Raw genomic sequence first — 458,786 nt, 5'->3', positions numbered from 1 at the left:
AATTCAATGTGGAACAGTAAAAAAACCGTGGACAAGGGAACGAGTTTTAGAGGTTATAACCCACATCAAAACAGCTAAAGTGGCTATGGATTCTGGTGTTCGGCGGAATCCTACACAATATTATTAGTGTAAAAATATGACATTATGGCTGTGGCCGGTGAAGATAATTTTATCTTAAAGAAAAATAACCCAGAAAAAAATACTAAAACTTTATTGTTTTGAGTTACCTGTCCCCTGTGATCATTGTTAATGTCTAAAAAAGACTAAAGCCAAATATCTAAAATTTATTTTTAAAATGTTTAGAAAAGTTTAATTGTTTTGAGTTCCTTTTTTTAGATGGCTTATCATCCTATCCCTTGTGATTTATAAATAAGTAAAAAAAAATTACTGAAGCCAAATATATTATTTAGTATACAGTAACGAAGATAATAATTCTTAAAATCTGTCTTATTAAAATTTATTTTCATTAAACATTGGTTTATTTTGTAAGTATGGTCACCCTACAATTTAAATAGTAGTACGATGCGGCTAAACGTGGGCCGCCGTATTGAAGAACGTATCGCAATGACAATCCGCCTAAACGTTGAGCCGCCGTATTACAAAACAGAGCTGCAATATAAAATGCCTAGTGGTAATGTAAAACGGCGGATTATACAATCCGACTGCGACATACCTAAGAGGAACAAAAAATACAATATGTGCGCTCCGAGGAATAGGTTAGGTGCGATTCATTAGGTGCGCTTCAGAATGAGCTTCGAGGAATATTCTATGATCTGAGGTTGAGACACATTGTAGATTACAAGGTTAAGTTAAGTTAAGATTACAAGGTGGACCGACGACATCATAAAGGTAGCAGGAAGGCGCTGGACGCAGGTCGCTGCCAACCGGGCAGCATGGAAAGCATTGGGAGAGACCTATGTTCAGATTGTTCAGCAGTTGATGATGATTGTAGATTAACCAACCACTACGGTGGTTGAATGGCGAGTAGGACAGAAATTCATTCGAATTCATATTGCCATCATCCATCCATAAAATAAGATGTTAAATTAATTATTTTAACAATTTATTGGTATCTAATACATCTTTTGGCGATAACACAAGTATCAAAAGGTCAACAGAGAAAGCAGTGAAAAATACAGCTCTAATGTAGTTTTGATGTTATCGAAAGTGCAGTAAAAGGTCCCAGCGTATTTTTCTATAGAAATTAATGGTGGTGTGACCGTGTGACGAATAGTCCGCGCGATTTGCGGGTCTTTTCTTAGGTGACTTTTCTCCCCCCTACTTAACTACTCACCCAAATAAGCTAAGGTATGGGTAGGTAGGTTCATTGTAGATGACTTCGATTAAATTGAAAACTAAATTATAAAAACAATACTTTACTTTAACCCTTATTCAAACGCGAGCTGGTATGCATTTTTTTTACAAAGTTGAAGTGGATTTTGGGTAATTGTGGGTCACTTATTTCATATTTTTGATCAAAATTAATAAAAAAATAGGGGAAGGGGTAGTTTTTTGGGTGGTAAATAATTTACCATTATCCATTCATGACTACCAATTATTAAATGTTGGTGGTAAAATAGTTACCATTGTCCGTCTTGGTTTGTTTTTGGTTCTTGACTAGTGACTTCCTCTTGGTTCTACCTTTATTTTATTAAATATTTTGGGAATGAAATTTTTTTATTGTTTTTATAAAAAATATATTTATTATGTTAGTTATTATGCTTACAATGATTATTCTTACCTTGAGTCTGAAACTAACAATTCACTAATTACGTCAAAGTCAAAGTCAAAGTCAAAATTTCTTTATTTGTTTAGACTAATAAATAGTTCTTACAAATCGTCATTTTGCTCTTAAGGAGCCTCTACATGTCTCATAATCTTTTTACCCTACCAGCGCTTCGAGACCAACATTTGGCAAGTGCTGAGAAGAAGCGCCGCAACAAACTCAGTCACCACTGTCTGCCGGTTAATATAAATAAATAGAAATAGCAGTAGTAGGTACATTCGATTCAGGAGCAGTTCACTGAATTTACCATGCATTCTTGTATAGTGTATCTTATAAGAATGGGTATACAAAATTGCGTGGTATATTAAACAAGGTAGTGACGTGCTAATATCTAGACTTACAGATTACATACTTAAATACTAGTAGAAATGACTCGCATACATAAATTGGAATAACTTGGATTGACCAGTCCCCGAAAGCAGCGCCTGTTCACAGACATGACGAGTGAACCAGCCATCGCTTCACTCGACCATATTAGAGGGAATGTAACGACCCGCCTCACTACGCCACCACCCCAGAGACATTTTAGTGAGAATGACAATACCAAGTTATCTCTTAGAGAAAAAAAAAAACTAATAATAAAGCTAAGTAACAGTCCAGATTGAGAAGCATGACACTATAACATTTTAGAAAATTAGATTAGTTTATACATTACTTTTCATAGCACGATTTTAATTCTTTTTAGTGCGAGCATGAGAGCACCATAATCCTACTCCCAGGATGACTTATCATTAAGAAAATCTCGAGTTGTATAATAGGCTTTTTTAAGCATGTGATCTTTAACTATACCTTTAAATTTATTGTACGGTAGCTCTTTATATTTATCAGGGACTTTGTTATAAAAATGGATACCTTGTCCCATAAAGGTGGCAAACACTTTATTAAGTCTAAAGGCGGGTATAGCCAATTTATTTTTATTTCTAGTATTGATTTGGTGAATATCACTTTTCTTTTTGAATTCATTAATATTTTGTTGAATAAATAGAATACAGTTTAAGATGTATTGTGAAGCGGCCGTGAGAATGCCAATTTCTTTAAACAATTCTCTAAGGGACGCTCTTGCTTTCATTTTATACAAGTATCTTATGGCACGTTTTTGCAGAATAAATATTGTTTCAAAATCTGCAGCTTTGCCCCATAGCATGATTCCATATGACATTAGGCTATGAAAGTAGCTAAAGTAGACTAAGCGAGCTGTTGAAACATCGGTTAATGACCGTATCCTTTTTATTGCAAAAGCCGCTGAGCTGAGCTTTCCCGCCAGAGTTTCTATATGGGAGCCCCACTGGAGTTTTGAATCCAGGGTAATTCCCAGAAATACAGTAGATTCTACCAGATCGATTGCATTATTATTAAGTTCTATTTGGGTACTAACTGTTTTTACGTTAGGCAAAGAGAATTTTATACATTTTGTTTTCTTTGCATTCAGTTGTAGATTATTTGTAGTGAACCAACTTAAAACTCTTGTTAGTGCATTATTTACATCGTCAAAGTTATTTTTACTTCTATCAATATTAAAAATCAAAGATGTGTCATCAGCAAATAACACGATTTCGCAAGAGTCTTTAACAAAATATGGTAGATCATTAATGTATATAAGAAACAAGAATGGACCCAGAATGGACCCCTGCGGAACTCCCATTTTCACAGGTGACCCAGAAGACAAAACACCATTTATGTCGACTTTTTGAACTCTAAAGTTTAAATAGGATTGTATTAAATCCAAAGCCGAGTCCTTTACCCCATAATAGTGCAGTTTGCGAATTAGCGTTTGATGTTCTACGCAGTCAAAAGCTTTTGAGAGATCACAGAAGACCCCTAGTGCATTTTGAGAATTCTCCCAAGCCTCGAAGATATGTTTAAGTAGTGCAACCCCGGCATCGGTGGTGGAACGACCCTTGGTAAAACCATATTGTTCACTATGAAATAGTTTATTAGAGCCAAAGTGAATCATAAGTTGCTCCTGTATGATTTTTTCAAAAATCTTGCTCAAAGCGGGCAAGATCGAAATGGGTCTATAATTGCCAGGGTCGGTTTTGCTACCAGACTTAAATAATGGCATTAGTCTACTGTGTTTCATGAGGTCGGGGAAGATTCCCTTCTCTATGCAATTATTGAATATTATCGCTAACTGTGGGGAAATTATATCAATAATGTGTTTGACTATCTTGACAGAGATGCCCCAGATATCAGTTGTACTCTTTACATTTAAAAGATTAAAAGTTTTAGTGATATCTAATGGAGTAATATGTTTAAAAGAGAAGTGCGAGTCACAGGGTGTCACGTGGGTTTTCAATATTTCTTCAGCCTCAGAGGGAGATGACTTTAAGTTGGCAGTTGTTGCTGAAGCTATATTAACAAAAAAATTGTTAAAAGCTTCTGCTACATCTTTATCTGCAGATATCAAATTATCGTGAACTTTGAGAGAAAAGTCATTATCTCTTGGTTTTAGTTTACCAGTCTCTCGGTTGATAACATTCCAAGTTTCTTTTATTTTATTACTGGCGTTTCCTATCTTGTCCCGAATATAAAAAGACTTAGCCATGAAGCAAACTTTCTTAAAAAATTTTGAATACTTTTTCACATGCTCAAGAAAAGATATACTATTATTATACTTTTTCATGCCATAAAGCTCATATAACGTATTTCGACTTTTGTATATTCCTTTAGTAGCCCAGTCACTAAACTTAGATTTGGTATTTGGTTTTAATGGCTTTACAGTAAAAACTTTGTCATGTTCGGTTTTAATACATTCGAAAAGGTTATTGTAAAGAGCATCTGGGTCTCCCTGCACGTACGGCACTAAATGCAATTTATTTCCAAGATTATTCTTAAAACGTTCTAGACGACTTAATGGTTACAGGTCTACATACGGCATTTTTGTTACTTGTATTATTAGAATTATTAAAAATAAATTCTACTTTAATACCACAGTGATCTGACGTAAGATTGTGTATGACAGCTTTTTTGTCAGGGACACAGCTAGAGAAAATATTATCTAGACAAGTAGCTGTGGTTTCCGTAATTCTAGTTGGCTCCTTAAATTGACTAAACAAATTAAATGACTTAAAAAGGGAAAGTAGTCTTACAGAATATGATGATGAGCTATCTAGTAAATTGACGTTAAAATCTCCACAAACTAAGACCTTTTTGTTGCTGTTACAAGTTTTATTAAGAGCATCCTCAATAGCCGCTTCAAAAATACCAAAGTCCCCAGAAGGGGGTCTATAACGTAACGTCTATAACGTAACGTCAAAACGTTAATATAAAAAAAACTTTAAAATTTCTCCAAATGTTTATTTAGTTTTATTTGTGCAAATACAAAAAACAACAGTTTTTTTCATATATCATCAAACTTTTGTCATGACGGGATCGGACAGTGGTAAACTATTTACCACTTCTTTAAAATGTCTAAATTATATGAATAAATCAATTGCAGACGTTGCCTATAAGTGAGATTATACAATAAATGTTATAGTTTAGGAATTTGAATCGAAAAAACACTTATCAGAATTTTCGTTGAACAAAGTTTCAAAAATACCAAAAACGCGCGCTAAGAACTTGAAATTTTTCACAACAAAACCGTTTGGTTGACTTTGACATTACCTGACAGTGACAAATGACGTTGAAAAGTTGTAAAATGACATAGATAAGTAAAAAAAAATATTTAAAAATATAAATAAGTGACCACGATATCTTTAAGTATTACCATATCGAATATTAGGATCCTTTTTTAAAAGTAAACGAAGTGGTAATATATCTACCTTTATTTGAATAAGGGTTAATAACCACCCGCTATACCTACTTTAGTACGAGTTACCTTCTTTAGTAGTCCTGTTTTATGACGTTTAAAAACACATGCCAAAGTTAAATTACAAAGTCAAGGTTCAGATGAAGATATTTACTTAGCCCTCTTATGAACCTGTATAGTAGGTATACTCGTAGTATAATAGACTATTTTGATGTCGCAAGCTGTACCAGAAAGACTACTACTACGTACCTACGCTTTGTTTAAGAATGCGAGACTAATAATACCTTTCTCATACTTTAGACTCAATTAAGGGATCAATATTCGATGGGATAAATGGGCGTTTAAGTGTTGTTTGCCGAAGTCTCAGCGCGAGGGGTGGCGATATTGCCGCAACCGAAATGAGACATGCTCAATGCCGAGTGAATACGCGTTTCGACTTATAAAAAGATACATTGATATTTACAACACCTATAGTACCGACTTTATACGGGATAATAATCTAGGAGGGAAAGATAGGAAGATAAAAAATATCAAAGCAAGTGAGTAACGTCCCATCATGCCTAGGTCCGGCATCTTCATGAAATTCAGACGTGGTGGAAATTTTCAATTTACCTCTTTATATTTAAAAGTCGACTGGTTAGAAAAGGCTTTCACTACCTTGGTTACATAGTAATATAATTAGTAAATAAATAGACATGACAATAACATTTTATTAATGAACCAAGTTTTTTTTGTAATTTGTTCCATACCAATGAAAGAGAAAATCTGAAAACATTTCTGCTTTATTAAGCAGTTTTTGCAGTGTTCTGAAGTAGTTACTGTACAAGTTGTGCTAATGAATATTTCCGAGGGGTGCATTTAACAGAGTAATGTTGTATTCCGTTAACCCTCGTCATCACCATATTTGTTACCCGGAACTGAATTTAAAATAGGGATTTAATGTCCATTTGACACTGCTTTAAAATTGCACAGTTCAACTCGAGCGTTTTTATTAGCTACCATTTTCCTTTCTGTAACGGGAACCCTCCCTCTACTTGAGGAGAATTTATTTAAATTCCTAAAAGAATATTTTCCCTTTTTCTTTGTGTCCCTCTTTCCTCGAATTCGGAAGCCTTAAGTGAGTTTGAGGCACTATTGTTTGTCAGTTAATTTTAGTCGTGCGCTCTAAGCTTTCTTGGATTTCTTGTCGCAAACATAACTTCTATATCAACTTGATACGCTCTCAGAATTTAAACAAAAGTATTAAGAAAGAAATTATGAGAAATAGATTAGGTTTGTTTTATTATGGGTACATTCGGATTTTTGTACTGGAAGAAAATTATAAAATAGGCTACCATCTTATATTTTAGGGTTGTCCAAACTAATAGACTACTGCTCAAGAACGCAGAGCAAATCTCAACAAACAATCAACATGTAACATTTTTTTTGCAGGCACAGCATGGAGTCCGCTCTAGGTTTCAATTTGCCTTTAACAATGGGCTCGCGAATCACCGCGTAATATTAATTAAAATGTGTTCCCTCTTGCTTCCCCTTAATTAAGTGCTAGTAGAGTTTTGTCGGGTCCCTCCCGGGACGGCGACACCGGGAAACATAAAACATTCACGACGAACGGTTAATAGCCGCAGTTTAGATGGCGAGATGTATTCTGCTAGCTGTTTAATATGCAAGCCGGCCGATTAGAGCAGATTCGCTTGCGTTGTCATCGTTATTTACTTAATCTTAAACGTGCATGGGGATAATATTGCGTGATCGTTTGGTAAGAAAAGAAGTTGGATAGAAAAGATTTTATTTTTATTTAATCAACTTAAAATAAATTTATATTATGTATTATATTATAACTTATAAGTATCTGTGTTATCGCTTTATCGGCTGGATTGTGAGGGCGTTACTTTCCAAAGAAAAATTATAGCACTCTCTCTCTTTACGAAGTTGCAAGAATGCCATTAGAGTATGTAATTGAAATAGGGCTTGAGCTATTTCAAAGTAATTCACCTGACTGTACTGTACTGACTGTAATACCAATTGAAAGTCCTGTAAAAGTGTAAACATCCATAAACGGTTATTAGCGTAACATTAATAAACCGTTAATCCGGACCTCACAACATCATTGCAAACAGTATCTCCGCGAATTAATCAAAGTTTGAAATTATTTAAATATTGATTTAACTCCAGTAAGCAGGGCGGGCGGGCAAATGTTGGGCCTGGGCAAACAGCAATATCGCTGCGCCTCTAGGCTCCCGGGGCGGCTGGCGTCCGCCCGCCTTGTATGATAATCACGGATTTATCTCTGCTTCGCTTGTATGTAGTGGACGGATGATTACATCGTTTTTTAATATCCGCCTTTGATCGAATGAGATATCGCATAAGAGCTACATACAAATATGTAAACATACCTACATTTTTGTATGTACTTTTCTGAACATGAATGTTTCATCATAAGACTCAAGTTTTTATTCAAGAATTATCAAGTTTCCTAAACTTCAAAATCCGCTTGAGCTTCGATTTGACAAACTTAGTTAATAATTTTCCTTGGCTTTACTTGATGAATGGTGCTGGTGATTATAATGGTAACGTTATCTCGTAGCGTCTCCCTCTAATGACTCGTCACTTTTAATGAGGCTGAGACACCTCCGTAATTTGTTACGGTTAACAAACCAACTTTGCTCTTAGCAGATTGGAGACTGTAAACAAAAGCAAAGTTTTTTGTTAAGCAAACATTGTCAATTTGAACAATATTCAAGTGACATAAATCGATGATTGTTGTTGTTACTTATAATTGTCTTCATCTATTTTATGGGCTTATTTTGTAAAATGAGATATGGCGATTTCATGCTAATAGAATATTGAATACTGTGCCAATAAGGCTTTATTTCTATTTTTAATATTTTTTAAACATGCAATATAATTAAGACTAGGCGCAAACCACCGATTTTAGTTGGTTGGGTCGGGCTGTATGGAAATGTATGAAAGTGCGCACTTTTTGTTATCGGCCGATTCTTCATACAAATTAGAATCGGGCTCAACTATCGGCCAACTAAAAGTCCAGGGTCTGCGCCTAGGCTCACACATTACTTAAGTACTTACATGATTTAAAAACATTTTCAAACGAATACTTAAATAAAAATAATGATATTGTTGTGGCGGGCACTTCGGAACTAAAAATCTAAAACCATATTAATAATTTTAAAGCCTAAATAATACATCAAAAAGATGTTATTCTAAGACGGATTAGCATAAGCCAGCTCAGCGGCGAGACATGAAAGTTTGTTATCGAAGCTTTAAAGCTTTGTTCGTAGTAGTTCGTAGACCTGTCTAATGAAGACTTATGATTAAAGCTTTGGGCTGGAGCAAAGTGGTTTAAGCTAACTTTTTATATATTTTAGAATGTGTTGTACTTAGTCCTAATATTCGTATTTTTTATACTTTTGCTGTCGATGTGCTTTTATACAACGAATATATCCGATAAGGTCAAACCATTCATGATTGAACTCCTATAAAATGTCATAAGATCTGATTCACATTTCAGTGCCAGATTTTTATGCCTCTACATATTGAGGGAGAATTATTAAGATTCTTTGGGTTCATGAAAAAAGAGCTAGTTTTCTGTAATTCTTCTAAAAATTTAAAACGTTTTTCAAACTTCATAATTTCTTCTCTAAAATATTACCTACTTATTATATTTCTTCTGAATAACATTATTAAATGTGCTTACGTGTAAAGAGGATAATAGCAGCTGTTACATGTTTAAAGCCTCCTTGTGTTGTTGCGGGGACCATGACGCGTATACACTTCCACGCGGGCGGGCATCACTCATCAGGGCCCATTCACGTCGATCTCTGGATCCGAGCGGTTTAGATAGGGATGTGGCTGTAGTTAAGCTTAGGAGATGGTTTATCGATATCCCTAAATATAATAGCAATTTAATTACTTAGAAGAGCACTTTGATAAATGTACGTGACTGCCGAATTACCGTCGGATTAAAAACCTAATTTAACCTTTTTGTTAGGGTAATGTTCCTGACTTTACCAGTCCAGCACAAACTTTGTAGTAAAATCGTGAACTACAAAACGTCAGCATTAAGTTCTTAGTGTACTAAATAATAAGTAGTTTTGCGTAAATTAATTTACACAGATCTATCAGGTATTTTACTTGAAATCTATGAGGTATTTACTAGAAAACAAACGTAAGCAAGGGTCGTGCAATAAGCTTAAATTGTCTGATTGTTCTAAATATTCTTTTTGAACTATTGCAACCTTACGAAAGTCGAAAAAATAAAAGAAACATAAAAAAATGTCTTACATAAATCACACCTTCAGTTCCTTTTAAACTTTATCGACATCCAGTTCCCAGCACTGCACATCGGAGAGAGATTTAGCAGGCGCCGTCGACGCGGTGGATTACCGTGATTTCCCGGGGGGCTCGGACCGAAAAGACACCTCGGTCGCATCGACATTATTACTTTCCCATCCACACGTTGACGGCTGCCGGTAATTATTTTCTGGAGTCATTTGTACGGCCGTAATTATGACAGGTTTGCTCCGTGGCTAATTTGATTTAGGAATAATCAATCATTCATCAGAAAGTTGTAGTGGAAGGGATTAGTTAATAAGGTTAGAAAGAGATACGAGTTCTTATAATTCTGCGAGAACTTGCAATTGAGTTAGAATCATTAGTGGAGAATTAATGTATAAAATGTTATTTTTATTGATAAGCCAAGCTACAAGCTAAGCTAAGGACATCACTAAATAAAAATGAAGTGTTCAATTAACAGGCTGCCACGACTTGTAAATAGTTAAGTATTATTGTTTAAAGTTATTTTGAAATAAATACAATAAGTTGAAAATAAGTTTTTGTAGTTTCAATGACTGTCGACCTTTTAGCAATTAAAAGTATAAAGAAAGAAAAGTGTTTATCGATATTAACTATCATTATATTGAAATAATCGTCTCTACCAAATGCAATTTCATACAGTTTGTTCTATGTTGATTCTAATATTCCATTGTAATCTAAAATGAAATGTGTCAGAACTCATTTATTAACATTTGCAATAAAAATATTGCGTCCACCCCGGAGGCGACAACAGTGCGTCGCGAGGCGACTTCCGCCGGAAGTAGCGTAACGAGACCGTTGTTCCGCCCCCATTTCACGTACCCCAAGCGAAGGCGAAGGTATGCTTCACTTGGTTCTGTGATTGACTGCCACAGATGCTGTGATTCTGGTTCTATAGTATGAATGTAGAGCTATCCACACCATATTCTTTTTTACATAACATACTTACGAGTATTCTGTCATTCAGTCGACAATCTGGGTCTCATGTTACTAAATATTTTAGTTTGGCTTAGATGTAACGTAAAGTTGTGTTACTGCATGAAAACATATTGTATGAAGTACGCGTTTCCGTTCAAGTCTGCGTTAAATTAATATCGTCTTTTCAATTTTAGAACTCGCAATAAAATAAAAATAATTGTTCTTATTGACTCGTACTTTCTTATAATATTTTAAACTATTATGTTGCATTTTTACTATAAAATTATCACTTCACGGAAGACGCCGCATCTCTTCAATCTGCCCGCGACCATGACTCGTGCAACCGAGCCGAAACGTCGGGAGGGTAAATATCTTATTAACCGTTAAAAAGATTTTGTTGCAATAAATCCCGTGAAGTGATAATTTTATCGTACTTTCTTTTTATAATTCTTCAGGCAGAGCTGAAAACATGTTAATTATTTCATAGCGTACGACTTACTAAAAAACATATGACCAAATATCGTAAAATCTAACTACAAAAAGGAACGAATCGAAATTGGATATGACTGGTTCCCCAAAATGACGTTCGGTTACCATTCATTCGCCTTGGTCGTGATGAATGCGCTTCGTTTTACTCATCTGTCCCGGGGCTGTTAAGGTGAGTTTAGATTAGAGCATTTACTTGTAACAGAATTGCTCGAGGATATGTTCTAGTGTCGAACGTCGTGCACGCTCGCCGTTTGTTACAACCTAACAGTAAAAACTGACGAGCATACGGATGTAATATTTCGTCGAGCCTTTGCCTTTGCATGAGCACGATTGAACGAAAGGTATAACGAATTGTTACGAGTAAAATCACATTCGGTGTGAGCAGCCGAACTGAGTGAGCATTTGCAGGAACGTTACATTACATGAAAATGCTTAGGAAACTGAGCTTTTCTCTGTATTGTACCCTTCGTAAGAACGTAACGTTCCATGGAAATCTAACTCTAGCTAGTCTATACTCACCTTTAATTATCTGTCCCGCGGCTGTTATGCTGCCGTTTCTATGAAGTTATTACTGCCGTATTTTTTAATAAGGACGCTTATTTACAAGCTTAATTTAAGCGGAGAATTTTGCTTTTCATTTGCTTTCAGATTTGTCAACTTCAATCGGGGTAGATATTTAATTTTACCTTTTAATATAATAACTTAACTCTACCTCATGTGTTAACTACCTAACACTACCTAAGTGATATAAAATGGTATAAGTAGTGATCAATGAAATATCTACTCAGTATTTGTAGAGAGCCTGTAGTGATCGTAAACTATATTTTGGATTTTTACTTAAATAAATACATACAGGGAGTTTTTTTTTTTTTTTTTATCCACAACGAGGAAGCTCTTGGCCTGTATCTCACCTGATGGTAAGTGATGATCAGGCTGAAGGTGGAAGCGAGCTTCACCCGGAATCCTCAACCACGGAGGAACTGGCTATCTTACCTCTAACTGGCGGAACACAACAATGCTGTTAACATTGTTGTTATGGCGACAGACTTAGGTAAGATGGTGGTAGCTAGCCAGGCGGACTTAGAACAAGCCCTACCACCAACCAAACCGAACAGAAAAATCTGCCCCCACTGGGAATCGAACCCGGGACCTCTGCGTCTGAAGCAGGTGGTCTTACCACTAGACCACAGAGGCGGCAAGTACCTATCCTGAGATTATTTTGTCTTTTCTTGTATATGTGCACAATAACAATTTTCGATCTGTTACGTATAGAAAAATGTTAATATCAATTATTTTCATTCAGATCTTAAGCTTAGTACTCCCACATATATGTAATGTACCACAAACCACACCATCATTGTAATATCTACCTGCTTTCAATACAGTTGCTAAGCTTTGCTCTATAGTAGGTAGGTAGAGCAGACTCGGTTGCAAAGCCTCTTTGCCGAGTAAGCTGGTCTAATTGGCGCTTCCAAGAGCCGCTGTCTGATTGGCTCGTTAACGAGCTACCTGTGCTCTTCAAGGGGATCAGCGATTTTAAGAAGATAATATTCTAAAATAGGAATGTTAACAATAAAGTTTTAATTGCACCATAAGCAGATTGTTTTGTTTTGTGTAAATAAACAAAATACACGGAACTGCAAATAAATTGCTCGTACTCATCACAATAACTGCCCTCAGCAGAATTCGATTTCGAAGTCATAATTGTGTAGTGGCATCCGGCACACAAATTACCTTAACTCATAACTTAGTAAAGGTAATTTGTGTAGTAACTAGTGTAGAACTGGCAACTGCAGTGATTTTTCGTTCCATAAGGTTTTTTGTAGAGAACTGCATTGCTGACTAGGGAAAGTGAAAGTAAGTACGTCAGCAATAATTATCTATTTACTTTTTGCATGTATCGTTTTCACTGTCTGTACCCAACATCTTTGTATGCCATTTTTAATTGCAAATAAATTATTATGATTAAGATAATAATTGCTCAGTGGCATTTATCTGTTACGAATCCAAAAGTTTGCAACCGTAATTTGATTTCCTGTCAGCAAACTGAAATCTATGCATTTTAATTCACTCTCTACAGGAAGCACTGAAGACTATTAGGTATATTAGCATGAAAAGCGACTCTACACTTTCTATTGACTCCCATAGTGGTAAATAACAAGTCAGGGGTATAGTTAATATCCCGGACGAGCCCCCAAGCTGTAGGAATTGAAATTCAGAGTGTATTTCTTCAGCTTTATTTGTATTTTCTCCAGGATAAAAACCACAAAAAATAGGAATATCTTAATCGTCTTGATACAAATCGTCTTGTCCTTTTACTCACGTCTTTTTTGCTCCTTCACTCATTCGTTCCCTCTCACTCACTCCCTTGCGTTCTGTTTCACACTCCCACATTGGCATTATTGTTTGCGCCTACCTATCGTAAAATTATGTTGCTTATCAGCATAGTATTATCAGCTTTCAATCAGTTTCCGGTGCCAGATTTGAGTTAAGCACTGAACAATAATACCAACACCTAAACAACCTGGGTGTCTAATGGATTTTCGTCATTAACATGCTGGCTATCTGGGTTCTGTGAAGTCACGCGATGACAAATTGACATAATGGCACCCTGTGACATCGCTGCAGTAAACGGTCGTAAGTCATGGTAATTGTGCTGCATAAATCAATAGTTTCCCTAACATAAATGTTCTTACATTTCCAGTGTTCAGATTAACAAAATATTAATGAAAATGACAATATCTATGGGCTTTGGTTGGAAATTGGACTTTTTCCGCCCCCTAGGTTCGCTTTCTAGACACACAAAACACACAAATAAAATAATTTTGAAAAGAGAGCCGTTCCAAAATTGGCGAGATGATATCATTTAAAACTTCCCCATTTTTTGAAGTCGGTTAAAAATAAATATTTGAATTTGAATGAAAGATGGAGTTATACGATTTTGTCAAATTTTTAATATCATATCCAAGATCTACCAATTTTAGTAACAACTACCACAGTTCTGCCAACTTTATTAATAATGTAAAAAGTTAAAACTGTAGCCTGAAAATGAAAATGACGCAGTAGGCAGCCGAAACTAATTTCATTACAAACGACACCATAACCCTTTTTTGTTTCCTGCTGCGATGTAACGATAAACGAATTAGTTGCCGAAATTAATTTTGTTTTTCTTTTGGTATTCGAAATGATATTATACATTTTTCAAATAATTTTTTTGCAAGCAATGTTCTGTTTACAAATGGGATGTTTTCTGTTCGTAATAATTTATTACATTAACTGAGATCTCAACAAAACACCCATAATTACAATTAACCCATAAATAGCCAAGAAAACAAAGAGTGTTAAAATGATACATAAAAAGTATTGCCACTGCAACAAATATATTTTTTTTTAAGAAAAAATATAATTATTTTATCAAAAATGATCGGTAAAAGTTGTATTGTTATTTTGGTTTCTTGATATTAACGTTTCGTACTTAATTCGTTTGTTTTTTAATATTCACGACCAAGTATTAATTTTCTCCTAAAAATAACTCAATAATACGAGTATCTCGATAATTGGTAATAACGTTGGAGCAAACATTTCATAAAATAAATCTGATTAGCTGCTATTTCCGTCCCCATCCGGGAAAATTTACTTTTATGGGGCAAAGCTCCTTATCGCTGCTTCCACTTGAGCGGGAGCGGCGCGAACTACAAATCACTATTAGCGCGCAACTTGCCGCTCTCACATATTATGACGAATTCTTTGTTTGTGGGGAAAATAAGTACAAATAAAGGTAAGTAATAAAGGTGAAAATTATAGTACTTGATAAATATTAATTATCAAAAGCAATTGTAATGGGAGAAAATCTTTAATATAAGAGAGGAGTTGATTTTAAGGGTACAACAATTGCCTCTACCTTGAAAATGTATACTGTGATACCTAAGTATAAGTAGTTTCAAGTAGCTTAGAACTTATTTCGGATTTCAAATCAACCCCAAAATATTACGGATAAACATTCATTCAGATTGTTAACGAGATTAATGGTCACAGTTTAGCTTTCCGAAAGTGATGAGTCCGAAACAAAACGTTAGAAGGCGTGAAGCCCCTAGGGAAAATTTATAAGCGCGCTGATTTCCTGTCTGGAAAATTTCAAATAGGGTGGGGATGGGCGCCGGAGGGGTGTGGGAGGGGGATGTAAACACAAAGCCCGCGCCGGGCCGGCAGTCACGTGGCGCGCTCGCCGGGGGCGCATCACTCTTAAGGCAGGCATCCGAACCGGACAAACAAACAACACCACAGTGACAACTTCCAAAACAGTGATCCACCACAAGTTAAGTCGCAACAAGTCCAAAGATACCTTAAGAGTGATGCCCTCCGGTGTGTCAGTGAACTCTCTAACTCCATACATGTCAAAACAACATATGAATACAACAATCGCAATGTATTGAATTAGAGTCTTGTATATAATACAACAACCACTCTAAAGAATATCAATACAAAACATATCAAAACAAATTTATCATATCTCTTTTAATTGTGTAACTCTATGTCTACTTATAATCGTACTAGTAAAAATATTTAACTCGTAGACTTTTTAATGTAATTAAACTACTTAATAATTACGAATCTTCAAACATCATCTTCAAATATCTCCTGAAATGCCATCAGGTAAGTCTTTTATTTTTTAATTTTATTTATTTATTGACAATAATGTTTGTTAACTAGTTATTAATTATTTATTTAGGTATAACACACAGTACAACCGACATTACCTTAGACCTATATCTAATTAAAACTAATTAATTTATTAAGTTTTTGGCCTGATGCACATGGAAATCTTCATTCAAACATTAAACACTTTTTTCAACAACAATTTGGACCTACTTATAAAATAACCCAAACTAAGTGATATTTTCACAACTTTAATCTTCTATCTACACTCGACATCAAATAAATCGCACCTCCCGCGACAAGCACTTTCAAACGTATGCATCCCCACTTCCCACCAATTTTGACACCATTTAAAAGCCTAGTTCTAAACTTCATTTCATTAAAGGAAAGGTCTTTACCCCAAAAATGTATCTTTAGAAGGATCCAGAGTCACTTCTTCAAAAAATAGGTAGTTACGCTTGAGCCAACTTTTATGGCTATAAAACTGTTAAGTTGGAATTAATCGCTGTACATCTGTTTAAGAGGACACGTGTGATCATTATTTGGTTTTATAACCATAAAAATTGGTCTAATTGATCCCAGAGGTGAGCCCAAAGTGAGGTCTTTTTTCAAGGCACATTTATGGTATATGTTAATCATTTACTAAGAAATTAAATGTGTTTTTCTTTAAGAATATTTATTAGGCTTTCAAATAACACCAATATTGTTGGGGCACCATGATTGTGTCAGAAGAAAATCTTTAAAGTTCGCGTTGCGGAAGGTGCGGTTTATTTGATGTTGAGTATATGTTATCGATTGAGGCTGAGTTGCACCACCTAACTTTTACCATAACTTTAACGATAACTGGTTTTTGTATGGAGTTTGACAGATTTTTGATGTTTGTCAAAGTTAAGTAAGATGGTGCAACCCAGCCTTAGTATGCCAGGTAATAAACTCATTACTATTTAATCTTATGTTGATATAACTTATTAAGTAGCTTATCTTACCTACATTCCTAATATCCAGACAAATATTTTTGCACGGCTAAAAATGTAATTTAAGACACGCCTTTTTGGTTAAACCTTACATTGGGCATACAAAACGGTAAAATAATTGTAGGTAAGGAACTCCAATTCTGAATTATGGACATTCTGTGTATGGAAGTTGGACCAAGCAGTGCCCAGAATATCCCAATGCATTTAGTCCTTCAGGCCAACACTAATCTAGAAGCCGAAGCGCTCCAAAATTATAAATGAAAGAAGACCGATTAAGAGAAACGGCCTTTGAGTTGTAGAGTCCAACTCTACAACTCAAAGACTCTTGGCTCTAGGTACATGATAACATGAGATATGCTAACTTTTTCACAGTGCGAGCCATGCCAGGTTCAACTTGTTAACATTTTACATGATAACGTTTTGGTGGGATCGAATATTTCAAATAACAGACGAAATTATATGAGCAATTAGCTGACTCGCAAAGTTAAACGTTGATTTGCACCTAGATGTCTGAAAAATTCTCAGATCTACCAGTCGAAACATAGTGAGACTATCACAACAACGTAATATTATTATCTGTAAACACCTATGTTTCACAATAAATAATTTTGAATTTGAATTTACTGAATATAAGAATAACATAAAACATAAGAATCGGTCAAGTCGTTACGGAGGAGGTTTGTTACAAACTTGTAAATGTTAATTTGAACTGGGTACTTGTTTGTGAAAACTATGGAGAAAACTTTCAATCTTTCATTTTATTTTTTACATAAAATATTCGTGACTGTATCTAGGAATAGTAGTGTTTTTTAACTTGATTAAGGTCGTGTCTTTCGGCTTTGATTTTAGTAACCGAATATAGTGGATAAACAGAAAAAACAGAGTAATTAATAAGGCCCAAAGAATGGAATAATACCTATAAAAATTGAATTAAAATCATACTAAAAATATTTTGTTTACCCTTGATTTTGTTTAATCTTGATTTTGTACTTAAAATTTGATGATAATTAGTAGTCGAAATTAATTATTAATTAAAAACTTGTTTGGGACTGCTTCGTTTTCTTATAAAATATCCCTTGTACCCCATACCTACATAAAGCGGTTCAACATTATTTTATAATATGCCATAGAAAGATTCTATTACAATTAAGAGATGAAGCGTAATAAATCCGGTTCCATCACGATAGTCATCAGCATAAAAAGCTTTCCCCAAACGCGACTAATCGAATCACCGGACCTCCCCTGAAACATTTCAACTATACGTCAAGTGCTGTTTACATCGGCGGAGGCTTAATAGAGTTATTAAATTTAGCGTTAATTTATTCAATTTGCTCCGAGTTTGTAGACAATGGCAGCCGGGGGCGGAGCCCGGGAATCCCCGCCCACCGCACACCTGGATTCCGATTAGTATGTTATAGTCAAACCTCGAAGTTCCGGCACTCCTAGGTTTGACTAGTCAATCCTCAGGTCTGACTAGAAGTCTTAGCCAAAGCCCAAACATTTCGGCCTTTGACTAAATAATGTTAGTCAAACCTAGGAGTAACTAATTTGGTCAGGCAAAGGTCGAAACTCAATTTAATGAAATCGGGGTTTGACTAGTCAAACCTCAATTAAGACTTTAAACTAAACTATACTTAATTCTGATCTCGAACTTATTGCATAGGCGTTACGACGGTCGGTTTTCATACGCACGCGCAGCTATCTCTTTAGGTGAAGGTACGAGTAACTAAACTTACACAGTACTGAGGTTGGTTGTCAGTGTTTCTAGATCGATCTTAATTAATTACTAATTTGTAGGGTTCTGTTACCTTAAAGGATAAAGAGTTTAGGCCCTATTATTATGACTTCGCTAAATGTTGTCTGTCACCAGGCTCGTATCTCATGAATCAATCACTTAAAAAATAAATAATTTAATAAAATACTTAAATATTTAAGGGGGGGCTCCCATACAGCAAACGTGACTCGTTGCAGTTTTTTACTTGATATTAATTAAAACGTAAACAGGTGAACCCTTGAAATATTCACATAATTTTAGTTGCATTTTAAAAATAAATCATAAAATTAAAATGAAATAAATATTTAAGAGGGCTCCCATACAACAAAAGAGTCGCACGGAACCCTTCGTGAGCGAATCCGACTCACACATGGCTGGTTTTCTATTTGCCGTCTACTTTTGACCGAGTCTGTGAGTCGTTTCTAGGATTGACTAGGCAAAGCCCGAAACAGATTATTTTAGTTTCGACGTTTGACTGAACCGTTTAGGCACTTCTAGGTTTGACTTAGTCAAAGGCCGAAATAAGAATTTACTTCGGGGTTTGCCTGAAGGCCTTGGTCAAACCTAGGATAGACCAGTCATTCCGCGAAGAGACTGCATATCGACCTTTGACTATGACAAGTACGTACTCGTATACGTACATTATTACAGTGGAATTCCATTTATGCATTTGGTAAAGGCAAATAAAACGTTGGAGCGGACGCGAAATTAAACAAAAAGTAACACGGCGGACATGCTTTTGTGGAAAATCCCCTCCCAGCATATTTCCACATTTAGTTGGAAAATTTTTCAGGAGGATCATTTTATTAATAAAAAATATGTTACATGAAGCTCAATTTTATTTAGCTCCTAAGTATTTCTTGATAGGTCACAAGATGAAAAAGTTATTATTTTATTTTTACACAAGGGCGAGCGAGCATCTTGATCTACTTGCTTTGTTTTCTCTATTAGATTTTTTGCAATCCCATACAGAGTACAACGGGTATTCTTGCATGTAAAAAGGTACTATACGCAATTTAGCAATAGAAATTAAGCATTTCATTTACTCCAACATTTGAACGGCTAACGTTAATGTTTTTTTTATATATTTTTTTAATTACCTTGGTCGTGATACGATGAAGACACACACAGGCATAGAGTTCCAATTCTGAGAAACCGTTGAAATGTCAATAAAATTGATACACTTACGAGTATATCATGGCTTCCCGCTACCTTTTCAAGAGGGTTGTATTCACGTACTTTTTTCTTTATTGTGCGAGATCGCCGTTAAGAGATCCTCCCAGAGGCGCAATCGGCGGGTAAACACCGCGAACTACCAAGGAAACCAATTGAGGAAATGCAGGAGGCTTTATTATTTTCTTTTCTGTGTTTATTTAGGTCCTTTAAAATATAAACTCTCTATGCGGTAACTGTTGGGAGAAAATAGCCTGGGATTAGGCTTAGTAGCGCCCATTGGAAGATTTCCACGGCTAGTACTGAGGCTGATAATTATGAGGGTATCATTTGAATCAAATCAAATCAAATAGTTTATTCAGTACTTAGGCCCTTTTCAGGGCGCTTATACAGTTATACACGTCCCAATGAACTTTCTGTAGAAAAGGTATAATTATATTTAGATGTGAGATTGCGGTCCCTTTGCTACATTACCAAGTTACGTACGGAATACTAGCTGTATCGAATCTAAATACGATTTTGTGAATAGTATCTCCTTTCGAAAATTATACGTTTTCTTATATTCTTCTTTTGTTAAAATTGGTCATCGAAATCTACAAAAACGTTTCTTTGTCTCTACATTTGTAGCATCATTATTTTTTAGTACAACTTTGTCACTCACCCACTACTCACCTAAGTCCGATCACGCCTGAAAATTCAAGACTATTTTTACTGTAGATTTTTCGTGCTGCTGAAAATTTCTTGTGTGCTTGTAAAACATGTCGGCGCACCGATGACAGACCGCTCGCACCACACCCATGGAAACCTGCGTTTTAGCGCTCTGTAAAAGTAAAAAGGACGAAAAAATCCTATGCCAACAAAATACATGAATGGTTATTCAATAGTTAGAGGTGTATGTAAGCTGTCCACTGTCCAGGGTGCAATTTTTAGACGGTTTGTCAAAAAATACGAGATTTCTTCATTCACTTATGTATTAAGCAATATTGCATGCACAAAATCAAATAAAAGAATATCTTTCAGTATCTTGGAATCGTGTATCAAGTAGCAATTTTATTACGTTGCGAGACAGCGTGTAAGCAGGCCCCCGAGGAGCGATTTGTTGGCAAACACCCGACGGCTCCGCGCTGCAACCGCGAGGTTTATTTCACTTGTATTGTTATTCGATATCCTTCGATTTTATTTGAATTCAAGGGTTGGTTTTTCTTCTGACAGACTTACCCGTATAATATCTACGAATTTATTTTCGTACTAGTACTCATTTGCATGGACCAATGGACCACTACATAGTCTTATGGTTTGTTTTGTATAATTTAGGATTACTCTAGTTTAGTAGAGTTACTCGAACGTATTTTTGGTTCGTATTTGAGAAAATGTTTCAGGAAATTAATTTTAGAAAATTTGAAATACATACTTTTCTGTTTTAATCAAAATATACTTCTAAGGATAAGTAGACTTAATTATTCTGTACCCTTCGTGCTTTTATCAGGCTTAAAACTAATGAAGCTATGACTTAAATCAAAATCTATTAGCACTGCAGTAATAAGCGGCACGAGCCCGAAGAATTTAATATACCGACTCAAAGTTATCGCGATTGAGTTCACAATTTTCTATATTGAATCGAGAGAGTGGTCTGGAAGAGGTTGCTATGATACCTTACAGAAGTTAATAAGTCATAAATGGTGTGGGGGAGGGAGATGGGGTGATGGCATCGCTTTGTGTTGGAAAGGGAGGGCTGCCCCTCAGGTGGCGCGGTGTTGTGCAATCGTGTGGAAAAAGGTGCGTTTGCTGGAGCTGTGAGGTGTCACAGATTTAATGTGTTTCTGACGACATAGTTGTCTGGTAACAACTCGGAATAAAAACAGGTTTATTTATAATCTAACGGAGCAAGATGATATTGAGGAATGCAAATCAGAACTCATGAAATTTCTGAAAATTCATGAAATACCTAATTTTTTATAGTTAACGTAATAAAAATAAAGTAATCCCAGAAATCTTAAATTACAATTTATCTTATTTGAATGTTTTAATATTATTCAAACTATTTAAAATAATCTATACTTATAATAAATCTGTAGAGAGGTCAATTCTGTACATGAAATATATTTTCAAAATAACTATCAGGGGGTGATTAGTGATCGATACTGATGCCAAAAATGCCATCAGTAAAATTTTTGTCTGTCTGTCTGTCTGTCTGTCTGTCTGTCTGTCTGTCTGTCTGTCTGTCCGTCTGTATGTTCCTTATAGAAACAAAAACTACTCGACGGATTTTAACAAAACTTGGTACAATTATTTTTCATACTCCTGGGCAGGTTATAGTATACTTAGGAATTCCCACGGGAACAGGAATTAGCGGGAAAATCCTTTTGTATGAAAAATCTAAACCGCTTAAGTTAGACGCTTTAAATTTGGCATGTAGGTACCTTAGTAAACTAATTCCCACGGGAACGGGAATTCGTGGGAAAATCTCTTTGTATGAAAAATCTAAACCGCTTAAGTTAGACGCTTGAAATTTGACATGTAGGTATCTTAATAAAAATAAAGCTTAGTTACAATAAGGAATTCCCGAAATTCCCACGGGAACGGGAATTAGTGGGAAAATCCTTTTGTATGAAAAATCTAAACCGCTTCAGTTAGATGCTTGAAATTTAGTATGTAGTGACCTTAGTAAACTAATTCCCACGGGAACGGGAATTGCTGGAAAATCCTTTTGTATGAAAAATCTAAACCGCTTAAGTTAGACGCTTGAAATTTGGCATGTAGGTATCTTAATAAACTTAAAGCTTAGTTACAATAAGGAATTCCCGAAATTCCCACGGGAACGGAAATTAGCGGGAAAATCCTTTTGTATGAAAAATCTAAACCACTTAAGTTAGACGCTTGAGGCATGCAGGTACCTTAGTTAACTTAAAGCTTAGTTACAACAGGATATTGCAAAATTCCCACGGGAACGGGAGTTAGCGGGAAAAAACATTTGAATGAAAAAATCTAAACCGCGTAAGATAGATGAAGGGGGTAAAACGGGATCCACGCGTACGAAGTCGCGGGCGGCCGCTAGTAAAATAAATAAATCCATACAGTTTACATGGCACTATCTAGGCCCAAACTAAGCAAAGCTTATAACTATGGGTACTAGATAGGCCTTTTTAAAGTATTTTGTTTGCTTGTGTTCCATTGAATTATTAAAAAATATTAAATACTTCGTACGCGTGAATCCCGTTTTACCCCCTTCGGGGTGGATTTCCGGAAAATTATATGATGTATACCTACCACTATTAATTTTATTGTTTAATGCAATAAACAATTGAATTTGATTCATCGTTTTGGAATATCTCATTGTTTTCCGTTCCCTTATAGCCTTTGGGGTTCATCAAGCGAAACTATGTATTTAAAAAGGCCCATGCTAAGATTTCTACTCCCATTATAAGTAGGCATCGACCCCTAAAACGGCTTTTAAAAGGTATTTTGTTTTTGAGCACGCGTTCCGCTGAAGTAGCGATAGGCGCTGAGTGCGCTCTATCGAGTGGGCGATCGCTGCTAAGTGCCGATCGCTCCTCGTTTGCAGATGTGCATTACGGTAAAAGAACTTAAGGATAATGGGCACTGATTTTTGTACTTGTAACTGAGACAAATGGGACTAAAATAAATGGGACTTAAATGGCTCCATATCTTAATTATTCTTATATAAATGTTGTGTGCAACATTCATAGGAATATAATTTAAATGTGAAACCTAGTTAAGTTATCATTGTAATTTTATTGAATTGTATTCTGTGGTTGTGCCTTTAAATAAATAAATAAATAAATAAATAAATAAAGAACTTGTGACACGGTTGTAGTAACACAGCCAAAACGCCAAGCTAATAGGTACTCACGTACGCTCAGTTTTAATACGAGTATAACGCGAAAATCTTATAATTGTATGCCACAAGTAATGTATAACATTTGACAGGTAATTTACTTGTAAAGTTCTTGATTTTCTATTTTTTATCACGAGGAAGGTATATTTTATTTAAAGAATAAGTTAGAGGTTTGGACATGAAAAAGGTTTTTTGAAGAATTAATTCGAAACGAAAGTAATAAAATATTCTGCGGTAACAACATACAAAAAAAAAAACATACACTCGAATGGAGAACCTCCTCCTTTTTTTGAAGTCGGTTAAAAATAAGTTACCTAATTTCATGGCTCAGGTTTGCTATAACTATAAAATGGTTTTAGACAATAGAAAAATTGATTTTAATAATGTCTAATGCTAACCTAACTCTCTAATCACCAATACAGCCCTTTGAATACTTAATCTACCGTCCTTCTACCAAAATTTTAAGTCTGTCTAGTATGTAGACAATTTTGAGAAAGATTCGTTTTTGTTTCAAACCTTTCTTCGAAAATCTTGTAATTTATAAATTCCTACACTACCTACATACTAATAATATTTTGTCATTCGATTAATCTTCATGTTTTATTGAGTACTGTCTTTTGTTAGTTTTAAAAATCTTAGTCAATCTGCATACATCAGGTTTAACATAAAATATGATGATTGCTGATGATCATTAAAGATGCATCTTAATTTACAATGACTCTACCCTTTATCTTCACTTGAATAGTGCCTTACTCATTCACACAACATTGCTTAGCAGTTGAAACCCCCAAAACTAATTTGAATTAGTTTGCATTCCAGTTTCAGCAATTTTAAATTTGCTGAGCATTTACCATACGGTTTGTAATAATCGAGTCAGCGGTTTTTGAACTATTTAACTGGATTGTGCCAGCCCCTCCGTCACGGCTCTTAGAGGAGCGCATCCATCACCACGGGAGGGCCCCGGTTTGTCAGGCAGTTTAGTGCGAACGTATTTATATGTGGTGGGACAGATTTTAAAAGCACCATTAAAAATTTTAATGTATTCTCGTTCTAGTACGATGAGACTCTGAACAAATTATATTATGACCTTAAGTTTTGCTTGAACAAGATCAATTATTATAAATCGTCATTAACATTTCTATTTGACCTTTAAATGAAAGTATATTTAAACTAACTCTATTTAATTAAACAATTATTGTGGCTTTGTTAACTAAAATTCATGTCATCTACGCCGTACTTTAGGTACGGCATGATAATTTTAGTTAGGGCTCCTGTTTAAACCTAGGCCACAGTGGCAAGTTTTGTCTATATTTTGTATCTGGCTAGAGGGATTGTTCAGACTGAATTTCAAGATCTATAATTATAATTTAATTGGATAATCAATTCAGCAAAAGAAATTGATTGATAATAATCATCAACTCTTTTATATTAAATCTCTGGCGCAATGAAAATCGATGATTGTTATAAGTTTTGAGCCTTGGTAGGATAAAGTATAGTTACATTTCCTTAAATATCTCGAATATGTAGCCAATAGCCATATTATAAATATGTCCTTTTCTGATTTATAGCTAAATGATGATTATTTAAAAGATAAAAATGTTTGGGATGCGTAACTGCCTAGCTCGCATAAATATTTATAACTATGTATTTTGAAAACCTGTAAACCTTTGAAAAAGAGGCTGACAATAGTGTCTGAGTTTCTTGCGCTGCTTTTTCTCAGCACTGGCCCATTTATTGTCCTGAAGCAGTGGTAGGGTTAATACTGGGACGTGTAAAAGTGCTTTTTTAAAGCCTACTTACAGAAATAAATTAGTTTTATGAGTTTTTTATGAGTTTTATGAACTGGGATGGTTCTTGCTAAGTATAACAGAAATAAATGTTTTTCTTTATTTCTTTCAAATCAATCTGTTTTAAGAGATGGCTCGAAACGTCAAGAGACAAATATACGAGTAGACTACTCTACCAAAGTAAAGCTGAACGAAGTGAACTCATTTTTACATAAGGCTTAACTTGGAAATTGTAGTTAAATGTAAGTTAATTGGTAAAGCGTTTCACAGTGTCTTAAAATATCTATTAAATTAACAAAAAATGAACATACACTTCTTACAGGTTAACAAATCTATTTGATTAAATGCAATGACAAGTAAGTATAAGGCTGAGTTGCACCACTTAACTTTGACCGTAACTTTGACGTTAACCGGTGTTTTTTGTATGGATTTTGACAGATTTTTGACGTTTTACAAAGTTAAAGTAAGATGGTGCAACCCAGCCTAAGAGTAGGATTTTTAAAGTAAAACGTAAGGTAGGTTTTAATTCATCACAGAGAACGGTTTAAAAACATTTGGATACAAACAAGTAAAATCGAATGCGATCAATCTAAAAAATGATCAAATCCAAAACGGCAATATATCAAAGGCTTCATGAAAAAAGTGAGCATAAAAAAGTTAAATCGGTCCGATGGGCAGATATTCTGATTCAAACGCCGCCTACTCGGCGTAGCGATATGAATCATATTTGTTGGAGCCACGAAAATCAGATATGGTACGTCGTTTTTGAAGATCGCTTTAGGTTGGGGAAATACATCAGACCGCAGTCGTTTAGAATCTTCAATAACTCGAAAAACACCTGACCTAGCTTCATGAAATAAAGACAAAGCTGATTCAAGCTTTTTATTTTTAATAAACAAAAATGCGTACTTTTTCTAGTATGTTTGGTTTTATAAAACTAGGAAGTTACTTTTTAATATACCTACATAAATAAACAATTTATATCCAACCATTTTCTTTTCTAACCTTTTCTTTGCGGTCCAGTTTATTATGTCATCATAACTTATTTCATTTTAGTTACTTGAAAATGTTTTGCACACGTAGTCTTGTTTCCGGCACAGATATTTTAGATATTTTCCAATACAAACAAATATGGTGTGAATTTTCATAGTTATTTGGATAGACAAATATAAATTCTTAATAAAAATGTGTTTCAAATAGGTAATCAATTCAATGCCAATGCGACTCTTGCGTTAAATTTTCTTTTGTGAAAAGAACACTGAACCCGTATTATTCAGACCGGTTAAGGTGTTTACCGGATTAGAATCATAAATGAAGCCTTTTTGTTTAAAATGGAAAGCTGTGAAAATTTCTGGATTTATCTATTTCATAGAAACCTACGTATTTCTTTCTTCAATCTATTGAAAGAAATATCTGTGAATCTAATAAGTATAACCGTTGCCACATCCATCTTGAGCTTATACAGGATCGTTAGACTGCGCCCGGTGGACCGAGGCAACTTCATTTGCGGGCTCCTCTGGCCGTGAAATGAAGTCGGCCCAATATTGCGTCGATACGGTTACATTACAGACGCAAACGAGTTCCGATGGACTCGCTGATCTCGCGTTTGTCTCATTTCCGAGGGGAGCTAGTCCTATTTTTAATAGAGGATGATTATGTCAGCAGTTTTTTGTTTTAGAATTTGTAGGTTTAATCCGATTTTATGGGTATTGGCTGATTTATGTGTTTGTTAATTTAAAATGAGACGTATCAGAAATTGTATTGCAATCTGCAATTTCAAAGATACAGTAGATAAGACAGTGGTTCTTTAGGTTATTAAGGAAAATAGAAATCGTTTTGGATTTTACACACTTTTTTGTACTTTGGGTTTAAATTGATTTACTGTTTTAATTTTTAAACGACGAAGAATAAAGAAAAATAATCAAGCTAATGAAAATTTCAATGAAATTTTTATAAAGTAACATAGCTTTATGTTGATATTGAATTGGGTGGATATCGAACGAAGAACCTTTATGTGGGGCTTGAATGACCAAAAACATGTCAATGATATAGAAAATTGATGTTTTGAATAGACGGTGACTAAATTATGGGTTATTTTGATTGTTACTTTTCATGGATTTTCATAATCATAATAACGAATACTTATAAAAGACGAATTCACGCAAAAGTTTAAGCTCGGTTCACCAAATGGTGGAGCTATGTAAAGTTTAATTAAAGTGAACAAGTGAAGCTTAAACATGAGAGTAGCACATTCAAATCCATTAAGCTAGACTCAGCATTCGTTTGTGGCATACCACATATCATGGCTGCTTTCCGTGCGAATTCAAGCCGAGGCTTTTGTGGGTGCATGTTACCCGTACTTTGGACCCGCTGAATTTTTTTCTGAAAACTAAACACCACGCCTCTTTACAGGTTGTCCGGGATTGGTCGGTTCGCATCTGTTACCGTAGCGGTGCGGGCCAATGAGGCGGGCGGCTACGCGCAGCCGTAGCGGCGTAGCCCCGAGGCGCGCGGGGCGCTACGCCATCGACAGACGCTACGAAGGAGCTGCTACGTCTGGAATCTGAAAAATGTAAGTACTCCACTGGAATTTCTTTTAAAAATCAGCCAGATATTGCATTTGTATCCTTAGAATTCAATATTCGGATTGTGCGTCGAGTTCCTATCGATTTTTACCCTGCCATATAGGTGTGTGCATATAATGTACGTATAGTACATACAAACGTACTATACCTCTATATCTACTTAGCTAGTGATGGTTATGTAAGTAGATTATGTGTGTGTGCCGTTTCATTGTTGGTGAAAATTATCTAATATCAACGAATTAGCTAAGACTGCAATATCGGTGAAGCAAACAAAGAACTGTTTCGAGGATATGCCATTTTATTAATTTATTTGATTGAGAGGTTTTATTAATCTTTCATTGTTGATACATTTTCAAAATGGCGGCTACAATTTTAATCAACGTTAATGTGAATTATTAGACGATAAATTGAGTAATAGATAATTGGTTTCAAGATAAATTTTAACGTTGCGTTAATTTTTATTCATTTTTCAAGCAGGAAATTCTTTTTTTTTTGTTTAGTAATATTGAAAATGCAGACAACAGTTAAATTGCTTCTGTAGAAGCGGAAGTTTAAAAATTAATAATTTCGCAATAAATCAAGCTGATTATTAACAGCATTTATCTGTTGCAATTATATCTCTGTAGTCTGCTCTGTTCAACCTTGAACCAGGGGCATCGCCGAGTTACCGACATTTTTACTCTTACGACAGACCTCGATTATCTTCCGAAATATTGCATTACATTACATTCTTTAATTGTATCTAAAGTCTAGTAAACCTAATTGTGTGAACTTCAATCTTTTTACTGCTGGCCTAAACTCCTGAATATTTCTTCTACAGGTGTTAGCGAGCCGGCAGAGCCAATTGATGAGGGAGACTGCAACACCATGCAGGGGCTCCAAGCCGCTAAAGACAAGGCCTCCGGCCTGTTCGCCAACAAACCCCTCGTTTTCAAGTAAGTGTATCGTATTTCTTTTATATTTCTGGTTTTCTGGTCACTAAGCGGAAATCTTAAGCTAAGTTATTTTATCGTTTTAATATCTGACTATGGATTTCCGCAAAGTAACGCTGATATGATTACGTCCGGTGATTGAGAACCAAGAACTGAAGGCATAAGTTACAGTTTCAGGAGTAACTAACGATTTTACATTCATCAGTTCCGAATTTGTCTTAATTGATATAATTTTATTCGTGATTTGTGATAGAACATAAAATATTTATCATGTTACTACTCAAGTCAAGCCTCTGCTTGAGATTAAACATTTGTATTTATTGTTTTTATCCACAATTGTATTTATTGTGTAAGTAGGTCAATGTTATTTGTTTTGAAGTTTATCAAATATAGGTACCTACATTTGTTTTGAAAATTCTACACTTAAAGCTTTTTACGTAATACGTATCATAATTATTAATGTTTATATTAGTTATTGACATTTAACCTTCTATTTCCTGATTACATATTTGAGGAAAAGAGTTATTATCTTATTATGTATTGTGACTCATCACGTAGAATACGGAGAAATGACGAATTCTGATCAAACATAATAATAATGGCCATAACTTGTTAACTGTAAAACACATGAAAAAGTCTTTATGATATTTATGCACAAAGCTATTGAAATACTTACTATTATACTTATATATACGGAGATAATTTGATGAAATTTTATCTTTTTGTCACTAAAAGCTTGCCAAGTACAACATTTCTCAGGATAAACCGAATATAACAGAAAGTCACAATCTAGCAACATCCTGTCCGCGGATCCAGAATTTTAGTTTACGGTTGAAAAATTTTATAGCCCATCCCTTAAAAATTTTATTTTCCCCGAGCTCAAAAACGTCCCGGAATGGTGTTGCGGTAACCTAACGTGAACAATACACGACGGCACGTACTACATGTAGTTGTGCTTTGGGTTTTTACTTTGGAACAGTGTAATAGTACCCACCTCGTAGTAAATTTAATGGAAATTGACGATCTGGTGAAGGTCGCGGGAAGCACCTAGATGCGGACAGCGCAAGGCCGGTCGTTATGAAAATCTGGTGAATCTGTTCTGTACTATCATATTATGTCATCAAATCTGATGTACCACATTCTGCAAATAAATCATTTTCATTTTCTACGGGGAAGGTGTGCAGCCTTTAAGCCTTAATTTCCAATTGAAATAGTATACTATACAAGACTTACGAGTTATGTTTAGGGACACACGAGTTATAAAGGCGATAACAAGTGGGTGAGAATGTTTAATAGTTCGGTTTACATCAAATTATACTTTGCCAATTGAGTAAAGGTTCTCGCCTCAACTTTGGTTATTGATTGACACACCAATCGAAAAATTATTTGGTTAAGAATTAAAGGCAGTGGCGGATTTACAAATTTGCCGCTAGTAGGCCATTCAATTTTTGCCGCCCCTACCTACTGACTTTTGAAATTCAATACGTTAGTTTAATCCTGATATTAGTATGATTGTGAACTTAATGATATTTCTGTCAGTTACTAGATTATTATTGCAACCCGCTATGTAATGAAGAGTTTAAAATGTTGACCTAAAACAGCAGTATGAACTAATCCTAAGGTGGGCAAAGGCATGACTTAAAAATACCTACACTATGAACACAGACAAAATAATGTGTGGTTAGTAAACATTGTTTTTGGTAAATATTTTTTATTGGACTTAACAGTTTAAAAACACTACAAACAATTTCTATTAAAATATAACATGTTAACAATTTAGTTAATGGTGACAGACAATGAGATCAAATAAGTTTTACATTATTTTCTTGCGAGATTGTAAATTTGCAAAATCATTAATTATATCGACGTATGAAATCTTTTTCATAGGTTCTGACTGTATGCACAAAAGAGATAAAGCATTAATAGGCCAGAAGAATTAGATTTTAAATCGGAAATAATTCCTACAAAAGATTTTATTGCTTTAATGGCTTCATTGGTTGCCCATTAAGACTTTCCTAGGTTTTCGACTTCGACGGAGTTGTGCTTAAGTGGTGGGGGCCCCCGAAAGGGGCGCTTTTTAGGTTTTCCGGTTATACCGCGTAAAGGACTTACCCTATCGAAAAGTGGTCCTTCTGACGGTTGAAGGACATTTAATCTTGCATTAAATAAGACCAAATTCATATGTTTTGGACAAACCGTTCTCGTGTAAATGTTCGGCAAAGTAGAAAATATGTGTATAATTAATGACCCTCTCCACGTCCAATGGCTAGTCACCCGTAGGCTCCCAAACCTTGTAAAGGGTCGCCTTAACCAGCGTATTCCTGTCAAGGCTCACGAGTTGGATTCGCTTATCCTTGTTCGTCCCAGCCGTTCCTTAACTGCGGTTGCTGCACCTCTTCCTGGCACTCTCCTGAACGACTCCGTGTTACGTAATGTGGCTGCCCCTCTTCCTTGTACCCTCCTGTACGATTGCATTGCTTAGCCATATGCCTGGTCCAAGGTTCGACGCCACAAAATCAACTTCGTACGCGTGAAAATAGTTTAAATACTATTTTCCGTGCTTGCAACATTTTTCTTTACTGCTTCGCCTCTATTAGTCGTAGAGTAATTGTATATATCCTATAGCCTTCCTCAATTTATGAGCTATTCAACACAAAAATAATTATTTCAATCAAACAAGTAATTCTTGAGATTAGCGCGTTCAAACAAACAAACAAAAAACTCTTCAGCGTTTTAATATGAACTTGTTGTTGTTGTTTTTTTGCGTCGAACCTTAGACCAGGCATACGGCTAGGCAACGTAGTCCTGCAGGAGGATACAAGGAAGAGGGGCAGCCACAGTAGGTAACACAGACAAGGATAGGCGCATCCAGCTTGTAAGCCTTAATAGGGTTACACTGGTTGAGGCGCTCCTTTTCAAGACTTGGAAGCCTGCGGGTAACGAGCCATTGGACGTGGAGAGGGTCATTAATTATACACATATTTAATTTTTACTTAAGCACAACTCCGTCGAAGTCGAAAACCTAGGAGAGTCTTTATGGGCAACTAATGAAACCATTAAAGCACTAAAATCTTTAATAGGAATTATTTCCGATTTAATTCATTTTTGTGTTTAATTCTACTGGCCTATAAGCTTTTCTTGACTTAAAGTAGATCGTAGATAGTTATTAACCCGTTTTTTTTAAGCAAGAAAAGCTTCCCACCTGAACAATTTGTCACCGGTGTGCACAGCACAGAGCCATGCGAAGTGCTATATCCAGTATAATTAGCTAAGAACTACTTAAAGGTAAACAGAAATATCAAGGCTTGGTAATACAGGGTGGCCCAGAAGAAAATTTCGTCATTTCGGAATGCGTTCGTCAGAATTACTTTGAAACCTATTTTCAATTTTTTGCCGAATGCTCAGCTTCAGTTGCTGCATGGTTGTTGGATTAAAAAAGTATACTCTATTCCTAATCTAACACCACAAAAAGTAATTTTCTGGAGTGAGATCAGGGCTTCCTGGTGACCAGGAGATGTCACCCCTGCCTGAAATTATTTTTTTGTGGGAACATGTCTCTTACCATCTAAATGCTCTCAGTTGAAGTGTGACACGTAGCCCCATCTTGATGATACCAAGTGCTCCGATCATAACCTTGCAAATCTTGCAGCTTTGAAATCAAAAAGCTTTTCAGCCTACCAGTATAGCACTCTCAAAAATTAATCATCCTTTCAATGCAACAAACCAATTAAGCAGTGGTGAAATCTCACTGCCTCTAAGAAGCGCTAATCTCATTCCAGCAGACTTCTTTTTGTGAGGTTACCTTATGAGCAGAGTATACTCTAATAATCCAAAAAATCTGCAGCATTCATCCATCCTGAATCCATTTTGAGGTAACTCTAAGGCCTCAGCCTCGAATTTAGCGGGCAGCGGGGCGGCGGCGGTAGCGGTGCGGGAGCGGCAGGAGACGCCGCTCCCGCCCCGCTGCCCGCTAAATTCGAGGCTGAGGCCTAAGGGCTCCTGCACACGACGCTGCCACCGCGCCGTCGCCGCGCCGCTACACTGTTCATACGCACCGAGTAAAACCGCCGCCGCGCCGCCACCGCGCCAACAAAGCATAATTTCGCGCGTGGCCTTTAAATTGCAATAGCTTAAGTTCTACAAAAATGTACAGTTTTCGTTTCCTTGAATTTTCAAAAGTGAATTTTCTTCTGGGCTACCCTGTAAAACAATATACACGAAGTTGTGGAGAGATGGTGCTCGTGCTAGGCTCCGAAGATCCTGTGTTACTTAAGAGTTTTTTATTTTATTTTTATTGAAATCGTTTATTTATACATATATGGATTGTGTAGGTATACGTATAATTATATTATTTTTTTCCTGTAAAAAAAAATGCTAAATTTGCCGCCCCTCTAAATCTGCCGCCCTAGGCACTGGCCTACTTGGCCTATTGGTAAATCCGCCACTGATTAAAGGCTTTAAGAAACCACTGTCTTATCCAGTATCTTAAAGGAGTTAGTAACTGAGTAGAGTAACTTAACGAAGTTATCAATTTACCTAAATCAGTAATGCCGCTACTTTTGAAGTCTGAACCAAAGATGCGACCTCAGTTATTACCTACAACCGATGCGGTAGAGGACAAAGAAAATTCTTCGCAGGGCACGTCAAGCCATCAATTTGATTAAATTCAAACGCCTTTACTCAGAGTCAGAGCCATGGTTTCAGTTATGATCCATCCACTTGATCAAATCGAGGATTTCTTTATTGTTTTACTTCTAGATATTGTCAAATCTTGCTTTCAAAGAGTCTTTAAAATTTGCCTTACCTTCCTACACTGCTACGTTCTTTTTCATGTCTCGTCGACAACAAACCTATACGGTGTCAGCCCAAAACTCCGCTACAAGTGTGGCGTTGCCTTGCCAGTAGCGTTCATTAAATCTTCCTACGTGCAGTTGTTTGTGCACGTAGGGCACGATATCTACAACGTTAAAAGACTAAGAAATATAATACTTACATAGATATTTTCCATAGAATTCCCTGATCACAATGCTCACTCGTATCCCAGCAAAGCGGGCCGTGCGCACGACGACACAAATCTGGATAATGTGTTTGTTACCAGTGCGGCGCATTGACACACAAATCTAAAAATTCTGTGTGTTAGTGTCCATTTTCGTGAAGAATTGAAGACTTGAAGAAACCCGATTGTCTTATTTATCTCAAAGCTATATCAATACAAATCAGTAATGCTGTAGTAATCAGCAGTACTCTTGAAGTCGGAACCAAAGATGCGACCTCAGACCTCTATACTTATCTATAACTGATGCGGTAGAGGACAAAGACAATTCTTCATAGGGCACGTCAAGCCATCAATTTTATTAAATCCTGTCAAACGTCTGTACTCAGAGCTACGGTTGGGTAGTCCGGTTGTATGATCAATCCACTAAATTTAAAATCAAGAATTTTTTTATTTGTTACATTGAGTTGCAACACCTAACTTTAACCGTAACTTTAACGACAACCGGTGTTTTTTGTATGCAGTTTGACAGACTTTTGACATTTGTTAAAGTTAACGTAAGATGGTGCAGCAACCCAGCCTAAAGAAACACTTATTGAGTAGTACTAGAAGGTACCTACTTAGAAATCGTCCAAATCTTACATTCAAAAAGTCTTCAATTTTGCTCTACCTACACCGTTACTCAGAGCCATAGTGGTATAGTTATGATCCATCCACTCGAGCGAACGGTGTTTTTTTGTATGAAGTTTGACAGACATTTGACATTTTTTAAATAACGTAAGATTTTGCACCGTGCAACCCAGCCTAAAGAAACATTAATTGAGTAAGAGTAAGTACTAGAAGGTAATTTTTGCTCTACCTACACTGTTACAACGTTAAAAGACGGAGAATCGTAATATATAGATATTTTCCATGCTCACTGGTATCCCAGCGAGGCGGGCCGTGCGCATGACGACACAAATCCGGATGATGTCTGTTTGTTATCAGCGCGGCGCATTCGCCAGGGCTGCGTAATCGCATTACATAGACCCCGCACCATTAACGAGGTTAAAACCGTTTTTTGGAATCAGATTTATACATTTTAATGGCGCAAATAATTTCATTGTACTGATTTATGGGATTGTTAATTTATTGTTTAGGTTTATTGATGAAAACAATTTTCTTTTCGGTTTTATTCAGAACATGAAAGGTGATGTTGATAATTTTTAAATCATGCGAGAGTGAATAGGCACTTACAGGGCATATACGTATGTACCATCCTAAACTGCATCTTTAGCACGAGGTGCGATTGCGGTCAAATACCTGCCTTGTCTTGCAAAAAAAAAACTTTATTTTGTACGTAAACTGATTTGCCAAATCTAAACCGGCTTCCTACAATATCTACACTGTAGACTGTAGATTCTATTCTACAGTCTACTGATCTATTTAAAACGGTAGTAGAGTATATAAAATACTTTATGAATATTGAAATTGGTATAATAATAACTATAATTATATTTTTTATGTCATAAAACCATTAATGTTGCGACTGTATTGAAATATAATTATTGTAAACAACTTTGCGCTTTGTGTCGATTCTGACATGCACCTTTTCAAAAGTATTTTGGGAGTTATTTTTTGCGAGAAATATTCCATTCATAACCGTAAAAATAGTACGAACCCTAAGCATCGTTAGAGAGGAAAGTCCGAGATTGTCCGCCCTTATATTTTATTTCTTTCAACGCGTATTATCCGCTGTCAATAATATCGACGATCGACTCGCGTCTCCCGCGTTTTATTTCACTCAACGGAAAAGGCATAGAAGTCGTTTTGGTTTGAATTCTTTGTATTTCTAACAATTAAATACCTTTGTATGCGAAAACTTCAATTTTTGTCTTGATGAAAATGAGGTGCAGATCTTAAAAATTAAATAACGGCCTCATCATAGTAGTGCGTTACGAACAACTAGGTATACCAATCCCCGAAAATTGAATTACAATCCTACTGAAAAATGCATATTATATGCCTATTAAAAGAATCATAAAATAATGGTAGGTATTAGGTATGGATGATGAAATCAGTCATCAAAATGTATTATCTCCCACCACTCATAGTCACGACTACAATGAGTGCGAAATGCATTAAATGTAATTTTTATCATTTTTTTTTTATTTTTACGTTAATAGCAGAATGTAAAGTAAAATTCTCCAAGTACTACGTTGCTGTTTGTAGACTTTTTTCGTTCATTGTTGCTACCCTAATACTTTGCACTCCATATTTGCTTTGTTTCCTTCCAATTTATTTGTTTGTCGAGTTCATAGTTGGAGAGCATCAGAAAATGATAAATTTTATCATGTTGTGCATCATTGGATCGTATTATCAATGTTTCCAGGAAGTCAGTTGGGTTCGCGGTGCACTTTGATTTGAGTAAAAGTTATAATTGGCAATATTCTTATAATTCTTTCTCCTGAGATAACCTTAAGACTTCCAGAAACTACGTAAACCACAGATATGCGGCAAATCAAAATCTTTGAAGAATATGACGAATAGGTATTGATTGATTTCAGTGTTGTATTATTTTTGCGATTGGTTAAAATGAACACTATGAGTTTTATTACCCTATTTAACTAGACGTTTAGACTTCGGACGCAGGTTGGCCGTAGTAAGGACAATCTGGCCAGGTGGGGATTCTTGGATGGCTTGAACATGGAGTGCAGATGCGGTTTTGTTCCCCAGTCGATGAGGCACCTGATGTCATGCCCTGAGTGCCCAAGCAACTGCACTCAGGAGGATTTGATGAGTGCTACTGACAACGCCACTCTTGTGGCGGAGTTTTGGGCTGACACAGTGTAGGTTTGTTGTCGACACGAAAAGAAGAAGAAGACCCTATTTAACTAATATAGCATAGAGCTTAAAGCTCTTTAGTGAGTTTTCTTATGTTATCTTTTAAGTTTCTGATATCTGGTATCTATTATAAAATAGGTAAATGCGACAGCTTACACTAGATAAACTATCTCGATACTCTCCTACTGCTGTGTATCCTATAATTTAGTCACATATTAAATCAGCGAATCCTCCCTAAGGTTTTAAGCCCGCAAATTGGTTGCGAGGAAGGGTAGTCGCTCATTATTTAGTCCGTTTAAATGACTAAGTCCTTAAAAGACATTAGCAGGCTTTGTACTGCTATCGCCGTACACAAAAGAGATTTGGGCACTGATGGGGGCCGTACTGTCAATTATCGCGAGTCATATTTAGCTTACTGTACACTTTATAAGTCCCCTTTTGTTTTTGATTCGTATAAAAGGTTGGGAGCCAAATGAAAGTGAAAATAGACTAGCGTGTTGTTAGAGATAAAGTGGATTATAGCGTAGGAGTAGAGAAGATATTTAAAGTAACGATGTTTTGTGCTGTCTGGGATCTACGCCAATGTTATGACGTCAATTTTTCCGCAGAATACATTGATACACAATTCTGAAACTTCATATTAGAAAGAATTACCATTTTAAGGGATATAAATATAATATTTTGATTCTATTTAATAAATTACATTTTTTTTGAAAATGTTACAAAAAGATAGCTAGCCACAGCTAATTGATATAGATGGCAAACATAAATGTGCAGCAGTTGTGTAGTTTAGCATTTTGAATCAGTTAAATGACATGCTCATAATCATCGCAGCTGTAAAAACGACTCCTAAAACAAAAACAGCCTAAACACTTCTAGCTCCTAATTGTTCCATAACAAAAAGTCACGCCTCATCTGTCCCCGGTCTAGACATCGTATGGAGCACTTACGTTAATTATTTCCGCCATTTGAATATTGCCGGTGACAATTAGTGGATTGGTCCGGCGCCCGCGGCTGCGGCCCCTAAATGATTGCTCCCAATGTTTCACGAAAAGGCGAGCGATTAATGTATTAAGGTGTTTTGTCTAGCGAAGCACTAAAAGGATAATAAACAATCGAATTCCTGTAGATTTTTTGAATAAAGAAACATCTTATCGAAAATTACAAATAAAATATTTAGAAAATGATAGAGAAAGTAATAAATTACACGAAAGTGAAAATACCTGAAAGTGACTTCAGGACTGCAGATAGATAAAGGAAATAAAATTGAAATTTTCCATTTATGAAGTAGGCTACACATACCCACCTGTCTACTGGGATAGTGGCAGTAAACTAGCAAAAAAGTTCACTCACGGGTTAAAATAATGTATTTTTCCCGTTGTAGAAAGGATGTTTTAATTCCAATGTTTTCAATATTTCATACTTCTTCCTGATGCAACAATTTTTTATCCAAAAACTTTGTCCCTACATAAAAAGCTTAATGTATCTCAGAGAAATTCCACTAATTACGCACTGGACGTCCCTCGAGACTTCGGTAGGAACCACAAAGCAACCTCATTAAAGTTTCATACGGAGCCGCCGGCCGTTTGGGCGCCAATTTGCGGGAACTCTACACCGGCTGTCAATCCGCAACCGTATCAAAAGCTGTGATTTCAATAGATCTTGCAATATGTACAATACAATATAGCGCTGACATCAATACAATGTTGGGTGGGATGGTTTTTATTACGCATGTTAATGTCAGTTAGCGCTAGAGGGATTGTTCTAATGGACGACTTGAAAATAATTTGCAAAGGTTTAATAAATTTATTTTAAATAATTTAAAATCGCTATACAATACACTACTTATACACACTACTACACTGAATATATTTATAAGTTTATACAAATGCTATTTTTACACTCTTATAGAACTTGGGACTTTTATTCAGCTATTTTTTCATATTCTTTTATAACCTTTCAAAGTCGAGTATACTTACTCTTTGAGCCAAAAATAGAAATGCTATTCATAAAGGAAAAACATCTGCTACGAGTAAAAGGGATTTTTATCGATTGTGACAGCCATCCGGTGGACGTGCAAATTGAGGAAATATTATTTACGCCCATTGGTGACACACGTTTGAGCTACTTTCATAGCCCAATAGCAAAGAAATGTTACATTCTGGACCGTAAAGAACAAAAGAGAAAAAAATCATAGTGCAATCTTGTTAGGGAAGGTATATCTTCGGTGTATTTGGAACCAGATCCAACCAAAGACGATTGTTCATGACAATGTTGATTTGAATTCTTGTTCTGTAGAGCTAATTTGATGACTAACAGTGTTTTATCACATCACATAGTTAAACACTATGGTAATTTACATGCTTGTACAAAGTTGGCTATTTGAACCATTGCTTAAACAAATAAATTGAGTGTGTTTCTTGGCTGGCTACTGAAGTGTGTTAGTAGTTATACTACAAGCCATTTACTGAATATTTTGGCAGCTGAAACAGAACAAATGCCAATTATTACGTAAACACTAGTTTAAATCCGTTTATGACTTTCTTAACTGCTTTCAAATGCTGGTTTCGTGTTTCTCTATCACATCTATTAATGGTGTGCATTAGAAAACTTTTAATCGTGATTAGAAACGAAAACATAATTTCTTATACATTTATTATGTATTTATACACTATTTTTTATTGAAATAATTTTGAATTAAGTCAATATTAGCAAAACTACGTTGATAAAAAACATTAAATGAAAGAAATTTTCTGGATCAACATAATTATTATACCCATACCAAACATTTCATTAAAAGATCGCTTTAGAATATCACACCTTGAGTTGTTGGGCTTTGTGCCTTAACTGAAGTGTTCCATTTCCCCAAACTGTGTCAGCATCCCGATCTGTCAGACAAACGTCACCTGATCGATGCGGTGCCGTCTCCAAGTCTGGCCGGCGGGACCGCGCGGCGCCTTCCGCGGCGCCGTGGGGGCGCTGCAGCCAAATAAATCTTCCCTGATCTGCTACTTAATGTTTGTCTAGTTATGAAAGCAGCCCTCGACGATAAATCCAATATGTGTGGCGCGACAAAAATAACAATGCGAAAAACAGTTGAAATAATAAAACATACAACTATCCCATGGACGCCGACATCTTTATTAAATCTATAATACTATTAGATGTTGATTTTAGTGTAGGTAAATAATAATAAACATAAACTTAATTCAAGAACCAAGCGTATCTACAACTTTAACCAATATCATAATGCCTAATTTAATTAAAATCTATTCTTGACTTTAAATAAAAGACTATGACTACGCATCGAAATAATATTAAGTTTCGATGAATTAGTATTACTACAATTATCTCTGTTCAAAGTTAAAAATAACTATGACGTAGGTAAGAGTACATACAATACAAGTACAATCTACATTTTATTATTTTTCACGTCCTACAAAGAAGAATAAGTTCTATTATTCCGTGACACAGGTGACCTGCGTCAACGTCACGAAACAAAAGAGTGCGGTGAAATCTTGCGTTGCCATAAGCTCCTTACCCGCTGATCCCTCGATACACAGGATTGCGACCGCGCAACAAAATACACTTGGTTTCACCCCCTACGATCAACTAGCTTAGAACGTCGTCTTGTAACTATGTAGCTACGTAAAAGATTTTTCCGTTTACCTTTTCGTGAAAAAATCTCTATTGATACATAGTAGGTTCGTTCGTTTCAGCCAAATGACGTCCACTGCTGGACAAAGGCCTCCCCCAAGGTTTTCCACAATGAACGGTCCTGCGCTGCCCGCATCCAGGCTCTTCCCGCGACCCTTACCAGATCGTCGGTCCACCTAGTAGGAGGCCTGCCCACGCTACGTTTTCCAGCCCGTGGTCGCCACTCGAGAACTTTCCTGCCCCAACGGCCATCGTCTCTACGAGCTATGTGCCCCGCCCACTGCCACTTGATTTTAGCAATTTTGCGAGCTATGTCGGTTACTTTGGTTCTCCTACGGATCTCCTCATTTCTGATTCGATCACGCAGGGAAACTCCGAGCATAGCCCGCTCCATCGCCCTTTGGGTGACCTTGAGCCTTCTTATGAAGCCCATAGTAAGCGACCACGTTTCGGATCCATATGTCAACACTGGCAACACACACTGCTCGAAGACTTTCGTCTTGAGACACTGCGGTATTTCGGACATGAGTATATGGCGAAGCTTCCCGAACGCTGCCCATCCGAGTTGGATTCGACGATTGACCTCTTTCTCGAAGTTGGACCTACCTAACTGGACTGTTTGTCCCAGGTATACATAATTGTCGACAACTTCGAGTGTAGAGTCTCCAACCTTCAGAGGAGTGGGTGCAACACGGACATTAGACATGATTTTTGTCTTACATAGTAGGTACTTATAGAAAATCTGTAGAGTGCAATATGGGTTAGGTAACAGTACAAAGAAGTCCCAAGCATATTCTAGGAACTAGGAACATTAGGAACTAGTAGAAGTGCAGAGTGCTGATGGAATTAAGATTTAAAGAAAAAGAAGAGAGTGATGCGACATAGACCGAGTATTTTCAAAGAGAGAAGTGAAGTGATAGATATAAACAAATAGTATAAAAGTCATATTCAAATATAGTTATAAGTCAATAGTTTGTTTTCATCAGCAGTCTTAACTATGTATATGATTAGTAAATTAGGAATAAGGAAGCTAAACCAATATTATTCACTACAAGTTGTAACAAAACTTAGGAAGGAAGATTCAAAAGCATTTTTATCATTATTAAACTGCTGTCCGTGGAAACTTTTTGGGTTAGACGGTCTTCATTAAGGGCAGTAAGTTGTTATAATGAGAGTCCGTAGAGGCCAGGATTAAGCCCCGTATCAATCAACCGAGTTATTAACGTGGCGTATTATATTTTATTTGTACGAATGAATGGACGTATAGCATTCACGTATATAATTCACGTATGAATTGCTAAAGTCGATTAAAGTTTTATTCAAGTCTGGAATTACCACTTAACATGACCTACTTGCTTTAAGAATTGACCTTATTACTCACAACAGCTGATAGAGTACAGGTACTGTATTAACATAATAGTTATATTAAAAGTTTTATGTATAAATTATAATAACACTTCAAGAATGAATGATCTGATACTTATTTTTATTCAAAACTAGCGGCCGCCTGCGACTTCGTACGCGTGGATCCCGTTTTACCCCCTTCCCGCTTTTCTGTTGAAATTTTTCCCGAATTTTCTTTGCTATAAACCTCACGGAGCCCGAGACCTTTCCAACGAATGCAAAACCGTGGAAATCGGTTCGTGCGTTCTGGAGTTATAGCGTCAGGGAGGAAAACCCGACTTATTTTTATATAGGTAGTAGATTATTTTCAGAAACATATGTAGTTTATTCCAATTTTTCAAAGGATTTTCTTTTATCAACGACAAAATTTTGACTGACTTTCATTAGGACAGTGGCTCAAATTTGGACCGGTTTATTAGTGCAGCTCTTAATTTGGCCGCGGCAGGGCGGGCGGGACATTAATCCCACTTCAAAGGACACTGGAACAGTGTAGCCTCGCATTCAAATGGGCGCACCTATAGCTCGATTAATTAATTTTACTGTGGCCGCCTAACGAAAGGCTCTTTGATATCGAGAACGTTTGTAAAATAGCACTGATTAAATATTTTTAAGTCAAAATATCATTTGATCAATCAAGAAACCATTAAATCGTAATGCCTTCTTTCAATCTGATTTATTTCGTTACGGGTTCAATGACTCTTTAACTTTCCCCTGGGACGAACCCAGCATTCCTTGCATGGGTTTTATTGCGGTCAAGCTATCAACAAAATCTGTTTCAAATCTGGCTAAAAAAGATACAAATATGGGAACATGAACTGCGTTCAATCCTGTTAAGTACTTGTAAGTACTTAACATAATTTGTAACCATTATTTTATTCTTGTCTGTCAGATATACGAGTAATTTTCTTTTACCGTCTTAGATTATATAACCCTTTCTACCATAACAAAAAAATAAAGTATGTCAGATTAAATAGAAACAGTGGTAACCGGGTCACAAAAGTTTCTAGTCGCCAAATGATCTTCTGTCCTCATAATAGGGGTCACCGCGGCGCCAAAGCGGGCAGACGCGGCGTCGCCTTCGATTCACCGCTCTCTGACGTGCGCGTTCAGGACAGCCAATGTTACATCATTACACAGATCAGCCTGGCGGTTTGTGTACAGCACAATGTTAGGTTTCGTTATACTTTCGTAAAATTGGATATGTAATATGTAAATCGATCGCAGTCATCGCTTAATTCCAATAATTTTGTAACAAGAATAGAGAAAATAATGAATAGTCTAATATTGACAGACCGCCGATTTCTGACAAACGTTGGACGGATGTAGTAGTAGCAGCACACTCCTCAATATTAAACACAAAAGGTTAATGGAAAAAAAAATGGAAGAATCATTTGACTGACATAAAGAAGTGTAATTGTATAATTTCGCAATGATGAAAATAAATAAAATTTGTTAGCTATCAAAAATAATTAGTATCTAATAATTATGTTTTCAAAGGTCATTCGTAATGAAGTCTACAGTGAAGCACTCAATAAACTAAATAAATAGGTACTAGTTTATCAGTGTATTTTTAAACCATTAAATACAGTTTTATTAATAAGGTAAACAGATAACTTATCCTTACTCCATAATATTTTCTTGCACATTAGAACTACAGCAACGCTACGACGCTACGTATTGTGCTACGGTAATCGTAGCGCCGCGAATTCTTGTAGCTTTACTACGACAACCGTAGCATACTCCCCGAAACGGAAGGAATATTCCGATTTTTTACTTTGCAAAATTTTACATTTTATTAACTGGTAACTTCTTTTTGCGACTTGTAGTGTTATGATTTAGGTAGTTCAATAGTTTAAAATTGATTTTTTTTTATGTGACAGGAGGCAAACGAGCAGACGGATCATATATTCTCCCGAAAATAAAAAATATACTATGATCTAAAGATCTACTAAGTATGAGGGTAAACTATCAATACATTCTAAGTTCAGTTATAAAAGGGAACTTTTAAATAACATTTACAATAACCGTCTTTCATGATGTTCATAATTATTTGTTCACTTTTTATAAAAGTGTACTCCACTTGTATATAATGTACCAGTAGAACTTAGTTTGTCTTTATTCATAGTCTTTTTAAGGGCCATTCAGCTTGTTTTCTTCTAAGACCCTTCTCAGCCTCTCTTCCCTTCACTACTCTGCGCGCTCCAGGCGGTTCACATTCGCGCTATTGCACGCGCAGCCATCTCGCTAATGTTCGCCGTGTGCAAATATTTGAGTTCGCTAGACTTATCGATCATGGCGGATCAGATCGCACTTCGCGCCGCTTCCGTCACGTCTCGAGGGCTTGTAAGCTCCACGTGCAATATCGCATTGTGTGCACACTTTACAGATGTCCGTAAGAATACAAAATAGTGGGACTGTTGAAAGATCTTTATTTTTTGGTTTTGGACATTATTATAACAAAATAGAGAACGTAGTAGTTCGTAGAGCAGATTACTATTATCCAATAGTAATCTGCTCTACGAACTACTACGTAAACTAATCATTAATTTAATCCTTCAACATTAGACTATGGCATGGTGTGATACTGAGCAGTAAAAAAGTGAATTTACGAAATATTTGTTTTCAACTCTTATTTTGGTATGTATGATTAATTCAGTATCTGGGTTAAGCAATATTTGTATAATTCATACGAGCAGAGCTGTAAGCTAAGACTTTTTCAATCGTAATAAGTACGTGACTACAACAAGCAGAGCACAAACTATTTACTGCTAGTTGTTGAAGTTCTGTCGTTGAAGTGTGGTACGTATTCCACGCGCTTGCACTTCGCACAGCGTCCGTCACGCCCGAGGGGCTTGTAAGCTGTGCGATAGAGCTGTGAAACTCGCGAGAGAACGACGAAAATGATTTGATTTCAAATGATACCTACATTTTTATCTTTTTAGCATTGAACTCAGTTACTGAGATGAGACGCGTGCGAGTAGAGACACTGTTATTTATTAGTTCATCGTCATCATCAGATAGATAATATTCTCCACTGCAGGAGGCAGACCCTTTCTAATTTACCAGAGGCAAAATCTATATTTATAAAAGCGAAAGGTCACTTATTGACTGACTTACTCACTCACTTACTCATCACGAAATCTCAACTACAAGTGCTAGGAGTCTCAAATTTTCCATGGGGATTCCTTTTTAAAACGTAGGTGCTCTTTAAGAGCGGATTTTATGAAACTCCACCCTAGGGGGCAAAACGGGATCCACGCGTACGAAGTCGCGGGCGGCCGGTAGTAATAGTATAAAATAATGTTCTGTACAATACAAGGTTCATTACAATTTATGCTAATAACAACATGTTTTGCAAATTATTCAGAATATAATTTAGTAACATTAAGACTCTACTTACAATCTTTTTGAATTAAGGGATATCTTTCTTTTCTTTTGAGCGATATATTTTGCACATCTCTACTGAGTGTACGTGCAACACCCCAACAGCAATACCGCTGCTCGAAGTCTTGCACTATGTTTGTTGACTTTCACGAGTGGGTTACTCGAACACTTTATTGAGTATTACTTATGGTAGAATGATTAGTGTTGTACTACATGCTTGTAATGAAAAAATGGTACTTGCTTTTGACCGGTGTTATGAGACTGTATATGAAATGAAAGTCTTATCTTTTTTTATGTTTATGACTCTATCTTTAGATAGCAGGTAATGCTGAAGACCTGCATTAATTTTAGTAAGGTTTTATCTTATTTTAATACAATAACTAATTCCATGGGTTTTAAGTATGGAGTGTAAAATATTTATCATACAGATACTGATACGTGTTTGCCAACAAACAATGTACTAAGAACCAATGTTTTGCAAATCATTGTTATTTATAGCTTTATTGTCAAAATATAAGTGCAGTGACAAAATATTATTGTCCTTGCCAGCATAGAGATGTACCAAAACTCGATTGAATTTCCGGGCGGTAATGACATCGGGGCAAACGCCGGATATACTCCTAATGCATGTCAATTGTTGGCCCCAACTTCGTTAACCAACCGCCGCACAGCCCTCAACTTTAAAAGCTTTGAAAACTGTCAATATGTGTCATATCTAAGTTATAATTTTGTTTATACAACCTTTTATATTACAATAAAGTTAGTTAGGGTGGAACTGGAGCAATGTTGGTTACGAAAGCACTTTTGCTCCGTAATAAAGTAATGCAGTTTATAAAATAATCCTAAAAGCCCAGTCTAACTCGGTTCTATTATAAAAACCAATACATTTGAATGGGCGAGCAGTTTTTGCGCTCATCGAGAGATGGCGTGCTATTAAAGATTGTGGTGGCAAATGGTTTTATCGAAACTTTAATTTGATAAAGATTATTTCTATGACATTTGGAAATACTATTTATTCTATCAGTAAAATACTTAACTCTTAGAAACAGATCAATAGATTCAAAGATTTCTTTCCATTTAAGATCATTTTTATATCTTACTTGTAGTTAGTTTAATTACAATTGAAAGACTGACATAAACTAATGAAGTGGCCTTGACTCAAACCCGTCGTAGATGGATCCTATACTTAGAATTATAATTAATAGTAGATGAGATTATTCCAATTATCTCGCACCAAGTTAGGTGAAGGTCTCTGGCATCTAATTGAAGGGTAAGCCTACTTCAAACGTAACATATACCTACAACACATATCTTATAATAAGTAACTTTATCATACAGTTATTTACAGGTACCCATGTTGATTTTAAGACTGAGTCGTCAATGTAATTTCTCAAATTTTTATAGGTTGCTGACCAGTTACTTTACTACTGTTTCTCATAATGTTGATTTTAAGACTAGAACGTCAACGTAATTTCTGAATTTTTCATAGACTGCTGCGATTAAAGTTGTATCGAGTGATAGACCGATAGCTACTTATTTATTGGTACCCGTACCCAGTCATCTAAAAGCATACAATGTTGTGAAAATGTCTTTGTTCACTCCTCCCCGCGGTTTCCCGGCAAGTTGCGTCCGACAAAGGGTTGCAGTGGTGATTGCTTAATGGACAGTGAAGGCTGAGATAGCGCGTGATAAATCACCGCCGTGATTACGCCGCCATTATCTAAAATGCAATCTCGGCGACAACTCGAGTCTCGGTGTAATTGACAGCGACGGTCTAATGGCCGGGAGGTGTTCTCACTTCGAGGGAAAATTAAATAAAATCACCAATAACTTTGAAGCTTGAGGTGCAAACTTAACTTGCATTTTGCTAGCTTGGCTCTTTGAATTTAAAGCTTGTATGCTCTGATTTGACAATCTGTTAAAAGTATATTTTTTTGCAAACTGCAAAACTACTTTTAAATGAGAACAAGAATCACGAGTCAAACAATTCAATATTTTAAATTTGTATGATTCGGAAACCATAAAAATCTTAATCTATACGTATTGTAGAAATAGACTCACAAGACCCCTACGAAACCGTTCGTCGCATACGCGAAACCTTAAATTGCGTTTCGATACAGAAGCTTCTGAGTCAATCAGTGGCAAACAAATAAGTACCGTTGCCTCAGAACTCCATCCTGCGAGCCTGGCAACTGCGCTCAAAGGGAAGCCTGCGACGCTCCATTGCCGACTGCCTCAAAGTTACAAAGGCTGAGCAAAACGGAATTTAATGAACAAACTAATAAATAAGACGGGCTTCAGATATACTCTGCTTGTGATGATACGGTTAAGTAAGAGTTCTTGGAAGTGACCAACTTATATTTTTCTGTAGTTCAGATCGAAGGAAGTTTGTACCTGGAAAATTGTAATTGTGTAGCCTTAGAAATAACTGGGGTATAATTTGTAACTGGTTAATAGTAGGTAACATAAATGTTATGACTGATTTATGACACACGATAAATTTGGAATAATATGAGTACATTTGCTGTCGAATGGGTGATAAATGTTAGTATATCTATCTAATCTAAATCTAAATACATATAACTCAAAGTTTACTGACTGACTGACTGACTGACTGACTGACTGACTGACATAGTGATCTATCAACGCACAGCCCAAACCACTGGACGGATCGGGCTGAAATTTGGCATTTAGGTAGATGTTATGACGTACTTGTAGGCATCCGCTAAGAAAGGATTTTACGAAACTCCACTCCTAAGGTGGTAAAACGGGATCCACGCGTACGAAGTCACGGGCGGCCGCTAGTTGGACATAAATATCATTATGACTCTCTGAGATTCCCAAAAAAAGAATTGCCAAATATATCTGAATGTATATAGCGTAAAACATCTCAACTGATTCTAAGACGTCCCGTTGTATCATTTCCCTAACAATTACATGCAGCAGTGTAATGCTCAAATAAATCCTTCTGCAAAGCTTTACATCGTATTGAAACGTTGGCTTAGTATTTAAATGGATTCCCATTTGTAGTCCCGAACATGAAAATAGCGTGGCTCTTAAACCGGAGGGGTCCGCGTAGAGTTAATAAAATGCGCGAGGCGGCTGACGCAGGGAATGCAAATCAGATGTGTGCTTAGGCTCCAAGTGTTTACTGCACAGCGATGATTGAATATTCCGTGCCCAGTATTGAATAGTGATGTTTAAAGACCGCTTTTTAATTAATGAAAGACGTCCCTAAAACGTGGCTTAGTTTATTAATAAAACCTTATAAAATATTTAGTTATGAAACTGAAGCATAGGTACTCGTAGTTACTTTACGTATGACAAGTTTTTCATAAAGATTACATAAAATCACTTTAACCTCAGACTGACAAATTAACGACACAGATAGAGCAGAAATTTGAGAGTATGATACGTTTCCTGATCCAGTGTAAAAGGTGAATACGCTTCTTATAGATCCCTCGGTCTACGATCCGTACTTTTAACATATATTGCGTATCCTCATACATACGTACGGCGTGGGTTATTGTTGTTTTTCAAAGCCTATAGTAATGGTGAAACGTTCTATCCAAAGGGGTTCCGCGCCTCCACCAGAATCGCTCTCTCAGATCTCGTACGCTTTTAGAACCGCGGTCGGTTTTATTGACTGTTTAGGGACCATAAAAATGTAAATTCAAACGCATTGTAAAGTATCTTTTTTACTGTGATGAATCATGGTTTGCAACAATTTGTCTTGGAGGGATGAGATGTAAATTAGCGAAGAGTTTACTTACATTTTTATTGAGAATTCTAATATTATTTGAAGGGAAAAGAGAACAGGATTTTTACGATAAGACTTAAGCGTTAGCTTAAAAGTTTGTGATGTATTGTAGTTTTCTATCCTATTGAAGTGGATTACCATAGTCTAGACAGCTTTGTGTTCAAAGCAAACGATTGACTCGAGTTAAGACGATAACATCAAATTGGATGCAACTTAGTTACGCATTAAGCAACATTTTCGCTTCCTCGGAGATAAGTTCCTTGATCCCCGGCCATTGTGATAGCCATCTGTAGAAAACTCGTGAAAAGCCCCGGGCTCATTCGCCATTCATGGGGCGATTTGATTTACTTAAGATCTTTGGCTTGATACTGTCTATTAAGGGAGTGGCGAGAGTCCTCTCTCGTTTCTAAAAGAATAATGTGATACGATGACCGGGGTAGCTTTGGGATAATATCTGTGGAGTACCTTCTTTATTGCAAGGATAAAGAAATTCATTTTCTTTGAATAAATGAATATTTTGTCAATAAAGCTATCGTTTCATTGGTATCATGTCTCAAAATATGTTTTATAAATAGTTGTTTAGATGTTTTATTAACTTTTGATTAAAAATGCCATTCGACCTTTAACATAACCCATAGCACAAAGTTTGACTTACTCGTAGTATTTAACCAGGCAGGGCTATGTAAAGTAACCAAGTAACTGTATTAACTTATGATTGTTGTGTTTAAAGTTGTCATGAAAAAAAAAAGCATTTTAAGATTGCTTTTTCGAAGCATGTTCACAGATTCTTGTTTAATGGAGGTGCATTTTATAAGGGAGGGTTAACGCGTGGTTCCGGGCGACCGGTCGCCCGATTTATAAAATGAGTTTGCGGTGCAACCAACCCGTGATACCCCATTGGTTACGTCTCACTTCTTTATTAGTGCTGCGCTTGGGGTTGTTTTGGTTACATATCGATAAAAATGTATAAAATTATAATAGTTACCTACAGCTTGTTACTCCTTTCATTATTTGTTAAATTAACAACTTGTATTTATAGTTGTTGTACTGGGAAAAATGATATTTTTATTACGTAGCATATCTCTCGTTAATGTGAATTCGCCGCGACCGCTCGCTCAACCAATCACTAGTCTGAAAGGGAATAATCTGTAGAAATAATTTGTCATTAAAATAGATAATTAAAAATCATAATATTAGTCGTTGAGTTTATAATTTTGATCTTTCAATAATTAATTAATTTATTTGATTTGATTATCATCACATAATTATAAACTTTCAGAGTTGTTTTTCAGAATCAAAATGAATTTATTCAGCATAATACCTTATTATGAAACTTAAATCTCATTTCAATCATTCGAACATAGCGCATGCTCAAATAATAACGATAATGATATTTAACGTAAAATAATAAGAACTCTATCATTCCATCGATACTATCGTAGCTCGACACTATTTCACGCGCATTTGTCGCGGGACGTCACCATTTTTCCCTCGCGCCGCCATCAGTGGAAAGTTAAAAGCATTGAAAGACATATCGCGGTTCCTTCCAGGCTCCATTGTTCTCCGCCCTTTGTCCGCGCCGAATGTTTTAATGTAATTGGCTTTGTGCGACCGGTTTTTTTACCCCACTCTCCCTGAACTTTCGGTTATACGCTCCCGTGCTTGTATTGTTGCGTTTTAAGTAATGAAATGTTTTGTAAACAATGTGTTATTTTAAAGAATAAAGTGGTGACATTAGATAGTAATTCCTAGACTAAATTCCATGTAAATAAAAGGTCTTCATAGAATGGACGTCTGATAGAAAAATAATAAAATTAAATTCTAGGCTTAGTTATTCAAATAGAAAATAAAAGGCATGCTATCACAAAGTAATATTCTGAAATATCGCATGAAAATAAAAGTGTTTCTGTAACACATAAGCTTATGTCAACATAAATTAATAGTATTTATTTATCAACTGTTATGTTGACCTATATCATTATTATGTATAAAGAGTTACCTCATGTCAATGTGTATCATTTTGTACCAAATAAATATTTTTTCTTTCTTTCTTTCTTTCTTTAATTTTCCAATCAGTAAAAGGGTTTATAACGTAAATGCGCCTATTACCGCCAGTTTAAGCTCACTTCGGATAAACGTTAGAAAATTAGATATAAGACGTGGTGATAGAAAAGACACTTTAATTTATTTATAACAATGATGAAGTAATCTTTGAATTTAAGTAGTAAAAATGAGTATTCAATCACACAATAATTAATAAATAGCAATTTAATCTGAAAAAGCAGTTGTTTCTATTACCGACCTATAGACGAGGTGTGTTTCTATTAACGTTTTTTCTGTTTCTATTACCGACCGCTAAGAATATTGCTCTTCAATTGGGTATATTCCAAGAGGCACGGGTTCGATTCCCGCTCAGAGGCTCGGGAACCACTTGATTTTTTGACTTTAAATTTGTTTTGTTTTTAGTTTTAGTTAAATTTGTTTTTTTTTCAAGTCAATTTTTTTTTATTATTAAAAGAGAAAAGGCACGCTTCACGAAAATAAATAAATAAATCAAGCAAAAAAAGTAGAATAATAAATTCCTCTATTATACTTGATTACGCGGTACCCGGTGTTCTAGTGAGTAGTGGGGGTAATTATTTAAACTATATTTGAGTTTTAATAAAATTAAATATTCATTTAATATTTCATTTTTATATTTAATTTGACTATAATTTTCAATTAGTTTTTATTTTAATTGTGTGTAATTGTGTATTTTAATTTAAACTATGGACAATGGACACTGTCTGTATAATTATTTTAAATATTTTTTTTATTATTCAAAAGATCTTAAAAAGTTACATAGTAGTTGTGATAACGCATGATTGGTTTGGTGTCATGACATAAATGTTAGTTATATACAAAATACAGGCTTATAAGTCTTCGCAGGTGGCGTTATAGTTATGAGGCGGTAATAGAATTAAGTATGAACATTACTTTATTCTATTAGCGACCGTAAAAAAAAACAGTAAGCAGCTAAAATATCTACATTAATGAAGACATGATCAGTGAATTATCATTTTTATTAGGTTTTATTTTATATCAAATAGGTACTAATTAGAATTTAACAGGTTTTTATAAAATCTATTGTCATACATTATTAGAGATATTCTTTAATGTTCATTGCAGTTTTATGCCAAACCTATGACAATTAACGTATGGCGTTAATTGATTTAATTATGTGAAATATTCTTATGAATCGATCAAGACAACAAAATGGAGGCTAAATGCGTAGTTAAAGATACAAATACTAAAATAAAAAACTTTATCAAAATTCTAACAACGCCATGGGTCGTTATTAGGAACCAAATTATGAAAAGTGTTTCTATTACCGCCCTTATTTAAAATTGTATTTAAGCCACAAAAATACAGCGAGAGGGCTATATTGAGGGTTTATTAAGGAAACTAAAGTACGAATTAATATTGTTATGCAAAAACATGTTGGTATACTCATTTTAAATGTGTTAAAATCGCTAATTAATAACAAGGTGCACCTTAAGTAGCTGGGAGCGCGTCAGTATGAAAAGTGCGTCCGTTGCGGGCGCGTCCCATTTAATGTCAAATAACTCCGTTTACTGGTTATTTACGAACACAGACTTTAATCGTTTTGATAGTCAATAAACATATCTAGATATTTTTTAGGTAACGTGTTTTCTGGAACCTGTTATTATGTATTTTATGAAAGAAAGAAAAATAGGGCGGTAATAGAATACAAATTTTGGGGGGTCGTTAATAGGCGCACTTACGTTACCATTTGTAATCTATATGTGTAGATACTTACAAAGTGTAATCCAGATCGATAGGCTCTACAGTAAATCATTGCGAACTTACTGATTCACAAAGAGCGAGAGACTTGTATCACAAATAAGCATACTAACTAGACAGACCTTCAACTACAAAGAAAGGCTATTAGTGACTACACTAGCATTTCTTTATTGCTGAAGACTGTAATAAAGTGAAATAGATACGTACAACACATCCTTCCCTTTGCCACTACCCGTCGCTCCGACTTCAGTAAGTGAGTTGGATATAAATTGGGGCATTGTCTGCGAATCTGGAGCATTCGCGGGACTTTTAACGTCATTCTGCAACACCGAGGAAAAAACTCAGACCTTCAGGGAACACTGTCTCCCTCACACAAACTGAAATCGTTCGCGAGAGACAAAGACAGATGAGGGTTGATTAATAAATCGTTACGGAATTCATTTCAGAATAAGATTGCTGATGTTGAATGAATTCTCTTTTGTTTTCTCGCTCTTCGGCAGTTGCCCTCTCGCTCTGGCGCACAGGACTTCCTACTAGATCCTCCTGTCACCAGAATACAGGATCAATCCGCGGTGCGATTCAGTGATCTTTTGAGCAAAACAATAAAATGTTTTTTGATGTGATAATGATAAATGTTTTGGCTGACTTATTTTATTGTGTAATTTTTCCTTCATAATAACAGAAGTAATATGAATTAAAATAATGTATTTGGACTAGGTATAGTTGGACATATTTGTATAATAAATCCGTAGCTAACTTAATGTCATTGAGTCTCCGTAGTTTTATCTTACTCATAAAAGGCATACTTACTTAATAACTTAATCTAAATCAATCATAATGAAGAAGACATAAAACATCAAATAAACAACCATTATTTTCAGTAAACATATTTTTTATGGGAAATAATACTCTGTATGTTATTGCTTATCATTGAAGAACATCACACTCTACATTTCATCCAGTACAATAAAAAGAAATTTTGTTTCAAACGAATAATAAATAATAAATAAAATGAATAAGGACAGATAAGAAAACGTTGCAGAATACCTCCTTGGGTGAGAGCCGAGTGAGCGTGGCACGCATTTCTGGCTAGTTTGATATCAGCTCCCGTGACGTCACCATCGTCTTTTCTCCCGCGATCAAGTCTACGATAAATTAATATTTATCAGACAGGTTATATTATCCGTTTTTATAACCTAAAAAGGTTTTATCAGTGCCGTGTTTTATAGAGTGCTCGTAAAACTGTCTCTACAGCAATAATTTTCGCGACAAGTGACAATCGTTCATTAAATCCTTTTTATCTTACGGGATTTTTCCGGATAAGTAACTGATACAGTGTAAGAAAATCCACAGGTTGTATCATAGATCTCGTGGGAGAAGTAATTGAAATTTGAACTCTGTAAGTGGGGTTTATGGTTGTAAATTGTTTAGGGGGCTTGTGGGTGTGATTCTACAGCACTTGTTGATTCATTGCGAAGAATTCCGTTGGGACCATGTTTTGGCGATGGTTACAGTAAGTTTCGTGATATAGTTTTTAGAAAATCATTTTGTTACGGTCGTTTGATTGAAATTTTGATTTATAAGCTTTATTTTTATTCATGATTTGGGATGTCTGAAAGATAAGATATCCTTAGAGCAGTTAATTAGAAGTAAAATCAGAAATTCTAAATGGTTAGTAGTATCAATTACTATATTGTAAAAAGGAAGGTATATTTTAGTCGATAAATTGATTAATGTAATAACATTTAAAATTGATGGATTAATTATGTTTATCAAAATCAGAGAAAATAAAAATAATATGAGTGACAGTATGTACCATGTTTGCATTTGTAATAAAGTATGGTATTATGGATAAAATAAGGAAAAAGCGCTGAAACTCTTAAAAAACACAAAGGAAGTGTGTCAATAGTAGAGTAGCTTCTAATAAATCATACTAGGTACTACCACTCTAACGAAAGCAATCATCTGGTTGTCATCTACAATTTTATTCTGTCTCTATATCCTATATTTTTTGTGTATAGGTAGGTATAACATACACGTCGCTCCCCTTCGCTATATCCCTTGGGGAAATATTATGGAGTGGCAGGTATGACAATTTCTTTCAATTGATCTTCTGAGGATACGCGAAATGTATGTCTTCATCAAATATACTGACCTCGATCATTACCAAGCATTACTTTGGACACAAATTGTCTCAATTGTTACTGTTTCATTAGTGTAACAGTAAAAAGACCCACTTAGATGGATTTATTTGGATATTTAACTTTTAAAGTGATTGGTTCAATGAGAAAAAATATAGTTTAAATTAAATGTAAGTCTACATGCAATATTTAAACAGCTGTCATGAAATTAACCCCTTAACCAGTCAAGCTACTTCTGAAAATAATAATCATGAGAGCTTCTTAAATTGAGATCTAACGAACTTTAGAGCGAGCCCATCAAAATACCGATATTTAATGTTTAGAATGCCTCGATAATTAAACATCTTGACCTAATATCTGTCTGTGGCAGCGTGAACCGAGGTCGGCTCTCTGGGGCTGCCGACATGAATATTAAAAGCATCTACAACGATTGTACCGGCCCCTGTTTCTATTAGATTTGAGAAAAGTCACCCACGGGACTTCATTCAATTGGCTGGCTCGACTCGTTATATTCATTATTTTTTCCACTACGTACCTTTTTCAATGGCAATTTATTGGTCTCCACGATCAATATCAATTGGGTTATATCAGGTTAAAGGTTACGAGGTAACCTTTAATAATAATTATGTTTAACTAGCTTTTGCCCGCGGCTTAACCCGCGTGAAATTTAGTGTCACAGATTGGCATAAATTATAGCCTATATGTTAATCTGGGTTACAAACAATAATACAATAAAGTTTCAACTAAATCCGTTCAGTAGTTTTTGCGTGAAAGAGTAACAAACATCCAGACATTCTGACATCCAAACTTTCGCATTTATAATATTAGTAGGATAGTAGGATTAGTGAACATGATGTGTAAATAGATAATGATATTATTTTATTGGTTTTTATTGCGCAGTTCAGATATGCTTGATTAATTACATTACTTTTGTTTCTGTTTATTTTTTCAAGTCAAACATTACCTATGAAGCCTAAAAAAATAAAATGTAATTCAGGATATGTTATAGTGCCTGTTGTTATATATAAAAATGTTTTGTCATTTCGCTACGTATTTTGTTTTTAGACGGTGTCGACAAATATTTGTGTAATACAAAATGGGCTCAAAAGTTTACAAAAGGCTCGCAGTTTGTCAGGTACCGACATGCAACATCGTAACATAAAAAAAAGTATCTCAAAACCATGTAGTATGGAAACGAATTTGTTACAAGTAGGTACTAACCAAAAATAAAACAGGCAGTCCTATACAATTTAAAAATGTATTGTCACATTTTCGTTGGTTGTTGCTACATAAAAGTGTTGTAATTTTGATTGATTTTCTAAAATGCATGACTGTTTCTGCTTCAATACAGTTTCTTTAATGCCAATTCACTAAGAGTTTTTCCCAAAACCATCGTAGATACTTCAAATTCACCCCTTCACAATCGAATGGCTCTCGCGCAAAGCATTACAATCTAAGCCTTGGTATTAGTGTAATTGATATTTACAACTAACCTGGATTCGGGAACGCTTTTCCCGGGATTAGTGGAGGATTTGTTGGGATTTCCCTTCTTCGTGAGTTCGCATCTATTTACAGCCGTTCATGGCGGAGCATGGAGCTCTAGCGAGAGACGCCGATCCGACCTTTTTGCATGAAGGGAATTTACGCCCATGTCTTATTGCATATTGTAAAACTGTATTCCTTTTATCCATCTGTATTTTCTCGGAGATTCACAAACAGTTGTCTATATAGCTGTGGGTCTATTCTATTATTTTATTTAAATTCGTTTACATGAATAGAAGACACGTGCACTCATGCTACATGCATATTTTTACATCAAGATTATTATTTTTATACTACAAGATGACTTCATTAGTTTTGATCCAGTAGTTTTTATGAAAATTTCCTGTAAGAGGCAGACAGTTGAGTCTTAAAACACAAATACCATAAAATATCAATATTCCAAACCTTGGAAAAGCAAGAAACAATAGAATCGGTCACGGACGTGAGTTCTGCGCGAGCCGACAGATTAGGCGACAGCAAAGATACTAGCCGAATATCCAGGCAAATACCGCGCAGACTTGTTTGCTCCCATTTTTATGATATTTGTGAGAGAAAATAAAATTATTGTTTGTGATAGAATCTAACTGAAAGCACGTTCGTGCCGTGTTGACATTTGAAGCCGACCCCGCGTGAAAGATGATAGCTACCTTTGTACAATGTTGCGATTTTTTGTTCATGACCTTTGAGAATTTTATTGTTTCTTAAGTATTTGAGTGAAATATTCATTGTCCACTTGAATGATTTTAGTTAAATTACTAAGAAAACGAAAAAAAAAAACATAGTTATTGTGAAAAGTCTTCGGATACTCTACTGCGAATCGCAATTAAGCTTATGAAAATACTATTCCCTTCGATACGACAGAAAATCAAATAGTTACTGTGGAACTCTCAGTAAACTTTTTCATGAAATCACGCTTCATTGCTTCTTTTGCGAATCTGGAAACTAGTCACAACTTTAAACGAGGATGAATACTTTTTGGACGTATCTTCTTAATTAGCGACGATTATTTTACTCCATCAAAGTAGTTGATTAAAAGTTATTGAATCTTCCATGCTTTTAAATGCAATTGAGCAGACTAATGAATCACTCTTTTAAATAGACATATTTTAATAAAGCCAAAGAGTAAAGTATTTAAGATTAAGATTTGAAGTTTATTATCAATTAAAATAAAATATAGAATTTGTATGTTATACCTAATTAACACGTGTATGTTATTTATTTATGTATTAATGTGTCATTCTTATTTTATTTGGCTAAAAGAAGTACTGAAAGAAGTGACTATAGTTCGATATTGAATGCCATCTGCATTCAATATCGAAGTATAGTCACTTCTTTGTTATTTATAAAGTACACAGAAATGTACAGTTTTATCCAATAAAAAGTATGCAATCGATAAACGTGGTGTTCCAATGTACATTACTGCTTCATTGCATTCGCGCGATCCATAAGGCCATAAAATAAATCTGGCCATAAATAAAAGGGAGCGCTAACAAGCGTCTCGGGTTCACCAAGTGATATTTCTTGGTGCGGCTCACCATTTTTGTCATAACTCTATTATGCTCGCGAGTGTCGAAATGCGAGATCGTTCCGTTGATTTATTAAGCCAACTGTACTTGTACATTTCTCATTCTTATTTTACCATAACATTAAAGGTTTTACTTTTTATTATACTTAACTAGCGACCCACCCCTGCTTCGCACAGGTACAATGTATTATAGTTACCTTCCTCTTGAATCACTCTATTAAAAAAACCGCAATAAAATCCGTTACGTAGTTTTAAAGATCTAAGCATACATGGGGACAGACAGACAGGAAAGCGACTTTGTTTTATAAAATGTAGTGATTTCGATTAATCACTAACCTGTTTCGGTACTATATCACATCAAACTCATACAGAGTTCAACCACCACGTTAGAACTAGGAACTAACGGACTATGAATACTGTCTTTAGTACGTAATAGGTCGTTACAGTACATTTTATATATTACATGTTTTATTCACAATCCGCTTCGTTCCTTCCTTCAGTCTCGACGTTTGGAGGTCCGTACTGAAATCTGGTTCAATGATTCATGAGTGTAGGTCTATTAAAAGTTATCTTATACAATTTCAGTATAATTTGTGCTGAAAAGCATTAGATGTAATTCGTAAAAAGTTTGATTATCTTTTAAAATAATATTAGTCACAATGACTGATTAACGCCCGTATTCACAAACATTACTATGAGGTCGCACAGTGCGCGTGGATGCACAGGGTGACACACGAACCAAACACAGAGCTCTATTCAACACTGTGCGTTCGATTTGCTGCTTCACTTAGGCAAGCATCGTTTGTGAATACGGGCGTATAGGCCAGTAGAATTGAACACAAAAATGAATTAAATCGGAAATAATTCCTACTAAAGATTTTAGTGCTTTAATGGCTTCATTAGTTGCCCATAAAGACTCTCCTAGGTTTTCGACTTCGACGGAGTTGTGCTTTAGTGGTGGGGGTCCCCAGAAATGGGCGCTTTTTCGGTTTTCCGGTTATACCGCGTAAAGGACTTACCCTATCGAAAAGTGCTCTTCCTGACGGTTGAAGGGCATTTAATCCTGCATTAAATAAGATCAAATTCATATGTTATGAACAAACCGTTCTCGTGCAAATGTTCGGCAAAGTAGAAAATATGTGCATAATTAATGACCCTCTCCACGTCCAATGGCTCGTTACCCGCAGGCTTCCAAGTATTGAAAAGGAGCGCCTCAACCAGTGTAACCCTATCAAGGCTTACGAGCTGGATGCGCCTATCCTTGTTCGTCCCAGCCGTTCCTTAACTGCGGTTGCTGCACCTCTTCCTGGCACTTACCTGAACGACTCTGTGTTACCTACTGTGGCTGCCCCTCTTCCTTGTATCCTCCTGCACGACTACGTTGCCTAGCCGTATGCCTGGTCTTAGGTTCGACGCCAAAAATCAACTACAACAAGTTCATATTAAAACGCTGAAGAGTTTTTTGTTTGTTTGTTTGAACGCGCTAATCTCAAGAATCACTAGTTTGATTGAAATAATTATTTTTGTGTTGAATAGCTCATAAATTGAGGAAGGCTATAGGATATATACAATCACTCTACGACTAATAGAGGCGAAGCAGTAAAGAAAAATGTTGTAAGCACGGAAAATAGTATTTTAAGTATTTTCACGCGTACGAAGTTAATTTTGTGGCGTCGAACCTTGGACCAGGCATATGGCTAAGCAATGCAATCGCACAGGAGAGTACAAGGAAGAGGGGCAACCACATTAGGTAACACAGAGTCGTTCAGGAGAGTGCCAGGAAGAGGTGCAGCAACCGCAGTTAAGGAACGGCTGGGACGAACAAGGATAAGCGAATCCAACTCGTGAGCCTTGACAGGGATAAGCTGGTTAAGGCGACCCTTTACAAGGCTTGGGAGCCTACGGGTGATGAGCTATTGGACGTGGAGAGGGTCATTAATTATACTGATATTTTCTACTTTGCAGAACATTTGCACGAGAACGGTTTGTCCAAAACATATGAATTTGGTCTTATTTAATGCAGGATAAAATGCTCTTCAACCGTCAGGAAGAACACTTTTCGATAGGGTAAGTCCTTTACGCGGTATAACCGGAAAACCGAAAAAGCGCCCCTTTCGGGGGCCCCCACCACTTAAGCACAACTCCGTCGAAGTCGAAAACCTAGGAGAGTCTTAGTGGGCAACCAATAAAGCCATTAAAGCAATAAAATCTTTTGTAGGAATTATTTCCGATTTAAAATCTAATTTTACTGGCCTAGTAAGGATCTCAAAGCTTGCAAAATCGTAGAAATGAAGGCAAGTTCATAATAAAACAAACAATGACTTTCAAGTCACCGACCGCGTAACGCTTGGCTTTTTATTATTCACCTAGATAGCTAAACTTAAGCGTTCGCGATCGGCGATCGTGATCGGTGGGGTGGTCGGGAAACAAATTTAACCGACAATTGTAAATCAATTAGAGGGGGTGGGCTCAGGGGTGTAATAGTCGCCCCGTCCCACTCGCCCGCCCAGGGATGGGCTCGAAATACCGTCATTTTTATTATTGTCCGCTAGTTTTTGGCAAGGTCTGACTTATACATTAGGAAATTTTGGCAACACAAGAAGAAGTGTTCAACCGATAGTAGGGTCGAGATTTCAATTCAAAATTACTATACGCCAATAGAGGAACTGTAAATCAAGTCATATTAATTGCTATAAATTCAAATTGCTAAAGATTTATCAGTGGTAAGCAGTTAATGCTTAAGATTTTTTGTTAAATTTTTTAAAGTTATGTTACTTTAATCTGTGTCATATACATACATATCGGATCTTTCTAGTAAGCATCTCTATCAACTACTAATATCCCTAAAACCACGAATATGTACCGTGTAAATCTCTATCTTATGGTATAATTATAAACACAACCATTGAATATCCACTCGTCTCCTGAGGCGTTAATTAATTAATTAAGAAGTCGCAGCATTCCTCCCTGTGCTCTGTAGGTATTCATAGTGGGGTATGCTCAAGTGCATATTGTGATCTACGCAATACACCCCCTTGGTGCTCCCCTGCTCTTCACGTCTGATCCAGGAGTTCTGTCTTCGAGGAGTCGAGAAACCTGTATTTTCAAGTGTGAATTTATTGGTTTTTACAGCAAAGCAAAAAAGTATTACCTCTATTAAAGTCCGGGAAAACTATATGAATATGAGAGTGCGATTTTCCAAGTGGTTTAGGAAAGTTAAAGCACACTGACACTAGCTTTGAACTTAACAATACGTTACTTGGTAATGTAGTTTGAAACTATTAGGAAACCGGCTTGCGGAGGGAACTCAATTTAAAGCAGTCACACCTAACTGCTAAATTGGAGATAAAACTTTTCTTTCGCTTATAATGTAACTTTTCAATGTAGTAAAATAATCTTTAAATCCATAATCATAAAATATTGTAAAATATGGTTTCAAGTCTGTTCTGACTTTTTTCGTCACAGTAAAATCTTGAGGCAGAAAGTCTTAACTTACAAGATTTTTTTATTAACAAGGCTTAACCCTCATATTTTTGTTTCCCATTTCAATTCTTCCTGCAGAAGAAAAAATAAATGTATTTCTACATAATTTCATGACTACAAACTTTGTAACTCTATTAATCTGCGAAGTTAAACATCAAAATGACTGTATCCATTATCGGGGCGTAGTCACGGCCTAAACAGCAATTACGGCGTTTTGAATAACGCGCGTAATTACAGGCCGTGTGTGGGGTGCATTAGCGGGCTGTGACAACCCTACGCGGGGGAGCTTAAATGACAATACTTTTATCTTACCTATAGCGTAATCTATTCATTTTAAAACCATTACCTACTATATCATTTCTCTAACATTTATAAGTCACATAAAACAAGTACATATAGTCTAATAAGTAGTCTAAGTTACTAATTCAGTAATTTAAAGCTCAAATGGGATTATCATTGTATTTGCAAGTAACGTAATATTTATATTCTAACGAAGTCATCAAATAAATATTCCGTTCTGTCAGAGAATATTATAATATACCGTTATATAGCTTAACATTCATATGGCGTGAAGCCTTCAGTAATGTACGTAAGCATATGAATTTGTATATGTAGTCTATGATAGTAGCATCTTGTGAGAATAGATAAGCTTTATTCTAAGAGCATTTGGCTTTCAGTTAGGTTCTACGGAAATTCTAAACACGTGCGAGGGTTTGAATCTATGTTTCATTTTCTTGACATAGCACATCCTTTGTAGCTCAAAGTTAGTGCAAAAGGAAAGCCCTAAGAAGCAACTACATTTAAGTACCTCACAAAGTTCATCACAAAGAAATACAGGGTGGATACGATAAGTGATCTCACTCCATTATTTCTAAACTATATAAGATTATATTTTTGTTGCCGTTTTGTGGAGAGCTCGTGAAGCACTTTTAGGATTAGTAAATGGCTTTACGATATCTTGCATAGTTTTTGATATTGTGTGGCTGTACTAAATGTATGGAAAACATTGAATTTTCGGACCGATCCAGTTATTCTGTAACCTATTATTTGATACCGTTTGAAAGAGCTCGTGAAGCACTTTCAGGATCAGTAACCAATTTTTCGATATCTTGTATAATTTAGGAATAATAATCGAGTGAGATCACTTATCGTCTCCACCCTGTATAACGATGAAAATCTGATTTTTAATTGAACAAGCATTGTTTAATTCAGACACTGGTACTCTCCCATTAATATAATAATGTGTTTTGCCTCAAATGATGAATAAATTAGCGTCTATCCGGCTACGACTGTTGACATGATATCTCGTCCAGTCAGCGCATCGGGGGGAGCGTCGCTTCCACTTGGTTATGCCTTTTATGCGACGATTCATTACCGATGGCGTCTAAATGGGGGAGCGAACAGATAGTCACATTTATTACTTTTGTCAGCGGAAAAATGAATTTACACGCCAATGCTTCTACCCGGTAGCGATGTTATCGCTAATGTTTTGGTTGGTAGGTATAAATTATTGGTTTGGTCAAGCTCTACATTTTTCTGTGGCTAATGCAATGATATTGAGAGTTTACTTTATGGTGAAAGAGGAAAATATCTATGTTATTACAATCTCCTTAGAAACATTTAAATAAAAATACTTATACACTGGAGGTTCAAGTTCAAATTAATGCATGTGGCTAGCAAGCGCCCGCCCGTAAGAACTACGAACATTTTCTCAGGCGAATCTACAGAATTTGACAGCAGCGGGTTGACCAAGTTTTTTTAGGTACAACGTTGCATATTTAAAAATAAGCTATCCAATAACACATGCATAGGTCCAAGCTGTTAGTTCCAAACAATGGATCGCGTCATGCTCCCGGCGATAACTCAATCGGCGGCGTGATGGCTGACTGCGCTACTGCTCGGCGGCGCGCGATAATTCGGTTACGCGCGTCGCGAGCGATGTTTGCAGGATACGCGCGATAGTGTTGGCCCAATGAGGATGTGCTTCGAGCGAATCATTCGATTGACACTTCAATGTTCGCGAACGTAAAACAAAAGAACATCGGTTAAAATTCGGTTACATGTGATGTCGCGAGCGATGTTTGCAGGATACGCGCGATAGTGTTGGCCCAATGAGGATGTGCTTCGAGCGAATCATTCGATTGACACTTCAATGTACGCGAACGTAAAACAAAAGAACATCGCTTGAAATCGGTTACCCCATGATGTAGCGAGCTATTTTTGTAGAATACATGCGATAGTGTTGGCTCAGTGAGGATGTTTCGAGGGAATTCCATTGACAGTTCAATGTTCGCGGACACAGAAGAGAACATCACATATTTTTTTGAATAGGTTTTTGTTTTGCATTCATTAAAACAAATATTAGGTACTATTGACAAGTGCCTACCTACGGTTTCAAAAATTTCGTTGTCTTTTTATACTTATTTTAACGAAATTAACGAAACATATTTCTGATAGAGTACAAAAATATAATCATGCCCTATGTCTCCTCGTTTGATGCATATAAACTAATCGCATCTCGAATCTCATGTTTACTACCTGCGCTTCCCATCTCTCGTGTCGATAAAGTACTTGTTATGTTTTTTAATCCTATTCGGGAGCAGATGTGCATCGCTTCCACTCCCGTTTTAATTAACCTGTTCGGAAAATGCTGGAGATATGAATTTGTTTTGCAAGGTAGATTAACCCTAAATCATCTGATAGTTACGCGCGTCTTGTAAGTTAAATATCAGTCGAATAATATAAAACAGTTCAGAGTAACTAAGCCTTTGAACAGCTTTTGATGGATTTTAAATAATATTCATTGGCAAGAAATATCGTGTGATCTTGATCATTTTATTTATTAGGTAGGTACATCATGGAATAAAAAACAATTAAGTAGGTACCTAAATTAAATGCTTAGGCTGTGTTGAACCATCTTAATTTAACTGTAACAAACGTCAAAAATCTGTCAAACTCCATACAAAAAGCACCGGTTATCGTTAAAGTTAGGTGGCGCAACTCAGCCTTAGATTTTCAAGAACTAGAAGTCTTTCTAGTTTATCAAACTAGTCTTGGGTAATATTTCGTTTACTGACAATCGTTTTCTTTGTTGCAGGAACTCACAATATGAAACCTTCCATGTGGGGCAGAAGGGTTATCAAATGTACGATGGCGAGGACTTGGAGACGCCACCGTCTCCTGACAGGCCACCACCACGACCCATAGGTAATGTTTGTATTCGAAGTATGTATAGTGAAGTCTCATATTTGGGGAATGTACCTACTATGTATCATGAGTAGAGTCTTATTTTAAAAGAATGCTTACGATTTCAAAGTCACCCTGTAGACTTTTAGTCTGTTTATAAATAAATAGGGGTTATAAGTAAATGTGTGGATCGCAGATAAGTACATCCGCGCCGAGTGCCCATGCCTGTCGGCGCGGTACACGGTGGCGCTGCTGGCCTGCTTCGGCTTCAGCATCATGTTCGGCATGCGATGCAACATGAGCATGGCCAAGCTCAAGATGTCGGAGATCAACGTAAGTGCTCCATATAAAAGATACGCCTTCACCTCTTCTTACCTGACTATGCGAAAAGAAAGCTTACATATTTCATCACATCACCCAAACATATTATTATGCTCAGGTACTATTTGTTATAAAATCTTAGTATAAGTATATTCTTCCTTATCAAATATTCAAATTGAATCAAGTCTGCTATGACCTAACTACGAGTATAACTAGAAAGCATAGTGATTGCATCACGATTTTGTGTCGTCTCACACCACATACATTTGGGTCATTTTAATAAAGGGAGGCATCAATTAAACGAATATTAAGTATGTGCATTAGCTATTCATTAAGTACTTACATAAAGGCCGTTGAAATATAAAATAGATAAGTTCTACGGAGAACAATTAAAAATACGGACAAAAGATCAAACTAGAACGAACTCCCAACACTCGGACAATCGTTTCCACAGTAAGTTTCAAGAATCCTTTTTGTTGTCCCAAAAGAATGTGGAGTGAATGCCGGCAACTTTGTGATGCAAAGAGTTTATTTCAGACAACGAACGGTGTTAATAATAACGCCATTATTAAAACGCCGTTCTTATAATAATATCCTTCTTGAGCAGAATACGCCATTCAACTGGACTGTGGAGGTGGAGTCCTCGATCGACTCATCGTACTTTTTCGGCTACCTGATCACCCAAGTGCCAGGAGGCTTCCTGGCCTCGATGTACCCGGCTAACAGGATCTTCGGAGCGGCCATTGCCATATCAGCTTTGTTGAATATGGCGATACCCGGAGCCATGTCTGTGGGACCTGCTGCTGTTGTGATTCTCAAAGTAGCTCAAGGGTTTGTTGAAGTAAGTACAATTTTGTTAATGTTTAACTTATTTTTGTTTTAGCTGATTTTTTAGGGATTTACGATTTACATAGATTGTAAAAAAATATAACCCTATTGTGAGAATCGTTTCCATTATAAAATTAGTGACATATTCACGAAAACAGAAAGTGTCTACAAACGTTATTGGAATGTGTGCTGATTATATTATCAACATAACTTCAAAAACCATGGGGTAGCAACTCCCAGATGAGCATGTAACGAGTATAACGCCATACGTTTAAAATTTCCGACATTTGGCATTCAGTCCGTGCCGGAGCATGATCAAGCTTATTACTGACGCTTAAAATTTTGAAGCCGAACTGTATCGAATACGTTCGTCACGTTTGGATTCCACTCCCCTTCCTTTGGTACAATAGATAAACTAAATTCTGCATAATACGCTGTATCTTTAACAAAGCGCAATGGTGTAGGGCGATGCTAATTTAATACGATATGATTGAATAATAACATGAAAGTTGAGGCGGAATATAGGGAAAATTTGCGGTGAAATAAAATGTTTAAAGCATGGGTACATCTTACCAAAGTAAAGAAAGGGTACTATAATCATACTTAATTCTCCCACAAAATAAACAGTCCGTTAAGTCAGAGAATAGTGACATCGATGCAATAAAGTAATAGAGGTTAAAGTATGAAATGGCCGATTTAGTATTTAATTTCTTTAACACTACTTAATGCTTTGTGTTTCCTTAAAAAATCGCAGAAATGTAGGTAACCTATATATGGAAAAAGGCAATTTCATACTTTAACATCATAGATTACCTATTATCTAACTTAGGGACTCGACGAGATAATCACAATATCGAACATAACACTGTAAAGGCATAGGATAACAATCCAATCAGTCATAGCCGGCAGATGTTTTAATTGAAATCCTAATATTTCTTTTATCAGCATTATCGTTTCGGAGGGTCGGTTTTCAATTAGATAGCACATCGATTCGTATCCATCTCGAATCGCACTCGAGTACAGTCGGCATCATTTCCAAAGTACAAAGCCTCTTTAGGATTATCGGGCCCTCCGTCGCCATGGCTACGTATTTGCTCCGCTCAGTACATCCCGGCTTAGTTGATTTTTCAATGCCAGCGCTATCCTATTAAATCTAATACCGGGAAACGCTGATACGATCATATACTGAGATGTGTCATCTTTTTATAAAGGTCGTCTCATGAGAATAGACATTGTATGATGAGCACAAAAGATTGAATAACTTAGATTTTTCCTGAACATTCTATGCAATAAAGTTATTCGGAATAGGTTAAAGTATTAAACCGATTCGATATAGGGGAGAGATAATTATATGATGGTAAAATGTCATGTATTATTTTTGTTTTAATTACATTTTAACTTATCAATTAAATCAATAGTCTTCAGTTGTCGAACTAGGCATCGGAACCTAACACCATTCCATATACAGGGTGTAACGTACCCCTCCTGCCACGGCATCTGGCGGAATTGGGCGCCGCCTCTGGAGCGCTCGCGGTTGGCCACGCTGGCCTTCTGTGGCACCTACGCTGGGATCGTGGTGGGCATGCCGCTGTCAGGGCTGCTTACCGACTACATCTCGTGGGAGGCGCCGTTCTACTTCTATGGCGTTTTCGGGGTCATTTGGTAAGTCTTAGCAGCTGTGTGGAATACAGATCCCTCTTTTTTATGGAACCGCATACAGTAGAGGGAACGAGTCTTCAGTCTACGTTAACAAAGGGTGGCCCACAAGACGGATATTTTTTTTAATAAGGTGGATTAGTGACCTGCCGGATCCCACCAGGAAAAAAGTACTGAGGATACACTTGAGAATCAATTGATTACTTGCCACCTGAAATTAATAAATAAACAGTAAGATGCGTGGTCTAGTTTTAATTTCACTAGATAAAGAAATATTCTTTGCAGGGCATCGTAAGCTATGAAAGTTATAGTGAATGATTGTAAGTTCACAGTGACTTTACGACAGTTAATTATGAATGACAATAGATAAAGAACGCAATTTAAAATGGAGTTGATTTCTTTGAATGCAGTCGTAAAGGAAGCAAAAGGCAATATAAAATCGTGTGAATTATTCCTTGGCACACATTATTATCGTCGATGTAGAATTGTAGAGCAAAATCTTCCTACGTGATTTCGTAATAGCAATTTTGCAGTTATCTATAATATAAAAAATGAATCGCAAAATGTGTAGCTAAGCGCATAACTCAACAACGCCTGGACCAATATTACCAATTCTTTTTTTTAATGTTCGTTGAATTCCAAGGATGGTTTTACGGCGAGAAAAGTTCGAATAGCAAAATTCAACCCCTAAGGGTACGAAGTCGCGGGCGGCCGCTAGTACCTAATAAAATGTATATTCTGCCTCAAAGGTACACGATGTGGCTCTGGCTGGTATTCGAGAAGCCGAGTAAGCACCCACACATCGCTGGCAAGGAGCTGACCTACATTGAGGAGTCGCTGGGAACGGCTTCCCAGGCTGCCATGCCTGGCTTTTGGGCTACACCTTGGAAGGAATTCGCGACCTCACCTCCGGTAACTATGAACTTCATTAATAAAATTAAAACATTATTAGATATTACAAGATACACCCAAACTAAGGCTGAGTAGCACCACTTTAACTTTGACCGTAAAAAACGTTAAAAGTCTATCAAATTTCATAAGAAAATACCGATCTAAGTTATAGTAACCGTTAATGTTGATAACTTTAATGACTTGTTTCATCTTTCACATGTTGCTCATTCAATTTGTCACTCTGTGATCGTGGTAAGACAGTTGTTTTTCCATTGTAGGTTTACGCTATCATTGTGGCCAACTTCTGCAGAACATGGAACTTCTGTTTGTTAGTCATATTCCAGTCGGCATATTTCAGCAGCAGGTTTAAAATGGAGATTACTGAGGTACCAAATTTTTACATCCATTTTTAGATTTTGCAATTAAAGTTGAGAATGAATTATTTGAGTTACCAATCTTTTTACTTCTTTCTTCATAGTTTGTGTAACTTGTTTATTATGTTAAAAAGGTGATACAATTATTTCTCAAAATCAACATACTTTTAGTCCGGTTTCGTTGGCGCTATACCTCACCTGATCATGACGTCACTCGTGCCTATCGGCGGTATGTTGGCCGATTACCTGCGCAAGAACAACATCATGACCACCACCAACGTGAGGAAACTGTTCAACTGTGGCGGCTTCGGCATGGAAGCATTCTTCTTCGTTCTCGTGGCCTACGCCAATAATAAGGTTAGTCTATTTAGTCCACTATATACACCAAAATTTATTAGTATACTTACGAGCAAAAGTATGGAATCACCCCTTTGTGTTCCAAGCGATCTTAAGAACTGAATGACTATGTATTGTATGTATCTATGGTATCAATTTTAAGTTTATAATATCTCCTTTAAAATGGTACCATTTTTATTGATCTTCTATTAGTCATTTAGTTGTTATGATCGCTCGGAATAAATAGGGTGATTCCATATTTTTGCTCGCGAGTGTAGTTAAATAAATATCTATTATTAATTTCAGTTTAAAGTCCGTTCATAATTCGCATAGATAAAACGAATTGAACGAACGGATATTTTAATATGTCTTGAAACAGTTACAACCTTAAAGGAATTTCGTCAAGTAAGATTTCACGAGTGACTAAATGCGTTAATGGTAGACATATAACTATGAATTATCTTTTGGGAAAGCCAATTATGTAAATATATATACATTTATGTCCGTATTTTGGGTCATTGTGTTTATGACATGTAATCCTAAATCCATTTTGAACTTTTTCATATCGTGTTTGCTATGACTCTATCTCAGTGGTGACTAAGTTTGTTCCGGCGTTTCTTCTCAGCACTTGCCATATGTTTGTCTCTAAGCGCTGGTAGAGTCCAAAAGAAAGGAGACATGTAAAGTGTCCTTGCGTTGTGTGTTGTTGTGTGCTACCTTTTTTTAAATCATTTTTGACATTTATATTTTATGTGCCAAAATATAATAAAATATTTATGATTTTGATTTTACTTCAGAAGCTATTGTCTTGTTTAGATTTTGAAAAATGTGTTGTCTATTTTAGTACGTAGCTACAATAGAGCTGACCATGGGTGTGGCGTTCAGTGGCTTCGCAATATCAGGGTACAACGTGAACCACCTGGATATCGCTCCTCGGTACGCGTCCATCCTCATGGGGCTGTCGAATGGCATCGGCACCATCGCTGGGTTCCTGGTACCCATCGTGATTGACTACATAACTCAAGACAGGGTTGGTGTTACTTGGCATACTCAATTTTAATAATCTACTTGCTAAGATTGAAATGGGTATGAAAGTTTAAATAGGTAGATCTGCAAATCTAGTAGATGTTTTTCGTATTATAAAATCGAAATCTATCAATAATTTTGTATTGTCTTAAGGCAGTAGTAATTTAAAAAAAGTTAAAACGTGCAAGCTACTTTTTTTTAACTTGACTTAAGTATGTAGATTTTCACTTAAGTCACGCCTGCTTGAGTGCTGCTACGAGTATAATATTTGCTTGATGCTTGAGTCAAGCTCCTTATACATAATAAATCCTACACTATTTGTTCTCGGTCTTACAACATCTGTAACCATATCAATGTGCTTGATTCAAACTGCTTAATTTGTTGATAATCTCTACTTGGGTTGAGTATTCTATCATTTAGTCCAACCTAACTTATAGAGTAGGTATTCAGGGCAAACGTCACTTAGCGTATTCAATAAGTAAGGAGGTGACCATTTCATTGTTGCCTCCACCCCTAAACCATAATACATTAATGTAACAAATTGTGTCGCTTCCAAGTAAAATTCGAAGCTACGATATGAATAAATGTATAACGCGACGTCACCGTTACAGTTATTACTTTTATTCTCACAATAGAATTACAATAACAGAGTTTCTCGTTTCTCCATCGTTATTGACAAATGTTCTCCCCTAAACAAGGTATCGCTTTCCTCGCGAAACAAAAAAGGACACTCGGCCGTGGCTAATTTAAAAAAGAAATCGCGCTGTAGGAGTGCGGATGGAATACCGAATGAGCGTGGGTGCGCGGCGAGGCGGCTACTATCGCTAAGCACTTTATTATCGCCGCAGTCGGGACATTGCGCACGGGTGCCTTTGCTTTAAAGGGGTTCGGAAGAACTACATCTACCGGCTAAAGCTGCTTAGGCAATTTTGAATGAGCAGTCGTAGAAATATGATTGTTTTCATATTTACTTTCAAATGATGAGGACAGGACGAGGTTTAAGCATATATGATTTTCTAAACTAGGAGGAGAGAAAACCTGAGTTTATGGGAGGATTATTGTCTATTTGTCACAGAGATGAAAAATTTCGCTTACCTATTCTATTTTATGACGAATGTATGAAACCCTTAAAAAAGGTATATTGTTCGAATCATATCATGCAAGAATATTGAGCACAGTGGAAACAAAGCTCGTATCATGTTACCTATTTTCTAAAAATAGTCCGTTAGAAGCACAATACAAAATCACTATTGACAGCCTCTCTCTTTCGTCTACCCATTTGCTAACGACATAGGTAGTACATACTATCTTACTAATATTATAAACGCAAAAGCGTCTGTGGATGTACTATGTCTATATTGATATTTGTTACTTTTAGACGCAAAATCTATTAAATGGATTTTGATAAAAGAAATTATTTATTTATACTTAAGAACAAAATTTATAACAATCTGTGACTTTATTACTTAGTTATTCATTCATTTTAGTTGATTTCTCTCAAATATTCCGTAATATTGTACTACTAAACATTTTTAGAAAATCTACGCGAAAGCTATAACGGAGTGGCGCGACGTATTCCTCATGGGCGCCACGGTACATTTCATCGGCATCACAATATACGGCATATTCGCCTCGGGCGAGCTGCAGCCGTGGGCGGAACCCACCCAGCCGTACGAGACGCCTGTCAAGTCGCTGGACCATGAGACGACCTTTGTATGTATCATCTGATATGTTTGAATAATCTATAGCCATATCTCTGTGGGTGTTCTTTTGTGCTAAACTTGTGTTGCGCGATGGAAAGGATGGTTTATGGCTTATTTTACTCCATTTTTAATGAGGACTCCTTTTTATGCGAAAATATTGTGAAATTGCAATTTTTATAAAGACACATACTTCAGGGAAGTTTTTTGTAGATCATTGCCATGGTTTATCACCGGCAATAGGATTTCTGATCCGCTTTAATTTAAAAAATACGCAGAATTTAGTATTTAGATGAAACAATTTAAGACAAAAGATACACACTCGTAATACTTAAAGCAAATAAGCTCAGTTGAGCTTAATTACCAGATTTACAATCTTTTTGATAAAATTCAACACCGCCATTCCAGGTCTGCGTTTAGATTGGTTTAGGTCTTTCTATATTTTGTACATTACAATGACTTATTACTTCAGTCGGAGCAGCCATCAGCCCCACTCAAGGGCACTGAGAACGCAGGGTACGGCGCCATCCCTCCGCCGCGCCCCCCCGCGCCCGAGAAGCACGTGCCCAACAACCCCTTCGTGTCCGGCGCCATCTACCAGGCCGAGCCTGTGCAGCCGCCCGCGCTGCAATACCAGGACCCCACCGATGGCACTTACTAGACCTTTAAGGTGAGTGATATAGAACTAAACTAGTGATAAGGTGAGTAAACTCAAAAGCTAAGTATTTTATATTGTGTATGTATGCAGACCCCTATGTAGACCATTGTTACCAGGCCGAGCCTGTGCAGCCGCCCGCGCAGCAATACCAGGACCCCACCGATGGCACTTACTAGTCCTTTAAGGTGAGTCATATAGAACTAGACCAGTAGACTTAGGACTGAAAGAGACTTTAAAGTGAGTTGCTTAGTACCTACTCGTAGATAAAACTATCATTATAAGCCGGGCTTCATGACTAGGCCAAACCCGTGCAGTCTTCCACTGATGGCACTTACCGAGATGAGTGCTCACAAGCATTCTGGTGACAGCCGGGTCCGTGTTAGCTACGCACCTGTAAGTAAAGTGAGAAATGAAAGAGCAAAAAAACGTGATTCTTTAAGACTGCCCCATTCCTTTCTTTTGATGCCAGTCCGATAATAATAATTTGGATCTAACTTTGTTTCAGGTATTTCTTAAGTAATCCTGGTCCGGTATGGATTTCCTTATATTTTTATAGATAGGTAGAAAAAAATACATTTATTACTGTTTTGATTCAATAGCTTGTACGAAATATCATGTTGTTTCTAGCATCCGTCGCCTGCGACATAGTGTACCTGTATCTACATATGACTATGTGTACCTGTTTCCAAATTATTTTAATATCAGCTATTGAATTTCGTTATTATTGCTCAAAGATGATAGTCATTTACTATTAGACTTGTTATTTAAATTGAATCTCATATTTTTAAATATTTGTTTACGCATAATCTTTGTACAGTTGTAAATAAGTTATATTTGCATATCAAATATCAACGCTTTAAGTGTCAGTCAGTTACTACGTTGTATAGCGTCTATTTCTTGGATATAATCTCAGAGTTCAGTACAAAAAAGTGCATACCACGACTGTCTATCAGAATATATTATAGTTATATAAATATTATTTTCCGATGTTCACAAAGAAGCAAATCAACTATTTAAAGGTTTCAAAACGCGTGCTAAACAATGAATAGTTAGTTGAGTATGTTTGATTAGAATTTGCACAACTGAACATTTTCATTACTCGTAGCTAAGTTTCATGAAATTGTTGTAAACTGTTTATAAATATTTAAGTAATTGTTCAAAATTTAGTATTGTACCCATTTGGAAAATATAAATGTACTTAATATCTACCTATAATAGGTGTAGAACGAAAATGTTAACTGTGGAGGGAAGTAATGTTATCATCCTAGGTTCGATTTATTGTTATTGTTTTGTTATTTTATTCATAGTTAAAATTTAAAATTCACGATGAAATACTAACAATCAATACAACTTTAATTTACTATTAAACTACATACATTTCCCTATCTATTGAGTAATGTACGAGTAGATGCGTTGTATATGCTTGTATTAAAGGAATATTTAAGATACTTTAGTAAATATACCTACAAAATATGTATTTGAATTGTAAAAAATACTTTAAAAAAAATTGATTCTGATATTTTATCAAATAATTTGCAAATTACTTACTACAGATAAATTAAAAATGAGTTTAGGTAGCATTATTTGCTCAAACTGAACATTCTTATGATTTTTATAAGACGTTTGACTAAGGTACATTGATTTACTAAATTTTATGTATTAAGAAGTATAGAAGAGTAACTTAATGTTTCAACCAAGTGTGATACTTTCTTTTGCAGGCCGGTATGAATATGATTTACTAGTTTGACTAAGGTACCTAATATAAGCCGCAAAAGTATGTGATACTCATATTGTTATGTAAATAAATGTAATCTATTATGCATGAGTAGATATGTACCTACCTACTTATAAATATCTCGTTACTTGTAGATGCATATTTAAATATATTTATTAAATATTGCATGGACACTAGTACGCTTATTTACCCTTTGCACTCTCCCACTTGCACCTTATTAATTTTACCCAGTTAAAAATTTAGTAGCAATAGTTTTTTGTAGATTGTTGTAAATAATATAGGTAATTACTGCACCACACTTTGACACTCATATGGGTTATAAGGCACAATGCACAAGGTAGTAAAGCACGAGTAATAATAATTCGATTGAGATTTTGAGGTAATTCGACCAGTATAATAAATTAAAAACGACAATAATTATGAAAGTGCTAGATCTTTTTGCTTTTATTGAGGCTAATAAGAAAATTAGGTGAAGAGATTAAGATTCTCAACCAACAACGACAATAACGGAGAATATGAGACCAAATAAATATACGAAATTCACTCGTTAATATGCACTCATAACTTACGAATGTTTTCAAAATTATAAAAAAAACTAATAACTTATGTAAAGACAATAATTAGATACTGAATTCGACCACTTCACTCGTTAAAAAATTGCACATCGTAAAATTCATTTACATAAATGACAATAAAATTAAATGTGACAATAAACATGATTCTCTTTTGATTATAATAATTCAAATAAACGCAAAATGACACTTAATAAGTAGTACTAATTGAAATACAATTGGTCCAGTTTGAGCCAGCATGGACCCACTATGATGTGCTTTTTTCAGAAAATACGCAGGCAAACGTGTAAAAACACGAATTTGTTTTATTTATACATACTTTTTCAAATAAATAAAACATTTGCCTTAAAGCCCTGTCATCGGGTGGGGGTATTTATAAATAGTTAACTAGGCTCTTAGTTTCCAAAGCATTTAATCGGAAATACATAATAAGTAACTCAATGAAATCGGTGATAAAATCGATAATAATTAAGTAGCTTTCGAATGCCGATAGGTTTATTGAAATTAATTGTAAAAGTATAATAACGTATCAAATAAGGAAAATATAGGCGAAAGGTTTAGTGTTAGAGACTAAATAATAGAGGACAGTAACAGAACATAGAATATCGTTTAAATTTCTACAGTTTAAAAAAGCAGATTGAACATCAAGACTTAGTGAAAGTTCTCTACCTACAATATCAGTAGGTACAATATTGTATGTATGTCTATGGTAAGACATGTTTAAAATAAACACAAAATAAATCACTTTGGCAGAAAAAATACGAAATAATTGGCTATTGACACACCAAGTTCCACACCTGAATAACTAAGGTCTGTTAAACTTAAATTTCAAGCCAGTAGAAACCTTTTAGTCGTAAGAAAACACTTTAATATTAATATTTTTTTATGAAACCAGCAACAAGTAACATTCTGAATGCTCGATATAACCAAATGATGAAATGAAGTTTTAGATTTTGAAATATTTCACTATGAATAGGAGAGACAGTGCTTCTAAAGGTCTTTAGTAGAAATATTGCGATTCCATGTTTGGTAACTGCTGTCCTCTAAATAGTCGTTGAACTCAACTGGACAATAAAAACGGTAGCTTAGCTGTAAGATGGCGATAGCCGTGCAAATGATAATAATTTACTAATTACTGAAAATAGATTAGAGTTAATACTTATATCAAGAACTTGTTGGACATGGGTGGGAATTATCATAACCTATAATATCATTGATATAATAAGCTTTATCCAATGCTAGATTTATTCGTCTGTAATAATGTTGATTTGCTCTGCATCACAGAGCCACAAAAAACAGCAAGTAAAATAACTCAATTTGTTTTGATTTGATTATGTCATGAAATTAAATATTTACAATTATTATTTGACTGGTAATATTATGAGGTAATTATTGTTGTTAATTTAATACTTTCGTGATACTTATTAAAAATGAATTACATAATGTTATAATTATGAATTTGTTTGTGGAGTTTGGTGACGTCCTTTTATCAGGGATCATTTTCATTGTAAACTATTTCTAAAATTGTTAGAATTATAGAATAACTAGAATGTAAAACAAGTGTTGTTTTAAAGAGTCTCTACGCCGTCAATTCTGTGCTGTAATATATTTTGAATAACGATGAGAAATATTACTTGAATGTGTAGTTATTATCTAATTACGAATAATAAAATCACATTATTTTTATAGAAATAAAACATTTTAAAAATATTTACGTAAGGAAACGTAGTAAATTGCTATAAATTATGGTATCATTATTTTTAAATGGACGCACCAAATATGTAAAAACGATGATTTTTTATTCTTTTTATTAATGATTAAAGTCAATATTTCATTTACAGCATAATGCAGATTTATACAAATCACAAATAATTCAAATTAATGTTTAAAATGTTACTTAATTCATTTATATTGTTGCAATATAATGTTATGAAAGGTTTGCTTTCAGGCTAGGTAAAAATGTTTATTGTTTACGTGTTTTATTAAATGATATTGTGGTAAAATCGCCGGGAATTGTGCATGTAAAAATTAGTAGTTTATTTCTATTATAGGTTTTACATAAAAATCTAAATAGTACTGATAATAAGATCTTCTTTCTCAAACTGTCACACACGGAAGTTGCTAAATTTTTAGGTTTCCATGAAGATCTGTAGAAACGTGAGCTTCGAGGAAAAAAGTTGTAACGTGCTATAGTGTATGTTCGTATAGTGCAATGAAATGACAACAACTAACGACACAGGAGAACGTGGTAAAATAAATTAGGCACGCCAATATAACAGTAGTCAAACCCTAGTAGGGTTAGTTAACAACTGATTTAAAAAGATGGACCATCATAGAAAAAGTTTTTAAACACGTCATAGTCACATTAATCTGTTTTTTGAATGTTGGTCTTTTCGCCAATAAAAGCTCGCCATTGACGTTTTCATCTAACGTTTTTTGGCTAATAATATGCGCATAGAAGATTTTAGTTATAATTTGTTTTCTCAATGATAATTTTCACAATGTCCAAAACGATGGCGTAAAGGGTACCGATCCCCCAAACACTTGTTGACGCGCACCGATTGTGAAACGTAGAGTAACGTAAACCTATTTTTAGCTAGAATTTAGTAATAAGTATCAAGTTACTAGGAATAAACATAAATAATAAGTACCTACTCAATTTATTTTATCTAGATATCTTACAGATACTTTTGGAGGTTTATTTGTTGAAAAACGTTTCTTAAAATATTTACCGCTTTTGCGTCTCTACCAAAATTCTGCATTTTTGATTCACAGTTGATAAAACAGGAAATATTATTTTCTCATTGGAAGTAATATTAAAAAACAATTTAAACTGAATTCTAGACCGTACCTACGTATTCATTCACGTTATTTTGATTCAACAACTCGAGAATAAAGTTTTAAGTTTAATCGTCATGGCAGATTAAAAAATAATTTTACTTCATTATTATTTTTGCCTAATATTATTATAATGATAGGTTACATAAGTAAGTGATTATGATAATAATAACTAGTTCATAGGGATCATAGAGATATGACAATAATTTTACTTACAATGGGGTGATCTCACTCTATAAGGCTGTGTTGACAATAAAGCTTCACAAAGCGAACTGTAGATGTAAAGATAATCGATAAAATAACTATACTAAAGTCTAGGTTTCGTATACTAGGATCGTAGGTTTTTGCATTATTTATTCTAAAGTAATATTGATTGTGTTTGTTTTAAAATATAAAATAGTAAATCTTAATTACACAAGTCAACAATATGTTTATGGGTTCCGTTTTGTCTTTTTATTGGCTTATTAGATATTTGAATAATTAGCAAGTACTACCTATTATTAAAATTATAAAAATCGATTAAAGTCTATATTTTTCATTAATTTGTTTGTTCCAGTTACTTTTTATGCCTGTTATGGTAGAGCTTTCTTGTAATTTGTAAATATTTATAGATATGATATCAAATAAGGTACTAGAAATAAAAATAATACAAGTGTGTGTATCTTGTATTAATTATTAATCGATTTCACTAATGTTTACATTATAATAAATATAGGATTAGTATTCACGAGTTATAAGGCTTCATATTTGTGGTTTTAATTATGAAATAAACTTTATACAGTGACATCACTAGGTTGCTAAATAAATCCTACATAAATAAATGCAATAAGTTCGAAGATACAAACGTATATTTTTTTCAATAACTTCTAAATATGTATTAATAGTTATTAACTTCATAATTAATCCTTTCTATATTTTAGGTGGCGTACAATAAAAAACTATTTAATATCTATATTATATCTAATTTTACGATACATAAATGTGGAGCCCTATAATCCGTTATTTACTTGCCAAAAGAGCACTGATTTGTCAATTATTGATTAGACTCATACTTAAGGATTTTCTTTGAAGTCCTGACGTTGCTACTGCTGTAAATAATTTGTGTCGCTTATACCTGTTTATCATTTCACTTCACGAATCATCATAGGCAATAGATATTGAGAAATAATAGTGACGTCCCAAAAATAGCCCTTATTATGTTACATTTAGCGACCCACCTAAATTTTGAAAATTAACGGTGTAGAGTTCTTTAGTAATAGAATGTTAGTTCTGAATCGGCGCCTATGGCTTTTTTACAATTGTTTAGAAAAAACACAATTTTGCAAATGATAGTTTTATTTGCTTTCTCTCTGATCTTTTATATTTCATTTAAATCTCCCTTTATTAGGTATATAATATTTTTTGTTTCCTAGGCCGGTTAGTGTTATCACCTAACATTTAATTAATTGTTGTAAATAATTAAGCACTAAGGTGCTTATAAATTATAAATGTTATAAGCACCTTATAATTTATAAATGTTAAGACATTTATAAAAATACGTAAATTATAATTGCACTGGGGTTCAATCAGGCCTATGATAAAATAGTTGTAAATAGTTAAAAAAAAAATAACACACATACTAAAATTATCGGAATATTATACTAAGTAAAATAAAACACATTTTTATTTGGATACTTAATATTATATCTTAATTACTGTTTTAGCTCACAAATTCTGAACGATATAAAACAAGGTTTCTTTGAAATATGTACGAGTATGTATTATAATACTCGATTCTTTTATTTAGTTTAATATGTGTAAATAATATTTTAATATTAAGTGAATATGTAGTTATAATAGGATGGGGAAATGTAGTGTTGTTTTATTGTCACTGAAACTCTAAATAACTACTTTTGAAGGATGTTCTAAGTTGTTGTGATTTTATATTAATAGACAAATTAATAAATAAATTAGTTTTAGTCATTATTTTTAAATATTTACTAAATTTTTTGTTAATAGTTGATTGCTTATTGTTTTTTTATTGTTATTCTTATTAGTCGTTGATTATTTTTAATGTTTTTATAGTATAATGTACAAATATGTACTTATTGTTAATGTACGATATTATAAACTAGTAATGTATTTATTTCTTGGTGACCAATCGTAAAATTCATCTGTTAGTCGTGATGAATCAACATCAACTTTGGTCTTTTTGGAATGGTAACATTAACTTCCCATAATATATGTATGTTTGAACTTTAAACGTTTTTTTTTATTTTACAAAACCGATATGCAATTTTAAAATAAATTTCACATTTTATAACATATTATGTATCTCGCTTTGGAAAAAAAAGTCACATCATTAGGGAATACAATTTAAGGGGAATTCAAATACAGTACTTTAGGTAATCCTTGATATATTTTAAAAACTTAAACTATGACCATTCACAATTTCAATTTACCAACACAAAATAATTAATATCACAAACTCTATTCTATAATAAATTAACACCCACAGATTAAATTATTGAATACGATGACACAACGGCATAAGAATATAATTACATCATTTGTTGTAAAGTTCATATTTTGTCATATTGTCATCGATAAAGACATTTTACTTAAAACAAATAATCAAATAAAGGTAGAGTTCACATTAATGTATCCCGCATTAATTTGATAATTTAAAGCTTTAACTTAAATTAAGGCAGTATCTTTAGGAATGGTAACATTGATATTGCATCACACAAACAGCAAGTGTATGTGTGTGTATTTGGTACTTTAAACATAAATTATGTAGTATGGTATTATGAGAGACATAACTATTTAATTATGTCTTTGAAAATTAATTGAAAATCCAAAACTACTACTAATTTTTTAAATGATCATCACATGTTTCCTATATTTTATAGTTTCTCAACTAATATGTTGTCTTGTATTCTCTCTTACTTTAATAGTTGTTATGAGGTTTTTCAGTTGTACCTATTTCATATGGTATGGTAATAAATTATAAATCGTTATCAGCTGTATGGTGAAACAGATCTAAGGCGTCTAGTCTTCCCGGGGAACCCTCTGGCATATGGAGGTTTGGCGTTGGTGGTCACGTAGTAGACGCCACGAGCCCTGCAATAAAAACAATATAGGTATCTAAGTAAAATATTCTTAAATTTGACTCAGCCATCTGTCCCAAACCAAAGAAAGCTGGCTCTATGCGCACAAGATAACAGACATAAAAATATAAACATACTTTTTTATTTTTTAGACGTACTCACTTTACATAAAACACCCAGACCAAACCAAACAGATATTTTCGTGCTCACAAATGCTTTTACTGTGCGGGGATGAAATCTGTCTCTGATTTATTCGTACTAAAACTCATTGAACTACAAAACCGAATATGATTCAGTGGGAAAGGAAACTTTTAAAGTAACACTATGAGTTGGATACTCTGAACTATGAATCTGCTTTTCACTCCTAGTGGCACATTTTTAGATAGAGCATAAAATCACTTTATGAAGAAAGTAAAACCGATTGTCAAGCATTTAAAAGTCATATAACATGCTCACTTGCGCGTAAGATGCTCTCCCATCAGCACGTACTCCGAGTCTTTGGGCTCGCACCAGCCAATGAGGTATGAGAACAGACTGGAACAGGGTCCTGCCCAGAACCCTTCGCGGCTGTTGATCGACTCTATGAAGTACGGCGTCACTTTGGTGTGGTCACATGATAATGTTTCTGGAAATTAAGTAAAGGAAACTGGATCTAAATACGGCCTGATTGCAAAGTAAAAGTACTGTGCGTAATATGTAGCGATTGATTGTAGCGTTTTGATATAAATAACTGAACATTATTAATTTCATGTGATATGATTGCAATGTCCAGCAAGCGAAAGACTGTTTCATTTGAAGCAGTTACTGTTTTGAATAACAAGTAAGGCTGATAGAGGGGACTGAATTTCATTCGTCAAATTCAAATTCAAATACTTTATTCAGTACATAGGCCATTTCTAGGGCATTTGTACACGTCCCAAATATAGCTTGCCCTACCACCACTTCGGGACAGCATATGGGCTGGTGCTGAGAAGTGGCGGAAGAAACTCAGTCACCTTTGTCAGCCGAATTAGTCATTTCTATTAGTAATTTCTTAGTAGGTCCATAGCCTAATGCTTATGCTTTCCTGGAGTGTAGTAGGCCAAACATTATTAAGGACGTAGCTATACAGAACTGAATGCTAATTTATAATTTGAATACCAAATGACTTACGAAAGATAGTGTCGTGCGCGCATCCAGGCTGGCTGGACCCCCCGTTGACGTAGAAGTCAGCGTGCCCGTTGGGCCCCCACTGGCCCAGGATACCGGCACCCGTGTGGAGGATGTCCACAAACAATGCGTCTGTGTAGTCCAGGTCTCGGGATCGGTTGTTGCCCATGTAGAACAATATCGTTGGGTCTAGTCCTGCAATGACGAAATTAGAATACATAATAATAATTAGGTCTTTATTCGCATCACGAAAGAAGAATTATTAAATCTTTAAGGATCACACTGGGTGCGGTCTTAAGTCAAGTCAGAGGGAACGCGGCCCGCATCATGTATGAATTACTTTGACCTGACCGCAGGCCGAAAATGTAGAAACACAAAATAATAAGTAGAAATCATCATTCATCATCGTTTTAGCTAAAGAAGGTTCGGTCTACTGCTGGACAAATGCCTCCCTCAAGGATTTCCACAACGACTCCTGAGCTACTCGCATCTACGTGCTACCTTTGAACCACCAAAACCACCTTCACCATAGTAGAAAAAGCGCATTGTCAACATTTTTAAATAAAAACAAATGTGTGTTTAGGTATGTGCAAAATGCATGACGTGCGATGTTTAAAATTCCAAATTACCATAATAATATGCAAGCCTTAACATCATGCAAGGTTGTCACCGGGTCACATACAAACAGCAACCCAAAGTTCAAAGTTTGGGAAACAAACAATTTTCGTACACAGTTAAAAACAAACTTACCGGTAATTCTTCCCAGCTTCCCATCAGTAACGTAGTTGGCGACTAGTCCCAGGATATGCGCACCCACACTGTACCCGATTGTGTGCAGGTGCTCTGGGGCGACTGGCTTCACTGGATGGAAGTGCAGGTAGTCGACCAGCTGCGCTATGCACATCCCAGCAAAACGCGGAGCCCATTCTATCTGAAATGATTAATTTTCAACTTTGAGGATTTGAGATCATTAAAACTTCATTTAAGCTAAAAGATAGGCCTCTTCTGATATTTAAGGTGTAACATTCCTTTTTTTGTCTTTTCTCTAAGATCATAGAATATCAACTATTCTATTCCTCACAACATTATTGTAGGTACTTAAGTGTAATGCGGTCACCAAAGAGTTGCCATTAGTGCAATTTTACAAAACCTTTTTCTTGTAATAATGATAAAAATGCGAAATGCGAAAAGGCCCCTATATATCTAAAAAATGCGGATAGCGGCACAACATTTTCGAATAAAAGTGTAATAAGAGAATTTACATTATGCAAAAGTTAAGGATGTCTTGCTCGCGCATACATTACGTGCTTTGAAACTATTAATTACGAAACCATAAATCATACGATAATATTATATAATATAATGATTTATTACGTAGGTGAAGTTGTCAGAAATCACCAGTAAGTACACATAATTATAGGTATACAGTATCAATTTGAATAAATGACATTATTTAAATTACGTGCCACATTAAACGAATGTAAACAACAGCATAAAAAAGTTTTATGACTTCTTAAAAATGGCATAAAAAATAATATGGTTTTGTATTGGGCCAATCTCCATAAATTATGGCTATTTTGTTGGCAGAGAAATGTTTCTTGCGTAAGATAAGTATTCATTCGATGCATATTAAGTTATAACAATAAGTTTCGGCTCGCTAGGTTTCCATTGGAACTCTCCAAAAGGTTGGTTATGCGACAAATCATTAGGCCCAGTGAACCGTTGGTGATGACTGCACTTTCACTGCTAAAATTATGTCGTCTGAGATAACGAGTAGTGCGTGCGTGAGATTTGAACACACGTGCTCTTCATTGAGCAATATTTGGCTTCATAGGAATGGCTGCCATTTTTATGAATATGAGAAAAATGACATTATTATGATGACATATTATATGGAACATAATAAGTTACGCAAAAGAAAAATTGAACAATTATACACATACAATCTTGAGATCAATTGGTACTTTATTTCGTTGATTTTTCTGAGAAATATCATCAGGGTATACAATATTGAGATCCTATTCTCTTGTATCTGAAACATGACGCTTCCCAACCAATATTATGTTCAGAGGTTATTTTTAACTAGCGGCCGCCCGCGACTTCGTACGCGTGGATCCCGTTTTACCCCCTTCAACTACTTACGCGGTTTAGATTTTTTCATACAAATGTTTTTTCTCGCTAATTCCCGTTCCCGTAGGAATTTTGCAATATCCTGTTATAACTAAGCTTTAAGTTTACTAAGGTACCTGCTTGCCAAATTTCAAGCGTCTAACTTAAGCGGTTTAGATTTTTCATACAAAAGGATTTTCCCGCTAATGCCCGTTCCCGTGGGAATTCCTAAGTATCCTATAACCTGCCCAGGTGTATGAAGAATAATTGTACCAAGTTTCGTTAAAATCCGTCGAGTAGTTTTTGTTTCTATAAGGAACATACAGACAGACAGACAGACAGACAGACAGACAGACAGACAGACAAAAATTTTACTGATTGCATTTTTGGCATCAGTATCGATCACTAATCACCCCCTGATAGTTATTTTGAAAATATATTTCATGTACAGAATTGACCTCTCTACAGATTTATTATAAGTATAGATAATAAGTCTAGAATTATTTTTATCTTACTTACCTGACTAAGACACGGCTCCTTGACGAGCGACCCGTAGTCCACAATGATGATGTTGTAGTTGCCTCTGGTGAAGTAAGCGTTCCTCATGTCAGTGCTTGGAGACAGGTTCCGACCGCCGCCGAAGCCGTGCACCACTATCTTGGTCGGATGAATGGGGTTGAACTTTGAATACGTGAGGGAATCGTTGTCGAGCGTGTTCAGGAGCTCGCCTTTTTCTTGCGTTTTTCTGAAATTAAGGCCGGGTAGCAGAGAAAATGGCGAAAATGAGGTTTTCATTTTTAATTTTTGAGGTACTAAACAGTAAAATTAAAGGCTAAGATTTTTATTGGGCATAGTTGAGGATATTTTCTAGGGCTATTAACGGATGGAAACACGATTTGATGAAGTTGACTCGATAGAATAAATTCCCAAAGTTACCTCTATTCGTTTTCTATTTATGGTTTTATTTTTAAAACTAGCTTTCCGCCCGCGGCTTCGCCCGCGTGGAATTTTGTCTGTCACAGAAAAACTTTATCGCGCGCGTCCCTGTTTCAAAAACCGGGATAAAAACTATCCTATGTTCTTTCCCGGGACTCAAACTATCTCTATGCCAAATTTCATCAAAATCGGTTGCGAGGTTTAAGCGGGAAAGCGTAACAGACAGACAGACAGACAGACAGACAGACAGACAGACAGAGTTACTTTCGCATTTATAATATTATATAGTTGGGATAAGCGATTTGAGATTCTAAATCTTTTACTAAACTAAAGTTCAGAAATAACTTGAGGGCTTTTAACGGATGAAATTTTTATATTGCGTCTTATTTAGTTACTATGTTAAAAAATGTGGAAAAAATCGTCCATGACGGCTTGGACAATCTCAATCAGTCGCGCGGTGGCGCTTACGGAGGACGGACGCGTGTCAGTTTTTTGGCCGTGACAGTTCGCGATTTGTCAATATTTTTGACAATGATGACTTTGATGAGTCACAGTATAATAATATCAGTGTTACTGGAGAAAGCTTAAATTTTTGATAATTACAAATTATCAATTTTGTCTACCTATTGAAATTTAAATCGTTCGCATCCTTTTAAACGAAGACTCTACTCATGATACATAATACATTCCTCAAATATGAGACAAAACCAATGAGTTAAAATTACATTTTAATAGTACCTACATACAATCGTCTTACACTCTTTAGAAGAGCACACTGACACAAATAAATAATAAAAAATACTGTCTAAGGTCTGTAGCTAAAGGTCTAAGCTGTAAGATAGAAGAATCTTCTAGCCAAAAAGATGGCAGATGCAGCAGATGTCAACGGATTTAAAACTGGAGTTCATGTGACTCCTTGTAGACTTGAGTGTCTAGAGCGTCTCTTCCTCCACCATGCGTAAGAATATTCACAAAAATACTGTCTAAGGTCTGTAGCTAAAGGTCTACGCTGCAAGATGGAAGAATCTTCTAACCAAAAAGATGGCAGATGCAGCAGATGTCAACGGATTTAAAACTGGAGTTCATATGACTCCTTGTAGACTTGAGTCTCTAGAGCGTCCCTTCCTCCACCATGCGTAAGAATGTTTCAAAAATACTGTCTAAGGTCTGTAGCTAAAGGTCTAAGCTGCAAGATAGAAGAATCTTCTAGCCAAAAAGATGGCAGATGCAGCAGATGTCAACGGATTTAAAACTTGGAGTTCATGTGACTCCTTCTACACTTGAGTCTCTAGAGCGTCCCTTCCTCCACCATGCGTAAAAGTTTTCCAAAAATACTGTCTGAGGTCTGTAATAAAATTCTAAACTGCAAGATAGAAGAATCTTTTAGCCAAAAACATGGCAGATGCAGCATATATCAACGGATTTAAGACTGGACTGGCACCACCTTGCAATGTCATCCTCTCATTGTTATCTGTAATGTAAATTATTTTTAAAATGTATTTAAAAAATAAAATGTTCGTTTTATTATTTCAATAATCTGACCTCTCAACTCAACTACTACACAAACACCTTTGTTCGCAACTGTACTGACGAAACCTCGATATTATACCGTTCATTTAAGATGGCAAGCTTTTTGCTGCGGTAATGCACTCCAGGTAACCGTGTGTGATGCTTATTGCTCACAGTGATTTTCGATACAGAGCCCCGTACATACGTTATACATAAATTATGGAAAGAAAACACCCAGACCAATACAAACAAATATGTATGCAATTTTAGTATAATATTTTTATTTTTTAATAAACAAAAAGACTGAACAAAATTGATGCGTGTACTGATTAATGTAATTAACCACATGCAAAGCTTTGTGAATTGCAACAACTATAATTTATTATCCAAGCTCTAAATAATCGCTACTACGAGTAACTGATCATAAAATGTTTTTCCAATCGCTCAAGCTCCCGAGGATCTACCGATTGGTCGGGTGACGTAATCTTGAAATTCTTTTAGCCGGCGCGGAACTTCCGGAAGGTCGGGTGACGCCACGCCTCTTTGAACCGTGTTAACTTTGGCAGTTATATTCGATATTTATTCGATTCTAAAATATATTCCCAAAAATTTTGAAAGTTGTTTTAATTTGTATCACTTGGATATGATTTGTATTAGAAAGTGCTGCGAGTGTGACGCTTGAACCACAAAATATAACAGAAGGTAAACTCATGTATGTACCTCGCTTTGCATACCTCTCTCGCTCGCACGCTCGGCCGTCGAGCTAGGGTTGTCTTGTCATGTGTTGCGTTTATTTCGTTATGATAGAAAAATGTTACTCTTAATACTATGCAAGAAAGACAATAACAGATATCCACGTATACTTATTTATATTTAGTACGTTATTATAGTAATATGTAGTCTGCAAACAAATACACGAGAAGGAAGTAGTATTTAGTTGAGTGGTTGACACTATTATCCAACTTAATATTATAAATGCGAAAGTTTGGATGTCTGGATGTTTGTTGCTCTTTCACGCAAAAACTACTGAACGGATTTTGATGTAACTTTACAGTATTATTGTTTATAACCCTGAATAACAAATAGGCTATAATTTATGACGATCTGTGACAAACTAAATTTCACGCGGGTGAAGCCGCGGGCAAAAGCTAGTTATCCAATAATTCCTAAAACCTCTCTAAAACAATTCGATATTCCTAATAATTTAGTTGGCTTTCAATTTCAATTGAAATTCAAATAAATAACTTACTTACCTCCCCGAATCAACTGGTAATTTAAAAAATGAAAATTCGGTATTTAATGATGAGTTTAAGCAACCAAATACCGAACAATTATAATACGACTTTTTCTGTTCACTCATTTTCGTCAATTTCGCAAAACAAAATAATATCACAGGCGGTTGACCGGCGCGTGGCTCAAGCGAACCACAGCGAACGTGTGGCGAACGTCTGTCGCGCCACGTCGCGCTCGCATTCGTCCAAGACAGTCTTGCTAGAGCGGTGTCTATGTGTGCGTGGCTCGAGCGCGTTTAGTATGGAGTTTGTCTTCTGTTATATTTTGTGCTTGAACGGAAGGAAGTCAACCTAACCTAACCAACTGCGTATTTCTAAACTGCGTATTTCTATACTGTGTAGCCGCGAGAGCTCTTTGGCGCGCTGTCTTCGGCGAAGTATTGCGCGCGCAGATTTTGACAGCGCGAAATACCTACTTTAGCAGAAATACCAAGCCTTAAAGAAGTTGGTTCATGTGAGTAATTGATGTTGATTTGCGCTGCGATGGAGATGAAAGTGTGAGCTTGCTTTAAGCTGCTATTAAATTAATAAAATAATTAGGCGTTGTCAAAAATGATTGCTATAGGTACCTTCGCTTCTGTCATTTTTTGTACCGGAGTTTTTAGTTAGAAAAAAAATATAAGAAGGCACATAAGTAGGAACACAAAATTGTTTAAGATGGTACGTAATGAAGTTATAATTATAGTACCTACCTCGTGTATAAATAAAAATGCATTTTCGGATGCGGACACCGGTATGGAGGCGGGATGCATGACGTTGTGTTGAGCAAGTCTCGTACTGATTGTGGTTTCTTTTCCTTCTTCTCCTGGTTTCGTTGACAATTTGAATCTGGAATTATAAACATTTATAGTCATGTAGTTTCTCATAATAATCAATTGTAAGGAATCTTGTTTAGTATCCTACTGATATTACCATGAGCATTGTTCAATCAATGTTATAATTTTATGAAAGTATTGAAAAAGCAAGATTTATATTAATGGAAACTAATATACCTATACTATCCACCTACACAACTCTAGAAGTCATTTACTATTGTCTTATAAACTAAGTACTATTGTTTCCAACTTTAAATATGATTTTGTCTTTATTATCAAGAATCTTTTTAATTTGTAACTGTAGTCAGTGAATTATGCTTGCGTTTCATGACAAAGATTATAATGTTTTCATCATGCACGCCGGAATTCGTAATAAGTTAATTGGTTAACAATTGTTTGTGGTTAACAGACCGTGAACCGCTAGGTTTAGTCATTGTGTGTAATGTGGTTCACCTCTCAGAATGTCAGCTGTCAGGCATGTCAAGGATGCGTTAAATCATTATGACTTTCTTTAGTGTCTATCCAATAGCTTTTATTAATAGATTCTTTACCTGATAACTGGCGTCAAGTGCTTGTATACAGGACTGTTACACAAATGCTTAATTCAATTGCACGTCTTATCTTATGACTATGATACGCTCTTTAAAACTTCTCTACTAAACGTATGTTTTGGTATGTTTCTAAACGTTTGAATATCTCATTTAGTTCTACAGTCATGGTTTCCCCATCCTTCGTAACTTTCATCCTCCGCTTCATTTGATTCATATTAAAATTATGTGTAGAAAAAATAATGTATGAGTTTATTTTGAATTTAATTTGAAATGATTTTTTTAAGTAGCTAATCGTACTTATTCTAAAAGTTTGTCCTAGAAATAATAAGCAGGTGCGAAGGTACCTAAACATCGACTCGTAGGTACTTCATTAAGTTATCGAACGACTTGTGTTGAAATAGCAACAATTAAATAATATTTCCATTTCATAAATAGCGACCTCGCATGTTTTAGTTTCTTTCGTACCTAATACCTTTAAATTCGTAATACGAGTACCTATACTTGTGTTTTTGTATAAAATATATTAATTTCTTATAGTCTAGTCATACATGTTGCAAAGTTTTTTTTGTGTTCGTTAATGTATGTTTGTTTAGTATGTAACTAATTTAATCCAGTTGGATATTATTTTGATTGCTAGTTAATAGCAATCAACATAAAAACAGCACATGATATTTGATAAGATATTATTTCATATCGGTAATTAAAATTGAATAGTTTGTAAAAAATATAAAGCTTATCTGTTTTCATAGTTCGTGGTCGCCCTAAGCAAACTTGGCGGCGCCAGACGAGGCGAAGAAAATCGGCAAGACCTGGAGCGAGATCAAACGCGATGGAGGACTGCTGTGGAGGCTCTCTGCCCTATCTAGGGGACATAGGACCTTAAGTCAAGTTTTCGAAGTTAATTTACACTACATTAGCAACTTAGCATCATGTAGAGTCAATTCTCACCAACTTTAGACATTCGTTAAGTATATGTATAAACATTCTTAGACCAATTTTTAGTGTAATGTGGTTCATGCAATCTGCATTAGTGAGAATGTGTATAGCATTAACACTACTTAATTACTTACTACATAGAGTAAAGTTTGCCTAATGTTTGTGTTCTTACTAAAACTTACAAACTGATGGTGTTGTATTGCGATCGCGCGTTCTCACCATTGCGCAGTGACATAAAACCTATGCCATTATCGTCTTATAATGCATCAAACAAAACAGTGTGATTAAGTAATGAAGCACGCTTTGAGTAGAGGCGGGTTCACAAGGCTGCCCTGGCCTCCGAGCTGCATACAAATGGATCGGTTCACGGGTCATACTTTCACTGTTCGGCACAGATTCACTTTTATGCTTTTCCGAGACGATGTAACAATTATGGCATCGTTTACGATCAGTTTACTTTGCGTGAATGACTTTTAAAGGTGAATTTTGAATGGGACAAGCTGCACTCCTTCACCGTAGTTTGCAGTGTGAGCTGTGTGAGACATGTTTCTGGGCATGCTGCATGAACTATTTGTAGATATGAACTAAGTAAGTAACTAATGTTATATTTTATAGATATGAAGTAAGTAAGAAACTATTGTTAGAAATTCATTTCTCTGGACATAGGCTAGAGAGAAAACTAATTGTCACAATCAAATATTTTTCTTCAACAAAAGACACAATAATCATCGTTTTAAATGTGACGTTTAAATCCACTGTCATTATTTGCCATTGTCTAGATGCGTGGTTTTCCAGATGTATGTTTAGATTCCTCGCCATTTCTTCACCAATCTTGATTTTGACTTATAAGTATTCTTCAAAATACCTTCATAGACATCATTCTTCGTTTCTATCTTTACTGCAAAAGTTAGGGATATGTGAAATCGGATGCTAATGGTTTTGTTCCGGGTATCGTTTAATATATTGCAAGAAGGCTCCTCGCTTGGATGCGTGCTAATGCAATAATTCTATGCGATGACTATTACTTTCATTACACATCTGATGCATAATTACGTCGTGTTGGATGTTGGGACATCTACATCCATCCGGATGATTAAAGGTCACGTTTCACCATCGACAAATTATCCTTGAATATTAAAAGGTTATAAATTGTTTCGCAATTCTTATAAGCAGTTGCTACCTATTTACTGTATAACATTTCCAGTAATCTACACTTATTTATGGATTAGTAATTAATAGGTAAACGCATTTTCGATAATTGGTAATAGAATATTGCATCAAGATACTTGCGCTACCGGTAATACCTACTGCATCAATTATCTAACCAGTTACTATCTCATAGCTGTTATTACTTAAAATATGTAATTTGTAGTACTTTTGGTGGAAGAATTTATGTTAATCTAGTTGTATGACACACTTCATTAAATGGCATTACTTAAGTACTAATTTTACTCGCGTTTTAAATGTGTTAACTGCATCATGGCAAGGATAAGTCGTCTCCAAAAGTTGCTCCATTTTTTATTTCAAATCCCGTTCTTTTAAGAAGTTTAGAAACAGGTTACAAACTGCTGAATATTCTCGATGCTTGTTTGTGTTGTCTCGGATATAGTAACTGTGAGAACAAGATATAGATGATTATGCAATGCTAAAACCAACCAATATGGAGTTAGGTTGCAATAACGAAACACTGTTATTGTCACCATTTTGCTTGATTGTAGTACCGATATAACTAATATAGAGGTAGGTATTGTTGCTTTAGTAATGGTAGGTATTTGATGATTTTCACCCGACTGCGCCAGAAATGGTTATGGTTTTTTCCACGCCTTCTTTTTGTCTTTTTACTTAGTTGGATTTTGAAAATAAAATTGTTGGAGAACTATTTTGAAGTTACCAAATATAATTTTATTTTCCCTAAAATAGTAAAGAATGTTTTATTTTTTTCAGATTTATTAGATTGTTTTACACTGTTTTACTTAACTGAATTTCATAAAGCATGGTAGGGTCATATGTATAGAGACGAATGTGTTAAACGGACTCGCACATATGCGTAAAATATGTATACAAAAAACAACTACATAACAAGTCACAAAAATAGGGCATTTTGCCAAAAGTTGGTCATAATTCGTGCATGATAATGTAATTCACAGTGACAACGGGTTGCGCAACAAGAATGTAGGCGGCGCCGATCTGCGCTCGGAAGTGCGTGCGCGCAGCCGTGTAGCGCGGTGCAAGAATCGTGGAACTTGATGTGCGAGTTTCTGGTACGAGTACATTTAATTAATAAAGAACAAGACCTGTCGTTACGTAGGCGGTGACAGTAATGAGAAATAAGGTTAGTGATACTAAATCAGTAGGTACCTTTAAATTTTTGCAACACCAACATTTTTTAAGAATAGGTATTATTTAAAGAAATACATCGAAAATATTAGTCCAAAATTAACTATTAGAAGAGAAGATAATGATGCTTGAATCTACTAAGTATTTAAGCACCAAACCTGTTGTATTTGTTAATTTATTAAATCGATTTATCTCTAATCGGTCATCTTTAAAACTTTGGAAGAAAATTAAAATAACAAAAGTTTTTGGTTCCGTAACTATCGTCAGATAAATCGTTACGATAATAATTTAATTCAACAGTTTATGTAATCAACAGAGATAAACAACAGAGATCGCATATTATATTTGATAAGACAAAGTTTGCGGAACGCGTAGCACTTAATACGGATGAGGAAAGTGGTAAGTTGTAACTTTAGACTGCTGCAGAATGAAGATTATGCAACCACACGCCGATTTGTAGGTTACGCGCGATTCACTGCATACGCTGCACTTACTACCATTTTAGCAGAGAAGAAGCGCTTGTGTAAGTTGTAGGTCAACTGAGATTTAAAAACAGTAGATGTAACAAACGACGGTATCTTATGGTAGTTGTAAATGTTGTAATAGGTTTTTTTTTTTTAGTCTGGTAGTTTATTACCAGATAATTAGAGATAAATGTAGATGTTGACTTTCTTAAATAGGTTTTTTTTTTTGAGAGAGAGTGGAATAGTTTCTCGCTATTTTGTACGAGCAAACTGTAAAAGTACGTGAGTCAATAATATTTACAAAAATGATGATGATGATGATAGTTATATAGGATGTTTTTTTTTTATACATTTTTTTTTTTTTTTTTGTTTTTAATGTTATATATGTATTTTTTATATATTTTTTTTTTCGTTTTAATTTTTTTTTCTTTTCCCCTTCAATATTAACTTATTATTAACTAAGTACCATTGTTGTAATAGGTAGATACGATATTGCAAAAAAAATCTAGACTATACGAGTACATACAGGATGATTTGTAACTAGTGAACATCCTTTAAGGAATTTAGTACAGATCATTTACATATTCGTACGTAGAGTCAGATTAATGCGATAAAATTAAACATTTCTGGTGCCACTTAAAAAATCCTTCCCGCGTAAATATTTGCATTTTTCGTAAAAACAAATAAAGCCTTTTCTAAGGAATTCGGTTGGATATTGTGGAAACGAACTTTGTTTACAAACATTCCCATCTTAAACGAATTATAAAAGCGATGAATTTGTCCTATTTCTTACTGATTTGTGACTTCTTTCTTCGTTTGTTTAATCATTTTGCAGAGTTAAATAAAATAATTAATTTTAAGTAAGAATTTCCTTAAAGTCGTGGATTTATGAAGGTGAAGAATGTTTTGCGACAAAAATTACTTTTATCGTACGTACATGACATAAATAAACTTATCAGGAACTCTAAATTGATAATAAAACATGTTAATTACCATCTCGAAATTAATAGCAATGTCTTTGTAGGAACTACACTCGGCATCAAATAAATCGCACCTCCCGCAACAAGCACTTTTCAAAAGTATGCATCCTCACTTCCCACCAACATTGGTACCATTTGAAAGCCTAGTTCTAAGTTTAATTTCATTAAAGGAAAGGTTTTTACCCCAAAAATGTGTCTTTAGAAGGATCCAGAGTCACTTCTTCAAAAAATAGGTAGTTACGCTTGAGCCAAATTTTATGGCTATAAAATTGTTAAGTTGGGATAAATCGCTATCCATCTGTTAAAGAGGACAGGTGAGGTCATTATTTGGTTTTATAACCATAAAAATTGGTCTAATTGATCCCACAGGTGAGCCCAAAGTGAGGTCATTTTTCAAGTCACATTTATGGTATATGTTAATCATTTATTAAGAAATTAAATGTGTTTTTCTTTAAGGATATTTATTGGGCTTTCAAATAACACCAATATTGTTGGGGCACCATGATTGTGTCAGAAGAAAATCTTTAAAGTTCGCGTCGCGGAAGGTGCGATTTATTTGACGTTGAGTATATTATATTTGTTTCAAGTTTAACAGCAATTAATATTATTTACAACAATTAGAACGATTGATATTTACGTTCACGTGTAACTTAAAACGAAAACTTTAATTATTAAATTATTATTTTTACTATTTATTAATTTAACGTCAGAAATTTTTAATTAAAATGAAAAGTTTGATTATATCTATAACATCCTGAAATAACTCACCGGAAACCTGCAACGCTGTTATTCCAATCAAAATCAACCACTTTGCACAAATAACCATGTTTTTAAGTTAATCTTAATTGTCTTTATCACAATTTAATATATTTTTCTAAATACTTAAACTTATTCTCATAAAATATTCGTTAAATCACAGAACTGTTATCACAAGATATTTTTCATGTTATTATTTAATAATTAGATAGATAACTTTGTTTGTTTTTGGTGCTGAAGGATTATAAAGGCGTGTGTCTCATGTGTACTCCACGCGGGAACTGACGGCGAAAGTGGCTGCGTAAAGTTGACCCTCGATTCCTCTGGCTTCCCCCTAGCGAGAGGACGCTTGAAGTTGTCACAGCACTCATTGCATAGCATCAGCCTAATCACCTCCATTATACAGTAATTATTATACCAGCTCTGGGATTACTCAAACAATGTAATAGGCGTTGCTTAAAATTACACGTATTAACAATTAACGAATCGTATTTTAAGGTAATTATTTTTAACTCCTAAATCCGTCCCATAATTTACAAGATTACAAGATAAGTAGCTAAAAAGTTTATTTCAAAAGGTAAGCAGTTAATTTTGATTTAGAAATCCAAATAAAATGTTTATAGGTCTACAGTAATTACAGGTATTTTATGAAATTATTACAAAATTGTATAAACAAACGTACTAAATACGTACGGCGGCAGCGATAGTCTCAAAAAAAACCAATTTACTTTAAACTAATTTAATTAAAGATATAGAAATTACAATTACAAATTAATTATTACTAGAGCGATTGACCAAGTTCGATGTTGGAACCAAAGTGATCGATGTGGCGGTGGCGCGATGGGACGCGGCGGCTCGGTGCATCACGTTCTGCCGACGCAGCTCCTCGTGTCGCCGATTGACGCAATTACTTGTTTAGCCAAAATCTAGGTTGGTACTTCGTAGGCGTTTCCCTTAGAGTGGCAGGGTGTAACACCTCCCCCCGAAGATCAGCAACTATTGGAGAATTTTCTTCGAGAATGTTGCTGTAGTGAGACTGGATACATCTCGTTGCTTATCTGAGATTTCTGCATAGGTTTCTTGAGGGCTTGACGTATTCACTTGACGTTTGATGTAGTGACGTCGAATTAATAAGCCAATAACGAGTGCGCCTGCACTTAACAGTACTACGTATAAGGGTATCGTAGTATGGTAAAGGCTAGCTTCCACAGATTTGCTTATCTCTACTGGATGCTGCAGAGATATCTTCGTGTTACTTGCGTGTAGATTTTCTAAGTTGATTGAGTTCAATTTTATGAGTGATCTCGGAGTTGATGGGAAGTTCTCTGGAGGTGGCAGGTTCATGATCTTGATAGCTGTTCCTCTTGTGCGGTCGTTGCTGTTGAGTATAGTGAACTCGGACGTTTGGAGATAACATCCCGAAGGGACGGTAGCCAGATAACTGCCTTGAAGAGTAGAGTAAGTATTCTTTCCACAGGATGTCTGGATCTTCGTTGGTTTTGGGAAGCTGACTACATAGTGTTTGTCGTCCAGTTGCTCAAGGGCTTCTCGATCGAGTAGAACCGTGGTGAGCTTGCATGTGATGTCCAGTTTCTGGGTAGCGATGAGAGTCTGGATGCAGTCAACTTGATCTTGTGGCTTGTAGTTTATTCTTATCTCGCAGAGATACCAAGTATTGGACTTCGGACATTCTGTCTCTATGTAGATGAAATCATTTCTATGTATTGCTATATAAGGAGAGGATGGGATGAGAACATTATGGTGTTTATTGGGAACAATGGCTAATTTATACAGATCATAGGAATGTGGGATAGCGATCGGAATCTTGAACACTATAACTATTTTATTTTTAGTGTAGTAAGAGCCTAGTTTTATAATATCGTAATATTCTCTAAGATTGACTTCAATAACTTCGTCTTTGTTATATAAAGTCTTTAACTTATCTAACATTGATCTTAAAACTTCTAAACTTAGCATAGAATGGTGCGTGCTCGATGCACGGATAAATGCTAAAAGGTTTTCTAACTTAACTAACTCCTCTGCAAGATCTTCTATATTATCTCCTAAGATTAAAAGTAACTGAGCCAGATGGGCGTATTTTACTAAATCTGTATCTCTACTTGCTTCGCTGTTAATAATTAGATTAAGTACGTTCTCAATCTTTATTTGATTTTTAGAAATAGTCTCTAGTATGTTAGTGTGTTCAGTCATCCATTCTTTACTTAGACTTATGTGACTGTTAAATTCTGAAACTAATTTTTCTTCGTTACTTTGTAAAGACTTAAGAGCATTATCGTAACGCACAGCATCTGTATAATCTAGGTTTCCTGAGATGCTTTTTATGACTGATCCTAATCCGTCTATCAATCCTCGTTTAACGCGATTCATTTCAAACGTTTGCAACTGGTCAGCAACCTTTTCTAGCTTCTTACTCAGATAATCAATATGTGGTTCGTACAAGTTTAAAGTCTTATTATTTAACTGAGGCCGAACATCATTTAACTGTGATCTAACTAAATTTACCTTAGACTGTATGTAATCGATATCAATAAATTGGAGAAAGGAATGATAGTGGGATATTATTTTGGTAGGACCTAGTTTGAAAGGGAGAATGCCTGGACCGTCTTCTAAGCTGTCAAGTAGGATCTCTTGTGCGACTGCTGCCCGGAGCAGGATCATCATTATTATCCTGCAACAAGCGTGCACTATTAGGGACTCTCTTTAACCTAGACTTAGCCACGGGACCACGCTTTTTCTTAGTGTAAATATGTATAGGGAGATCGGCTAAAACAGTATCGTGAGTGTATCGCGGTGCTAGTTTCTGACGACTGGCCATAGGGTTTTTAACAAAAACGTTTTGCTCGGGATTATACGTTTCTTCGGCCTCTCTAGTTTTATTACGATTCTCCATGATCTCAGTACGGAGGCGTAGAGATGAATAAATAAATAATAAATCTTTGGACAATTTCACACAGCGCCAGCTAGCCCCAAAGTAAGCAACTTAATGCTTGTGTTATGGGTGCTAGCTTAACGGATATACTACTTATATACTTTTTTTTTTAAATACATAAATATTATACATAGTCACACCCAGACCCGTCACAGAAATTAAAATTCATCATTTCAATTTCTGCCCGGCTGGGAATCGAACCCGGGACCTCTCGGCATAGTAGTCCGTTCTGAACCACTACACCAAACGGCCGACAAGTATAACTTAGCGCGATGATCTATGATATATTGTTGCAATAAATGCTCTGTTAACTCGATATCTATTGGGTCGCGGGGATCGAAGTGACCAGTAATAACCTCTAAGGGTCTACATTTAGTTAAACTGTGTATCGAGCTATTGTACGCTAAGATCGCATAAGATATAAGATTTACTACCGATTCGCTGCGATGCTGTAGTTTTAATAATCGCAAGTGCTCTAACAACGTCGAGTGAAAGCGTTCTACTATTCCGTTTTCGTTTGGAGCATGAGCTAAGATCTTGTGATGCTGGATCTTATGAACGCGAGTGAACTCTAAGAAAAGCTGGTTTGTAAATTCAGTGCCACGATCTGATACTATAATTGAAGGGATTCCATGATGGGTACAAAACTTTAATACAGCCTGTACTACACTAATAGCAGTGCCATCGCGAAGATGGTACGCCTGGGCATACTTAGAAAAAGCATCAACTAGTGTTAGGTATTTTTCTGTATCAACTGTGAATAAGTCAATGTGCAAGATTTCAAAAGGCTTGGTGGTCGGAGGAACTATGTGAAACTGTTGCTTGATTGGACTACGGTAGTATTTAGCTTGACCACAAATATTACACTCATTGATATATTTCGAGATGCTATCTTTCATCTTAGGCCAAAAATATTTATTTGACAAAGCTAAGTAACATTCAGTAATACCGCGATGGTTAGTTTTTCCTTCGTGGTATTTCTGTATTAACTCTTGCTGTCTTAGATACTCTTTAATGTTTTCAAGTTCAGTTTTAGTTAGTACAATGTTCATAGCGGAACTTTTAAAGTGGGTTTGAATAATAGGAACAATGTTAAACATCTCTAAAGGAGGGTGGATGATGATGCCTGTCTTCACTTTCGGATTAACGTATTCTTTTATTGCGTTAACTACATCTTGTTCGAGATTAGACTTAGATAATTGAATAGCGGTGCGTGTGTGGCTTTCGAAAGGTTTAGATACAGTGGTTTTGCCTTTGATATCACCGACTACTGTGAAACAGATCTGTCTATGGAATTTATTAAGAGGCTCATCTGAAATGGGGACTTCTAAGATGGGATTCTCAGCATCTGTATGAACTGTCAATGTGTCTGAATTATCTAAAGAAGGGGCCTTCTCGGTTGGGTTAGCTACTATAGAACTGATCTCCTCATTGTGGATTTCAATGCGAGATAGCGCATCGGCGTTGGTGTTACATTTGCCTTGCTTATAGATAACGGTGAAATCATATTCACTCAGCTTTAATCTCCAACGAGTGAGACGAGAGTTGGGTTCTTTGAGATTCATAACCCATTGCAGGGGCTTATGATCTGTAATGATCTTAAATTTACGTCCAAATAGATATGGACGGAAGTACTTGGTGGCCCAAACAATCGCTAACAACTCCTTCTCAATAGTACTGTAATTTATCTCGCTGGTGTTAAGAGTTCTAGATGCGTACGCTATTGGCTTGTCGCTACCGATAGGTCCTTGAGATAGTACAGCGCCTATTGCTAGATTGGAGGCGTCTGTAGTTAAAATGAAATCTTTAGAGAAATCTGGATACTGCAATATGGGATCATTGGTGAGTAATAATTTACATTTCTCGAAACAGTTGACATAATTTGGATCTAAAGTGATTTTGGAACCTTTTTTCAAACACTGAGTTAACGGCTTAGTAATCCGTGCGAAATCTGGGATGAACTTCCTGTAGTACCCTAAGAGTCCTAGGAACCTCTTAATTTCAGTGGGAGTTTTTGGAATGGGATATTTCTTGATGGCTTCGATCTTATCCGGGTTAGGCTTTACACCATCTTTGCTGATGATGTGACCTAGAAATGCTGTCTCAAGTTTGAGGAACTCGGACTTGTCCATTTGTATCTTGAAATTAGACTCGCGGAGTCTTTGGAACACCTTTTCAAGATTATTTATGTGTTCCTGTAAGGACGTACTGAAAATGATGACGTCATCAAGATACACAAGACAGATAACATTCTGTAGACCACGGAGGACATTGTCCATAACGCGTTGGAAGGTGCTTGGTGCGTTCTTTAAAGAAAGAAAGAAAGAAAGAAAGATACATTTATTACAGTGGACATCACACAAATACAGGCAATTACATAGACATGACAGTGGCACATAATAATAAAAGAAGAAAAAATAAAAACAAGAGTAAACTGAGCAGTGCCACCCATTCACCAACAAGATGCCCACTGCAACGGGACCCCACTCAGCATATGCCGTGGCCCACGGTGACGAAGGCCACGGCGCTGGTTTTCAGTGTGCCCCATGCCGAGTGAGGGTCACGGACCATTGGTAAAATAAAAAAATAAAAAAGCTGCATAAAATTGTCTAGATAAACATACATAAATAGTAATATTAGTGCACAGATAAATACAAAAGGCGGGAAATCGGTAAGGATGATATGACTACGTTTATTAAGAATACTAATGAAAAGAATACTAATAAAAAGATAAAACTGTTTGTATAGGTGTGTGTGTAGTAATTGTGTTAATGTGTAATATTCGTAAAGAGTGACATTGTTACGCGTTGTTGAGTGTCTCGACGCCCGCAAAACCGGTTTGTGCAATCGAATGATTGATTGCGCGCGATTCGACAATTTAGTTCATCCCATATTGTTCCGAGCGTTACACGCGCACCTACAAACAAAAAATAAAAAAAAATAAAAAGTAAATAAATTCCAGCAGTATTGGTCGTCTAAACATATAATTCAATTTCAATTAGTGTCAAATATATAGTTATGATGTCATTAGAAATAAAATAATAATCATGAAACAAGTATTTAATATGGTGTTATAATGGTGTTACAAATAGTATGTCCGGAGAGAAAAAATTTCAATTTTCAAGTAGTGATGTCAGGCTACAGCAGTCTCGATCGTCCTGCCCACTTCCGTGCTTGATCGTCTGAAACCTTTAGGTAAGCATACAAGTAACCTACTCCAGTATTTGTTCGTTAAAAATGTGTTCCCGGTATTTCTTTTTAAAAGTGTACAATGTTTGCAGACGACGTAATGGCGGTGGCAAGTCATTCCAGCACTTGGAGGCGGCAAACCTGAAGCTACCCCGGAAGGCAACGGTTCGGTGCGGCGGAAGAACGAGAGTGCTGCTGGAGCGACGGGTCTTGTGCGAGTGGAATTCCCTTGTCCAAACTAATTTATCTAGTAGATAAGTCGGAGTGTTGTTTTTCATCATACCAAAAAGCAGTGCCGCGAAGTGCAACGCCCTGCGTGAGTTCATTTTTAATATTTTAGCATTAGTTATATAAGGCGTAACGTGTGTTCTCGGCGGGATTGAAAAACAAAAACGGGCGCATGCATTTTGCACACGTTGGATAGTTTTCTTGGTACGCGCCAGCAGTCGGGGGCCATAGACCACGTCCATATAGTTGAACTTAGATAGAACCAGAGAGTCGCATAATTTAATGCGATTGTCAGTAGAAAGATATTTACGTATTTGATATAATACTTTCAGTCTATAAAAACAGTTTCCTACTATATTATTGACGTGTTTTTCAAAGCGCATTTCCTCGTCCATTAGAAGTCCTAAGTTTTTAGCTTCTGTTACCCTCTCTATTGGCTCGCCCTCGATCAACACACTAATTCCCCTGTTTATGGTTTTTCTTATCTGATCCCTAGAACCCAGCACCATATATTTGGACTTATTTCCATTTAGTACTAGGGAATTGCACTTAGCCCAATTTGTTATCCGTCCAAGATCCTCATTGAGGTACGTAATTGCTTCGTGAACATCTTTCGGCTTACTCGAAATGTACAGCTGTATATCATCAGCGTAGATGTGGTACTTACAATTATGTATATGATCAACCACGTCCGCACTATAAATAATGAACAGAAGTGGACCCAGAATTGAACCCTGTGGAACCCCTCGATTAACAGCCAAGTGATCAGATACTCTTGTCTCACCAGCATCATCTGACACCCCTACACATTGAGTTCTGTGCTCAAAGTAACTATAAAACCATCTCACAGCACATGGACTGAAACCATAATAATGCAACTTTGCTAATAGTAGTGGGACGCTAATGCAGTCGAAAGCTCTCGAGAAGTCCAACAAAGCCAACAAAGTGCCCTCCCCACTATCCTGAGCAGCCAACACATCATCGGCCACTTGAAGCAGCGCCGTTGCGGTACTGTGGGCCTTACGGAAACCGGATTGTTTCTGAGGGAGGATATCATTTTGTTCCAAAAATATCTTCATTTGATCTGCCACAACTCTCTCTAGAACCTTAGATAAGCATGGCAGAATACTGACAGGGCGCAAATCAGACAAAGAGGTCGGCAACAATTTCTTTGGTATTGGTTTAATCAGCGCTTTCTGCCAGTCTTTAGGGAAAACACCTGTGGTGATCGACCCATTTACAATTGACGTTATTGTTGCAAGGGATTGTGGCAAAGTCAACAATATCATGTCAAGAGAGATACCATCTAATCCTACGGCATTTGATTTTAAACTTTTCAATATTTTTAGAACCTCGATTTCATTAACCTGTTGTATATTAAATTGATTGGAAACTATGCAATTATATTCAAAAAAAGTCAATTGGGATATGTCCACGCTGTCATCACCAGGAACATTTAAAAAATGACCATTAACTACGTTAGGGTCACTGCAAATAGTGCCTGGGTTGTCAGGCATTGTTTTTAAACGCACATGTTGTTTTATATGCGTCCATACGACGCGAGGATCATTAGTTTTGTCATTAATGTATTGATCAAAATATACCCGTTTTTCCGTGTCAATAGCCCGATCGACACAGCGTTTAAGGTCCTTATAATATTCCTTATGCTCGACGCGTCCAGACTGACGCGCCCTAGCCCAAGCTTCATCCCGTCGTTTCATCATCAATTTAATATTATAATATGTGAGCCATGGATATTGATGAAACTTAATATTTACAGTCCTCAGTGGCGCATGTATGTCAAAAATATTTATTATATAGCAATTAAATTCCTTCACCATTTCATTCACGTCACTTAATTCACATATACGTCTCCAATCTAAACCTACTATATGTTCTCTAAATAACTCCCCTTCTACATCCCCAATAGCTCGGCGTCTCAATTTGATTGGCTTTGGTTTGAATTTCTTAATATTTACCTCACACACTATAAAAGCGTGACTACCCAAGTCTTGTATGTGATCTATCAAGATATTACATCCCTTGATATCCGTACAAACTAAATCTATCAATGTTTCGCTGTGTGACGTAAAATGTGTTGGGTTATGTACGCATTGAACCAATCTATTGCATGTCAAAAAATTACCTAACTTAATACAGTTATTATCATGTACACTGAGCATATTAACATTAAAGTCACCCAACAATACAACATTGTCACACCATGTAAACGTTTCCAATGACAAAGACACCGCATCGAGAAATATATCAATATTCAGCCACGGCGGCCTATACGCAGTCCCTATAACTATCTTCTTTCCACTCACTGTTAGGCATAACCACATCTGCTCGACATTTTCCGATGGAGGGTGGGGCAGAACCCGCGCGCTCACTCCTAGGCGTACATAAAAACCCACTCCACCGCCGCGCGAGCGCACGGAGCTCGGTCGCGGAACGTGTCTCAGTCTGTATCCCGGCACCGCCGGTGCGCGCGCGTCCTGTCCCTCACGCAGCCACGTCTCGTTTATTGCCAGTAGGTCGACGTGATGCTTTTCCACAGCTACTATGAATTCGTCGTGACGTGTACCGAGAGAACCAGCATTAAGTAAACCTAACTGTAGCTTACGTTGTTTATTTGCGCCTGATTCTATTAAAATAATTATAAAATGAGTGTGTACCGATCGGCACACGTCGTATTTTGTACGATATTCGATACGTAGCTGTTGAGCTGTGGATAATAGGCAAAAGTCGAACAGTAGTGCGACGCGAGTGAGATGAAATAACAAACCGGTTTCGCGAGTGCGGTTCGGTGTATAAGTTGTGTTCTGTAGTTTTAATATGAATGGTGACTGAGTAAATAAAACGGAATGGATGTAATAGGCTAAATGAAATTATAAATATAGAAATTATAAATATATAAAATACGCGGCATTTGTAGGCATAAAGATAACACTGCTCAGTTCTAAAAGTGGAAGCAACAGTGTAGTTTGAAATTAAATAGCACAAAAAACAATACAACTTGAATGGACACGACAACAATGGAAAGACAAATAGAAAAAGTACGTTTAGGGCATTTAGGGTCTGATTAGGGTTCTCAAACGGGTCCCCCTCCAAAAACCCCTTTCAAATCCTCCTCACACCTGATGCGCCTGGCAGGCTCGCCGTGCTCCCGGCGGGCGTAGACCCGGCCCTCCCGCGTCCAGATAAACCGCCATCCGGTCTTCCTGGCCAGCTCCCGAGCCTTGTTGAATAGGAGTCGGTTTTCTCGCGTTAGCCTCTCGTTGATGTACATGGGCCGCGGAGGCGAACGCAAACCTAGTCCTTCAGTGGTTAGGCTTCTCCGGACACGAGCTGCTTTTAGCACTTGGTCCCTAGTGGAACGCCGTGCCAGCCGCACCGTGATGGCACGAGGACGAGGCTCAGCTTCTGTTGGCAGCCTGATAATGCCCACCCTCCTGCAGCTTACAATGTCCCTCTCGTCCAGAGAGACACCCAGCTTGGCGGCGCTGGCCAACACAAGATGCTGGACACTCTCACCTTCTTCTTCTGGTATTCCTGCGATATCCACATCATTAAGCAACAGCTCCTGATCCCGCTCATTGAGGTCCCTCTTCAGCTGCGAAACGGTAGTCTCTAGTGACTTTATGGCACCTTCATCTGCTTGTTGAGACGACACCTGCTTCTCAATCACACCAATCCGCTCCTCTAGCTGCGTCATTCTGTCTCCCATTGTAGCCATAAATGACCGAAGCTCCAGCATTTCCGCCTTCCACACCTTGCATTCCTCGCTGGCCTTCTTCATTTCCTCACGAAAAGTGCGGACATCCAGGCAGAGATCGTGCATCGTCTGCATCTCCATGGTGGTATCCAGTGCAGTGGTGTTCAGCTGGTCTTCCAGGCACGACACGTCCATACTGTGCATCTGCATGCCAACTGCCCGTCTCACAGGGGTGCTGTCTGCGTTGGCCCTCGGCATCCTGGCTCTGCATTCGGGACACAGCCACGAGCCATCCACTTGTGCCGACGGGGGAACACCGACACAGGCCCTGTGACTCATTGCGGTGCATTTCGGGCACGTCACCGCCTCGACCGCCGCCAAAAATCTTCCACAGGCGTTGCACTTCGGAGCCATTGCAATGGTATCTATTTATTTGTTCAATTTTACACTTATTCACGTAATTTGAAGTTATTGTTTTTGTTTACTTGAAACGTGTGGGTATGTGTGCAGATTAAAGATTATGATGTACTAATCCTTGTTTCAAATCGTCACAGAATTTACCACCCATATAATGCACACACTTTAGGAGTCCCTCCAGGCAAGAAATCGCGAGATTTACTTAAATATTAACAGTGCTAATATATTAAATTCGAGCAGCGAACGCTAACGTACACGCAGCTGTCAACGTCCGTGACGTCACTCCACTCACTCACTTTAAACCCATCGGCATTCTGAGAAATTCGAAATGGCCGTGTTCTACGTTAAAAGCTGTTTTAGGTATATCCGAGGGTTCCATTTCTACCTGATGGAAACCACTGGCAAGGTCCAGGGTGGTAAAATATTGACAGTTGCCTAGTTTGTCCAAGATATCCGCGATGTTAGGGATAGGATACTTGTCGTCGATGGTTTTATCATTTAGTTTCCTAAAATCAACGACAAGACGCCACTTAGTTTTGCCAGAAGCGTCAGCTTTCTTGGGAACTACCCAGATAGGTGAGCTCCATGCTGAACTGGATGGCCTGATGATACCTTGTTCTAGCATTTTACTAATCTGGCTCCTAACCTCTTCCCTATGGATGTACGGGTAACGGTAACTCTTGGTATAAACTGGTAGCTCGTCAGTAGTCTTGATCGAGTGTTTGATCTGATTTGTAAAAGTTAAAGCCTCGCCTTCGATATAAAATACGTCTGCATATTGAGCGCATAAATTTTGTAAGTTCGCGCGCTCTTCAGCGTTCAAATGGCTAGTCCGTAGACGCGAGAGAACGTCCGTAGCACGTTTAGATAGCTTCGTAACGCTTTGATGACGCGGGTCACGCGGTTCACTACTCGTAGTATGAGGGTGACGTAATTCGCTCGTAGCATAGGTAAGTTCCGTAGCATTTAGTTCGCGCTCGGTACGCGTGGACTCTACATTATAGGTCTCTGCGCTAACCTGGCGGTCGACGGAAAAAATGACGTCATTATGACTTGGGTTTGATATCTCTAAATATCCACGATTATCTTTAACGCTGGTTAAACATTCTCCTACAATGCAATTAGATATTACCTGTTCTGGGATAAACGCATCTCCGTCTCTGACATTGATAGGTAGTTTAATTAATTTAGAGGAACGCCCTGGAATGATGTCTTCATACAGGTTAACGTTCCGGGAATCATAGACATGAATCGGGTTAGAAGCGTGCCGTGTAATAAGTAACTTATTTTTAAAATCAATTGACGATTCCCATTTGTTCAATAAATCTGACCCAATTAAACCGTCGAAATAATTATGGAATTTATACACAAAAAGTGTAACATCGGTCGTGTCATTGAATTCCGAGAAACACGGTAGCGTAATAGAATAATCGCACCGGCTTATTGCGTGTACATTGACGACTTCAAACGGATCGTAATTTAATTCATAATTCGAGAAATATTTTTCGACAGCCTCCGGACTTATAAACGACTGATTAGCTCCGGTGTCTATAAGTAATTTTAAAGGTGGGTTCAATATCTGAACATACGGGAGTTGTCTCTGAGTTTGCAAGTTTAATTCTATTTTGGTTTGTCTGAGCGGGCTGGCTCCTGAAAATCCTCGGCCTTGCTAGGTGAAGGACTTTCTTCCGTAATTTCACAAACGGGTTCGGTATTAAATAGTTCTGGATAATTATAATTGGGTGCATAAAAAATATCATTAGAATAGTCAATGTATTCGCAATAGGGCATGCTGTTATCGCCGTGATAGTAATCTGAGTAGCCATCGAAATAAGGTCCGTATTCATAATCCAAGCAATCATTAAAATTCATTTCTCGCGTTTTAAAGTAATTACTTGGTGGTGGATTACCAAACCTACGCCAATCATGACCACTAGGTGGTAAAGGTTTGCTAACAAAGTGGCTTACGCCGCTCATGGGTTTGGGTGCCTGATAATTAGCAACGGGTGGATTCCTATTGGGCATTCTGAACACATGACTTTGTGGATTATAATTTGGAGGTGGAGCACTGAACATCTGCTGGGTACGTGTCGGTCCACGGTTCAGTTGTGGTTGAACTGGGTTTGGTCGCCATTGCTGGGACGGCTGGGGTATACGGAATGGTTGAGGTTGAGGACGAGATGGCCCTGGCATGCTAAAACCTAGAGGCTTTGAAGATGGCATTGGTGGCATGGGAAAATAATTAGGAGGGCTATAAATTGGTTTAGTAGGTGGAGGTAAAATGAAAGATTGCGATTTTCTATCGGGCAATTGCTCATTTCTCTGCTGTAAATATAAGGTATTAATTTCCTCCTGTACAAATTCTAGCGCTTGCTCTATAGATGCGGGCCGCATGCATCGAATACGCGAACCCAGCGGTTCCTTGAGGCCGCGTAAATATGATTGCAAGGTAAATTTTTTGTATAACTGACGTTTGGCCTCTACTGTAGTGGGAACACTATCATGCAAAGTTACGTATGTCATTATAGTGCTGAAAAGGGTCTGACAGCGCTCATAAAATTCCTGCGGTGTGCTATGGCCCTGAGACTGTAATGCTAAATCATTGTACAACGCGGTTTCATCGCGTTGATCGGCAAAGTTATTAATTAACGCATTTCTTATGCCTTGCCAATCGCTAGGAATGCCATGTGAATTTATAAGACGGGCGGCGGGCCCTGTGACTTTATTTAAAATGCCGTTTAATAAGGCCTGGTTTTCCAATTCGTGTCCCGGCCCTGTGTTAACGTGCCTGAGAACGAGTTGATCGCACAAATGTATGAAACGAGTTAACACGTTGGGGTTCCCGTCAAATTCCGGGAGTAATCTAAGGGATTTAAAGATGTTGTCTACGGGATCAGACATTATTTCGACTTCTTCCTCTATTACTTCCTCTATATTCCTATGTGCGTCTAGCCTATTAATCCTATCTAACCTAGGGGAATCGGACCCCGATCGTCTAGGATGAAAAATTTTGGAAAGGGATAATTACACTAGGAAAGGTAAAAAGGATTACACAGTAAAAGGAGAGCAACACATGAAAGATTCAAATGTACTCACAGTTTCATAATCTTGGTTTTCTCTGGCTATTGGTATCGATGTCTGGATGCCTGCGCTGCTGCACGTCGTAGGTTCAGGATACTCAGGATGCGACTTGATAGCCACGCGGTCGTCTTCTTCTAGAGTCTTCTCGATGAAGCGCGAGCCCGACCGTGAGTATCCTACCGACTGCGCCAAATACGTACGGCGGCAGCGATAGTCTCAAAAAAAACCAATTTACTTTAAACTAATTTAATTAAAGATATAGAAATTACAATTACAAATTAATTATTACTAGAGCGATTGACCAAGTTCGATGTTGGAACCAAAGTGATCGATGTGGCGGTGGCGCGATGGGACGCGGCGGCTCGGTGCATCACGTTCTGCCGACGCAGCTCCTCGTGTCGCCGATTGACGCAATTACTTGTTTAGCCAAAATCTAGGTTGGTACTTCGTAGGCGTTTCCCTTAGAGTGGCAGGGTGTAACATACTCGTTGTTATTCTCTTTTTATTTATTTTTGAGTCCGATTTAAGGCTTTTGTATCTAGATTATTATTACTCACGCGAAATACTATAGCATTACCTACCTTAGATAAATAAGACTGATGATAGGTAGAGCCGCGGTCAAAGCTCTTACAACAAACAAAGCCAAGGAAAGAATTAGTTCCTGTTACATAACTTACTTGCAATCTCACAAACAATGTACTACGAACTGTCATTCTGAGGCATTGTGAATGGGACAGCCGAAAGTAGTCTTCATCTTGCGCAGCAGCATGGTTGAGCAAACTACATATTTTCCTTAAATGCATCCGTGTCAATACGAGACGCCTTGCATAACGCCTGCAGCATAACAAAAAGGAGGCGAGCAGGATCCGAAGAATGACACACAAAATATTAAGCATACACCTCCCTATAAATTGTACCTAGTCTCATTTGTAACTACGAGTATTTTCCTTAATTGCATCCGTGTCAATACGAGACGCTTTGCATAACGCCTGCAGCATAACAAAAATGAGGCGAGCAGGATCCAAAGAATGACACACAAAATATTAAGCATACACCTCCCTATAAATTGTACCTAGTCTCATTTGTAACTACGAGTATTTTCCTTAATTGCATCCGTGTCAATACGAGACGCTTTGCATAACGCTTACAGCATAACAAAAAGGAGGCGAGCAGGATCCGAAAATGACACACGAAATATTAAAGCTTACACCTTCCTATAAATTGTGCCTAGTCTCATTTGTAACTACGAGTATTTTCCTTAAATGCATCCGTGTCAATACGAGACGCCTTGCATAACGCTTGCAGCATAACAAAAAGAAGGCGAGCAGGAACCGAAGAATCACACACGAAATATTAAAGCATACACCTTCCTATAAATTATGTAGTCTCATTTGTATTCGACCCATGTACAAGATTTAAGACGTATTTAATTTCTCTTATGTATTCTTGACACATTTTTGCGAGAATATTTACAACATTATAATGCAACGTTTATTTTCTAACTTAAACAAAATGTTTCCATCCGCACATTGTTCACTATTTTATGCAAATTATTTGTTTACCATTTTACTTTAGACGTCAAAAGATTACCAATAGTTGCGTATTTGTATTTTACAATAGTAATAATATGCGGTTACTCAGTTTTCTAAATAGGTTTTCAGGTTGTAACGCGAAGTTTTAAAAATACATAAATATACGAATGCTTTTTAGGCATATAACTTTGCTGCTTTGAGGTGTATAAGGATGAAATTATTTCAGGCATTGCTATTGATGAATGATTAAAGAACTTCGTTTTATAAATCGTGGTACTACCACTAAGCTCTACATTCTTAGTAATTCAAGATAAATGCTCATAGTGTGGAAGAATGGGGTTTGCCGCAACGACAAAACGACGCTATGTTGCCCAATCTACCAGCTCCAAGCGAATAAGGCTAAACGAGCTAACAACTCGAATGTTGTGGCATTTTGCAACAGTAATTGTGAGGTAAGGATGTCCATAAGGATATTGGGAAAGTTGCCGAGCGTAAAACATAGGGCTGACTTCCAAACGACAAATAGGTTCCGTTGACATTCAGTGAGAATAATTGACCCTATATTTATAAAACCAACTCAGCTACTATCAAGGCAGCTTAACGTAGCTCACTAATACCTATGCAACATAGAGACACCATTAATGTAGGTCAGGGTTTTAGTGTCATTCATGATTAATGGACGTTATTCGATTTTGTAAAAGAAATATAAGTAGGTACATCTTGCGAAACAGTCATGGTATGTTTCAAAATCGAAGAACTTATACGTGAAAATAATGCAACATTGAAACTGACGGAATTTTAACTCGTAATCCACAATTCACTATTTTATGAAGGTAAGCATGTTTTTATCCGACTGTGAGGAAGGCCGGGTAGCAGAGAAAATGGCGAAAATGAGGTTTTCATTTTTCATTTTTGAGGTACTATACAGTAAAATTAAAGGCTAAGATTTTTATTGAGCATAGTTGAGGATATTTTCTAGGGCTATTAACGGATGGAAACACGATTTGATGAAGTTAACTCGATAGAATAAATTCCCAAAGTTACCTCTATTCGTTTTCTATTTATGGTTTTATTTTTAAAATAAGCGATTTGAGATTCTAAATCTTTTACTAAACTAAAGTTCAGAAATAACTTGAGGGCTTTTAACGGATGAAATTTTTATATTGCGTCTTATTTAGTTACTATGTTAAAAAATGTGGAAAAAATCGTCCATGACGGCTTGGACAATCTCAATCAGTCGCGCGGTGGCGCTTACGGAGGACGGACGCGTGTCAGTTTTTTGGCCGTGACAGTTCGCGATTTGTCAATATTTTTGACAATGATGACTTTGATGAGTCACAGTATAATAATATCAGTGTTACTGGAGAAAGCTTAAATTTTTGATAATTAAGAATTATCAATTTTGTCTACCTATTGAAATTTAAATCGTTCGCATCCTTTTAAACGAAGACTCTACTCATGATACATAGTACATTCCTCAAATATGAGACAAAACCAATGAGTTAAAATTACATTTTAATAGTACCTACATACAATCGTCTTACACTCTTTAGAAGAGCACACTGACACAAATAAATAATAAAAAATACTGTCTAAGGTTTGTAGCTAAAGGTCTAAGCTGTAAGATATAGATGACCCACGCTGAACTGTCCCACCAAACTCAATGACAGGGGGGCGCTACCATCGTTCAACTATATGCTTTCAAACATGGCATAAATCGGAACCAGCGATCCGGTATTGACGGTGGCGCCCCACTGTCAATGTCATGCATAGGACAGTTCAGTATTTTGGAACTATAGAAGAATCTTCTAGCCAAAAAGATGGCAGATGCAGCAGATGTCAACGGATTTAAAACTGGAGTTCATATGACTCCTTGTAGACTTAAGTCTCTAGAGCGTCCCTTCCTCCACCATGCGTAAGAATGTTTCAAAAATACTGTCTAAGGTCTGTAGCTAAAGGTCTAAGCTGCAAGATAGAAGAATCTTCTAGCCAAAAAGATGGCAGATGCAGCAGATGTCAACGGATTTAAAACTGGAATTCATGTGACTCCTTGTAGACTTGAGTGTCTAGAGCGTCCCTTCCTCCACCATGCGTAAGAATGTTTCAAAAATACCGTCTAAGGTCTGTAGCTAAAGCTCTAAGCTGCAAGATAGAAGAATCTTCTAGCCAAAAAGATGGCAGATGCAGCAGATGTCAACGGATTTAAAACTTGGAGTTCATGTGACTCCTTCTAGACTTGAGTCTCTAGAGCGTCCCTTCCTCCACCATGCGTAAAAGTTTTCCAAAAATACTGTCTAAGGTCTGTAATAAAAGTCTAAGCTGCAAGATAGAAGAATCTTTTAGCCAAAAACATGGCAGATGCAGCATATATTAACGGATTTAAGACTGGACTGGCACCACCTTGCAATGTCATCCTCTCATTGTTATCTATAATGTAAATTATTTTTCAAACTTCTGCGTTGAGCCATTTACGAGATCTGGGACATCACAAAACATTACCCCAGCAAAATTCTAAATAACTTGAGAACCGGAACACGAACAAATTTTGCTATTCGTGGACAAATTACTACGCAACAAGAGCTATCTATCCATGTATTTGGTTCCGGGATAGAACGACTTTCAAAAAAAAATTTTGCCAGGGTAATGTTTGAAACGTTACCCCAGCAAAATCTGTTTTTTCCTAATAACTTTAAAACTATAATTTGAACGAATTTTGCTATTAGTGGACAAATTTCTGCTCACGATGGACTAATTATCTGCTATACTCTCGACTCTCTAAAGCACAACATTTATAAAAATTTTGCAACATTTAAAAACCGTGTGTGATGCTCATTGCTCATAGTGATTTTCGATACAGAGCCCCGTACATACGTTATACATAAATTATGGAAAGAAAACACCCAGACCAATACAAACAAATATGTATGCAACTTTAGTATCGACACCTTCAGGTTCAATTGTCGTATAAACCATTTTGGCCAAATCGAGTTATATAAGGTGTTATTTTTTGTACTGATCATACTTTACCAACGCATCTAATAAAATCATACAAATACAACCCAAGTGTTTTTAAAAAAAAATTCAGGCTAGTTTTCGAGTAAAACGACAAAGAATGTTTCGAAAAAAATAAAAAATAAATCATCCTTTGAGCGCGGTGAGTATTCGTTTGTACGCACTATCGTAGTAGCCGGCCGAGGGCAACGACCACTGCCACGTGCCGCGCCGCGTGAGTCGGCCATATTGATATCGCTCGCTGCCAGTCGCTCCGCGCCCACAGCCCGCGCCGAGCCGCCGATCGGCATGCGGGAGCGCAACAACATAAATAATCGTCCCAGTCCGTCCAATGCGCCCAAACGTATTGCAGTGTATGTGTGATTTATTACAATGCCGCGCTTGATCAATAACAAAACGCAGGTGAAATTATGTTTCGGGCACACTAACTGGCCGACGAGAAACATTGACGAGTCGAAAACCTTCATACCTTGCTTGTTTGGAGCCGCGCAGCGCTTCAGGGAGCGCAGCCGTATCCTGACTTGACGAGATTCCGTGCGCTTCGAGGACGAAGTTCTGGATTTCAATTTCAATCACCGGCACAGTGCTGGCGGTACCCAGATGCGAGCGCCGCAGACGGCGGCTTTTGCGTAAAAATACGGAATGCCTTATCAAGGAGTTGTTGCCAGAGGGCCACGACCGCGACCTAGTTCTATCGATGGTTATTGCGGAAGTCTACCTAGGTACATACCTACAGTGTGATTTGGACAGATGAGTGCTTGTTTACGCGAAAGGGACTTTTTCCGTAAAAAAGTTAGTGCGCGAATTGTGAATACAACATCCGACGTGGTGTCTAGTGAACAGCAAGCAAGTGTGCAGCCCGAAAGCATTACCTCAATTCGATCGTGGCTAGATTAGACAGTGCAAGACAGTGTTTACGTGAACATTCAACAAAGGCTTGACGTTCAAAATGTATTGTGATTAGTGTAATAATAACCTAGGAACTTTAAATAACAACATTCAAAATAGGTAAATGTGTGAATAAGTAAAATCAATGAATCTAAAGTGTGATGGCAAATCATAATTTAGGAATTAAAACCAGGAAAATTGATCAGTGAGTTTTATTTACAACACCTATTCATATTCAATATTAGGGTGCATTTCCACTGAAGCGAAGCGAAGTAGTAATAGGTATGTACCTATCAATTTTTTATTACGTCTCTAAATAAATTGCGTAGGCATTACGAAACCGTAGATATTGAATTCCAATTTCTATCCTTTTTTAAATTTCTAGTTTAACGCGGATGATTCGCCTCGGTTCGTTGGAAAAGTCCCCCGCTATTACACTAATGAAAATACACTTATTTACCTACTTATGTAGCTAGATTTTGTTTCTCCCAGCGCGTAGTACCTATTAACATGACGTAACATCGTACATACTCACGAGTGATAATTTTTGGTAACGTAGGTTTAGTGTAATCTAACCTTTATGTGTGTGAACGTTGAATGAATGCGCGCGGCCATTGTTCGTACTCGTATGAATGAAATGAGTAAAGAAAGAGAGAGAGGCAGTGAGTGAAGACAGGATGGTTGTAAAAATAATATCTTTTTTTTGTTAGGAAAAGTAAAAACAAAAACTAGCCTGAATTTTTTTTTTAAAACACTTGGGTTGTATTTGTATGATTTTATTAGATGCGTTGGTAAAGTATGATCAGTACAAAAAATAACACCTTATATATACCATTTTAATCAGAATTTTTTTCTCTATCGAGCTGTATATTCGAAATATTAAAATTCGCTAAAAAAATGTTTATACGCCCCAAAAAACCATAGCGTAAAAGATAAATAAATACCTTATAAACAGTGTAAAAACCGAACGCTTGTTTTTGGTATTTTTGCTAAGATGTATCAACCATACATTTTTTTAAGCCAAGACGTAAAACTCTCTCGTAATTGAAAATGGTTTTTACGCCTAAAGACATGGCGTTTTATGTCTAGATTCAACGTCGTAAGTCCACGTATTCAATATGGTAATTATCTGTTTCATATTCATATTCATTTATTTATTGCATCACATATGTATGTATGTACAGTAAGTAAGTTTTTCTTATTTATAAAGTTAAAGAAAGTTGATTGTTTCTACTTTTAAAGATAATAACTAGATATATAAGGTTGCTTTCCAGGTCCAGTACATCCGTGAATAGTAATGATGACCGGGTCATGAAATCGAAACTCTATTTAGTCCGTCAGACAGAGAATTAGAAAATTTAGACTCATACTTTAATTTTTCCCATAATCGAAGAACTACTGTATTATGTTGAGTTGAAATGTCGCGTGACGTCACTTTTGAGTAAAAATTCTACTCAAGCGTGACGTATCGCGCCATTTCAACTCGATGTAGCACTGATATTATTAAATTATGAGAGAAAATAAAAAATATGAGTCTCATATTTTCTAATTATCTGTTTGACGGACAAATAATTGAAATTTTGTCATCTAGCCTATTGATCTCGACTAAATGTGATGAATTCAAGACTTTTAAACAAAGAAAACAAGCCATAGTGTGCTCATTTTATACCCTTTTGAGATGCTCTGTAATAGTTTATTACTTTACAAGTACTCCAACTTTTAATTGTTGCCAGTAGTGGTTACTTTTGGCTGTAATTTAAATTTGGGTTTCTTGTAAAGATATAAATTCCTTAGAGAAAATCTCAAAAAATTACAAATCCTTCTCCTGAGCATACTGGGACTCTTCTCTTCATGCAAAATTTATCATAACCAAACGAAATCAGAATCAGAGAACCAGGAAAGCTGTCTTAATGTTTTGCTGTAATTGTATTTTTTGTTCAAAATTTATGGTGATTAGTTTTGTTTAGAATTATTAGAAATATTATTTGTTTTGCCATAATTTTCCTGCAAAATTGTAAAAAAAAATGTTATTTTTCGTATGCAAGCAAATTTATTATTTCTACCTCAACCAAATATAGTTTTTACACTGTTAAATATCTTTGTGCAAATTCTCTAAACAACAAAAGCCTGGAAATAGTAAACAATACATTATTTACATACATAGTTTTAATAATACATTTGAATAAATCACTTTATCAATGGGTATATAAACCAAAAAAAATACATCTTATGGTCTTTAAGCCATCAATTTCAGTCTCGTGTTTACAAAAAATTCAAATACGACGTAAAGAGTTATTTTTAGGTCAAATATAATGGGTCGTATAAACCACCGAGTGCCTTTTTCAACGACGTAACTCCAAGCTATCTTTAAAACTACTGAAGATGCCCATTTTTTAAATATTTAGACTTTTTCATCGCAAAAATTGAAAAATGTTTTCTCTTGGACATTTTTTTATAACTTCTCAAATAAAAAAGTTACGAATTTTTTATTAAAAAAAAAAACGTTTTTTGGCTCTCCTGAAAAGTAGGGTTTTGGTTTATACGACAATTGAACCTGAAGGTATCGGTATGATATTTTTATTTATTAATAAACAAAAAGACTGAACAAAATTGATGCGTGTACCTACTGATTAATGAAATTAACCATCTCGCAAAGTTTCGTGAATTGCAACAACTATAATTTATTATCCAAGCTCTAAATAATCGCTACTACGAGTAACTGATCATAAAATGTTTTTCCAATTGCTCAAGCTCCCGAGGATCTACCGATAGATCGGGTGACGTAATCTTGAAATCCTTTTAGCCGGCGCGGAACTTCCGGAAGGTCGGGTGACGCCACGCCTCTTTGAACCGTTTTTACTTTGGCAGTTATATTCTATATTTATTCGATTCTAAAATATATTCCCAAAAATTTTGAAAGTTGTTTTAATTTGTATCTCTTGGATATGATTTGTATTAGAAAGTGCTGTGAGTGTGACGCTTGAACGGAAGGAAGTCAACCTAACCTAACCAACTGCGTATTTCTATACTGTGTAGCCGCGAGAGCTCTTTGGCGCGCTGTCTTCGGCGAAGTATTGCGCGCGCAGATTTTGACAGCGCGAAATACCTACTTTAGCAGAAATACCAAGCCTTAACTGTTATGCCATTTACGTACACAAGGAAGTAGAACTTTATGTCGAACAAAGCAAATATTTATTGTTTTATTATAAAACATCACAAAGAGATAGTAACTTATAAATAAGTAGATCGTTTTCGAGGTAACCTAGTGGTCGTGGAATATAATCCACAAACAGATATAGTTCTTATATTAGTATTTTACATTTAATAGGCTAAAAACTCTCACAGGCATAGCTATGCGATATAATATAAATATTTTTTATTTTATTAAAGCTTTTCATAGTTTTCATGTCATCGTCTGTCGTTTTGTTCAGAGTACGAAGAACCTTTGTTGCGGCCTCTGCAGTACGGAGAATCTGAATTGGTCCTAAAGAAGTAGATTCCTGATGCACTGAAATAAAAAAAATAATTAAATTAGCACAACACTAAATGGTCTGTACCATGAAAAAATGGAAAGGAGAACCATTAAGCATAAATGAAAATAATTAAAAATAGTTGTATGTTTATTAAAGAAATCATTAATGTTCAACGCGATTTTATCAGACAAATATGTGACAACTGAAACAATGCGATACATTTCAGAGATAGCAAAGACAATACGAAGACAAGTGCCCATTTCTCTGATGGCACCTTTGAATATACAATGTGCTGAATACAGGTTTGTGCTCTTTGTAACCGAGTGAGGTAACAATTATAACATAGGTCGGTGGAAGTGGGGCCGAATCAAAAGGGGAAACGGACGGTGAAAGTGGAAGTGTTCCGTTGCCTGCACTTGTTCGAAGAACATTCTAAGGATTACTTGACTTAATTGTCTTAAGATTAATTAATAAAGCTGTTTAGACCATAGAGAAGTTCCTTTATGTGTCGTTACTTTGCTGACAGTGACTTGATTAAAAATTCTGCTTGTTTGATTCAACAATCAGTGTGCGATACCTGTACGACAGACATATCTGATATCTTATTAACTCCAGAATTTTGGGTCATTTTAACTTTGGCTTTTAAAGACAGTTACTTATTTCACCTCAACCACAGAGGCTACATTAAATGGCGATTCTAGAGTCTAGATTTTACATAATCCCGGAAGTTGTCGTATATTAAGATGGTAACAAAATACTGGTTCTAAGAAGTACTTGTTTTGAATGGAATGGATGTACGAGTACGTTTAATTTTTGAAGACCTCATAAATGTCTGTCGTTAAAAATATAAATAGACCTAATCTTAGAGCTGTGACATCACACAACTGAAAAAGTTAGAATAGTAGGCGTTTAGGATAGGAAAGGATTAGATATAAATTGAATCATACTTATGAGGGACATATTCGCCGAACAGCACGTCTTCAGAGTGGACCATCTCGCACCATCCGATCATGTACGCTATCCAGGTCTGGCACCGGGTGCCGTAGCATCCATTCTCGGTGGTGATGGACTCTGCATAGTATGCAGGAGCTCTAGCATGGTCACAGCCGGATTTTGCTGGAAATTAAGGCAGATATTTGAATATCTTTCGATTATATTTTTATGGATCACCCTAGCAATAAACATCTACGCATGTAACGTCATGGGAAAAGCTAGTACCTATAATTTAATATTGGAGGAAAAGAGCCTAAACAATGATATAGGGACACTTATCTAATCCGACATCAAAATTGCTCAGATTTCAATTTTTAACATATTTAGTTCTATTGTAGCTTTATAATATAAAAAAAAACCATACATATTGTTCCTCCAAAGAGCATCCACAACACCTGATAAGGGGAAACAATATTGGAGTCGCTTCAAAGGGGCTACTCTATAACACAACGCCGTATCACAGTTCTAACCTTCTCTCTCACACATCGTGAGATGCTCGCAAGGGTGAAAGAAGCAGGTAGAGCAGAATAAGCAGATATCTCGATTCGTAGTGGCCCCGCTGTTTGAACGAGCAGTGCTACCATCTGTGAGAGTCGACGCGCATTATATTTTAGAGGGGTTCCTTACGTTCCCCTCGTTATACGCAAAATGTTAAGGCAAGAGGTCTGAGTGCTACCTCACAGATGTCACTGCATTTTAATTTGTATGAATTTGAGGTCAAGTACGAGTAAACCGTACGATTTTTCATTTTACAGACATTACATAGGTTACGTATCAAAAGATTTTTGTAGTTTAAACTTATACCTAATGATAGTAAAGTTTCGCATGTATGATTGGAAACATCTATACCACGGTCTATACAATATGTAACGGAAACACCGTCCGATCCATTAAGGTGTTAATAGGTATCGAGTTAAGATTCCATTTGTGTAATAATTTTCATAAAATATTATAAAAAAAATACCCCATGAAAAATAAATACAAAATTTACAAAAATAAAATAGCTTACATGGCAATCCGAACTGCAGTGTAGAGGGTACGCGGGAGGGGTAGAGATGCGCCGGCACGCGTAGCGACGTCATAAGGTCATGACCCCCAGCGTCTTAAAAAAAGCCGCGCGCCGTCAGAGTGTTAACGCTTTTTGAAAATTTCCCCGTTGTAGGGTAAATCATTGCTAAACTTATTGACTTTAAAAATCGATAAAAAAATTGTTTTTATTAATTACGTAATTTTGATACTTGTTTTGGTAATGTTGTTAAAGCTACTTTATGACCCTTTCGGATCGGACGGTGTTTTTGTTACATATTGTATAGATAAATAGGTATTTTATTTTTTAAATCTATACTAGTCTATACTATCTATACTAATATTATAAATGCGAAAGTTACTCTGTCTGTCTGTCTGTCTTGCTTTCACGCCGAAACCAATGAACAGATTTTGATGAAATTTGGCATAGACAGTTTCTTTATTCCCGGGAAAAGACATAGGATAGTTTTTATCCCGGTTTTTGAAACAGGGACGCGCGCAATAAAGTTTTTCTATGACAGACAAAATTCCACGCGGGCGAAGCCGCGGGCGGAAAGCTAGTTATTTATAACAAAGTTAAAATATCCCTTTGAAAAAAACTACCATGTTTTGTAATGTGAAGCAGATTTAATATTGAATTACTCTTGATAAGAAGCAATCATATTACAACGTATAGGCAAAGGCAATGAACTACTTAGGTAAATAGTGAAATACTAAAACACAGATAGTGCGAAAGGTAGCTTTCGCACTAAAACTTACTCTGTTCAGCAGTGGGCTTGCAGCCAGGTTGAGTCATTCCCCCATTGGCGTAGAAGTCGATGTGGCCCGATGCCTCCAGCTTGCCTTTCTCCAGAGCGTTAGTATGTAGGACATCTACGAACAACCCGTCGCTGGGGTCTACTTTTTTCGTGTTGTCGTTTGTCGCAAACAATGGTAAAGCGGGATCTAGTGCTGTAAGAGATAATAAAAGGAGTACCTTTTATTGGTTACCTAATTGCGAGATTTAATAAGTAATTCATTATCATACATCTCGCAATTACGTAACCAAGCGCATAAGAAAAACACGAAGAAAAATAGTTTGTAATTTTCACATCCACGTGTTTCATAGACAATACAGCATTCTCATGTAAGGGACGAAATTGCAACAAAAATATAAGTGCTGGTCCTGTACCAACTTATTGCCCGATTAAACGCGATTGGTATTCGAAACCCTGAGAGAATTCTTACCCGTGATCCTATGCAATCTGCCGACTGTCAAATAGTTCCCAACAAACCCAGCAACTTGTCCGCCCAAACTGAATCCTATGACATGGAACTTTGAGAGTTCAAAATCATATGCGGAGACCAGCTCGTCGATCAGTTGAGCTGTGCATTTGCCAACCAGCTCAGTGTTGTGAGCGGCGCTCATGTAGCATGGCTCACGAGCTATAGGGTTGTAGTCCACCGAAATAATGTTGTAGTTGCAGCACTGCATGTAAGCTGGAATAAAGTTATTTTTATTATTGCGTCCACAATTTTCCACCATTTTGTTACTATAGGCCTGATGCAGTCGCAGTAGCTACATTAATTAAATTTTCATGATGTAGACAGGTAGTTTTGTTAAATGTCTTGTGGTTAGCTTTTCCTTGACACTAATAATAATAACGTAGACCGCAATGAGTGACTTCATGATGATGATTATTACGAATTGAAAGTTATAATTTCAAGAAAATTAATGCATCTTCAACTGAAAAGAGGGTTTTATTTGTTGGTGGCAAGGTCGTTTCTGTTTGACTTTTGTAAGTAGTTCATTTACTCGAAATATTATAATTACTGTTGTTAGGTATCACGTAACACCTAACTAGGCCAACTAGTTCTCGAGTTTGAAATATGTAAAAATTAACTAGACTTGAAAACGGTTTATCATCGATGGTATTTATGCCAAAAGCTTGAGAAACTCGAGTATCATAATAATAAAATATGCAGTTCTACAAGATCTACTCCTAACTAGGCAGCAGCAAATATGAGCGATTCAAATATTTTAATGAGTAATCGATATCTATATATTCATAGTTTTGATATTAGATCTACGGCGCGTTAAAGGAGTGCTAAAAGTGAATGTTGTAGGAAACGCAGTTGCAGGAATATTGAACGTAGGTGTTTAGAAATTACCACTTTTCCTTAGACTCCTTAGAAAAGCCATAATGTCATATCAAGATTTAAATGTCTCGATCGAACTGCGACATAATATCGATATGAATTTTTCTGTTATCTGATCAACCAATAAAATAAATCTAAGAAAAAACGGTTTTGTCACACTATAACATAGGCCCAAACTAGCAGAACTTGTAATAAGGCTGCTCTATCGGATATAACTAGGTACACTTAATATATTGTCTACATTATGGGTAGTACATACTTTAGTCTATGACTCCGCGTTTAAATGATTATGCTAATCACACTAACATTTGCCCCTGGCGAGATCCAAACCTGCAACTGCATCTGGCGTTGTAGTCCTGTATGCAAAGCTATCAATTAGGGTGATCCCAGATAGCAATATCCAAACACAAATCGGAGATCACGAGTACTTAACTCCAATTTTTTTTTAGTTGCGTTCTAGTGTAAAGTCCAGAACTTACGAGTGCATCAAACTCTTGAAATAATACAGGGTGTTGAAAAATGTGTCCTAGTGTAAAACGTTTGAGCGAGTTGAACTCTAGATCATTGATCAAAGCACGTGATATCTAATCTATCGCATCTATTTACGATTTCAGTTCCGGAAACGTCCTAGTGTAGAGTCTAACATTCAAGCGAGTTGAACTCTTACTCGTTGATGAACCTACGTGATACCTGTCGCTATCGCAAAAAAACAGTGTTATCTATAAATCTATTTGCGGTTTCAGTACCGGGCCTAATTTCCGTGTTGGGCGAGAACTCCCGGTGGCCCGTGTACCCGTGGACCAGGATCTTGATAGGCGCATCCCTCACCCACGGCGCGGCGCTGATCGACTCGGGGTCGTTCACCGCCACTTGGTAGCCATCCTGGTTGCTTCTAGAATACAAGCGAAACCACAGATTACCTAATAGTTACGAAACTATATGGTAACACTGGCAGTTAAGAAGTAAAAATCTTTTTGGTAATGATAAAGTAGTTTTTGTGAGTGATGGTAATGGTTCCGTGTAGCTTTGAACAAAATTACGAGTAGGGATTTTACTTTGAACTATTAAAGTTGATTTTTATTCAAATGTGTTTTTGAAAAGTGCAGAATCGAAAATCTTTCTCGATCGATACAAACAGAAAGCTCTATTTAAATAAAAATCTTGATCTTATAAAAGTTTTAAAACTGATTTTTACATTTGCGGCTGTTTATTTAATCAATTTAATTCGGTTTTATTCATGAGATGAATAACTTTCGTACGTGCACATGCACTGGGATGGAATTTCCTGGACCTTTAATAACACACCTGTTTTAAAAGCCTGCCAACCTTATAATTTGTCAGCCTTTATGGCCCTTTAGGGTCTCACTTACTTTGTGTACAGCCAAAAGGTAATATTTTTGTTAGGACATTCCATTGGCGGTGTGACGCAAGAACTACGTCCTGATTGCTCTGCACCTAAAGTAAGGGCTGAAATGAAGGAAAGAAAGAAAAATGGTTTTAATAATATGTACTTAAATGAATTTTACTTTAAGTTTTGAATCTACATCTACACTAATATAAAGATGGAAAGTTTGATTATTTGGCTATTTGAATTGAGTAGGCTCCGAAACTATTGGAATGATTTGAGAAAATCTTTCACCCATAAAAATCACCAAAGGCTATGTAATATTTTCAAAACCGGTACGAAGTTCGCCAGGTCAGTTAGTCTTCTAATAATAGGCATTAAACTCAGTATTGGTGTGGGTGTTGTTGTTGTCCAATCATCCATCTAACAAAAACGAATCCCAAAAGTTTTATGCGAAATTTCATTCAAAATTATCATAATTATCCTAATTGGAAATTTAGATATGACGTTGATGCCGCTATCTTAATAATTACGGGTAATTTCTGTCAAGTCAATAGCTTAAACTTGTTCCCGATAAGAGCCTACCGTTTTGTTGACGGTTATCCATGTAAATGCATAATTAACCATGCACGAACACAAGCAGGAACACGTGCTATCATTAAATTATGCCACTGGCTATATTGTACGGTTTTCAGCAAAACCAATAAAATCTTTAGGAAACCCAACTGTATAGATTAATCGCAGTGATATGATATCCGCCTTTTGGATTTAATAAATTGCTTGAACATGAAGTCCGTTAAAGCCACAAACATACACAAACAGAGGGAGAGGGGGTGTGATACCGTCAATTGAAAAATAATAATCTTGCTGCTGTTTGATTTAACCATAGATAATGATCTAAGATCTAACTATAAGAAAACAATACCCAACCCAATATGTGACGTATTTGCAGAGGGGTGGAGTGCGTTACTAGCAGAATGTCTGGGTTACTATGAAAATAATCGCATTTGATTTATGTAGTTTTCTTAAGTTAAATTGTGTATAAGTATTTAAATGTTATTCTGAATCTTGTTACTTGTTTGAATAGTGTAATTCGTACTACTGTTCTATTCATAAATAAATAAATAAATACAAATAAACAAGTTACATTTGCTTACTTCAAGGCGAACAGTACGCTTCTATTAGAGAGCAAATACAATATCAACTGGGAATCGCGGAAAACTAATGAAGATAATGTTTATTTTCTTGTGTTTACTTACTTCCCCCATGGTAATTGAAATACTGTGGTGATATTCTCTAATGTAAATTAATGCTAAATTAATTCTTTGAATAAAACAACACCCAACATCCAACATAGCTTAAAGGCCTTTAGTCTTGAGAATAGACATCTGGCAGAACTCTATCACAAATCTCATCAATAACCCCTTAGGTGACACGGTATCAAGAGCAAGTCAATCTAAATTAAAAAAAGCTACCAGCATAGCTACGGGATTCATTTACATATCTAAATAAAGAATGTTTAATAATATTATGACATAGGCTACGACCACACGATGTTATGTAGAAAGGTGACAGCTTGCTAGAAAATATTATAGTTTTTTATATTTTCCGTCAATAGTTTTAAGGTAGAAGTAAAATCAAACAGCACTGTACTAGATACAACCCCAGATGTAAGGTTGCATAGATGACCCACGTATTTACCTATTTAGAGACTTTAATTTAACCTATCCACTTACTAAACTGTGTGATCAGCATTGTAATTTTTCTTATGAAAGAATTAGGTGATGAAATAATAGTTTTAATTATTATCATAGATTAGTTAATTGAACTACATAGCTTGAGTACGTTGGATATTAATAATTTTACCAAAACTCATCTATCGTTTTGGAGGACTCACATGAACACACATTGGAAATCAAAGATGTACCTAACTAGATTTTATGAAGAACATCAACTAAATCTAGCAAAGAATAAAACTAAGTTATGAGATTCCAAGTAGACTATGCTAAGTACGAGTGAGAAATTAAAAAAGTTACTAGTACCACTTACCTACTAAATAAAAATATGTTATCAAAATGTAAAGATCCATTTGTATCTTCGTAACTATTAACTTTTGACATCCACAAAATATTTCATAGAATATTTTTTTAAACGGCGATGACAAAATTTTCGATAGCTGGAGACATCCGCGCGTTTCAGCTACATTCCTACGAAACTAAACCGAACTGAGTGGGACTGAAATGTCACTATCGCATAATATCCGAGTCGTTATCAATTTTAATTGACGCCGAAGGTACTCACAGTACAACTTAAACCGTCGGGTTTCCTTACAAAAAATACCTAAAATTAATATTACTATTGGCACTACCGTATTTGCTACAAGCGTCGTTTTGATAAGATAGGTAAACTTGTAGAATAGGAAATGTGGTTTTATTTATTCTTCTCAGTTTATATTTCCTATGTTTCATATTTTGCAGCGTCTCTAATTTTTATTACTTACTTTTTCTTGTCTGCAAGTAGTGAATTCGATCCCAGTCCTGAACCCATAAACTTCTTCAAAAGTAAGAAAAGCTTCCGGAATCATTATTCCAGCTAATTAATACGCAAGCAATATCCGCTGGGTCCTAAGATTCACTCCAATCAAAGATATCATTCGAAGACATCAATCCTTTACTACTCGTACCATTGGACAAATTGGATTATACAGTATGTATAACATAACGTATGTACCTATCTAATAGTCTTGAAACAAACCTAGATGTATAAAACATTTGTGTAAGCCATGAAAATAGATTTAATATGTAAAATGAAAAGAGATATTTCGGATTTTCTTATTACATGACATTATTTTGATCTCCTATTTAAAAGTAATAGGTCACTTATGTAGGCAGGTACTTTGTATAATAAAAATTAAACAGATAACAGTACTGAGTTACAATAGTAATAGGTAGGAAGAATAGAGTTACGTTTCTTTCCAGTAGAGTCGTGACAAATTTTTAATGAAGTTGTCTTATCAAATGAAATGAAACAGGTTCCGGCTAGCTGGTTAGAAAATACTTCATTTTTATCTATTCAATGAACTTGGACTGAAAATGTGTTTTATGTAAGTGTAATTATGTAGTGTAAGGTCATGTAATGTTCCTGAATACCTTAAAATAAATATTTTAAATTAACTTGCTGCTTTACCAAGGCCAAAACGGTTAAGACGGAAATTAGGTACAAATATGGTTTTTAATTTACGATATTTTGGTAAGAGATAACAAATTGTTTTAACAATTAATTTATGCGTAAAAAGTTTTTATAGAAAATATTTTAGCCGTTAGCTTATAGCAGCATATTGATACATCTCTAGCCAAAATAAATCCTTGTAGAAGGTATCTCTTTTTAATGTAAAGCAATTTATCAAAATACTTATATTTTGGTTCATTAATTGATGATGAATTATTAGAATTTATTGATTTAATTTCAAATTAGCAGATGCTACATTTTCAGATGAAGATGTATTCAGAGATTTTCAGTCACAATGACCATCTTAATGTTATTAAAACTACTTAGCGTTTTGAGGGCCACTCTATCATAAAACACAAGTAAGTAATTTGAAATTATATTTATTATTCATACAATATACATTAATATTATCTAGTCAGTTCTTTTGAACAGAAGACGCTTTTGGCACTTTGTTCACTAAATAATATGGCTACTTTTCCATTAACAATTATTCTAAGAGCTCTGCGTGCATACTACAGCATTCACATAGATGTTACATGTGAGGGAAAATATACATTTACAAGAAACTAACAATCACAATAATTTATTATAACTATATGTATAAAATAAGCGTATAATTTACGTCATTATTTACATGAGATGAAAATATAAACAGACAGAGCTCTTACGAGTAAAAACTGAAATTTTGAATGGAATAAACATAAATTTTTAGTTATCCAAAGATTTTATCTACACAATACCTACTTTCCAAGATAGCACGAATACCAATCCTATTTATGTACATGGAAGTAAAAAGCATTTTAAATCGTGAACATTCAAGTAATTTAAGACAATAATTACAATTAACACAACAATCATATGGCAAGAGGATTGAATCTAGAGACCTTGATACAAGATCGCAACAATACATTTGTACAAATTCTTAAATTACAACAATAAAATTAATATTTACAGGTTTTTAATTAATATTAAACATACTCCTCAGACGGTTTTGGCGTACCGTTTGGAAGTCTTAATGAGGAAGACATTCGTCCATTTACAGAATCAGGTAGTTCTGCGATATCTTTAAAAACGCCGATCATACTTTCAAAATTTGGGCCCCAATTAACAAGATAGTCCCAGCCTAATGTGGCCGAAGCGGGGGATCCATTTGCTTGCCTATACAAAGCAGAACCTACGTGAGGGGCTAAGTCATCATCTGACGCGACTAGAGTGCTAAGAGAGCCCCGAAAGGAAGAATCAAAGCTCTCGTAAGGAGGTGGCAATATGGGTTTCTTAGTGTTGCTGCCTCCGCTAACGTTCTGTCTTCTAACATCTTCTGGCTTATCTGCACTAATACTATTATTATCGTACTCTATTTCAGAGCATGTAAAGCTATCGTTGCCGCTCTCATCGTCGGAGCCGGTGGAGCTTCTATTGTCATCTTGTGGCGAATGATGTCGATGTGACATGTGATGGCCGACTCCTCCACCTCTTGGTGCTTCACTTGAACTTGATACTGCGTCTAAAGTTGATACTAAACTAGACGTTCGCTGTCGGGCGTTCATTCTTTCTATTTCTTCAGCGGTGAGCCCGACTGCTCCTGATCCGACTGACACGACTTGAGGTACTTGTGGTGGGGCGCTTGGAGTTTTCCTTCCAGCAGAGGAACTCTGTCCACTAAGCTGAGACATGACTGGACTGTTTAAGCTGCGTTCACTGTTACTATGCAATGCGTCCTTCCCGACGCCACCTGAACTGGATGTTGTTGCTAGTAGTGCACTCTGCAATGGCTTTCCTGATATGTCATGTAAAGTTAGAATTCTTGGTTGTTGACTTAGTTCACTGCTTGGAGATAGTCTAGCTAGAGGTGTTGTCTGATGTTGCCTCGTCTGTGGTGGTGGTTGTGAAGCTTGAGGCAGCACTCTAGGTGGGTACCCGCTTGGATGATGCGGTGAATGCCTATGCTGTGGCGTTTGGTGTTTATGGTGATAGCCAGCTATAGGTGGAGGAGTAGCTTTATACTTTCGCACACCTGCTGCTTCTCTAAACCCTTTGTAATGATATACAATATCAATGTCAGATGGTGCTATTGAACTAGCATTTTCAAGATCATAATGCTCTGGTACTTCTGAATTTAAATCCATTCCAGCCGGGTGATCGTGAGTGTGATGAGATGTATTTGTCGAAGGTGGTGGAGGTGGATGGTGATCTTCCCTTAGAGCAGGACTTTTGCCGACCACTTCTCTCTCAATGATGTCGGGTCGTTGGGGTCGGGGTGGATCGATATTCATTATTTCTCTATCTTTGTATTTCTTAGACAAGAGCTCGGGGCCCACAATATGTCCGACGTTTCTCATTATATCTGCATTATCTGACATGTAACTTGTTAGGCTAGTTTCGTTATTATGTAGATTTCGGCTCATTATGCTATCATTCGTTCCAGCAATTAAGTTAGGTGCATTTAGCATAGCAGGTCCTCCATTTTGCTTTGAATGGACCATACTACTTTTAGTGGGTGCATTGCCTTTTTCTTTCTTTTGCTTGCGAAGACGGAAGAAAATGAAAGATCCCAAAATGGCTACTATTAGTATAATGAAGAACACGATGACGAGAGTGATTCCAATACTCAGTGGATCTGGATTTTGTATTAGGCCTGTACCAAAAGCACTATGGCATCCAGATAGGATCTTGCCACTTCGGACAATTTCTCTGAATATGCTTCCATTGCCATTGAAAGGTTGGACTTCGTTGTTTATAGTAAAGTTTGCCAAACAGCCTTCAAACTTGTTATAATACGACAACCACTCTGCTTTCACGCCACCCAAGGAAATAATGGTGAGGTACGGATCTAAAAAATCATGAACACCAGCAGCGTCCAGTTCTTCACCGACATTCACACTGTCCACTATTATTCGAATGCTTCTTCCTAATGAGTATAGGGTAATATTATGCCAGTTACCATCAGAAACATCATGTTGTTCTTCTTGCGTCATATTTACGATAGTGTTTTGTTTAGAAGTGTAGCTAACTTTCCCACCTAGTAATTGAATCAAGGTGTAGTATTTGTCGGTTGCTGCATAAAATAATAATCCATCTTTTCTGTGAGTTCTAAAGAAGAAAGATAAAGTTTTTGCTGGGCTATGTACTTTTGGAACAACTTTTGCAGATGTTTTGCTACTTTTCTTATCCCATCCAGTGTTGCCGCCATAAAACGTTTCAAGCAATTGCATTCTTCGATGTTTCTCGGACATTATAAAAGATACAAAAGCATTTTCTCCTACTGATATGGATTGAAGAGAGGAAGTGCAATCAGGAGACAAAAAGTGGCCATCGCATTTGCAGAAGTTGGTCTTCCATCTGTCTAGACATTTTCCAGCACCACAAACATCTTTCTTGTAGCAAGCGCCCTTTTCAGTTCTTTCACAGTTCGGTTCTACTCCACGAGAGCGTATTGGGTTAGTCAGGTTGAGAATGCGCCCGTTGATTGAAATACTATGCATACATCCAACGAAGTCATCAGAGTGTATCTGTCCTGGACGCTCTAGCACTGGATCAGCCTTGTGTAGTCCACCGATGAGAAGCGGCTCGTTGTTGAAGTTCAGTGTACTGAAAAGAAAAAAATACTATACGTTATTACTATTCACAACAAACTAAATATCACATTACAAAATTAATATTTCAAAGATTTTAACGTGAGTTTTTATTGACTTCATAATCTCACAATATTAACGTCTCAGAATGCATTTCAAATAAAACTTATACATACCCAGCCTGGCCTGTGTCATCGTCGTAGCAAGAATCATCGCCTGGTTCACATTCTGTGCAGACATCTCCATGATCAGTGCAAGATGTAACACTCAGTGATATCACCCTTCCATTTCTGGTTGCAGTCAGTTTGTACCACCCTCCATCAGCAAGGTTTTTGCGAGGATCAGATATAGCTACAGATGTAATAGAGGTTCTTGATCCACCGAAAGAAAATACTGGTTTTCCTCCAAGCAGTTCAATGGCAATAAAGTCTGATCTTCCACCCGTTTGGGCACCATAGTTGTAAAGGAGAAGAGCATCTGGCTTTGTTGTTGCAAAAATTATTGTTATATCATTTGTAGATGCATCTAGAGCTGGGAACTGCATGTACGATAATTCATTGAATCCAAATGTTGTACTCTCGCAATGGGTACCATAGCGACCGTTAGTACAGCTGCATTTGTAGCCAGGTTTCAAACTGATACAAATACCACCATACATGCAAGGATTAGGTCGGCACGAATCAACAAGAGCTTCACATTGATTGCCTCTATAACCTGGACGGCATAGACAGAAAAAGGAATTCCTGTCCGAACTTTCTTTACATGATCCGCCGTTCTTGCATGGGTTGCTACTACAAACATCATCTCTTTCTAATTCACACATCTTTCCTTCACGACGCGCTGGGCAGTTGCAAATAAAATCATGGCCCTGTTTCTTACATTGTCCACCGAAATGACAAGGGTTTGGTGAGCAAGGATCCTGTCGTTTTTCACAGTTTGTTCCCATAAAACCATCTGTACAGTGACAACTGTATTCATGTTTTACCAAAGGCGAAGACAGTATCAAACTTGAACTTTCAGTTATTTTAGTTTCATCTAATACTTTGATAGAATCTGTACACACACCATTATTTTCACATTTGTGGCTTGCACAAGGGTAGTAAGGGACAACTATTACTCTTTTCAACATCTTTGATATTTCAGTTTCTTTGCTTTTTAAATATTTTTCGGTGTTTTCTCTTTTCCAAATAGTATGGTTTCCTCTTGTAGCCATCGTTAAGTCTAAATTATTTCCAATTTCGTTAATGCTGTATAAATACACGTTTTCTTTATTTACTAGTCCGTTTTTTAATGTCTCTAGTAAGCTTCCATAGTATTGTGTAAGAAAGTCTGATGCAGACATGTTTAGAACTTTCATTGTTACGGATTGCTCGACGGTGTTATTATCAAATGAGAAATATTCCACACTGATTGAAGAAATGACGTCTCTGTGGATTCCGTCATTTCCTAGCACAGAAAATGAGTAGCCCTGTCCAGGTTTTACAGCACTTGTGTATAAATCACACGATTTCTTGATACTCAATATGGAAAGAGTATTTTCAGAGGTAGATTCTTTGATAATTTTGCATTTGTAATCGCCAACAATATCTGGATCGTTTGGTTTCACGTCGGCTATTTTTCCACTTGGGACTTTATTGTTGAATGCATAAACCAAAACATGAGCCGATCTCGGTGTAGGTGGATTGTCATTTCTATCTAAGACCTTAATTAAAATTGTGTAGTTTGATTTCATCACAGGAGTTCCACTGTCTTCTATCTGAATAATTACTTCTAGATTGGGTGTTAATTCTCTATCGATTTTTCGTGTAGTTAAAAGAACCCCGGTATGCCTGTTCACTTTTACGTAATTTTGTTGTTTCCCACCCACAATAAAATATGAGAATGGTGCTCCATTTGGAGGTAGGTCTGGATCATTAGCAGATAAGGTAGCAATACTCGTGTTGGGAGGTTCATTCTCATACACTGCACCTTCAAAGCTGGTGACATCAAAAGTAGGTCCATTATCATTAATATCAGTTAATGTTATTTTCACACTTGCTGTACCTGTTTGAGGGGGAACTCCTGTATCTATTGCCCCAATAATCAGGTTATACGTTGGTATGGTTTCTCTATCTAGATGTCGAGCTACCTCAATCTTACCATTTTGCGGATCAATCTTGAAGTCTTGGTTAGTATTGCCACCCATAATAGAGAAACTAAATTGATTATTCTGTGGTCGCACATCTTTATCAACGGCTTTGACTTGAATAACTTCTTGCCCAATAGCTGCACCTTCTGACACAGAAGCTTCATAATAATGTTTCAAGAACTCTGGTGGATCATTGCCATCTTGAATTGATATAATAACTTGGGCTTCATCAGTATCATTACCACGAATACCACCAGAATTTTTAGCTAAAACTGTAAGGACTACTCTATTTTGGGTTTCTCTGTCCAAGTATCTAGCGACTCTTACAACTCCAGTTTGGGAATTGATACTGAAACCCTTGTCATTACTAGATCCAACGAATAAATAATATATGATGCCATCATCGCCACTATCTTGATCAGTGGCTTGGATTACGCCTACATTTGTGCCAACTTCAGCAGATTCAGATACATCGAAGTGGAATACTGGCTGTATGAATTTAGGATAGTACTCATTAACGCCAGTTATATGAACAATTACTTCTGTGGTATTTTGCATAATAGAATCAGGATTTTTCGCCAGAATTTCCAACTTGTAAATGGATTTTTCTTCGTAATCAAACACTTCTTTTGAGAAAATTTCTCCAGTGTTAGAATCAATGCGAAATAATGATGTCATTTGATTATTAATGTAATATTTTATAATTGCATTTTTGGGTGAATCGATGTCTATTGCTTTTACTTTGTAAATAAAACTGTTAACAGGTGAGTTTTCTGGTAAATACGCTGTATATTGTTTCTTGTTGAATATCGGGGCATTATCATTTATATCGGTGAGTATTATTGTTAGGGTTGCAGTTGCTTCTTTAGGTTTAAATCCAAGGTCTCGTGCAGTTATGTTCAAACGATATTCTTGAATTGTATCAAAGTCCAGAGACCGTAAAATACTAATAGTACCCAAAATGGGATGAATCTTGAACTCTTTGCCTGTGTTTCCTGAAGAAATTGAATATCTTACGATGCCGTTAGGGCCATCATCTTCATCACTTGCTTTGACTGTAAGTATTGATGAGCCAATAGGTTCATTTTCTGGCACTATAACCTGGTAACTCAACGCTGTGAATTTAGGAGTGTAATCGTTATCTCCTGTAACTACAAATATAATCACAGTTTCATCTGATTGGGGTGGGACTCCACGGTCTACTGCCTTTATTTTTAATTCATAGTATTGTCCTAGGTAATGGAACTGTTTGTTAACAATTATCCAGCCATCATTTTTGTCAACTGTCAAGTAAGCTGTACCATTGCCGCCAGACACAAAATATTCGATCTCTGCATTTATTCCGAAGTCCAAAGTGTCTTCGGCTGTCAGTTTTATAATTCTTTCTCCTAGTGTGGCATCTTTTGGTACAGGCACAAACTTTTCATGATCTTTGAATTTAGGGGCATTGTTGTTCGCATCCACTACATTAATTGTTACCAAGCACTCGGATGACATTGGTGGTTTTCCGTTATCCGTAGCAACTACGACTACAGAATAAGTATTCTCTGGAGACAAATTAACGGAAGTTCTTTTGTAATTCATCACGAATTTACTTAGTATTTCACCAGTTGCTGGATCTATAGAAAACAAATCTGAAGTTTGTTGTAAAGAGTAAGAAATTATAGAATTTGGTCCTTGTTTATCTCTATCCGTTGCAATAACTTGTCCAACAAAACTGTTTTTCTTTTGTAGCTCTGGGAAATTAAAACTGTAAAATGAGTATTCAAATTCTGGTGCATTGTCGTTTTGATCCTGAATCGTTATAGTTAGCGGCGTTTCTGATCGCCAAGCTCCATCAATAGCTGCAACTTTTAGGATATACTCATCTTGAAGTTCTCTATCTAATGGTCTAGCAACTGTTACATTCCCACTAATGGGGTCAATAACAAATTTTTCACCCGGGTTTTCAACAAAACTATACGTGGCATTAGCGTTTGCACCAATGTCTAAATCTGAGCTTGTTACTCTTATTACAAACGATCCAATTTCTGCATTCTCAGTAACATTCACGCTGAAAAGGCGAGTGAATCTGGGTGGATTATCATTTTTATCTAGAACTGTAACTATAACAGTCGAGGTCCCAACTAATTGTGGAACACCATGATCCGCAGCCTCAACAATTATTTCGTAGGATGCTATAGACTCCCTATCTAGCGCTATGTTAGTATAGATTTCACCTGATTCGGGTTCAATATGAAAGGTTTCATCAAAGTCATCCACAAGTTTGTATGATATTCTTCCATTTTCGTTTGAATCATCATCGTGTGCTTCAATTTTGATAACTAACTGTGGTGGATACTCTTCCTCAAGTACAGATGCATTATACAATAAATTTTCAATCACTGGTGCATTGTCATTAGCATCAGTAACTTTTATTTCAACTTCGATAAAAGATTTCAATGGAGGAATATCAGAATCTCTTACTTCAAACCAAACTTCATAAAGGGGCATAGTCTCATAATCTAGGCCCTTTCCAGTAATGAACACTTCTCCACTAATTGGTTCTACTCTCAAAGCGTCGCCGACATTTCCACCTGCTACTGCATATTGCAGGAGGCCTGTTAGACCTTTTTTAGGGGATGTTGCTGATAATCTAGTTACTAATACTCCTTCTGCAGTGTCTTCGGAAAAAGTAAATGTTAGTTTATTGGAAGCGCTGAATTTTGGGAAATTTGTTACTGACTTTGGTATTAAAATCAATTCAGTTGTACTGTGCCTAGGAGTAGCGCCGCAATCAGTGGCAATTATTATCAGGTTGAACGGTGCCATGTTTTTATTAGTATATTTCTGTATATTTTCTTTTGCTTTGATAACACCCGTTTCTTCATTCATAGTAAATAGATCTTCATGTTCACCTTTTAGGCTATAAATTATCTTTTTGTTTAGGCCAATATCGTTATCTTTGGCTTTGACTCCAAACACAAAATCACCTTTCATAGTACGCTCGGAGATGTGAGTCTCATACACGGGCTTCGAAAATGTTGGAGTATTATCGTTTTCATCTTCCACTACTATTGTGAGGTTAGCTGTAGCAGTTCGTGGATCGGTTGTAGAAGAGTCTTGAGCCATAATAATCAAATAATACACATCCCATTCTTCTCTATCCAATGTAGCGTTTGTAGAGATAATTCCTGTGGCTGGATCAATTTGGAACCTTTCAGATTTGTCACCAAGAAGACTGTATCTGATTTTTGCATTGTTTCCTAGATCTCTGTCTGTAGCCTTGGGTTGTAAAATCACAGTATCACGTGGTAAATTTTCCTTGACATTAGCTTTGTAGCTCTGTCTCTCGAATTCGGGGCTGTTATCGTTGACATCTTGCACTATAATTTTCACAGTTCCCGATCCAGTTAAAGGTGGTGAACCTGTAATTAATAAATACAAGTTTATTATTAAATATTGGATAGCCACATAATTTATTTTCATTAAACCAAGTTAATAAAAAGGTAAATCTAAGGCTGGGTTGCACCATCTTAATTTAACTTTGACAAACGTCTAAAGTCTGTCAAAATCTATACAAAAAGCACTAAAATTAAAATTCTTATTAATTCATTAAAATTAAAATTCGGACCATTTAAGTCCGCAGATTTCATAATATAATCATAATAATTTATGTAATCACGAAACCACTCGGATCCACTTTTGTTAGAAAAAAAGATTAACTTACCAGTATCCATTGCTACAAGCGATAATGTGTATTCATCCTGAGCCTCTCGATCCAATGTTCGTAACAAAGAGATTTGTCCAGACGATGCATTTATTTTAAAAAGATCTGCATCTCCTTCCTTTATAAAATAGCGCACTTGATTATTGAATGGCGGTGAATCAGCATCATAAGCATGAATTGTGATTATGTATCCGTTGTTAGGTGGAATTACGTTTTCCATTACATATGCCAAGTATGGTGAATCCAGGAATGTAGGCGGGTTATCGTTTATGTCTTGAATAGATATTGATATCTCAGCTATATCAAATCGAATATCATCTTTAGCACAATCTTCAGCTCTGATAGTTAGAACGTAACGAGATTTTCTTTCAAAATTAAGATTTTTAGCTACTCGTACGACACCCGTGTCTTCACTGATACTGAAATCTCTATTTTCATCACCAGATGCAATTGAATACCTAACTCGGCCATTGGCATCTTCATCAACATCCGTAGCCGAAACCTGCAAACAAATTATAAAACTTAATTACAAAATATTCTTTAATCGCTATAACGAGGAAATTAGTTAGTCAAATTAAACAGGATTAGTTATTTTAATCATGGAACTTACTTGCAATACACTGGCTCCAATACTAGCGTTTTCAGGAACAGAGGCACTATACTGTTTGGGATCAAATACTGGGCTGTTGTCATTTTCATCCAAAATATTTATTTGTATTTTTGTTTTGGTTACATTTGGTGGATCACCTCTATCTTTGGCTGTTACAACTATTGTGTAGCTTGATTTTAATTCCCTGTCAAGTTTACCAGTGGCCCTTAGCACTCCATCAACGTTACCCAGCGAAAAATATCCATTGATTTCTGGATCAGGAGTCATGAAGTATTCAACATAACCATTTCTTCCTTCATCTTTATCGACAGCTTTGATGGTCATTACCACTGTATTCAATGGAATATTTTCAGATACTGAAGTAACGTTTGGGGTTATGAACTCTGGTGCCATATCGTTGACATCTTTTAGTTGAATGGTCACCTAGAAAAGAAAATAATCATAATAAATGTAAACATAACAACATTGATTCTCTACAAATCGTTTTACCGATAAATCGGCATTATTATTTCAGCTCATAAATATACGAGTATTACAATATTCTAAAACCTTTTCGAATTCTTTTACGTAGCTTCTTACTAACTAGTTAGTAGGCGATCATTAGAAGTGACACTACCTTGTTAAAGTAAACGTACTCCTGGGCCAGACGCATCGAGAGCAAACTTTGGTGACGTGAAAAAATAAAGGACTATTTCGATATTTCGTGTGAAATGCATTACCTGGACGGTTGAAGAAAGCTGTGGCTCTGGCGGCTTGGCAGAGTCCTTGGCTGTCACTATGAGGTTGTACACTGGAAGAACTTCTCTGTCCAAGAGCTTTGCCGTAAAAATTGTGCCATTGTGTGCTATTGTGAAATCATGAGCATCGTCTCCTGACGAAATACTGTACGTGAGTTTGCCGTTGAGGCCTGAAAAGTCGAGAAACATTATAATTGATTAAAGTATTTTGGTCACAATCATGAAATGCTAGAGTATTATTTACAATTTTTGCTATGCATCATTACGTGTCTTACCTTCCTCCTAAATTAGCAGCAGAAAAAGACAAATTGTTAATCAAAATGCATTCTTCTTACATAAATTGGATCTAACTGATTCTACTTAGGTACCTACTATTACGTCTCTAATATTTAACCTTGGTGTTTAACTCACCAGAATCCATGTCGGTAGCGCTGATGGTCACAACAGAAGTTCCAATAGGCACATCTTCTAAAATTTCGTTCGAGAAACTCATAGGATCAAATATGGGCGCGTTATCGTTTAGGTCGACCACATTCACGTAAACCGTTACTGTGCCAGACAATGATGGGTGACCATTGTCCTGAGCTTGCGCTACAAGAATATAGTGCTGCGTCTGTAATAAGAAATAACAGTATTACAAATAGTGTTCGCTTGCAAAATGATAGAGTGGACTTTTTAGGAACACTTCTTATTTGAAAAAGTGTTTCTGGCGGTTAGTTTTATAATGCAAGCGATCTTAGTATACGAATTCCATCATTTTTTGAGAAAATATAACTTAATACAGTCATGTAAAAAATTATGTTTGAAAGCCACCTGGTGGTACTTGTATGTTCTGTTACAAAAGGTCGAGTGTTTGCCGCATAACTACTATACTATCCAAACCATTCAAATACAAAGTTGTGGTTTCAAAGCGATGTAAGCAAAATCTGACAGCTGAAAAACCTAATTACAGCATCAGCGCGACGAACGAGGTAGTTAACGGCGACCGACTAAAACAATGCGTTGCATAAAGTACGACCGTAATATTTTACGAACGGACTCGGCATTCAGATTTTCCATATAATAGGACTCCAAAGCTTCCCAGCTATGACAAGCTGCCTCATTCGCGGATCGTGAAGCGAGATGGCGATTTAAAAAACAGGCAGTGGTCGCGGAATCCGGCCGGAGATGTTTTGCGGACGGCCGCTTTGTCCGACATTGTTCGGCCCTTAATTTCGATGGCGGATCCAGTGGGCAAATGCCGAATATGATGCCCGACGCGAAAAAACTGTACCGGGATGAAATTAGCAGCTCTCTAGCGGGCTACGAGGAATTGGCGGGCGGTCGACAAAACGAATGTACGGAGCGAATTGTTTTTACTAATTAGAAGAGCCGGCGACTTGATGAGCCGGCTGCGCGTCCACGCCTTTACGGCTTCAGTATGGCGACGTTTTCGCCTTCACAAATACGACTGGCGAGACGAACTGTTCATTTTTATGAGACAATGGAACCCTTTTTTTGATCTTATTGTAAGTTTAAGTGACATTAACCTTATAAGTTGTACCTGCTAATAACAATTAAGCTGTGATAAAGGTGAAGTATTTGTATTGATACCTTTGGGTGTGACGGAAACTTTTATGGGCATCTTTTTAGAACAGTTTAAAGTCCCTTTGCATTACAATTGCATTAAGTGTCACAAAAAGGATCTACCATAATAAGGGATAATTGTATAACTAGTTTCTAGTTTTATAAATAGCCACATATCGCACTTTTTATTAGAGAATATTTAAAGACTTCTGCCAATTTCCTGCTGCATTGATGAATATTACAATAAGAAAATAACTACGCATATTTTCCGTAAAAACTGGTTAAAGCTGTAGAGAAAGTTATCTTCGAACAGTGACTAAGGAAATTATATTTAAAAATCAATAAGTATTACAACATGAGGTAGAGATAAAGTTAAAATCAATTTGAATATTTTATAATGTTTTTTTTTTTATAAAGAAAGTTACTTTTCTAGGCTTACTCCAGTATTGTCATCGATATATTTTTATACACATTTTGTTACATTTTCATATAAAACTTATGTTACCGCGATGGCTTTATATTTTATGTTATTTTTGTTTATCATTTCATTAATAAACCGCCAACGGTCTCCATCAACAAACAAAGTAGCCGTTTCTTAAGCTAACATTATACAACTACACACTGAGATGAATAAAAATACGATGCATTAATTCCATTATGATTTTAATCTCCTTGTGGCTAGGTAGAATGGGTAGTCCCTCATGTATGTAAATAGCTCTTTACTCCTATAGCAGTATTACTTACAGCGTTAAAAAAGCGCTCAGGGCCACAGGCCAGTCTTTTGTTTTGCACTTTTGCCTACAACATGCAATATTTTACACAGTAAGTAATAAATTTTACTTGCCCGTATGTTATTTTACGCCCAAAAGGCATTCAAGTAAGTGACTCGTAACATTTTTTTATACACGCAGTAATTGTCCCGGTGTCCTTACTGTATTTCCAGAGATTAACATAATTTCGTTACTTATTCATAAATAGGTAGAATATAGTATACACACATGTAACATCTAAGCATAATATCATCAGCATAATAAAATCTGACAGTTCTTAGTTAATAAAGTAAATCCTAATCCTAGATTATCTAAAAATACACACAAACTACACATCTAAAAATTATCGCTACAAGAGTTCAAAAAGTGGACTAGGATACCTTTACAATAAGAGCCGTTCCATGAGATAAGAAAAAAATACATAATAGGTAATCAAATAAAAAAACAGTTTTATTTAAAGTAGCATCCTAAGTGTAGGTAGTTATTTCCTCTCTATGTACGTATAAATAACATATGATTGATTATGTATCAACAGCACATTAGCAGAACAAGACAACAAAGTCAACAAGTCGTCTCATTGTAACTATTTGGTAGTAGAGGCAGCCTGGTACGCCGGGTCATCGGCCGCCTCTAGATCTATGTTGCGATAATGCTTTCAGCCGCAGAGTATGCCCGCGAGCTCTCGGAGGCAAAGACGAACATACCTACACTAAAAATAACGTCCATTTAATCTTGGAAATGCAAGCCTGATGATGACCATTAAGCACAAGATGAGTTATGACATGATCTGTTCATGCACGGTTCTTTTCATCATCATAAACGATTGAGCTGGAAACAATGACATCGTATTTATTAACTAAACGATAAAGAGTTTTGTTTCGAGCATATCGCTGACTAGTATACAGTGCGAAATCTCGTATTGCTTTTTGAATCTGAATAGGTCTTTACTTTGTAATTTCTTAGCAGCAAAAAGTTTTTATAGTGCCTTCGGCTACTGTGATTCCAGGTTATATTGTTTGCGCATGGCCTTGCTCTGTGTTCAAAATAAAAACAATGAGAATATTCAGATGAAACTGTAATCATTTCATTAAATATTATTCAGCGAGTATTCGCTTATTATGTTTATATTGCTGTTGTTCACCGTGTTCTCTACTACAGTATTAATATAAACTGTTAATTGTCAGTTTTGTTATTATCGATCGGCAAAAATATCTGATTTTTGCTTTCTATAATTTCACTAAGTTTTATCTCTCACTATGCCAAGAAACATCTAAATTTTCTCAACGTCGACAAGAAAATGTAACAAACATAAAGATAGACGGAAAGAGTTATTCACTTCCGCATTTATAATATTAGTGTATGGAGATGTTGTATGGCCTCTCGTAAAGTCCGACAAAAGGGTTGTTAGCTCACGCTATGGAAGACGACACGTTAGTACCCAGCGGGCGCTGTCCTAGACATTGTCTGACACCAACAATGTTGGGCCAGCTCGAGCAGTTCGCGCTCTCACGATCGTAAACTATGCTGACGAATGCGCCCAAGGAAAGTTACTGTTATCAATTCACATCCACATTTTCCAGATCGGTTATCAACCATTACCTACAGTAGGTAATGCACCAGATTTACTAATCCAATTCATTCCATTCAACCAAATCCAAAGTTACAAAAAATTGCAGTCAAATAGTCCCAAAAACCATAATCGAAGGCTCTATCATATTTCCGTGACGGGTCTGGGTGTTACTATGTATATGGGTCAATTTCCCAAACACATTTTTTGAGCGGCGTAGCTGAAAATCATATGTTTTTTATGACATAGAACTTTGTTTTTTTTTTTCCACGAAAATATACAGAGGTTCCATTTTGAGGACAACATTATTAATGAGTATTTTCTTTTACAAATTCGACAAAAAATAATTGAACTAAGCGTTTCTAATTTTGGTGCAGTGTCCACATCCTTAATTTCTTACAATATGTATTTTTTTAGCTGAAGATCAAAACAGAACTTAGGGAAAAAGTATATTTTTGGATTATACAATCTATCTATTATCTAAGATTACCAAATTAAGCAAGTTTCCCAAATAACTGTGATTAAGTCACGTCCTTAAGTTTTGTCCGCGAAAAATTTATGATTTTGGTGTCAATAATGAAATAGCTCGTCAGTTTCTTTAAAGATCAAACAGGATTTAAACACTCCCATCATTCGTTAGGTTTAGTACCGCCCCCGCGAGCAGTGACGGCAGACGGGTGCAAGACCTCTGCGTCTTCCCGCCAAAAACGTAAATGTGTTCGTTTTTTTTAAACGGACAACAATTCTGCAATTTTGGTGTCTTTTTGTATAAGATTTTTAAGCTATTCTTTTTAGTTGAATTCCTCGTATAATGTAAAGGAACTGTTTTCATACCATGTGTTAAAATGTTATTGTTATATTTAAAACAGATTTCATATAATTTAGCTTTTTCAACGAGAATCTAATTTTGGTGAGTCAATTTTGGTGTTTTTGGTGGTGCACCAAAGCATTTTTAACCGACTTAACTCCGTCCATTGTGAACCGATTTTCAAAATTCTTTTTTTGTTCTATAGGGTACACTTATGTGGTGGTCCCATTGTCACCAAGTCAGGATCTGATGATGGGATCCTAGGGAAATCGAGAGTAAACCTCAAATTTTGTAGGAATGCAATACGTTTTCTAAAGTTATTCAAGTAGTCATCATCTAATGTTGATGAGGTGATGATGGAAGGTAAAACTCCTTAACGCTTAGGAGTTGGAGGATAATTCTTTAAATATTTTAGGTAGGTATGTACATACAGTTGTATTATTTCAGGTATTTAAGATGAGCTGATGATGAAAGGTCAAACAACATAAGTTAGGAGTTAGATGATACTCAATACTCATTTGTTGATACATACATTGACACATGATACATGGATACTTTTTAGTTGCCGATATTTAAAGTAGGGAGCCTGTATTTTGCTAGGAAGATTATTTACACTTGGATTGTGATTAAGACTATAATTTTCCATTACAAAATGGAAAATTATAGTCTTAATCACATTAAACATAGGTACTGTCCCTCTTCAGTGACAATAACAAGGACTAATCAACTAAAAAGCATGAAAAAAAATAATTTTAACAAAAAAATTAATACCGACGCCAAAAATCACTTAAAAGTAGAAAATAAGTACGTCGTTATTTATTTATTAGGACAATATACCATGATTAATATTTTTGGAGTCGGTGCTGGTAAATTTAAAACCATTTCTTGAGCTTGGCACTAAGATATGACCGACTGACAGCATATTTTCTAATTTTGGTGCTTTAATATAAATTTTGGTGTTCTCTTAATTTTGGTGTAAGGAAAATCTAAAAAACTACTGGACAAAATTTAATGTCTTAATCATTTTAGAAACAGTATAAGTTTCCAATAAATTTGATCTATAATTAAAGAATAAAAATACACAAATAAAAATTTCCACCAAAATTAGGCAAAATTATGCACTTGTTGAAATTCACCCATTTATGTATGTATTTACAAAAAAAAGTATTTAAGTATCTTTATATCCGTTGTCTAGTACCCATAGTACAAGCTTTGCTTAGTTTGGGACTAGAAGCGTAGTGTAAAAATGTCCAAGGATATTTATTTATTTACAATTATGTCAATATTTCTATATTCTATGATTTGGAATTGTTTTAAAATAAGTCAAAGATACGTCATCTCGAAGTTAGTCTAATTGAGTACTAAGTTGTTGCACATGCATTAATTTGCATTTTTAACTCGCTGTAAAGTAAATTACATTTATAGTCGATCACTAATATCAAAAGGTTTATCTTTAACTCAATTGCGGTAGCAACTAGGAATAAAAAAATTAATCCAACAAGCATAATTTATTGCTGATAATTCGAGAGCCGAAGTGGAATCAATCAAGACTACTTGAATTACTTTTAGGCACGGAAAGGCCGTCTGTTCAGTTGTCATTTACAAGAAAACTATTTAAATACTTTTCAGACCAAAATGAATATGCCAAGGAGTATTAACCACTCGGTTGTTGTTTTGTCGCAATCATTACGGCGGTAATCGCTTAACCTATTTAAAGTGTTTTTAATTGCACATTTCGTTCGTTTTTACGAGCATGTCGCGCGATTTTACGAGACCTTACAGTTTATTATTTGTTGTTTATTATTAACGCATTGTTAATATGTATTAAACTACTCGAGCTTTGGCAGATATCATAGCAGCTTATAAGCTTTGGCACTAGGATGTTACAGCAAAGACGATATAAGTTATAAAATAAAATACCGTAAGCCTTTTCAATCAGATTATCACCTATTTCATGTTAAGGAAGTGAAAAAAGTTAAGTAATGCATTGATAAAACTGAAAACGTATCTAAATTACATAAAATGATTATTTAATTATATTTCCCCATCTTCGTATATAATCGTCCAAACCGGCTAAAGTAATCTGCTCCCGGGTGTAGAGATAAGGTATTCATATTCAACTAGAAAGTTAATTATTTACATGTTACATGACTAGCCTGCATAGGTGGTTCGCATGAATAATGAATTATTTATTTATAATAATTTATTCAATATTGCGAACCACGTCGTTTACGTAAAAATATATATCTACAGGGTTACTGGTAATTCGATATATTACTGACAGGAGGCAATTATAGATGACAAAGATTTTCTGTAGAATCTTCAATGGGTGTAAATCTTTTCGTACATTTTTGTTTGTCGAAATAAAAAGCTTTTTCTCGGTTTTGAAATAGAAATGTTCCTAAACCTTTTCAGCTAAATTTGATTACCAAGTATTTACGTTATGAAGAATGTTTAATAACATAGGTACTATCGGGGACTCGGACGCCTTGACACCTTAAGGGCCTAAATTGTTTGCACACACACGCTCGATTATGCTACGCCCCCGTTCATTCATGTTTCGGGTCTAAGCAGCGTCGGCGCACCACTGTAGATGTTTGCCCTAGCAAACCAAGCTCTATGTAAAGCGTTTAGGATTGAGTATTGCTTATTACCCGCATCCGTAGCGCTCGTTTGGCAACGTCGCATTTTAGTCAATTTGAAACCCAATAAAGAATCGCTACAAAATATTATATGGGGCTTCGTGTAAAATTTGAACTAGCGATTGCCCGCTCGGTTCACAAAATTGGTATCGCACATTCCGAGGTAACTGTGCAATTTCCCGAGAAAAAAGTAGCCCTTTCTATAATTATTGTTGATATTAAGAGTGCAAATCTCATGATACTAGTTTAGCTAGTTAAGGCGAGAAATACAAAATCATACAGTTACTTCCGAATTTTACTTATTTAATAGGTATTTAATTTATTCGGAACTTATAATTTATAAACAATATTATGTTATTGAATTAATTAGTAAAGAGTTAAGGAATATTTGTGGCTTAAAACAATTAGGTATTATAAGATCTGGCTACATAATAACTTTCCTAAATCCTTGAATGTAAATAAAAACCTATAATAGGTTTCTATTTATTTTTAATACATTAGCAACTTTTATTTCCGTTTTAAAGAAACACTTATCTACGTTATTACAATTTAATACAAATATTGCACTAGGTAGCAATGATCCAGGTAATTGGTTATCGTAAATATTATAATATTAAGTTAGTTTTATTTCAAACTAGCTGACCCGGCGAACTCTGTTCCGCCTTAAATGCAATAAATAAGCCATCTCAATTTTTCCTTATTTGCTCACCGTTTAGACCTACCCTGGACTACGAAAAACATTTTAAAAACAAAATCAGCTCAATCGGCCCAGCCGTTCTCGAGTTTTAATCAGACTAACGAACAGCAATTCATTTTTATTTATATAGATTCAATTTTTTATTGCACATAGTGTCTTTACACAAGGTCTTAAATCAATAACAATTAAACTTCAAACTAAATAATACTTAAACAGTTAACAATGTATAGATAACTTTGTAAGTATGTAAATATAAGAATTAAGAATTATTTTGAGAGGCATGGTTCAGTAATCGCGCGGAGGTCAATAAAAAGGCAATCAAACTGTCCAATTACTAGCACGGGTCAACACAAAACAAAATCAATCGGTTATTGATCACAAAACTTCACAAAAAAACAAAGGAGAGAATATGTCGACAATTCGCCAAAGCAAAAAGCAGACAGACCTCGTATAAAAACAGAATGTTAAAAAAATACATATCTATTTGTTTGTAACCAAATTCTATTCTTAAAATTCTAAGGCTGAGTTGCACCATCTTACTTTAACTTTGACAAACGTCAAAAATCTGTCAAACTCCATACAAAAAGCACCGGTTACCGTTATAGTTACGGTCAAAGTTAGGTGGTGCAACTCAGCCTAAAACTAAGAAAGATTGAAGAAAAAGAAACATTTCGTTTTAAACCTTAACCGTATGACAATAAAGTGCACAATGGTATTTCGTATTGCAACCTAAGCCCTGATTGTCTCTTATTGGTCGTAGTAAAAATATAGTAAAATGCGTAACCAATTAGAGACGGGGTGAGCACGTGACCGGAGCGATGCGCTTACGCTAAAATTTCTACAAAGTGGTCAGGCGGAAGAGTCCCCGATAGTACGTAGTGTCGATTCTACCCTTATCCTACTAACCAATTTTAGAAGTGTCTGTAAAATAATTGGTCTTATTTTATTTATGTAATATTAATTGGATTGGCAGTTATAAATTCACGAAGCGAATGTGCATAGTACTTATAAAAATGGTATTATAGTCGTAAAACGATGCCCTATAAAATGCAAAGTAATTCAAATGTCAAGTTATAACATGAACCGGTGAGAACATCGGCATGACTCATTTGCACACAATCGGTTAAGTTATGACTTAAACTTAACAAAATCACCAGCTTTTACTAGCAATCACTCCAGATGTAGGTTTATGAACCTAGTACGTTCAAACTTTATTATCCCTTTCAGCACAGAATCATACGAAAGTGCGTTCGACTTTGAAAAAATCTAGTGAATTGGTAAATCAATTTTACCGCGCCAAGACGCTTCCGATCGATCGTACGGTTCGATATATTTGCTATTTTTCATACAAAAACTTTCAATGGCGTTCAGTCGGTGCTGTGTTGAGTGACAAAGACGGACGTGTACCTGACTACGGGAGGCGTGAAAAGTATTAATTTATTTAAATTACTTCTTTTGTGGATTTCAATGAATTTTGTGCGTATTAATTTAAATTATATCCTTAAAAAATATAATTCGCTTTAATTTAATAAAAAGTTAGATGTAACCGAGTACCAGGTACTCCTAAAGTTCTACAGCACGAGCGTGCATGTCGGGACGATGTTTGAATTTTTGGTAATGTAAGTAATGGAAACCTTTCGAATCTTTTAAAGGCCTGAACATCAGATTTACTCTAGAATAAACTCAAGAATGTCTCCGAGACACATAACCACCAAATAGTACAAATCCGCTGTAGAAAATACAGCCACCAGTGAAAATATCGAGAGGATACCAGGATTCTAGTACCAATAGATGAACCAAAATTATCCCTTTTATGAAAATATCTAACCCCATGTGTTATTGAATAATAGCCTCGACATCTGGGATTCAAAAAAAATAAGTTATTTTTAAAAACGAAAGCTCATGTTCAATTTTAAGATGCTACTACCCCCAAAATTCAGGTTTTGACAGAGTTCTAGGTTAGGGTCATGAGCTATTTTTGAATTTTTTTGCAGAAATTAGTATCTAATTACGATATCATGTCTTTATGAAAAATAATAAAGCTCCTTATATCTAAAATGTCTTTTTTTAATTAGTTTAAATTGTAATTGTAATGAAATAGCTATTCATAGGTTCATGACGGATTGATACGATCGTGCGGGGGGGTTTAGGGGGGTTAAAGTCACCCCCTAAATTTTTTCGCTATTTTTCTCTATTTACTAAGATCCTAAAGACCCCAGAAACTAACGCGATTTTTTAGAAATCGTCAAATTTTTCTCTCGTGCTGAAAGGGTTATTAAAAAGATAATAGACGACTACCAAATGACAGACGTGCAAGGGGGATAATCACAAACTTTTTAAATTATAAAAATTTCGAAAGTTATTTATAGAAAGAAGAAAGATGAACGCCTCAAATGGAGAGGCAAGGTTGTTACCAACAGGCGTACAAGGGCAAAACTCGGCGCTATTTTAAACAAAACCTGCTTTCGTAGCAAAGTATAAAGCATTTTTAGCTCTATGTTATACCAAAAGCTTACCTCTTCGTAGTCCAATTTGGCGGTCAGGGTGAACACTCCAGTCTGAGGATTGAGTGAGAAGACGTCATTGGCCCAGTCGGAGATGACGGTGTACGTCAACTGGGCATTGGCACCCGAGTCCAAATCGACGGCTTCTACGGTCCCCACTATGGAACCCCGCGCTGCGTTCTCAGGAATGTCGAAGGAATACGCAGTTTCTTTGAACACTGGCGGATTGTCGTTGGTGTCAGTAACCTGAAAGGTAGTTATTAAGAATATTTAATCATGTTAATGAAATTCGACCGATTACCATTTCGAAAAGGACTTTTTTGCGTCCTCAGGGATGAGACTAAAATGGTAGTGTGTTTAATTTTCGCTTTATTTACCACGAAAAGTGACTTAATACTTATGAGCTGAGACACAAACTACGGCAATAGCTGCAACTTCATCAATGTCAATTTATAAAGTATTTACAATACTTAATATTCATATAGGGCATTTCAAATCACCTTTATCGTGCCCCAAAAATGTTAAACGTTAATAATTCGTTATAATTCCGGGCAAAGAAGCCTGAACATAACAGAGGCTGTTATTTGACGAAGTGACAGGTGGAAGTAGGCTGCTCAAGCGCGCCCGACAGATCGGAGTCGGCGGCGCGAGACGTGTGCTCTGATATAGGACACTCCTGCGCACTTTGCTAAGAATAATATTCAACTTCTTTTATTTTATTCAGGTAAATAAGCTCTATAAGTCAAAAATGACTTATCACATTCGCTTGTTTAAGTTTTAGTATAGTTTTAAACTAAAAAAAGACAACAGGTACTTTAAAAGTAAATTCGATGTTAAAGTTCTTTTTAAAGTACTTATTCATCACTTCCTTATTTATTTTTCTATAAAATATGTCATCACTGCTTTTATTACACACTACAGAAAAATGAAGAGGTTCTTACTCCAGATAATAAATACAAATCGTACACCTCTTCAATGAGCGCAGCATTTTTCTCCTCGCGTGTACTCATCTAAGATACGTCAGCTAAACATTCCATCTAACAGATTATTTTTATAACGCAACTCGAGTGGAACAAAAACTAACCTGGACAACTACTGTGACGTCTGTGTACTGCACGCCATCGTCGGCTCTTATCACGATTTGGTACTCTGATATGGTCTCCCTGTCCAGGGGATCTTTGAGGGTCAACGCCCCCGAACGGGAGTCCAGCAAGAATGGCGTCGGTTCTTCGGACTGTATACTGTAGGTGATGGTCCCTATCGTGTCAGGGTCTTCAGCGGTGATGGTCACGATGAGCTGTCCCGGTGCTAGGTCTTCCGAAGCCATATAAGCTGGTGGTATGTTCTTGAACTCCGGTGGGCTGTCATTCTTGTCCAGTATCACGATTTCGACCTGAAAATGAAATAATGTGATTAGTAAAATAATATTAGTATGTAGGTACAAATTAGTTGTGTTAAAGTGTATGAAAAACTTGTAACTGCAGAGTGCAAATCTCATAGGACTTTGAATTTAGAAAATGTTTTCCGTTAAAAAGAGGTTAAAATTACAGGCGTACAGATGCATGCAATTTAACAGGGCCAAAATAGACCCCTTACTTCAAAAAATATCTTTCAGTGGCTGCTTTACAGTAGCGAGAATTACTGACGCAACAATAAACAACGCGAAACTTAAAACAATGTGGCTGCACAATAACGCATTTAAGCCAGCTACGATTCCTGAGACAGTCGCAAGTGGAGTCTTGTGATGTTTTATTTATGAGGCTACCACAAAATCGGATACTTTAACACAGTACAAGAACATGGGCCAAATTAATAATTCTAAAAATGCAGCTGTCGGTCCGCGCCGGTCGACAAATGCTCGGCGCTCGCGGCCACGATGACAAAATGCGCCCGACTTTGTTTGATACGCTTCGGGATCACATGATCGATTTTGGCGATAAAGCCTAATGTGACCGCAGACTAAATTCTATGATCAGATAACGGTTTAAAAGGAATTTTCTTACGTGAATTTTAAGATACCTCATTAATTTTCGAGGTCACGGCACGGCGCAGTTTTGAATAATGATTTGATGAATAATTCTCAATAGCCAGTTTTTATCTCAAGAATATGTCAAAACTTCAAGTTATTATTTTAATAAAAGTGTCTGGAGATGAAAAATCGCCCCTAAACTTTTAATCTCATCTAACATCAATACTGATAAAAAACTAACAACTGTCAAATATCACAGAAAGGTAGACAATGCGGCAATCATCACTGGAACACAATGATTCTTATAAATATCGATCATTATCTTGCATCATGTAATCGAAATTGCTTATACCTACATTAGTGCGTCTTCCAAATTCGATGAATCATTTTCGGGCATCCTAACTCCCAAAGTGAGTGAATCGAAAGAAATTCAGCAGAATGCAGCGCGCAGCGTTAGTATATGTGATCCTAAGTGCATTCATCAATATGATTAATGGACTCATTTTTATTTTCTTTCCTGTAATTTAAATTTTTTATATCAGCTTTTTAGTTAGGGTGGTACCAATTTTTTTGTCACACGCTTTATGTATTTTTGATGAGTTTTTATGTGATATTTTGCAAAGATTGATTACGTCTCGATATAATTATACATTCAATATCGTCAATCAAGAAACGATAGTTTTTCATAATGTGCTTTATGGTAAAAAGGTATTATGTAATTGACTTTTTACTAAGACGATTCTGTCAGTTTTTTGTCTGGACGGTTTAAACGAAGGTACTGTTTAATCCTCGCTCAATGCGATATGTTAGATAAGATTTATGAAGTCAGTCAGAGCGAGCTTTACAAACGCGGTCGGCGAACGTTTACAAAAAGCCATTCGGGAACAACTCGACAAGTCAACAAAAGCTGAGAGAGGTAAAATACTAAAACGGGCCAGCATTTCGTCATCCGCACTCTGAAGCACGAAGAATTCGGGACACAATGATCGGAGCCGTCACAGATAAGAGGAGTCCGATTGTGGAGTTGCGTGCCCTCGGAGGCTGCGCATTTGTTGTGATGACTCAATCGTTTCTTTGTCCGCGAGGGTGCCGGGCCGGCCCGACGCTTGCCCGGCATAGAAGAGACGCCCACGGAACCTTACGTAAGAGAAGCAGCAATTAACATTGATTGTACGACCGTGCACCTCCAACAAATAAATTGTGATGTGTGTGTTAATAAAATTTATTGTTCAGAAAATAAGAATGCATGAGAAACCGTCGGTATGATTGTAAATATTTACTTTATTGTTGTAACTGTAAAAGTTCCCAGTCAATGTTACGAACGGAAATGACAATGTTTTAAGATAATTGTCTCTATCTGTCTTTGTTATTGTATATCGATGAATAAGTAGATAAAAATAGCATGTGAAAGATCAATTTGAATAAAGTATGATAGGTACATATTTGTTACGAACAGATTAATTTGTCCTTTATCTATAAAGATCTGGATCGCAGCAATCTACCAGATTTTGTTTCATTGTAAGAAAAAAATTCAAGTAAGTACAAAAAAAGTTCGTGCATAACTCTACCCTTACGCTAGCGGACCTCCTACAGTTCACGCTTGAAGTAATCGATTAAGCGAAGAGAAATGACAGAACGTCGGTTTAGTGGGTTCGGCGATTAGTCAAGTTTCGATAATTGATAGCCGTACGCTACTAGATTAATAAGAAATAATGTATGTTTTCGTGTACCCCTCCAATGAGTAATGATTAGGCTCCAGCAAAAAATCGTCAACATTAGAAATCGGTGCCTTGAAGTTTAATAGTCTGCATCATTATTTAAATTAGATGCGTGTGATTCCGAGTGAACATCAAATAGACTGTTATAAAATAAATTGTTTTTTGTTCCGTTAGCCGTTAGTATTAACATTTGATAGATATGATTAAAATAAAGTAATAACAAAAAGTTTTATTAAAACTTCGTTAAAAGCATTACAAATGGTCTTTCCTCTGTCTATCTATACGATGATAACAAATGCCTTGCAAATGTAATATTCAAGCTTAGATTACACACTTACAGCAACCTATACATTGTCATTCGTTAAATACGTTTGCAAAGATTTTAATAACGTCATCAATCTCAGCTAGTATAGCAAAGTTCACAGGCAAGACCTCGGTGTAAATTCCAATGATTTATGTCACACAATATGAGTTACACAGATTTTATTGAAATGAAAATTATTTGTAGATTACAACAAATGACTATCATTTGTCTAGACTGTGTTTTGTTTTAGCCTTCAGACGCGGAATGTGTTGCATCGTGCGAGCACGTACGAGAACATTATGAATTGAAACAAATGAAGTTAAAGAATGATTTTAAAACAAGCTTTTCTTAAGTTATTCATACTTGTGCGTATTGGTTCAATCATTAGACCAACTTTATCTAATAATAATGCAACAATGTTGTCTCACTCACATAATTATCTCAGATACAGCTGTATGTAAGTGAGACGACATTAATGGAATACTGTGGAACTTTAGTTCAACAACTTGTAATTTGCCACAGACAGATGGACACTGAAGCTTTTATAATAAGTAAAATTCTGAAACATATTTTATATTAAATTGTAAAAACATATATTAATTTAATCATGGTCTTTGGTCAGAAAAACGTTACATTTACGGGAACTTTAAAAATATTTTTCATAAAATAAGTGGTACTTTTGTACCCGGTTGTGGCGATACGTGCATTATGTGACAAACCAAATTCCACATGAGAGGAGCCGCAGTGATTTGCAAGTAGTAATTTTAATGTAGTTTAACTTTTTGAGAATTTTATAATTAAATTATTTTAAGATCTTATCGATCCCAGTTTTGGTATAATTTTTGACTGGCAGGCAAGATAGTGATTATAATTGAATGCGGTCCCATTTTTATTGTAATTTGGGAATTGATTGCATTATTTGTGAGTAAGAATGAAGTCTCAGAGTTCTGTAAGTGCTGGAGTCTGAAAAATGACCGCACACTTGTCGTTTTGGAAACGGCGTAATTTCGCGAGCATCAATCATTCCAGTCGTTTACCTCGAAATTTTGACGTCACTCCTTTTATTGCCTCATTCCATTTTTTAATGTAATTTTACAGCGCTTCTCATATACATTAGGTAGCGTTGTGTTTGTGAACTCCTTTTTTAAGTATGTAGAGCTGTCACTGATGCCCTTATGAACCGTTTTTCATGACAAAAATAAAATCGTTGTATACTTTGTCCTCTATTATTCCTCCTCAGTACCCATGAAATTAATATGTAGATATCAACGAAGACCATGCTAATAGACAGTTCATATTATTACAAGAGATCGTGTCGTTCAGTATACATTTTGCTTTAAGTATTTACAACTCCTGAAATTAGATTTGTATAAAACAGATTTATCTTCTAAACTTTTCTCCATAACATATTTCGGCTGTGACATCATCAAAGTGTCCGCATCTCGCGCCCTGTACCCATACCAACTGGCCGAGGCACTTGACAAAATAGGTATTATAGTAAATCGGTGCCGTGAGCTAAAGCAACATGGACTTATGAGTGGATGCTGTCGGCCGACGGATATGGTGGCATCGTTTAGGGCTAGACGCTATGTTTAGAGCGGTTCGTGACCGCAAGCCGCGCCCCCGCCGCTATACCCCCGGGACTCCACACAATTATGTTACGGTGTCAGAGATTAGTGGGAAGACGCGATGTGGATCTTTATTGCCGCTATTTGTTTTATGCCTATCTTGTTTTGCGCGCATAAAATAGCATGCATTTCTTATGACTTTAACAAAAGCGGAAGGACGTTCTCTTTTACTATCGCGAGATTGAAATTATACAGTAAATAAAAAAACTGTACTTGACGTTTCGAAGACGGTGCGCAAAATGGGTGCTGTTGTGTTTCTTTTGCGACATACGAAAGTAAGGAAGAAAAAACTATAATCAGATCCTTATTAAAGATTTACCTAAGTGCGCATCTGCGGCTGAGTTTGCCGCGCGCATTAGCATGCGGGCGCGGGGTCCGCCCACGTCGGCTATCGGCCGCATCCCCGCAAATATATGTAAAATATGCACAAAAGTACCCCGGATAAAGTGCACCGATAACAGGCGACGCAATTTGCATCGCTCTGGGCAAGCGCGGGGAACTTTCGGCCCTGTGTTTACCGAAAACGCCAGAAATTTAAAGTCACCGGTTTAGCGTCTTGATGATTATGTCTTTTTGGAAAACAATAATGTCCCCGGTTATGCCCAGGTTCTTCTTCTTCATTGCGCTGGAGTTGACCAGTAACCATCAAATAGTTGAGTTGGTTGAAAACCTCTGCTTATTGTTGAGTCGCCTGAAATAACTCTTAACACTTATCACAACTTCTTTCAACAAAGATCTCAACAGTACATTAGGTGAGTGAGTGGCAACCATACAAAATTGTTATATTACTTCATAATTGAGTATATTATACCTTACATAATAATGTACTAAACGTAGCTAAATAACGAGTAAAGGCGCCTAAAGACCCACTGCGACTGCACATTACTTAGTTATAAAATTTGCCTATCATTGAATATAAACCTATCTTAAAGTAATAACTAGAAGTACGCTACTCATTACACAATACCGAAACGATCCGAACATGCCGATATTCTGATTCCTTTCCGTGCCATATGATCTCGGCCGAATAACATATATTAGTATTCATGCAAGGATTATACAGCTCCGGGGAATGCACGCGAGCACCCACAATTTCTCCTAAATTCGCCACCCGAGGGCGCTATCCACGTATTATTGCTTGATCGATAGTATAATTTTGTAATAACTACGCGTGTCTCACATATTTTTTGGAAAAACTTCAGAATAACCACATCAGATAAGCGGCAAGGAGATTTAAGGATTTCGATTAAAATTTCCAAAATGAATATGGTAATGATCATAAGATATGCAGTTGTCATTCTATCAAAACTGAGTGTATTTAGGTACTTAAAGTTAATAAAACTAATATTTACCGTTGCGAGAAATGATTATAGGTAAGTAACTTAGATATATTCACTAGGCAGGCAGGTACCAAACGTAGACTTAATTGGTCTTATCAAATAAACTAATAAGATTGCGGTCAAATATCTGACTACAGTCGAATAACTTACACATGGATACTGAAAAATAAATACCAAGTCTGTGAAAGTTTCTAATACAATACGAAACGTAGTAACAACAATTTATTTTGTTGCATTAAGTATCCCGTAAAATTTGTATCTAACTCACGAAATCTCTCTGATGTAGGCCAACATTTCTGATTTCGTTTAACTTCATTGGCATTCCTGTTATTTAATGATTTATTATACAACTAGCCCTGCTACTTCGTACGCGTGGAAATCATTTTCCCGAGTCGGCCTCGTGAATACTAATTCACGATCAAGTAGTTATTACATTTTAATAAACTAACCTCTCATTTATAATGGGACTGAGTCCTTTAGGAGAGTCATATGCCAGTTCTAAAGCTTATACATTATTTAATGTTAATTAGAAGTTCTTAAAATTAATTTCTTAAGTTCAATACCTACATATCAGACCACACGTTTTGATTGTAACTTTTACTAGCATAGAGTAAATAAAATAAGAATTTACCCAGCGTTCAATATCATAGTTATAAGTAGGTAATGTAAATGAAGACCGGTGTAATACTTATGACATGTTAAGTTACTAGGTACGTTATAATAAATGATTTACTGTTAAATACATCACAAATAAGGGCATTGACTGCATTTGGTTATTGAACGCAGCAACAATAAATATGCGTACGCGCCGCTCGTTAGCGCCGCCGCGAGAGCTCGATCCTCTAAATGAATCAAAAATAATTAGGTTATTTTTTCAATAATTGCTCACATATTTCGTGTGATTAAAAATACTTTTTGTTTGAATAATACTCCTAAGCTTGCTCAAGGTATCATTGTGAATGTTTAGATTGTGATCGAACTTAATAAAATGTACGTTAATAATTGAGTAACGAAGTAAGATGCATCACGAAACAGCTCTATTACGAAAGCTGCAATGTATCAACAATGTGCATTTGTACAAACAAAATAGCAGGAAATGATTTGATATTATCTAAGATGATTTTCATAATGTCGAAGTGAAAGCCGGAACCTCTAGGGTTGCAGTAAACAATATTTCCAGTCCGCAAATAAATGAAGCACCGAACGAAAATCACGAGCTCTGAATTTTTCAACGTCGCCCTCGGATCGAGATCGCGCGGGCGCAGCGGCGAGCACAAAGCCTCTAACGATTAACGAACTGAAACCAAATGAGAGCATATCGTGTTTTTTTCTCGAACGTTTTGTTTGATTTGAGAAATCGGATTTGGATAAATGGTTACCCTACGTCGATATCATTGAAATAATGCTCCGATTTGCAACTGTTGTACCGAGCTTAATATTGCCGAAGGCAATCACATGAACAACTTATTATTATAAAAAAACGTACTGTATACGATCTAAGGCACGATAATTTATATCAAACGCGTGCATTGGGGGTGGGTTACACAATATTTACAGGCTTTACAAAAATAAAATAACTCCCAAATTAGAAGATTTTCATATGCAGACTCCTTTCCAAAACACAATAATTGTGCAAAAATTTAGTAACGGCACAACAAAATGTTCAAGCAAGTCACGTAGACAGCATATTAAAACCCTAATCTTCGGCGGTGCTCACGATGATATCAACTTTTACAACTGCGCGCGCGAAAACAAACGACTTTTGTGCCTTGTCTGATATTATCTGTAATATACCAATACTAAAATCACTAGTCATCAGATGGAAAATAATAGCAATAGTAACAAAGGAATTATAATGTCTGCCAAAACGGCACAATAACACCGGCCGTCTCGCAGGTGGTATCGGCGATTTATCGATGCGGCCTCTCGATAATGACCGTCAGGGAATCGATGTCGCAACTCGCTCGCCGATTTCGGTGTGCCCGTCGGTCATCTCTAACGATGGAGCGATAATTAAGATCGGACGTCGGCATTATTTACGCCCGCAGCGTCCCGCCTGACCCGGCCATGAGTCGGTCACGACTTTTTCCATGTTGGGCGATACTATTGTTGCTTTACTCGTGTTCAGCTTAGCTCGGTGCAGGGCGATTTGTACCCGGCAAGTTTATCGGCTGCGTTTACAGTGATCCTGGTATCGGTTGCGATATTAAATTTTAATGGCGCTTGTAAGCAAATGAGCTTCAAGTTCCTTATAGATAAAGGTATTGTGATGGTACATAAGATGGTAAACTAAGGATGAAATCATATTAAGTTTGCAAGTTAATGTTCTAGGAATTTGGAAAGAATTGAAATTTAATTATTAAGTTGTCTCTTTTCAGGGAACTTACGTGTCCCAAATATAGCAATCCCTACAATTTTATTAAGTTTGCTATAGTGGATTTTAAACTAGTGAACTCAATTTTCTAAAGCGCTTATACCTACATCCTTTTAGTTTCGAAAAACATGGGAATTTCAATAAATGTTACGACAAAAGTGAATAAGGCAAAAACGGTAGGTTAATGGTGTCTTACCATGACTACGACGTTGTGTCGTACCACAATGGAAAATTGCAAACACAGTAGGTAGACTCATCTGAACAAAACAAAAAGGTAAAATCGTCGCATGGTTACAACGGGAAAATGTTTCAAAGTTGTAATTATAATTACTAGATAGACCAAATACTGGCTTTCTGTTACTCAGGGTGGATTCGACCAAACAAGAGTAAATAATAATCTCAGAATAAATCGTCAGTAATTCGACATTTTGACATATTTCCTATACAGAGACTGTCAATGTGCCAGTTATACCAGGAGTTATTCTCGGATAAAAGTTTGGTCGAATCGAGCCTCAGCAGTCAAAGCTATGTAGATTTAAGTATAGCATAAGTAATGGACAAGCCACAAGGACAAGCAATAGTGGATGACCCTTCTTTAACTTTTCCTATTACTGCGGTGGTTTATTATAATCATCTGAAGTAAGCACGATACGACGGTACAACTCATCTCGACCTTTCACATTCATTGCCTTTTAATGGCCTATTACATTTGTTTGACTGTTGGATAAACTTATCAAAAGAACGAAGAAAAGACTGTAAATAAATACACGGAAAACGAGTTTCATGAAGTTATCAAGCAGTCGTTAATAACGCTGAAACGCTGATAGTGTATTGTTTAAATGTATCGCCATAATAAATGGCAAAACCCATTTTGGAAAAGATACTTATTATGCAAAAATAAACAGGTTGGAAAAACATAAATATGACACAAGATATGGTGACATGGTAAGTGCCCCGTTATTGCAGGAATTTTAAGAAACTAAATTATCGTAGATGCAACCTAACCTCTAGTACCCATGTTTGTAGAAATAGTATCTAATTGGATCGATACGGTACGAAGTCACGTCCAAAGTCGAAATCAATTGTGTTAAGCTATTTTACTCATACCTATGATCCAAATATAGCACGACAAAAACATTTTAAGGTGGCTTATCTAATGCAAAACCAAAATTTGAAAAAAAAAAAAACTTTGGCTGATGTACGATTTATTACGTAAACGCTATCAAAGAGCATTGTGTTGTAAATATACTGAAAGACGCGGTCTTGTTTGTCCAGCATATAATCACCAATTGCAAATGTCATGTAATATGATCGGAGTGGCGCAATATACGAGAGTGTACCTTCTGCGGGATCCTACCGGGGACCGCCCGCTAGGCTCTCAAACCACGCTACGGCTATAGGCACCGTCAAAATAGACAGCATATTTTATTAATATTAGCATCCGAACCCATGGTAAGCAACCACTATTTAAGTATATTTATGATACAGCATACTTCATATTATAATTCGATTTGTTTACACGCTTAATCCAGAAATTGTTAGGTTTCATCTCGGGATTATTTACTCAGAGTTACAGGTACCTACCTACCAATTGGTACCAGTTTTCGTTCTAGGCACAGTAGGCAGATGGTAACTATTCTATATTTATCCAATGAGAAACTCTACCTAACAAAAGCAGACATGCTAATGTAGAGGTATGATAATCAAATTGGATATTGCTTGTAAATTATACATTGGATTGCCGTAAGCTATGTAATATTGTTTAATAATTATGAAGATTTTTCTTTTACTTTCATTAATAATATCTATCCAATTATAATAAGTACCTTTGAAAAAATACATGACGTTTAGGTACCTACCTACCATTTTGCCTCTGGCAAATATCTATATTATGCAAATAGAATATTCAACGCCGAATCTGCCAAGTCCACAGCAGCGCTAATATCATCCAGGTTGACATTTACAATAGACCTCATGAGAAATAATCATGAAATATATTTTTGTACGTGTATGGTGGCGCTATAAAATTATAATGTGAGAAGTTGAATACTTGAACACTCGTTCGAGCGTCCGATTGGAAGATATTATGAATAATAATGTGCATACCTCTACGGCGTACGTGTTTAAAATCTACCTGAGCCTATTTTAAAACTATAACTTATCGGTTTTAAAACTGGACTTTGCTTCCTGTCAATATATTGCAGAAAACTTTTATCGTTTACTCAAGAGTATTTTTATTGATATTGTGTCGCTGCTTTGGTTTATATCGCAATATCTTTTAAAGATTTATATATTTACTAGACTAGACAGACACTAGCTTTTCCCGTGACTTCGTACGCTATTTGTACAGCTTTAAAGGATGCATTTTTGGACACAAGGCGCTTTGAAATAAATCGAACATATTTTCCAAAAGAATTACATAAAATATTTGAAAATATCCTACCGAACTGTTAATGCTGCAAAGTTGAAGCCAGACAAACACTGAAAAATAATTTTAGACCAGTGCATTAATGTTAAAGATTTTTTTTATAATTTTAATGGTAACATGATTCAGTTGATTATAAAGTTAAATAGCGCATAATATTAACGCCCTGCAGCGATTTGCAAATCATAATTGTAAGTTCTTATTTACTTTGCATGACACACCTAAACCTAAAAGTCATCGACATCTAGTTTGGACAGTTGCTAATGGATGTACCCACTATTTTATTATTGTAAGACAAAAAACCTGCTATCTATCGACCATACAATCCCATTAGTATAATGAATGCTTCGCATATGAAATCAATTGGCGATCGTTCTATGTTTGCTGTCGAGCTGATGGATTATAGCTCCAAGTTGAGCCAGGGAACCACTTTCAGAGTTCAAGCGGATGTTACTTTGAAAAACCAAATTTATTGCCATTCTGAATAATTTTATCAATTCCAAGATAACACTGTAAGCATTTAGGTGAATTCCTCAAGTAATAGGGTGATTTATGTTTTTGTTAAAAATAATCTCGTGAATTAATAAATAATAAATTAAGATCTGTTGAAAATGTGATAAAAAATATTTCTAGGTATGAAATGTGGACAGTCACAAAATTAAAAACTAAACGAAAAACACCTACTATTTATTTGTATTTGCTGCCGCTGTAAAGGATTGCAGCACAGCACGACTGAATTTCAGATATGTAGTCGTCACATGCCCACATTCGACGTCATATCCGTGGTCATATTATGTCAAAACATCAATTATCATTCGTTTATCAATCTTCGGCTGTCTTTTGACTTTTATTGCTTTACATGAACACGGTAATAATATCATACAGTATTATAACTTCATATAAACCGACGAAACGCGAGCTTTCCTTCGAATTTCAAATCTCGGGACGCGGTCGAAATCCAAAAGTTAGGGTTAGGGGTGTCGCGAATGTGCCGAACGGACGTCGATGGCCTAGCTAGTGTTGAAAATGACTAAGGTGATTGAATTTGACTACCGTCATTTGCAGTCAAAGGATGATGGGCACAAATGTATGGAAAGTGGTACCCGCTCCAATAGTCATAACCAATATATATTTTAAAAGGCCTTTAGATGTAGGAAAATGTCTGCTATGGGGCCAGTTCTAATTCACGTTTTGAAAGCAGTAATTCCACTAAGTATTATAATGAAAATATAACATAATCATCCATGTATACGAGTATGTATTATGACTACAATCTATTAATATAACTAAAAGAAGCATTGAAAAGGAAAGGATTATACCTACGATGAAGTACCCAAGCTATTGGCCCTTTATGCGCTTTCATCATCATCATCATGAACATTTTAGCCATAGGACGTCCAGTTGAACATAGGCCTCCCCCAATGATTTCCACAATGGCCGGTTGGTGGCGGTCTGCATCCAGCGTTTTCCCGCTACCTTTATGAAGTCGTCGGTCCATCTTGTGGGTGGACTTATTGGGTCTTGTGGGTTTATTCGCTTTAGCAACCCATAATAAAACCCTTAAGAAGTAATAAAATTTTAACACCTTTATTAATAAAAGTTACACCCTAGTTGAACTCTGGCTTAAATTGTCATTTGGTATGGAAATGTCATTTTAATCCAAGGTTCTTCCTAGGTGTAACTTTTTATTAATAAGGGGGTAGTAGTTCTTCAAATAGAGTTAAGGAAGGATGCTGGAGCAGTAAACCCTTCCTGCCTCGCATAAACTAAGTACCATACGATAGACACGTATGATACTTCTTCTTCTTCTTCCTCGGTCCCTCACTGATGAGGATCGCGACCACAGATAGTGTTCCTCCACAGACTGCGGTCATAAGCTGTGTGGACCGCACGATGCAAAGTCCCGCCCACCGTCTTCCTCACCGCGTCCGACCATCTCGTCGGTGCCCTGCCCCGAGCGCGTCTGCCTTCCATACTACCTATATGATACTTAGGTTACACAAAAAGTATGTTTATCTTCGAACGCAACCAGATCTGAGGCTGGTGGCCATAGTAAATGTTGTTCGTCTTGGTAAGACCTGTCAAATGACACTACAAACATAACTATTGGAGCCGGGTACCATTCTGCAAAGAAGTATGTTTATCTACGTACACAACCAGATCTGAGGCTGGTGGTCATAGTAAAAGTTATTCATCTTGGTAAGACCTTTCAAACGATACTAGACACATATCTATTGGAGCCGGGTACCATTTTGCCCATTGTCCTTTGTCAAAAACAAGTTATTGACAGTCAAAAATGGTCATTTTCAGTCAGTTTGATTTGAAATAAAAATTATATTGTATTAAACCAGCTTTTGCCCATGACTTCATCCGCCTGAAATTAAAGTAACAGGTCATTAAGTACTCATTATGATTAGTAGATTCAAAATTATTTTAGTATATTTTTTTTAATTAAATCTACTAACACAAAACAACACGCATTTTTATCCTATTCCATTCACAAAGTATTTTGTTTGTATAAATAAATAAAAATTACAATCACAAAACTAGATAGAAATTCTAAGTAGACAGATGTAATTAGAATGGGTACTGTAGGTGGGCAGCCCTATAGCATGTTGTCATACCGTGACGTACCGCGGGGCTGTTGACATTTATTTCAAAAATATGCCCGAGTTGGAATACTGTATAGATAGTATTACCGTGACATGAAGATGAGATAAACCACGAGTAAGACACCTTTTCTTTGTTGCATATTTAAACTTTAAAATATACCTTCCTCGTGAAAGTTTAGTGAGGTGTTTCATTAAAATTCTCTTTTTACCGGCAAAGTAGAACATTATCGAGTGGTTCAAAGCACACAATGGGGAGAGATCTTGTCTGCGCAGCCACGGCGGCCGCGGGCCCGGGTTCGGTTCCCGTTCGACGAAATTCAGGCTAACCAACGGCCCTTCAGACTCGTTACCTAAATACCGTTTTAGGGTACCGTGGGACTATGGGACGGTTACTTTGATTGTATCGACAGATGCCGTTTTTTCAACTGAGAATCCTAATTAGTTTTAGCTTGGATGGTAGAGCAGTGCTTAATGGAAACTTTAGAAGGGAAGAGTTTGACTTCGTATACTATGACAAGTTGCATTTGTTGATGGCTTTCTTCTGTTTGTTCCTTTAATTTATGGTGTTACTCGGCAATTTACCTGTGCAGCCACAGGTAGGCCACTTTCAATAAAAAATTAGACTTCAATCGATCAGTGTTGATCCTCGAGCTTCGTGGCGGAGGATCGTGATCAGCTTTTCACGTAACCGCCCGCAAAGTATTGGTTTCCGCGCCTGTCGACATGATGCGCCTGAGTTTACGTTTCGACACAAAAGATTTACACAGTTTACTCAAACTGTAGGCTTAGTGTGAGTTTACATTAAAAGTATTCGATATCGACTGCGTAAAAAAATTACATTATATGTATGTTGGATTGTACAGCGTCTCTAGCAGATACTTTCGAGAACTGAAATTTTCATAGATTTTTTTTGACGTACTCGATATCGAATATTGATGTAGACTCACACTACGCCCCCTGATCATGGGAATAGATCTATGCTAACTGTGTGCCTACCATGAGTTTACGTTAGGTGAGCTCGCTAGCGAATACGTCAAAAAATTCTATGAAGATTTTATTTCTTGAAAGTAGCCGCTAGGGGCGCTGCACAATATGTCATACATTTGAATGTCATTTTTTTACGCAGTCGCTAGCGAGCACACCTAACGTAAACTCATGGTAGGCACACAGATGTATCTTTACTCTATATTTTTAAATGTTTTCCTTTATGCTTGAAGCTAAAGAATTTTATCCAATAAAGTGACTGACAATAGTGACTGAGTTTCTTGCGTTGCTTCTTCTCAGCACTGGCCCATTTATTGTCCCGAAGCAGTGGTAGGGTTAATATTGGGACGTGTAAAAGTGCTCTTTAAAAGCCTATTTGCAAAAATAAATGAATTTTATGAAATTTTAATTTTAATTTTATTTTATTTGTTTTGTTAAATGCGCTAATGTCAGGAACTTGCTTACTAGCTCGGAACAATTAAAATGAAAAAAATATTTTTTGTGTTGGATCCAACTATTTATCAAGAGCTAAAGTTATAGGCTGACATCACGAAATGTTACAAAAATGGGGAAAAAAATAATATTAAAATTATTTTCACGCATACGAAGTAGCGGGTACAGTATCTATGTAGTTGTTTTATATTACACCTACAATGCGCGCTAGACATTTAACACTTGGTATTGGATATTTATTTAATTGGTTACAATTACATGGCATTATTTGCGATTCGTAAAACGCATAATGCATAATAAGCAATATTCCTAGTTATGTACAAGGTTTTGAATTTTATTACAGAAATACTTCCATATTAAAAGCGACAATAAAATGAGTCTTGCTAATCAGAGATAAAATCTTTAATTCGATATTAATCGTAATTTACATCCTTACTATAATCGCATGAGAATTTAGCTATAATATCCAGTATATGAGTTTGTTATACCTATGTAAAAAAGTAATTATGTTTCATTTTAAATGTTGAATTAGTAAATTGTTTGTTTTTGTATCAGAGAGGCATTTTCGCACGACCTTTTATTAAACAGTCTATTAAGTTTCAGTTGTTTGTAGTTGGAGTTATGAAATATGAAAGTACTAAATCGGCAATAATAGTCAGAATTTTGAATAACAAGTGATATTATCTCAACAACGAGATTATATTACATCGCTTTATAACTAGACCAATCATCTAAAGTATCCGCCCGCACAATTGAAAGATTATACGAGTTGGTCGGAATCGTATGAACAGAACTTAATTCTTGCATTATATTACCTTAGGGCTTAGCCAGTTCATTAAGGATCGTTCAATCTTCCTTTAAAGGGAAGTTCGCTATGCTACCTTGATTCTTTTGTTATAAGAAGAGGCATTAAATTTCGCTAGAGGCTACGAAATAGTATTTTGATTCATTGCATTAATATCTAACTCTAGGACGTCTAATATTTTTTAGCCTGTTATGATCCTGCGCCTATCGCAACAATTTAATACACAAAGAAAATTTCGCATAATTAAAATTAACTTTACAGAGAAATCGTGTCCATGACGGTCTTGCAAAATGAATGTATTACTGTTATATGAAACGTGTGTCTCTACAACTTTATGGTAACAGGCTTGACCTTAAGACGTGCATTTTTAATCATTTTTGCATACGAGAGATGAAAATATTACGTGTGTATTTACACCGTCCGTTCGCGCAGTTTCACATTACTTGCAATACTTTATGCCTTCGAGATTATAATATCGATGTCTCTAGTACGCGAATGCGAGTGTACATATAGAGCTGTCATTATTTTACGCACTTATAAAATCGTTATAGACTTTAGCAGGCTGCAGATGACTTGAATCATGAAACCGATGTTAATTTACCACCTCCTTACAACTTGTATTTATGTTATTGAGAGTCCGATTTCGTGTTTTATTTACGCTGTGCTATTTCTCGTGCCATACCTGTAACAAATAAAAGTCCATTGTTAATGCAAATTACTCGAAGCAATTCGTAAACATTACTGGTATTTATACAGAGTAAGATACAGATTAAATCTGAATTCACAAATAGCAAAAGTATTTATTTAAAATGAATATACAGCATTGAATGTTATTGCACCGCTGTAGGGCCCAATCATCTGGTTTGTCCACTATACATTTCTCACCTGAAGAGTTTTCTCGCGTCTTATTTATGTATTATCGATTTAATCGTCCATAGAAAATATGTATTAGAAATTGCATGTTTAAGTGCCTCTTTTCACCCTGGTCACGTAAAACGGTCGTCAGAAGTGGAATACTGTTCCGTGACATGCTAATAACGAACTATGACGAACTACATTTACAACGTTGATAAATATCTAGCGATCGCTATAAATTAATTGACGGACGCCCTTAAACGGAACCGTACTAAAGACTTCATTATAAACTTAGATAACCTATTTCGAAATATAATTAATTTTAAGATATCTTGTGAACGTAGAAAGTGAGTTGATGAATTAAAGGTTCGGACAAACCAACGCGTGCAGCGATGGCGATGGCGATGGCGACCACTGCGCGTGCAAAAGTTGTTTCACACTGCCGCGACCGCGATGGCGATCACTGCGCGTGCAGGTTGTCACTGTCACCACAACTGTCACGCATATTGTCAATCACGCCTATTCGGCAAAATGGAAACTGAATTAAATTATTTGTTTGGAGCTTTTGATGCAATTGAGACAGTGGAAACACTTTTTCATTCAAGTTTATTCAGGCGGCCATATATTATAGAATGAGACAGGATTACATGCGGTATAGGTAGTAGGTATTGGTTACCCATAACCAAGCTATATTTCTGGCTTCGTTTGTAGTCCCTAGAGCCCTAACAATACCTTTTAATTAGATTTAAAGAAAGGTTTGATAGGAAGGAGGACTGCACTAAGGCTTTCTTGGCCTCAGTGGGGGAAATGAAACACAACGCGGACGGTTGATATCTGGTTTATTACTGTTATGCTATTGCTATATACAAGATTTACATAATGTACACAATTCAATGTGTCCAGTCCAATGTGCCGTCATTGTAGAGGGCCTACGGTGCACGTTCGTTCAGGGTTCATGGGCCAGTCGGCTAGCATGTTGTAGGTCGCGGTCGATGCTGACGTGCTCGTACAGTATCCTTGTGGGCAAGTAAGATTATAACCAATTCATATTTTTCCTTGAGGGAAAAAATTTGCCCCCATTACCTTTTACCACTGTCGTTCTTATCGTTAAATCGCACAAAACTACACAGTGGGTCTAGACAAAGTGCAAATTATAATCGCAAACCAGTCGAAAAGTGGTCGAAAAGCCCCTTTTTTGTATGGAGTTTTGACGGATTCGATTTTCGATTCGATCAAAAAGTGCGTTTTGTCTAGGGGGGCTGAACTCAACACAACATCACGGTAATACTATCTATACAGTACTCCAACTCGGCCATATTTTTGAAATAAATGTCAACAGCCGCGCGGTACGTCACGGTATGACAACATGCGATAGGGCTGTCCACCTGCAGACCCTATTTTCATTACATCTGCCTACTTAGAATTTTTATCTAGTTTTGTGAGTGTATTTTGTGATTGTAATTTTTAATTTTATTTTGACAAACAAAATACTTCGTGAATGAAATAGGATAAAAATGCATGTTGTTTTGTGATTAGTAGATTTAATTAAAAAAATATATTTGTGTTAAGATTTAGTAACAAATACTTATAAATTTGCGACCGTAAAATGTATGCGCCTCGACTGAGGAGTACAAAATGCTTGTTTTTAAACAGTAAGCGCTCTTTTTTTATAAAAATAATTACAAGAACCTATTTATACAGGGTGTTAGGTAAATGGGTTTATAAGTCGACATTAGCCCATGTTAACATGTGCATATAAATGATATGGTGAAGTCAGAAAATTGATATCATCATTTTAATCATTTTAATTTTCATACAAATCTGATTTTATAAATTTTATTTATGTATGAAAATTTAAAAAAGTTAAATGATGTTATCACTGACTTCACCATACTATTTATAATTATGCATATGTTAACATGGGCTAGTGTCGGCTTATAAACCCATTTACCTAACACTGTAATAAATAGGTACTTGTAATTATTTTTATAAAAAAAGAGCGCTTACTGTCACATCGTCCGTTTATTACTGTGGCACATTCGCGACACCCCCGAGTTTTGCATGTCGAGCGCATACCGAGATTTGAATTTCGAAGGAAAGCTTGCATTTCGTCCGTTTATATGAAGTTACAATACTGTATGATAATATTACCACGGTAATAATATCATACAGTATTATAACTTCATATAAACCGACGAAACGCGAGCTTTCCTTCGAATTTCAAATCTCGGGACGCGGTCGAAATCCAAAAGTTAGGGTTAGGGGTGTCGCGAATGTGCCGAACGGACGTCGATGGCCTAGCTAGTGTTGAAAATGACTAAGGTGATTGAATTTGACTACCGTCATTTACAGTCAAATTTGTCAAAAACAAGTTATTGACAGTCAAAAATGGTCATTTTCAGTCAGTTTGATTTGAAATAAAAATTATATTGTATTAAACCAGCTTTTGCCCATGACTTCATCCGCCTGAAATTAAAGTAACAGGTCATTAAGTACTCATTATGATTAGTAGATTCAAAATTATTTTAGTATATTTTTTTTAATTAAATCTACTAACACAAAACAACACGCATTTTTATCCTATTCCATTCACAAAGTATTTTGTTTGTATAAATAAATAAAAATTACAATCACAAAACTAGATAGAAATTCTAAGTAGACAGATGTAATTAGAATGGGTACTGTAGGTGGGCAGCCCTATAGCATGTTGTCATACCGTGACGTACCGCGGGGCTGTTGACATTTATTTCAAAAATATGCCCGAGTTGGAATACTGTATAGATAGTATTACCGTGATATTACCGTGACAACATCTATCAAAATCAATTTTAATTTTAATTTTTGGTGCAACAGTCATCTTGACATTTACTTTTTTTAAGGCAAAGTGATCTGTGGGCAAAGGAAATTACATTATGCACCCAAACCACAGAGTACATAATAGTCCAAATATCTTTTTTGTCCTTAATAATAACCCAAAAAACCAGTTTTGATCAACTAGGTGTTTCTAGTGACACTAAATTAATGACTGAGACGTTTGATGACTTTAATTAGGTTTTTATTTATGGCATACTTAGAATTGCTCTAGGGCCTTTGAGAAAGCTGCAGACATGTACATTCTCAATTATTTTGTTCTGCAGATAATTTTATTTATGAAGTTGAAGAAGCAGGTTCTCAAGAAAACTAGAATAATTTGTTTATTACATAAAAATAAATTCTGATATTGATACTTTATTCTATAGCCTGACCAGGAACATAAAAACCCTGGCATAGAGGCGCGTCAATTGCATTTGATAGTGCAACATTGAGTACAGTCGTACCTGTGTTAAATTAATAGGCTAACTTTATGTATCAGGATTCAGGATTACGGGCTAATTTGATATTTTCATAAATTAACGAAAAAATATTATTATGGGTAACCTGATTTAAATAAATTAAATGAAACCATCAATCGAGCTAGTAGAATTTATTTTATTATTCATCAAATTCAGAACTTGAATGGGTGAATATCAACAAACTCGTTTTTTGCCTAATTCCGGTGGCGAATTTTAATTTCCACTTCCCAAAACTTTTTTGTGGCAGAAATAATAGTAAATAACTTGTATTATTCAATGATATGGTAGAGATCAAAATATTATTAATACTTCTCGAGATATGTCAATTTGAAATTATCAAGAGCCACCGAAATTGTATTTGAGCCACCGGAATTAAGAACCAATCCACCGAAATTTATTTATACAGCGGACTTCGGAATGTTACGGATGATTGTCTCAAATTACTTATTTATTTGTAATCAATTAAGTATTATTATCCAGTAAAGATGTTTATAATTAAAAACAAGATTCAGGCCTGTGTTGTGACCCTAAAAAAGCATCAAATCTTCCCACGTGAGTCGTAATAGCCGACTAAGGAATCAAAATACTGGAGGGTGGGCTGCAGCATCTTTCCGGGTATTTACTACCATACTGGAACTACCAACCAGCCTGCTAAGCATGGTGATAACGGCAAAATCCCTCCATAGAGAACAAATCCAAAACTTTCTGGCTCTAGCCGCCAACAGCCCCGTTATTCTAGAGTCATCACAAAGACATCATACATGACCCTCAAACCCAGAAACCAACTCTAGTCCCGGGAGGGCGACCAACTGCCCCAGGTTGGTGTTAGGTTTATCTTCCATAAGTAAAAATATTGGTCCAGGCTAGCCAAGTTTTCATGATGGTACGAGTATCATACCTATCCTATACTCAGAATTACGCAACTAATTATTCGCTAAAGACCATGCGAACTGGAGATTAAGTATGAAGATATTTCTAGATCTATACCAGCTACTGAACTAACACATTACATATTTGTGACAGGGTAATTTAACGGAAAGCTATGCAAACCTAGCGACAATGAGCTAAATGAAAGTAGTACAATTAAGAAACGGAGGACTAAATCCAGCCAGCCTCATAGAGAGAGAAGGCCTAGCAAAAGATGCCAGAACTGTAAAAGCGTACTGAGCTGCACCCTAATAGTACTGCAAAAATCAAAATGTAGTAATCATTTTTAGACGAACAGGCAATTTAATCACATTTGCATTCTCCGATCACCACACAGCTTATGACCGCAGTCTATGAAGGAACACTATCTGCGGTTGCGATCCTCATCAGTGAGGGACCGAGGAAGAAGAAGAAGTCATCACCGAAATAGAAGAATGCCGAATAAAAGATGACCAAAAGCTGTCGACTGATGAAGCCTAAGCCACGACCAGTGCCAATCCAGCTCCATAGCCCCACGAATTTTCATCTCGAGTGGCAGAATAGATTGCAACCTACGAGACTAGGGAAATTTTAGCTGTTTCAGGACTATTCTCATCTGTTTTTAAGATTCTGCTTAGTATCGATGTATAAATAGCTATCCAAGTCCCCACGCTGATACAAAGTGTATTATAGAGACGATTTTTTGTAATAAATCGAAAGTATGTATTTGCGAGGACCAAATTGAATATACCAACATGAATAACGAGGATAGCAGAACCATTTTGGTAAATGCCTAAGCTGCTAGGAGAGATTAAGAAGCACTACTAGTAATTAGGCTGAAGATCGAGATTATTCCGACACTTAAGCGAAGATATCCTAGACTTTAGCTTGAGTGAGATTAGAATGCCCTATTAAAAACAACAAGGTATGTACCAGGAGATAATGAAATCACAACTGAGCTTATGAAATCAGATGGAATGCTAGTACTAAAGTTCTCTTAAATACCACCATGTTTATTGGTCGATAAACCAAAAAATAAGACATGGTGGTGGTGCTAGAGACTGGAATGGAATGGACGTTGGCGATGGTCCAGAGTCAGGTGAGGCAGCTTTTTCCTGAAACATGACACTCTCGCTATCCAACATCCAGTCTCCCAGACAACCTCATTTTCGAAAAGACGTTCGTAATACTACGTACATATTTAATGCTGCGTCAAATTATGCAGAAGACTGAGGACTATAATCAGTCATTATTATTGGCCTTTTTGTACCTTCTTCGATTCGGTCAAGACCTGGGCTGTGCTACAGTCTCTTTAATGGCGTCAAATTGACTGTCGACGATACATGCAACTTCTGAAGTATTTGTATGAAAACTTCATCATATCAGCCCTCCCCCAAGATCAGAACTCGAAACTTATCTGATTGCTGCGAGGGTTCAGAGTTGGAGACACCATAATCTCTTAAAGTCTTCACTACCTCCCACTTAGAGGTTTTCAAGCTTCTGAGCTAGACCGAGCTCAGTATCAAGATACGGCGAGTACATTACACAACTTCGATTCACTGACGATATTGTAGTTATGACTGAGACCTTAGTAGACCTAGGTACAATGCTCCAGAGCCAATAAGACCAATTCCGGCAATAGATTCGCCACCGGAGCCACCGAAATTGCGCCACCGGAATTGAAAAACTGTTACAAAATTCAAATTATAAAGAAAACTATAATTCTGATCAATAATTTCTGTATGCAGATACAACAAAACACCAAACTTTAATCATGTTAAAGAATCGTTTAGCATCTAAGTAAGTAGCTTTCACTCATACACTTGCCAGCGAAATTGAAAAATTTTGTATTCCTGTGCCGCTGATACAAATATTTACGGGTCTGCTGGAAAAACAATACCACAAGTCGCAAGTCTTTATAGCCCGATCAGGAGGACACAGTTGAGTGATGCAGGGAAGAAGAACTCTACGTCTCTCAAAGCTTCTTTGGAGAAGTAAGAGAGTGTCGAAATTGAGCCACTGTAATTGCTTTTTTTCGTGGGACAGTTTTGAAAGGCTATTTAAAACACTTAAAATATGAAATATCACATTTCTTTCATATCATTTGGAAGTCTTATTTAATGTATTTTATGGCTATACTATTTTTAAATTACTAGAATCCCCGAGAAAGAAGGAATAACACAATTTATGAGTAGAAATAGAGTTAGGACGCGCCACCGCTATTAGATTTTGGGTCTTTAAAAATTTTTTTAGTACATAAAATAACTACCTATTGTCCTGAAGACTTTGCTATCGTGTAAAACGCTGTATAAACTATATACAGAAAAAAAATCATCGCTCTAGTTACATTTCTCCCATCGATTCTCAGCTCCGCCGCGTAAAAAACGTGTTTGGGATATTCACCCGAATATTCAACTGCAATGTCTGCTCATGAACGCTTCAAACTCGGTACTTCTTTCCCAATCCCATAAAATTCAACACTTAGAAAGTGACAATTTTTTTTAAAATAGGTAATTGAAACAAACCACAGCTAATTTTCATAGTGGACTGTACTATACGATAAACATGTCAGTCAATTTGACAACCTTTGTCGGAAACATTATTCAATGAAAATATTGTCCAAACCCTTAGTATTTCTCTTCGACAAATACTTTAACACATTGTGAAACACTTTTCTTTCACGACTATAAAAATATTTTAGCAATTTAATTCATAAAACCAATTGCGCACATTTAAAATAAACTTTGTTTACACTTTGACAGCAATAGACTGACATGCAAGGTGACATGTCAATGAAGTTTTCAGTTACTGTTGCCATTAAAAGAAATTAGTACCATTAGTTTTCCGTAACATGGCGAGGGTTTTTATGTTCCTGGTCAGGCTATAAAACCTTTTTTATTATTCAAGTAGGTCAGACTAGTGGTATATTATGAATAATTCATTTTTAATTGTGTAAAAACTTTTTAACAGATCCTACTTACTATTTATTACATCGCTTTTGAAAAACAGAAACGTCACAGTGACAAATGTCGCGATGATCGCTGATCGCTGCGTGCAGACGCTGCATAGATCGCCGCGACCAATGACAGGACGCGTTGATGTGAACTCATCGCTACAAATTCATACACGCTGTCTGGTCGCCATCGCCATCGTCATCGTGCACGCCGGCTGCACGCGTTGGTCTGGTCTAACCTTTACGGTACGGTTATGCGAATTGTTGCTGATTCTGGAGCAAGACGCTATTTTACGCTGTACAATGTAATCTAAAGCTTATAGTCAATCGATAAAGCTTAATTATATGTCCAGCCTATAGAAATTAATTACACATTTGTCAGAGTGGCGTGTGACAAACCAACACAAAGCCATGTCACAACAAGTTGATACGCTCGCCCACATCAGTCTGTATGAATAAGTTTGACGACAGAACAAATAAAAGATAAGTTTTATAGACTCTAGGAAGGTACAAGTGACTGTTGTGTTACGTTTAAAAAAGTTAAAAAGAGCGTGTCAGGAGGTCCATCCAATATTTACATTTTTAACCAGTTGTATAAATTAATATAAGCATTTTAGGACTGTATGTAATCAATTGGTTGCTGCAGCCTGTGCTACGATGCATAATACGGTGCACTTGCCCCAGTATTCTACAATAACAGAGACGTTTTACGCGGGTGTTTCGTGGGATCAAATGCCGTATCTTTTGATGAATGAATTAAATGAATCACAGAAGTGTGTGAACTGATTTAGTTCCATGTAGTACATTGAACTGCGCTTTGATCTCGCTCTCGAAGTCATATACATGCTTCCCAGATTCTACAAACTGGAGATAAAGTTTGTTTATTCTACTACGACCCTGTTAGAAACGCGTGAAGTCTCGAGCCAGGATCGAGGTTAAGAGCGGCGACCGGCTCGCCTTATCCGCCGGTCGAGTTTGTTTTAGATAATTACGCCCGCTGTCCTGTCCAGGCTGGCCTTGAGTTTCCCTCTAATGGCGAGCCATCTCTCAAAGCGTGCCACTTCAGTGACGGCAACATGGATTCATTAGCGCTATCACTACACCCGATTGCCGCGATGTATGTGTGCTATCTGCCAATGCTTTTAGCCACGTGATTGCTACAGTTGCCCAACTACTCAAATAGCTTATCCGTTTGTCCCTTCACCAGATTGGAGTGGTAATCCACTAGTTAATTAGTATACATGCGCAATAAAGTAAGCAACGCACGTTGCATCTTAATTGACAAACTAGTCAACGCTGTCGACCTAACTCTGGTTCTGAAATGGATGACGGCGGTAGCCGATAAACAGTGTTTACATGTATCTTAAAATTTAGATGAAATAAAATTACATTTCCTTAACAAATTAAAAACATTTTTCAGAAGTAACTAAAACTGTCAACCAAAGAGCAGCAGAGACAAAGCTTTGCTTAAAAAAGCTTAGTGAATCTAACTAAAGACTGGAGTATTTGATATGTTAAATAATAAATAATACATTTATTAAAGCCTTAATGTAAATAATTATTATTGTCAACTTTGTACGCAAATGAACAATAACATACGTCCAAGGAATGCTAAGGTCAAGTTGACTCGAAATTCTAGAAGCTTTTTCAAAGTGCCTCGACATAACTTATGTTGCATTAAATCATGACAACATGATGGGAAACATATTACTTTATTGGTTTGACGGCCAAATATTGCCACAGGTGGAGAGCAATGTTGTATAATCTTCATTCGGTGCCGACAATTTGTTATTCAAATTCATGCAGTGAACGGGCCAAAACATGAGCCCGTTGACAACTCGCTGACAAGTCGCGACCGCCGACAAAATGTGACAGGCGACCTTGCGGGTGACATATTGTACTGGGCTGAACAGCAAGGTGTTTTAATTCAGCGATTCACAGAGCTAAGGGTCATAGCCGACCCGCCTCTCGCACGAGCTGTATAAGTAGCATCCTTTCTGAAGCACAAATGCACTAAAAGATTGGATCTAACTGCTCGTGATTTTCAGGAGTTTCAAGGAACTAATTTTCAAACATAAAAGGTCGCAAATTGATGCTTTGACTGAAAATGCTAAGGTTAAAATATAAGATCGAAAATGTTCATCTAAAATAACACCTAGGTCGATCTCGTCACCACGTCACGTTACAGCGTCGTGTGCTCACGACGTAAGTGGGTTAGGCGTTAGAAATAAACTATTTTGTACCTACTTATTTTCAATTTGTGACGGTGGTACACCCAACGGATGAACATTATTTTTATCGTATGTTGAATCAACGAACCCAAGGAATTAAGCAAAATGAAAACTATCTTAATACAGAGATTCTGTAGATTAGTGTTCATAAATGAAATTACAAGATAATCCACGTCATCCTTCCTTTTACGGAGACTGCCATGTCTCGTAACTAAGTTCAATAGTGGTTCGGATTTACTGTTGGACCGTAATAAGTTTATCCCAGCGCAGTAAGCAAACATTGTAGAAGTAAGGCTCGGAAAGAAATAATTTGCTAGATAAATACAGTTATCATCGGAATGTAAATAAATGAGGGGAAAGCCAGCATATTTATAAAAACATGTCATGGGAGGAATTCAATTCCAGAAAATGACCAACCCAAGACATAAAATAAAACTTAACACTAATATTAGATAGGTATTTAATTATTATCTAAGTTTTAAAAAGAATCCCTTAGTAGGAACAGGCTTAGTGTCAGTGGATGCTATTCCAGCATGAAAAACCCTTCTATGTATAGGATGTATATGAGAAGTCCTTACAACTATGTAAGCTTCATTTCAATTGAGACTACATGCAATTCAATTATGACGAGAAGACGCAGAAATTCCTTTAAAATTTACAGTCATGCTCATTACTTATTATGATAACCACAACAAAATAAAGACGTAACAATAAAAATATCAATTAACGCGAGAAAAATATGGGTCGATTAAAGAATTCATTTTACAAGGAATCGAAACACGTTGCTCTTATGCGTTCTTATGCACCTGGAGAGCAAGGCGACACGGCGCGTAAAACTGACCAGATAAGAATCAATTGCGCAGATACAGATCGACTCGATCGCGTCTCGTTGTGCGAATCGCAGGACAGTTGCCCGACATTCCAGAGAAAGCGAGCTAGCTGCACTCAATTCATACAACCTAACTAGCACATAATAAGGCCCATAATTGCATTACTTATTTATAAACTCCTATCCACTTAAAAGCGTCATTAAACCGGTAGTATTTCTGCGTAATAATTGTTCTGAACCTTGTAGTCAGTGTTAACGTCGCCTTGCGACAAATTAGGATAGCTCGCCGTATTGTCTGTGCAATAACAGATATTTAGCTAGCCCTGGCAAGCGGTTTCATATTACTTCGACTCTATTGGCCCACGAGCACTTAGCTAGATATCTGCATATTGTAAAATGGCTGCATACCAGTATTAGTTAAGAATTTTATAGCTTGGGCCATAGTGTAAACCAACACTTCGTCGTATAATTTATCCATTATGACTCTCGTAATTTTTTGCCACCTAATAGGATATCAGATACTTTATTTTATTAAAATGATGAGAACAAGCAATAATAAAAATGTTATTGCAGTAGTAACCGAATTAATGAAATAATGTTCTAAAGGGCAAGTAGGTACCGTCAAGAAATTGAGGAATGCTTGATAAAATAAAAGTGCATGATTATTTACTTTAATCTTATAACGACTTTGTGGAAATGTGACAATATCTACCTTAAATTGCATTTTCATATTTTTTCATTTAGCACGAGCAGTTTGCAGTTTTTATATCCATCTGCATGGTAGGTAAGTGGAAAGCCTTTTGAATTATGAATTTGGTATAAGCATTTTGTTTTAATTCTTTCACTACTCTACATTACTATTCCTCTATTTCAGTAATATTGTACAGTGTAATATTATATTATGACGTATCCCAAGGACGTATCACAATAATTAATTGCGATTAGTACCTAATAAGTACTGTAATATTGAATTTTTTTCGATGGAATTTAACTATATCAACATTATCTTAGGGTTAGTATTTTATTGGTCGTTTATAACTACTGCACGTACTACATAATATACCATCTCTATGACTCTTTGATCTTAGTTATTTTTATAGATCCCCTTTCTCTTTCGCGAGTTAATTTGAATTCAACCTGCTAAATTATCATAATCTAACTAACCTGTGCAATGGCATTAAATCATTATAAGGTGGTAGCAAAGTAGAAATCCTATCCAATTAAAGTGCCAATACAAGCTCCAATAAAAGCTAAATTGGTTTTGTGATGAGTTCAGTAGCTCGCGGAGAATAGCATACATAATTACAAGGCAAAACGCTAACTGATGATTATTGCTAACATGTACGGAACTATCGACGAAAAAATAAACTCAAAAGAAGTATTTAGACGGTCATAAAGAACAAATAAACACTAGTTGATACGGTCCAGGATAACGCTGGGCAGCACTGGTATTACTTATTGTTTTTTTAGCAAAAACAGTTTGTTTTATGCCAGAGACAAAATGACAGTTATCTTGGCATTCATGGCATTTAGCTTTCACATAAATGCTTTAACGCAATACCATTGTACTCAGAAGCTTTGCAGAAATGGTTGTTGGACGGACACAAAGGTGGCAATAGGTGCCACGGAAACATTAGTAATATTTTATAATGAGTTTCCAGTGCTTATTTACAAGTAATATCTAAACGTCTCCGATATTAGTGGTAGTTATTATTCATGTGAACACCTTACATATATATTTATACCCTGATGCGAGGCAGTAAACTAGATAATATTATGGCCAGCTGCAGTTATAGGAGTGTCGCATCTCCGGCGGGTCGTTCACTCGATCCCGTCCAATTTATTTACTTTTTTCCCGGGTGTAGTGTTACGGCTATAAAATTCAGTTTTTGTTGGTCAGGCTTGGCCGGCTAGATCTCCCGTCGCGAGATATGTTGATTTACGTTTAACGCGCGTGACCTCTCGACTGAGCCGATCATAGACTCGATAGACGATTCCAACTCGCGCTCCGAGATATCGGCGCATCGCGCTCGCGCCGATGTATCTGGCAAATATTTTGCGGTGTATAGCCGCCGACCGTTCGCCTAGAGATTCGTAGATTTCTTTGTGTTTCACACGATTCATTCTGTTCTGTTAGATATCTATGATTTTTTTATCGCAATCGTGTTCTTTACTAAAGTATTAAAGCAGATTTGTGATACTAAATGTTTCAGGCGAACCTTATAGTCCTCTTTTCAGACAGTCAAAGTTTTTTTATCATACAACTTTGTTCTTTCGATAAGAATAGGATGATTGTGTGAGCCAGTAAAGAAATAATCCATTACAGTGTCATATTATAAGTAACTTACGTCATCTGGGCAAATCACATCTCCAACTATTACCGTACACACAACATAGTCAAATTAGATTTCTATAATCACCAAAACAGGTAACTATTCAAAGAAATCAACGCAATCAAATAAATGGGCAGTAAGCTTGACCGCCAACACCCACACATCGCTTATTCCGGGTTGATTTCATTTCCTCGTTTAATTGTATAACGCAGATTCGTAGATGATTTAAATTACGGTTGATTTCAATTAACTAGCGACATGACAATGTTTATTGTATGGTAATATTGGTCTCATTACATTAAACTCTGTGCATACCTACACTCGCTTCGGACATGACGACAGCGTTTGACCTTTTGCTCTAGATATTTATATGGGCATTACTCTACTTAAACTGACTTTCTTTACATCCTACATTATTATTTTTAAAGTAAGTATACTTTAGTTGAAATCTAGTTCATATTATACCCTCTATGTTTAACAATCCTGATCTTATTAATGCACATTTTAAAAAAGTGCCAGGTGAGGATAAAGTATCCATTTCTCAACTGACCTACTTTGAGTTTCATAGGCATAACAATGCAGCTACTTTTACTCTGCACACAGTCAGTGAGGAGATGGTTCTTAAGACCATCAGAGGAATGAAGTCGAATGCCCGGGGGCATGATGGCCTATCTTTGGACATGCTCCGGCTAACCTTACCCTACTCCCTTAAAGCCATAACTGCGATGGTCAACCAGTCTATACTAGATAGCACATTCCCTGAGAGTTGGAAAATATCGATTGTGAGACCTATTCCTAAAACAAGCCACCCTAACTCAGTAGAGGAACTACGGCCCATTAGCATCCTGCCATGTCTTTCTAAAATCCTTGAGAGGATAGTGTGCGACCAAGTCACTCGATACCTTGAGGATTGTGATATTCTTCCACACTGTCAATCTGGGTTTCGGAAGGGTTATGGAACGGCCACTGCACTGGCAGACGTGGTTGACAACATACTGGCTGGACAGGACCGTGGCATGGTAACAATTGTGACATTGCTTGATTTCTCTCGGGCATTCGACTCAATCAATACATCTCTTCTCTCATCCAAACTAAAATACTATGGTTTTGATAGCAGATCCGTTAAATGGTTTCATAGTTATTTGACTCAGCGTAGTCAATATGTTGAGCTGAAACAGACGGATGGCACTCTGTTGCGTTCTCAGCTGAGTACAGTCTCTCGTGGTGTGCCCCAAGGTTCGATTTTGGGCCCAATTCTGTACATTTTGTACAGCGCTGACATTGTAAACAGCATAAAGAATTGTCAATATCACTTATATGCTGATGACTTGCAACTGTATCTACCGTTTGCCCCGGCCGACCAAGTGATTGCTGTCAATAAAATTAACCAAGACCTAAATAACATAAATACATGGTGCTTACTGAATTGTCTTACTCTTAATCCTAAAAAATCACAATTTATTGTAATGGGTACCCCCAAGAACATAGCCAGATTTAATGTTAATACTTTAAATATTGTGGGTCAGCCTATTGTTAGGGTTGATAAAGTTAAAAATCTGGGATTGGCCATGGATTGCCATTTGAAATTTGAAAATCACATCATTGATTGTGCTAGAAGTAGTTTTTACCGTTTGAAACTTCTATACAAACTAAGACCATATTTAAGTGAGAAGATTCGAATTGCTCTTTGCGAATCACTGGTTCTCAGCAAGTTTAACTATTGCGATACTGTTTATGGTCCATGTATTTTGACAAAATCAGCTAAACTTATCCAAAGAGTGCAAAATGCCTGCGCTCGGTTTTGTTTCACAATTCCACCTCGTACACATGTTACGCCATTCCTCAATGCTGCAGACTTGTTAAAGATGGATGCGCGTAGGAAGCTTCATCTTGCTACTATGATGTTTGGTGTTCTGAGTAAAGCCAAGCCAAAGTACCTTTTCTTGAAGCTGGAGTGGGCACGTGAGCAGAGCCGATATCCCAGAAGAGAATGCACCCATGTCTTTAACACCCCTAAACATCGTACTGCAGCTTTTAGAGGCTCCTTCAGGTTTGCTGCTTCTAAATGTTGGAATGACCTGCCACCGCCTCTGCGTGCCCTACAAGTAAAAAACACTTTTAAAAAAACACTTAAAAAACACCTCATTATTTCACAACAGGTCAAGGAAAAAATCCTACCTTAAATGTATGCACGACACGCCTGGGGGCAGGTCCACTTCCAGCTCCAGCTTCACCTGAATTTCTCCAGCACCTTGTGTGCAGTCCTCATCCACTTGGCTCCGTTTAGTTTCTTGACATGGGTTTATTTTATTTATTTATTTTTTGCTGTTATCTGTGGGTACTCAGTGTATTCTTCTGTCCTGGAATTGTAAATTTATGTTTTATCGTTGCTCATTGTTAAATGTTAATGATATTGATAGTAATTTCTTACCAATTTTCTTTAATTTATTTGTATAATGGTATTGCATTGCATTATGATTGTATGTTATTAATCCGTAGTTGTTGCATAAGATTGGTTACAATGCTGGATGTTACTCACCTTCCCTTTCGTGTGATTGTAGTGCTGCGGATTGCTCTTAATTTGGTTTTATTATTTGGCACTGCTTTCTTGAAATATCCTTTAAATGTACCACATTTAATCAATTTACGTGGCAATTATTCTCACATCTCGTGCACATGTCGGTCGTTGACACTTGACAGTAAATGACAGTTCTTTCTTTCTTTTTTTTTTTTAATATATTTTTTTTTTCTCTCAATCACTTTTCTATAGCCTGACCAGGAACATAAAAACCCTCGCCATGTTGCGGAAAACTAATGGTACTAATTTCTTTTAATGGCAACAGTAAATGAAAACTTCATTGACATGTCACCTTGCATGTCAGTCTATGGCTGTCAAAGTGTAAACAAACTTTATTTTAAATGTGCGCAATTGATTTTGTGAATTAAATTGCTAAAATCTTTTTATAGTCGTGAAAGAAAAGTGGTTCACAATGTGTTAAAGTATTTGTCGAAGAGAAATACTAAGGGTTCGGACAATATTTTCATCGAATAATGTTTCCGACAAAGGTTGTCAAATTGACTGACATGTTTATCGTACAGTACAGTCCACTATGAAAATTAGCTGTGGTTTGTTTCAAATACCTATTTTAAAGTTTTTTGTCACTTTCTAAGTGTTGAATTTATGGAATTGGGAAAGAAGTACCGAGTTTGAAGCGTTCATGAGCAGACATTGCAGTTGAATATTCAAGTTCTGAATTTGATTATTGATGAATAATAAAATAAATCCTACTAACTCGATTGATGGTTTCATTTAATTTATTTAAACCAGGTTACCTATAATAATATTTTTTCGTTAATTTATGAAAAAATCTAATTAGCCCGTAATCCTGAATCCTGATACATAAAGTTAGCCTATTAATTTAACACAGGTACGACTGTACTCAGTGTTGCACTATCAAATGCAATTGACGCGCCTCTATGCCAGGGTTTTTATGTTCCTGGTCAGGCTATACCATTGATTTTAAATAATTTGAGGCCTTATGGTTATGGCCACATATCAATGGCAACAATTAGATAAGTAAGGAATGGTGTTTTTTAATAATTTATTTGTATTTTAAATCTAATTTATTTTATTTAAATGTGTTTTAATTATGTAATTAATAATTAAAATCTAAATTTATTGTAATTTATTATAATAGTAATTTATTATTATTGTAATTCATAATTTATTAATGTAAAATGAATTTATTTTTATTATTTTATTATTTAATTTTTATGGTGCTTTTTTGTTTCTTTCTTTTTGTTTGTTTGTTTTCTCTTTTTCTATTGCGCCCCCCTGCTGCGTTCTCCCTGCTGCCGGACTTGTGGACTCCTTTCTCCTCTTGCATCTCCGTCAGCAGGGGTACGCCGTGACAACAGAGGGCCCCCGCTGAAAATCAGTTTCAAGACAAGCCCTGGCGGTCTTGATGTACGCTGAGCGGGTGCCTTTTTGTCAGAGGGGCACAAGCAGTTAATTGTCCACTTGTTTATTTCTCTCTGTTTTAATCTATGTCTTACCTGCTTGTATACCTTTCTTGCAAATAAAAAGTTTTCTATTCTATTCTATTCTATTCTATTAGAGACATTCGTGGGCGGAGACAATTGATTATGTTTATGAAATAATCTCGAAATAGTGAAGCTAAGCAATTTTTTATTGACATCAGACTGATATTGTTGAACAGTCTTCATTTATCTCCTCTCTATTTTGAAGCGCTTTCGTAAAACAAAAACTATCTGAGCATTATAATAATCCATTGATCAAAGATATTGTAGTTCTAAGTATATGCAATCTTAAGTCGCAAATAGCATAAAGGTTTTATCGGTAGGTACCTATTCACCACGATGATTGACTTCAGAATACCTTTCCTGCTCCGAGAAGACGTATGGGCAGGGCTCCGGGCGTAACAGTAACTACTCCAAATCAAACTGATTTGCCATTCCGTGCTTCCTTGTTATTTCTAAAATGCTTTTCTTGACACGCTATTAGTAGAAATGTTTTGTTCAAAACAAACGGAATAGGAACAGTTTAAAATAGTCCCATTTACACTTAAGATTCCCCACAAGATTTAAAAAAAAAATAAACAAATAAATAAATAAATCTTTATACAATTTCACACAGCGCCAGCTAGCCCCAAAGTAAGCAACTTAATGCTTGTGTTATGGGTGCTAGCTTAACGGATATACTTTTTTTTTTTAAATACATACATATTATACATAGTCACACCCAGACCCGTCACAGAAATTAAAATTCATCATTTCAATTTCTGCCCGGCCGGGAATCGAACCCGGGACCTCTCGGCATAGTAGTCCGTTCTGAACCACTACACCAAACGGCCGGCCGAAAAATGAAACCCTTAATTAAATGTGTTCCCATCAGCATTTCCTCACAAATCACTAAACAGATAGGATGGAAAAGAATGCCTATCCTGACTCACCTTCAATGGCTTAAATCATAAAAAAAATCTACCATGCATATCTGCCACAAGAGATCAAGTAAATAGTCCCGAAACAAATAATGATCGTAGACGATAATAATATCCCATCAAAAACAATACTTGTCAAAAAAACCAAGTCTCGCAACTCAGTTGTTCTACGGTAAAAAGTTGTGAGATCCATGTAATACCAAGTCCAGGCCAGAAAATCTTTAACGTTTTACATAAATTATTGACTTGGCCATCGCACTAAATAATTTAATTTACACGTGTTTTCATGCGATGGCCAAGTCAATATATTTATGTAAAACGTTAAAGATTTCCTGGCCTGGACTTGGTATTACATGGATCTCACAACTTTTTACCGTAGAACAACTGAGTTGCGAGACTTGGTTTTTTTGACAAGTATTGTTTTTGATGGGATCTCATTTCTTTTTGTATTTTGTAGACAGCAGTTATGTATCTAGAAAATTGAAAAATTTTACTCGACTTGGCGGTTGCACTACCGTGCCCCCAAATCTCATTTCTTTTTGTATTTTGTAGACAGCAGTTATGTATCTAGAAAACTGGACCGAAATTGAAAAATTTTACTCGACTTGGCGGTTGCACTACCGTGCCCCCAAATATTTTAGTTATTCCTTGATTCATACACCAAACACTACTTATATTCCAAAGGACAATGACCAAAAGTGGTCCAAATGTCCACCACTAATGAGACCTATATTGGCTTATAGTCCATTAAATAGAGATTAACTTTCAGTATGGGACGAAAAAAAAATATGCTGTCAGAAAAAAGTTATGACCGTATGAAAAATTGTAGTAGTTTATGCGCTAATCTCAGGAACTACTAGTCCGATTTGAAAAATTAATTTCTGTTATGGATAGCCCATTTATCAAGGATGGTTTTAGGTTATATAACATCACCCTAAAACCAATAGGGGCGGAGCAGCGACCACCCGACAATAATTCCAATATTGATGTCTTTCTTCTGAGCTTATTTTTTTTTCTTTTAGCGAGAATCTAACACGGCACACTAAGCAGCATGACATAACATGCATAGATTAATCCAAAATGTGCGATGGATAGAATGATATCAAGAACATTTTTCGGATGAAAAGGTAAAAAACATGACTTTTCATTCAGTCATAACTTTTTACTGACAGCATATTTTTGATTGCGGTTTGGTTATAATGAATCAGTATTTAGTAGACTATTTTACTAGATAGGTCTCGTTAGTGGTGGACATTTGGACCACACTCCATACATTTTTGGTCATTGTCCTTTGAAGCTTCTAGGTCTGCTAGAAGTGCCTTAGAATTTTGATGATCGGTGAGTCAGTCAGTGAGTCAGTGAGTCAGTGAGTCAGTGAGTCAGTGAGTCAGTGAGTCAGTGAGTCAGTGAGTCAGTGAGTCAGTGAGTGACAAAATTAAGTAACTTTGACCCGTTATAATTCTTAAACTACTGGTTCAAATTGAATGAAATTTTAAATATACCGTGTCTTTACAATGCCTGCATAGCTAATGAAAATTCAGCCTTCTAGTTTTATCCACAACGAAGTTACAGGCGGTCGAAAATGGCCTGAATTGCTTCGAGAAAAGGATGGTACGGCCGTGCCGCTTTTCTCCTCGACTTGGTGGGGGCACTGCCGTGCCCCCAGATTCCTTTTTAATTAATACAAAATTACAAAGTTTCAATAATTCAATCAGGCGTATGTGGAATGCATTATGCACCGTCGCATTTACGCGACAGTTATTTATGAACAAGTTAAACAAAAAACAGTTAAGTTAATTTACACTTCGAGACATTACTGCGCAAAAGTGATAGTAAATACCTCTTGAATAGTTTACTGCTGAATGGATTCCGAGAAATCAAGACGTCCATCCAATAATGCGTAAGGTAAACGGCTACTAGTTCGTGATAGTACGTAAGTTCGTAAGTTTTTTTTCTAGCTCAAATAATAAGCAAATGGAATATTATTTATAAAAATTCTTCATTACTACAAAAACTCTAGTATTTAAGCTATCTAAAAAACCAAGTACCAACATTGTGGCGCCAAAAATAAGAGCAATACGAAGCTTCAAACTCTCAGAGAGCCAAAAACAGCCGTGCGGCGTGCAAAGGTTGCTCTCACCGTAAGGTTAGCGCTCCAACTTCTTAAGCTTATAAAAAGGCGAAGGAACGTCCATTTGAATAAAACTTGTAATAGTGGTTTCATGTGTTCCTTGACAATTGATTTGGCTTAGAAAAAAGTTATATGAAAACGTAGAATTCCTTTAAAATTGCGATTAATTGACTCACGAAATAGCGTGCATATTATTTTTCGGGTGTCCCCTATTTCGTGACACTACCGATTCAAGGATATTATGGATAACATTTTGATGCTTGGTTTTTAAATAATTATTTATGATAATTTAAATGTAAGTTATGAAACAAATAATGCATTTATTTAAGTTTCTCATGACCTAAATTCGGTATATGTTTCGTTCACTAGAATTAATATGGCACGAGTTTGAAGTTCACATATATGACCAATTTTAAGATAAATTAGCATAAGTAGTACCAGCATAATTTTGGTTTTATTTCGATTTGTTTTATTTATCTTTGTTTATTTGTATTGTATATGAGATAGATAATAGTTAATGAGGATCAGTACTGTTGTAGAAAATTCAATAAAACTAGTATCTACGTTAATCTTTAAGACATAAGAAAGATATATCTTTTTGAATTATCCAAATCGGACCATTACTTACGAAGATATTAAGTAATAAACATAGGCCGTTTTTGCCGCTAAAAGTCAACGTACGCAGGGCCGTGTGACGTCACTATATCCGAATCGAGCGCAGCCGGCGTACTATTGGGATGGAAAATATTTTTTTCCAGCTAAACTATCAGTTTTAGAAAAAAACTTTTAATAACATTTATTCATCAAAATTAAGTAACCTATCGACCAGTAATTTTTAAAAATAAAAATAAGTATCGCTATGTCCAAAAACCACATTTTCATAGGATTCGATGCAATGCGGAGACGCGGTTGGGGTGAGAGTGTAACTTAATGATTCTTTGTATTGAACATAATAATACATAATATGATGCTAATACCCAGTTTCTGGCCTGGGGGGGGGGGGGGGGGGATAAGTAATACCCAGCTTATAGCCCGGGGGGAGGGGCAAGCCTTACCCAGCTTCTGGCCTTGGTGGGAGGGGGGGGAGAGGCAAGTCATACCCAGTTTCAAGTCATACCCAGCTTCTGGCCGAGGGGGAGTCATACCTAGCTTATGCTTATGGACTGGGGGAAGGGGCTAGCCTTACCCAGCTTCTGGCCTGGGGGAGGGGGGGTCAAGTCATGTCATAACCAGTTTCTATGGACTGGGGGGCGGGGGAGTCATACCCAGCTTCTAGGCTAAGATTAAATAGATTTCCAGGAGGGAGCAGCTGTCCTATCCTGCAGCAGCTGGCCCGCCCATGGGAACGGCGAATAGATAGGTAGGTACGTAGGTTTAACTCAGAAAAACTAAATAACAGGTAGGTCTTGCGTGTACATCGAAATGATCTTCATAGCAATGTCTTGTAGCCTAGGCAGAGTGTATCTGCCTCAGCTATACCTTATTGTTAGAAGTAAATAAATTAATACTTACCTATACATTTTTATATTTTACTTGGAAGAAGATATGACTAACAACACTTATGAACACTTTATTTGAATAAATCGACAAATATACCACCGCGGAGACCCCAATCGCGTCTCTGCGTTCCATTGAATCGTATGAGCGTATGGATTTTTTGCGTTATTTTTCACAATTTCTATTTTTAAAAATTACCTATCGATAGCTTACTTTATTCTGATGAATAAATGTCATTACAAGTTTTTCTCTAAAACTGATAGTTTGGCTATAAAAAAATATTTTCTATCCACGCAGTACGCCGGCAGCGTTCGGATCGGATATAGTGACGTCATCGTCCCCGCGCCGGGCGGTCAGTGAACTTTTTTAGTAATTTGGCCATAACTTCGTCAATTTTTATCGTAGAACAAAATTTTTTGGACTGTGTATTAAGGATTTCTTAGCCCTATAAATCTGCATTCACAGCTAAAAATCGAAATGATCCTCATTGACACATTTTGATAATAATCCATGAATTTTACTTGGGGAATGTGGAATAATCAGTATCACGAAACAAGATACCGTATTATTGTTACTTTTTTCCAAGTTCGTGATATTTGAATGTATGGTGTTAGGTACTTTTATGACACATACCATCAAATAAATCGACATATTTTTTAGTTTTTAATACCTACCTGAAATTAATTATTTACTTTTTATTATGAGTCATTGGCGTATCTGGGATTATTTTCACTTGAAACAGCTCCAGGGGTGGGATTATGGGGAGAAGGGGGGGGGGGGGGGTTACAAATCAAAATTTTATGGGTACGAAGGCAGGAAGGGGGTAAGTCCCCCCACATTTCTAATGGTTATATGAATATTTTCACATATCGCTAGAAATAACAAATCAATATTTTATGGGTACGAAGGGGGGGGGGGGGGTTAAGTTCCCCCCCCCTACATTTCTAATGGGTATATAAATATTTTCACATATTGTTAGAAATAACAACAACAATAACAAAATTGTATTATACTAGACACATTATTTCTTATGAATATTTCAGGTAAGTAATATCGACAATTTCATATAATTATTTTATTCTAAATTTTTATTATCGTTTTTAAATTTATTAAACCCTTAATCATTAGTAAAATATCCTAACTGGATGCATAAAACCTTATCCCGAAATAGGGGACATGAGTTCACGAACTTAGAAACAGAGCAAAATTTTGTCACGAAACAGGATCCAAACTAGAGGTCCGCAGAACAATTAATATAAAAAAAAGTTCAAACTATATAACTATAAATTATGTATTAACTTACTGTCAAAAGACCAAAGTTTAGCATACAAAAGCTTTCATACTGATATCATGCTTGGTTATTTTTAAATAAAATGTTAAAGTCGTAAGAGCCTTAATATACCGAAGTAGGGGGCACTTACCTTATCTGGCATAATCACCGGCACCGCGCTTATTAACATTCACACTTTTTATTTCCAAAGATTCAATGGTTAGATAATACAAAAATAACGATATTTTCCACTTCATTGTACAATTCAAGCTATAACCAGTCTATTCTCGGGAATAATGACATGTACTAAAACGTAAAAGCAGAAACCAGACTCATTTACGTCAGATGAAAAAAGTAGGTACAAAAGGCGAGGCAGAACGACTTCAAAACTTAAAGGTGGACATATCTTTGAAACACATTACGGCTTATCCGACAAATAAAAAGTCCTTCGCGATAAGCTCGCTTCATTAGCATTTCGTTAGCGTCTGGCACTCGTGGCAGATTCTACAAGCAAGCGTAACGCGAATGAATAGCCAATTCAACGTTTATAGGCTACGGACACACGATACGGTTTTTCGGTTGGTCAAAACGGTTAATAGGATAAAATGTAAGGATGCGAATTTGGAAAAGAACATCCGTGTATGATAAACTTTGTTCCTGAGCAAAGTTTTCTATCTAAGGCTGGGTTGCACCAACTTACTTTAACTTTGACAAACGTCAAAATTCTGTCAAACTTCATACAAAAAACATCGGTTATCGTTATAGTTACGGTCAAAGTCAGATGGTGCAACTCAGTCTTAGTCTATTATAGTCACTTAGACTATGAAAAGCGTTTTCATAACAATCATCAGAAGTATTCTATACTACAATCAAAATAAACAATGTTCCCAACATCAATTTGACTTTCCTATTATGCTATTATTTAATCTATGCCGTAAGTTACATTTCGCACGAACGTTCAGAGAGTGTGATCTACTCCTATCTCCTTGAAAACATCAACCTACACTACTTTTATCTAACTAGATATAGAGACCAAACTCGATTTGCGAGTTGTGTATTTTCTGGATTGTCCATACATTGTTGTCAACGTTAACTCTATGGGTGTACGAGATATACATAAATCTGACTTTAATGTAGCACTTATACTGATTGTTTATATTAACGCCGAGTTAAAACAACTCTATTTCTTCGCACAGTCAGTTGACGTTATCTTGGATTAATCAATCGGAAAATTGCTATTGATATTGCTGCAAATCGAGTTCCAGGAATAGATGCTCTAAGGCAGGGTTCGACCTAAGGCCTTTCCAGTACCTATTGGGCGTAGGTGTGTAATTGATGGTAATCTTTCAGATGCCAAAGATCATATTTATAGAAATATGTGTATATTAAAACAAGAGAAGTAAATAGCGTGAAAACCAAGCCCGAAGCTGCAAAATATTGAGTTTATAATGAGCCTTATTATTTTTGCCAGCACGTCGAAGTAATAAGTGTTGACTTTTCCATACCTTAAATCCAATTGGAACAACCAAACAACATTCATAATCTGTTTCAGTAACCATTTTGATTTTTATGCAAATTGTGCCAAAGGCACTTAAATCGCAAATCGGGGTATCCTGCTACGAGTATACCTGACAAATGCTTATGTTATAAATTTTAAGAAAATATTGAGACGTTTTTTCCCTTTATGTCTAATATTTGCATAAACCAAATAAGTTACACATTTTTGTTCAAACATGCGAACGATTTGATTTAAAATGGAATCTCATTTACCTTTAAAACAAGACGATATGAGTCAATAAATATTGTTTACTTAAACTTAGGTGTGAAGTAACTTATTGGTGGTGATTTGCCGTAGTGAGTAACCAAACATGGATGTTTGTTCATTGTCCATGCCGGCCATTGCACTTAGACAATTTGTCAGCTATTTACCACCATCCAATCGCAATAAAGCACAATAAAGCTGGACGTTTTCCGGCACGCATCAAACGGAGTCCAGCGGGCGAGAGTTGAGCAACTCGCCACCCAACTGGTTGTGCGACCACACAGCCAACGGCTACCAAGCCGAGACAATTGAGCGATTTGTCAACTGCATTAGGTAACCGTTGACCGACACAGCTCCCATCGACAGACGTCACAATACCCCGTTCCTCCACTACCGCTTACCTTACATCGAATCCGGTTAGCCCCTATCCAACGGAGTAATGGATAGTTTGACAATCGATACTGACGAACACCAAGCGTGGGTAGAGCCAAAAGACCAACACGAGAATCGCAAGCCCCTTACGCAAGATATATCTGCGGGGAACACAATGGACGAGAAATGTTTGCAGAACAAGCTTTTTGGATATTTATTGGATAGATTTCGCGTGGGATGGATTTGCTTCGACTCAGCCTAGGCTCTAACACCCTACGTATCTTTGATGCATCGGTTATTATGAATTGCGTTATGCTATTCCAACTACATTATGTAAAGTCATTAACCTACTTTACCATATAATAAGACCTGAAAATGTTATTTTCCCATATTGCTTGCCTGTGTTGCAAAATTGATCGATTTAATATCAGTCAGTTTTAAATCTATATCTATAAAAGCGAAAGGTCACAGATTGACTGACTCACTCACTCATCACGAAAGCTCAGAAACTGGAAGTGCTAGGAGTGTCAAATTTTGCATGGGGGTTCCTTTTACAACTTTTCAATGCCTAAGGGGGTAAAACGGGGTCCACGCGTACGAAGTCGCGGGCGGCCGCTAGTATTTTGATAAAAATAACCAAGATATCCTTTTCCACGCATTGATTTATCCCCGACCTGGCTGAACTATGGCCCGCTACCCGACACCAGCCGATACTAGGTCGACGCAGGCGGCTGCGCGCGGTTCGTACTATTTGTACCGTTCAAGCCCGCAGTTAAGGTTACACGCGTGCTATTCCACACCAGATAAATGATACCCCGCATTTCTAGGCCGACAGTTTGATTCAAGAATGGTCAAGTCTAAGATGAACTTGTTAAGGCTGCGGTCACATAATGCGTAGGCATGGCGCGTTCTTAGGATAGTTTCAAAATAAATAATGGATAAATGTCTGCTGCATACCTTGGTACAAACTGCCTAATTTGTAAAAATATGGTAATAATTATCCGGTCGTAGGTATTCAACCTAAATTGTATCAACGTTTCCAATAGACTCTATCTCGATAAGCTAATGACAGAAATTAAAGTTGCTGTGGTATTCACACAGAGGTCACAGATTGCGACGTGAAGTCTCGCAAGAAAATATAATTACGAAAAGTACCTAATAATTTTACTACTTTGGAAGCTGTCCTGGCAAAGTGTCGAAAGCACGATAATTTGCCTTAATTTTTCATTAACTTCAAAATAGTTGTCTTCGTTGATAGTTCAGTGACACGATATCGATAGCTGTGTGCTAAAATAATTGGTAAATAACTACAATTATTTTAATAAAGTACAGTAGGTAGTTAAGTATAACATCAAGTTTAATGAGTCGGTTAATGACCGATTATTATCTTTAAAATTTAGTTAATTTAGTTTGCATAATGGTAAGAGCATAATCAGTCTTGTGCATAGCACCTTTAGCTATCTTCACCCTCAGCATGGTCCCTTATGGAAGGCTATAATTATTCAACACAGAAAAGAGGATGACTGTTGATGTCTTTGTGAATGTGAAAATGCCATAGTCACGTAACCGATTTTTACCAGAAGGGCTACTATTACAATATGATATACAGATTCGTATTTTATATTATAGGCTTACCATAAATTGATAAGAAAATAAATTTCCTTTCAATTGGTGCATTACCGTGATAAAATGCACACTTTTTGAATTCGACATCAAAAAGCCACGTAAACGGCTCAATTGCACTAAAAATGTCTATTTTGTCTCAAAAACCTTGATTTCGAATTTGAAAACAATTGCAACACACCCAAAGAAGTCGAGTCATGAACTCAGAACTCATGAGTCCGACTCGTGACGGTGGGCGCCGTACGCGCATGCATCCCTGTAATCCTGGCTGCCCCGGGCGCGTCTAACGGTCGCGCCCACTCGAGGTGTCCTAGCCCTCCTACTCCGGCCCCATAGATTTACGAGACGTCTCTTACTTTATTGGGTAAAGCGATTCCCATAAATCCAGTGTACATCGCAGCATGTAATTTTTAATGCGTCAAGCTATTTATTTTCATGGGACGCCTTTTTAATGGAGTTTGATACGTGATATGCCTCGCTTATTCGGCTTTCCGTTCATCTTGTCTTTGAATTTCATTGTTTTATTTAGCATTTGTTAAGGATCGTTTAAGATAATAAGGTTGGGTTCAATGGCACGCATTGGGAAGAGGAGGGTGTTCTGTGTTCAGCTGTAAAATAACTATGATTGTGATGCGTGTAGTGATTAAATTGATAATATCATTCACCTGATAACAGATAGAATATCGGTACATATTATCAAATCGATAATGTTTATCTCGAGATAAAAATGCAGAAAATTAAGTGCGTTAACGTCATTAATAATTTAATTAATTAGTTTATAATAAACGAATTACTACTTCCAGCCAATAAGTATTTATTACTATTCCAACAATTAGGTATGTACTTGAAATCTAACTATTCATTCATATTGGAACAATATTATTTTGTTTTATCGATATTGCATTCTGCAATCTGCAACATTGGAAACTCAAAATATGACGGCACCAAGAACTCCATCACTATATTATACGCGCAGCCCGACGCAATGATTTCAGTCCCACAGCTACCATATTTCACCATCACCAGCTGATGTTAAGTCCCGCCGTGGGACAGGGGCAATATTTTGCTATTGCAATGCGAAATTTGTTCAGTGCCGCTGTACACTGTACAGTTAGCGGACGATCTGGCGGATTGACGGACAGCGCAGACTGAGGCCCGTCAGCGCTCGCGAACCGATGCGCCCGTTAGCCATTCAACTGCACAGATTGCCTGGAATCTAGCCAGATATCATCTGCTGCTTGTTTTGACTCGGAATCCCATGGATCGCGGAAACAATAATGGTTTAATGATGCGATGGTTTGGGTGCGTTTTATGGGTTTAACAAGCGTTTTACCTCACCAAACTAAAGTTGTGAGGCGACTAGATATCGATAAATGCAGTTAAAATATTTTATATTCATTATCATCGTTGGATTTTTTACCCACTAACTCAGCTTACGTTTTTTCTTGTTCCTTATAAGTTTTTCACAGAGTATTTCATTTTTTCATCATTAATTTTATGAAGTACGATTCCAGAATATTGAGATATACATAAGAACCATATTTACCAACTGAAACCGTTACGTTAACTATTAAAGGATAATGTGCCTTAACTAACAGTTAAAATATTAAACCCAGGCTGAGACCCATTAATCTTTATAATAATTTTAATTGACTTCCTTATCCTCAACGATTTCAATTAGTGGGATGTTTTAGTTTGTAGTGTCTCTAACTATTACCAAGTTTAAACGCGGCCGTAAATTTGTGCCTCCCTGGACATCCTGATAACGCTACAAATCAAGACACGAGATTTAATTACCTACCGTTAGTGTTGTGAATAGAAAATCCATCGTTTAAGTACGAGCCTTTTTATCGAAACTCATTTCAAAAGTTAGGTTGGTATTTATTCTTTCTAACCAGGAAGTGATAAAACAATTGAAACCACTACTCAATAAAACAAGTATCCTGAGCTTTGATACACTCGATTTCAAAACTATCGACTCCGCACATCACTAAAATCTCGTGGATAATGAACAGCGCGAGGTGTAAAGGACCATTTGTGCTTGATAACGTCGCTTAACGGGTTTTGTTAGAGAACATTTATAGTTTCGAGGCGACATTGCATTCCCATTGCGCATTTATGGGCGTGCCAGGTTGTGTCAAATAACTGACAATTAGCCTTTGTGTCGAGAAATTAAGAGGCGAAACGATTCGTGCCTTAATACATTTTAGGTAAACAATTTATTTTTATTTCACGAGTCTTACTCGTAACGTAATTATATTGAAGTACGAGTCAATACTCAAATATTCGAAACACCACTGTACCTACTTAATTTTATTTTATTTTATTTGTTTAACAATGTTTCAACAGCGTTTAATTGAAAAGTTTTATGTTTCATTTTACTACGATTGTAACTTAATCACACATTCCACATTCAAGAGAGATGAGTAGAATACAAGCACGTAGAATGTCTTTTTGTCGGCCGTTTGGTGTAGTGGTTTGAAACGGACTACTATTCCAGAGGTTGCGGGTTCGATTCCCACACAGTACAAACATTTGTGTGCATTAACATATTTGTTTGTATTGGACTGGGTGTTTTCTATGTATAATATGTATGTATTTACAAATAAAAAAGTATTTAAGTATGTTTATATCCGTTGTCTAGTACCCATAGTACAAGCTTTGCTTAGTTTGGGACTAGAAGCGCAGTGTAAAATGTCCAAGGATATTATTATTATTATTTATTATAGAATGCAGGAAGCATTTTGATAAGTATTTAACTAAGTGAATCGATATTTCCCAACACTAGTCTAAAGGTTGAGCCTCGGTTATTTGTTAGGGCGGTCCCTAATTGTGACTCTACGTTTACTTATCGCGGAATGGATAGAGATGTGGCGCAGATCGTGTCGGGCTCTACTTTAGTACCAATCAAACTGGTTTAAAACCTAAACTAGTTACAAATTGAGATCTTAAGGTATGACTCACTAGTATGCACTATTTCCCACTTAGTCTACCCTAAATGCTGGGCTAATTCGAGATAAACGATCAACGCGTTGAGCTTGTCTGATATTGAAGTACTAGGCCATTATGACATGATGAAATGCAAAAATGCAAACTAGGCGAATGCTTGTCAATTTATGATTTTCTAATTTATTGCCGCCACATGTTACAATAAAATATATTAAGTTATGCTATCGCATTAGGTTTTAAGTACCTGTAAAGATAGTGATAATGTGTGTGGAAATAAATAAATAAATAAATAAATAAATAAATATTAATATCGTAAACTTATAATAATTCTTGACCGCAAAACCGTAATAAACACCTTTTAAAATCCGATAATTTTTCCAATTACAATATAAATATCGTAAACTTATAATAATTCTTGACCGCAAAACCGTAATAAACACCTTTTAAAATCCGATAATTTTTCCAGTCAAATAAGATTTTATGATTACAATTTTAAGTATTAACTTGTTCTAGTAAAGTCGTAGTGAGACCTCTCGGTCATATTACAGACTAGTCAATGAAAAAGCTTGTTAATTCTCAATTTTCTCTAACTTTTTACCGTCACACGCTAAGATACTATACCTTATGAACTTACATTACTTTCTTTGGGCGAATAAAAAGTCTCCAGTTCTATAAGAAATATACAATCTCTATTTAAGTTTTTAGTAGCCGAGGGACCCTCGGCCATATCACGGGCAGCACAGATTCTGTGGCCATAGAAAAACTCTCGCGATATCTTTATCTTGATCAAGAGAACGGTTTTCCAATCGGGTCAAGTAACGTTCGAGTACAAACAAGATAAGTAACGGATGTTTCTCGTTAATTAAACTAAAAATCTTGTAACATTGTTGTTTTAAATGAGTTCTATCATCTTTATCGTGTCTCTTAATCGTTGTATTACTTTTTGATTACAAAATATGTCAACAATGGTATATCTGTTACGAATAAAACTTGTTTGTGATTAATCAATCTCCATTATAATATGATATGCGATTGATTTAGTCTCTATAAGACAGTTAAGTCATTTGTATAGAGCCATGATTTATAGAAAAATATATACTTAGTAGACTACGACAAGACTGTTAGCAAGAGTTAGATACTTTGTGATAGATATAACCATGCATTATCTGATCGTAAATCAAAATAAATCAGGTAGCTACATCGTGCGATACTTTTCCCACAAAAAAATTAGACATAAGCGTTTTAATTTCCAAATTGCCGTACCTTACTTATCAAAAGCTTCATGAAATTACTTAAACGGCGCCATAACTTCTCATTAGAGCTTTATGGATTCTGTTCTCCATTTTATTATGGTAGCCTCATCTCGACCTCATCATTTTGTTGCAAAATATCACCTATAACGTCTGGCATAAGATGCCACTGTGTATAGCTTGTTGTGCCGTCGTCTGTGCCTTAATCATTTTAGTTCCCACTTGCATATACAAAGTATTGTTTGAGGCGCTATATTTAACCTAACATTGGTGACGTCATTTGACTTACATAGTCAGTGATCCCGATCTCACGTACCGCGGTTGCTGGTCTAATAAAGTTTTTAGAATAGTAGAGAATACCGTCGGAATGTGAATACATACATACGAGTATTTTGGAAATAGCTCATTCAAAACATTTCAGAAAACTACCTATTTAATAAGTTATTGTAATATTATACAAAAGACTGATTTACCTTCTACAACTTTTAACCCTTCTTTTATACTGATTATTATGGTGATGATTTTTATGCTATCTTCAGTAATAAAATGACTTAACCTGTAAATTGAAAGTTATCAACAATAAATCTACAATTCAATTTTATAATTAACTCGTCAAGTCTTAATCAATTAAGGGTAAATCATACAAACATCGCTCTTTAGAGTTATTATTTTTAACCGCATTCTTATGATGTTGGATTTATAGCATCTTTCAATGTTCCCAATATTATGCGATCACGCAACGCTGTCACGGGATCGAAAATAAAAAAGTGGCCGCAACAAGGCCTGCGGTTAGCAATTTTATAATCATTATCAATAATATAATAACACGTAGTAAAAACTAAACACTTTCGTAGCCGCTTATTTGCTCGATCATTGAATGCAGATGATTGTGGGTAATAGGCAACAGGGTAATGTGTCGCTTTTACATTTCATTTTAATAGTTAACTAACAGTAGATTTATGGAGCTTTGTGTTTAAAACGTAACATTTGTGACAGAAGTAAATTAGTACAAAAAAACACCGCGAAGCAATTTTGAATTTTAAACTCTCACGATTGTTACGTTGTCAGGAGAGGGCTGTCACGTATAATGTTATAGGATTATTTCATTATTTTATCTAAATATTCCAAATTACGGGGAAATTCACCGCTAGCCCGAATAAAATACGAAATCATACTCGGTAAACTCAAATATAAACAGAGAGTTGCCATTTTGATTAAACCGAAGGCGTCAAGATTTATTTTCGATGGCCAAGTTATACTATCCAGAATTATTACACCATAAAAAGCATTAGCCAAGACCCTTATAAGGAAGCTTTACTAAACGCGTGATTAATTTCAAGCCTAGCCCGTGGGCCCTCGGCGAGCTCTCGGAATTACCTAGGCTCGCCCTCCCGGCAGTTTAGGCGATGGGGATAACTTAGACCTTGATATTGTTATAATAAAAAACTCATTTTCAATTACTTTCAAATGTTTCGAACGTAAATTAAATTGTTTTCCTTATCCTTTCGAACAAAAATATGTGTAAATGCTTTCGGTCTTCTAATCACAGTCTGTCTTTTCATCGCAGGATGATACCTTTTGTGGTAACCCAAAATCCACGTGAGCGAAGTTGTTGATAAAGGCTTTGACGATAAAAAATACTATACAACACAACAAAACAACCATCAATCACTTAATCTGAACGCTTGCACACACTTATTTAATTTAAAAAATAATAATTATCATAAAGTACGAGCGTATTCTCAAGTATTATCATTTAAAATACTCGATTTGTTCTTAAGTACTATTTTATGTCTCGAGTAATAATTTTATTTCCATAGAGGGAGAAATAAAAATATACTTACTCAAACGATTATTTGCCGTAGCTAGCTTGGCTTGGGGCAGTGAAAATCATAATTTATTTTTACGACGCGATCGGCACATAATTATACAAACGGTCCCAAAATAGACCAAGCCGTGAAATCTGGGTTCAAGTTTCAATGCGTATAAACCGAGTTTAAAATTAAATATCAGTGTAATTGTACTGAGTCGGTAAGGTAACGTTTGGTCTGAATCAGAGAGTGATTGTTCGCAATTGGGATAGGTAAATAATTTATCCGCACATAATTATACAAACGGTCCCAAAATAGACAAAGTCGTGAAATCGGGGTTCATGTTTCAATGCGTATAAACCGAGTTTAAAATTAAATATCAGTGTAATTGTACTGAGTCAGTAAGGTAACGTTTGGTCTGAATCAGAGAGTGATTGTTCGCAATTGGGATAGGTAAATAATTGCATTGTTTATCCGCGATGGACAGAAGTGTGTCGGTAGTAATAGGTTTCGTGATAGCGCTGTGGCGTGTGAACTCTGCCACGACAAGCTCTGCTTGGATATCCGCTTTTCATGTACAAACTTATGGCGATTTTGCTTCGTCAGTGATAGAGAATGTTTGTCAAGTGCATTCTGTGGTCCCTCGCCATACTTAAGTGAAAATAAAAAGATTGCGATGACAAATTACACCAACACGGTCAAATTCCTAGCAACAAAAGTTGTAAGGTAATTACTATGTAAACGCAACTGTGTTTTGGTATAATACCAACTTGCTTATTATAACTGCTATAAAAATATCTAATGTAAGTAGATAGAGTCAGCAAAAAGCGCTGTACCACATTCTTTAAATTCATACAGCCAAGAAGTGGAATTCATGACGTCAGTGTTGACGAATTCAGACAACCTGCAATGCATGCCTTCGAGGTGCGATTATTATCTACTTATTGGTATAATTAATTCCATCGTTTGCATTAGAATTTGGATCAATTAACTGCTTTGCGATTTTTGGAAGTCATTTCATAATACAAGTATAAAATATTAATAAATTGTTGTACTTGTATTAAATTATTTACACTACTACTAAGTTTGATTCTGAATTGTACTACTATTTAAAAATAAAAAACCATAATCGCGTATCGCTCAGAACTTAGGCCCGTATTTCAACCATTGCTTTCCTGGTAACACACAAGAGAAAGATACCCACTTTGTATGTATCTACTACATTCCTCAAGAGTCTAGTTCAGTGTTTATGTCCCGTTTAAAACGAACCGTGCCGTGTTGTGTTCCATGAACTGGGTCACGCTAAATATCGATAAATAAGTGTAATTTTCGAGGAAAACGTTTCCTCACCTTCTCATGAATGGGAAATTAAGCTATTATGTCAATTTAACACATTAACCATGATATTCTTGAAAGTTGTTGATGAATAAAAGCTCTGCTTAATAACTGCTGGGAAACAAATTTCGTAGAATAATTGCAACTATCCATACAAAGTAAGCGTGGCATGGATTTGGAGCGTGTATGTTTGAAAAGCTGTGCCTAATAATAGCAGTTATTTGTCCAACCAAAGAAGAGTTTTGATTTGATAATGCCTCGCTACATCAAAATTGTTTTCAGTGATAACAAAGTAAAAGTTACTCGCAAGCATAAGTATTCATATAATTATTTGTGAAAAAGCAAGCATTAAATCCATAAAGCTAGACAGTAGGAATAACGGGAATAAATAATGAACTTTATTTTTACTGAAAAAAGTCTAATTGAGAGCTTTTTATTGGTAATATTATAATGGTGTACAAAATGTGTAAAATAAATGACTAAGTTTAATATAAGTCACATTTTAAGGTGCTTTAAAAACACTTTGGAATAATATTTCCATTATTCTTTACTGTATAATTTTCGTTAAAAATGTTTTTTTGTGAAAAATCGCGCTTCTTGGTTGATTTTAATGATGTTAAATTGCTTTAACGAACTACAAATTTTCAGATTCATCCATTGAAATTTTAATGATCCATAACTTAACAAAATGTTTTTCAAAATAAATTGTACCTGCATCAATATAAAAAGATAATAAACATTATTATTGGTATAGATGGTTGCTGCCTCGCCAATTTGGGCTCAGCGCTGCTATGCAGTTTCATTGCACCGAGAGAAACTCAAGCATCCCTTTAAACATTTCCCACTTTCATTACCTATTACGAAACAATAGCCTACGATTGACTAACAGCACAAATGAATGCGCGACAAGAATCTATAGGTATCAATATTCCCTTCGATTCGGTTACAAATACAAAATTACAAAGCTGCAAAGCACACTATCATATCTCTAGCGAAGTATCTCAAGAAATGTGCCGGACCAAAAATTGATGAATCACAACCCAGGTACCCGCCGGTAGTCCGCTCGGGCTTAACCATTACCAATAACTATTTCTCGGTCGCCATCTTTGTTCACGATTCAGTTAGCCACAGATTTAGGAAACTTTAATGCAACCAAATAGGACGGTTTATCTTTAAAACAATGGGTGGGTGAAATTTAAAAAACTCTGTTGATGAGATTTTTGTAACCCAAGGTGATTTGATTCCCATAAATAGGTAGATTACAATCAAGTACAGATGATATAAAGTGTTGCCCTATAAGTAGCTGTATACATGTATGGAAATGTATAATAGTAGAATCAATAGCGTCCATAACATCAGCAAAATCAAATCGTGTGATGTACTAAATCACCGTGGTGAAATATCGGCGTGTTCACGTACATTCGTAGCTCCGCAGCGAGTCGATATTCCTGCGCTCAACGAGCGATATGATCGGACTCCCCGTCGCCTTATTGATAAGGTTTCCATACTTCCCGTGTGTATCGGAATGCTCCTGAGTTTATTTAATGTAATTTCTATGTGTACGCGCGTTTATCCGCGTCGTATACGTAAACGGATATGTGCTTTATTGCCTGCTCATCAGAAAATGATATTCCGTGAAGGGTTTTATTGGTCAAAATTGAAAGGCAGTGAACACTTGAACTGCCGCTTGAACAATCTTTACAATAACCAACATTCGAAAACGAATAGCGCCATACATCAACCGATAGAATAGCCACCGTAAATTGAAAGCAGCGATTATGATGGGCAAAATGGATTTGCCGGGGTCGGGCGACATCACGAGCGGGCGGGGTTAAAGAGCGATCCTTCCAAGCCACTCCGAGTTATGAGCTCAACCGGCACAATAGACAATTTCTGATAATTCTCCTTTGATGGATTCCGAGTGAAAACCGTTAACTCGCTTACGAAATGGGTCGAACAGCAATTGTAATCAACATTCCCGAACAGTCGTTGCAATTAAATGTTACCGTAAATTAATTAATTTACTGATATCATAACTTAAAGAGGTAAAAATTGATGTTGCATTTGTTTTTTGAAAGATTATACAGGGTGTTAGGTATAATTAAGGTGTTAAATATAATTACAGGGTGTTAAATATAATTTTTTTAATTTTCATACAAAATCAAATTTATAACATCAGATTTGTATAAAAATTAAAATAATTAAAATGATGATATCAATTTTCTGACTTCACCATACCATTTATATGCATATTTTAACATGGGCTAGTGTCCGCTCATATACCCATTTACCTATTATTTCGAAAAATTATTTGCTGGGCTTAAAAGTCCAAACAAGAGCCCCAGGCATTAATTCGAGTCAAACTTCCGTTGCTTAACTTAAACATAGAACTAGTTTTATTATATACAAGGTCATAAATCCCTCAAAATTTGCATTAAAAAGGTACAGAAAATTATATCTCTGCTACAGAGCGTATAAACATTTGGTGAGTTGTACACCGTGGCTTATGCTGTTTTTGCTTCAAGATGAAGAGGCAGTTTTTGAACGGTTGAGGCAATTTGTCACGGGCGACGATCAGTCAGAACTCACGAATTGGAGTCACTGTGGCTGATGCGTTTCCTATTCATTAATTGATAAGTTTAAAAGTTCAACTTTAACCTTATTCTTTGAGGTACCTTGAATGGTCAAACTTTATATGTAGTTTGAAAGTGGTCCATAAATTATTTGCTTCACTTTTAAAATACTTTACTTACTTGTACTTGTACTTTTAAAATCGCGACCGAAGATTTAACACGAAAGGGTGAAGTAGACGAATTAATAAGTACTATAAACACGGTGAGTCCAAAAAAATAACAAAAAATACTATAAGTTTCGTCGATTTGTTGAATTAACCTGTTTCTAATCGTAACGAATTATAAGCCGCGGGGTCACAGACCTGTTATGGCTATATTCCCCATTAGCACACGTCATTGTGGCCAATAAATTTCCTACGGACACAAGGCTCCGACGTATCTATGTCGGGTTATTCATTAAAATACTACGCATTCTGTGTCACTTCGTACTGCATATTTAAAATATCGATGAAAGAACCACTTGCAAGACCAAAACAATATCTAGGGGAATCGTGTACAGTCATAGATTAATAAAGTGTAGGTTATTAATCAAAGTGTAGGTACAGTCGACAACAATCAGACTAAGTACACTTTTTTGGTCCTAAATAGTATCTATTACAAGCAAGATGGCTTATCTTGACGTGATGTCATTGTACATCAAACATCTCCTTTTATTGCGAAGATTTATTCTTTTTAAATCATCATCATCATCATCATCTCAGCCATAGGACGTCCACTGCCTTACATAGGCCTCCCCCAATGCTTTCCATGTTGCCCGGTTGGTTGGTAGCGGCTAAATAAATATTTATAAATAAACATTCAAATTTTGAATTTATGCAGAAGAGATGGTAAGTAAGTGTAAAAATAAACCTTAACACTTAAGAGTCATTATGACCAGCTTAACATGCAAACTGTAAATACTACTCCAGCAAACCCTTGTACGACACCAAAGAAACTAGAGCCATTAAGGTTCCCGTTTCCCAAGGATTCAGGTTTTGGTTAGGAGGACACTAGTAGGATTGTGTTCTACCAGTTACCTGCTCCAATTCCACGCTAATAGTAATGCTAATTATTTGCCTCCCGCCGCCTAGGTTATTAGATTGCTCGACTCGTCACCGAGTAACGAGCGAAATCGAGAAATAGCCGATCAGGAATACGATTAATAAATTACAACCCTAGAACTTGATCGATTTAACACCGTTTAACAAGACTTTGCGAGTGTAAGGTGTCTTAATTGTTTGCTACAAGGATTTTAAATGTCCTAGGTATGAATCTTGAGATTTTATGAAAATTGAGATGATTGATAAGAAACTATAGATTATATTAACTGGGAGAAATAAAAAATATTTCATATTAACATGCGAAAACAGTTCCAGAGTATACCTACTCTGTATATCAAAGAAAAATATTGAATAAGGACAAAAGAAACTTTTCACACCAATAAAGATCTTTGTTCGTGAGATGCGTATAATATCACCAGCGAACACTTTTGGCAAACAAATAAATTTTGAGACGAGTTTATTTTCATAATTAGCGCTGCCTAAACATACAAAGCTAATACCTTTTAGTTCTGCATTAAAATATTAAATGTCACGAGAATTCTGAGCCCTTTCCGTCCTTATAAAATAAAACTTTAAAGAACATCTCGGCGACGATTCGACACAGAACCGAGTGGCTCAGCACTCACAAAGCTTTCTCATTAAACCGTCACCGTTCGAAGCCGTGACACTAAAAGTCATTTCGAGTAAAAAAACATCTTCGACCCGTTTTGTTACATTTCTTAACGCTCGGGAAAAGAGCACAAAAGATTTTCTTAGTTGAAGCGTGACTGTCGTAATTAGGTGGCGAGAAAGCGCTTGTCGTGTTATGCTATGTTTGGTAATAGACCTCATCGATATGAATAAGGTTGTACTTAATGCAAAACTAATTTTAGAATGATAACGATCTATGAGATATCGTTATGAAAAACGATTCACTATAACTTGAATTCTGCCGTCGCGCTCCGATCATTATACAATGTCCCGTCCCAACATAAAACCGAGGTTTAATAAGTTGCCTCCAATTTAAAATCAAAATTATTTTCCAAGTCCGCTGTCTCTCAGAAGAGGACCCGTCGGGGGCCGGATTATAAATCATAAGTGCCACGTTAGCCGGCCAGGACGGTCCAGGTTTTGTATCGAAATTATCGCCCCGAAGCTCTGCGTAAAATATTCAAAACAGTTTCGGGTTACCACGTCAAATATTTCTTTTCGACGTCTAAAATAAACCATGCTGACTCATTAGTGTACACTCTTTACTTAACAACAAAAAAGAACACATACATGTTTGCTTTATAGTGGGACACGGTTATTCGTGTTTAATTTCTTAATAGAAATCTAAAAGCTTGTCAATGAACTTGCACTCTATTAAACAAGATAAAGCAATATACTCTGTCAGCTGTTATCCTAAAAGAAAAACTAGTTTTGCCAACTGAAAGTAATTATTGCAGGCTCTTAGCTTTTGGCAATTAGGAATTAATGAGCTGTACGTTCCGCTGTTATATGGCCTTTGATTAACTCATTGATAAAGTTAAACGCATGATTAAACGGCTCAATCAATCAAGTGGCGGACCTCCCATGCAAACTGTATCAGCTACTTATTCTCACAGTCGAACCGTGTTACTTTTACATGTTAGAAAACTGGCCCGCAACATCCGCAGCTGCACAAAAATGACTCAAAACAAACGAACGTAGGTACTTACTTGAGAATTAGGAGCGACAAGCGACAAACAAAAATCTAGTTTTTATTGGCCCAAATGTAACGACTCACTTCCTTTAAACAATTAAGCATCCAATATCACTTTCGCTTGAAGACAAGACTTTCCAATGTGACCAGGTTCAGGTCGTGATTGACTTCGTAATCGATATATCCATTAGATTTACAATGTTTCGTTTAATTATCGACGATTTAAGACCATGTGACGCGGATAATCGATTGTGAAAAGTGGTCACTAAATTACGAGTATGTTTGAAAGTATTGCAATAACAAGAAGTTTATTATGTGTTCGTTTCCTTTATATTCGTTTGTTCGTTCTTATTAAAGAAATTATTAACTGATAATCTTTATTGCTATCATAAGACTACATTTTGATTGCAGTTTAGATAGCTCTACGAATAATATTTAATGTTTAACATTTTTCTTCGGTGATTAATTTTATTAAAGTTACTGCAAGTATAAAAAAAATATTATGGCTAAATTATTTAAAATTACACTAAACTTATGCCATTTGTAACTGATTGGATGACTAAATTATTGAAATAATATATTTTATTATCAGCATTTTCGATACGTAAATAATACAATTAATACTCGTAAATGTATTAAAGGTCAATCATATACGAGTACATACTTGAATATATCAATTTACTTGCCGTATCCTTGTACTCGTAGAGACATTGTGATTCGATATCAATAAACTATCTGTACCTCTAGTAGGAAAAACTTTCGAGTTCGTTTCGTTGCGTATTCAAAGTGTCATCGAAAAATTTTGTATGAAAAATTAAACAGCGCCCCCTATATTATAGCCGCCCTAGGGGGCGCTGTTTAATTTTTCATACAAAATTTTTCGATGACACTTTGAATACGCAACGAAACGAACTCGAAAGTTTTTCGTACTAGAGGTACTGAAACGTTCCATACTAGAGAAGACGTCATAAATAATGTCAAAGACTCAAAATCTATGTCTCACACATTACGAATACGAGTCTCGTGTGGGCTAGGAAAGCATAGCACATAAATTTCAACTCTCATTGTTCCGAGTAACATGATAAATGTATCGGTGATCTTAATTTAGAGTTCGCTATTGGTAAAAGTAGACCCACAACTGTGTCCAGGAAAAGCTCGAAAGTTATTGATTCTATATTTGGTAGCAGCGCGATTAGAATTGGGTAGGCACGTTAATTGATCAAGCATTAGGTAACTTGGGGCTCATAGAATAAGATAGCAATCAATTACTAACTTATATAGAATTCATGTGCGGCCCATTTCATGTATAGTTAGATTACCTACAGATCATGGATCATCATCTGTTCAAATCTCGCTCTATGAAGTAATTATAAAATAAGATGTTGAAAGTTATTAGTTTACCTGAGACACTTTGTCCTTGTTAAGCTGTATACATTGCTGAAAAAACAAGCAGTTAGAAATACCATACCTACTCGTAGTCTAAGACCGCACCCATGAGTGTAAGTTTCATGCTCTATTATTATAATTAGTGTAGGCAGTCACTTTGCATATTTTTATGCCAACCACGCCTCTTCATTTCAGTAATAAGCGTATCTTCAAACCGCAGGCGTTATCGCCTAACTCCTACGAGCGGCCAATAGGCCGTAATATATCATTGGGAACTGGCAAAAACTGGTGTCAGATCGTCGTGACAGTAATCACGGTGGCAAAAACCTCCTCACATGCGCCTCCAATTACAAACCATTTACGGGTGCTACGTGCCTAACATAATGGCTGAATCTAACATTTTCTATAAGCCGACCGCAGCATTCCGCTGCACTACAAAGATGCAAAAATTATTTTCTCACGTCAAATACTCGGAGAAACTCTAAATCTTCAGCCAGTTTGTGCCTCATGTGCACAGCTAACGGATCTTCTGATTTAGTATCGATTTTTCAATCGAATGGCCGGCTAGGTGTTAATAAAATAGAGCACAATTATCTACTTTCTCGAAGGTGAGACTTATTACGGCTCTACTAGGCCTTACACTGTGGACCAAAGGACTATTTTCGAGTGAGTTTTGGAGAAATGGAATAGAATAGGTAATAAACAAGGTGGTATGGTATTGAGATTTAACCACACCCAATTTCAGGTGCTAATGTTATCTTCCGTTTTATTGATAGTTTTCCCATAAAATCATGTGTACATACTTCGCATTAGACCGTTAAATGGACGACACAAAGGAAATGGGCGTTGTATAGGCTTGTACTCTGTCCAGAGTTCACAGGGTTTTATACAGGGTGTTACTTTGCATTCTTGCCATATTTACAGAGGTAACTATATTACTGATACTGAACACAAATCCGTTAAAAAATAATTCCCGAAAATTTTGATTTTTAATTTTGAATATTTTATTTTATCGACAATCTGTTAAACACATCACTAACTATCGTAACGCATGCACATCACTTATGTTATAGTTCCAAAATACTGAACTGTCCTATGCATGACATTGACAGTAGGGCGCCACCGTCAATACCGGAACGCTGGTTCCGATTTTTGCCATGTTGGAAACCATATAGTTGAACGATGGTAGCGCCCCCCTGTCATTGAGTTTGGTGGGACAGTTCAGCGTGGGTCATCTATAGCGATGGCGATGGAGACTTTTTTACTTTTTATTGTATTTTTAAATATCTATTGCAATCTATTGTCTTTAAAATGTCTTTTTGACACTTTTGTAAAAAACTGAGAAATCCATCAATCACAAATCACGTTATAAATAATACAAAAATGATTGAAGTGTATTCAAACAACGAATAATTTAATCAAAATGGTGCTTGGAGTGTCTGCAAGACGTCTTAAACGAAATGCTTGATGACGTACCTACCCTTAGCGTTACACCAAATGCTCTACTACCAGCAGGATGGTGCTCCCCCACAATAAGGACGTCAAGTGCGCGAATAATACGTTTGGTGAACAGTGGATTGGATGAGGGGGTCCAGTAGCTTGGCCACCACGATCCTCGGACCTAACACCAATGGACTATTATTTTTGGAGTGACTTGAAACGACCTGGTATGCTCAGAAGAGATAAAAAGTGTAAACGTGTTACGTGAAAGGATTGCTTCAGCGAAACTGTGAGACAAAACGTTTATGTGTTGCGAAAACTAAAGCGAAATACCTACGCTTCGCCGTGCTAGACTGTGCCTTCATCAGAACGGAGGACACTTTGTACACTTGCTTCGCAGTACGTAAACTTTGTAAGTAGGAACTCATAAATAAATAATTAATTGTGAATAAGGTGATTTCATTTCATACTTAATTTATTAATCTGTAAAAATAGGGAACAATGTTATAAATTAATTAAAAGCCTAATTATTATTACGTATTTTTGACGGTCCTAAGCCCGTAAAGTAGAAACTGAGAGTAGAAAGGAAAATCTAAAATCAACTGAAGAGTATTTTAAAATAATTGTTATGACTGGATAAAAAGGCTGGTACCCAGAGCCATAAAACATCACAGATTAATAAGAACTAGGCCACGCCCACTAGGTTTATTCCACTTGCACCTGTAGAAAGTGCGAGACAAAATTGGTTTATTCCAATTTGTACTGGAAAACCAAATTTACTAAAAACTCAGTGTATTTTCTTTATGGGAGTCTCTTGTTTATCTTAAATAATAGGTATTGGTCCCTACTTTTATCTCTGTGAATATGGCAAGAATGCAAAGTAACACGGTGTAGAACAATAACAATTATGATACTTTTACTTAGATATATTCGTACTTAGGCCTTAGATAATAAAATCTAGTCCTGTGTTCTGTTCCATGACGTCGAGACCTAAGAAATGACGTGAAAACAGTGGGCAGCGCTGCGGGGCGGAAACTATTGATTTATAATTGTATTATTGGCTTGTAAAATTATTCTGCTCCGCTCCTAATAGTTCAAAGAACTGCAATTCACGTCAACATACGTCTTGCTATAGATAAATCATTATAGCAAAACTTGAGTTGAAACCACACATAAGTCACGCAAGCTGTTCATGTCAATAAAGTGCTGGATGTCTCAGTCTTTATGTCATTATTGAACGACATGTCTGAGAAATTGCAATCCCGCAGATTCTCAAATCTAATCTTTAAACCTAGTTTTACATAAAAAGTAAAATTGCCGCAATTAAATTGCGTTCATTGCAATTTAATTAAACAATCAAGATATTCACAAGAGTGGCAAACCTGCCGCCAGTGTACATCGCACTATTTTAGAAAAACAGCCGGCGGCGAATCGCGTTGCAATTACAGGCAGAGCATCTACTCGCCCGTCCGTCTGTCAGGTCGCCTGTGCATCCAACATGGCCGCCATGTGCCTGCCCAAGATTGACTAGTAGCTGAATGCTTCTTAGCCAACGGCGATCTAGCCTCAGCCGAGCTATCTGAGGGCATGCTGGCACGCAGGAATGGAGCCTTGCCTTCGGTAAATTAAAATTCTTTTTGTTTGATAAGTGTTCTGTGATTATCTCGTATATAGAATGTAATAGCGCGGCCGACGTGTCATTAAATGGCGAATTGTTTATTACTTTGTACTCACCGTTCAATACAATTTTATATCGAGCAATTTGATGCGTACCTGCAATTAAAAAGACTTCGTTAGTCGATGACATTGTTAACCAATCTTCATAAATACAACATGCATAAATGAGCACACTGACTGGTTTAGTTTATAGGAAAATGATAAAATAAATAGAAATGTCATTATAAACATTAAACAAGTAATAAGCGTATGACATTTTAACATGGTAAGTTCTTAATTCGTGCCACTTGAAACTAACGACATTCAAAGCGCATTAATGGCGACTATAAACAGTCAGTTTTCATGCATTCACAAATTACACTTATCCGGCACATCGAGGAGACGCTAAAAAAGATAATAATAACGTTCACACATTAAACGGTCTCCGCCTAAAATGCGCCAACCGGTCATTATGACGAATGTGGGCCCAAACCGCGTAAGTCACATTCGTCGCCACATCAAAAAGTAATCAGGACACAATGGCTGCGCGAGTCATCGTGGGGTTCACCATAGGATCGTGTAATATGGTTCATCAGACTTTGGGCTGGATCACACTATGCCGATACCTTTTCATTCAACCTTTATCACCGTAAACTTTTGGTTTGGATTTTTTGTGCCCTGATACAGGAATAAATCCACCACAATAGGCCGAATTTCAAGAGATATTGTTATTTGAAACTACTATTTCGTTCAGTAGGTAATTTCTGTTTAAATAAGTAAGTAAACCGTTCTACATAAGATTAGAAAGGCACAGTCTCTTGAGTATGGTATCTCATGTCAGACGCATTTAATGACTTAACTAGTCATTATAACCTGATACCAGGGTTGTAACAGCCCACACGACTGGGAATAAAGGTTTTGAAACACAGTTAGATCATCATTATAAGTTTGGGCAGGCACATCCCTGCTCGCTAACATTCGAAACGCGTCTAATCGATTCCACAGTAAAGCCACAGGTAAGGCCTGCCCTAACATAATTTATCGAGGGGCTCTACCATAAAAACTTGCAGTGTTGGAAGCCTGATAGGATTTTATCAACAACAATAAAACTCATTTACCTTAGTGTCTGCTTACGGTTGCTTATAAACGTTCGCAGGCGATACTAATGTTGCTTGTTGCTTCCATATGCTTGTAAATTACACACCGGATATTATTTATACGAGTAAGTAGGTATGTTTGTTATTACATACTAATATATACTAAACAGTATTCTCTATTCAGTGTAAGTATTTTTAAATAAGAAAGACGATAAATATTTTCAAGGTTATTTCTTCTTCAATTATTTATTTAAACCATGACATTTATGGGCTCTCGCTTACTAGTGTAGAAGAGAGACACTTCTAAAGATTTTTCTTTTTTTCAACACTTGTGTACGAATGTGATTATTTCAATCATGATTATACATTTATAGTGTCCTTAATTAAGTCTTGTACGGTTAATGACTTTCGCATATTTTTACATAATACCCGAACCATTTCCTCCCCAAAATCCTGTTTAGATAAGAAAAGCTGACCTGTAACGCCGATATAGGGCCATAAAAGTGTTTTGGGTTTCTATCGCACAAGCCTACTTGTAAAGCTTGAGTTTTATTTTATGTAGTTTTATTGTATACAGTTATACATAATTATACAGCATCGTTTCGCTAATTGGATAGTTGACACCTTTAACCAGTAATAGGCACCACAGCAGTTAATGTTAACTCAATTAATTAACTGTAAAATTGTAATCATTTTGAATAGTTAGTCGGTTGGATTAGCGAACAGTAACGTTATTGATTCATTTTACTGTACATGTCTGTGGACGAGTCGTGGTTTGAAAACGTATAAAAAGCATCTTAATAAAACGGCAGTGCCGAAGATATTATGTAAAACATTGAGATGTTTTAGGCTGAGTTACACCATCTTACTTTAACTTTGACTGACGTAAAAAATCTGTCAAACTCCATACAAAAAGCACTGGCTGTTGTTATTGTTACGGTTAAATTAAGGTGGTGCAACTTAGCCTAAGTGTACTGGCAAAGTTAAATACGAGTATGTAGAGTTAAATCTCCTCGCTGTTTAGTTACTTCTTTACTTAGTAGTTTGTAGAAACTCGTGTATAAATCGGTAAATAATAAATACTTAGATCCACCGGCGGCTGCAGGCTCCCGGGCACCACTTCCATCGCCCCGCAGACACCCCCCGCTGCCTCGAGAAATATGTGTTACCTGCGCGAGCGCAGGAAACAAATACTAAACCATTGACGACGCAATAAATTTCTGAAATGACCCAGCATTCTGATTAAAAAACCAATTTTGGTGTTCGGGGAACGTGTCTTTGCTCGTTTTGTAACAAGCAGCATATAATTTTAATGTCATAATACAGATACGGATTGTCACCAAAATTAGCTTATTTTATAAATTGCTCATTCAGTGTCCGCAGGTACGATTCTTTAGGTTTTAGGATACCTACTGAGTTGGACATTAATTTAGGTTCGAGGAAGGCAGAAGATATTTGCCTTGTGCCTCTGGTTTTTGTAAATAAACACAGTTTTCCAGGTAGGCATTGCCTAATTGCGTAGTACACGCAACTAAGTTGAAGTTGATGTAAAGGTAGTTTTTCCAAATATTATTTCCACCATAAATAAACTAACACGCCGATCCTTAATTAAAAGTCAACAAGCCTGAACCAACATTGAAATAATCTGCAAACATTTTAGCAGAACTTACTCACTATAACAAGCTTACCGCGCCGGCTACTTACTCCAATAGAATTCGCGAGTGGCGTAAACATGACGATATATCTGCGGCGAGATTACAATGTGCAGCACAATAGATGTGTCTCGATCTCGAATAAAAACACGGAAGCACTTATCAGTAAAATGTTATGTATAATTTATGAATGCGCTTTAATAGGCAATTCGATAGGCTTTGTGAAAGCGCGGGCGCACGCCGCGCCGGAAGCCGATAGCTGGGAATCCGCGCTAACCGACAGTAACTGCTAGTTCTCTCGAGTTAAGTATTGGCTTACTTTTGATTAGGTGGTGATTATGTCGTATTGGCGGCTGGACGTGTCAGCCTGGCCGCGGACACGTTTGTGAAAGTGATCTCGAAACCCCATATAGTTCGAATATGTTACGATGATTTCTAACTTGTTTACAAGTGTATATTCTTAGGACATATGCCTCTACATTTACGGAAAATACAGACAGTGTATGTTATGAACAAATGTAGAGTTTGGAAAACATTAAAACAAACCAATTTAAATTTTATTCGTTGGGAATGGCACATTTTAGAAGTTCAAACCTCTTAAAAATACTATATGCAGCGAAAATGTATATCCAAATACGTGTAAGAGCACACTTGCCACGAGATAAGAATCGTTAAAGGTGCACTAGAAAATTTTCCTGCTTCTAGAAAGGCATTAAGGCTGCGCACTATGACATAAGACGTAAAAAATAGTTGGTAAGCGAACACCACTCGAAAAGACTGGTCCGACTATAAAAATGTTTATTGCTTTTCTTCCCACTTGACCATGAGGTCACTAACCTCATATATTTTGGTTTGAATTTACAATACAATTATATATGTACATAAGATTATCGTCAATTAATCAATATATGTATACAACACTGTAGGCTCAAACTAGTTAGCATAAGACGGATAGCTTAAGAAATTTAATACGGGTAACTAGTTTTCTATAATAAACAATTTGACAATATTTATACAGCGCTATGAATAATAAAATAAACAGATTCATCAAGACACGAAAAATACACATTTAAATTGTTTTTACGAGAACATATTTTATATACATGTCTCACTTCTACCATGCACGTGATGCAAACCAGTTTTAGTGACGCTTCATTGTGTCGAAATTCACACCAATAATAAGTGAGAAAAATAAAGCGTCATGCCTCGTACTGTACGTGCGAGTTTGTGGGAAAAACGTGAGACACATTACACGTACGAAGCTTAACTTAAGCTCAACACTGACCGTTCGAACTTAACACCTTTTTTATGTGATGTGAGTTTCTAAAGCATTCACAATTAAAACAAAACACGAGCAATTAATTTCGTCCCTAGGTTCAAGCAATTTATCCTAGACCTTTATAGCCATCAACTACACAGTAATTATTTACAAGCGATCGCATGACCGTAATCTCCGAAGGCCTGCTATTGGCATAGTAAATTATTTATGCCCGTGTCATGAACTGACCTAGGTTCGAGTGAAATTCATGATACAACAATAATTGTATGGGAAACGCTGGATCCCATTAAATCACACAGCTCAAAACACGCTACCGGCGCCGAGGCCTAATTGAAAATAGCGAATACCCAGAGCCTAGATCCACAGCATTAATTAAAACTAAATATTCTCGCCTCTCCTTGCTCATGCTCAAGTACCTGCTTACTTGCTACTATTTGTAACTGCTCATCCCCTGCATCACCAACACAAAGTAAGTACTAACTCTGAGAACTAAGGATGAAATTCCAACATCAGATCACGGTCGTCTTATAAAGCATTTTAGACTATCAATAAAAGACATAAAGCACATTTTAAAGTGACAAATGGTAAGTATAAATGTGAAATCAAACAAGGAGCGTAGTTAATAATTTATTGATATAAGACATGCGAAGCCCATAAAGTTACCTTTGGCACACGTCTCGGTCTCTTTTAATTTGTAACTCGTTAGCATTAAGCAGCCAGTGGACGAGGCATGCTTAGATTAAGATTTTAGCCGCGGCAAAGAGCGTTGCAACATTGTCGTGTTTTATTGCACCGGCGTTATCTGGAATGCTTGTTAATTTATGTTAACCGACACCATTGTTAATTGTTTGATAAGATTTTTATTCCACTATTCGCCGGACAATTAGATTTCAATTACGATTGACGGTTAAGGTGTTGCCGCAAGTGACTTCAATCTAAAATAATAAAGTATCATCAAAAGGACGAGGTAATAGAGCCTCATTAAAGGCGAGCAAACACTCGTGCCTAACCGAGCGTAACAAACATCAGTGTCTCAAACAATAGTCATAACTGTTGAACAAACAATAGTTATCGTTCAAAAGACAGGCGTTTGCCCGAAACGGAGGGGGCGGCGAGAGCGGGGAATGTTAGAAAAACTTATAGAAAATGACAAGCGACTGACAAGGACAGGCATATCTACACCGTAGAGAAGAGAAGGACGGATAGAAAACTTGTTCTCCGGCATTCCGCCGCATGGTGGATTTAGGAACGGGGGCAAAGCGATACGATTAGAAGGTTATGCCGTGTTATTTTTAACGTTTTGTGGTTTAATACCAATAAGTGATAAATGAGACCCTACAGGTTACTTGTTCACAGAACTATTTATGCGGTCTGAGACTTTTTGTATTGATATTATCAGAAGTTAAATACATACGTAGGTTATGTTTCTAAATCGAGACTGTTGTTTCTGTAGCAAATTACCTAACGGTAATGTATGGTTACAATTAACTGTTATAAGTATTTTGAAATAAAATTAAATGGTTGGACGGTTTTACTACTGTGTTTATAAGAGTCATTTTATTGTAGATTATGTTAATCTGCTTTTGATACTGCTGTATACTTGCCCCGCGACAAATATACTGTCCCTAACAGTGTAAATGAAGGTATATTCGCTGTGACTAGACTTAGGGCTGCGATAACAAAAAAAAATGAAATTTTAATAAGACCATAGAAAACCTACCTATATACCTACTAAGTATTTTAAGATATTGACGTTATGATATATGCGCAATTTTGTTTGTAAGTGTAATTATGAAACTGGTAGAAATTACAATCTTAACAATAATTGATAGTAACTCAAAGTTTTTTTTTAATTTCCACTTTTATTTTCTACCTACTTCAAGTAAAAATCTAACTCAGAGTCCAAAAGTTTTAAGTTTCCAACCACTAGATATTCCTTACGACTGACTTATTCTTTACTTTTTATAAATATTTAAGTAACTAAGCAGCAATGATATGCAGATTGAGGCAACAGGCAACCCTGAACACAACGCATTTGCGGCTGGTCCTGCACCATAGAGCATAATGAGGCATTATGGGATCGCTGCTAGGCAACCCGTAATAAAGATACGTTTTAAACGGACACAACTTAGTGGTTTTGCTCTTTTTGCGTCCGAATAAAACTGTTTTATGCTTTTTGCACACGCCCAGAACCACGCGAAAGATTTTTTATGGTGTTATATTTAAAGATATATTTTATGGAATGTTGCGTAACATAAATTGATGGACATGGTTATCTTAAACATGCTTCTGTACGAAAAATTGTAATTAAGTTATTGTTGAGTTTAAAACAATTATAGTGCAGCTCTTGCAACTCACGAAGGCGAGTGAGCTTTACTTTCGTGTGTACGTGTACATGCACATAACGATAGTGTAATGTCTATCAAAACTTTAGTAGTGAGCCACCACACATGTGAAGCTCACTCGCCTTCGTGAATTGCAACAACTATACTCGTACCTTGATATCCAGTCGCCTTAACTTACAATGACTTCAATATCAAAGTATTTTGTTTATATTTTTTCCTTAACATCTCAGACTGACTTGACATTCACAAAAGGAATAAAAATCACCCACGATTATTCGAGTCATAGGGGATCAGGAATCACAACATTGACTCTATCGCGCAGTGATTGATGAACTAAGAGCTTTGAATACAATGCTCAGCTGTGTGTCCCGCAATCAGCGATAAAGGCATTTGTGTGATGATTTGTTGGATAAAGTTATACATTCTACAGTAAATAATTACAATCAAAATCATCTAACAGCGTAGGCATACTTTTTGAAACAGCATGAGTAGTAAGTTATTTTATTAAAGTACAGCTATGTACTTAATTTTCTGTATTGCACTCATAAATTTATAAGCTTCTAACCTAAAATATAATTAAACTAGCGGCAGCCTGCCACTTCGTACGCGGGGATCCCGTTTTACCCCCTTAGGGGTGGAGTTTCGTAAAATCCTTTCTTAGCGGATGTCTACGTCATAACATCTACCTGCATGCCAAATTTCAGCCCGATCCGTTCAGCGGTTTGGGTTGTGCGTTGATAGATCACTATAATATGTCAGTCAGTCACCTTTGAATTATATATATTTAGAGAACCAATTATTGTCAACTGTGCTATGTATAAAATAAAATAAAAATATTGGTTCGTATCTAGACATGTATAGAGATCGTTATCATTAAAAGCTTCATTTTGATCGGTAACACGTTATATACTGGTCGGTCGTTATAACACACTGAGTCAATGTCTCTATTAACAAGTGTGCAACTCAAATCTGTGAGAGTATCCAGCACCCGATCTGCAACCACCGCGTCGGCCACCGCACGCAACACGCAACGGGTGTCGGGTTGCTGTCGTTTACCGCGTAACGAACCTCGTCACAACAAGTTATGACATGACAATAAGCCCCGACACTGCCTGTGATAACTTTTTACCTTTTTCTGCCACGAACCCCTGTAAGCGTCACTTTTTGCAGCGCAATGACGTATGGATACAACCGTCCACAATTTGTATTCATATTTATAAGCTACGGCAAATCAATATTATACGGCATCTAGCGCTACGGATATTTGTAGCGCGAACACGCTTGTCGTAGAAATTTCGTAGAGCGCAACGGATTTGTACAAAAGACATCAACGCATTAGACCTCCTTGTGTTATTTTATTTTTATGATTTTTTAGCTAATATCTTATTTGGAGACAGTTTTAAAATATAGATACTGGCATAGGAATAAGTAGTTTTTTCACCAGCAGTGATTTCATTTAGCTGGTTTTGATAATCTAGTTCAAATAAGTACATATTTAAAATTGTACTTTGTTTTATTTAAATCTACTTCTGTTTCATGTTCACTGGCTTAGACTAGCTAGCCAATTAATTTATTAGTATTCCTAACACTACAGTTTCTGAGAACCGAGCCCCATCGCGGCGCTACAATATAAGAAACAAAACACGTTTTATTTGCTTGATGCAGCATGTGCAAAGGCGATTAAGATCATGAATATTGCACATAATGGTATTTTTATTGTATTCTAAGAACAAACGCTTTGAACAACAACCCAGAAGCATTACAAGGATACAGTTGTGGTGAATAAAAGTGAAATAACAATATCAACAGTTATATTATTGTCCAAAGTACAGTTCAGATATTATGCCTATTTACAATGCATAAATTATTATGTGCACTTAGCAGTAATTACAGACGAGAGTAAAGAAGAACCTCCATTGTTCTTAATTGCACAAATAAAAACAGCACTCGCAACAAAGCCCCCGCAGACCTAGATGTAGGTAGTTCGCGCACGCACATTAAGACGGGACATGCAATCATACCCGTGTAACTACGTATTTAGTGCATTAACATAAAATAATAAAAATACCCATCATAAACTCAATCGATCGTACCCCAACCCTCGAGCAACAAACACGGTATTTTTAAAAATTTAAAAGCGATACGTTATATAAATTCCGAACATGGGCGCGACAATCCACAACCAGAAAAGTGTCGTAATAACATGGCAATAAGTCATAAAATTCGTTGAAATAATTTTATCCTCTGATACTCATTATGAATAATTCGTCTGCACAACTTTTTCGAAAACTGTGTACACAACAGGAATTCATAAGCAGCAAGTCCATTTTTTATGCTCATTAACCGACTTCGCCGTGATAAGAGTAAGGGTAAAATTTGGGTAATTATACAAAAATACACATATACAATTGGAGGGCTTAAGTTGTTAGATCGGAGGCCTAAGCAAACTAAAGCGAAACACTTTACTTTATCGGACAAGGCAGACAAGTTTCGTTTTTGAATTCATTGTCAAAAGCCTTAGATTAATATTCCGTAACCCATTTTGAGCTGGAACATCATCTCACCTTTTTCCTGTGCCTCGGAAGTGTCGCGGCCGGCGCGCGAGGTGATAAAATACTTGACCGTATACGGTAACGAGTGTAGAGACAATGCGAGCTTTTTTGTTAGCAGTAGCTGCTCCTAGATCATTACAATAGCATAAAGTAGCCAGTTATGAAGCAAGCGGAGGTGCCTTGTGAGAACGACGCTCGCAACCGGTTTATAGCTTAACGCTTTTTATTGGAAAAAGTATCCAACGTAACCCGAGCAATTTTTGAAATACGCAGGAATTTTAAAATAGCGCCAGCGACTTCTCATTTTATTACTAACTACGCTTGCATATCGAAATGTTTTAGACGCGATCAGTGCAGCTACCAGTATAGGAATTATAACGTAAAAGACCGATTTCGAATTATCGATACACCGCGTTCAACCGATCCATAAAAGTCAGAAAAAGAAAAATCGAATATCGTATAAAATCGTATCGACAGAGATAAGGGCGGGCGACGCGTTCGTGGCGCGTAGCCCACGGCAGCGACTCGATATTTCATGAAACACCCGATTTATATTCGCTGCCGCCGTCCAGCAAAACTTTAATGTTCACCGTTCGTAATTACTGATGGAAAAGGAAAATAAAAATGTAAGGCATAATGTACGCATACACTTGACGCGCCTATGTCCCGATCGAATTCAGGAAATCGAGATCGCAATCGGAGTCTGCGTCGTTATTTCGAATAGACCTAATCAACTCGATGGGTACCATTGAATATTACGCCATCGGAATCAATTTTACGCACCGGCATTGAAATTCTAGATGATCTGAATCTTGTGAATTATCCTATCTAATACTTAGATAAATAATAAACTGCTTGAGTACATTTTTTACGTTTTGATGATAGGCTATATACGAGTATGTATATTGGGATATATATTTCTAAAATTGGACGTTTAACGATGTACGGGTTATCAGAGATATAAATGATCCGATTGAATCAGTGTGTTACCATAATTATGAGAAAGCAAATAACAAGAGTCGCATAGGAGTGCGTAGAGCTATTAAACTAATCCCGTATTATTCATTAGGTAATTTCGATTTTATGGCCGCAGATACTGCGGAGTCCACACTCGGGCGGACGTAAAATGGGATTGTGAAACTATATTATTTGATGGTATTCATAAATTAGATGTACTCAGGTAATAGACGACATGGCCCCAATTATAAAATGCCATGCAATTTCTGCTGGTGGGGAGCACTGCCTCAGACTAACGATTTTATTGAATTAGATTCTGTTCATACATTTAGAGATAATTAATTTATCTTGGCGATCAGTGCATAATAATGTATTATAAATATGTATGCTTTAAACTGATCCCCTTCGCTCAAACCTGATTTGGCCGGATCGGGATTGGAAAATGACGTTTAATATTGAATACGTTAGTGCGATGAATAAGGTTTTATTTAGCCTTTGCAAATTTTTATATTATTTCCAAGTCGACCTGCCTAGATTGGGCCAAAGTGGCTTCGTGGTACTTCATGACTCCAATTTGGATTCAAATATGGATAATTGTTAGAGCACCCCACAAATTTCAAATATAACTCGTAAGTTAGAATACTCGTAAGTTTAGACAGGGTATTAGATCTGCAGTCTATATGTTCGGCTCTATCTATTAAAGCTAGGACATTAAATAATAAGTACCTAATGCGTGTAATTGTGAAGGCAATACTTCACCGTGAGTAATTGGTGCGTACGTTGAAGGAGTCGCTACCACTTGTCACCGGCCGGTATCGCGGGACATGCATCAGGCTCACTTTAGCAAACGTTACAAGTTCGCACAAGATCCGTATCGGGTACACGTTTTTATACAGTCAGAAACTAAAAAAATATTTATAATGGCAATAATGATGATTTACTAGACTAAACCAAAGTTTTTTATCTCGTTTTCTTCTTCGTCCATCTCCGAAATCGTTATTGTTAACTTACGTGATCTAAACACGCCTTTTTATCTAAAAAGTCTGTCAAAAAACTAATATTGACAGCATGCTGTTTCTGATACAAAGTATAGAGATGCCAGTCGCAGCCAATAAAATTATAATAACAAATTAAAGACTAACTTATCGCAATATATGTTCTGTACAGGCATGAAATGAGTCCCAATTAAACTGTCGAATAATACCAATTTCATCAAACGGTATTAATATGCACTACTCGTAATTCTCAGCAATAATAAATCCAAAAGGTGCTTTAATTTAAGTATTCACATTCATAAAGTACCTACTATACATCAAAACCAAAAGTATTAAGTAATCAATTCGATTATTAATTTACAGTTTAGCATGTTTGAATGCTTTTATATTTTGAAAGTGATATTTATATCCTTTTGAAGAGATTGCTTTAAAATTAGATCTAAGGCATGCACTTAACGTTTTTTCTCAACTTATGAAAAACTGTTTTATTGAGCAATTCACATATTTGACCTTTATTGACGAGTATAAAACCAATAATATTAGCATTTAATACGTCTGCATTCGGAAAGTGCAATCCATGTAAAATGGTATGCAGCATGTAAAAAATAAGGATCGCATATTTTGAAGAACAATATTTATGCTAGTTAGGGATCTGCAATAAAAATATTACTCCCCGCAGTTTACGAGATGGTACGAACGGCGGCAAATCAAGCTAAGTTTAAACCATCTTATGTAGTTGGAATTGATGCGCTTTTTCAGCTAAAATGTAGAGTCTGAGACGCTGGCAACTGTACCATAATGGTATCAAGGTGGCGCGGAACCAGTCCAGCTGACGGTATATAAAAATAAAGTTTCGTTTTTACGACACGCCATCTGTTATTTTCAGACTTGAAATAAGTTATGTATTTTGGATGTAACTCGCAATATTAATTCACTCATTAGTCAAATGACAGATCCATCAGAAATGCCGAAATCACCTTACTGTGCTTAATTTTTTTTTCAACAGTTCGTTAACTATGAGACCTAAATTGACAACTGTTACATTTTATTTATTTGTTAAATAATATTTAATGTGTAAAAAGGAGCTTTTGTCTATTCGTGAATGCTTGTATAATAGTTTATCCATCTACAATTATAAAATTAAACAATTAAAAAGTGTTTGGGACTACAAGTTTGAACAAAACTTAATCACAAGTTACACCCTAGTTGAAGCCAGAGGCTTAAATTGTCATTCAATTTTAGGCTGGGTTGCACCATTTTATTTAAACTTTGACAAACGTGAAAAATCTGTCAAACTCCATACAAAATGCACCGGTTATAGTTATAGTTACGGTCAAAGTTAGGTGGTGCAACTCAGCCTTAGTGTGGAAATGTCATTTTAATCCAGAGTTCATCCTAGGTGTAACGTTATATTAATAAGGGCGTTACAATTCAAGTTTTTGTAACGGTTTTAAATATAGATTCATCATTTATCATGAACAATTTTAGATAATATCCTGATACCAACCTTTTTGTAAATAAAATGCATTCAATTGTACTTATATGAGAGTAACAAACTTTTTTTTATTGTATGAGTCGACTTTAATACTTATGACTGTGACAGGTATAAGCCCTTATCTGGGCCCGATGGCTGATGGATCGATGTTAAAATAACACTTTTGTTGCTCGTTTGTACGGGTCCTAATCGACTGCTTTATACTGGAAGTCGCTCCGAGGAATTTATTTACTTTTGTAAAAAAACAATAAATTAACAAGTGCATTAACTCATTGGTAGATTTAACTTTGAAACGTATCATGTTCTAACATGTTCATTTCTTAAAAAAACTGTTCTCGGAATATCACGAGTAACATAAAACCAGCTCGAACAAACACAATACCTCTAAATAACTATGCATGCACAAAAAGAGGGAAATAATGAATAGTCACTAACACAAGGACTACCTCTTCAATAGTAAATGTCAGATTTAAGATAAATGGACGGATTTCGGCGTCCCGCGACCCTCGTCTACCTAAGATAAAATATCTCGTTCTAAATCCACTTTCAATATTTAACCGCCAATCGTATAGAAAAAATGCTATAAACACAGTTTTTAATTAAGCTGTGCTCAGAAATTCAAAATGGCGGATCGTGAATTCATCAATGCCATAGCTAATTATGGCGGGATTGCGTTTATTTAGGATTGAATTGTGCAATGGTCGGGCGAACCAGGGCTGCATATTAAAACTACGAGTGTCGGATATCCGACGTCTCGCTAGAAGTACAGTCAGCAAAAGCATTTTCACCGTCTAATATTCAATTACCTCCACACACAACGATTTCTTCGCAATCACAGCGCAGTTCATTCCGGTCTTTGAATTTATTTTTTATTAAACTCCCACGATAGTAAATCTATAATTTACTTATTTATTATTGAACTCGGTTGTGGTAATAATTTATGGGTTTGCTAAACAAATTAATGGGCTATCTGCTTAGGCTTCCGATGGCTATTTGGCCGCGAGCTGCGCTGTCCCGACTGTACCGCGCAATCCGAACAATGGTTGCTAATAATAAGGGACTCGTATTTACGAGCATACGTGCCTTCGGAGCTGAGACGAGCCAGCCCTATTGTGCTCAGACCTCCTATGATTATTTCAGTGCCTTGCACTTCCAGAAATCCCCTTTTTAAGATTAGATTTTACGGCCTATAGATGAAATGAGTCAGTTGTTCGCCAAGTTAAATCTCCGACGCCAAACGACTGGAATTTCAAACTTGTGGTTTTGAGGTGATACATGTTTTTCAATTAGGTATTTGGATGCAATAATAAGTTATTTTTTAAACTGTCCACGTAAATAGAACCGGTTTAGTCCACACTCCATCAACGCTGCATTTCAAGAATTTATATTCCATCATAGACAGATCACGTTTCTGCTAATGGCATCTTTTTAATTTACCCGACATGCGGCTATGTGAAGAGCAAGAAGACAGTTATTTAACAAATTGGTAAGAAGCGATTATCGGTTACGGTTAAATCCTAGATACTCATTTTTATGCAACCTACTTCATTTATGTCGTTTATATGCAAAACACATGAAACGCCTGATAGAGAGGAAAGTTAGTTATCATACATAATAAAATGCTTTGTAGTTATAGGTATATCCTTTTGGTATTACCTATCCTTCTGGTATTATTTTTAATTATGTTAACTTGTCCTTTGATACCCAAAGCTCTCTAAAATTTTCAAACTCTGACTACGTTCTTTAGAAACTGTTGACCGCTTTAAACTTGTAATTCCGGATCTCCATGTTTCTAGAATGAATGAGTCAGACAACATCGTCTTAGTGAGTAGTCCTGACGCATTCTTCCTGAAACTGAAGTCTCAATGAAACAGACATGTAACAACAAGCATATTGTAATTTAAAACAGTCTTTATACGAGTAGTGTCTCATCTCTAAATAAATAATCGACATACTCACACCCATATTTTAAAAAATCTCAATGAAAAATGGGACACAACACTTCATAAAATGCCCATAATAGGCCGAGTGGACACTCCAATTTTATGAATAAATTATTTCCACACATTTCCTCGTCGGAATCCGATTGAAAGTAGTTTTAGTGCTCTGACCAGTTAAGGCTTTCAATGATTATAAAACAGCCCTGTATAGTTACGTTGTTGCTAGATTCGGCCCACGCGGCGACCTAAATTCACTAGCGCCCGCGCAGCCGGCGCCCGCCAATCATGGCCCGCCATTCAAATCACGGCCGGCGCCGATCCTGGCCACTATAAATCCATACGCAGATATAAATAGCAAATTACATCAAAACTAGACCCTGTAGTTCAATAGAAACTGTCAAATTTTCCAACAAATTAAAGCTGAGTTGCACCATCTTACTTTAACTTTAACAAACGTCAAAAGTCTATCGAACTCCATACAAAAAACACCAGTTCTTTTTATAGTTACAGTTAAAGTAAGTTGGTGCAAGTCACCCTAAGCAGTTGGAGGTAAGATATGCAGTTCTTCTGCCGATTACTCTGATCATCGCTTTCCATCAATTCGGATGCAGGCCACCAAGTGAGTTTCTCTGCAGTGGGTAAAAAAAAATAACTGAAAAACATTGATACCGAGCGTCTATGTGATATGAGTAAACCCATATTGATCGCAATTAAATTTCAAGGATACTGAAACAATTCAGGCCCTGTTTAAGTTGATTTCTATCATACTCTATTTACGAAATTGCCAGTTTCTAGCGCGTACTGTAAATTCATACGATATAAATAGAAAATTACACGAGACCAAGACACTAAACAATATCAGCAATGCCCTTTCAATGGCTACCGACTCCAATTACCTACTTTAGACGTATTATTGTATTTCAAGTAACCTTGCATAACTTTTGAAAGTGAGTCTAGAGTTGACAGTACAATTTATGTACCCTTCAAATGCGTCATCCGAAAGTTGGTAACTTTAACAATGTAGGACATGTTACCTTCTTTGATAAAACATTAGAGATATAGTATGTGGGAGGCGCGGCAATCTTTCTTTGATAACTCTAAAACAATAACATTTAAGTTTTCCTTTCGTTTCACGTACGGCCGTTGTAACCTACGGCCATTATGTGTCTCAAAATACAGTTTTCTATTCCATCAATAAAGAAAAGTATCAGTTTATATCATACCAGCACAGTGCACACATACTTGAAATTCCACTAGAAAGAACTCTGAACGCGTGCCTGCAAGAAAAATGTAAAAGAAATATATCTGGTTTTGAAAGTGAATTCTAAGAGTTGACACGCCTATAGCTGCGAATGGATTATTTCCTAGGAGCTGTTAGACCGCGACAATTCAATCGCGTGAAAACTATTCATCTTACTTGATAAAAACCGCTTCCGACAGTTTTTATGCAATAAAACAAGAAAGGCAAGTTAAGTTAAGCCTTCTCTTGTTTGGTACAAATTCGTTACAGTAAAACAAAGGTAATTTTGGTTTAGAAAGTTCTCTTTGGTTTGAAAAAAGTAAGTAAGTCTCTTTTTAAACAAAATTTAAGTCTCTACCTAAATACATAGTGTATTTCCCTTTCAAGTCAACCATATTTAAGCTAAAGAGGAATATCTATGCTGCTGGTATATAAAAACAATCAGTAAAATCTCGAAAGCTTTCAAAAACTGTATCTTTCGATATAGCAACAACAAATGGCACCGCAATTTTTCTCCTTCACGGTCATTAAAGCCGATGTTCCCTAGTGTTAGTAAGCACGTCCCGAGCTGTTAGTAATAAATCTACGACCAGTAAAAAAGCAAAGGTCTTGTTACACGTCCAAGGTTAGACACGACAACCGTTTCAGTACATCAGCCGACAAAGACCTTCCCGAGATTGTCGAGACCAACCTGATGGGTAAATTCAGTCATAAAATTCACAAAAGGAAAGTGCCTTTAGATCTTCCGTAATGGAATGGAATAGCACAAAAAATATAAAAATTCCTAGAAGCTTTAAAGCTCGCATAATACTTTATTTACTCTTTGCAAGTTAAGAAAACCTTTTCTTAGTTAAATAAACCTATTGTAATTTAGTATCAAGAAAATCTTGACGATGAGTTTCTAAATGAAACAGCTGAGTTTTTGGACACATTATTAATCTGTCTTTTCTTCTCACTGTGATGAATTTACTCCATATTTATGTAGTAAACGGTTAGCTTTCTAACCACAATAGGTAGGTACAATTTTCAGCCTGTTTACGTAAACCACCATGGCACCAGTAACAACCGTCAAACATTAACGTACCATGCGATATCGGGTATAAAATTCTTCAGAACTTTTATTCTGAAATCGCGGGCACTGCTATGCTGCAATCAAAACCATTCACAATTCAAGTGAAACTCAGTACTTATAAAAACAAAACACAACATTATAAGCCTTCACAATGTGAGCTTCGGTCGCTCGAGGGATGAGCGAGCCTTTTAAAAGCTTTTCCGAAGGCAAGGCATTAAGGCAGAGTGAAGATAAAAGTGGTTACATCCTTTGGACGATACGTTGGCGAGCCATAAATACATTTATCTACGTTGCTTTTGTTGCCGAGATAAATCGGGTCGTTTGACTAGTGCAACATTTTCGGATTGAAATATACAAACTGCGGCTGTGTTAGCACTTTGTAGACACACTCCGGCGCAGGTTTCTGTTAAGTGTTGGTGCGCGTCGGTAACTTTTTGCACACCCGTATATCTCTCAGTTAAAAGGCGCACGTTCACCGTTTCCGTTCAGTGTTAAGTGGTACATAATTAAAAACAATAATTATCCACTACTGAAAAGAGTTTTAACGCTGCGCTTCACAGATATCCTATAAACATAAAACCCAAAGTAATAACCTATTACTTATAATATTAGAACTTTCGAGCAGTGAACCACTTCGTGTAAGAAATTGCTAAGCAAAATAACATGATTATAAGTAATTATACATCTAAACAATTTTCAAATAAATAAAGCTGGATATGTTGTAGCATCTTAAGGAGTTGCAATAGGTGCTATTTTGCAACAAAAAAGTTGTCTGGTGTGCTGTCGACTGTACTAAATGACTTCTTTAAACAAACAAGTTAAGCAATTAAAAGGCGTTTTTTCACAAATGTCAACAAATTAATGTGCGCCCACTGACTGCGGCCTCAAACGCGTATAATATTAGGGCTCATGTTTAGAGTTGTTCACAAAATATTTAATGAGCGACCCATGTCACACTCCGTACCCGCACATTTGTTCGAATACAACCTTACAAGTTGAATTGGATCAACCTTTTTGTTTGTGCTCGAACGCTGTTTAAACGTGTTTCACATTACCGCATTATTATGCACATTTCCTAAAACCGCCGTTCGAATATATATCCTCCGACCGGCGTTATGCCGCTCCGAATAGCTATAAGCTCTTTACAGTAGGTATTCGACTTAAAATGTTCGCATTCTCAGGTCATTACGCCTCGGAATATCCGAGTTTTTGCAATAAATCGGTCGCGTTAAGTGTGTCCTCGGTGTGAATGTACTTTTTACGAAACATCTAAGCGTGAACCATGAGATTTTATTTTATTTTAAACATAGAGCGATGTAAAAGCAGTGTCATTGATACCATAATTTTTAATCTCAATATGATGAGAGTATAACTTGTCCTATTTAACGAATCTATACTTATAATAAATCTGTAGAGAGGTCAATTCTGTACATGAAATATATCTTTAAAATAACTATCAGAAAGTGATTAGTGATCGATACTGATGCCAAAAATGCAATCAGTAAAATTATTGTCTGTCTGTCTGTCCGTCTGTATGTTCCTTATAGAAACAAAAACTACTCGACGGATTTTAACGAAACTTGGTACAATTATTCTTCATACTCCTGGGCAGGTTATAGTATACTTAGGAATTCCAACGGGAACGGGAATTAACGGGAAAATCCTTTTGTATGAAAAATCTAAACCGCTTAAGTTAGACGCTTGAAATTTGGCATGCAGGTATCTTAGTAAACTTGAAGCTTAGTTACAACAGGATATTGCAAATTTCCCACGGTAACGGGAGTTAGCGGGAAAAAACATTCGTATGGAAAAATCTAAACCGCTTAAGTTAGACGCTTGAAATTTGGCATGCAGGTATCTTAGTAAACTTAAAGCTTAGTTACAACAGGATATTGCAAAATTCCCACGGGAACGGGAGTTAGCGGAAAAAAAAATTGTATGAAAAAATCTAAACCGCGTAAGATAGATGAAGGGGGTAAAACGGGATCCACGCGTACGAAGTCGCGGGCGGCCGCTAGTCCATAATAATTGTCTGGAATGTTTTACTCTGGATTAATTTTAAAAAGATGTAATAAAGAACTGACATATGTAAGTAAGTAATCACCTCACACATAAAGGTTAGACCAGACCAACGCGTGCAGCCGGCGTGCACTATGACGATGGCGATGGCGACCAGACAGCATGTATGAATTTGTAGCGATGTGTTCACATCAACGCGTCCTGTTGGTCGCGGCGATCTATGCAGCGTCTGCACGCAGCGATCAGCGATCATCGCGACATTTGTCACTGTGACGTTTCTGTTTTTTAAAATCGATGTAATAAATAGTAAGTAGGATCTGTTAAAAAGTTTTTACACAATTAAAAATGAATTAATCATAAACATACCTCTAGTCTGACCTACTTAAATAATAAAAAAGGTTTTAGAATAAAGTATCAATATCAGAATTTATTTTTATGTAATAAACATGTCGGCGCCGGACACAGATGCTGCAAATTATTATTGATGATTAATAGTACCAATCTTAATATTATGTTATCTGTAAATCTGTAGAGCGGAAGGTTTGTGATTCCTAAACGTAACACCCGACTGATGCGCAGAAAAAGATAACTGTCAATCAGTTGTGTCATGTCAAGTGTGAGCAGGCGGCTGCGAGGTTATCTTTGAGAGCGTGTTGAGTTTGGTGGAACGTTAAATTGTAGGAAAAGTGATTGTCAACCGTCCAAGATATTATCTCCTTGCCCGTTAACCCACGCCTATGGAGATTCCACCCCTAGAGTTCCTTCTGATAGAGACCCAGTGCCTTTATCAGAAGTGGGATTCGAAGGGCACTATTCAAAGGAGATAAATCTTTCAGCATGCACACCTACGCTACGCAACTGATCAAGTTTTACATGGAGGATGCTGGCTCAGACATTGAGAGTTGGTGCAGGTTGACGGAAATTATTGTGATTGACGTAAACTGGAAAGGCCTTTGTGAGTGAGTGAGTTGAGGGGGCCGGGCCAAGGGCGCCCGGGCCACCCTGTTGCCGTGGTTGAAGGGGCTGTTTACGCCCGGGCCACGCTGGTGTAATGTTGGTTTCCTGGTCGCACGGCTGCATGCCTGGATCAGCAGTAGTAGTGGTGCGGTTTGAGGTAAATGGTTGAAGGAGCCTTGGCTTAAGCCTTGCGCATCGGGCCATGTTACCTAAACTCTGGTTTCCTGGTCGGCCAGCTGTAATGTGTTGGTTTCCTGGCCGGGCCAGCTGTAATGTTTTGGTTTCCTGGTCGGCGGGGCCTCACCCCGGGCCAGCTGTAATGTTTTGGTTTCCTGGTCGGCGGGGCCTCACCCCGGGCCAGCTGTAATGTGTTGGTTTCCTGGTCGGGCCTGACGCCCGGGCCAGCTGTAATGTTTTGGTTTCCTGGTCGGGCTTCGCGCCCGGGCCAGCTGTAATGGTTTGGTTTCCTGATCGAGGGTCATCACGCCCTGATCAGCTGTATTTATTGTGATTCTACGATCTGATATTCGCACGCTCTGTAGTCAGGAATGGACGAGCTGTGATAATGAGAAATTGAATGTTTACAGATGGACAAACCCTGGACTAAGCGCACGAGGCCGTGCGATAGTCAGGCTGGCCGTGTCGGCGCCGGACACAGATGCTGCAAATTATTATTGATGATTAATAGTACCAATCTTAATATTATGTTATCTGTAAATCTGTAGAGCGGAAGGTTTGTGATTCCTAAACGTAACACCCGACTGATGCGCAGAAAAAGATAACTGTCAATCAGTTGTGTCATGTCAAGTGTGAGCAGGCGGCTGCGAGGTTATCTTTGAGAGCGTGTTGAGTTTGGTGGAACGTTAAATTGTAGGAAAAGTGATTGTCAACCGTCCAAGATATTATCTCCTTGCCCGTTAACCCACGCCTATGGAGATTCCACCCCTAGAGTTCCTTCTGATAGAGACCCAGTGCCTTTAAACAAATTATTCTAGTTTTCTCGAGAACCTGCTTCTTCAACTTCATAAATAAAATTGGGATAGGTATTATCTGCAGAACAAAATAATTGAGAATGTACAATGTCTGCAGCTTTCTCAAAGGCCCTAGAGCAATTCTAAGTATGCCATAAATGAAAACCTAATTAGAGTCATCAAACGTCTCAGTCATTAATTTAGTGCCACTAGAAATACCTAGTTGACCTAAACCGATGTCTTTTTGTATTTTTGAGTTATTATTAAAGACAAAAAAGATATTTGGACTATTATGTACTCTGTGGTTTGGGTGCATAATGTAATTCCTTTGCCTTAAAAAAAGTAAATGTCAAGATGACTGTTGCACCAAAAATGAAAATGAAAATTGATTTTCATAGATGTTTTGTTGAGTTCTGTGTAGTTTTGTGCGATTTAACGATAAGGACGACAATGGTAAAAGGTAATGGGGGCAAATTTTTTCCCTCAAGGAAAAATATGAATTGGTTATAATCTTACTTGCCCACAAGGATACTGTACGAGCACGTCAGCATCGACCGCGACTAGCCGACTGGCCCATGAACCCTGGAACGAACGTGCACCGTAGGCACTCTACACCGACGGCACATTGGACTGGACATATTGAATTGTTTACATGTAAATCTTGTATATAGCAATAGCATAACAGTAATAAACCAGATATCTACCGTCCACGTTGTGTTTCATTTCCCCCACTGAGGCCAAAAAAGCCTTAGTGCAGTCCTCCTTCCTATCAAACCTTTCTTTAAATCTAATTAAAAGGTATTGTTAGGGCTCTAGGGACTACAAACGAAGCCAGAAATATAGCTTGGTTATGAGTAACCAATACCTACTACCTATACCGCATGTAATCCTGTCTCTCTCTATAGTATGTGGCCGCCAGAATAAACTTGAGTGAAAAAGTGTTTCCACTGTCTCAATTGCATCAAAAGCTTCAAACAAATCATTTATTTCAGTTTCCATTTTGCCGAATAGGCGTGATTGACATTAAGCGAAAGTGACAATATGCGTGACAGTTGAGGTGACAGTGACAACCTGCACGCGCAGTGATCGCCATCGCGGTCGCGGCAGTGTGAAACAACTTTTGCACGCGCAGTGGTCGCCATCGCCATCGCCATCGCTGCACGCGTTGGTTTGTCCGAACCTTAAGTCATCTACGTGCCAGTCAGACAAACAAAAGTTGAAGACTCACGATCGCCGCGGCGGTGACATTCTAGACACTACATGATTCCACACTTTAAAAATAAATCCCACCCGAGCAGTCAATGACAAAACCCTCTCGATCCGGAAACACATTCTTAGAGCACATAATATATGACCGTCGCTTAAGCAAAAGTAACTTCGATATTTCAACCCGTAGTTAAGTTATTGGCCGTTATTAATAACAAGCCTTTCCTAAGTTAATCTGACTTGAAAGCCGTAGAGTCGCACGTCGCGTAGGAAACGCATTGTTTGGCGGACAAACAGAATACTTTAAGCTCGCGCGTATAAAAACTTTACTGTCTAAAGCTCAGCGCACATTTATCTTCGCATCAATGGCAAAATGAAGCAATGGATGGAGGTTTAAACCTCTCTAGGATAATACTTTCTAATATTTAACATTATTATTTAATTTTTTATATTATGCTAAAATATCGCCTCAAAAGCATGTGAAATAAAAGTTTAAGCTACTATTAACAACATGATCACAGCTCACTTAACAATATTTCCAAAATTAAATATGTACATAAGATACAGTATACACACATACGTGCGTCTCATAACCCTTTACACCTTATTTGAATTGAATGTGGAAACTCCTTCAACCTGAGTAGGAGTGTCTTACTTATTCTCGTTCCAAATTCAAGCGCTTGAATTATGAAACAGTCACTGTTTAGAATTAATTATAGTAAACGACTATTTGCCTTGTCACCAATGTGAAACAAGGGATATAATATCGCCTACAATCTGTATGACACAAATATCTGAAATATTCGGAACACAGTCTGTATCTAAAAATAAAATTGATCATAATGTTGATCCAATGAAATTCTAATATAAAACACTCAAGAAGTAAGAAATAATGAGCGCCTCATTAAAACCTACTACTTGAAATACTTTACGTATGCGAAGAAACACCTTCAGTGCCGCAAATCAAATTTAATAACAATAACCGTTACTTATGAAGTTTATCTGAATTCAATTATTTAATCAGCGCTGGAGGTAACAAAAAGTTTCTATCATAAACTTAGTTTTTGCTAGTATTTTCAACTGATTAATTCTTTATGAAAACGTAACCACAAGAACCTCAAATGCATCCAAACAAATAAAAACTGCGCTAACAAAGTAACAACAGTATATTGTTATTGGCATCAATCATTGAGTTGTTGATGTATTGAAATAAATTCTCATAGTCAGAAAGTTTAATAACGAAGTTCGATAACAACATTATGTTCATACATCCAAGTAGAGTCACCAATTTACAGTGATAAGTGAACTTTATGCTGCTGTAAACAGGGTCGATAATGGAATGTCAGAGTGCTCGTAAGAGATGATCATATAAAATAATAATATAAATAAAGCGTCAGCTATGCAAAAAACATTTGGAAATACTCAAGTCAATCGTTACTCGTTAGCCAGACCCGGCTCAGAGTTAACTAAAGAATCAAAGTACCTCTTGAGTTAGCGCTGTGTCATTGCTCGAACTAAATGGAACAGAGAACCGTGGAGTCGAAGCGAAGGTTTCAGGTTTGAAAGATGTTGTGTTAAATGCAGTAAATCATGTGTAGTGACTAGTGACTAAAATAAAGATAGAATAACAAATATGTAAGTTAATATGGTTAGCCCAATAATCATGGATAATAACAATATCGAGCAAAAACAATGTTTATAACTGTGTACATCTTTTGTTATGCTACTTTTACACTATGCGGAAATTAGCCGAGTCAAGTCAAAAAAACAGAGGAGTGGGGATGAAATTCATTCATAATTCATCCCCACTCCACTGTTTTTTTGACTTGACTTGGCTAATTTCCGCGCAGTGTAAACGCAGCATTACAATTTTCTTTCACCATTACTTCACGTGAATTATATTTACAGTGCCTCTACCATGAGTTTACCTACCGAGCATCTCGCTATCGAGGGCGTAAAAAAATGTATGGCAAATTGTACAGCGCCTCTAGCGGTTAGTAGCTGAACCACAGCAAAACTAAAAACACTACCATGAGTTCATCTCAAATCGTTAGGTAAAAAACCTATCTAAATGAATACGATAGCGACTAAAGTTTTTATTAAGTTTCATACAAATAACTTACCATGAGTTGCAATTTTCAAAGATGTCATCGAAAAATACCTTAGCTGTCACAGTAACGTAACTCACTGGCTTATTGACGTGTGAAAAGCAAAATAAAATTGTGGATTTAGGTCATTTTAGGTGTTTTCTTTATTAAATTATGTCGGAAAGAAGTTTATTACGATGGAACATGTTATCAGCATGTGGGCAGACCTCCCACTAGGTGGACCGACGATCTGGTGAAGGTCGCGGGAAGAACCTGGATGCGGGCACATTGTGGAGATCCTTGGGGGAGGGAGAGGATGCTGAGTTTCCCAGAGATATGCGAGGGAATTGTGTCGTGCGAAGATGTCTAGCTGTGCTGTGAAAATGTGTGCGGGTTTCCACCAAAGCTGTGCGAGGAAAATGTATCGTACGAGGATGTGTAGCAGAGATTTGAAAATGCTCATTAGTGTTGTACAGCCTGAGCCTTTTCTACCAGAGATGTGCTGACCGAGGCGAGGTAAATGAAGCGATTCTATTGGTTCTTTACAAACACATCCTTCGCTACGCATCCTCGCACATCTCTGGTGGAAACGCAACCTTAGGAGATCATGATAGAAAGCTAATCCGACAATCAAATGAATATGTATTTTCATAAGTTGACTTTTGTTTTTAATCAGTCTGTGTATTATGTACCTATTAGGTTTTGTGAAATAAATAGTCAATAAAAATTAATCATTTTATTTTCAACTAGCTTTTGCCCGCGGCTTCGTCCGCGTGAAATTTAGTTTGTCACAGATCGTCATAATTATAGCCTATAAGTTAATCTGGGTTATAAACAATAATACTGTAGTTTCATCAAAATCCGTTCAGTAGTTTTAGCGTGAAAGAGTAACAAACATCCAGACATCCAAACTTTCGCATTTTCAATATTAAGTAGGATATCAGTAGGATATGTATTTACTTAATTATTAATACTGACGAGATTGCTACCATGTATGTTTAGTGACCATGAAAGATTAAAACAATATAATGTATTTAATTAATTATAATATCTTAAGTTTTACAATAATAAGGTAGGTATATCCATCCAGTTACCCTATGTCTTTATTATGGATTTAATTTACAAGTAGTTATTTACAAGCACTCTGCTCTAAATCCTTTGGCTTCAGGGAAGAACCTGGACCGCCACCAGTCCAGTGTTCCCTTGGCAGCTCTGTGTATGCGAGTTTCCTTCTTCTTGCTGCTTAAAGTCACTCCACACCTTAACAAATAAACATTACAAATAATAATGACGAAATAAGATAAAAGCAATCAAAATGAATAAAGTAGTAGGTATTTATACACACTTTTCTCAATTTCTCAGTAGTTTTCGTGTCGCCGGTGGCATCAGCATTTCACGTTCGCGTGTCCGTTAGTTCCACCCACCGTTGACTATTGTTGGCTCTTTCTTGGGGCCCTTCAGTGGGCATACTCAGATCGCCATATCTATAGAAAAACAACTTTATTGTATCTAGAAAATATAAATCTAGCACTCATATTACTGAATTTTAGCTAGGCACGTGGAAGTTATGCTGGAAAGGTTGTATTTCTCCAAAAAAACCAGCTCAAAATTATTCGTTTAATTTCGAAATTCCTCCACTACATAGTATGTTTATTTTTACTTAACTTACCTTTCCATAAATTCTACAATCGGTTTAAATGGATAGGCGCAGGTTCTTATTTTCCTATCGTGGTTAAAATCCAATTTTTTGTGGAAAATTATTCATCAATAATCCTTCAACAAAACATGTTTTGTTATATGTTGTCATGACAACAGCTGCGTCAAAGTCGCAATGACAAGAAATAAACAATAAAAATTTAAAATCATCATGTTAATTCAGCTTTAAGCACTGTTCTAGGACACTTAAATTTTGCAGTGTTATTTTTGACATTTTTGTTATTTCCTACTCTATCTTTTCTATATAGTTAGAAAGGAGCGGCATTCGTTCTTTCATTCATCCATTCATAGAGTGTGAAGTTGGATACGTTAACATGCTCACCAACATTACATCACAAAACCATCGAATTATCGCTGGCGAGTAAAGTATACGGTAATTGAACTCATGGTATGATTTTAATGCAAACTTCATCGATCCACGTTTAAACTCTATCGACTGTAGTATACGAATACAAGTTTTCGATGGCAACTCATGGTAGAGGCACAGAATCCACATCCGCTTATTCATTTCTTTACAGTTGTATTTACTTTCAGGTGCGATAGAAATTGCACCATAAATTTATCTTTAAAAAATCTCAACAATTTACAAGCTTTAGTAAAAATAAATGTGACTGATACGTCTCTATGGCGCTCATGTGCGTAGCTAGAGGAATACGAACGATTGAGTGGCCATAGGTTGGCGTGTGGGCCGTGGAGGACTATTGAAGCTTTTCTTTTTTCTGCGTGCGCATCGCGGCCTGCGTCGCCCGCGCCTGCGCAGCCATTGTCCACCTTCCACTAAAATAGCCCGCATTTTAGTGCCAGCAAAGTGTAAGAATAAAATGACGTTTGAGTTATAGCGTTTGTACCGGCCTAAATGATTTATTAGGACTGTATTTTGTGTCTGTGATTGACCATGCCAATGGAAAGTTCACTAATTAACACTGAGGAAACTAGACGGACGTTTTACAGAAATTAAAGCCCTAGAAAGTGTTCAGTAAATAAAGCATACTTCAAAAAGATCCCATTAGAACCCTTTTCTTCTCGTTTTCTAAATGGAGACACGGACACCATTACGGAGACCTATAAAGTCATAAGCCCCATAAAGATAACGGATCCGGAGATATAGTTAACGTTGCTCATAAACAAACTGGACCTTGGAACGATCAATTGAAGAAATATTTGTAATTGACTACAAGTTTCCTACAATCGGTGCCGTAAATTATAGTGCCATATTTCACCGGATGGTATGCAGCTGTGGTCAGTGAAGTTTGTTTTTAAGAATTGACTATCTAGTTTCAATTTTCACACGAGTTTAAGCGTTGTTTAAAATTTAATAGTCGTGGTCATAGCAGAAGCGTTTAGACTGAGGTGAAAAAGACGCCCAAATGCACTTTTATCGCCACACTGTTTAGAGGCTAAAAGACACTAGCCGGTAATGCTATCCATAAAAAATGACCCTTTGGGCGTCGTTCGCTGTACCAGTAACTATAAAGACTTGGCTATAGCCCTGTGCGGCCGTAAAAATCGCGGCGAGTGCGCAGGTGAGATACCAACTATCGCGAAGATTACTCAAGGGACATCCCGCCAGAGCTGTTCCTGACAGATAAAGTTTTAACATTTCAATGACGCACATAACTCGTCTAAGGCTTTTATCGTTGTCAAGAAATAAGCATACTCGTAAACTTCCTTGTCCGATAGCAAGCAAGTGTTTATTTACTAGCTAGAGAGTAAGTTAACTTGGGGCATTGTCGCATAATATTGCAATCAATCAACAGGATTGCAGACATATTTTAACGCACAGGACATTTCACCATTTTATCTTTCGACAAAACCGGTATGGAAAAGCTTCGTGGTACAATACATACACGTATAAAAATAAAACCTCTACTTAAGCTTCGACTTCCTTATTTGATTCCTTCAAGTGCAAAATAACCAACTTACATTTCGATTAAAAAGAACAAGCAATCACTTGTTTACGTGTTTTTTTTTTATTTTAACTTTTTTTTTTTAATTAGACAACCCTACTTTCGTTTGTAAAAAAGACTTGTTGGATCCTTATCACAGGTTAGGTTTCGTACACTATTCACAGCACTTGTTTATTGGCATGATTCGTTTGCAATTTAATAAGCTGTAAAAACTAAATATACAAAACTTTTATACGATTTTTTCCTCCTATTCATTAATGTCATTCGACTCATAAAAGTTACATGTTGATAAACAGCTTACCAGCATCTTCTGACATATTCATAAAAAATCGTCTGCAATGTGTCACCGCTTATGAATAAAAAGTTCGCTATAGTGTCAATACCAGATTTTTGATCTTATCACTATAAGACATCTCAATAACTAGACGTTCGGTTTTATGTCGAGGAAGCGTCAAATATTTTATCAACTGTTTATCTTTATTACCATGATATGCATAAAATAGCGCCTTCTACGTAAACTGAGCTATTTTTTCAAAGTCTTTAAATAAACTGGATTTATTAAACTCCTATTGTTTTTGCTCGAGCCACAACAGTGTTACGCACACTTAAATAATTTATCTGGTTGAGCGTTTTATAGTGCCAATTAAAAATTACCACTTGTGGCAAGTTAATTACCTCACTACTGGCCTTGCTCTACCGTTTAAGCATCCATCGCTGCTGGACTTTATGTCAGGAAGACCTGCCTTCAGGTGTAATTACACGTTCACAATAACCAAAGTGTTGCCGCGAAGAACCTACACAATCATTATCAAAACGGTTACCTAAATTGAACTTTAATTAATAGCATGGAAGTAATTATCCTACAACAACATGGTCAGAGCTGAGGAGAAATTTAAACTATGCATGTTGTGGACCACGATAAAATCAATTTTGTACTTTACTGTCGGATGTCATAATAAATACTGCTATATAGCTTTTCATTTCGAATCTCATATAGAATTAACTACCGTAGCGGCGTATATCCGAAAACAAGTCTTACTTGCTGCAATATTAGATCAAAATTGAGTTAGCAAATGTTTTAATATGACGATCTTACCTTTCTCATGTTTCGTGGACAGTATTTATTTTTGAACAAGCCCAAATTCTTGTTAGAATCGAGCGATGAGAAGAAACTGGTTTCGAATTGTACCTCGTTTCAATATGTAGATAGTGACGCCCCCGAGCTGATCGTCAGTTCTTACTAACCATTTTATGTATTACCTCGCATTTCGTATATTATGATATGTTGTATCTCTATCGGAAAAAATGTTTGTTTTCCTTCGCATCGTAAATTATTAACACGTTAAGAACATTTTGACAGAATTATTGCCTAGAATTATTACATCAGGATTTTATTATTACGTCAATAAATCAGATAGAAATTTCGTATAAGTGTGCGGGTTAATGTGAAAGCTATCTCAGAAATAAAGCTAATTCGTAATAGGATACCAGGTTCCCAAAGAACGTGGAGTCTCTAGACAGAAACAAGTTTTGATACTCGCTGCCGGCATTAAAATACTAACAAACCATATTTTATTAGCTCAATGTTTAGAACTGGATTTTAGCCGTTATTAAAAATAATTCTGATAATTCCAAATTCCAATTTTGGACTCTACATAAGTTTCATTATCGCCTATACCTATTTTATTTCAGGTTCGTCGCACAGATTGTATCATGAATGTCTCCTACATTACATACAACCCGAAATCATTTAAATTCGTCCGTCCAAAGTCCAAAAAAACTAATTGAGCATCATTATCAGCTATTAGGAACATACATATGTGAATATTAAATGTAGTCCCTAACGCAAGCAACGCAAAACACAAGCTGAAGAATTCTGTTTTGCTAAGGGCCTGCACAGTGTTTGAGGGATCAACCACATTATGAGGGCGACATTGGGAATATTTATGATTATAATAAAAGTAGTGACATTTATAACATTTCGAACATTTAAATAAAAGTCCTTTATTATTATGAATTATGAATAATATATTTTTGCCATTTGACTCCAACTTACGCATGCGGTGCATAACGCCATCCTAAATATATTTAACAGTATGTTTTTATTTATAGCTTCACAGTAAGATGCGGCTACGGTAATTTTATGGTAAATATATGAACGTATGTAGATTGTGGTACTTGACATTTATTGATATAAATGCTATTAATATTATTCGTACTCTGCGGCTTTGAAATACTGATGATATCCTGTCAAATCTAAACGATGAAATCACACAAAAGAATTGCAAACTGAGTGTAACCCTTACGGTTGATCAGTATGCGGGCCTCATATGGCAGTGAGAACGAATTAAGGGCAACATATTGTGATCCGACAGAGAACAATAGAGACTGTACGACACAAAAACCAGCATGCAACCACAAAATACTGGCCAACGAACCTCTGCTCGCGGCGGACGGGAGTATTAATTAGGCTCCGTAGGGCGACAATCAGGCGACGGTAATCTGGAATCACTCTTAATTTTATCACACACTAATTACTCCTCTGCCAAACACAATTAGTTAATATTACTCTCAACATAATTTTGATTAAGCAGCTGTTAATAGATCTACATTATGTCTCTTGTTAATTTGATCTAAATGGACAGAAAGCACATGTCGTTGTCCGGAAAATTAGTGGTAATCATGGTACGCCTAATTAACGAAAAACTGTCGCCAAGACGAGGCGCCAGAAAAGGATGCCCGAATATAAGCGTGCATTGGCCGTTGTGAAACTCAAAAAACCGTTTATGAAATCACTCGCCCCGCCCACAGTCCGCTCGGCGACTCCTGTGCACTTATGATTTATCGTCGCGTGGACAACCCGCCCCTCGCACTAACTACCCGGCTTCCGTACCGCTAATTATACGTACATACGCATCGCCCTCTCAAAATCTCAAACCGCATTCTCGATTCTGTCATCGGGAGCCTCAATCAGCATTGTAATCGAATTCGATACGGGGTATTTGTCTTAATCGCTGGCCCGGCTCGCGCTCTTCTGTATTTCCGATCGTATTCAGTCTAATTATGTTTTTATGGCCGAATAAAAGTTACACCTAATCCAGTGTAAAAATTATAGTCTGTGGCAGAAGCTTACAGAAGCTTATTAGCCCTCTTTTTGTTTCTTAGAATAGTCTTTGTGGAAATCTTCGTGGAAAACCAATATCAGAAAAGTAAATTTTAATTATTACAGAATTCAGCTATAACACTAAATGCTCGTAGCATTGCAAGCAAGATAATACCCCAGATCATCAAAAATTCAAAATCTTCTCATCTTTTAAAATTCAATAAGGTCTTACTTAATATTCTTTGTCAGAACACAGACTAATACCAACGCATAAACTATGACCGTTAATATTTTAATAATTTAGCAATACTTTTACTGTAATGTGTAGGCGAAACATTTTTATTTCATCGGTCACGGTTGGCTACGTGCAAGTTAAATTAATAGGTCGATTCGTGTGTATCGCCTGGTCTTTTAGACTCTGCACACGCATCAAGGACGTGAATCGAACGTTTCCAGAATAATTTGGAAGTGAGCACGGCATGTTCTCACGCCATAGCTTGAGGCATAGTAATATGCATAAACTAGCAGATGGTAGAGAATCATTCCAATAAGTATGCCCGAAGTAGTTCGTTTAGTTGAGCCGTTATCTATATTCGGCAACTCGACCATAGTTCATTTGCATTTTCCTCGTTATAGCATTGATAAGTGTGCTTATCAAGATTACGAATTTTTGGTCCATTTAACTCAGTCTTTTTTTTTATTTGTATGTCACTAGACTAGACTTCTGTACTTTAATAAAATACAACGCTGAACATTCTTATATTATTTACAAGGCTACGCACAGGTATACAAAAGAATAAATTTCCGGCGCGTTAAAATATTTCTCAATAATTCCATGCTTAGAATACGTGCCCACACTTCATTTATGATTACTAGATAAGAGACAAATTGCTGCATTTATTTAGGAACACACGCACAGTCGGACATTCGGTAAAACTAATATAGAATTTATCCGTGACAAATTGGTCGCTTAGCCGACGCGCGGTGTACTGAATAACATTATGCGCCAGCGCGCTTTTCGAAAAAACTTGTCCTTGTTTGTAGTGACTAGAGTAGCGGCAAGTATCACCTGTCTCGAGTATCGACTCGATTCTCGGGCCTCGGAGAATTTTAACTTCACCCGTCGTAAAGTTTTGGATTTAACATTTTTCTTATTCAGCTGTAACGATCTAATTTATTTTCCCATGAGATCGCAATTGTTTTGTCATTGCGAAATGCTTGGTAAAGTATTTTGTTTAATTTTAATAAAAGTGAGCCTTGCCATAGTGATAAGTTCAGATACTACATTTCATTAGCACTAAAGTGCGTAGGTTCTTAGGCTGAGTTGCACCATCTAACTTTGACCGTATGGAGTTTGACAGACTTTTGACGTTTGTCAAAGTTAAAGTAAAATGGTGCAACCCAGCCTTAAAGCACATATCATACAGCAATTGACACTGAAGCATGCAGACAATAATAAAGATTCAGTTTCTAATTTTCTACTTAGCACATCACTACTAAAGAGTAGAGCGTGCGCGAGCGCTCATGAGCGTGCTCAGGTTATAAGCAACTTCTATTTATGTTTATAAATATTATTTGACTGAGCATTTTCACAGCTTTGAGTTAATAATAAAAATTGAGCGTAGTTTTCAGAATACCAAAATATGCCCAACATTATAAAGCTGCACTCTGAAGCACAAAATCTACGCTCATAGGTGCTGCAGATTTTGAAACAATATTTATTCTGCAAAAACGTGCCATAAGATACTTGTATAAAATGAAAGCAAGAGCGTCCCTTAGAGAATTGTTTAAAGAAATTGGCATTCTCGCGGCCGCTTCACAATACATCTTAAACTGTATTCTATTTATTCAACAAAATATTAATGAATTCAAAAAGAAAAGTGATATTCACCAAATAAATACTAGAAATAAAAATAAATTGGCTATACCCGCTTTTAGACTTAATAAAGTGTTTGCCACCTTTATGGGACAAGGTATCCATTTTTATAACAAAGTACCTGATAAATATAAAGAGCTACCGTACAATAAATTTAAAGGTATAGTTAAAGATCACATGCTTAAAAAAGCCTATTATACAACTCGAGATTTTCTTAATGATAAGTCATCCTGGGAGTAGGATTATGGTCCTCTCATGCTCGCACTAAAAAGAATTAAAATCGTGCTATGAAAAGTAATGTATAAACTAATCTAATTTTCTAAAATGTTATAGTGTCATGCTTCTCAATCTGGACTGTTACTTAGCTTTATTATTGGTTTTTTTTTTCTCTAAGAGATAACTTGGTATTGTCATTCTCACTAAAATGTCTCTGGGGTGGTGGCGTAGTGAGGCGGGTCGTTACATTCCCTCTAATATGGTCGAGTGAAGCGATGGCTGGTTCACTCGTCATGTCTGTGAACAGGCGCTGCTTTCGGGGACTGGTCAATCCAAGTTATTCCAATTTATGTATGCGAGTCATTTCTACTAGTATTTAAGTGTGTAATCTGTAAGTCTAGATATTAGCACGTCACTACCTTGTTTAATATACCACGCAATTTTGTATACCCATTCTTATAAGATACACTATACAAGAATGCATGGTAAATTCAGTGAACTGCTCCTGAATCGAATGTACCTACTACTGCTATTTCTATTTATTTATATTAACCGGCAGACAGTGGTGACTGAGTTTGTTGCGGCGCTTCTTCTCAGCACTTGCCAAATGTTGGTCTCGAAGCGCTGGTAGGGTAAAAAGATTATGAGACATGTAGAGGCTCCTTAAGAGCAAAATGACGATTTGTAAGAACTATTTATTAGTCTAAACAAATAAAGAAATTTTGACTTTGACTTTGACTTTGACTTTGACTTTGACTTCATAAATATTTAAATTATTTATTATAGTCGACTCTGACATATTTTTTACAAAGCTTTTTGTTTTTAAGTGAAGTCTAGTAGAGTTTTATGAGCAGCTATAATATAATTTAACATAATTGTTATCATAAAATTCAATTAAACACTTATCGGTATGGTGATTTGACTTAGCAATTTAGATTAATTCATAATATCGAAAGAAAAGAAAAGAACACATTTCTAAATTTAATATTTACAAGCATAGGAACAAGCCAGTGATTAGCGGCGTACCAGTTTGAGTTTATGATCTAAATGACCATAGCTAATTATTTTGATTACTATCAAAACCTAAACTTAGTCGACGACGTGGTGAAAAAATTATAATTGCAAAACACAAAAACTCCATCCTTTCAATATTGGTCACTTCGTCAGTGCGTTTATAGCGTCATTATAGTTTAAAGCCAGCACATAAAGAAGGCAAGATTTATCTATAGATAGATAGGAAATTGTATGAGAATCAATATACATAAATTGGCCAATAGAATGCCTGAGGTATACGCTTGTCCAGAGATCGGGCTCTATAACTCAACACGCAACATATCAATTAAAGGGTGTATTAAACATCCTCTCCATACACAGGGTGTCTTGATTTAAATGCGACTATAAAGCATATTCATTTATGAAGTCGGCATCACATATAAAATGCTACAGTTTCAATCCCATCCGTTTATGATACACGCTCATGAGCTGAACATTACTATCATGAGTTATAGTACTTATATACATATATCTTGTCGGAAACTAGGCAGTTATGTGCTTTAAATTCATACATGGTAATTAATTGGAAAACGCTGCTAACGAACGATTGAACATCAAAGGCGAAAAAATGCCAATTAATACATTTGAAGATTTCTAGAAAGTTATCTATGTTAATTTGCGTTTTAATCAAAATAATTAGGTCTTTTTTACTTTAACCCATTATCACCCATGTTATTTGAGTTATTGGCATTTAACTGCATAATAATACCTTTAAAATAATTGCAATTTCAATCATACAACACTATAATTTTAAACAGGCATCATCGAGAACTACGTTCAAACTTTTGATAGTGTTTAATCTATAGCTGCTAGCTCTCTAGTACGTCAAACTATACATATTCATTGTAATATCGCATCTATTTCGACTACGTAAGGAATCACAGTGTTTAGTTTGGTATGTCGTCGCCCATAAAAGGGAATAATAGCAAAACAAACTAACGTGCATTATGTTATTACGCGCCACTTAGCCCGGCTACATTGTCTGAAGCCGGGCTATTATGCGATTATTTAGTCGAAAGCTGACATTTCCATCAGAGAGAGCAAAGGCTATCGCGGTGCGCAGGTACCTAAGATATCTTTGTTATATAATAAATCCCGGTTTATTTACGATCAATATCTTTCTGTGATTTACAATGACACTGTTATTACACCTCTCTCGCACCTCTACATGTGTAGCGTGACTATCATTCTGCTTGAAAACAGTTTACTGGCGATTAGTTACACCTATAAATTATTACTAGGAACAATCTCCTAGTAATATAGCAGGAGAAAACGAAGATTTGTATATTAAATCACTCCAAACTGAAGTTTTTATCAATTTGGAGTTAATGGGTATCTCGACAAAACCCCATTAAATAACCTTTCACCACAAAGCTAACTATTATATGCATGTAATAACACAACATACACTACATTTCATCTTAAAAATGTGCATTACTTCCGAAAATAAACCATACATAGCTACGATTATGTCTTGCAAGAACATAACAGATATTTTTTCTATTATTAAATGAAGAGATCATAACAACCAACTTCTAGTTCAGCCTATTACGGAAGCGTCCACTTAGTGTCAAGTTTCTATATCCATCCGTTTCCGTTTTATATAATCAACCAAAAAAGGAAATACATCTAAACCCACCTGATTATGTTATTTTAATTGAATTATGCTAGCACGATGATTATTTCTAAATGTTATACAATTCTTCCTGTTAAAGATATTGAATAACAATAGGTTTGACATCCGGCCTTAACGTGTACACTTCCATCTCTGTAAAAACATATCTTTCATTTCTTGCCAACACAGTATACACATCTATTAACACCTATATTACATGGAAATTCATTTTTATTCATAGCGCGATATTATAGGAAATTAGATATACTCGTAGTTATTCGAGCTTGGTTTATAAGATTTGTGTTAAATTAATTAGCAGTTTGACGTATTACTCCTACATAAGTCATGTTTGTAAATATTTAGTGCAATATTAACGACTTTAAGCTTAGTCAATTTGAAGTACGGCAAAAAGGCTTCCTTGCTTCGTATAGTCGTCGTTTAGCTGTCATTTTACTATATCAGATGCCTAAAGCTCTCAAAGTGTCCACAAGTGTGTTTAAAAGCTCACACGAAAAAATGGATGTCAGTTGTTGTGGCAAAAACAATGGCAGCAAGTCCCTACTTAAATACATCGATAGAAAAGTATATTCCTTCGTCTATTTTTATTCAAACAAATCATAACCAACCATTCAGCTCAAACTCAGATGTTTTCTTTTTAATAATTCGCAGTGAGTGCAAAATGATCACGATGACATTATAAACGGTTGGCTGATGAATATGCCAAGTTATTAATTTATAACCTGGTCTTAATAGCAGGTATGATAACCAGCGGCTCCGCCAAGGAGTGAAATTAGGTTCATATTTTTAGACTCTGTTTTAAAAAGTTGTTGATAATGTTCGGATCAAGTTTAGTGTGCAAATACTAGCAATTGAAGTGTTCGTACAGCATGCCAAGAATAGCAAAATTGCAATAGTGCCTACAGACTGACTTAAAAAATAAAATCCTAAGTAGATCCATTTTAGCGTGTAGTACGTATGCGCGTGGCATATCAAGCGAATCATAGGTTTTACAAAAAAAAATTGAGTCTAACTGCATTTCTACTGTGGGAACTCTATTTCAGGCAGAAATAAAAATTTATTTTCCATTTAAAATACTTATATCAAAATATTCATGTCATTTAAATTTCATTGAATGATTGAACAATTGAATTGTTATTAATGCTATTAAAGCAGCATTTAAAGTAACTATTTTCGAAGTGCTCTCGAAAAGGAGTTCAGTTTATAGTATAGCCTGTGGTCCTCAAGAATTAAACTGGTCGTTGACTTACTTTTTTCCACTCACGCGCCAATTAAGTTTAAGTGTCGGCCGTGCTGGCTAGACGAGCCCTGTTTTTTCCCTAGACCTAAAAATATGTCACTGGTTTAGGTAAACTAAGTAAACTCACCTGTCCTTTCCATAGCCCCGGTTTCTGAATTGAAATTCCCAGCTTCAGCGTGCTCATCTTCTACTCAAGGATGAATATAATATGAAAAATTCATACTAGAAGATGCACAGAGCACACTCAAATCAAAAATCTCAATTTAGATACCGGGCCGTTTTTTGTGCTCAACTGCATGAGCTTAATCTAAGTTGTTAGTTTTATAAAGGTAATTTATAATTAATCAGATACAAAGCTATCATTTTCTATGAGAAATAATTTTAAATACACAATCGATGTATCGCAAACTTTTTGTTCGACAGTTGATGAGTGACGATAGATCGCATCTGCCATTTAGCAACTTTTTCTATCTTAGATTCAGCGTTATCGCAATTAACTATGAATAAGGAATGCAAGATAGACATGAGTAAATATTCCCGCGTAGTACTTAATTGCATTTATTTATAAAACGCGTAGACTTTGATGTATTTAATGTGCGATTCGATGTATGCACGTGTCATTTATACGTAGCAATTAAAATGTATGTACTACCTTACATTTTTCAGTTCTACATTAGCATTTTGTAGGATTGGGGTGATTTGTTAGCAATTGATGTTAATTTTGAATGACATTTCAAAAACATATGATTTGTGTGTTCAACAATTTCTCATCATATTTAAAAAAATACACATAAATAAAAAACATTGAGGTGCCATTATTTTTTATGTGAAGGCTATAGTTGACCATTCAAATAAAGTATAGATACTTTCTTGGCTAACAAATTAAATAATGAATAAATATAAACACAGCATGTGACGTTACCAAGAAGTAGAACCTTTCAAATCCCAATTAAAACGGGAGATCGTCGATTGGCCAAAAGTGTTTATGAAGCCTATCTCCATCTTAATGGCTTACGATAGACTTATTGGGCGATAAATTGGCTACTTGAAATATTTGCATTTTCTTCGCTTTGTTTTATTTTGGCCATTACTAGACACCTTTGTCTTCCGCGTTTGACCATATTTATTGCAACTCTACTGCTAATTGCTTGAACAAAACGTTTGATTGCATAATTGGCTATCTACATTGTTTACTTGTTCATTTATATCTAATAGAAATATTTAAACATAAGCACAACATTTATCTTACAATTAATCAATACAGTATTTAAAAGACAAAGTAATTTTTAGCTCACAGTTAAAATACCTAATTATTAAACCTTATATGAGCAATGCTTTGTTGTTGATTTTCGAACAAAATTAATTGCTTGATAAATGTATACAGCCATAATAACATCCTTTATTCCCACGCCAAAAGTCGCGGCTCCCAGCTAACAGAATTATCAATTTTATGTCCCAAACCGTTAGGAAGTTACAACTCAAATTCGTACCCTGCTTGAAATGTTTAATCATGATTCATTTACACCAAATTCTAAATATTTCGATTCAAAAACATAGTTTATTTTCCAAAGCGTCGAATTTTCATATACAACGGTCGTTAAATTTAATTTATGTGCCGATTTGAAAGGCCCAGTGGGAGTTATCACTACTTTCGGTGCCACTTATCATTTTTAAAGCTGAAATATTTTGTTTGTTTTTTAATACCTAAATTTCTATTATTAATAATCATCTAAGCTGGGAAAATACAACTTTTATAAATAAACCCCTTTATTCGTATGATATAAAAAGCATGAAGCATCTATGACTTCTCTACACCTTTCTCATCGTTGACAGTATAAATATTTACAAGAATAAACGGATGTCAGTAGAACCTGTTCCGTTAATCAAGTTACATAAATTATACAAAATTGAATGATAGACTCGACTTTTTATATGACTACGACTTACTTTAGATTGCTCTTATTTACATTATGACGGTACATACTGGAAAATGTTATAAAAATCTACCAATATAGGTGAGTAGGTACCTATGTACTTTATTGGTAGATTTTTTTAACATTTTCCATTTCTTAACAGCCGAAACTATTGTATAAATAATATTAGGTACTTACCTACTTACATATTTGAAGAGACAGAAACAGGGTGATTAATATAACTTAATTTTGGTAGACACAAATAAAGGTAATAGAAGTCTATATCCGTAATCATATCATCAACAAATACAGACGAATATAGAACCTCCTCCTTTTTGCAGTTAGTTAAAAATACTCTCATAGGTGTGGAATGAGTTACAAGAATTCATTGATCACAATCGTAAAACAGACCGTGAAATTGTGTATTCCACGGCTGCGACTGTTGTTTTTTAATTGTGTCGAACTAGTTAAGTTATCTCACTTTGCGATGGATAAAAACAGCGTGTGTTAATACTCACGATAAGCTACCGTATATTTATGCGTTTGTAAATTCAGCTTACCTGAAACAGAAAAAAAAAAGTTTATAATGTCGGCTCTATAACACACAATTACCTTACTTATCTGAGGTTAACGTTTTGACATTTACCAAGCGTGAAGCACAAGGGAATTAATATTTAACTAGGCATTTAAGAAACGAGGGATATCTAGTTTTTTTGGCTTTAATTTTTTTAATAACTGAAGTTAGTGTTGTGTGTTTTCAGGTAGATACGTCAATTTTAATCATAATCTTAGTATTAATTTAAAATATTTTGGGAAAAAAATAATTTCATTAGGTACACAAAATTTCATTGCGCAACAATGTAAACGCATTAAGATTTAAGCTACTTGCCTCTATTGTTATTTTAGCTAAACAATAGTGTTCAATATTAATAACAAGTCGACTAGATACATACAGAATTAATGTATTATTGAACATTTACAAGTAAAAACCGGATACCTATAACCGCGAGCCAATTTAAATAGGGCACGAGTAGCCATACACACAGCGAATAAGAAACATTTAGCGATCGAATCGACATTATAGGACCGGCGTACCTATTAGTAGTTTAAATCGTAGCCACACACTGCAATGTTTACAAGCTTATCGTGACTGGCACTATATCTCGCGTGGTCATTTAGATCATAAAACAATAGAACAGTTGCAAGCCAGGGAATGCAGTGCGCAGCTATGCAAATACTTGGGGTCGCGACCGCAAACATGAATATTGATATAGCCCTGCAGATCGCTGATTCTGCGATCCGGCGTGCGATAGCAGCGCCGCCCCTGCACTCCGCCGCACGATTCGTAAGCGAATTAACTGATTATCTGACAGACTTAGATCTACGTGGAAGTGTATCGGGGCCCAGGAAATGGATGCACATTTAACTTCACGCAGCGTTCCATTGTATGGGAGCGCTCGCACAGATTACCGGTAGGCGAAAACGATGTTCTTTATCTGAGTTAACAGTAAGAGATCACGATCCGTTTACAATTTCAGGAAATTCTGAATTATATGCAACAATGGTCATAATGGATTAGATGGTTACGAACCAACGCGTTCCCAAATGCAGCTTTAACACATTTTATCAAGCATTTTAATTCAAATAAGAACCTATAATGATCTAGCCGTTGACGCTGCAAAGGAGATTTAAGTGCAACAAAAAATTCATTCCATCGCATAGCGCAATACTTTAAGAATAATAAGAATAGCATGAAGAGGCAGCGAAGTGGTCACGCAGCCACAATGGTTGAGCCGACTAAGAAATGGCTTCAAAAACGTATATAACTTCGTCAAATGGTCATAAAATGAGACCCGTTTTATGGCGCACCTTTATAGCCGCGGGCTACGTAAGGATGAGCGGATGCCACGGCTGTTGGCGCCGATGTTGGCCATGGCTGGCCAACGTTTGTCACACGCGGCCAACGTGCAACAAACTTGCATCCAACGACGGATTGTGCGATCGGTGTAAATTTTTTGCGATATTTTCGTATGCGAGTTGGTAAACTATTTCTTTGTGCATTCTAAAATTGACCGTATTTTATTTTAAAAGAATTTACGTGTGTATTGCTAAAGTTTTTTCTGAAGATTTTCCTCGTATGAATATCATACTGCAGCGTATATTATAACTTTTACGCATTTTAAAATTAATAAAAAAAAACTTGAACTAACGTTACATGTACAATATTGTACATACTCGTACGATTTTAAATGATACGTCATCTCCGTCATCACATTTTAGTTGTTCAATACCGCATTTTTGTAATTTCAGGAATATACCAATATAGATATTCCTAGAACATATTTTATTTCTTATGAAACTTATATTTGGACAACAAACGCACTTTATTAAATGTTAAAATTGAGAGTTGAACAATAGAATCCCTGTGAAGCAAGCGCAGCTGGATAGAGATAAGATTTCTTTAATGACCTGAAATATCTACAAAATAAAGTGCCTGCCAAGTCTGTCTCTAATGAACACTTATCATTAACCGTGGTACGTGGAAAGAGCATCGTTATTGTTCGCCCTTAGATCTCCGGCTGCTGATCTAACCCGGTCGAAAGAATCTAAAAAAAACCGGTTTAATGGATTTCGATGTGAGACACGGTTGCTGGTATGTAACCTATTTCTGAAACAATGTTGGAAATAGCAACATCTGGGTGATTAATAGATTACTCGCTACGAGATCCCACATCATACATCTAATTACCAAGGGAAGTCAAATTTTCCATTTTCTCAAATATACGTTGGTGATGTATACTAATCAACGCAGACACTCACCAGCTTCAAAATTGGTCAATAAAGGCACTCGATGCTCTGTATCCAACTCGAATCGTAGTAGAAACGTGTGATGACATAATTTCGTAGTAATGTGAAACTATGGAACTATATTTGATGTCAAGGCAAATTATGAGTTTGAACCAATTGTTAAATGTGATTCGTAATTGTGTATCGATTTACGGACCAAAGACACTGCTACGGTCTGCACCCCGAACTGGTGGAGAGAGTTCTATTCATGCTCTGAAAGTCTGACACCAAGCCAAAAGTCTTAAATGAGATCAAATGGTCTCATTAAAATTTGTAGTAGTAGTATTAGTTCTTAGATCATTAGAATAACTAGAAGAAAAGAACCATGAAAATAAATAATAGTTAATGTTTATTTCCCCGCTTGACAGCTGCAATTTTAAAATCATAATATACAGGTATTGTTTTGCTTAAGATAATTTAGAGACATTCATGCATAAATTGTTTTGATTTAGGGTCGGCTGGAGCACTTGAACTCGTAATTATTTATAGTTTAAATGAAGCTATGTCGTAAACGTCGCCTCTGATTTATTTACGAAGCCAAAGTTATTAAGGCGGACCAAAAGCGCTTCTACGTACACAAGTAGGCAATAATAATGACCAATTTCCAATGAGTGAACCTCGCTCAATACCTGTAATAGCAATTTTAGTACAACAACACGTCTGCCTAAGCGTTAAATTTGTTTTGCCACAGACACTTGTTGTTATGATTTTATTGTGATGAAAATTCTCGAGAACACACAGGAATTCTTTAGAAATAATTCTGTGTGTAATACGTTAAAAGATTGTATTCATGCTCATTAAACTATACAATCTTTCACACTCTTTTTGTTGTCACCTAATTACCGTCTTTGTTCTTTGCACGTTTGAAGATAGCCGCATATTTCATTTACACTTTCGACAACTTTCGCTGCCTCAAAAATTACGATTTTCTTGGATAATTATTTTATTTCTCAGGATGTCTTTCGACACTTTTGCACCTCTACCCCGTGCAAACAATTTTTTTGGGATCCTTAACAAAGATTTTCGGTTTCCTCTAACGTAGTGTTATCATCTTTCTCGCTCTGATATGTAGAAATTTACGTTTGCTAGAATGAAAGACCAATGTTTCTTTATTTGTGAAGAATGACTTGTGCCTTACTTGCCCCTACCTGCTACAAGTATTCTTTTTTTTAAATAGATGCAAAGATTTCTTTCATTTTGCATAACGGTTGTATTCGACGGTGGCTCCTGCTTTACAAAACAAAGAATTAGTTTCGGGTTCGTCTCCTTCAAATGCCAAATATTTATGCGAAGAGTATTTATACTGTAGAGTTGGATAAAGCTAAGAACAAGTTTTTTATACTATGAATATGAAAGGAACTACTCGATTGACACATAATATACCTACCAACACATTATACGCACATCATTGTACTTACACATAACTGAAGAACCTGCTTATGAGGCCAGTTTCCATTTTATATGATTAGACAGACTCGCGAGGAAAATTAATTTAGTGATTGAACATGCACGTACAAATGATAATGAATTATAACCGACCATTGCTGTAACAGTCGAATGAGATGTACTTTTGCTAAATACGCCTGCCTCCTCATATCTCAAGCTCTACCTAATTAAAATTAGGTTTGCGTTATGTTTTAAAACGCTTGTGTCATAAAACTTTCAATACAAATATTCAAGAGCCATTGCGATTATACTTTTTATACGATCATCAGTGTCATTAACCCTAAAAGGCCTATAATTAAGATGCTCAAAAAACTAAGACTCGCAAGGATCTTAAGCAGACGTCTATTAAAGTGAATTGCTCAAAGGTTCCCCCTCGGTTAACTGAATTATAACGTTGAATAGGCTTATTACTAAAGGTGGTCGGTGCCGTTTTATAGTACCTATTGAATAAATTCTTTCTCACACACTTGTCCTGCGACGCAAACAGGTAGGCAAGTATTTGGCACAGCTTTTGATGCCTTGTTAGTCATATTTCTAAGCAAAAATATATGGTAGGTAGTTCAGAATACAAAAAGTTGATGAGTAATTCAATGACAAGGGTTTTACCTGTCTAATTTTGACTTACGTTGATAATACAAACAACAAATAAAAGGTCAACAACAAAATTATTAAAATCTTACGCCTAATTCATAACACTAGGCAGTATGTTGTCCCAAAATCGTGCTAGAGCAAAAGTTTGAGATATAAAAGAAAAACTAGCTTAGCTTCATTAAAAGGCACTTTGAAAACAAGAAGGAGTTTACTTGTAAATAAATGACTTTTTGATTATAAAAAATATTGCATTCCAATGATCGCCATTAATTACTCATGTAAAGTCGGCAACACATTTGAACGACCACGCTGATTATGCTAACTGCGCCCCATTATACTAAATAACTGGAATGAGTGGGTCTTTGTCCTGGATAGGAATAGCCTATTACGTTACTTTATTTTATTAGGTATTTGAGATAAGAAACAATTTTGGAACTAGGAGCAAGACAGAAACTCGTGACGAACGAAAACGCTTCTGCGAAACTCATTAAGTTCATAATTTCCCACATTTGAATAATTTTGCTAATTGATAAAACAATATACGACGTCTGTGAATATACACGGCTATACAAATGTCTAAATTAAAACCGGCGGAGATATAACTGATAAGGTAGACTAAATAAGATACTTGTAAATGAGAACAGCACTACTTATGACTATAAAAAAACTTACCGACAAAAAGTAGCACTGTAATAAAAATATTAGAAGTCTAAACATAAAACATCTTAGTCCTAAAAAGTTAAACATGGGAGTCATATTTTGTTTTACAACGTGGCATCGTGGTATTAGGGCATTATAGAAATCCTTTGATTATAAAGCGCAGTAAAATTTATGACCAAAATTGCCACCTGTGAAACCGCATTTAGTTGCTGGCCGATCCTTTCAATCAGTGACCCTAAATCAAAGAATGGTTTTACTTTATTTAACCAAAATATAATACAAAGTAACACTGATACGGTAATCGTTCATCGTACACTTTTTTGGAATGAGTTTGACTTTTTAACAAAATCCGTAAAAACTTCTGACGCTTAAACCTTTGGACATACATCACTACTTAAGTCCTTAACCAAGAAATATTTCACTTCCTTGTGCCTAAAATAGACAGTAAAAAACTTATGTGAATCGCATAAGGGCATAAAACTTGTTAATTCACTTACTTATCGCCAAAAAGGGACAATAAAATTATTATCATACCACGCCACGCCATTTAATCCAATCTATATTAAAATTCTCGACATGTAAGTAATTTTAAAACAATTTCAATGTTAGACGCTAAGCTTAACAGGTGTAATTTAAAAACATCAAGATGTTATGCCGAGTGAGCGCTAACAACATCTATCCGAGAATTTATTCCGAGTGGCCCGTAAACTGGATCAGTTCTATAAATTAACGAATTAATTCCAAATGTTTGTCGTTTAAATAACTAATTACATAACACGAGCTTAAGGCAATTAAATAATTTAAAATTGTAACAAGGGAAGGCGTGGGAAACGTGGAGTAATTACAAAGAAACTTTGACCACGGTTGCGTGGGTATCCAATGATAGTGTGAATGTGGTGATTTCAAATCTCGAGCAGACTAACCCTTTAGTTTTATTACTTCTACCGTTTCTTATCTCTACCAGGCTGCTATGGACCCCTGAAGACTCATGACACCATTTCTACTTACGACTCAATTAAAATAATTGCTCAAAAACACACTCGACTTCACCAAGTGTACAGTTTAAGCACTTGAAACTAGCAACAAGAAATAAAGCAATGATTCAACGTCAGATATTAATGAGATAATAAAGGTTTACGAATAAAAAAACGCAAGATAATTTGATGATAGAATAAAAATGTGTATAAATGAACATTACATGATTTATAACATTATTTTATGAAAGTACAACTCTCTCGATCACAAGACTATTTATTAACAATTTCGTTAACATCCACTATAATTTACCGACAGAGGTAGAGACGGTCGTATAAATATCAACAAGACTTCGGAGCCAATCGCACTCCAAATTTACGTACAACCTGTAGATCGTGAATCTATGTAGCCCGTAATTATGGGTTACGCGCCGGCCAAATTAAATATTTTAACGGCCCATTTCCTTTCAAAATTAGTGATGTGTCAATGCGTGTCGACGTGAAGACAAACTATCGGAATCTAACCCGTTTGTTGAATTAGGAATAAAGCATCCAAATATTCATGATGACTAGATTTAGTAAGTTGTTGTTCATTTACGAATGTTAACTTGTATTGTATTAAGAATGAAATACGTAAGAAGAACCAAGTGTCATCGCTTAGCAAGCAAGTAAAATATGATCCACTTCCACTCATTCTAAACTGTGCAACAGTCATGTTACCAGTTTTAAAGGTAGCGCTTATAAATGAAATGAACCGCCACAATTTAACTCCGTTCTAAGGTCCCTATCAAAATACAACACTTGAAACTCCTTTTGAAGATTTCCACATGACACTTTTCCAACTACAGATTAATGGTTGAGTGTTATTTTTAAGGTGAAACTAAAAACAGTTAACAATACATAATGGGTCAAAAATATCGATATTATCAATGCAGTCCATCTCTAATTCGTCGAAGGTAGCTGCCGTGCGGCGCTGGATCGCCCGCGCCCTCCGCAATTATCGATGAAATGTAGCGCCTTCGCTGTCTATTGTCTGCCTGATTCGACGCAGTGACAACGCCGCTACATTGTTTCAGAACTATGTAGGCAAATGTATCACTAGCAACTTTTTTAGTGAGTCTTAAGCAACTTTATTAAGACATGACCTGACGACACACTTAACTATGTCTGTACCTCTAGCACGAAAAACTTTCGACTTCGAATCGTTTGCGTATTCGAATCTCCATCAAAAGATTTAGTAGGAAAACTAAAACAGCGCCCTTGTGAACGTGTCGTAAAGTGAACTTAGTATGAAATTTAATAGTACCACGAAACTTTTACCAATCAAAATAAAATTGTCACGTTATGGTTTAATTCGTAGGCTGAATATCGAATTTTGTCGAATACGCAAACGATTCGAAGACGAAAGTTATTTCTGCTAGAGGTACTGTGATGCCTTTCGATTCGAGCTTAACTGAATAAAAACTCTTTTGTTTCTGTTATATGTATTATGAAGGAAATTCAAGTTTACACACAGCTGCGTGGAAGCACAACAGACACACCTTTTTTATATACCTATTCAACTAATTGGATTAAGAAAATGTGAACCTATCCCCACTTCAAACTGGTTGACGAGTATTACAACCTTAATTAAGCAATTAAGTACCCTTAAACAAGGAATTTATTTTTTAAAAACAAAGACAACACAAATTCCAACACAAAATAACCTACAAAAACCATTTCATGTTTGTTTGCTTCCCAGAGCACTAATTTTCCCGCAAAGTTCACTCGCACCTAGTCTTTAACAGTGTTAGTATGAAAATCTAAACTTATATAAGTCGTAAGGTGGATAACGGTATTAAAGCGAGGCGTGGGCGTTACATTCTTAACATTTCACTAGCGCGATTTGCATTTTACAACTTTTATCGATGTACTAAACGAGATTCAGCCGCAGAAGGCGAGAATTAGTACGTATTCCATAATGCTCAAGTTTATCTTATGACCTAGGTTGTTAAATAGATTAGTGGACGTACAGGATTTAATCGGTCATTACAGAAATGTAATTTTTATTCGATAGTTCCTCTCTAATGAATGAGCGCTATATGCCGTTAGATACAATCTTACTGGTGCCGGCAACATGCTTGCCGGAGAGATCCAAAGTGGATCTTAGCATAGATTAGTATATGGACAGTAGGTATATGGATCTTACTTTGCAACATGAAAAGCCATTTAGAAGTTTTCAGCCGCCTGAAAGCTATGTATTCCTATTGTAGTTTTGTATTTTATATATGTTATATTTACTGTATTTAGATAATTATGTAAATAAAATCTAGAGATGCTCAGGCGAAAAGAATTTCCTTTCTATCATAGGCATTTTTATAGGTACTCAGAAGAAAACAAAACACTGACTATCCACTTGTTAAACGAACTTTAGAAAGAACTTTTATTATTATGTAGTATGTACTACAATGTTTACATCGAACAGCGTCACGCTACAAAAGCTCTCGTCTGATAATAATAAAGCTTTAGCTAGCACCTATTCCGTAGTCAGTAGTAGTTGCATCATAAATATTTATTTATACGCTCTTGAACGTTTCAATCCTATTATCTGAGGCTTGTTGTGCTTATTACTTTTGATATAAATTCCTGGCATAAATCTCTCTAATCGGCATTCGGGCAACTCTGTTGTTGCATAGGAAACGCGCGGCCCACGGGCAGCGGAATACAGACCGGTGATTTTAAAATCAATCAATTAGAGTAGAATGTCATTTGTAAGATTATCTGAGCCACCGGCAGAGGCTTCACGATTTGTTATTGCAAATAACTTCACTACTTGCATGTGTTTATTGAGTTCTCAGTCGATGCATTTCTCAGGAGAAACCCTCTCTAATTTTCATATTTTTGAGATTTAATATGGTTTGTTGGCGAATGCATTGACATTTAGAAGGCTTAAAAAGGCTAACGTGAGCACCAGATGTTCTGATATGCGTAATTGCAAAGCCGCAAACTCAAAAATCCAAATATTTCCAAACATTAAAAGGAATCGCCGTCATCAAATAAAGCACAGGCTTTGAAATAAGTATAACACGATGTGTCAAAACCGTGGCCCTTAATTGTAATTTAGTAGGTATATTTGTGCGCGATATCAGATCAGATCGCTACGCTCAATTCGGCCTTTCCGAAATTTATTTGACTCATGCATCGCGAGGGTTGAACGCTGTGCCATATACAATAACGCACTAAATCATATCAAACGTAATGCGACGGAGCGGAGGTGTGTCGAGAGTGGAATTAAAATGCAATAATATCTCCAGCGTGGTGTAATTCTGGCCTGTCTCAGAACTCCGAAGATTATCGCAAAGTATTTATTTATCCAGCGTTCCCCCGGGAGGTTAGATAGCATCAGGAAATCAATTTTGCAACGAAACGTCGCGGAGGCGTAAGGTTTTGCGGCCTTTAAGTTACAGGTGCCGCGGTTTTGATTTGAAAGCTATTGGCGTTTGGGAGTGGTTCCGATGAGCCTCCGCGGCCTTCTCGATTACTTTGCCATTCTTATTTTAAATATTGATTGGTCCGAATTTTTGTGAATTCGCCTCAATAATGTTTGAATCTTCTGTAATGTGTGTTTCAGATTATTGCGTTATAAATTCCACTGTAGCCGTAACTTGCAATTCAAAACGTGTTTTTATCCCGCAGTTAGACATTACCTTCCGATGACCACACTCTATTATTGTCTTGCCTTCAATAACAAGATGATAATATAAGCGAAGAGATTAAAGTTTAATTTAATTTACAAATAATACATTATCCTCTCGATTACGCTGAGCTACCTGTTTTATGCGGGACGAAAATAGATTTACTAGTATATAAAAGAAAAAATGGGTACTTCTCATTTACACTCAAATGTGATGGTCACACACTAATAGTTCATAAACGGTATAAGTTAGAACAATAACTTTGAAATCAGATGATAAAATATCTATTTAGCTACATACAAAATAAATTTTATCGTAATAGAAGCAAAACTAATACGAAAACATCACATGAAACGATAAAAAACGGGGTCATTTTTCGCGTTCTCATCGTGTCACACCTTCGGTTGCAATGAAACATTTGGTTACTGCATTCACAATTTTCATTCAATTTGTGTGTATCATATACTAAAATCATCGTAATTAAATAAACTTTCCACACAATAGTCAAAAAAATATCTTCTTACAATTATTTCGAATTGAGAAAGCGAAATACGTTGGTCACACGATTTTAGGTACCTAAAATTTTGAGTAATAATACAAGATTGCCGTTAAACCGAACACCACCAACCAATCACAGCGTTCTATTCGGTTAACGTCAGTCGTGCTCCGGCCATTGGGGAGGTGAGATAGGTCGATCGTCGCTCCGCGAAAAAAATACGTAACTTTTTGTGATTATCCATAGACATACCGTCGCTTGGTTGAACAATATTTTCTACCTCTAAAATTTAACCAATTTAATTGAAACTTAGGCCATTGAAAACTTAACATGTTAGACTTATTTGTGTAGTATTCGACTTGAACCGTTAAATTCAAATTTAAGGATAATTCATAAAAAACTAAAATTTTCGTCACCTTCGTGGCATCACCTTCGTGGTGTTTTATACACGAAGGTGATTTTAGGCCACGAAAGTGATTTCTTGCTTTGGTTTATTTTAAAATATAGTGACTGGTGTTTATGTTTTTACAATATTTTAATAACTAATAAATTATACGTGGTAAGTAGAGTTCAGTACATCAATAAAAAATAAGGGCCTCGTATTTTTGTTGTCTGTCTCTCTGTATGACTGGATGTATGTCTGTATGACTGTATGTATGTCTGTATGACTGTATGTATGTCTGTATATGTGACTGTGTATCTGTTTGTAAGATTAATTTAATCTGAAGTTTGAGTTAAAAGTTGTACAACAAAAATACGAGGCCCTCTGGCCTCAATAAAAACATATATTTTTGTTGAGGGACTGATAATCAGTTAGAGTTCTTTTTATTGAGGTACTGATAATCCTTTTTTTGCTTCTTCAGCATTTCAGAATGCCACCAGTGTCACCCTTAAAACCAATTGCGTAGAATCTTGTAACTTTGTAGGTGACGTTATCGGTAAAATTTTGTCTTGTTTTTAAGTAGGTTACCTATTTATAGTATGTTATTGCTATTTATCTATGAAAATAAGACTAAATATGTGTTTTATAAACACTTAAGAGTCATTTACAGTAGTAAAGTTTGAAAAAATTATTGCTGTGAAGTACAGAATCACTTTCGTGGCATCAAAAAATTCAAAACGTTAAAGCTTCCAAACGAGACTCACTATTTGACTGATTTACTGAGAATACAATCTTTACATCAAGCGCTACAATTTTTGTTTACAAAAAGTTGAAATAAGTTAGAAATAAAATTTGCCACGAAGGTGACGATGAGAACCGTAGCGATGAGAAATACCCAAATACAAGTTCAAGTCAAATAACCGTAACAGCTGTACAAGTTTTGACCGGTGAAGAATTCATTTCGTCTTTTGTTGCTTGTTTTTGTACCGTATACAAGATATAGTTAAGTAAGTAACCTAAGATTCGTGTCTAAAAATAAGATGAATGTGGACAAAAAATTATTCGCTTATAAATTCTCGTTCATGATAGGTAGCTATTTTCATCTATTTTTAAAACTTGATACCGCGTACTTCCCATGATGTTAATATTAATTTGCTACTTAAATTAATACCTATCGCTCTTCTACTTAGAGCTCTTCAGGCTGAAAATAACTGACAAACATAAAAAATGAATTGACCATGCATAAGTTATGGTAATTTGGTTTAAAATTAAACCTGACGTACAGAGGGTCACTACAACAATAGAGCATAATTTGGAGCACCGGTCGGGCGCGGAACCCTAGACCGACAACAAGCGCGCTCGGCTAACTCCCATCACGCCTCCGCCAATGATACACAAATCATAATAAACTTCAGGTCGGCACAAACGCGCCAGCGCAGCTCGCATAACTATCCCCTACAGAAACGCCGATGTATGACGTAGAAAGCAACATAACCACTAGGGAACCGGTTCCACGTCACATGAATGCACACACATAAAGTGTCCAATTAAGCGAGGCCTGTGACAGCTTGAGCCGTGTCCCCGTTGAGATCCCCGCGGAGGAATGCGGCGCGGGGCGGGGCGGATCACGGCCGAGTGGTCGTTATAGTCAACAGCGATAAGAAAGCTGGCCAACTCGAGGGACTGTCAAGAAACAATCTATATTATGATTACGGGCTGATATTGCAAAGGCCTCAGTGCAAATCCTAACCAACTTGGAGAACTTTTTGGATTTGTAGAGCTCCACATGAGCTAATGTAACGTACATAGGTAATAGCGATGTAAGCGCTACACTAAGTATCAATCATCTGAATTTGCATTTATAAAGGCGCACGATAATTTCTATTTCTGCCCTTATAAAATTCTTGGGTTTTAAGGTCTAGGCATATACCTACATTATTTTATTTTATGTTAGTAAATAAATAAATAGGTACATATGTAATTTATTAACAGGGTTCAAACATTCAGATACGGGTCCATTTAGTAATTAATGGGTATAAGCAGTACTCTCTACATTCCAAATATGGGTCTTTCTTAATCGGAACAAAACTTAAACAATAATATCTCATAAAAAGCACTTAGGTATTTCTCTATCTTCATATAATATATTAAAATTTTAATATTAAATCCTCTGATATGAATATCTCATAGGACAAGTCGATTAAATAACTTGATAAGCGAGTCATATGACTCTGAACTTAACCTGTCGCACTAGAAACTTGAAAAACTTGTGAACCCAACATTTATTATGTATAATTTATAAATATGTATATTACTCAACATTTCGAATCATCATAACCGAAAAATAAGTAGGAGGTTTAGGTACATTTCGTCATCCAAACAAGACGTATTTGGTTTCAACTCATTTCGAATTCATTCTCTACAAGCATGGGTCATTCGAATTGACAAATTAATAAGCCGACTGAGGTATCCGATACTTTTACCATATCCCAAACAATTTTTTAATGTTTAAAAGCCTCAGATAATAATTTAGTGAAGCATTAGTAGAGTGGGATGCACAGTTTTAACTTTATCATGCGTAAAGTCCGATAAATTATGGCCCTGATCTATGGATTTATTTATGGAAATTTATTTATTATTGTGAAAACAAGCAACAATATGTACAGTTAATACTGCTTTACGTTTAAGATTTAATAAGACACTCTTTAAAAAGATAAGATTTCGTCATTGCTTTTAACACAAGAGCTTCTGCCCGCAACTTCACCCGTGTTAATTTCTGTCTGTCATAGAATCTCTTTATTCCATCCATATTCTAAATTCTATGTTCATCAGGGATAAATAATGGTGAAAGAATTTTACAGGTCGGCCCAGTAGTTTCGGGGCCTGTTCAATAAAAAGAATCAAGAAATCTTTCCTCTATCAGCGCAAATAATTGACAAGTGATGATTCTAATGCAATAAAGTGATGTTTAATGTCAGGAACATATTGCAAAACCGCTATTCGCTCACAGTAGGCGTTTGTTTTGTTGAAAGCAGTTCTTATTTAGGTCTTCATTTAATTCTACGCGATCGACAAGCGTGTAAGCAGGCACAATAGAAAATCAATTGTTTCGAGTAGCTCGTGCTATTACCCAGTATTAAAGCATCAATACTCCAATGGTAGGTTTATCGTACTAATAATATCTCTCACAATGGCTCTACAAACGAATTAACACGCTTCATCAAACAAACGCAAGATTTTCTAATCATTGGTCCCACGCCATGCAATATATTAAACTTCATGATCACAGCCTGTATCTATAAACGAATAACATCTAAACTATATGGCAGCAATAAATACTTGTGTGTTAAAATATGCATAGAAATATAAAGTGTTGAATTTTATTACATAAGAGGCAAATGAATCTTAGGGGGTAGTTACTTAGTTTAATACTGATTAAAATTATCGTAACGCGTATTACACACCAGCCTTAAAGTTTTAACTTGCAGAAAACAATCAATTAATTAACAAGATCATAATTGGGAATATCTTAATCAATTTTTTTCAAGTCACGCAAGGTTTATTCTCACCTTTGCGATAACAAAGTTCATGTTTTTAATTAACTAACAAACTTTTTGTCCGATTTTAAATAAAAATAACAGAATTAATTAAAGATGTTTACTAATAAAGTAAAGCTTTTTGTACTCGCACAATATCATGCGAAGGATAAAAAGGATTAAAGTACGTAGGTAATTAAGGTAATTTAATAATTATGTGACACTTCAAGTAACAAGAAATTGTATTAAATATTACTTTCTGCATGACAAGAAGCATTTCCATTTTAATATTGGAAATAAATTGAGACTTTCGAGACTAAATAGGCTTTCTGCATTCCGTTCCATATAAGGAAAAATAAACCTTTCTAGGTTCACATTGTTTTCTCACTATGAAGAATGTTTTTCTCATGAACACAAGACACTGCTGCACTGCAAGAAAAATACATTTGCTCAAAAACATTTGAATAGGTAAATCAACCTTAATAATAGTTGCTTTTTCGTTTAAAATGTATGTTTTTCAGATATTACTCGTAGTATGTGGAAAAGTCTACTATACAGATCAACAAGACTGGTTTTTATTCCAGAAAAGACATATTTTTGTAAAATCTTTATTTCAAAGATTGTCAACCAATAGTTGACATCTCAAGATTGTGTTTTGTTTTTATGTAAAAATGATTATTTACCTTTAGGTTACAAAACTTAATTAAAGAGTCTATCTTATTATCCGTAGTATTTATTGTAGGTACTACAGTATTTTCGTAGAGTAATATTTTACGAGTTCTCCACTATTCCATTAGAGCATAAATAAAATCAACCATCGCTTATTGTGATTTTAACTAGAAACGATACTCAACAGTAATTTCGATAATAACATTATCAAAGTAAATACTATAATTTATTGACGGTATTTATCTATTATTGGAGGAAAACATCGCACGACGGCGGTTTGCGCAACTCCGGTAGTTTAGCATAGGATTTTACTTGAAACCCCGAGCACACCTAGGTTCGAGTCACGACGTGTTTCGGCAGCATGTCAGTCAAGCCTATCTGTGCATTTCTATGTGCTAATTGCCATGTGACATAGCTTTATGCAATTACCTAGTACCCACGTTAACGGGCCGGCATTCGGTGGCCTAATAACTTCCAACTTAGGCACTGAAAGACAGATACGAGCTTACGTATAAAGCTTTGAATAATATCTGCGGTGCATTAACCTGGAATAATTTAGTTGCAACATGTCACACTCAACGTGCTAACCGGACAAATGACAGCTGTGTATGGGAAACAATGGCATGTCACTGCAGCATGGACCCCGTTATTCGCAATGTGGTCAAACTACTCTTCTTAAAATTCATAAAAATGTAAACCTATCGATTAATTAAAACAGCAGCTTAATTTATTGAAATAATGTTCATGAAATTAATTCACTTGCTTCAGAAAACAAAACGGACACTTAATAGCGACTCTCTAAATATTATCATGTACATTTTCTAATTACTATACGTTTAAAATTTTAATAGTCATATCAGTATATTTAAACTTTAAATATACTGATATGACAACAGTTAGGTACCTATTATAATTTATAGAATAATAAACCGTACGTAATTTGCGGTATTTTAAAAAGTTCATAGGCAAATAGTCATAGTCAAAGCTGTCACCCAACTATTTTACGACTCAACTTGTTAATCAAGCCTAAACAGAGGAGCGGAAACCGCTTTAATGCGTTTTGGAGATACAGCCAAATTGCTTCTTTATCCGACTCAGGAAAGCGTCGTAAGTGATTTTTTTCCGAACTTACTCGGTGTTCGGGGACGCGCCACCCAACTCCTTATCACGGAGGCGCACTTAGCTCGGGTAACAGGTAAAATATCCGTTGATTTAAACATTTAAACTTTTCTACCAATCGGCACGTCTTGCCCACCAATAAATTTATTGATAAAATTCGAAACGTTAATAAGTTAAAACGGGTGACGATCGAACATTTCGGACGCCACCACCGCGAATTATCGTCCGCAAGCTTCACTAAAACCATTAGCAAGAATATTTACATATACCAAGATAACATAAATTCCATTAATTTAAAATTACTAAACCATTTGCGTCTAATTTAATTTACTCTCATCGAATTCCAGGAATCAGTTATTCAAACAAGATAAGATCGTCGTTTGCCTGAAGTAAACTCAATATTATTAATTTAAAAATAAGTGCATATTATTTATATTAAAAACCCTATTGGTATAATATCACGATATTGCATTTCTTGCACTGTAATTTCTTTACATTCATAAACGCATTACGAAGTGACTATTGATCCGATCGCGCCGTTCTAGACAACATGGATAGCCCCCGGCGTGGATTCAGTGAAAAATAGCGCGATTCCCTTTCCTGATATATATAAAGGAAGAAAGAAGTTATTACGCTAATTGAGGACTAAACGCACCGCATGGACACTCGAAAGACATAATAGGACTATTAGCATTGCCGTGAAATAATGAAACCCATTTCACAGTATAGCGTAAGTTGTGCGTTCATTAGGAGAGTGTCGATGGCCGTGCCGGCGGGTGCAAGTTGCATAAATCAGTCCGGGAATGCTGCCCGGCGTCCTAATGCGCTTTTGGTGTCGGTTGATAGCTCACCCCCCTCCCCCTTCTGGCCTTAAATCGTCCCCTTCCACACAATCCGATGACTTTTATGGCAGAATCGAAGGTTCAGTGCGTCCACAATTAAAATGGCCCTCACTTTTTCCGGAAACGCGTCTCCGGCCGCAAAAAGTGTGCGCCATTGAGAGAAACTATAGGCGGGTTATGGGCGACATTCTTATTAGGGAATGCAGAATCGGTTCTGGTTTGAGGAACCGGGTTTTTCGGGTCTGGCGGTCATAAGAACCGGGAGCCCCGGTTTTTTCGGTTCTTTCGGTTCCAAAAAAACAATATTTTGATTATGTTTTTTTATTGAAATAACACTTATTTGAATAGACTAGGAATAATCAACAAACATGATTTACAATATTTTTCTATTTTTACTAAATTCTACTCCCAAAAATAAAATAAAAAGTAAAATAATTAGTTTTCAATTGAGGTACCACAATCGAGTCTTTTTCATCCAACTTATCGATATATTTGACTATTTATATATTGACTGTCAGATGCAAAGCAAATAAAGGAGAAGGAGTGTTGCCAACTCTCACACAAAAATATCATCATCATCATCATCATTTAATTTTAAACCATAGGATAGGACGTCCACTGCTGAACATAAACCTCCCCCAATGCTTTCCATGTTGATCGATTGGTAGCGGCCTGCGTCCAGCGCTTCCCTGCTACCTTTATGATGTCGTCGGTCCACCTTGTGGGTGGACGTTCCACGCTGCGTTTTCCGGTACGCGGCCTCCATTCCAGGACCTTCCTGCCCCATCGGCCGTCAGTTCTGCGTCCGCGTCGGGTTATGTCCTCTGAATCCGCTGACATAGAAATGAGGAGATCCGTAAATGAACTAAAGTCGCTACTTTAGTTCATTTACGGATCTCCTCATTTCTGATTCGATCTCGTAAAGAAACACCGAGCATAGCCCTCTCCATAGCACGCTGTGCAACTTTGAGCTTCTGTATAAGGCCTATAGTGAGAGGCCACGTTTCCGAGCCATAAATCATCACTCCTTTCGTCCTCAGGCACTGAGGTATTTTGGATGAAAAGATGTTGCGTAGTTTCCCGAACGCTGCCTAGCCGAGTTGGATTCGACGATTGACTCCCTTTTCGAAATTGGACCTACCTAGCTGGATCGTCAACTATCTCGAGGATTGAGCTCCCAACCGAAACTGGGTAGGGCGCAACATGGACATTGGACATAAGCTTTGTTTTGTCCATATTCATCCTCAGGCCTACCTGTTAGGAAACTCGATTAAGGTCTTTGAGCATTGTGCCAAGATCTTACAACGATTCTGCCATGACCACAATCAGTATCGTGGGCAAACCGAAGGTGAGTGATGTACTCGCCATTAATGTTTATGCCGAATCCTTTCCATTCAAGGAGTTTGAAAGCGTCTTCCAATGCAGTGGTGAACAGTTTAGGAGATATAACATCTCCCTGCCTAACGCCTCACTGCAGTGGAATCGTCCTCGTGCTCTGCTCCTGTACTCGGACCGACATGGTGGCGTTTTTGTACAAGCACTTCAGCACCTCGATATACCGATAGTCAATACGGCACCGCTGAAGAGACTGTAAGCACTGCCCAAGACCCGAACGAATTGAAGACCTTCTCATAGTCTACGAACGCCAAGCATAGTGGCAAGTTATACTCGTCAATCTTCTTTATAACCTGTCGCAGCGTAAGCGCAAACAAAAATATGCCAGTGATTTAAAAAAAGTGTAAGAAAAATGCTTAAAATATTTACATTATCTCATAAAAAAAAAACAAAATACAAAACCAATAAGTAGGTAATCTTTATTAGTAGCTAATCTGATATCTTTGGGTTCTCTATACGTTCGCAATGTTCTTGTTACGACTCATGCCTAATACCTATAACAGATTTTTAGATAAATATGCAAAACCCGAAAGTACCGAAAGAACCGGGTTTTGAATTTTTAAAACCCGGTTTTTAAGCTGTCGAAAAAACCCGGGTTTTCCCGGTTCTTTTGGTTCCGGGATTACCCGGGTACAAACCCTAATTCTTATGCACACTCTTCCGATCCAAAATCGTAGGTCAACTGTAATTAGAACTATGATCATAAACAACTTTCATAACGTAAAGCCCTGTGGACACGTGGGTCTGAAAGAAAACAACAGATCCAATTTATTGAATGTGGATGATTCAAGATTTTTATTAGTTTTCTATTCTTTTTATCTTATTACCTTTTTATAATATCACAAGCATTTATTTTACTTTTAAAATATCAAGTCACAGATGTATCTTTAAAATATAAGCTGAATTCTAAAAATTATAGGAATTATGCCCGTTTTCACCATCAATCCCTAATTTTTAAGTGACCCCTATGTAAACAAATTTCCTGTTACCATAGGGGTCACTTAAAAATTAGATATTGATGGTAAAAACAGACATTAAGCTTTTAAAATTTATAAGAGGTGAGCTTATAATTAAAAATATAATATTTCCGAATGATCGACATGAGCGTATACCTATTATAGCCTGACCAGGAACATAAAAACCCTCGCCATGTTGCGGAAAACTAATGGTACTAATTTCTTTTAATGGCAACAGTAACTGAAAACTTCATTGACATGTCACCTTGCATGTCAGTCTAATGCTGTCAAAGTATAAACAAACTTTATTTTAAATGTGCGCAATTGATTTTGTGAATTAAATTGCTAAAATCTTTTTATAGTCGTGAAAGAAAAGTGGTTCACAATGTGTTAAAGTATTTGTCGAAGAGAAATACTAAGGGTTCGGACAATATTTTCATTGAATAATGTTTTCGACAAAGGTTGTCAAATTGACTGACATGTTTATCGTATAGTACAGTCCACTATGAAAATTAGCTGTGGTTTGTTTCAACTACCCATTTTAAAGTTTTTTGTCACTTTCTAAGTGTTGAATTTTATGGAATTGGGAAAGAAGTAGGTACCGAGTTTGAAGCGTTCATGAGCAGACATTGCAGTTGAATATTCAAGTTCTGAATTTGATTATTGATGAATAATAAAATAAATCCTACTAACTCGATTGATGGTTTCATTTAATTTATTTAAACCAGGTTACCTATAATAATATTTTTTCGTTAATTTATGAAAATATCAAATTAGCCCGTAATCCTGAATCCTGATACATAAAGTTAGCCTATTAATTTAACACAGGTACGACTGTACTCAGTGTTGCACTATCAAATGCAATTGACGCGCCTCTATGCCAGGGTTTTTATGTTCCTGGTCAGGCTATAAATGTTATTTATTGTCTGTGAAAAAATGATATATAGTTAGTTGAAACAAACCACAGCTAATTTTCATAGTGGACTGTACTATACGATACACATGTCAGTCAATTTGACAACCTTTGTCGGAAACATTATTCAATGAAAATATTGTCCGAACCCTTAGTATTTCTCTTCGTCAAATACTTTAACACATTGTGAACCACTTTTCTTTCACGACTATAAAAAGATTTTAGCAATTTAATTCACAAAATCAGTTGCGTACATTTAAAATAAAGTTTGTTTACACTTTGACAGCAATAGACTGACATGCAAGGTGACATGTCAATGAAGTTTTCAGTTACTGTTGCCATTAAAAGAAATTAGTACCATTAGTTTTCCGCAACATGGCGAGGGTTTTTATGTTCCTGGTCAGGCTATAAGTACAAGTAATAAATTCGTTCTGTAAGTGCGTAAGTTTTTCAACATCACTGTAATAAATAGCGGAAAGATAATATTCTCTGAATTGATAACATAAGTGAATGAAAATTAAATTAATATGTTATTTTTATTTCATGTTTAAAATAATTTTATGAGCGGAAATTTACAAGTAGGTACATGCTGTTAGTTGGTTATGCTGTTAACTAAAACAGTTTCAACTAAAACACTATTTGGAATCTTACATCACAGAAAAATAAGGAACAGCATTGAATAACTAGGCTATTTCCAATTATCATGAATGAAAAAAGGGATATTTAGAGCTCGTTATGTCAATAATGATGATCAAAATTAAACCAGTCGCATATAAAGATATCCTAAATGCAAATCGATGAGCTGGTCAGCATTCCTTTTACCGTAAAATTCCCAAAGCTGTTTAATACGAACTGTTTTATGAAAAAATATTAAGTAGTAAATGTGACATTTCTCACTTGCCCAGGCCAATCGCCTTTCGCAGTTTAAATAAGATATTCGATTCATGTATTTAAATAAGCGAGTTTCGAGTTTTAATACTGGCTTTTATTATTTGTCTCGCTTTTAAAGCTCTGGCAACGAGCGAGTGGTTGGCTCGGGCGGTAGTTAAAGATAACGGTGGTGTCAAACTTCATAATTTGTGCAATGTTACGACTCTCGTATACACACAATAACCCAGAGGTCGTAATTTCGTGACGTGGATGATGATCAAAAGCTTGCATGTATTATAAAAATATTCGATAAGTACCTACACTGAAGTTGGAATTTTCTTAGCTCACTGGTAAACAAGGAAATGTGGCGATGCGATTAAACGAAACCTGCATTTGACTTGTTAGAGTCAGTTCGCCTAGATCAGTAGAGATGATGCGCGACAATATTAAATCTGCAATCTGACAGCTGAACTTATCGCACAAAAATATTTGACCTTACTTTTTTTCTTATTAAAAGCTCGTCATGCCTGTGCAAATTCTTATTTTTTTAAAAATGAAAAAAAATAACATGAAAAATAATCTAATTCTAAGAAAAAGTTTATTATCATATCTATTTATTTTTTCTCGAAATGCTTTGATTCTAAATAATAAAAGTGGGAATGACAATGAAATTGACCAAGCGACAGCAGTTTACATTCTTGCTTCTTAGTCAGACCCTCGCTCTCAAGTTCAACATTTATACGTCAAGAGGTGAGTGACAGTATCGTAATGGTAATGTGACGAGATCTTTTACGAGCAAGCGACCAGTTTTAAGTAGTTTTGTTATTTTTTGTCAGACACATAAGAAAATTGCGTTTAGAGCCGCGCTCCAAATGGTTTTTGGGTTGTATGGCCTAAGGTTACTCGGAGTCAAATACAGTGTCGATGAAATCTTCACTGTCAAATTTTTCGAAGAATATGTGAACTGATTCATTATTTTTGCATTACATAAAATTTCAATAACCAAACAAAAATACAACTAATTAACCCGGTGAATGTGTTACAAACAAAAGTCATGTTTCATGTACATAATCTTTAGAAGCTTTGAGAGCGAGTGTTGAGATATCGTTCGCGAGAAGCGACTTATCGTAATTTAGAGCCCCCGATTAGACTGCACCAGCCGACATACACTAACGAGCATTCGTTTGAATTTATTTTTATTTTAACAACAGTACGGTGCCGATGTTTTGTCTTCTACCGACGATTGTGCAAAGTTAATTGGATTGTCCGCTTGGAATTGCTAAGTGTGGGCAGCATTGGTACAGTCATTTTATTTGACTACTCAATCGATCTTTCTAATCATTATAACATGCAAAAAAATGTGACCTCACTTTTAAATAAAACAGACTTCTCTGATCTTAGAGACAGATATAAGTTTAAAAAATAATGCACCTATAGGCTGCAATAATTAGGATGAGTTGAACCATCACTTTAACGTTAACTATAACGATAACCGGTGCTTTTTGTATGGAGTTTGACAGATTTTTAACGTTTTTTAAAGTTAAATTAGGATGTTGCAACCCGGCCTTATACTAGGAATAAAATAAACCATGGTGTAAACCTCTAACATACCTTAGTTGTTGTGGTTTTCAGTGGGGTCCCCGATGACACGGCGCAGATCTCCACCTCGTATCGGTCAACTCCTGTCTCGCGATCCAAGGACACTGCTGTTGATAAAATCCCTAACGACGAATCGATATCGAATAACCTGTCCACTTGTCTACCTTCACCAGTCACATTCACTATGTAATATTCTAATCCAGATTTATAGTTATTGGTCAAGTTCAACACTGCGGTGCCAGCCGGCTCATTCTCGGCCACTGAAACGGATCTTGCATTCGTCCAGGTAACACCTTGCAAATCCGTTCCACCCATAATAACACTGAGATACGTCTCTGTACTTCTTTGTTCACTTAACACCGCTTCATCCGTAGCTTTTATGACCAGGTTCCACCTAGCCTCAGGCACAGACGGGGGATACCGCAGCGTCAAAGCACCGTTACTTCTATGCAAGTCAAACAAATCACTTCCACCATGAATAAGTTTGTAAGTGACCAAACCATTCGTTCCAGAGTCTAGATCTCTAGCCAAAACATTCATTATGAATATTCCTCTACCCATACTTCTGCCCATACGATCTGAGCCTATTACTGCGGCGTTCATGGATACAAATATTGGTGCATTGTCGTTTATATCTTCTACTATTACTGTCACTAATTTCTCAGCTGACAATCTGGCTGAAGGTGGTTCAGCTCTATCATACGCAACGACAGTTATTCTGAATGTATCAATGCTTTCTCTATCTATAGGCAGCAAAGTATGTATCACACCTGTCACGTTATTTATAGCAAAATGTCGTTTGTTATCATTAGGGTCTTGCTTTGTGATAGAATAATATACCTTCCCATTCAAACCAGAGTCAGGATCTTCTGCAGTTACAGTTACTATCGGTGTATGTTTGGGAATACCTTCTCTGATCTGGCGCACTATTGCTGTATTAGTAAATACTGGTGCATTATCGTTTGCATCTATCACATTCACAGTAAAAGATATGCTTGAATACAAACTTGGGTTTCCATTATCCGTTGCAGTAATTACCAGCAAATATGATGTCAAATCCTCGTAATCTAACTGTTTGTGTAAAAATAATTCTCCTGAGTAACTGTCGATGAAAAATGCTTCCTTTCTATTCCCTGATGTTATTGAAAACTGCAACTCACTATTTACACCTAAATCAGCATCAGTTGCATGGAATTGGATAATCTTTTTATTTACAGGTTCTGTTTCTAAAACCGAAACATTCATTTGTGTTTGTGTAAAAATAGGTGCGTTATCATTTTCATCCAAGACATCAATAGTAATGGTTGTGGTAGCAGAGAGCCTTACTGTCTGGCCAGAGTCATGGGCTAAAACAGTCAATTCATAATGATCGACTGTCTCGCGGTCCAAATGTTTAGCAATCAAAAGCTGGCCTGTCGCTTCATCCAGTGAAAATTGACCCATGTTATCACCACTTATCAGTTTGTAGTAAATATCACCATTCAGTCCTTCATCTGCGTCTGTTGAGTATACCCTCACAATAGATGCACCCACAGCAGCGCCTTCAGACACTTCTACTTTGTATGGTGTTCGTGTAAAAATCGGTGCGTTATCATTAACATCTGTAATATAAATTGTTACTCTCACTGAATCAGACAGCTTTACTTTGCCATTGTCACTCACAGTAACTGTCAATGTAATATAGTTCTGACCAGTAGTATGTGCCAAGCTCTCTCTGTCAAAAGATTTCAAAGTTTTTATAAAACCATTCCTTGAGTCTATTCTAAAATCATTTTGGGCAATAGGTAAACTAAATGTTAACTCAGCGTTACGACCAATGTCTCTATCTGTTGCTGTCAATTTTCCAACGAATGTATCTGGTGGTTCATTTTCTTTTATTTTAAAAATAAATGTAGTGTTAGTAAATTGAGGACTGTTATCATTTTCATCTAAAACATGTATAACAACAGGAACTTGAGACGATCTTGGTGGCACTCCATGGTCAGACGCAACTAATGTCAAAGAATAGTAATCCTTTTCTTCTCTATCCAGTGGGCTCTTTACATACAGGAATCCATCGGGAAACACTCCGAATTTTCCATCAGTGTTTCCTTCCACTATTGAATAAGATATTTTTCCGTTATCACCCAAATCGGCATCAGAAGCAGCGATGCCAAAAAATCTCGTATTCACAAGTGTTGACTCCAACAACGACGTTTCATAAGAAGTGTGATCGAATACAGGAGTATGATCATTCACGTCATCAATAATTGCTGATATTGAGTGTTTTGTCGATAGAGAAGGGTTTCCATTATCAGTGGCTGTAACTTCAATATTTATGATATAACCAGGTTCAGCAGAAATTGGTTTATTTAGATAAATTACTCCTGTTGTCTCTGATATACGAAAACTATTATCAGGACTACTCAAAGTATAAAAGATTGTTCTATTAGATCCTGAATCGCGATCAATAGCTCTCGCAAAATATACTTCTTGGCCGACTGCCATATTTTCTGATATGTGAATTTCATCTTTGTCTTCTATGAATATTGGATAATTATCATTTACATCCAGTACTGAGATATTTACAGTTGTAAATCCAAATGTTACTCCACTTTTGGCTAGAATTTTCAAACGATAAGTCATTTTGTCTTCACGATCTACATTTGCATCAGTTGTTATAATTCCACTTTTCTTGTCAATTTTGAAAACATGTTTGGGGTCGCCCTCCAAAATATAGTATGACAGTGTATCACTAGATATTTTGGCAGTAACTTTTCCCACAAAACGACCAATATCTGGTTTAGATGTTCCCTCATCTTCCTGAATTTTAAAATTATACCCATTGTATCCGTCAAACTCAATGTTTTTGCGATGTGATAATTTTAATATCTCTACAATCGCATCTTCGTGTGCTTTTTTATTTCCTTTATCTTTACAAGAAACTCTTAAGGTGTAAGAAGTTAAAGGAGCTTTACGGAAGCTTTTTTGTAGGACTACATGGCCAGTAGATGGTTCTACATCAAAATAACCATCACCTCCACTTTCAAGCTTGTACATTATTTTTGCATTATCTCCTTCATCTAAATCTATTGCTTTAATTTGTAAGATGTTTGTACCAGGAGGGACATCATCACTGATGCTTTCAATGTATCGTTGAGGATAAAATGTTGGGTAGTTATCATTGACATCCAATACTTTTAGAAAAATAGTGGCTGTGGATGATTGAGGTGGAAATCCTTGGTCCTTTGCTAAAACTTGAATTTCATACATGGGGATTCTTTCTCTGTCTAATTCAATTACTGTACTTAATTGTCCAGTAATCGGGTCTAAAATAAACGTGTTAGGATATTTTCTTTCAATACTGGAAGGTAAGTAATAAGATACTGAACCATTTGTACCTTGATCGTTATCTGATGCAGTCAAAATGATAATTTCCTTTATTGGTTTTATATTTTCATGCAGTGTTGTATTTATTTGAGACTGTGGAAATGTAGGAGCCTTATCATTTTCATCTAATATCGTTACTTTCAATCTTGTGTACGCCCACTTTGGATTAGGCCCACCATCTCTAGCTGAAACATTTAATTCGACTGTCCCTTGAGTTTCTCTATCTAAAATAGATTTTGTAGTGACCAATCCTGTCAAATGATCGATTGTGAACCACTGCAGTTGGTTTCCATCATAAAAGTCATAAAATATCTCTGCATTTACGCCAGTATCTTCGTCAGTAGCAGTAATGCTAGCAATATAGGTTCCAGGTGGGGCAAGCTCGCTTAAAACTGCGGAATACTCAGATTTTTCAAAGACAGGTTCATGGTCATTAACGTCGTTAACATGAATAACTAAATATGAGGTAGAAGTTCTAGAAGGCGTGCCTTGATCTTTAGCAACAACTGTTAAATTATATTTACTTATTTCTTCTCTATCTAAAACGCCATTTACATGCACTATGTACACACTGGAAGAGTTTTCTAAGCGAAAATGGTTCAGTTCATTGCCTGATATAATGCTAACACTAGTTTTACCGTTCAATCCAGCATCCAAGTCAGTAACAGTAATAGCGGCTACTAATGATCCATTTTTAGCATTTTCATCGACTGTAGCAAAATTCGCCGTCGGAGGAACGTATGTGAAAGTAATAACAGGATCGTGGTCGTTGGCATCTATGAGATTGACGGTGACGTAGGTCCGTGCATCCTGACGCGGCACACCATGATCTTTCGCTATCACGGTCAATACACAAGTCATATTACATGTCGTATTAGTACAATACTTAGGACAATTCAATTTTTTGGTTGTCGTAATCACTCCAGATTCAGGATCCACTGCGAACTGTTTCTCGGAGTCGGTCACTTCATAAGTTATTTTACTATTATCACCTAAATCACTGTCTGTAGCCGTCACTTTCAAAACAGTTGTTCCAGGTGGGACACTTTCATTCAAAGACACTGAAAAGTCACTCTGGTCAAAAATTGGTGGATTATCGTTCACATCCAAAATAGTAACGTTCACTTGAAGGTACCCGTATTTTGGTGGATTTCCACCATCTCGTGCTGATATGTTTAGGATGTAAAAATCAGTTGTTTCTCTATCCAGCTTTCCGGTCGTTTCTAAATGCAGATAAGATGTTTGGCCACTCGGATTAACGGTAACATTCAAACGAAACTTTCCTTCGTTATCTCCATCAATTATTCTGTAATCGTTGGTGATACCATTTTCTCCAAGATCTGCATCAGTTGCAGCATCGAGCAACAACTTAGTCCCGGCGGCTGCGCTCTCGGAAAAGGCAACAGCGATGCTCGGTTCAGGAAATTCAGGATAGTTGTCATTCACATCCGTTACCCGTAATCTTACTTCGATTGGATAGGTGGGTTGACTTGATAGCACCACAAAAGCATAACGATCCACGGTTTCCCTGTCTAGAACCATATTAGTCCTGATTTCTCCAGAAACCGGGTCCAGGATGAACTCTTTCGGTGGTTCATTGAATCGGTACGTGAAGCCAGGTTTTGTCGGGATCCTGCCGACGATGGTACCGGCAGGCTGGTCCTCAGGCACGCGAAGGTCGACGCCGGTGTCGACGGCGCGGGACTGCATCTGCTCGGCGGCGCCGGCGACTCGCGCGCCCGAGAGCACCGCCAGCGCAGCCAGCGCCACGTGCCATCGCCCCATCCTCGTCATGACGCTGACAAAAACATTGCAGGGTTGGTTCCTCGTCAGCGAAAGTTAACGTGCGCCGGGAACTCTCGTTGTGTCCCGTTCGCGCAGACTCGCGCGCTCGCTCGCCTCAGGTATGCAGCATGGCCGCGACGACCTGCGCGCGCACGAATATCTCACGGAGAGTGCGACCGCCGCTGCGCCTACGCCGTCACATTCATTCGTAAACACACGTGACACTCACTATCTCCACCGGTCTGTCACTTTACGTCTTAATCCTAATAGGGCACACAGTGTATTCCGTTGTTCGATTATCACCACTTATGTATCACGATTCAGTAGCACTTTCAGTTATGTTTTTGTTGTAGCACTGTGAAGGTGTATCGCGCGGCGGAAGCGGCATGCGGGCTGCGTCGCGGTCGGCGCGGCACTGGCGGGCGGAGGCTTTCACGCCGCCCCGCGGCCCTCCCCGCGACCAGCCGGCCCTCCCCGCAGCTTTGAAAGCTCCCACTGTGGCTGCGTGATGATGATGCCAAGATAATGGCCGCCGAAGGATTCTACTATTTATTGTTCGATACGAGTCACTCACCATTCCAAGAAGCTCTTGAAGCACAAGAACATTTTTGAAAGTAATATATTTTTTAAGAAACATAACTAATGTTTATAACACAATAATAATAGATATTTATTGATTAAAGTGTGAAGTATGTATTTTCTAACATACTCGTACCTAGTTATTTGCAAAATTGTAGAATATGTCAAGTTGTCTAAGCGTTGAAGTCTTTAATATGAGTGATTTGCGGTTCCCTGCGCCTGCGCTCGGTGACGATCATAACACCGCAATGAACGTGGTTTATGTCGTACTCCAACTAGTTCTATGACTTTACTGTGGTCTGGGTTCATCTGCTTAAACTGCTAGGAATACGTAATGATGAAAAGCTATTTATTTAGCTGACGTAACTATACTCGTACATTTATTGGAAAATATGACTGAAGGGTGGAAACTTTCGTAGTATACAAAAGCTCTCAATATACCTACTATTTAATCTTCCTTTCCATATTTAGTGACTATAATTAACAAAAGTAGGTACATGTTAGTTAAATTATATTAAAATTAAAATTAACGGTCTAATATTCTTATTGTTTGCGCCTCCGATTACAAACTAGTGCAATCGCAAATTTTAATCTAAAAAGAGATATTCTGAGATAAGCATAATCAAGCACCTTAGAAATTAGAAAACGTGAATATAATCTAATATTTTAATACACGTAAGTTACGTGACAAAACACACATATTTTCTTTTCCAGTTTTTCCGTCTAGTCACAAGATATAATTCCAGTAGATTATTTTAAAACACCATAAAAGAAAATATTATCTTAACATTTTTAGGTATAACTTGTATTAGAAACAAATATATATCAACGCATTAATAACATGTATAAATAAATAAATAAATGTAGCAAGTAATAACGTAATTAAAAGAGTCTTGAAACTTTTTCTATGATAATATCCTGAATAAAAAAATGTATTCCCAGGTAGATAGCGCCCTCTTCATTTATCGTGCAAAACAACTAACACTGCACCAGGCTTTCATAAACTTACATTCAAACCTAGCAGTAAAAGCTCGCACAGAGCTTTCCGCCCATTGATCTAGTAAAGTGGTGCCCTCTACGATACTTTCAGAAAGAGTTTAACTTCGTGCGCCTTGTGATAGATGGCGTGACCTTTCGTTAAAGCTCAAGGTTTTAGCTTGCTTTTGAATAATGTATCAAGGGACCGACGTAAATAGATAACATAACTGGGTAACATAAATATCTATGAATAGTATGCTGTTACGGAAAACTGTGCGGAAAACATGTAAGGCATATCGATGGGGTCAAGAGCAAATTACGGTGATACAGTCTCAAAATTCGGTAAAAATCATCCTTACTCGGTCTCAAAATGGAGTAACAGGTCTTTTCAGTATTCTTTAGTATTCTAATTAGGTAATTTGGGAAAGCTTATCTGCCAACTTTTCTTCTTTAGGCTTCTTTCATTTGGCTTTAAACTGCAATATGCATACAATATGTAAAAAAATCTACATTTTCTTCAGGAAAAATCAACTCGCTTCAGGTGTGTAACTTTATTTTATAAAACGTATTTCATTATTATATGACTACTAGCTTTCCGCCCGCGGCTTCGCCCGCGTGGAATTTTGTCTGTCACAGAAAAACTTTATCGCGCGCGTCCCTGTTTCAAAAACCGGGATAAAAACTATCCTATGTTCTTTCCCGGGACTCAAACTATCTCTATGCCAAATTTCATCAAAATCGGTTGCGAGGTTTAAGCGGGAAAGCGTAACAGACAGACAGACAGACAGACAGACAGACAGACAGACAGACAGAGTTACTTTCGCATTTATAATATTACTAGCTTTCCGCCCGCGGCTTCGCCCGCGTGGAATTTTGTCTGTCACAGAAAAACTTTATCGCGCGCGTCCCTGTTTCAAAAACCGGGATAAAAACTATCCTATGTTCTTTCCCGGGACTCAAACTATCTCTATGCCAAATTTCATCAAAATCGGTTGCGAGGTTTAAGCGGGAAAGCGTAACAGACAGACAGACAGACAGACAGACAGACAGACAGACAGACAGACAGACAGAGTTACTTTCGCATTTATAATATTAGTTGGGATATAGTTGGGATATCCTTATTATGATAAGAGATTAAAACAATAAAACATATGAGTCAGCATTTTCTATTAAGCATAAGTTCTCATAAATTATAGACTGAATTTATCACGCTCGGCGTCGACTAATATTTTTTCAGCGAAATATCATGCCAAGAGTGTTGTGAGTCAGACAGGCGAGTGGGAGTATCAAAGGAACGCCCACGTTTACAGTCCTACAGGGCGTTTTTAGTTTGTGCCATTTTTCCAGCTGTCAAAGAGTTCTGCGGTACAAAAATAATTAAAAATATACAAAAAATAAAGCATTTAATGTAAAACGATTTAGTTCTGCGATATTTTAATGTTGAAACATCGGCTAGAACGGCCTGTATTAAAATTTGCGTCGGATATTAAGCTGTGCCACAAAAATACTGTCGAACTTTCATATACAGGTAATGTTACCTTTAATCGTTAATTCATGAAAGCTAATGTGAAACCATTGATGTTTTTTCCATTAAAATACTTATACATTGTTACTAAGGCAAAATGCTGATGGGGAAATAACATGTATTAGTTTATTGAACCTTCATCACGTTCTATTTTATCAATTCATAAACAACTCGCTTTAGGATATTAATACACTTATCAGAATTGGTAGAGACATAGATCATTAGTATTTCGTTGTAGCTATAAGTAGCTTGGTACATTCATACAGTCTTTGGGGCTGGTTAAAAATAGCCTGTGCTCAATACTTAGGTACCAACCTATTACAATTCCATTGGAACACTTGTTGCATGGAAGGTTTGACGTCACCCCCCCCCCCCCCCCTTCCAGTGGCTCGAGCTGGCTGAAGGGGGAGCCGCGCCCCCACTGGGGGCCGCTGATGACGTAAAGCCGTGTTCATGAATGAAATGGAACCCAACCGTCATGATCTGTCCAGCATTACATAATATTTAGCTACCCACTCGATTATTTTCCACACACAGAAGCCCAACAAGCACCGTATATTGCAATCAATGTTGCAGCAATTATGAAAACAATTACTGCCAACAACAACCTTCCTTGGTATCGCTGACGCAAAACTGAAACGATAGGAAACTTGCGTCAATGCACTGGAATATTAAAATAACTTCTGATAATTGCAAGATACTGACTTTATAGGTAACTGAATTTTTATGAATAAGCATTTAACTGTTGCAGAAGAGCTACTAAAAATAAACTTAATAGGTAAGAAAATAATTGAAAATAACTTTTGAATTAATTTTCATTTTAGGGAATAAATGTGGGTGGATGCGATTCAAATAGGCACTTGTACGAGTACTTTGAATTCAAAGAATCTAATTCACTAAAAGTGACTTTGGAGCCATTCATATTTTAAAATCGATCTGAAAGATCAAAAGCAAAAGACTTAACAGTATATTTACATAGATGTCACCTTTATGATAAACCAAAGCACACAAACAACGTCAAGGAAGAGCGCACATCGAATTTCACCGGTAAGGTAAACATGAGCGGATCACAAAACTTGGATTACTATATTCATGACCCATGTGTGGAAAACAAACAACACGTCAACTTCTGTTCAAAAAACTTATCTAGGTACCAACCACCCAATTCCAAGACTGTAACTTCGTAGTTTCTACGAGAAAAAATGGAATAAACTAGTTTCGGTCGGCTCTATATAGGATTTTACGTCAATCCGATATTGAAACTTTTTATTTATACCCTGAAATCTTATACATTGAAGTCGACCCGAAGATCCGCAAAAATAACAAGGGGAAAAGTCGTTACTTTGTTTTATATTCTTTGACGTTACGTAAGGGCTGGGGGCTGGGGCATAATGTGATCACACTCAATGTCTTGTCAAGTAATCTTTATGACGTGTAGGTACTTTGTATCCTTACTTGTAGGTACCTAACATTATTTAAGAACATGAAGTTACACGTGGAAAATTTTCACAAAAATGATATATGAAAAGTAAAACGAGGAAAATGAGCAGGGTATGGAGTTCCAAGAAGGACTATCATCGGAATGTAATTATTTATTTAAATATTACATAAAAAAAGTTTGTGTTATGGTGTAGGTACTTTTGTAATTAATTTGCTTTTATTTATAGTAACTAGTCAATTCTGACCTTGAACGGGTAAATACATACATCATTTAGTAACCGTGATTTCTAATAAAACCCTGTTAGAGAGAGGCAGACTGAAAAACAAATACCTTATTAAAATGCCTTCAAGCTGCTCATGTAAACATTTTATTGCGATTCAAAGAAAATTGTATTTGCTTATTTATTTTAAGTCAAAAATAAGTTGTCCTTTATGTACTTTCTTATGATTTATAGAGAACCAATTAAGTGTCTGAACAGAGTGTTGCGGCAGGTACAAAAGACACTTAACTTCAGTGATATTCTATTTATTGCGAAGATAATTTACAACCATGTGCACACACTTGAATGGTAGGAAAAAGAGACCATAGAGAGGGGCCATAGAGCATACAACGCTTCTGGGTTGCCAGATATCGTTATTAAATTTTTACCAGTGTCGAACCATAAGATTTCTTTTCATGAAAAGATGTTCAAAATTGGATCAGCTATTCCACAAACGTCCTCTGATTAATATAGGCAGGCTCCCAGTGATTTCCACAGAGGGAAAATTATAATCAGCCTGCATTTAGCGGCTTCTCATAACTTTAATTAGGTCCGCTTGCGACGAAGTACTAGTACCTACCTATAAGATATGTCAGCATTAATAACGCTACACTGTAATTCGAATTATTCCACGAAACTGTCGAACTTATAGTAATTCCAAGTAATTAAGTTGTGTTAACGGAGTATATTTGAATCTACTAATTTAAATAAATGTCTTGAAGTTCTAAATATAGTTTTAGTTCAGATTCAAACTCAAACACAAAAGTTATAAATATAAAAGATACATGACTAAGTATACAAGTTTTAAAGAGAGAAAATAAACTTATTATCGTTAATATTAAATGTGGGTACATACCAGTAGGTACGTGTATGTACCTAGTAAGCTTTGCAGTCAAATGCTTCAGTTTTCAGCCTTAATTTTTAGACAGAAAAATATCGCTGAGTTTGAAATTTGATTCATCGCTTTTCAGCATTGCAGTGATTTTAAGACATGTCCCTATATCCCTAATGAGTGACACTAATCCTTTTTCGTATTTTATTTGTTTCCAAAGACATTTTTACCACAGGCTCAACCCTATAAATAACATTTTAAATTAATAGTTACCGTCATATTGAGAACCTCACGCAGTTCCATAAATTATGACCCAATCGCCCTAGACACTATCGACCCAACGGAGTCAAGCAATTAATTTTCCCTTTCAAGTGTAGTTATTTATACATTAGCAGTATAGGATGCTCAAAGGCTGAAATGCTGAAGCGACTACCAGCCCAGTCTAAAAATAGCCTCAGCTACCCTCCAAGCCGTGAGCGGAATAATATCGTTGCCATGAATAGCGAAGGTGCGAGCGAGAGGAAAGACCACCTGCGCAGCTTCGAACCTATTTAGATCGTTCTAGACATGGATGAAAAAGACAGCAGGCGGAGGGTGAGGTGGCTTCGATAGCTATGCATACTCGCTATGTAGCCCCGAAAAGGTCCTGGGTATATGTTAGTATCCCACCCTTCATTCATAGCGCTTCAGCATATACGTATTAAAATAGTTATAATTGAATCAGAAACGTGTCTGGCGTTGCATAAAACATTGAGTGATTAAAGGGTTTTGTTAGCACTACAATAGATTTTAATCCATTTAATAGATGGTTATTTCAGTATAGAGCTTTGTACTAGTAGCAGGCCTGTTCATCTCCGCGAGTTTACATCGAAAACAAAACACGCACGATGGCCCACCTACAGGATACTATTCGACAAGGCCTCACATACGAGCGAACATTGACTCACGCACGCGTATTCTTGTGTATGATGGAAGAAAATAAAGAAAATGGTGTACTAAATACTGTGCAGTATTTAACTGCCTAAATAATAATAAAAACACAGAATATCCTTTTTTAAGTTGCTTCAAGACACTGAGAGGTAAATAAGTAGTTAATATTATTCATGATAATTCATGCTAAATCCTGAGGCTAAATCATGTATTTCCTCCGCCATTTTCCGCAGTTTGGCACCTCACGTCACATCATTTTACCGAAGTCAGCCCTATAGCTTCGGCGCAGTGCCGATCACTGACGTTTGTCAACAAAATGGTGCTTGACTCTTGAGACAGGCTAAATTACACCATATTGTTAATGACATTGAGCATACATTTTTTAAATACCTTCTCGAAGTAAAACTTCTGTACGTAGTACTTATTATTATTCTGTGCTAGTAGGTACTTTTAATACATACCAGTCTAGCTGCATTTTGTTATTCGGTTCAACACATTTATTTTTCTCAAAACGAATCATAGTCATGACTAACAATAATGTATCAACTTCACTTTAACCAGGCCTGTTCATCTCCGCGAGTTTACATCGAAAACAAAACACGCACGATTGCCCCCTACAAGAGTACTATTCGACAAGGCCTCACATACGAGCGAACATTGACTCACGCACGCGTATTCTTGTGTATGATGGAAAAAAATAAAGAAAATGGTGTACTAAATAGTGTGCAGTATTTAACTGCCTAAATAATAATAAAAACACAGAATGTACTTTTTTAAGTTGCCTGAAGACACTGAGAGGTAAATAAGTAGTTAATATTATACATGATAATTCATGCTAAATCATGTATTTCCTCCGCCATTTTCTGCAGATTGGCACCTCACGTCACATCATTTTACCGAAGTCAGCCCTATAGCTTCGGCGCAGTATCGATCACTGACGTTTGTCAACAAAACTTCTGACAAACTTGCTTGACTCTTGAGACAAGCTAAATTACACCATATTGTTAATGACATTGAGCATACATTTTTTTAAATACCTTCGCGAAGTAAAACTTCTGTACGTAGTACTTATTATTATTCTGTGCTTTAACTACTACAATTGCGTTGCTCTGAATTACAAAAATGGGTGCTAGATCTTCTACTTAACTACGACGTACTACACCGAAACCATAGTATGGTAATGAGTTCTCGTTCTCGTTTCAGCCAAATGACGTCCACTGCTGAACAAAGGCCTCCCCTAAGGCTTTCCGTGATTAACGGTACTGAGCTGCCCGCATCCAGGTTCTTCCCGCGACCTTTACCTGATCGTCGGTCAACTAGTAGGAGGCCTGCCCTTCCAGCCCGTGGTCGCCACTCGAGAACTTTTGCCCCAACAGCCATCGTCTCTACAAGCTATGTGCCCCGCCCACTGCCACTTGATAATATGATAATGAGTACCGGAACGTTATACTATTTCTCCTGCAATAATAAAATAAAGAAACTACCGTCCTGTTTAGCAAATTAATGTCTATATACTCGTATATTATGGGCATGTTAGCAAGGAGTACCAAGAGAGACACATTAACTCAAACAGCTGCTGTTGATTTTCCAGTTTCAGTCAGTAGTAAATTAACTACGCATTGATTTGAGTATTTCATGGAAAACACCGATTTAAAATCCGTCAAAAATATATACGATTCGACGATCATAATGATTCTCAACTTAATCAATTATGCCTTATGAGTCAAAATCCCTTGTTACCACCTAAGTGGTTATTGTGTTTACAGATATACCTACAAGTTTTCTTCTGAAAGTTAACGAAAAGATATTTTTAACTCTATATTTTGAATTACTTCGAATAATAACTTTATAAGAATGATGGAATGATCTAGGTTTATTCAGATTCCGCTGATATACAGTCGACTTCATAAGAAATTCCACTTAAAATGTTGAATAGAATAGAATAGAATAGAAAACTTTTTATTTGCAAGAAAGGTATACAAGCAGGTAAGACATAGATTAAAACAGGGAGGAATAAACAAGTGGACAATTAACTGCTTGTGCCCCTCTGACAAAAAGGCACCCGCTCAGCGTACATCAAGACCGCCAGGGCTTGTCTTGAAACTGATTTTCAGCGGGGGCCCTCTGTTGTCACGGCGTACCCCTGCTGACGGAGATGCAAGAGGAGAAAGGAGTCCACAAGTCCGGCAGCAGAGAGAACGCAGCAGGGGGGCGCAATAGAAAAAGAGAAAACAAACAAACAAAAAGAAAGAAACAAAAAAGCACCATAAAAATTAAATAATAAAAATAAATTCATTTTACATTAATAAATTATGAATTACAATAATAACACTGCACAACAGCATTTCTGATGATTGGGTTATGTTACATGATATTAGTCCAATTTTTAATGACGATTTCAAATCTGTGATTGAAATATTTTTATCAGCTCTGGTTAAAAAAATATGACACTTGGGTCTTTTTGTAAAAAAACACTCTTTTTTTTAGAGATGATCCTATTTTATGAATTTGTTAAGTTGAAAAAACTTTCTTTTATTTGACTTCCTTGCTGATGCTGAAGGCAGACAGCTCTTCTGAATGATTTAACAGCAGTCTGCCATCATGTGTGCATTCCAGTGGCCCTGATAGCGTCCCTCTATCGTACGAAGGCCCTGGTGGATTTGCTCGCCATGTTCTTCACTTAGATCCTTAAGAGTTGTGATAAAATTGTTCAGGTGATTGCAAAGAGAGAGTAATTCGATGTTTATATTACATCCAACCAAAAAACATGTTTGTAAGTGACTCATACGTTGTTCGATGTGTAAGAATAGTAGATTTTTTCGGATTTTCCAAAAAAAAAAATTAAAATGCCAAAATAACTCATTCCATGTCTTTTCGGAAGACTTGAAGATCCTAAATCTCTAAAACGATCGTTTAAACCATCTTAGCTACATGGTTTTGAAAATTTCGGGTCACATTCAAAGTCTCTACCACACTGACAGTTTTCGCCTCAAAATCCTCATGTGAAGTATCAACATGAGGTTCAGGTGACTTCTTAGGGTTGAAAAGACATCTACATGCCAAACGTATGCAAGGAATTACCATTTAGTTCAATATTTTTTGGTTAATACCATTTTTGTTCAAAAATAAAAATAACAGTCGTCGCGATGGTTCAAGGGTTCCTTTCAGATCATAGCGGTTTCGTACCTAAATCTACACATATTCTTATTTGTTTATAAACGTAAAAACTCAACGCATCTTTTCCACGCCTTTTGCGGAATTCAAGGCTTATCTTTCATTTCCACTGGGTCCCCAAACTAATTTTTGTAAGCCAATTTTACGAACTTTGTCACATTTAAACAGATTATTTAATCATATCCTCTCCGCAAATGAAACAAAATTGATTTAGATCAATCACACAAACACTTCTTAATGCTACCATATTAAATTATACAAAGAAAACATAGTATTTTTTTAACTGTCGGCGAATTAAGACTGAAATTTAGCAATTTTTGAGTGAAAGCTATAACACGTAAACAAGAGCTGCTACGAAAAAATGGACGGCAGATTCAGAATCAGCGACGTCAAATTAGTAAACATCATGTAATGAAAGTCAATCATCAGCCAAAAGTTGCAATTTTGTTGTGCAGTGTAATAAATTACAATTATAATAAATTACAATAAAGGACATTGTCAGAAACCGCCTAAAAAACCGCCCAAAAACATTAACCCATCATAATTATTTTCTATTTTTTTTAATACATTAAGCACCCTTTCATTCTAATGGACACTTAAGCATTGAAAAATTAAATAAATAAGTCTTTTAACGTTTATTCTATAATACTATTACAACTTCCGGACGTTTTGGTGCGTGGCATGGTCTAAAACCTATCAAGTTCCATAATTTTTGCCGATAAAATCTGTACGAGGCATTACCGTACTTTATTGCTGGGAGTCCATGTATAGTGATGTTCCTGCGGCCATCATAGACAATAAAATATCGATTTTGAAAATAAAATAAATCGATTAAACTGCTTTGAAGACTAGATTTGCGTTAAAAGCTAAAAAGATATTGACGCTATTACAAGAAGCTATCTAAAGTGTCCAACTGGTCGAAGGTCGTAAATAAAATAAAAATAATTAGGACCATAAACTGATATTCATGGTATCATAACTGTAAAACCTACACTAAAACGTTGAAAAATAATTACTAATTACCTACTTATTTATTAGGACGAATTATTAATATTTATGTAGGTATACCATGATTGATACTTCTGGAGTCGGTGCCAAGATTATGAAACATGTAAAGTTTGCCTGCACCGACTCCAAAAGTATCAATCATGGTATACCTACATAAATATTAATAATTCGTCCTAATAAATAAGTAGGTAATTAGTAATTATTTTTCAACGTTTTAGTGTAGGTTTTTTGGAGTCGGTTTTATTTTTTTTTATAAAATTTTACTTATTTCTTGCTTTTTAGTTAACTAATTATTACCTTGATGTTACCACTGAAGGTAGGCAGTACATTGAGACCAAAAAAAATTGGTTCCTAATCGGCGGAGATATTGCGCATAAAAAAATTCATCCCCAATTTTCCACCCTTGGGGGTGAAATATTTTCTTCAAATTCGCATGAAACCACCCTTTTGATAATACCTATTCAAGAAAAAAATAATCGTTCAAATTGGTTTATAATCGGCGGAGATATTGCGTATGAAAAAGTTCATCCCCAATTTTCCACCCTTGGGGGTTGTTTTTTTTATTATTAAATTTAAATGGGACCACCCTTGAGGTATTACCTATACGCCGAAAAAAGATTTGTTCAAATCGGTTCATAATTGGCGGAGTTATCGCGTAACAAACATAGAAAAAAAAAAAAAAAAAAAAAAACATACGGGTCGAATTGAGAACCTCCTCCTTTTTTGAAGTCGGTTGAAAAGTGTCAGAATCCGATGTTGAATCCAATGCCAGTTGAAGTGTGAGAAACATATATATATTTTTTTTTATGTGACAGGAAGCAAACGAGCAGACGGATCACCTGATATCAACCTAGTATAGTTGCCAGTCTCTCATAATCTATGCCAATGAGGGTTTTCGCGATTGAAAAATCCGCCAGATGGCAATACGTAGACGTGAGGTCCAAATTCTGCATGATTGGTTATTTTTGACATGACATTGACAGATATCCACCAATCATGCAGCATTTGGACCTCGCGTCTACGTATTGCCATCTCGCGGATTTTTCAATCGCGAAAACCCTCATTCATAGCACATGTATAATAATAGACCAAATGAACTTTTATAGATTGTGAAAGAGAAGATAAAGATTTTATTATTTTATTAAAATCTTGCCACGAGGTAGTTTTTCAGTAGAAACCAGGATTGGATAATCGCTACAGGCAAGTATCAGAACATTTTATAAATATTTTTAATCGATTATATCCTTGTGAATCGTTTTAATAAATTGTCATTTTACTTTTTCAATTAAAACTTTTTCAATCCCTAGTCTTGTCAAACTGTCATAATGTCAACAAATTATAAATGTCATGTCAGTTGACTCAATTTCAGTCTTCTGTGCGTTTATTGTATTTTTATTTCAATGAAATAGTGCTAAAGGGTTAGTACTAAAACTGAAAGCCTTTTTTCAGAAAGAAAACCAATGAGGTGCCCTTATTATTCATGCTGTTTGAAAGTTACAAGTCAGTGATACAGAGTTGCCGACATTATAACTCCGTAGTGATACCATACCAAAGAAGAAGTTTTCCTAAACACTTGTGTTGTTTTTATATGTGATCGAATAAAAAGGATTAATTCTACTGCTCAAATGGAATAACTTATCCCAAGAGACCGAATATAAAAAAAACCTCTCCATAGAAATTATCACCATCACGAGGATGTGAATTTTTTTGGGAATTTGATATTGGTCCTGTAAGAAAAGTAGTTGTATTTCAGTAGTAGAATCAACCCTTCTTGTTTCATCAGCAAGAGTAACTATAAAAACGCCCTGTAGGTAGGTATTATTAAGCTGAAGAGTTTGTTTAGTGTCAATGACTGTCACACAGTGTAACTTAAATTGGCATATTATGATAATGAACATAAAAACTTAAATAAATTATTTTCCCAAAGCTTCACAGTGACAGCTGAAACAGCAATACTGTTGTAAAACTAAACTTGGAACAAACTGTTACAAATATTTTACTAATTAAAATAAAACCGCATGTTGCTTTACTTTCTCGTATAGGTAATAAATGTAATTAATGGCTAGATTATTAATGTTACTTTGTTACCCTCAATAGTGAGGAGATCTTATAAAATGGTAACCCTGATTTTTATTGTCATTCAAGTGCTCTTTCTTCGCATAGGCTTCTGTGATTTGGCCAAGGGCCACACACATTGCGATAACATTATGCGACATTGATTTGACAGCAGCGGAGTGAAGTCTTGCGACTATGCAAAATGATACCCTGTAATCGTAGCGCATACAGACATAGACGGGGCGGGGCACATAGCTCGTAGAGCTGATGGCCGCTGGGGCAGGAAAGTTCTTGAGTGGCGACCACGAGCCGAAAGACGTAGCGTGGGCAGGCCTCCCACTAGGTGGACCGACGATCTGGTGAAGGTCGCGGGAGGTGCCTGTATGCGAGCGGTGCAGTATCGGTCTTCGTGGAAATCCTTGGGGGAGGCCTTTGTCCAGCAGTGGACGTCTTTTCGGCTGAAACGAACGAACGAACGATACGTATTACCACTATTTACCAGACATTACTATTTATTGCATACTCGCCGGATTACACGTAGGAGCACGCGCGTAACAGCTTCGGCCTTGCATTATTATAAGATCTTGTTCCGCCCTGTTACGAACTTCCTCCGTGAGGATATCCCCGCCGAATTCTATGATGAACCTATCAAAAGTCATATTCTGCAATGTCAACCCACCACAAGGTGGACCGACGACCTGATAAAGGTAGCGGGAAGGCGCTGGATGCAGGCCGCTACCAACCGTGCGATGTCGAAGTCATTGGGGGAGGCCTATGTTCAGTAGTGGACGTCCTGTGGCTGAAATGATGATGATGATGAAGAAATGAATGAAAATGACAAATCTTCGAACGTGTATAATACCGTGCCAAAGTAATCATATAATTTTGGCACCTTAATAACTATTGCCGTTTTTGTTGTAAAGATCATGCAGCGCTACTTGCGGATATTATTGGAAAGAAAACTATGTGGGCTCTAGATCTGAAGCCGCTTTAACGAACACGAAGTGCTCATACAATGCGGCGTATTTTCTTCCAGTCTTTAGTCAGGACTTTAGTCGAATTAAAACCCCGGTTGAACGTGATATAGCCGCACTAGAATACGATGCTTTTTTGCATAATCGCAAGACTTCGTTCCGGTGTCGACCGAATGTTATCATGATGTATGTGGCCCAGGGGTTACCGTAGCCGCTAAGGTTTGAAACTTCTTGCTTAAAATATTGTAGTCTTTGGCATAGACTACGATGGTAGTCATGGAGATAGGAGTTTGTTATCTCGTGTCAGATGTAAATGGTGAAAAGAAAACTCATGATTCGTGATATTTTTATGTAATATGTAGGTATTTTATAAAAGTGGAACCCCGAGTGATCTCCAAAACCCATTCTATTATTATATACGATTCGGCTTCGATATCTATAATACAATAGGAGTTTATTTCATGTGTCAGATGACAAGGGTGGAAACAACCCACGATTCATGTTGTTTATTTACGTGCAATATGTGGGCATATTATAAAAGTGGAATGCCGAGTTGTATTTCTAAAACTTGTTCTATTATTTTATACTATTTGGCTGCGACTCGGCGTGACGACAATACAAAACATTTTTCGCGAATCGGTGTTCATACATTCACACAATACATTAGACGCCATGTTGTCATAAACGACATATTATAAAATCGCTGTGATTTAATATTCTTAATCATTAATTTTATGGCAAGTGTCCATCAGGAATCATTGTTCTTACACACAGAATCGTATTATTTCGCTTTCGGGTAGTAATATGTCAAAATTGTTGGTTCTTAGGCGAACAATGTATGGAGAACGAACATTGTCCTTTAGATGTTGAACATTTTAATATAGAGAAAATTGCCAAGCACATGATATTACGATTTAAAGATTATTTTAGGCTGTTCTGTAAATATGAAAGTTTACATAACATCTAAATAAAATAAAATTACTGATGTAGAGCTGTAAAATCAGTATCATGTATTTCTTTTCTCCGTCAATCGATATAAAAAGTGTAGGAATTCCATTTACATACGTAATAAAATCTATTTTATCTCATATTTAAAATCTACCAATGTTAGGGAGAGGCATTTGACCAGCAGTGGACATCATTTGGCTGAAACTAACGAATTTTTATTTTGGCTATACCATTAGACAGTATTTGAACTGAGTCCAGTTTTTCTGTTGTTAAGTTATACTTATAATGCATTTCAAATCCTATTCTAAATACTTTGTCAACTGTGTAAGAATAGACCTATAACTGAATAATACATAGCTTTGGAACTGCAACGGGCTTAAGAGTTGAACCTATGACCTAGTTTAATGCCCTAGCTGACACAGATTTCCGCTGGAGGACACCTGGTTCGCTTTGAGATCTACTGGGTCACTGGGCAGAGCCTAACTAATAAACATAATATGATAAAAGAAATTACTCTAGCGAAGACATTTTAGAAACTCCTTGTAGTCCTAACTTTGGAAGTTAATAAATGAAGCAGTTGTTGAAATAAGTAAAGTTAATTCCCCAACAAGATGATTACGAAAGATAAGTAGATACAATATTATCAAAATAAAATTTCTAGCCAGCTGTCTTTGCGTCTGCTAGTTTGCCTCCTGTCCCATAAAAAAGCTTGGCCCAAAGTACACAACCTCTCATAATCCTTAAAAACGTGATTAGCAGCGTACTTAAAATGTTTACTTTGTAAGTCTTCAAAGCCTCTTAAAGTTTTTAAACAAATTTCTGTTTTCAGTACGAAATAAACCGTATAAATGCACACAAAAATGTTATGAACAATGTTGAAATTGATTCCAGAGTTCTTACTGATTTCCAGTATCAGAATTTCGAAATCGTCTGCTTTGAAAACACGTTTTTGCGTATACAAATAATAACAATTTAAAGAAGTATTTATAAACCAAATTATTCAGGATTATTTTTAAATCTTTTTCCAGATGTTCAGGAGGGTTCTCATGATTATGAATAACATTTACTTTGGGATTATGACGACAGCGAGAACAAAAAAACAGTCGTTCTGAATAAATGATAATATTGTTTAAAATTAACAAAAATTGAGAAAACCTATTCGAATTTCAATTACCTAAAACACACTTTATTTCAAATTTCTTTTCTGAAACCTTTCATATCACGCCCTTCTGTGTCCTACAATATCTTATTATGTATTATGATTTAATTAATGGATCCTTTTACAGTAACCACCATGGCTATGTCTTTGTGTACCCTAAAATTTAACCTCTAACATATCATTCCAGGTAAAGATCGCAAACTTCAGCCGCGTAGGCGTTGGGGTACGGAATTTCACACATTGAGTGGGTAGGCATTAGATCTACTTGAGAACTTGTGAAAGACGAAGGCTAAAGTACCTAACCCAAAGTAGATCCGTGGGCAAATTTCTACCAATTAATCGGATTATTTGGGTATAGACTTCAAATTAAAGTAACATAATTTTCTGGCGATGTTTCACACATTTTTTGTTTAAATTGGACAATAGGAGACTATTCTTTGATGATTATTGTACCTGTGTCAACCAGAATATACAGCTTGACTACCAATATAAACTCAAAAAGTGAAGGTTCTCCCAAGGAGGTGTCAGTGGACTCGTCACGAAACTAATCAGAAGAGAATAGTAGGAGCTTACTTTGTAACTATTGATAAATATAATCTATCTATATAAATAAAAATGAATTGATGTTCGTTAGTCTGATTAATAAAACTCGAGAACGGCTGGGCCGATTGAGCTGATTTTGGTTTTAAAATGTTTGTCGTAATCCAGGGTAGGTCTAAACGGTGAGCAAATAAGGAAAAATTGCGATAGCTTATTTATTGCCTTTAAGGCGGAACAGAGTTCGCGGGGTCAGCTAGTGACGAATAAAAATCATTTTCTTTTTATTTTCATTTTTGTTTCATTATCGAAATTTCCTCTAATGCAAAACAGATGACAGACGACAAACTTTATGATTAAAATAAACTCAAATTGGTAGAGAACGTACATCTAGGTCCACTGGACTCTTCAGATTCTCTGTCACCTCCATCAGCTACTTGCAGTACACGTGACTTGTGAACACAACGCACAACTTTTTTGTTTGTTGTTTTGATACCTTCCTTTATATTCACAAACGAAACCTGAAAAACAAATGGAGTGTTTTATTGTGTTGCTGGAAGGAGGGTAATGTTTTTGTTCCGATGAATTTTGGGTACTTTGTTTCATTGTAATTTATTTTTTGTTTCAGTGTATTGTTTAGCCTAAACAGACTTAATTGACCAATTTGAAAGAGCGATCACAATAATAAAACCAGCTGATTTTGTTGTCATGTTTTGATTTGTCATTTTAAAATTTTATACATCGTTGTGGATAACTTAATTCTTGACTACCCATGGGACGAGTTACTCGTATGTATTACATAAATTAATCTAATTTCATAAAAAAATTAAAACATGAATATTAAGTAAAGACGCGATATAAAAAAAAAACGTTTTTCTTAAACCATATTATCATTGAAATGGTTTTGAAAGGTCAAAACCTACACAATGTGGTGGGTGGAATTCCAGTACGCTCTAATATGCATAGAGACAGAGAATTATTGTTTGGGCTTTCAGTGCCAAGAAGCTATTGGCATCTAGGTTTGAATTACTAAAATTCCACAATCTGGAATTCCAGGAGCAGCTTGCAGCTCCGAATTCCCAATTCTCAGAGTAGGTCGCTCAGTGGGTTTAATAATAATTAAAACTATTTGCCTGCAGTTCCTTTCAAACATGATAAATTAGCATTATAGTGAAGTTAGTGAAAAAATACTTGAATATTATAAATCGATCCCTTTTATTACAACCAAGTAAGTACCTACACTAGGTCGTACTCACTCACAACTATTGATGGATACTTTTTTTTTACAATTTCACTAAAGCTTTACAAATATAGTAGCAGACATTATCTACAAACACATTGAAAGGTGTCTAGTGAAATGTATCATATTTCTTTCTTTGAAATATAACACGAATGGTCGACATTGTGTAGGTAGTATGAATAGTTACCTTGCCGACCGTAATACGATTTTGACTTGCGCAAATCAATATTCATTTACGAGTTTCGCCGTACACGAGGGTAGTTGCCATGTACGGCTGTATTCATTGAGCAATAATGTGTGAATATTTAAATTATTATAGCCCAGAACTTAAACCCCAATTTATTAACTTAACGTCTTTATAGTAATGTCGCGATAATGGAATCATAGACATAATAATCTATCTAATATCTATCTAATCTAATATAAATAAAAATGAATAATAACTAATTGCTGTTCGTTAGTCTGATTAAAACTCGAGAACAGCAAGGCCGATTGAGCTGATTTTGGTTTTTAAAATGTTTGTCGTAGTCCAGGGTAGGTCTAAACGGTGAGCAAATAAGGAAAATTGCAATGGCTTATTTATTACCTTTAAGACGGAACAGAGTTCGCCGGGTCAGCTAGTAAGTAATAATAATAACATGGATTATATTGTGCATAGCTTAAAAGAAGATGAAAGGAAAATAGGAACTGAACCTACAACCTTACGTTTGCTGGATACTGAAGTGTAACTTCTGCTATAATTACTTTCTTGTAGTTATTTTCGCCATTCTTAATGCAAAGTCAATAACAACTATGAAGTAAGTAATAAATTCTTCATTTACCAAACGGGGTGATGATCTCCGAAACATAACGTTGGTGCCCGACCACATTTAATCGAATCGTACGGCCAACTATTTTAGTTAGGTAATCGTATGGTAGAGTTCGAGCGATTTTCATACTTCGACCATTATTCCGCCGCGGTGTTTCGAGCATTGCTAGGAGCTGGCAAAGCAAACCCTTAGGTCATTCATGCAAGTCGGAAGCCTAGGCTAGGTAGTTACGTAACACGCGATGTATTGAGTTGCAGGGACAGCACGGCGCCGTTCGGTCGACGACCCGTTGTTTGCGAGAACTTCCGCTACCGAAACTGATGCGATTCGACTGCACCGAATTCCGCACGATCGCGTGATGCAGGGGTTGTCACTAGCCGGGAATCAAAAACGGTATCTGAGGGTTTTTTTTTTTCAGAATTTGTACAGTTACTTGCAACAATCAGATTAAGCAATAGAGACAAGTAGTACAAGACAAGTGTTAAATTATACGACTTTGTAGAGCTGATGCGACTTTCTAGACCTATGCCTGATTGTTAAATTCTACGTCTATCACCATCGTTTTCAACTACCTAATATGATATTCTATGTAAGCAATTGTAGATTCATTATCATCTAGGTTACCTTACCTCAGGAACGCCCCAAGCAGATTTTCAAGCCACACTTGGGGGTGCCATAAGCCTCGTTGCTTAAATTTTAAGGTTGAGATTATCATCGTCATCAGTCTTTCCCATTACATGCTATGTTAGTTACTAGATCTTCGGTTTGTCGCTGCTGCTAGAACTGGCCGCGATCTACCGCAGCAGATGTCGATACATTCATCACTGTGATAAAAACAGGATAGAAACGTAAGTACATCCTCGCAGCAGTGGCTAAACAGTTTATGACAAACTGTAAGCTAAAATGCTGATTTATAAAACTGACTGGTCGTAAAATTTTCCGTTTGAATTAATAGCCAAATAGTGATATCTCCTTAGAAACTTCTATTCAGCTAACTCTTAGTAGCTTAAACGAATGTCATGTCAGTGGGTATGTACATTTATCCAGGCGTAGGCGTTGCTACATGGCGCACTATTGTAGTATACATGAAGGTTAACTAGAAAACGTTAACACAGCCTATGAATTTTAAGGATAAAATCCCTAAAGTACCTGTACTATTGAAAAGTAATTGCAGCAAAAATTTTAACAAATTGTTTTAGCATTAATTGGTTTTCTGTGTTACGTTATTGGTACCTCATGGAAAAATACTCCAAAGATGTAATATAATATGAACTAATATTACGCAACGCCCTCCGCTCCACGATTTTCCAATAACCACTGAAGCCTTATTACGAAATTGTTCGGTAAAATGCTTTCTCAAATAATACTGTTGCTAGCCCTATTGTCACCCCTCTCCCGACCTATCCCATTGAGCTATACCCACCCGGTGGCCCAGGGTACTGCGCGGTAAGCTTTGGGTGCTTTTAAATGTCAAAATAAATAAATAATAAATAAAATAAAAAGTATTTATTTCGGATAACAGGGATCCATAATGTTAGTAAAAACTTAGGCTATGTTAGTATCTTATTTCTAAAACAGACTTCGTCCTGCTGAGCAAAGTGCAGCTTAAAGCTCGATATTGTGCATCGAACCATCCCTTTGATATTGCTCAAAGAAGCTTCCTTTTGCTCTTTAAAATAGACACGTGAACAACGGAAGGCTTAAAATCTTAACGCATTCATGAAAAACTAGTAAGTACCTATCAACTTCACCTGCCGCTCCGTACTATTACTAGTACATAATATTGTAATTTGATAAATCATAAAATATGTAGGTAAGTAAGGTATTCAAGTTTTTCAACAATTTTGGAAAAACAATAAATTACACAAACACATAGTAAGAACACACAGGCTACAAATTTATTAGGGGCATATTATTTATCAGCGTTTCAATAACATGAAAATAAATTGCACAATTTAAAGTGTATCTAGTCTACCTAAAAAGCAACAAAAACACCAAAAGAGCTCAAGAGATAAAGTAATAAGAATAACTGGAATATGCTCGTCATATCTACATGAGCAACTCCAAAAAGGAACTGAAGTTTAAAGAAAATTTCAACAAAGTAATTCTTGACTGTCTACACTCTGCCGAGGAAGTAATATTTTCTCAATTATCTTAGCTGCCAAGAAAAGTTTACGGACATTAAAATATAAGCCTTTTAAAAATAAATTAAGTCTATTCAAGCTCTTTTCTTTTACTCAACAGGAAAAAGGAGCGTAATGTTTTTGGTGGCTTAACTTGACAATTTTATAAGGATAATTTTAAACGTACTTTTCTTTTCCTTTCCCTAAAGTGGCTGAATTTACAAAACGTTACCGTTTTTATAATAATTAAGTACCTAAGTTTTACTATCTACGATTACAGAAGTAAAAATGTGAACTAGCCATTCGATACGTGAAGGTATTAAGTAAGATTCACCTCTCATGTCCTATAAAACCAAGTCGGGTAGAGTTTGATCGCTAATAAAACACAAACAGTAAATGCAGAGTTAATTCCGAAGGAAAGTTTACCTGACTTGCCGCGCAAATAACTCAAAATAAAGGAAAATAGTAAAAGCTCGAGGCAAAGAAAAGACTCTTCTGTATAAAGTTTCCTGCATTTCTTGCTCTGCTTCTTCTAAGCACAGGCCCATTCAAGGTCCCGAAGTAGTGGTAGGGTTAATACGGGACGTGTAAAAGTGCTTTTTAAAAGCCTACTTACAAAAATAAAATCAGTTTTATGAGAATGAGTTTTTTTTAGTTTTAAAGAGGATAAGAAATAATCTAGTGCTTATATACATTTTATTAAATAAATGTAAAAGATAGTGATGCAAACAATCCGAATCAAAGAGAAATATTATTATATGAATTGTAAAACAAAATTAAATAAAAACCTTCTACTTATAATGAAAATTCTTTTAACGAAGTATTCGTAAGAATACTTTCAGAACGAAATATATTTATCTATTTAATGTGAAAGGTCGCTGTTCGTACAAATGTATATGTTTAACATTATGGAGAATGCTACCGCCTACGCTGTGTTATTTTATCTCTCGCTTTTAATTAAATGTAACTTGTAGAAGATTATGTTTCACTGTCTTGATTGGATATGCTGTGGCAGCTGTTATATTTTGAAATTGAAATTTATTTTCTATACTAATATTGTTCTCGTGGTACAAATAAACAAATCCATTTTTAGGTAAATGCTGGGTTAAATTCTGTTTGTAAATACATACTGGTAAATCAGATTAATTTATGCAAGCTCTTACTTAAATCTACTATATCTTTATTTATAACTTGTTACGCATTGTCTCTATATTTATACTATGTTGTTATTACACAACATCACTTTACCGTAGCAAAATACATTTAAAAACAAAATAAATGTAAAAAGGTCGATTTATTTCTATGCAATTCGAGAAAAAGATTTAGTATTTATCCATCTAAGTACTCATACTTTCCTAGATATAACTCAGCTTTTTCGCCTTGGTGCATAAAATAGACGAAAAAGCTCATTATAGTTAGTGGTGTAGAATTTGAACTTGATTTGATGTAACCGACCACCACAAAAACCAAGATAACTAACTGTATTTAAAATACTTAACTACTCGTAGTAATAGATAGGTTGATCTTGCAATAACTTTGGACAAATTAAAATAGATGATTCTACTGTAACATCTTTTTGTATGAGGAACTGATTTTCTAAGTCGAAAGACTGATATAATGAGTATTACTTTATGATTTTACCTAATTGAGGATTTTGTTATTGCACTCAGTATAATTCTTCTAAAGGCCATGATCTATGAAATTGGCCATAAAATGCTAAAAACATTATCTCTACACAAACTAGAGCTTTCAAAAGCACTATAATTCACTACATAAACGACAATTAGCCTTGGGGCAGGTCAGGAATTAAATTACTTTAATTAATTGTAAATTTATAGTTGCAGTCTTTAAATTAAGCTTGGCTTTGTGCTTTGCTCGCTCCGTGCGCTTGTATTTGACAGACAACGCTACCCTCAGTAGCACATTAAACTACACATTTTGGTGCCAAAGTCACCCCTGCTACAACGAAATAAGGTGCTACAGTGTTAACCTTGATGTGCCGTCGTCCGTACGTAGTGAATTTTCCTTTGAATAAATTATATTTTCTTCGTAGAATGTGTGCTCGTTATCGCGAGAATTAGCAAAGTACTAGGTACTAATAAAGTATAAAGGCTTTCAGGAATGCCAAGTGAAGTTGGGTAAAGTTTGGGTAATTTAGCTTTTTATTAATAGACTTTTGGCGAAAATTAATTACTTTTAGTCCTAACTTGAGAAATCAGATTAATTTATGCAAGCTCTTACTTAAGAGTAGGCGCACACCGTTGATTTTTAGTTGGCCAATAGTTGTGCCCGATTTTAAATTGTATGAAGAATCGGCCAAATCGAATCGGCGTAGTGTGCGCACTCTCATACATGCCCATACTGATCAACTGCCCGACTAAACTATCGGCCGACGAAAAATCAACGGTGTGCGCCTACTCTTAATCTGCTATATCTTTATTTATAACTTGTTACGCATTGTCTCTATATTTATACTATGTTGTTATTACACAACATCACTTTACCGTAGCATAACATTAACTAACATTGAACTTGAATTGGATACTATGATAAGACGTAATATGATGACATTAGCTGTCTATTGCAGCCAGCTCAGTCTATAGTTAGCCGCTTGCTCCGACTACCGTGCTATTACAGGAGGTGGGTGATAATAGTACCAACTTCCACCCTACTCTGACCTTTATCTAAACTATATTACGTCACATTTTTATCTGTGCAAGCTTTCGTGGGTAATCCTGGACAACTGTGCGATAAGCTGTTGCTTTAATCGCCGCCCAAAATCGACATTATCAAACGACAAGTTAATAACGTCAATGTTATTAAGTAATATTTCATAAACACCCACATAAAGGTTCTCTTTATTTTAATAAATTCGTAATCCCTACGGTAACCCTTCACGCCCACGACTTGTAGTGGATTTCATTTTGAATGATTTAGGTGTTAGATCTTACATGAGCACTTAATTCTAATTTGCTGTTTCAGAGTTTCAAATTGAAAACGATCTCAAAATTCGAGCCCCAATCGACAGGTTAACTTAAAGTCTGAGCGAGCAGTGTCACAGTTTTGCAAGATGAATAATCTGTGGACACGATCGATAGAGAGTGCGCGGGGTTTGGGGGTAAGGGGTGGCGTGGGGGTTCCTAGGGGTAGCTGGGGGGACGTTCATTCAACGTGTAGGCGGCGCGCGTGGGCGACACTCTTATATAGCCCTCCAGGGCGCCCTCCCCACGCAGTCGTGGCTCGGCAGTCCCTCAGATACGACGGTCAGTGAAATAAATGTGCAACATGTACTTCTCGAGCTTAAGGTAGGTTCAACTATTAATTTTGCATAGCGACTGAGTCGAATCGATAGATTTTGTGTTTAGATAAATCTTTTTTGGGTGCATTTTTGAGATCATTTATTGGTTAATTAATTAAATTAAACAAATAAACACCCAGTTCAATCTCAAATTTTGGGGTTCATTATTTTTCAAATAATCTTTTCTATTTTATTGTACGCTATCATACTAGCGTTTTTGAAAACTTACTGTACTATAAGTTCAGTTTTCTCTTTGTTTCTAAAATAAATAGGTGCTAAAGTAATGAATATTTCAAAGTACTTAAAAATATGTTTTTGTTATAGGCTGATGGCAGTTTTGCTTGGCTATTTAGTAGCGCAAGTTAAAACATATCCTATACAAGGATGGCCGATATATCCCCAAACGGCTAGAGAATATCCCGACGATGATTACTACTACGCCCCAAAAATACAGTATTACTATGATGCCCCGGCAATGAGCATGCCTGAAGTTTACGGGCAAATTCAGTACCCTTATTTCTATGATCCCTATGGCCATTTTGCGTCGAATGAGGCGCCAAAAAGGCAAGAGGAAAGACTAGCCGCATTGCCTATCGGACAAGAAACGTGGTTTGAGAACGACAACGCGGGCCGATGGCGATCCAACGACGTCGATGACGTCAGTGCGGCCTTTTTAGATAATTTGATCCTTACCCAAATGGCTCAGGACGCGCAGAGGCGACGCGAGAATGCCCGCGCAGCGTTCCCGCCTGTTGATTACGATGAGGAGCGGGACACCGAGGACGAAGATGTCCGAGAATTGAAGGCCTTAGCCGGCAAGCCCTTATACCACGTACCGAAAACGGTTCCTAGGATCGATGACGAGGACTACCCCGCCGACGACGGCTTCATCAACTGGAACGGCAACAAGCGCAGCGTCACCACCGCAGCGCCTGCAGCCAGCACGGCCGCACCTGAACTGGGCCAGAAAGAAAAGGTCCTACCGCGACCAACTCAAAATTCCCATCAACATCATCGCGCAGACAACAAAAGAGACCCATCATTCTACAAAACCATCGCCAAATTACTTTCGAAGAACTCCGAAACTTCAGAGACTCAGGTCAGTAATCTTTATTAATACTTATAATCTTAAATCTTGAGGTACTTTTAATACAACCTTACTATAATAAAGACTATAAGTATAAGCCTTGCTGAAATGTTTTCAACTCTAAGTCCGTGGAAACCCCGAAGTCTAAAAATAGCATGGCTGGGCTGGGGGTGGCGGGTGACACAGCGGGCCCAGAGGCCGGGTCAATCGAAGTGTGGGGAGAATATCAGAACTAAATAACATGTAGCGTTGCAGTTTCCATCTAAGCTAAATCTGTTCTCTCTTTCCACAAATATTTTTTACTTGCGTTTATTTATAGATATGGTCATCGAAATAACGTCAGTTTGTTTTTGGGTACAGGAATCACCGAAAGCGAGGAGGATCGATAAACGCTTCGTGGCCGGAGACAGCGACCTCGTGCTCGAGCTGCGGGGGCTGAAGCATCGCATCGCGACTTAAACTGATGCTAATGACTACCGCCAACTACCTATGAGACTGAGTATTATATAGACTAAATAGATATCGACAACGGCGACCTCAAACGAAATAGTCGCTACATCAATTAAAATTCCAAAAAAATTAGAGCTCTACGTCTATCGCAAATAATCTCCACATTCCGTCGCCCGCGTACGAGACCTTTGCCACGTGTTTTACTCAAAGCTGTAGCAGTACGTCGGGGTCTTTTTCGATTCTTTATAATAACTTCAATGACATAGAACTAGAATTAAATTGTGGAACCGCGTCGAGGTGACGAGTAGGGGTGAAAATGATCGTACAAAAAGTGACTATAATCTCCATGAAAAGAGTTGTTGATTGTATATGCATGATAGTTTTATATTAGGTATTTTAATCGATAAAGATTATGAACAAGAAAGTTGTTCCCTTCGATTGGCAGCTATTATATCGCACGAGGTAATGTGCAACTGTAAATATTGTAGAATTGATTGTCTAAGACGTAATTATTTAGATAGAAATTAATTAATCAAAATTGTGGAAATACCATCAATATTTCACTTTTACAAAAACGTCTCGGGTTTCTCATCACTTTTATACTTAGTTAAGTTTTGTTTTAACTATGTACCTATAAAATTAGGAACATCTTTCTTTTTTGAAAGTAAGTTTTTACGGCTTTATCATTGCTTGTATAAATAGTTCATTGAAGAAAACTTTATAAAACTAGTTTGACGTGATCTCATTTCACTATTTATATTTATTGAGCCTAAACTTGTATGACTGTGCATTGCTTTTTGTTCCATATTTTCTTGGCCTAACTTTTACTCAGGTGCTACTGTTTATTTTTTACTAAAATTATATGTTAACGCAGACAATACCATGAGATCTTTTTGCATAGCAAAAATTTAAACATAGTATTTAACCTATCTGTAAGGAAAGGAATAAAATTCTCTCGGGAAACAGAGGATTAGGTGATATCTTAGCTTTACAGCTTCTTACCTACTTAATGTCTTGGATGTAACATTGGCCTGAGAGGCCTATTCTTGGGAATTACACGTGATTGCGTCCTATTATCTTTTCATCAAATAACAAACAGCTTTAGCTTTTTTAACTAGTAACTAAGAATTTTGTCGAATTTGCTACCTTAAACATATTTTTGAAAACATTACAATTCACCATTAAAATGTAGGTTACATTATCTTTCGAAGTACATATCTGTTTTTAGATAAAGTCAAATTACTCACTCTTCTGTGTTTTTAAAATCTACCCAAAACTATGTGGATTAGTTTGTACCTTATAGTATAATTAGTACAGCCTGTAAAGTGTTACTAATGGATGTTAATGTTACTGTCGATAATATTACAATATAATAAAATGTACATTATTTAAATAATAGTCGTGAATGTTAACTCTTCTTTTAAAATGGTACGCATTTTCGTCTAAGTATCAGTACCTATACCTATGAGTATTAAACCTTGTACCTAGATACTATGTTTCTTAAAAAATGCCTACTTCAACCACATAGGCAATAGCGGTTCAAGCAGGCCATTATACAGTGTGAGTCACGTTAAAGTGTACATATGAAAATAGATGAAACTAGACCTATTTTTATCCACAAAAAAGTAGTCAAAAATTTTTTGAGATTTTTTTTTATTTTTTTATAGAATTTTTTTTCTTTCAAGTACTTATTGTAAAGAAAACGTAATAACTTTTAAACTAAGAGGTATATCCTGATAAAACAAAAACAGTAATAATGCTAAATAACAGACGATACTAAAAAAATACATAAAATACTCAGAAAATGCCAACAAATAATAAAAAATGATACTTTTTGAAAAAAATCTGCTTTAAAATTCGTGTTTTTTTGGTTATTTGATAAATTTCTCCAAAAAATGCCCCTATAAAAGGTGGTTTTTATTACTTTGAATTATTCTCTATCGTATTGCCTTTGTAAAACCAAAAATCGCATGTCTCTATCCCTATCACAACATTTGCTATGATCGTTTGAACTAAGCCTCTCCAGGCGCGCCATTCAACGCTTCGCTAACAACGAAACTGAAAATGGCTCTAGATTTGTAATTTTGATAAAGACAAGTTAGATTTCAAGTAAAAACAAAAGATTTCGAAGTAAAATAAGCATTTTAGTTAAAATTAAAATTGTCCCTACCTGTAGAGGAGAATAATGTTGTGGTAACCCTTTGTTCAAACTATCATAGCAAATGTTGTGATAGGGATAGAGACATGCAATTTTTGGTTTTACAAAGGTAATACGATAGAAAATAATACACAACAATAAAAACCACCTGTTATAGGGGCATTTTTTGGAGAAATTTATCAAATAACCAAAAAAACACGAATTTTTAAGCAGATTTTTTTCAAAAAGTATCATTTTTTATTACTTGTTGGCATTTTTTGTGTATTGTATGTATTTTTTTAGTATCGCCTGTTATTTAGCATTATTACTGTTTTTATTTTATCAGGATATACTGCTTAGTTTAAAAGTTATTACGTTTTCTTTACAATAAGTAATCGGAAGAAAAAAAATTATATAAAAAATTAAAAAAAAATCTCAAAATTTTTTTGACCTCTTTTTTGTCGATAAAAATAGGTCTAGTTTCATCTATTTTCATATGTACACTTTAACGTGACTCACACTGTAGATTTATGTTAGCTTTTATCTTATTTTACGCACAAAATAGTATTTCCTACTTCTAAAAGTTGCTCAGAAAATAAGATAGGTACCTACTACTTACATAAAAACGTTCTATCCGTTTTGACATATTATATTTTGTAAGAATAGAAATCAACTGTATTTTATTACATATAACTTTTCTTTAAAATACTATTCATTGTACCTATTTGATACAAATTCGTATCTTAGAATACTGTAAGAATGTTGTATCTACAAACGTACCTAATAATGGAAAAAGAACAAAAATAAAAGACGAATGAAAGCATACTTATTGTTTTACTATTCCCTTTTACTGTGTAATAAAATTCAATAATTTTTCTTTATGAGTTTAACAAAGTTATCGCCTGAAAACAATTTCTATAAAATCTATTTTCAATGTGACTCTATTATAACAATCTATAATAAAGCATCATCAGTTGTTTGATAAGGCACTTCCAAAAAGTAACAATCTTATTTTTAAGATGGCAATAATGACTTAAGATTCCCTTTTTGCAACTAGAATAAACATATTAAATACACAAAAAAAGTCTTTATTACTGAAATAAGTTACCTACAGGGAGATACATACAAGATCATCAAATGGAAAGATACTTTTGCTCTACAAAGTTATCGTAGAAATGTTTGATGTTAATCGATGTGTCACCGTTTTGAATAGGTAGTATGATAAAAAATTATAACAACTAAAAGTAACTGACTAACACACAATTCAATCACGATTTTCTTATTAATAAGATACAATATCGAAATGTATGTTCTGCAAGTCTTAGTGCCCGTGCTGTTAATGTCAGCTCCTGAATCGTTAAGCTACTGCATACTGAGAGGAGTCATAAAATGGGATGCAGCATCGTAGTTGAACATACTTCGTCTAAAACGTTGGTTCCCAAAGTGGGGGCGCAAAGACCTTTAAGGGGGGCGCGGGCCATCTGTGTACTTATGTATAAAAAACCTGCGACCGCTGCGAGAATGCATTCCAGACTGCTCGATACGACCAATAAATAACTGGACTGGAGAAGGGGGGGCGCGGAATTTTTTGTATGGTAGAAAGGGGGCGCGTCTCAAATAAGTTTGGGAACCAGTGGTCTAAAATCACTAAAGCTAACGTAAAAGAAGCATTTATAAAAAGCTATCGTTTATTTAGTTGCTATAAGTATAAGAATCTTTATTTACAATTAACAGATTTTTTTTAAACTAAGGCAAACTTAACTCTAAACAAAATAAAAATATAAACTTGTCGGCGCCGGACACAGATGCTGCAAATTATTATTGATGATTAATAGTACCAATCTTAATATTATGTTATCTGTAGAAATCTGTAGAGCAGAAGGTTTGTGATTCCTAAACGTAACACCCGACTGATGCGCAGAAAAAGATAACTGTCAATGAGTTGTGTCATGTCAAGTGTGAGCAGGCGGCTGCGAGGTTATCTTTGAAAGCGTGTTGAGTTTGGTGGAACGTTATATTGTAGGAAAAGTGGTTGTCAACCATCCAAGATATTATCTCCTTGCCCGTTAACCCACGCCTATGGAGATTCTACCCCTAGAGTTCCTTCTGATAGAGACCCAGTGCCTTTATCAGAAGTGGGATTCGAAGGGCACTATTCAAAGGAGATAAATCTTTAAGCATGCACACCTACGCTACGCAACTCATCAAGTTTTACATGGAGGATGCTGACTCAGACGTTGAAAGTTGGTGCAGGTTGACGGAAACTATTGTGATTGACGTAAACTGGAAGGGCCTTTGTGAGTGAGTGAGTTGAGGGAGCCGGGCCAAGGGCGCCCGGGCCACCCTGTTGCCGTGGTTGAAGGGGCTGTTTACGCCCGGGCCACGCTGGTGTAATGTTGGTTTCCTGATCGCACGGCTGCATGCCTGGATCAGCAGTAGTAGTGGTGCGGTTTGAGGTAAATGGTTGAAGGAGCCTTGGCTTAAGCCTTGCGCGTCGGGCCATGTTACCTAAACCCTGGTTTCCTGGTCGCATGGCTGCATGCCTGGATCAGCAGTAGTAGTGGTGCGGTTTGAGGTAAATGGTTGAAGGAGCCTTGGCGTAAGCCTTGCGCGTCGGGCCATGTTACCTAAACCCCGGTTTCCTGGTCGAAGGGGCCTCACGCCCGGGCCAGCTGTAATGTTTTGGTTTCCTGGTCGGGCTTTGCGCCCGGGCCAGCTGTAATGGTTTGGTTTCCTGATCCAGGGTCATCACGCCCTGATCAGCTGTATTTATTGTGATTCTACGATCTGATATTCGCACGCTCTGTAGTCAGGAATGGACGAGCTGTGATAATAAGAAATTGAATGTTTACAGATGGACAAACCCTGGACTAAGCGCACGAGGCCGTGCGATAGTCAGGCTGGCCGTGTCGGCGCCGGACACAGATGCTGCAAATTATTATTGATGATTAATAGTACCAATCTTAATATTATGTTATCTGTAGAAATCTGTAGAGCAGAAGGTTTGTGATTCCTAAACGTAACACCCGACTGATGCGCAGAAAAAGATAACTGTCAATGAGTTGTGTCATGTCAAGTGTGAGCAGGCGGCTGCGAGGTTATCTTTGAAAGCGTGTTGAGTTTGGTGGAACGTTATATTGTAGGAAAAGTGGTTGTCAACCATCCAAGATATTATCTCCTTGCCCGTTAACCCACGCCTATGGAGATTCCACCCCTAGAGTTCCTTCTGATAGAGACCCAGTGCCTTTAAACTTATTTTACTCAAAAATAAAAGTGTGTCCGTGAGGCAAAGAGAGGATGCTGGCTGCATTTCCTCGCTGAATGGCAATACTAAGCCTTAGATAATTAAAAGTACCTATTAGATATTCAAAATATTACGCCTACATAGCTTTCCACAGTTAGAACAAGAAGTTTTCATACAAGTACCTATTTGCTTGTGACTTTTACTGTGCTTTTACGCTCTCACTCGAGCACTCACATAAGTAGGTACTCGACGCTACTGTTTAAAACAATTATGCACATTGTCCTCCGTGAATTCTGGTAGTCATTGCAATACAACGCAAGATGCATCTGATCTACAACTAGTCTAAAAAAAATTTTATGTGGGACTGAAGCACAGCAGCTAGTACCTAGGTATTATTATTTTCAGCGCCAGCCGATAATGTCGTCCTGAAGACGTAGGGCATGCTAAATTTGGGGCGTGTCCCTGTCCTGAAAAAAGGCCTATACATACAAAGAATTTATATTTAATTTGTTTGACTTATTAAACTCTACTATTTGATCGAATATGTGAAACTCTTAAACGAATGTACTATTGGTACCTCTACTTTAGACCGATATTTCTCAGATTCGGAACGGGTGCATAATATGAGCGATCGCTTTTTTTTTGCAATAAGGCTTGGCACCCAACATGTACCTAGTTAGTTGTAGGTACTAACTTGTGTTTGTGTCAACACAAACAGTGTGCGAATAAACATCATAATTCCGAATTCTCCGAACATCTCAATGTATGAATTATTTCAAAAGAACATGTAAAATCGGCATTAAGATACTAATCGTAGTAGTTTTTAGGTAATTTAATAAATAAGACACAGTAAATAACCCAAGTCGATTCATGTAAAAATTCACATTTAAAATAAAAATAGGTAAATGTACTTATCTAGACAGAATAAAGAAAGCCTCAAATTGTGTAGGTGTCGCTTAAAACCGAAAAAATATTCGTATTGCTGTAAAAGCATGTATATTATTGAATCACTCGAAAATTTGATAATTGGATTTGTTAAAGCTATAATGGACAATGTTCGTTCTCCATACATTGTTCGCCTAAGAACCAACAATTTTGACATATTACTACCCGAAAGCGAAATAATACGATTCTGTGTGTAAGAACAATGATTCCTGATGGACACTTGCCATAAAATTAATGATTAAGAATATTAAATCACAGCGATTTTATAATATGTCGTTTATGACAACATGGCGTCTAATGTATTGTGTGAATGTATGAACACCGATTCGCGAAAAATGTTTTGTATTGTCGTCACGCCGAGTCGGAGCCAAATAGTATAAAATAATAGAACAAGTTTTAGAAATACAACTCGGCATTCCACTTTTATAATATGCCCACATATTGCACGTAAATAAACAACATGAATCGTAGGTTGTTTCCACCCTTGTCATCTGACACATGAAATAAACTCCTATTGTATTATAGATATCGAAGCCGAATCGTATATAATAATAGAATGGGTTTTGGAGATCACTCGGGGTTCCACTTTTATAAAATACCTACATATTGCATAAAAATAACACGAATCATGAGTTTTCTTTTCACCATTTAACATCTGACACGAGATAACAAACTCCTATCTCCATGACTACCGTCGTAGTCTATGCCAAAGACTACAATATTTTAAGCAAGAAGTTTCAAACCTTAGCGGCTACAGTAACCCCTGGGCCACATACATCGTGATAACATTCGGTCGACACCGGAACGAAGTCTTGCGATTATGCAAAAAAGCACCGTATTCTAGTGCGGCTATATCACGTTCAACCGGGGTTTTAATTCGACTAAAGTCCTGACTAAAGACTGGAAGAAAATACGCCGCATTGGATGAGCACTTAGTGTTCGTTAAAGCGGCTTCAGATCTAGAGCCTACATAGTTTTCTTTCCAATAATATCCGCAAGTAGCGCTGCATGATCTTTACAACAAAAACGGCAATAGTTATTAAGGTGCCAAAATTATATGATTACTTTGACACGGTATTATACACGTTCGAAGATTTGTCATTTTCATTCATTTCATCATCATCATCATTTCATCCACAGGACGTCCACTACTAAACATAGGCCTCCCCCAATGACTTCCACATCTCACGGTTGGTAGCGGCCTGCATCTAGCGCCTTCCCGCTACCTTTATCAGGTCGTCGGTCCACCTTGTGGGTGGACGTCCCACGCTGAGTTTACATTCATTTATTATTTTCTTAAAGTGCCGGAAAAAAAATAGTTTCTAGCTGTCCCAGCAACTTCGTCAATAAAAAGTTGTCTTGTCTTATCTTTAAAATCGTAATATTAATTTCTGAACGTATCCTGCTTGACACCTAATAATATTATTTGACATAGCTGGCTCGGCGAATTTCGGCAAATTAATTTTGACATTGCAGAATATGACTTTTGATAGGTTTATCATAGAATTCGGCGGGGATATCCTCACGGAGGATTTTCGAAAAATGGCGGAACAAGATCTTATAATAATGCAAGGCCGAAGCTGTAACGCGCGTGCTCCTACGTTTAATCCGGCGAGTATACAATAAATAGTAATGTCTGGTAAATACTGGTAATACGTATCGTTCGTTCGTTCGTTTCAGCCGAAAAGATGTCCACTGCTGGAAAAAGGCCTCCCCCAAGGATTTCCACGAAGACCGATCCTGCACCGCTCGCATACAGGCACCTCCCGCGACCTTCACCAGATCGTCGGTCCACCTAGTGGGAGGCCTGCCCACGCTACGTCTTTCGGCTCGTGGTCGCCACTCATGAACTTTCCTGCCCCAGCGGCCATCAGCTCTACGAGCTATGTGCCCCGCCCCGTCTATGTCTATATGCGCTACGATTACAGGGTATCATTTTGCATAGTCGCAAGACTTCACTCCGCTGCTGTCAAATCAATGTCGCATAATGTTATCGCAATGTGTGTGGCCCTTGGCCAAATCACAAAAGCCTATGCGAAGAAAGAGCACTTGAATGACAATGAAAATCAGGGTTACCATTTTATAAGATCTCCTCACTATTGAGGGTAACAAAGTAACATTAATAATCTAGCCATTAATTACATTTATTACCTATACGAGAAAGTAAAGCAACATGCGGTTTTATTTTAATTTGTAAAATATTTGTAACAGTTTGTTCTAAGTTTAGTTTTACAACAGTATTGCTGTTTCAGCTGTCACTGTGAAGCTTTGGGAAAATAAATAAATAGAAAAAATATTAACATAAATATTTATTTAAGTTTTTATGTTCATTATCATAATATGCCAATTTAAGTTACACTGTGTGACAGTCTTTGACACTAAACAAACTCTTCAAATAATAATAATAATAATATTATTATTTGAAGAGAGAATCTTCAGCTTAATAATACCTACCTACAGGGCATTTTTATAGTTACTCTTGCTGATGAAACAAGAAGGGTTGATTCTACTACTGAAATACAACTACTTTTCTTACAGGACCATAATCAAATTCTCAAAAAAATTCACATCCTCGTGATGGTGATAATTTCTATGGAGAGGTTTTTTTTTTAATATTCGGTCTCTTGGGATAAGTTATTCCATTTGAGCAGTAGCATTAATCCTTTTTATTTGATCACATACAAAAATAACAAGTGTTTAGGAAAACTTCTTCTTTGGTATGGTATCACCACGGAGTTATAATGGCGGCAACTCTGTATCACTGACTTGTAACTTTCAAACAGTATGAATAATTAGGGCACCACATTGGTTTTCTTTCTGAAAAAAGGCTTTCACTTTTAGTACTAACCCTTTAGCACTATTTCATTAAAATAAAAATACATTAAGCACAGAAGACTGAAATTGAGTCAACTGACGTGACATTTATAATTTGTTGACATTATGACAGTTTGACAAGACTAGGGATTGAAAAAGTTTTAATTGAAAAAGTAAAATGACAATTTATTAAAACGATTCACAAGGATATAATCGATTAAAAATATTGATAAAATGTTCTGATACTTGCCTGTAGCGATTATCCAATCCTGGTTTCTACTGAAAAACTACCTCGTGGCAAGATTTTAATAAAATAATAAAATCTTTATCTTCTCTTTCACAATCTATAAAAGTTCATTTGGTTAAAGCTATTATTATACATGTGCTATGAATGAGGATTTTCGCGATTGAAAAATCCGCGAGATGGCAATACGTAGACGCGAGGTCCAAATGCTGCATGATTGGTGGATTTTGACATATCTGTCAATGTCATATTAAAAATAACCAATCATGCAGCATTTGGACCTCACGTCTACGTATTGCCATCTGGCGGATTTTTCAATCGCGAAAACCCTCATTGGCATAGATTATGAGAGACTGGCAACTATACTAGGTTGATATATGTTTCTCTCACTTCAACTGGCATTGGATTCAACATCGGATTCTGACACTTTTACAGTTATGATACCATGAATATCAGTTTATGGTCCTAATTATTTTTATTTTATTTACGACCTTCGACCAGTTGGACACTTTAGATAGCTTCTTGTAATAGTGTCAATATATAGTTAGCTTTTATAGCAAATCTAGTCTTCAAAGCAGTTTAATCGATTTATTTTATTTTCAAAATCGATATTTTATTGTCTATGATGGCCGCAGGAACATCACTATACATGGACTCCCATCAATAAAGTACGGTAATGCCTCGTACAGATTTTATCGGCAAAAATTATGGAACTTGATAGGTTTTAGACCATGCCACGCACCAAAACGTCCGGAAGTTGTAATAGTATTATAGAATAAACGTTAAAAGACTTATTTATTTAATTTTTCAATGCTTAAGTGTCCATTAGAATGAATGGGTGCTTAATGTATTAAAAAAAATAGAAAATAATTATGATGGGTTAATGTTTTTGGGTGGTTTTTAGGCGGTTTCTGACAATGTCCTTTGTTACATTTATTTTTCATCATCTTTATCGATGATGGCTAATCAAAGCTGAGGCTGAATGTGATACTCTATAAAAATATTTTAATTTAAATATTATCTACAAATACATACCTATAAATTACTAGCGGCCGCACGCGACTCAGTGCGCGTGGATCCCGTTTTATCCCCTTAACCCTTTAACTGGTATAGAGAAAAATATTTTTCGTTAGTTTTGTACCTTATGTTTTCTCAATAAGGTTCAAAATATGGTGGCAACAATTCTGCCACTACCAGGTAAAGGTACCCTTACCCTTAAGGGTGGAGTTTCGTAAAATCCGTTCTTAGTGAGCACCTATGTTCTAAAAGGAACCGCCATGCAAAATTTAAGACTCTTAGCACTTGTAGTTTCTGAGATTTCGTGATGTCAGTCAATCAGTGACCTTTCGCTTTTATAGAAATAGATTTAAACCTAATTAATGTCTTTGGCGATCAATAAACACTTCTAATTAGTAAAACTTACGTTGATCCTTTACACAACTTAAGATAAATAGAAACCTGGCTCCCGTATATTACTTCGATATGAAACTCTACAGCGGACACTTCAAGGACTTTTTCGACAAGCCTTCGTAACTAATTTAGCTAAGGGTCCTCTAATAACACCCCCAATAGACACTGGCTCGTGTTTAACCTTTGACCGTTCAGAGCAGAATTCTATCAAAAAATAAGCAAGTAGCAACTCGCCCACGTCGCCTTATTCTTCTACAGGCTTGTTAGTATAACCACAGAATAATAATAAGTACTACGTACAGAAGTTTTACTTCGCGAAGGTATTTAAAAAAATGTATGCTCAATGTCATTAACAATATGGTGTAATTTAGCTTGTCTCAAGAGTCAAGCAAGTTTGTCAGAAGTTTTGTTGACAAACGTCAGTGATCGGTACTGCACCGAAGCTATAGGGCTGACTTCGGTAAAATGATGTGACGTGAGGTGCCAATCTGCAGAAAATGGCGGAGGAAATAACATGATTTAGCATGAATTATCATGAATAATATTAACTACTTATTTACCTCTCAGTGTCTTGAAGCAACTTAAAAAAGTACATTCTGTGTTTTTATTATTATTTAGGCAGTTAAATACTGCACAGTATTTAGTACACCATTTTCTTTATTTTTTTCCATCATACACAAGAATACGCGTGCGTGAGTCAATGTTCGCTCGTATGTGAGGCCTTGTCGAATAGTACCTACTCTTGTAGGGGGCAATCGTGCGTGTTTTGTTTTCGTTGTAAACTCGCGGAGATGAACAGGCCTGGTATAACTCCACAGGCAACCTTTACCTCTAATTAATTATTTCAATTTGTTCTAATAAAGTTTATTTTTAAGTGGATTATCTGCCTACGCGCCTCATTATTTGCGGTATGTACCTAGGTAACGCCATTTTCAATGCCTTGTTGTAAAGCCTGACCAGGAACATAAAAACCCTCGCCATGTTGCGGAAAACTAATGGTACTAATTTCTTTTAATGGCAACAGTAACTGAAAACTTCATTGACATGTCACCTTGCATGTCAGTCTATTGCTGTCAAAGTGTAAACAAACTTTATTTTAAATGTGCGCAATTGGTTTTATGAATTAAATTGCTAAAATATTTTTATAGTCGTGAAAGAAAAGTGGTTCACAATGTGTTAAAGTATTTGTCGAAGAGAAATACTAACGGTCTTATTCATAATAAAATGCTAATATAGGTTTAAAACCTACATTAGCTAAAACGTTTGATAGGCTTAAAACACTCTTATAAACCTCTGATAAAAAACGTTATTCATAATCGTTTATAAACCTTTGATAGCTAAAACAGAGTTTAATATTTTCTTTCCACAGACTATACAAAAAGAATGAACGAAAACAGCTTTTTTGGTGATTTAACTTGATGGACCATGTAAAATCATAGACAAATCGCAGAAAAAAAAAACAAAAAATTGGCAGCTGTGACGTTTTACTTACTGACATTGACATTTGGCACGAAAATTTAATAAAGTTTTCGGTTTTTTCGATCAACTCCCAAGTTTTATCAAACTTTTATAAAACTTGGGATTGTATGTTCTGGATTCTGTACCTCTTACCCTGTACTCTGCAATAAGCTCTTACGACGACCCGGCTAGTTACATCGGATACTAATTATGTCCATGACGAAGGAGAACAGACCGCCTAAAAGGCAACGATCAGAAAACTGGTTGGAGGAAGATAAGGTAGTACTTATTTTTAGCCTGATAAAGTGCCTACTAATTTTTGTAGCATGGTTTTATTTATGTTTGACGCCTAGTGTTTGCTTTTCAGTATTTGCTGAAAGAGTTGGTGAAAGAAAGAGTAAATGCAATCGAAAATAAAAATACAGACACTAACACGAATAAACGGAAGGTTGCGGCTTGGGCTGATTTACAAACAACGTTGGTACATCTTTTGATTTCTGCCTTCAATATAAAATTTTGCCTTTACCTGTAATTCAAAATCCTGTCATTTCTTTTTCAGGTTTAATTCAATGTGCGCTGGTATGAACCGCTCCATTACCCAGTTAAAATCGCAATGGAGCCTCATAAAAATCAGTGCGAAGAAAGACAAGACCATTGCTAGGCAGGCTCAAATTAAAACTGGCGGTGGTCCACCATTATCAGTGCCTGACGATAGGGCTGATGATATAGCATCTTGGTTGCCCAATGAATTTGTAGTCGATGTTAACAGATTTGACTCGGACTCAAATAAAAGTGAATTAATTAACATTCAAGAGGAGGAATCAACTCAAAATACGCAAGATCAGGAATTGATAAATAATGAAGAAATCCAATATGAATTGGTGGTACTTGATGAAGAAATAGAAGATACACATGCTTGTACTACTAGAGGCATATTGGAAGATAAAGAAAATAAAAAAGTAGAGGCAAAAGAAAATAAAGCAAAACCTAATTTTAAAGCACCAGCAATCAAAAAAAAAAGGAAACTGTTAAACAAAGAAGGCTTAATTGATTTAAGCAAAGTTAGGATTTCCGAAATTGCAGAAACAGAATCAAAATGCCGGATTGAACTGCATGAAGTTCAAATGGAAAACGAACGGAAGAAAGGGAGAAACTTGGATCTTGAGCATCAATTATTACAGGAAAAACTTAAATATTACACTCACATTAATAAAGAATAATAAGTCTTTTGATGTTAAAGTTTTTCAAGTACTAACAGATTCTAAATAATAAGTTAGTTCCTCCCTTACTTCTGTTTGTTTTTAATTTGTATTTTATGCAGTTCCAATCCGCATTTTGATTGTGTTTCTGCAATATATTTAGACGGCTATGAATATGTTTACTAGTCATAACTTAATAAGAGTTTGAGATTACTATTAACTAGCTGTTGCCCACGACTCCGCCTGCGTAGACTACTATTTCTGTAACCTACAGGATCTGTGCATTTTTCCAGGATAAAAAGAAGCCTATATGTTATTCGAGACTATATAATCTATCTGTTTTAGCAATTTATTTGTTTATAAGAATTGAACTGTGATTTTTAGTAAGTAAGTTTAATAATTGTACTTAAATTAGTGATATAAAGTAAATACACATATGCCTAGTCACAAACATTCGCCTTTATAATAATAGTGTAAATTATGGTTATTTTGTTTTAAATGTAGAAGGTTGATAACCTCCGAATAGAAACGTTTATACTTAAGCAATTTCTTTGTTTTAAAGAATTGAACTGTGATTTTTAATAAGTAAGTTTGTTGAAACTAATTGTACTTAAATTAGTGATATAAAGTAATTTGTTTTGAATTTTTGCAGAATAATTGCTTTTTTAAAGAGAACTACAGGTTTTGTTTTTGTGATAGTAACAAATTGGACTGAAAATTGAAATACAGGTATTTTTCAATCAAATATTCTTTTTATTTTCATTAAGATGCCAGGAACAGTATCTGAAAAATTAAAATACAACATTTTCATGAACTCAAATGACATTACATAAAAGTAAATCGTTGGAATTTATCAAAATGTATTTTAGTACCATTCAAAAATGTTGATTTATAAAATTTTGTAGTATCAACTGCGACCTACGCCTCAACAATGAAGGTCGGTTGTCGTGAACACTGTTCTCCGTCGAAAGTTGCGGAGTTACAGGGACCTGCTCCATATGTTGTTCTGAAAAATATTATGAATTTGTCAACATTTTGTCATAAAGATTTGTATTCCTTATGTACAGTCAAATTGATAACATTTACCTAACAATGTGTCATTCATATCAATGGCTATATTATGTAATACAGCCAATGCTATGATCACAGCTTTTCCATTTTGGAGGCTTACTGGTAAGCCATGGAGTAGGCATTGGAACCGCTGCTTCCACACCCCAAAACACCTTTCAACAGTGTTCCTAGTTGAGATGTGAGCATTATTGTATGCTTCTTCTTCTGGACGACTAGGCCTTAAAATAGGTGTAAATAGATATGGCAGAAGAGGGTAGCCCGAATCGCCAATAAGGCGTCCTCTAAACTGCCTATCCTCAAATCGTTGTTTTATATTGCTCTCCATAAAAATTCGACTGTCATGTGTACTGCCTCGCCATCTAGCCACTATATCCATTATTTTGAGGTCAGCATCACAGACAACCTAAAATAAAAAAAACAGTATCCTGTAGGTAATCCATCCAATAATATAGTGTTGAATGTTGCTAAAATTTAGATCATACAAAGTAAAAATTATAGACATTATTAAAACAAATCTTTCTCTGTTGTAAACTGTATAAAATCAAAATATATTTTACCTGAACATTCAGGGAATAATAGCCTTTTCTATTAATATAGTACTGGGCCATGTCACCTCCGGTTTTTTTAATTTTAATGTGGGTGCAATCTATGGCTCCTATCACCCCAGGAAAATTTTTAATTGCTCTAAATTTGGCACTAATTCTTTCCTGCTCTCCTATAGTGATAGGCATTTTGATGAAGGAATTTGCCTTATTCGCGATTGCATGCGCGACTCTGGCGCATATCCGGCTCACTGTCGGCTGACTTAGGCCATGGAGGTCACCAGCATCATCTTGTACCTGAAAATGTATGAAAATAATTATAGCAGCCACGACAAAGGGATAAAATAAAACACTTTTTTGTGCTTACCTCACGACGTCCCCAACATCTTATGGCCACTAAAACTTGCAGTTCAGGACACGTGCCACCACCTCTAGCGCTCTGAACCAGATCATCTTCCACCAAATCTATGATGGTGCGCACTGTGTCCTTATTGAACCTATATTTTATTTTAAAATTTAGGTCCCGCAAATCGAATGGGTTGCTTCGTTGGCGGTAGAGCTTTCTACGTCGCGCTGGGTCGGCATTATTGGCTAAATGCACAATTGCATTTATAGCATTCATTTTCACAAGCAAGGATCACAGCAAGGATATTTTGAATAAATAAACCAACGAAGTGACATTCATATGAAATGACATTTATAAAAGTTAGGTTAAAATAGGTTTATTAGAGCTTTAAACAAGGCCCGAGCTCTCGATAACTTATCACACAGTTATAAGAGGATTTTAGCGCTAAATGACGATTATGAATAACAATTTTTATCAAACGTTTTATAAACCTCTAATAAGCATTTGATAAAATGTGAAAAATGATTATGAGAAACTCTGCTAAGGGTTTGGACAATATTTTCATTGAATAATGTTTCCGACAAAGGTTGTCAAATTGACTGACATGTTTATCGTATAGTACAGTCCACTATGAAAATTAGCTGTGGTTTGTTTCAACTACCTATTTTCAAAATTTTGTCACTTTCTAAGTGTTGAATTTTATAGGATTGGGAAAGAAGTACCGAGTTTGAAGCCTTCATGAGCAGACATTGCAGTTGAATATTCAAGTTCTGAATTTGATTATTGATGAATAATAAAATAAATCTACTAGCTCGATTGATGGTTTCATTTAATTTATTTAAATCAGGTTACCTATAATAATATTTTTTCGTTAATTTATGAAAATATCAAATTAGCCCGTAATCCTGAATCCTGATACATAAAGTTAGCCTATTAATTTAACACAGGTACGACTGTACTCAGTGTTGCACTATCAAATGCAATTGACGCGCCTCTATGCCAGGGTTTTTATGTTCCTGGTCAGGCTATAAGTAGGTATTCTAATTAAGGACGAATACATAATATTCATGTATAAAACCGATTAAAAAATAAACTAATAATTTGATTGATCGTAGCGTGGGCAGGCCTCCCACTAGGTGGACCGACGATCTGGTGAAGGTCGGGGGAGGTGCCTGGATGCGAGCGGCGCAGGACCGGTCTTTGTGTAAAGCCTTGGGGGAGGCCTTTGTCCAGCAGTGGACGTCTATCGGCTGAAACGAACGAATTTGATTGAATAATTTATTTCATTGAGTTATTTAACTTGATCTCAGATCATAGAAGACTGAAAACTTGATTGGCTTAAAAAAGCTTGTACCCAAAGCCGTGAAATTATTAATGTGATGATATTTTAAAAAAATACGTTAATTAATCTGTGGTACGTCAGTAAAATGACGTACGTCAATTAATAGTGTTGGCTGTAAGAATCAAACACGTCACAATCGTCAATTGTTTAATCGATTAATAATCTAGGAAGAACAATTTTGAACTTTATTAATAATTTGCCATGTACTTTTTAACTACCTATCAAAATGTTATATTCGTTAGTATGGTTATGCATACAAATAAAACATGATAATAGTTAACACAAAAAAGGAGACAAGTTAACGAAAACAGAAAAAGCATGTGAAGTAGAACCAATATTACTGGTTTTATAAAAGTTCTCACACACTCTCACTAGGTACACTTCGAGTAGATTTTTGTCATGTAGGTACTAAAGAGTGATTCTATCTAAAAATGTTTTTTTTTTTACTATAATGATGTCAAAGCTATTATTAATTTTAAACTTTCCTTCATCGCGTTTGTTTGTAGGTTCAATACCTAATCGCTAAAGCGTAAAAACAAAATTATGTAGGTAAGAAACGCTGAACACTACGAGTTACGACAGCAAAGACCGAAAATTATTATTTCACTCTCAAAACTTCGTGACTTTCTTGGTGTGAATGTAGAATTCGATGCTAGTAAATAACAATCGATTCAAACTTAGTATCGATGTCAATCGAATGACTGACAGCACTACTGTCAAATGAGAAAGTTTTTTATTTACAATGATGAACGGAATTTGTCGGCTCGTTTTGTTTTTAAATTAACTAAAATGTTTATTTAGGACCATTCAAAATAATGATATGTGTTCCGCTTAGATACCTTAATGTGTTCAACAAGAAAGTTCCCGGATAATAAATAGAAAATCGAAATTATAGAAAAACAAGCTCCCGTTACTTCGTTACGGTATTCCACGTCAGAGAAACTTTGTTAAGTTTCTAAAATGCGGCGAGCAAAAGGATATCAGGACTTAGATGATAGTGCGGTGGTGCCACGGGCTCCCGCACCACCTATGCCACCTCCTCAGGAAATAGAAATGGCATCAGTGTCTGTTGTCCCTGACGGTAAGGTTTTTCAATGTTTACTTACGAATATATTTATTACTTGGTAAACAGATGAACAATACACTAAAACACAATGTAATTAAGTTCCTTTTTCAGTGTACATAATATTATGTGGTGAATTACTACTATTTTCAGATACATTCACCGTGACACAAGCAGTGAACGCCCTGGGTTTTGGTTGGTTTCAAGTGAAGTTGTCTCTATGCACGGGTTTATGCTGGATGGCAGATTCCATGGAAATGACAATATTAAGCATATTATCTCCAGCTCTGCATTGTGAATGGAATATTAGCAAGTATGTTCATTTCAGTTAGATATTTACGTTTATTCCCTTGATCTCTTGGTGTTGTAAGTTTTTTTTTTTTAATTATTTTTTTTATTTTAATTAATTTTAGGTATCAACAAGCTTTAACAACAACAGTAGTCTTCATGGGAATGATGTTAAGTTCAACATTTTGGGGCAACATCAGTGACCGCTATGGAAGAAAGACTGTTAGTTTTATTTTATTTCTTATTATTTATATTTCGTACATTGATGCATATTAATTTGTTTGCTTAATTTCAACCTAAGATATTTTTTTTTATTTATAGTAATAAAATATAATTTATATCATATTTTACAGGCTCTCAGCATGTGTGGAGTTTTGCTGTTTTACTATGGTTTATTGAGTGCTATTGCACCAAATTTTCTGTGGCTGTTGTTTCTAAGAGGACTAGTCGGATTTGCAATTGGCTGTGTACCACAATCGTAAGTAGAATTTAGTTATTATTTATATAAAATGTTATGTGTTAGTTACATAATAAAAAAAACATTATAATTAATGCACTGGGAGCTTATAAAACCTAATAGGATATACTATATCAATACTAACTAGGTCAATTGAGCTAAATACCAGTAAAAACAACCTTCTATTCTTACAAACATCAATAAAATTATGAATTAGTAGCAATAACGAACATGCAATGTTAAGTGATCAATGATATTACTTCAAATAATTGCCAATTAATTAAGCATTTAATGAAAATACATGTTTTCAAGAATTTGACGCAAACATTTCAAATGACAAATAGCATGTTGTATTGTCACTGAGTATAAAATGGGTACATGTCTTAATCAATTTAAAGCTAAATATTCATACATACTACATTATGTACCTACTTAAATTGTATAATATTAGAAACTGAAAGATTTAATTTTGTTTCAAGTATGTAGGCTACTTTTTTTACTGTAATTAAACTATTTCTTTAGTCTACAAAAACTTTCTCAATTTCAGAGTCACTCTCTATGCAGAATTTTTACCAACTAAACAAAGAGCAAAATGTGTGGTACTGTTGGATGTAAGTATTATATTTAAGTCAAATACTCATGTTCTATTTGCTCAATATCTTAAAAATGTAACCCCGGTTTCTGAATTGAGAGCTGGAGCATACTCATCTTCTACTTGGGTATAAACTTTTCGAATTAAGTGCATACTTAAGTAAATAATGAGCAACAATATTTCATTCACCCTTTATTTTTCGGATATTGCTGGCCTATCTGTGTTTAGGAATGAAATCTAACAAATAAGTTGACAAGAGTTACTTTCTTATATCAACAATCAACAATACCTTTTAACTCACCCTATTTTTTGGGTATTTTTTTCAGTGTTTTTGGGCCCTCGGAGCTTGCTTGGAGGTGGCCCTGGCTCTGGTGGTGATGCCCACTCTAGGAGTTCATTGGCTACTTGCCCTGTCTACCATTCCGCTGCTCATATTTGCTCTCATATGCCCTGTAAGTATTTACTAGACACTGCACCCGATTATGCAATATTCATTCATCATCATCATGATTTAGAAATAAAAAGTATTTATTTGTCTCAAAACAGCCTTATGACATAGGTCTCCCTCAATGTTTTCCATAGTGACCGATTGGTAGCGGCCTTTATGATATCATCCATTATTGATTATGTAATGAATGTTTTTAATTTTACGAATTAATTGCAGTGGCTGCCTGAATCTGCGAGATTCCACGTGGCGAGTGGACAACCTGACAAGGCGTTAGAAACGTTAGAACAGGTAATGTGAAGCTTTTTAGTAATAATACTGTTCAGTTGATTTTCGCTCCTCAAGGTCTAAAACTAGGTTGTTCATAGTTGGTTATCTCTACATTCGACGTAATCTTACCTATTTCAATATTAGCAGAGGAGAAGCGAATGCGATAAGTGTTCTTTTGTTTCGTTATCATGGATTGACCAGTAACTGTCGCGTGCGGGTAATCAGAATAAGTGAAACCAATGAAGGCAATCATTTTAGCGCTCAGCAGCTAATGGCTGAGTACCTGAGATCCTGTCACTTACTACCCAAGTAGCATTTTACTCCATTTAAGAGTTCAATAGTCGTTCACATGTACTCCACAAGCTGTGTATATCAGCTGTATACGAGCTGTATAGCTTGCTATAATGCTTTTATAGAACCAGTTTGGGCACAAATTAGACAGCCTTAAGTTCACTATGGCTGTACATTAGCAGTATAATAGCATTATAATAGCAGTTTAAGTAGTAACATCGTACTTAAGGCTGACTTACGGCACTATATGGGACGCAGTGTGAACCATACAACGTACGTGAGGATAATAAAGAGTAACAAGTGGCTAAATGCACAGCTTTCAAAGTTATAAAGTCCGACAAAAGTACTCCAATGCTACCTAAAGTTCACGTGTGTCTTAAATTATTTCCACATTTTAATATTAGTTTGGTATTTGTACGTGAGTGCCAAGAGGGAATCAACTCGGGCGGATAATCATTTATGCAAATAATAACACGGGTTTTAAATACTTAATAATGTTAATGCCATTGGAAATGCAACTTTATCGTGAAATGTATACATATTTACAGCTAAAATATTTACGCGCCTCTGTAAAAACGCGATATTCATTTTAAAATATTTAAAACTGGCTGAGAGGAAATCTACAATTTTCAGTTTTTGATCTTGGATTGGCATTATAATTATATTACGGTAATTAATTATAACATGAAACCAAAACTCAATCGCTCTATCTGCGAATTTTGTGATAAATCTGCATTAATTTTGGAGATTTATTTGGTAAATATTTTAGGTTATGTAGAACAAAATGGTGGAAATGAAATACGGCTATGTGAACTGTTATAACTCCAATTTAATGCGGTGAGCGTATATTAGGTTCACATGTGTTCTGTTAGAATGCTGTTATCTATAATGAAGTTCCACATTTGTACCACTACAGCGCTAATGTCTATAAATTTATTCTAATGTGAACTTATGTACAGCTTTAAGATGTACCTAGTTCAGGTCAATTGTGTATCTTTAATTCTTTCAAATACTGAAATTTTAGAGATCCGCAATAAAAATTATTAATGTCCGTTAAATCGCCTAGCCCAGGTACTAATAGTCAAGTATGAATACCTAAAGCATCAGACGGTAGTGTTCCCGGTTTAAATTCGTTTATTATGCTTGACAATTTATTCAAAGCGGAATGAGGAATACGATTTTCAATAGCCCATGTTCTTATTTTTTTTGCGAAAGGTTAAATAATTGTCCAAATCAAAATGGTATTCACTATCACTAGAACTGCAATCATCACACTCTGATATCTGTATATTTTGAAGGGAAATTTCAGGTTCAGGCATAATATTTTCCTCTGCATCATGTACAGAACCACCATGAACAACTAAAAACAGGCTTGGGGAAATGTGTAATAGAATATCACATTCACATTCATGTTCAGCTTAAAGCAAATAAGAGTAGTACTTGTGGACAAATAAACTGCTATTGATGTTAATGGACAACACATATAGTCCTTTTAACAGCCTACAGTGTACATGCGAACCATTGAAACACTTTTGTACAGATAGTAAAAAAAGGTTATTTTAATTATCACAAACAAGTCCTACTACAGCTACTAGCTGTATAACAGTCTAAAACAAGTAAACATAACAGCCTTTGGCTTTATAAATGACCACGTGTGTTCTATTAAAATGCTAGCTCTATAACATCGTACAAGTAGGCCGTTAAACAGCGGTTGCCGTATCTCTACTCTCCTATAATGCTCTTAGTCAGATGGCTGACTAAAGAATAGTTGTTAGAGTATTATAACACCAACAATCGTATAAAAGTATAACTCTACACTAGTCTACACTCCTATAAGTCCCTTAGACAGGTATAGGTGTAATTAATTGCAATAATACAGCTTATACATCACGAGTGAACTGTACTAATGCTTTAAGTACACATTGGAACTAAATGTGAACTCTTAAATGGAGTAAAATGTTACTTGGGTAGTGCCTAAGACAGTGATGCCAACTGGTGAGCACTTTGGGGGCTACTTCAGGTCTGCTGTCACCGTCGCTCATACCGGCATCTCGCTTTGCGTGAGAGGGATGGCCACATTCGAAACTTCGGATAACGTTTTTCGGAGTAGCCCCTCTGAAGTGTTTATCGCATTTGCACTCACTTTACTTGTAAGGTAATGTCACTCACCAGTGGTGCCAACTGTAAAGTAAAACGACAAATCCACGATAGCCGAACTGTGAAGAGGTCGGGCTGGCTGGCCGCCTCGTGTTCCGAGGAACGCTTGTTCGAACCCCGCCGCCGCTCGACTATTGTGGTGAGCCCACTCGTAACAAAGTATATTTAGCTTACCACTAGGGATTAACGGGAGTAATTTGTATTTAAAAATGGCTAATATCCTATCTAACTCAAGGGTGACTGACTCACATAGTGATCAATCAAAGCACACCCCAAACCACTGGAAGGATCGGGCTGTGGCATGCCGGTAGATGTTATGACGTAGGCATCCGCTAAGAAAGGATTTTACGAAACTCCACCCCTAAGGGGGTAAAACGGGATCCACGTGTAAGAAGTCGCGGGCGGCCGCTAGTTCTTTAAATAAAAACAGTCATACCTTTCGCAGATAGCCCAAGACAACGGTCGTCCAATGCTGCTGGGTCGCCTGGTCTGCGACGACTCCGTGGGCATCGGGCAGCGCGGCCGCCTCAAGCACCTCCTCATACCGCATCTGCGGAACACCAGCCTGTTGCTGTGGTTTATTTGGTAAGGGCACTAATGGTTAAAGACTGTGGCTTTGTGAATTTCAATTAAGTATGCTCTTTATTTGATAAGAGATAAAATTCGAACTCGAGAAAAACTTGTACTGGTGAGGAAAAATGCTACTTAAACATACTACAAACACATTTACTATAAAAAAATTGATTATACTTGCAATAAAAAATTCTCACCGTTCGTTCGTTTCAGCCAAATGATGTCCACTGCTGGACAAAGGCCTCCCACAAGAGCAAAGGTTTTCCACAATGAACGGTCTTCCGTGCAGTGCAGTGCAGGAGCACTGCCCGCATCCAGGCTCCTCCCGCGAAATTTTACCTTATCGTCGGTCTCGGATCCCTTAAAACGTTTTGTGTTCAACAATCTGGCTGTTGTTCAACAAATTACTGACTGACAGATTGAATCAGTTTTCTATGACATAACACGTTAAGATCTTAACATCTCGATTCTCAGGATGTCGTGTGCGTTTTGCTACTATGGACTGGTGCTAATGACTACGGAACTCTTCGAGACTGACGCAGATGCCTCAGACGAAACTTGTGCTGCCAACTGTCGCCCACTGCAGACCACAGACTATATGGACCTGTTATGGACCACGCTTGCTGAGTTCCCTGGTGAGAACTGCTACGATTCTTTTGTTTTTCTTTCATCATGTGGGTTCTAGCAGGCCTGTTGATCTCCCCGAGTAGGCGTCGAAAACAAAAGGTCCTCAAGGAATTCACGAGCGAGCAGTCACCTAGCACTGAATAGGTTTAGTGTATTTTAAATCGTTTTCTCGAGTTATAAGGGTGAAATTCGCTTGCAATATATTTATCTAGTATGTAAACGAAACGGCGCTCGACTCTGAGGCAAGCTAAATTGCACCATATTGTTGATGATATTGAGTAGACATCATTTGTAATTTTTTTCCTAAATTGATTTCGAACTGTTTTTGAAGATCTCGTCCTGCACGTTGGAGATCAAAGATTCGAACCCCTATAATTTTAAACAGGTGATAATCTCTCACTAGCACCCATATGCTACAAGCGTTGGACTCTATGCATTACAGTCTAAAATTTCTTTCCAGGTATTTTTGCTACGATCTTCATAATCGAAAAGTTTGGACGGAAGAAGACAATGGCGGCACAGTTCGTAATATTCGCCATGTGTGTTTGTGTGCTTATCTACAATGGAAAGTAAGTAAATCAAACAAATACTCATATAAATAAATAACAATAATATTTTTGCACGAATAAATCTTCGTTATTGTAATGAACGAAAACGAACTTTTATTATATTTCATTCCTCCATTCATCTATCACACAGGGATTACCCCAGTTTAGACACCAGTCTCTCGGAAAGGTTCTGTATTTATAAAATTTCACAAATTGTATCCATAGTTCTTCTTTATTACCTTTGTGAAGAGAAAATAAACATTTATTTATTATTCCAAAAGAAATTAGTTTTTAGGAAAAACCTCCTATTTAAGGTGGAAAAACCTTTTATTTAGTATCTTGTATTTTGTATTCACAGTCGTACATTCCTGACTTGCGTTCTGTTCGTCGCGCGAGGTATCATCGCCGGTTTATTCCAAGCGGCTTACGTCTACACCCCTGAGGTAAGAAACGTCATGTATAATCAGCGTCAAATAGTTCGTGACACCCAAAGTGGCCAAAAAGTTATTGTAACATTATTACGTGTTGCGAACTTTTCAGCTACTTTATGCTGAAAGTACACTATGCGGGAAATTGGCCAAGCCGCATCAATGTGAACACATACCCACCAAGAAGAAACTTGTAAAGTATGTGTTCACATTGATGTGGCTTAGCCAATTTCCCGCATAGTGTATTTTCAGCATTAGGTGTCATGAACTATTTGACGCTGACTGTACAACAGCTGCTTTTTTAATGTAACACATATCACAACAGCTTAAGATATCATAGTATTTAATTTGATGTACCGTGTATCCAAACTGGGTGAATAATTCAACTGTGCAAAGATCGTGAAATCCACAAGGTAAACAATAATTAAATCTAGAGGAATAATACAAGTCAACATGTTGACTCATGACTGGGTCATAGATAAAAATCTACAGGGTGTTAGGTAAATGGGTATATGAGCCGACACTAGCCCATGTTAACATGGTCATATAAATGGTATGGTGAAGTCAGAAATTTGATATCATCATTTTAATTTTTTTGATTTCCTACAAAATAAATGTTATAAAATCCGATTTGTATGACATTTAAAATAATTAAAATGAAGATATCAATTTTTTGACTTCACCATACCATTTATATGACCATGTTAACATGGGCTAGTGTCGGCTCATATACCCATTTACCTAACACCCTGTAAAGCCTCGATGTAATGTGACCTAGAATTTGATTTGCCTACCCACGTACAGACATAATACTATACATTTTTGTTGCAAAATATCACAAATTACATAAGATGTAACAGTGTTTACCTTGTGTGCTGTTGTCTGTACATTAGTAAAATTCAATTTAAAGTTGCGTAAAAGAACTAAACCTACTTATTATTTTTCTAAACAAATAACCATGAACTTGATCTTGAATGTTTCATTGTGGATTTCCCTTACAACTAATCAATCAATTATGATACCATTTATCAGCTGTCACATTCCATCATAAAATACCTAGATAAGATGATTTCAATGAAAACATATTTTGTTACGGTAATTATTTATTAGATAGGCATCAGACAGCGCCTATCAACCACGGTCCAGTCAAACATTTTAACCGCCTCTGTGGTCTAGTAGTAAGACCACCTGCTTCAAACGGAGAGATCCCGGGTTCGATTCCCAGTGGGTGCAGATTTTTCTGTTCGGTTTGGTTGGTGGTAGGGCTTGTTCCAAGTCCGCCTGGCTAGCTACCACCATATTACCTAAGTCTGTCGCCATAGCAACAATGTTGCAACAGCATTGTTGTGTTCCGGCAGTTAGAGGTAAGACAGCCAGTTCCTCCGTGGTTGAGGATTCCGGGTGAAGCTCGCTTCGACCGGCCTGATCGTCACTTACCATCAGGTGAGATACAGGCCAAGAGCTTCCTCGTTGTGGATAAAAAAAAACCTTCGGCCATGTATCTCGCCGCAGCTTAATGACTCCATAAAGCGCCTTGTAGTGCAGGGAAAAGTTGAGAGCACCAGACCACGTGGTAGATCACCAATGAGATGGACGGACCAGATCAAGGTGTTCTAAGTGTTCGGTTAACGAAAGTGCCCGGAAAGCTGCAGTCAGCGAGGAATGGCGCCGTATTGCGATGAACATCACTCATCGTGATTCACAATGATGACCACGACCACTCTGACAAGAGTGTACCGACTGAGAAGAACAATTTATTTATTACATCAATTTATCAGTTTGGATTGATTTCTTTGTATTTGATAAACAGTCGCGTGTTACTCAGCTCTCATCTCATATTTTAACATGTATTGTATTCATGATTGATTGAAAATTCGGACGGTCACTTATTTCTTAGCTTATTGATTTAGGCTGAGTTTTACCACCTTACTTTTACCGAAACTATAATGAACCGGTCCTTTTTGTATGGAGTTTGACAGATTTTTGACGTTTGTTAAAGTTATAGTAAGGCGGTTATCACACTGCGCCGCGCTCCGCCGCGTTGTCAGTGTGTTGTGCCGCGCGTGTTTTCTACAGAAACTGAGGTACTTGCATACAATTATTAAATCTGTCGTCCCGCGTACCGCGGCGGAGCGCGGCGCAGTGTGATAACCGCCTAAGATGGTGCAACCCAGCGTAAATATATTGACGTTGATTGATTAACAATAATCTTGTGATTAGGTCTACCCCACCGCGCTGCGTTCTACGGCGGTGGGTGCCTGCAGTGGGGTGGCGCGTCTCGGCGCCATGATAACGCCTTATGTGGCACAGGTAAATTATGGTTTAAGACATTTATTTCTCTTAAAAATTAATATATTCCTTTTTTACGACTCTTTATCCCGACTGAAATTTGAAGGCATGGACAATTTACGTTCTATTACTCAAGTTAAATAGCGACTACGAGCCGGAAGACGTAGTGTATTCAGACCTCCCACTAGGTGGACTGAGGATATTGTGAAGGTCGCGGGAAGTACCTAGATGCGGGCTGCGCAGGACCGTTCGTTGTGGAAATCGTTAGGGGAGGCCTTTGTCCAGCAGTAGACGGCATTTGGCTGAAACGACGAACGACTCAACCTTTCTACTGAATGAAATGAGGTTAGTGCCAAAACTGCCAAACAAAGGAAAGAGCCGTCGTGGGCACCTGGCAGTATTTCATATTTTATTCATTATACCGCCCCCTCCGCATTGGGTGTTTTCACAAAGCGCCCCATTCTGTCCATTTGGCGCCCCCCAGCCGTCTCTCCTTAAGAATGCCGCCCAGGGCAGGCGCCCCGGATTGCCCTCCTAGATCCGTGCCTAGTTGTCGATAGACATCGGCTAATATTTACCTGGATATGATACAACCTGTTTGATCAATAAATACAGCAACCTATAAATAATTCCCACGTTATTTCCAGGTGTTGCTCAAGAACTCCATAGTCATAGCGACCGGTGTATACTCACTGGCCGCCATACTGGCCGCTATAGCCTGCCTCGCGCTGCCCATCGAGACCAAAGGCCGGGAGATGCGGGACTCGGTAACTGCGACCGGATAGTGACGTCACACAAATGTTTTACGCTTGAATCTCATTATCGTCTTTATTTATTGGAATCGCTGCTGAATGTAGGTTTTTATATTGACGTCTTTAAGACTGAGGTGAATCGTAAGAGCGTCAAGCAACAGTGAAGTAAAGGGACGCATGTACGATGGTACGTTAAGCTGCAATATATTTATAAAACTATTATTATTATCGACGCGACGCGTAGACATGGATACTTACAATGTCCGAAAAATAAGCTTAGGCAGACGGACCAATCTATACTAATATTATAAATGCGAAAGTAACTCTGTCTGTCGGTCTCGCTTTCACGCCTAAACCACTGAACCGATTTTGGTGAAATTTGGCATAGAGATAGTTTAAGTCCCGGAAAAGGACATAGGATAGTTTTTATCCCAGTTTTTGAAACAGGGACGTGCGCGATAACGTTTTTATGTGACAGACAAAATTCCACGCAGACGAAGCCGCGGGCGGAAAGCTAGTTTATAATATGACATAAAATCGTTTATACTTAGTTACACTTTTAAGATTTCGCTTCCTAGTAAGCACGCTTGAAAATTCGGTGACATGCCTCGATCACATAATAATGACTAAAGGTTCGGCCAAACCAACGCGTGCAGCCTACGTGCGGGATGGCGATCATACGCGTCGTGTATGAATTTGTAGCGATGAGTTCACATCGACGCGTCCTGTCATTGGTCGCGGCGATCTACGCGCAGTGATCACCATCGCTGACGCGAACTGCACGCGTTGGTTTGGCCGAAGCTTTACGATTTTCATATAGTATACGCTAATACAGTGTGAGTCACGTTAAAGTGTACATATGAAAATAGATGAAACTAGACCTATTTTTATCGACAAAAAAGAGGTCAAAATTTTTTTGAGATTTTTTTAAAAAAAATTATAGAATTTTTTTTCTTCCAATTACTTATTGTAAAGAAAACGTAATAACTTTTAAACTAAGAGGTATATGCTGATAAAATAAAAACAGTAATAATGCTAAATAACAGGCGATACTAAAAAATACACGAAATACCCAGAAAATGCCAACAAATAATAAAAAATGATACTTTTTGAAAAAAATCTGCTTAAAAATTCGTATTTTTTTTGGTTATTTGATAAATTTCTCCAAAAAATGCCCCTATAACAGATGGTTTTTATTACTTTGTATTATTCTCTATCGTATTATTTTTGTAAAACCAAAAATCACATGTCTCTATCATTATCACAACGTTTGCAATGATCGTTTGAACTAAGCCTCTCCGGGCGCGCCATTCAACGCTTCGTTAACAACGAAACTGAAAGTGACTCTAGATTTGTAATTTTGATAAAGACAAGTTAGATATCAAATAAAAACAAAAAATTTCGAAGTAAAATAAGCATTTTAGTTAAAATTAAAATTGTCTATACCTGTAGTGGAGAAAAATGTGGTGACAGGCCTTTGTTCAAACGATCATTGCAAATGTTGTGATAGGGATAGAGACATGCGATTTTTGGTTTTACAAAAGTAATATGATAGAGAATAATAAAAAGTAATAAAAACCATCTGTTATAGGGGCATTTTTTGGAGAAATTTATCAAATAACCAAAAAAATACGAATTTTTAAGCAGTGTTTTTTCAAAAAGTATCATTTTTTATTATTTGTTGGCATTTTTTGTGTATTGTATGTATTTTTTTAGTATTGCCTGTTATTTAGCATTAATACTGTTTTTATTTTATCAGGATATACCTCTTAGTTTAAAAGTTATTACGTTTTCTTTACAATGAGTAATTGGAAGAAAAAAAAATCTATAAAAAATTAAAAAAAAATCTCAAAAATTTTTTGACCTCTTTTTTGTCGATAAAAATAGGTCTAGTTTCATCTATTTTCATATGTACACTTTAACGTGACTCACACTGTATTATTCGGGTGTCTACGCGGTCTCATACAAACGTCACGCGCTACATTGAAACGCACGCACGTCAAACAAAAAAACTGTAGCTGATCAAACTAACTCAGTATTAATGTAATCTCACTGCTTTTTAATAAAGACTGCCTTTTTTTACGCATTTATAGCATCGTATAATAATATGTAGTTAAGTAGGATTTAAGTTATTTTATAAATAAGCAACTACTTAATAATGACGTATAAATTAAGTATACAAGATGAGTTTTTGGGTAGGTAAGTGTGGGAAAATTCTGAGCAATTTAATTAGAAATACCTAACTTATCCTTATGTTCTTTATTACATAAATTTTATACAAGCTGTAAGGAATGAATTTGAATAAACCTGCTTGGGAATAAGTAATAGGAATGTAAAAAGGAAAAAATAGTGGCAACATTATGATTAAACATTTAAACCCATTTGTAGGGTAAAAATTATATTGCCGATTTCTGGAATATTCAGAATATTTCCACACTTAAAAACACAATACCTCCTATTAGTTTTCGAATAAGAATATCCGATTATTTAACGTTGTTACAGATTTTTATACACACACCTGTAACTCTTTTGTAAGATTTTGTGCTTAATACAACTGTCCGTCCTATTGGTGATTTAATATACATTTTTATTGATATTGTTAAGATATATTTATCCATTTATTACGATGATGACATTAATGACTTGAAATTTCTATGTCTATTTTATATTTTTAATAAAAAATACTGCTTTTATATACTCAACGACTATACTTAATTGCGGTTGTGATAGTGTACTTAAAGTAGTTACTAAGGTGCTAATTATTATGTTATCGTTCTTATATTATTTATTTTTAAACGAATCTCTCAAATCTTGACTCGCCTGATCTGAAAGAAGTATGGTGTGAATGTAATTGCTAATGTACACGTTGTATAGAAAAATGGAATATTCCTTGAAACGGCATATAACTTATTTTCTGCTAACAGGGAAGCAATTAGCCTGCATCTCCTACTTACGCGCGCTTCAGCGCACTTACTTTGAAACGCAGAGATTGGATATCGTTTGCGATTAGCCCCGAAGGAGTAATCATACGTATGAGTTTATCATACTCAAAATTAAAATAATGCTACTAGAGGAAAATACGTTTTTTTTAAATTGTTTTTATGTACACCCTGTATAGCTCATTTACAGAATGGTGTTTATACACAGTATACAATATATTGTGGTTTATAGTTAAGTATAAATGTTGTAAATTAACCTTACGTAAAAAAGTATTTATAATCATATTACATATGTATTAATATCTTTGTGATTTACTTTTACATTACTATTTTATGCCGCCGCTGATAGGCAGGCTTAGGGGTGGTTTCACAAAGTGTGATGGACTAGCACTATGTGAAACCACCCTTAAAACCAATCAAACTATACTACATCCAGCCACCCTCGAGTCGCCCCCGAATCGATGACCGCAATAAATAAAAAATGTATTTATTGCCTTTTGCACTCTTCTGGCGGAGTTTTGGGTCTTGACACTGTGTAGGTTTGTAGTCGTCGACACGACAAATAGAAAAAATACCTTTTAGGCCCCTCGCCCACGACTTTTTGTAGTGATGCTGTAGTAAACGAGCATAGCAATCGCAGGTAATTTTGTGCCGTTACTGAATTATGTTCGCATCGCAACTGTAACGCGTGTGCATCACTAAATGTTTATGTGAGCGAGGGCACTCAATAGTTCTATTGAAGAACAATCCACCCTGCTCAGAGTGGATAGATGGACACGCGTTAATCTACCTTTGGGTGGCTGTTTTAGGATAAACGGAATAGGCGTTGTTTTTTATATGAGTGGATGGTTAAGTAAACCATCCCTACTCACCATAGTGTTCTGCGATTGTCATTATTTACACACGTAATGAAAATATTTAAAATCTTTAAAATAGTATCTCGTTCACTCATTTAGTTGTAAAATGTTTTTCTTTGGCGTTTACGACGTTATTGTGATTGAATCACATGCTAACACCAAATAACTTTGTATAATAATAATTTTATTGTTAAGTTTAAATAAATATCCGTTTTGTATACATGCACCGACAATATAATTGCAATTATGCAATAAATTTCTAACAGAACATTCCTTTTTTAATTTTATAAAATTCCTGTCTTTTTAGAAAATAAACAGTGTTGATGGGTCAATGAGGTATCAAAGCAAAGAAATTACTAAGTATGAGAATTTAATTTATTAACACTTAAAGTTTCATTACTTACTATTAATTATAATCACTCCAAATATTTCATTAATTATACATGCTTATTTGTCTTAATATTCTGCAAATTACAAAATAGTTTCAATCACAGTGCAAATAAAAACTTATGAAAAATTAAATTTGAACATAATATTATAGCTACGCTCAAGCTAAATAGTTGTGATATTTGCCATACAAAAATATAAATATACAAGCAATCAGTCAAACAATGGCATAATTCAAATTAATTGTAATACAAAATAATGCTAAGGAAAGTAAGATAATTGTTTACACTTATGTAATACTTAAAAGCAATATCTATTAGCTACCTAATGGCTAAATTAATTGTAATTGTGAACTAACACAGATACCCCTCGAAAAAGTACTTGAACACTCAACATTTACATACATTTCATAGCCTTTAAAAGATTCCGTAGAAACCCTCTTTTACAAAATTACTCTTTATCGCTTCGTCGATTATTTGTCAGATAAATAAAAATACCTAGTTTAAATAGTATGCAATGAAGCTATGATTACATTTCAGTTATGATTTGAATTTTTTCATGTTCACATTTATTCATAACGAAAATGATTAAACTTACATAGGTACATTTAAGTAATAATCGCTTTACTACGAAATATTAAGACTAAATATTATGAAAGATTTTATACTGAGATCAGAAATTCAGAAGAAAACGAAATACGTAATTAATAATACCTAATAATATTCACACTCGTTTTGAATGTTATACGAGTGCAAGATGTGCTATCTCACCATCTGCAAAGACTATCTTTTATACAGGGTGATAGGTAAATGGGTATATGAGCCGACACTAGCCCATGTTAACATGGTCATATAAATGGTATGGTATATAAATTTGATACCATCATTTTTTTTTTAATTTTCATACAAAATAAATTTTATAAAATCGGATTTGTATGAAAATTAAAATGAAGATATCAATTTTCTGACTTCACCATACCATTTATATGACCATGTTAACATGGGCTAGTGTCGGCTCATATACCCATTTACCTAACACCCTGTATAGGATGTTTATGATCGTTGGCCAAATAAATATTACTTCCTTTATCATCACTCTAAATGATCTCTTTATAACAATTAGTTGAAAATATGTATAACTTAAAATAAACATAATAACTCTAGACATGACCATGCCTCCAGCCAGATGACTATTGTAAACTTTATAATAACTCAATCATATCACATAAATAATATTACAATATTGTGGTACGGTGGGAACACTTGCAATATTTGAAAGAAAAAATATTAAAACATTATTAAATTTTACTATTAATACCACAATATTTTATCATGAAAAAATATTTACAGTACCCAATAGATTTATCAATCATACAGACAATAACTTACAATAGAAGTGGGGGCACTAATAATAACACAATATATCTTTAAAGCTTATTAATAATAATATCCTAAGAAGTAGGTACTAATTTGGTATGACAAAATTAGTGTCAAACATAGGACACCTGGAACTACGGAAAAATAGGTATGTACAGTGGAGTGTCAGATAATAAAATTTGAACCACATAAAACCCCAGTGTATAATTATTTATTTATTTTTTGTGTTTAGTACCGTCTTATAAAATTATGCAAGTATAATTTATTTCATCGAAAATGTGTTTTTTTTTTTAAATCTGCTACTTTGGGATTTTAATTTTCAATTTCAATTAGTTGTAGAAACAGGGTTAGACCAGGGTTTCTTAATTTAAATTTGGATTTAATATTAAAATTATTGGCATATAAATCTTTTAGTTTTTTAATGTTGAATTGCAATTGACACCCTTTTAATTTTCTGAAATTAAAATTTATTAAACATAAAGGAAGAAATTTATTACAATCATTAATAACTGACAAGATATTAACAGAATTTTAATTTGATTGATATTTTATTTACCAATAAAATTAAAAAAAACTATAAATAAATGAAGGAAGCCTGGTTTTGTTTATATTCTACATTAAATTTAGATTATCTAAATGTGAAATTTTAGTATCTATTAGCCAAATTAGTTTGTACTACACCAAATTCCTTCTGAATGATTTCAATCATCATCTAACTCAATTACAATAGGTTCCACATTTTCTGTAGCTTTTGTATACTCTTCTTTCAACTGGTCTAGTATTGTGGATTTTGGAATTTTGAGTTCATCTGCTTCATCTATTAATACTTTCAGTTTCTGGAGTCGACCAATATCTGGAGCAGTTGGCAGTAGTATATTTTTTGCATCAGCCATCCACTTATGAAAACTGTTGACTCTAAAATCAATAGTTTGCAACATAATAAACAACTCTTCCATATCATATCGATAATTCAAAACTTTCTGTTGCATTGGACACTGACAAAACTCTTCTGCATGTTGTAAACATGACATATGTTTGCAATCAGGACATGAAACAGAAGACAAAAAGCAAGTGGTTTTGCATACTTCACACAACCGTTCATCATCACCAAGTAACTCAAAAGCAGTTCTCTTTTTGGTCACCAAACCTTTGTTCCATATCTTTTGCCTCAGTGCACTCTCTTCATCAGTTGCTCGAGCCAATTCTTTTTGAGTTTCCAAAGCAGTTTCCAAATCTAACCGGTCACCTTCAAGTGCCATCTTACAAATAAGTTCATCATGAGAAAATACACAAAATCTTTTTAAATTTTTATAGTGGATAATACACTCACGACCAATTCTAAGCCAATCAGGAGGTGCAAAATTTACTGCTTCAGCAAAGTTATAACCCTGATTGAAGCCTGCATGATATGCTCTAGGAAAAGTAACAACAAATTCTCCAGCATTTTGATCAGTCCTGTACAGGGGAACACCTGCATCCATGAGTATATTAGGATTCATTATAGTAACTAACTGGTGCAGCAAATCTGGCTGAGATTTAAATAGGTCAGGGGCAGCAGCCTTCATGGCAGTTTCTAATAATTCAGCTCCAGTTCCTGGAACTCCATACCAAGTTTTTGCTTCACCCCAATGTAAATAATTGATAGAATAACTCCAATGATCCTCATTGTGCCAACAAAATGCAGAAAAACACATACCAACATACATCCATGGCACAGTCATACCAGAAATGTCGGCATTTATAAATCTTAGTACTGAACCATCTAAGACTGGAAGATTGTTCAAATTCCATCCAGAATCTACATACTCCTGATCACCTGGATATAGATTTAATGAGGACTTTGTAGGGAAGCCTGAACCATGATCCATTGAATGCAGGTCAGCACCATACTCCACTGTAACATCCTCTTCTACTGATGATATAATTCTCCAAAATTCTTTTTCTGCAACAGATGTTGGAACTAAATGACCAGACATTCCAAAGTAATCTGATTTAAATTTATCTGCCATTTCTCCAAATTGTTGAAGAGTATATTCTCTTTCAGCTTGAGCAAATCCAAATGCTTCTGCAGGCTTATGAACCTCCTCTGCAATACAACATGGACAACGCCAGTCACCATCAGGTATCATATTTAGTGGCGGCTTAAGACAAAAAGTGTGGTAGGTTTCATTACAACTATTGCATATCAGGAGTTGGTCATCTCTATTATCCTTTTGGCAAATGGCACACATGTAAATTGCCAAAGGGTCTAAATCATATCTGGGTCTTTTTCTACATTTTGTGATATCAAACTCTTCATCATTTAGCCCTGGCATTTTTGGTCCCGGTCCATAGCAAGCTAGTCTTCTTAATTCTCTATTACGTTTAATTTCTTCAGTGTTATTAAAATCTGGGTCAATTTTAATATCAGATCCTGTTTTTGTTTTTTTGATAAAGCTTGTATTTGGTTTTTCCTCTTTGAAATCATTTTCGTGTTTTTGTTTAGTGATGGATTCCACTGATATTTCTCTAAACAGTGGTTTACTATTATCATGTTCATCTTTGATTTCGTTTTTAGGTTCAGTCTTTTTTACGGTTTTCAATATATCTGCTTTGCTTTTCTCGAATATTTCGTAAGGAAGCAATATTTTCTCATAATTACTTCTGAGAAAATTCATTGTATTGGCATTCTGACTGTATCCCATAGCGTTGGCGATCTTACGCCATTTTTTAGGTGTGTTACAATTTTCAAATCCCCCTTCTTCATCGACCCAAAACTTTAGGCAATAAAGATCTAACGTTTTATTTTCTATCATAGGAATTTTAAGAGAAGAGCCTTGTAGATCCCAAAACTTTAATATCTTCTCAAGAAACAAAAGTTTCAAACGCGTTATGGCTTCCAGTTCGTTTACTTTCTGTATTCGTGGGACGAACTTTAATTTATCGACATCTAACGAAAACGGGGGCTGCCATCGCGCAGGTGGTTTTATTTTGCATATTCCCGTTTTTTCAGCAGCTGGTCGAATCTTGGCGATATATCCCAATGGGTCCAAAAATTCTTCAGGCGTAGGTTCGAATACGGGTGCCTCCGGTGGTATTCGAAAAGTAAATTCTGCGCTTTTCTGCATAGCATTTTTTTGGATATTCTTGCTATCCATTGTTGAGCACTGTAGTTAGTCAGATATTCTCACACCACAAATAATTATCTTTATTTCCACAATCAGATAGCCACGAACATTTTATCAACAAAAGAAAAGTCTACGTGACTTCTCGCCATGTGTAAATGGCTCCTAAAATTTTAGGATCGTAGTACACAACGTTCTTCAATTATTTTTCGTCAACACTGCACTTGGAAATGATGGAAGATAGATGTTATCACATGTGTTGTATAATAAAATCACTTCTATTAAAATTGTACTATCTATCAGCCTCAGAAATTTTATTTATTTATTGATTTCCCGGCTAGTAGGCAATTCACACACTAAACACAAATGCCACTGATTGCCATCCATAACTTTTTTAGACGACTCGTATGTACTCGTCGCTCTCGTCGTAATCGTCGTATTCGTTCACAACACAATCGCCAATCGGCTCTCGGCTTGCCGTCTTGCTGCCTCTCTTTCACTCTCTTTTTGTTTTTTGTTGGCAATACATGAAAATGTGAATCGGATAAATTTTCTTTGGTTGGCATGAAACTAATCAATAATTATGTAACATCTCGATTTAAATCAATTGAAATTTTATTTCATCGAGTATCGCGATTAAATTCAACTCAAAATTTTATTTGATTTAATGTCGTCATACCTAATGGCTGCACTTAATCATGTGGCCAGCAAATCGGCCGGCAGCAGCTAATCTATACTAATATTATAAACGCGAAAGTAACTCTGTCTGTCTCGCTTTCACGCCTAAACCACTGAACCAATTTTGATGAAATTTGGCATAGAGATAGTTTGAGTCCCGGGAAAGGACATAGGATAGTTTTTATCCCGGTTTTTGAAACAGGGACGCGCGCGATAAAGTTTTTCTGTGACAGACAAAATTTCAGGTGGGCGAAGCCGCGGGCGGAAAGCTAGTGACTTATAAAGCTTTTAAAAATGGCGCACGTTTCTTGCCTGGCTGAAGCCGGGTCTCCACTCTCTGCAGTGCGTGTTTTGTCCTACAGTCCTACACAATCAACAAAACAATTTATCTGTTAAATTATAATGACACACGTATTATTAATTAGTAATATTGTATTGCAATCGATACATAGTGGCTCTATGTCTATCAACAAAATTGCCTACAAAAATGTTGAATGTTGACATTTTACAATGATTGTGTAGGGTAGCCTAGGCGCAGACCACCGACTTTTAGTTGGCCGATAGTTGGGTCGGACTGTTAATCAGTATGCAAGTGCGCACATTACACCGATTTGGTATCGACCGATTCTTCATACTAAAGGTCGGTGGTCTGCGCCTAACTTTATTTTATTGTACCTAAAAATGTTATCAATATTTCTATGTTATGTTGCGTCTTTGTAAGCTATCTTCTTTCTTTTTACATTAATCGAAAATTGTCCTATAAATGAATGAATTAAAAATCGTTTTGTACTTAGCGCTTTTACATCCATTATGGCAAGTCTGAGCCCTCAGCCCCGATTACTGCGATACCGAATTACACATCAGCTGGAATGAAAATGGAGTGTAACTGTAGTGTGGACCAGCAGCCCCTCTAAAAAAGTGGTACTTTTTGATTACTCCGAAAATAGAATTCCTTCACGGAACGATTACTTTCCAAAAAAACGCTGGAGTGAAGGCCGTCCGAAATTACAACTCACGTTTTGCCACTTTCTAAGGGGACGCAGGACTTTGAGAACTTATATAATAAGAGATGGGAAGGAAATGGGGGGTTAACGAGTTGTTGTCCACTATGACGATATTATTTCATTCAAATTGTTTAGAATTTAATACAAAATGATGAGGGCACTGTATTAAATTCTAAACAATTTAATCGATTAATTGTACAACATAAGGAATAACCTGTTTATATTAAACGTGCACATCACTATATACGTCAACATTGATTTGACATAAATGTTTCTGTGACGTAATCAGTGTTGCCAGAAGGTTACTTTTGTAACCTTTTAGGTTACTTTTGAACTGCATTGGTTACACTAATGAAAAGGTTACTTTTAGGTGATTTTTCAGAAATTGTAGACTTAACTTTTACAGGTTATTCAGTAAAAATATTAATAGTGACAATTTAAAAATTATGTCATAAACTGCATTTAAACATGAATTTGATTTATTATTTGTTAAAAACAATGAGTTTTAGCAAATGTTTTTTGATAATAAAACGCAAATCCATGAAACGGTTTTATACGACCGGTCACTTTTCGGTCTTCATGGAATGGTCAAAATTTCGAATTTAGGTAAACATGAACCATCCATGAACAACCTTACACAATCGCTCCGCACCCCCCCCCCCCCCGTATGAAGGTTACTATTTATTCAAAAAGGTTACATTTTTTATATTTCTGGTAATTTCTGACAAGACCCGACTGGCAACACTGCTGTTTTCAGTCGGCCACGGCAGGTTAGGGTAAATAAATTGTTGAAATTCAATGATTAAATAAATAAAGGTGGATTGAAGCTCGATAGTGACTTCATCATGTTCAATTCGCTTAAAAAATCTGTTACTATCGGTGTGCAGTTGCAACAAATTCGACTAGCACACAGAATTAGAGGCAAGGCCCCCATTTTCTGCAGAACAATCAAAGAAAGATTGGATGAATTAAACTATAAAGATGAAGTTTACACTACTAGGATAGATATAGGTCTGCCTCGTTTAAAGTAAGTAAAATTATTACTTGTTTTTTTGCAGTTTGTATTTATAGGGAGAGTGAGGTTAGCAAGGTAATTTATGTACATAATATTAACCATAAAATTGTTCTGACAATTAAACTTACAGGAAATCTAGTTCTCAAGAACGTAATGCACGGATAGAACATGTAAAAAAATTAAAAGCTGATAAAAACCTTGAACAATTGGCTCGTAAACAAAAGTTGGATGTTGATTTAGTTGAAGTACGGAAGGAATGGCTTATAAACTCAGGGCCAAACCAAAAGAAAGTTATTGCAGATCATTATGGAGTATATGAACATTTATATGGCGAAGGATATTTTATACCATATGTTAATTTAGAGATTTTTCACGAATCAAGAGAAGGTCTTGCATTACCTGTTTATACTGGAAATGTTATTAAACCCTCTGAAGCTTTAGACCAACCCAGTGTGAGCTATGAGGCAGATAAAGGCAGCTTGTGGACCCTGGCACTTACAAGCCTTGATGGTCATATGACAGAGAATGAGAAAGAATATGTTCACTGGTTAGTTGCAAACATCCCAGAAAACTATGTGGAGAAAGGAGACACCATCGTGGAATATTTGCAACCTTTTCCACTGAAAGGAACTGGGTTCCACAGATATGTGTTTGTATTGTACAAGCAAGATGGAAAAGTTGAATATGACTTACCAAAAGGTAAATAACATAATACTGACATAAATAATGTTTCTAGAGTAGAAAAGACAAAGCCGGAAATTGGCGTCTTTTTTTTTTTCGCGCGGCCATCTACCAAACTATGTTTTTTGGTTACAAAATAGTGAAATAAACCAAACTTATTATGACATGTATACCTCTAAACTCAGTCTGAACTGAGTTACAGGCATTAGAAGTTTGATGATTTTACATACTAGATTTGCTTTTTGCGCGCAAGTTTTGTAAGAAATTGCAACAAAATAGTGACGTCTTTTTTTATTGCGCTGATTCTGCTCCACACTGATGTCTGGAGCCTTTAATGGATGGTATTGTTTGTTAACACATACAATGTCACTATTTTTGTCTAGTATGTAAAATCATCAAACTTCTAATGCTCGTAACTCAGTTCAGACTGAGTTTAGAGGTATACATGTCATAGTAAGTTTGGTTTATTACACTATTTTGTAATCAAAAAACATGGTTTGGTCGATGGCCGCGCGAAAAAAAAAAGACGCCACCTTCCATACAAAATCTGGCATTGCCATTTGGTATTTATTGTTATTATTATGTTACAGTGACTTTCTCATCCCCTCTTGAAGACAGAACATTTGTATCCAGGGATTGGTACAAGAAATATCAGGACAACATCACTCCTGCTGGTCTGGCTTTCTACCAAAGTGACTGGGACAATTCTGTCAGGGACTTCTTTCACAATACATTAAAATTGAAAGAGCCAAGTGAGTGACTTATATTTTTAGTAACATTTTAAAATTAGAGGATTGATATCCTATGTAATGTAGTAGCATCAATTTAAACTATCACATTTCCAGACAGAATTGTTATAAAAAAGCAGGCTTATTAATGGTTAAACCTTTTATTATGAATGAAGAATCTTGAAAGCTATTGAAATTATTTTAAGTAAAATAAAAATGTAGCAGAGTGGCACCTCATATCATTTAACCTTTTTTTTTTCAGTTTACGAGTATGACTTCCCTTCACCATACATTAGGCCACAGGAATGGTTTCCTAGGAGAAAGCCCTTTAACATTTACATGGACAAGTACCGTGACCCAAAGCAAATCAACAAGGAGTATTTGCTGCGAAAGCTGAAGAATGAAGATCCTTTCAAGAAACCACCTCCTCTCCTTCAGTTTCCTAATGCCCACCCATTGCCAAAAAGCATGCCATCATGGCTGAAACTTCATGAAAAGAAGATTAGGTTGGGCTGGGGTAGGATAAATGAAATTTGAATGTTAACTATACAATGTACGAGTACCTACTAGTTGTTTAAAAATAAATAGTTAAATCTCAAATATCTTAGATTTTATTATATTTTAGCAATTTAGCATAACCCATCACCAAATCATAGCTCTTCCTCAGATTTAAGGTTGGTTTAAAGAACCAGACATCCAGACATTAGCCCTGGACTAAATACCTAATTTAAAAGATTAGAATGTGTGTACCTACTGTAAGGCTTGATTTCACAGCTGTCCGGGACACCCGTACGGGCTGTCCGTGTGCGGAAGTTCTGAAACGTGGGTTCATTCAGTACGATACGATCGCTTTGTACGGGCTCTGCCCTGAGCGGGTCGCATGCGCACCAATCCGCGTCGCTGTGAAACGAAGCTCATGTGTGCTCCCACTCCGTAGTAACAGTCCGTACGGGTCTCCCGAACAGCTGTGTGCAGCCTAACTATTAAAAGTTCGGATGTGTAGCTTTGATAACTATGATGGGGAAGTATTAAAACATCAAAACTACTTACACAATTTTATTAAACCATTAAACAAAATACAAAATAACTAGCATAATCAGACAAAACCTAATAATAAGGTGAATGTGCTATTATCATTAATTATATTTGCCAATTTACATTTATCAACTAAGCAAAGTGCCAATTCAGATTTTAGTACAAATACCTACCTAAAACTTTGACAAGACTAGTAATGAATAAAATGAAAAAATTAAGAAGCATATTGGACTTATAAAATTTTAATTGGCAGACAGCCCATTTCAAAAATATTAAATGATGCTACATGAAGTAACATTTAATTCTCTACGATGTTCAACTATAACTATACATACAAAATATACTATCTTGCTTGTATAACAGTTAAGCACCTTCCATAGAGCTATGCATCAGCATTAAGTAAGGCTACTATCCATAATCAACAGTAAATGCACAGCAAAATACTAAAATTACAGATATTCTGCGTGCTATATAGAATTCAATGACAGGTTTATATTACCATCACCGATATAGAATAACAGTGATTACAACTATTGAATACTAAGGTATTAGCAGGTATACATATTAATTTTATTGCTATGTAAATAAATGCTTTATAATAAATGTCAGAGATGATTACTCTTCACTTGGAAGTAAGATTTAGCAATTTATGGCCAATTTAGTCAAGTCCCACGTCATCGTCAGTAGGCTTTCCAGCATCAGGAGCTGCAGCGCCGCCAAAACCTGAAAAAAAGGAAAAATTAACATCAAACCTACAAGAATGAAGCACCCTACAATACTAAGGATGAAGACCGTTGTTGATGTTTCAAATGGAAAATATTTATCTCTTCAAATTATTCATTATTATAAATGTGATAACACAAATTTGGTGTAAAAATGTTTACCTGGTGGGACACCTCCTGAGAATGGTCCAGCACCTCCTTTGCCCAATTTAGACTGCAGTCTTTCGATGACGGACGCGATCTTAGGATTGTTTTGGTATTTGGAAAAGTTGGACGGGTTCGTCGAAACATCTGAGAAAGCTGCAGCGACTTCAGGGTCCTGAAAAAATAGGGGTAAAGCTGTGAGTTAGAAAAAATAAATGGGGTTTCTTCAAGTAATAAAGATTAGACCATAATAATTTATGTTAAATGCAGCAAAATAAACAAATCACAATCAACTGAGAGAGAATGCCACATGGTATTAAGCTCGCCTTTATGTACTGATCATTTTTATGTGTGTGCAATAGTCTTTAAATAAATAAATAAATCAGCTATAACTAATTGAATAAAATTAATAGAATGTAGTCTATGGATGAAGATAAGCTGTCTAAATGAGGATTGACATGACATAAAAATAATATTGCAATATCCACCACACCACACTACTGTAATCTTCCTTTTGGCCTAATTGGACACTGGGAAGAAGTCAGTTTTAACCCCAGTGGTGGATATCTAAACTGAAAAGCTTCAGTTTTCAGTTTCACTTCCACTATTCTTGTTCTCATGATTGTTAATGACACAGACAGAAACAGAAGGCAAAACATTTACCTGGAAAGCAGCCATAAGCTCCTGATCGAAGAGCAGGTTGCTGAAGTCTTGCGTGTTGAAACCTCCCGGGAATCCGGCGCCAGCACCCGCTCCCGGGAATCCTGCTCCCGCGCCCGGGAAGCCAGGTCCCGCGCCCGTCCCGGCCCCGGCCGTGGCGCCACTCGTCGCATTCGCCCGCGCAGCTTTGGCGCGCGCCTCTTGCGCCTTGCGCGCGCGGCGGATCTTGGCGCGGTGCTGAAGCATTTGACGCTTATTATTAGTGATGCAACGAATACTACTTTTACGAATACGAATATTAAATCTACTATTCGGCGAATACGAATATCTCTACATAGTCATGAAATACTAATAAATTTAACTATTTTTATCATGGTTAATGTTTTAGTAATTAAAATTTACAAATGGCATTTTTTTTGTATTGTATCACTTTACTTTGTAATTAATCACAAAACAAAATAATACTTGTACAATCGACCTGCTATTGACTGTCAAATTCCGGAAGAGAACTTGCTTACTACTTTGTTACATACTGACCGGGGGTTTCCCGTCATGTCGTTGTGGCTATAGTGTTCGAAGAAACACACGTGTGACAAAATTTAAAAAAAATAGGTATTCGTATTCGTAATTATTATTTCACCGAATACGAATATTCGGTAAATGTCTACTATTCGGCGAATACGAATATTCGTATTCGTTGCATCACTACTTATTATCAGGGAAAAGGCGCATACAACTATGCATCTAAAGCGCAGACACACAGGTTAACTTGCAGTCTGAGGAGGGATATCTTATTTGTATTCAACAGTTTGTTGACAACACAACCTTATTTCGATAGTAACAAAGACTTTTAGACTTATTGTCTGTCTTACTTTGGGAGTCACAAACTATTTGCCTGTTAAGGTTTTGCAGACAGTAGGTACAGACTGTACCAGACGCTCAACAAAACCTTACTTTACTGTAAAACGAGAATTATTCTTGATAAAACAATTGGATACCTCTTTTTCTTCCTTCTTGCGTTGCACACTAAGCTTGTGCTGTCTCAATTTCTCAGCATTAGGCTTTACTTCATTCAACCATTCGTTAGTCTGGTCATCATAGTCAATCTTCAAAGATTCACAAAGATCGTGAGATGCTTCCTCAAATTGGCCCAGCAACCTGTTATAGCAAAGCAAATTTTAGTCAGTTACCTTCATGTGATTATGGATATTTTACTTAGATTACAGTTATCACTGTAAGTGCTAGCAAAACAAATGTAAATATTTTGTATTTGAGTTTATTAATAACTAGACTAAAGTTCAGATAACTTTGTTTATTACAAGACAAGAAAGAAAACTTGATGTATTTTTGTAGAGTTACTAGATTGTATATTAATTTGTAACTCACCCATAGGCACGTCCTCGGAACTTGTATGCTGCAGCACTGTCGCAGTTCAGCTCCAAGGCCTTAGTGCAGTCTTTTATACAGGCATTTGGCTTGTTCAGTTTGAGGTATACCTGTGATAACAAAAAAACAGCACCTCATTCACATGCCTATTATATGGAGTAAAGATTAGAAGTACTGCCTGTATAAGTATTTTCAGTTCCAAATTGAACTCTATTGCTATAATTTGAATAAAATAGCATAGAATGTGGTTCACACAAAGGACCTATCCTTTGCTAAAACTCGTACTGGTGAACGGAGCTGCAGCGGGTGTCTATTCATGCATGGGGCCCCCGAGTGTGCTGCTCATACTAATTTCCGATACAGAACTGCGCCCGGGCGCCCTCGCGAATTTTAGCAGAGGCCATTAATCATAGAATATAGAATAATTATTATATTTAATAACTTTACCTGTCCTCTCTTGGCAAATAATAAAGCACTCTGTGGATTTAGCAGTATAGCTTCAGTGTACAGCTTTATAGCTTCATCAAACTGTTGTTCAGAGAAGGCCCGCATCGCTTCCGAGCGCTTCTCATCTGATTGATCGCGTTCCTCGTCAGTGACTTCTTTGTTAGAGTCGCCCATGACTTGGTTGATGTCCACTTGGTCTGCTTCAATGACTCCTACACCCAGAAATTGAATTTAAAGATTAATTTAGACTACTGGTCTAAATAGATTAGATTACAATCATAGATTTGGTTGATAGCATCAAATGTGTGTACAAGTAATAAACTGATAGAAACTTATATTATCAAGGGTGGATATAGAAAGCTCTCTTTGGTATAATGAAACAAAGCTCAAAAATCTTATCTATAATTTATAAGGTCACTCATCATAATTATCAATTTATTACATTATGGGTCTAAGAACTTGTTAATGTAAAATAATTGCATGCTACAATCATAAATTATTCAAAATAGTAAAAAGGCAGTTACTAAAAAATAAGTATTTACACATCACACACAACCTCAAGATATTACATCTGATGTAGGAAGAGTAAAGAGAATATTTTAAAATGAAACATACCTTCCATGTTGAGCTCCACATCAGATTCTTGGTCAGATTCATCTTCACCTGATGAAGCTTTTTCTTCAGTAGCATTATTATTTCCAGTGTTGCTGGAATATTTTGGGCAAAAATGTTTAACTTATTGATTTTAATTGAAATGCGTAGTTACATCTATAGTGCAATTTCTATGGATGTAAAATGCGAATGCGACGTACAAAACATGTCGATGCCGACACAAAGTTGTGGTCAAATAAAATTAGTTGATGTTAATTAGGTTAGCATAAAAAAAGTACATACGAGTCTCCCGAAGGTGTGAAGTTCTTAGCTCCAAAAGTAGCCGATGGCAGGGTTACTCCCATCGACACCAAGTAGTCCTTGAAGAACGCTAGCTTCGGATGGTGTAGAAACTGTGGTTGAGCTTTGCATAGCTCTACAAACGCCTTCAGCTGGTCTATTTGCTCGTCATGGAAGGGACAACTCATTTTGTTATCTGCCGGCAAAACAAGAAAGTTAACATCAACATTCAGGAAAACTACAAACACAAACTAATTAATAGCATTTATTTACTCACTTTGTATTTAGCTGATGAATAAAAACCGGTAATCGGCTTTGTGTGGCCTTTGTAAGATTCGAGAAACAAACAAATTGTCAAAATCAGGCACTGACGGAAGGAAAGAAAGAATGAATTCACAAAAAAAAACGCCGAACGGAGCAATGTTGCCACTTTACAATAATATACTACCCTAATTTATTTAAAGAAAAGAGATTTTCTCGCAACTTTTTAATGAACAGAATATATTAAAGAGAAGTTTGTTATTTATTTATCAATAACAACAGATCTTCAATATGTCTTTAAGTTTCAATTTACATACCTACCTACATTTTACTATCCACATACCTACCACTTAAATCCGAATGTCATTATTACTAAATTTTAATTTTTAAATTAATACACCAAAATTGTGTTATGCCTTTGAAGTTAGTGGTTATAACACAAAAAAACGTTTTTATGTAATAAATACACGACGATGGGACCTGAATGTCTCCAACTTCCTCATTGGCCCTAGAGCAATTCCAAGTATACCATCAATAAAAGCCTAATTAGAGTCATCAAACCTCTCAGTCATTCAATTAGAGCCATTAGAACTTCATAACTATGAGTTGTTTTCTATGTGTAAGCTGAGGACACGTGTCTCCAGCTGACACATCTGTATCTTCGTAAATATTTATGCTACGATAATGTATTATACCTCAAAAATTACAGTCGATTCCAAATAGTAGGCTTTCCACTTTTCAAGACTTTAGCTCAAATACTGTTAAAACCACGATCAAAAAACTATGTGCGAGCTGGAGTACCGTGTCTCCAGCTTACACATCTGTATCTTCGTAAATATTTAAGCTACATCAATGTTTTATATCTCATAAATTAAAGTCGAATAAAAAAACCCGACTTCAATTCTTTCAAAGCTTTATTTCGAACCGTTTTCGAACTACGAACCGATACGTATGTGTAAGCTGGTGACACGTAACACACGGTGGATTATTAAAACCGTATAAGTTAGAGTTGCGTTTTAAACATCAAATAATTCGTTATAATTAAAGTACACACGAGACATAATTTCAAATCTCTAGGCCTCTTAGTTTCAGAATTAAAAGCCAAAAACTATTTTCCCGCCAAATAATTCAAATAATATGGGTCGACTGCGACGTTGCCGTTCCGTGCGTCCACTAGAGCAGTCGAATTTGAACCTAAAAACTAGTACTGTTTGAATCATTTTTATTTGTAGTTTAAATCATTTAATTTCGATTATAAGAATTTTAGACTAGGAGCCGGCTGATTTCTGTATTGAGTACTTAATAACCTATATTTTATTAATAAGAAAAAGCTAGGTAAAACAAAATTATATTTTAATATACAAGTATAATAACGAACTTGTTTCCAAAGACTCAAATATTTGTGGCGTTTCTAAACGCAACCACTTTAATTTTTATTTAAATACCGTGAAGTCCCACGATTCTGCCACGTCAAGTGGCAAAAATGGGCAACAACTATACAGGGTGGAAACGTTAAGTGATCTCACTCGATTATTTCTTAACTATACAAGATATTAAAAAACTGGTTACTGATCCTGAAAGTGCTTAATGAGCTCTTTCAAACGGTACCAATAATAAGTTACAGAATAAACTGGATCTATCTGAAAATTCAATGTTTCCAGCTTCCATACTAAATGTATGCCAGACACACAATATTAGAAGTGTAATTTTTTTAATTTAATAATAAATACTTAAAATAAACTCGTAAATTGTATTCTTATTTTAAATTATTAATGAAAAACATTGGTTTTAGGCTTTACTTGCTATAATATTGTCAAGAGATGAGTGTCATGACTGTGGTAGTACTAAATGTATGGAAGAAGGAAACATTGAATTTTTGGTTAGATCCAGTTTATTCTGTAACCTATTATTGATACCATTGGATAGAGCTTGTGAAGCACTTTTAGAATCAGTAATCAGTTTTACGATATCATTATGTAGTTTTTAAAATAATGTGACTTTACCAAATGTATGGAAGCTGGAAACATTGAAGTTTCGGATAGATCCAGTTTATTCTGTAACCTATTATTAATACCGTTTGATAGAGCTCATGAAGCACTTTCAGGATCAATAACTAGTTTATTGATATCTTGTATAGTTTAGAAATAATCGAGTGAGATCACTTATCGTTTCCACCCTGTATTTTGCTCTATGGTTACAAACAGATTTTGCATGACATTGACAGATATATGTCAAAATCCACCAATCACGCAGCATTTGGACCTCGCATCTACGTATTGCCATCTGGCGGATTTTCCAATCGCGAAAGCCCTCATTGAATTCTTCTTCTTTTGTTGAAAAAAAAAAAATTAACAACATTAACATCACAAATCACAATCACTACTAAGACATCACAAAATAGACGAAACACAGCATTTGCACAGAATTGGCCGTAGCTTAGATTAATAAAACCCGTAAGGATCTATATCCATAGCCGTAAAACTTGTATTAAAAAAAAAGATGACAGTTGACTGCAATATTGAGAACATAAAGTTATTATTCCTTCGGAATAGAGCAACAATCACGAGCTGTCAAACGAAACCAAAAATGAGATGTCATATGTGTGTGTAAAAATAAATATGTGTGCATGTCAGTGATGTATGTATGTCGTTACTTTTCACATGAATATCGATTTCGATTAAATATTAATTAACACCTAACAGTAATAATATAAATAGAATAGGATGGAATGGGATTGTAGGTATATGGGAATTGGGAGAGTGGCCAAAGAAAATAAAAAAAAACTCAGAAGATTAAAATTATTCAACTTATTTATTTGGAAGAATGAGAGTTACAAACATCAAGACATCCATACAAACTTTCGCATTTATAATATTAGTAGGAGTAAAACAATAATTAAAAAATGATAATTCTGACGATAACGTAAGAAAATAGGATTCTAACGATGTAATAATCGTTGTTGGCCGTATAGTGTAGTGGTTTGAAACGGACTACTATTCCGGAGGTAGCGGGTTCGATTCCCGCACAGTACAAACATCTGTGTGCATAAACATATTTATTATTATATTTAGTATGTAATATTTAGTTTAGTTTATTAACTAACAGGTAATTACAAAATAATACTTTTCTATATTCACATACAAACGCCATTTATGTACCTACATAATCAGCAGTGACTGTGATAAACAGCGCAGAAAATATATTTATCGATTGTGGTACAACCCTAGTGTAAAACGAAAATTATTTCTTTACACAAAATATTCATAAATTCTGGATTATGAGCATGAAATCTTTGCTTACAACTTAAATTAATGTTTAAAGAACATAATTATCACACTTAGTGCTTAAAATTCTAAGCGCATTCACAAAAATAAAGCTAAAGTTTGGAGGTGTCGATTTCAATAAATTTACCTGTGAAATGAATATTTTGCAGGATTATTCCTTTGGTGTACATCACAATCAAAGACGGAACAGGTCACCATTATATAAGAAAACAAACTTTCCAAAAATAAACAGGATTTTACGATATTTTTATAAAAAACTATAATTTAAAATTTTCTTTGTGCCTCTATGTGTCACTGCCTGTCAAATCTTTTGCAAAAATGGTTCTATTGACGTGACGATGATAGCATCACACATCTCTTTTTATCACACAGGGTTGCAGATAGTGACATCTCGCTCGCTCATTCTTTGTTGCTCTATTTATGATTGAGAAACAGTCAGTGTTGCCAGAAGGTTACTTTTGTAACCTTTTAGCTGATTTTTGAACTGCTTTGGTTTACTTTTAGGTTACACTAATGAAAAGGTTACTTTTAGGTGATTTAGTTAGTAAAATATGATTTATCTGTGGTAATTAAATAGATTAATTAGATTTACGAATCTCTGATGGATGAGTGATACCCGACCCGAGGTTTCCGCCAACTGGGACCGCAATCAACTAGGACCGCGGTCCCAATCGCCAGATCAGTAAAAATTAAATACTTTTCTGGGACCATTCATAAAGGACAATGACCAAAAATGTATGGAGTGTGGTCCAAATGTCAACCACCACCTACCTATGTAGTAAAATAGTCTACTAAATACTGATTCATTATAACCAAACCGCAATCAAAAATATGCTGTCAGTAAAAAGTTATGACTGAATGAAAAGTCATGTTTTTACCTTTTCATCTGAAAATTAATGTTCTTGATATCATTCTATCCATCGCACATTTCGGACTAATCTATGCATATTATGTCATGTCGCTTAGTGTGCCGTGTTAGATTCTCGCTAAAAGAAAAAAAAAAACTCAGAAGAAAGACAACAATATTGGAATTATGGTCGGGTGGTCGCTGCTCCGCCCCTATTGGTTGTAGGGTGATGTTATAATATAACCTAAAACCATCCTTGATAAATGGGCTATCCATAACAAAAATAATTTTTCAAATCGGACCAGTAGTTCCTGAGATTAGCGCGTAAACTACTACAATTTTTCATACAGTCATAACTTTTTACTGACAGTTTATTTATTTTTCGTCCCATACTGAAACTTAATCTCTATTTAATGGACCATAAGCCAATATAGGTCTCATTAGTGGTGGACATTTGGACCACTTTTGGTCATTGTCCTTTTAGTACGATACCGATTTTGGCTTGAATAATATATTTTTTTAAGTTATCTATGAGTGAACCTAGTCGCTGGAAGAAAAATATTTAATTTTTATCGATCCAGCGACTGGGACCACTGTCCCAGTTAATTGCGGTCCCAGTAGCCGGAATCTACGGCCCGATCGCGAACGTCTTCGCTTTCGCTTCGCGAAGCCCACACTCGGCCTCGTCGGCACGCGCACCGACGATCGCCAAACGGCTAGAGTACCTTCTGTACTCGCCACTCTGCCCGGTGAAGCTGGAAAAGCTCCTCCAGCTACCAGCGCGCGTCCCTTCAAAAAAAAAAAAAAAAAGCCGGAAACCTCCCCGACCCGACCGTGGATCACCAGTATTCTACTACACAGTAAAGTATAGGGTAAGGTGGGGCACAATGTTACACGGGGTACAATGTTACAATGCATATTTCTCCGTCCCTTTCTATTAGTTGTATGATGTTCAGCGGCTCAGTTCAGCAGCTCTTATGAGCTTGACAAACGTGTATACCAACATCATACAACTAATAGAAAGGGACGGAGAAATATGCATTGTAACATTGTACCCCGTGTAACATTGTGCCCCACCTTACCCTACCTAGGTTATTAAAAGTTGATCGATCTGTGATAAATAATTTACCTGATTAATTAGTTTTATGAAGTAGGAATTTTATTTCATTAGTGATACCCGACAAGAACGTAGATCATCGGATTTCTAGTAAAGTGTATCTACCTTAATTATTAAAAATGTTAATTGATCTGTGATAATAATCAAGCTGAATAAAAATGTTTTTGATTGTTATTTTAGTATTTCATTCTAGCTATTATATTTCCAAGAATAACCTGGTTTTGCCATGTCTGAATACAGTTTTTTTTTCGGTTTCGGTAAAACCGGTTTTGTGACCCCCTAAATCCCACCCTTACGTTCATATAAAAAGAATGTGCGTAATCTATACGTACATAAGGCACCTAAAATAATAGAGAGGAAAGAATTGATTGTATTGAACAATGAACCGTCTCAGCTATAAAAGACCCACTAAACTGAACTGTCCCACCAAACACATTGATAGGGGGCGCCACCATTGTTCACCTGTACAAGGTTTCCCAAAAAGTACTGTCAAGCCGAAGCCCAGAGGTAGAGTATCACTAGGGCTACCCGAATACTCGATTTTTTCAAGTTATTTATAATTTTCAGATGATTATGATAATGATGAAAATCTTTATCATATTTCAAAAACTGGGATAAAATCTATCCTACGTCCTTTCCCGGGACTCAACCATCTCTATGCCAAATTTCATCAAAATCGGTTCAGTGGTTTAGGCGTGAAAGCAAGACAAAGTTACTTTCACATTTATAATATTAGTATAGATGCAATGTTTTTGCCTCGATTAAATAAAACATTGTGATCAAAATAAAAACTTATTATCAAAATATTTTATAGGTTATTAGGTACTCAATACAGAAATCAGCCGGCTCCTAGTCTAAAATTCTTATAATCGAAATTAAATGATTTAAACTACAAATAAAAATGATTCAAACAGTACTAGTTTTTAGGTTCAAATTCGACTGCTCTAGTGGACGCACGGAACGGCAACGTCGCAGTCGACCCATATTATTTGAATTATTTGGCGGGAAAATAGTTTTTGGCTTTTAATTCTGAAACTAAGAGACCTAGAGATTTGAAATTATGTCTCGTGTGTACTTTAATTATAACGAATTATTTGATCTTTAAAACGCAACTCTAACTTATACGGTTTTAATAATCCACCGTGTGTTACGTGTCACCAGCTTACACATACGTATCGGTTCGTAGTTCGAAAACGGTTCGAAATAAAGCTTTGAAAGAATTGAAGTCGGGTTTTTTTATTCGACTTTAATTTATGAGATATAAAACATTGATGTAGCTTAAATATTTACGAAGATACAGATGTGTAAGCTGGAGACACGGTACTCCAGCTCGCACATAGTTTTTTGATCGTGGTTTTAACAGTATTTGAGCTAAAGTCTTGAAAAGTGGAAAGCCTACTATTTGGATTCGACTGTAATTTGTGAGGTATAATACATTATCGTAGCATAAATATTTACGAAGATACAGATGTGTCAGCTGGAGACACGTGTCCTCAGCTTACACATAGAAAACAACTCATAGTTATGAAGTTCTAATGGCTCTAATTGAATGACTGAGAGGTTTGATGACTCTAATTAGGCTTTTATTGATGGTATACTTGGAATTGCTCTACGGCCAATGAGGAAGTTGGAGACATTCAGGTGACGATGGGTAGTTTGAACGGAGTACAAAAACCATTTTAGTGGGAATAGTTTTAAGTTGGTCACACTAAACTCATTTGACAGTTTGTTTTTTAAAATATCAGTTTGGCTTGAAGTGATTCAGCCAATCATTTTTATCCACACAAGAAAAAAAAAGATCTTTCGAAATTACAACTGTCACATTTTGCCGCCAACCAAGGGCTGAAGCACGGTGCTGAAGCACGGAAGTTTATACCAGTTTATACTGAAAGAACTACTATACTCTACTACTACTACTATAATTATGTTGCTGTTGCGCTCGCACACTCACTGCGGGCGCCCATCGCACAGTCGCGACAGCAATATATATAGGTACGCGCGAGCGATAAAGATGGGTAGCTTGGGGTCATTGGACAAAATTCTATTACGGTAACCAGTGGGTAGACACTTCTCATACAAAGACTAGTCTCTATATGTAGCAATTGATATACAACCTTATCCCTTAAGCAATAAAGTGCATTTTGGATTGATTTCACTATAGCAGGGGAACCCGCGGATCAATACCACCATACTAAAAATAATTGTTTAGTGTCCTTATGTTGGTAGTATTGTTAGTTTGACAAATGAAAAAAAAATGTCTGTCAATTGAGTTTGAGTTTTTAACCGGCGAATTGATTCGTGTGAAGTTATTTTCTCAGATTTGGTGCAATATTACTGTAAATAAACTTTTCTGTCGTTTACGTTGAGTTGATTAAGTTCCTCCGTATCGGGCGTGATAAAGTTTGCTGTTCAGTGTTATGTTTTTTGTGAGATAGAGACTCTTTTAAATAAGCTGTGTTTCAACTTCTACAGAAGTTTAAACTCTTATTTACTTTTCTGTTTAATGGGTATGTTATCTACTTACTTGAAATATTAGATCTATTACAAATCTATTTTTCATTAAAAACAACCCTATGTGATGAAAATGTAAATGTACTTTCAAAACTGGTAAATGCATGAACCAGGGCATTGACACTGGTTGGAGAGAAATTATAGGCTTTGTTTAATTAATACCTATTTCATTTTAGGCTTCTACTGATAATGGAGAGTAGAAACAACAAGAAGTGCGTTATTTGTAATAAGAGGCGAAGTCGTGGTGGATCACCCTTACTTTTGAGTAGGTTTCCTCTGGATTCTGACCGGTAAGTTTCTAATAACACTCATTTATTACAAGATAATTTTACTGATTGTGTAAACTTAAAGGCTGGGATTAATATTTTTAATCATACAGTAAATAACCATAACCAATTTTTAATTTCAGTATTTTGTTTCGTACTCTGTAAATGAATTGCATAACAATACTAAAAGAAATTAGTTGATGAATAAATTTCAGTTTGTTATTCTTTTTCTTTTCTAATAGGTATTTCTTATTTCAGTTGTCGAATGTGGGTTAAAAATGCTGGCATAGAAGACTTAGCATATGTACCTATTGAAAAGTTACACCAACTGAAGTTTGTTTGTGGTGGGCACTTCACTCCTGAATCCTTCAATGCCAAAGGAACTCGGCTGAAGAACTCAGCTATTCCAACACTGGAATTGAGCAATCCCATCTTGCCAGATGAAGTTTTGACAGAGTTTCCTCTTCATGTAAAAGACTCCAATAAAGAAAACCTCAAGACAGGTATGATGATGACTTCAATTATTTTTTTTTAATTTAATTTACTATCTATCAATTTTTCTGAATTATTTAGATGTCTTAATTAATTTTCTTTGGTTTCCAAAACAAACCAACCGAATGCAATTTAACAAGGTTCTTTCTTTGTAACCACAAACATGTGTTGTATGCTTATCAATAAATAATATATAATTTCAATTATTAATTATATCTATACTTTGTTACAGTTCTTTATGATCATTCATATTGCATTCCAAAGAAGTCAAATCCAGTTGAACGAGGTATGTTTATCTAAAATTATACTAATAATATAAAAAGGAAATATTTAATTGTTTGTTTGTATTTGATCGGCTCCGTAACTCGAAGCCAAGATAGCCTAAAGTGCGGGTTAGAACCCCACAGCTTGAATATTGTAGTAAACCCACTCGTAACACAATTTAGCTTAGAATGAGGTGTTGAGTTAGAGGGACTTTAGTAATTTGTGTAATACAAATTCTTCAAAAAAAGTACCGGACCAATTTGAAAAATTTTAGGCAATCTACATTAATTAGCCAGGTCAGCTAGTTTAATAATATTTATAAGCTAGTAATTTTTAATGTGAGCAAGACATGTACTAGACTGATTGTACCCTAAAGTTGGGTAAGAACATGACATTTTATTACCCAATTCACATTTCATTATCTGCTTTCAGTTCCCCTTACAACTACAACCAAACAACTAAATTCAACATGTTTGGGAGCTGTGGATATACCAGATTCTGGTATTTCTGCGAAAACAACTTTTGAACCTCTTCCTTCTACTTCCAATGCACCAGAACATATGACCTATAAACCCATTGCTCATGGTAAGTGTACAAACTAATTATTTACCTTCTAAAATATGCCTTCCCTCAAACTAAAGAATGCCACCCTGGATGCGTTCTGCAGTCTGCAGTCAGGTCAAAATGAACTTATATGTACAACATTCTAGGTTTCTGTATATTTTATATTAATGCGATTTGACCGTGCGGATACGAACAAAGAACGCAAAGCACACGTGACTGATTGCCTTATCACGACCACTTACAGATTGTCTTGACATACCCGCAGACCGCATCCAGAATGCAGAACATTAAAACCTCTAAATGCCTTTAATTTAATATTATGTCATTGTTATTGAAGGTGGGCCCACGCTTCATATTTTATGAGAAGAGCTATCATTATCCTGTCTTTGCATTTTTTTAAAACTTGATAATGATTGATTGATTTGGAAATAATAAATGTTTCATAAAACAACAAAATAAATTTTAAACTAATTTGCATATTTATAATATTTCAGATGATAGAAACATTTGCCATCAAGATGCACAGGCAGAAATATTAGTCCACAGTTATAAAAGACCTAAGAAAAACATTGAAATGAAAGGTAAGATAAAACATACCTAATTTAAAAAACTAAGTAAAATTGCTGATTAATTAACCAATATTCAATTCAATTTGCTTTAATGTTGTTTTTTTACTAATGGAAATGTTTTTATTACAGACACTTCATCAACATTTACAATTAAAGAGAAGAGGCTTTGGCGACAGTTACAAAATGCAAAAAAAACAATAAGGAATATAGCGAAGTCAAGAGTGAATTTAGACAAGTTAGATTCGGAAGTGCTGACATCGTTAGTAAAGGATGTAGTGCAGAATAACAAAAAAAAATCACAAGGAAAAAGGTGGACTTTAGCCAACAAAATATATGCTTTGGCTATATTTAAACGGTCCCCTAAAGCATACCGCTATATGCAAAAGCTGTTTACGCTACCAAGCACTAAAACGCTCCAAAGGATTTTAAAAAATATACCAATGGAGCCTGGTATAAATAAAAATATAATTGATATGTTAGAGGCAAAAGCATCAAGTATGCCAAAGGAAAATAAATATTGCTCGTTAATATTTGACGAGATGGCGTTAAAGAAACGGATAATTTATAACGAAATTGCTGATAAAGTGGATGGCTACGTGGATTATGGAGAGGGCGAGAACATGGGACGAGAAAAGAAAATTGCAGACCATGCGTTAGTGTTTATGATACAGGGTGCTAAACATAAATACAAACAATATATTGCGCACTATTTTGTGGAAGGCACAATATCAACAGCAAAACTGGCAAAAATTATATCGGACATCATCAAAAAATTAAAAGAAATCGGATTTGTGGTTCTAACAACAGTTTGTGATCAGGGATTTACAAATATAGGAGCTCTTAACATGTTAAAAAGAAACTGTGGACAAGGCATAGATAGCAACTTTTTCTCTGTAAATAATGACAAAATTTTTATAATCTATGACATCCCTCACTTGTTCAAATCATTACGAAACAATTTCTTTAAAAGTGGAAATATGTCTTTCGATGGAAAAATTGCACAATGGAGGCATTTGGTAGTTGCAGAAGAACACAACAGAAATTTTTTAAATTTTAAAAAACTGAATAGTACCATTGTAAATCCAACATTCAAAACTAAGATGAGGGTGAAGTATGCTGCGCATGCTCTGAGTAATACCGTGGCAGCTATTTTAAAAATGATGGCATGGAAAGAAGTTTCTGATTGCAATGATACAGCATTTGTGATTGAACAGTTAGATAAACTATTTGATTGTACAAATGGTCCATCATCTTTAAATGACGTAAAGAAAGGGATCCGGGAAAATGTTTCCACATCAAGTAATCACATTGAGTCTTGGACCTTTTATACTGATAAGTTAAAAACCATAAAATTTATAACAGCAGAAAACACGATACTAAAAAATGTTAAATGCGTAAAGGGATATCAAATATCTATCAAATCCTTAAACGATATTTGGGAAAAGTTAAAGAATGAAGGGTTTAAATATATGAACCTTAGACAGTTTAACCAAGACTCTCTGGAAAACTTATTTGGAATCATTAGGCAACACAGTGTAACCAATAGAAATCCCACTATCACGCACTTTACTGCAGCGCTTAAAACAAGCATGGTTACTGGGCTGAAAGTGCCTCATAGCAGAAGTGCTAATTGTGAAGCAGACAACAATAAACATATGCTGGAATATAAAGACATTTTAAAAACTAATTTAAAAACAACAGAAATAAAAATTAATGTTCAAGATTCCACAGACACTGAATTTTATCCTGTGTTGTCTATCCCGGACCCTGAAAACTTAGAACAGCCCATTGAAAATTTGTGTAGCCTTGAAAACCAACCAGTAGTATATGTAAGCGGGTATTTAGCTGCCAAACTATTACAGAACAGTTCTTGTTTAATTTGTGAAGAGTGTTTGAGCGTGAAAACTCCTGTTGACAATGATTTGTATGCATATATATCTCTTCGCGAATGGTGGCATGATAAAAAAAGTCTCGTTTATCCAACAATTCAATTATGTACCACCGTAAATGAAGCTAAACAATTTTATCATGACCATATTGCCGACCAGATATACAGGGTGACTTTTGTATCAGTATCCAAATTTTTTCCTGACATTAGGTATCGTTTATAGATGACATTTTTAATAAAAAATAGGTAGGTAAAATTTTAACAACAACTATTTTTTTCCTAACCAATTAATAACGTAGTGTGGTTACCGCGCTTAGCGCGTAAACATTTTGCGGGAGAGCTGGTCGAGCGGAGAGCTGGCAACGTGTGGCAACGCTCGACCGGCCGGCCTGGCCGCGCGCGGCGCATCAATCAGTCGCCCGCGCAACCCATTACGAGACGCGCGTATCGCTGCGCGCGCCGATCGTTCCGTCGCGCGGTCATCGTAACGATGTATTCGCAGCGCGAGTGTTATGAAATGATTCGGTGCTACATTTTAAGTGGAGAGAGTTTGAACCGGGCCCAGAGGAATACCTCGACTTCGTAACCAAGGACTAAACCCAACAGTGCCAAACCGGTGAACGATTTTAGCGGCAAACTGAAGCGAGATCCGCGAGCAAGTACGTAAGTACCTACACGAGACGCGAAGTGCGAAATGACACTGTAGTTTTAAATAAACTCAAAGACAATGTACAAAAGCGTGCAAGTCTGTCTGGAGAAAAATGGTATGCACTTTGGGCAATTATTAAAATACCTACTCATAATTTCTTAGTTTGTTGTTAGGTTAGGTAGGTTTGGTAAGCAATCTCAATTATTGCACATGAAAATAACGATAAATACCCCCGAATAGGTACACAAGAAAAGTAGTGTTACCGCTCTCGGTGATTTTATTTTCTTTTTGAACGCGTAATTATTGTCGTAGGTATTTAATTTTTCTACCATAAATTAGTAAGTCTGTTTAATTAAAACTAATTACCACTTTGAAATCTTTTGCATTTTGACGGTCCTAAGCCCGTGAAAGTATGAAGGGAAAATCGACAACTTATGAATCGTATCGCAATGAATGAAATGCGGCGCGGGCAGGCGCGTACGTGTGTGCGTGCGTAAGCGAGTGAGCCGTGACCACGGTGTAAGTGTTTTTTCAGACTGTTTCTGGGTGCTTTATTTTGACATTTTTGTACTGGACGATACAAAAATAAAAAATACGTGTTTTGTCTTTCGCTTCATAGATTATTATATTAAAATTTGGATACTGATACAAAAGTCACCCTGTATATGGAAAATGTTGGAAAATTCATTTTCTTAATGTTGAGTACAAATTGTAATTTTAGTTGGTTTAAATGTCAACAACATAATAAAGAAATTTATGATAAGATGTTTAAAATATTAAGTTACCTTTTTCTAAGAAAAAGTTGTAAAATCATTAATGACAGCTTCATAAAAAGTGAAAACAATTTTGCTGACAAAAGTAAAAAAGCACAGCAACAAAGCATTGAAAAGTAATCTTGAGGCTGAGGTTCGATCAGCTGATAAGAAAATTAAAGATGTTTATAAATAAAAATCCTATTTTTTCTTAGAAAAAGTTGTGAAAATAAAAGTTTACAAAATTATCATTTCTGTACTTTGTTATAATATTCAATAATTCCTCATGCCTACAACTGCTATGTCATGTTCAATACTTATTGTAATATACCTATTTTATTTCGAAATAAATAATTTACGTTACAAAACTTCGTTTTACTTACACATAGTATAAAATAAAAATAGTAATCATTAAAATATTGAAGGTTCCTATACTAGATATCGATATGCAATTACAACCCTAGCAAAGTATCGATAATCGATAAGTTATTACGAACGTCACTAATACTGTCAGAAAATAAGGCATTATGTTGGTAGCTCCGCCTGCAGTTTGTGCGGTTGGTAAAGATTTGCGGGTCGTTCTCTAAAATGCATATGTGTGCGTGAGCTCAAAAAATATCTATGGAGTGCCGTCTCTTACTCTTTTATGCTCTTTGACGGTAACTTTTAACGTCTACAATCCAGACACGCTTGAAAAGCGCGGGAAACGTTAAACTCGGCGGGTGTCTTTTTTAACTTTCCGATTTTATTTATAAATTTTCGCGTAATTGTGATCAGGGAAGTACCTAGTTTTAGTGTAAATATTTATTAGTGTGTACGTATATTTTGTGTAGATAGTGTTATTTGAGCTGTTATTAGGTAAGTTTTTTCTCAATTTCGTCTCTCACCATGAACGATCCTCCTGACCCAGGGGGATCAGTTCCCCCTGTTTTTGATGAGTCTATCAGCTCTCCTGGACAGTCTTCTCCTTCAGTAGGATTTTATGTGACGGTAACAAACGATACAGATTCCGAAAATTCATTTACTGCTCCCCCCGCTCTCAAACGTAGTCACAAGAAAAGAAAACTTCATGGACAGGAAAAGAAAAAGGTTGATGGTCGTATGAGTAACCCTGATGACAAAACTACAGTAGATCCTCCTACTCCCACTCCTATTGAGCAGGATTTGCCAAATTCGGGCTCTGCTCCCGTCACTATTGGACGCAAGTTCTACAATAACTCTGATACGGCTCCATACGTTGTCCACGTTCAGCGTAATCAATCGTCTCCCAGTGACGGCGTTTATTTGCATCCGGTAACTTTTGGGAACTTTCTAAAGAGACATAATTTTCACAACATTATTGATGGAAGCGTCAAGAGAATCGGACGAAACAAATGTTCAGTCTCATTTTCAGACTTCTCTCAGGCTAACTCATTTATGAGTCATCCTAAACTGGACTCTAATGATTTCAAGGCTTTTATCCCTACATTCAACGTCACTAGAATGGGACTTGTTCGTGGTGTTCCTGCTGAATGGTCCCCCGAAGAAGTCATAGAAAACATGTCAGTTCCAGTAGGATGTGGGAAAATAATAAAAGTGCGCAGACTGAATTTTAAATCTTTTAATAATGGTTCAGTTTCTTGGAAACCCTCTCAATCAGTTGTTGTAACATTTGACGGACAAACCTTACCAAAAAGAGTATTTATTTGCTACAATGCTTTACCAGTTGAATTGTATATCTTTCCTACAGTACAATGTTTTAATTGTTGCCGATTTGGTCATACAAAGGCCCAATGTAGGTCCCAGCCTCGCTGTTTTAAGTGTGGGCAGGCCCACATGGGAGATTCGTGCTCTGTTTATGAAGACCAAGCTTCCTGTTGTCTTTGCTCCGGTTTCCACTTTGCAACTAGCAAGTCATGCCCAGAATTCATCCGTCAGAAAAAAATTAAGTCTTATATGGCTGAAAATTCCATCTCATATGCAGAGGCTTCCAAGATTCACCCTCCAGCCTCAAAGTCCTATGCAGACGTATTGTCCTCTAACCCTGAAAAACAAAGCTCTTTTAGTAAAAATATTCCTTATTATAACCCTAATTCTGGTCCTCCAAAAGCATCATCTTACAAAAAGACAGTCTTCATGACACCCCGTCCTTCTCCTTCACATTCTAAGGGTTATGATAAAGTGGCTCATAATAATTTAATACGTGACTATTCTTTCCCATCCCCAAGGGATGGATGTGCTATTAATAACCAACCTAAAGAAGATTCAGCAACAAATTTATCTAGTCTTATTATAACTTTGATTAATATTTTTTCTCAATGTAATATCAAATCACCGTCCAACGTCGCCCCTTTACTAGAAAGTTTAATTCGATTCCTTCAAAATGGCTGCGAAGGCAATGCAGTGGAACTGCCGGAGTATCATCAGCAAAAAGAGTGACTTTTTTCACATGATTAATAAGTTTGAGCCTTTCGTTTTTGCTCTGGCAGAAACTTGGCTTAAACCTAACCAAAAGTTGAAAGTTAATGGCTATAATTCTATCAGGGAAGACCGGGTTGATGGATATGGTGGGGTAGCCATATTTATCAACAAGTCTGTCCCTTTTAATACAATTTCTATCCCTAACCACAGTATTGATTTGTCTATTGTAGCAATAAGTATTTATAATTTTTGTTTAGTGTCTATATACATTCCTCATCCCTGTTCTTCTATCTTATCTGAAATTGATCAAATAATATCATCTCTACCTAAACCTTTGATTATTCTAGGAGATTTCAACTGTCACCATCGAGCATGGGGCAGTTCTATTTCAAATAACTATGGTGAAATGTTACTTGACATCATTGATAATCATAACTTGTGTACATTAAATACAGGATCTCCTACTCGTTTGACCAGTCCAGGCCAAAGTCAAAGTGCTGTTGATCTGTCAATATGTTCCCCTAGCCTAGCTTCACTGTTATCTTGGCAAACACTCCCTTCATCATATGGCAGTGACCACTACCCCATTTTAATTACCTTTCCATTTAATAGTCCTTTAACTTCTAAATATGTTCCACAACTGAAACATAGACTTCCAGATAGGACCAGCAATGCGTGGAATACATTTAAAGAAGGTGTTGAGAACAATCTCCCCTCTCTTCCAATTGTTTCATCTGGTAATGAATCCACTTGCGCTACATCCTTTACCAATCTATTAGTAGATTCCGCAAATAAAGCTTTTCCTTTAAAAAAACTTAATCATAAGCTGCCCCCGCAACCATGGTGGGACAGTGATTGTACAGAGGCCATAAAAAAAAGAAAGTCTGCCGAGCGTAAATATAAAGCTAATATGACCAATGAAAATTTTTCAGAATTAAGTAAGGTAACAGAAGAATCTCGTGAACTTTTTAAAAAGAAAAAATTCGAGAGTTGGAGAAAGTTCTGCTTATCAATTTCCCCTGAAACCCCATCTTCAATAGTATGGCAAAACATTCGCCGATTTAAATCTGGCATGACAGAGTCTTCTCGCCCTTCTATCCCACTAGAAATCGCTGGTGCTTTCGTTGACAAACTAGCTCCACCATGGGTCCCTCAAAAACTGTACCTAACTTCGCCAGTCCCAGACCCTGTGTCTGCCATTGACCGGCCATTTTCACTGTTTGAACTTAAGGGAATCATACAAAACGTTTCTGATTCGTCTCCAGGTGCAGATGGTATCCCGTATTCCTTCTTTCATAACTTAGATGATCAAGTACTCTCATATTATTTGGAAATCATCAATTCAATTGCGATGACAGGTAGTGACGTCCCTCTGTCATGGAAGTTTCAAAAAGTGTTGCCAATCCCTAAACCAAATAAGTCCCCGTCAGACCCATCTTCGTATCGCCCAATAGTTCTTTCCTCAGTATTAATAAAACTAGCTGAACACTTAATTAAAAATCGACTCGAATGGTTTCTTGAATGTAATGATTTGCTTGCCGATAGTCAATTTGGTTTTAGAAAGGGAAAAAGTACCATGGATAGTATCAGTATACTCATTACAGATATCCGGCTTGCTTTTTCTGATAATCAATCGGTTGTAGCAGCTTTTCTAGATGTAAACACAGCATATGATAACGTCCTAATCCCGATATTGCTTAATAAACTTTATTCTCTAAATGTCCCTACAATGTTATGTAATTTTATTATAGTTAAATATTTTATATGAAAGGTGTCTAGATCTGTCACAAGATGACTCTACGTTCAATCGCACTTGCTGGAAAGGCCTTCCACAAGGTTCTGTCCTTAGTCCTTTGCTGTATAATGTTTACACTCATGATCTAGCATCATCAATCTCTAATAATTGCAATATAAAAATTCTCCAATATGCTGATGACTTGTTGTTGTATAATATTAATAAAAAAATAGATGAAGCTGCGACAACTTTGAAATTCTCATTATCAAATTTAAAATCTTGGCTTGATAAAAATGGTTTCAACTTAACCGCAAACAAAAGTGCCATAGTAGTTTTTTCCAGATCTAAGAACCCTCCACCTGTTCAAATTTCATATGATAATGATGTTATCCCTGTTAAACCTTTTCACAAATTTCTGGGAATAATTCTTGATTCGAAACTGACTGGACGCCAGCATTGTGAGTATATAGTAGAAAAATGTGAAAAAAGGGTAAATCTGCTTAGATGCCTATCTGGTGTATGGTGGGGAGCTCACCCTTATTCAATGAAACTTATTTACAATGCTCTCATTAGAAGTGTTTTAGATTACGGTACATTCCTTCTAGAGCCAGGTAACAAATCAGCTTTTAGAAAACTAGATCTTATTCAATCAAAAGCCCTTAGAATTGTAACAGGAGCAATGAAAAGTAGTCCAGTAAATGCACTTCAAGTTGAATGTTGTGATCCCCCTCTCAAATTTAGAAGGCAGTTCCTATGTGACAAATTTCTATTTCGTATATTCTATTTTTCTAATCATCAGCTTTTACCAAAACTGCAATGTTTGTCTGAAAAAGTTGTCGTTTCAAACTATTGGAAACATAAGACTGTTCCTTATCTTTTACAGAGTTACAGTAAATTAAAGTCTCTCTCCTCCCCTATTCACCGATCAAAATACTTACCACTGTTTCATTGCAACATTGAGTCTCTTTTAACCCCTATCAACATCTCTTTTCTTCCTATTGATAAGCAAGACATAAATATTGTTACTAAATTTCATGAAATTTTAGACACACAGTTTACTGGTTTTCATCATATTTATACAGATGCTTCCAAACATTCCTGCACTGAAACTACTGGAGTGGGAATTTTCCACACACAGTATAAAATTGTCCAAAAAGTCAAATTTCCTCCTGAAACCTCCGTCTTTACGGGGGAATGCTATGGCCTTTTGAGAGCAATAGAATATGTCAAATTGTATAAACTTGATAATACTGTAATTTTCACTGATTCCATGAGTGCACTTCATGCTTTAAAGCATTTTCCATTCAAATCCAGAACCCAATTCCCTGTTATATATGATATTAGAAAAGAATTTCATGAGTGTACTTTACTTGGTCTGAATGTTTGTTTCGTTTGGATTCCTGGTCACAGCGGGATTAGAGGCAACGAAATTGCTGATCGTCTTGTAAATGAGGCGGTAACCTGTGGAGATATGTATCCGTATCAGAATTATTGTCATGATCTGTTGTCTTTGCCTAAACTATCTCTTATATCTTCTTGGCAAGCGGATTGGGAAGATAGTAGTAAATCGAAAGGTTATCTTTTTTCACTCCTTCAACCACAAATTCCTGTAAAACCTTGGTTTTTTAAATTAAAATTTGACAAATGTGTAACCTCTATTATCATACGTCTGAGATTGGGTCACACATGTGCACCCTCTCACCTTGCCAGGTTGCACATCATTAATGATGATCTGTGCGAGTGCGGTTATGATTCAGGCACCATCAATCATATTTTCTTTTCTTGTCCCAATTATGATCGATCTGATTTCATCCAAAAACTTACCTCTTTGCATATTCCCTTCCCGACTTCCATAATGTCTCTCCTGTTTCACAAAGATGTTCATGTATATAATTGTATAGCCTCTTTTATTTCTGTAAATAGTTTAAAGTTATGATGTTTATAAACTTAATTTTTATTTATGTGTATAATAATGTTTATTTTCCCTGTTTTATATCCTTATTTTCCTGATCCAAATCCTTTCCAAATTCCGATATTAGGCAATTTTCCTCAATTCCCGTTTCCCCGTTTTTAACTCGACACTGGCAAAAGGCATAGCGTAGCCATATAAAAAAAAAAAAAAAAAAAAAAAAAAAAAAAAAAAAAAAAGACACGCTTCTCGATTCTGCGATACGATTGGTCGTTCAACAGCGTACGTCAGCTGTTTTGACCAATCGTATCGCAGAATCAGAAGCGCGTCTGGATTGTAGACGTTAAAAGTTACCGTAATCGGGGCTCTGGCTTTAGCGAAGTGATAATTTTACTCAGTGGCGCTGGCCATACTTTAGCTCGGGGTGGCTCGGGACTATTACCACCTCTCTTTCACACCGCTGCAACTCCTGTGTAGCTAGGATCTACAGCTTGACCATACTTTAGCTGTTGAAGAACCGACAAAGACAGGGTCAATCAATAGTGAAGACCACCCTCGTATAGAGGGATAGCGTAGCGTAGAACGCTCGATAGACTGATTGATAACCTCAAGAAGATCAGCAGCGATTGGATCAAAAAAAGAAAATGTTGAATACATAATGGCTATTAGCTAAAGATTTGTACTAACAGTAGGTAAAGGTAAGAATAAAAATCTCACATTTCTAGTAACAATCTGCTTTAATAAATGAGTGGAAATGTAAGGTGATATGATAATAATATGCAAACGTCACTGGGAATCCCGTTTTTGTGGGTATTTTTTAATGTTGTAGTTCTGTTAATCATCTGCAATGTTGACGAAATATTTATTAATACTTAATGCCTTCGACAAATAGATAAATCAGCCAGTTATAAACCACATTAAAGGGGCATCGTTAATGAAGCGCAGGCTAGCCTGATAGTCATTCATGAGTATTCGAACAGCATCGTCGGTTACGAGGTAGTGGTCTTGTGTGGCAATATTTGTTGTTCGAGTTTAGTACACTGTGATTATGTTTTGCAATCAAAACAACATTCTGTTGTTTATTTCACTGAGTAAGTACCTACTTTTGTACTTGTTTACTTAATTATCTTGACTTGTCGCGCCAGTGGCACCTAATCTGATAAAGTAGTTCTGCAACAAATGACGACATTGTTAAAGATGATTCCTTTTGTAAATGACCAATAATTGTGTCAATTATTTCAACTACTAAAAACGTTTGTTATGTGGAGTATTAAAAGTTAATTAGTAGCTAAATGAATGCTAAAATCATTTTACCTACTTACCTGATGAATTGATAAAAATCTAGTTGTAAGCGCATAATAATTTCCATCCTTATGTTGATACGATGACGCACCGTGTGCGTGGGTAACAGGTATTCTCTACCTACTTGCCTTGGCTACTTAAGGTAAAATAAGCAGAATTGATTGTTTTATGTTAAAGTAGTTTAAACTTGGTGCCTTTCAACAGAATACAAACTACCTTTAACCTCCTGGGGCCCGGGAATTTTTTTTATCGTGAATTCATATGAAAACTATCCAAATCCTATTAATAATTGATATAATTATCTTAAAAAATAAAATAAAAAAAATTATCTGGAAAACGGCAATTTTCTCAATGTCATATATTTACGACATCGGTTCCCAATGTCAACGATTTTTTTGTTTCATGTACAGGATGTCCCGTAATAAATAGCACAAAATTAATTCCTAGTTAAGTTTCTTGACTACCTACAACGAATTTGAATCGATTTTTTAAATATATTGAGTTTTTTTTACATAGTTATTTAATTTTTAGCGTTAAGAGTCGCATCTCAAACTTAGGCAGTTCGATTTTTTCAAGTTATTTATAATTTTCAAATATATTGAGTTTCCAAATTTTTTTTTGGTTTATTTTTTCTGCCTGTACTTAGTTTTTTCTATGCAGTGGATGCAAATATTGATATTTTTTAAATATTTTTTCGTTACAATGTAGCTAGATAGATTCTTTATCAAGTTTTATGTCGTTTTTGGGCAATAACATTGCATCTCTATTTTTTTTTAAATAGTATTTAAAATTTTTATTGCATTTCATTTGGATGACTCAAATTAAAAAATCCTCTTGATAAAAAAATGCATCACACCGAAGTGTTTTTAACATTAAGTGATGTAGATAAGGTCAATAGCATAGCTGGGCATTAACTCGTTAATCCGTTAATCGTTAATTAACGAAGTTAACATTTCTATTAACGGATTAACTTTTAAGTTAACTTTAAAAAATGTTAACGGACTCGTTAACTTCCGTTAAATTATCCTAAGTCCGTTAATCGTTAATCCAGTACCTACTATTTACAAAAAAGATACAGGAGCTGGTCTGATGATGGAGTCATGAGGTGACCATAGGAACTCCTAAATGAAACGGCGGCATCGCATCGAATTTGGGTTCGTTGGATTTGTCTTTTCGAGCACTTTAGTACTAGATGATGTCCAGGGTCCTGATGATGGAGTCAGGAGGTGGCCATAGGAATTCCTAAACGAAGCGATGGAAACTTATCGAGTTTGGGTTTGCTGGATTTGTCTTTTCCAGCACTTTGGTGCTAAATTGTATTGTAATTGAACCAAGGCCCTGAGATTGAGATAATACTAAAAAGTGTAAAATAAAATTATAATAATTAAAAAACTTTTTTAAAAACAAGCTTTTATTCTGAAATGCAGTTGTACTAAAACGAAAAAAATAATTGTACTTATGCAAGCCTAGGTTCAAATAATTTCGAAAGCTTGTTAGTCCAGTAGAATTAGATTTTAAATCGGAAATAATTCCTACAAAAGATTTTATTGCTTTAATGGCTTCATTGGTTGCCCATTAAGACTCTCCTAGGTTTTCGACTTCGACGGAGTTGTGCTTAAGTGGTGGGGGCCCCCGAAAGGGGCGCTTTTTCGGTTTTCCGGTTATACCGCGTAAAGGACTTACCCTATCGAAAAGTGGTCTTCCTGACGGTTGAAGGGCATTTAATCCTGCATTAAATAAGACCAAATTCATATGTTTTAGACAAACCGTTCTCGTGCAAATGTTCGGCAAAGTAGAAAATATGTGTATAATTAATGACCCTCTCCACGTCCAATAGCTCGTCACCCGTAGACTCCCAAGCCTTGTAAAGGGTCGCCTTAACCAGCGTATCCCTGTCAAGGCTCACGAGTTGGATTCGCTTATCCTTGTTCGTCCCAGCCGTTCCTTAACTGCGGTTGCTGCACCTCTTCCTGGCACTCTCCTGAACGACTCTGTGTTACCTAATGTGGCTGCCCCTCTTCCTTGTACCCTCCTGTACGATTGCATTGCTTAGCCATATGCCTGGTCCAAGGTTCGACGCCACAAAATCAACTTCGTACGCGTGAAAATAGTTTAAATACTATTTTCCGTGCTTGCAATATTTTTCTTTACTGCTTCGCCTCTATTAGTCGTAGATTGATTGTATATATCCTATAGCCTTCCTCAATTTATGAGCTATTCAACACAAAAATAATAATTTCAATCAAACTAGTAATTCTTGAGATTAGCGTGTTCAAACAAACAAACAAAAAACTCTTCAGCGTTTTAATATGAACTTGTTGTTGTTGATTTTTGGCGTCGAACCTTAAACCAGGCATACTGCTAGGCAACGTAGTTGTGCAGGAGGATACAAGGAAAAGGGGCAGCCACTGTAGGTAACACAGAGTCGTTCAGGTGAGTGCCAGGAAGAGGTGCAGCAACCGCAGTTAAGGAACGGCTGGGACGAACAAGGATAGGCGCATCCAGCTCATAAGCCTTGATAGGGTTACACTGGTTGAGGCGCTCCTTTTCAAGACTTGGAAGCCTGCGGGTAACGAGCCATTGGACGTGGAGAGGGTCATTAATTTTACACATATTTTCTACTTTGCCGAACATTTGCACGAGAACGGTTTGTCTAAAACATATGAATTTGGTCTTATTTAATGCAGGATTAAATGCCCTTCAACCGTCAGGAAGACCACTTTTCGATAGGGTAAGTCCTTTCGCGGTATAACCGGAAAACCGAAAAAGTGCCCCTTTCGGGGGCCCCCACCACTTAAGCACAACTCCGTCGAAGTCGAAAACCTAGGAGAATCTTTATGGGCAACTAATGAAGCCATTAAAACACTAAAATCTTTAGTAGGAATTATTTCCGATTTAATTCATTTTTGTGTTTAATTCTACTGGCCTATTGTAGCACAAACATAAAAGAGGAATAAATTCCATGCGCGATACAAGCTTTCGAAATTATTTGAACCTTGCATATAATTATTTTTTTCGTTTTATTATCATGTGTTAACGGATTAACGATTAACGTTAACTTGCGTTAAATCTTGCGAAATGTAACGTTTTAACGTTTAACGAAGTTATTTTTTTTATTAACGGTTTAACGATTAGCGAAGTTAACTATTTGATTAACGGTGCCCAACTATGGTCAATAGCAATAATAAAAATTAAAAAAACAATTTGATTAAGTGCCTAATGAAATTATTTTAATTTTATAAAAAAAATCAAAGTGACTTGATGTGTTGATAATACTTTTGGGGCGACTTTACCAGTAAAATCGAGTTTTGTGTGTTCTAATATGTTATATTCGCATATATCTACTTAAACAAATAAGAAAATAATATCAGATTGTATGCTATTTAATAGAAAATGTATAATGTCATACAGGTATTACACTGGACTCTGTCAGTTTACACTAGTAATTGGGACCTCATGTAATACCTGTATGACATTCAGATTTTACCATGGTTTTCGTAATTTTCATACGTATTTCCACAATCAGTGATACTCAGATAATAAAACAGTTCAAATCCCAAAACGAATAATAACAAAGGCTTATAGAAATCGTTCATATTTTAGTAAAAATCTCATTATTACTAACCACTTGTTCCCGGTCGCGGCGCCGTCGCTATTTCAATTAAAGATAAAAAAAATATATAAATGTCACTTCACTGGCCAATCACAGCTAAGAATGATGGACAGATGCATCATCTAACTAACTAACGTAAAAGTTCTGGTAAATTTCAACAGATAGCGTTGATTTATATTTTTTTGTTTTATGTAATAAATATATGACGCCAGGCCCCAGGAGGTTAAGCCAGTGTTCTAAAAACATAAGTACCTATTACCTAGTTACGGTCAAAAAGAGTAATCCTATTCCTGTCTTAGTAAAATTAACATCATAATAAAAAATAAAACACGAAAAATTGCCAAAATATTACGATGCAATCTTATTGTAAAGTACAACCGATTTGTAGCTATATCAATAATGTTTCCCAGCAGCTGTACTTATTCAACGTAAAAACGTTAATGTATGTTAATGTATTTTTTCTACTTCGGCCCAAAGGTTGACTGGAAGATAAAGTCATAAGTTAATAAGTTCGCCTTTTGTACTTTGTTATACCTAGGTACTGTGTGCATTACTTAAATCTAAATTAAAATAATTTTAAAGTTACGTAAGTATTCATTTGTAAATTCCAGCTGCCTACGTAGCCGTAGACTTATCACGATCAATGTCGTTCGGATACACAAAAACAGGAAAGTCTTTTGTAAACGAAGCGGGCCCGGCCCCCGTAAGTTCCAGATTCCTTGATCTCGGAGGAGTTATTAGCCAACTATTCCCGGGTTTTAATCAAGGGGCACCCGGGGGGAGTCCTGGCCTTAATTTCCCACCTAATTCGCAGTTTTATCCCGCTGTCCTTCCACAGGTAAGTCAGCCTTAAGTTAGCAAAGTTTTTCACATTAATTAAATGTTCAAATTACATAATTGTGGTTACGCTAATTAAAATATGTGGATGCAAGCGTGATATTTATGGAAGTGGATGACCTGTTGCGGATTATTATGAAAGCGCGTGGTAGTCCATTATGGTGATAATTAACTTCGGTTGATTAAAATCCGATGTTATTAATTTATTGACGCCGTAAGCTTCTTAGGTAAGCTTATTAATATGCGACTAACCACGAATGCTATTAATAATTAAATAGTTTTTGACATGGGTCATGGACCTCATTAAAAAGGTTTTTGAATGTTAACTAATATTTTTCAGGGCTTTAATGCTCAAACACCCGCTCCTGTTGGCTATGGGAACATGTGGCCAAATAATTTACAGGGTGAGTTTACAGAATTCATACAATAACCAAAAAAATCATCAGTACCTAACATACTTAACTTACACAATAATAAATACCTAACCATAACGTACAATATTCCAATCACAGCGGCATAAGGTCAAACCCGCTGTCTTTAATCGTAAATCTAATAACGTTCGCGGATTACAATCACTTGAGAAATGGATTAGGGTTTCAAATTCGTTTGACAGAAGTGTTTTTAATTAAATTTTTAATTTAGGTAGCAATTATTATGGAGGTCTCCAAAATCAACAACAACTGAACCGACCACCGAACTCGCTGAATTTCAATTCGCAAACATTGCAAAATGAAGGAAGGCCGTTCAAACAAGTACAGGACGTAGCACAAATACTAAATATTCAAAACAATAATGATCTAAGGCCCGATCTTGTGAGTCCATCGTCAAATAATTCAAGATTTCAAAGATCTGAATGGAACCGAAATCCTGAAAGTCCCCACGAGGGTGACGACTATGGAAGTTTAGATACCAGAAATGAAGGAACGTTAGAAGATTTCTTTACTACTGAAAACACTAACATAAACGACGATGGCAATGTAATGTTCCCAAAGCAAGACGACCAAGAGCCAATGAGGACGACGACTAAGAATGCAATATGGGGGAAGACAGTATCAGTTCCGACTACAACTATATCGAGTGACGTCATAGTTTTCTTAGACGAGTGAGTAGTATAATGTTTAAAATAATTTATGTTAATTACGATTACATAACATTATCAAGCGGTTAAGTGGTATAGTCATTAGAGCGTTAGATCGCGATCCAGAGGCATGGTAGGTACCTACTATACCTGGTTTACGACTCCCAGTGTCCATATACCAAGGTTTGTTGCTTTATTAGGTAAGGATTGATCTGAAATAATTTATATCTATTAGATACCTACTTTAATAACATTTTTGTCTGTGTAATAAAAGTCATACTTACCTACATTTGGTAGTACAAAGACGTAATCAAACATGCTGAAGTAATAAGATACTTAAGTGGAGTCCTTATACCGCGAACCTTAAGGGCCTAATTCATGCCCAGCGTTAAATTTTCAAAAAGGCCTTTTCTTTCGTACAATTTTAGTGACAAACAATCCTGGATACTCGTAATAAAATATCCCTAATATGTAGAAACTCACTCTTCAGTAAATTTTATTTCTTTTCAGTGAGGAAACTCCATCTCAAAAAGAATGCGTACAAAATTGTCCAACCACGTCGGAGTACAACCCAGTATGCGGGTCGGACAGCGTGACTTATTTTAACCCTGGAAGGCTGTTGTGCGCACGGAACTGTGGGCTCAGTGAGTATTTTTGTAACTTTATTACCCTGGAAATAGGTGTGTATCTACTTACAAACCAAGAAAACAACATCTGTGTCAGTCAAAATCCAATTAAAATTGGCATTAACTCTGGTAACAAATTAGCAGAATAAGCAGCATTTGAAAAAAGTCTTAATCTTATTTTCTTGTAATGGATTTCTAATACCTATTTTGTAACGAAACTAAAGCAATTTGTGTCGTGGACTGTACACATTTTCAGTAGATACAGTTTTATTTAGGTCCTAAGTAAAACATTAAAACGAGTCGGTAAATGTATTTCAAGTTTTAATCCTGAATTCGCAAAATTTTAGGTAGGTACACCCTAGGTACCTAAAATTTTGCGAATTCACCTGTTACAACAAGGCCCGAACGAATCCACTTAGGCTGAGTTGCACCACCTAACTTTGACCGTAACTAGGTATAACGATAACCGGTGTTTTTTGTATTGAGTTTGACATTCTGACGTTTGTTTAAGTCAAAGAACGATGGTGCAACCCAGCCTTACACATAACTACAGTCCTATCAACTTAAGCTGAGAATTGCATTTGTGTGAGTGATCGCCAAAAGTACCGTTAGTAAAACACATACAAATAAAATTAATGTTTTATTAAAAGGAAGTCTATAAAACACTTGCTACCAATTGGGCCGATGTAACGACACTTGACACATCCTTTTAAATAAATAAATAAATAAAAACAGGTCCTCGCTCAGCATATGCCAAGGCACGAAGTACCTCGACGCTGATATTATGCGAGCACCGTTTATAGAGAGGGCGTCCAGCCAGCCTTACAAAATACAACAAAAAGACAAACTTTATAAAATTACAAAATAAAAACAGACTAAAAACTTTTCGTTCACACCTTTAAAATACGTATTCAATTTGCATAAAATTTCTTTCACTTGGCTGCTTAATGGATTTCGTACAGGAAATTCACTTACAGTAGGAGCCATTTCACTAATATTTGGAACACAATTACATAAAATTACACGTATCTGCTACCAGTACCGGGGGTGAAGTGAAGTATGTGAGCGACAAGGAAGCGGTGCGTGGCGGACGCGCCGCGCTTCAGGCCGCTTGCTATAATAAACCATGCGCGGGACGCGCCGCGCTTCAAGCCGATTGCCACTCTAAACTATCGGTGTGCACTCACACAAATGCAATTCTCAGCTTAAGTTGAGAGGACTGTAAACGAAAATTAAACCTGCATCTAATAGTGCTTATTGTTTCAGATGTACGTCAAACACGAATAGGCAGCTGTGCATCAAATTCAGGGTGATCTTACTTAGTTGTAGGTAATTGTACGAAGAAAGGTATAGATAGATATTAAATCGGATTTATTAAATCGTTTCTTTTATTGATATACATTTTTACTAAATCTGTAAGCACAAGATTAAGCTTAGTCATCTCTTTACTTAATTTCTTTTTCAATTGTAATTGAATTAGGTTTCATGGATTTCAGAGAATCTTACAAAGCTCAACAACCTACGATTTCTTATTAAATACCTTGATTGATTTGAGATGGATTTTCTATAGGTAACTTATTTTAAACTATTAAATAGAGAAATACGGGTCTCAACGCGAAATTTTTGTATGAGTTACATAAATGATGCGTTGAGATCCGTGTGTCTCTATTTTAATTGAAATGGAACGCGAAAGTTTAAAATCTAATTTTATTATTCGTAAGTCTTGTATGTAGCATCTTCGAGCTTCGTCTTAATTACCTACCTACCTATTAGAAAGATGCAAAGCAAAGTTCACATTATTGTTGTTCAACATTTCCTCGTGAAGTCAAGCTAAGCTTATTAGATGCTCCATCGATCGGCACCAAAGGCCTTATCTTGGGCTCTCGTGGGAGAAACAAAGTGCCTATAATAACACAAATTGTGCCCGCTTTCAGTCTATTAAATTAATCGATGGGGCGGATCATTCACGTGGTGTACGTCGAGCGAGGCAGCTATGGTATGTTATGTCAGCTATGCCCCCGTGCGGATAACCGAGTAGTTTGGAAGAATGTATGCTATTTTTAATGCAGATTCCAATACATTCTTTTACAACAGCTATTTACTACGACGAGTTAGATTGACTTTAATAATTTTTAATTAGAAGTCAATGCCAGGTGGCTTTCATTATAGGTAAAATACGGTCGAATTAGGACCTCCAAACCCTGAGTTTTGCCAATATGGCTTTGTTGATATAATTTGTCATGGTTTTGGCCTTAGGAATTAGAGTGGAGAGGTGCAATGATTATGTTACCTTAATTTCTGATGACTATGTCTGATCAGTGAATTATTTCGCTACGTGGAATGATCACGAAATTAAACTATCTATTACTTACAGGTTTCTGTGTCGCAAATTCAATCAGAAAATGATGTGAAGAGGTGATACCCCTTTCAGCACGGCTTGTACTAAACTTGCGTTGACACTCAAAAAATTCTAGAGGTCGCGGATTTTGATTTTGCTGCGCCAAAACGGTCTCGATCATTTGTGCATTACCTATTCTAACCGTTAGAACATACGCACGGGGAGAAATACTTGCCAGTGTCGCGTCAGGACTTGTGCAAGATAGGAGTCATGTTTGTTGACGGCCGAGGAAGACGTGAGTGTTTTGTTTCTATATTTAATGTGATATTTATGTTATGAATCGTATTTATTTCATTTGTTTATATATCCCTTGACTATAAAACAAAAAAATATTACAGTATTTATCAACATTTTCTTATAAAAAGAACCATTTTATTGCGAGCGCACGTTCGTGCGTTGTCGTTTTATGTTGTGCTTTTAGGTAACATTGAAATAATACTAAAATGTTCTATTTTTCAACAGGTTGTGCTCTTAACGAGAATCTGGTGGAACAACTGATCGGAAATGGGTGCACATCTGACTTGGAGGAGGAATCGGACGAGGAACAACTAAGCGAAGCTTTTCTGTTTCTGGAAAATGATGCAGATAGTCCACACAACGGTGAAGGGAATGAGTCTGATGAAGAAATGGGAGTCCCCTTAGCACAACTGTGGCAATTAAATGTGACAGAGCCAAGAAATCAGCCAGCAGCCTCTACCAGTGGTCTACCAAAGCAAGAAAGACGCAGAATTTGGCGCGCAACTAACTTCGAAAACAAATGCCATGATTTTCCACCAAGAGTAACAGCTGGTGAGGTAAAGAAATTAAGGCTAAGGACTTGCTGTGGTTCAGATTTGACCTTACTGATGCTCTGATTGCTTCGGTTCCTCAGGCTGATCAAGTTTTAGAAGATGAAGCTCCTATTTCTGAACCATCAACTAAAAGATATAGACCAGCTGTGGTTCTATCGTCAGATAAACGATTGGACAAATTTAACCATTTCCTGATCTCACAAGAGGTAGAAAATGCAGGTTAAAGAACTGCACGTCTTCCACTACTATCTGTTGCACAAAATGCAACGTTCATTTGTGCCTTGTTAGGAATAAAAATTGCTTCCTAGCATGTCATACCACCAAATTTTCTATTTGATTAATATTGTTACTAAGAAGACTGATTTGTTTCATTAAAAATGGTAGGAAATATTTTTGTTTGTTTTTGATTAATGTTTTTGTTCAATAAAGGTGTCATTATTATGTTACTCAAAGTAATTCTGTTCTTAACTCTAAGAATATCGAAAATGCCAGATATTTTTTATAAATCTTGTCATTAAAATGTAATTAATATGCGAGATTAAATACTTATGTTGATGACACTGATAAAAGGGGCTATAATAAATAAAGTACTTATAATTAAACAAACTTTGTATGATTTATTATGGAATGCACGATCCTGCGTTAGCTGAGTAGAACCTGGAACGCACGTACGTGCGATGTCTATTGGGGGGAAACTAGAGGGGGGGGATTTTTTTTACTATTTTTGTTGGGGACTTTGATTGCTATGGGTTACATATAAATACAAGTTTTTTCAAGTTTTCACTTTTTGTTCTGTCGTGCTGAAAGGGATACGAATAATTAATAGTATTATTACTACGAGTATTACTATGCTCGTCAAGCAAGATGCTCACTTAACACAATATTATTTCGACGTCTTAAGACGAAGCCTATATAAACAGATAAAACACAACATTAATAGAACAACAAAGCTTGGGAGTAGAATCTCCGTTGAATCTCTTCAATAACAAGCCGTCAACCCACACAGTCAAGATGGGGTACAATTTATGCATGTGATTTGAGACAATGCGAGGCTGCAGATTGCAGGCAAGGAGGCAGATTCTAAATGGTTCTTCAACTCTACAACCCGTGCATAGCTTGCTACAGAAACTTGCAGTGAGACAAATTTACTAATCAGTAATTGGGTAGCTAAATTAACCTCATGGAGTTGATTCTCATATTGCACCAATTTATTGAGCGTCGTCTAGGCATTAAACGCAGGCTTTCTGCATAGACGGGGTAGGTAAAGTCCCTAATCACTAGACCACGAGGATTATAGCATCTACGTAGGTGATATACCTACGTTCTTCGTAAATTTTTAGGCTTCGTTCAGTTCATAAAACGTTACAGTTGCGGCTCACTGTCAGCCGGCTGACACTAAGTCTGGAATCAATGGCTAATCGGGGCCGTTTAATGTGCTTTAAAATGAAAAAGGAGAGTTAAGTCAGGCTTTAGAAGTGTACCTACATCAAAATCGTTGTGGTATTATTATGAAGATTTGAACAAAATTGGCTTATGCGAGATTGCATGTTATAATGTAGGTACACTATATCTAACTTGACATAACCCAGTTACAAAACTGTTGGAACACCGTGCCGCTTCCATCGCGTGCTGCTATCATACGTTATATTATTTTCTTTCGTATGGTAATGTTGATAAAATTAGGCCTAATGTTCGAATCATAGACTGTTATTATCTTAAAAGTTGAATCGTTACGGCGGTAATACCACCTGAACGAGTCACATGAAGCCGATAAGAATAACGGCAGTTCCAATTTAGTACGAACTGATTCGACAGTCGTGGACGTGAGCTCGTTACCTAACGTTTTACCGGTGTTGGGCGGCGAACACAATAGCATTGTTAGGTTTGTACTAGTCACACGCGTTTTAATCATCGAGCAATCGTTAAAAAACTGAAAGGCATGTGATAATGCAGATTAACAAGCGGCTAAACGTTCTTAGGTGGGAAATTGACGGAAAATTGGGCTGAAATTCGTGAGTAGAATTTGTGAGTAGTAGAGGCATATAGAAGTGAAATACCTAACAACTTTGAGTTGGCTAATATTGTATTTATAATCATTTTGTCAAACGTTATAACAAAACCGTCAAGCATTATTGATAATATTTCTTTCTTTATTTTGTTTTGTTTCTTTATTTATTAACAAAGACAACTAGAAGGATTTTATTAAAGTACCAACGTGCGTGCGACACGTAATCCTTAATTTATATTTTAGTCACCAATAAAATAAGTTTAAAAATGTTAAAAGGATGTTTAGTGTAAGCCCTAGCCGATTGTCATGTCTTATAATATACTGATATCGGGTAGTCGGCTCGCGTGCCTGTGCTCGAGCCCTTACTCTATAAACTCTATACGAGCAATCCTAAGTGCAGTAAACTTCATATACATTTGTAACAATACTTTACTACTTTTCCATTTGCGTAAATTTTGGTTACTCTTACGAGTTTAATACATAAATAAAGTTTATTATGCATATTAATACACTTGATTGACGATTATTGTAAGGTTATTGAATACAGGCTGATTTTTTCCAAAAATCCTTACAAACATCCAAAACTGTAAAAAAAAATGCGAAAATATTTTACTGGCTCAATAATCAGTGGTAAAAAAGTTGAACTCTCTCAATCCGAAGGTCCTTGGTTCGTTACCTTGATAAGACACAGGTGGGTAAGTAAGTCAAGAATACTTTAGTTATCAAACTATGTATGTATTATTGTATGTATATTTAGCTTGATATGCTGTCGTGCTACAAATATAATAATCACCTACTTCAAAGCTTAAATTTTTTATTTTACACAAAAAACTGATACCAGGATTTCCTGAATGTTAGCATTTGATTTCCAAAAAGTGCTTCCAATTAAAATTCAAATAGTTTTAAATAAATCTGTGAGTATTTTGCTGTCTCTGAATGTCACAGAGCAGAATTGAGTCGGCATTTTAAAAACGCTAGTTTTATTTTCATATAAGTTTTTACGAATGTTTTATTGCTCCATACATTTGCTGCCGACATCAATGAACGTGCCAACGGTTTTTGTTATTTTTGTCGATGTTTATAAAAATGAATGCTTTATTCAATTGATTTATTCAACCTTTGCACTTTTTCTGAATTAATTGTGAAAGTCTATATTAGGAAATGGAAATATAATAATATTATTTTTGTAATTTTATTTTCATGACATCCCAATTTAATTTATGTATCGAACAATTTACAAGAAAGCAAGTTGTTCTTCCTTAGTCAAATAAGTTGTTAACCTTCTTCTTCTAGTGGTAGTTGAACTCCCTCTAACTGAAGGTTTTGGGTTTCATTTGTAGGTACTGCACTCTACTATGAATGGAAGTAGAGTCGGCAGTCCATTTATATTGATGCTAATATTGCTGCTGATAATAATTTAGATAAAATAATAATTAACAGAAATTGGCTGCACAGTGCTTAGGCGTGGCAGCGGTCCAAGTTTAGGGACTGAATTTAGTTAGTTTATTTTACTACGAGTATATTACCTATTATCCAAAAATAAACAGTTGTGTTTTTTGTATTCAAGCTTGACGAGGTGCAATTCTGTTGTAACAGTATCTGTTAATTACTAAGTATTGTAACGACTTTTTTTAGATCACCTAGGACCCGTAAAAAGAGTTTGAGCACCAGAACCACCCTACGCGTACCTACCTATATTGGAACGAGGAGGTTCTTTACTTGTTGTAGGCTTTTGCTAAATTATCGGCAAACTATCTTTTAAACTCGAAACTTTCAAAATTCGTTTGCAAAGTGATCGTTTGACGCGAGTCCCGAAGCGCTCACAATCGACACAAAAATTGTACGCAATATATTTTTCAAATACAAAAATGCTTACATCGTGTCGTGTACAATAAATTCCGCTCAAACTGAGGGACCACGTCACCAGTTTGGTCACAATTTTTGCGAGTAGGTATAAATTTTTTATCCACACAACAATGCCGAACAGAAACCTAAATCTACCTATGTTTGAAATTAAATGACTGATACCGAATGTCAAATCTGGTTATGGAAATGTACAATGTTTATGTTTAATTTACAAAATTCGTTAGGTACTTACTCCATTTAACTCACAGACGTCCCTTCCCAAATAAGGCTCTCTCGAAAATTGCCAGTTCCATCTTTTCTTCTTTACGTAGATATTGTAAAAGTTGATTATGGGCATCATGAATAAAAAAAGACGTTGAATTTAATATAAGATTATCAATTTTCGTCGATCGCGCAAACTTTGCAACTTCGGAAAAATGTGCGATTTCACAATTTGTAGTTTAAGCTTTTACGAGGATTAAATCTGGAGATTTTGTAGAGCTTACGTTCGGACTATTTAATATTAGTTTTACAGAGTAATACTTTATTTGAGAGTTCATATTAATATTAATCGCTTCTGTAGTCTGATGGATTAACTAACCACCTGTTTCAGACAAAGAGGTTCGGGTTCGATTCCCAGTGGGGGAAAAATTTTCTGCTCGCTTTGGTTAATTGGCCCCGATATGGTTGAAACAATTTAAAAAAGACGTCTATTAAAGGACGGCACATAACTAATACAATTCCCGGCAAAATAAAATTGTACCCACCTAAATAAACTTAGAATCGATCTCCTCTAAAACCCTGTTCAATAAATGCAGGCACTTGCCGTCTTTGATTATGAAAAAGGTGAAGAGAGGTGCTAAGGGGCAAAAAGGTGGAGTGCCTAGCGAAAAGGGTGTGCTGGGAGAAATTGTATAAAAGTACCCTCGAGTGAGACTCGACCTTTAAGTGCGTTTATATTGTGTCGGGAGTATGCCCACTGGTCGATGCTTTGGAACATTATTAACATTACCGGAACCTATTGCGATGCGGCACTTCTTTCTAATAGGAATGAATGATGGATGGCTCAAGGTTCATTAAACAGTTCATCAGACTACAACGTAGTCACTCAAAGTTACGATGTTGTAGTATTTGAGTCATACTGAGCTAAGCCATATCTGATAGTATTAATAATGCCCGCTTATGCCTGCGATTTTGCTTACCTTAATCCTTGTTTCATCTCTTTACGGTTGAATTTCTGAAAAAATCTATTCCTAACTGATGCCTTGATAAATCTGAAAATTTCATCATTTTATATTTCAGTGAAGCAATATTACAAAGCTTACAATATAATTTTAATCCTTCAAGGCCCGCGAATCTAGACACAATAGATAATCAATTGTTATGACATTAATTAATGCCGTCTGGGACTCAAGCGGTTAATCAAATAAAAGCGTTAGGTATTTTGTTATGTAAATATCCTTGATTTGTTAACCGAAACTCATTTTAATAAAAGGCTTTCAGTCTACATAATTGTAATACGTCACCCACATTTGCTTGAATAGACGATTTCAGTACAAAGAATTAATCAAAGACTTTCCGTCCCGTTATCCCCGTATTAAGTAGCTCAATGTTTGCTAACTAAGTCTCTGTAAACACAATTAAAGCGGCATCTCGCATGTGGACGGATTCCAACAGACTTAGGTATAATTTTCCATTGTAAATCCGGGCTTTGAGGAGGCCCTTTCAAAATTCCCCATCTGCCCTAAAGGAAATTTTAATGATACTAAGATAGGTACTTCGCAATAAAAGGTGTCGTTGAAATGATTTTAAAATTAAATTAACGATCTACGCAGTTCATGTTCAGAGAAACAAAAAATCGCAGAAATGCAAAAACTAAATATCTATTTTTAATTTATAAAAGACATACACTATCGCTATAATGTTATATACCTGCCATCTTCTATCATGGAATTATTTACAGTTAGTCGTTGGTCATGAGTAATTCCAGTCTGCATAATGAGTACATCAGTAAATAACTACGTATTTATTTAAGGACTCTGTGTTTATGCCAACTCTCGATTCTAGACCACTTTTATGGGCCATTAAAGGGTCTTTAAGTATACTTTATTTGTCGACTTTTTATAAGCCTGCCTGTACATTTTAACGAGTAAAAACTCGGCCCATAACGAGCGGGGCCTTCGTGAATATGGGTTGACAAATTGATTAGGTCCCACGTTCCCACCATAAGTGCCTAAGTACCTATATACTATAGTTACTTATGGTAGGTACATTCTGAATGTATTTTCTGTATAAAATACACAAACGATTGTTGATTAGATTTGTCGTAAACAGACACAAATCACTCGTTTCAAGACAGCAAACGTGAACGTAAACTTTTACGTTCACAGGTTAGACTACTAAATCCAAAGTCGTAAAAACAGTTCTCAACAATTGCGAAACGTTTAACGAACACAGAAAAGTTTGTGCAGTAAACAATTTAATTTTTATTTTTAGATTAGTTTCAGCACAAGCCATGTTTATTGGTTTCATTAAAATTTTCCAATCAGTCAATTCATAAATTGAAGCTTGAGAAAATTCCAGAAAGATTTATAGAGATCTGTTTTAAAAAATTAAGTAGATAAGAAGTTTGAAGAATTGATAAAATATTCATTTCTCATTAAATTTTTAAAACTACATTAATCTTAAATATAAAAAGCGTAGGAATTTTCTTCTAAATGAAACAGTAATTAGTTAAGCTAATATTTTTCAGTCGGTCGGCTGTCTGAATTCAGGAATTAATTGCCTAATTTAGCAAACAAAATGTCGTCGAGTTTCTGTCTAAAAGAATGTTGTTAACCAGACTCGGGGCCGAATCAAGGAAGTTTCAGAGAAGAAAACTTTTCTGAATACGGATGTTAGTGTTGGATTATATTATAAAAGCCTTTTCACCGAATCCCGCGCCTTTCACACATTTGCAAGTCTTGAAAGAAAATCGTGAGTTTTGAATGGAGGAGTTGTGAATAGACTGGCCGCTGGGTGACACGTATCGTAATTAGGGTGCCGTCAACTGGCGAAACTCTATCAGAATGTTTCCAGAATTGATAGGTGATAGGTAAACAATATCTATACTTATAATAAATCTGTAGAGAGGTCAATTCTGTACATGAAATATATTTTCAAAATAACTACCCTGATAGTTATTTTGAGTGATTAGTGATCGACACTGATGCCAAAAATGCAATCAGTAAAATTTTTGTCTGTCTGTCTGTCTGTCTGTATGTTCCTTATAGAAACAAAAAGTACTCGACGGATTTTAACTAAACTTGGTACAATTATTCTTCATACTCCTGGGCAGGTTATAGGATACTTAAGAATTCCTACGGGAATGGGAATTAGCGGGAAAATCCTTTTGTATGAAAAATCTAAACCGCTTAAGTTAGACGCTTGAAATTTGGCATGCAGGTATCTTAGTAAACTAAAAGCTTAGTTACAACAGGATATTGCAAAATTCCCACAGGAACGGGAGTTAGCGGGAAAAAAAATTGTATGAAAAAATCTAAACCGCGTAAGATAGATGAAGGGGGTAAAACGGGATCCACGCGTACGAAGTCGCGGGCGGCCGCTAGTTAATAATAAAAAAGCAAAGCAAAGCATAGCAGCAATGTGGAGCTGTCATCAAAATACCACAATTAATTGACTTATCGTAGTGCGTGTATCGTGTATCAAAGCGAGGACCTTGTAAATTGGATACTCGTAATATTGGACTCGTTCAAATGTCTAATAAGTATCCATTGTCTAGTCTTGCTTTGGATAATTAATGTAAATTTATTTATTTGCAAATTAATAGTTCCTTTCTCAAACCTGCTGCTATATTTTAAGTTGTTACCTACAGCTTGTTTGTCTCAAATTGGTGCCAGTTGGTCTCAAATAATTTGAAAATTATAGTCACCCTACGACTCGTTATCTGTGACTCTTGCCATGGTGGATCAGCACGAGATCCTCTTAACTATATGACACCTTACTTAAAGAGTCGACGCCCTTAGTTAAAAGTTTGAAGACCAAAAGATAACTAAGTTTATGACAGTGATGGTTTTCAGTCTATGGCTAGTTTTAAGTCCGTCTTTTTCTCATAACGAATAAAATACTCCAAGAATTCATGAAATATGTCTTTTAGGCTCCATGCCAGGAAGAGCAGATGCTATTTACATATTCCTTTACATATTCGTCTTTCTTTTCCTTCGTTTAAGTGCGATGTCGTATTTTTCCGAATGACAATAATGAATTGGAGAAAAAGTGCCACTTAAATATTTATTTTCTACGTGGAGCCGTTGATTCGGATAAATGGAGGAGCATTAAGGTTCTTAACTTAGTGATAGGGATATTTCGTAATATGGAATCAGTAGAATGAATTTTGCATTAATTAAGAAAGATAAAATAATGCCCATTTAAGTTATTGTTTAAGTATTTACTGTAAATAGCATTTGATAGTGTGAGGGATAGAATAAAAACAAAAGTTTTGAAAATTCCTCCTTTGAAAGTTTTTGGTCTCTGTTAGATAGGTACATAAATATGTAACGTACCTATCTTCAAGAAATAATAAATGCAGTAGCTCATTGATATTGAATACTTACGCGCGTTCATGCAGTTACAGAAACCAACGTCACCATTTGCATTGTGTGTTACCAGGACAAGGCTGTGTGCGACCAAGGTTTTCAGAAATCGACCGAGCTTGCATAGCGAGCTTGTATGAATTTGTGTTAATCTACCACCAAATGATTTCCTTACTCTCCATTTGTCGCAATGCGCTTTACAATATTTAAAATACACATTAGTAGGCATCTTTATTCACAAAACCACAGCTCTGTTACAAACAGCAACGGCTTATTCACAAGACAGATAACTTATTACTCAAAAACTTCATTAGAAAGACATTATTATCCTGTGGTATTAGATAGATACGAGAAGTAGATACTAGTAGATACTACACACAAACTAAAAGAATTAACCTGTAAAAAATCTGTATGGTAGTAAAACCCTATCAATATCCGTAGCGTCATGTTAGAAGTAAACGAAGAAACTGACGTACTACTGAAGCTTGTAGCGATTTGGTTTCACATTATTTAGGGAACTGTCGTAGACCCTGTATTAATACATGTAGTTATGTAAGTGCAATCATCGAGGTGTGAAGTGGGAATTCGGTGGAAAGTAGCAACCGATAGCGGCGACAGAATTGAGTTAACGAACCACCCACGGGCCATTACGGGCCGGCTTGTGCTTTGAACCCGGGCCCGTCTATAATAGAGCAGGAGCCAGCGGACGCCAAACCTTCGTTGCTTTATAAGACTGCTTTCACATTTCATAAGATGCAGCGCGGTAGCGGCATTTTTATAATGTGAAGGCAGTAATCCGCTGTCATAATATTAGTTAATAATTTCATATTAACAGTAGCGCGTCAGTCGCGCGTTTGTCGCACTGCTAAAGTTGCCTAAATGTGAAAGCGTTCTAAAAGCTAAAAGTTTGTCAGCACATGCTCCCAATATAGGTAAAAACGTTGGACCATCATGAAGTTTTGGCCATCGTGACTATAGCAGTTACTTTATAATGCTTGTCTGGCAAGGGGTTGGGACGGTCAAAACCATCTGGCTGATGAGTAAACAGCATCTAATTATTATAAGCTTTTAAAGAGATCTTATAGATTTGGAAGAATACGCTGGCAAACTTTCAGCTTTCATAAAATAACGAAGGTCTGGCGTTCACTGGCTCTTAGTCCATAATTCACGCTCTGCGACGCCAGCGACACTGACGATGATGGAATAAATCACTAAAGGAAAAACGAAAATATAAATCTGCGACTGATATATAGTGCGCATTGGCCGGTGTTTGGCTGTAATGCATCATGTGATAATACAACGATATTACCATGTGTTAGCATTAAGATAAACATGTCATCTAATAACATGTAAAAAAATTGTTGGGCATACGCCTCTGAGCGTAATGAAATCAGCCATTTTTGATCGATAAAATGTAGGTAACTCGTAGATGTAGCGAAGTGATCGCTATATCAAGTTATATTACTACAGCATATTTTCTTTAATATCAATTTATGGAATTATTATAATTTGTCTGTCTTGTTAAATACAATGTTCAAAAAGCGTAGGTACAGATAAAATAAAGAGATACATTTACTTCACAGTAAGTTTAAAACGATATTCTTACCATAATCTACAAACAATCCTGTTCGTAAAAAGCGGCGTACTTGCTGCAAAATCCTTTTATCTCTAGTTCACGTCTCTTTGGTAATCTGAAAGAGATTTATTGTAAATTCAAGAAGCTATGGGCGTGTGAGTTGGAGGATGTAAGCTGTATTTCAGATGGCTCTAGCTACGCTAATAATAACGATATCATAAAGGTTCAATAAATACTCCAATAGTCTATAATCTATATCGATAGCGGTGACCCTTAGTGGGCAGTCTGGGCAGCCGAAATGGTGTGGGTAGAATTTTCTCATTCATTCAAGCGTCGATCGTCCAATTAAGTCAAGATATTGGTAGTCTGAATGTATATTAGTCCGTTACTAAATCATTCATAATTTCAGCACTATGCTCACTGCTTGTGAAAGTTATAAGATAAACTGTAATGAAATCAGGAAAACGTAGGTACTTCTTATTTTCATGGAAAAGGACTGAAATCAAACTTCGCTTTGCCATGTTCTGGTTTACTCGTATTACAAGAACTTCGTGGAAATCACCTGATATTCAGCTTCTGTGTGGGCTTACCTTACATCTTAATCAGATATATTTTACGTTTCATGCTATTAGTTATGTCAGTTAATTTAGAAGCTAGCGTAGTTAGCTGCTTATAATTGTTAATGTTTCTGAATAACGATAAGCCATTTAGCTATGAGTCAACAGTGATCTATTTAAAAACTACATTATTTATATTTTAACATTAAATTGAAAATTTACTGCCTCAGATATTATTTCTAATACTAACTATTCAAGCGTCGATTTATGTTATTAAGTCACACTCTCAGTCCCATCCCATATTATCAGCATACGAAAGCAGAGCTCATGCTATCTTTTCAGCATATTTCAGCTCTTTGAAAAGACTTACTCTACCTGTGAACAGCATGGAATATTACTGTTCCGGAGAGCTACGAAAAATGTGATAATCGTGGGGATACTATATCAGTTACCTGTTACCGACACTAACGCCCGTATTCACAAACAATACTTGCTTAAGTGATGTAGAAAATCGAACGCACAGCGTTGAATAGAGCTCTGGAACTGTGTCTGTGACATGCTAATTTCGCTATAAGGGTATTGAAAAAAAATCGTCAAGGCAGTGATTTGTTTTAGTTTTTATGAGGCGGTAAATGATTTACCTACTTAAAGTGCTCATTATCTTAACAGTTCAAACCGTTATATTCGTCACAAGCTTTTTCGACATCTACAGAATTAGATAAACAAAAATCTTACGTTTTCTTTTTTATGCTATTTGCCATAATTATATTGAAGAGTAAATGTGTGTGTATTCAATCGTCACTAAATCGTTTACAGCACCAAGTTAACAATTGAGCGCGATAAAAGTTTGCGCGAACAAAATAAAATACCTACTCGATTCGAACGGTAGTTTTTCGGAGCTCCGGTTTTGCATAAAGCGTGAAGAATGGTGGAGAACATTTTGATGCCATTGTTACACTTTTACAAGAGGGCTTGTAACAGTTGATCCCGATTTTATTGCGGCGTCCATAGTGCACTGCATGCGCTGTTTTGCTGTGTGAGTAGGTAATGTCACATCGCAACCACTACGGCGAGCACTACGGATTGAAACAATTGAATTGAACGCTTTGTACGAGAGCTCATAAGGATTGGTTCGGATTTATTTTATCCAAAAGGTTTTCCTTACTGATAAAAACGGAACAAATGCTTTACAGAGTTCAATGTGATTCGGGGATTTTGTAATTTGTGATCCAATTGATATGGTAAGTTTATACGAGTAAATCGCGTCTTTATGATAATGATATTGAATTGATGCTGGGATGAGCCAAATAATACAATAAACTGTAAATTATTGTGATTGTATCAGAAAATCATTTTCGATTGATTTATTCAATAATAATATATAAAATACATAGTCTCAAAGTAAGCAGACGTAATGCCGGTTTTAGATAAAAAATTGACAATTGTTTTTGGTAACTATAAATAGATATAATTATAATTTTCGTGTACAAAACTTAATATTGAGTTAAACTTGCTACGCTTTAGATATTTAATCGTTTATTTTTATGTTGGATTTGTATTCAAATATGGTTTTTTGTTCAATTTAGGGTGAAAATGTGTGTTAACTTGTTGTACCAAGTAAGTTGTGAAGTTGCATTTTATAACTTACTAGCTTTCCGCCCGCGGCTTCGCCCGCGTGGAATTTTGTCTGTCACAGAAAAACTTTATCGCGCGCGTCCCTGTTTCAAAAACCGGGATAAAAACTATCCTATGTTCTTTCCCGGGACTCAAACTATCTCTATGCCAAATTTCATCAAAATCGGTTGCGAGGTTTAAGCGGGAAAGCGTAACAGACAGACAGACAGACAGACAGACAGACAGACAGACAGACAGACAGACAGACAGACAGACAGACAGAGTTACTTTCGCATTTATAATATTAGTTGGGATTAGGTATTTCCATTTTAAAATAGCTTTCCAAAATCTATTTATTTTTATTTCCGAAATGGACTACACGGAGATAATCAGGAACGGGTGTCAAACAATCCTTTTATATTTGTCCCGACCGCACTCGCCGGTCGGGTACTCGTAAAAACTTACCACTTCATCGAGTGGGTTTCATGAATCGGGGTCCGCTCGGGGCCTGTCGGGCCGGCTCGGGCGGTCTCGGCGGGTTTTTGGGCGGGCGGAACTCAGTCTTCGAGGCCGAGGGCGGAGGATACACGTCTATGCGCCCGATCCGTTTCACACGGCAGGACATCGTCAAGTACTTTACATACAAACATTTATAACAAACCAGGTGTAACGGTAACCAAAACAAACAGCGAAAAATTCGTTCAATTAAAAAGTACTTAATTAATTCATGTGAGTGCGTGCGTAAGAAGTTTTAAGTGAATTGGTTTGTGGAAATTACTGACTAAAATACGTTGGGAATGATGTTAAGGCTTAATGAAAGTATAGCAACTTACGAGGTAAGAGTCAATATAATTATAAAATTTATTTTCGCTTTTTTAGGTAAGTTAGTTTTAAGTTGTACTCGTAATAATATTTTAAGACGTTATCCTACTTAGTTTTAAACTTATATGAGTAGTAAGTAAATATTATAACAAAATAGTCGTACCTACATATAAACTTCATAATATTTTTGGAGAGGGGTTTGAGAGATAAAATTATACTTTAAAATTAATGTTACTTTATGACTGGGAGCTTCATGGACTCCAAAATGAAATACAATTAAAATCTCAGCCCATTTACTATTTTTGTCATAGTATAGTTAGTTAAATCCACGAGCTTTCATGTCTTGAGCTTTAGTAGTTTCGTCTTAATGTTTCCCTGTCAGTCGTGGCTATGGCGTCTCTATAAATGTTGATGATGCTATTACGAAGAGAATGTTGTTTCATATGAGCAAGGCTTTTCTCCATGTATCTGCTGCCATAAAATTATTATATTACGTAACGTACTCTAATTAACTTTGCGTCAGACTGATTTAGGCATTTAAAAGGTTTCCGTGAAATTGTTCTTACCTTTACCGACGTTTTAGCTAGAAATGAGTAACAATCTCTTTGATTTTTACGAGTAATCACTTCTACGAAACATGCTACGAAAATAAATCTAATGACTCTGTTTCGTAGCAAAAAGATTCATCTACGATTGCTGTAGCATAGTAAAGGACATGCTACGAACACATTTCGTAGCTTTTCGTAGTGACAACACCATTGCTCGTGGGAAACAGGCGTTTCGTTTACTTCTTTCCGCAAAAGGGAATCACATAAGTCATGCGATATTATTTATGTATGGGACAGAACGCGTAACTATCACTGCCAATTATCTGACTTCACCCTACCTTTGTTATACTATCTATGGTAGCGTTTCTTGAAACTTGTTTGCCGTGATTGCGTATTCTTTATGATTATATTTTAATTAATATGATGTCCAAGCTATATTAAATTTGGTAAAAATGTACGGTAAAGGTTCTTACTCCCACGATACATATTTTTGTGATCAATTAAACACTTTTTACAAAATGAAGTACCTAATCGACGAGTTGCTACTTTTCCAGTGTCCGTTCTCAATGTTATCACATTGATTGAAAAATGCGTTCCCGTAACTATTAATTTTCATAAGTGCCAGCCCATACGCTCTCAATCAAAAGTTACCAATGCAGTTTTCGAATCGGGTTAGCATTAATACGTTTGTATTCGAGTGCTTACTCTTAAAGCGAGCCCAAGTCGGAGTGGCCTAAAGTGCATGGGCTGCGTCTGTCGGCCAGTTCGTTAGCCACTAAGAGGATTACGCGGCGCCGCGCGTCGTGGCCGACTGGGCGCGTGACTCGTCGTACACTGCTGGACATGGTTTTAGCAGTGTTCCAATAAGTCTGGACTTTCTTATGTTGCTACAAACGTGTACAACGCTAGAAGACCGATTGGAAAAATATAGATTGACTGGTATCGTTTAGTTAGAGAAAGGCTGAGTTGCACCACCTAACTTTGACCGTACTGTAACGATAACCGGTGCTTTTTGTATGGACTTTGACAGATTTTTGACGTTTTTCAAAGTTAAAGTAAGATGGTGCAACCCAGCCTAAGTGTACCTTGATTAATATACCTGTCTCGTCATCATAATTATGATAATCAGCTCAGTACGCTGATTCAGTTCTACATAATTCACAAAATTTAGACTATAAGAACGGTCTGTGGAGGTTTTATATCCTTCATTTATCTAATTGCTGCTGGAGAGGTCCTCCGTCTATTTTACTGGTGGCATTTTGCGTCATTGCGGTCACCAGACCTGCCCATTTTGACTTCAGCTTGCTATTCCAACTTAAATCTTCCAGAAATGCACCATGAAATTTCAAAAATGTTTCAAAATATTTTTCTACGCGAGTTTATGATTTCCATTCCTGTAAAAATGTTTAGAAATATCAATAATACCAGCATTGTAAAACTAAAATTACATTGTTATGGAATACATGAGTAATTAATTCAATTCCAATTTAATTGCGACTAATTTTATGCGGAGTACACAATTTTTAAAGCTTTATAAGCTAACGACAAAAAGGCTCATAAAGACTATTTTATAGAATCAACAAAGTAAACTAGCACTTTTAAAGCACGGCACGCGGTTAGTATTTCTAATTATAAGGCCGGCACTGTACGTATGTACCGTTACGAACTCTACCTGTGTTACAGTATAATGACCGGAGTGAGCTATTTTTACGCCCATATTTTATGAGGACTAAAAATTCTGCATCGATCGCACACTTGGCACTTGGCGTTTGTGCCAGCGTGCAGGTAATGCGTGAGACGTGTCACGGTAATGTGCGCGTTTTACTTGTACTTTTGATTTATTGTCTTTGTCTTCAGAAGTGTGCTTACAGACTTTAATGTTACAGGCAATTACCTCTGCCTTTGCTGAGTCATCGGAATGCCTTTTATTATGTTTTGGTTGAAGGGTCTGAATTATTCACGCTACAAAGACCTCTGACGACTTTATACAGAGTGTAAACAGGTAGGCTAAAATTTAAACAGTGGATTCCGATCACGTTTCTAGGTTGGAAACCGGTGGAATTACTTTTCAAATTTTTTTTCTTATTTTTGATATTGTCTATGCAAATCTCAAGTTGGAATCTCAAAATAGGTACATAAATAAATTGCAAACTTTGCGGGCAGTGCGCACGTTGTTATACGAGTATTTTAGAGTAAAAGAGCAAATGTGCAAAAACATTGGTCTTATTTCCAGGAAAAAACTAATGATATCGAATTCGGGATGGTGTTTTGCCATCCCTTATAAAATATTGATCAACCTGTCCCTTACACCCTGTATCAGAATGTAATGAAAAGAAAAACATTTTATACCCTTTTATCTCATGACATAACACTGGTTGGCAATAAAAGGTATTATGTAGGTAGGTAAAAGTAACGTGTATGTTACCCGAAAATCATAAACGAGTACATAAGTTTGAAATACCCAGTCATTAACTCTACTATGTAGTAAAAACAATGAAAGACACGGAGATTGAGCTTATGTAAATTCAAATTAAAGACAAATAATATTCTTCGAAGGCTACGGAAGGTAAGCTGCGGTATTTACTTGGCCCTTCTGTCAGTGACGCCAACCGATTTTGCTTTGTGAGTGTAATGTAATGGGCACAAAGTCTTATCTTTGAAATAAACCCATAGGTAGAGAAAATTGCAGAATTTAAAATCTAAGCTTGTCTACCAACAGGAAAATATTGTATTCCTTTTACTATAGGTTTTTATTTGTTTAGATTACGAGTACGCGGCTAACTATAGAGGCGATTTTACGAGGGTAAAAAGTGGATTTATAATTAAAACTTTTATCTCAACTGTTAATTTTCACGGATAGGCGAACTTCGCGCATAATTCATTTAACTTACGAACATTCGTACCTATATTTAATTAAAGGGTGCTTCCATCAATTTTAATCTCATCACCTCCCTCGAATTTGTTTTAGGTAATTTCCTTGGCGGTTGGAGGCGTGCTGTAATTATTCGAAAAGGCAGATTATCTCACTTACATTATATTATTACGTCCTTTGGTTTTGACGTCTTCCTGTTTGGTACATTTATAATGAATACTTACCTAATTCTTTACTATAGGAGTAATAATATAATGAATAATGTAAATGATGAAATATTTTGCGCTGTTATCGCGTGTAGTGGTTTGCGTATTTAATACAAGATATTACGTGTAGAATAGGATCGAATCCTGCCAGAGACAAATGATCTCCTCATACTTTCTGGCATTATTTGAGTATTAGCAAATTACAAATTTTCATCATTTTTGTTTTACTAATACAATTATAACAAGTTGACCAAGGCTGAGTTGCACCGCCTAACTTTGACCGTAACTATGACAATAACCGGTGTATTTTGTATGAGTTTGACAGATTTTTGACGATTGTCAAAGTTAAAGTAAGATGGTGCAACTCGGCCTAAGATAGATAGAACCTTTCAATAATTTTAGAACTGGGCCACATTCGACAATTACGATCAAGGCCACAGAAAAGCATCGTTGAAGCAAAAATAACTCCGGTATTAAACTAGAGTGAGCCTCTCATCTTCCCTGATATTTACGGCATTTTCCCTCTCAGAACCATCCATTGGACTTGCTCTACCATAAGTAACTCAACGTGTTAGTAGGCGGTTCCCAGAATATGTAACAGAGAGCTTGAAAGAACTAAGATATGACGGTGCAGACATATTAATTAAAAAGTGAATTAATTATGATATACGAGGAAGTTTCTCATGTGTGTGTCGCTTTAAATAAACTTAATATCGGGGCACGTTTGTATGTTTCAATACGATAATTTAGAACCGATACCGCCTAACAGACTTAAAGATGATATAGGAATTTGTGTTTTGTTCAGTTGAGTTAGAATTCAATTTTGCTTTGACACGAGTGTTAAATGAAACTTCGCCATCGTTAAATGTTTTCCAAAAATATTATTTACGTACCTACTTATTTCTATTATTGTTATTAAGGAGACCTAATGGTTCTTTTAATTCAATAATCATTTTCTCAACTACATAATTATGTTCAGTGGCGGGGCAAGACCTAAATTTGATGTGGGCAAGACAGATTTCGCGAGGCCTTGTTCTGTGGCGACCTGAAGACGGATTTTATATAAAAAAAAACGGGTCAACGGTCTATTCATTGACAGTTTCTGATTTCTTGATTCAGTGATTATTTTTAAAGGAATATTGCGCCAAAGAATAATGTTCGTCACTTAAAACCGTGTTGTTGCTTAATTTTGTGTCTGATTTTGGCTGAATTTGTTTGGAAAAAAATATATTTTTTTTAATTACATTGTTTAGCTATCAAGAATTTATATTTAATAGTCAATGTTTGCATTTATTGTCGTATTGTGATATTGTCATCTCCACCTTGTATACATTTTTTCAAAATTTTTGATGCGCGAGGCCCCTTGTACCGCGAGGCCGTAGGCGGTGGCCCACGTCGCCTACGCCTTACGCCGCCACTGATTATGTTGTTTCAGCAACAGTTTTCAGTTTGATAATTATGTGAAATGAAGTCTGTGATTCTTTACTTACGACTGAAGATGTCGATTAGGTTACTAACCCTTTTTTAAATGCTGAATATGTACACTATAAAATATTATTATTATAACAGAAAAAATATAAAAAATAGAATGCTTTATTACTCTAAGATAAAAGAAGTACGCCTTGATAACCGTCAATTGCCCTGTTCCAGTGAAGAGCTTTCAAAAGACCGTAAATAGCATCCTTTAAAATTTAACGAGTCAAAGGTATTTTTAATGAAGCTCACTCGCATAATTGACGGTTAGAAAAAATGCAGTCGCTTTACACTTTGGAGCCGGAGTGGGGCAGTTACCGAATATTTAAGTGGCTATAAAGGAAATGAACTAGGGATAATATTAGGTTTGTTAGACGCGTTCACGAAGAGTGAACAGGTTTTAATGGCAAATAACGCTCGCCAACTCATCAGGATACACATTTTGTAGCAAAGTAGCATCTATCACAACTACATAGATGTCACCGTTAGTACACAGTCAACAGTCAAAGGCAAAGAAAACGTCTGTTATTATGTATTATAAGTAGCTTATGCTGGGAAAATTTTCCATCAATTTTGACGAAGCCAGCGTAATGTTTATTTCAAATAACTTTTGTACGCCGAAGTTTATTTTGTTTACTTGTCTCATAATTATATTAATTCATCATCATCATCATTTCAGCCATAGGACGTCCACTGCTGAACATAGGCCTCCCCTAATGCCATAGTTGGGCACCGTTAATCAAATAGTTAACTTCGCTAATCGTTAAACCGTTAATAAAAAAATTAACTTCGTTAAACGTTAAAACGTTACATTTCGCAAGATTTAACGCAAGTTAACGTTAATCGTTAATCCGTTAACACATGATAATAAAACGAAAAAAATAATTATATGCAAGGTTCAAATAATTTCGAAAGCTTGTATCGCGCATGGAATTTATTCCTCTTTTATGTTTGTGCTACAATAGGCCAGTAGAATTAAACACAAAAATGAATTAAATCGGAAATAATTCCTACTAAAGATTTTAGTGTTTTAATTGCTTCATTAGTTGCCCATAAAGATTCTCCTAGGTTTTCGACTTCGACGGAGTTGTGCTTAAGTGGTGGGGGCCCCCGAAAGGGGCACTTTTTCGGTTTTCCGGTTATACCGCGAAAGGACTTACCCTATCGAAAAGTGGTCTTCCTGACGGTTGAAGGGCATTTAATCCTGCATTAAATAAGACCAAATTCATGTTTTAGACAAACCGTTCTCGTGCAAATGTTCGGCAAAGTAGAAAATATGTGTATAATTAATGACCCTCTCCACGTCCAATGGCTCGTTACCCGCAGGCTTCCAAGTCTTGAAAAGGAGCGCCTCAACCAGTGTAACCCTATCAAGGCTTATGAGCTGGATGCGCCTATCCTTGTTCGTCCCAGCCGTTCCTTAACTGCGGTTGCTGCACCTCTTCCTGGCACTCACCTGAACGACTCTGTGTTACCTACAGTGGCTGCCCCTTTTCCTTGTATCCTCCTGCACAACTACGTTGCCTAGCAGTATGCCTGGTTTAAGGTTCGACGCCAAAAATCAACAACAACAAGTTCATATTAAAACGCTGAAGAGTTTTTTGTTTGTTTGTTTGAACACGCTAATCTCAAGAATTACTAGTTTGATTGAAATTATTATTTTTGTGTTGAATAGCTCATAAATTGAGGAAGGCTATAGGATATATACAATCAATCTACGACTAATAGAGGCGAAGCAGTAAAGAAAAATATTGCAAGCACGGAAAATAGTATTTAAACTATTTTCACGCGTACGAAGTTGATTTTATGGCGTCGAACCTTGGACCAGGCATATGGCTAAGCAATGCAATCGTACAGGAGGGTACAAGGAAGAGGGGCAGCCACATTAGGTAACACAGAGTCGTTCAGGAGAGTGCCAGGAAGGGGTGCAGCAACCGCAGTTAAGGAACGGCTGGGACGAACAAGGATAAGCGAATCCAACTCGTGAGCCTTGACAGGGATACGCTGGTTAAGGCGACCCTTTACAAGGCTTGGGAGTCTACGGGTGACGAGCTATTGGACGTGGAGAGGGTCATTAATTATACACATATTTTCTACTTTGCCGAACATTTGCACGAGAACGGTTTGTCTAAAACATATGAATTTGGTCTTATTTAATGCAGGATTAAATGCCCTTCAACCGTCAGGAAGACCACTTTTCGATAGGGTAAGTCCTTTACGCGGTATAACCGGAAAACCGAAAAAGCGCCCCTTTCGGGGGCCCCCACCACTTAAGCACAACTCCGTCGAAGTCGAAAACCTAGGAGAGTCTTAATGGGCAACCAATGAAGCCATTAAAGCAATAAAATCTTTTGTAGGAATTATTTCCGATTTAAAATCTAATTCTACTGGACTAACAAGCTTTCGAAATTATTTGAACCTAGGCTTGCATAAGTACAATTATTTTTTTCGTTTTAGTACAACTGCATTTCAGAATAAAAGCTTGTTTTTAAAAAAGTTTTTTAATTATTATAATTTTATTTTACACTTTTTAGTATTATCTCAATCTCAGGGCCTTGGTTCAATTACAATACAATTTAGCACCAAAGTGCTGGAAAAGACAAATCCAGCAAACCCAAACTCGATAAGTTTCCATCGCTTCGTTTAGGAATTCCTATGGCCACCTCCTGACTCCATCATCAGGACCCTGGACATCATCTAGTACTAAAGTGCTCGAAAAGACAAATCCAACGAACCCAAATTCGATGCGATGCCGCCGTTTCATTTAGGAGTTCCTATGGTCACCTCATGACTCCATCATCAGACCAGCTCCTGTATCTTTTTTGTAAATAGTAGGTACTGGATTAACGATTAACGGACTTAGGATAATTTAACGGAAGTTAACGAGTCCGTTAACATTTTTTAAAGTTAACTTAAAAGTTAATCCGTTAATAGAAATGTTAACTTCGTTAATTAACGATTAACGGATTAACGAGTTAATGCCCAGCTATGCCCAATGCCAATATTAATTCATCAAAGTATAAAAAGTATGTACCTTACATTCAGTTTACTCTTCTAGATATTCATTTTCCAGAACTTTCGCACTAGGCTTAAATTAAGATATAAGCGAAAAGCAGTAATTAACATTTATCTACCTTCAGGATTGAGGTTCAACGCAGTCTCATTTTAAGTAGAAACGCGTCTGCAAAGTTCTCATCTACTAATACAGTCATATAAAAGTTATTATCTTTATGCTAACAGAAATCATTTTACGCTTAAAACGATATAAAATCGTCAACATAATAGTTATTTACTATTATTTGAATCCTGCGGTTTCTCAACCCAAATTAATCCGGGTATAATGACCGTTAAGTTCTATTAAATATCAGCGATTTCGTGGACAATTTGCGCCGCGTGTTTCTGGTTACCCGGAATACTAAATTTGCCCGCACGCAGTACTCCAACTATTTGTTTGAGTAGCCAATGTAATCGGTATCAGTTAAGTAACTACATAGTTGCTTGCCACTCGTTTGACTGCGCGCACTGATGTGTTCTAGTCTGGATGGATAGTTTCAAGCTAGATGATTTTGTCGAGATTTATATGGTAATTTGAAGCAGCAGTGAGGAATAAGTTAAGTACAATGTAGTACAAGTTACCTAGAAATGAGACTAAGGCTGAGTTGCACCACCTAATTTTAACAATAACTATAACGGTAACCGGTGTATTTTGTATAGAGTTTGACAGATTTTTGACGTTTGTCAAAGTTAAAGTAAGATGGTGCAACCCAGCCTAAGAAAACTAGCTTCTGCTTGCATCATTTCCCACATCTATTTCGTCTTTCAGTATATTTTTTGTAGTTTTGGAATAATGTAGTTTTCTAATAGGTAGTGAAATATTAATTTTCAAAATCGGTTCAGTTGTTCCACATATAACTCCCTACTAACAAACTCACAAACTAAAATATATTCGAAATCTTTATACTTACATAACTTCCGTGATTTTATGGCCAACAACGTATTTTAATAAATAAAACACAAATAATAACCCATTTTACTATATTGGTTACGCAACATTATACGGGTCCATTATAAAGATCAAATCTCCGGGAACAAAGTTGGCCCGCGATGAATTTCGGAATATCAGGACTATACACAGGAAGACAATATATCAAATTGACTATTACTGTATTTCTTTGTAGGCGGCATACCAGGGTTGCCAGACGTCCCGATTTTGGCGGGACGTCCCGATTTTTAAATCAAATTTAAATGTCCCGCGCGGGACAGGCTCGGTCCCGCTTTTCGGAGAGAGACACTCACTTCACCAGACTATTGTTTGAAACGCCATATTATTCTAAAGAATAAAACTTTTTTAATTTTTTTCTTTTTTTATTCTAAAGACGAATTTAACAATAGAATAAATCTGATTTAAAATATTTTTTTTTTGTTAAAATACATTTTCTATGGCTACTTTTGCTATCTATTGTCACGTAAACGTAATTTTAAGTCAAATAAAAAGATAAATATTTGAAAACCTTTGATTAAACACGTTTTTTACTATGTCCCGCTTCTGACGGAAGAATCCCGCTATTTTCACTCAAAAAGTACCAAAGTCCCGACTTGGCGAAAAAAAAAACTGGCAACGCTGCGGCATACCTTCTTTGAATTCGGAGATGCCGAATTAATCAAAACTTTTTATTAAAAATCACGACAGACTGCCTATTTTTAAAAATATATTATGTTTATTCAAGGCAGCTTGTTCAAGTTTGTTCTATTTTTACAGTTGTCAATTGTTTCGTTTTACGATTAACTTTGTATTGAATTTACTATTAAATATACGAACAATGACGAGCTTTTCGTTTAAATTCTAATTACAGCTAAATCTGTACTTACAAAAGTTTTCATTCAAGTTACTTAGCTTCAAAGTATGTTCCTTCAATGTCTTATTTAAATGGGTATACTTGAAATCGCATGAAAAAATTTACAAACTGCAACTTCTCTTCTCATCTTGCAACTTTCCTTGCCCATTCAATCCTCTTAAAAGTTAATAGTTCCGAACCAAACTTTTCATTCTGTAACGTTTAGTAACATTAAGTTTTTAAATAGCCTCCCTACCTGTTCGTTAACCTATTTTCTACCCGCTGCATAACAGAACTACTAGAGCGAGGTTATTGATTTATGAACTAGCAATCCCTCACCTCTTCGCTTATGGAAGAGTATACCCATTACAAGAGAGAGAAAAGGTAAATGCTAACAGAATCCCACTGAGTGCTATCGAACTAATGTCGTTATAGGTACATTATTTTGTAGTAGTCGATTTATTCATTGTATTTATAGTGGAGTCGGTTGAGATTTGGTTCAATCGAACATAATATGTGATCAAACGAACTTCACAAGCGAAGTTCGATCAATATTATATGAGTCGCTTCATTCGAAGATATAACATAACCAAGTAGTCCTTTTAGCCTACAAGGTAGAATCGCACGCTTTTAGAGATTTTTGATATCGAGAATCGATATTTGAATTCAATCGATTTCCTAACGACGCTTGGTCACGGCACTATTCGGCGCGAGACGCCATTCTTTTAGAGATTGCCCAAATAGCAAAACTTTTATAGCCGGGTTTGGGCTGGGGGGGTTGTTATATCTTCGAATGAAGCGACTCATATAATATTGATCGAACTTCGCTTGTGAAGTTCGTTTGATCACATATTATATTTCTTCGCTTCATTCTTCAGATATAACATAACCAGGTAGATGTTTAGAGCCAAGTTTTGCTATTAAAACACATATTATTCAGTCTTATTAAATTTATTTTATGAGATTAAATAACAAAAATATGACTTCACATAAACAAAAATACATTTTAATACTTGTCATGTAATAACGATAATTAATAATAATCAAAGTTAGGCGGAATCATCGTGATGCAAGATTGATTGAGCAAAGTTATTTGTGTCAATTAACTGTCGATGATAGAATTTAGCAAATACCTTAGACGTATTGGTCCATCCTGCGGCCTTTCTTATAGTGTCAATGGATACTCCCGCGGCTGCGGCGGCAGACGTGGAGGCGTGGCGCGTGCTGTGCGCGCTAAACGCCGCCACGTCTACGCCACTCTCAGACAATGTCTGCTTAATCCATCTGCTTATTGACTGTGCTGTCGCACTCCTGTAGGGGCGCTTCACAGTTATTAAGAGATTGGGTATATTGGCAGGCCGATCTGCATGAGTGATCTGAAGATAGTCCTCGAGAGTTTTTGCGGGACATATGCGAGCATTTTCTAGAAAATAAGGCAGGAATAGTGTCGGCTGTTGCCGACCCGCCGCGGATGTTTTTAAAATGTCTCTGATTGCTATGTTCACTCCGTTTGAGTTAATTGATATATTTTCGAGCTTAATTAAGGAAAGAGTTTGAACACGTTGGGCAGTACATAAGGCTAATAGCATAACCAACTTTTTTGTAAGTTTTTCCCTACTGAGTTCTCTATTTGGATACCAATTAGACAAATGGTTCAAAACAATTTGTGGGTCCCATGTACTGCTGTATTTTGGAAAGCTGGGTTTTAGCCTAAAAACTCCCTTTAAAAGCCGTTTAACACAGTCATCGGACCCGACGTTATTCCCTAACAACAAGGATAACGCAGATCTGTGACTATTGAGAGATCCGTAAGCGGCTCCTTTTTTGTACTGTTCAGTTAGGAAACATAAAACCCTAGGGATGGAGCAACTAAAGAAATCGGATTCATTATTATGACAAAACTCCCACCACATCTTGAATGATACGTTGTACTGTTGTATCGTGTTGTTAGATAAAGATGCTAACATGAGGTCCAAAGCTGTTTCGGGAACGCCGCGGCGCAAGAATGCTTGCCTGAGACTATTGCGGCACCCAGGGTAAGTGGATTCCTGTAACAAGATTGTACACAATGGTCATTGGGGTATAACCAAATGATGTCTGAAATAATCATTCTTATTAACTGTGGGTACCAGGCCTGGGATGGCCAAGAAGGGAACACCAGGATGCCTGTAGCATTATCTGCTTTGATTTTTTGAAGACATTTTAGAATAAGTGGGAAAGGAGGGAATGCGTAAAAGAAATTTCCTCTCCAGTTTATAGTGAAGGCATCTATGGTGAGAGCTTCGGGATCTCTTTTCCACGATACATAATTTTGACATTTAGCGTTAGCCCGGGAAGCGAATAGGTCGATTTCGGGTTGTCCAAAGGCCTTTGTTATTCGTTTGAATGCTGTGTTAGACAGTTCACATTCAGTGTCTGGGTTGAACTTTCGAGACTCTTTATCCGCCTCATAATTATCTTTTGTATTAATATATGAGGCGAATAACCAGATGTTTCTTACTTCAGACCATTGCCATATTTGCCTGGACAGATCGTTCAAATGTGGGAATTGGATTCCGCCCATGCGGTTAACGTAACTGATAGCAGTTGTGTTATCAACTCGCAGTAGAATTGAACAATTAGAAAGATCACTTGCAAAATACTTTAGAGCTAGGAAAACCGCTAATAACTCTAAGAAATTTATATGCTGGTCAAGTTCGCAACTTTTCCAAGCTCCATGGGCTCTCGTGTTATTACACACTGCTCCCCAGCCAGTTCTTGAAGCATCGGTATAAATTTCATAGTCAAAATTAGCTGTTTTCAAGGAATTGCTACTTTTATGTATATTTTGTGTCCACCAGTTCAAATCGTCCAAAATAACTGAAGGGGGCTTGAACCGAGCTTCATAGCTTAAGCATCTTTGTAAGGCTAGGAATTTTTGTCGTTCTAGAATTTTAGTGTACAGCCAACCATATTTAACTGCAGGACATGCTGACACTAAAACCCCGATAAGTTGGGCGAATTCTCTTATTGTACACTTTTGTACATTAGAGAATTTTCTGGTCAAGTCCGTGATTTTCTGACGTTTCTCAGGTGGTAAAGAGATGGTTTCATTTACCGAGTCGTATATGAACCCGAGGAACTTGCAGGTTTGCCTAGGTACAAGAGAGCTTTTAGTATAATTTATTACGAAGCCGAGACATTGTAAGAGATTTACTGTAGCGTTAACATTTTGAAGGCATTCAGTAAAGCTATCTCCTATACAGAGGATATCATCCAAGTAGAAAACATTTTTGAAGCCTAGATAGCGTAAGTGTGTTATTACCTCTTTCATTATCTTTGTGAAGGCTCTAGGGGCAACTGAAAGACCGTATGGCATAGCGGTGAATTCATACGTAAAAACGTCGCCGGGATTTTCTTCAAACTGAAATCTTAGGAATTTTCGATCTGATTCGCGTATCGGAATAAGAAAGTACGCTTCTTTCAAATCGATGGTTGCCATAAAACCATTAGCTGGTAACAATCTAGCCGCCGTTCGGTGATCCTCCATTTTAAAATGTAAGCTAGGTATGAATTTATTAAGGTTTTTCAAGTTTAGTATAAAGCGTTTTTCTCCATTTGGTTTCGGTGCTAAAAATGTCTTGGATATAAATTGATCATCACAGGGCATACAAGGTCTGATTGCGCCTAACTTTAATAATTTTTGAATAGCAACTACCATGTCTGCTTTTTCAGTCATTGACAAGGAAGACGTTGGTATATGAGTTTGGTACACAACAGAATCGAATGGTATTGGGAAACCTAAAGCTATCCACTCTAATATAACAGGGTTGGTTGTTATTTTAAGCCAACAATTGTAGAAATGGGATATTCTACCAGCATGAGTTACCTTATCTACTGGCGAGTCGCAGGTGTCCGAGGTTTGTTCGGGCCCGACGCGTTCGATGCTGGCTGAGGTGCCCGACGGTTCGCAGGGGCATTCGTTCTCAGACCCCCCCGACGTCCTCCCCTGTTCTGTTGGAACTGTTGATAGCGCGGGGGGCCCGACCAGTTTCCCTGATACGCAGCGGGCTGAGCGGGCGTGTACTGATAACGGGTATTGGTCGTTGTTGGTTCCGGAAGCGAATTACTCCTTGCTGGTTTAGTAAACTTCTTTATTGATAGTCCTTGTTTCTCTATGGCTCTGGAGGCTTTTATTTTGTCGCCTAGTTTATTTCCGTAAAGTGTGTTATCTCGTTCGCTCTCTTGAACAACGTTCAAGAAGGGTTTCGCTAGTGAGTAATTGATGACACTAATGCGCGATTTTGTTTGCTGGTAATGAAGATCAGTAAGTATACGACATCCATCACTTAGTATTCTGATAGCTTCGATCTTGTCGTCGCTTGTAAGCATGATAGTCAAAGCTTTGTTGATGGCTGCTGTACCTAGCCCTAACTGTTGCTGGTCGGTCTCCTTTCTTTTATCTCTTTGGCGCGCCGCTTCTGAAATAGCGGCCGCTACTTCGCTATTAAGCTTGGGGGCCTGTAGGAGAGAGCAGTTTTCTGGTATCAAATACTCTTTCATCAGCTTGTCTTTAGCCTCCTTTGCCAATCCCTTTTTTAAGATAGGGTCCCATCGTTGGGCCAGGCTATGGTGAATCTTCTCGCCAAAAATGGGTGTACTCCCTGTTTCATCTCCGAGTGCTAGTAAAAGCTCGGGGTCCAGCTCAGGGTCCGGTTCTAAAGAATCAGCAGCAGCCTCTGTGGGCGCGGGCTCGCTTACGCTTGCGTCAGCGTTCTCCTTGGGTAACGGGTCGGAGCTCGTTGAAGGAAGTATTTCCACTTGCGGTGACGTCGTAGGCGACGCTCCGTCTGGAACATACGGGACGTACTTAGTACGATGAAAATTTTACTCTCGTGTTAACTCCCGGTTAACCGCCGAATAACAACGTACTCATTATCGGTGTATGTAAATTTTAAATAAACCAATAACACTACCTAGTTACAATTATATAATATTGTATAGGTAGGTAGATATAAATACAGCCATCGTGATGACGCTCGGTCAACCGCCAGGCGAGTGCATTCAAATTAATATCGTTAAACAATTACAATGTAAGCCGCCTTCGTGTTAACTCACGGCTAACCGCCAGGCTTTTAAATACTTGCACTTTCAAACTAGAAATAATTTATATCTATAAAGAAAAAATTCGTTTTACTTACTGTCATCTGTCCCCAAATCCGTGTCAGAATCGGAATAAATAATAACTCGTCGACGTCGTTCAGATGCTTGTTTTTTATGTTCAAGCTTTTTAATTTTATTTTTATAACGTTTTATTAGGTCGTCGTCACTTTTTCGTTTCGGCATAATTGCTAGCAGAAATTATTATTTCCACCGCAGCGCGTTCGTCTTCTACCTCGCACGAAAAAAGAATGGCGTCTCGCGCCGAATAGTGCCGTGACCAAGCGTCGTTAGGAAATCGATTGAATTCAAATATCGATTCTCGATATCAAAAATCTCTAAAAGCGTGCGATTCTACCTTGTAGGCTAAAAGGACTACTTGGTTATGTTATATCTGAAGAATGAAGCGAAGAAATATAATACTAGCCGGGCTGTATCCAGTCTCAACTCTGAAACATATTATATGATCTTAATTATCTGGGTTATAGGTAAACCTAGCCGTCTTACAGTCAATTATTCTAGTCAGGGATCCAGGATATAGTAAAGGTTTGTAACCAAAGTCGTAACAAATTGGCTGTCAAGATAAGTTTATTCTACCCACTTCCCTGGGGCACATGTTTTTGTTTCTCTTCAAAACTTCGATAAAGTTCCAGGGAGGTATTTAGTTTAATCCTTATCATTTGTTTGAGAAGAATTACTTAGTAGGATATAAAAGGGTTATTATTGTTTCACAAGTACCAGCGACCAGCGTATTTGTTGAATTATTGATAGAACTGATGTTGTGAATAGTATAACAAGTTGTTTATTAATCGTAATTCGATGCTAGGTTTGTTATTATTAAATATTTTACATTATTGACATTACTATTGTATCACTAATGATTTTCGTAGTCCAGTGTTGTTATCTTATTATTACCTACTACATTAACTATTTGTAAGTACTTACAATTATGGGCTAAATATCAAAACAGAGGTGAATAAATGAATGATGTTTTCTTATTTTTTTTAATTCAACCTGATTTTAAATAGTTTGTACCAAATAATTAAACAACAATAAGTAGAAATTCCATAGAAAACTTCCAACTTCTCCGTAGTTCGCTGGAACACCTGTAAAGCCAGGTTCTACAGCGCGTCTGCCAATAAATCCTACCAGTGAAGTTTACCCTATTTCAAAGCAGTTTAAGGAAAATAGGATATTAAGTAGGTTTATGTTCCTATTTTTAGATAGAAAAGTTCATAATACTTACATAAAAGATATAATAGAATAGATAGTTTACCATAGATAATGTTCGTACAAACATTTTAATTTTCAGTTCCGTAGCCTTAATTTACTATTTCAATACTTTGGGATTTGGCCAAACAAGCACCTAAAAATCTACTCTGTTTTAGATAGGAGCCATTTATTCACACATAGAACTAAGGCCCAGTTTCCACCAAAGCGGAGCTGAGAAGTGTTTTGAATTTCATTATTTACACTTTCATTACACACACAGCTCTGCACCACACCGCGCCGACGCCGCTGTCAAATTCTATAGAAAAATTGTACGGCCGACACTCCTCCGCTCTGCTCCGCTTCGCCTTGGTGGAAACCAAAAGCATCCCGTTCCCCAAATTTCAAATTGGATAAATGTTAAATTCTCCACCGGTTCAACTTCCATTCGTTTTGCGATGCGTTGGGCTGTATCGAACTACCGAATAACAGCACTCGAAACAAATCAATGTTTAAACCTATTACAGGTGGCGTTGAGTTCGCAGCCACTTTGTTTGAAATATTTATATATCATCCCGGCTGCATGCAGCGGAATAACAAAATAAAATCAATTGTGAGTGCCAGCTTAGTTAGTTAGCAGGTTACTGTTAGCTTGGGATGCCGCTTGATTTGGTTTTTGGCCGATGGAGTATTTGGTTTCGAACATAATTGCTTTAGCCTACGCAAATTGGAAAACAAATAGGATAGTGGTATGTACTAACAATGAAACATTAAAAACAGTGAATTTTAATTTAGAATATTAACAAGAATAGATCTCTTATTTTTCAATGAAAAATGTTTCGCAATGCTGTATTACTGAATTACAAATGAAATTTCAGGGCCAATTTCACTCATTCCTGAAAAACTTTCAGGTAGTTGTCTGGCATAGCACCATCATTGATGTTTATCTGATAGATAAACTCCTTATAAACCTAGTGGTGAAACAGGCCCTCAGTGCTTATGAGATTTAATTGTTAAAATTCAGTTGCTCCACACAAAGTTGTTGATGTGTACAAGTTAATTTGCAAAGCCGTAATTCATTTTACGTGATTTGGGCCTCCTCTCTCCTATAGGAAATTACGTAGCTGTAGGTATTGCTCCTTTATATTTAGATCGTGGAGGTTATCTAGTGTGCATGGTTTTTCCAAAATTAAATTCGAATTTATAAGAAAAAGTAAAAAAATCAACAGCCTATCTTTATACCAAGTCTTAAAATTCAATATGCGAGTAAACAAAGAGAAAAAAGTCTTCACTCAAAGCCGTAGACTCGTGCAATACAATTAAAAGAAATTTAGAAGTAAAGAACCAACAAAATTAACTACCTGCCAACAAATAAAACAAACAAGCGAGATTCAGCAATGCTGGAATAATTGAGGATTAGGGGCAATCCGAAATCTAAAACAATCGCGAAATCCTATGCAAATATACCAACTCATTACACAGTAGCCATGTTACGGGTTCAGAAGTGGGACGCAAAGTTATGATTATTACGTTTGAGCAATTCGGATCTCTACAAATCTAAAAGTTTGTAGGTTTAGTTAGCGTTAGTAAATTTAGTTTGTCTATAAAAATAATATAATTAATAAACTTAGTACTTTTATTAAACTTTGTCAATAAAGATATTCAATGAAGTCGTATACATCTAATTTAAATAAAACTTGAGGACAAACCGAAATCGCATGTCACATTCACTACGGCACTTACTTGAGAAATAAATCATAATTTTAGTAGCTATTGTGTTGTATGTTTACTTACTTTTGCAACTTACTGCAGCCGAATGATTGAGTGAAGCTTAACATCCGTGCTTTCTAAATCCTTGACTTTACCTTTAACAACGAAGCTGCATAAAAATGAGCCCCACAAATCCAACACAGCTGGCATATTTATGCATACATTTGCTTTCATATGAAACGTATACTTACGTTCTTTAGTCGTTTCGAGGAAGCGGTCTCGAGCACTCGGTGACAGTAACAACTGTTTAAATAGGACAAAGCTTCGGTGGGCTATACCCGACTGCCATTTACCTACCATATTTACGTGTAACAATTTAAATACTGGCCAACTTTCCGCAACAAACGTGTATAATGGCTGTCACAAGAAATTTTTGCGAAAATTTATTACGTTGAGGCATGATTTATAAGGCGCTTGCTTAGCTAATTTGCAAGTTTCGTACGCCATGTTTTGCTAATCGAATACAAAGAGGATGAGCATGAGTAGGAGGTGACCTACATGGCATGGAATAAGGGTATTTTGTTTTATTATAAGGGATGATGAAAGGAATATCGGATGATCATACTCATAATATTATTCTGATGATAATCTATTATATTTTTTAATATTGTTCGTGAAAGTTTAGAACTTAAACGGGCAAAGCCAGGTAGAGGTTGGACAATTCATGGTTTTGTCTGCTTGTATATTGACAGCTACGAGCGATTTTTTCTTCCAAAATTCTCCAAAACCAACCAAAAGACATACTGCGGTACTCGGATCCTGATTAAAAGCAATTCGAAATCGAAATAGCAAAACAATATTAAGTATTGACATTATATTCCTAGAGCATCCCAACAGGGGTCCCTATACAAGAGAGACCGCATATGTCAAGACGATAAAATTTAATGTTACCATCTTATATTACAATGTTATCATTTTTGTAGCCCAGATTAAAGTACAAAGTGGATGTAGTATACATGGCATCCATCTGATTAAAAAGGTGAGTGGTGGCAAAATGATAGCTTGGTATTTTACGTATGAATATTATTAATATCTACTACAGTAAAACGAGGGACACTTAGGCTGAGTTGCACCACCAAACTTTGACCGTAACTATAACGATAACCGGTGATTTTTGTATGGAGTTTGACAGACTTTTGACGTTTGTTACACACAAATTAAGATGGTGCAACCCAGCCTTAAAAGGCATTCCAACTTTTTATAGCCGGGCCAATGAGCTTGTTATAGCACTCAGAATAACTTACTTTAAAAGATCTAATGATACTATTTTCGTAGCAGAATGACAGAATAAAGTATCTGTGCTTAAATGTATTTATTAGGATGACCAAGGTTTTTTATGTCTACTTATTTCTTGTATAGTCTCTTCAATCACAATCACTAACGTGATTTTCATAGTCTTCAAGTCCTTCACTGCAGACAAAGGCAACTATATAAATGCGACATCTTCCAGAGACAATGTTGCGACGACAATGTCGTCTGTCGTTGTAGTCGGAATAATTGAGAATACAGCGACAATTTTAAATCAGTTCTGTCGTAAAACTCTTGCTAGCTTTTTATACAAAAACATGCGCGCAAATGTACTTAGGTATAATTGACTACTTAGTCGTTACTGGTACAGCTTAGTCGACAAATCTTGCAAAATAGCACTATAAGGCTGAGTTGCACCCACCTAGCCTTAACCGAAACTATAACGTTAACCGGTGCATTTTGTATAGAGTTTAACCCTGTAGTTTTATTTTTTAACTAGCGGCCGCCCGCGACTTCGTACGCGTGGATACTGTTTTACCCCCTTAGGGTTGGAGTTTTGAAAAATTCTTTTTTAGCGGATGCCTACGTCATAACATCTACCTGCATGCCAAATTTCAGCTCGATCCGTCCAGTGGTTTGGGCTGTGCGTTGATAGATCACTTTGTCAGTCAGTCAGTTAGTCAGTCACCTTTGACTTTTATATATATAGAATTACACAGGTTTTATTAGACCTAATTATGCTAACAATAACATCTTAAAAACTAATGAGAACACTGCTCACTAGGACTGAAGAAAAGATGCCATAGTGTTTTCTCTTGACATGCCGTCGTCCATACATACGTAGCATACTAATACCAATACTGTCATAACAATAGTCTAACCAAACCAATCAGAATGAGTACCTAAGTACCTACATTAAAAAAAAAGACGATGGAGCTCCGACAGTAAAATCTCTCAATTAGGTAATTATAATCATAACTAGTAGACTAATTTTTGTTATTACAAAGCTATTTTTTGTTATTACAGCATTTGATCTAATACTAGAAACTAATTTACATATTGCACCTATAGATAATAACGATACAATTAAAAACTTATTCAGTCAAATGAAGTTCAAACCCTAGACGTAAAATTGAACCGAGCTGCACGACGTCGACGATGATGTAAATTGGCAGTTCTATTTCCTTTTGTTCCTCGTTTGGCAGCAAGTCCCTTTCATCTGACGCGATCCGCAAGGAGCTCCGCGTCACCGTAGTATTTTTAAGCTGCATCAAAGAGTCACCGCGGAAAAGAGTTACACATTTTCTCATTACTGAGTTGAATGTATTGTGACTGCATTGGTAGTGGTGTCTCATTAAATTGATGAAATATAAAAGAAATGAATCAGTTGGCACCACTGCACTGAGTGCTTCACGAAAAGAAATAATAAAATTTTACCTGAAAAATATCCTAATATTAAACAATTAGAGACAACAATTAAACATATTACATTTAAATTATGTATTTGACTTAATTAACTACTAAGTATTACGTAAGCAGACTCCTAAAGTGCGAACGCCAAGAGAGCAGGATAGCACTTTGTAGATGAAAATAAAATGTTATTGATGTTTCTCACTTCTACGTAGACATTTACAACACATTACTACGAATGCTACGAGCTACGAGTAAAGTTTTAAATATTGACTACGAGTTGCTACGAAAATAATGAAATGTTATTTTATTCCGTTCCAAAGATATTTTGTACATCGGCCTGCCAAAAGCATGATTAAGTCGATTGATATTTTATTTACAAACAGAGCCGAACCTTTATGAGTGTCTAATGTTTTCGCAACCGTAAAGTATTTTCAGACCAACTTTGTACTTTATTTTGCGTTTAAAAATTAATAGAATTTAAGGAGCCCAGTCATTAATACATACAAAGTTGTGTAAGATTTCATATAATGTAGTGAGCAAATATACGGTATTTCCTGTATTCTTGCTTGTTGTCGGTTTGTTACCTAATATTATGTATGTGTATGAAATCTTATTAGTACAAGTAGGTATAGTATTTCTTAGCAAAATATTTAAAAATGTATCCATCAGAACTCACAACTTTCGCGTTTATAATTCTGTAGTTAGTAGATATAAAGAGATTTTTTGTAATAGAAGGAATATTTTAATACTACTTCAAGCCTCTTTATGCTTGATATCTGTTTCACAATGTATTTGATTTTAATTTCTTATTCAGATCAAAGAGGAATAATATCTATAATAGGCGAGTCTATTCAATAGATTTCGAATTACTTTCCGATTTATGTGAGCACTTAAAGACTCGGGCCTCGAACGAGACCTTGCCTTTAGAAATACCAGTAACTTATTTCGTGGCGACCGGCAGTTAAGCTACACTCGTGGGTATGAAAACGATAATAAAATACCATGGCGAAATCCAGCTGTGTGGCTATAAATGGTGATATTTCATTTGTTATCGGCAGTTAGTAACGTACACCAAGATTATTAAAAAGTAATGAGATGCAGATAAAACTGCCAGTCAAACTTCAAAAGGTAACTAGAAGTTATTAATACATCAGTGCTCGCACAAGATCGTGACACGTCACTTATTGTGATTGTTTAGATTTTGAAATATCTAAGGCTATATTTCAGTTCTTATTATGAAAATGAAATATTTTATTGAGCGACACAAAACAATTATATTATGTAATTATTAACCTTTATTTGTAAGGAAGTCAATCGCAAGTATAAGTTTCCCATTTTGCGCTGCTCTTGAACGAATAAGGCGCTACGTCACGAGTTGCTAGTGCTACTTATAACTACGCGCTCCTTAATTTTATTTATATGTAGGTATAAATAAAAAAATATGAGCTAAGAAAGTTTATGTATTGATAATACAAATCCAATATCACTTTTCCAAACAAGGTAGGTACAATAATTGTTGTAAAACAGCACAGACGCTAGTTTGATTTGTGGTTCCTTGTCATCCCGCATTGTTTAGATATCGGAAACGGATCACGTTCTTTGTTCTGCGTGTACCGAATGGTAATCTGACGTTTTCAATATTTTTTATTATAAAACGGATAAAATGTTACCTATTCCACTATCGATCCCACCGACCTGTATCGCCAAAGTGTTTTGTAATAGCTTCTTTAATAAATAACTATGTTTAGTATAGCGAGTTATTGAATTCTTTAATAGGGTCGTTAATTCTACTTTACCTACAGAAATTGGGGGTCTATTACGTTAACCCTCGATAAGCCGTAAAACAGACTCTTGACCTAATAAATTTCGTGCAGGCGCACGTTTCTTATTTTTGTAGTTTATGTTAAAGCGAGTTAAGGGGACATTTCTCACTGAAGTTTTAATGGTAGAAGCGAACGTCTTTGATATTTTATTTAGAAATGTCTAAAGAACGTAGTATAAAAGGTTACTTATTTATTAAACTTGCTTAAATTGGTGTCTTAGGCTGGGTTGCACAATCTTATTTTAACTTTGACAAACGTCAAAAATCTGTCAAACTCCATACAAAATACACCGGTTATCGTTAAAGTTACGGTCAAAGTTAGGTGGTGCAACTCAGCCTTATTATTGAGGTATATAATTTATTCATTTCTAAATATTTAATTTTAGATGACCAAAAAAGAACTACTTGACAACATTTTATCGGATTCATCACTCATACAAATAAATTAGTAACTGTGTCACTCCAGCTATGTTAATCTTTCAGGTTTATCACATAAATACTAATTGTAAGCTCTTCAAACAAATGCCGGCAATTTTTGAACCCATTAAAATACTAGCTGTCTTTTGAAGACCTAAAATGTTCACTATTGGCACTGGCTGCGGTTATAATAAGCTTAAGGTAGAAATAGCTTTCTATGGGTAAAATAGGATTGCGATAAAGTAGAGTTAAGGTTTTTTATAGTTTCTATTGAAATAACTTCTTGTAAACATTATGTAAACTTTTCACAACGTGTTTTGATGTAACTAAAATGTAATAGCATCATTTTTATACAGGAGCATTGACCGCGTTAAATGCAATCTACATGCATGATAACCACAGCGACTGTTTTTTAGAATTTTAGACAACACTGTGCCCAGATAATCCAATTTATTAAATCGATTACCAATTTAGTCAGCACGCTGAGTTCTAAATTGCTTACCTAACGAGCGAAACAATAGATTTTTATGAAATAATAATGAATTTTCAAAGGTTTTAGTTTACGATTTGCCGTCCTCGGCACATCGTACATTGTTAAAGGGGGTTGTTTTGCTATCGAACGACAATGTAAAAGGAAATAAATATAGGTACTATTTCGCAATTTATATACTAAAATCTCTGATAATTCATGATTTATTACCTTGTATAAATAGCGTTGTAAAATCAGATTTAATGTTCATTGTAATAGGTATATCTTTTGGGAAAATATTGTTATCGTACCTAGTTTCAAAAGTCTACTTCACATTCAATTAGCGGGCTTTCACTCAAATATTGTCATACTACTTACTTAGATAGGTACGGGTAAGGACGACTCAACCCCGTAAGAGCCAAAGCACACGATGCGTTGCGGCGCGGTGCGACGCCGATCGAACGGTGTCGCTGCGTCATCTTACATAACTAGAAATATCTGTGGCGGACGCGATGCGAGATCTTTGCGGTGCGGCGCCGCAGCGTATCGTGTGCTTTGGCTCTAACGCTCAAATTTTGATTCAAATTCAAACATAGATTTCAAACATATTTGTTCAATTTGAGACAGATTTCAGAATACGAACTGATGAGTATTTTTTCACATTTCCGTCAAATTGTTATAAAACGCCCTTATTATTAAATCTTTCAGCGACGTCGTCTGAACTCGACCCGGCCTTGACCATTTGAGTACTTATTAAACATGCCATTGTAGTGGTGAATTCAGTGGGTTCATTAGATTTAATTAGCAGATTGTATAAGTGATTATTATCTCACACCATACTTGAACGCACTATAAAATTGTTTTTGTATTGTTCAAGTTTACTTCTTGCGTAGGTACCGGAGCTAATTTTTGGTGAGTATGATTGTGTTGTGAGAGAAATAAGTTTTAAACAAATGAGTTTAATTAAATAAACCGAAACATATTCTGATAACTAACCAGCTAATTGAAGAGATAAAAAGAAAGGTATACTTACATTTTTTATATTAAATTGTCAAATTCTACATAAAATCGGTGTGCCGTGTGTGAAAATGACCCTTCTATAGCCATTTCTTTTCCCCAAGTACTATTACAAACATCGAATGCCGCTTTTATTATCTTGTAGGCGGATATTCAATTTATTCGACTTGGTATTTATAAAGGAAAGAAATTGTTCAATTATGTAACTCAATATATTACTTATGCCTTGCGTCTAATACAAAGAGAAGCAATTTAACTGAACTCAGTAAAAGATTGTGTGAAAATTGGATTAGGCAACAAAACAAGAAACTTTTGGGGTTTCGCGGAACTTCCCCGCCACATGTTATTTACTTGCACTTACTTACTTATTTGTGACTAATTTAGCTTACAAGTTGACTGTTATATTAGAATTTAATGATGATAATTATTCAGACACAAAAATGCTCCAATAATTGCATAAAACGCTGAATATTTTCCGGTTTTTTTTGCGCAAATAAATATAGTCAAGTGAAGCAATTTGCTTCTTAATTTGCGCATACTTATAGTAAAGCAATATTAAAATAATAGCATGCAGCTTTAAAATGAGCTTACTGAGCTTATAACTATATTTATTTAATAAGGCCGTAGTAGCCGGAGCTCGGTGCCTGTAACAGGAGGAGATATTTTCGATTTTGTCGTGCTTGGTCCGAGTTTGCTACTATCAAATTCTACGGTGTGCCTCAACCACTCGCAATCCATCGGATACCTACTTTGATGACCAGTTCGTGACTTCTTATTTCTCTGACGGCGTTTCCGTTGTCAAATAGCTTGAATCATTACATTTTCTTCAAACTGACGTCCTCTAATTTTACTTATTTATCTTAAGCTTCAACCACACCAACGCGTGCAGATCGCCATCGCTGGTGCGATCAAAGGCCAATGACAGTTCGCGTGACCCATGACAGTCCGCGCGACCTATCATTGGCCTATGATCGCGTCATGATCGCGCCGGCGATGGCGATCTGCACGCGTTGGTGTGGTTAAAGCATTAATCGCTTGCCATGTAAGAATTAAAGGTGACCCTGGGACCTCTAATAAGATACTTGTTAGTAAATACATTTCCAATAAATGAACGTTATTGGCAATCACTGAATTGAAAATGAGGATCGGTGAATATTATAACGTGAATATGAATGAAAGAAATGAAGTGGAAGAAACGGTATTAGAAAAATGAAGAGTAATAGGACCCAAACCTAATTTTTTGTATCGAGACAGGGATAAAAAGCTTAGCACCAAAAACATTTGTTCTGAGAATTTAAGCTAACCAGTGAGTTGACAAAAACCGTTTTGAAACATAAAATTAATCATGGGCGCTGGTGGCGTCATGTAAGATATGGCACGCTGTGTTTTATCGCCTGTCTTACAAAATGCCTCAAAATTAATATCACAATTGCTCACTGTCGCTTTGATTTTATGACGCGGCCTTTTTCCACTTTTTCCTTTTTCAGCGCGACAATAACGAGTTAATTCCTTTAAATGTTAATGAGGCCGTTGAAATGGTAATTTTATTCTACAAGGTATTTAATAAATGTTGTAATTATGCGATTTTTCGTAATTAATCCTTTGATTTAATGAAACTTGACAGATTGTTGTATTGAGTTAAATAATGGAACTTTTACAGGCTACTTAGCTCTTTTTTTACGGATTCTGTGGTTTAGGCTCCACTCATTTCTGAGATCTCGCGGCAATACGTATAAATAGAATGATGTAGATTGTAGGGCATAGGTGCATAGGTACATTATTTATATTCTGAAAGACCTTTTATACTACCGTTGCCAATTCCAAAAAATGACAATTTAAATCATAATGGTGGTGTTTGCTGTTCATAGAGTTATTTCTTTTCTGGAGAAAGTGAGGTGGAATAATGGTATCATAGGCTAAGCATGATAAGCCAGACAAGACGTCATTAAACTAATAAGGCGTGGAATTATTATCTGTCTCCACAAAGAGATTATCAAAGGTACAGTACGCGCCTACAATTTACCTACACCCGGTCATACGTACTGGAACAATTAATTGTAATACCTCTGCATAGAGACACCGTGGACAATTCCCATTGTCTCTATAGATGCTCTAACCTGGGTCTCTGAGCCAAACAATGAGTTAGATACATAAGCGATGTACATAACAATGATATCTGATTTGGAAAATTAATTAGCCAAGCCAGATTATTATAAGTTTGACACCTATTTCAATCTACTTAATATTTTTAATAATAGTACATACCTACCTGCTTGTATATTTTAGTCAAAGGTTTTATTTAAGGCGTTTTCTTATAAGAATAGATAAACTTTTGACTTTAGCAAAATTTTGTACGGGCTTTTCAAAACTTTGCGTACAATTTTCTGACTAGTCCTTCAACTGGAGGCAACTTAGAGCTATCTATAGAATACAGACTGATAAGAATCTAAGTAGGTAAGTAACAAGAAAACAACTTTTTTAATTTGTGATATAACACAAACTTCTATCGTGTGATTTGTAAACACGGAGAATGTTTAGACATTAGGATTTCGTTCTTCTTCTTTTCGTGTCGGCAACAAACCTACACAGTGTCAGCCCAAAACTCAGGATTTCATTTATTAATTTAGGTTAGTAAACGAAAATTGTCAACATTTTATTAATCTCATTAACTTTTTATTAATTTACTCGCTGACAATCGCCTAAATGAGTTTTTGATACTTATTAAAAAATTAGTGAGCAATATCTCGAGTCAGTAGAGCCTGTCGTGTCCATAGAAGTCTTTGGCGAAGTCTTTCTCAAAACATTACGGTTCACATTAAAACAAACAAGATCTTAACAGCATAGTTAAAAACCAATTTGGAACAATATTATTTACCGTCGCTGAATTTAAACTTCGTAGTGGATTTGGTTGAACTGAAAGTGGAAAAACTTAAAGCTGCACGCTAAACTAAAATGGAAAGGCTTATGAGAGCTAGACCTTTCCAGAGAACAACGAGCTTCTAATGTATAATTAACTGTGTTTCAGTATTTAGGGACAACCTACTTACGCGTATGACGTAATAATAACGAGGAAGATGGCTCGTATTAAAACGCGATTAATTATTTAACCAATTATTATAACGGCCGCTTTATCTCGGTCCGGTCCGCAAAGGGATTATTGTCGAATTTGCCGCAAAGTCGATTCGTCACAAAAAGGACACCTGTAAAATCGTTACATTTATATTTAACGTGTAAAATAGTTACATTTATATGATTATGATAAGTACAGGTTTAACTAGACATGATTGAAAATTCTAAGAAAATAAGTAGTAGTTAATAAGTAAAGAAGTTCAAGTAAGTACATACCTATTTTTTATTGATAAAATTGGTCTTATCCTAATTACAATTTACATATAATATTTAGCTTTTGTGCTGTTCTCTGAAACACATACATAAAACACCGACAGCCTATGGAGTTAATGAGTTTAACATCGATACAGGAATCACTTGAGACGCACTTGAGTACGTCTATGAATATCGAATGTAAATTAGTACGATTAACGCTCTTTTAGATTGGCGTTTCTTCGGCGCGTTCACGCTTGTTTTGGCGTGCGAGCTTATACGCGCGCTACATTTCACGCTTCAGTGGGCAAACCGAACGCGCGCACGCACTCATTCCCACGTGCTTTCCAGAGGCGTCTTAGGCTGGGTTGCACCACCTTACTTTAACTTTGATGAACGTCAAAAATCTGTCAAACACCATACAAAAAAAACCGGTTATCGTTATAGTTACAGTTACAGTCAAAATTAGGTGGTGCAACTCAGCCTTAGACATGTACAAACGTATCAACGTCTATGTTGGTACATCACGTATAAAGTAAGGTATTGTTAGCGACGCGTTCATAATATTATTTTTAAGTGTTAATTTGTATTGTTTCTCAGTGTATTCATTGCTTAAATCCATATCACGCAAATGTATGTAAAACTGCGGTAGTTATAAGTTTGTTTTTATTAAATATTGGAGGGTATTTTGTGGCCCTATTTCTGCCTGTCATAAGCGACAATTGAGAATGAACCGTCAGTTCAAACGGATCCACGAGCGGCACCGCACGCCGCCACAGTTGTAATACTTGGAATAAACGCGATTTCATACAAACGTTCGTTTTTCTCCGATTCGCACCTACGATCGCCAACAAAACTTCGAGCCGGATCATCAGCGGATTAAATGATCCACACACCGGTAAAAATGGTGCGAACGCGGAGTGCTACGCGACTCGAACGGGAACAAAATGGCGGCAGTCATAAATGTGTTCCGGACAATCCTCCTCAGCATGATAGAACCGAACTTTGTGCTGCATATGGTGTTGGAAAAAGCGCATCGATCGACGTACTAACGGTAAAAAATAACGTCATCGAGCCTGCGAACAGTGTCAAATCGGAACCACCGCCACCCGCTCCCACAAGTTTGAAATCTGGCAAGTCATCCGTCACCTCCATACAAACAAGAAGAAAACGGTTGGAGATGCAAGCTGCGTTACAAAAGGCTAAAATTCGCATGGAATTGATAGACAAACAGCTCGAGGTGGATATCGCAGAACTCGAAGATGAAGAATACAACTTAGACACGGAAAAACCTGAGGACTTCATCGTTGAGAAATGGTTAGAATCGAGCTACAAATCGCAAGAAAAAGATAGCATCGAACACCCGAGAGCACCATCACCTGTGCCTCCCGCTCCTGCCAGCAAACAAACGGCCGCCGGGCCGCTCCCGGCCGCAAGCAGCCGGCCGACCGCCGAGTGCGCTGCGCCGGCGCCGCCGCCGCAGGCTCGAGAAGGGAGTACTGATGCAACACTGCAAATGCTAACTGGTACTATAAAAGATCTGGCAGCCGCTGTGTGTGCTAAGGAAAATCACGCCAACCTGCTCAGCCGCTTGAGTGCACCACAAAATCTGCCTGAGTTCAACGGTGATCCCATCGAGTGGCTACAATTCAAACAAGCATACGACGAGTCGACTGAAGTTTGCGGTTTCAGTGCAAAAGAGAACCTATGGCGGTTGCGTAAGTGTCTCAGAGGTGCTGCTAAAGATACCGTGTCAGCTATGCTCATTAGTGCGACGTCACCTGATGTAATTATATCTACACTACAACTACGTTTTGGAAACCCAGATGTCATCATAAACCGCATACTTTATGACATCAAACGATTGCCACCAGTGCCACACGACTACCAGAAAGATATCGTCATGTTTTCATGCAAAATACGAAACTTCATCGAAGCAGTACGTGCGCTGAACACTGAAGAATACCTACAAGGAATGAGCATCGTTTCGATCATCCTATCGAAGCTGCCAACTGTGTTGCTGTCTAAGTGGATAGACTACAGTTATCCAATAATTACTGAAAATAAGGAATCTCGATTGAGTATTTTATCTGAATTCCTGCATAATGAAGCAGTAAAAGTGTCAGCTACGTCATCATCGAATGTGTATTACAGCAACATACGCACTGATAAGAATTATCACAACTACGATAATCATAAACGCATCGAAAATAAACCGCAAACAGTGTTAACACAATGTGAACCATCTGCAGATGATAACAAGTGCGAGTTTTGCAATTCTACTCATCGACACAAGCTAACGGATTGTAAACAATTCAAGAAGGCGCTTAGAAAAACGAGATGGCAATACGTAAAACGCAAAGGAATTTGCTATAAATGCCTAATATCCCGTCACACTCGAGACACCTGCCCGGCGCCCGCGTGCGACAAGGACAACTGCGGAGCAGCGCATCACCGGTTGCTGCACTTTGATAACAACAGTCGTAGTGAACGAAATAACATTAACGCTAGTGAATCACAACAACAATCTGTGGAAACTGTAACTCATATAAACGCTAGTGAGTGTCAAGTGTTGCTAAAAGTAGTGCCCGTGCGTATACACGGACCTAACGGTATAATTAGTGCATCGGCCTTGCTCGACGACGGCTCCACCGTCTCACTGATCAGCAGTGAGCTGGCTGAGCGCGCGGGCTTGCGCGGCCGGCGCGAGACGATGCGAGTCTGCGGCGCCTGGAGTAGTAACGAACTGGTTTGTGACGCGACCGTGACTAATGTTCGTTTATCAGGTATGGACAATAAGTTGTATACGATGAGAGCGCGCAGTGTAAATGAGCTTAACTTACCTTTACAAAAACTCAGTACTGTTAACTTGAAATCTAAAAACTTGTGTAATATTAAAGATAAGTTATATAGTTTAGACAATAAACCTGAAATATTAATTGGTCAGGATAATTATAATTTAATGTTCCCATTAGAAATTGTATCTGGGGATAAAAATGAGCCGTTCGCTACACTCACGCCTTTAGGTTGGTGTATTCACGGGGTTAGGCGTGTGCCGCAGACCAGGTCAAATTTTGGACACGTCAACCTGTGCTTCTCAGCCCCCGCAAGTGTGCCCACCGAAGACGAGCTCATACTACGGGACCTTCAGGAGCAGGTAAAGCATTATTTTTCCGTTGACTCTGTAGGTATTTCTAGTACGGTAAGACAGAATGCAGATCACGTTCGTGCCATCGCCCACCTGGAGAAAACATCGGAGCTGATTGATGGCCGCTGGTATGTGGGTTTACCCTGGAAGGACCCAAATTGTAAGTTGATTGATTCTTACACTAATGCCTATAAAAGATTTTTAGGTATTGAAAGGAAAATGTCACGTTGTGAAGGTTTCGCTCAGCGATATAAAGAGCGTATTGAGCATTTGTTGGTCAATGACTTTGCTCAGGAGTTAACGGATGTCCAGGACTCTTCGAAAGCCTGGTATTTACCACATTTTGGAGTTGACAACCCCAACAAGAAAAAGTTGAGGTTGGTGTTCGACGCAGCTAGTAAGGCAAACGGTTTGTGTTTGAACGATTATTTACTAACTGGTCCTGACTTGTTATCTTCTCTATTTGGAATTATGCTGCGCTTTAGGGAGAACAATATTGCAGTAACAGGAGATATAAAGGACATGTTTTTAAGAATAAAAGTTCACCCCGAAGATCAGCACGCCTTACGTTTCTTGTGGAGAAACAGCCCTGCGGAACCTATAAAAACATATGTGATGACATCTCTTGTATTTGGTGCTAACTGCTCACCTTTTATTGCACAATTTATTAAGAATAAAAACGCCGAGCGCTATAGTTCATAGCTGCCCGACGCCGTAGACGCGGTATGTAACTCACATTATATGGACGACTATATTGCTAGTTTTGATGATGAGTCGTCTGCAATCGAGATGGTTAACAATATTATAAAAATTCACAAAGAAGGTGGTTTTGAAATTCGTAATTTTACATGTAATAACTTGAATGTTTTAGGAAATTTGCCAAACGAAACTGTAAATCAAACTGCTGTTCATTGTAACTTGGACCAAGAGCAGTACAATGGCGAACGCACTCTTGGTTTAATATGGTTTCCTAAGGAAGACAAGTTAGGATTCGATCTGACCCTGAAACGAATCCCGGAAACTGTTATTCAGGGGAAAGAGAGGCCTACAAAACGTCTTATGTTACAGGTTATAATGTCAATATTTGATATTTTTGGATTTTTATCGCCTTTCACAATTCAAGGTCGTATAATTTTACAGGATACCTGGCGCTTAAATATTGGTTGGGACGATTGTATTCCAGATACTGTTTATAACGCATGGTGCAAATGGCTTGACTTACTTAAGGTAATAAAAAACATACGCATTCCTAGGTGCTATCTGCGAGCTACGGGTGCGAGGGAGACAAACGATCAAACTGCAGTCCCTCCTCTTCACCGCTCAACGCCTACGGACGGAACTAATTATGATGCGTCTACGCATAGTGCTACGACGAGCTACGAAACTTCTGTTGCCGTAGCACCTGCTACGAGGTCTAAAAATAGATATCAACAGTTGGAACTACACGTATTTGGTGACGCGTCTTCCAAGGGAATGTGTGCCGTAGCGTATTGGCGTTGGGACGATAATGGCGTAATACATGTTGCATTTGTAGCTAGTAGCAGGCCTGGCTCACTCCGCGCGGTACATCCGATAATAACCTACAGCGAAGCGCCCCGCCGACGGGTATTATATCAGTCGAGTGTCACGCGCGCGCTCGTCAGGACGCTGGCGTGCGTTGTAGTATGATTATAATTCTATGATCGAAGTATTATTTAAAAATGGACATAAAGAGAAAGAAATATTGTGCGGCGTTCGGGTGTTCAAATTCGAAAAGTAATCTACCGGATTTTTTTTTTCGCTTCCCAAAGATGCTGAAAGGTATGTTGGCCATGTAGGTAATCAATAATTCTTAGGATAGTATAGGAATCTAACCTACTATGAAGGTTTTCCATAATGAATGCACACTTACCTACATACGTAACTCATTACAAATAAGTAGAGATGAAACGGATATCCGGCAACTATCCGGTAGGCCGGATACCGGATAGTAACTCACTATCCGGCCGGATACCGGATATTAAAAAACTACGACAATTTTCTATTAATAAAATGAAATACATTAATCTTTGAGGTAAATATAAATAAAATGGCTTATAATAATGACGGCTTTTATTTAAAGTCCAAAAAGTTACAAAAAAGCCATTCTTCAAAAAGTCTTTCAAAAAACTAATTTCTTTTTCTGGGCTAGGATTCACTCTAATGACGAATACATAAATACAGGGTGGCCCAGAAGAAAATTCACTTTTGAAAATTGAAGGAAACGAAAACTGTACATTTTTATAGAACTTTAACTATTGCAATTTGAAGGAAATTTAATGCAATTTATTTTTAAATTTACCTTTATTAAATTACATCGCCCAGGAGATTTCCTTGACGCTTACAACATTCGATCATCATACATCAAAATCTTGAAATGCGTTCGTTAGAATTACCTCGAAACCTATTTTCAATTTTTTGCCGAATGCTCAGCTTCAGTTACTGCATGTTTGTTGGATTATAAAAGTTGTATACTTTATTCTTAATGTAACAACACAAAAAAGAATTTTCTGGAGTGAGATCAGGGCTTCCTGGTGGCCAGGAGATGTCACCTCTGCCTGAAATTATTTTTTTGTGGGAACATGTCTCTTACCATCTAAATGCTCTCATTTGAAATGTGACACGTAGCCCCATCTTGGTGAAACCAAGTGCTCCGGTCATAGCCTTGCGAATCTTGCAGCTTTAAAAACCAAAAAGCTTTTCAGCCTACCAGTATAGCATTCTCAAAAATTAATCATCCTTTCAATGCAACAAACCAATTAAGCAGGGATGAAATTTCACTGCCTCTAAGAAGCGCTAGTCTCATTCCAGCAGACTTCTTTTTGCGGGGTTACCTTATGAGCAGAGTATACTCTAATAATCCAAAAACTCTTCAGCATTCATCCATCCTGAATCCATTTCGAGGTAACTCCTAACGAAAGTTTTCCAAAATTTTGATGTATGTTGACCGAATGTTGTAAACGTCAAGGGAATCACATGTACGATAAAATTTATAAAAGGAAGTAAATTTTAAAATAAATTGCACTAAATTTTCTTTAAATTGCAATAGTTAAAGTTCTACAAAAATGTACAGTTTTCGTTTCATTGAATTTTCAAAAGTGAATTTTCTTCTGGGCCCTGTAGTAAATAATATCTGTTAATGTCGAAATATTGCCAAATAAAAAAGGCGATCTTTTTTTCACTGATGGTTTGATGACATGATGCATGCAGTTCAGTCAGATTACGCAGCAAGTAAACTAATTTAATTTTCGCTATTCAATCACACACTCACGATAGCAACCGAAATCGCTCGAATTGATCTGCCCCCTAGACAAGTGGCAAAATCTGACATTCTATTCGGACAGATTCGATTTTCGAAAAGTGTGACTAGTCTAGTCTACTAATATACCCACTAATCGCGTTCGAAGCACCTGTGCGGCGCTAAACTCGTCACGACATGAAACGAGACAATGGGCCAACTATCCGGCCGCCGGATATCCGGCTATCCGGCCTAGCAGCTGGCCGGATATCCGGTATCCGGTATCCGGCCAAACAACTATCCGTTTCATCTCTACAAATAAGTACATTAATTATTTTTTCACTAGACAGCAACCCTAACAGCGTAAGAAGAGTTCAGAGGCACGCGATAGAAAGAGACAAAACTTGTAGGTGAATAAAATTGTAGGTACGTAGTGCTGTGCGAGCTGAATTCCACTGTATCGCGTCGTAGCAAGACTCGCATTTATTTAAATCGTCTTGCGGAGTAATCCTTCTGTACCTGTACTATTACTTATTCTGTGCTAGTAGGTGCCGTGTCATGCCTGTGAAACCGCTGACAATACCGCGCGCAGAGCTACAAGCGGCGTTGCTAGCAGCCAGACTCGCGAATACTATAGTCCAAGAACATAAATTAAAACCTGTTCGTCAATTTTTCTGGTGCGATTCCACTACAGTTTTGCACTGGATCAGAAATGATACTCGCTCGTATAAAGTCTTCGAGGCAAATCGTTTAGGGGAAATTGACGAACTTACAAAACAGGACGAGTGGAGATACATCCCGTCGAATTTAAATGTAGCAGACTTGGCTACGCGAGATGAATTTGACCTGCATTTGTTTCAGGACGAATGGTTGAATGGTCCAGTATTTTTACTCAGTGGCAGCGAGTCATGGCCGAGGGACGTGGTAGGTAAACCCGATGCGGACGAGGTGAACTCTGCTATTTGTATGGCTGTGAGTGTGACTCAAGTCATTCCACGTATGGAGTTACCAGTTCCAGATCCTAAGCGTTTTTCTTCTTGGCTTCGGTTACTGAGAGCCACAGCTACGGTGCTAAAGTTTATTGATGCATGCAAAAGACTTACCAAGGAAATAGACTGCTGCGCTATGGACCGGGCGGAACACCTTCTACTGCGCTACGCACAGAATGAATCCTTTGGTGCGGAACTTGATGCAATAAACGAAGGTAAAAGTATACCACGGAATAGTAAATGGGTGAATATCCCAAACACGTTTTTTACGCGGCGGAGCTGAGAATCGATGGGAGAAATGTAACTAGAGCGATGATTTTTTTTCTGTATATAGTTTATACAGCGTTTTACACGATAGCAAAGTCTTCAGGACAATAGGTAGTTATTTAATGTACTAAAAAAATTTTCAAAGACCCAAAATCTAATAGCGGTGGCGCGTCCTAACTCTATTTCTACTCATAAATTGTGTTATTCCTTCTTTCTCGGGGATTCTAGTAATTTAAAAATAGTATAGCCATAAAATACATTAAATAAGACTTCCAAATGATATGAAAGAAATGTGATATTTCATATTTTAAGTGTTTTAAATAGCCTTTCAAAACTGTCCCACGAAAAAAAGCAATTACGGTGGCTCAATTTCGACACTCTCTTACTTCTCCAAGGAATCTTTGAGAGACGTAGAGTTCTTCTTCCCTGCATCACTCAACTGTGTCCTCCTGATCGGGCTATAAAGACTTGCGACTTGTGGTATTGTTTTTCCAGCAGAACCGTAAATATTAGTATCAGCGGCACAGGAATACAAAATTTTTCAATTTCGCTGGCAAGTGTATGAGTGAAAGCTACTTACTTAGATGCTAAACGATTCTTTAACATGATTAAAGTTTGGTGTTTTGTTGTATCTGCATACAGAAATTATTGATCAGAATTATAGTTTTCTTTATAATTTGAATTTTGTAACAGTTTTTCAATTCCGGTGGCGCAATTTCGGTGGCTCCGGTGGCGAATCTATTGCCGGAATTGGTCTTATTGGCTCTGGAGCATTGTACCTAGGTCTACTAAGGTCTCAGTCATAACTACAATATCGTCAGTGAATCGAAGTTGTGTGATGTACTCGCCGTATCTTGATACTGAGCTCGGTCTAGCTCAGAAGCTTGAAAACCTCTAAGTGGGAGGTAGTGAAGACTTTAAGAGATTATGGTGTCTCCAACTCCGAACCCTCGCAGCAATCAGATAAGTTTCGAGTTCTGATCTTGGGGGAGGGCTGATATGATGAAGTTTTCATACAAATACTTCAGAAGTTGCATGTATCGACAGTCAATTTGACGCCATTAAAGAGACTGTAGCACAGCCCAGGTCTTGACCGAATCGAAGAAGGTACAAAAAGGCCAATAATAATGACTGATTATAGTCCTCAGTCTTCTGCATAATTTGACGCAGCATTAAATATGTACGTAGTATTACAAACGTCTTTTCGAAAATGAGGTTGTCTGGGAGACTGGATGTTTCAGGAAAAAGCTGCCTCACCTGACTCTGGACCATCGCCAACGTCCATTCCATTCCAGTCTCTAGCACCACCACCATGTCTTATTTTTTGGTTTATCGACCAATAAACATGGTGGTATTTAAGAGAACTTTAGTACTAGCATTCCATCTGATTTCATAAGCTCAGTTGTGATTTCATTATCTCCTGGTACATACCTTGTTGTTTTTAATAGGGCATTCTAATCTCACTCAAGCTAAAGTCTAGGATATCTTCGCTAAAGTGTCGGAATAATCTCGATCTTCAGCCTAATTACTAGTAGTGCTTCTTAATCTCTCCTAGCAGCTTAGGCATTTACCAAAATGGTTCTGCTATCCTCGTTATTCATGTTGGTATATTCAATTTGGTCCTCGCAAATACATACTTTCGATTTATTACAAAAAAATCGTCTCTATAATACACTTTGTATCAGCGTGAGGACTTATTTATACATCGATACTAAGCAGAATCTTAAAAACAGATGAGAATAGTCCTGAAACAGCTAAAATTTCCCTAGTCTCGTAGGTTGCAATCTATTCTGCCACTCGAGATGAAAATTCGTGGGGCTTTGGAGCTGGATTGGCACTAGTCGTGGCTTAGGCTTCATCAGTCGACAGCTTTTGAGCATCTTTTATTCGGCATTCTTCTATTTCGGTGATGACTTCTTGTTCTTCCTCGGTCCCTCACTGATGAGGATCGCAACCGCAGATAGTGTTCCTTCATAGACTGCGGTCATAAGCTGTGTGGTGATCGGAGAATGCAAATGTGATTAAATTGCCTGTTCGTCTAAAAATGATTACTACATTTTGATTTTTGCAGTACTATTAGGGTGCAGCTCAGTACGCTTTTACAGTTCTGGCATCTTTTGCTAGGCCTTCTCTCTCTATGAGGCTGGCTGGATTTAGTCCTCCGTTTCTTAATTGTACTACTTTCATCTAGCTCATTGTCGCTAGGTTTGCATAGTTTTCCGTTAAATTACCCTGTCACAAATATGTAATGTGTTAGTTCAGTAGCTGGTATAGATCTAGAAATATCTTCATACTTAATCTCCAGTTCGCATGGTCTTTAGCGAATAATTAGTTGCGTAATTCTGAGTATAGGATAGGTATGATACCATCATGAAAACTTGGCTAGCCTGGACCAATATTTTTACTTATGGAAGATAAACCTAACACCAACCTGGGGCAGTTGGTCGCCCTCCTGGGACTAGAGTTGGTTTCTGGGTTTGAGGGTCATGTATGATGTCTTTGTGATGACTCTAGAATAACGGGGCTGTTGCAGGCTAGAGCCAGAAAGTTTTGGATTTGTTCTCTATGGAGGGATTTTGCCGTTATCACCATGCTTAGCAGGCTGGTTGGTAGTTCCAGTATGGTAGTATTGTCACGTTTTAAATTAATTTTTAGAATTAATAAAACGAGCAAAATAAGTTTACAAAATTTATTAATCTAAGTTTAAAAATATTTGATTTTAAGGTACAGGTGGGTAGGTTGTAAAAAGATCGGTTCCACGTAACACTTGTGCCAGACTCCCCTGTGCGGCCTCCTGCGGTCCCCGTGGGACGCCGTGATGTCCACTTCTCTGTCCCCTCCGGAACGGTCCACAATAAGTCCTAGCTCAAACTGAGCCCGGCCGTAATTCCTGCATAAACATTGTTTTATATTAGCCTTCGTGTGGGGTAAGAGATTGTACTGCCACGAATCTTGATTAGGTGATTTCAAACAGGCGGAAGAATATAAGCCAAGCTAGGGAAGACGGCCAGCAAGTACTAGAAGAGGTCTAGGCATTTAATTTACTGGGATGTAGTGGCAGTTGTAGATAGCAGAAACGGTTACAGTTAACTGATGGCTAATAAGAAAATAATTAAGTAATTTCGCTTCAAGGAACATAATTTATACCAACCAATTTACCTACACAATTCGCTAAAATATTAATAAGCGTAAATCTATGCTATAAGGGCGATTACAACAACACTTAACTTCTACTATAAAAAGCATTAATTACTATTTAGGAACATACCCTATCTTAACAAATAATAAGAGATGCACAACTTACCCAGTTACGGGATGAAATGTAGGCTAGACACTTAAGTTTGATTAACTGTGAGGTTTTATTAAAGTTTTATTAAACTCGCACTATGAAAAAACGCCAACGAGATCGATTTATTAAGACGCGCGCCGCATCAAGCGGTACGCGGGTGCTCAAGTTCAAGTTTCAAGCGAGGCTGGCGAGTGTGGCAGTCTGTCTCTGGCCGAGACGCTGCGCCTGCGGCGCGCACTCCCCGCGCCCTTCGCCCCGAGCGTATTTACGTTCAAAAACTTATGATCCATTGAATCGTAATATAAAAAAAATAACATTTTCAAATGTTACAGTATAATACCCGGAAAGATGCTGCAGCCCACCCTCCAGTATTTTGATTCCTTAGTCGGCTATTACGACTCACGTGGGAAGATTTGATGCTTTTTTAGGGTCACAACACAGGCCTGAATATTGTTTTTAATTATAAACATCTTTACTGGATAATAATACTTAATTGATTACAAATAAATAAGTAATTTGAGACAATCTTCCGTAACATTCCGAAGTCCGCTGTATAAATAAATTTCGGTGGATTGGTTCTTAATTCCGGTGGCTCAAATACAATTTCGGTGGCTCTTGATAATTTCAAATTGACATATCTCGAGAAGTATTAATAATATTTTGATCTCTACCATATCATTGAATAATACAAGTTATTTACTATTATTTCTGCCACAAAAAAGTTTTGGAAAGTGGAAATTAAAATTCGCCACCGGAATTAGGCAAAAAACGAGTTTGTTGATATTTACCCAAATTACTTACCTTGACTCCAGTGTTGGATGAAACAGGCCTACTTCGCGTTGGAGGCCGTATTGATGCTGCATTAGATGTAGCCCTGGAAGTAAAAAAGCCTATTATCCTAGACGGGCGTAATCCAATTGCTCAGCTCATCGCACGACACTACCATGTTAAGGCCGCGCATGGGAGTCAAGAGACAGTTGTTAACGAACTGAAACAGAGATACTGGTTGATACGATTGAGACCCACTGTAAAAGCGATCGTGTCTAAATGTATGTTTTGTCGCATAAAGAAATGTAAGACTCAGATTCCACGTATGGGAGATTTGCCACAAGCGCGATTAGCTCATCACCAACGTCCATTCTCGCACTGTGGTCTAGATCTGTTTGGCCCTCTTGAGGTGGCTGTAGGACGACGCAGAGAAAAAAGGTATTGTGTCTTGTTCACATGTCTTACAGTACGAGCAGTGCACTTGGAGGTGGTTGCTTCACTAACTGCTGATTCCCTCATCATGGCTCTTCGAAGGATGGCAGCGCGACGCGGATGGCCATGTCATTTGTACTCTGACAATGGGACCAACCTGCGGGGCGCTGAAAAAGAGCTACAGCGATGCATGAGTGCCCTAGATGTAGATGTTCTTCGGCAGGAAGGCGTAAACAACCACATGAGTTGGCATTTCATTCCACCAGCCAGTCCCCATTGGGGTGGGGCGTGGGAACGATTAATTAGGACAGTTAAAACGTCGCTGAAGGTGGTCCTGAAGGAAAGAGCACCCAGAGAGGAGACTTTAATTACACTTTTAGCTGAAGTTGAAAACATGATTAACAGTCGACCGTTGTCTCATGTATCAGTAGATCCGTCTACAGTCGAAACATTAACTCCTAATCATTTTCTTCTAGGAAACTCCTCCAATTTACCTACTATTGGTGAGTTTGATGACTCAGACTTATATCTAAGGAAGCTTTGGCGTAAAGCTCAACGGATGGCGGACATGTTTTGGAACAGGTGGGTAAAAGAGGTATTACCAGACATGTTGCCGCGTAGGAAATGGAACGAGGAACGAGCGCCGCTGCAAGTTGGCGATTTGGTGCTTGTGGTTGACCCAAGTTCACCCCGTAACACCTGACCGAAAGGCATTATCCATCAAATATACCCTGGTAAGGACGGGCGCACACGGATGGTTGATGTTAAGACCAAAACAGGAATCTTGCGACGGTCTGCAGCACGCGTCGCACCTATTTCCGTCGTAAATTGAGTGCTGCGATGCAGCACTAGGGTGGGGAGTGTTAGCGACGCGTTCATAATATTATTTTTAAGTGTTAATTTGTATTGTTTCTCAGTGTATTCATTGCTTAAATCCATATCACGCAAATGTATGTAAAACTGCGGTAGTTATAAGTTTGTTTTTATTAAATACTAGCTTTCCGCCCGCGGCTTCGCCCGCGTGGAATTTTGTCTGTCACAGAAAAACTTTATCGCGCGCGTCCCTGTTTCAAAAACCGGGATAAAAACTATCCTATGTTCTTTCCCGGGACTCAAACTATCTCTATGCCAAATTTCATCAAAATCGGTTGCGAGGTTTAAGCGGGAAAGCGTAACAGACAGACAGACAGACAGAGTTACTTTCGCATTTATAATATTATTTATAATATTAGTTGGGATTGGAGGGTATTTTGTGGCCCTATTTCTGCCTGTCATAAGCGACAGTTGAGAATGAACCGTCAGTTCAAACCGATCCACGAGCGGCACCGCACGCCGCCACAGTTGTAATACTTGGAATAAACGCGATTTCATACAAACGTTCGTTTTTCTCCGATTCGCACCTACGATCGCCAACAGGTATTAAGGGAAAATAATTCGCAACGAAAAATGATAGGGGGAATCCTTATTTCGCAGCTTGACGCGATCGCGAGCTGCGAATGACCGTACAGCAAATTATTTAAAGCGGCTTAAAACGCCGTGTCACCGTGTGTTGTCTATGGTATACAGACTAATATCGATTACAGACATCACCAGGGTGCCGGCACAGAGAACACAAATACTTGACGTTTTCCTGAGAGCATCCAATTAATGTGCGAGGGTTTGTCGTCGACGAATACTTTTTATACACGGTTGGGTTTTAATCACCAGACAATCTTCGCTTAAACCGGGAAACGTCTATTTTTGCACGCTATTAATTGTGTTCTCAATGGGAAATGGTTACATTTGCATTTGAAACTTAATCTAGATTTGTGTATAAATCTAATCCCGCTGGAAATCAACAGAGTAGACGTTCAGTTTAGTTGTGGATGTTGCTAGGCTGGAATGATGTTGAAGTACACCTAGGCAAAGTTATGTTGTTTTTACTTTAGTTTTCTGTAGAATTAATATTCAGAGTTAAAACAAATGAAGTTTATTTCTTATACACAAGAATTTTACTGTAGTTATGAGGGCAGTACCTAGATTATTAAAAAAAGTTAATATTCGTTGAAACTGGTATGATTAATATCATGATAAAAAACCCGTTTGATTTCGAATCATGAAAGGGATACGAAGTAACTTAACGGGATCCCTTCGATTACCTCTACATAAGTTTAATTAACATACATGTATAGGCTTCACCATGTACTTACGCGCCTCCACGTTGTATAAACAATACAGTTAGGCACCGAAGTTAACTAATTAAACTTTAATCCGTAGTGACTTTGCTCGCCTCTTGCGGCGCACACGATCTTAGTTGTAATATTCCCTTAAATGTAGGTGCTGAATATAATGTTAATTCACAGTAATTACGCGTATTGTGACAAGGTGTTAATGCTGTCAGCGGACTGTCCGCCGTGATGAGGGTCAGCTGGGGCTATTTGTTCAAAGTTTCTGGGACACTAATCTAACTAGTTCCCGTTTAACTAACCTTCTACGTTTTCTGATTTGTACGGGCCGGGGTGCAGTGCTGCCAATAATCTTTAAATTGATAGGTCTGTCGATCATCGATAACAAATAAATCATTGAAAAGTGTATAAACAATTGCCAGTAAATTACACTGCAGGCTTTTGTTTGTCAACAAATATTTCGAAATTGTATGAGTATTCAGTTATTTGCTGCAAAATTTGATTTAGGTTCTGATGAGTTAAGTTTAACTTTAAAAGTCTATACATAGTTAGTTCTATTCGTCTAGTTCTTCAAAACTATCTGATGAAATTGAAAGGCTTGTTAAAATATTATTATTCTATAAATCGATGAATAAAAATTGTGAAGTTATTATCAATCTAGATTTGATGCCGTCAGACATTGTAGATTTTTCAGTCGCACTATTGATTGGCAGTAATAATCGGTAGCGTCCCACATTACGGGAAGCACTGGCCGAGACGCTATCTGAGATGTATCTCGGTATTTGAAATCAATTCCGGCCATCGGGCTTCCAATCAATCGATCCGGAACAACTTGTGTGCTCCTTATTGATTTCTAAGCAACTTTGAATTTTAGACCACCGCTAGAAAGTTTTATTCGGGCTCGGGCACCCGATTTTGTAGAACAGTTTGAGTGTACTTGTGTACGTATTTTAGTATTTAACGATTTTTAAGTAAGGTAGGTTACCGTAATAAAAAGACTGTTAGTTATTATGCAAAAAAAAATAAGATTTTACTATACAAAATTAAACTATGAATAAAATTGTTGAAAACATTCTTGAGTTAATCTCTCTACCCAATATTCATAGAAAAGCCGTTTAATCAAATTGAATCTTCCAGACTCGTCTTTATACGAGTATACAGGTATACTAAATACTTAGCATAGGTATCAGACTCACACAAGAATGAACATCAAACGTATCTTATACATTCACTATGTAAAACTCTGTTCGATTTTTGTGTGAGTAAAATAAAGATTTTATAATTTACTGTCAAAAATAATTCTTATTGAAAGTAGTCTTTTCAGCGGGACTTAATACAGGTATGATAAAGATAATAAGAGTACATAAAAGGAACAAATATTTAGCGATAAGTTATACTCGTACATAGAAGCAGAATGACATCAAACGGCAGGGCGCCCCGTATCGAAGGGCCAGACAATTGTATATTTCATTTTCGTTTGAAGGAGGTAGTCCTCAAAGTTTCCCTGTCCTGATTCATGAGTGACACGTCGTTAAACTCTGCTCGATAGAAAAGTATTTTTGTTCTTATTCGAAGTGAATTTTCCAATAAATGCCTGAAGTGTTTGTGTTAGGGATTCAAACAACTGAATAAAGCGAAATTTGACAAACCAGTAGAAAAGGTAAGCCAATTCGTGACAGGAATAAATTATGACTTTTTCCCCTTCGCCTTTATCCGACTGCGAACACGACAGAGGCTTATTGCTCGATTTGTTAGTTGGGTGCTTTTAGTAGTATCATCTGGGAGTAACGATAAGGTCCTTCTTGCACCGTTTTGGTGCGAATGGCTGTGGAGGGTCCCAGTAAAGTGAAAGATAGAGAGACGTTTGCAACTAATTCAAGCACCAATTTACAGTTCAGTGAGTACACTGACCTCATTCTGGAAATCAAACTGGAAACGAGGACGATATTATTCATTAACCTTCCTATTTATAAACAGGCAATGATAAATAAATCCTCATTTACTAATTAATAATTTGTCGTGTCACTTTTTGTCTAAATTATATTCTGTGGTCTAATGTTGGTTTTTCTGAGACGAAAGAGTCAAAAACTGAAAGGATGTTATAAAACTGTTTTCGTCTTTATCAATAAGGAAGTTATAAAAATCTCCGTCTTTTACCCCAAAGACTCTGCCTGGGGAGCATTAAATTTATAATTAAATTCCTTTGACAAAACATCTTGAAGACTGCGACAAAATTCTAGATCCGGGTTGTGGTAAAAAAAATATAAGTAACTGGCATAATTAAGCCTTGGGCAGACCAAACGCGGGGCAGTAGCAGCGCAGTTTGAATGCGGGCCCGCGCAAGTTGTAATACAAGAAACTCTTTGTATGTCACAACAAATTTGAACGCGGGCCCGCGCTCCTACCGCGCCGCACTGCAACTGCCGAAATACAAACGAGGCGGCGCGGGTGCGGGACAGAAGCGGCGCGAACGCGGGCCCGCGCTGTTGTATTACTATGGCGGCCATATTAGCATGACACACCGGACGCAGGGCGGTAGCAGCGCGGTGAAAGCGGTTTTCGAATATTTAAATTTTTGACAACCGCCCGCGTTGCAACTGCTTTGAAACTGCGGTGCTTTCAGTGTGCCTCAGCCGCGCTGCAACTGCCCCGCACTGCTTCTGCGTTTGGTCTGTGGAAGCCTTTAGGATTGTCAAATATTTCTCAGATCTACACATGACGATAGCTTGAGCTTTAAATTATTATTTAAAGAAAGAAGTAAGAAACAAATCATGTGTAAGTAAAATACTATCGTGACAACTTGCATTTATCACTGTTGTTATTCATACCACATTTTTATTATAAATCAAGATTTTCAAATGAAAAATTTCCTGGCTGTTACTTTTTGTTCTCAGATTCTATTAAAACGAAAGATTTGCTAAAGTAAACGCTACCTTCGTAACCGATAAAGTTATATTTATCTGATTACTTGTACGTTACTTTATAAGCTGTTGCCCGTTTTTGCACGAAAACTTCGTAACAAGGGTCTATAACAAACTAAGTACAAGCGAGTTTCTTCCGACGCCACTTATTTCTGTAAGATTGTTTTTTTTTGTCTTGAATTAAAAAGTTCGGTGCAAGTTTACTGAACGTTATTATCGTGAGAATAAATATCAGTTACGTTGCTTAGAGAACTTTCAGCGTTTTATTTATGATTTACTTACATCGTTATTTATTATATGGATAGTGTTATCGTTTGTCTTATAAAAGTTTAAACAAGTTTTTCATAGTGATTGTTAAAAATTTCTATCCACGACCAGTAAATAACCTTACCTGGCAAAGTGTGTTAAGTAATATTCCAAAATAGCATCTATTAAAACGGCTTATAGAGTGCTACAATGATTAACATGAAGTGCCATCACCAAATGCCAAAAATAATGCCCGGTTATGTACTGCGTGACTCCCTTTTCAAGTCACAAAAACTCTACACGGCGTAAGTTGATTTTCCAAGTTAATAGAAAAGTAGGTAGGAATTCATGCAGTTTTTTTCTGATTTGCACCAAAACTAGAGGCCATACCGTATTTGCGCATTTTAGCTCTACTTTGACTTTTACCTTGACTCTAACCTTTTCCTTTTACCAAACACGATATTTCAAATATTTTTTCCCTCCTATTTTCAAAATCAGCGAAAAGTTTTAATTGAATCTTCATTAATTTCCTCGCTTTGAGATTCCACTTCATTGATAAATTAATTAAAATCCTGATCTAATTACTAGTTTTGGCAAGTTAGCCTCGTCCCAAATCAAGCGGCTAGTGTGAACGGATTGCGTGCTATTACACTGTCCAAACAAATTTAAATTGCCTTCTCCACATCCATTAATCTTTGTATACACTTTCTGTATGTGCTTAGGAACATACTATGACGTAGTCTGTGTACCTAATTTGTATTACACACGTTCAGCGGCTAAAGTGGAATAAGTCTAATTTAGGTATTATTGCAATTTACGAATTAGCAGTTGCAGAGCTTCTCTAAAAATTGTGAAGGATTTTGAAGTGTGTGTTTATTATTTCAAATTTTCATGATAACGCATTTCAAATACATACTAATTTGAGTCTATAATATGAGTCTGTATACGTAAACTATGAAAGGAACGCTTAAAACATTTTTTCACGAAATAGAATAATAATAGTAAACAGCCAATTCAATTTTCTCAAGGTCTGAAATAATTCAGTGAAAATTCACTGACAAACAAAATAAAATTGAATATACCTGTTTCGAGATATGCGAGAGGCCCGGCCGCTGGTTTTTGTAAAGACCGGTGATGTTTCGCTTACTAATGGCTAAACATTTTAAATAGAACCATTGGTGCAAACCAATGGGCAATAATAATAGTCCTCCGCAGGGAAAAATCCGGACTCTCGCAGACTCATTTATATAATTGGGAACAACATACTCTGTAATTTTACAGTGCACACGAGCGAATTATTAATTAAGTCATTTTGAAGTACAATTAACGGAAAAACAGAACGTAATGGAGTGTCGATCATGCGGCAATATTGTTCCTGGAATTGTTATAGCATGTTTGGCGTAGTCCGAATGTCGTACCTACTGGAAGGCCGACACAGAGCTGGACTGTGTACCACTTAGGTGCTGTGGCTTTGAGTTTCATGATGATATTTTTATTTAGCGCTATTATTATTCTATTTTGAGTAGTATTATTAGTTACAAATAATCAACTTTCGCGTAATTTAAAATTTAACTTAACGAGATAAGTTTAACTTCTATAGAAAATAAAAACAACAAATATACAGTGTGAGTCACGTTAAAGTGTACATATGAAAGTAGATGAAACTAGAACTATTTTTATCGACAAAAAAGAGGTCAAAAAATTTTTGAGATTTTTTTTAAATTTTTTATAGAATTTTTTTTCTTCGAATTACTTATTGTAAAGAAAACGTAATAACTTTTAAACTAAGCGGTATATCCTGATAAAATAAAAACAGCAATAATGCTAAATAACAGGCAATACTAAAAAAATACATAAAATACACAAAAAAGGCCAACAAATAATAAAAAATGATACTTTTTGAAAAAAATCTGCTTTTAAATTCGTGTTTTTTTGGTTATTTGATAAATTTCTCCAAAAAATGCCCCTATAACCGGTGGTTTTTATTACGTTGTATTATTTTCTATCGTATTACCTTCGTAAAACCAAAAATCGCATGTCTCTATCCCTATCACAACGTTTGCAATGATCGTTTGAACTAAGCCTCTCCGGGCGCGCCAGTCAATCGCCAATCGATCAACATGGAAAGCATTGGGGGAGGCCTATGTTCAGCAGTGGACGTCCTGTGGCTGAAATGATGAACGACAAAGATTAACCTAAAACCACCTAAAACGGCGGTGTTGTTTTTTTTTCATGAATAAGAAGATAGTTTTTCGCATGTTTTTTCTTCATTTTATTAGTGGCCAGGTATTCGAGCGAAACAAAAGTCCAGCAGTCTGTGTTTTTTTACGAATAAAAGAATAGATGAAAAAGCGCGGGAAACGTGAGCGTGACGGGCGCGTTTTTTATTGCTAATTTTAAAAACTTTTTATTTACTGATATTACGTGATCAGAAGGGTTTATTTATTTAAATATTACTTATTTCTAGTGTGTGTATATATAGTTTGTGTAGTTTGCTGATATTTAGGTAAGTTTTTCTGATATTTCTTTCAACATGAACGAGCCCCCCGATCCTTCGGGGGGTTTCGTCCCTCCGCCAGCCAGTTTTGTCACTGTATTGTCAGAAAAGGAGAATGAATCTGCTAATATGGACACTGATAGTTCTATTAGTTCTTTACAAGCGGCTGTTTCTGAGCATTCCCCTAAAATTTCTGCAAAAAGGCGCCGAAAGCATTCCCGCCATCTTAAAACTTCAGTTGTTGATTTTACCAAAAAAGACCTTACGAATACCTCGGCTGTATCATCCCCCGCTCAAACTCCAATTAGTGATTCCACTAAAGATAATGTGACAAACCCTGTGATTGCTTCTGCTGTACCGACCTCATCTCACACTCCTATTGGCCGCCAAATGTACAAAAATTCTGATTCTGCACCTTATGTAGTCCATGTACAAAAGATAGTTAATTCACCAGACTCTGGAACCACACTGCACCCTGTCATTTTTGGAAAACTCCTGCAAAGATATTCATTCCATAACATTATTAAAGGCAGTTTAAAAAAAATTGGTCGAAATAAAATGTCCTTAGCCTTCTCGAAAAGTGAGGATGCCAACTTGTTCCTCATACACGACAGCTTAGTGATAAACAACTTAAAAGCATTTATTCCTACTTTCAATGTGACCAGAATGGGCCTCATAAGAGGTGTTCCTGAAGAGTGGTCTGATGAGGAAATAATTGGCAACATCACTGTCCCTAAAGGTTGTGGCAATATTATCAAAGTTAGACGCTTAAACTTTAAATCGTTTACTGATGGCTCTCCTGTCTGGAAACCCTCACAGTCTGTAGTGGTGACTTTTGATGGTCAAATACTGCCAAAGCGAATTTACATGTGTTATAACACTTTGCCAGTTGATTTGTATGTATATCCAACCATACAGTGCTACAATTGTTGTAGGTTCGGTCACACTAAGCTTCAATGTAGGTCAAAGCCTCGGTGTTACAAATGTGGTCAATCACACACCGGTGAATCTTGCCAGGTTGATGAGGAGGATGCTACTTGTTGCTTATGCAGTGGGTATCATTTTGCAACTAATAAATCTTGTCCAGAATTCTTAAGGCAAAAGAACATCAAGACCTCTATGGCTAACAATAGTATATCTTATGCAGAGGCTTCCAAAATACACCCACCTGTCTCAAAATCATATGCTGATGTTTTAACCTCTAAAGCTAGCCCTTCAACATCATTTATTAGGCATGTGGATAAGAATGTAAATAGTAATGTAAATAATAATGTATCATATAAAAAAACAGTCTTTATGAAACCAAGGTCAGCTCCACAATTAACCAAGGGTTATGATCAAGAGGCTCATAATGCCCTTATCAGAGATTTTGCTATACCTACTCCTTCAAATGGCTGTGCTCTAACCTCAGAAAAAGAACAGGATTTACATAACAATCAACAATTTACTCTAATTAATTTAATTATTTCATTAATTAAAATAACTCAATCCAACCCATCACCGTCCCACGCTGCTAATATAATTGATAAATGTTTAGAAGTAGTTAAAAATGGATTCGCTGGCAACAGTGCTGCAGTGGAATAGCCGCAGCATTATTAACAAAAAGTCAGATTTAATTTATTTATTGAACAAGTTCGAGCCCTCTGTCTTTGCCTTGGCAGAGACATGGCTCAAACCAATGTACAGTTTTAAAATAAAAAGTTATTCAGTAGTAAGAGATGATCGACCTGATGGCTATGGTGGTGCTGCATTACTAATAAAAAATAGCCTACCATTCACCTCAATCTCTCTTCCTGCTCACAATGTAAATATGTCTATAGTAGCTGTAAATGTAAATAATGTATGTTTTGTGTCTGTATATATTCCCTATCCTTCATCTAATATTTTCAGTGTGTTAAATGATATTTTTTCCATGTTACCTAGACCTTATATAGTTTTAGGTGACTTTAACTCACATCATCAGTCCTGGGGTTGTACATATACTAATAGTTATGGAGAGGAACTAACAGATTTATTGGATTCACACAACCTATTTGTCTTAAATTCTGGTGCTCCAACACGTCGTTCACAGCCTAACCAAAGTAGCAGTGCAGTAGATCTATCTATTTGTACTTCAAATCTTGCTCCTTTATTGACCTGGGAGGTTTTATTGTCATCCTTTGGTAGTGATCATTACCCTATAGCTATTCATTTCCCTAATTTTAAAGTTTCCGTCTCCAAACAGATATCTAGATCTCCCTTTAACCTACCCAATAGCCATGATAGTGATCTTTGGACGAAATATAGAAGTAGTGTAGTAAATAGGTTTTCTTCTCTCCCAAGCATCGGCCCTGGTAACGAAACGGCTTGTGCTGAAGGTCTAGCGCATGTTTTAATAGAGGCTGCTAAAGAAGTCTTCCCCGTTAAAAATAATTCACCACGTAAAATCCCTTCTCCTCCGTGGTGGGACAAAGCATGTACAGAGGCTGTTAGGCAAAGGAAAATAGCAGAGAAAAATTATAGTAATGATATGTCAGATTCAAATTTCCAATTATTGTCCAAAGCTATTGCAGATACCCGTAAACTGTTCAAGAACAAAAAGTTTGAGAGTTGGAGAAAATTTTGTTCTTCTGTCTCTCCAAATACTCCGTCCACTGTTGTGTGGAGTTCCATCCGGAGATTTAGATCCGCCTTTTCAGAAAATAGTAATAGTAGTATTCCTGAAACCTTAGTAAATGATTTTTTAGACAAATTGGCACCTCCTTGGTAGCTCAGGAGTTGATTCAGTGTCCTACCTACTTGCCTGTCTCCCCAGAATCTACTGGCCTAACCTCACCTTTCACTCTACATGAGCTTAAAGCCATTGTCAATAACACACATGACTCCGCTCCTGGACTAGATAACATACCATATTCATTTTTCTCCAATGTCAATGACAATGTTCTTGAGTATTATTTACAAATAATCAATTCCAGTATGATGACAGGTAATATTCCCCCATCTTGGAAATGTCAACTAGTGTTGCCATTTTTAAAACCGGGTAAAAATCGTTCCGATGCATCTTCTTACCGGCCTATAGCGTTGTCATCTGTTTTAATTAAACTTGCGGAATATCTGGTTAAAAATAGATTGGAGTGGTATATTGAAAGTAATAAATACTTGGCTAGAAGTCAATATGGATTCAGGAAGGCCAGGAGTACTGTTGATAGTTTAAGCTTACTTATTTCAGATATTAGATTATCCTTGTCCGAGAATGAGTCATTGTTAGCTGCTTTTCTTGACATCCATTCTGCATACGATAACGTTATTTTACAGATTTTAAAAACAAAACTTGATAAATTGAATGTACCGCAAATTTTTTGTAATTTTATTATTAACATTTTATCGGATCGTCGTATTAGTTTACCATTTGTAGATACTGATCGCTCTGTATGGAGAGGATTACCACAGGGCTCGGTTCTCAGCCCTCTTCTATACAATATCTACACTTATGACCTAGAACCAGCGCTAGGTAATACTATCAAAATTCTTCAATATGCCGACGATCTGTTACTGTATTGTGCTGATAAATCACCTACAGTTGCTAAATCTGTATTAAGTTCCTCACTAGTCTTATTGAGCAAATGGATGGATGACAACGGCTTACAAATCTCAACTTCCAAAAGTGCAGTCATGTTATTCTCTCGTATGCGCTCACCCCCACTTCTAGAAGTACTTTATAATAATCAAATTATTCCTTTAGTAGATCATTTTAAATATCTAGGTGTTATATTAGATTCGAAGCTCACTGGTACTCCACATTGTAATTATGTTATCACTAAATGTGAGAAACTCTTAAATATGCTTAGATGTCTTTCTGGCGTGTGGTGGGGAGCCCACCCTTTTTCCATGAAATTACTCTACAATGCGCTTATTAGGAGTATATTAGACTATGGGACCTTCGTTTTAGAACCTGGCAGTGTTACATCTTTTAAAAAACTGGATAAAATTCAATATAAAGCTTTGAGATTGATAACTGGAGCTATGCGGTCTAGTCCGATTAACGCCCTCCAAGTTGAAACATGTGAACCTCCATTAAGCTTAAGACGACAGTTTTTGTCTGATAAGTTTTTGTTCAGAATTATTCAGTTTTCTAACCACCCCCTTATAGCCAAACTTCAATCCCTCTCCGAAATAATAAATACATCTAGTTATTGGAGCCACAAATCTATTCCCTGCTTGGTTACTAGTTACCTAAAGTTTCAGTCTCTATCGTCCCCGACCCACAGATCTGACAATCTCCCTCTTTTTAGTTCCAGTTATGAATCACTTTCCTTTGCACTTAATGTTTTTTATGATCTATTTGATAAAAATGATCCCAACATTAAAATTCACTTTAATTATGTTATTGACACAACATTTAATGATTTCCATTTAATTTTTTCTGATGCATCAAAACATACTGCTGCAGACTGTGTTGGTATAGGAATTTATCATTCACAGTATAAAATTGTACAAAAAGTAAAAATGCCACCAGAAACTTCTGTTTTTACTGGAGAGTGTCTTGGACTTTTAAAAGCTGTTGAATATGTGAAACTAATGAAATTAAAGAAAACTGTTATTTTTACGGACTCCATGAGTGCTTTGCAAGCTCTAAATAAATTTCCGTTTCATCTAAAATATCAATACCCAGTAATTTTTGAAATAAGACGTATGGTATATGACTGCTTTAATAATGGACTTGTAATTAACTTTGCTTGGATCCCTGGCCACAAGGGAATAACAGGAAATGAAATATCAGACCGTTTAGCGAATGATGCGGTGCAGTGCGGTGATGTTTTTCCCTATAAAAACTATCCTCATGATCTTCAGTCTTTGCCTAATATATATCTAATGAAAAAGTGGATTACTAATTGGGAGTTATCATGCCAAACCAAAGGTAGATTTTATGTAAAGATACAACCCAATATACCTGTGAAACCGTGGTATCATAATGCGAAGTTTAGCAAGACAATAACATCTATTTTAATACGATTAAGGCTAGGTCACACATGCTCTCCTGCTCACCTTGCTAGACTTCGTATCGTGAGAGACCCAATGTGTGAATGTGGGGATGATATTGCTGACGTAAATCATATATTTTTCTCTTGCACTTTGTACGACAGATCTAGCTTTTTGGATGGTTTAATTTCTTCCCATGTTCCCTTCCCGACCAGCATTACCCAACTTCTCCTTTCTTCCGATTTTACAGTATACAAAATATTAGCTTCATTTATTATTTTAAACAATATCAAACTTTAATTTTGTATGTATATCTATATTAACAAAAAAAAAAAATGTAATATATTGTAAATTAATGTATATTAATCTAATGTTATCTTACTACAATCCACTCTCCTGATCACTTTCTTCTCTCCGTCCGATCCTTCCGTTCCGTATTTTTTCTTTCCTTAACCGTTTCCCCGTTTTTACTCGACAAATGGCAACACACAAGCCGTGTAAAGCCAACTACCGGAGAAAAAAAAAAAAAAAAAAAAAGAATAGATTTGCAAGACGTTTTTATTTTTTGTTTTATTTGTGGCCAGGTATCCGAGTGAAGCAAAAGCCCCGCGGTGTCGGCCGGGCGCCGAGGGTCCGCCGGCCGCACGCGATCGCGTGATTCCGAAAGGGCGCACTAGAATTACACACCGAATGGCCCTACGCCTCAGCACGCCAGCCATTAAAGAAGACCTAAAATTGGCCTAAATAAAAATTAGCCGACCGCCGCGCTTGTAATTAAAAACAGAACGATCTGATAAACTTTAACACATAATGCCACTGATATAAAACAAATAAATGGTTTAAAACGTTTTTACGTAGCAAATGTAAGCATCAAACGTGAACAACATTAAAGGTAATAGCTGCCATAGATCTTTTACGGATAACAGAGTCCACCATTTTTTAAGTAGGTCTCTAATAACAATTTTGTTTTTGTGTGGTTGGCTGAACGAACATCATAGTTTGTTTACATAATGTTAAAATTACACTAACATTTCAATATTGTGTTCGTATCAGAATAAAGCGACTTTTAACCGAAATAACTCTACCTTGATATTTCTCTGCGCGATTTCATATTCATATAACATTATACCGAAATAGGAAATTGAAGTATAATAAAGTCGCATTTCTTCAATGGAAAACAGACGCAGCACCAGACAAGCGTAAAATAAATAATGGGTATTGTTAAAGAAAGAGGTAAGCAGCGACTGTAAGTCTGTGCGCTGTATAGATAGGCGCTTGTTAAAACGCCGTAGATAGTACAGGCGTGGAAATGAATATATTTTTGCTAGACAAAGTTCGCTGGCCTCGGATGACCTTAATGTAAGGCAGAGGCTAGAACAAACTTACTTGCGACATTCTGCTTTTGATAGTAGGATACATTTTATTACGTGACATGGATTGATGAAAATGAGCGGGTAATTGTGTGCCTAGTTGATGAATAAAACGAAGCAAAGTAAAAATAGCCTAATGATTTATTGAACGGTGCTGAGCAGATATCAACATAATGTATCTAAAATACTCTTTAGCTATTTTTGCCCTTAACTAAGAAATAAATTATAATGATGGTTGTATACTATCTCAACAAGACTGAAATGGATTAGACAAAGCCAGTTTAGAATAATACGGCGAGGCTACGATCTGAGCGGCAAGGCATGAAAACGCTCACTCTGTATTGTTTGTGAACATTAACAGTGTTAATTTAATTATAAAATGATACGTCTTGTGAACGAAGCTTAACACCCCACGTGAAACCATATTAGGTTCACCAGAATCAACAATTCAGTTTCAATTCAGCTGACGCGTTTCAGTTTTAGCATAATTCACGAATTACGCGCGAGTGACACGTAGGTAGGTACTCGTAATTTGATAAAGATGCTTATCTCGGTGTAGGACCCTTAATAAATATTAAAATGAATTTTGCGTAATACGACAGCAATACCTGCTTGTTGGTAAGATAAAGCGAAAATATAATTAATTCATTGATGATACCTCCCAGAGCTGGAGCCCGTAAATTACAAGAAAATCCCCGCCGACTGTTTATAAATCATGTGAAATGTGAATTTTGAGAAAAGAAACAGTGATAATGAAATGAGAGAAAATTGGGAGCCGTTACCATGGCAACCAATGAGATAATTTGATTATCTTGTGGATGTTGTAATTAAAACAAATAAGGTACTTGATACAAATAAGGCCTACGTTCTAATAAGGCCTATACATCAGAAAACACAGATAAATAAATCCAACCGGGAAAATACTTCAAGGACACGTACTCGTATGCCCTATAACCCAATAGAGTGCAAGAGCGTCCCGATCCACGATCCCAGCACCAATTGACACGCGTTCTTCTAAGGTGGTGGGTGATTTCGTGCTCGCTTATAAAAATCCGGCGATTTCATCTTAAATTTTCGGTAAAATGACGCTGTTTTAGATCAATCTTTTCTTAGTAATCGTTTCTAAATATATCCTACTAGCTAATAATTACCTTAATTTGTATCTACTACTGGCTATAAATGCATTATTTGTAAGTTTTTGAAGACAACAAGAGCGAGACATCTAATAAGGCCTAGGCCTTATTTCAGCACTAGCTTTCCGCCCGCGGCTTCGCCCGCGTGGAATTTTGTCTGTCACAGAAAAACTTTATCGCGCGCGTCCCTGTTTCAAAAACCGGGATAAAAACTATCCTATGTTCTTTCCCGGGACTCAAACTATCTCTATGCCAAATTTCATCAAAATCGGTTGCGAGGTTTAAGCGGGAAAGCGTAACAGACAGACAGACAGACAGACAGACAGAGTTACTTTCGCATTTATAATATTAGTTGGGATTAGTTGGGATGGTAGGCCATATTAGATACTTGTGTTAACACCTGATTATGGACAAATTCATTAAACTAAATGAGCCAAAGAGTAACAAAATGTTTATTTAATAAGAATGTTACTAACAATACAGAAAAGAAAAAGAAAACAGTGTCGAAAATCAATCAAAAAAAGAAAAAAAAATACAAAACCAATACAAAATAAGAAAAGAAGCCGTATGTATAATTCTAAAGGAAAGAAGAATAAAAGCTGGTATTATCATACCTGTCTCGAAAACAAAGTAGCAGATATGCGACCATAAGGAACTGCTTTAGGTGGTATCACAAAGATTGTGTAAGAGTTCGTAAAGATGATTCAGAAGCCTTTTTATGCCCTGGTTCTAAAAAAAATTGAGATCTCATTTTGTTTACAAAAATTCAAGACTTAATGATGTTCCTAAACTGATTTATTTAAAAGGTTTTATGTGTAGGCCTTATTCGAACACGGTGTTTTAATAAGCCCTATACAAAAAAATAATACTGTTTGTTTTTGATATATTTTTTAATAATATATGTAAGGAATCATTACTTTGTTACTATGAATATTTAATTTTATCTATAATTTATGTATAATTCTTAATAAGTGGAATTTAAGTTTATCGAGAGATATACAGTATATTTCTGTTTACTTAGTACCTAATGTAAAATTTTGATAACGCAAACCAATCGACGTGTTTAATGTTATAAGACCGCATTTTGTTTAATACAACCTCAATTTTAAGGTCTAGAGGCATTTGAATCATATAGGCCTTATTCCGTGTAGGTGATTTATTAAAGCCAAAATCAGTGGTTTCGTAATTTGCTTATTTTGAATAGATTTAGTTAAAAATTGTGTTATTTTTTGTAATATTGCTAAAATTAAAGGATGGAAGAAGTTAATTAACCTTGTTTTTGTTGATTGGCGTTAATATTTATTGAAATATAAGCGTTCAAAGTTAGGTAGGCCTTATTTGTATCAAGTACCTTATTTGATGTTGATGAATCAGCGCAGTAATTTTATTAGGGAACTTGGAGGAGTTATCCTCCTATTGAATATGGAAATGAAAAAGTTTGGAGTCATTATTCGTAAAGTATATTATCTACTGTTCTAAAGCACATAAAATACTTACCTTCTTTTCATATTAATCACATTTAATCGCAAAATGTGCTACTACGAGTATCTAGTTTGAATATTATTGTGAGGAGTTTTGTTTTAGGTGATCATTTTAAGTAGGAATAATTAAGGAAGATACCTCACAGACTACTTACTGTACTCGTAGCAAAGCAACATCGGTCATAGCAGTGTGTTGTGGGTGGGTGAAAACTATGTTCTGAGGCATTTGTCACGAGTGTCATTGTTTTTGAGAAATAGCTGACTTAGCTATTCAAACATACTAGCATGCCTAAACATCTTGATGGGTTTGCTTGCATCTTTGAGTACTAACTATCCATACCACCCTAACATATCTGAAGTATGACTGTGCCTTAAATCAGTCATCAATCTTATACGTTTTCTAATGCCTCTCTACAACTTATCTCATGCTATTGATACGAAGATAACGTTAAATATTTATTCCATTGATTCCAGATTCCCGGGATCAAGATCAAGCGGAGTATAGTGAGAATTTGAGGTGAGTGCGATCCATCGATCATCTACCCGCGTCCCGATAGCAAAAGAACTTAATGGACATTTAATGCGATATTTCATCCCGAATACTCGGCATCGAAGCGGCTAAGTGTATCTTATAAATATTTCACACGTATGTGAAAGGCCAGCCCGTATGTTATGTAAAAACGTTAAGTTTCTACTGAAAAGTTTTAATAGTTTTCCGTCAAACTTTCGTTATTTCCGAAAGAAGTTTATTTAATTATTTTAAACTCGCAAACCTATTATGTATAATTAATGTAATATTGGAGCCATGTAAGAACAAAATCAATATAAATTTCCGAGACATCAACAAAAACGATCGGTATTCGTAATATTGCTTCAACATACAACCAAAATGCATCAATTAAATTAATAACATAATAACAAACGTGGTCTAATTCCATCGGAATGAAGGCAGGTAAATCTAGAATTACCGGGATACAGCACCAATTAATTATAAATTGCTATCGAAATGCATGTTGTGTTTCACAGTGTGTTTTTGTTATAATCGCATCACAATCAAGTAATCCGATTGTGAAGTGAGCATTGGCTGATTTATTTGTTGAAATTACGAGAAGAAATTCTAAGGGTTAATCTTCTCCCTTGTTTTTGGGTTATGTTTTTGTATTAAATAAAATTTAAGTTCTGTAATACATAGTTAGCGCAGTAAGCTACCTGCTTATAGAATATGGAATGTTACATAAGGGTAATTGACAATGTACCTACCTACTTACCTATTTGTATTTGAAAATGTTTAATGCATATTATTTTAAAGAGATAAGTATACAAATAATGTTTAATATACAAATCGATCAAAATTGCTTGAAGGTATAAAATAGATCACACATTTCTAAAAGTGTGTAAGTAGTACATAACACAAGATAATACAAAACATAAATAACGAACCCTTGTACACTAGGTAGTGTAGATAAAAACTGAGCCATAGAGCGTCACTGCCTAACCTTTATTTTTTCATAAAGCGCTCTATGAAGTCCTAGCAGTGTCATTTGGAGAGTAGTTTCATTTTATGACACACTAAGAAAGGTTTCAGGAAAATCATCTGATGGTGGTAACGCGACAAAGTTACGTATAGGGGGTTGTATATTTGGAATCTTACCTAATCTACTGTAATACGAGTAGACGGAAGATTTAAAAATGACTGAATTCTTATTGCTTAAGTTTATGCTTATTTAGTAGGTACGATTAGTAAGAAGAAACACAGGCTTAGTGATAGCGCTTTAGAGGCAATCATTAAATCTAAGCTAAGTCATTAGAAATCATTGGGAGAGAGCTAGGTGCAGCAGTACCTAGATTCACGTGGCTGAATTGATGATGAAACTACGCTAAAGTGATGAGTGTAGTTGACTATTAAGGTGGATCATAATGTAATTATCAAGTATCTCTGTAATGTAAATTGAAGACAAAGGAGAAGACTGAGAAATCAAATTGTATTTTCATTATCCGGAGAAATCTGGCCAACTTTCATGGAAAATTGATTAAAGTTATTAATGAATACACACGCTGCTTGTTGTCTGATTTTAAGAGACGTGTCTTCTTTAAAAATATCCTTTAAATATTCGAAAGCTAGTGAAAGCATTATTGTGCAACAATTAAGTGGTGGGAAATTGCGAAATAATATAAGTTGGTGGTGTAATGGCAGTGGTGACCACTGTCCGTAATCCGTCGATGCTATTAATGCAAAATTATGTATTGCAATGAATTTACTGTATACACTTGAAAGGCTACAATTACTTACCTAAGCTGGACACACACGGTTAGTTAAACTGACGAATTGAACTGACGTAACATCCAAAAATTTATCGTGTGTGTGAAATCATAAGTAAAAATTCATTGTAAACTGGTAGTTTTTTTAGACCTTAAAGCAGTCATCAGTTTAACTGACCGTGAATGCCCAGCTTTAAATGTAGAGATATACTTATGTGCATGCATATGTTATGGCATAATTAGTAATAGGTCACATACATATAACAGTAAAATAACAAAGGAAGGGCGTTCCCCTTTGTGTGAGACTAATAAGAGACATTATAAAAGAACTAGCAATCCGCCCCTGTTTCACAGGTAAAATGTACAGTACTTACTTAAAAACCTCCCTCTTGAATCACTCTATCTAATAAAGAAACTGCATCAAAATCCGTATCCGTGTGTTTTATACTATGTAATGATTACATGGAATAATAATGCAAATGTCATATGTATAGCAGTACAATACATACACTCCTGTAGCCATACGTATCCCAGCATTATTGTGTTAGGACGCGTGCTTTGACTAAAGCCTTAAATATAGAGTGGGACTGAGATACATCCTTAGACACTTAGCTACTAACTTAGAAGCTTCGGTTAGGTCATAAGCAAGTCTCTCTCATTAGTCGTAATGAGTTAGGTGGCTAGGTCGCGAGTAGTCTAGATACAGTACATACTTACCGTTATTTTCCATTACCCTCCTTACCTTATTAAATGTCATTTCTATACAAAACATTAATTTTAATTTTTAACTAGTGTTCGTCTTTGAATAGTAAGGGGCTTATATTTTTTTTAGATGCAACAGATGTACGTTTTATATGCTGTGCATATATCTACGGATTATCTGTCTATCTATCTATCTATCTACATAGGTTTACAAATCTGGGCACTATTTATATTTAACAAATACAATCTTTTATATGTTTTTTCGAGGCTTGATTAATACGTTAACAATATTGCTTTTGCTTCAAAACTTTTATTAATAGGTATGCTAGGTACCGATGACGATATATGAAGTTGAATTCAAATAATATGAATATTGTTGGTTAATGAAAAGATCGAAATGAATTACTCGCTACCGCAAGGACATGAAATTCAGTGATTCGCAACTAGGGTTACCATATCTCAGCATTTGTCCTGACATTTCCGTATTTTTGGACTCTTTTCAGGTATGCGGCTGGATTTTGCAAATATCAGGATTTTCAGAATTTTAATTGAAATAGGTAAAATACATTTTAAAGATGTTTTTAATAAAAAGTTAAACAAACACTTATTATACTCTATGATCCGCAGTGTATAAAAAACGACACTAATGCGAACTTTTTGAAATTGCTCAGTACGTTTTAGTGAAAATTCTTAAACTGCAACAAAATCTCAGGATTTTTCAATGAAAATCAGGCCTTTTCTCCGGACTCCTGATTTTTAATCTGGTAACCCTATTCACAATATTAAATTAAGTTGGTGTAATGACATTCTCTGCGGTTTATGACGAGCACAGTTTCATTTGCACCATGTTATTATCACGACTTAATATGCCTATTTCGTTATTTTTAATCTTTTCTTTTGAAGATTTTGGTTCAATAACAGTTAAAAATTCGACGAAACCTTCACTGGTTGGGTTTTAGGAAATGAGCAATAATGAATTGTCTATATTTAGAAATTTTTAATCTGAAAAAAAAAATGTCGTTCCAAGAAGTAATTTTCCTGAGAACAGGAAATTGTTTTTCCTAGTAACTTGTCAGTGTAATACCATCTAAATCGTTAATTCCAAGTTAATTAAAAGTAAATAGAACTGATAAATTTTCTTGTATTTTACCCTAATTTTCTGGAAGTTTTAAATATAATGCCACAAACATAATGTCAGAGCCGCCGGCCAAAATTTAAATGTACGGCGTCAATATGAAAATGTATTGAATTGCTGAAATAAATTCGTTTACACCGTTCCACTGTCACCGCGTCAGATAATTTTGCAGAACTGTTGTGTTTACAATATTCACGTACCTACTACAGCTAACTTATTTTGCAAAAAGTCAAAACATCTTTCATATCACGCCTTATACATATAGTGATACCTAGCGAATGTTATACCTACCGTGATATCTGTTCCAAGATTAAAAAGTCGTAGAACATTTTCACCATTTTTCCACAGTTTTTATCTTTTAAAAAATAAACTTATTTTGGAATTCCAAATAGCTAGCTGGAATTTATAGCGGACTAGGTGGGACTGCACGTAGCGGTCCATTAGTTTCACGTCAATCCGTGTAATAAAACATTTTCTTTACTTTTTCGGGAGCGTCGACGTAGCGGAAAATTGTGATCAGATTCGAAAACAAAGGTAAGCGAAACGACCCAAATATGACAATGTAGGTGTGTGAGAATCATCAAGGGATGAATTTAAATGCTTGTGTTATGTTTTGAAACTCCCATAACGCAACATAGTCGGTGAGTTTGGCGAGTTTGCGGATAGACTCGCATTGCTTTATATGTTTATATGGGCTGGAAATAGGAATGTATGCAATATTGGAATGCTGTGTTCGTGTCGCGTCGTCACGTAAATAGCCAGAGAGATACGATATAAAACACGTTTTCTCCATTTTACTAAAAACAGCGTTACGTTAGCAGTTTGTATTGTAGGTATAGCAGTAGGTAATATAATTCAATTCAATTTATTTAAAGGATGAGGTACGCAATAGTTTTGCTTGTATAATTCTTCAGATCTAATGTCTTGAGTCCCATGCTTCCTATATTATATTTATAGACAGTTATTGTCTTCGTGATACATTCCCAGCTATACTCCGGATCCTGTGATTTGTGAGCAGATGTTCCGACGGTCTCCTTCGTAATAATAACAATAGTCGTAACTAAATTGTACTACCACTTACCCTATTCTTGTTACAAATGTTGTGAATCATATTGTATTGGATATTGGACTATTGGTACCGAAATTATTCTTGAAAAAGTTACCTAATGATCTGAGAAGTCGACAAATAAGCTACCACAACAGCAATAATAACCTGGTAACAGTACCACTGAAAACAAATCACTGTTTCCCACTGTAAAGTCAGAGACAAGACAAATACAGCGACCCACTTTGACCGACTGTCCACAAAGTTTCTATTCGACATTTTCACTTTGTAGGACTTTATGCCACGCAAGGTCAACGACTTGCACGAAAGACGTGACCCCACTCAAGCGCCGCACTAATCACGGAGACGTTGCGCTATCATTATTCCGCTTCCTTTGATTTGTAGGCGTCAGACGTGGCCATTGTCTTTAGCTATGCTAGTACAAATGGCCTAGGTAAATATGTAACTGGAACATATCAATTTAATAACAACATCTACTGATGTTAAAGTAAAGCTACTGCTTTAGTGTCAAAACAAGAGTAGTAATGTAGGTCTGTGGCTGTCACCGTTCGCCCCATTTTATTACTTGAGACAGATGTGACTAGTTGACTGTGTTCTAGTTACTGCTTCTTACTACCTAGGTACAAGAATAAGCTTTATATTAATTTAATAGTTTCATCCGAACTTCATTAGGTAATTAGTTAATTGAGAAGTGTGTGTGTTAAGACTTGACCAAGAACTAGGTAGGTACATGATTTGGAAACAATCTTAGTGGCTAAACGATGACGGAATGCTTAAATTGGTTTTACATTATTTCAGGTAGTCCTAGTCGATAGGTGCTTGAATTTGCGAAATAGTTATCAAACTACATATTTATTTTGACTAAGATTTCAAGAAAAACTTTTTATACGGGAAAAAAAGAATACTTTGAGAAAAATTCATACTGAAAAGCTGTGACGTTGCCAGACCACACTTGTCCTTGACTTCCACATAGACAAAAGACGAGTTTATATTTTCTTATTTTATATAGTAAGACTTTATGAAAGTCGCGTGACCTCCGCTCACCCTGTACACCGCAAGCAGTAATCGCGATGGAGACGCTCCGTGGACGATCCGTGTCGTTGTTCCGCCGCGCGCCTGTGATTTGTGGCCAGAAGTGACCATTGTCTGCGCGGCACAAGTTTATTACTCACGGTTATTCTATCCGTAGCACCTAAGTTTGTCAGACTTGCTGGTATCATGATATAGACGGTAGACGCTGCATGTGATATCATGAAAAATGCTGGAATTTATATACGGACAGGTTAATATTATTTAAACGAATGTTTGAAATATTAAAGCTGTTGTCGCACACCTACTCGTATTAGAAACAAAAATATTAAGTTACAGTATTTGTAAAATGTAGACTTGTAATCTCTTTTTAAGTCCGATTAAAAAAAATAAAAACTCCATTACTGAAAAACGCTTCATTGTAGAATCTTTGTTGCTTTTTATTAAAGGACGATAACAGTTTAAATGGGCTATATTTTTCTGTTACAAAACCAAATACCCACTGTACAAGTGAAGTATTGAACGATAAAACGTTATTAAAAGCGAATATCTCAAATCTGAGGTAATAATCAAAATACACAAAAAGAATATTGTAACAGGAACAGCGCGTTACATACGTAATCCCCGTTATTTTATGCTTGAAGCAGTCGCTAGCAAACGCGTCATAGATTATTTTAAACGATCTCTGTACGCTCGAAAAATCTTTTTCTAAATGTGAATAATGTCGCTGGAATGAACACAAACGCACTTTTGCCTTCCCCTAAATTGGTTCATTTAGCTAAACAAGCGTGACTTAATTTCGACGTTTCCCGACGAGAAGTGACAAAATGGCTCGCGTTTTTCAAAGGAGGTCGAATGTGGAACCGGGATATTTAACATCCCGATGTTATTCAATGGAAAGTTTACTCCAAGAGCTCTTTTGTACGTGGAACGAGCGAAAATTAGTACGCTCCATTTAGAGAGAGCGGTGCCTATACGCGAAATTTTTCATGAGAACACGAAAAACGCGCAAGCAATCTCATTTATGTTTAATTTTAACTGTCTTCAAGTACATTAGACCAGTTTTCACTGCGTTTTCTCATTCACTCAACATTGATAATGGTCTAAATATTAAATTTTTCAATTAAGTTCCGACCAGCGTAAACCGAGCCGTAAAAACAACTGAATTTCGCTGCTAACAATTCATAATAAAATTTCATTTCTATTTGACTAACATCAACATTTCGAATTCTAATTTGATAAATTTTGATTATAATAGTTTGTTTTTATAGAATTTTTAAAAAGATTTTTGTAGAATTTTTAAAAAGCAATTAGCGAACTTGTTCAGATTACTTATTGCAAGCGAATTTGTTGAAATTAACAACAACATTAAATTACATTTAAAGTGTTTTTAAAAACTCCAATGCATTTGTATGTAATAATCTAACTTAATGTAAAAATCGATTATCTTAAAACGCCTATTACGTCCTCATGTTTGCAATATTGCATTCAAATGTCAGACTAAATTGCTCAATTATCATTTTAGATGATTAAGCATAATCAGATAATTCCGGGAATCGCTCGAATCGCCGGCTTTTGCTGCAGTCAATGCAATGAATATGGATGTTGTTTGAGTAAACAAACATAAACAATTGCATTTATTTAATCGTGAAAATTGATTTTCGGATCACATTGTCGCGGTCGTGGTTCCATTTTATTTGGCCGCTGACCCGACTGTTCCAGGGAATTAAGCTTTATCGCCCGAATAGGGCTTTATACTGCAACGTAATGAGATTCTTTCAGATAGTTCTGCGTATAAAACATTTAAATTGCCCTCTAGAAAGTGCCATTGATTAGAAACTTGTAATTATATTTTAAACAGAAACTCTACAAATGCAAAACAACCGACCAAATGAAATGTTTTATCTACGAAGGAACTCCAATAACCGATGTCCTTGTAAGCTTATAATAGAAGTTTTCCTCATTTCGCCCATCCCCTAATTGTTTATCAAACAAAAGCAATCTAATTAACTTTCTCATCTGTTCAACCGACGTCAATCTTTAAGTATAAACAAAGATGTTTTTGTTTTAGGTAAATCGCCGTGTGGGGGATGACGCTGGGCGGTGAAGACGAACGGTGCGGCGCGGGGTGAGCTAGCTCGGGGCATGTGGGTACTGCTGATGCTCGCGCTGGCCGCGGCCGCCACCGCCGACTGCCCGCGGCACTGCGAGTGCAAGTGGCGCAGCGGCAAGGAGTCGGCCCTGTGCGCGCACGCCAACCTCAAAGCAGTCCCGCCCCGCCTCGACCCCACCACGCAGCTGCTCGACCTCTCCAACAACACCCTCTCCACGCTCCGCGACGACGCCTTCTCCGCCGCCGGCCTTCTCAACCTCCAACGACTCTATCTCTCCTCTTGCAACGTTCGCACCATCCGCCAGTACGCCTTCAGAGCCCTAGTCAATCTTGTCGAACTCGATCTCTCTCGCAACCGCCTCGACTCCATACCGTCTCATGCTTTCGACTCAATCCCCGAGCTCCGGGAGCTCCGACTCAACGGGAATGCCATTACAAAAGTACGCGATGACGCATTCGTTGCTCTACCCCATTTAGTCAGACTCACTCTGAGTGGTTGTAAAATAATTGAAATAGAACCCCGAGGATTTATGGGTTTAGAAGCTTCTTTGGAATATCTGGAGTTGAGTAAAAATAGACTGCAAGTACTACATGTGGCCGTATTAGCGCCATTAAGGTCGTTAAAGGGTTTAGAGCTAGCGAATAATCCCTGGGAGTGCAACTGCGCTATGCGGCCATTGCGCGACTGGATGATTAGAAGAAATGTGCCTGCCACAGTGGTGCCAGACTGTGCCCTACCTCCACGCTTGATGCACCAGTCGTGGGATAGGCTCGACTTAGAAGATTTTGCATGTAGGCCGGAAGTGAGTGCAGCAACAAACATCATTAAAGGTGTCGAAGGGGATGAAGTGACACTAGTTTGTCGAGTGATAGGGGTGCCAGCACCGAGGGTGCGGTGGGTGCGGGCGGGTCGGTTGCTAGCTAACACAACCCCGTCTCATGTCAATTCTGGAAGAGCTTTTATGTTACGTAGTGAGGGACAGACTAGTAATTTAACTATAAAATCAGCAGACATGCAAGACGCGGGCTCCTATGTGTGCAACGCTGAGAATCGCGCTGGAAAGGCGGAGGTGGTGTTAACTTTAGCAATAGAAAAGAAGCCTCAAAATAAAAGTTTTGGTGGGCGAGCGCTGATGGCTGGAATGGCGGTGTCCGCTGTGATAGTGTTAAGCTCATGTTTAATAGGTCTGTGTGCATATGAGACTCGTAAGAAAAGACAATTAGATAGGTGGAATGAACAGATAGTAACTACGAATCATCGTGAGGATAGTTATGAGAAAATAGAGGCGAATATAAAAGCCAATGTTGAGGTTCCGAGAGTAATAATTCCAGATGGTCGTAAGAGGGGTGACTATAGAAATGTGCCTTTGCATGACCCAGAAGATGAGTATGAGGGGTATTTGAGAGGGGAGCCGCGGGAGGAGAGAGATTCTTCAAGAACACCTCCCCTAGAGACTGGATGGCGAAGAGCGGAATTCGACACGAGGCCGTCAAGAAATGGTGTGCATGAGCGAGATTTGCACATACCACGTTTTAGCGACTATAATATCAGGTAATTGCTTAGAAAGCAATTTTTAATACTATTTTAGTAACAACGTGCTAGAAAAGTCTAATATTTAATATTAATACATACAAGTAAAAAACAACACAAACATATTATTTATAAATACATATTTACTGTCAATGCGAATGCACTCATTGCTGCGAGCAATTTTACTATGGAAGCAACATTGAATTCTGAAAAAAATGTTTGGCTTTTCGATTCATAATGCTATGTATGGAGTATCTAAAAATTCTCGATTTCGCTATTGACCTCGTAAAAAGTTGTGCGTATTGATGAGCGCGTTCGTGTTCGTTACGTGAAAAGGATTGAAATTTACACCTTATGTAACTCAGTACAACTTTTTTCATATGTTTCTCAATAAGTATGATGCACTTCAGAGTGGTTGAAGGTTCTGATTTTGCTAGGTTTTGTACCTATCTAAGAAAATTAACCGTTACTAATACTGGTTTTCTAAATTCAGTCCTAATATCAAACTGTCCAACTATGTTTTGGTCAAAATATCTGCGGTTGTTATTGGATGTTGGATGTTTTTACATTTTCATATTGTTTTTAACAATAATAAAGTGTAAACGCATCGAAAGTTGTGGATATTTATTCTAAGACTGAATTGGATAGTTGAAATCCGGATTAATTATTGGACAAGGATTGAATATGGGAAACGGGCGTTAGTCGCCATAGTGCAAACTCTGATTAGTTAGGGACTATGTGGTAGATAAATAGACTCGCATCAAATAATTTTGATAATTAATTTTTTTTTGTCACAAATCAAAGATCATATTAAACGGGTATCAATTTTAAGATTACTTCAGTTCAAAACAAACGTTTGGAATCGAAATAAAATTACTTATTCAAGTCACAATATAAAAATGTTGTTTTGGTAATTGTTTCAGGTCCGATGCTACATCCGAGTCAGTGCAGAGTTCCAACTCAACGGGAATATTAAATGCCCACGTAGAGATACTGCCAGAATCCAATCGTTATAACAATAACCCCCGGGCGTGCCCGCGGCCCCGCACGCGCGACCGTCTCGACAACGACCTTTCTGGCAGTGACAGTGAAAAAAACTATCCTGACCTAATAGAAATGAGTGCTTTAGGCGCTTCCTCTTATTTAAGGAGCGAAATGAAACACGATCCTTATTACTTTTATACGATACCAAGGAGGAAAGACGGCGATAGCCGCAGTCCTCTTCTTAGTAGTAGACGAAATAGCTCAGGTGGCGATTCAATAAACTTTTTCGATAGGCCATACGAGAAAAACCGACAGCGGTCTTCGGGACGGAGATCGAATAGTTTTCTCGATCTTTCTACTGGAGGTAATCGGGTCCGGCGCAATCCTAGTTTGCCTGCGTCGCCAACGAGGGAGCAGCCAACAGTGCCGTCCGCAACGCCTCTCCTAGATCTCTCTGGCCTCAGAGATTACTCCCGGACGGGCCCGCCTTTGGAGGATTTTGATTTTCGAGCTTCACAGTTAGAGAAATTTCTGGAAGAATATAGAAGTCTGAGGGAACAGCTTTCGAGAATGAAAGAGACGAGAGAAAATTTGCAACGAACGAGAGCGGTGGAGAATGATGAATTGAGATCAGTTTTGAAGGGAAAGCCGAGCGTGGCGGTGACTGAGACGTCGTCATCGGTGGCGATGGCGGACGCCGCGTCCCCGCTGGCGCTGAGCCCGCCCGACTACAAGCCCCAGCAGCCGCGCCCCGAGTGGCTCACTAGTCTATTATATCGTAATTAAGTAACCCAGTCAGTGTATTCTGGTGGACTTTTTTAACTCACGTTTATGGTGAAACTTTTAATTCCATTGACGTAATAAGTAGAACACGTAAAACGAAATTTGTAAATATTAGAAATGCCGATGGCATTAAGAATTTAAATTGTTTGTAAGTGAAATGCTATCAAGGAAGCGTTCTCCTAAAGTTGAAATAAATCAAATTCAGAAAGAAACGTGTACTTTATTTAACCTTAAGACAGAATTGACATACAAGGAAAATAACTTACTTGATGTTGTAAAAAATGTATAAATGCAAATGGAAAACTTGACTTTCAAAGCAACTCATTCCGAGAGGGTTGAGGTAATGTCAAACAGTTTCAGGTTGTTGTTGAAAAGTTAATGGTCCGTTATCTTATGAAAGGAAATGTAGGTACATCGATTTCGTAAATATATAATAAGTAGGCACTCTAAATACTCGTCCGAAATGTAATGGGATCAAGTTAATTGAATTTCAAGTAGGTTATGTTATTGTTCACTGAACAATAAGTAGATATTATCAGTGTTATATTGTTTTCAAGATCCTAATCCTATTTAATTAAAAAATTCAGAGTCAACATTTAGAATACCTATTTACAAACAATACTCTAAAATTCACAAAGGTATAAAAAGATCCAGGCCTAGATTATGAAACGACTCTCGATCACAAATCTCTACCAGAGAATAGATTCAGACCTATGATTGATCCAACTAATGAAATTCAACCAATCAGACTTGAATATAAGATTGAATTAAATCTAGTCGTAAGCTTCTTTCAACGCGGGCTTTAGTATATGAAACTACATGGTCCATCTCTAAAATGAACAAAATGAAAAATGAGAGATCTCGGAAGCATGATATTTCCTTTTATGAAACTGAGATTGAAGGCAATCACAAAAACATTTTTATAAATGATGGCAAAAAACAAAGGGTTAGCTTTATTCATGATTCACGTGCCAAAATGAGTTTGGAAGTTGTGTAAAAAGTTAGGGTGACAGCCGCTTTGCTCGTTAGTATATGTAGGTCAGTATTATCTACTGGGTGATACAATGGGATATTGCATGGCAACGGGACTACGAGTATGCGAATAGATACGAGTAATTGAGTAACTAAAAAAAGTGTCGATTATGGTTCACTATTCTATTCATAGAACTGCATTTATACATCTGTGCAAGACAAAGCTGGGTGGTTCCTTGAAAAAATAATTGATGCAAATTCAGTACAAATTGATTCTTATTTCAGTCGAACTTAGTGTACAGTCGGAATAAAAACACTATCCATCTGAAGTGACTGTCGAAGTCTTTCTTCGCAGCAGCAGTTTCTTGCGCAAAAGGAAATAGGTAATGATCTGCTTTGACTTCTATTCGTCGAATTTTTTAAAGTTCTGTTTTCTTTTTTAGCAAGCAAAAGAATATGTTGACTCAATTAAATATGTTTACTTTAGGTAGGAGAATACAAAGCATAAAGAAGGGTAGGTTGTTTGACACGTAATGAACGATCAATGACTAAACCAACCGGTATTTAACTTGAAATACATATCTAATAGAACGAAGCTGATATTTAAAAATACACTAGTTTCATACATTCAGACATAGTAGGTAGGTATGTCAAAGCCTTGTTAGTAAATGTAATTATCATGTTTGAAGCAAAAATATTTTCTTTCTGCAGACAATACGTTAAATTGCTATAAAACAAGATAGTTAGGAGACGTCCAAAGAAAAGCAATTCTTTAAAAATCTTTTGTCCAATTCCAGTTT

At 36.3% G+C, this 458,786-nt stretch overlaps 15 protein-coding genes and 5 long non-coding RNA genes across 22 annotated transcripts; 9 read left to right on the top strand and 11 right to left on the bottom strand.

Annotated features, from left to right (window-relative positions):
• The first annotated feature begins 28,029 nt into the window (after positions 1-28,029).
• On the top strand, positions 28,030-79,889 carry LOC135072530 (vesicular glutamate transporter 1). The gene is made up of 13 exons (XM_063966472.1): positions 28,030-28,065; positions 28,899-29,013; positions 64,624-64,733; positions 64,909-65,045; positions 65,641-65,874; positions 67,330-67,523; positions 68,267-68,429; positions 68,687-68,794; positions 68,954-69,139; positions 69,963-70,148; positions 71,681-71,857; positions 72,317-72,514; positions 73,008-79,889. Exons 2-12 carry the CDS (start codon positions 28,946-28,948, stop codon positions 72,503-72,505), a joined length of 1,752 nt encoding a protein of 583 aa, XP_063822542.1. The 5' UTR covers positions 28,030-28,065; positions 28,899-28,945; the 3' UTR covers positions 72,506-72,514; positions 73,008-79,889.
• Positions 79,890-79,987: 98 nt separating this feature from the next.
• LOC135072529 (pancreatic lipase-related protein 2-like) lies at positions 79,988-94,843 on the bottom strand. Its single transcript, XM_063966471.1, has 7 exons — positions 94,583-94,843; positions 88,424-88,559; positions 84,514-84,739; positions 82,636-82,816; positions 81,889-82,080; positions 81,193-81,361; positions 79,988-80,749 (listed from the first exon to the last, which is right to left on the bottom strand). Exons 1-7 carry the CDS (start codon positions 94,638-94,640, stop codon positions 80,647-80,649), a joined length of 1,065 nt encoding a protein of 354 aa, XP_063822541.1. The 5' UTR covers positions 94,641-94,843; the 3' UTR covers positions 79,988-80,646.
• Positions 94,844-95,293: 450 nt separating this feature from the next.
• Positions 95,294-108,628, bottom strand: LOC135072934 (uncharacterized). The gene is made up of 2 exons (XM_063966949.1): positions 108,169-108,628; positions 95,294-97,259 (listed from the first exon to the last, which is right to left on the bottom strand). Exons 1-2 carry the CDS (start codon positions 108,174-108,176, stop codon positions 95,567-95,569), a joined length of 1,701 nt encoding a protein of 566 aa, XP_063823019.1. The 5' UTR covers positions 108,177-108,628; the 3' UTR covers positions 95,294-95,566.
• Positions 108,629-116,919: 8,291 nt separating this feature from the next.
• On the bottom strand, positions 116,920-122,645 carry LOC135072933 (pancreatic triacylglycerol lipase-like). Its single transcript, XM_063966948.1, has 6 exons — positions 122,587-122,645; positions 121,963-122,108; positions 120,305-120,556; positions 119,837-120,028; positions 118,006-118,174; positions 116,920-117,093 (listed from the first exon to the last, which is right to left on the bottom strand). Exons 1-6 carry the CDS (start codon positions 122,628-122,630, stop codon positions 116,994-116,996), a joined length of 903 nt encoding a protein of 300 aa, XP_063823018.1. The 5' UTR covers positions 122,631-122,645; the 3' UTR covers positions 116,920-116,993.
• Positions 122,646-126,153: 3,508 nt separating this feature from the next.
• On the bottom strand, positions 126,154-274,498 carry LOC135072533 (cadherin-related tumor suppressor). The gene is made up of 9 exons (XM_063966476.1): positions 269,432-274,498; positions 148,184-148,492; positions 147,112-147,345; positions 136,957-137,158; positions 136,528-136,715; positions 135,809-136,231; positions 135,199-135,700; positions 129,538-134,896; positions 126,154-129,377 (listed from the first exon to the last, which is right to left on the bottom strand). Exons 1-9 carry the CDS (start codon positions 274,496-274,498, stop codon positions 126,758-126,760), a joined length of 14,904 nt encoding a protein of 4,967 aa, XP_063822546.1. The 3' UTR covers positions 126,154-126,757.
• LOC135072528 (uncharacterized) lies at positions 179,154-179,876 on the bottom strand. The gene is made up of 3 exons (XR_010257455.1): positions 179,690-179,876; positions 179,329-179,510; positions 179,154-179,249 (listed from the first exon to the last, which is right to left on the bottom strand). It is a non-coding gene; the product is annotated as an uncharacterized LOC135072528 (long non-coding RNA).
• Positions 274,499-298,380: 23,882 nt separating the features above from the next.
• On the top strand, positions 298,381-300,603 carry LOC135072932 (uncharacterized). Its single transcript, XM_063966947.1, has 3 exons — positions 298,381-298,449; positions 298,767-299,541; positions 299,890-300,603. Exons 1-3 carry the CDS (start codon positions 298,421-298,423, stop codon positions 299,986-299,988), a joined length of 903 nt encoding a protein of 300 aa, XP_063823017.1. The 5' UTR covers positions 298,381-298,420; the 3' UTR covers positions 299,989-300,603.
• An 11,570-nt stretch (positions 300,604-312,173) lies between these two features.
• On the top strand, positions 312,174-313,600 carry LOC135072930 (uncharacterized). The gene is made up of 3 exons (XM_063966946.1): positions 312,174-312,510; positions 312,599-312,708; positions 312,791-313,600. Exons 1-3 carry the CDS (start codon positions 312,442-312,444, stop codon positions 313,449-313,451), a joined length of 840 nt encoding a protein of 279 aa, XP_063823016.1. The 5' UTR covers positions 312,174-312,441; the 3' UTR covers positions 313,452-313,600.
• Positions 313,601-314,162: 562 nt separating this feature from the next.
• Positions 314,163-315,890, bottom strand: LOC135072929 (putative nuclease HARBI1). Its single transcript, XM_063966945.1, has 5 exons — positions 315,411-315,890; positions 315,059-315,340; positions 314,517-314,904; positions 314,303-314,436; positions 314,163-314,213 (listed from the first exon to the last, which is right to left on the bottom strand). Exons 1-4 carry the CDS (start codon positions 315,663-315,665, stop codon positions 314,306-314,308), a joined length of 1,056 nt encoding a protein of 351 aa, XP_063823015.1. The 5' UTR covers positions 315,666-315,890; the 3' UTR covers positions 314,163-314,213; positions 314,303-314,305.
• A 1,324-nt stretch (positions 315,891-317,214) lies between these two features.
• LOC135072527 (synaptic vesicle 2-related protein) lies at positions 317,215-331,564 on the top strand. Its single transcript, XM_063966470.1, has 13 exons — positions 317,215-317,812; positions 317,948-318,107; positions 318,208-318,304; positions 318,436-318,560; positions 319,087-319,150; positions 319,458-319,583; positions 319,796-319,867; positions 322,740-322,879; positions 323,342-323,502; positions 323,955-324,063; positions 324,401-324,485; positions 326,691-326,780; positions 327,407-331,564. The coding sequence occupies exons 1-13, from the start codon at positions 317,692-317,694 to the stop codon at positions 327,542-327,544; spliced, it is 1,488 nt and encodes a 495-aa protein (XP_063822540.1). The 5' UTR covers positions 317,215-317,691; the 3' UTR covers positions 327,545-331,564.
• Positions 331,565-331,664: 100 nt separating this feature from the next.
• LOC135072526 (lysine-specific demethylase 5-like) lies at positions 331,665-336,642 on the bottom strand. Its single transcript, XM_063966468.1, has one exon. It carries the CDS (start codon positions 336,205-336,207, stop codon positions 333,772-333,774), a length of 2,436 nt encoding a protein of 811 aa, XP_063822538.1. The 5' UTR covers positions 336,208-336,642; the 3' UTR covers positions 331,665-333,771.
• Positions 336,643-338,593: 1,951 nt separating this feature from the next.
• Positions 338,594-340,882, top strand: LOC135072525 (large ribosomal subunit protein mL38). Its single transcript, XM_063966467.1, has 4 exons — positions 338,594-338,883; positions 339,002-339,570; positions 340,143-340,304; positions 340,543-340,882. The coding sequence occupies exons 1-4, from the start codon at positions 338,702-338,704 to the stop codon at positions 340,815-340,817; spliced, it is 1,188 nt and encodes a 395-aa protein (XP_063822537.1). The 5' UTR covers positions 338,594-338,701; the 3' UTR covers positions 340,818-340,882.
• A 441-nt stretch (positions 340,883-341,323) lies between these two features.
• LOC135072524 (hsc70-interacting protein-like) lies at positions 341,324-345,961 on the bottom strand. Its single transcript, XM_063966466.1, has 9 exons — positions 345,843-345,961; positions 345,569-345,761; positions 345,290-345,381; positions 344,675-344,886; positions 344,228-344,337; positions 343,840-343,999; positions 342,845-343,078; positions 342,200-342,356; positions 341,324-342,038 (listed from the first exon to the last, which is right to left on the bottom strand). The coding sequence occupies exons 2-9, from the start codon at positions 345,751-345,753 to the stop codon at positions 341,974-341,976; spliced, it is 1,215 nt and encodes a 404-aa protein (XP_063822536.1). The 5' UTR covers positions 345,754-345,761; positions 345,843-345,961; the 3' UTR covers positions 341,324-341,973.
• Positions 345,962-348,618: 2,657 nt separating this feature from the next.
• On the bottom strand, positions 348,619-352,701 carry LOC135072928 (uncharacterized). The gene is made up of 2 exons (XR_010257523.1): positions 349,238-352,701; positions 348,619-348,863 (listed from the first exon to the last, which is right to left on the bottom strand). It is a non-coding gene; the product is annotated as an uncharacterized LOC135072928 (long non-coding RNA).
• A 423-nt stretch (positions 352,702-353,124) lies between these two features.
• Positions 353,125-355,304, top strand: LOC135072927 (THAP domain-containing protein 5-like). Its single transcript, XM_063966944.1, has 4 exons — positions 353,125-353,875; positions 354,110-354,354; positions 354,576-354,629; positions 355,040-355,304. Exons 1-4 carry the CDS (start codon positions 353,775-353,777, stop codon positions 355,207-355,209), a joined length of 570 nt encoding a protein of 189 aa, XP_063823014.1. The 5' UTR covers positions 353,125-353,774; the 3' UTR covers positions 355,210-355,304.
• Positions 355,305-360,614: 5,310 nt separating this feature from the next.
• On the bottom strand, positions 360,615-363,158 carry LOC135072523 (uncharacterized). Of its 2 annotated transcripts, none has more exons than XR_010257454.1 (2): positions 362,027-363,158; positions 360,615-361,052 (listed from the first exon to the last, which is right to left on the bottom strand). It is a non-coding gene; the product is annotated as an uncharacterized LOC135072523 (long non-coding RNA). The 2 variants fall into 2 exon arrangements; XR_010257453.1 differs by having other exon boundaries at positions 362,595-363,158.
• Positions 363,159-365,320: 2,162 nt separating this feature from the next.
• LOC135072522 (uncharacterized) lies at positions 365,321-373,908 on the top strand. 2 transcript variants are annotated; one of them, XM_063966465.1, is made up of 6 exons: positions 365,321-365,771; positions 370,600-370,826; positions 371,166-371,229; positions 371,468-371,927; positions 372,414-372,547; positions 373,796-373,908. In XM_063966465.1, exons 2-6 carry the CDS (start codon positions 370,632-370,634, stop codon positions 373,840-373,842), a joined length of 900 nt encoding a protein of 299 aa, XP_063822535.1. In that variant the 5' UTR covers positions 365,321-365,771; positions 370,600-370,631; the 3' UTR covers positions 373,843-373,908. The 2 variants fall into 2 exon arrangements, with proteins under 2 accessions (XP_063822535.1, XP_063822534.1); XM_063966464.1 differs by lacking the exon at positions 365,321-365,771 and adding an exon at positions 365,902-366,164.
• A 14,579-nt stretch (positions 373,909-388,487) lies between these two features.
• On the top strand, positions 388,488-453,746 carry LOC135072546 (uncharacterized). The gene is made up of 3 exons (XR_010257456.1): positions 388,488-388,746; positions 445,887-445,929; positions 453,675-453,746. It is a non-coding gene; the product is annotated as an uncharacterized LOC135072546 (long non-coding RNA).
• LOC135072926 (uncharacterized) lies at positions 426,827-427,714 on the bottom strand. The gene is made up of 2 exons (XR_010257522.1): positions 427,456-427,714; positions 426,827-427,041 (listed from the first exon to the last, which is right to left on the bottom strand). It is a non-coding gene; the product is annotated as an uncharacterized LOC135072926 (long non-coding RNA).
• Positions 453,747-453,748: 2 nt separating the features above from the next.
• On the top strand, positions 453,749-457,226 carry LOC135072806 (uncharacterized). Its single transcript, XM_063966843.1, has 2 exons — positions 453,749-455,268; positions 456,171-457,226. Exons 1-2 carry the CDS (start codon positions 453,749-453,751, stop codon positions 457,015-457,017), a joined length of 2,367 nt encoding a protein of 788 aa, XP_063822913.1. The 3' UTR covers positions 457,018-457,226.
• The last annotated feature ends 1,560 nt before the right edge of the window (positions 457,227-458,786 follow it).

This window comes from Ostrinia nubilalis, chromosome 6, assembly GCF_963855985.1.
Source record: "Ostrinia nubilalis chromosome 6, ilOstNubi1.1, whole genome shotgun sequence".
Taxonomy (NCBI): Eukaryota; Metazoa; Arthropoda; class Insecta; order Lepidoptera; family Crambidae; genus Ostrinia; species Ostrinia nubilalis.
The sequence above is the reverse complement of the archived record's forward strand: the minus strand, read 5'-3'. Positions and strand labels throughout refer to the sequence as shown.

What these genes read in the sequence shown, in the direction of transcription:
- LOC135072529 (XM_063966471.1), bottom strand. Translation starts at nt 94,640, where the DNA reads ATGGTTATTTGTGCAAAGTGGTTGATTTTGATTGGAATAACAGCGTTG. An exon ending in CATTTTTATTTATACACGAG is followed by an intron (nt 84,740 to 88,423) that starts GTAGGTACTATA and finishes CCTTAATTTCAG; the next exon opens with AAAAACGCAAGAAAAAGGCG. An exon ending in GAAGCTGGGAAGAATTACCG is followed by an intron (nt 82,081 to 82,635) that starts GTAAGTTTGTTT and finishes TCGTCATTGCAG; the next exon opens with GACTAGACCCAACGATATTG.
- LOC135072932 (XM_063966947.1), top strand. Translation starts at nt 298,421, where the DNA reads ATGTGCAACATGTACTTCTCGAGCTTAAG. An exon ending in ATGTACTTCTCGAGCTTAAG is followed by an intron (nt 298,450 to 298,766) that starts GTAGGTTCAACT and finishes TTTTTGTTATAG; the next exon opens with GCTGATGGCAGTTTTGCTTG. An exon ending in CCGAAACTTCAGAGACTCAG is followed by an intron (nt 299,542 to 299,889) that starts GTCAGTAATCTT and finishes TTTTGGGTACAG; the next exon opens with GAATCACCGAAAGCGAGGAG.
- LOC135072933 (XM_063966948.1), bottom strand. Translation starts at nt 122,630, where the DNA reads ATGGAATGTCCTAACAAAAATATTACCTTTTGGCTGTACACAAA. An exon ending in CAGATTGCATAGGATCACGG is followed by an intron (nt 120,029 to 120,304) that starts GTAAGAATTCTC and finishes TATCTCTTACAG; the next exon opens with CACTAGATCCCGCTTTACCA. An exon ending in CAAGCCCACTGCTGAACAGA is followed by an intron (nt 118,175 to 119,836) that starts GTAAGTTTTAGT and finishes CTTAATTTCCAG; the next exon opens with CAAAATCCGGCTGTGACCAT.
- LOC135072533 (XM_063966476.1), bottom strand. Translation starts at nt 274,498, where the DNA reads ATGCAGTCCCGCGCCGTCGACACCGGCGTCGACCTTCGCGTGCCTGAG. An exon ending in CCAAATTGGACTACGAAGAG is followed by an intron (nt 137,159 to 147,111) that starts GTAAGCTTTTGG and finishes TTCTTATTACAG; the next exon opens with ACGCAGCACTATATTCTTGT. An exon ending in AGCTTTCTTCAACCGTCCAG is followed by an intron (nt 136,232 to 136,527) that starts GTAATGCATTTC and finishes TTTCTTTTCTAG; the next exon opens with GTGACCATTCAACTAAAAGA.
- LOC135072522 (XM_063966464.1), top strand. Translation starts at nt 366,122, where the DNA reads ATGTTTTGCAATCAAAACAACATTCTGTTGTTTATTTCACTGA. An exon ending in ATCCCGCTGTCCTTCCACAG is followed by an intron (nt 370,827 to 371,165) that starts GTAAGTCAGCCT and finishes AATATTTTTCAG; the next exon opens with GGCTTTAATGCTCAAACACC. An exon ending in GTCATAGTTTTCTTAGACGA is followed by an intron (nt 371,928 to 372,413) that starts GTGAGTAGTATA and finishes ATTTCTTTTCAG; the next exon opens with TGAGGAAACTCCATCTCAAA.
- LOC135072527 (XM_063966470.1), top strand. Translation starts at nt 317,692, where the DNA reads ATGCGGCGAGCAAAAGGATATCAGGACTTAGATGATAGTGCGGTGGTG. An exon ending in ACCGCTATGGAAGAAAGACT is followed by an intron (nt 318,305 to 318,435) that starts GTTAGTTTTATT and finishes CATATTTTACAG; the next exon opens with GCTCTCAGCATGTGTGGAGT. An exon ending in TATTTGCTCTCATATGCCCT is followed by an intron (nt 319,584 to 319,795) that starts GTAAGTATTTAC and finishes AATTAATTGCAG; the next exon opens with TGGCTGCCTGAATCTGCGAG.
- LOC135072929 (XM_063966945.1), bottom strand. Translation starts at nt 315,665, where the DNA reads ATGAATGCTATAAATGCAATTGTGCATTTAGCCAATAATGCCGACCCA. An exon ending in GATGTTGGGGACGTCGTGAG is followed by an intron (nt 315,341 to 315,410) that starts GTAAGCACAAAA and finishes ATACATTTTCAG; the next exon opens with GTACAAGATGATGCTGGTGA. An exon ending in ATTATTCCCTGAATGTTCAG is followed by an intron (nt 314,905 to 315,058) that starts GTAAAATATATT and finishes TTTTTATTTTAG; the next exon opens with GTTGTCTGTGATGCTGACCT.
- LOC135072530 (XM_063966472.1), top strand. Translation starts at nt 28,946, where the DNA reads ATGCAGGGGCTCCAAGCCGCTAAAGACAAGGCCTCCGGCCTGTTCGCC. An exon ending in GCCACCACCACGACCCATAG is followed by an intron (nt 64,734 to 64,908) that starts GTAATGTTTGTA and finishes TGTGGATCGCAG; the next exon opens with ATAAGTACATCCGCGCCGAG. An exon ending in ACTACATAACTCAAGACAGG is followed by an intron (nt 70,149 to 71,680) that starts GTTGGTGTTACT and finishes AAACATTTTTAG; the next exon opens with AAAATCTACGCGAAAGCTAT.
- LOC135072930 (XM_063966946.1), top strand. Translation starts at nt 312,442, where the DNA reads ATGTCCATGACGAAGGAGAACAGACCGCCTAAAAGGCAACGATCAGAA. An exon ending in ACTGGTTGGAGGAAGATAAG is followed by an intron (nt 312,511 to 312,598) that starts GTAGTACTTATT and finishes TTTGCTTTTCAG; the next exon opens with TATTTGCTGAAAGAGTTGGT. An exon ending in TGGGCTGATTTACAAACAAC is followed by an intron (nt 312,709 to 312,790) that starts GTTGGTACATCT and finishes TTTCTTTTTCAG; the next exon opens with GTTTAATTCAATGTGCGCTG.
- LOC135072806 (XM_063966843.1), top strand. Translation starts at nt 453,749, where the DNA reads ATGTGGGTACTGCTGATGCTCGCGCTGGCCGCGGCCGCCACCGCCGAC. An exon ending in TTTAGCGACTATAATATCAG is followed by an intron (nt 455,269 to 456,170) that starts GTAATTGCTTAG and finishes TAATTGTTTCAG; the next exon opens with GTCCGATGCTACATCCGAGT.
- LOC135072927 (XM_063966944.1), top strand. Translation starts at nt 353,775, where the DNA reads ATGGAGAGTAGAAACAACAAGAAGTGCGTTATTTGTAATAAGAGGCGA. An exon ending in TTTCCTCTGGATTCTGACCG is followed by an intron (nt 353,876 to 354,109) that starts GTAAGTTTCTAA and finishes TTCTTATTTCAG; the next exon opens with TTGTCGAATGTGGGTTAAAA. An exon ending in GTCAAATCCAGTTGAACGAG is followed by an intron (nt 354,630 to 355,039) that starts GTATGTTTATCT and finishes ATCTGCTTTCAG; the next exon opens with TTCCCCTTACAACTACAACC.
- LOC135072524 (XM_063966466.1), bottom strand. Translation starts at nt 345,753, where the DNA reads ATGAGTTGTCCCTTCCATGACGAGCAAATAGACCAGCTGAAGGCGTTT. An exon ending in TGTGGAGCTCAACATGGAAG is followed by an intron (nt 344,887 to 345,289) that starts GTATGTTTCATT and finishes TTCTGGGTGTAG; the next exon opens with GAGTCATTGAAGCAGACCAA. An exon ending in TATTTGCCAAGAGAGGACAG is followed by an intron (nt 344,338 to 344,674) that starts GTAAAGTTATTA and finishes TTGTTATCACAG; the next exon opens with GTATACCTCAAACTGAACAA.
- LOC135072526 (XM_063966468.1), bottom strand. Translation starts at nt 336,207, where the DNA reads ATGGATAGCAAGAATATCCAAAAAAATGCTATGCAGAAAAGCGCAGAA.
- LOC135072525 (XM_063966467.1), top strand. Translation starts at nt 338,702, where the DNA reads ATGTTCAATTCGCTTAAAAAATCTGTTACTATCGGTGTGCAGTTGCAA. An exon ending in TGAATATGACTTACCAAAAG is followed by an intron (nt 339,571 to 340,142) that starts GTAAATAACATA and finishes ATTATGTTACAG; the next exon opens with TGACTTTCTCATCCCCTCTT. An exon ending in ATTAAAATTGAAAGAGCCAA is followed by an intron (nt 340,305 to 340,542) that starts GTGAGTGACTTA and finishes TTTTTTTTTCAG; the next exon opens with TTTACGAGTATGACTTCCCT.